This window comes from Corvus moneduloides, chromosome 1 (assembly GCF_009650955.1).
Source record: "Corvus moneduloides isolate bCorMon1 chromosome 1, bCorMon1.pri, whole genome shotgun sequence".
NCBI classification, from domain to species: domain Eukaryota; kingdom Metazoa; phylum Chordata; class Aves; order Passeriformes; family Corvidae; genus Corvus; species Corvus moneduloides.
Window position 1 is genome coordinate 44,513,842 of NC_045476.1, and position 576,716 is coordinate 45,090,557.

The following is a 576,716-nucleotide window of genomic DNA, read 5'->3' on the forward strand; positions in this document are numbered from 1 at the left end:
AGCCAAGTGAACACTTCTGAGTCCAGAATCATGTCAATTAACCCAATTTAATTGCTTTCTTGATCCACCCCCACTTTTTAAACAGTTCCTTTTAGGTTTTTGTACAAGACCAGAGGGACGCTGAGTAATTCTATATGATTGAAGGACTCTATACATCCCATTTTATTAAGAAAAATATAATCTGTGCTCTCAAAATGGCACAGAAGCATGGAACATAAAGAACAACAGAAACACCAAATCCAAAAGCCTAATTAGAATGAGTCACTGAGGCAAAGTTGGCACAAACAGCCTAAGATTCCCAAGCTCAAGTGAGGTGGTGAGGGGAGAAGAATCCTTTCTAAATATGGTAACCATTTTGTTTAAAATAATTTCTAAGATATATTTTTTCCCTACTACGAAACAGCTGCTTTTTCAGTATTGACAGTTTAAAGAAAATTGTCTTTAAGCTGAAATAATGATCCATTATATGTGTGGCTGCAACATATACCCGTAGGTTTGCCACTTAGATGCACAAAAGACATGTTTTGATTGGAGAGCAGTCTGGAGTTATATAATACAAAACGGAGTTTTTTTCCACACCTAGCTGTATAACATAGAAAGAACTACTTAGCAGTTAAATAGAGTATGTGCAGTGCAAATGATCAACTTGATTTTTTGAGGAGAAAACCCAAAATTTTCTTAGATCAGAAGCTAAATCTGAAAACAGACAGCAAGTGAGTCTTTTGCTATTTCTTAATGACTAAGAACAAAAATGTGAATTTTCAATTTGATCTGGTATGGTCTTTTCTATAAGTGAAAAACCAAAGCGTTTAAAAGGATGCATTTAATCTTATAATTTTGAGAGCTGTATTGCTACCATGTGGTCAAATGTTTGACTTCTGAATGAAATTCTGTACAATAATTTCACAAGTTACAAGCCGGTAGTATATTGCCTATCAAAACCTAACAATTTAATGCTTTCTCTTCTATTATATCACTAGTATACATTTCATTAACCTTGGCAGGTATATATGACATTTCTAATTAATTAGATGAAGAGGTTTTGCTATACTTGTGTTTCTGAAATGGTGTAAAGGATTAATCATGTGATACCGTAAGACTGTGCAAATGAATACTGTCTTTTCTTCCCTAGGGTGAAAAAAGAAGCCACACTTTAAATAATATTTACTAGGTATCAGTTATTGAATCTATCAAAATATTAAGGCTACAAGCATTTTTATCCATGTTCTTGCTCTTTCAAATGTTCCCAGATAAGAAAGAGAATTTTTAATAGTAAAAACTTAAATGTGATGTTGTTTATACATCAACACATAAGGATTTTTTTCCTTTCAACTTTCTCAGATCCTCAACAGCTTCCTATAAATTTATGTCATTTCAACAATTCCCATATTTGTGAAAACCCCCAATTTGCCATTAATCTGACAGAATTTGCCTCTGCTGAAAAAAACCATGATTGAGAACAATGCCTTCAATATATCTCTCCAAAGAAACATTTAATAGTTCAGTCCTTCTGAACAATGTTAAAATAATAACTTAAGCCTAAACTCTCATTTGGTTTTCTCATTATGCTCACTGAAGCTAAAGGGACTATATGCACGCTTAAGCATGTACTCCAGGGCTTTCCTTATAGGCTCTAGTTCAGAATAGCAAGGGGATAATACTTAATCAAGGAAGCAAGTTTTAGTTCAAGCTTCCACCACACTGTTATGTCTAATAGTGAAGGAAATTATTTAAAAACTGCTGGCACTCCGCCCTTATTCATAATGATCTCGAAACCACAGAATGGTCTATTACATTTTTCTGTTACTTGAAACTTGGAACATGAAAAGTTACGGGACTGTTCCCACAAATCCCTTGCTTGCAAGAACAAGCGCTTACAGGGTTGACCTGAAAATCCTGAAGTTCTTTCTGAGTTTTCACTGGAAGCCAGGCAAAATGAGGGACTTAGAGTGCAGGCACCCAACTTGGCACCTGGTTTGTATCTAAGCTCATTCAGAATCCAGATGCAGTTAGTATGTATGTTTAAAACCCCCTGTGAAAAACACTCTCTTGGGAGCACGTCTAATGAGTAATAAAGAGGTGGCTGCCTTCGAAATACAGCTTGGACCACTATTTTAAATTTAGTTGCAAATTAAAATAATGCTAAAAAAGGAAATTTCCCTTGTAGTCCATAGCCCTTATAATAGATAAAATACTTACGTAGACAGTGGTGAACTCTGGTTTAAAACCCTTTTCTGCCATTTAAGAATTAAAACCACATCTGTTTTAGGAATGGATATTAGCCATCGACCCTAAAGACCTTTCCGAGGATGGGCCATGTTTTCAGAATTTCAGCTGATTATAGATTACAATTATTACAAGATATATAAATTCTTACATGATAAATAATTGTCATATTCATGTCATCGGAAAAAAAGTCAGCCTCACTTCATTAGGAAGACCTATGGCAATTTTTCCTTCTGCTCCCTGCAGTATTTATCTATTTTGCATTTAAGTGTCTCTAAATAGCTTTGTGAACTGCCAGGTTTCTAATTCTCAGTAGAGTTCACTTTGATCCACCTTGAAGGCAGGTCTGCCCACAGACCCATAGCACGACATAGCTGACTCTTTTGCTAGCAAAATGCTTATAATTTAGACATTGCATTCCCTAATTTTAGGTAATTGTGCTTTGTGTTTCATATGTCCTGTGCATCCTTTGTCTTTACTGAGGCAAGTTTCCTGTTGACAGATTCAGGAATAGAAATTAAATAAGTTAAGTTGAGCTTTGGTCAAAACTGAGTTTCTCTCTGTTTGATATTATGATATAGAAGATATTAGCCCAATCCAGGGGATGGGAACATTAGCTAATATTTCATGTGCCTTGGATTTATCACATTCTTGCTAGGCCCTTTACCATTATTCATCTAATGTTGAGTGTACTTCAGTATTATATTGTTCAAAATATTTTAAAAATATTCCCAAATCTTTGCAGTCATTTGCCTTTATCAGGTGCAGCATTTCGCATATCTTCTTTTTTTTTCCTATTGCAAATTATGTAAATGCAGATCAAAGCATGATATGTTTTAGAAATTGTTTCCTTCTCTGTGAATGAGTACTTAATATTGCTGTTTAAGTAGAAGTGAAAGAAATTATTGTAGTGCAGGATGCACCTAAGTCTAAGAGGATGTTGCATTGTTCTGTTGAACTGCTGCAGCTTTTAATATTCAGACTTTTTGTCTCAGGTCTCTTAGAGCACTGCTGTGCAGAATTATTCAATAAGTGAAGAGGGACTCTAGCTATGTAGACTTGAAATATCAATATTTATTTACTTTTGTGTGTGTGCAGCAGTGCTGAAATGTTTATTGAGTTTGATTTCTGAAAACAAATGCATAGCCTTGTATTCAGAAAAAAAAGCCTGGTTTATATGCTTTATGTATTTGGTTTTGGCAGAGCTAGCTTTTTATTCCTGTATTTTGAGGTCTGGACTGACCTAGAATGTCCTTTTCTGCCATTATACCTAACATATATCACAGGTATCCTATGGGATTAAAAAACTTGTTAAGAACAACTGTCTTAACAAGTTTAAACTCTCTGATTACTTATAGGAATCCTTGTTTGGTTTATTAATGTAAGCAGAAGAGTAACTAAATTGGAGACGAACTACCAGCTATTTAAGAACCAAGTAAGTTACACATGATGAATATAACTCTGTATCTATATAGGGAATGCCTCTGAGAGATATAGGATTATGAAATCCTGAAAGATACAATGTATTCCTGTTGAAAATTATGAGATAAAAATAGGAGAGGCAGATTTGAAACAGTTATGTGCATAGCATTTCTTAGTTTTGCTGTAGTTAAACAGAAATAAATAGGAAGACATCCATCTTAATTGACAACTCTATTTGTGGCTTTTTGGTTTTTAAAAGTCACATAGTTCCATGGTGTGTATCTGACTCGTCATGTATTTCCATACCCCTTAGTCCTGTGGCTATTAAATCTGAATTAGAAAAAAATGGGTTGAGAACTCAAAAGGTGTTAAATATTAAATTATATTTTTATCTCTAGTCTGTAGGAAAGGCAGAGTCTGGTTGTGACAGGCTAAAGCAACCCTGGGGAGGAATGTTGCTTTCCTATGGTCATCAACAGGGCACTGGCTCCTGGGAGCAGTGTCTTACACAGCTCAGCTTTGCACTGAGAAGCTGCTTCTTGTCTCTTGTCCCCATTTCCTACACAGGACATACATGCTGTTTTCCTTTTCTGTATTTGTGCAGTACTGTGGAAATGTTGATTTTGACCAAGACTGAAAGATCAAATAAGTAAGGCCAAAATGTATCCATCAGAACTGTGCCTGGTGGTAAAGCCCCCATTGCTGCAGAGGCAGCAGGGAAGAAGTGCTGGCAACAGCCCTCATCTTGCATTTCACACAGTTCTGGTCTCTGTCAGCCTTGAGATGTGCCAATCAACAAGACAGCACATGACCTGACATGCATCATAATCATGAACATTAGCAGTATCTGCTTCTGACTCCAAGATGAGATTGCTTTTCTGGTATGCGTATGAAGAAAAAAAGCTTTCATAGAGAAAGGGGACGCATTGGTCAGTCTCCTGAGAGGCTGAAGTAATGCTTCCACCTCTGAACCTTTTCTTCTGCAGACCAAAAGAGCAAAGTTGCAAAAATTCTATTATTCAGGGCAAATAGGTTTCAAGGAGGTTAAATATTGTATTGTAGTGTGATAATTCTCTCTATAGCACATCAAAGAAGAAGGAAGCAGTAAGACACGTGTCATGAAGTAATATTGCAATAACCTAGGAATTTGTCAACATGTTCTGTTGGATGGTCAGGCCATCACTGACAATGTCCTGGAATTTTGCTACTGAATGTGACAGAGCTGTGTCCATCCCCTCAGCTCTAAAAGATCCCTGGATACTGTATGAGTCCAAAATTAAAAGGAATAGACAATAGCTTCTGAACAGAAATGGTTCCATTAGGGACTAATGAAAGCACCAAAGAAACTTGAGGAATGATGAAGGCAACTACAAATTTAAAAAATTATATGCTGACAAGCAGGGAGCCAACCAAAGGAAAAAGAACCAGTGCTAATGATCAGGAATCTCCTGTACACCTAATTCCAAAGGAATTTCCTTATTTTCATTCAATATTCTTCTTAGATGTTGCATAGAAGCAGTGCACAGAATGTTTTGTTAAAGCAGTTGTTAGATATCTATTTACACTTTAAGTATTAATGTAGTTGTTCTTTCAAGAATTTGGTGGTTATTGAAGTAGAGAGGGAAATACAGACCGAGTTATATAAATTTGAGACACGTCTTTAAGAGCTGCAGATCTGTCTTAGTCTGTTCTCTTTACCCAAAACAACTCTTTTTGACTAAAAGCCAGGGAAAAGCCATATAATGCAGTTGTGGTGAATTTAATGGGTGATTAGAGCTCCATAACTGTATGAGTTTGGTTACATTAACATGCTACTCAGTGTGTAGTATAGGCTGTGTCTGATGCACTTTCGGCTACTGCAGTTACAGCTCGATCCCAGACATCGTGTTCAAGCATAGCTCCCATGGAATAGAGAATGAAACCCTGAATTATGCTCATAGAAACAAAGAACAAACCAACTATTCACAGCTGCTAGTACTATAAAACCTATATGAGGTTTCCTGCAAGCTCCTGCAGCCTGCCATATGCCGGAGGGACGCTACAGATATTGTGGCTGTTGGCAGGGAGATGCACAGCCAGGAGAGGTAATGCTTCGTTCAGCATGTTCCTCTTGCAGCCCCTGGCATTAGGTTTTCTGCAGTTTCCTACAGAGCTGCAAATAGAAACTAAGGCTGTGTCTGACTCACTGGACTTTTAAGAAGGAGACAGGTGAAAAAGAGCTTGCCTTTTTTTTTTTTTTTTTTTTTTTTTTTTCAGGGCAGGTTCCCACTGCAGGACAAAGGTTTTATTCTAGTTAGGATATGAGATGTATAGTTCTGCTCACAACTGTAAGGACTAAATTCTTAGTTCAGATTCTATTGTGATATTCAGTGATATAAACTGAATTCAGGTTAATTTTGGAAAGAAGTAGAAAAGAAGATCTCTTTACACTTTCTTAGCACAGCTATTTCTTTCTTAAATTCTCTGGTAATTAAAAGCTGAATTTAGCCTTTTATGACTGACCTTCTAATTCTTCTCTCAAAGATCCCTGGGCATAACTTTGCTTTATATTTATTTAAAATCATATTCCTTAGGGTATCCAGAGGAGAAGCACTAGCAAATACCTGAGAGCAGTGTGTCCTCTTGGGATCCTGCCTCTTGCAGATCCTAAATTTTATCTGTCTTTTGCTCCAGCTCTTTAGTAGCATTTCTGTTTCATTAGCTAACGTGAGGGGCCAAGAGGCACCTCTGCAATAATTCCATAGCTTTGATCCTCTTGGGATCCTGCCTCTTGCACATCCTAAATTTTATCTATCTTTTGCTCCATCTCTTTAGTAGCATTTCTAACATGAAATTAGCTAACATGAGGGACCAAGAGGCACCCCTGCAATAATTCCATAACTTTGAAAACAGAAATTTCTTTTACATAAGCTTTATTCTTCAGCCACTGAGACATGGCTGACCTGAAAGAGGGGTAAATATTAAGTTTTTCTTTATACTTTGTATTTTATACTTTATACTTTTACAATTATTATTTCATTCAGAAACCTCCCTGTTTATTTGTGAGCTACTAAGTTGTGGTACTTGGAAATACATACTTTTAGCTCTCTAAATGTTTGCTCATTGTATTAGTGATGTATTTGTATATGCAGTTTCCCCAACCTGCTTTAAGTTACATAGTGAAATATTGAAATATCTTTTGCATTAATACTGGGATAAATGAATTTGAGATACAAACCTTGTAGTTTTTCTGTATATTGGATGAAAAGACAAAAACATGCAGACAAGTCTGTCCCGCAACAACATTTCAGAGACAGGACTGTGATTCAAGTAACTCCCTCTGATCAGATTTGAGTAAAAGTTTGACAAAAACAGACTTTTGGCAGGATGGTCAATATGTAATAGGATCATTTAAAATTTGAGCTTCTAGAATAGTAGCTTAAATGCTCTAAGGTCAAGGCTGTATCCTATGGGCTTTCTGAATTTCCATATTTATCCACCTGGTGCATCTTTCCAACATCCCCAATTCTTTGGGCAGACCCTTGATTGCTTTTTGCGGTCAACTGGATCAAAGTCTATGCAGCATGAAAAGCGTAGGTGCAGTTTATGACTTGTATCTTCTGTACTACCCATTGGAAATGTATCCCTTCATTTCTACTTGCTGGAAAACAACTTTTCTGTGTTACAAGTAATAGCTGAAGGAACAGAGGTGCGCAGAAAGAAGCTCAGGCAAGGGCATAGGGAACAAAAATGTTGCTTTGCAGTGTGACATTGTTTCAGAGTTTTCTATTTTTTCCCCTAGTTTCTAGTAGGAGAAACAATATTAAACTTAAAAGAAAGATTCTGAGACTTCAAGTGTACTTTAATTTTTGCATATGTAACCTAAAAATTAAACTTTGTAGCTATGAGGAAAAGTCACTCTTTCTGCTTCATTCAATGTAAGATTTTAGTGGCTGTCTTTTTTTGTCAGACTTCTGGTACTGAGATCTGTCATCATCGCACATTCTTTTTTATGACTCGATCTAGCCCTTTAAACCTACCCCCAGGTTTGTGAAATAATTATGAGCAGAAGAAGCCAAGAACACAACTTGTTTAAGATTAGCCTTGAAGTCTGCCTCAAACAGCCCTGGCCAGCAGCAGTCTTATGGTTTTGAATCCCTGCTGCCCTCTGTGCAGGCACAGTATCCTTGCTAGACTTGTGTTTGCATAGCTGCCCCTGGCACGTGAAAGAAATAAGACTCAGATAGATTATACAGAAGATTATAAAATTGTGGTAGGTATTATAAAATAACACTGCTATTATCAAGGTGAGAGCCACCACAGCCTAACTCCTGCTCCTTGCCTTGTGTTGTAGGTCCAACCAAAGACACCCTGCTCTTTTTCCAATTCCTCCAGCACCAGGAATCACAAGAGGAACCTACACTGGCTGACCCAAAACAATGCATGAAAACAGCCGAGGTTGCTGTGAAAGAGCAAGCCGGGGGATGAGTGCCAGTTCAGCTGCTTTATTGCAGCTTTGCACCTGCACAGAGCAGAGTAGGGCAGCTGCAGACAGGTAAGTTAGTGCAGTAAAAAAATAAAAAAGAAAAAACAAAAAAAGCAGAGAGGAGCTGCTTGTTATTCAGCTTTTGTGTGTTTGTACAAAATCTCTTGTAATGCTTCATAACCTGGAGGCGTCTTCTGGAAGGGCACAGATTCCCACATGGAATGTGAAGTGGTTGTCTGCAAGGAATCCGTGTAATTTTGTGAACGGCTTTTCTATTCAATTAGCTTTTCTCTATTTGACCACGTTAGGAGAAGTAGATGTCATCAGAACAAAAATAACACTAAGAGAAAATTCATGCCAATGGTAAATTATGAGGATGTTGACACCAAGTATTGGACTGGAAGGTGGGAAGGGACAGAACAATCCAAGGCTTCTGGATTAGAGGTGAATTGGTACCTTGGTCTGAGCTGAAGCCTTCCCAATTTGAGGTCATATCCTCAGAGAGTCTGACAAGGCAGCATGTACTGTGTATTTCCCTTTCCGAAGGAAACAAGTTTAATAATTTCAGCACTGAGAACTGGTACTACTGGAAATGCTTCCATAATGTTCTTAGGTAAAACAACAGATGCCTAAGCAAAAAAGCAAGTATGGCAGTGCTCCTATTTGTGAAGGTCTGAATAAGTCTGTTCAGCAAAAGCAAAATTTAGAACATGTATTCAAACCACCAGTCTGTTTTGTGCTTATGTGCAAAGAACATGCTAAACAGAGCGATATGACACCCAAATACTCATTTACCAGTGGAAAAAACAGCCCTGAGTTAATACATGAAGACAGTTGTACATCTTCAATGCTAAATGAGCAGGAAACATAAACAAGACTAAACAAAAATTAGCTTGAAACCTATGATGCCATGCTAAAGAAATGAAAGTATGAAACACAGAAGTAACTCTTCAGTATTATAATTTTATTATATCTGCACTTTTCAACAGAGGCTTCTCATACTATCAATTCTACCTTTTGTTGGCAAATGATGAAGTGTGATAATCTGTCAAATCACAGGTAGTACACTGAACAATAATATTTAAGAATACTTCTGTCCCTTTACTCTTTAAAAAAAAGAAAAAAATATTTAATGTTGACAATAGAAAAATCAATCTTTCAAGGAGGGGTTGCAAATATGTTTTTTCAGCTGTGGAAGTTTCTGCAGAGTTACCTCTTTTCACAATGACAAATTAAGTATGTAAGATTGGTAAAAGTCTTCTTTTTCTTTTTCTTTTTCCTTCCCCCCCCCCCCATTTATTAAGGCTATTCTGGAATATTAAATCTGCATACAGCTACTGCAGACTTTTCCTCCTCACTAATACTTTGTTTTATACGCAACGTATTTTACATCATTTAAAAATATTGCTCTCTACAAAACACTTTTTTACTCTACTTTTCATTTGCATTCCAAATAATTGCTGTAGGATTTTCTTATTCTTAGCAAAAGGAGATATATCCCCAGATGTATTTTTTGTTTTTCTTTCTTCCTTCTCCCCTGTGTAAATACTCTTACAAAAGTAGATTTAACAAAAGACCATTCACTATAAAAAACTTCCTCAGCAGTGACATGATACACCACACACCCACATGTGTAGTCTTTATCAATAACAACAGAAACAGTGTCAAGTGATAAAAATATACGTGATTTAAATCAGCCATTTTGGGAGTACACTTATTCAAGACCCTTCAAGTGGAGATGAATAGCAGGTTTCTAAATATGATATTATGAGGGTAAGCAAATGAGTCATTATTTGTATTCTAGAGCAATAGAGTTGGGCAAGAACCACACTGCAGAAGGGAATAAGCAGTCGTATCTAACTGTTTATTCTATTCCATTCATCACCACAGGGTGCATCTGTGCATGTGAGGTCAAGGTCAGTGATCCTTGTTCGCATGAATCATTCTCAGTGCTAATGAAAAACACCCCTGATGCAGCGTGTTCGAACACCAACAGCTTCGGCAGACTTCTGGCACTCCTGGCTCACTTCTACGAGCCAGAATTCACAGGTGAGGCAGAACGCCTGGGTTGGGGGGGCATTCAGGGCTCGGGATGGACGAGAGCTTAACAGGGGCTGTTGGTGGAGATTGGCATGGAAAAGAAGGAGGATAATTTTTGACTGGAGGAAAAAACAGTGCTGCCGTGGGCCAGCTATGGTTCCTTTACACCTTGGCTGTTTGAGTTTCAAAGCTGAAGAGTCTTTCAAAATGAAAAATTAATTTAAAAAGCGCAACCTGGTTCTGAGTTAGTTTCCAAATAATTAAGTTTTAAAGTTATGATAACAAATCCTAATTATCTTTCTCCACAAGTTTCTTGAAGTCAAGGAAACAGAGATGGAACATAGTGGCACATGAAGAAGGGTTTATTTTTCTTCCTCCCCCTCCTCCCCTTTCAATCAGTGCAAATTTTGCATACATTTTCTCTGCATTTCACTGTCCAGATAGAAAGAAGGATACATTTTGTGGAAGTGCTGATGACGTATAGATAGATGTGTGCAAAAAATTATAACTCAACCATAGAATAACTTTTCAAGGCTGCTGCAGTGACTACGATAATTTGATATGCAAGTGGATTTATTACTAAGATTACAAACAAAAGTTATGCACGTCATGTTTCTTGCTCTGCAGTAATCCTTCTACAGAAATTTTGGCGGCCCCTCGCCAAAGCCAGAGGAGGAACTCGATGGCCGGACGAGTCCCCGGGACTGTAGAGAGGAAGAAGAGGGTGCTCCGCGGAGGTGAGGGAGAGAGGGAAGGAGGCAGGCTGTTGTCTCACCACACATGGTCTTGTGGGAAGTGGGAATCTCAGGTTGAGTTACTCATCGGTATGGAGTCAGGAGTGTGCACAACCAATGATTTTGATGGCAGGAGGTAACGTACACATGTTTTTCAGGGAAGGTGCTGTAGGAGGACTTGCCGGCGGGCAGAAGGAGGTTTGTGCTGAGGGCTGTCATTTCCCAAGCATGGAATTCTTCTGATCCCAGGAGCCCATCGTCGCCGCCTCCGATGCTCTCCCTCCCTCCGGTACGAGCAGGGGGCTGGCGGCGCAGACCCGGCCGGGCAGGGGGGGCCGGGCGCCGTCCCCAGGGTTGCTCCCGGCGCCCCGGAGAGCGCGGCGGGGGTCGCGGGGCGGCGCTGCCCGGGCTGGGCGCTGCCCGCCCGCGCTGATTGACGCCGGCCCGGGCGGAGGCGGGTCCGCGGGGACCGCGCTGCTCCCGCCCGCCGCCGCCGCCGGGCAGCGGGACCCGCGCTCCGCCGCCGCCCCCGCGCTCTCCCGCTGGGATCGCGGTGCCGCCCGCGGCATGGCCGGCGCGCTGGGCAGGGGGGCGGCGTGCTGGCGGATGCGGAGCGCGGCGGGCGGCAGGAAGGAGAAGCCGCCGGGCGCCAAGCCCCAGCCCCGGCACGGTAAGGGGGCGGCCGCGGCGGGGCTCGGCGGGGCGCCCACCGAGGTGGGACGGGAGCCCCGAGGTCCGCGCGGGGCAGCCTCGAGGCCAACTTGCCTGTGACTTGTTTTACCCGTTCGGCTCCTGTGGGGCAGGGGGATCCTTTTCTCCTTTCCCTTCCAGCGGGTGCGGAGGGAGAGGAGCTCCTTGCTCCCAAATTCCGCCGAGCTGCGCCTTATGTCTTTTATTTGCCGAGGCGAAAGGAGAGGAACAGTGTTCGCGCGCGTTTTGGCATCTTGCTTTGATAACGGCTTGTTTGATTGTTTTTGCAGAAAGCATTTGCAACCTGGCAAACGCCAGTGACCCTGGGAAGAGTCTCTTTTGGCTTTCATGATCTTAATGCCCGGAAAGCACTGTTGAAAATTTTGCCCTGTGTGCTCTTGTCTCCTCCTCCCTTACTTGTTCGGGGAGACATGCTCTCTTCCAAGGCTAAGCAGCACACAGACAGTTCTCCCAAAATCAGATCCTGACTTTGAAAACATAGAAGGGAGTGGTGTTCCACGAACTATTGAAAACAAGTGTTGAGGTTCATGACCTTTGTGTGCTAAACACTGAATGCGGTTTACCCAGAGCCAAATCTGTCATGTACGGTTTCCTTACTGTACCGCTTGGCTGTCACCGTTCTCTGCTTTGAGGAACAAACCTAACTGTTTGTGGATCTGGTTGCAATGTCTGGAAATCTCTCTAGAGTTTGTTCTAGCTGTGTGTTCCCCCTTGAGTTTTAAATCCACTGTTCGGGTAAGTGTGTTTGCAGAAGTCTCTGACCTAATCCTTCAAGGGTAAGGTAGCAGCTTAAGTTGTGCTTGAGTTCTGCGTCAATTTGCGTTTGTTTGTTGTTGTATATGTTCGTCCCCAAAGTAACTTTGTGTCTTTCCCTGAGAAACTAATTTGGCTGAAGGAGTAATTTGTGCTCTTTACAAGTCCACAGATTGCTGTAGCTCATGCAGTACTCTTGATGACAAAGATGTTGGGATGACAGGGAGCCTGGCATCTCAGGTGCTGGCATTTGGAGAAGATGCTTGCTAAGGAAAATAATACACCCAAACGCAGGTCTGAAACGAATAGAAGCTCAGTATTTCTCCCACCGACTGTCACCTGGGTATTTCTGAGATAGAGTGCTTTTGCAGCAACACCTTCTTTTTCATTTTGCTTCTTTGTGCCCCTTTCACAAGCCAAAAGAGGAAGCAGACTAAAAGTCGGAGCAAAGATTTTGTCAGTGGTTGTCAAAAACCCTCTAAAATAAATACTGTGGGGAAAAAAAAGTGTTATCTAGTTAGACAATAAAAGTGATTGTTTAAAAATTATTGTAAATATTTATCCTATTAATGCTAAGTGTAATGCTGGTAATAGGGTAGTATCATTTTATCACATGATAAAAATAGTTGATAGGATTCCTTTAAGCTGTATACCTGCTATGTGTGGATATTATACAGTAGCTAGGCACATAGACCAAAATTCTGGATGCAGTGAATTTGGTGGGAATTTTGCCACTGACCTAAGAAGAGCCAGAATTGAACCAACAGACTGTGTAGTGTGAGGTGTCGGGCCAAACTGAAAACATTTGACTGATTCAGCTGTGCAGTTGTGGCAAAGTTTATAGCCCTGCATATGCTGCTATGGTAAATATATTATCATGATAGCTCTACCATAAAATTAGGGAGTTATAAAATAACTAGGTTCTAATTTACCTTAAGGAAAAAGGTGTAGTATGCTTCAGTCTATCAGGATTGCTTCTTATAACTGTTTTCTAAAGAATCATATGACACTAAATTCACATTTAAGTAATTGCTGCAACAACACAGAACACTGAATTACACTGAAGCCTGTACACTTTGCATCCTGATTAGATTTCAACTGTAATTTAAAAATAAGCACTCCATTATATTGTCCTTGCAAGGTGTACTAGACTTAGTTACCAGATCATTGACTAACAATTAACAGCTCCAAATGTAAGGTGAAAATGAAATTAGAGTAATTTGCATGTCCCTAATACTGATTGTGTGCTATAGGGAAGTATTTGGGGGGAAAACCAAAGAAGTGGTATTACTTTAGTATGCTTGCAAAATTTTCAAAGTTACAGAAACACTGTTTTCAACAATGGACTTTTAAGTTAATTTCAGCTTTTGTAAGCAGTATTGATCAATTCATCATGCAGGAACAGAGAATTTGCTTAAATGTTTCAGCAAAAGCATTAGAGGGGTTACAAGTAAGATATACCTAAAAGTAAAATTGTAGTATGTGAACTGCCAACAGTTTTTAACAAGCAAACAGACTGACAGGTTTGACTCATTCAGACCCTCATGCATTCAGTTATCAAAGTTAGGTGGGAACTGTTCACAAAAGAACTGTATGAAATACTTTCAAATCTCTGTTTTTGCTGCAAAACCACTTCAGTGATCCACGAGCCTGCATTGGTAAAAAGTGTCATAGCTCTATGGATCTCAACAGCACTGTTATGATTGACACCATCTGAAGACCATGCAAAATATTTCTGTGTATGTTAGGATTAAGATATGTTTATTTGGGCATCACTTAAGGGTCTAAATTGGCAGGGTGCATATTGAGTTGCAGCTGAGCAAACCTGCTATTTAACTGAGTCAAGTTACAAATATTTTCCAGCTTTGACATTCTTCTCACCTTTTATATGAGGAATTATGGAGACTTTTTTATACTTTTCTCTTATTTTAAAATACAAATATGAAAATTGCCCTGTGATCTCGTGTGTAATGGTTCTTGTTTTGTAGTTTCATACCATGTAAAGCATCATAAAGCTGAACTAGAATTTCCACCCATTGTGATCTAGACAGTAAATGAAGTCTTGTCAAGATTCCAACAAAAAGTTTGAGATCCTGTTGATATGATGAATACTAACAGTCTTGTAAAAAGTTTATTTTTGAATGATTTAGTGTTGGGTTAACATTGGCACCTTACCTGTAAAATCTCCAAAGAACTTGAAAACTGAGAATGGACAGCAACAGCTGGAATTCTATTACAGATTCTCTTTAGGCAGAAGATGTTATGAAGTAACATAATGAAAAATACGTAAACAAAGTAATATTTTAGTGTGCTGCTTAAGAAAACTTTGAAATACTTGTATGAGAAAACCTGCTCCCTTGAGGAGTAGATGTGGAAAGTTTGTGACTAAAAGCTATGAAACGGAAACAAGTTTTAAATTACTTGGTACCGCCAGAAATACCTTCTGGAGAGAAAGCAGTGTTTTATAACTCTTTTAAAGCTATGGTAAAAACAGTTACCAGGGAAAAACAGCACAAGTAAATAGTGCTGGATGTATGTATAGGAGTGTGTGTATCCACGTAGGTGAAGTTTTAGACAGAAAACAATTACTTTTAATTTATTTGATTTTCTTTTTTTTTAAAAAAGAGCTCACAAAATGTGCCATATTTAGACTGGCAAGTACAAGTCCTCTGTGCTTCAGCCAGCACAGTGAATTCAGTTGGTTTTATGCCAATATGTTGAACTATACCCAGGTAGGCTGGATAAAGGAATATGAGCTCTAACAACACAGACTTTTTTTTACCTGGATCTGCTGACTAATTTTAGTCTTTACCTGTCTAGAATTGTCACAGAATAAGACAAAAGCTGTTGTTGCCATGTTTGCTTGGTGTGATGGAAAGGTTGTAGTATGGGAAGGGTAGAAGTCAACACATTATTGCTGCAGAGATGTGGTCTCTTCTAACTGTGTTGAACTGCTGGGAGAATGGAGAGAGAAGGAAAAAAACCTCCCAAACCTGTTCATTGTTTTCCTCTTGTGTAAGCTTAGTTGCATGCCCATGTGCAAACACCCAGGTTGCTCCTGTAGTGGATTAATTCCACAGTTAACAGTAAGGCAATTAAATTGTGCTTGAGCTTTCCACTTTCAGATATTCTCATCTTTGTACATTTCTTCTTGAAATATTCAAGAATGTGCTTCAGTATTTTCTGTTGGTTTTTCCTTTTCTTCCTTCTCTGTCTCCTGGGAAATAACGTTGTTGGTCGTATTGAGGTAGTCATAACCAAATCTTCTGTTTTGCTCGAGGCATAGTTCTCTCACCTCACTTTTTACGTGTGCCTTATTGTAGTATTTGTGAAAGTAAATGTGTGAAATTAATGTAGGTGTTTTTATATATATGTGTATGTGCTTAATATAAAGTAATAGAAGTTTTCTTCTTGAAGCAAGAAAACGTATTTTCTGTGATCAGCTGGAATAAACTGCAGGTAGACTTTTAATATTGAAATATTTTTGTAGCCTGTATGGAATGTATGAACATTGACATTATTTTTTTTTACATCTACTGACACTTTGATGCTTCAGCCACTTTTGGAGTCTTGTTAGTAAGGGAGTGTACTGTGTAATGCAGACCTTGCTCTGAAGGCATGGCTTTCCAAACAATTGGATGGGTAAGGCTTTTGGCCTGGAGAACAAGAGAGGTTGGTTTGCCAAACATATTTTAACTTGATTAGCCTTTCCCTTTGTCCTTTGATGTAAGTGCTAGCTGTTACCTCTTTCTGTGGTTGTTTCTGTTTGTTTGTTTGTAAAAAAATTGTTTATTTGTTTCTTTTGCTTTGTTTTTCAAATTAATTCATTGTAAAAAAGGTAATACAACTAGTGGATGCCTCATTCATAGATGAGGATATTTATGAAACTGATAAAACCTAGAATTATAACTTCCACAATTAGAGAGAAGTAATCAGAGCTAAAAATCCATGGATTATTCTAAATTTGAATTTATGATATAATGACAAACCCACCCACTAGATCTTAGAAGCACACTCCAAATACAGTTTTATGATATTTATTTAGATCTAATTTTGGCACAGAAATGTAGTTAGGAAACCAAAGACTTCCCTTCCATTTCATACCCAGATATACTTTTCTGACTTCTTTTTTTTCTTTTTACAGAATATGTGGGTAGTTTTAATCAGACAGAGTCATAAGTCACCTTGCTGGGAAGTACAAGGTGTGATCTTAAAGGGAAAAAAAAAGAATGACTTTCCTGATCATTTGGCTTTTGCTGTTGAAAATTCTGAAGCTAGGTGAAATGATTACTCTGACAGAACTATAGAAACTATCTCATTTCAGTACATTCTGAAATATTTTACATTTTGAATAACCCTGGCTCAGGGGCATTTAATACTTGCCTCTGGAAGTTTCCAGTCCTAATATTCAATTTAACATCTCTGCCTTTGTCTTTCCATTTAGCCTTGCCATGTTAAAACAATGAATCATCTTGACCATTAACTACAGTTGGAATGCCTGTTTATGCACTGAATTTGTTTTGTCATGTTGCCTTAATAATTGATTGGAACTGTGGCAACTCCTGACAGCTTTCCCATATGAATTTGGGCTATTCCCAGTGCTGTTCTGAGCAGTAGAAGCATAAGCCATCCCCAGACCTGGAATGTCTTTATCTTCTAAGGGTTCAACTTGTTTTCTCATGAAACTGTAAGGTAGCATTTTCATTTTCTGTCTTCATGCATATGACACTGTGTAGGGGCTGTAATATTTCCTGTAACAGTTGAACAAGGAATATTGTTATTGTACATTCACTTTGACATATTCTGTTTTGTTGATGGATTTTAAATTGGTGCTGATTAAAATATTGAAGCATTAAATAGCAAGTGAATCAAAACTATAATGGCATTCTTTGAATAATTTAGAGAAGTGACATGGTGCAAAGGAAGCACCATGGGCTACAGGGCAGGGAGGCTGTGCCAGCAAACGCAAATTTATACCTCTTGCCTTGTGAGTGGGCTTGGAGATAGCACTCTGGTTGCTATTTAAGCAGCATTTTGAAAATAAATGCCCTTTTATTAAAAAGGGATTAACTGGCAGTTCCTTGACTCATTAAATAGCATTTGCCTTAATTATGTAGTAGTAAGTATCATTGAGAGTATTTTGCTTAATTCCATGAAAAAAACTTTGTTGCATTTGGAAGGCAAATACTGAAGGATCTACTTAATAAATAAGCCCAAAGTACTGTGTAAAATGTGTTCTTTTTAAGATGGCCTTGTGATCTTGTCTTGTGCACTGTAATGTCTAAGAATATTTTTTGTGTGCTCTTTATGACCAATTTTCATTGAGGTGTTGATGCCACATTCCTGTGGAAAGCATCAAAAAGGAGAAACGAGGAGTAGGAATTAGTGGGTAGAACTTTCTCCTGAAGGCAGATTAAAGTAGAATTGGTAGTTTGTGATAATGAACCCAAGAGCCTGTGGAAAAAAAGGAAGAAAAAAGAGTTGTTATAGTCAATGACTGCATTGCGCTTTGCTGTACAAACCATTCCAGTGTTTTGTTCAATGCTTATCACTCTGAAGCTCTGAAACTACAGAGCTGTCTTAACTGCTGGCATTTGTAGTGAGGGGGAGGAATGGGAGGTTGAGAAGAGATACTCCTTCTCCAGAAGTTGGGTTGAGTAAATTTGTGTAGTGTAACCAGATGTCCTCATCAGTTTCATCTCTTCGGCTGATAGGCGCTGTGGTTTCATGTGGGACGTCATGGTTGCTGCTAGACAAGAAGTGGGTGTGAGTAAAATTTTTTAGGAGGTAAGTGAGAGGAGGTTCTGTAAGGAGAAGCTGTACACAGAGAGATCAAGGGACCCCTGCAAAACATTCATATCAGCAGGACTGCAGAACAGATGAGATGCTGTATTCTGGGATGGGCAGAATGTTTCAAGACTTCTGCATCATTTTAAAATATAAGACATCTTCATAATCAAGTCCTGACGTCATTAATGAGTGGCTTGTAATGTTCAAACCCGAATTAGCGGGAACGGGAACACAATATTCAATTTTTAACTTAGAGGTGTGAATTTTTGGCTTTCTAGCTACTTGGAATTCCAAGAGATATTCAAGCATGTAAATCCATTTAAAAACCAAAGGAAAGTGGTTTTCTATAGAACACAATATATGTTTTAGGGAAACACGGTCTTTTCCAGTCCTGATGACGTTGGAATTCTGTAGATTCTCTAGGGCAGGACTGCTCCCAGTCCAGGTATTGATTTCAGTTAACGCTGAAGTAGCCTGAGGGATGGTCAGTTGTTTGTGTTAATGGTACTGCTGGGTGCAGCCTAAATTGCTTTGAGCATGTGGCCTACAAAGGCAAGTTCCAATGAAGCAAGAAAGAATTTACCACTGCTTTTATTCATTGTGCAGTTGTGGAGGATGTCTTGTTATTTTTCACTGAGAAGCGGTAATAATCTGATTAGAACAGCAGCATATATTGTTGGGGTTTTTGTTTGTGGTTGTAGTGTTTGTTTTCTTAATGTCCAGGCTGAAAAGCTAGTCCTAGCTCAATTACTTTAATTTTTGGGAGAGGACTATGTTGCAAATGTAAAGGAGGGAAAAAGATCACCTTACAGAAACGGTAGTGACTGGAGTGAGATTCTGATCTTGGAAGGGTTTGATCTCATGGGCTGTAGCTGCTTGCTATATGCACCAGATCAGTGAGCTGATTTTTCAGGCTTTCTGAATTCTTCTGTTTTGGCACTTGTTCCAGGGAGCGAGCACACAAATGATCTCACAGAAGAGATGATTAAGTAACACCTGAGTTTTTCAGAGTTCTTAGCAGCATTGAGCAGTTGTTTCATTGCAGGGAGGGTTAAGCTGTAGCTACATCCTTGACTAGCTTATTTTCCCACTTATTCCTGCACCAACACAGTGCCAGTTTGATGGCAGATGGACATTTTTAGCCCAAGGCTTTTGTATTCTGCAAACTCAAACTCCATTTTATGATTTTCTCAGCATAAAAGGAAAGTGGCAAAATTATTTATTGATATATTTAGACAATCGTATTATGACTTTGGTGTGGGGGTTTGTTTGTTTTGGGTTTTTTTAAGATCTAGTTAAAATATTTAGATCCATTAAATTCTGATTGTATTCAGCATATCCAGTGGAAACCTGAGGAATATGCAGAATGATTCAGGTTGGAAGGATCCTAAGGAAGATCTCTAGTCCAGTTTCCTGCTCTGTGTCAGCTGTGAGATCAGACCAGGTTGCTCAGGGCTTTCTTCAATCCAGTCTTGAAAACATCCAACGAAGGCATGCACAAAATCTGGCAACTGGTTACTTTTTCACATCAAAATGCCAAAGAGACCCTGATAACTTTAGAAAAGTGTGAGTTCTAGGTAATGGCCATCTTCCTAGAAATAAGCCCAGGTGTAAGAGGTGCTAAATCGATTCCACTGATGATCTGAAGTACCACTTGCAAAACATAATGCAAGCTGCCTTATTTTAGGATGTTCCAGAAAAGATACCATGGAAAGCTAATAATTTGCTAATATCCATAGTGCTTTGAATAAAAAGAATTATAACTATTCCTAGGCTTGCAACCCCCTATCTGAGTTCACCTAGGAACTTAGTTAACTTTTTGAGAAATACAGAAGAGTAGGCCAGCTATCTGGCCATTCAACTATCTGCCTAAATCAGAAGTGCAGGTAAGATTTTGTGACAAGAAGGGTCTTGGCAACCTGAGGAACTGAAATATTCCAGTGCCGTTATAGCACAGAAGTCTCTGGTCATTATGGAAAGAGTCTGAAAGACAATGCTTTACTGTTTTTGGTGATCTGTGGGGGGGGGTGTGTGTGTTTGTTTTGTTCTCTTTGGGTTTGTTTGTTTTGATTTGGGTTTTTTTTTGGCCCCCCACAGGTTCCCAGCTTTGGAGCAGTAGTGTGGCTGCTGGTTCTGATGTTCCGCTTGACACCCTGCCCACAGGGTGGGTGGGTTTCTCTGGGTGTCCCCTGTGTCTGGCTTAAGCAATCTGACAAAGAACCTGCAGCTCCACTGCATCTTTATGTCCTGGTATCTTCTTCTGTACAAGCCTACAAGTGATTTTTACTATTTTCCAACAATATTCCTATGTAAGAAAGTTCCATGCAACATAGCCTGCATGCAGTAGTACAACCTTGCTGGTAATATATTTTCCTGATATAAAAGAGTACTGTTTTTCTTTACAAAGCACATTATAACTTTTGGTATTAACTGCCATTGTCTCACATATCCTAATTAATTCAGCTATTTGGTATAATTAATTTGTTAATGCTTCTGCAGTCATGTAATAGGATACATTGGTCTACCGGCAGTCTCAAGGCACTCATGTTAAAAAATTGTTTAGAGACTCACTTTCTTATTTAATAATATTTTAATAAGACCTTGGGATTTTTTCTCTTCCTTGTCTTGTCCTCAAGTATTTGTTTGTTGTTTTGTTTTCTTTAAATCTGACATCTGATTTTATCTTCGTCCCACTGCTTTTCGCGGGTTTTGTTTTTAACAAGTAGATGGGTAAGCAGATATGATTCAGAAATCTTTGATCAATGGTTTTCCTTGAAGCCTACACTCCTGGTAATGCTTCAGGTGTCAAAGCTAGGGGCAAAAGATGGTTGAGCAACTAGTTCAGTAAATAGAAGTAATTTATGATTTTCCTAATGTAGGGAAAAAATAAGAACTCTATCTGCTATCAAAGTTGTGAAAATTGGGCAGTGGCTGAATTTGTGATGCAAATCCCAAGATGGATTTCTCCCATTTCTAATATTTTACGTGTTTCTTGAGAGTTAGCATTCATACTTCAACAGTTGTTTTTTAAAACGTGTCTGTGTTTGAGAAAGGGTGTGTGAAGCCAATCCATACAGTAGAAGGAATTGCAATGAACTAATAGCTTTTTCAGGAATGTGTGTTCTCTGGTCATAACTTACGGAGACTTGAAGCTGGCACAGAGAAATGTAGGGTATGAAGGGTGCCATGAAGAGCTTTCATTGTCAGAGCAGCGCTGCACAGTGCGTGTCTGTGTTTACCACACTTTGTCGTTTGTATGTTTTTGCTACAGAAGATGACAGCAATCACAGCAGGCACTCCTGAGCAGCGTGGCTGGGAACTCTGCTGCCATCTGTGTTAGCGCTGCCTGTTCCTGTTGTGTGCTTGTTTCCATATGTATAGTTTAGCACTTAGTCTCTATCACTATTGGAGTAGTATATCTGAAAACAGTTGTGATAATTAGAGTTGATGGCAAACAGTCATGTAGGAAGTTAATTAATTTGTTTTCAATGTATGTGCTCTGTTTTTATTTCTTTTTTTTTTCTTTAATATCTCCTACTCCTTTAGAAACATTTCATGAGATACTACTGCTCATTCCAGACTTGAACTCATCATTTTTGGCTTTGAACATCGTAATAACCTCCACAGCAACCACTGTGATGCCATAAACAGAGGGTTTGACTTCAGGTGAAGAATGTAGGCAGTAAAAGCAGAATAACCCATAAAGGAAAATGTGGGAGGATGGGAAGGACAGGGAAAGTGATTATTCTAGCTTTCTGTGTAGTGATACACTACCCATCCCCCCGGAACTTTTATTTTTTTAATCTTTACTGATAGCTGAAAGATAATAAATTCTTTTAAGATGTCAGAGTAGAATTTCCATTTTAGACAGTATAATTGAAAATATATACAAGTAATGGAGTTTTATTCTGCATAAGGTTTCTTTTTCTCTCTTTCCATTCATTTTTAAAAAATCACTTTAGTAAATCCACTGTGGGAGGATAGTTTTGCTGCTGTACTTTTCCCAGGATGCAGCAAAAGAAATTGCATTTGCAGTTCACAGAGAATGAAATTAGACTTGCTCTGTCCTGATGATCCACTACTCCTACACCCAACACATTTCTGGGAGAGACTCTTGCATGCTGTAAGAGACAGTGCCCTGATTGTACTTGCACCTGCTCTTGTGCATGAAGGAACAGGCACGTACTTGGGCCCACGTACCCCCAAATTAGAATTAGGCACTGTATGGAGTACCTCTGTGTGAGTGTCTGCCTTCTCTCTGAGGCGTCATTCTTGGAAGGGGAGACTTCAAATGTATCACTTTGTTTGCTTATAGGGGCTGAGACAACTTTATGTTCTGTAATAGATTTATACCTGCTCAGAAATACCATGGTCTCAGAGAGCATCAGGTAGTTGAAGGATATCCGTTTTTATCTTGCATATTCACAACATAGTTGGGTGCTGACTGTAGTATCAGTAAAAAGTAATTGGGAAATGCAAATCTCATTGTAGCATCCAGAAGAGTGGACTGTCACTTATTTTGTTTTAGTTGGATGGTTGACAGAATGGCACACACTCCTTTTTCTTGTTGAGTAATAAAATCTTTCTCTTTAACCCTTCAGCCATCCATCCAATAGAGATTATATACATAAACTTTTACTTCTAGTCTTTTGTATCTGGCCAGTTCTTTCCTTTGGTCTATGGCTTCTCAAAAGCAGCTTCAGTTAGACAAACACTCAAATGACCTTAGTGCTCATGGAGCAACTTAAGTACCTGTGTGCCAGACCACACAGCAATAAGTATTTCCTTTTCTTGCGGAACAGAAATTGAATGCCTATAATGCCTATAGAGAAAAAATTCTTCAATAAGAGCAGAGAAAGCCCAAGGATCAGCAAGGATCTCCATTTAATATAATGCTGATCCTGTGCTCCACAAAGCTGGTTAATGTGAGGAGACTTACACTAGATATGTATCTTATATATATCTATATCTATGTAGGTATATATATAAAATGAGCACTTTCTATTCAACAATTCTAGCAGTTTTCATTTACATTTCAAAGGCAGAGAGAGAATGAGAGTACTCGTATCTGTAATTTCAATATTCTGATAGTCCCTCCATCTGGATGGTGGTTCCTGTGAAACTGACACAGTCTGGACAGTTTTCATCAATTTAATTTGTTCCATCTTCTCAGATGAGCCTTTAATCTCCTGTTTGCTGATCCTGGGTTTATAATCAGATTTGACAGTGATAGAATGGCAGTAAATATCTTGATATAAAAGTCTATAACATAGTAGAATTTTTGTTTCTCTCCTTACTCCTTGGTGAGGTGAAATTTTATTTGTGAAGTGTGAATAACTTTGAAGCATAAAGCTGCCTAGTTTCAGGCCATTTTCAGGTGCATCTGTTAACAAGTGAGATGTTTATTATTTTTTTCCCTCTCAAAAAAGGCAAGTAAAAGGCTTATTTGTTACCTGCTTCTTAATATTTTAGGAAATGAATTTGATGTCAACTTGACTAGTTATTCTGTTTCCCAAGAGGTTGATAACATACTGTTCCAAATAAGATCTAAATAATAAATATTCGACCTGTGGATATAATTTTCATTCCTAAATAAAGCCATTCCTGAATAATTTTAATGCTGTCGACAAAAACCTTATAGTTAAGTGAATGAAAATATGTTTAACAGCTGCATTTAGCAAAAGCCTGTTCATGATTTGGGGTTTTTTTTCACTGTTTTGTATGCATGTGTTGGCTGCATAATTTCTGTATCTATTTTGCTTCCCATCAAAGTGGAAAAATCCTTTCTCTTTGCTTTTTAAGCCATCCTCTGCATAATCTTACAGGTCAAATTAATGGTAAAAATATTCAAAATAGAAGGTTGGAGATACACACAAAACGACGAGCATACCCAGGTGAAGTGCAACCGGTGCGTGTGGAATAAAGAAATGTTGCCCAAACTATAAGCTGTAATCAGTCGTGTTTCATTTAATAAAGCTTTTTTTTCTTTCCTTGAATAATTTTACCTGGCTGTGTCTCTCCTTTAGTTTTTATATTCTTATTTATAATTTTGGCATTATCCCATTGTAGCCTATCTGCCTGTACTTAATCTTGGGAGGAGAAATACTCTACACTGCCATATTTTCTTTCTTTCTCTCACTCTTCTTTTCATGATACACTAATTTCCATGTTTTTACTGTTCCAAAAATTCTTCCCCTTTATTCAGTTCCCATAACCTCAGTTAAATCTGAGCTTCACTGTCAGAGACAAGAATTTAAATGTGGTTTTTCCCCTGCTGCTTAAGCCTTTGCCTTTCCTTTTCAGGATTTGGTGTTCCTGCCACCTGTGTATTCAAATGTCCATCTGGCATACTACAGAGTTTTCTAATTATTTATATATATATATATATATATATGTGTGTATATATATGGCTGAGATATAAATGTTAATTTTCTTAAAGAAATTTGTGATGGTTTTCATGTGTGTGAAATTATTCCGTTTTTTTCTTCACAATTGTAATGAGAGTCAAAATTGTCAGCCCAATGAGCTCCAAATTCCACACTTGCTTATATAATAGTCCTGTAATTTTCATTTATGCTTTCTCTGCTTTCTCCTGGTTTTATGCCAATAACTCCAGGAAGATCAAACATAGTAAACTTTCTGGGTATAGCTTCAGAGATAGAACAGAAGATTCTGAGGAAACCATGCTCCTAACTATACACTTCAAGCCCAAACTCCAATCATGAGATGTACAGAGAAGTGCTGGTGATGATTGTCCTCTTGGGAAGCTGCTGTTTTCCTTGATGTTGCTGTTGGAAGAGGTCTTTGTTGTTTTGGGTACACATGAGTTAGAGAACTCTGGAAATTGCTGATAGAGAGAATCTGATTTAGGACATTCCCACAGATTTTGCGGGGGTAGGGAAGGACTGCATTAGTGCTCATCACTGACAAATGGTAAGAACCTTTTTTATTGGGTTATTGTTTCTGACAGTTTCATCCAGCTGCCTTTTCGGTTCTCTCTGGACATGCTGTTACAGAACTTTGAGAAGCAAATTGAAAAGTTGCATGCAGTAAATGAGCAGTGCAAGTTCCTTATTAATGCTACTTTTCCCTTTGGCAAGCTTTTCCACTTCAGAGAGTATATTTTTTCCCCTGCACTTAGAATTAATTTTGTATGCCTTGACAGCCAAATTATTTGATGTAGGAGTAAAACATCACATCTGTCCCCCACTGAAGCGGAACACTTGGACTGAGCTGGTCCTACCAGTGCACAATAGCATCAAATGGTCCATGGGCCTGAAGAAAATCTTCTGGTAGGAGGGAATTGCAATGTGTATGGGCAAATACAAAGCTGAGATGGAGTTAACAAATGGGGATGTGTTGCATTTATGTTCAGCATGCAGGCAAAAGTGATAACCATCATTGTTCATGCCAGCATGTAGCTGACTTTTAATTAGCTTGGAATTATGCTTTTGCTGGTTTAGGTGAAGGACGGTAAAGATTTTTTCAGCTGAAAATAAACTGCCTGAGATTTTTGGAGAGATTATTACTGAAACCAACACAATTCCTATAAAAACTTGAATTCTATACAACATATAAATTATTTTTTATATATGTTATATCCATGTATAAATTAAATATTCATGTATAAGAATAGAGTGCCTGTTGTGGAAAAGAATGTGCACAACTCCATATGAGAGGGGATGCAGCAATGCCTGACTCAACCAGTTGTAAGTGGTTTTCTGGCAGTGAGTGAAGTGCTGAATTTAATGATTTAAACATACAGGGACCTATAGGCAGTGTCTGCCCAGTGGTTATTTACATCTGAGAAATGGGAACAGGTATCCAAGGAATTTACTGAGGTAAGGTAATAGGTTTTTGAGTGTGCAGAAAGATATATGTACTCTGGGGAAAAGTAGCATGTGATCAAATCTGAATGCATAGGGCTTGAATGTTGTTGGCACTTTGTAAAATTGCTTATCAATATCTTTTTGAGTAAACAATTTACTTTAGCAAGTGTGCAATATTTTTAAGTGATGAAATAAATATGATAGCAGTGATAAGGAGGGTGATAGCAAAGAGTGTAACAAAACAGTAGAATTAGGACACCAAAGCCTCACACACGAGGTTTTATTTCCAGATACAGAACATTCTGCAACTGAGCCTGCACAATGTGAGTGTAGTATATTTACAAATGAGATGTGGAAAAGAGAAAATATTTAACTGGACCAAAAAAGCAAAAATGCGTATAATATACAGTGGTCAGCAATAATGATCATTCCAGTTCATCAGTTGAAAAATATATTTGACAAATGTCCTAATCACAGAATAAAACAGCAGAGAGAGAGTGTTCTAGTTTTCCTTTAATCAAAGCCAGGAAGCAAATGAGAATCCTGAACTGAAAGTCTTTGGGTATCTCTGCCTATGGAAACTGACAGGTCTCCCAGTAGGAATATGATGGTTTGTGAAAAATGTAATTCATAAAGTGGAACTGTTGCATGTTTGTATATCTGTGGAATTTATCTATTTTTTAAAACATAGAGGAAAACAGTGAGGGCAGCTTTTCCCACATAAAGTTCAAATCATTAGATTAGCTACTAGGATAACTAAATGAGCAACTTGTTTTAGTAGTACCTGTAAGAAAACAGAAAACCATAGAAGACCTGCATCTTTCAATACCCAGTTAACACTGAGCAAGTAGTGAACAAAGAGTGACTGTCAGTACTCATGAAAAATATACCTACTGAGCAGTCCAGGTTGAAAGGGAGATGTGTTGGGGTTTTTTTTGTTTGTTTGTTTCGTTTTGTTTGTTTTTTTCTCTTGTAAGTTCAGAAACACGATTCTCGCACAGAGATAGTTGGGCTGCACCTAGAACTTTTTGTATCTGCCAGAAGATATCACTAAATAAGAATGTCTTTGGAATTAGCCTGGCATTTGGGATGTTTCAGAGGAAATGGAACCAGGCACTAGGGGAACTCTTAGATGTTGATGTTGTCGCTGGTTATGTTCTTGTTGCAAGGAAAGGAGAAGTCAGGGAAGAGGCAGTAGAATACTGTGATGTTGGGTTGTAGCAGCTCTGTGGGGCACACCAGGCAGTGCATGTGTCTAAATGAAAGGATGAAAGGCAAGGGTAGCACTTGTGGGAAACCAAAGGAAGATCAAAGTAAATCCTAAGGGTGTCAGTGGTTCCAAACCTTTGTGGAAACAGCAATGTTAGCTACACTGTGATAGTTCTGGAAATTCCCCAAAACAGGCGCCAGTGTAAAGACTGTACATGGTGGGGTTTGCCAGCAGAGTCTTCAGAGACATAGGAAGCTACAGCAGAGTAAAATTGGTAACAGCTCTACCTAAAAGACCAGTGGTCTGGGTTAAAATGGCAGATCCCTGGCTGAGATGGTGTGACAGCTCACATTACTTGAGAGCCAGATAGAAGCACAAGGACTGGCAGTGGGTTAGATGAACTGGATCCTGTATTGCCTCTTGCAGTCCATGGCACTACCATAAAGCAGGCAACACGTGGAAGTAATTCATTCCAATCTTCCATGTGTATGTCTCAGCCTCTTATTTCTGCTTTTCCTGGTTCCCTGACAAAACTTCCTTCTCCACGTTGTCCTAGGCTTATTAACACTTTCAGTACCACCTATATTTTCTTATTCTACTCTGTCTTCTAAGCCATTCGCATCCAGTAATCTTTTCCAGATTTGTGGGCAAAAAATATGTGTTCCTAGTCTAATTTTCCCAAAAAGTCTTTAGCCATGTCCCCACAAAATTCCACCTGGGACAGACATAGAACAAAAAAAAATGTCCTTGCAATCAAAGTTTGGCGAAGTTCTAAGCTGGTAATGGGGTTTTCCTGATTGGAAATGATGGCAGCATTGATGTGCAGTGCTACCAGGGCTATTACACTGCCTTGTAATGACATCTTTTCATGTGGATTCTGACTAAAGAATTGTCAAAAGTTCGAAGGACCAAATTATGCCTAGCACTCACACCTTGGATTAATAGGAGGCATTTGATAGAAAGGGACTTACTAAGATAGATGGAAAACAAAAATACACTTCTGTCTGACCATTGCCCACACTTAGAGATGGCAGTCAAGGACAATATGTCTAAAGGAACAAATGCATTATTTTTTTTTCTCTTAAATGTATTGTGTGTTTGATAGTGTTTGTAGGTTTTGTGTAGATCTTGTGCAATAATAATTAAAAATTAAATTGAGATATTGTGTGATTTCAAAAAGGATGCAGATACAAGAGATGAACATTCATTGGATTTCCTTTTGGCCCTGTGTATATTTACTTGCAGGGAAATTCAGCATGGACACGAAGATGCCCTATTTATAGTCTATTTTGAGCCTCTGTCTTTAACTGAATGAAATAAATATATGTATTTATTACATTTTCCTTTTTATTTCAAAACAGCCCAGCCAGGGAGTAGAACAACTGTCTTCTAGTAAGTTCCTACTTTGAGTAGAAAGTTTGTATCCAGAGTAACTCTCCCACTTCAGGCAGTTTTGCTCTTAACCCAGATGAGATAACTTTACACCTGAATTAGTTTGTGTGTCATTCACTGTTTCAGTGTGGGTACACAGCCAGTTTTGCTCCCTTGCTGTTGTAATTGTTGTGAAATTAATGCAGCTGAAATAATAAAATTTCAAAATTGCCAAGCTTTTTACTTCTGTGTTCATACCTATAGTAGTCCAGAGGCCCTAGACTCTCTTGAGAGTGACAAGATATGTTCTGGCAATGTTAACACTGAAATGCAAAATTCTTTGCATATCTGGAAGCATGAATGAAGGAATTCACTAAAGGACTAGGGCTACTTCAAAACAAGCAAGCAGGCAAGGGAGCAAGCAAAGACTGTACCACAGGAGGGCTGTCAGAATACAGGCTGCCTTGGTGCCTGGAGTGTTTGATGAAGTTCAAGTATAAAAGCAGGCTCGTATGAGAAAAGCACCACATTGCCTGAAACATGTGTCTTAGATGCAGTAAGTTCATTGTGTCCTGAAGGCAGATTTAGGCCAAATGTCTTCTTTCCCAGTGCTTCGTTCTAGATACGCCACTGGAAGGAGCTTAAACATGCCAGTTGTTCATAATCTCTGGCACTGTTGAGCAGCAATCCTGTTAAGATAGTGGAATGAGTGGACATCCGTAGTCTTCAAACACAGAGGAGAACAAGGAAGAATTTTTTCCTGTTATTTTATTCCCTGCATTAAAAACTGAAATTTTCCAGGGATGACTGAAATAATAGTGAGGGCTGGTATATTTGGTTTGTGTGTCAAGGTCTTGTTAGCAGTGGGGGGGCTACAGGGGCAGCTTCTGTGAGAAGCTGCCACAAGCTTGCCCTGTGTTTGATAGAGCCAATGCCAGCTGGTCCCAAGATGGACCCACAGCTGGCCAAGGCTGAGCCAGTCAGAGATGGTAGTAATGCCTCTGGAGTAACAGATTTATCAAGTGAAAAAACCCCTGCTGCACAATGGCAACAGGAGCCAGAGAGAGAAGTGAGAATATACAAAACAACTCTGCAGACACCAAGGTCAGTGGAGAGGGTGGGGCAGGAGGTGCTCCAGGTGCCAGAGCTGAGATTCCCCTGCAGCCCATGGTGCAGACTGTGGTGAGGCAGCTGTGCACCTGCAGCCCATGGAGGTCCATGGGCGTTCAGAGATCCACCTGCAGCCTGTGGATGAACCCACACAAGAGCAGGTGGATGTGCCTGGAGTGGACTGTGACCTCATGGGAAGCCTGCTCTGGAGCAAGGTCCTGGCAGGACTTGTGGACCTGTGGAGAGAGAAGCCCACACTGGATCAGGTTTGGTGGCAGGATTTGTGACCCTGTGGAAGGGGCCCACACTGAAGCAGTTTGTGAAGAACTGCAGCCCGTGGGAAGGACTCATGTCTCCCATGAGATGGACCCCATGCTGGAGCAGGGGAAGACTGTGAGGAGTCCTCCCCTGTGGAGGAAAGAGTGGCAGAGATGGTGTGTGATGAATTGGCCACAGCTCCCATTCCACATCCTCCTGTGGTAGAGAAAATGTGGAGTGAAATTGAGCCTGGGAAGAAGGCAAGGCTGGGTGGAAGATGTTTTAACATTTGGTTTTATTTCGCATTTTCCTGCTCTGATCTGATTGATAATAAATTAGTTAATTTCCCTGAGCTGAATCTGTTTTGACCATGACAGTAATTGGTGAGTGATCTCTCCCTGTCCTTAGCTCAATCCATGAGCCTTTTGATGTATTTTTTTCTTCCCAGTCCAGCTGAGGAGGGGAGTGATAGAGCAGCTTTGGTGGGGATCTGGCATCAAGTCAGTGTCAGCCCACCACAGCTGGGATAACTTACAAAGTTTGAAGCAGGTGGGAAAAAAGTTGAAAATGGGCATCAGGGTAATCTTGGCCAGCACTGTGACCACCCTGGCATTAGAAATCTCTCACAAAGGCTGATTGGAGAAGAGCTGAAAATGGAGGTGAATAAGCTCCCTTGGAAGTAAGGTTTTCCTGTTTTTCTGCTGGTCTAGCAAGATGAAATGATTCATACCATGGTCACATATGTGACAGAGAGGAATGGGACTGCATGGTTGGGACAAAAATGCAGGTTTGGCAGCCACAGTTAGACTCCCTTGGACTGCTTCAGGCATACCACATTAGGTGACAAGTCACTATCCTGTAGCTGCAAAAAGGGCATGAGCATTAGGCAATGCTTATGCCATATTTTCCTTTTCCCATTGCCATATCATGTTTTTTACTCCTTTGCAATTTAAGCCTTTTGAATGCATGCCTCAGAGCAATGTGGTGATTGTTTGTGGAGTTTCACAATATATTATATACTCTATTACCCACTCTTTCAATCCAGAGCATGCTAGTTATTGCACCAGGACTCTGTATGAAAATGCTTTATGATCACCCAAGTGCTCATAAGATAATGTAGGAAAGTCATCTGATACAAGAGGGAGGAAAATGACATGGACCATTTATTGATGCTGGTATGGAGAATTTAACTGAAAAAAATAGTTTTGTTTAGAGTGTCTTCGAAGAGTTCAGAGTAGCACAGCCATTATGGAGAAAAGTCTTAAATAGCTGCTGAGAATCTGAGACATCTGTAAGGAGTGAAAAAGGGTAAAGAAGATGTGGTTTTGATCCCTAGAATAAATACCAGGAGAAGGTCAAGAGAGTGCATTAGCTGAGGGAAGTACCTTGAAAAAGGCAGGGTCATGCAGGAAGGGCATTTGGGGAAACACTGAAAAAAGTCTTGAGGAGACTGTAATGATGAAAACTAAGCACTGTGGGCTGTGATGAGGACAGGAGGACGATTAGAGATCACGGAACTATCACATTTGTCATGCAGCATTTTACTACCTAGGAGAGACTTGAACTTTGTGATTTATAACCTATTGAACTAATATATATGACCAGTCAGGACTTCAAGCATGTTGTGCTACAGCTCTATTGCAATTTTATGTTTTACTGTTCATATTCAGTTAAGGAACATTTCTATTTTGAAAAACATGCTAAGGCCGTCTCTCTGAAACGCAGCTTCCTCCTAATGACATCAGTTCCTAATAACTTGTTTATGTAAAGGCAGAGCATTAATTTTCTTACACTAAGGAAGACTTTTTCCTGCCTTCTATCCTCTAGATTCCAGCTGGGAGCATATGATGCAGCTCTGACCCAGATTCACGTGCCATCTGGACTACCTTTTAGAAACACCCTTTTTCATTGTCTGTAGCATCAATAAAATCTCTTTAGCTTTGCCTCCCCAGTCTATTAAAGGGGTTCTCAGATATAACTACACAGATTGCAGTAGAATACATCTGACATGTGTGACAGAAACAGCTGTTGCTTACAAGCATCCAGCCTTGTCACCTCCAGTTCTCATTCAGTCTTACTCCTATGAAAGAGAACTAGTTACTTGTAAGTGGAGCTGTGTTTGCAAAGATCCTGGCCTAAGTGAATTCACTGCTCTCATGCTCCATGTTAATACAGGCTATTTAGCCAGGCTGTGGATGCCCCGGGGAAGACCAAGACCTCATTTCTGATTTTGGCCTCAGAAGCCCATGGCGCAGGCTAATGAAAGCTGTCAGTGTTCTAGCAAGTCTGGGAATCTCACGTGATTTGATGTATTGGAGCAAAACTAGTTAGCTGCATGTCAGTATCACAGCAGATGGCAATGACTACGTCAAGCACAAGGTTAGGAAACAGCTCTCATGTTGATGGAATATTTCGATTGAAGGAGTTTCCTACAGGAAGGTTTTTTGGTTTGTTTGTTTTTGTGTTGCCATGGACGATCAAAGATCTGGAATGTTGATTTGGCCAACAGGCCCTTACTAGCTTATCTAGCCTCAAACTGTTGATGACTGCTAAAGTTGGGCTATGAAAATTTGGAAAATACACCTTTTGATTCCTATGTCCCATGGAGTTCCTTGTTCTCATAACCATTTCCTTGCTCATGAAACACAATGCAACTGCATAACAGTGAGGAACGGTAATTAATTGATTAGTTAATGACGTTCAGCAGTGTGATGTACATTGGAAAACTGGTGTGTAGTAGTGTGCTGATTTTTAAGAAATCTGTGTTGTAAGAAAAGGAAAAGCCTTTTACAGATATCTGATCTAGAACCTGTGTTGCTGAATGTCTTAAAACAAATGACTTCTACTAATTTTGTAGGGTTTTTTGCAATGCCTCTCAGATATGTACGCATTTATGTGACTTTTTAAGTAAAATTATCCTTCTAAATTTTAAATGAGCGTGTGGTAACTCTGGTTTTTAGGAAGAAAAAATAGTATGTAGGTTTACTATCCTGAATTGTCAGAAAGCTAACACCTTTGAGTAAAAACAAGGTAAAATTTTGAATTCAGTCAAGTGTTTTCCTTACAGAGTTTGTAATTCAAGAATTGCTTGCTTGTTTTTTTTTTCTTTTTCCCCAATCCTTCAAAATAATAAATTTAAAAACTATAATAATCTCCCTGTGGAAAAACTTGAAAAAATAAAAAGCTAAATGCACTGCAGTATTTTAGATGTTGACCTAATTTAGAGAACTAAGAACTTCAGCCTTTTGGATTAAATTCAGAATTTTACATCTACCAAGCAGTGTGCTGATTGTTACCAGTAAATATGAAACACCTATGAGGTAGAGTGAGGTCACTGAAGAGCAACCAAAGAATTACAGGTCCAGTTCACTGTCAATTAAAACATGATTTGAATTTTAAAGTAAATCTCCTGACATTAGCAATTGCCAGGGCTTTTCAGAGTCATGAGGCAGAAATCTCTATTGTATGCTTTCCTGTTGTAAATTATGAGATTCACACATTTGTGGCACAGTCCAGCTGAGAGAAAAAACAAAGCTGAGACCATCTGAAATGAAATCATGTTGTGATTTGTGCCAGATGGGTGCCTGAAGTAATTACAATGTCAGTACTTCCTAAGTAGGGTAGTGATATGGACCTAATTCTGGTCAGTCTGGAGAAACCTGTTTTGATGAACTTTCAACTCTATTTAGCTCAGACATATGTTGAAAGATAACCTAGTGGGATGTTACTGCAATCTGCTTGTACTTACCCAGGCTTTTGAATACGCTACTGCCATAATTGTACCAGTGATGGTTTGTACAAGTATTGAGGCAAATGGGCTAAGGCCTATTATTTTTATACTTGGTGTGAAATCTAGAGAAATAATCTCTGTCATTTTGGTATTGTGGTTTGTTATGAGCAAAATAGTCTTGGGAACCTTTGTTGAATTTAATTTTTATCAATTTGGAAAAACCTCTGATCATGGATTTGGGTATTGAAGGGGAAGCAAAAACAAAGAATATAAACAGTTAAAAGAGTTAAGTGCTTTCCTTCCCCAGGCTCAGCTTAGCCCAAACACCTATTCTAACCCCTCCCTAGTCTTGGCTTCCCTTATTTTCCCTTCAGATTATGTTCAGTGTTCCCCACTGCCTTTCGGGAGGTGAAGAGAAGTGCAAGAGGTGGGGTCATGTGCCATAAAGGTGTATTTTTGCTCCCCTTCATTTTATTGTTTTTCCCATTGTTCTCTTTCTTCATTTCCTGCTCTAGAGAGGCATCCACAGGCCAAAGTGCAGCTACCCTGGCATGGGTTCCCCACAGCTGCAGTCCCTTGGGGGTGTTGCTGCCTCAGCATGGGTCACCCATGGCTGCAGTCCCTCCTGCCCAGAGTGTGTTCGCAGCCGCATTTCCAGTGCTGCATGTCCTGCCTCTTGTGGCTGGCACAGGCATGCTTAAACGTCTTTTAAGCCTGCCTGAGGTTTTTGGAGGTGATGGGCTGTTTATGCTGGTTTCAGAGGCTTCTGGAACCAGCTGTGGCCGTCTCAGGGCTGCCTGCCACACAGGGCACCTCTGCAACCCTCTGCTACCAAATCCCTGCTGTCGATGCCCAATATGCAGCTGTAGTGCAGGTTTTTCCAATCTTGTTTTAAAGTTTTAATCTGCAAAAGTGCACAGACAGACTTGAACCTGCAGCACTGCATTTTGTAAGGGTTTGGAGGAAATGGTTAACCTCAAGGAAGGGCTATTTGATGAATAGCAGATAAATAAACAGGAGTTTGTAAAGAGTAATTTCTTAAATCCTAGTTGTGCGTCATAGTCCTTGTGTTTCATTGACATCAGTCATCTTTCACCCTTAATAATGAGACAGCTGTATTTCCTCATGGACTCCTTTAAGATGACTTCTGACAGGTAAGCAGCCTGCTCATTTATCTTAAGCCTCAGCATGCTTCATGCCCTTCTTCTTCTTTGTGTGCATTTTAATATATTATTTGCCATTTGCTGAAACAGCCATTTAGTTCACTGGGATGAAATAATTTTTCAGTCAGCTGAGGCAACAGAAACCTTGAGCACCTGGGAGCTGGTGTTCTCTTGCATGTGCTCTCATACCCCTGGCAGCTGATGGTCTCTGTAACCTGGGATTTCAGCAGGGGTATGTGTCCAGTTTGCTGGCTCAGGATACACAGCTCATTCTTTGTTTCCCACCTAAATCTCTGCAGAAGTGTCACAGCCACGTCATCTAAAGAGCTTAAGACTCAATTAGCTGATGCTGGGCTTTTTAATGTCTCTGTGTGACCTCAGTAGTGTTGGTTCTGAAGTTGCTGCCTGAAGGCTCAGAAGTGCAATACCCTCTTGGTTAACACTTCATGCAGGTTTGAAATGCTTTTGGAGTTTGTTTTCTAACTGGTTATCATCTAAATCTTATCTTCACTTTAAAGAGGAAAACTGGGATTTGCTGGGATTGGATCTGACATACGGAGTCGAATGCTTCTAGATGGCAGGTCTTGTGACCGACGTATCCTATTCATTTGAACAGAGCAGTCTATTTTAGAAATTGTCCAAGGCCTATTTTATTCAAAATGATCAATCATGCTGGCTTTACATAAGCTGAAGAAAATATCTTTTGCCAAGCTGACTGAAAGTCAGTAGACCAATTTGTGTAAAAAGAGTTCAGTATTTCAATTTAAAATTATATTAAGGATGGAGAAGAAAAGGAGAGACCTTTTTGTGCTGCAAGTTAAGATGAGGACAAAAATAATTCTAGCATAATGGTCTCACCCTGGAAAATGGGGTTTCATTAAAATCAGCCTTCAGCTGAGTCTATCAGAACTGTCAATCACAAGAAGAGGTTGTTAGGCATGTAATTCTATGGAAAGATTGTAGGTGCACAGCCTGCCTGTTTATATCTTCCATTAAATAAATACGTCCACATTTTTTGATTTGAGAAATATGAGAATAGTTTATTTAGTCAGAAATGCCAAAACACGGAATTTCTGAATTAAGATCATGTGGAGGGGAATGTGCTACCTTACTCTGACTTCTGTGAAGAGTTTAGCTTGTTACCTGTTAGTTAATGTTGTTTTCTGCCTTGCAACTCATCTCTAGTGTTAAGTCTGATTTCAGAGGTGATACATAGGTGTGATGTTGGACACTGCGAAGTATTTAAGTATTTTGGAGAATCTGTGACTTTGGCAAGACATTAGCTTTGATAAAGCTAGGAGGTTAGCTGCACATGTAATCCCAAGAGTTTCTCAGGACTGAAACAGGAGGGTCAAACTTGACATCCAGAAGTCTGTGGGCCCTGATGGGATGCACCCACAAGTGCTGAGGGGAGCTAGATGTCTATAGAGCAGATAAAGCTTTTGGCAGGGCTAGAAGCAGTAACTCATAGCATGTTGGACATCATTGCTAGGCTGCTCTCAATCATCCTTGAAAGGTCTTGGCAGTCAGGAGAGGTACTCTAGGACTGGGAGAAAGCATATGTCACTCCCATCACCAAAAAAGGCAGAAAGGGGAATGCAGGGAACTACAGGCCAGTCAGCCTCACTTCCATCCTTGGAATGGTGATGGAACAGCTTATCCTGGAAGCCACCTCTAAGCACTTGGAAGACAAGAAGGTGATTGTAAGTAGTCAGCACAGATTCACAAGAAGGAAATCATGCCTGAAACAACCTGATTACCTTCTACAATGGGAGAACTGGCTGACTAGATGAGGAGAGCTGTGGGTATTGTCTAACTGGAATTCAGCAAGGCTTTTGGCACTGTCTGTAATGATATCCTTATAGGCACACTCAGGATGTGTGGACTGGATGAGTGGACAGAGGTGGATTGTGAACTGACTGAATGGTAGATCCCAAGATAGAGGCATAGAGTGCCTCCCCAGGCAGCTCACCAATGACACAATGCTGGGAGAAGTGGCCAATACCCCAGAGTGTTGTGTAGCCCTTCAGAAAGACCTTGACAGACTGAAGAGATGGGCAGAGAAAAACCTTTTGAAGTTCAACAAAGGCAAGTGCAGAATTCTGCACCCAGGGAAGAATGACCCCATGCACTTGTAAAAGTTGGGGCCTGACCTGCTGGGAAGCAGCTCTGCAGAGAAGGACCTGGTAGTCCTGGAGGACAACAAGCTGTCCTTGAGCCAGCAATGTGCCCTGGCGGCCAAGAAGGCCAAGGGAATCCTGGGGTGCATAAGGAAGAGCACTGTTAGCAGGTCAAGGGAGGTGATCCTGCCTCTCTACTCACCTGTAAGTGGCCTCCTAGAGAGAGCACATCTGGAGTGCTGTGACCAGTTCTGGGCTACTCAGTACGAGAGAGACATGGAGCTCCTGGTGCAAGGGGCTGTAATGTTTAGGGACTGGAGCATCTCTCTTGGGAAAGACTGAGCTGGGCCTGTTTAGCCTGAAGAAGACTGAGAGGGGCCTCATCAATGTATGTATCTGAAGGGAGAGTGCCAAGAGGATGCAGCCAGGCTCTTCTTGGTGGTGCCAAGCAATAGGAGATGAGGGAACAGGCAGAAACTGAGACACAGAAAGTTCCTGTGAACCTGAACATGAGGAAGAACTTTGTTATAAGAGTGATGGAGCACTGGAACAGATTTTCCAGAGAGTTTTTAGAGTCTCCCTCACTGGAGATATACAGGAACCATCTGGACACATTCCTGTGCAATGTGCTGTAGACTGACCCTGCTTGAGGAGGGAGGTTGGACCAGATGACCCTCTGTGGTCCTTTCCAGCCTTTCCATTCTGTGATTCTGTGATCTTCAGGAGATTAATTACAAATAACTGCCAAAACACTCCTATCTATTATTGAAGCTGTATATATCCTAAGAAGATATTTTAAAAAGATAGGTATCTCTCATAGTAGTGAAATTTTCTACAGTAATTGAATCAAAGGACTTTATGGCACTAATTGAAAATGGGAGAGATCATAATTGTAGTATTAAACTAATGTATAATAATTCTTTTTTCTGTTTTACTACTCTTTCTAAATTGCTGGCTATGGTAATAATATCTTTATGAACGTATTCATGAAGTGTTAATGAAATTATGATTCCTATCTAGAGGGAGATAAATTACAAACTCGGAATGTTTTTGTTGTCTGTGAGGGATACTTGACACCCAACATTCTTGGTATATATGAGTAGATGGAAATTGGCGCTTAGCCACTTGATGTTATGTGACATGCTATCAAACTTGTTCAGGCTGTATGTAGCATAATTTCCACAGAATGTGGTGATACATTTTGGATTTATCTTTAAGGGCTTAGGGGTTGGTTGTATGTCCTGATTTATTTCAGTACACATTTTCAAGCCATTAGAAAGCTAAGTCTCTCAAATTTATCTCTGTGTGATCTGAGACACAACACTTCACCAGTCTAAGGATGGCTCTCAACAAACAAAGGCTCTTTATTTGAAAGAGTAACGTGACCAGTACATGTACTCTGGTTTCAAGAAACAACCCACTATGAGTAGTTGGTTTTGTTTTGCTTTTTTATTTTCTTTCCCAAGGTGTGGGGATCTAGATGATATTTAAGGCCCCTTCCAACCCAAACCTTTTTTCCATTCTATGATACTGCTATATGCTGTTTTGCACACACAATATATCGTAGGCTACTTGGTCTTCAAATAAACCAGATCATTTCTTCAAAGAATTTTCCCAACTCTTCCCTAACATCTGCAAAAGCTGTTAGTTTCCTAACTGTTCCTCCTACTCCCTAATGTCTGCAAACCAATCCTGAGATGAAAACTTTCTTTGGACTAAGAACTGTAGGATGTCTCTCCATTTGCAGTGTCGTATGGACTCATTTGACGATTCTATATGTGAAAATTTCAACATGTAGTATGCTTTATTCAGTGCATTGAGTGCTGTTGGAGTGGGCAAAATCTACATATACACCAGCCTAAACTTACACAGGCAATGAGTAATGGACAAAATAACTCAGAAAAGGAATATTTTCCTTAAGAAAAAAAGCCTCTTATAGTCTTGTCTTTCAAGAGAAAGTGTAAAAAAAACCCTTTAAAAATTAACATCAATGCTAAAAGAGAAATCTCTTTAGATACTAAGTGCAATGGAGACATAGGTGTTATGGCAGAGTATTGTTTTCCCCGAGTATCACCTCCTAACACTCAGCTGTGCTCTAGGTGCAAAGTATTTATTCTTCATGCTTGGGAAATATGTTATGAGTTACTGCTTCTAGCCCTGCCAAAAGGTTTTTCTGCTCTATAGAGGTCTAGCTCCCCTTTTCTAAAATTTGTCTAATTGTTCTGGAACAAAGCCAATTACATAAACCCAGTGTTTTCAATTTGGTACTTAGATTCACATTTTCTGTAGTTTTTTAAGCCTAATAAAGGCTTTGAGTGTCAAAAAGCTTTTATTTCCTCCAGTATCTCCTAATCTGCTGATACAAGGAAAAAAGATACTATCTCTGCAAGTGCTACTTCAGCTGTTCTTAACACACTCTTATTTCTTGTCCTTGTCTCACCTGGTCAGTAGTTGGAGGTTGTAAAGGTTTTTGAAGGTTGTAAAGACAGATGAGTTAGGGAGGGATTAATTTCATCTCCTCTTGATGCAGCCAGAGCTTCAGCATGTAGGTCAAAGTAGCCAGCTAGGCTCCCTCTGTGGAAGAGGGAAACGGGCATGAGCAAAGGAAAATAATGTCCTTTTATTACTTATTCTGTTGTAGGAAAACGTGAACAACATGGGGGAAAACCCCCAAAACTTTAACCCTGTCAGAATCCACCTAGTTTCTGTTCCACATTTTCCCTTCAAAAATGTCTAATTCTGCACCAGGGTTTATGGCCAGATCTCCAGAATACAGTCAGGACGTGATGGTTTTCCAAAACCCAAACAGCGGGGAGGCCCATTCCTTTCTAAGATATAGTTCAGATGAGCAAATTTAAGTATAGGGAAGAGGAGACTAGGAAACTAATTACTCTCAGGGATTTAGGATTAGAGTGCTGGTATTTGGTAATCAGAACAAAATGCCATTAAAATAGCAATTTTACTGTCTGAATTAGTTGCAGTTTTCATCTGACTTTTTAATACTCTGTTGCAGGGGGCTTTACAACCAATATGTTTGCATTATGTGGCTGACATACAATTTTCAATGAAAAATGCTGCACTTAACCCCCCATTATTAATCTTTTGAGACTTTTGTATTCTTTCTAAAAGTAAATTGCATTTGAATTTCTGTACTGGACTGTTTTAATTCATTTCTTCTTGGTCTGACTTCTAGATGTGGTAGTTGTCATTTTTTCTCTCTCTTAAAAAATAAATGAAGATAAATAACAAAAAAAAAAATCTAAACTTTTCATACTAATATTAAAATGAAGTTCAGTGAATTTTTACATGTCTTGTAATATATTATTGTGGTAGACATTTTTACTCCAGGGTATCTCCAGTTTCTAATGTCAAATAAATGAATTAAAGCTCTGTTTTAATAGATTTCAAAGAGAGACTTATTCACTCTTCCCTGCATATGGTGTTTTTACCTGGAGCCTCAAGAAGACATCTGAGGAGATTAAAATTTGGATAAATTAATTTTAAAAAGGAAAGACTATACTAAAATAAATGTGTTTAAGTTTACTAATGGTTGTTGAAATTTCTATACTGTTTATTAACATCTGATTGTGAATGCTGGTCTTTTAAGCTGTAAGTTGTTCTGAAAAAATAATTGCCCTTTCTTCTGGTTATTGTTGGAATGTACTTTCTTGTAATACAAAGCAAAAAGTAAAGATATGGTAGGTAACTACCACCATAAAAGGAGAGAAAGACAGGCAAGCACTTAATCAAACTAAAGTTGATGTACTTTTGGAAATGCTGCAAAGATTTGAGATATTTTAGTTATAAATTTTTCAGTTTCTAGGCTTGCTTTCTTACTAATGCAAGTTGACCCATAGAGTAGTAGTAAGGGGTCAGAGCAATTATAACTATTTTTAACAAGTGTTAGAAGCTTAGTAATAGAATAGATTATTCTATTACTAGTGTTAACATTTAGATTAAATGAACTAGAAAATGATCATGCTAGAAACAATGTCCATAGGCAATATGCCATGCAGCTCTTTAAAATTGTTCATCTTTTTGTGTTTGTTATTTATTCACATCCCTCAGGGAGGTCAGACAAGATGAACTGTCTTTGAGTCAGTGAATGCACTGGAAAGGGCAGTGACAGTTCTTCTCTGTTCAACCAAAGTAGGCTTCAATTTGTTCTAATTTCGCACCCTGCATAAAAGCATTTCAGGGTAACTGGGCAGTTGGCCATGGATTTGTTTGGGAATTGTCGATTCCACACTCAAAGACCTACAGCTAAAATTTTGGATAGGTATTCCTTGGCAGTTTGTCAGCAAAGTGACGATAACATTGTCCATTGAAACAACATCAAGGCCTGTGAAGCTACGGGTTAAAGGCCAAGCATTTTTTGGGCTGCACAACTTGTTGCTTTCATTACCTCTTTGAGAGCACGGGTTTTGTTAATCACATTAGTAAATTAGTATTGTCTCCCTCCCTTATTATTATAAAAATAATAATTGCAAATAGTTGTGTAGTGATAGGACATTAATAAACAATTAGAGAAATTATTTCATGGTGGATTGCAGAAGATGTATTAAAGATGACCTCTTGGCACTCAAGTCAAAAAAGTCAAATGGTCTCTTAAGTCCTTTGACGGAGCAGTGAAAGGTAACCAGACCTAAAGATCACTGAAGTCCAAAGGAAAAATACCTTTGTGTAATGGGCTGTGGATGACTGCTAAAGAGAGAAGCCTGGTAGTAATATGGCACTTGCTTATCTTTCTTGAAATGTTTTCCAAGTCAATTAGCAGAGCAACTTGTGCTGCCTGAGATTCCAGTGTCTTGTGATGTCATTTGTACTTTGTTTTCCTTTTCCATTTTGTTAACATTTGTGTAAAGCACAAAAATGAAAACATTTTACATTTTGGGTAAGCACTCAAATCTATTGTCACAGTTTTGATTAATTCCACTCAGTTATATAATGTGACCTGGAATTAGTAGCCAGGCTTTAGTTGGGCTATTAAATCACAGATTTTCGTATAGAACACTTACAAGTGTTACTTCTTTTCCAAATGATATGCAAGCTGGATGACTAATTAAGCTTGCTGATATTCCTGTGGCAATACTATGGATGAGAGAAAACTGCATATGTGCCAGGTTTCTGGTGTAGGTAATTATGGACCAAATGTTTATGTACACACACACAGTGTTGGCTCTCTGTGGCACGACCCACTGCTAGTGAGCAACATTAACACCTCATGCTGCTTATTTTCTCTTGGCATAGCACTACTCTGGTATCAGCATGTCTCGTGATATTTCAAAGGGAGAAAGGTTTGCCTGGTGTTGTTTCATTTATAACTTACCATTTATTATTATTATTACTACTACTACTACTATTATGATATTTCTTCATTTTCTCTTGGAACAGTGAACATTTTATTTTTATATACATCTAATTTTTATATACAAAGAGTTCAGAATCTGTTCTCCTTTCTCTTCTGAGGTTTATTCTCTTCTGAGGTTTATTCTCATTCTGTCTGTCATCTCAGACTGACTTCACTGTCAGCCTGCTGCAGGATAGTGAGGCTGCACTGTGGGGTTCCAGCAGATGTTAGCTGAAATCTTTGGGAAGTTGCAGCTCACTGAGGCTGCTGCATAGTTAGTCATGCTGCTATGGCCTGTAGGCTTTCTCTTCTGGATGGATGAGAGCCCTATGTGTGTTGCTGCAAGTGGGTACATGGACATCCCCTGCTACTTGGTGTCTGTTAGTGTGTGAGAGCTTACTCCACCAGAAGGTTTTGGTTGTACTGTCACCTGTCAGATTGGATGAATCTGTCAATGCCATTTGGGCATGACAGTTACTGGGGAAAGAAGAAAATAATAATATCTTTCCTTCTTTACTTTTTTAAAATTTATACTATCTTAGTAAACTTTATTTTATTCATTACCTTGAAACCATCTAAGCGAATTTAAGTAACATGTGGTGAAGCAGAAAACAATAAACCCAAACAATTTTCTTGGGTAATACAAGATGAGACCTTCACTCTTCAATTCAAATTTCAATATGTGTGAACAAGTTTGCCCCTGCGATCGTGCCCAGGTGGCCTGGGAATCTTTACCCAAGAGCTGCAGATTTTGGTGATCTTCAGAAAACATGATGAAAAATAGACTTTAAGTAAATATTAAATATTGCAGAACTTGGGTATAATCAGAATTTTTGCATTGCATAGCAATTCCAGGTTCCCTGAATGGACAGACTGATGGCTACTGTAGCTTTATTTTAGCATATGGGGGGTTTTTTTGGCTTTTTTAGGCTTTTTTGGCTTTTTTTAGAGAGGGTTTGCTTGTTTTGGTTTTAGTTTAAATCAATTGACTACAATAGAAAGGACTGCGGGTTCTTCATTATATATTTTTAGGCAGACACAGTTAATTTTGTTTCTTGCCCAATTCGATGTTTTCATTTTCTCTTAGTATCGTTGAAGGTCATTAATAAATGGCCATATTCAAACCTGAAGTAAGTGTAACAAGGGGTAGCTGGTGCCTATTCTCCCACTGAAATCACTTAAGCCTTTCCTCTTTCTTATTTTCTTTTCTCTCAGCCCACTGGGCTTTGGTATTAATTATTACTTGACTGAGTGACAGTAGGAGATAATCACATGAAGAGACTATTTGAGCTTTCTCTGCCATGAACATTGTAGCTTTGAGCTACATAATTTGAAGTTTTTTCAGTGCCAGAAAATAGAAAGTACATATATTTATAATTATGCTGGTAGTAAACAAGGATATGTCGGTATAGAGAAGTACTGCTGTAACTTCTGTTAGGAGGCTTAGCAGATAGAGCCTCGGACAGATTTTGAGAATGCAGAAATACTAATGAAATCTTAATTAGGTGTGGAGTTGGCTGTTACTCCAGTAAACACACAAAGCCATATTTCTATTCTGTGGTGTAGCTCTGAGGATAACATATGGCCTCCGAGCTTTTAAGATTATTTTTTTTCTGGAAACATTTATGCATCATTAATACTTAGCCCTTCTGGTAGGCAATAAAACAGCATTTACAAGCATTCCCTTTTCTTTCTGTCTCAGTACGAAGCATGCTTTTTGTTGAGGTGGGATGAAAATCAAGCTAGAGGTATTTAGAACATCTGTTTCAAATACTGGATATCCAGTCTATTATGCATTTTTCCTGATATAAAGTGTCACTTTCATTTAGGGGTTTTTATGATATTCTGATATGCAGTAAATGTATGAGTTTGCAAATTACCTAGACTTTTTGCAGTGGTCTTGATGTGCAAATATGATTCCTAATATTAAATATAAATTTGCATTTTGAAATTCTGATATGTCTGAACACGTGTGTATCTGTACCTGTAGAAAAAGATACTTTATAGATGTGTGCAAGTAAAGTACTAATATCTGAATGCATGTAATTTTATACCTTGCACTTGCAAGTAGTATGCTTTAGAAGAAGTATTATTCCTTGGAAACCCTTTGCTTCCACAGATAATTAAGGGTGAAAAAGCTGTTTTCTAAATTTTTTTTTTTTTTTTTTTGTCTAAACAAGGCCTTCTTTAATATTTGATTTCATGACTGCAGAAACTGTGGAAGGCCTTGCATTTGTTCTCAGACATTCTCTTGTGTTTGAGAGCCTCATTTGCTAGGCATATCTTCATTCTGGGGACGGAGTGTTTGTGGGGGATAGGTGAGATCCTTGGTGAGGCTCTTCAGGGCAGTTGCTGCCTATGCAGGTGCACTTGGAGCCCTGGCAGTCACACCAGTAAGAGCAGACAGTAGATAACATCAGTCTGCAACCTTTCATTCAGCCAGGAGTTCAGTTAGATCTCTCTCTTCTATCCAGGTATTAATTTCCTTGTTAAACTATATTGAAATAAAGCAAATGTTTGTTTTGATAATTTGATATTTCAGTTCACTTGGTGTAGCTGACATTTGATGAAGGTGAGCAATCTAGATATAAGCTATGTGGCAAAATTTGGTTGTGCAGCATATTGTTCATTCAAACTCTTGTAGCAGCTTACCTTTTTGTATTTTTCTTTTTTTCTAGGCTTTTAATTAAATAGGCAAAATGAGAATAAAGACTGGCATTAATGATGTTCCCCATTTTGATATTGAGTCCTATTTTGTGTTCCCCATTAATTTTCAGTTTTTGAGTTGTTGAAAGTTTTTTTTTTTGACAATACCCGAGTACCTAAATACTAACAGGAGTAAACTCTGAACTTCTGGGAGAAAACAGTAGGGATTTCTGGCATATTTGAAATTCTGGAAACAGTTTGGGAGTGTTAGAATAAGCACTGAGTATTTCTGCAGAAATGATGGACAATTAAAGGTGCTGACATTTACACTGTTATCTTTAGGTACGGGACTTTATAAGATACTGAAACAACTGAAGCAATTCTTTCCATGTTGCAGGTTGTCCCGAGTCTATGTTGCCCTGTGTCTTGCTGGTTTTACTTCCATGCATGGGGGTTAGAAACCGAGCTCTGTCTTTCTTGGAAGTAAATAAATAAACAAAAAGGCAGCAGAGCCTTGAGGACTGGGTAGCCGAGCAAAATACAGGTCTCAAGGAGCGACATGAGAATCGCACACACAGAAGCACACAGAGAATGATTATGGGGATGACACCTGCTTGTGTTTCTCCAAGTGAAGTGAATTTCAGAAGGCAGGTTTTGCAAAGAGTTAATGATGGTTTAATCATGGTTTAAGCAATGGTAATGATGGTTTGGTGTTTTCTTTTTTTTTTTCTTTCTTTTTTTCCCTTTGTGTCACCTGCACCACTCCATTAAATGTTTAGGAAGATGATTTGAGGTTGTGTGGCCCATCAGAAATGTACTCTGGGCCTTGTAGGGATGTAAGTTCCAGCAGGTATCCAGTCTGGCTGTAACTGCTGTAACTTTAACCATTATACTTATTAAACTCTGGAGAAAAATGGGGCAGTAGGAGGATGCATCTTCTCTCCACAGGTGTGTCATCCTAACCATTGGCAAGGAGGCAGTGGGGGTAAAATTGTACCTTATTTAAGAAAGGTACCAGGCAGAAGCTCCACAAAGTTCCAGTTGCTGTCTGGAGGCATGCTGATTGTCTTCTAATCTCCTACTGAAATGTTCCTACAGTAGCTTAAAATAAAATAAACCAAGAAAGACTGAAATGTGTAGTAGTAATTGTTTGGACTCCAAAAAAATGGGAGAGTACAGCAAAAGCCTGCTTTTTATGGCCCAGTTGGATACCAAGGCTTTACTCTTACAAGTCTGTCTGGTCTTTCAGTTTGGTCAGAGAGTTAAGGTACTTGCACAGCTGTGAAATAATTTTGAAGTGTATATATTTAAAGTCTACTCTAAGTAGTAGCCTCCTGAGGTGAGAATTTTATTTTCTTGAGAGACGCAATGGGATGCCAGTCATCCAGTGCTCCTTGAGCATCCTTTATCTCAGCACAGTGGAGGCTGTATAATACACTGAAGTCTGTTCCACAGCAAAAAAGACACAGTTTTGAATGAGAACCACATTTGGGCTACTTTACACAGCAGGGGCAGCTGTTTTAAGGATGCTGAAGTTCACTGTTTTTAACAGAACATTTGAAAGGCACTGCATCAAAGCCAGGCCAGGTACATTAGGTGTTTGGGGAAGTATCAGTAAGTGCCTAACCTGCTGTGGACTCTCTTAGCGAGTGCATCGCATTTTCTGCTCTGCAGCACTAAGTGTGGGTGTGCTTGTGTTTTATGAATGCACATACTGAAATTCTATTTGACTGCTGTGTAACAGCACAAGATAGTAGAGAAATCTTGCATTTGCTGCTTCCTGTGAACTGTTTTAATGTGTTCAGTCAGTTTGAGTTGCAGTTTCTCACCAGCTGTTCCAGTTTGCTTCAGAAATGTTACGTGCAGCACTCCCACAGCCTTTTTCTTTAGGAATGAAACTATTCCAGGCAAATTTCAGAAGGCAAAGATGAAGAAGCTGCTACAGCTTTTTTAAATGCCGTAACAGAGTTTGAAGAATTCTGAAATTGTATCTCTGTGTAACGGTACCTTTTCTATGAAAAATGCATTAATTATATGTCTACATTCTTGTTCTTCACTAGTGGACAGTGAGTCATTTATCCTGTCCTAGTAGTAAAGACTTTTGTATTTTGGTACTCAAAACTGTGATTTATTTTCCTTTAGTCACTGCTCAGGTGGTGTGTAGTTCACAATAGATTTTGGTATCACATATGTGATACAAGTAAATAGACATAATTTGGATGGTACTGCATCCTTTTTTTTTTTTTTTATTCTCTCCTTTTTTTTTTTTTCCCCCTTTGGTTTTCAAAAGCAGAATGTAATAATTTGGTGCCTAGAAAAACACCAAAGGGATATGTGGATGTTTGCGGTTCTGATAATTTAACAGTGATTTGGACTGAAATTGTTCATCTTCTTCATGTATAAAATTGTGCATGAAGCACCATTCCCAACCCTGTATATTATATCACTTGCAAGTCAATATGTTTGTGTTCAATTATTCATGTTATTGTCACAGCTGAATACAAATATGGTGATTTTTGTTATGGTAATAGGTGAACACTTCCTAGTATTCCTTCTTGTTTTTGTTGTTTTTATTCAAGATGGAAAGGATTGTGGCACCCAATTTAATAGAGTCTACTTGAAATATATTTTATGAAGATTCTCGCAGCAATGCTTCGAGCCATTCAGAAACAAATGCACTTCTGACAGCACAGGAAAATTGACGAGTGATCACATTTTAATGGGTGCAGGATTTCCTAGCATAAGGAGAAAAGAAAGAAAAGAGGAAAAAACAGAGAAGAAAATGTTGTAATGGCCCAGATTTTAATACTGATGGTAACTAAAGGCAAATTTGAGGACTAACATTTGTTTTCTTTGGTAATTCAGCTCATTAAGTGGGACTGAAATGGAATCTTTTGGGTCTCTTGGGCAGGCAAGATACAGCAATTGAGCAATGGCTAATGTGTTTTATCCAATAGCTGATGCAGAGGATGATAAAGGTGGTTGAAATATATTTGCTGGCTGTAGGCAGAGAGGAATTAAGATTTTTAATTCTCATCTGAGAAAGAATTTATAACATGGTTAAAATTAACTACAATTTTCTTTGCAAAAACTAATGATAAGCAGGAAAGTAATAAGCATGCTTATTTGGAAACATTTAAGAAATAAAAGCCAAATTCTTTGTTTATAGTTATCATAACATTAATAGAATGAAAATACTGCAGGGATAAAAAGATTTAATGTAGACAGATACTGATTACTCAAGTTTAAATTAAAAAACCCCAACAAAACAAAACTCAGACTCAAAACAATTAAGCATTGCCAACCTAGCCCTGCATTGGGATCAGTCTGGGTAGAATATATTTAAAGTTCGTTATTGATAACTCTAACTTGGAAACTAGCTTGAAGCAAGTCCCAGTGACTATGATGGCTCTCTAATTACTAAGGCACAGCTGATCAGCTGAAAGCTGTCCTCTTGCTGAGTTCTGTCAAAAAATTGTCGTGACACCAACAGATACTTTTTCCCTCTCCTCTTTCCTTTCCTCATATTTTAAGCTACCTTATGAACTGCCTTCCATCATCTGTGGAACAAACTCAGTTTTTGTACAACATCATGAGTTACTTGTTTGTGCCAATATCAGTAAAGCAGTCAGCAGCTGTTGGAATAGATTTTTGTAGTGGTAGGGCATCTTGCAGAAGAGGATATTAGCTAGCTGGAGGATCACTGAGGGAAGAGTCTTTATAGAACACAAATGTATCAGGCCTGCTTTGTTAATACAGCATGTATTTTCAAAGATTTATTGTATAATTACCTTGATTTGATGAGGAAAAACTGTCTCAAACTAATCAAAGAGCCACAGTTCATTGGTTTTAATAATCATTATTTGCCCCCTTCTGAATTGCAGGTGCTTGGTTTGAGTGTAGGGATGGTGGTGCTTATCTTCATGAGCTTTGATTAATATCTAATTCTTTGCATCATGGAAGGAGCTAATCAGATATTCAATTTGCTAATCAGCTTCTCAATTTGATTAGTAATATACTAATCACTTAAGAAAATCAAATGTGACATATGTTTACGGTTTTTGACTTAAGGTTACAACCATCTTTGAGGTGGGGAGGTAGGAGGATCTACTTAATACTACCAGTTTGATGCAGGGTTAAGTATGAGGCAGCTGCATCCTCTCCAGGAGTACCAGGGCGGGAACAAAGCTCAGAAGCAGATGCTGCAGTACTTGCTGTAAGGGGCTGCACTTGAACTGGTGTCCCTGGTGCCTGCTGCTTTACCTAGTCAAGAGTGAAAGTGAGAAAGCAATGTCCTGACTCCTCAGCTGATTAGTTCTGTTTTCAGTCTTGGAATAGCAGTGGGATTTCCCTTTTGTAGGATTTTTTTTTTTTTTTTTTTTTTTTGACATATCCTGACAGTGGAGAAACCCTATTTTTAGTATTTAGTGTTGTTTCAGGATAAGTGTCTCTGAGAGTACGCTGACATGTGCAACATGGTCACCAGTGGTGTGGGGCTTTTTCTTTGCACCGTTGATAGGCACTGCTACTTGGAGCAGTGAAACTGTTTCTCTTGTCTTCACAGGAGAAGCCTTTTTTAGCCATTTTGTGTTTCCTTTTCCTTTTGATTGTAAAATTCTCTCTCCTAATGAAGTAGCAAAAACTTGCTTCCTTTGTTGTAGTTTTATCTTTATGTTTATCTTTTTCCTGGTGAGAAGTGGACAGTGCTTTGCCACTGCTTTTGTTGTACTTACGTTGTTTCATTTATGTTTGCTTATATACTATGTTCAAGCTGCATTGCTGAGCCTGGACTGTATTAAAAAGAGGAAACAGTTCTTTTAGACTTATTAGAACTTATATTTATTTGCTTATCTGAAGGTTTATTAATTAATAATGCTTTCTCTGTGTAACAAACCTGTAGGGGTATCTCTGCTCTGTGATCAAATCCATTTAGGTAAATAAACTAAGGAGTAAGGTATGCTTGCTATGTGCTTCCCATTTACAATGTTGTATGGATTAGTTAATGGAACCAAAGTCAGATGAAGCATCCTCTGAGGACATTAAGAGACCAAACAGTCCTTTTGTCAGGGAACTTGTTAAGATAGAGAATTCAATGGACTTTATTACATTAATTGGTGTTTGGTTCACATTTAAAAGCATAAAGTACCATTTTAATTATTGTTTAACCAATATTTAATTTCCACTTAAAAAATGTTGTGCCTTCAGCTCTTAGATGGCTCCATCTCTTCACTTGTCTGTTGCCTGACAATATTTGAAATGAAATGGTAACTGGCTGAATATTGGTCCAAATAAAAATAAAGTATTTGTAGTTGGAGTCTGAAGGCATATTTGGGATGGTAGTGATATCTAAACGTGAATGTGTTCCCTTTGCTTATCTAATGAGTAGGAAAGTGGATGTCTCCCCATCTGCTTCAAGTAGGTTTAATATCAGTTGTAGCAAAACGTGCTTAGAATCTGTATTTGACTAAAAACCAACACATGCTGACCATGTATTTGTCAAAAGAATAAAAAATCCTGGGAGCTGAATGATAAATACTGTGATTATTGCTTTTTGTGTGTTACCTTCTAAAAGCAAGTATGAGTTTTGGCCTGTGGAAGATGGAAAACCATAATTTTAAAAGGTAGGAACTTCAGTTCTGAAGTAGTGGTAGCCTTCACTTGCCTCTCCCTGAGGTAGTTCAGGTTTAAATATTATACTGCTTGCACGCCTTCTCTAGGGAGTGAACATGCACAATACAAGGACACATTTCAATATTTGATGGTATTGTACAGCCCTAATTTTTTCCCCACTTTTTGGTAGTATGTGTCTAGATAGAAGGGTGAGCATAAGTTTAACCTTGAACTCAGATTCAAAAAGTCTGGGAGTATTTGTACTGTCTTCTTTACTTTAGAGTCAGGTTCCTAAGTTGAATAGGACAGAGACAGAAAGGCATAACAAAGCTATTAATAAAATTTCAGAAGGAAACTGATCTTGTTCTTCTTTCTGACTGAGGAAGCCTTTGCTAAAGATGGTGTTCAAATTTGTGAACTTTGATTACTTTTTGCCTCAGTGTCCATAAAGGATTACATTCTTATGTTAGAGCAAAGTTTGGATGCTTTGGTTTTATGACAGTGTTAGGCCAAAGGGCTTTTGGGTTCAGTCTGTGTCAAGATAAACCTTGGTAACAAGGAGAGAGTGGAGAGAATGAGTGGTGCTAAGCCAAGGCTGAGCTGGGGCAGGCTGAGCACTCTTTTGCTTGCAGAAAAAGTATATTGCCAAGCACTGAAACAAATCCCCCTTTGCTATGAATCCATATGAGGATATTTCTGTAGGAGTATTTGTTTGACTTCATGAATATTTAGTTTGCAATGTGTTTTGAATGCATTGTTGCAATATTTCCATCATAAATACGGCCTTTAAAAAGGACACAAAAAAGAGGATGGCATTGGTTAAGACAGAGGCAGGGGAGTGTGTGTCTTTATATATGCTCAATTAAGCCTTAGAAACTAGTAATTTATGGCCACATTGTGACATTATGCTCACAGATGGAGTAGGATATTGTGGAAAGATTCTGCCCAAACGGCTGAGGCTGCAAGCACTTGTCCCCTGGAAGGAAAGACAGAGAGGATATTCCCAGTGTGATTCAGTAGTGCTGCAAATGTGGCAAGTCCTAGACCTTGTCACTGACCATGAAAAACAATCAGCCCTCCTATTTCTTCAGCCTATTCTGCCTGTCAGTGGGAGTGTACAGTGCTGATGCTTCTGGGATCTTTCCAAAGAGCAGAACAGCTGGGATTCAGACTTGTGCAGTGTCTTGTTACTCTCTTTCATTGGCATTTCTCAGAAAAAAAAAAAAAAAAAGGAATTAAAACCCCCACAACCCCCACAACCCTTAACACCAGATCTGGGCATGTGTCACATGGCTCTTTGGCAAACACTCAAAAGTGTATTCTGCTTTCTGGCATTTCCCTTGCAGTAAGTATGTGCAGTTGCCTACTGGTGCTGAAATGGTATGTGATAATGAATTTTCCCATAGAGATGGGAATGTCATAGCAACCTTCTTAATAAAAGGATAGCTTTTAATAATACTAATATACGCCTGGTAATCTAGACTAGGAAGGATATTTTCTATGGTGTCATGCTCAAAGAAATGTGAGACACTCACTAGGTTGTAAATAAATCTGCCTGCTCCTTCTAAAGAGCCAGAGACTGCGATAATGGCATTCAAAATGATGCTGACATCAGCCCAGTAGTTCTTGCCACGAGTGAAAGAGCAAATAGTTGCCATTTAATTCTAATGCACCGAGATAGCCTGGAGCTAAATAATACATTTTTGTTAGTAATTATTTAGCACAATCCCAAGCTGCAAAATAAATTTGCATACGACTGTCCCTTGAGGATTATCTTGTTTAGAGGGTATATGGGAGCACAGGAAGGCAAATGACTCCAAGTTGATGGTTTGTTTGCATTATTTCAACTGTTAAAATTATCAGAAGCCTTTAAATAAAACTGAAATCTAAATAAGTTACTGTTTTTAAACATTAAGGACTCCTGCATGCAATATTTAACAATATTCCATCAAAGATATTACCTTTTTATGTGAAAAGGAATGTATGAATACAAAAACACTTTCCTGGGTCCTTAGGTATGGAACCCCTGTGGTTGTTTTTATTAATGTTCAAATAATTGAGCACATACAGTAAAGGCCATGTGAAATTCCTCTTCCTCTCATTCAGTAAATGGAAAAAAATCAATTTATTACTTACAAATCTTTGTGGATCAATTTTGACATAGCTTTAGAATGCAGCAATGGTTGTGTTGATTCTGAGATTAGCTCAGTTGGTTAGAGCATAGCACTAATAACAGCAATTTTGTGGGTTTGATCCCTGTCCAGGCCATTTACTTAGCAGTTGGACTCAATGATCCTTGTGATCCCTTCCAACTCAGAATGTTCTGTGATTCTGTTTTGAACTCAGTGTAAAATGCAGCAAAGGTTTGTTCATAGGCAGTGATGTGAGTTTGTCTTTGGGCTTAGCTGTGATCACTGAAACTCTGTGCCTCTGAATGAGCTGGATATGACCAGTGGGGCTCCTAAGGGCTGTGAGAAATCCAACTCTATTGGAATATCCTCCCTCCTCATCTGTCCCTTGCTGGGCTATTGAGAGTGCTCCCCCCACCTTACTGTCCAATGGAAACATGCTGGAGAGCAGTATGCAGTGCGGCTCTGGCTAATCCTGAAAATGACTGTACTTGATGAGTAAAGAATAACATTTATCCTCAACAAACTCCCTCACTGGAAAGTGCTGTTCCAAATTTACACTGTATTGCTCTTTCTTATCTTATTTTTACATCTCTGTGGTTTGATTGCTCCAAGGCAGTGCTGGTTGCACACGAATTGCAGAGCTTCTCCTGTTATCCAGGCATCACAGTCCTGCATTGCCAAACATGGATGCCACAGTATGTATTTAACAGGATAGTAAAAGGTCACATTTTTGGGGCACCCTTCTCAGATGTGGGAAATTCTCCTGGCTAACAAGCGTCTCTCATATGAGGAAAGGCTAGGAGAACTGGGGCCGTTCAGCCTGAAGAAGAGAAAGCTCAGGCATACCTTGCCAATGTGTATAAATACTCAGAGTATGTAAAGGTGAAGCCAGGCTCTTTTCAGATGTGCCCAGTGACAGGGTGAGAGGCAGTGGGCACAAACTGATACACAGAAGGTTCTGTGTCTGGATATCAGGAAACACTTCTTCACTGTGAAGGTGATGGAGCATCAGAAGAGGTTGCCCAGGGAGGTTGTGGATTCTCCACCTTCGGATATATTCAAAAGTCATCTCAACAGGGTCCTGGGCAACTGGCTGTATGTGGCCCTGCTTGAGAGGGAATTTGAGCTAGATGACCTCCAGAGATCCGTTCCAACCTTAGCCCTTCTGAGCTTCTGTAAAATCCTTGATCTGGTGTGTTATGGTTTTTGCTTTATAGTAATTTTCATTTGTATGGGACTTTCAGACAAAAAAGAGAAAGAAGAGGAAAAGAAGCATTAAAACAAACCCAGCAGGCCTTGTTTAAACAGATGGACTGCTAAAGAAGGGAAACACAGTCCTTTGGGTTAGCTGGTGCAGTAGATGTTAGTCCTCTGAGGGTGGTGAAGAAGTTAAATCTGGGGATGCTGAATAAGCTCATGTCCTAGTTTTTTGGATCTAGGAATACCCAATATCTAGGAAGAGTGGTTGCTCGGTGGTATTGGAGAGGCTGTGCAGGGACCTTGTACTGGGAATACCCACGGCCTGATCACAGCTGAGAGCTGCTCCGGTCACTTGCAGCCCTTCCTCAGCACATAGAGCACATGACTCTAGGTAAATGGGGGGACTAATTATGCTTTTAAAAATAAGAAACAGAGTTTAAAAAAAAAAGGCTGAGATGGTTCATTAGTGAAGAAAGATGAATGTGGAAAAATCTGTCTCTCTCCTTCTGATACTTCAGGTTTCTGTGATTGCAGGTTAGGGTAGAAGCAGCAGGATGCTGTGTGCTCAGATAGTCCCTCTCAAACTAATAGGTAGGTAGGTATTATTGGCTATTATTAGGTAATAGGGAGGGTCTATTATTGATTTGTAAAGTGCATCTTGACAGAGCTGCTTGAAAGTCTGGGAGTTTATTACCCACCCCTGTCTAAAGCTGCAGGAGTTTGTGCCTGAAGCTGCTGCCAGTGATAATTTCTCTCCAAATCAAGTGTCTTATATTTAAACTGGAATCAGACTGATAGTGGCTCTTCTGAGATGAATTAACACAACATTTATAGAAGTGTTATGTAGGCTATGCTGTGCCTACTCAGGGTGTAGGTCCCACCATCTCCTTCCTCACCTGCAGCATGACTGCCTGTTGCAGCTCAGTTCTTGAATCTGAAGCAAGGCCTATGTTTTGCAGGCTGCTTAGTTCTAGTGTATATATATAGAACTTCTTTTAAAGACACCTTTTTTGTTCTTGAGTGCCTTAATATGCAACCTTGGTTGCTGCATTTTCCATTGGGAGAGGTGATGAGGATGCTTTTTTCTTGCTGAGGCAATCTAATGTAAAACAGATGAGAAGAATGGTAGCAACTACAAACACTTCCTTTGATAAGCATTATTTTTATTGGTGATAGTTAAAATTTACATGTGGAATAATGTTTCTGTGATTTATGTGTTAAGACTTTTAAAGCTGAGTTTCATTAATAGGAAATTTTATATCTGGGAGAAGAGCTTTTAATATGCATTTGCTAATTTCTAATGAACTTAACTGTGGCATTCAAATATATTTTGTTTACAGTGACAAGTGAGCGCAAATCAGGTTGTAAAGGTTGCCAATCTGAATGTTTTGGTTTTCAGTATTAACTCGGAGTGGCTCATTCTGAGGGAAGGACATGTAAGGGAGATTTTAGAATTTTAATCTAGACCTGAATTGTGATTCACAGTAATTAGATTATTAACCTTTGCTATAAAAATATGTACGATTGCATTCAGCTGTGCTCATTCTGAAGATGGCCCACTAGCAAGCAGACTGACCTCAGAAAACTCCTGGGGGGTTCAGAGAAGAGATGGCATTTTATTGTAGCACAGAGGAAAGTGGAAGCACAGTACAGTTCAGACACCTGTATCATTATGACAATGGAAGGTTTCTTTTAATTGGCTAGCCTGGGATTGAAGTGCTTTTCAAGAGAGTCACATTTGGGAAACAAGGAAGCTAGATTGCCCTCAGATTGTTGCACTCAGATCTTGACCCTCAGCATAGAGTGAAGACTTGAAGTTGTACTCCACTTAATGAGGACAAGGCAGGCACGTGGGAGAACTTGAGGTCTGAAATCCTAGACAACTTAATCTTCCCAAAGAATAAGGACAAGAAAAAATTCACTCAGGTTTGGTCCTCTGTAGTGAGGCTGCATCTTATCACTGACTTGAAAGTGTTGACTTGCAAATGTTGTGCAATCACAGGACTGAAATAATTTGGCCTCATGTTTAGCAAAAGCCAGGAAGATCTGAAAGTGGTTGTTCTTTATGATGGATAAATTATACATTGATAAATATTTTCTTGCACAAAATACTTGGGATTTATTATTTAGATATTTTGTGTTCTTGAGTTGTAACTGTTTAACACCAGTGTTTTTTCTGAGATAAGCTATAATTCATGGACTAATAAACTTTTTTTAAATGGCATGTTACTGGGTTGTCATCTTCTTAAGTACATTATTGAGAAGTATGTTGTTACTAATCAATTACATGCCTTTGTGCATGCTAATAGTGACCTCATAATTAGAGCAAAGTGCATTAAGTTTCAACATGTACTGAATAGTGCTGTAGCATTAATGTTGACTTGCACCAAAGGTGTTAAACCTCTCTAAGAAGTGGGAAAAAAAATTACTGAGATTTTGAGCAACATCCAGTAACCTGAGAAACCAGATTCTGAAAATAGATCTAAGTGACAAATCCAATTATGAATTTTACCCATGATATTCTGTCAAAAGTCAAGGAGCTATCACAAAAAAAAAGACTTTTCTTAGTGGCCTTCTTTCAAACATTTCCTTTCAGCAGCTTTGGTGAGTTCTCTGTGTCTAGGCTGTGGTAGAAACCAACTGTATGGAAGCACTCAGTGGCCAACTCCTTCCTCTAGAGGTACAGAAAGATGGCATCATTTATCACAGGCTGTACCATGGGCCATGGTTATATTGCACAAAGTGGTGATCCGTTGCCTTCTCTGGCTGAAGAGTATAATTTCTCAAGTGCCTCTGCATGGCATACTGCACAGGGCTACAATCATCAAGCTGTATGCAGTTGGATTTATTAAGCTCTGGCTTGACTGCTAGGAAAAAATTGAAGCACTGGAGTTGAGTTAAATGGCAAAAAGGAGATGTTACTGCAAATATTATAAATGACCTTGTTTATCTTATAGATGCTGCCAAATAGTAGAAACATGTGGAAATAGAAATGTGAGTGTTAATGCCTTTTGCATGCTTCTGCTAGTCTGCATTTCTCTGCTGCTGTTACTTGAAGGCTGGTGCTAAAAGATGAGGGGAACAAAATTATTTCTTAGGCTAATTTTCAAAAAAACTGTTTTAGAATAGTGCCACTGGAATCAAACAGCATTCTTAAACTGCATGACAAATCTCTCAACCCACCACATGAAGATGAACTCTTCAAGCTTCGAGTTCCAGAGTTTGGTTTCAGGTGATGTCAGAGTAATTAGGGATATCTATATGAATTTGTATCACTGATAAATTCAGCAGGTAAATTTACAACGTATTTCCAAGTAACTACATTGGAAAATTCTGTTACCTCAGATATTTATCTGCTCTCTTTTCTTGCTGTGCCTATCTGAAAATAAAATCATGGTTGCATGGCAGATTTACTGTTGTTTACTTAGTTCTAAATGGAGAAAAACAGTGCGTAGGCCTGCTACAGTGCTTTCTCCCTGTGGAATGTTGTTTTCTGGCCATGCAGCTTGATCATGCTGAGGGATTCAGAGGTGTCCGGGGCAGCCCAAAAGATGGTCTTGACAATGTGCAAAACTCCTATCTTAGATGGGCTCTTTCAGCCTGTGTCAGATTGGGCTCTTTCAGCCTGTGTCAGACTGGGTGGTTCCCTCTTCCAATTGAGATAAGAACTTGGAAATACAAGAACAGACCTGTTCAGTTATGTCCAAGTGGGGTGACTGAATGGCTCTTCTGTCTTCCTGGGCTGCAGTGTGTCCTCTGGAAAGCCATATCAACCTGTGGAGAGGCTGAGGAAGCTGGGTGCTGTTTGCATTGAACTGCCCCCACTTCCATCCAGCTCCTATGAACCCCCTTGGATCTGCCTGCAGCCTATTGCTGGCTGTGCTCCACTGTGGCAACTTGGTGCAGGAGGATAATTTAAGAAGTCTGACGAAAACTGGAGACTGAAGATGAGAAGTGACAGATGATGCATACCAAAGTACCCTCTCCAGTTGCTTGGGAATGGAAGAGTTTTGACCAAATAATGTGTTAGCTCTTGTCTGTTCAAGGTCACCTTGAAAAACAAAGGCTGGGAGTGTTCTTGAACTATGGTTTGCAGCAGGGTTATTGTGGTAAAGATTTACTCCCTTTCAATATTTCAGCTGTTTCCTACTCCAACACCATCTCTGGGCACCTGAGATTTCAGTTAGTTTTAAATACATTTCATCAAGATGCCTTTGGGATGCTTCCTGAGATTTCTTGGTAATTTCATTGAATAACTGCCTTTAGTTATCCCCAAATTTCATTTTGATTGATGTTATTAAATGGGCTTTGACTTTCCTGATATTTGAGTAGGAAAAGCTTTTCCTGGCATTTGCAAATGTTCAGGGTTTGTTTGGGTTTCTTTTTTTTGTTGTTTGGTTTTTTCCCTTCTGTAATTAAGTTTTATGACAACACTTGCAATTGTTTCTGTGCTATATATGTGTGCCTAGACCTGCTATCACTGTTTCCCTTTTCATCTCCATTATGTTCTTTTCTGTACTTAAAATTCTCAATTTAGCTGTTTTAAGAGACTTTGGCAAAACGGAGTCATTTCTGTAGGTGTATAGATTAACATAATTAGATCTCTGCATCATGGCTAACCTGTAGTGTTGATCACAAACAGCACTTCATAAATTTTGCCTTCCATTCTGATTTTGGGCTTTTAAATGTCAGATTATTAGTTGAAAAAGTTAAAAAAAAAAAGGCAAATTTTATGTGCCTGATGATGAACCTGATGTTTTTGAACTCTGTGTTCTCAGCAAATCCCAAATTTAGTGAGCAGCCATGGTGAAAGTGACAAATCATTGCTAATTAAGTTATCATGCTTTTGGCAAGCTGATTATGTGGGCTGTTTTAATGGCTATTTGAGGGTAGATATGTATTTTATTTCCCTGGCAAAATTTTGCAGGTAATAATAAAGCCTGAAATGCCTTGATTTTTAACCCAGAAAATTAACTTATGTAAAAAAAGATGAAATGAAGGTAAGTAAATACAAGTTAATTTAAAAAAAAAATCTATAAAGAAAAAAAAGAGTGGCAGGGTATAATACAAAAGAAACTGGAGAACAGTAGGTAAGAGTGGTGGAGAAAAACAGTGATTTCTTTTTCCCCTCAGTGCTAGATGGAGTATCCTTATGCATCACAGTAGGAAGGGAAATGCATGTAGGGAAAAAAAGGCATCTGACTACAGTAAGAACTGATTCTGGGAAAATGAAGAGATGCTAAGGACTATGTCATAGCTGCAGTTAGTGTGAAGATAAGAATTGTAGGCTACATCTTTTGTAATAAAATAAGACAAAGCAAAATTTTTTTTTTGGTTTTTTTTTTTGTAATGTGTTTGGGGAAATATCCATTAATTAGTGTTCAATGTTATGGAACAGAATTAAGGGGAAAACAATGGCAAGCTTTCTGAAACTTCAATTTGTAGTTAGAATTTCAGCCAACGGACACTTATTTGAAACAACAGGTATGTCTTTTTTCATTTTAGTAGTTAATCTGTGAAGAAAAATACCCTCACAGTAAAAAGGGATGTATGGGGAGAACTATAATTCTAATTTTTACTACCTTCTGGCTCTTGGCTCATTCTGGAGCGTAAGGAGACTAAGATTCAAGTTTACATCCCAGCAAAATGTGCTTAGCCATATAGATACTCTTGTGGTTGCTTGTCTTGAAAATTATCTGCTCAATTTTTATTATTATTACTATTTTTCCTATCTTATTGTAAAATTCCATACCTGCCTGTGTTTTGTAAACCCAGCCTTGCAAATGTCCGTACAGGACTTTTGAGGTGTCCCAGGTTTTCAGAAGAGAAACAGCTTTTATTTAGTTGTGGCTTTACATTTTGTTTTTTGGCTGTTCCGATTTTATTCTTGTAGAATAGAAGTTCCGAAAGAGAGATCCACTTAAAAGCCTTGGCCAGTGTAAATAAGCAGTGGTAACTTTTGACAGCAATTCCAGAATTTTCTTATCTCTCTCTGTATATGTTGTACCTAAAATATCTTCTGAAATTATTTAAGTACTTCTTAAATTTATAAATATGATAAATGCTTAAGAAGTGTATACCTAAAATTCAAGGTAAACTCTTAATTATTAACATTCTATCAAATAGTAGAGAAATGTTTTTGAAATGAATCAGATGGTTGCTATTTAAGCCTTTTCATCTTGAGACATGCATTTTGTTTGGGCAGCTAACAGAATGATATGTCTTACTTTTTCTCCCTCCTCTCTTAGGTATTACAATACAACCTACTTTCCCTTTTCCCCTATTCAATATATTTTTGTTATCTTTTTCAGTGCTACATTCAGGAAAAATATTAGCTATTAAATCAGATGAAAAGTGAGACAGTATTTTTCTCTTTGTGTTTATTTACAAAGTATAAATATTTTAATTCCATGAATAAAAGCTAGAATTGCAAATGATGCTGGAAATTTGAAGAAGGATAGCAGTGATGAGAACAGCTTGATGAGTCTAGTAATAAAATTTATTTTAAGAAATAGGTTTGACTGTCCATAAAATAGAGCTGAGTCTATATTGATTATAGGAACTTGTCACTTTTGAATTCCTTCGTGGCCTGGTACCATTTTCGAGTTCCTTGGTTGCCTACTCACTGTTTTGAAGTGCTCTTATTCTATTAAAACCTTGCTCTGCTGTCATCCTTACTCCATTTTTCCATTCTTCACCCTTCTCCTGAAAACATCCCACTATATAGTACTAATTTAACTGTTGAGAATACACAGATACAGTAAGCTACAGTGCAATATTTTTAGTATTTTAGTAATATATTATTTATATATCCCTGACACAAGTAGTGCATGGAAATTCTTTACTGACAACTACGCAGCAGCACCTTTTCAGTCTTCTTACATTCATGTTGCCAGGGTATTGCATATTTAGTTAGTATCACTGGGATGTGAGTCAGAAATACTTTATGTTGCAATGCATTGCTCCTGTATATTTTAACTGCATGCATTTTTTGAGTGCCTGTCTGCAAATGCCCCCCACTTCCCTTTAATTTTTGCAGAAAAATGTCTTCATTGTCTCAGAATCATTAACCGTTACACTTTTCAAGAAAATATATTTGGGATATTCTTGTATTATGTTTGTGTCTTTGTACAAAACCTGTTCATTAGGGGTAGTAACTGCATTATTCCATGAAACTCTGCCAATAAAATGAAATAATGTATGTCTTGAATATCATCATAAATTAAATCAAGATTTTTCACATGAATGAGAAAAGGCAGTATTTGACCGGTGCTACTCCAAGGGAAAGTGACAAGCTGTTGAATTTTCCTCCAGAAGGTTCATTCTCTAGAGCTTACAAAGTATCTTGTCATTTAGGAGCTGACTGCCCAGCTCTGTTTTTTAAAAAATCCAATAGAATGTTAAGAATTTTTAGGAAGAAGCAGAAAGCAGAGCATCATGGTGACACTGAATGATTCCATGGTGTGTCTGCATGTTCAGTATTTGATTCTGGTCTCCATCTCTCAAAAAACATGAAGTAGAAATGGAGTGGATTCTATAAAGGGCAGCAAGTGTGATCAAGGGTATGCAGTGACTTCTGTGTAAGGAGGGTCTAAATTGGCTGGGACTCTTTATCCTGAAAAAGGGAGCTTATTTTAGAACTCTATAAAATCATAAGTGGCATGGAGAAAATTAATAGGGAAGAAATGTTCACTGGCTCATCCAAGAAAAGAACAAGAGTTCAGTGTATAAACCAAACTTGCTGCAGGAAGCTCCAAATGAAAGTTGACATGGGTGTAAGTTATGGTTGAAGAATTTCAAAGGAAAGAAGTCTTAGAAGCACTATTTTAAAACAAAAACAAACCCCACACAAAAATCCCCCAAACAATGAACAAACTAAAAAACAGTCTCCAAAGAAAACCTCAGTATTCCAGTCTTGAAAATCCACAAACTGTTGGAGACAGAGGACATTCTAGGCATTTATGCTATATACTTGTTCCATTTTGAAACTCTTCTATCCCTCCATTTGACTTTTGTTCTTGTAGACATCGTAGGTGGACTTGGGCTCTCTCTTAGACTCATGGTCTAGCAGATTAGCAGGTAGAAGAAAGTTATTTTAAAATATATTTTATTTTAAAATAATACTTGGTGAAGTATTCCTGTATATACATATCTAATGATACCTAAAGGTTTTATTCAGTGCAGTTCAGTTTAAAGTAGTATGCTTGGATAGGAAGCTGGTTTGCACTTGTAACACTGATAAAAGTCTTGCTACTCGTATGAAAATCTGGTTTGAACTTTATGGCATTTTTTTACGGCTTTGTGGTTTAATTTTCTGTATATATATTTTGGAGTAAAAACTATCAATTTAATGGTGCAAAGCAAATATGTTTTAAAGAGTATATATATTTTTTAATAATACAAGTGGTTCCATGTATTACATTTGTGTAATCCCTGCTTTTAGGTAACTCTTGGTGAAGGAGTTTAATAGTGCCATTTTTCTTCCCCTTTTTCTGGCATGCTCTGTCACTATATATAAAGAAACCTCTTCAATAGCACTTAAATTGTTACTGGGAAAAAGAAATACTTTCAGTTTCCCCCAGCAAAGTCATAGAGGCATGTAGCAAGGAAACCCTAAGGATCTCAAGGAGGTTTTTTAAGGGAGATGTTCCAAAAATAATTTTGACAATGTTGCTGATGTCCAGGTGTGAGTAACAGAACTCACAGCATTGTTGAAACTGGCCTCTTTGCAAAGCTCTGGTGCAAGGACTATTTGTCAAGAAGGCAACCCAGCCTGGTCACCTTCCAGTGATAATAAAAGGACATGGAGGTATTCTGTACTTTGCCCATGAAAAGAATTAGGATCCTGCATGATTTATTGAAGCAGTTTATCTACAAAAACAGCATTGCAAGTTTTTAAAAAATAAAAGTAGTTAGTTATATTTTAAGATAAAAATTTGACAGTGGATCCTGTTTTGTGTTTTAGTTATTTATAAGTTCCTACTGAGTGCCTTGAGCTATGCATATAGAAATCATCTCTGCTATAAAAAGGACCGACTGGTTCCTTCCCAAGAGGCTTTTTTTATGGTACAAAGCAAAATAAAAAATTGCTTATAGTGCACATCTGTGATATTGTGTAACTTAAATTTCTCCTGCTGCTTGACATTTACTTACCCGGAGTGTAACTCAGAGAATGGTTTGTCATTGTGGTGACTTTTTTTTTCCTTTAATGAACATGAGTGTGTTAAATTTGAATAACTACATTAATGTGACATTATTGCTGAAATTTACACACACAGAGTGAGTAAATTCAGAATAATGATTCCCACAATGCTCATAATGTGTCCCTTTTCTCATGTGAGCTGTACTGCTTTCTGTTACCCTTAGTAAGCTCTTGTGCCTTGTTAAAGACAGAATGTTGCATCTCTGGTTGAATCACTGCCTTTCTTAGATACCACTTTGGATTTTACTAAGTTTGTAATCATGTTATAATTTCTTCAGCAGTAGTCTAATGTCCGTGAAATAAATACGGTGGGAAAATTCAGTCAGAAATATCTCTTTCCTGAAACACGATTTTAGCTCAAATGAGGCAGTACCAGGGACTGAAATTGTGCAGAAGTTCTGGCCAAGGGAAGGCCAGTCATCAGACCTTAGGGCAGGAAAAGCAGAATTCTAGGTTTTTTACTGCCAGGGCATGTTTTGACTTGACATTGTAAAATATCTCTGCTGTAGGTATTTTGCAGCTCCACAGTGTTAGACTGTTGCAACATGTTCCAGTAACGGGATTTCTGCTGGCACAGTGACATTATTTTCTTAGGTGAGATCAATTAACACAACATGCAAATGCTCTAGATTTAATTTAGTTGAATCTAAATGAACAGTTACGCCAGATTATCTGTGTTGGCAGGAGGGTATGAATCTTTTCCTGAGAAAAGCTCTGTTGGAAATCTCTTCAGCCAGAGTCACTGTAAAATTTTTGGAATAAGAGTTTAGGTCTATAGCTTGCTTGAGTGAAAACAACAGATAGGTACTGGCATATCCAAAACTTATCTTCAGAACAATGTGAACTCTTTGGAAATAAGATTTAATCAGAACAAAGCGAGTGACTGCAGGAGCAGCAGCTTCTTTTGTTTATGCGTAACTTACTTGTTATGCTTTAACTTACTTGGGTAAAATAAAGGAAAAAATGCATTAAGTTCAAGAAATGTGGTTTATTATCACTCTTGGAAGCTGCGCTTGCTTTATTTCATAAATAAGCATCCTTCTAATTGGCAAAGGGCAGAGTATGGCTCTGAAATAAGAATGTTATTTTAAGGTCAGGCCCTACAAGACAAAAAATCCTTTAGTGCTATTATTAGCAAGTCTTTTAGCCAGTGGCAGAGGGCAGGATTGTCAGGCAGTCAGCAGACGTCTGCAGGGGAATTGTTACAGTGGATACCTACAAACCTGGCATCAGCTGTGTAGTTTAGCCCTACACCCTGCAGTATTTAGGCTTCTCTTCCCCTTCAAGGTTGCATCTCCACAGGCTTCTTTGAAGATCAGCAAAGTACTATTTTGGTTTCCTGTTTAAACAAGGCATTTTTCATTGTTCTGGTTTTTTTTCCTTTTCTTTTTTAGTATCTACAGATGCTGTAAATTTATATTTATGTACTTGAAGTGAGAGTTTACTAAATTAATCAAATGTTTTGCTGATTGGTCTGGTATTCAGCTGGCTGAGATCTAGCAAAAACTGATATAATGCTTTTTTTTTTTTACAGTGTGTATTTGGAGCTATCTGTGTGCATTAATTAATGAAAAATAATGTAATGCATAGGTGAATAATGTATTTCACATATGTCACAACCAAACGAAAGGTGCTTCATCAAGCATCCTCCAAGTAAATTAATTCTTGAGCTAAGACATTTTATCCAAAGAGTAATTTTCTTTTAATAATTTACAGAAGAGACTAATTTGAAAGTTCTTTCACCTTAATGACTTCTGTTGGTAGCACAAAGCTCCAGTGTCATCAGCATTCTGCACCTAAACCTGCCATCTGCTGAGGAGCTGCCAGGTACATTAACTCTTATCAACTTAACCGAGATTTGTTCTAAGAGAAGCTGCATTCTTCATAAGAAGTTCAGGTTGAGCCTTGACACTTAATCTAAATACTGGAGCTAGAGGGATTTTCCTGGAGGTAATTTTGAGTGATTATTAGTTGATTAAAGTAGTTCTCTGTGTCAGTTTCAATCATGAATTGGCCTTATATGTGGCAGAGACAAGAGTTTATCATGCTGATGGACATCGGTGTGCAACTGAGTGGTTTTCACATAAATTGGAAAGAGCAGTTGGGTAATCCCCTTTTGCAAGCTGTAACAAATCCTGCAGAGTAGTTCTGCAAACACATCCATCTAATGCAGTAGCACAAAGCAGCTAAAAGTTAAATACCCTTTTCACCTCCTGCTTTTATAAGGTAGACTTTCATGTGTGTCAAATTTGCCGTGTGTGATGCAAGCTCATTTAAAAATAAATAGGCATTCTCAGATAATGAAATTTTAAATATGTAAAAAATGTAATATAAACAGAAGAGCTGATTGTAGCAAATAATTATTTTGTTGGGGTTTTTTTTGTACTGAAATCAGAAGTATATATAATTTTTAAGCCTATAATCACAGCAATAATGAGCTCTTATGCCATGTTTCCAAGTACATTATGCTTGAATTTGTAGCAAAAGACAGGTCTGATCACGGCTTTCTGCCAGCTTTGCAAGAGGGTACTCATTTCAGAGGCAAATAAAATTTTTTTGTCCTCATTGTACCTTTGTGAGATTAGTAAGGTCATGATGAAATAACTAATTCAAATAAAAGAAGAATCTCAGTTGCAAATCATGTATGAAAATTGTTTTTGGGCTTCCCATTTAGCATAAAGTAGGAATTCTAATTTCCAGAAGTTTCTCTTAGGGTTTTTTGGTAATCAGTTGCCATTAATTTAGAATACAGAAAAGTGACTGTGTAGTAATCACATTTCACACTCTTACCTGACAGCTCTTGTTTAGTTAGATTTGTTGCGAGTTGCATATAGTTTGGTATGGCTAATTTGGATAATTCATGAGTTTGCCTCCCTTTAATCTTGAGGAGCTGGTATCTGGAAAGGCGCGTCAGAAAAGATTTCTTTAGTATATAATGGCACGGATCTACAACTTGCAAAAACATTAAGTGAGGAGGCTGCTGGGGCTGTCATGTCACTCAAAGGAGATCTGGCATAGGGTTAGGGTCTTATCCATGAATCCCTGCATGAGGAAAGAGGGCCCATAGGGCTTCCTGAGGCCAGCCATCTGGCACACCGACTTGGACTTGAGTGCATAGCCTGTCCCATGGTGTAGAGAAGGAAGTTTCTGGAAAACCAGTGCTGTCTCCTGCCTTCTTCTGGAATTTCCTGTTTTCTGGCTCATTTGGGGTTGCCGTGTATGTTTTTGTTTTCACAGATATACGCAAGTTCTGATGTGCAGTGTATAGAATCAGGAAAGATAGCTACCCATCCTACTCATAACATCTTTCTTCAAGGAAACCTTGACTTTTTATTTTTTTAAGTTATCTTTAAATAGGTCAACATTAATACAGTATTTCTATGCCCATATTTTCCCCACTTTCTTGATTTTAACGTTCTTCAAATTCTTGTTTGGCATTTTTCTCCCAGGTTCTGAGAGAAAATTGAGAACTCTGGAGATAAATGATTAAGATTCTGCTTATCATACAAGGATGGAAAAGAAAATAATTTAGTTTTTCTACTTTTCTTGGTGACTAATGTAAAATTCAGTACTTTTACATAGTATTAAAGGTCACATTAATTTTTTTTCCTATTTCTTGTTTTTGTATATTATGTCATTCTTACTTACTGTGGCTCTGAAGATTTATTTACCCTGAAGTTCCTGTGGAAGTGAATAGCAGGAATATGATTCAGGTTTTTCCATTTGTGTCAGATGAATATTGGATATTCAGTAAATTTTGGTTTTACATTTTCATATTTTCCATTTCATGTATTTATACAAGAATGATCTTGGCCAATTTTGATAGAGGGAGCTGAAATGCCAAAACTCTTCTGCTGAAAGTTTCAGAAGTAACGTTCCTGTTTTTATAATTGAAGATTTTTATGTGTTTCTGAGCTATTACCAAGTAGCAGCTGATAGGGGGAGGGAAAGGCTTAAGTGGGCGTAAGGCCTTTTATCAGGCATTTTTAATTTTTGATATATTTCTGTACATTACTTAGTAAAAATTGACAAACCAGTTTCACGGTGTTTATGAAGGTTCTCCATATTTATGTGCTGAATTTTCCTCCAGCTCGTATTGTAGACCTGAATCTTCTATTGACTAAAAGTTTTAACTCAGCTGAGTATTGGGGAAGTATATATCCATACAGTAAAGTTACAAAGAATAATTTATTTTAAAGAGATTTAAATATCCTATCCTTTCTGAAATGAAGGTATTTTAATACTAGCTACCTTAGAATATTCTTTTGTAGATAATGAGCAATACATGTCTTAGACAACAGGAGGAAATGTGGGGCACAGAAATACTTGCAGGTTAAACCATAAATTTTTATGTATATATATTCTTCTTCACCTCCTATCCTCTGCCTGATCCCCGCACTATGAGTTCAAATGCAGTGCTGTGAAGGAACAGTGTTGTGTGGCTATGGTTTTTTCTTAATTTTTATTGTTTTTGTAGTTAAATAAATGGCGTCTATATATGAAGGAAGTGAGTGTTCTTTCGCAAGAATTGGCCTTCTTTGTTGGCAAATGGTGATGGAGACACAGAGAGACATATTTTAAAGGAGACTGATCCAGGGAGGTGCCTTTGAAGCAGCTGTGCTGGTTCTGCTTCATGCCAGGTTTGTGGTTGCTGACCGCTGAAGGATGCCATAGTCATCCTGAACCTTTGAATTAATGATTATGTGAAATAGGATTAGGAAGAGGAAGGGAAGGGTGGAATTGAAAACTGCATCAATTTATGTAGCTTTGTTCTTAAAATAAGACAAATGAAGCATGAGGTCTTGTTGTGTGTGAGAGTAATATTTATCTGTTCCTGCTCTTCCCTTCTGGTGGTGTTGCTTTTCCCTCAGAATGGTAATTTGTGGCTGTTGCATGACCACACTTGGCAGTGTCATGTGGAGAGGAGGATTGGATGCAGCTTTCTGATCAGGCATGAAGGGGATTTCAAAATTGCCTTGAAAATTTAACCAAATTGAGCAAGTGATTGTGTGGGTTAGACAAATAATAATGAAGCTGCTAAAATAAACCACGTCTTTTTTATCTTGCCCACACTTCTGTGACACCTTTTAGGATAAAGAGAGTAAGTGCCATTCAGTTGGTCTGGAATGATTACTGTCGTGAGATAATACAGTTGGCTCTTCGGTTTGTTCTCTAAGTCAGTATTGTACTTGGAGATCTGCTTGTATCACTTAAGTGGTGTGCGAGTGAAGAGGGATGTAATTGATTTAGCAAGGATGCACTTTCAAATACACCTGTATATTTTTTATTAACAATAAATACGTAAATGGAAAAGGAAATTGCTTTTATTTTGCAATGCGTCATTCTCTTTAACGTTATAAGCTTACTTTCAGGTATTCTTTACTTCTGAGTTTGCAGATTTTTTCAGCAAAACAATCTACTGGGAAGTTACTCAATTCAAATATATCTCTAGGAAGCCAGTTTTTGAGACTTTATTTAAAATAAAACTTCAATGATTTTCCCCCCATGATCTTAAAAGGTTTGATATGATTCGCTTTTATTGACTAGACTTGTATTTAGATGTTCCCATTGATTACATTCTGAAGCTATAGTAGTTTATCACAAAAATCTGTCTTGTTCTCAACACAAGATAATCTTTGAATTGCTCTTCTGACTTGCAACTATGTGTGCATTTTGAAAATGTTTCCATACAGAATATCTCCTGATATTTACATGTTTTAAGATAGAAATCTGAGCTGTTGACCAGAGAAAGAGTAAATGCCTAACATATTCTGTTCTTGCAAGCTGCTGTTGTGATCACCTTGCTGTACTTCTCCCCACACCCACCCTGGCTCTGAATAAATGTGCAGAAATAATTACATAGATTAATCCTTCAAAGACCAAGCCTGGTTCTTGGATATATTAATTGCACCTTGTTAGAATTTAGTTGGTTTATTTTTGCACTAACATAACATTAGAGCAGTGGATCATGGATGTGGTATTGGGCAAATCTCTTGCATATCTTGGGACATTAGTCTACCAAGCTGATGGGATTTGCTTTTTTTCTTTTTTAAATAAAAAAACCCCCATAAACCTCCAACTGATCCAAACTCCAAATACAATGATTTTTCTTGTATCTTTACGTATAATGCTTAGACTTCTAGGCCTCATGGAATTCATAAGTAATTTGTCCTTTTTTTCTTTACTCATTCTTTCAGTTGAAGATACATAAAAGAGGATGATACCATGGATACTAATTTGTTTTTAGGATAAGAGGAAATGGAGAAAAGCAGTGCTAGGACAAGTTCATGCTGCGCATTAGGAAAAAACCCTTCACCCAGAGAGTGACTGATCTCTGGAATAGACTCCCCAAGGAAGTGGTCATGCCATTAAACCTGTCACAGTTCAAGGAGCATCTGGATGATGCAGTTAGTCACATGGTTTAGTTTTAGGTAGTCCTGTGAGGGTCAAGGAGGTAGACTTGATGATTGTTGTGGATCCCTTTCAACTTCAGATATTCTAGGATTTCAGCTTGCAGAGAAAGTGGAGCGTGACAGTGGTCTTTAATATTCTTCTAATGAGAAAATTCAAATACTCAGCATGTTTTAATATAACACTTGCAAACTGAGAACCTAAGTACATGTGAAGCATCATATATTTTTGATAAAAAAGGGACAGATATGTTGAAGGTTTGTAACAAAAAAGAAATTATAATTTTCATGTACTAATTTTATTTAGCTGCAAACCAATGTTTTAGTCAACAAAAACTGTTCAATATTAGCTTTTCTGCAAGAAGACAAGTATAAGGTACAAATGTAAAATAGATGAATGAAATATTTTCAATGAACGTTTCTTTCTTTGTTCATTTAATCTGAACAGAATATTTTAGGCATTTTAATTTAAACTGATCTAGCTGCTCAGAGAAATATTTTGACAGGAATTCTATTCATGGATGTTTATCATTTTAATTTTAGAACATCTGTCTGCCTTAAATCTACTGAATTTGCTGGTGAAAATGTCATTGCAAATGGATTCTTGTAAATGGCTGGGATACCTGTAATTACTGTATCCAGCTTTAATATAAATGCTTTATGTATTCCTTGTGTCTTCTGCAAAGTAATGTGAGTTAGTAGAATGAACCAGCGTCTGAAAACAGGACTCAAAGTACATTTTACTCCATTTCCAAAATATTTTATTTCGTAGTTGTCTTTAATGAGAGTCATTTCACTGTGGTAAGCCCTCCAGCATAGGAGTAGAATAAAAATAATTTTGAAATGCAGTAAGGGTTTCAGTTATATCAATTTTATATTCTGAATATCCAGCATACTGCTATATACACAAAATATGTTCTGCAGCTCACAGAATCCCAGGATACTTGAGGCTGTAAGGCTCCCTCAACCCCACTCCAGACAGGTATTTATACAGATTGATGAGATCTCCCCTAAGCCTTCTCTTCTCAATATCCTGTGTTCATCTGTGGCCAGTTTTCTTACAGTTACATTTTGGTACCTTATAATACCATACCTTTGGTATGTGGAGATTTCATGGGATGGTTTTGGAAACTTTCTTATGGGATATATAATGGAAATTTAAATCCTGAATTGACAGATAACAGCATCTTCAGGTTCCTTTAAACGTAGATCAACGAATAATAACAACATGGGTAAAAATACTGAAATTGTTCTGACTGAAAAAAAAATAAAAATTGAAGGAGGTGGCTAGTTGTCAGAGGTTGAGCTTTAAACCTGTAAGTCACTTCAAGAACACTGTGTTTTTGTTGTATTTATATGAATGATGCCGAATGAACCATATGATGGGCCCCTTTTAAATTACCAGATCAGTGGTAGCCTTGTGCATTTCCCATTGAGGACCATTGGATCACTCTCTGTGTGAGTTAGAAAGAGTTGAAGTGAAAAATTAGGATCAGTACCTAAGAGAAAGATTTCTTAAGAGTTATTTTTGAAATGATCAAATGCAGTTCATATTTGAAATACCTCTTCACCAAAAGCCCCTTTCTCCCAAACTTAAACTCGTCCCTGCAGAAAGCAGAACAATAATAAAATGGGTGTTTATTTCTTGCAGGCAAAACGATGTGTATCTATCTGCCTGCATTGCCAAGAGTACCAGGAATAGTTTCAAGGTTCCATCTTTAAAAATACTGGCAAATGTTGGGGAGTGAAAGGGGAAAAAGAAAGCACATAGTCCATGATGTTTTTAAAAATTCCTTGAAAAAGGAATTGCAAATGCTAAGTAGGAACTCTGTAGTGCCTGAGAGATTTTATACTTGCTTCTCTTTTGGATTCACTGGAGCTTCATTGTAAGTCTTAAACCTTCAGCTAGTGTGCTCAAGCATGATGACTCCTCAGCCTTTTTGTAGGCATTGAAATTAGTCTTGCAGAAATGTGTGAATGTAGTTCTTGTCTTAGAGATTCTGTCAGCAAGCAAAATTGTAATTATAACTGTGTACTGTAGCAAGTATATTATGAATCTCTAGATAAAGCACAATGCACGCTGCCTCGTATTTTAATTTTATGCTTCTTTAGTACTGCTTCCTTGCATAGGTTGATAGGATATGTATACCTGCCAACTCTAACAGTTTTTTCAGTAGTCAGGATTTTGGGGTTTTTGTTTGTTTGTTTCTTTTTTTATTTATTTTTTTTTAATTTTTTGATTGTTTGATTTTGCAAATAAATTTTCACTCAATCATTTGATCATTTTCCCAGAGATATTTGTACATCACACAACTGATTGGAGTTGTTGCTGTCTAGAGAAACTCATGATCAAATATCTCTAAGAGCTGGCTTTACATGACATCTAAGTTGACTCTCAGTTGTATTGGATTCTCCACCTTGATGAGGAGTAGCTGATTTATTCATAGACTGCAGTGGGTTTCTCTGTCAGATTTCCTCTGCACTCATTGCTCTGGTGGAACTTAAGACTAGTGTAGCTTCAGTTCATAGAATTTGGAGCATACCTTCTACATGGCTGAGGTATTAAAGGATCTGAATAATCCAACGTGTATGTGCACTGTACACCAGGCTCTTACTAATTGGTTTCTCTGAAAATGCGTTTTATTTATTTCTTGCATAGCTCTCCTCAGATTCAGAATATGAAGCAATATTTTGGAAATACCACTGAAAGCTTGGTTTTGGGTAACCCAAACCGAACGACTTTCACTTTTCCAAATTTTTTATTTTTGGTGTTAATTATGTTTACAACATTAAAACTTTTGAGTAAGTATGCAGATAGTCGCCAGACAAGGACATGACCCAGAAAATCTACAAGTACCAAAAAAAAAAAAAAAAAAAAAAAATTATAAACCAGTCACTCAGTTGTCAGTTTAAATTGAAACACAATCCCTGGTTCATGCTATCATGTCCTTTTTTATTGCTCAAGCATGGTGCTCCTTGCAGAGAGTACTGTAGCACACACTGGAGAAGTGGGAGGTCTCCAGGCCTGGTGTGCAGTAGCCCACATTACCTGTCACCCTCATGTCTTGAATTTTCTTTTTTCCTTGTTCTTTTCTTCTGTTTTTCATCCCATCCTGGTGCTGGAGCTGTCATGCTGAGTCTCTACGCTTTCCAATACCTGTATCACTGCTGAATGCCTGTGTATGATTTTTGTACCCAGCTGTGGTGAAAGCATGTGCTATTAAGATGCAGAAGAAAGGTGAGACTTCCTTGCTGAGGCAAGCCCTTAAAAAACCAGAAACATTATACAAAAGGAAATACCTTTTTGCAATCATGAAAAATATTTTAGGTGGGTGGAGGGTTTTGGTGTTTTGGTTTTTGTTGTAGTTTTTTTTGTGGTTTTTCTTTTTGATTTTATTTTGTTATTTTATTTGACCTTCTTTGTCAAATTTATCTTGCTTCATGAATCTGTTTCAGTGTAACAGTCCTAAATTAAATATAACTGTTGGGAGAGATTTAAATTCCATACATTCTGTGAATGAGTTCTTGTTTTCCAAATTCTTTGTTTTTGGCGCAAGGCTAAGCTCTTTTATCACAAAACCTTAAGAAGGAAATATGAAGGATTTTTTGATTGATGCTGTATATTTTTTGAGTGACCGCCAAAGAGAAAAGGGAGGTAAGTCAATTTTGGATATCTCGAGAATGAACACATACCCTTAATAGTATGGTAGGAAGCATTTATAAAACGAGATGTATTCAAGATATAGCCCATAATATAGTCCAGTTCTAGTGATCTCTGTCAGAAGCTTTAAGAAAGGAGACTTAAGTGACCCTGAGCTGGAACAGAAATAGAAGAAAAAGTGCTTACACTGTGATGTGAGGAATTCCTACAAATATAGTCTCTGTCCCCAGAGAAGGGCAAAATGGTCTTTGTTAGCAACTAACAACAACAAAAAAGTTTTCTTCTCATATTAGGCACTGTCTGAAATACAATCATTCTTTCATTTAGTGTGCTAATTACATGTTCATCTTGTGACCTATTCCAGCATTTGTAATTTTTGCCCTAAAATGTCAGCCTAACCAGTTTTTTCTCATCCTGTATTTGTATGGGTGATGATTTCTATTCCTGTCTTATGGGATCTTCTCAACAGGACCTTTCTCCACCTTGTCAATTTAATTTTGAATTTAATCTTTTCCTCTGATGTGCTTTCGGTCCCTTCATTCTTGATTAATCTGCCAGTTTATACTGCATTCTATCATCCAATTGTTAATGAAACTAATGAAAAATGTTGGATGGAGAACACACCCCAGTACAGCCTGCTAATACATATTTCTCATTTGGAGAAAGCATTGACAGTTACAGCTTGGTCATTGTTTTCATAACTGAAGAATTATTCTCATAGAAGTTTCACTTAGAGTATTTTTTACAAAATTTGCATAGGAAGAATAATGGAAAATTACATCAAATGGCTTTGAGAGTTAGTGTGTGCTTTTTCTCTCTCCATAAGGCCCTTTACATTGCCAGAAGAGGACTTGAGGTGTTTTTACATGACTGTTTTTGACACTTTCATGTTGGGTCTTATTCAGCTTCTGTATATTTTTTAGGTACAAAGCTTGATTATTTGGTATTTTTCCACAAATTGAAATTAAACTAAATTGCCTATAACTCCATAGTTTCCCATAGTTCCTTCAGTCCTAGCTTTTATAGGCAGACTTTGTATTTGCCCTTTCCTAGTTTTCTTACAATTTATCTGCCCTCTTTGAATTCTCAAAAACTAACAACTCAGACTGCTGGATTGTTTGGGGTTTTTTTGTTCATTGGCTGTTTTTTGTTTGTTTCTGTTGTTGTTGCTGTTTTGTTTGGTTGGGTTTTTTTAACCATTCCAGAGCTTTGTTGTCAGCAGACAATAATCTTGTGGCGTTTGTACCCTAAGAGTGTTGCATATCGGTCAAATTCATCCTGACTCCAATATTTTTTCCCCGCTGTTATTTATGGACATAATGGTGGAGAACTGAAATGAAACTTGCAGTATTTCCTTGTAATATTTAGATAAACAAGTGGTGGTGATAAGGAGAGCTAATGGAATATAAGCAAGTTTCTGTAGTGGAAGAGCTCTGATGCCTTGAGAGGCCACCTAAAAACAGAGACTAGACAAGAATAAGGGAATAAAGGTAGGTATTTATTTGAAAGGCCTTCAAAGGTACATCCTGGGGAGCCAGAGGCTACTGCCAAGATGGACCCCAAGATGAACGACAGGTCACGAGTTATGAACGACAGGTCACGAGTTCTTCACATTTTTATAAGTTTGGTTCATTTGCATACCAGCATAAATTCTCCAAATAAAGCTTCAGTTAATGATGTAGTTTCCCCAAGCTGCCCCCCCTTCAGAAGCTTTTGGTTTACACATTTTGGGCCGAGGACAGTCTGAGTGTCCTTGGAGAGCAGGCCTGGAGATGCTTTGTTATGTCTACCTAGCATGAGAGAGCAGAAGTTAACAGGCTACAAGAAGCTTCAGAGTTACACACTAAGCAGTACAGGATTTGAAAAATATGAAAGTTAAAACCTAAGGCATCAGCTCAGCTCAACTACTTTCATAGTTTTTCAGCAAGTGAAGGAGCATTTTGTTGTGCTCTTGCTAAGAAGGTGTTCTCAGATCAAGTCACAGACATGGGATTGTTGTTATGAATATCACTATGAATATAACTATATGTGTTATGAATATCACTAATTGTATTTTCTCTGTATAAATATTCTCTCCACACAGACTGAGGCTGATTAAAACTTATTTGTGCCTCCTATGTGATGGCAATGCAAATCACTATGGAGAGCTCCCCAGAGGTTTATTTATTTCCTTTCAAGCCTGCTTTTGCTGTCGGTGCAGGGATGTGCTGAAGATCCTCCTGGGCAAAGGGGTGGCTTGGCTCAGATCCACAATCCTTTACAAGCATTGAGGGCTCAGAGAAAGGGATATGAGTGTTATAAAAAGACTAGTACTGACATGTAAACTGCTCTAAAACCCCCTGAAGTGCACACTTGTAAGGTGTTGCTGTGCCTGGACTGTCTGTCTTAGCTGGAGAAGTGTCCTTGCTTCAGACAAGCACCTGTTTCAAAAATGCCTGTCCCATCATAGACTTCAGAGTCTGAACTAAGTGCTTTGGGGACAAATTCTTGTGTTTTCAAAATCCTCATTTGAATGTCCCACTGCAAAAAGGACTCTTGAAATTTGGATTGCAGAGCTCATTAGGTTATTCCTTTCTCTCCAGTTGTTAATTTTTCCCATGTGAATTAGGTCAATTATTGAAGCAAATGAGCATAGTGTTTATTTAACTAGGGAGATTAATTCAGTGTCTGGTTCCCTAATTCTTTGCATTTTTCCTGGCTATTTTTCTTTTTCAAGACTGGTTTTCTTAGTTTTTGTAAAAAAAAGATTATACATTTGTGCTTAGTATTTCAATTTTTCCTTGCTGAGCAAGTTCACAAGAAGCAGTTCAGTTTCTTGTGAGGTAAAGATGAGGTACTAAGGTGAGTCCAGACTCCATGACTGGTGCATGTTGTTATGTAAACTGCACAAATTGCGTGAATACAGGAACATACCATTGGGTAAAGTCATGAAGAATGTGGGCAACTTCAGCTGGCGTCTGAGTATTTTCTACTCCAAATATTAGCTAAATTTATGAATTCTCTGCTGAAACAGATGCAGTACACTGCTCCCTAAACATAGTGACAGGTTGAACCTTGTCCATGTCACTGAAAGTGTCCTTTGAACACCTTGTTTCTGTTCCAGAAAACGTGTGAATGCAGAAGACCTGCAAATTACTAAAAAATCTTTCATTAGGATAAAAAAAAAAAAAAAAAAAGAAGCAATACATTAAAATCTGCCTTGTTAGAAGTTTTGTACAAAATTCTACATTTTTATGTAGTTCCTTCAAATGAAACAACAGACACTGAAACCACCATTATTAATCCTAAATATCCACTTTCTTCCTTTAGATATGGTCTTGGTGATGCATTTCTTAATAGCAGAAAATAGCAAACCTGGGTAATAACAAAACCTTGATTACGGACGTGCCTTTCATTTTTTTGTGACAAGTGGCGCCCATGCGAATGTGTCTGTGAACAAAAATTGTTTTGTGCAAAAATATAGACGTAAGTTTTCTTTCTCTTCATGTCTTAAATTCTGCTAGGGTTGGAAAAAGACAGATTCTGCATGAAATTTGATGAATAATCTGATTTGATTATAATATATTATAAATTCTGAAAGCTTAACGACACCTACCTACCTGTATTTTATTACAGGGAACTTAATTTTGCCCATGCAACTTTTTCTTACAGTGCTGTTTAGAAAATTTCCACTTTCTTATTTGCATGTGTATGTTCTCAGCTTTCCTTTCTACACCTTAATGGGTGTGAACATTTCTCAGTGAGCTGCTCTCCTTAGAGCTATGACAGTACTGCATGGTGCCCATTGAGAAATCCTTCTCAACAAATTGAAATGAAGGAAACTAGGAAATTGTGGTAAATTATAATTACTTTGTACTTAAGAATAGGGCTGAAAAAGAAGATTTTTTTTTTTTTTTTCTGATGGAGGATATTCCTTCGAGGAATATAACTAAATATTCCTTAGAGGCACTAAGTTATTAACATGCTAATGATTTTTTTTTTTTTTCAATTTAAACCAAGTTGTAGCCAGCACGAAAATTGCCAGCATCGACATTCAAAAGAGTTCTTGAATTGCTAAGTGGAAAATTGAAGAGAAATTGATGTTTTACAGTCGAGTGGATCTTTGATTAAATGTTACATGCAATCACCAGTTTTCCCAAAAAGGTGTGGGGTGTAGCACACTTCAGGAAGTATTGTGCTAGTACAAATTTTATACTCCTTATGTGAATGGTTTTATGGGAACATGGCTAGTACTGTACTCTGTGGATCGCTATTCCCACTTTAATATCACTTCATATTCTCTCAAAAAGAAGAACTGTGAATAATTTCTAGAAAGAGGAACAATGCAGCCCAGACCTATGTCTCAAGTAACCATATTATTTGCGGCAAAAATTTGCAGTAGGAAACTTGAATGAAACAACCAAACAAACTCTTAGTTGCAGGAGAGCTCATGTCCCATCTATAGCTGCAGGATTATACTGTGATACACAGTTAAATATTCCCAAAGTTTAGAAATTTTCTCTTTATTTTTATAGTTTACTTTTGTCACAGATTTAATACGATTTCATTTATGATTTGAGAGAAGAACCATTCTTGCTTTTTTGATTGGTTGGTAAATAGTTAGTGGAAACGCCTTCTAAAAGGGCAGAAAAGGGCCCCTTACTTGTTGTGATCCTTAAATCTACAATGCCAAGGCAGAGAATGAAATATCTGTCCTTGAAACTTCCTGCTAGAATACTCTTTGTGATCATGGAGGTGCATAAAATGAATGTTCTGATCGCTGTTGTTGACATAGATGATTTGATGTTTACTAAGGTTATGATGGATGTCCCTAACATCTGAACAACATGCTTTAAAATTCTTTTGTTTCTTTTTGACAGCCAATAGTGTGGATTTAATATGTTTTAAATCAAATTATTGGATTCAGAGGAAGTTTATTAAGGACTTTGATAATAAAATATTAGACCAAGTTAATTTCATTTCAACATGAAACAAGGCAAGCACAAGTTTAACAAGGTTCATGAACTGGACTGAATTTAATAGGCTCTCCTTATCTTCTCTTTTATGTTTTTAATGGAAAAAAAATATGCAAATCAAATAAAATCTCTGAGGATGTGAACCCATGGAAATTAAAGATAAATACATGGTGGACCCTGAAGTCCTGAGTTTCAATTTCTGAAGAGGGTTGATGTTTACTAGTTCTGGGCTTTTCCCCTGTGATCTGATTGTAGATTTTCACATACCCAGTAAAATTTGGTTACTGAATTCTAGGTGAAGAATTACATAAACTTTTGTAGGTGGTGAGCTGTTGAAAAAGTGCCTTTGTTCCTCAGTCCTTGCTTATGAGCTGTATTTCTGTTCTAAAAAATGAAGAGTTAGGAAGCTGGCATGTCAGACTATCCACTTGCTGCTGTAAATCCATGTGCCTCTCTTCTCACCCTCTCCCAGCAGATTTGGGCTTTATGCCTGTGCAAGGAAACCTGCATGTCATCCTCTTCTGTCAAGTAACAGTATTTGAAACAGTTTCTCTAGGAGTGAGCAGAGATGCTATTTTTGTACAAGATCATGCATTCAGTGGCGGTATTGATTTATGCAGAGTTCAGACAACACACACTGGAAATACTGCGTACAAATAAAATCAACGTGAGCCTAATTCAACTTCTTTCTTCAACTTTCTTCAATCTAGAGTACAAACAATAAGCATTCATTTATAAAAGTAACTTTCTTTCTATTGAAGGCCTAAAGTAATTCAGACTGGGGAAGCTCCTGATGGCGTTGTTTTTGCTATCTATGTATGCGTGGGAGCGTGTGTTGGTCTTTGGTAGATGACATTGACAGCATTGTAACTGGAGTTCAGTGCACCATGGAAATGACTGAATGGTCAGGGAATGATTCATCCACTAACCAGTCCTCACTCAGTTCCTGCCCGGGGCAGCAGTGGTGCATGGTGGGGAGGGACTGACACGCATGGGCGCCACAGATCGCGCCAGCCACTGATTTGTTCCAGCAGGAGTTTTGGTTAGTCTCTCTGGGCACTGGTTTTTTTTTTTTTTTAATTCCAGGATTGCCTTTTTCATAGGGCTGCTGGAGCTAACAAAATCCTGATCTTAACTTTGGTCCATGTGCAGACCATTTAGGTTTTCTACATTTTCTATGCTTGCCAGGACAAATACAGTTGTCCCTCAGTAGGTTTAAGAACATTGTAAGAATTCAGAGTCAGTTTCAGTCCATCCTAAACACTATACAATATTTTCCTGAATTTAACCAGTAAAAAAAGAAATCCAGGGAAAGAGTCTAGAAGAAATAAATTAATTAGTTTTTAAATTTTGAACCATAATTCTCATGGAAGACCATTTCCTGCAAAGTACCTGTACTCAATCTATAACTCAAATGCAACCGACTTCTCAGTTGTTGGATAATTCTTAAATGTCTAAAAAGATACATCTACCTGCAGCCTGCCAAAATCTGTCCCGCCTTCTTTTGGTAACAGCACTCAGCTCAAAGCACTAAACAAATATTGGCTAATTAATTGAATAAGTTAAAGAACAAAGTATACTCCCAGCAGTGCAGAGGATTGTGCTTAAGCACACAGTACAGTAGCAATATATGGATTTCAAGTCTCTATCAGATTTAGAAGATGCATTGTATTGTGTGAATACATTTGGATAAATGTCTTAATCTGGTAATTTCACATTTATAATGGCTGGAGTTCATGCCACAAAATGGCCAACAGTGACATGATTTTTTTTGAAAGTCCATGTGACTACTGACAAGTACTTGCATGTTTCCCTTATGTAATGATGTTTTTATGATTGAATAGTACTTTGATTATTATACAGTGATTTTTTTTTTTTTTTTTATTAATTGCAGAGATACCCATATATGTTAGACTAAAACAATCAACAGTGTATGCTAATTGCAGGTCTTTTGTTTTTAGGCACAGTTGGGGCATAATTTTGAAAATCTTATACCTTTAGAGGAGATGGTACAAAAAATACAACCATCTAGTCAAAGCTTTATTAATGACCTAAAAAATTTCTCTTCAGCACATACAGACACTGTACAGAATAATACTAGTCATAGCAATTATTCAGCAGTTTTTTGGGAAAGACCACAGAAACTGACGAGTAAATCACCTTTTCGGAAGAGTTTCCTTCTGTGTCATACTTGCAATTTGTAAAATATTATATCCAAAATTCAAACATTAGCAATTATATAAGCCCTTCCCTTTTGTCTTTGGGGCATTCCTATGATTTTTTTGTTCTTCCTAGATAGAAAGCACTAGATTACAATGATCATGAAATTATCTCTGCCATTTCTCTGGGCTATTTGTGGTATTTTTTCCTACTGAATTCTCAAGTGGCAGGAAATCGAATAGTCTTCTAATGTATTTCCTCTTTAAATAGCAAAAAGAAGGGAACAAGAGGCTATGAAAAATGCTGAATCTCTCTTCACGCTAGACAATATGATGCTACTAAATATCCCTCTGATATTCAAACAACAAAAGTTTTATTTTTCAGTTTTCTTTTAAACTACAATAACCTCTGAAAAAATAAAGTTCTGTAGAAAAGGAAGAGAAGCAGAGCAGAGGAAGGTTGGAAAGAAAGAAGAGGAATTGTCCATTAGTGTTTGAATCTGTGCTAAGTTAGGAGACCTGAAAGCATGAATTCAAGTTTCACTTGGCAACTGCATGACAGAATGAAGTTTTTTTGTCCTGATGCAGACAGGAATTGTAGAAGATTTACAGATACAGTAAAAGGCTTTCAACAAGGTCATGCTGGTAGCACTGAGTATTTTTCTGTAAGATATTTTTTTCAAGGTGTTTTTATTTTTTATTCCTACAGGTAATAAAGAAAATACAATAGTGCATTTATTAATTTTCCCAACTTTACTGCTATTTCCAATGCTAAAATGTAGATGTTATCTACATCTTGGTCTTATAATCTAATATTTAATTTAATTTATTTCCTCAATATTTGTAAATTCAGAAACATTTGGTTCCTCTTGTGTGTGTAGGCAGTCTTTCCAACCCATTTTCTTTTTTTATATGATGCATGTCTCCTTCAGTCTATTTTGAGAAAATAATACCTTTTGCAATAGCAAAGGTCTTTGGGCTTCATAATAATGCAATTTTAGCTGACTATTCTTTTGCTGCTGCTTCTTTTGTGCCTCTGGTGCTGATACAAAATTTAAGGTTATGAATATGTCTTAACAAGACTGTTCGTCTTTAAAGGAGGAACCTTTGTGTGATGAAGAGTTTCTGTGGGGAAAAGTTCTGTGTAGTGAATCTGCTTGGAGGAGGAGGATTGTGTCTCACAGTATGGAAGCAGTTGGAGTTGTTGTTGGAGTAATTGGAAGCATGATGGGACAGGACTGCTCTGCAGCTTAGTGTAAATAGTCAGCTCCAGATGAGGAACTGGGAGTGCACGTGAAATAAGTTCTCCTTACACAGGAGAAAATAGCTGTCTTTGCAGTACTTTCTGGGAAGATTTATGTAAGTGATTAACAACATTAAGTTGGGACAAACAAATCATCCTAGTGCACATGATGTCAAGGTAGAGTGAGGAATAAAGGTGAAAGTGAGTGTGAAAATAAATGTGAGAAACTAATGATGTTTGGTGTGTTGCATAGCTAAGGGCATTACTTTTGTGAAAAATGTGGACTGCATGTTGTGGTCAAGTTTAATGCAGAGCTGCTCAGAGAGAAGAAATCAGAACCAAAATGAGTATCTGCAGGGAAACAAACCACGAGACTCTCAAGAAAATATGAGTTTTGACTTCATGAGTTTCCTGAAGGTCAGTCTTATGATGCTCTCCTTTCTGTTTGTTCCTTGGCATAATCCTGAAATGTGGTTTAAAGTTCTCAATGTCCAACAATTTACGCAGTTACTGTTATTCAAATGGACACCAGAGCCCTTACCAAGATAACATCTACAATATCAAAGTGGATTTCCTTTAGTTTCATTACAAATATATATCTATACTTATCTATCTATATAGCTAGCTATCTCTATTATCTCTATATCTCCCCCCTTTTTTTTTAAATTTTTTTTCTTATTCTTCACTTATGAACTGATAATAGAGTGGGTTCTTGTTCCATATTGTGAAAACAGAAAGCTCTTGGTACATGCTCAGAACTGTGACTGGTTATGGAGGTAGGTAACATGAGCAAGTGGCTTCCTTCAGGTCCTCTGCTTTCTTCCTTATTTCTGCAAATTAGTGGAGCCCAAAAGTTCATATCTGAAGGATGAACTCTGCAAAGTCAGAATGAGAGGAAAGCTCAGGGTTGGAATAGCCTGGTTTTGTTATGTTTTTTTATAACAGAATTTGCCATGTTTGATTGTACGTTTTGTCAAGGTTGCTGGTTTTTATCTCTGTGGTGAGCAGAAGGCTCCTGCAGGCAGGATAAAAGGCTCTTGGGGCATCATTCGTCAGCTAATCCCACTGTTGAAAAAATGCTCTCTTAAGAGAAGAAAATCCTGTACTATGTTCACAGTTGTGAGAAAATATTGTGCCACTGTGAAACTTACTCAAACCTTGGGTATTGGCTACTCTTCCATTTGATAGTTCTCCACAGGGGCACTTGTGCTTCTAGTCAGCTTGCCCCCAGAGGAGACCCATCCACCTTCTTTCTTGATGGTTCAAGTGGTGACAGCAGGGAGAGTGGTAGCTTCTTTGTTTCCCACCATAACTCCTGTTAGTAGGTGATTGTGATACTGGCTGTGATACTTGGCTGTAATCAAGCACACACCAGGTGGCAATCACATGGCATGCAGGTGTCCAGCACGTGGCAAGCACATGGCAAACATGTGTCAGGCACACGCCTGGCATGTGTTATTCACATGCCAATCACATGCCTGGCATGTGACATTCACACGTCCATCATCTGGCAATCACGAGCCCGACACTTTTGCACAAAACAGAATTTGAAATGTAGTGACTTGGTGTTGCTTGGGCTGTAGGGCTCAGAGGCTGTTGCTCATTTTTCTCATTAACGTTTAAGTTTGTGCAAGGAAGTTTGAAAAACCATTATTACTTTGTTCGATTCATTCTTAAATAAATGCAGACCCCTGCAGAAAGGCTTGATATAATAAGTAGTATCCAGTATAAATGATCACTGCTTTGGTTTGTGTATGAATTCTCCTTGCAGTGAAAGTCTCAGAATTTGCTGAAGCAGCAAAAAATCAGTAATGTGGAATGAGGTTCAATGAAGAGTGATAAGTGTAGTGATCAATAACTGAGTGATTTGTGAGAAGCAGTTGGCGACAGTGAGTGCGAGTTGGTTCCAGATGTGTTTGTGCTGTAGGAGCAAGGCATGCTGAAGTGGATAACACTGCTATACTGCAAGGTAAGCCATTCCCATTTTCTTCCTGACAGTTAAAGTTGATTACAAATGGCATTATTTGGCTGGATTTAAATAGTGCTAAGTAAAATAATGATTTTTTTTTTCTAAACTAGGTAAATGAGGGGTAGGATGGAGTAGTCTCTTGTGTGCAGTGGCTTAGGGAAAGGTCACTTGTATAATTGTTTGGTTTTAGGCGGTGGTTTTGATGGCTTTGCTTACATGTAGTGTTCACTCTTCATATGCCTCTGTGACAAACAAAATGAAAATGTGACAGGGATTTCAAATGGCTTGCCATTAAAATGAAGCAAAAGTAAATGAATGCGTACTGAGAGATTAATTTTTTAAATTTGGTTGTTCATAATTCAATAATTTTTCTTCTATCAAAGAAACTTTTCAGGGAAGAAACAATATGTAGGTTTACAATTGAAGTAGTAATTTGATATTGTTTGGATTTTTATTACCTTATAGGACTTCTCGGATTGGTCACATATATGTTGACTATTAATTGAATGAATTGTAGCTTTGTGAGTCATACACTCAACAGTGAAATTTTAACTATTGTAATCTTTGTACTTTTAAATCATTAAAGGTTTCTTTTTTCTGATTTTTGTCATACAAATTCTTACACATGCTAGTAATCCCATTAAAATTCTCCGAGACTGCTAGTGTAAATAGTCTGGTAGTCTGGATCTAAATTAATAAAGGAATCTCATTTCTATTCTTCTAGAGTAGAGGTATATAAAACACTGAAAGTGCTTTAAGTGTTCTTTAACCCAAGCTGTAAAAGATACCATAAATTTAAAAAGTGACAGTTTCTATAGTACATAGCAAGAACAGCACAAATTATGGTGACTGCTGAGATGCTGAAATTACTATGAATTTCCTTTAGTTAAAAGGAAAATAGGGATCTGATTCTGCTTTTCTTGCACTGGTTTTATGCCAATGTAATGCTACAGAGTTCAGTGGCTGTCAACCTGACTTGCATCTCTGTAGGAGTGTGTGTATATATATATATATATATATATATCTTGCAAATTCAGGAAAACTGATCCAGTTAGATGTCTGGGTTTTTAGTGGGAAGAGCACCACATTGTAAAACTGTCAATAGCTAAAGGTCACTACTAGCATTGTATTTAACTTTTCTCTAACTTCTCTGAAAAGTTCATTTAAATCAAAGTTATGTACATGTCCAGCGACCTGCAGTGGTTTAGATTGAGGTGAATTGAAGAAGGTAATTCTGAGAAAAAAACCTTGAAATATTGGACAGTTTAATATTTTGTCAAGTATTCTAACCTTTTGCCATAAAGTTATTTTTCAAAATGAGTTAATCTTGGAAATGTCATAAATATTGTATCAGAAGTCTTAAATGACTGCTGCCAACAAATGTTTTAATGCAAAGTTGAGCCATCATTCTGGAGAAATAAGTAGTTGAGCAAATCCCAGGGATTTTTAAACTTGTTCTATGTATAATAGAGTTTGTAAGCTGCTTCATTGGAATCAGCATGCCTGAAGGAAGAAACTTCATAGGTCTTCCAAAGCTTTGAATTCTACCATGAATGACTTCTCAGAGCTTTTCAGCATTTTCAGCCTACCCAGCAGGTTGAGAGACCTTGAAGATGGCCAGCAGAGCTAGGAGGATTTTACACGCCCAGCAACAGTCATGCTGGAAGGATTTTACACACTCAGCAGCAGTCGTTTTTGCAGATCACAGTGGCTGAGCCAAGTGCTCAGGCTTCCCAAAAGCAACAGCTCAGAGTCTTCACTATGAGCACTTGCTGCAGAGAAGTGCTGCCGTGAAGGTCTCCCACAGAAAGCTGGAATGCATCAGCTACTTTACTTTCTCTGTGTATGTGTGTGGTGGTATTCCCATGCTTTCCATAATTCTTTTTCAGAAATACATCCAATCATCGGAGGATGTTTTAGAAAGAAGCACTGATGCTTTTTAGTTATTAGCAATGCATGCTATATAAAGCCTAAGAAAAAAAATAACATGGTGGTAGAATCCATAAGGTGGAGGTCCAAGATGACTTTTCATGGAAAAGATGTATAAAAATATACAGATTTCTGCAATATTGGATAAATCTTTCCTATTTTAGAAGCCTTTTTTGTATTTTAGCATTCGTAAGGCACCATCACTGATTAAGGTGTTCAGTAAGCTCCTCGGCCTCTCTGGTAGGTTTTAAGTTTTGGAAGATACTTCTGGACTATGCTGGGCAGTCACTAATTTCAAACAGGGGCTGACTTTTAGAAGCAAAGTGAAGCAGCAGTTCCTGCTTTGGAGGGGAGGTATGGGGTTGTGATCTCTAGTTTGTCCATGTTTTCCTGCATTTCCATACTTTTATTGTCAAACTATACATGTCCAAATTCCAAATATATTACATATTTCACAGATCTTGCATCAAGAAACACTTACAGAAAAAATTTCACACCCTCCTCTTGCACTTAGCTTAAAAGTTTTTTTCATATGTGTACCTTATAAAAAATGTGTACCTTATAAGCAAATTCTCCCTAATATGCCCTGCCTTGATTTTCCACACAATTCAACAGAGGAGTGAATTACACTCATGGGAAAGTAATGCAAGGAAAAAGCTAGTGTAATAAATATCTCATTGCCCAGGATGTCCTCTTAGGTCCTGGTATTTTATGATGCATTTTCCTGGATGCACGTTGGCACCCTGTGGGATTATAGCAATCATGCCTTGAAAATATATTTACATTCACTAATAGTGAATCACCTGAATTTATCCCAAATAGAAAATAAATCATCTCACTTTCTGTATTCAGTAATTAGATTCCTTTTGCACATTTTTATTTTTGATGCCTAAGCGTTTCTATAAATGGATTACATCTGGGTACTGTGATGAAAAGGTTATTAGAAATGTGACACAGACAGATAGTCCTTGTGTTAAAATAATTCCCCAGTGGCATAAGCGAAGCTCTATGTTGGCCTTGTGTGACTGTAGCAAAAGATTTTAGCTGCTGCTCTGGGACACTATGTCATCCCGAGGAAACATAAATAGGTCCACGTCCACCAATGCATCTTTCAGACTTTTTTACCGATATATGTCCAGGATGGTCTGATTTGCTAGACATTATTTTTAGATCCCTAGTATTGATGAAGAGAGTCAGATAAATGTATAGTTGACATGGAGAAACATTATATCAGCCTTGGAGACAATAGCAAAGGCATTCATTGTCTGTCAAGCCGTGATAGAAAATATGCTTTTTAAGTTCCACACAATATGTTTGTACTTCTCAACTAAAATTGTAAAAGCTACCCAAAAAAACCCACATGCTGTAAACTAGCAGAAATGACGTTCATATTACCGTGAATGCAGTGCCGAATGCAGTATTTAAAGAAAATACAATCCAAAGGTTCAAGAATAAGATAAACAACAATAACTTTCACAAGCACTTGCAAAAACATCTGCTAACCTTTCCAAACACAACAGACTTTCACCTTGATGTGTTTGCATTGCTTGGAAAATGATCTGCTCTCCATTAAATTCGACACTAAATGGCCCAGTGGGTGTAATGAAGCAATAACATAATAAAAAAAAAAAAAAAAAAAAAAAATCCCTGTACTTGAAAATGCTGCCACAGCTATCTGAATATTTTATAATGAGCAGCTCATCTGAAAAAAATGATTCCTGCTGTGAAAGGATAAATGATAATATTCAAATATAAGATCTAATTCCTCAATTTTTTTTTTTAACAGAGGTGTTTTTAGAAATGCATTTAGAGAAAGGCAAAAGTAGAACTTCCTGTTTGATTTAGAAATACCTTCCAAAGGGTAACTGATTAAAGCACTAAAAGTGCTCTTTTGGTCTTCTATAGCTCCCGTGTTTTCAAGGTCTTTTGTTTAAAAATATCCACACAGCAGTTCCCTAAAACACAAGTATAGCAAAAAGGAGGGGGAGATTGTGTTTTTTATGTTTTTGTATGTGCTAAACATTGCTATTTACTAGGACCTCAGAAGGTTTGAAAATTGAAACCATAAAACTCTGAAAATCTTTGGAAATTATCTTTCAAATAACAAGAAATAATAATTTCTAAAATTACTTAGATTAAAAAAAAAAAAAGGAAAACCTTCACATTTCTGACGTTTCTCCTGAATTGAAAACAAATCTTAATTTTAGTTATCCTTTGCTTGTAGCCTTTAATTTCCTGTTCCCCATTGTTACTACATTTATTGCCTGTTTATTTTATTTCGTGTCTAATGGCTGTATTCTTTTGTGCATAACAAAGATTTCAGGGGTTGAACTGCCTTTCTGAAAATTATTATTCTTTATTCTGCAATATTTGGGGTTTTTTGGGAAGGTGGTTATTGTTTATTTTTTTAAATAGAATTCCCACAGAGCTTATTCATGTGGCTTGCCTTTTTAATTACTTTTCTGTTTCATTTTGTAGATGTAATTTCATCAGCATATTGCCAAAGTATTTATTTATGAAATACTTAATCACAAAAGGGAAAAAAAAAAAGTGACTGTGGATCCAAAGAGATAACCTATCAGCAAACTTGTCACAAACACTAACTGAAACTTAATTTTAAAAATTGCCTACTTGGATACAGTGGTAGTTAGTGATTGTATTGGAGTGTTAAAAATGGAATTTACTTGTCTGCAAAAATGAGTTGCTCGTTATGCCCAAACAGCTGTTCATGCTCTTGCTTTCTGCTGAGATAAAGTTTTGATTGGATATTTAGGTACTGGGAAAACTAAAGATATTTAAGGTGGAAAATGGCACTCATACGATATCTGGATGACAGGTTGTAGGCTGATTTCTCATATGGGAGTTGATCCAGAGAGACTGAAAAGAAGTGATTTTTATCTATAAAATCAAAAATAATATTCTTGTATCAGCAATAGTGTGGCCAGCAGGACCAGGGCAGTGACTGCCCCCCTGTACTGGGCACTGGTGAGGCAACACCTTGAATCCTGTGCTCAGTTTTGGGGCACTCACTACAAGAGGGACATTGAGGTGGTGGAGCAAGTCCGGAAAATGGCAATGAAGCTGGTGAAAGGTCTGGAGCATAAATCTCATGAGGAGCAGCTGAGGGAGCTGGGATTGTTTAGTGTGGAGAAAAGGAGGCTGAAGGGTGATGTTATTGCTCTCTGCAATACCTGGCAGAGGGTGTAGCCAGGTGGGGGTCGGCCTCTTCTCCCCAGTAACAGGTGATAGGAGATATCCTCAAGTTGTGGATAGCAGAGGTTTAGACTGGATATTAGGAAAAATTTTTTCAACAAAAGGGTTATCAAGCACTTGAACAGGCTGCCCAGGAAAGTGATGGAGTTGCCATTCCTGGGGGCATTCAAAAGATGTGTGGATGTGGCCCTTGGGGACATGGTTTAGTGGTGGACTTGGCAGTGCTGGTTTAATGGTTGGACTCAATCATCTTAAAGATCTATATCAACCTAAAAGATTCCATGATTCTAATTCCCTATTTTATTTTTTCCCTTCCCTTTAAAACCTGCACTGACTGCCTACCTTCTCAGAAATATTGCTAAACCCAAGGTTTTGTCTAGCAGAGGCAGCCTGAATTTCAGTCGGATGTTTCTGTCCCTTCTTTTTGAGCTCAGTCAATTCCGACTGCCATTGATGGGAGTTTCGAGGCTGCGAGCACAATTTCCATATGTGGAAATCAAGAATATGGAAAAAATAATGCACTTCAGGTTGCTTGACAACAACAAATTTTCTTGGTAGGCAGAGCTCACATAGCTTTGCTAGCTCTACCATTTGTCATGTTAATTACTGCCTCAGGTACAAGGTCTGTACCACAGTATACTGCTGGTGGAGAGGGAAGTGACAAAACACAAACTGCTCACTTTACCTGCATGGGAAGAGAATCCCTCTGGACCTGGGTACCACACACATAGCTGACCTCGTGCCTTTTTCTGGCCCTATTTTATGCAGAAATCTTTGTTTTCACAAGGACCATTTCTGAAAACAGATTGAATAAAAAGCAAATGAGGGAGTTTTCGTGGCTTGTAAGTCATCACAGTAGTGCTTCTCAGATTTTAGAAGCTGATGTTTGCAAATTAATTACTTGGCCTTTAAATAGTTCCAAACCACCCAAAGTGCTCCATTATGTTAGCACAGGCTTGAGAAATAGATATGTATTACTAGCTAATTGAATAACATATGGTGTTGATTAGTGCTTAGCTCTTTTTATAGAACTCAATTAAAAAACTGACTGCAGTATATTTTGAGACTATGAGATGTCTGTTGGTTGCTTCTGGCACGAGGGAACTGCTGAACCAAGAAATGATGAACTTTTTCTGTTTAGTCCATCTAAAAGTTCCTTTAGAATCTCGTGGTGAATTGGCTGTGATGGGAGATAGGCTGGGGTTTGTTCATTTGCTGCAGTATTGAAATGCAGCCTTTCCTGAAAGATTTAAGTGCTCTCCCGGCAAAGCAAAACAAAAGCCCAGGCTTTTATTTTCTGTGCTATTGCTTAAGGTATACAAATATACAATGAGCCTGTTTCAAATGGATAAGTATCTATTCTTATAGGGCTCAGTCTGCAGAGATGCATTTCTTGGGAGGAGTCCTAGGACAGAGACATGAAATTATAAAGCCCTCCAATCACAAATAATGTCAATCTCATTTTGCCTCATTCCCCCCAAGGAATAAACATGTGAGGAAAACCTGCCTTTATTTCCTTTGCTTGATGCAGGTTTTGCTTAAGAGATTATTTTCCTCTTAGACTTCACAAAAGCACCTGAGATGATGATGATTATGATCTTCTTATTATTCCCATGGATGATTGAAGTGGTGTAGCAGCTAGCAGCAGTGATCAGACTGGGAGGAGCTGGTAAGATACAGAGAAACAATAAACAAGAAAATAAGGTGGTTCTCTCCCTGACTTTTCTTCCCCCCTGCTAAGATGCCTGTTTTACTCTATTTTGTCTGGAATTTTTAAGGAGAAAATTTGGTAAATATTGGCTTCAAATGTGATGTGATCTGAGCTGTATTAGGCAGACAGCAAGAAGAGATACTGAGTTTTATCCACAGTTTTATCTCTGACTAGTAATTTAGCTCTTGGGTGTATGACCTGACAAACTCTTCCTTGATTTTTAGAAGCAAGTGATTATACTTGCTCACTAAAACTCATAGTAGAAAAGCCTTCCTACAGCATAAAATTACTTAGCGCATATATTTTCCAGATTTTCACATCAAATTTTATTGTATTATATGCTATTTTGTATTTAAATTTAATCTGAAAGGCTCAGAACAAAGGAGGTCCTGAAAAATGAATTGGCTTCTAAAATCATTTCAGATCTCAGTAGAGTCCCATTCCACAGTAGCTCTTCCACTGAAATGATGTTCATTCATCCATCCATCCGTCCATCCAGAGAAAGCAGATGAGTCCTGCAGCGTACCGTGTAGGTTACTCAGGTCATTTGGGAGGGAGCTGTGTTTCACAGGTGCAGTGCTTTCACCGTGAGGGACCTGTCACCGCTTTGCTGGTTAGTCCTTTTTGCTGTGTGTTTGTTCTGCCACAGCCACGATGTGCAAAATAGGTCATTCATGACCTAAATTGCTCTGGGCTCTAAACCGGGAGCAGGTGCAACCGTGACCAAAACCGGAAGGCTACAGTCTTGGGATCATCCAGTGATAATGGGGGTTGGAAGAAGCCAAGGGCATTTTATTTTTGTATTCCTGATCCTTCCCCCAGGCTGTTCTGCCCTTGCTATCTATGTTTAAAATAGATGGCAGTATGATCATTTTAGGCTTCTCCCAGGAATAAATTTCTAGAGCTAGCATTTTATTCAGTGAGATCAACTAAAGGTTGCAAAGGCAAGTTAGCACTCACTGGCTTTTTGGTAAAGGTGTCACAAGTACCCAATGCAGCGAGGAGTTTCAGCATAACAGATAAATAAGAGGACTTTAGCACAGAGATACCAGTTTTGGGAATGGTCCTGCCACATAGCTTCACTCACATTGTGAAAAAGATTCTTAAAAGGCTGATGCAAAAGGCACCATGCTACAGTGACTTTCATCAACTGGTGATGTCCAATCACCTGAAAGATATAGCACCAAATTTATGAAGTTTGAAAAGATATGAAGATTTCAGTTATTACCAGAGGTGCTTTTGTGTAGCATGCCAGTAACATCCCCCAAATACACGAAAAATGATGAGGTGATGATTAAGGAGAGGATATTGATAAGTGACCAATCTCTCTCTTTTTTTCTCTTTTTTTCTTTTTCTTTTTTTTTTTTAAACATTGCATTAACAACAGTTTCTTGAAAGAAGCTGATGCTCTCAATATTTGTTGTTATATGTTGATATCTCAAAAACGAGTATTACTATTATTACCTGCAAAAGTTCAGTCCTTTTAATGTTTGGAGAGACATTATCACAGGCAGAGCAAGATTCATCCCATCTAACTTGAGATCTACAGCACAGACATCTGCAAATAAAGAGGAATACTTTTTTCTGAGAACAAAACACCTGAGTTTATGCTTTAGTCTGCTTCATAGTGAGATGACCTTTCATAGGCCTTCTTGGTGAAATTTAAAGTGTCCAGGAATAGAGCAGAATCTGGGAATGAGTAACTGAGATGCAAACATCTGCATCTTTGATGATTGCTACTTAAATGTCTTTCACAGTTTTGAAAAGAAGTATTAGAAATTCCTGAATACTGTAATTAGTGGACTTTTGTCCTTAATTTCCTGTCCATCTTTTCTATCCTTCAGCTATTACAGGAATGTATTTATTGTAGCAACCTGTTGGGAAGTAAACAAAGAGATCTTCTTTAAGATGTATAGAATCATAGAACAATTTAGGTTGGAAGGGACCTTAAAGATCCCCCAGTTCCAACCATCCTGCCATAGGAAGGCAACCATCCACTAGGGCAAGTTATGCAAAGCTCCATCCAGCTGGGCCTTGAACCCCTCAGGGATGGGGAGTGCACTACTTCTCTGGGCAACCTGTTCCAATGCCTCACGACACTTACAACAAGGAATTTTTTTCCTAATACCTAATCTAAACATATCCTCCTTCAGTTTGAGGCCATTCCCCCTTGTTCTATCACTACAGGCCCTTGTGAAAAGTCCTTCTTCAGCCTTGTAAGCTCCTTCAGCTCCTGGAACGTTGCTCTAAGGTTTCCCTGAAACCTTCTCTTCTCCAGGCTGAACTGGTCATTCATCAGTGGCAAGAGGTCTCTATTTAATACAGCTGACTTACGTGCACAGTGGTCTCTGGGATTCATGTACTGTTGGCCTCTTGAATGTACCCAGTGTGTTTGAGAATCATGTGCACAGAGCCAAAGTCACAGTGATTGATACAGTTCTATGCTGATAAGAGGGTCTGGAAATAGAACAATTAATTGTAGTACAAATGAGGAAAATTTCCTTCAAATTTTCTTGAATAGAAGGTATGCCATTGGCTTGCAGTTAAGAAGGTAAGGGTTGTTTCAGGGAAGAATGAGATTTCTAATCCAGTGCCTTCAAGCACATTTAAGAAGAGAAATCCCCAGGAAGTAGCTACATTGTCTAAGCCAGCAAACACCACAAATTGTAGTTGTGCTGGTTTTCCACATGGGACAGTTTTCTACTTCACAAAGCTATAATGTCGTGCAAAGTTCGTTTTACTGGTAAGCATCATTGAGCCAAAATTGAGTTCAGAACCCCAGGGAAAATAAATGTAAGCATTTATCCAGAGTGCTGTTTAAATTGGCATGAAATTTTGGGATCTTGGTTGCCTAGTTCACTCATTTCTAGTGCTCTGCAGGCTTCATTAGGACCCCTAAAATTGAGAAGCTAACTTTCTTTTACAGGGAAAAAATAGGTACCTGCAAAACTGATGACTTTAAAAGATATGTAACCAGTACAGTCAACATGAACTCTGTAATATGATGTCAGGGAAAGAGGGTTTTCATTTAAAGCCTATCCACATATTATCAAACCAATAAGACACTGATAACAATTAAAAATTACTTTCAAAATTAAGATTATAATGTTCTCTTCTTACCATATTCCATGTAATTTTCCAATAGGACCAGCTAAGCATTCTTTTTCTCACCAATCAAAATTGCTGCCTAAACATTTTTACTCCAGAAGATGGAAGTATGCAATGATGCAAGCATGAGCTGAAGTCCTGTTGCTTTCATGAATTAGGCTGCATGTGTGTTGGTTTAAACACTGGTGGGTCTTTATGCGAATTTATGAACTTGATGTATTTTTTTTCCTATTTCTTTAAAAATGCTAGTTGGAGTGGTAAGTTGTATTTTAAAAGTATGCCAGCAAATTATACTCAAATATCTCCCTCTTTTTTATCACTTGCCGTCTTTATTTACTTGTCTATTAAGAAATATTGAGTAAGAATGACTCGGAATGTTTTAATCAGAAACTGCTTCTGTTTTTAAAAAAAATTTCTTGTTTTTGATTTTTTTTTTTTTAATGAATCATTTTGTGCCCAATCAACATACTGAGTACTGCTAAGTAATGCTGGCTTTACAGCAAGTGGTTTGCACAGGTGTTTAATATTTCACTTTAGTCCTCTAGCAGTGCCATTATATATTCATAAATCACTGTGTATCTGTAAAGAAAATGGTGATGGACTGTAGTGTAATATATATTTCTGAAACTTCTGTTTTCCTAGTTGTTACCTAAACTCCAGTTATAAATGATGCCCTTCCTCCAGATTTGAGAGTAACGTGGACATACACAAAAGTATTTTGCAGCTCTAATGACATCACATGCTTTTCTAATGGAAGCACATGGTAGATGCACAAATCACTTATTCCCAAGGCGGAATTTCCCTTATTAGTTTATTGTGCCGTTATTGAGTGTGCATTTCCTAATTTTGTTTTCTGGAATGAGATTAGAATGCAAGACAGATTCTATATGCCAAAAATAAGACTTTCATGGATTAGACTGTTTTGATTGAAATATTAGAAGGATATATTAACATGCTAATACACTTTATTAGGCTGCCAGCTTATGTGTGGAAATATTTCAAAAGGAATGAGATGCGTACACATAGCGTGCAATGTTGAATTTACTAGATTATATCTGCTTACAAAGTTTTATATCTTTGTTGAAAAATCTGTTTTGTTATAGTATTCTTATGCCTGTATGGCTAGCACTATAGGTCTAGGGATATATTGTTCTTGTAATTTTAAATTCATACTGCTCTCTAGTGGGGAATGCCTTCAATGCAATAGATTACGTATATATGTTTATGTACTGCTTTGATTAAAGACTGAATTTACTAATTTAAAATTATTTTAGGCAGATGAATCTTTGAAGCGAACAGTATCTCCAGCAAACTCCAGAAGGGCTGAGAGGTTGATAGGTTTATGCTGCTTCCTCAGAGAAACCTCCTCCTCCCATTAGGAGAAATATGCTATAGGTCTGCTATTGAAAGATTCTACAGTCTCATAATGTCTTTCGGGACATTTGTGATTTGTAGGTAAAAGTTCCTATCATCACTGTTGGTATAATAGCCTTGCTTTAATAAGTAACTACTTTTATGCTGATTGTTTTTTCTCTCTGTAATTTTGCTTTGGAGTGAAATGTTTAGCCTTCTTTCTCATCTCTTGCTTTCAACAGCTACAATCCTAGATAAGAGTTGACTGTACATAGAAGCTGATAAAATAATGACAGAACTAGTTGAGTGAGGTTAAAATCTACAGCAAGTGCGGAGGTGCTCTCAGACCTGGGTCTGTACTTTCTTAAATCAAATGGGGTTTAGTTAGCATAAAAGAACACAATGCTAATTAGATAGCAAGAAAATCTGAAAACTGAGATTGAAACTGATTTGAATATTTGAGATAGATTTTAGATTTTCATCTTTAGATGAATTTGTCTTTGTGATTTGACTGGAAGACAAAAAATGTCTTTAAATCCTTGGGAGGTCTGGCAAAAAATTAAGCTGATGAAATTTAAGACATCTGAAGCTATCTGAAGAACGATTTGCAGTATTATGTTGCAATCAGACCCAAGTCTGGAGGCTTGTTTAGGATTGTTTATTTAGACACTGAAAATTTCTGGATCTGCCATTAAAGACCCATTTTCTTGTGTCACTGTAATAATCTTTTTTTGTCTCTAGGTTGATTGATTTGTCAATTAGAGACCAAATAGTGTCATCGTATTTAAGGCTGCAGTAATTTTGTCACTCAAAGTATAGATTACATTCTTTGTCTAGACCTTCATTTATTCACTAAGTCTGGGGGAACAAGCACTTTAAAGATTTATATGGTATGTAAAGGTCTCATCAAAATGCTAAGTTGGTATAACATTTTGCATTCCTTGAATAGTAAATTAGGTTTGCAGTGCTCAGAGCATTTCTTCACCTGTGCCATTTCTGCTCCCTTTTAAATCGTGGAAGCTCACAGTTACACTGGTTTCACTTGAAGTTCTGCAGATGGGATTATCTTCTCATTTCTGTAGTTGTTGCTGTTTGATATTAGCTGAATCTAAGTTTACTATCCTTCAATTGTAATCCCGTGTGGTTAAGATAAGAAACTAATAACATGTTTATTTGTCTTTGAACTACTCTAAATGAGAAAGTTATGAAGTTATTAGACTTGGGCTTGAAAGCAATCACAGGAAGTGGAGAGAGGATGTCTGGAGTTGCTAAGTGTTTAATAAACTCAAGGGTAAGGTCTGTGCATTTAAGCTTATTGAGCTACTATACAAGACAGGTACTTTTTCTTCTGTTCATTATACCTTCTCCCCCTTTTTTTCCATTGGCTGAAGGGCTGTTTTCTCTCACATTTTTTTCTCAGCTCCTGCAGTGTTTTTACCTTTTCTTTGATAATTTATCACAGAGGTGCTGCATCCACATCTGACAGGCTCAGCTTTGGGCACTTGACTGTGGAGTTAGTCAAGTTACGTAGCAGAACTGAAAATCTTGAACAGAAAGCAAAATATATGAGTGCATATGAAAGCAAAATACAATGTTAAAATATAAAATGCAAAAAATTATTTTCTGCCTTTTACTGGTTTGCAGATGTTGCTGTTTTGTCTGTATTATTTTGTGTTCTCATCAATCTTCTCTCATATGTTTTTTTTCTTCTCAGAAGATATGAAGAAGCCCTGGAGCCCCGATTTACCAGTTGATAGCCAGTCATACAATTCAGATTTCACATCTCTCCCAGACCAGGAAGGTGAGAAAGAATTAGCACCTGATGGCACTGAAGAAAAGAAGGAGAGAGAAAAGAAACACACCAATTTCACTTTGTGTAATGTTTGTAACATTCAGCTAAACTCTGCTGCTCAGGCACAAATCCACTACAATGGCAAATCCCATCAGAAGAGGTTAAAACAGCTCAGCAATGGAAATCTCAAAAGTGATAATGGTAAGCATTATAATATATAAACCTTTGCCATATTTTGATCTGAGAATTGCAGCACTGTGCATTTTGTCGATATATATTAATCTAAACTTTGTTTTATTCAGACAACAAATGCTTTGAAGTTAAAGCAAAGGCTCTTGGTGACTTCAGAGTGCTGGAGGTCATCCCTAGCATGAGCATCTGGCAAATAGCTAAACATATACCATCTGTGTTATTACCAGAGTTTTCATTTTATATTTTGTTTACATAATGATGTTGATTCAGATTCTTTCTCTTTTCATTTGCATTTTGATGATTTTCAGCATAATCAGTGATATTCTGTACTTCACAGTCTACTAGAAAGGTTATCCTTGTTAGGGGCGTGTTTGCTTTTAATGAATGTAAGGTGGTTGTGAAATAAATTGAAACAAGTACATTACACAGAAATACGTTCCCAAACTCATTTCACTTTAGCTTGCTTACTCCAGGTTCAAACCACAGCTAGCATACGTTTGTTTAAAGGTCATGGCTGAAGTCAAACAGAGGTGGAACAAAACTTATTTTGGCTTTAATTGTTTTCATTGACAGTTTTGGGCAGAGCATTTTGTAGTAGGTGACATACTCTTTTATAATCAGAGTGAATTGTGATCCTCAAAGAAAAACACATTTGTGGTTTTTTTTTGTACTAAGGCAGATTAGATAATAGAGGAAAATGATAGCCCCTGACAAGAAAAAGAAAAATTATCATGTTACAATTTTCTCAATTTCATAACAGGTAGTACTCAACTTTGCTGTACCATGTATAGGGTTGTACTGGATTGTTCTATCTGTTTCTGTGCACCATGTCAGAGAAATAATTGTGTTAATATGATGTACTTAGGACTTTCAGATTTTCTTTCTCCAGATCACACATGTTGCTTACTATTTTGTAGCTTGAGTTGCTTCCTGCCCCACCTGCAGAAGGATAGGCAAAACAATAATCCTTAGATAGAACTTCATATTATTATTTTAATAGTCTCTGCATTGTTCCCGCTTTAAGAGTGGGGAATAACATTGATAGGTTTCTGAGGTATGTTGGATGTGAGTGCTTGTCTGTGTATGAGGTGTTGCTCATTTCTGTAAAACACAACAATAAAACAAATAACACCTCCATAAAATTCATCAATACAATTAATTTTTTATTTAAGTGGCAGGCAGGACTGCAGCATTTGGCAATGTTCAGAGTTCAGAAGACTTAGAAAAAAATGCTACTACCATTAGTAGGAGCTGTGGAAATTCATAAAGAAAGATTGATTTCCTAATTGATTAAAGGTGCAATATGGTTATCCACAAATGCATTCTTTATAAAACCAAATAAGCACAGTCTAATTTATTGCTATCTTTGGTTAAGAAGAAATTGTTATTGTTATTATTAGCACAACAATTTTGCTAATGATAGAAAGTTTTTTTCTGCAGTTCATTTTTCCACTTTAATCCATGATAAATAAAGAATTAGTGATTAAGCAATGTTGAAATTAGTATCAAAGAGCTTCAATCATGGTTCAACATTTATATTCTGGAAAGGCTCGAACTAGCAGTATAGCAGTGTATTTCTTATTTCCTCCTTAAAAGTATTCTATGTTGCGTGTAGCTGTGTGTAGTGAGAAAATAGCTGATTGACTATCTAGGTCTTTGTTTCAAAGTGCATTTATTTTGGGGGGTTATGTGAAACTTTAGGATTTTCAAATCTGGCAGATCTCTGAATATCGTCAAAAGTAGCAATCCACTGAGAGAATAATGTAGTGTAAAGTATAAGGAAGGGATTTTTCCTATGTCACCAAGTTCATTTCTCTTCAACTGAATGTTATAAATTAGAGAGACCAGTATTAAATATTTCTTGCTAGAAGTTAGAACTGAATTAGAACTGAATATTTGAGTAACCATCTTCCCTGCATCTTGAACAGAGATGCTGTTTGAGGTGCCTTTTCTAAGTCGAATAAAAATCAGAACAGGAGAGTTCTTTCACAATAATAGGTTTTGTCATAACTTGTATATCTGAAATATGGGCAGCATTTTTTGAGCAAATTATTGTTGTGTTGGTGACACCCCACCAAGCTCAAGTGACATATGACCATGACTAAACATGTTATGACTTGACCATTGCAGTTTATCATGTACATGCAGATGGTGCTTTTTGAAGGTTATTGGTGTGACTGTTAAACATGCACAGCATTGTTTTCTCAATGTATGTCAGAAGGATACTTTAAGAGAATGGTATTTCTTGTGTGGAAGTCTGATTGTCACAGAAGACAGCTGCTATGCTTTATGTCCAGGTTAGTGACACAATAATTCTAGAGACTAAATTCTGCTGTAAATTAAAACTATGTAAATGTTCTGCTTTATGCATTATCTTCTAAGGTTTTGTCATCATAGTTACTTATTATGTCTCATGACATATGAGTGAAGTATCTGTACTATGCACAAGGAAACTTAATTTCTAAATACAGTGTTTCATGAACTGTACTCTCAGTTGTATATGCCTTTGCAATGTTGGGTGCTCACTTGGAACTATCATATCTGGAAAGGTTGGGAAACATATCGGAGTTGTGTTTTCTCATTTTGTTTCATCTCCAAATTATTCCCACACAGCAGGATAGGTTTGTGTGTTCTTTATCACGAGGGGATGTAGAAATGGAAGATTGATTCATACAAAACAAAAGCCCACGTGTTGCTCCAAAATAATTTGCAATGGACTGCTGAACAGAGGTAGGGTTCAGCTGCATTAGCTGTGTAATTAGAGATGTCATGCTACAGTCATCATCTTCCAGCTGTGTGAAGTAGCTTTTGTCTGTTGGATGTGAATATCAGAACATTTACTATGTTTGAAGATCTCTGCCTGATTTCATAAGGTAAGTTGCTTATGCACAAAGCCTGTTAACATCTGCAAGTATATAATCAGTAAATAATGTGCACTGTGGGGTTAAAAGCAGTGTTTCTTTGCTGCTCTGTTGGTATCTGGACTGTATTTGAATAACCAGCTATACTCCGAAAAGTTTTGTTAGTTGCTTTATCTATCTGTCTGCTTGGCAGCTGTACTGTGTGATACCCATGTGGTTCCTTCCTGGGGCAGAACAACCTCAGAACAGCCAACTGTGCAGCCACAAAAGTGATGTGAACCCAATGTTTCTTTTGTCATTACTTGGTACATTGGTTTGTGATGACTTAACAGGACATAGTGAGACATCAGCACTTCTGTTGCTGAACTGTATGTGCTTGGGAGCAACACAATTTTCTGTGTAACTTCCTCCTAATAATTGCCTTTTACGTCTCTTAAAAAGACTTCTCACACTTTCCTCAGTATAGCCTATAAAATATTCTTCTTACTGGTGCTTTTTTTGCCTTTCTGCTCTCATGCTTGCAGTGGAAAGGTGACAAGAAAGTCAGTGGAGATTTTGAGTATGTTTTGGGATTAAAAGAGGGCAAGATGCAGTTCCTATCAGGTCTGCTGACACTCTACCACTTCTCATAAAACCAGCCTGGACACTGTGGGAAGAGGTGACCTCTTGTGGGACGTTGTTTATTCTGTCCAGCAGGAGCAAAACTCACATTCCTACTGACAGACTGGAAAAATAACTGTGGATGCAAATGTATAGCAGCACCAGTGAGAAAGCTGATGTTTCTAAAATTTTATGTAAACCAGAATTTCTTCTGTGCATTCTTTTGTGTAAATTGCTGAATCATCGTGAGTGAATGAGGCATGGTTAGGACAAAACCTAAAACTGTTTTCCTCTGCAATACTTCCTACAATACATTAGAGAACAAGTGGGAAAATAATAAAGGAGGTGAGCAATGTCACAAAATTAATAGAATTCCTTACACTTTAAAAACTGATTTCTGAACCATTATTCTTTTGAAACGTAGGAGGCAGTGAGGCATTTGGTGGTGGTTTATTCATCTAGCTCTCTAAATTCATAACCCAGACCAAAGACTATCCAATTTAGTATGTTTTATGTGCTATCTTTTAAACTAAACCTGAATACAACTACTTTTTTTTCACTGAAGTTTCACTGAAGTAAAATTTTATTGTAGTGTCAACAAGGACATTGAGTACATGGAAAAAAGGAGCAGAAAGTATCAAAATTGAGCACCTTTTTTTTCCCCCCTTGCTAATTCCAAAAAGCAAATCCCTTAATTCAACACTTATTATTACTTTAGATTGAATAACAATTTGATTGTTGAGGTTATGTTACACATATTATGAAATATGCACTAAAAAGGAACATTTATTTCCCACATTTTATTCTTCTTTTTCAACCTCATTCAGTAGTTGAATGTAGTTTCCTACAACAGCTCTTGAGATGGCAATTTCCTTAAATCTATGCAGTAATTTTTTTGCACACTGGTGAGAGAAAATGTTTAATCTTTTACAACTTCTCTTTTACATCTAAATCCTGAATTTTTACTAGTCTGCAGGTAGGAAATCCAGGTGATTTATCCAAACTGCAGAGTTTCCTTCCTTGTGCTTCTGTGTTGCTGTTTATCTTCCGTCTCTGTGCTGCTGTTGCATTTTACACCTCTGCTGTCATGTTTCGTGATCATGAAAACTGATGGGGTAGACACATTCTTGCTTTTACGTGGTCAACCACCAAGTTAGGGGCTTTCAGGGAAGTGGTGTTATCTGCTCTTCTCATTGTGTTAACCCTCCTTTCAGAGGAATAGGATTGGATGGGACATTGGAGAAAAGAGGAAATCTTCAAGTAAAGTATGTTTTCCTTCAGATCAGGTGATTTTCTATTAATTTCCAGACAAGTAAGAATTGTCAGATCAGCTTGAGATGTCCCTGGAAGTCACATTGCTAGCAAACTTTTTTTTTAATGTCATATTCTGATGCAGAGCTTCTTGGCCAGTTAACAGTAAATCCAATATGTATTTTCCTCTGGTTTTAAGCTTCTAGTTTGTCGGTCATAGATGCCAGTATCTTGTAAACCGTCACAGCAGGTTCCTTCTGGGTATTTGTAATACCTTCCAAATGTCAAAGCTGGAGATTTCTGAACAAGTAGGACTGGCTAAGGGCAGTGTGTCACTTCCATTGCTTCCAGATGTAAATCTTCCTCCTTATTTCAAAGTGCTTGTCTGTTTCCATCATGTTCCTATTTCAGTTAGTGAACTATTAGCAGTCTTTGCTTTCAAGAGCACTTTTGCAAGCAAGGTATGCTTTTAAAGCACCACTTGTGTTTGCAGAATCTTTTTTATCTTATTCAGAAAGGTAATATCACCATATAGGACATCCATAGTTCACCACAAAGTTTTATCGCAAGATGAGTGAGAGAACCTTAAGAGCCAGCTCACACTAGCCACATGCACAATGTTGATATTTCCTCTAATAAGCATCATGGGATCTACTTGGCTTTGTGAGTATACAAAAAGGATGAATGGATGGTAAATGTGGACAAACTCTTTACATGTATGCAAATATCCATGTGGACTTGCTGTAGTTAGCTGTCTGCTATTACAAATAAATGCAAATGGACGTTGGTAAATTTTTATACAGATCAGTCACAGGTAAAGCTTGGCATTGCAACAAGTTGTGGGAAGGCTGTGAGGAAAGTTTATGGAGTGCACTTGGAATAATTTCAATAATGGCATGCAGTCACATAGATAAAATATATTTTAGCAATTTCCAAAACATTCTCTTGGATTTGGAGGGGAGAAATCTATAGAAGTTAAACAGTTTTTCATGTGGTATTTCTGGCAATTGGTCCACTGAATAGCATGACAGGATGTTTAAAAAGTATGGGAGCCTATAGAACTGTGCTTTTTAAATATGGATAATTCTTCAGAAGCTGGGGGATAAGTAGAAATTTATGTCTAAATATACTTAAAGTATTTTTGAAGTTCCTTATTATTCATCAAGTGCACTTAAGATGTGCTTATGTCTTCCATTGAAGTATAGCTCTGGTCTCAACTAGCAAATTCCTTTCTTTTCAACCATCTTAAGTGCCAAATGAATAAAACACGCTGTAGCAGCTTATTATGAATCCAGCTGTTTAAGGTGTATGGAGAATCTCCACCATAAAGAACATCTGCCCAGGGTCTAAACAAGCCTCTAACTGCAGAGTCAAAAAGTTACAAAGAATTCAGTTTCCTGCCTGAATATAAGACTGCACAGATTCTCTTTTAATACCCCCAGCTGTATACAGTACCCTCCTTTTGGTACCATCTTGAAGCAAGATGCTTAGTAAATTGCCTTCATCTAAAAGACATGGGTGTTTGTCCAAGAGAAATTCAACAGTGGCAGCTGAAACAAGTTTAGAAGTGGATCCTTCTTTGCTGCCTTTTAACAAACCTGGATAGGGTCTCTGAGAACTATGTGAAGACAGTTGGAGATGGTGTCCTCAACAGCTCACAAAGGCTGATGTTATGTGCAGATTGGAGGGTGAAAATCTTCATCCACCATGTGCCTGCTTGCTACATTTATTCTTCCATACTCACAGATCTTACTCTGCATGTTCCGAATATTGTTCTGTCACAGTTTGCTTGTCCTTTTCAGATATTTACAACCTCCTGTTTTCAGGCCCTTATGTTGCTCCTAGGTGTGCAACTCTTTCTTCCATATTGAAAAATAACTGGCCTTTATGCCCTCAAGTTTGTGTTTAAAATACACTTGAAAAAAATGGGACAGCTGTCATCTTTGTCTTTGAACTTCTACTTAGCATCAACATAGCCTCTTTCTAATCACTTTTTTGTTTTTGTTTTTTTTTTTTTTTTTTTGAGGCTAGGACCTGCCATATAACCTATTTATCTGAACTAGTTTTTCTCTCCACTTAAAAGGTAATACCATTTTAGGCAGGTGATATCTTCATGTTTTTACTGTGGCAGGAATATTGATAAGCAATGCCAAGTTAGCTGGATAAAGTTCAGTTACTCTGAGAACAATGTATGTCCATCTGTGTTGTTTCTGAACGGTATGAGGGGTTGGTCTGCCATTCTTTGCTTCTCCCTGAGTGTGGCACCATTCTCATTTCTGAGAACTCTGGCATTTGATCTCGTATGTACAGATACCAAACTGCTGAAACCTGTTTTGCAGGCTCTCCATTTAGTTCTGCTTATATCACTAGGTCCAATATAGATTATGATGACCATGGCTTCTGTCCAGACCTTCTCAGTAACTTGTCTTCTTTTAATATGATGGGTTTTTTTTTTTTCCCCTGCACTGGCATCTGGTAGGCAACAGATCTTCTATGCGTCATGACAACGCGCTAAGTTTATCAACATTTCCCGGTATTAATTTACTAAGAGATAGTTTTTCCCATATTCAGTCATTTTCTTATTTCAAATGTAAGTCTGTAGTCCTCAATGAAGCTGTAAAATGATAACTTTGTACCTCTCATGTAGCATAAATTTTAAATTTTTAGGATATCACAGAATTAATGCAGAATTTTTGAGCTATATCCGAGTAGAAGAAAAAAGTAGCAAATATAAAATGTAAGACAAATTTCACTACTGCTGACTTTTACTTATTCATACGTTTTTTTTCCTCTGATTCAAAATACACTGTCTTCCTGATAGTCATGTCACTGAAATCTTTAGTTAACTTCTTATGCTCTGACATATTTCTCAGTAGTGGAAATATGTCTCAAGATCGGAGATTTAAGACCCGTGCCAATGAAATTAGTTCCAAAACCTGTTGATTTCAAGAGAAGGAGGCAAAAGTTCCTCGCTCTGTTGAGGAAATTAATGATAGCTATGGTGGCTCAGTACAAATCATCAAAGAAGTACCAGTTCTAATCTACAGTTCTGCTATTGTGGGAGCGAGTTAATCTGTATGATGTCTTTCCTTTGTGTCTCACATTCTTGCTTATAGGTTAGCCTGGCTGGAGTCCCCATGCAGGCAGCATTATAGGTATATAGACGTAATCAAGATTTCCCCCCAGTTTTTCCATAAATATGAAATTAGAGGGCTGGAAAGATACACTGATTGTAAGCAAAGCAGCTCACTTACTCTTTGGTAATACTTTGTTAGCATTACTATTTAGTAAAACTTTGTTCTATAATAAAAATTCAGATTTTTAAAATACTTCTCTAGAATCTTTGTCAGAATAATATATTTTTAAATGCAGGCCCTCCCTGGTGGGGATGGTGTATAATTTATTATACAGAATATAACAGCTTTTTGATTATAAAAGCAATATTGAATGTTTCTTTTTTACGGGCTTTAGCAGCATGATGACTATTAGATTAGAACCAAAACCCGGAGTCTTTCTCTGTGCTGAATTCTAAAATGTTGTAGAAGAAAAAAGAAAGTTAATGAAGAATAATTTTGTGATCATACATTTTGTGATTTTTAAGAAATTTCTTTCATAGTGAAGTACAGTGAAAGGAAAACTGGAAGTGTAAAAATTATTCACTTTGGTATTTTGACTACAAATGGTTAGTAGTTTGGTAAAGATTATTCAGAAATGGAGTTTTCTTCTGTTGAACTTGTCCCATTTGGGAACACTTAACAACTCATCTGTCCCTTTTTGGCCAGGAGAACACCATTCCTGCCTTTGATTAATTCTCATTCCATCCCAAAAGAAGTAACAATATTGTTAAAAAGTGAGTAAAAATTTCCTCCTTCCACTTTCATTCCTGTTTTCAAACTCAATAGACGTTTGAATCTTGACAAGTTGCATTGTGAATGGATGTTTTTTCCACTTGGCAAACACAATAGAATTTTGTTTTTTTTCTTGGTCCACAGTCTTATCTATTCTGATAATGTCCTAGTTTTTTCTAGGGTATTGCTTTGGTTTGCACCTTATTTTTAAATTATTGTTATTGTGTTGGAGTTTTTAAATTTGGTTATCAAACTGAAGAAAACCAGTGATTACATCACCATAGTTCTGACTCTGCTTAGCTCCATTTTCCTCACATTTGATACAGGAGCTTTGCCAAAAACAGACCTAGGTGCCCTTGTGGACAAAAAATTGAATGGGATTCATGAACTACACACTTGGACAGTACTGTGCCCAGTTTTGGGCCCCCAGTACAAGAGAGACATCACTGTAAGGGAGTGAGTGTGGAAGAGCATCACCAGGATGGTCAGGTTACCTGAGCACCAAAGAGAGGTTGACAAGGCTGGTTTTATTTACTGTGAAGAAAAGAAGGGCTCGTGGGGGATCCTTTTGCACTCTTCAACTTCCTCGAGGGGCTTTTAGATAGAAGATTGATGTATATGAAAGGGCAAGAGGGGAGCATCACAAATTGCAGCAAGGAAAGTTCTGGTTAGGTATATAGATAAAAGCATTCAGAACTTCATTGTAAAAGTGGGTAAGCACAGAAATGAGTTGACCAGAGAGGATGTGGAAATTATTCTCTGGGGATTTTAAGAACTCAACTGATCTAAGCTTGAAATTACTTCTGCTTTGGGTAAGAGGTTGTGTAAGTTGCAGAGATACCTTTCCACATGAATTTTTCTAAGGTTCTGTAGCAAATACTGGAAAAACTTCGGTTTTAAAGATTCAGAGGCCTACTTGCTTGATTTACATCAGGCAGGACCAAGATATATATAGCCAAAGGCTCAGAGTTTTCTTCATAGCTGTGTGTTTAAAAAGGAAAAATAACCAAGAAAATTCCACTCTGAATGTCAGGGTGCTGAGGGTATTTGGCAGAAGCAAGGCAAATACAGTAAAATCTGTATTCTTTGAAAGGCTCTGAGATGTAAAATGAGCTGTTGAAGCCTTTTTTCTACCTTTATTTTTTTCATCAAATTGCCTGTAGCATATACTCAGAACTGCTGTTCATCCATGTTACAGTCTGTCTAGTTAAAGATTATAAAAATAAAATTCTTGTCCTCTAAAAGAAGAAATGTAGGAACAAAGCTGTGTGGATCTTGGTTTTAGACCTTTATTTCTGTCATTAGCAGTGACAAAGAGAAGAATAGATGCTGCAGGATGCAGTAAAGAACACCAGATACCATGTTTACAGTTATGTTTTAAGACAGATGGGATCTTCATAGCAGGCTGATATTAATAATCATTCAAAATTTCTTTTTATTTAAGTAAATTGGCTTTTAATCTGAACCATTGAAGATTTCAACAGTAGACTTTGTCATGTAAACATTGGACTGATCAAACAGCTCCTTAAAAAAATTATCCAGTAATTGATATTGAATTTGTTTGTGGGTTTTTTATTTTTGTGTGGTGTTTTATTTTCTGACCAATCATATCCCATCATGAAATTAAATTATTATTAATTGAAAACTAATTTTTGTATGTTTAGGGAAACACAATTTTCTATTTAGAATCATCAGTGTAATACAGTTTCAGAAGTACCACACAGCAGTAAAAGAGTATTCCTCATGTTTTAAAATCTTGAAATATTTAAGAAAAAAGCACAGCAATTCATTGTATTGTATTCGATTCTATCACTGACTCTTTTGATGCCAGTGACCCTTGTCACAAACAGATGAAATATGCTTGAGAAAGTCAAAGAAAAGATCCCAGAACTGTCAAGCTTTAAGAAATATATATTCAGAATTACAGTGTTGGCATTTAAAGACTTTTTGTGAAATAAATTCTTTCAAGAACAGTGGCAAGCTTCTCTGGTCTTAGAAGCACTCCAAATTAAAAGATTGTGGAAATAAATAATGTTGCAGTTAAAGAAAGAACAACTAAATTACCTTATAGCTGTCATAGAAGTTTCAGTACGATTCAAGAAAGAAACATTTTAGTTTTACCAATGCTTTAATTTTTTTGCAAGCCAGAAGAGTTTATTTCAACAGATTGACTCTTAATTTTATCTCTGTAGGGCTGTATGTATGTTATAATTTTAATTTTCTTTTGGTGCAGGCTAAATTTTGTAATGTAGGTTAGTTTAATCTGTTATATGCCTGCAAAATTTTTTGTAAGGGAAATAATCTGCTTTTTTTGTTTTTCCTTTGATATTGCATACAGCCCATCCTACAAAATCCATTGACCACATTAATGAGAGTACTAGAGGGTCAGGCTAATTTTGAATATGTGTGCTTCTGAGAACAGTGATTATATATTCATACACACACATATTTACACAAAGCCCACTTTATTCTTAGTCTGCATAGGAATTTGTTAGTTCTTGGCTAGTATGGCAGAAAATTCCAGTGCTATGCTTTACAGGAAGAGCCTTTGTGCACCATCTGCTGCTTAGCCCAGAGTCCTGTATGGTAGTCAGCAGTTAGTTTTTAGTCTTTGAAAAGTGTAGTCACTGGTGGTTTTTTTGTTTGGTTGTTTTGTGGGGGTTTTTGATTGTTGATTGGTTTTTTTTTTTTTCTGAAGTGTTGAAGTAATTTATTATTTAAAGGAATTTTCCAAATAGTATGTGTTTATTTTGTCAAATCAGAAATCATATTCGTGATGATTTCAAATGAACCTCAGGAGGAATAGAGTTTTTCAAATGGTTCCAGAAAGATGAATTACATTTCTTCTAACTCAGTTTTTATTGATTTTTAGACATATGCAAATTTTATAGTCCAGAAAACCTGCTCTTACACTGTGTGATGTAAGGTTTTTTCCTTTCTTAAATATTTATATTCTTTTATTCAATAAACTCAAGAAAGCTCCTCACATATTAGTACTCATATTATGATACAACTAATATAAATCAACACTTAGCAAGAATAGGCATTATTACTTCTGACAGATCTCTAGACTTATGTTAGTTGTTTATAGGGTTAATGAAACATCATATCTATATGCAAGACTTTTTTTTCCCCTGGGAATACGGAGAGGTATAGTTACTATGCAGTGCTATTAAGATATCCCTGCTGTATTCTAATGAAGACTTGTATTTCTCTCTGTAGCCACTCTTGTTTAATTTATTGGAGAATGATCTTCAGAATATTGCTTTCTTCTTTTGCTAACTAACGGTGGATATTTTATGAAGTGTCATCACGGAAAGCTTGAGTGTTCAACCTTATCTGATCCCCAAAGTTACCAAGAAAGAGACTTGTCACCCTGACTTACTGTTTGTGGATATCCAAAGGATTTTGGTTAATGTGTTCTGACAGAACTCTCCATGCTCCACAGTTCACCTGCTATAGATGTTACGTTCAAATGTGCTGGCTGAAGCAGCTTGTGCAAACACGAAATGGCAGGGCTGGTGAGTTAATACAACAGTTTCTTCAGAAAGACAAGGAGGGGATGAAAATAAATGATATCTGCTTCATCCTTTATATTCCTTTGATAATAAAGCATTTCACAACGTTCTTGAAACCAATGCAGACAGAAGTATATACACAAAGCACAGCAGGATTTTGAAAAGTGCTCAGTTTGTTTATTTTGTGTACAAAACGAGCCTAAGTCTCCTTTTCTCTTGATATTTTGTAAGGCTGAAAAACACCCAAAGAAGCCCTATGGAAAAGACAGCATATTATCCATACCAAGGGCAGTATTCTGGCCAACAGCAGCTTCCTACTAGACCATTTTGCTGTAACAATATGTGAGGTTAGGCTCGTACTGTTTAATCTCATGGAAAACTTTAGAAGGCCTTGGCTCCTGTGGAGAAGTGCTCTCTTTGGTAGTAAAATGCCCTTCACAACACCCTGTGCGCAGTGGCACAAACCCCTTAACAAACACATATTTATGCAGAATGAAAGGGGATCAGTGCTGCAACATGAGGAGACTGGCTAATGAGGGGATAGTCAGATTTGGATGGGGCTTGGTCAGTGCTTTTTTCTGATCTGGTGGGAAAATCAGTCATGAAAATTCATTTTTATAGGATGGGATTAACTTGCAGAGGTAAAAACAAATACAGGAAATTATTGCAATGAGTAAATGAATAACTGTGGGGATGACTGAGGAATAGGGGAGGGAACTGTTTGTCTTGCATATTCAAGTAATTGAAAACCTGACAAAACGTAGAATATATTTTGTTTCCTGACCATCTTGAAACCATTAAGGAAATTAGCATAAATTTCCATAGAATTCATATGTCACATTAATTTGAGTGCCTGGTGCATACATTTCCTACTCAGATGGTGGGCTCCTTCTGCCAGACGCTGGCAGGTTGGTGTAAATTACCCAGCAGAAGTTGGAATGTTCTTTCATTGCAAGCTGACAAAGAGAAAGACGTATGCACAAACCCAATACTCTCCCCAGATCTGCAACTCTCTCATTTCTTCCTCCGTCTTCTTTAAGGAACCCTGGGAAAAGAATTCGTAGTCCTTACCTGAGGAAAGCTTCAGTGAAATGCTTATCTGAGGACTGCTTGATTTTGAGCAGGTTAAAGACTTCAAAGTTCAACTGTGGCATTTCTCAACTTTTTGGATCCAATGATACTTTATTTTTCTGCTTTTGTTTTTAATCCAGACTTTAAAAATAGTGCTTCTATGCTACACAAGTTAAAAAAGAAAAAAAAGTTCTTAATAACTGGAACTATGTTTCAAGAAATGACACTTCTGTGTTGTATTTTCTACCCCATATAAGTACTAGCTAGATGATACAATGCAAAAACCACCTTCCTGCTTGACTCAGCAGAAGGAAGAGTTATCCCAATTTATTTAATGTATTTTTTTAACACTTAAGTAGTGAGCAATGAATCACACATTTGATCTGAGGAATCCAGATCTCCTCGCATAGAAAGCCTTGGGTGAGCCTTGGAATTTTTCTCATAGAAATACAAAACATACCTAACCCTTTGTATACTTTACTAGAAGAAAAAATCTCTTAGAGTTTAAGAAAACCCTTAGCGTATTTGTTCTGTTGCAGTATCATCAGTTGTTCTTCTATTGCTAGTTTAATTAGATCATGATGTGTGTGGAATTTTTTAATACCATATGGTAATATTATATTGCTATGTTGGCAGTCCTCGGGATGGGGATTCTGTTACCCTTATCACTATGTAAGGCAGAAGGAATGTGAAGGCCCCAGAATAATACTATGAGTAGCACAAAATACTGGTAGCATCAAAAATTAAAATTAAGGTTTATTGCTTTGGGTTTTTTTGGTCTAAATTCACCTTGTAATATGCAGCCATTTTTCCTCTTTGCTTGTCTTTGGTGGTGAACCTGGGCATTCAGACATACCTTTCTATCAAATTAAATTGCAAAGAAATAATTCCCTCAGAAGCTCCCTTTCAGCTTCATTACAAACTCCTTGTATGAATACTGCAAGTGTTGGCAGCTATATTTTCATGATGTTTACAGTATTTTTTTTTTACCTTTTCTTCTTTGTGAAGATCAAGGTAACTGGTTTTTATTGTTCAGCAGTTGTTAACATACAAGACCTAATATTCCCACACGTATAGTAAATTTTAACATCCTTGGCTTTTTGCAATTAGTAAAAAAAACCCTGGTGGGTATTTAATTTACCTGGCAGTGCATTGGTGTTTGAATCTGCTGCTGGCAAATTCTGGAAGGGTTTTTTCTGCGTGAATGCTGGGGGGCTTGATCTGTGATTTTTTAAATGCCTTTGGGAGGTGAGATCAGATGCGTAAGAATGTGATTGTGTTTATTTTTTACATGAATCCCACTGCTAGAATCCTTAGGGATTTGCTGTATCAAAGATATTTATGAGAATATTGCCCTTGGCTATGGTTTGAAAGGGAGCAATGTAGGACAGGGACAGATGAAGGGTAGGCAAGCTGGTGACTCTGGTCATAGAGAATGTTGAGAGTCTCCTAGATCTGGATACCCTTTCTGATGCATAGCACTCAAGTAAATAGGAGAGTAAGCAATATTCAGCAGTCACATTTCCACTTGAGAGGTTTTTTTGTTTGTGTATTCGGTTCCTGAATGTTCATAATTTCAGAAACAGCAAAGCATGACCAGGATTAATCACTCAATTTATGGATTCAGTATATGCTGTTGTCCGTGCCTGGCCTCATCTTATTTGGAGAGCAGGATCTTCAGGCATGTGACTATTATATTTAAGCTTTGATGTGAAGCAAATTTTTGTTGTTTGGTCACTTGAACTTCTGTGTTCTTTCAATTTTCCCGCTTTAAAGGGAAGAATAGGGCAAGATAATGGCAATACCATCTGGCAGGTTTGTCACAGCAGTTCCTCAGCATATCTACCTTTAGGTTTTCTATGAGTAATAGGTAGTAAAAATGATGAAGCAAGCATAAAAAGGGGAGAATTGTAAAGCCAAGTTCTATCTGAAGTTTTTTTTTCTGAGGATGTATTGTTCTAGTAATAAGAAGGAATTATATGCCTTCAGTTCAGCCAAAGATCTTGAGCATTACAGAGAATTGTTGGACTCGATGATCTTAAAGGTCTTTACCAAATGAAATGATTTTATGAACTAGCCAAAGGGCCATTTAAACAAATTAAGAATCTAACATTTACATTAATGTTGCTGACCAGAATAGTCCCATAATCTGTTAGTAATATACATCTGCTGATCTATAAAAATATGTATATGCATGCACATGTGCACACACATACAGAACGTTTTAATTAGTTGCTGAGATAATGTATGAATCTCTGCCCCTTTAAATGTGCTGATTGAAAAATGAAGAATTCCTGCCCTTTAAGTGTTCAGCTTTCACAGAGGTTACAGTAAATCTCTTAATCTCCCAAGCACTTATTCTCCTCTGTGTTTTTCGCAGACATTTATCCACAGGACATTCATTTCCAATCTGTATTTAAATCCAGGAATAACTATGTGGGCTTTGAGCTATCTGCTTTCATGCACTGCTAATGGGCTCTATCAAAGGAACTCTGGATGAACTGGTGGGGGGGAAAGAGATTCAAGTCATGTTCAGTTTCTATTTCATCTTAAACTGAGTCTCTATTTATTTTTGGTGAAGAGAGCATTAAAGAAAGCAATTATCTGGGGGCGAAGGAAGGGCAGGAAAGATCCACAATAAAGGATTTATTTATTCTGTCTTTATAGAGAACACCAGTGTATCAGATTTTCAAGCTTATAATGGAGCATAGTTGAATTTATCTGCTGAATGGGGTGTGAGGATTTGAAACATATCCTGGATTTTTGTCAAATACTGTCAGCACTTTTTTTCATATTCCTTACAGAATTTGTAGTCCAGAATCTTGAATGTAAATGGTCATAGCTTCACATTGTTTTGTAAATACACAGTAACTCAGAATAGCATGTTCTCCCATTACTTAGTAGATGCTTTGCAGTCACTGTGCTGAATGGCCCATTTCTGTAAGAGAAATGTAGTATTAAATTAATATTATGTTGTAAAAGAAAACACAGAAACATAATGTCTTTGAAGTAGTTACAATGAGGCTGCCTCTTGACCTTTTGGCATTTTCTCTTCTGCACATCAAAGAATTCGTTTCAGTTTTATTCAGAGCATATTAAGGGAGGCAAAGTGAGGGGGATTGAAAGAAAATGTGCTGAGGAGACCTTTAATTCTGTATTTCCAGCCTATGTAAAATAGCCTCAATTTGGAAACTATACTAAGATATATCCAGAAAAACGTTACCCATGAACATAAATCCTTTAAACAATGTTTTTTTTCTTCACAACAACTTGCTTTTAAACAACAGAAGAACTCTGTTGTTTTCTTCCCATCCTATTTTCTCTTCATTATTTCTCTTCTCTGTCTCCATTCTGTGAGCATTTCTCCAGAGCACAAATCCCGCTTTTTGTGCAGTGTATTTTCTGACCTTCGCTGAACCAGCTTACTCTGGTGTTTTGGTATTATAAACATGCTGTTTTATCAAAAACAACTAAATAGCTTTTGGTCAATAACAACAAAATGCATTTCTTCTTTCCTGCTTATAATATTAGCTATACTTTCAGTACTATTTGTATAAAGATTTGGAGGAGTGGTTATTATTTTCTGGTAAATGTGCTTAACTTTTGAAATGTTACCTTTGAAGATATTCTCATTAGAGAGTGATAATAAATCATTTGATAGAAGATTTTTGTGTACCTTTCTTAATTGCGTGTTCTGGTCTCATGTGGAGCTATCAGTGAAAATAAATAGGCTAATTAAACTGCAATGCTATTAAATTCTTGCCAAATTTGGTTAGACCCTCTTTCCTGGTGCTGGAAAAGTCTAACTCAAATCAACAGTCATAGCATGAGTAAACTTCTGGATAGATGGAGATTAGGAAAACATTTCCGGTCAGATCTTGTGAGATGCTGCTTACCCCTTTCAGATAAAGAGCTCCGACCAAAGACAGATTTGGAGGGAAGCAATAGACTTGCACCAGTATCTTGGCCTCTCACAAGAGTGTGAAAAGGGCATTGGAAAGGACTGCTGTCTTGTACCAGCTTGAGGCTGGACTTCTTAATTCACTGATATGCATAACCTAAAGAACAGATGATAATATGGTCTAATGAAGTGTTATCCAGCTACTCAGTAAATGATTGCCTGAGCAAATTTACTTAAAACACTCTGGTGCCAGGAAGAGGATAGCAATGGGTCTGAAACTTGCTTTTTATTTATGTATTTATTTTCCCTTCTTAAGGGACCAAATCTCTGTCCAACAATTCTAAATATGTATCTGCCTCAGTAAATTTATACATTGTGGGTTCTCTAACTCTGTTTTCTTACCGCGTTGAGAATGAACAGTGTTTTTTGTAACCGGGAAAGTATTGCTTAAGATCACTATGCTTTTTAGGTTATTTAAACATGAAGCTGACATATCGGCCTGTGCAACGACCTGTCCTCACACTGCAGATTCCTAGCTAAAACTGAAAACAAAAGTAAAAAAAAATGTTCAAAGTGGGATAAAGATAAAACCTGAAAAAAGGTGATTTAAAAAATTGGATAACTTTGAAGTGGGAATTTTCTAAATCTGGAAATTTTCTCTTTCATAAAGTGTTCAATGGCTTCTTTTCAAACACAATGAGTTTTCGATCACATCAAGTTCTTGTTTGCTGTAGAATGCTGCATGTTTCTGATAAATGTCTGCTTCTTAGCAATAACATTTCTTCATAGAATTGACCACAGCAGTAAATAGAAATTGTCTGTGAAAGAAACTTGTTTAAACTATCATTTAACTTGCAGTTGTAGAGTTTTACACTGATGAATGGCTCATTTAAAAATCAGGTGGACTAGAGCCCAGATAATTCTTCTTCACAGCTTACTGAATTTAGTCTTAGTATATTAGGACCCTAGATGTTACAGCTATTCCTTTATATTTTATTTTTTCAAAAGTAGATTCAAGGACGTGAGATAGACCCATGCTCTTCAGGAATTGAAACCTTCACAAAACCTGATTTCTGTCTCTCTTGTTGCAAAGCTTGTAGACTGGAACATAAATTTGTTTCTCGTTTAGAGATTTAGGTTTTAATATTTAGCATTTAAGCTTAATTAATTTTCCCAACATTTAATAACTGCATTTAAATTAGGCTGGTTTTGATGGCTAATTATCATGAATTTATGGCTGCCTTGACATTTCTAATACACTAATTATTACAGTGAAATCACTTAAAAACTTTAGTACATTTTAAGTTGTTTACTTATGAACCGTTTATTCATCTGCTTTCATGGGAGAGCACTGTGGCAGTAAGGACTGCAGGTACTCAGTTTGCTGCTGTAAGAAGTAGTTTGTATCAGCCTCTCATCTGGCAAATTATCTGATAGTCCAGCAGGCATTTTCACCTACTTGTAATACCAATGGGGAAATTAGTAATGAAACAAAATTTCTCAGCCAGCCCAAATGCAGGTGTGGAATATAAAACATTCATGTGTCCTGACTAGCTCAAAATCTTGCAATGAGTTTCTGGCAACCAGAACTTGAGTGAAGGATATATGATTCAGGTTTCAGTTGTCACAGCTTGCCTCTCTGACATTTACACTCCAAATCTGACAGGTAATTCACTTTACCAGTCAAGGTATTTTCATCAAAAACTGTGGTACTTCTCTTTCTTTATCCACAGCTCCCTGATGAGAATCCATTATATATTTAATTAAGTCTTTTGAAAAGCAGTAGTGTAAAGCTTGGTTTTGTTCAAGGACTTTTAGTCTTTATTAAGTTTTGTGTGGTAATAATTTCTGACTCTTGGCTTGTAATATATATTAAACTTTGTCTTCTTAGCAGATCTGCTGTCATAAAATTCTGAAGAGAACTGTGGTTATATTATTATGTTTCTACGATTGCAAATGATAGTCAGCTATGTTTCTTTCCCCAAACCTTGACACAGGAATGGTTTGTGAGAATACCTTCATGTCTGCTTAAGCTAATTTTTCTGTGAATTTTAGTTTGAGGATTTTCTTATTCCTAAAACAATGACAACAACAACAACAAAAAACCAAACAAAAAAAACCCCAGACCACAACCCCCCTAGTAAACAACCAACAAAACAAGCACATGTACCTCTTCCAATCCCAAACTGGACAAACCCAAACTATAGTTGACGAATTTTTTTTTATGTGGTAAAAATTAAACATTTTAATCCTCTTAGGACATCAGAACAACTTACAGCATAAATGTTATTTTATGTTATGTACATTGTGATAAGGATAAAATTACAAGTAGTTCCACAGAGAACAGGAATGGAAATTTGTAGCTACATTATTTCTTATAATGCTCAGTTTATGAGATGTAAAGATAGGGTTATGAACTGGAAGCTGCGCAAGTTTTCAATACCAGGCATATTCATAAATCATTTTACTCCTCTGAAACATAGTTGAACTCATGTGAGGCAAATTGTACATGCCAAAAAATCATGGTCAAATACTCAGGCTCAAGCCAGTGAGCCATGGTTCCACTCACTTCCATCAGCCATTCAGAGCTTTGTTCTCTGAGGGTCTGCTGCTGCTGCATGGAGGCTTCTGTCACTGTAGTGACTTTTTCCTCTTTGTTGTTTTTCATAGCCCATTTAGCTGTAATGGATGGATGGATGGATTTTAAAACCATCTGCAGCTGCTATTAATATAACTTTTCAGTGTGTGTATTTCCACAAGCTTTTGGTAACAGCTGTTTGAGCAGAACTCTTTTTTATTTACTTTCTTTCTATCTAATTTTACAGTACCATTTCCTTTTTTGCTTGTTTCAGGTAATATTTGACTATCAGAAAATGTCATAAAATTAAAAGAAAGTCCTTTGCAAATGTCCAGTGAAGTATTTGAATTTTAAAAGAAAGTACTTAGTGTACATTCCATGTTAGGAATTTAAAATCAACACAGTTTATTTTAGTGGTATTTCTGTCAAGAGCTTATCAGAAGTTTGAGTGTTACTATAAAAGCCCTCTATTTTAATTATATGTATGTGTGCTCTTCTGGCAAATAATAGAAATTATTTACTGTAAAAGTTATACTCAGCCTATATTTATTGGGAGATTTAAAAATACTCTCGTGTTTTAACAACTTCCTCAACAAGTCACATAGTGTGCTTTCTCCTTGATTACTGTTTGATGTGTGATGTGTATATCTAGGTAATAGAAATACTTTCTAATTAATTAAAAGCTTATACAAACTTAAGAGGTATATAGGTTTTAATGATTAGAGATTATTGCTGCATTTACACATCCATGGAGAAATATTTTGCCTGATGTGCAAAATACTTCTACTCTGCATGAAATACCTTCAGTTAATGTTGTTAAAAATTGGGGTATGCAGGAAAAACCAGTGACCATTTTAAAAACAGTTGACTGAAAATAATGGTGCTACTTATGTTGGGAACAATAGAATATATTTGCTCCTTTTTGTGTTCTAGAATGACTTTTGATAATTTTCTTTGAAGTGACTGATTTTTTAGACATTTGTGGTACAGTAATGTCAAATTTGCCTCTTTTAACTAGAGGTAGGAGTCCCCAGGAGGAAAAAATAGGTTTTGTTGTAGTCTTCAGAACAACAGTATATAAGAAAAGGAGAAGTCTCTGGAAGTTTAAATCTTTTCAGCAGCAACTTTTCTTCCACAACAGTCATTCCTCTTGTTTGACTGAAACAGGATTCCCATGCTCTAGTAGATGCACAAGTTACCATTTTGAGCAAGTGACAAAGATATTTTTTATTCTTTTTTTTCCTATAATATTTTTAGATAGTTTAATCAATCTATTTCCCATATATATTGTGGTGAGGAATAATAAAAAATTTTCAATTAAAAACCTTCATCATTTAGTGATGATTATGCCAGCTAAATTAGTTCTTGATGTTACAAACTAAATTGATGGCAATTAAAGGACTTAGTATTAGGAAATAAATTGAAATACATTGTTTCTTGTCTCTGTAAGGAGGTTTGGCATTTCTGCCAATAGGGTTATATTGATCCTTCTTCCTTTGTGTCTCACACTTTGTCAAGCTATTGTTTACAGGTTATTTGATGTTATAGTATTTTTCTTTTGGCATTAGGAATTTCTAAATAGTTCACTGCTTTGTAAAGTCTTCTGGAAAGGCAAGAAATGTGGGGAGATCACTTTACAAACAGGCTTTACAGCAGGACTGTTTGTCTTCTAGACTGTAATCTAAGGTAAACATCATATCCTCTCTAAAGAGAGACAAACTCTCTTTGGAGCATATGATGCTTTAAATGGAGATTCTGTTTTGAGACCAGAACATAGATTTTTCTTCTACTACCTTCAGCGTGCTGATTGGGTAAGATTAATTTAAGTCAGTCTTAGGGATGTGGCTTTACAAATGCAAAAACCCAGGACATTTCTGTGGTAGGTCTGTGAGTTCCAAAATTATTCTTCTGGCTGTGCATTCTGGTAAGTAGCAGGTTTAAATGGCAGCACTCCAGGCAGAGTATGGGGAAGAAGAGAATGCTGTTTTACAGCCCAGCTTTGTAGGTTACAGCCATGACTCTGATAGGTATTGTACTGCTTCAGCTGAGGAAACTCCCCTGGTTCCTTTCTCAATACCATTGGTAATAAAGCTTCTGGATTGAGTACTCTTTATTTTATTTTTAATGCTAGTAAAAAGACAAAAGAATGCAAGTTCTTCCTTTCAAGTCATATTGCCTGTTTTCACCACAGGAATTCTTGTATCTCTCTGAAATCCAAACAAGTTTTGTGGCAGGATACCTTGTTGAATATACTATCAGATGTTGCCACTTTTCTTACCACAATATTCCTAGCTACTGCTAGTGAACACCAACACTGAAGCAAGGGTTGATTGTTTTTCTAAATATGACTTAGCAGCACTGCTTGTATTAGATGCTAACTTGTAGTGCTTCTTCTAGCCTGACCTGAATTTCTTGGGGATTTACAGATATATTATATTAATGTACCAGCCAGACTGCATTAAAATGAAATACAAGTCTAGCTTTTTTTGGCAGGTGAAGTGCTTAACAGTTCTACCTTCTAATCCTATCATTTGAAAGGAACAAAAGAAGCTTGATAGTCTAAAACTTAGCACTATGTTGCTTTAAGGAGAAAGCTGTCTGTTTTTACATCATCTAAAGCCAAATGATTCATGACAAAACTGGAGAGAATAAGTCTTTCTTGCTGAAACATTATTTGACGGGCTAATAGTAGAACAGGAGATGCATTTCTGGAGTAAAAGATAACAGCTTGAAAACGCTGCCTTGGCTAGCTTTGGCTTATGTAGCAAAAATGTTAAGCCCCTCCAAAGACAACCTTCGATGACCCATATGCTAATACTTCCTGGCCAGCATTACTCCTGATTACAAAGGAGTCTAATAACCTTCCTTGGCAGAGATTGCCATCTTCGCATGTCACCAGTGATCTCTAACAGCAGTACTGAGTGAGTGGGTTCATGGGAGTCCTGCACATTTTTGCACTGTTCCACAAAGATCTGCCCTGTATGCTTTCATTCAAAGTGTGCTTTTTTGGAATATGATGTTATTATTTGCTTCTCCAAGTTTCAAATATGATGTAAGAATAAATATTGCAGTTTAAGTGTTGTATTTTGCTTACTAACAGAGACTTTTGTGTGACAGCTGCTCTAGGGGTTGTAGAAATGGGTGCATAGATATATAGGAGAATTTCTGTCTTGAATCATACTTTAATCTGTGACAGGATCCATTCACATTTTATAGTTTGTTATTCCTGCTATATTCCTATGATCTCTTCTTAATATTCTTGTATTGTTGCTAAGAAAAGGTTTTTCTGAAATAAAGGCTGTGCTTAAGTTTTTTTTAAGCTGTGGTTTCCCCATTAGAACATTTGGGAACTACCTTCTCAAGAGTATGCATTTAAGAACTACTTTTTTGTGTATAGCTAACAGAATTGTGAATGTCAAAATTCCCAGAGACAGCACTTAGTTTAAAAAACAAAACAAACACCTAAAAAACCCTCCAACCAACCAACCAACCAGCCAAAAAACCCCCCAACACTCAAACTCCCTTATTTGGGGAACTTAAACTAGTTACCTGCAACATTTCCAGAATATTTCTGCATCTACCACAGTGATTCATATAAGATGACACTACAGAAATGGGATTAGGCTAAAGAGCTGACTCTGAGTTGGATTTTTAAAGTTAAGAGGAACTCCCTGCTGAACTGCCTTGCCTGGTTTGTTTTTCAGAACATTCTCAATGTGAGGAGCATGTGAAGGCTAGGTCATGGTTTACGAGAAGTCACTTGATACTGTCTTTCCATGGAATACTTGAAAGGCTTTGCTGGAGTATCACTTGCTCTGTATACTTGAAGGTGTTTTCAAAGTTGTTTTTTATGCCACAGCATAACATTTACCTTGAATGCTTCCAATGGGGGATGAAAATGTTAATCTTGTGAGAATATGTTCTTTTGAGAAATATTTTTAAGTAATATCAAGGGGACATTAGGGGAACCTATTAAATCTGAAGAGTTTTACAAATTGTTTGCAGTCTCCTGATGAGTCTACTGGATATAATTTTTTCATGACCTAAAGTCCAAGTCCATTTCTCTTTCTCAACTAAGTTCCACACTTAGTAAGTCCAAACTGACCAGTATTTGACATAAATGTTGCTGTACTCTTTAACTTCAAATCCAAATTTAATTAGATGCAGATGCTAGACTGAATAATATCTTAAGTGCTCCGTTCCCACACAAAGAACCCCCATGTCACTTACAAGACATTTGATGTCTGCTGTGGTTTCCTGTCTGCTTGTGGGAAATGTTTTCCTTAGGAATCAATGTCTTATGGGGAGCCAGATGAGCTCCTACATCTGCCACAGGTTTCAATCTCTTGTCCAGTGCTAGAAATCTGATCTTTCTGTAAGTGCCACCTCTGAGTAAATGCTGTAAGTGGAAGACACTTAAAAAGCAGAATTCATACCTCCTTGGGATGTAAAACATTCTTTACTGTTTCCATTTGATAATGTTCTAGCTGTTCCCCCATAATCTATAATCTTTCAGATCTAATCAGTTTCCTCTTGCAATTCATTGGGACTTCCTTGAAGTAGTTTTGAAGAACCTCAGATCAAAAGAATGAAAACTCACATAGGTACTACATGTTTAGGTTTTATGCATGTGGAAATTAGTTAAACCCACAGTGCTTTCCATAATTTCATATGAACATTTTATATTTTTGATAAATGAAAAGGAAAGCTGTGTAGTGTTTTGTCTTTCAAGTGTGTATTTTCAAGTATGGCAGAGAATTGTCTTAATATTTTTTCCAGTTAGATATATTTCTACTCAACTTGGCTACACTAAGTGTACTTTTCACTCGACTAAAAAGATTTGCTTGTCTTATCTGAACTCTTGCTCCTTTCCCTGAGTCTGCTTCCAAGAATGGTTCATTTGCATGCAAAGGAGAAAGAGATCTTTTAATTGCAATTAGTGAATCTGATTTTGGCTCCTGACTGTAGAATTAAATGAAAATCTTCATTTTAACTTCTTTACTACATTTTACTTATTTTTATAATTAACACCTGCTGTAGACGTTTTGCATTTTAATGTAGAAAACAGAATCAGTGTGTAAAAAGAAAATAACAATGCCTGAGCATTAGTTGTAATTTCCCCACATTGAGACAGTAAATTCTTTACTAGAATTAAGTCCTTTTCCTTAGAATAGTAGTGCTTAAAATTGTTACACTTTTTAATATGAACTTTTTACTAGAAAATTATAGTTAAGTTTCCCTATGTCTGATTAGTTTGCAAAATACATGTTGAAAGGAAACATAATATCAGTGTCCATAAATAAATAAGTCTAAAGGTGAGATTTACTTGCCCTGTTTTTGATTGAGTCTAGAAGTGAAGACAATTGACTTTCTGATTCAAACTGGGAATATTGTGCTCCTTGTTCTGAAAAAATTTGCTGAATGTTACCATATTTCACACATTGTATGCATGAGTACACACACATGCACACCCATATAGGTAAAAATGGAGTACCTCTGTGTATCTGTGTTGCTCTAACTGTGCTCTATGCCAAAACACAAAATGGAAATGGGTACATTGAATAACTGTACCTGAATTTTCATGTGCAACTCACTGAGAGTAGCCTATGTTGTGATCAAAATATCCTGTACCTTTGCAGCTGTGTGTCCTTTTACTGCCTGCTCGAATGGTTTAAATTTAGTCAGCCAAGTCCCAGATGCTCTCTCTTTAACCAGTAATTAGATCTATTTCTGTTATCATGTCAGAAACTTTCAGTTTCTGTAAAGTCTTAAATTATTTCTAATTCTGAATATGAGATTTACTGCACTGAAAATATGATCCAAATAATTGACTTGCTATCAAGCAGCAGATCACCTTTTTTCTACCTGCAGAGCTGCCCAATTGTTCATGTTTCTATAATAATGCAGATCACAGGAAAAATTATGAATTACAGGAAACTAGTTTATCATTTGTACTTCTTTTGAGGGTTTATTACTTATCTGAAGCTCTGTAATAGTTGGTTCATAAAGCGTTTTGTTTGATTTTCAGTGTACAGTTATGTTAGTGCTCTTCCTTTGTTTTGTTAAATGCTTTGGTACCTTTAAACTTTTTGTAACTAAATTTAGTTTTTGCTGGAAACTGATTACTTTCGAATTCTGAACTCTTAAAGAACTGTTATTGCATTATTGCCAAAACTGGAATGAAACACTTTAATGTTTATAAAAAGTGACCCTGTTCTATTGGTATCCTGGTGGTCTGTGATGGGTACAACATAAGCAGTTTAGGGAAAGGGCCAAACCAGTGTTTGCTACATTAAGTTTGCAAGTTTTATGAAACTATAGCTTTGTTGTGTTCTAGGCTTACTATTAAACTTTAGATTTTCTTTAAAGGCATTAACCCTTTACATGAATGTTTTGTCTGTGTTTGGTTTTAAATTTTTAAATTATTGTTTATTTTTCTTGTATCTAAAAAAATCTACTTAAACGGATTTTCTTCTCTGGATAAAATAGCATTTATGCAACTGGATATGTTTATTGTCCGTCATAAATATTTGCACGGTTTTGGTAATGTTTTCCTATCGGGTTTGTTAGTTCTTTTATTGCTTTGAGAAGATAAATTTTAGAAAGAAAAATTTATTTGTTTTTTCAAAGTGGTAATAGCTATATAAGTTGCTGCAAGAGTTACTGTAGTGTCTTCCAGAAAAGAACACAGCCTGTTTTTTGCCTGTGAGTATGAAATGGTGGAGACTGGAATAGCTGGAACTTGATTTGAAGACACTTCTTGCAGAGGGTAAAATAGCTTAAGAAAGTTGTGGTGATGGTTTTGAAACTGAAATTTCTGAGAGGAAGCTTTGGCCATGAATCAGTTTGGCCCTGGAACAGTTTTGAAACACTGCCTTTATCTAAAATTCTGTGAGTTCAGTAATGACTGTGGACAGGAAGTTGAAAGTTTACACTAATGAGTGATATGGGGTAGCAGTCAGCTGCCTTTATGAGAACTTCCCTTGTCGTGGCTTTCTCTGTGACCTGATGGATCTTGGATGCAATGATGGGCTCTCCCAGGTTTAGGTGGTGTCACTCCTTCCCCTGTTAGGTGTTTCATGTCCAGGCGAGGGCACTGCAGCATGTGGCACAGATGTGGAGAAGAGCTACATGGAGAGGCTGAGAGAAGCAGCATGGCTTTACCGACATAGCTGAAGATAAATCTGCTAAGTACCTTATGTTATTAAATTCCAAAACCAAGGGAAGCTACTTTTATTTCTTGAGAAATATGAACAAGAGAAAGTATGCAGAGACTTCACAGTAATTTTATACTAATACAGACATTGCAAAAATTAATAACAGAAGATTATACAGGTTTATTATTGCCTGTTTTGTATTGCTAGACACTGAAATTATTTAGGCACATATATTTAAATAGTTTATTTTAGCATGTCAAATTGGGAGTGGTGTACATTTATGGGAGTGAAAGTGAAATTAATATATTAAGTGATCCCCATCCACCCCACTTTTTTTTTTCCTTAGCTCGCTGACAGGATAGTGATTTTTACTCTTCCTTATTCTTTCTGAATCAAAGCAAACTGTCTTAAAATCAAAAGCTAAAATTCAGACACTGTAAGTTTAAATTATAGCAGCAGCTGCAGAACTAGTTTTTCTACAAGGGCAAATTAAACTTAATAACATGTTCCCAACCCCCAAGGGGTAGCCAGAGCAGTGCTAGGCACAATCAGTTTCCATACTGTGGGGCTTTAAAAAGTTTTGCTGGGGTGCAATTGAAGCCACTACCCAGAATTTTTCCTGGTGATTTCCTAGATTAGCTCTCTAGAGACTATATTAAAGTGTTGAAGCTTAAAGGGCTTCCATGTTTTCAAGAGCTAGGAGGATATCTAACATCAGAGTGTTTGCACATCAACCCAATGTTACAATAACCAATTTATCACTGGGGAGCAGAAATGGATCTTTAAAATTTTTAGACAGATTGGCGCTCTTACTGTCTGAAAGAAAATCCATTAGGAAAGCGGTGCAGATACTGAATGGTTACAGGATTTAACCCTACTGTTTTGGGTAACATTTGTTAATATGATTTTATGAATCCTATTAGAGATGTAATATTACCTGTTCTGCTTTACTCTGTAGTATGAAACAGATCTGTGTAGAAATACTGGAAATTATGTTATTACTCCTAGTAGCTTTATGTAATAAAATTGTCTGATCCCTATCCTCAGACTCACAGTCCTTTGGCAGACTTAGTAAACTGCCACAAAAGCCCAAAAATCACATTATTGTCTCTCAAGAGGTGAAACAATATCTGTGTTTGTTGTGCATCGTGCCACTCTTGCTCTGTTCCAGCCAGTTAATTTTCTTCATGTGTATATATTAATTTGGGCAGACCAGGAAGTATTTAAGGTAATTGTCTGAAAAATCTGAAATATTATGTTACTGCATATCATTGTAATGAGATATTATTTTGGTATTATTTGGTATTTCTTCTGCTAAAATAGCTAAATTTTATTAGTGAGGGTTGGAGACGTGGGTTTTCTTTTGTTTTGTGGTTTGTTTGGGTTTTTTTTTTTTTTGTTTAGTTCCCTCCAAATAGATTCCCAATGTCCATTTTTCTTTTGATTTCTGTGGGCTGTTGTTACATTGGGAATATGGAGGAACAGCTGACTGTGACTGGCTTACTGTAAGAGCTGGATTTCTGTATAACCTGTCATATAGCTCTATTGAGGAGGGATACCCTAGAGGTGTGTTGTTAGTGCTGCTGTAGGGCTTTTTAAATTATAATACACTGTTCTCTAGAATGCTGATGAGTTTCAGTGACAACTTCAGTAAATCAGACAAGACATTTTCAGCTGTTCTTCTAAATTTGATGCCTTATTCTTTGTGGGATTTGGGCATACAAAGGACTCTTTTAAAAGGAAAGAAGTGGCTGCAGTTCCACAATTCACAACATTAAAAAAAAATAAAATTGAAGGCTTTGTATCACCCCTTAACACATTTTAAGAAAGTAGATTAGAATGGTATAAGAAGCTGTCAGTTACAGCATGTCAATAATTATGGGAAGGGAAGGAAAGTAGGGTGAATTCTTCAACGTGTCTCTAACACTTATCATGGATTGCTTTGTTGAGTGTGCCATCCAGAACATCATCTTCAGAGCAGCCTGTGTACAATGGTTCATGTGTAGAGCCATGTGGCTTAGGAGTAGTTGCCAGAGAGGAAGAAATAAAAGGGGAAGGATATTTTGTGTTTACTTTCGTTTTAAACATGAAAGGATTTAATGTCATAACTGCTTCATTCTGGTTAAAAGAAAACGGAATGAGTGTCCCTAATGGGACATGGAGAATTTATGGTATGGTGTTGAAACCAAGATCGTGACAAGCAGCACTTCACACTATGTCTGTGGAAGCAGTTATGTTTTCAAAAAGGATGTTATGTGGAAGGTCACGTCTTTGCCTCCCATCAAGATCCTTCTACAATCCAGAATGCAATTTGTATTTTTAAAATTAGTATCAAGTGCTGACTGTCCTTAGAGTGGGATAGCTGCTATAAGAAATATTACTTAAGTTCCTATTTTAGAAACAATTTTTTCCATAGTTGCAAAGTCCCTGAATGATACTGCCCAGATATCAAGGAGTTTATGCCTATACTTCCAGCTGTTTAAATTGGAAATATTTCATATTACTATAAAATAGTTTTATCTCTCACAAATTGTCGTGTTTACCCGTCATGGTCTACTTTGTACACCCTCATTGCGACCTACCTACAGTTTTGAGTTACTGGTAAAATAATTTCTGGATTCAGTTATCACATCCAATCAGTTATTCTACATAATGAAATCACTAATTTCCCCCAGCTAAATGGCTGGCATGGTTTAACCCCAGCCAGCAACCAAATACCGTGCAGCAGCTTGCTCTCTCCCCCACCAGTGGGACTGGGGAGAGAACTGGAAAGGTAAAGCTGGGAAACTCGTGAGTTGGGATAAAGATGTTTTAATAGAGAAAACAAAAGCTGTACATGCAAGTAAAGCAAGGAGTTAATTCACTGATTCCCATGGGAAAGCAGCTGTTCAGCCATCTACATCTACATCTACATCATAATGGTGGCTTGGGGAGACAAATGCTTCCACCTTCTTGCCCCCACTTTATAGACTGAGCATGAAGCTCTATGGTCTGAAATACCCCTTTGGTCAGTTGGGATCACCTGCCCCAGGTGTGTCCCCTCATAAGTTCACTCCCAGTCTTGTCCCCAGCGCGGCAATACAAAAAGCAGCAGAAGGCCTTGGCTCTGCGTGAGGCCTGCTCATCAATAACAAAAATATCTCTACATTATCAACCCTGTGTTCAGCACAAATCCAAAACACAGCCACCTACTACCCACCATGAAGAAAATTAACCCTATCCTATTCAAAACCAGCACAATAGATTCATAACAATTTTGATGAAAGCGAAAATAAGAGAAACAACACCCTAGGGATGCAATCGTGTTTCCATTAATGAAAATTTCACTTTAGTTATTCACATTTGAGTTCCTACACTCATGTCTAGACTGGATAAATATGTTATTTTCACAGATTCCAATCCCTGTGTTCTCACTGGGTTTTGGGGTAGATATATAAATTCTTTGCATCTTTGAAAAATAGTGTAGTTTGATTTCTTGACCTCCCAAATCAACACCAGTTTCTGACCTCTTTAGAGTGTCTGACAAGAAGAATTTGATTAAGTGGGTAAGTTTCTTCCTGTCATAAGGCTGTTGAGATCTTTCAGTTCCCAAGTCCAAACTCAGGAGATATTTTCCTAGTGTGATATAATTTTGACTTTATACCACTGATATTGACTGTATAATGGACTGTGTATTTCTGGAAAATTAAATTAGTGTGCGATAATTCTTCAACTTATTAGCTCCTTCCAGTCCTATAGGATGCTCATAATTTCTATTTTAATATACTGAAATATATTTATGTGTAGTAACAATTCCATTTCTGTGTTAAACACGTAGATTCTATATTTAGAGAAGTCTTTCAGGGTGCTTGCTGCACATCTACAGCTTACATATAGTATTGGAGCTTTTCTGAGTTAACCATTTAATTAGGCTTACGGATTTCTTAGTACAACTGACAAATATGTGGAACTTTCCCTTCCTTTGTATTCTAGTAAAATGACTGAGAAAATATTTTCCCACAAAAATGCAACCAGTTTGGTATGGGTTTTTCCATTTTACCCCTGTCAAATGGCTTGATTTCTTAAATTCGAGGAATAATTACATGCTTATGCTAAGTATAAAAGGCCATTTGTATTTAGGTGAAATAAATTGGCCTTTCCCTTCTGCTAGAAAGTGAAAGGAAATCAAGTTGTCAGTGGTCACAAAGCACTCTGAATTTACATGTGGTCCTATATAATGATTTATGTGGTTGCCATCTTGATTCAGCATGGTTATGGAGTGCTGTAGGTCCCTCTTGAATTTGCCTATTCCTATATGTGCCATGGGTTTCATTTCTTGTTTGTTCCAGTTTTAGTCTATTGGATATTGTTAGATTTCTAGTTCAATATCTTGTTAGTTGTATCCAGGGTCTGCTTTTTGCTCTGCCACCTGATTGTATTCTGCACCCATGGCAGTGGTACTGTTGTGCTCCTGCTCCTGTTCTTCTGTGGTGTTTGATGTGCTAGGATGTTTATCTGAGATCACTGTTAGGTATTAGTCTGGGACAACATCATTCTTCTCTCTAAAAAACAAAACAAAACAGGAATGTATCTGGGAGAATTTTTCTTAGGTGTTCCCAAGCTCCTCATTAGTGTAGATGGTCCTACAGAGCCCTGGGATTTTGTGGTAACAGCAAGCTAAAACTGCTCTATAGGCCGGCAGAAATAAAGCCATGAGACTGCCAGTGAAGTGCAATGTGCTGTGAGTTCAGAGGTCCTGCCAGTGGTGAGTCCAAGAGCTGAAGTGATACAGAGGACAAAAGCATTGCATCTTGCTGTGAGAGGATAGTTGAATTTATTTGTGTTCCCAGCAGTTCAGTCTTTCAAGAACACTCCAGAGAGTGACCATCACAACCCCCAAATCTCAAACTAACCTGGATGGATACAGGAGAAGAGCTTGTTGTTTATTGCAATTTTTTTTTCTTTTTTTCTTAGGGGATGAAACCAAAATATTACTTGATTGTTTTTCATGTATATAGTTGCTGGTGCATTTTTTATTATACTTTGTTCTCTCTGATTTATTTGAATCTGTTTCATGGTCTTTGCGTTAACATTTGCCATGTAGAATACATCTAGAAAGAAAAGTTGTAACCAAATATTTGATATATGAAAATCATTTAGAGTGGAACAAATCTCTCTGTTTTAGTCTGTAGACAGAAACTGTTCATCTCCTTTAATCTTGTGATAAGGTAATCTACTCTTAAATGGGAAACTTAATACCCTAAAAGAAGGTGTCTCGGTGTTTGCTTCTCATATTGACGTGAATGAATTATTATGAATTTGTATGGTTTTTTTCTGTTTGACTCTTAGATGTAAGATTTTTAGCTTGAAGCTGCTTTCGTGGCTTTTAATAGCATGTCAGAGTTTAACTGGCTCTCCACTTAACTTTAATACCAGAAATAATGATCAGCTTAAGTCAGACATAAATTCTGCAAAGTCTAATTTTTCATTTGATTCTAGTGTTCCTTTCTAACTCAATTCATGCCTGTCCATAAACACTAATTGCAGTTTACTAATGGTATAAAAACTTTGGAGTGAATCAGCAAGCAAAGAGAGTTAACCAATACAAAACCATGGCAATTGATGTCTTCTAAAAATATCTTCCAAGTCATCACTTGTGTATACCTGAATTTGCATGAGTTTTTTTGCTTTTTAGAATTGGGAGCCACTAGTAACAAGGACTTAGAAGCAGTGCTGCAACAATAGTAAGAGCTCTCTTATATGACAATTTTTGGCATTAAAAAGCACACAGATTTAATAAAAGAAACCAATTGCAAGTGTATGCATGATGTGTAGGAAGCAAGTTAACGCAGCCATTTGATATGCAGTAAAAAATGTAGATTTGTAAATAAGTATGAGCTCCTAGGTCAGCCTTAGAAGTTCATAAAACCCAGCTGCTGACAGCTTGTAACCTGTGCTTGTGCCTTATTGGAATGAATTGTGTGACACTAACTCTTAATTTCATTAGCCTGTGTTTTGTTCTGTTTTTCCACAGGGCCTTTGCCTCCTTCAGAGTAGCAGGATAAGCAGTGCTTATACATAAAAAGGGACTAAAACCTCTTACTATATTTTTCCCATTTGATATGACAGTATTTTACATTAACATATATTTCAGGCATTTTTAAATTCCAAACTTAATGAAAATACCAGGATCAAAACACATCTAGTTCTTATCTTTAACCGATTTAAAAATGTGTCATGGTATATTTTGTTGTATCTGTGAGCTTACAGTAGAAATGAAATTTATTACTTTTGGGCTCAATTCATTGCATTGGCTTCTGAGAGACAAATTACATTTCACTGTGGTCAATTTGTGGTGTAAATATATTAAGTAGGTCATTGATGCCAAGGTTTCCAGCTGTTATGACAACAAAAGAGATTAAAGATGTCATGAGGAGGGCATAATGGGCTTCACTGGGCACCAGATACTCTTCTGTTGACTTCTGTAATTTTTGTTGCAATTTCTGCTTGCAATTGATAAGGCAAGGGGTGATTTACAGTGGATTTTACTTGAGGAGCAAGTGGAAGGTATGAGTAGTAATCAGAACAGGTTGAGCAGAGAACATTTCCATGTTTATAGCACCTTGTGCTGCATTTCTGTGTATATGTAGAGGTGGTCATAAGACCTGGAGGCTTCAATATTCCTTCCTGCATGTTTATGGTGAAGAAACCACAGGAAGCTGCTGAGAACTGTTGCTCTTCCATGGGGAGCTGGGGACAGCTGAGGAGGTTCCAAACACATATGTGTTCATTACTGGTCTCTACTGATCTCCTAGTTTGAGTGCTACTTCCTTAGGTCTCCCTTCCTGCATTGACTAGCTTCTATTACCCGTGCTAATAATAGGATGTCACCCTCTGTTAGTAAACTTCAATAATCTTAAAAAAGAGGGGGCCTCTAGGGGGCATAAAGTACATAAAATTTTTGGAGTTGTTGACTTCTCTTCTGTTTTTGTTTCTCACTGTCCTTCTCTGTCTTAAATCCCTGCATTTTCTTTAAAGCATGACGTTTTTGCTTTTTGATGCAGAAATAAGAGAAACAGGAAGGAAGGGGATAAAAAATGTTAAGATCCAATGCAAAATAGTTGAGGATTTAAAAAAAAAAAAAGAAGAATTTTGAAAGGAAGTTAATGTTTAAGTTATTTCCCATGGGTAACTTTTCCACTTGGCAAGAAACACGAAAAACAAATGTGATTTGTAGAATTAGACTGGCACTATAGGATAAGACACTGTACTTCAGGCCTGATATTCATGTGTCTCTACGGTTGGTCTCATCTGGAGTTTAAGGGTTAAAATTGTAGTTATGTAACCAGCTATCTTATAACAGCTTAGCATGTGAATAACAGGAGCCAAAAATATGGATGATTGATTTAGTACCTTATTACATTACATTTGTTACAACTGTCCTAAAAAATAAACTTCATGCTGGCAAGAGGTGCCAGATTGACAGCTCTGGAATCTTATTTATCTATCAAAAGAGAATGTTTCTGACAGCAGGAGTTTGAAATCTCTCTTACTTCCTCAAGACTCAGCCTGGCAGGACTCAGTGCAGAATATAAGGAAGCAATTTTGTGCTCAAACCATTTAAGTTTTGTTTCTCTACAGAGTTTGGAAAGTATTTGCACTGCATGGGGAAGGCACAGCGGCATGAAAGGTGCTGAAGTTGTGTGATAGAAGAGCAGGGGATTATTACTCTGCATGTGATTGCTGACTGTGGAGTAAAAGAGTGTCCGGAGCTGCACCTGCATCCCAACCCATGGTGCCTTCCACAGTCCAGAGAGTGGATTGTTCACTTGCAAAGGGATTCCCCATGAAATACCATCAGGCTTAGGGGAGGGTGAGGGAGAACAGCTGGGAAACAGAATAAAGGTGAGGGGTCTCCTATTATTTTCCTGTTTATGTTGATTCTCTTGTGCTCGTAGTACTGTAGAGGAGAGGGCAAAATCCTTCTGCATATAGCTCTGTGGCTAAGCTGGACTTACCTTGATTTTAAGAATAAGCATGTGTAAGACAGTGAATGTAAACCCTTTTTTTAAGCTAGTGTATTTCTGACATCACAGTTTCTTTAATGGCAGAAAAATTTTGGCGGTTTTGGCCTAGAATCTTTGGTGTTTTTATGCCTTCTAGCAGTTTACTTCAGGGTTACTTTTTCTGCTCAGACTCTTCTACTTCAGTTTTATGCTCATCTTTTTCACTGTACTTTTATCCTGAACAACACGACAGTGTGGTACACTGTAAATATGATTTGCAACAGTGCAATCTTTGGTATAGGTGCCTCCTGATTGATCAGCACTCTTGTAGAATGAACACTGTTCCCAAAAAGTGCTGAGACATTGTCTTGACTCGATTGGTGCCTGTGGAGCACCCAGGAGCTGTGCTTTGAGTAGTCTGTGTCTCTGCATAGCCTGTACTTTTGGAATTCACTACTGGCTCTGAGTTTTGTATCCCATCCAAGGAGAATAATACAGAAAAGTGAGGGAAGGAAATAACATTTCCATCAATGATTTTTTTCTGAGCAAATGAAGTTTGAAAAAAGTTCAGAAGAGCCTTTAAGATTAAATTTTCAAACATGAATGATTGAGACATGCAGATAACGTGGACTTCAGATAAAGCACAGATGGACTGAAATTTAGTTCTGTGATAGTACAAGAGGAAATTGATGGAAAATATTTAGATTAAATAGGGATTAGATAAAACTGCAAAATACATTAAGACACAAATCTAAAATTGGCAGAATGGAATAGATGACTGCTGCTGATAAGTTATTATTTATTGAATCTACATATCAAAAATGTGTGGAGAGTTTTATAAAATTTATTTTGCATTTTTCTGGCAGGATTTTAAGTGAGTGCTCATTTCTACTGTAATAGAGTCCCATCCAGTACATCTCAGAATCCTTGACATTTCAACCTGAGCCTTACTAGAGCTGCAGTAGTGCCCAAGGTTGTCTGTAATAAAAACTTGGTGTTTGAGGTACTGGAGAATAACCAGCAGATTTAAATCAGGAATTTGTTTTTTAATTTGGCTCCAATTAAGAAAAAATAATCCTTTTTTTTTTTTTGAAATGCTGGCTTTTCCATAAAGACCGTCTGTCTCTCCCAGAGCTATAGTAACTTCAAAGGGTTTGTCATCATTAGCAAAGCTTGGATAGAAACAGCCAACAGAATGTGGAATGTTTGTTCAGCCTCTCTTATTCCACAAGGGACTAAACACATTTGCTGTTTTATTTTGAAATACAAGAGATGATGATAAAGATGAAAAGAAAGGATAACACAAAATATATTCCTCACATGTTTTGCACTGAATATGTCAAAGCATTGCTAGTCATAATTGAATGTAAGTGCAAGACTGAATAGAAGATTATTGGTTAAATTCGAAGTTGAATGGAAGCCAATTAGACTGAGGTTTTTTTCAACTTTTATTTGTAGTTTTTTTAGCTTTTTTTTGCATTAAAATGCAGCATGCTGTATTGTCATAATCCAATACAGAAATTGTTAAAGATGAGTATTGCTTGTAATGTATTAGAATCATATACACATAAATTTCAGGTTTAAATTTCTTTTGTTCACTGTCTTCCTGGGGAAGAATTTTTGAACAATTCTGGGAACAAACAAGTAGAGAAAAATGACTGTTTGCTCAGTGGTAAGAGTGTCTGTGAGGAGAAAAGTAAAATTTTTCAGAGAAAATTCCCTTGCTGAGATGTAGCAATCTGAAGGGGCTCAATGAAGAGTTTTTCCATCATATTCCACTGTTTAACTGGGACGCTTATCCCTCAGAGTGAAAATGGTGCAATTCTCAGTACAGCGCTAGCTTTCGCAGTTTCACTTTGCTATATGTAAGCATAATGGCAATGGAGTGTGCCTTCAACCACCAGTGTAATCTTTAGAGTTATTTTGGAGTGGTGCTTGTTTATCTGCTCACTTTTCTACATTTGTGCCAAGGGCTTATCTTGCTAGTTTGAGTCTATTTGAAGAGGAACTCACTGCTCCAGGTAAAGAGAAATAAAACTGGGGACATCTCGACACTCAGGCTGTTAAGATCTAAGAAGGCTGTTGGACTGCAGAAGTCAGACATTGCTCTTTTGCTTAGAGAATAAAATCTGAGCTCCACATGAATCTGGAATAGTAATAAGCAAAATAGATTGCCGAAAACTAATTTTTCTCTCTCTCAGAAAGAGTGGAAGAAAATTTAGGTTGTATAGCATGGGGTCAAGAGTAAGATTATTCAGTGTGTGGAAAAAAACCCCAGTGTAGCCTTAAAAGTTACTTAAATAGGTTTTTGAAAGGAGGAATACCATAACAAGAGTTTGTATATTGTTTTTACTGTATTCTGCTAAAGCTCATTATATCTTCTTTTTCAAATTTATGAAGAGAGGAAAAAAAAGAATCACTTTTTCAAATCAAAAAATGGAATATTATTGCCTTTTAAAAACACTTTCTTCTAGGCATTTTCAAGGGGATGCTTTGTGCAAAAAATCTGTCCTTTCTACCAACTGAATGTCTGAGTGCTAAGTCATTGTGGACAGCGTTTTAAGATATTGTTCAATTACACTTTAATGTTTTCTTTGTGATTTCTCCCTAAATAATAATTTCTGTATTTGTTGAGTATGTTTTAAGCTTTTGTGCGTGTGAAAGGAGAAATATCTGGTTCAGTACATTAACTGCTTTGTTGGGATATCAGATGTAGTGCATCTGAGCTCTCTGCAGTCCATAAATACTCAAATTGCAACATGTAAGTGAGTTGGGAAAGGGGTATTTCCTCTTTTTTACAGGTAAGGGAATGAGATGCAAAAAAATTGAGAACTCACTGCTAAAGAAACTTCCCAGTCTGCCCATTCTCTTGATTCTCTGCCAGTCACACTCCCAGCTCAGAGACTTTGACTGCTGGGACCGAAGCCCCTTCACTATGGGTGGCTCCAGTGACCTGACAGGTGCCTGCCGGACTCCCTGAACATCCCACACTCACACAGTCAGACCAGGTTTCCCAGAGCAGACCCTCAGGCGACTCTTTACATAAAGCCATTTATTCATGGCACAGCAACACAGAAACAGCCTGAGCTGGTGCCTCCAAGGAGGACCTTCAACAAAGGAAAACCATGGGTTTTATACCTGCACTGTTTCTCCATGCTCCAGTCTTGCTCTTCCTCCAAGTCTTTGGCTTCTGCCCCACTCCATGTCCATCCACCTGGTCTTCATCTACTTCGTTCTCCAAAAGGTTGACAATTTCCAGCTCCTGCCGTATCTCTCAGTGTCCATTCGCCTGGGTGGCATCATGCATCTTCATTCCCCTTCCAAAGGGTTGGCACTTCATGGCCTCCTGTCTCAGGCTCCTATCCAGAGCTCAATCTACAATTCAGTCTGCATCTCAATCTGCAGCTTGCCAGCCCAGATACCTGCACCAGGTGTATCCTCAACGTAGCTCCTCAAAGGGATCCTGCTATCCGAATCCCATTGATTACGCAGGGAGACAGGCACTTAGATATCTTTTTGAAAATGGTCATCTGTCTTACTGTGAGGAACTGGTCCATGGTAGACTACTGAGTTACAAACTTCAGTCTTCTATATCTTGCCCTATTCCCCTGGCTACTGCCTTGCTTTTTTTCTAGGGATGTTTTAATGTTTCTTTCTTTTGTCTCATCTTTCTCAGAGACAAAGACAAAAGAAAGGTTTAGTGTTATCTCTGACAGAAGTAGTTAGGGAGTAGGGAGAGATACGGGGCAAGCAGGGAGAAAGAAATTCTTTCATATTCCCCTTTAAGTTTATTTTAATTCTGACACACTCATCAAACTGGTAGTCTTCTGCAGAAGTGTATGCCTGAATACTTCCGTCTTTGTCAGAGTTCATTTGGCTTAAGTGTCAGGGCAATGCTTACCAGTGGTTAGTATACGTAGTATTTCTGTGACCATGAAGCAACCTTCTATAAATATGTTACAGCAGTTGTACATGGCTGTCTAAAGAAGTCTGTCTATGAAGATTTATTTGCAAATGTCCTTTTACCCTTTTCTTAACAAGCAGCTTTCAAAGGCTGTTTGTATTTTTGGCAGAGCTGTGAGCTTTCTCTTGGGGCTGCTCACATTTCAGAGAACAGGTGACTTGCATACTTTTTCTTTATAAATTATGAGTAAATTACATTGTAAGTCCAATATAGAGCAATCATAGTTGACCATGTTATTAAACATGCTTTGAATTTCTGGTTGTTGTTTATGAGTTTTTTGTTTGGTGTGAGGGTTGGGGTTTTGTGATTTGGGTTTTTTTTTTTTTTATAATTTGTTTTGTTGGTTGGGGTTTTTTTCCACTTAGAGACCTCATGAGTAATTTTGGCATGTTTAAAATGATGTTTTCAAACACAACTTCTCTCTTCATGTCTTTTGTTGTATTTCATATGTATCCTCTGAAGGGGATAATTCTCCTTTTTTTGCTTAAAATAATGTTAAGTAATTATTCCCTGTTACTAAAAGAGAACACACAGTGTTTGCTAACAAATAACACATGCAGGAGCACACAGGAAATCACAAAGCATCTTGTCAGCCCAAGAAAATGAACTGCTCATTTCTCAGCTGATTAATGCTGTAGAACTGATCATTTTAGGATAGTTTTTGGTTTGCATTAAGCCGTGGATTATTTGGATAGAACTTTGGGGAAGCAGTGTTAACAATCTGCACTGTTTTGTGGCTCAGTGATGGAAAGAATTTGCCTTGTGGTGCCCATGGCTTAATTCCCTGTTGGAATCATCTGCTTGAATTTGTTGAAATTATGCCAGTGAATAATTTGGCCCCCTGGTATTCCAGAAAAAAGAAAAATGGCTGCTGAAACCTGCTAATATCACTGAACTTTAACCAAGTATCTCTTAATGTGGGAGTGGGGAATGATAATATTTTTTATAAGAGTTGATGTGTCTAACTCCAAGGTCAAACTTTGTCATTTTACATTTGTGTACCAGTCAAAACTTTTTTCATAAAAGGATTAAGACACTGTGTCATTTCTATAACAGTAAGTATTAGAAATCAGAAGGCTGAACAACACAGATTAAATAAATAAATAGAAATAAAAGAACAGGTGATCACACTGGAGCAAACTTGAAAAATGACACTTGGTCACAGTCACCTGAGAATTCAGATGCTTGCTGCAGGCTCCTCCAGCTCCACAACTTTTGCATTTCCCTTTCACTGTCCAGACATACATATTTTTTCTTCCTTGCTCAGCTTCTGACCTCTCTCAAAAGGTGTTGTCTCCTTTTTATACTGTGATTAACTGCACTGCTTCTGATTGCACACAGATCACATTCTACCCAGGAAATGTGGCAATGTCTGTGGGGAAAATAGCATCTCTGTGCAGGGCATGAGTGTCCAGGAAAAAGCCCTCTACAGTCCCTTCTTTCCAGATTTTGGGATCCTCGGGCCTTGCGTTGGGCCTTGCATCCTCATCTCTCTTACCCTTTATTGTGATAGTAGCAACAGAAGCCAAAATAGGCAGGAGCTAGTCCAGCAGGCCAGGCAATTTCTGCTCTGAATGGCAGTGATCCTTCTCAGCAGAATCCTCTGCCTGAGAGGTTTCAGTCAACTCTCAAGCCTGTTTTATAGCTCTTCTCCCTTTCTACAGTTTCAGAGGATGAGAGGCTGTGGGAACACAAACTGCATCTGAACGTGTCTGAAGGGTATAGGGTGCTCAGGCCATGTAACAGCATTTAAGAATATAAACTTAAAGCAGGAACACACATTGATTGGTTCTGTGTATGCTAATACTGGCTGTGGTACAGTCATGAGGGATCAGTATCACAGAGATCCCCAGACTATCACCTTGCACAGAATTGCTTTTGTCTCCTGTTCAGAGCTAGACTTCCTTATAACATGAAGATAATAGCTGTTATCATGCTATTTGTACCGTAGCTGAGATACGAGTGCCTAATGGAAAACAGTCAGCATGATGACAGCACTTAGATTTTAAGATGACTGTAATGGAAGTTATCAGTGTCTTCAGAAACTTGGAAGGGAAAACGCAGAATTATTTCCATGAAGAAAACTTTTCATTGGTAGACTATCAAAATGATCAAAATAACATCAACATTTTCAGTATTCAAGTTTAGACTATGTATAGCAAAAGTATTGATGAGTCTGTTAGTAATACATAAAAAGTCCCTAAGCAGCCACTGACAGCATACATCAAATAGTTTGGGCACTTAATAATTACATTTCTTGATAGCACACAAACACATATTATAGAAGGGAATGGCTCTCGAGGTCTTCATGCACAGAAGCATAAGTAAGTTGTGTTTTTAAAAGTGTGCAAATAGTGTATGGCCTGGAAAGAAAAAACATGGTGATGGTAAAAGTAATTTTCAAGTATCTCTGGGCACAGTCTGCTCACAATAAATAAATAAATGCATCAAACTGGTTAATAGGAACCAAATCCTGGTGCTGGAAAGCAGATCCAGGTGTCACCAAATTCTGCTTCAGACTTTGTTTTTACATGTGTGTGTTGGAGACTTGTTCATTAATAGCTGCATGAAGAGGTTTAGAGCAAATCAGTAAGGTTAATGTTATGTTCTGTCCCCCCGGGCTCATATGTGCCTGGTTCCTTCTGTGAATTAATCTTGGAATATGCTGTCCAAGACCATGTGCAGATGCTTTGCCTTTGACTCACAGAGATTGAATCCAATACTTGATTGGTGAGCAAGAGCAAAACATCTCTTCCTGACATCATAAGCAAATCTTGTATTTCTTGCATCCATGTACAGTCACATAACTATGGGGCCTCTCATATTATCTTGAACCTGTAACATATCTCAGAATTTTTTTCTGCTGTTTGGCACATGATACGTATCTTTTAAGTCAGTCATTTAGACTGTCAGTTCCTTGAAGTGTGCACCACCATATTTTGTTGTATGTGTATATATTTTTCATTCAAAGGCACCCTGATCCAGCTGGATCTGTAGTTTAAGTAGGTATTATGCAAATTTTAGCCTTTAATGTCCTTGAATAATTGCTTTTTAGTAATATTGATTGGCAGCAGTTATCTGTGGCATAGTAGGTTTGTATCCCATGAAAAGGAGGGAAGGAATATTTGAGACAAATCTTTGACAGCACCCTTTTGATTTCTGGAATACATACAAGCAGCAAATCCAACATATTTTTGCTGAAATGCAGCAAAAACCACATGCAGATTCTTTAAATAATTTGCAGTTCCTGCCCTGCTGTTTGCTTGGCCAGGGCAAGCACTCTGAAGTGCTCCCAAATTTGTGTGATTAATATTGTAGGCCTTATTTATACCTGCAGTGTACTTATAACTTAAATGGAAGTAAATATTTCTTAAAGTTTTGGCAGAGATTTCAAAATCTAGAGGAAAGGATCTGAATTTAACTGGAGTTTAAATATCTCCTGATTTACTCCATGCACACCAAATTCTATAAAAGTATGCTTTCCCCAGGTACCTGCCTCGGTCATCTTGCCCTGGCCTCTGCTGAGCTCTGTTGCACTGCTGCATAGCTGTATGGTTCAATTTTTATTTCAAAGCGTATGTGCTATATGGCTGAGCTGTTGAAAACAACAGAAGTGTTTTGAAACTGTTCAGGAAGTGAGTACAGGCTGTGACACTTTCTGGTGGCTGTTTAATTCAGCACAGTGTTTTTAGCACAGCCTCCAAGGGCTCCCCTGAGCCTCACATCAGCATCAAACCAAAAAGCAGCATAGTCAGGGTAGCATACTATGTTTCCCACAGCTTCTGAACACTTATTTTCTCTTCAACTTGTGCTCCCAGCAATTGAGTCTCTAAATTGGCATCATGCTAGGTGACATGCTTAGGAGGGTACATCACTAATAGCATTAAATTGCTGATTTCTCTTAAAAGATATAAAAAGTAAAAAGCGACTAGACAAAAATTCAAAAGCTGTCTGATGCTAATGGAGCCTACAGATGAGAAATGTGGAAATAACTCCTTGTACAGTTGTCATTAGCTTTGACTCTCTTTCACCTACCACCATTCTCTGGAAGCAGGTAGAGCTTGTGGTTTCTTGAGAAGTTTTTTATATATCATGGAAGCAAAAGGATAGGAATGATCTGGTTGAAAGTCCTTTAATACATTACCCACGAACAGTGTAATGAGATTTAGTTTCAGCCTTTCAGCCCCTCTCATGGTTGTGGTTTATCATAGAAGCCTTAGTCCAGCAGCAGAGGTTGGACACAAGGTCTTCTGTCAGAAACAGAGACTGTCCTAGTCCAGACCCCATGGATCCAACTTGCTTTTCATTGTCCAGTAGTTTAAGATTAGGATGTGATACTTTCTTATTCCCTAACCTGAAACCCTCAAGGTCTCATTTCCCAGTTCTCTTTGCCCTTCCCATAGGAAATAAATAGAGAATTGGTTTCAGCTTCACTTCAGATATAACAAGGATAACCTGGCAATGAAAGCTGAAATGAAGTTTTCTTCTATGAGAATTTTGCAGTTAAAGCATTGGAAGAGGAATTGTATCCCACTGGAGATGGATTAAGCTTTCTTGAGATAGTATTCTTTGAAAAGAAAATTGTCTGAAAGACAATGCAAGAAAATTTTGTTTAAATAACTTCGAAAAAATGGTGACTTAGTAATGATTAAAATTTTTTTTCTGAAACAATTTTTTCTCTATGAGTTTTAGTGGGCGTTGAAAAAAGTACCCATATGAATTAGGACCTCTGAAATTCTGGGTTCTCCTACACATTTGTATCTTGTACATCTGAATCTTAACTCTTGAGAATACTCCTATTAAACAAGATACAAAATATATTTGTACATGGTCATTGTGTACTTCTGTATTATTTTTGTCATTTTGTTCACGCTGAGAATTAGAGAACTAGAGTATTGTTTGGCCTCTCACTGTGTTCCTCTATTATATGTATGTATTTTTCAGTACAGTAAAATCTTTCCCAGTTATATTTTGCTATTTTACCAATGTGACTATCTCCACTGGTCACAACACTCATACAGCAGTTTTGGTTCATGTCCCTTGAGTATAAATATAGAAGTAGCATTCAGGGGGAAGCAGCAAAATACGAGTAGGAGTTTCATGGGGAAGCCCCTCCAAAAGGACTAAAATAATTCTATCTGATGTTTGCAAGCTGAAAATCCATTACTTTTATGCTAATATATGTGTATCTGAATCATTAAATTAAATCTAAAGTTATCAAAATTAATAATCTAAATTATGTTTTAGTATCCTTTCCTTGATTTCATTGGGGTTTTTTTCAGTTTTGACTTTCACAGCTTTGACAAATGGTTGTACAAAGGGTTTTGTAATGATATGGGTAGATATGATTCTGCAGCATTTTCCTAATACTCCTCTTTATTTTCCCCCTAATATTCCTCTTTTTTCCAGTTGCTTTACTTATTTGTGTGCTGCCACTTTATTCCTTGTATTTTGAGACACAACAGAAGATGCTCTGCATGTGGACAGCTGCTTGTACTTTCGTGAACTCAATTGCAAGCATTTCACACTGTTTTTTCCTGCTGTGTCCATTGCTGGCAATGAATTCAGTGCTGAGATAATCCAACTTCAATTGCCGAAGTGCTTAATTTTATCTCGTATTCTAATTTTAGTGTGTTTATTGCAGCCATGCCAAGAAATAGATGTGGCAGCACTTGGGTTTGTCCAAACAATAAAAAGAGTCCATAAATATTTTTATTTGGCACGTTGAAGTGGAACTTTAAAAGGGAAGTTGAATTGGCCCAAGCTGAAAAGATTCTTAATTAATGTTATTTTGTTAATGTTTCTGTGCAGGTATAGAAGTTGCTGCTGTACATGGGACTGAAGTATTGTTTGACTGAATGAAAACAAATGCATAGGAAAACACAGCAAGTGCATATAGCCTTTCATCCTCTGACGCTTACACCTCAGGGACTGTCAGGGCCAGAGTTGTTTTCTGGGTTTGTAGCACCTTTCAGAGGATTTTTTTTCTTCTTCCCTGTTGGCCTTTTCAGTCCCCCTTTGAACCTATGAAATCCTTAAGCATCCACAACATTTCTAGGCCAAGAAATTCAACAGCTTAACTGTATGTTGTATGAGGAACCATTTTCTTTCATTCAATCTTGGTGCTTGCTTCCTTTGAAAGGTCTTAGTATTTGCGTTGGAAGATGTAGTTAAACTTTCAATACAGTTGTGTAGGAAGGACAACCTTTCCTCATAGTGTTTCATAAAGTGTGTTGTACCCTGGATATCTGGGATGGGAAGAGAGATAAGTACTCTAATCCTTTATAAATACAGATGTCCTTGCAACATCTCTATGCATTAGGGTTTTATTAAGTAGATGCAGAGAAAGGCTGTGTCACAGCTTTTAAGATGCCTAGAGACCCAGATAATAATACTAATAATGCAATACTTTCCAAAAGCACACAATTGTCTAATTCTATCATCTTTTATCATCTTCATTTCAGTTTTCTAAATACTGATGTTTTATTTGACCATAAAGTGTCTTGCTGAAAGTTAACCGGTATTCTGTACTGCAGCAGAAGGTTAACACCCAGCTGTAGGATGTCAAAGTAGCATCTTCAACAGTGGATCATCCCATCTTGGTGATAGAGACAGGCTTTTTGACTTCTATAAGTTTCATTTCCATTTGGAAACAGAGTCCTGCATTTGTAGCCCTCCAGCCATAGCTTTCTTAGGGTACCTGCAGCATAACTAAAGCAACATCTGTACCCTGCAATAGATAAGGAGCACTCAAGAGACAATACCCTCTTTTGAAAAGAAAAAAATGCTGATATTCTTTTAATGAGAAACTTGTTATGTATAGCTCATCTCTTCCAATAGTCTTAATTTTTAAAAATACTTTTAAAATGTCCAGGTATCTGACCAGTTTCTGAGGTAATCTGTGCATTGAACATGATGTGCTTGAAGACCTTTTTTCTAAGTTCATAAGCACTTAGATTCCTAAATTACTTATGTGGCAGAGATGATTTAATCCTATATTCAGCTATCGTTATTCAAAATCATGTTTCAGTAGAAGTAACAGTAACTGCTGTAGTTAACATTTTAAGACAGTTTTAGTTGGTTTACAGTTGTAGTTATTTGTTCTCCTTTCAGCATGTATAGCTCTGAGTTTTGTTTCTGAAGAAACATAAATAGGTGGTTTTAAAAAATCCTTGCATGCCTATACAAGTCCTAGAAGAAGCTGTATATTTTTGACATATAAAGTTGTTATGAGATTAAAGTAGAGCTTATTGAGAATATTGTGTTTGAGTGGCCTTGCCTGAATACTGACTGTTGTATAAATGTTTGGAAAATAGTGTTATACTAAAGAAGTAGCACATGTAGGAGTCACAAAAAAAAAGTTGTTTGCAATTATGTAAGTAAATGGCTGCTCACGGCAGAATGAATGCAGGCTTAACTTGCTCATGTATGCAAGGACACTCATGACATAAAAAGGAGGAGGTACGTTAAGTATTCACAAGGAAGGAATAATTAAGAAATTATTAAGTAGGGATAATGGGTCATATAATAGGCCTAAACTTCCTATATTTTTAATTTTGGTACCTTTGTACAGTGCTAAATTATATCTTCTGGTTAGGTGCTAGCTGCAAATGGTTTGATTCAGACTATCCTATCCAATAGAGCAGAAACTTAGAGAGAGACTTCATAGGTTAATATGCAGAGAAGTGCTTACAAGGCACACAATTTTCCTAAGCACTACAGGCCAGAGAAGGACAGTGAAATTGTACCAAATGTTAAGAAAGGAGCTTTCCTATTCTCTTCTAGTCAACATTCTGCAGAAGCTGTCAAATGGCAAAATGAGGGTTATACTGGATTAAAGAGCAGTTCCAAAAGGGAAGGCTGGAAGAAAGTGTAATAAAAGACTTAAAGAAGGAATAGTACTTGAGCCTGTTAAAATTGTTAGCTAGAGTAAGCTCATCTAAAAGTTTCATTAATAAAAATATACAGTTTTCTGTAGATCTACTGTTATTTTATCAGTATGATTTTTAAATGGTATGGAAATAGCAGAAGTTTGTACTATGTTTCTGTGCCACTGCTGGCCATGGCTTTAAGAAAAACTGCAAATAGATTTCCATTTCAGTCTGTCGTGAAAGGACACTGCAGTCTACTGGAAGCCAAGGTCTCAAAGTAAAGAAATTTGATTATTTATCTCCCAAAGGCTGACACTGTAGTTTTGAGGATTGGTGAAAAACAGGAATTTTCTAAGATTATAAAAAACATCTCTCAGAGATTAGAGGAAGAATATAGTAACCAGCCCTGCAGCTACAGACCACAACAATTTAAATTTGTAGAACAAGCACTTCCTCATGCATGCAAGGATACTTTTGACATAGAGTTGAGAAGGTTCATGAAATATTCCAGAGAAGGGAATAATTAGAAAATAGTCTGAGTGAATTCCTAGTACATATTTTTGTGAAGAGAACTGTCACAGTTTCTAATAAATGCTAAAACAATGAGAGAGATACTATTTAACAGGATTTTATTTTTTAAAATTTTCTCTCTGTGTGGTAATAATTAAGTATTTGATCATGTCCTTGATCTTGGGCAGTCTAAAGTTGTAAAAATCAGAAGATCTTGTCCTCTGACAATTATACTATGAGTGCTTTTCTTCTCTCCCTCCAAGGCATTTCAGCCTCAGTGGCTGGTCCTTCAAACTCAGTTTCTGTAATGTTTCAGAGTATGCTGATGAAAGAAAATGTCAGCCACATTCTCTGTTGAGGTTAATGGCTGTCATATAATATTAATTTTTCAACAGTACATAAGGACACTGCAGTTGAATTTAAAGGATAAGCATTTTGATATAACATCCTTCTGTCATAGCCAAGAAACCTTAACATATAGAAGGTCTTTCATCTTTTTATGGGAAAAAGAAAGACTTGAGCTTTCTCTGGTGAACGACCACATTAATGCAGTATTGCCATGGGGCACTATATTGTCTTTTAAAAGCAAGTTTTGCTTTTCATAGAATCATGTAAGTTGAAAAAGATCTTTGAGATAATTGAGTCTGATCAATCATCTAATACCGTGAAGTCCACCACTAAACCATGTTCCTAAGTGCCACATTCTATTAGGTTTGCGTGACAAGGTTTTGGTAGTGGGGGAGCTACGGGGGTGGCTTCTGGGAAGATTTGCTAGAAGTTTCCCCATATCTGACAGAACCATTTGTTATATTTTCTCTCCCCCATCCGGCTCAAGAGGAATGATAGAGCAGCTTTGGTGAGCACCCGGCATCCAGACAAGGTTAACCCACCATGTGCATCTACATTATTTCAAAATTCACATTTACAGGGCATTCCATACTAGCTTTTAGAAAATATTTACAAAGTCAACCTTCAAACTTCACGCAGCTATCTAAAAAGTTTCCCATCAAAAATATTGACCAAGCTATATTGGAATATTTAATTTAATTTCAATTTAGCTGCTTATGTGAAAGATTTTAGAAAACTTTTCTTTGGTTCAAAAGAGAACCTTAAAAATATTTTGAAACTTTGTGGGTTTTTTTAATCTTACTTTAATATTTTCCTTGATCGGAGAACAGTTCTGTAGCCTGGTGGTGAGGTCACTCCTATCTTTCAGCCACTGTATGTTAAAACCACTTTAACAAGTTCATTCTAGTGGTCTGTGCTGAAAGGAGTGCCTGTCTCACAATCAACTGTAGGTAGTTCAGGTAGTGGTTATAGAGCTCCTCTGTCGGTCTTGACAACCCAACATCAGAATTTCTCTGAACTAATGTTTCTGGCATCCCCAAGTACTGCCCTAAGTGTTTTGGAGATATGTCTGAGCACCAGATATCAGGTATGGGCATTATTTCTATTGCCCTACTTTTTTGGTCATTGCCAGCTAAGCCTATGAAACCATTGCCAGAATATGGGATTGACATGTTTCTGATAAAGTGTAAGGAATCTTACGCTTCAGATATTAATTTTTACCTTCATATCCATCTGAATTATTTAGCAAATATTATTTTGATGTGAATTGTTCATTAAAGGAAAATCATGTGGCTGAGAAATTGTGTGCCACAACTTTTCTAAACACCATTTTATTTCTAGCTGACATATGTGCAGTTTCTAGAAACTGAAGTACCCCAAATCACTAATAGGTCTTGAAAGATTTTTTCTTCCATGCCTAGTATATCTTGGAATTCTTCACAGTGTTGGCATGTGTATTAACAGTTCTTTACCTGTGCAGAAATATGTGACACATTACTTTGAGGTTAAATCCTTCAGTTCAACCCTTAGTTCATTCCTTGAACAAATCATGAATGAGAGCTTTCAGAAAATTTGCTGACGTTCTATTCATCTGATTTTTTTTCCTTTTCTAAGATTCAGCAAGTTTCCAGAGAGAACTACAGAATGTGACACAGTGTTGACTCTTCAGGAAAAATATTTCTCGCGTAAAACCTTGTCTCGATTTGAGACAAGTTTAGGAGGAAAACGCTCTGGAATGAACGTCTCCTCTAAAGACAGGTTTCGTCACTCCCTCCTCCACTGATATGAAAGGAATTTCTTGGAGGAAAGTGAGTAAAACTATTTATTTAACAAACAAAGTGCTGGCAGGGCACAGAAAAAAATGAGTAGTGTTAGATAATAAACCTCCTTGCTGTGAAGAAAACTAGTGGATTCAGAGTTCTTTCCTGTAGCTGGCTCAGACTTCTCCCAAGGTCTGGGCCGGGATGCGGCATCCCCGCCCGTCCACAGTGTCTGATGATCTGGTTCTCGGATCATAGCTAAGCCGAACAGTTCCAAAAAGAAGCCACAGGTACCAGAGGATTGCTGTATGAAGTCCTGGGAAAACTTTTTGCCTCAGCTAACAGGCTAGCTAAAAGCAGAGATGAAACTCTCTCCCACTGCAAGCCAAGCAATATGGGGGAGTGTGTGTGGGTGCTTGAACACAAACCGCGCTGAAATATTTGCCCGTCTTCCCCCTGCTTTCCTCAGACCTGGCTTAAAGCTGTGGGACTCATTTCTGGGCATAAAGGACACAATAGGGGAATACAGTATTACCATAAAATCACTCCAAGACATACCTGTAACATACTGCTTCCACTTTCAAATTCCCTAGTAAACATCTGACTGTACCTAAATCATGATTATCCTTTTCTGTGGAAGGCATTATAAAGGCCCAGGCAATTTGTGACATCCACTGAGTAGCTCTTCAGCCTATCAAAATGAGTTTTGAAGGATATGTTCCCTTGCCCCTGTAATACTACCCCCTACTTGCTTGTGTATTCAATCAAATTATCATGAATCTTAGTCATACACAGATGCTTTTGATGGCAAGCATGTTAATTATCTATCATTTCAATGTCTTTGCTAGTAAGTCTTCTGGGTGTGGGATATATGCAATTCAGGCAAAATGAATTGGAGATGCTTAAGTCATGTGCTTTTTCTCATTTTCCTATGCGTAGCACAAGCGTGCAATGTTATAGAATTATAGAATCATTTAGGCTGGAAAGGACCTCTTAGATCCTTGAGTCCAACTGTTAGCCCACCACTGAACCATGTCCCTAAGTACCACATCTACATGTCTTTTAAATGCCTTCTGGGGCGGGTGTTGGAACCCTGGGTTCAGAGAATTTCAGTCTTTCAGTGTTGACAGGCAATGATCTTCAAAAGCACGCTGCATTTGACCTGAGGCCTTGGGAAAGGCTTCCCAGATTATGTAATAGCACTGAGATTGTTGCTGTGTAATTAAAGTTATGTCACTGGGTGGAATATGTAGAGATGTGGAAAAATTAGGTTTATGGGATTTAGTAACAAGATGGAGGATTTTGGGTGTGGGTTTGTTCTTCTCCTTTCCTCCTTCTTCAAAAATCTGGGTGTTCAGGTATTGTTCTGGTATTGGTTCAAAAAACCCGCAGTGCGAATCATAAATGAGTAGTTATTGGATTAAAAGTAAAAATAAATTAGTTGTCATTCCATAATTGGATATATTGGGCTTTAAAAGACCTTGGAAGTTAGAACTCTGGGGCCATTTTCCACCTTGTTGACTTAAGAGGCACATTCCATACAGCTGTGCTATAGATAAGAAATAATAAACATATATTGGAAGAAGAACCCTGGTGTCTCCTGCGTTTTAATCCAAACTCTGAGTAAAAGAACTCGTGAGACAGAGGCAAAATGAAAATTAGAGAAATTAACAGATGGGTACTCTATCACTTCCCTGCGCAGCCTGCTCCAATGCTTGGCAACACCTTCTGTGAAGAAATTTTTCCTAATATGCAAACTAAACCTCTCCTGGTGCAACTTGAAACTGTTTCCTGTTGTTCTATAGCTTATTACTTGGGAGAAGTGACTGACTCCCACCTTGCTCCAGCCTCCTTTCAGTTGTAGAGAGCAGTCAGGTCCTCCTCAGCCTCCTTTTCTCCAGGCTAAACAGTCTCGGCTCCTTCAGCCACTCCTCATATGATTTGTGCTCTAGAGCATTTGCCAGCCTAACTGCCCTTCTTTGGGACATGCTCCAGTACCTCAATGTCTTTCTTGTAGTCAGGGATCCAAAACTGAACACGGGATTTGAGTTCAACAGTGCTGAGTTGAACTCAGGAATGATCACTGCCCTGGTCCTGCTGTCTAGACTATTTCTGATACAAGCCAGGACGCCGCTGGCTTTCTTGGCCACCTGGGCACACCACTGGCTCATGTTCAGCCAACTGTTGACCAACATCTCCAGAGAGAAAGAGTCTATAAGGGCTTTTGAAAAACTGAAATACATATTTATGGTGAAGTCTGATTTTAAATTTAAAACCATTTTCTAAGCCTATGATGTTTGCTTGAGCTTCATATATGCTTATAAGGAAAAAGAAAAGGCAGTTTGCTCTTGTGAAGTCTTAGAAGATACTAAAAGCAATTTTGATAGTGTTATAAATTCTAAAACTATGACTAAGGATGCAGGGAATGGTATTAGCCGTGCCGTGTCATTGGTTAGGTCAGCTAAAATGAACTGTCGTATTATGGGACCTGTAAGTGGTATTACGCATGTTATTATCTCCTTGCTATCCACTTGAGTTCTAGACCTTTATTAAAGATTGTTTACAGATGTTATTGAATGACACTGGGTTTATTTGTAAAGCACTGACAGGATGGCATTAATGTCCCTAAACATAAAAGAAAGGAATGAGATAAATTTTAAAATCGTGATCTAAATGCAAGAGGAAGTAAAATAGATATAAAACATGTACATTCTTCCTTGCCAAGAATCCTTCTATATGCCAACATGTTTGCCATTACTTTAACAGCTTCTATCAGAGTAAATTGGAAAGGAAAAACATAAAAAGAGTAATTCAATGCACAAAATGCTTCTTAAGAGTCACATTTGGCATTGCCTCTGAATATGATCTTTGTTTTCATGATGTATTTAGTGCTTTGATGTTTGTTAAGATTATAAGGATGCCAAATGGCGATGGAACATTTTTGATCATGGGCATCATCTCTCTTGATGAAACACTAGTAGGTATGACTTAGGTTTAGTGGTGCAGCCAATGTTCGTGATTTCTGTGCATTTATAGCTCCTTTGTCTTCCTGGCTTCTTCTTTTCCACCAATCTGCTCTTAATAGGAATGTGGTAACTTCCCATGAGCTCCTTCAGGCCCCTGAAACCTTTTAATTACAGATTTTGAAAAGTATGTGTAAATCAGAAATAGCCTTTGTAAGCAGGAAAGGTCAGAAGCACTGAAATCTGTTTCATATTTTTATTAATCATTGAACATTCATGCACCTTGAAAGAAGTACTTGTATTCATGGCCAGTGTGTAATCTGGGAACAACAATTTCTATTTTGATCAGGTGAATTGAAATTAGGAGTATATCCTGATTATTAGCTGTTTGTGGCCTGAAAGAATTTGACATTACCCATTCGACAATATCTAGCATTAGAATGGTCAATTTGTAACACCATTCCTTGGTCAATATTAGTAAATACTGATTTTGGAACACATTTTTGTTAGGCAAGCTGGGTTTGCAAGTTTTTCTTATCCATTTCAAAAAGATCCAGCTAAAAACTACATGGGATTAACAAATGGTCCATACTCTGTTTCACCTCAGATAAATGACTGACTATAACTAGAGTGATACGATAATATTTTTTCTTAAAAATGAATTCCCTTAAAATTATTTTTAGCAACAAATTTTGGACTGTATCTAAACTGAAAAGTTTGTTGTTTTTTGGAAGTTTTTTTGTCCGTAACAGCTTCCTTGAAATTTAGTTTACTACTCAGTTATTGGCTTCCTCTAAACCACAACAAATTAAGATACCTTTGTGTGACTCGGTGAAGACTTTTTTAGTCTGGCTGCTGCACAGCTGCTATGAAAATACTTGCTTAATCAAAAGCTTTCTGTGCCTTTGGGTACAATATGTCATGAGTTGTGTTTCATTACTAATTCACGCAGTTTCTGGTGCCGGAACATCTGCTCCATGTTTGGAGAGGTGTAGAAAAATTCACTATCCAGTAATTGGATAATAAAGCTTCTGAGCTTGAGATAATTGCTTGCGCTAAACGCTAAATTTCTTTTGCTCCAGGCCAAATCCTCACTCAAATCCTTGACCCATCTTTCTCATGAATTAAATCACTTTGATTTTTACCAGTGCTATATTGCATATTAGTAACTCTTGCTTTTTAAAAATAATTTAATAATAGCTGATGGTTGGTGTTACCCTATTTGTTTCTATTGTTTGCTACTAAAACATAAATCTAACTACACTTAGGTTTTTTACAAATAGCCTGTACTCTTACAGTCTCTCAGTGTGTAGAATAGTTCTGTTCCTTAGCTATTTTTCTCCATGAATTTTAAACAGATAGATGCCAGTTCTCCCAAATTGTATTTATTGTTCATTAAAATTTCAGTAAATTTTCAGGACAAAGAATATAAGATTAGTTTTTTTAGCAAGCTACACGAGTCAAAAATTATTTTATTGGTCTTATAGCAGCTGAAGTGTTTTTGGAATAACAAATTATTTAGAATCACTGATAAAATTAGTGGTAATTAATGGACTTCCTAGGTATTTTCAGAAATACCAAACAGCCTTATTGTAACTGAAGAATATCATAAATCCCTGTAGAGAAAATTCAGTTCAACAGATTGATCTTGGAGGAGAGTTTGTTAATTTTTCACTAAATGGTCTGTGCTAGCAGTGAATATTGCAGTAATACAAAGTTTGCAGTATCAAAGTTTGTTTTAAATAGACTTCAGTGTTGTTTCCTGCAGCGCTTCTGAAAAGACTTCTGAGAAAAGGAGAAAGTGAGAGCAGAGAAATCCTGCGGGGAAGAATAAATGTTCATTAGAAAAAAGTAGACTTGGTTAGAAAAGGACTCCTTGTGGTAGTCCACAGCAATATTACAAAAATTACTTTGTTCACTGGAGTATTGAATTGTTCCAAGCATTTTTGTCTTCATTTCTTCCTTGGGGTGTCTAACTGATGTTTCTGCTTTCATCAAGATTGTCTGTCCTTATATACTGCAAGACTTTCTTTTGCCGATGGTAACTCACTGACCCTCTCACTGATTTCCCTCCTTTATCTGCCAAGGCTGATAATTAATTTGGTAACAGATGCTAGCTCAATAATATTTAGTCACTAAGGTGTCCTTCCTCATTGTTTTTCTTCCCTGGGGGCAGCTGTTCTAAAAACTGTCTCTGTTCTCACCTGGGGTTTAAGAATATGAAAATTCATTCAGATCACAGTTATCTTTCCTATTATCTTCCTTGATTAAAAGTATGATGAGCTGAACTGAAGTTTACAGGAGCAGTTGGCAAAAATGGCTGGTAGTGTACTTTGAAGCCAGCTTGTTATTGCAAGAGGCAAGCAGGAAAATCGAGCGAGAGTTTTAATTACATGTACACTGCAATATCATGATCTAAATATTAGTAAGTTACCTTATTGTAAGGAACACTCTGCCAGAACTATTAACTTCTGTCTTTTTTCGTCTCTCAGTGGGAGGCTTTCAAACCAAGCCCAGGAGCTCTGGCATGTAGAGGATATCCCCAGTGGATGATGATTACTGTCACAACCACCAGGGAACATAGCTATGGACTACGTTAGTTTTTGCCTCAAGAAATTTATGCAGAAGTGATGAAGTTACCTTAGAGAAGCTCACTGATAATTAAAATCTCAAGGATAGGGAAAAGTTTAGGCTTCTCAAGATCTGCAGTGTCACTCCTTGAGTAAGCCAAATGGGGTGTTCTTCAGCCATCATTCAGGGTCACGCATTCTGCTCAACTAAACCTTGCAGAGACCCGTGCTACACAACATAGCTAATTGCAGTGTCTCATGAGGGGGGGACATTGGCTTGTGTAATTTTATTAGTTACTATGTTTATATTTGAATGGAAAAAAATAGTTTGACCATGCAGAACTTCAACCTCCCCATTCTCTGGTGTGCAGCAGATCTGAAGTATAAGTGTCAGTGGCAGCAGTATTGATTCTGGTATTAGATAACCGCTGTAATAAAGTGCAATAGACCCCAAAAATAATACATTGGACAGCAGGGAAGAAATTGTTCTGACACTCTCTGAAATGACAAATTCCCACAGACAGTTTTGGTAGTACCAGATCATTGCACAGGTTGCTTGATTAGAAGATCATTCCAAACCAAACTATTCTAAGAAGAAGGTGTTGGACGATGAATGTGAATATTATCACTGTAAATCTGTGGTCTGCATGCCTGAGACTGCTAATTTTTTCTATAGTAATTTTATTGTTTTGATAGCATTTCCTGGGAGTCCCTTAGGGTGAGAAAAATGGGCACTTGTGAAAAAGTATCTAAAAGTGTACTTCGGGGCAAAACATGAAACCTATGGCTACTAAGAAGGGGCTCACTGCTGGAAACTCTTCTTTTAATAAGCTATGCAATTAGTAATAAGCTGTTGATTAAAAAGCTATGCGGACCATCCTTGGAAATGGAAGGGACCCATGCTAGCAGTTGAGTACATACATTTTAGATGTCTAAAGTTAGTGAAACCTGTGCCAAACTAATAATGAAAGAAAATTATATTGTATATTGCCATTTACTAAGACAACCTTAACTCAAGAGGGAAGTAGGAAGTTAAGTAGGAAACTACAGAGATCCACCTTGCTATTTTGCCATAGATATTTTTTTTTATTTTTATTTTTGTGGTATCAGCATAAACTTTTTTACTTGGCAGCATTTGGAAAAAACCCAAAATTTCTGTTCTCAAAAGTAATGAGTGACAGAAGAGAATTGCATGTCAGACCCCAGCTGGCCATGGCAGTTGAGTCATAGTTGCTTTTAGCTGACCTGGACTTCCTGTAAATAAAGGCATGGAACTTCATCCAGTGGGGTTGAAAGAGCAAAACTGCCTCCTCTGTGCTTGACATGGAGCTTGTGTGAGTGCCTGTTCCATATGTATGAGTTTGGCTCCCTAGGTTTGGATTTGTAAGAGGAGGCAAAATCTTCTCTGGAAACATATATATATATATATTTTTTTTTTTTTTCTTATTGTTGTAGTACTGAGGAGCATGGACTTAAGGTTGCTTGATTAGCTCTTTATAATACTGAAAATCCTTTATTGTGAGCAAAATTAAGCTTGTGTCTGTATGATTTTGCCATTGCAGAAAACCTTCCTATTCCTGATTTTCTTTGACTACAGTTCTTAGTCTCGCTGTAATCTACCTTTACCCTGTTGTTATAATATCTTTCTCAGGTTAAGCTGTCTCACACAAAATTTGCCTTTTTATGCACAGGTTTCTCAGCATCTCTGATTCTTTTTAAAGGTCTCTAGAGGTATGGCTGTGTGTCCTAATATCTTTTCCCAGGCAAAATATCTTTAGATTTTAAATCTCTTTAGGCATTAAACTTGTACGTCCTCAGAAAAGTCCCTTGGGTTTTTTTTTGGCCACAAAGTGACCATGAAAGAAATATTTTTTCCTGTGAAAATGTAATATATAATAGTGCATTATTTATATTTCTAGCAGTGCAAGCCAGAAACAACAAATTGCATTTTTAAAAAAAATATGGTGCATTAGTCTTCTCCCCAGAGGTGTCCCTCCTGATTGGTGGTGAAAAAATGTTTCACTTTTATTATTTGATCTGCCTCTCTACGCCTCTACTTAAGGGCAAGGATCTATGTTGTCCTTCTATCAGTGTACTTCACATCTGTTTTTTTATGAAATCTAGAGAAATTAACATAACTCCCGTAGGACCTTCTTTGCAGGAAGCTATTCTATAGGAATAAAGGGAACAACACTTGAAAGTAATGCTCCTTGTAAGATACATTTAAGGATCAGTTTGTGGCTCAGCAGATGAGTTTATCAAGTAACTTCCTGTTTTAGGTATTAAAGCAGAGTCCAAGTAGTAATTTGAAAGTTGAGCATACTAGGGTGACAAAAGTGCATGTTTCTAGTTTAAAGCAGTGGATGAAGGAAAAAACCATCACCTGACGATGTGAAACAGGTATTTTTCCTTCAGCATTAAATAGGAAATGATAATATATGAAGAGCCATAAATGAAAAAAAAAAAAGAAAAAATAAAAAGTTAGCATTTAATCATTTAATCTGATAGCAGAAAGAGATGAAAAAAAAAGGTAGAAAATGTGTCTCTAATAATCAGAAAGCAGACTTGGATCTGGATTTTATCATTTTAAGAGGTAAAAGCAAGGCTGCTGGAGGAAACATTGATACTCTAATCAAGACTAGGGCTGACTATATATTCCTTAAACAAATGGTTTAGTTGTCCAAAGATATTACTTCAGATTCACTACATATGTTTATGAATTTGTCTAGAATTTAGCAGATACCTCTGTCTGAAAACCAGTGAACTGTTCTTGTGATTTTAAATAGGGCTATCAAAGCCATAAGCGGGGAATACATAATCAGGAAAAGAAAGCTTTCCCCCACCATCTACATTTAGTTACCTGGATTGAAGAGTAAAAAAAAAAAGTTGGAAGGTTTTGATTTTGAATCGGATGAGGTATTTAATATAACCTGAAACCATTTTTTATTAACTCATAATTTCATCCAAAAAATTGCCTACTGTACTCTGACTTAAAGCAAGGTTTTTTCTCCTGATTTTTCAGCTCAGTTAACAGTGATAGGGGACTTTGAAGAGAAGATTTTTGCTATAAGAATGAAAAATATGTCTTACAGAGAAAATACTTAATACAATAATAATATTATTATTATTATTTGATATTCCTTGTTTGGGACAATTGCGAAAAATTGTGACAAATTTGTCCTAAATTAGAAAATCCCAACGTTGTCCAGAAGCTCATGAGAGCAGAAAGATTATTTCCATCTGTCTGAAAGGATATTTATTACCTTCCTGGATCTGGACATTAAATTCTTATTTTTTCCCTGGAGCAATGCTAGAATGCATGGGAGTTTGATGTATTCCATGTCCCAGTGAAGCAATGCTTGTGTTTGGTTTTTGTGTAAATGCATACATATGCTTTTTCTTCTGTCTACCACATAATGAGCGTATTACATTGTAAGTCTTTTATAAGTGTCTTCAAATACTGGTTTTCTTGCTAACAGATTGTTACTAAGTTGAAACAGATCCAGAGTAAATTAAAACAGTAAATTTACCTTCTGTTTGAGATCTCAAGTGTAAATTTCAGATGTGTTATTAAAAATTAAGGTTATTAATAGTGGTTATAAAATAATTAGTTAATATAATTATTAATTAATAATTAATATCATTATTTAAGGCTATTAAAAATTAGGATCCAAGAATAGAAAAATATTTTATTGGATATCAACCAGTGAAACTTCACAAGATCATGAATTGGGTATCTGCACCTTACTCCAGAGCCTGCACAGCTTTTTTCTGCACAGAACTTTGTCTTTCAGTAGTTTTGTGTCATGGAGTACAGAGTTGGGTATAGGCAGACAAGTTAGATTTTGAACGGTCCAAATAGTTTTCACCTGAATTCTAACCAGGAAAACACTTATTTTGCTCAGTCTTTAGGCTGAGTTTGACAGACATTAGAAAGAATAAAAACAAATACTCATAGCTTCTGTATAATGATAGAAGGAGCTTTACGTGTGAAAGTGACTGACCAGGATGTAAGCATTAGAGTATAAACTTAATTGATATCTGCATTATTTTCATATATTGGAAAATGAAGATATGAATTCAATTTCATATATTTGATATCCTAATACATATTCATATAAATAAACATATTAATTCATATTCACATGCACATAGGAATGTATGTATTTCACAGAGTTGAATTCTAGGGCCAATTCTGTTTAATACATTTATCAACAATCTGGATGAAGGAGTTGAAAGCACCATTAGCAATTTGCTGATGACACCAGATTGTGAGGTTCTATTTACTCTCTTGAGGGACAAAATGCCTTGCAGAGGAATATAGTTAGATTAGAGCACTGGACAATGATTAATGGGATGAAATTTATTACGTCCAAATGCTGGATTCCACACCTGGGACAGAGTTATATGGGGCACAAGTAGAAACTGGGAGATGAGTGGCTGGAGAGCAGCCCTGCAGAAAAGGATCTGAGGTTACTGGTTGGCAGTGAACCCTGTCAGGCCACAGGGCAAACCCCATTCTGGGGTGCAACAGACACAGCATCACCAGCCAGTCAGAGGTGATCATCCCACTGTAATCAGCATTGGTGCGGCCTCCCCATGGACACTGTGTGCAACTGGGTCCCACCATTGAAGAAGGATGTAAAGGTCCTTGAATGCATCCAGAGGAGGGCAACAAAGCTGGTGAAAGGCGTGGAAGGAATATCCTAAGAGGAACAGCTGAGGACTTTGGGATTGTCTAGTTTGGAGAGTCAGAGGCTGGCGCACAGCCTCATTGGTCTCTACAGATTCCTGAGGAGGGGGAGGTGCTGATTCCTCCTCCTTGGGATTCAGGAAGAGGACACATGGCAATGGTACAAAGTGGTGCTAGGGGAGGTTCAGAATGGACATGAAGAAGGATTCCTTTACTAGCAGAGTGGTCAAACACCGGAACAGTGTTTCTAGAGAGGCGGTCAATGCCCCAAGCTGGTACTGTCCTGCCTATTATATACATACTGGGTTTTATGCCTTTTTATTTATTTATTTTAAAATGAAATAGTAAGCCCAGAAGCACAGTGTTCCACAGCAGATACCTGTACAAGTTAGACCTTCAGGACTGAAATGAGTGGTTGTCAGGAGTTTAGTTTCTTGGCTGCCTGATGTGTTAGATGTCAAGTTGTAAGTCACTTTATCGAGTTTCCCAGCTGAGAAATAAATCAGCAAGGTTTTTAAAGCATTTGCAATGATTCAACTTGAGTGGCTTTCAGCAGAAGAAAATAGTAAGCAGATTGGTTATTAGGATACTTATTAAGATAACCTGAAATATTTTGATTGGACTGTATGTAATACAGTACCATTGGGATCTCAACAATCCGCAGTGCAGAAAACGTGTTGGATTTACTTTGGATGTAGTTGGATCAACTAAATAAATGTTTTCTCAGTATACAAATTTTAATCATTCTATATATATTGTGAAATTACACAACCCCCCATTTATTTCACCGTGGATTTTGTACAAGACTATATAAAAGATGCATATAATATAACGAGAATATGTTCCTCCAAGTCTAGAGCCCTGAGGAAGATGACTGCTCTGAAGTACTCTGCTTGATGACGGAATTCAAAGCCTTTTGTGATCATGAGAATCCATTGGTTTGTTTTATAAAACACTTGAAGCTTCATATATTTGGAAAGATGAATCATGCCAGCAGTGTGAATAAATAAATTTTCATTTTGTCAGCTCTTTGGAAATACGGTTGGTATAGTGCACTGATTTTATTTCAGTCCTTGAGTATTGAATACAATGTCTTTGGAAGCGTAATCTATGTATTGCTTTTGCACTACAGTTTGTGCCATCTTCATCATGCAGTTTACCAGTAACTTGATTGAAAAACGATTCACAGTTGAGTCACAGAAATGCACATACATAATTACTTGCAATTCTCTTTCTTAACAAGTTTTTGTTAATCATTCTACTTGAAAAGGAATTGGTATAAAAGTTCTTATTGTCCTTCTCTCCCAAGCTAGGAACCAATGAAAAATACTGACAAAACCGTATGCAAGTTAATTTGCAAAGAATCTGACACAAATCCTCTGAGCCACTTAAAAATCAGTATTTTTTTTGTTGCAGCATGAGAAAAAGCTACCTAAAATAACAGTGTGTGATTCTCTCATGGCTCCACATTTAGGAAGGATAAAATGTGATATACAATGATGTTCTGTTTTTCTTCTGTTGTTCCATAAGATCACACTTTCAATCAAGGCAGAACAGCTTTCAGTTAAAGCTGCAAGTTAAGAAATTGAGAGCAACCTGCCTTATATCTTTTGATGAACAGAGAGGAGATGGTCTCTCATTCTTCTAGCACTAATGTGAATTTTTTTCTCTATTTCCTTTGCTCTTAGTACAGACGTCTAGTATGAAATGTTACATTTCAAGTCAAATAAGTAATCTGATCTGAAACACTTTTTTCTCACTGAAATAAAAATTGGAAGGACTTTTGTTTTAGATTGATGTGATCTGAAGCTTTCATATTTTTGTCAGAAAACTTAAGAAGTCCCATGTGTTCAGGTCAAATTTTTATATACCAACAAACACAATTAGGGGTGAGTTTTTTCCTTATTTAGAAAAATTCTTGGACTAAGATAATATTATTATATTGCTGAATAATACATAGTAATCCACTTGATTCTAAATAGCCAATGCTTCCTCTCTTGTTCTGGTGTTCTCTTCTTCCTGGAGCACCATATCCATTTGGAGGGTTATTGAATGAGTCTTCTCCCTCATCCTTCACTTTTTGATTTTCTTTTCTCTTGTTATTAGTGTTGTGATTGACTTCCTCCTTCTGTTATGCCACAGATTTCTGTCATAAGATAGAAAAGAAAACCAAAACAGCTTTGATTGTAGAAATCACTCTAGGCTATCCAGCCATGGTATTTCTTGGTCTGAGTTCAGATGTATTGTTGTAAAATTATGATTGATGTTTCTGAAATGTTTGCTCCAAATAGGTTTTACAAACAAAAGGGATACAATGAATCTTTTTTGTTGTTCCACCCCTCCCCCCCAATCCTGAAACAAATACTGATGTATTCTAGATAACTTTTCTATGTAGGGCCTTTGAAGATACCCTTTGTAAAATTCCTACTAATACATCACTTACTATAACTTCTTGGGTGAGAACAGAAGAAAGTAAACAATGCTGGTAATTGTGAGCTTGCAAGTCCATTTGCCAGAGGTACTCTTTTCTTTTCACTGTAATAAAGTATAGCTGAACAGAGTGATTAAAATTCTAGAAGCAAATTTAAAAAAAAAAATCACCAAGGTGATTATAATAAAAATAATTGCGATAATTTAGATGCAGGTCAATGAACTTGAAAGACACACGTAGGTGTGAGTCTGTGTCTTTCCCTGACAGTACTGTCAGTGATCAATTGATAGATACAGTTTCTACAGAAAATAAATTCTAAGTGCAATGAATCAGATGGAAATACAAAGTTCAACTTGTCATCTAAATGCACTTTTGAAAAATAGTCCTTTAGGTTCTAATGTTTTATTTATAATCAGAATCAGTTTCTTTGTTGACAAGGTACTTTCTAACAATAAAAAAAAAAAAAAAAAAGGAAAAAAAGAAAAAGGCAGCAGTTAAGAATGGTGTTTTCCATGCAGGCTAATAGTGTCTTGCAGCGGGGTCTCTAACACCAGGCTTCATTATCACTACTTGATCATACAGTGCTTGTTGTAGTCTGCCAGGTGTTCTGACAATGTTTGTGTCAGGATGAATGACTGAATATTAAAAACATTTTCCTCTCTTATCTCTTAGACACAAAACGTTTTAAAGTATTATTTCTTTTTTTAGGAAGAGAGATACTCTGTGTATATGTGAAGTCCACATCTATATTTAATGTGTATCTACATACTTATGTACATATATGTACAAATGAGAGCCGTAACTTATTTACAAGAGCTAGGAAAGTCTTACCCAGTTTTTATGTGTTTTTACAAATAGAAACCCATGCAATTCATTTGCTGTTCTCCTAATGTTTGTTTTTATCTTATGGAGATTAAGATAGTTTTTTGTCTCTTTTCTGCAGACTGTCAGAACATCTCATTTTAAAACCCAGCGTTTCATTCCTGAATGTGTTTTTCACACCAATTACTCAAGTGAATGTTGTTGTCAGAAAATATTTTAATTTATTCCAGGGAAATTTAGGGCAGAGGCAAAAAATCTATGATCTCCATATATGAACTGGAACTGGAGCTAAGATTTATACCTGCGTGCTGACTGGAGGTTCTGATCTCATCTTTATCCTGTTGAAAATCAAAGACCATTTATTTGCCTCAAAGTTTAAAAAAAATTGACCTCCTAAGACTGACTGCTTTTCTTGTGGGACTTGATCTGTGGGGCATCACTGATTCACAGGAAAACAATGAAAAAACAGTCTTCAGGCTACTGAAGACAGAGTAGATCTCCCTCTGGCATATTGAAATCTGAATTTTACAAGAGAAATGATGGCAGAAAGGCTAAATCTAGTCCAAAATGTTTCAAGCATTAAATCATGGACTTCTATCCCAGATGATTTCCCTTTTCTGAGTGTCCTTTTTCTTTCTTGTATGTGTTTTGAGATCATCATTTCATAATGATTCAGGACACAAAGAAATGCCAAAGCTTGAGCATAACTCTTCTTGATTTCTTGCTTTCCGGATGGCTGAGAAGGGTAACTGATACTCATGAAAAAAAGTGTGGAAAAATTTCTTTCATCCGTTAGATTTTCTTTCCCTACACTGGGGGAAGGTGTCTGGGTTTTTTTGTGTATGGGACTGCCCCTTCTCTTCCTGCTCCTTTGGAACTGGACAAGTAGCCAGCTGCTTTTAGTTACTTAGTGTTGGACATTGTGCTAACTGCAGTTTTGGGTGGGGAGATTCTTCCTGCACAGACAGATCAACTTGTGCACTTGGATTTGTTCCTCACCTTATCTCTGCAGCCCAGGGACCTGGCGGACATATTATGTTGCTCTGCCAATTTTCTTCCATTTTTGGAGCTCCTTTCAAGGCCTTGTTCAGTTGGCTGTTTAATACCATGGTAAGTCAGAACCAAAAGTGAACTGACAGGTGGCATTTCCTGGAGGGTGTCAGAAAGAATCTTGTATTGTAAGTAGATAACTCTTCTATCCTTTGGCCATTAGCCAGGGAAATGTGCTCACAGGTGTGGAACAGGTATTTGTCTAAACTCTGTGTTAACCCCAGGTTAACCTTGTTGGACTCAAAGATTTAGAGGTCTCTTCCGACATAAGCAATGCTATGGTTCTATGATTATTAGCATTGTGTTAGCACATAGAATAGAGACAGATGTTGATGGCAACCTGTGGTATAATATAGTATGTCAAGTACACTGCCAAGTAGTATGGATTGCAAAAGAAGGGTGAGCTGTATGGGGTGAATTGCTGTCAGACAGCCTCCATTTCAGTCATTGATGGATGTGTGCCTTCCTGTGTGCAAGTCTAACAAATCACATGAAGATCTGACACGTGGTGTTGAGGTAGAGACTTAAGGCACTCATGCATTGGCAGAATCAAGACAATCCATATGGAGCATAATAATGGTTATTCTTTCATCTGAAGCTTTGTCTTACTTTCTGTGTTTCCTATCTCCCTATGCATCTGCCTGATTTAAAGAAAATCCTATACTTCTTGTTTGCTTTTGGTAACTGGTGCATTAAAGACCTCTTGTCCTAGCTCGTGTTGATTGACAAGCTCAGTGTGAATGTACCTTCTGCTGTGAAGGTGTTTTACTGCTGCCTTGTTTGAAGAAAGTTGGGCTTTCAAGTTGAAGAACATTTCCACTACCTGGTGTCACTAGACTGTATTACAATAAGACAAAAATGAGGACTTGAATAGTAACTGCAATACCTGTATTTTTCTTTTTCTTCTTGTCATAATGTTTCATCCTTCACAAAGTTTAACCATTATAAAGTACCTAACTGTCTTTTCCAAATCATTTTCCCACTGCGATGTTCTGTCTTGTTGGATGTTTTTTGCTTACATGAGCTTGTTTTATAAGCATGGATAGACAAAATGGAATCTATCATAAATTATAGCAGTTACCAGTGAGAATAAATCAAAACTTGGAAAATATTCAGTGTGCTCCTGGGAACAATTAGAGTGTGATTCACTGTTGAAACCTGTGGAAAACAAAGTATCATGACTGCACTGGTGACTAAATCTTATTTAGTACAAGTTTGAAATAGAAATATTCTATTTAACAATTCTATCCCCTTTTACCTTTTTTAAAGGGAAAAATACTTTCATCGTAAAAAGAAAGACAAAAAACCAAACTCTGACTCACTGGGAATAGATGTCATATGTTAAAACCCAAATTATTCATCTATTGATGACTGCCTTGTTTGCATTGTGTCCAGGGAACACATTTTTAACTTGCTCTCTTCCCTCCTGTGCTTGGCTCTTTCTCCCATTTGGACTAGAGAGTCTTATAGTCTTAAAAGTCTTAATATATTTTCTAACCCCTAAAATCAAAAAGTCTGATCTGGGCTGGTACTTATCAATCTACCTCTCTTGGAATCAGTGGAATTGAAAGAGTTTGGGATTATGTAGGATTTGGCATAAAGGATATGACACACGCAGTGCTGAGGTTGTAAAATGAAACACTAGGATATGACTATACTAAAAGGCTTTGATGCTACTGGAATCATGTTAGAATTCTTGCTCCAAAAGGGATGTGCTTAAGTATGGTCCAGAATACAAAACCTTTTAGTGAATTGTTGAACTGTGAAGTGTTTTTTGGTGGGTTTTTTTTTGTTGGTTTTGTTGTTTTGAGGGTTTTTTTTTTGTTTGTTTGTTTTTTGGGGTCTTTTTGGGGTTTTTTTTGTGTTTGGTTTGGGTTTATTTTTTTTTTTTTTTTACTTGAGCAGGAGGAAAACATCACTAGCTGCAGTTTAGAATAGTGCATATGCATATTCTTAGTGCTGGAGCAGGCATTCTCATGAAACAAATGGAACAAGCTAGAATATAATGATATGCTGCTGACATATAAAAAATAGGATAAAAAACAGGGTAGGAAAGAGACATCAGATTTTTCCTTCACACTATTAATTAGCATTCATACTGGTACTTTGGGATTCGTATTTTTATCACTGTGTCTACCTCAGCCAGGGCTTGTACTGAATTATCCATAGATATTAATTTATTTCAGCTGTTTTTAGTAAAGTTCCATGATTTTTCTATAAAAGTCTAAAGTAAAACTAAACAAGTATTCCAATCTTAAAATATATTAATACTTTAGAACAATTACTAAATTCTAGAAGTTTACTTTCATATTTTGCTGATACTGCTTTGGAGAAACTTTCATAATTAGGAATGCAGAAATGATTGTAGATGCCCAATTTAAACATAAAATGTCAAAAGAGTGGTTCTTTCTATAGGAGTCCAAGTGTTTTCCTGGCTCATATGGCTAAATTAATTTTAGATGTTGTCATAGTAACTACTGTATGTAAATCTGTATATTTGCTATAATCTGTGATGTACTGGTGGTGTGAATGTACGTGTGGTGTGAATGTCAATACTTTGTTTAAAGGCTACATGGTATGATGTATTTATCATGCCATGTTTGGGGTATATGCATGTGGCCTAACCTTTACACACATGTACATGTCCCATATTTTATGTACATATTTAGTAACGAAAAACGTGAAAGTCTTTTCCTGTAACATGTAATAAGGACTATTGTGATTGTATTTCCAAGTTAAAAAAAACCAAACACCTATGTGCACTGGTTACTGTGACAATCTCTTAAAAATACGTATACAGTTTAAAAGCAATTGCAGGGTATGATTGAAATTTTAACAAAAATGTCATGCTTTAAATAAGGAATTGTTTGCATTGTAATGACATGTCAAAATTATATGTAATTGACATGGAGGAAGCATGAGGGACTGATAAGCATAAGGTGGAGTTTTGCTTGCATGAAGTCAGGCAGGATCACAAGAAAAAGGTCAGCAGATTTTTTAGTGAAGATGAATGGGCACCATAGCAGCCCAATGCTGTGGGGTTTTGTGCAGTTTGTGGGAGAACAGAGACAAAAAATACAGCTGGTCCTGTCCCAAATATCTTCCTGCTCTTCAGCTGAGCTCTGTTTTCTGTCCAGATCTTGGAAAGAATAGACAATGACGGTTTTCACATTTGTTTACTGGCAAAAGAGCCATGAAAGGTATCAAAGTATTTGGTCTGAAAACCATGACTGATCCATGCTTAAGCAAAGGGCAGAGCCTTGCTCTGGAAGTCAGTGTATTTTTGCATTGAGTTGAGAGTGAGACACCTTTGGAAAGCTTTTCAGCCATTAGAAACACCAGAGTAATTTCCAGAAGGTATGGAGCAGTGGGTGGAGTTGAATGAATGACCAAAAAATTCAGGACAGCTCACATTAATCAAACTGATTTCCTGTTTGTCAAAATTGCTGTTGTGTAACAATGTGATCACAGATCTGGGGAAAATAATTTCCTCTGCAGCTGCTGAGGTCACTGTTAGGCTTTCTTATAAGTCCTATCTCACCTGTAAACATACATCAGGTAAAAATACAAAATACATTAGGAAGACTTCCAGGAGAAAACACTGAATATATATTTGAAGGTGCATTCATTGGAGCCCCTTAGGAAGTGACAAAAAATGAGTTCTCACAGAATGTAAAGACTGTCATTTTATCCATAGTGAGAAGAGATCTGAGCAGCCACGTTGGCCTGTTGCAGAAGTCTTGGCTGTAGCTTTAGCTTGGATTTTGAGGTGTTTGCAGTATCATATCTTCTGATAGCAGCTGCACTGAAGGACTGGACTTCTGCTTATGGCTAAAGAATGACATTTAAATCAGGTGGTTTCCTAGAAGAACTGGGTGTTCTGTTTGCCAAAATTATTTTCTAAAGTCACATTACTCTTGATATTCAGGAGTACTGCATTTCCACCATAATTTAATTTCCTTTCTTTTTTTTATGACTGAAAATACTTTCAATGTGATTATTTTCATTATAATATCACACCACATAAATCTTTTCTTATGAAATTGCTGCGCAATTACTGTAACTGTACTGATTGGGAAGTGGAACACGTGCCATTTGCTCCTTAAGGTGTGTAAAAAAACCCCAACACCTCAGCTACCTGGTAGAAGGGGGAAAAGAGTTGAGAGAGTGCATTAGATGCCTTGTTTATTTTTAGAAAGAGTTTGAAATTTCTAATTTCTCATCATGGTGTGCTAAAACACTAATAAATGTTTAATATTTTTTTAAGCTAATGTGCTTTTTGGCTCCTTTATGGGGAATATCACGTGCTTTTTTTTTTTTTTTTTTTCCTTTTCTGTGCTTCTTCATTTAAAAAGTAGTGTTAAAATCTTACTAAAATTTATGGCCCAGGTTTAGTAAATGAGGGGGAAGTGTAGAAGGAAAGTAGAACAAGAAGAAAACTACAGATGAGAAATCCTCGACAATTTCTTGTTCAGAGAAGGCTTTAGACATGACATGATTATCTGGCAAGGTTGAGATAGTTTATTTAGCTTTGAAATCTTCCAGCTACTGATATACAAAACTTAAAGTAAGGCTTTCTTTTAATCATTTCAGCTTTAATATCTCAGACTTGCAAATTATTTTGCATGCAATTCTTTTGAGAGGAAAATTAATAATACAAATGCATTTCTGGTAAACAGGCCAGATCAGGAGTCACAATCAGCATCGTTAGGAGAATATTCCATGAGAAGGAAAAAAGCTCACAGAGATATGGAAAATCTGCAGATTAAATTGTGTCAAAAAAAAAAGGTGCCAAAAAAGGGTGCTTAGAGCCACTTAGTGGCAGGGCCTAATGTTTCACTTGTGAATGCTGACAGCTTCAGAATTTGTGGCAGTATAGTATTACAATGGTCATGTTGACAATTGTATTATAAAGGCACACCTAAGTATTTTCACTGAAATTATTGCAGTCCTTTTTACTGTCATTTTGTGGTGGGTGAAAAATGATATTTATTGTATCTAAAATGACAGGTTTAATCATATACAAAAAATCAATAGTTAATATATGCAGCAGTTTATGTCCTTCAAATGGTGTGAAATAGTTTCCTTCAAAAATAGGGTTGATTTAGAGTCTTCTTTGAAATATTTTTAAAGATTATATTGATGTTGAAGCCTTGCACAACCTCAAATCATATGGTCCATTTGAGTAATGAAAGGCAAAGGAGGTTCCCTTGCGTGATCATAAAAGGAAATGCATGGTGTCATTCCTTGAAAAAAAAAAGTGTACAAAGCTGCTGGTAATTTAAATCCTTAACAAGCCCATACTCAGAAATGAAGTAGATTTGCCACATGGAAAAAAAAGGGAGATTTTTTTTTTTTGTCAGATGAATTGCATCTTATTGCAAAAAGAAAAATCATATGATGTATTTTCTCAGAAAAACTTCACAAATTTTCCTATTTAAACTGCCTGCTTTCTTTAGGGCCCCTGGTGTAATTTACCTGATTTTTCTCTTTATTATACTAGACATATTTCCTTATCTCTTTTATTCTTACACTTTGTGTGGAGTAACAAAAATAATTTTGTACTGTTGAAAGAAGACAATTTGTTTTGCTGTTGTAAAGAATTAATTAGTCTTTTCAAATGAGCCATATATATTTTTTAAATTTTTCTTCCAAAAAAGATATATTATAATTTAAGCGTTAGCTAAACTAAAATATTTCAGCTGCAGAACTAAGTGCTCCATGAACTTCTCTGTTCTGCTGTCCACCACCTTCAATGAATGAGGAAGCAGTGCAAAACAGCCCATTAGGATGATATTATTTATAGCACAGTAATTGTGAATCTATGTATAAATGCTCTTTTGCAAATAATTGAGTCATCCTTACAGCTGCAACTAAGTACAACTGTGCCAATAGCCCACTCAAATTCAAGCAAGTCTTTTTCAAAATTTAGCCTCCTCTTTTAAATAGTTTGTGCAAAGGCTGATGATTCAATCTGTAAAGGCCGCAGCTGATATTTATATACCAATAAATATTTTTAAAATAGTCACAGGTTAGAGACCTAAATATCTTCATGCAACATAAATGACCCTTGAGGATTTAATTGTAACCACAGTGGTAAAAATTAGGGATGTTAAAGTCTGACTTGTGCAACAAACCACATTGGAGCATTTTATAGTTCTAGTTACTGTGGTTTTGATATACTTAGATGTATTTGCCATAGTCCTTGCCTAAACTCAGTGCTGTCACTTACAGAAAGCTGGAATCCTACATTCTAAAATGTTTGATTTTTTACGACTGCATGGACTTTAATAAATGGGCCACTATTCCTTTCTAAACTTTGCTTTGATATTTGTCCATATCCACCCATGACACCTCTACATAAGGCACTAAAGAAAAAGAAGGTGAATCTTCATGAAATAAATTATATTTACATTTTCATAATTATACAAACTTGTTTTGCACTGAATGTTTTACATTTTTAATTGAAAGTTGTAATGATACGACATTATTGGTGTTTTAATAATTTTTATCTGTATCATAATTTGTGATCATCAAGTCCTCCACACTATACCTGCTGACCTAGATAGAGTAGTTAATATACTACTAGATAGAGTAATTAATATACTAAATTCAGTCTACCCAATGAAACTATTTGTTAGTTGGTTTCTTGTTATTTGGCACGACACACTGATTTGGAAAGGAGACTCAGGGCCTTATGTTGTATTTCTTTAAGTAAGTAGGTTATTTTTTCACGGTGGAAGTTGCTAAATCTCAGCTTGCTTTCTACGCTTAAGTCATGAATATTTGTTAAAATGTAAAAATGCACCGCAAACACACAAATTGACATAATTTAATATCAAAACAAAATACAGCTGCAGTGAGATAGAGGTACTAATTGGGCTAAAAGTTACAAAGTCCCTGTTGAAAGAAAAAATCAGAATAATCAGAAAATGCATATTATTGTTTGCAAATGAAAGCATCCACAGTGGTCTAGCATGGCACAGTGTGAAAAAGTATTCAGCTTATTACAAAGACATTGCACATCAAAAAATATGCAGAAGATAAAGACTCTAAATCTTGTGCCCTATAGGTCTTCAGGTTCAGGGCTTTTATTGTCTCCTGAGACATTGCAGTAATGCTTGATCCATCAAGTGGGATCTGGAGGAATGGAGTTCGGAGAGATCTGGGAGACAAACACTTTTGCAATAAGTATCCTGGGACAAATTAAGAGTCCGGCACCAAATACATTGCATCCTAGGGTTGTTTAAGTAAAGAAAACACTGGTGCATTTCAGGCACAAGTTAAATAGGAAATTATGACATACCTTCATTAAATATATATTGAAATTTTGTCCTTTTATACTCCTGTACATTGATTTGAGCCTAAATCATCTCTCCAACAGAGCTGCACAGTGAGAAACTACGTGCTTCTTGAAGACCTCTTTTTTCTCCCTAAACATTTACTGTACTTACTTGCATGTTTACTATGTATACTTTGAGACTATTCTACTATCTGGTTTCGGACTCTAAAGATTCTAAATTCTGACCTTTACTTCTGTCCCTACATGTATTCCTTATTATCTTTTAATTTAATATTGTAACCTTTCACTTCCAGTTACAAATATTAACACCCTTTCCTTCAGCTACTGCACGTCTTCCTCTATTTTAACCAAGAACCTGATTTCCTGGCCTTATTCCTGTTCATGCTCTTCATCTTCATTATGGAGGATTTTTAACAATTAGATATGTTTATTGTGTATCTGTTCTTGGCTGTTATTTGCCTATTCATTTGCATAAGTTCTACTCACCTTGGATGCCTCTATCCATTTTAGACTTACATCTGCATCTAATTGCAGAAAGTGCTTCATCTTGAAGTGTAATCTCAGAGTTACAACATTTATTCTGATCCTCCTCCATCTTTTTCCTTAACACCATCTGGAGTTCTGAAATAAGTTGACTACCAGGGAGATGTCTAAATTTAACAGCCTATTGGAGACAGGCAGGCTTGTTTATAAGAAATTTTTTTCAAAGAATAAGAGTTGAACAGTTGTAAGCCATCAAAATGAACATGTATCTTTGTTACTCAGCTACACAGTCACAGTTAGTTTTATTCTTCCCGCTCCTGTGCTATCATACTTCTCTCCGTCCCTGTCTTGTTGACGCTTTGTTTCAAATTATAGAATATAATTTGTCTCTCTTCATGACAGAGAGTGACTTTATTTAGAGACTCACTCCCAAGAGACCCACAGCCTTGATTAAAGGCACTGGACAGTACAGCAATATAAACAGTAATTGCAGTTAAAGTGAAGGTCCTGAAACAGCTTCTTAGAAGGAAGGATCTAGTCCATAGCCAAGTGTTTTGTACTTTTCCTTTCTGCCATATTACAGATTCAGTCCTGCAAGGGTTTGAGCTTTCTGCAGCCTATTGAACTCCTGACTGCACCTGGCAGAACCCTTCACCACAACAGAGAGGAGAGGAGCCTTGTTTTTATTTTTGTTTTCAGATAAACCTGCAAGGAAATCATATTCTAGTAGACTTGTCATGTTGAAATAGGAGTGATTTTTACATAGGAGGTGCCAGAATATTTGTAGCACTGATGCAGGAGGGAAGGAGAATAATGGTCACATTTAAAAAAAAATAAAAATCCAAAGGAATAATTTTAAGATGGCATATTTGCAGAGAAAATTGCAGCATAGTGCAGTGATAGATTACAGTGCATCCTGTTAATGCTTCAGTACTTAACCTCTATGAATCATTTTGAATTCGAAATGAAAATGAAAAGATAAAAATTTGAAGATAATTTCATCAGATACCTGAAATGTCATTTGTGATGTTCTAACTAAACCAGAAAATGCTTTTTCTGGTATCAGTGGCAGCAAAAACACGTTCTTGTTTGAGGAGTTTGACAGATTTCATCACAAGAAGTGATGAGAGTTGGCCCAGAAAAGGGAGAGACACTCATTGTTATTTAAGCAATAATAGTGAAGGCAATGTAGTGCAGCTAAAAGAAAGAAAGCACTTTAATTTACAATAAATTTGCAATACTGACTTCATGTTTTTGACAACTTTGCAGAGAGTATTAGACTCATATTTGAAGGAAAAAAATCTACATATGGTTGTTTCTTAAATTTTCTTTTGGATAGAGTAGCTTTAAAATTGAATAATGTTGTTTTAACACAGTTGCAGGATTTTCATTTTGTCTAAATAGGATTTGCATAATCATAGCAACATAAAAAGGGAGAAAATATAAAATTGCACCTTTTATAAATTAGCACATCTGGTGGAGGAGATAAAGATACAAGATGGTCTAATGTTTCCATTAGTTTATCCAGTGCTAGAATGCTGCTAGTGTTGCTGGCAAAATTGATAGTTTATGTTTATTGATCAAGTCCTAAGAGTACCTTTTCTCCACAACACACACATTATCCATTTACATTAAAAACATAAAAGTAAAGTTTACATGCTCTGAGCTCAAGTTCAGATTGAATATGGCTGGAGGATGCAATGGGATGAATTAGATGGACTGCCATTAAACTTGTGGACCAGATGAGGTTATGAAACTATACAGATGACCACAGATAATATAATAGAAAAGACCTCTGATGTAATTCTATCTATTGTCATTGCCAGAACACAAGGTCACCTCCTCTACCATATCCCTCTGCCTTAAAATAAAGAAAATTTGTTTCAGCTGTTTACTAGGGGAAAAGAGGAATTTTCCTTGTGCTCTTTGGGGTTTTTTGCATTTGGTCTAAATGTTACTTGTGTTCTTGTATTATGTGCTGTCATATTTTCTGCCTTGTACATTGGGAACTTACCCACCTGCAGTGATTAAAACAAAAATGTCTTTCATGCTCTTAGAGATGTAAATAAAGGTATCCCTGGCGAAGCCTCTGTGTACTGTGTAGTTATGGTATGGATTACAAAGAGCTTTGCTTTGGTTTGTAAACATCACAGAACATAATTTTTCATGAGTATCAAAAAAGCTCACATAAAAGTAACTGACTGACCAGTCTAAATATTTTTTGCTATATGTGCCATATAAGCACTGCTGTGCAATTCATATGCTAGTGCTGCCTTACTTTCATAGAATCAGAATCCTTAAGGTTTGAAAAGACCTCTGAGATCATCAAGTCCAACCATTAACCTAGCACTGCCAAGTCTGCCTAGTGGCGGACTGAACCATGTCCCTAAGTGCCACATGGTGTTTTTTGAAGTTCCAGGGATTGTGACTCAACCGCTTCCCTGGGCAGCCTGTTCCAATGCTTGACAACCTGTTCAGTGAAGAAATTTTTCCTAATATCCCGTCTAAACCTGGCACAACTTGAGAGCATTCCCTCTTGTCCTACCACTTGTTACTTCAGGGAAGGGACTAAGCCCCATCTTGCTCCAGCCTCCTTTCAGGCAGTTGTACAGAGCAATGAGGTCCCCACTGAGCCTCCTTTTCTCCAGGCTAAACCTCCCTCAGCCACTCCTTATAAAACTTGTGCTCCACACCCTTCACCAGCTCCATTGCCCTTCTTCGGACACATTCCAGCACCTCAAAGTCTTTCTCGTACTGAGGGGCCCAAAACTGAACACGAATCTTCTCTCCTTTTGTGTAGTTACCACAGCAAGTAGTTAAGATTTTGCCACAAAAGGTTTCAAGACTCTGAGTTTTTCTCAATTCTCCTTCAAAATGTTAATAAGTATAATCCTGACAAACAGGTTTTATCTTGTCTAAGGGTTTTTGACTGTAGTAGCAGGGGTCTTTAATATCTGAAACTATTTTAACTATGATGGTCAGCCTCTGGCCCTGTATGCCAAGTGGAGTCTAAGCACACATACATATTCTTCTTTTCCTAACTAATAAAGCTCAAAATTATTACTGAGAGTCTATTCCTTATTTAATACGATGTGCAGGATACCTAGCAAAAATTGCTTGAGAGATTTGGAAAAAGTTTCCTTCTATTTCTGTGCAATGTCAGTCTTTACTAAATCAACATTTTCACTAGAAAACTAGATAAAGCTGAAGACATAGACAAAAATGTGTAAAGGCTGTGTTGTATCTTGCAGACACTCTGTAAAAGTGGTGTTTTAAGCATAGATAGCCAGCATGATGAGTAGTTCCTTTTTTGAGAAACTTAAGATACGACAAATTATAACTGCAGCTTGTGCAAGTGAAGCTGTTAAATTGATTTCCTGTAAAAAGATTGTAAAAACAGCTTTTTTTTTCTTTTCATTTTAAATCTCAATAAGTAGTTGACTATTTCAGTGAGTTAAAGATGTAAATATTTAAATGGCATAACTGCCAGTTTAACTTAACTTTCAGATGCTTGACTCTTCTATAATGAACAGCATTATTCTTGACAGTCCCTAAGGCAAGCAGAACCATATGAGACTTGGATGAAAAACACAAATCCTATTTCATAGAAAAAAATCAGAATGTAAATGTTGAACTACAGATTAGAATGAAATTAGAGTCCAAAAATTCATTCCATAGAAAATTAATGAGTATTCCAACTTTGCTTTAGCCATAATGTTTCAGCTGGAGAAGAAATCAACACAACTTCGACATTTTCTAGCATTTGATTCTTCTCTACATGTAGGTCAAAACCTTCTGTCTTCATTTTCAGTGGCTGGTGACATATGGGATGGTTATTAAATATTATCTATGGTTTCCCTTCAGACCTGCTAAAGCTTTCAAATTAAGACATCTGTATCAATCTATCTGTGTACTGATCTGTTACAATAAACTGCTGGGTCCATCTTTCTTTTTTCCTAAGATGACAATGTATTTAGGTTGAGCTGCAGTTTCTAGCTTTGCATTCATAATCAGAAAACTTTGAGTTTAGTCTCAAACCTTTTCTCCTCATCTTATGAGGCTTCTTGTCGGTATCTTATCTGGACTAAGTGCTCACCATGACTGTAAGCAGACATACTTTTTGCTGCTAGGATGAATGTATCTGTGTGTTGTGATATTAAGCTCCGAAGTTCCTGCACATTTGTCAGTGTTTGTGGCTCTGAGGTATAATAGTTTGTGCTTGTTCTTAGTTCTGAAAGGAGAATATCTCATAAAACCAGTAATACGGTTTTCATTATTTTTATCTTGAAAGTAGTATTGTTTATAACACTCTTCCAGTTTGGATGTTCTCCCTGTGAAATGGCATGGTTACCATGCATTTGGAAGCAGTTACTACAGTACTCTAGGTCACCACGGTGTTTCCTGTAAACAGTGCTCAAAATGCTTATGGCTTGATATGAAAATGCTCATGTTCACATATTTCCAGCTGTTACTGTTGTTTGTCACTGTATGTACCAGGAACCATCTGTAAAATCCCCAGGAGATCTGGAGTTGTTAATCCATGTGTTTTATCAGTTTGTTCTCTTGTAGGTGTCAACACCGGCATTAGCATTTAGGATTTCCCATCTATTTCTTCCATCATTTTATCAAACCACCTGTCTAATAGTTTTAATGTAAGTTTAGGATAATGCCAAATTAAACATGCTATATAAATATGTGATGTCATTTATGTTTCAGTAAAATATTTGCACTTGAGAGAGTTTGAGATTTTTGTCAAAATCATATAACTGCCCAACACCAAAATAATATTGCTTTTAAGTTCTGGTCGATATCTATGGTCATGACAAAAACTGCTAACAACTGACAGAATGGCATTATAGATATTCTCTCTCCTACAGAGAAATAACAAGTCAATTGGTACCACACAGTCTTGCATATTCTGCTAAAAATTCTGTTAAGTCGACATAGCTGGACAGTTGCTTTGGGCCAGTTAGGTAGCTGATTTGTAGCATAAAAAAATGAAGGAAAAGATACAACAATCTTTCTGTTTAAAGTCATTTGCAAAGTCTACATACACATTGGACCCAAAAGATACCTCAGGTGTTTTAAAAACATTTCTCTATAGACTGTTTTAATTTTTCTTTTGTTGTTGTTGTTAAGAGAATCAGCATTAGGAGGGGTTGTGTTCCGTTCCCTCATGTGCACTAATGATTATTGTGCAGGCCCCATGGTGGTTATCTGGTGGCTATCCTTTGTGACTGAGAGCCTGAACTTAGAGTTCTTCTAATGGAGTCTTCTAATATTTGAACATGAAAGCCCTAATTTTATGGTTTTTTTTTTTTGTTTTTCCCCTGTTATTTATCCCTTTTTTCATAATCTAAAGCTTTTAGAATTTTAAGGAATAAGAAAGTTTGTATGGAACCATGGATGAGAACTTTAAAATTCTGAACCACAGGTCCAATCAGAGCCTTAGGAATATGTTTGTGAAATTTGCATAGTGGAGGAAAATTACGTATTCACAGAGCAGTTACTGAAAAATATCTCAGAGTGATTGTGCAGATCTCTGCTCTTTGATTGGCTAATGATAGGTTTTAGGCAATCACAGTAAAGGGAATAACACATTATGCAGTTATTTAAAAATTAACTTGTGCAAATCAGACATGTATAGTCAATCAGAATGCAAGGAAGTAGATACAGTTTGAGGAAAGAAATAGTCAAATTATTTCAGTAAACTAACAGCCCTTGTGATTGGGAGTGATTGATGTGTCTTCTGTGAAACTTTAAAAAAAAGAGTCATCTTCCAAGAATGAGATAGCATCAAGAATATCAGTGTAAATGTTAGGCCAAAATACGCATAAGAGTTTTTGGGATTTAGTAAAAGCTATGCCATCTTTACCAGCTCTATCTACATGGCCACTTAAACAGAAGAACAGGTTTTAGTTTTGCTAATTTAGAGTATAAGATGTAAAATGAAAGGCCTGGAAACTATATTTTGTGATGGGATGTTCTCACAGTGAAGAAGCCTTTACCCTTTATCTCTGTATTTCTTTGCCCTTGAATTTATTTTTTCCTGAAATTGTAACTGGGACAAAAAGTCCAAATAGCAACCTGGGCTGGGCAATATACAAATATTTTAAAGATTACTTTGATATTGCCACTTTTGTTCAGTGGTTTGGCTGGGGGGGAGGAGGGGTGGCAGTAAGATCAAAAAAATGTTGTGTCCTAACAGCTGCTCTACAATAGTTTCAAGTTGCTAAAAACTGTGAGAACTTGATTCATTACCTAGTTTATTTCTAGAAAGCAGGCTGGTTTTCTCAAGAGTCTGAAAGATGACAAAACATTGATTAGTAAGTGCATTCCAAGAAATGTATAGCAAAGATATAATCTGATGGTTAATACCTACTCAGTAATTGATTCAAAACTGTTTTTATTCATATTGCGTTTTTCACATGAAAGGTGATTAAAATTGCAAAAGGATTGTTGCGGGTTCTGTTTGTAACCGGGCAGAAACACCAATTTAGTGTAGTGGTTTGGTCCAAAATACTCATTACTGTTTATCTGCTGTGAGATAAGAATTAGGAGAAATGCAAAGCAGGCACCAAACTTGAAAGAATATAAAGAAGTTTATTAACAAACCTAAAAGAGGGAAAAAAAAAATTATACCACCTTCAGAACTCTCCTCCTCCCCCCACCTTCCTCCCTTCTCCCACTGACAATGTGAAAAGACAACCCTTAAGATGTTCAGTCTGTTTACCACTTCCATAATAACCTTGTTCAGTCCATTTAGAAAGAGAAGTCTCTTCTTGCTCATGCTATGAAAACAGTATCACAACGAGACAGCCGCCCACTTCCAAATATTGTTCAGTCCATTTAGGAAGAGGAGTCTCTGCCTGCGAGTCCCTTCCCCCGACTTGCAGCTTTTCCCGCAACTGCTTTCGAGGGTCCACTCTTGAAGTTTTTTGGGGTACAATTTTAAGGTTGAGCCGTTCAGAAACAAAAACAGAGGCCCTTCTCCTTCCCTGGGAGCAAAGGGTCTTCATCATCTTCATCATTAGGACTATCTCTGGGAGCATCTCTAGGAACTGAGGTTTTCTCCTTTCCCATTTGGAGCAAAAGTCCTCATCTGGTTCATCTCTACGGACTGAGGTTTTCTCCTTTCCCGTTTGGAGCAAAAGTCCTCATCTGGTTCATCTCTCCCTGTCCAAACTTCTCATGAAATTACAGCTGCGTCAGCATCTGCCTATCTCAGCGCAGGTGCTTTTGCTGACGAGTTGAACACTCCACCCCCCATATCTTCATGAAATTACAACAGGATACTCTGATATATCATAGCTTCACAACAGAATTTCAGCTTTAAGCATCTCCTCTCTCTCTCTTCCCTCAGGTTTTCAGCTCTTCACAGCACTAAAAGGGTTAATCTCACCTCGGCCTTGCAGCTTTGCAGCTGGAATGTTGAATGTTTCTTATCGCAGTGGAGAGGGGGGAGAGCCGAGCCGCTCCGGCTGCCCACGGCAAGGCAGTGGCGGGGGGTTCCACGGCTGGAACAGGTCCATCGGCTCCAGGATGGCCGTGACCCGGCCCAGCCTGGCCCAAGCAGGGCCTGGCCGGGCCCGCTGGCCCCCACTCGGGGCCTGCAGCCGCCTGTCCCAGCGCCGGAAACGAGAGAGAGCTTGGAGGGGAGTTTGCCTATTCTTAAATGTGGATCACAGAGGTGGTCACAACTTTAAGTGGCTTAGAGAATTGTCCATATTCAAACTGGCCAGCTGATAGGTTCTATCAGTTCCCAGAGGAAACTGTAAGCACTCCTTAGCAAGGACATCCCTTCCGGGACTATGCTTGCTAACCTATGACAAGGATGTAATTTGTTATTTCCTTTAAATCTTTGAGAAAGAATGTTGATTTTTCACCAGACCTTTCTCTTTCATTTTCTTATTAAAACTCTTCCTTAATTTTGATAATTACATATTGAATATAAAATGCTGACCAATGCATATAAAAGTATTTATTTAATTTGTCCCCTGTGAGATTCATCTTGGAAAGACGGTCTTCCAGCTCTGACTGCTGGTAAATTATTTGTATTTTTAAAACAGGAGAGGCCTGCTTTTTAAGTCCCATTAACTTCCTGTTTTTTGATGCTGGCTCTGATGGGATATTTGTGTTACTTTGGATAAATAGTCTCAAAGGGAAGACCACCTTTGCTGATTTAATACTCTCCACCTATTTGAACATCTGGCCCTCCACGGCTTTCCATTTGATGATTGTGTTTAACTTTTTGTTGTTGAGCTATAGCTCTTGCTAGAAAATTCAGCCCATCTCTGAATATCTAAGTGATGGATGAATAATGGAGATCTACTGGTATGTAGACTAGAGACAGTGAATCTCGCCATGTTATTAAATGCATTATTCGAAGCAAGGTTTGCACTTTTTAAAATGTAGCTGCTGGACCTAATATCCTTTCAGAGTTTTGTGTGGGACAAGACTTCTTCAATGGTTAGACTCCTGAAATCTGATTCCAATTTTAGATAGGATGCTGAAGTAAAGTTGTGTTCCTCCTGAGTGATGCAGAGAGTCTACACACTAACTATATAACTGATCTGAAAGTTCAAAGGTCTAAAAAGTAAATCTAAGCATGTGGTATCACCTGCTGACAAGAATAATGAATTTCCCTTATATGGATTTAAGTCAAATGAGTTCTGCATGTCTAGACTAAAATAACATTCACAGATGTACAAACAAAAATTATACACAATGGCAAATTAGCCATAAGCCATTATCTTCACTATACTACAAACATCTTACTAAATATTGTGGTTTAACCCCAGGGGGCAACTACGCAGCTGCTTGCTCCCTCCTCTGCAGTAGGGTGGAGGCAGAATCAGAATGTCAGTGAGAAGACTCGTGGGTTGAGATAAAGACAGTTTTTTAGGTAAGGCAAAAGCTGCACACATAAGCAAAGCAAAACAAGGAATTCCTTCACCACTTCCCATGGGCAGGCTTATGTTTAGCCATCTCCAGGACAGCAGGGCTCTATTACATGTAGTGGCTACTAGAAAGACAAAAGCAATTACTCTGAATGTTCCTCACTTCCTCCTTCTTCCCCACCTTATATACAATGAGCATGATACCATATGGTATGGAATTTCCCTTGGGTCAGTTGAGGGCAGCTGTCCCAGCTGTGTCCCCTCCCAGTTTCTTGTGCACACCCAGCCCACTCTCTGGTAGGGTGGTGTGAGGAGCAGAAAAGGCCTTGATGCCATCCATGCAAGCCCTACTTACAGTAATGAACATAATAATAAAAATGGAAAGCACTTAAGCTATTTTCTACTATTTTCTGTTCTTGTCCTTTCTTTTTTTCTTCCCCCCAGGGTCCTTATGGGTTCTTTCCCAAGCAGCAGAACAGTTGGAGTTTAGCATAATGTTCACAGAAGGATCTAAATCTTCCTACTGCGAAGAGCTGGGGGAAGTAGTTTGGCCACTAAGCACATGGAGCTTTAGGTTTACAAGAATGAGCCCTTCTTGGAGTGTCACTGTGCTACTTTTGGGAAGCTAGCACCCAGAATGAATTAGCTACAGGAAGATTGCACAGAAAAGCCATATGAATTAGTTTATTCTTTCATCAGGCTATCTTCAGGACGGGGTTAAGAGACAAATAATTCATAGCTGGGTTTTTTTACGTCCTAGTAAAAAAAACCCTCTTATTTTTCTTTCAAACCCTGTTCAGTGGAATAGTCTTCGAAGAACTCCCCACTCCTACTTGTATGTCTCATATTTTGTTAGTTACACTAAGGGAGAATAAGATCTAAAACTTCCTTGATTTCCTAACTCAAACTGCATCCAAATTAAGTCCAGTGCAGTGGCATGAATTGATGACAGAATTTATGTTTTTAAATATTCTTTATCTGCATTTTAGGTTGATCTTTTATTCACTTGCAAACATTTGTGGTACAATATATTGTATGTTTAATCATATTTAACATAACAGAATAGCATGATTGATTTATTTTATATATTCCCTTCAATGTTTTTATTATCAGTTGTCACCAGGGAGTATGTGTTCTGTAGGTAGATTGTCCATCACAAGGAGTTATGTGGAAAGTAACAGAAAGGGAATTGTGCTATTCTAGCACCAAGGAGATATGGTCACAAGTGACTTGTTTTGAAGGGCTTAAGTGACTGGTATAGCTTAGAGTAAATTGCTATTTTAACAGTGCAAAGGTGCTGGAATCTGCTCCCTAGCACGTTCGGCTGTAGTGCAGCATAGTTCAACTTCCTTTGCAATAAGCTCTGCCACTCACTCTCTGCTATGAAGACATTAAATAATGACTGAAACATGATTACTATTTGACCGGCACTCAGTTGGCTGTGATTTATGATGGAAGGGTTTCCTATTAGCAGTCCATCAGTTGTCATCATAAAATATTCTTGCACTAATTGGCATTCTGACCAATATTTGGGTTAGTCTTGATTCTGTTTCTTGCCACAGTATGCCTGTGGGCCAGACTGGTAGTCCACTTTTTCATCTTGGCTAGCAACTGTCTAATTCTGTTGCCCCTGTGTACTGGAGAAGCTAATTTCTATTTCTGAGTTTTGTCATGCGTAACATAATTGACTAAAAATGAAGGATTCAGAAATTACATCAAAACTTTGCACAATGACACCTATTCTAAAGAACATTACAGAGAGACCAGTGCTAAATTAGAAAAATATCCGTGCATGACCCAGTTTCTGCTCCTGCTTTTTCTCTAAATATTCCTAAAACCATGGTAGACATGGTTTTGTGGTAAGACAGTGTGGCGGGTAAAGGCACAGGTCTGTTCTATAGACATGTCAAATTTCCAGAAATGGAAATTGTGAATAGTGCCATGCTTATTTGCACAGACAAATACAATTAGTATCAACAGAAAGTATTACATGAATAGCTGAGGGTCAGGCGCAGCAGGAGATAGGCGCAAGAACAGGAAGTGTCTAACCTAACAGAGAGAAACATTTTCAGTGTATTTTATGATAAGTTGGGAGGAAAAAATGGACTACTTTTGTCAATATCATCTTTGGTTCAGATCACATGATACTGGAATACAATCAAAATACATGTACTTTTGAGGAGAAAAAAAATGAAAGTCAGTGATGAGACTAGAACTCATTATTAACAAGTTAAGACTTGTTAATAATACATAGGCTGTATTGCATTCATTTTCATAGTTATTCATACTTTGCTTTTGAGTAAACAAAGCCTTTATTTCAATCGGTAAAGTCCTGTTATAAATGAAGTTCTCAAGCATTGCAGATAAATGTTTTAGCTTTTATTAAAAGTTGTCGTTGCGTAGTTCAAAAGAATGTAAGATAGTCAATATTTCTGTGCAGGAAATTGCCAAAGACAAATGCTTATTCTATATATCAGGGTTTTTCATCAGCTGTCAACAGTGCATACAAGGTTACGGAAAAAAAAAATGAAAGAAGTATGGATTTACCGTCATTATTCTTGCTTATTTCCTAAAGTGGTCATTAAAATCCTATGTTGCCTATTTATTGTCAAGTTCTTCCCCTACTGTTTGTGATGACTTTAGAGGAAAATCCTCCATGTTTGCTCATTTAAAACTCCTTAATATGTAAGTTTAACTACAACAAAGGCAAGGAGAGTAGTTTTATTCAAATGTACCATATTAGATGTCAATTGCAGATCACAATAAAGCTTGAGAAAAAAAAATCCCACCATTTACCACGTGGTTTCTAGATGCTAAATATGCATTTTGATGTAAAAGGGAAGAGAAGAGAGCTCTCCTGTTCTTCAGTGACACCAAAACCAGGGGCTCCAGTCTGCTGCAGCCAAACACCTCAAATGCTACATGAAAAGCTTTGGATTAACTGTATTTAGATGCACTGGTTTGATGGAACAGCAGCTTGCTTGAATTAATGTCCTGTGACAAGCCCTCCTTTGCAAACCTTTAGAAGCAAACTGTTTCTTTGTCTACATTTTAAGCTTGGCTACAGCCTCTGGTAGATTCTGCATTGTTTCTCACATACTGTTTTTTGGACAAAATCGAGTCATCATCTATGAAGGACTAACTACCCGAAGGGTTTAAACCCAATTGCTAGTGGTTTATTCAGGTTTGACACTTCTCAGTGTGATCCTTACTGCCTTTTGTAAAACAAGCAGACAAGGAAAAGGCTCCAGAGACTTTCTTCCGTTCATTCTGTAATAGTTTCCTTGCCACGGGAGGCTTAAGAAGATTTGTATTGCCTGCTTTCTTTTCATTAGCAGTGAGTGCAATGCTGTTGGGTAAGTTAATGTGTGAGACTATAAAAGGAAAAGTGCAGGAATTTGAAAAAAGGTGGTTTTCTTTCATTAGTATATTTTTAATGTAATTTTTCTTGATTTATTCTATATGGGGTACAGAGAAAAATAAAGTAACGTGTGACAGTTGAGATATTTTCAGTTGTTCTCAGCCAGACAGAGAATTAGAATCTAGCTGTTTCTTGAATGCAATACTATGCTTCACTGATTTTTGGCAGCAGCATGTTAAAATTCTCGTTATTAGACTGACAAAGAAACCTGATTGAATTTTCAACACAATCATACTTCCTGTCATGAAATGTAATAATATTTAATGATATCCTTCTATATCTGTATGCAACAAAATGCGTCAATCTGGGAGCCTTACTTTGACCAATATTGCACTAACCTTCTATACTTAAATTGCCATTAACTGATTTACTCAGTATTTCATTCTGAACATTTACTTTAAAGAAAACTGAGCACGTTTGTTGAGAAAACCCCAAGTTTAGCAAGTGGATTTATACTTTCTTTAGTATACACTAGCTATTTGCATCAGATTAAATTTGACTTTCAGCATTTTGATAGTTTTTTGTGTTGTGACAGTTAATGTGTAACTATTGTTGTGGATACCTAGAATAGCATTTTTTTAAAAATAAGACTATACCATCATTACTGTTACAATTTTTCAGAAAACTCTAGGCTCATAATATTTGCAATAAACACTGCAGAATAAATAGTAAATATAAATTAGCCTTAGAGAGAGCCCTTTTGCAGTTTAAATTTGTATCTGGTGGACTGATGGATGGTAACTCATGTAGGACATATATGTTTTCATATATATGAAGAATGAATATCATGATAAATGTTAACAGTCATTAAAGGATTACTGTATGCTAGATCTCTGAACTTTCTAATCATTGCTACTCATCATAAGCAAATGTAATCCACTTTAAATTTTTTGTTGTGTTATCTATAATGCATGTTTCTGGTCTTTCATCTCTAAACATACTTAAGCTTCTCTTCTGGGATATAAGGAATACAATAATGACTTAGGAAAAATACTGGTAACTCAGCTGAAACAGTTCTGTAGGAATTTTTTTTTTTTTTAGAGGGTAGGCACAACAACAGTTTTCTGCTTGGTAGACCAGTGGTTCAAGATTTCTAAAGCAATTCTTAGTGAAATGTACACAGATAGTGTGTAAGTTTTTTAAATTCCAAGGTTTTTTTGCTTTTTTTTTCTCCCGACTGTTACTAGTATACTCTGACATTCTGAAATATTCAAGCAGAGATAACTGTTGATAGATGTAACTCAGCACTATTCCATATTTATAGAATCACATTGACTCCAGCCACACTTGTCAACAACCCTGCTCTTTCGATTCCCAAGAACCGTAGCCTGAAGCATTATCAGTATGTGATATAATTGCTCAAGAAAATATTTATGCTCTTTTATTTTTATTTGCATGCCCATTACTACATATTACCAGAAACAGTTGTTCAGCCCTCAGATAACTACAGTCACTGCTTGATGATTTAATTGTGTTCTATTTCTGTAGTTTTTATAAGACAGAGGAGGCTAGCATAGATCATAACCTAAAAATGGTCCTTACTCAATAGAAGTTGTATAGCTTTGTCCACATAGTATGTCTTTTCCCATAGTTGACTATGCTGGTAATTTGTTTTTGTTGCCTACAATACCTTAGTGATTTCAAAAGGAAAGCTTCTTTCCGTATCTGAAAGTCTGGTTGGTGGTGGTAGAGGAGCGGTCACAGTTGTTCAAACTCTGGCAGATAGCTCCAAGACCTTGTTCCCTGGCATAATAATCAGAACCTCTCTGTACAGCACATGGGAGAAAACATATATACAAGCAACAGATGAACACATTTCAAAAAGTTTAATGTGAGTAATCTGTTGCCCTCCTTATGAAGCAGGCATTGGGGCTCTCACAGCCATTGACTTTCTTATTCCACTCCCTTGCCTTGCATGCATAGATCTACCTTCATTAAAAGTGTTATCCCATGGTAAGCACGAGATAAAATTCTCACATCACTGAAGTCAATATCGACATTTAGCACTTGAATAGAGTCAATTTATCACAGTATTAGCTTTATACAATACACCACCTACAGTGAGGAAATCAGAGGAAGAAGGGAAAAATTTCTACCGTGGTTCAAGCTTGATGTTTTGAAGTCATACCCTGCAGTAGTGGGCAGTGACATAGAGGTGCTTATACTCTAAAGGTATTCAGTGTAATTCTGATTCATTTCACCTTACTCTACATTTCAAATATTTTGCAAAGTATTTATCTTAAAAAATGCAATGAGGTACCTTGAGAATGCCATTCATAAACTAATAAATATGATAGGTGTATTCTGCTGCTGCAAGCAATAATGTGGGCGTTTCTTTCTTCCTTTTAAAGGTCCTTGCTGCATAAATTTTTTTATAAGACATTTTATATTGATAGAAAAACAATCTTTTGCATGGCCTTTCAGCAGAATATAACTTACAATTATTTTTTTGTAGAGACCATTTTAACTGTCTCCAAGGACTCTGATTAGCATTCTTCACTCAAACACCCATTGGGTTCAATAGGCATTTTCATGATTAAAAGAACCAGTAAGGAATGTTGAATAGAGCTAGCTTATTCAAATGCAAGAAAATCTAATATATTTTCATGGGGGAATTAACAACCTAGATATTACACACAGAAGACAACTAAGCTTTTTTGGGGTACCTGGGTGCCAAAAAGATGGCATCTGCAATTTTAGAGCTATTTGTTATTTTGTCAGTGTGGCTCCAGGCTACATTCCACTGGATAAAACCTTTCTTTTACATAACAAATAATGAAATATTGTTGCTTCACTGTCTCTCTTCACATGATTAAAAGAGATTAAATTTATTTAATATCGCTTTACATTAATTTCTGATTCTACACATGCTATTGAATCCTACTCTTGATTTTTGAAATATATGTGTAGGATTTTTCTTCTCCCTGTAACACAGTCCTCAGCTGCACAATGAACTAAGAGCTACTCATCAAATGGTACCACATCTTTTAAGGGAAAGAGTAATCAAGAAATTGACAAGTAGCTTGGGAAAGAGTTCCTAATATTCAACTCTAATTTTCAACTACGACATGAACATGCCAATACTTAGATTTCAAACTTGCTACTATCAAGAACTCTCTACCTGTCTGTTGAATACTCTTGCAAGAGCTGCCTTTCATGACTTGCACAACTCAATTAGGGAACTGTTTTGTAAGGAAGAGAAGATGATAAATTGCTTTGTTAATGAGGAGTCTGTGTGAGTTGCTGGAAGGAAGGTAGGTAGGTAGGTAGGGTGCTGAAGGGGAATGCTACTTAAGGGTACAATATATTTCCATTGTTCAAATACATAAAATTTGCCAGGTTATGAAAATTTGACAACCAGAGTTTTAATGATTGTGATATGATTCACTGCCTTTGGAGGTAATGGAGATACCAAATATATGGAAGGAACTTGCTGTATAAAGAAAAATTTCATCCAGGAATAAATTTTCCAGACTATGTGAGAGAGATTTAGTGGAAACCTCTCTAATTAAAGGCATTACATCTGTGGTGCTTGTTGAGTTGCTCAGTATTGTATTGAAGAGAATAGATCTTTCATATGTATTCATTTACTTTGGGGTATTCTGCCCCTTTGTGATTAGAAGAGAATACTGCAAAAAGTGAAATTACTCCAGCACATTATTGGGATGCTAACTTGACCCATGAAAATTAGAAAGCTCTTTATACAACTTCTTATCATGTAGTTTCAGCTCTCCCCAATAATGGCATCATCAGCTCCTGGTCTGCACTGAGGTTTCTGTTCCAGAGCTCCTCCTGGCCTACTCTTAGCAGTAGTGTAAGATAGAGAATGTTTATTGCTTTTATGAACAGGTCCCTGCTTTCCAGGATTTATTTTTAACTCCACCTGGGGACTACTCTTTCTACATATATTCTGCTTATCTTTTTCTGTTTCTCTATCCTTATTTCTTGATGCTTCCTCAAGCATTTATTCTCTAGCCAGTTGTTCCTGTCTTCTTTTCATTCCTCTGGTGCTGCATATTAGAGCAGTTGCCGTTGCACATTCTCCTCGTGCACTGCCATGGGCTGTGGGTAGCATAAATATCTCACAGAAATAGTTTATAGTCCTAACATTTGCAGTCAGGCTCTTCTCTTATTTACTTTAGCACATGACAGAAGAGTGCAAATACAAATGGGAATGCAAAGGAGTAATATGTGTTTCAAACAAAAGGGAATGCTAATCAGCACCAAAATCAAAGCTGAAATGTATCTCTCATGAACTTGAGTCCTTTACATGAGATGGAAATGAGACAGTTATGTGCGTGTGTATATCTATCTATCTATCTATCTATCTATCTATCTATATCTATATATATCTCATGTAAAAAATATATATGTCTCATAGGTTTTAGATACATACAATTGCTCTTTAAGGGTAACTGTTCTTACATGAACAAAATTCTGTAGAGAACTTCACTCTGTAGAAAACCATTACAGTTAGGTCTGACAGGTCTAGATGGTTTCATGGGACCTGTTGAGAACTTTAATTCAAAGCACTATTATGTTGAGCTGCATTACAGTTCTAGCTGCATTCCCAGATCAACAGACAGCTCTCTCACAGGCTTACTTGAAACATTTTAGCAAGGTGTTCATCTGTGATAAGTCATTAGCTTCTGATACAGGAGGTTCTTGGTGACCAGCCAGAGAATCTTTATCTCAGTCATTTGTCCTATTCAAGCGTCTTTCACAACAGCTCTCTTGAATTCAGCAGATTTATATTGTTCAGGCTGGATAAGTGGTTCATTGATCAGTTTTCTTTCTATGAAGAGAGAATGCAGGAGAAAAATACAATCTGTGCTACTTTTACTTGTGCTGACCGAGAGTAATGCATTATGATACACCCATTTTCTTGTGGGGTTTCCATAGGCTAGACCTGAATGGGTACATTTTATGGTCCATTTGGCTCTATATATCTCTTCATACTAGAACTGATATCCTTTTTATCAAAGTCCATCTTTTATGTCACTATATAGAATTTTATTTTATGGTTTTTCCAAGGCAGAGAGCTGGAATGATATCCATTAACACAAAAGACACTTCAGTGTCCCTGTCATTAGACTGACTTGGTTCAGCACCTCTTGCATGATACAGCTGTATAAATCTTTAACCTCTATAGAAGTACCCTTTAAATCAATAACAATAATCGAAAAAGGGATTAACGTGCTGGAATCACTTGAGAATGCTTCTGTTCATGGGGTTGGCAAGTGTCTATGAACAGTCAAGAAGTTAATAAACATCTGTGTTAATTCATGTCTTTAATAAACATTTACCTGGTTTTAATAGTCTCTCTTCATTGACTTTTCGACACACAAAAAATTAACTTTTTCACCTGCTTCATGAGATAGCACAAATTTGTTGTATTATATTATTGTGGGTTGACCTTTTAAAAGCCAGGTAACTCATCTGAAGAAGTCTATGAGATGTGGGAGGTATAAAATTGCTAGCATTCCTATGGCTCAACTCAGTTACTGCTGGGCTTTAGTAAATGGTGTACTCGAACTGTACACTAAAATTTAGCATCTTAAATAACATTCATAAATTTGGGAAAGGATTTTTTGTATCTGCCTTCTTAAACACCTGTCTTCCTATATAGCGAAACAGGTTTGTAGCAGTTAGTTTTGGAATTCCAGGTCAGTGTCAAGGAACTGAATCCTCTTGCAGTTTACTTCTTGGCTTTAAACATGACCTGTGCTAGTAAAGAATTACTTGGTTTCTATCAATTTCACTGCCCCAGGTCCTTGGGGCTACAGAGGATAAGGCTGATAGATTGAAGGGAAGGCTGTTACCTTCTCACAGTTCTGAGATAGATAAAGTTTAAAAATATCTTGCTGCTGTAACAAAGGAGAAAAATTTCTTTGCATGTTCTGAAATTTCTTCCAAGTATCACTTTGAAGTATAAATGAATCTCCTGAAAACAATTGTATGAGAGCTTCCTTGGCTGGCAGAAGAGAAGGATGACCTTTATATGTACATATATATATGAACAAGTGGTAGGCTTACTGGAGGTGGGAATGAACAGCAGCTAGAGAATCTGCTCTGAAGGAAACTAAGACTGCAGCTAAATCAGGACAAGTTTCTGTCACTGTTACGACTCTTGAACGAATCTAGTTTTATTTGCTGTTGGGTATATTAATTAGCATTCATTTTTAATTTAATCAAGACATTTTCTTCTTGATATATCAGAGATACTTTTACTACATAGACATCTTGTTGTTATAGTCTCCTAGCAACAGAAACTTTTCTTAAGCTGACATTTACAATCTCAAGAGTTCTGTGTCCAAATTACTTTGAATAGCCTTAATTTTCCACAGAGGATCTAAAATTTAATCGATCTCATCTTTTGTTGGTTTTATTTTCTAACAAAGGCATTTGATTAAGTTATTTCCTGAGCCTTGATTAGAGTATAATCCCAAATGTATTTCAGATCATGGCACAAAAAAAATATCTCAACCATTCTGCCTACATCTTGAGTTGGATACATTACTAAGATATATTGTTTCTCAAGCATCCTCAGAATCAGTGATCTTGAAGAGAACTTCAGTTATTCTTTTAACTCACACAGAGCCTCTGCAGTTACTGTTAATCAAAGCCATTGATCATTGTTAACAGAATTTGTACCAGATGGTCTCACTGCCTGACATTTGCAAGTGGCAATGGAAAGAAAGCAGAAATACCTGTTTGCAAACTTCTGAATACTTTCTGTGGTCATAAGGGTGCCTTGTAACACATGTAAATAGAGAAATTAATGGGCAAAATTTGGGACCAGAAAAGAAAAGACACAAAGTATTTGTTTATGCAAACCCAAAGCATATCAGTGGAGAATGGTGACACTAACAGATCCATCACACACAGTGCATCAAGGGGTCCACTGAATGCTCTGCAGATGTTGCCAGGTTTTATGCTCTGAGACTGGCTCCCACAAAACTGCCTGAGATTACAAACAGACCTGAAACTCTTGGCATCATTATTAATGTGTATGCAGCAAGTACACGCACAGTATGTGCAACAGAGTTGTCCTGAGCCATAAGGTTGTGGTTGTGTGTGCTGTGGTCATGTCATGCATGTGCTCCTGTCACGCAGGAGCAAGTTTACAGTATCAGTTTTTCAAGGGTATCTGATTTTTAGATACTCTGAACAAATGTGTATTTTCAAAATATTCCAGGATCAGTGTTTCAGGGAGAGCTTGAGTATAGGAAAATTTAGATGCATCCTAACCCTTGGACCGGGCATCCTCATAGTGATCTCTGAGTTCACCTCAATTCGCTGTGACCAGTAAAGCCATTGAATGGCTGAATGGCTATGTTGGTTTCTCATTTCTGTCTGGCCTCTAATAGTCTTTACGCAGTTAAACCTTCCATTATTTTTACATGATTTCTGTTGTGCTTGTCTCTGGCACTGCACACAAGGAGTATGTACTTAAAACAAAATGTTTTAAAGTAAATTAGGAGCCAGCTACCTGTGAATATGTGAATTTTTGAGGGAGCTGGTTCTAGCTTGTTTTTGTAAGCTTAAAAATCGGGACTCCTCCTCTTCCAGTACTTGAAAATCAAGATTTGAATAGAGCAAGGCATAGGTACTGCACCTTGCCATTTCTCAAGCTTGTCCAAGTCCCTCTGGATGTCATTCCATCCTCAGGTGTCCCAGCCACACCACTCAGCTTGGTGTCATCTGGAAATTTGTTGAGGGTGCACTTGATCCCTTTATCTATGTCATTACTGAAGATACTAAACTGTTCCCAATAAGGACCTGTGAGGGACGCTGCTTGTTGCTGGTGTCCATTGGAACTCTGAGCTGTTGACCACTACCCTAAGGATGTGACTATGCAACCAGCTCCTTATCCATCTAACAGTCTACCCATGGAATCCGTTTTTCTCCAAGTTAAAGAGAAGGGTGTTGTGGGAGACCATGCCAAAGACTTTTACTTAAGCTATTAGAAGACTTTTTACTTGGGCTGAGAGAACAGTTGATGAGTTCAGTAAGGCAGGTTGTGATATTGGCTTACACTCCTCACAGTGTGCTTGAAAGGCATATTTTTATCCCTTAAGAAGTAAATTCCCACCCAAATACCAGAGTGTGACAAGTTTTGATTTATCCAGGCGTGCCGTAGCCAGGCAGGTTGTAAAATATCCTATGAAATATACCTTCTTCATCGTGGAATTGTTGACTGCATTCTGAAAGTGATAAAACTGTGCAAAGCAGTGATGTATTTTATTCATTGAGAACATGACATTAGCAGGTGCTGCTGGTGGAAAATAGCATCCCGGATATTGTCCTTTTCACAATACTATAATTGGTTATCAGTGTGCCAAAATGTCACCTGCAACAGCTGTGATTTTTTTTTTTTTTCTTTTTTTGATATCAGTGACTGATTCTTGTTTCAGTTTTTGACTTGATCTGCTTGTGTGACCTTTTATATTGAGATCAGGCCTTTCAACTTGTTAAGATTATTCTATTGCTCAATTCAAGAAAAAAAAAAAAAGGATAATAAAATATAAAGCTCCAAAAATACCAAGGAATAGTCATAATTAGAGTTATGGAAGTTTAGAAAAATCCTCCCAAGAAACAGTGAGGTTTTTTTTAAAATTCTTTTTCTTTTAAAATATGTAGTTTTGGGTCTTGACTAGAAAAGCACTGCTCAAACTTATTGTAAAGAGAGCCATGTTGTCAAGTCTTCAGTTTCTCTGGAACATGACATGAAGTGTGGACATTTCCCTGTATCTTTTTATAAATGCATGTCAAATCAATAGCTTTGTCACTTCCTCTCCTATAAAAACATCCTTGTAATTCATAATGAAGATCCTATTGGTAGATCTGTGATAGTCCTGTGTTTGTACAATTCTTGTATCTCTGAATTTCCCATATTAAAGGGAATTAATTCACATAAAACTCCCAGTCAAATGTATGAAACTGTGAATATTTGTGGAAGAAGAAGAACCATTTTCATTTAGAGGAGGTTTTGATTGAAAAATATAGATTATCAGAATGAAATTTCTTTATTTTGTTTTGTAAAATAGGATTTTATTGGTGTCTTAGCACTCCCAGTACTTACCTCTGTAGAAACATTCATCATGAGAGTATCAGAGAAAAAGGCCATCTTATGTACTAGAACGTTGTCTGTCTTTGCATAGGAAAAAAATGCCTTGTGATTCCATATTTTTTTTCATATTTAAAATATGTGGTTAATATTTAGGTTGTTATTAATGACAGGTGTACACTTTGCCAATAAAATAAAAGCATTATGTTTACGCCTGTGATAACATCAAAAAGCTAAATAGCATTTCAAATTTGAAGGCATATGATTTGCCCTGAATTTTGTATTCTGCTGATTAAGCAGCAGACCTACAATTATCTGACGGAGGCTGCCTTCTTGACATTTTCCAGCTTATTTTTTATGCTCAAGTAGAGCTGTATATTTTGCATAAGATATAGATAATCACGTAAACTAGTTACATCACTGGAGTATTTTTATTTCAAATTCAAGTACATTGAGGGGTGCATACATGATCTTAAAATAGATTTTGCAAATCTCATCTAATGTCTATCTTCATCTGATTTTAATTGGTTTTGGATCTCTTTCCCACACCTTCCCTATCAAGGCAAAATCTATTTAAATTTAGATATACAAAAATATGTGAGCCACTTAAAATACATCCATAGAAATTTATTCTTTATTATTATAAGTGATAAATAATTTATTATTTATTGTATTGACATAGGGTATGATAGTTAATCCATAATTTCTTTCCTTTCCTTTAATTTAAGTACTGCATCCTCACTCCCGTGTTATGTTCAGCATTAGGCAGAAGTATTTGGAACAGCTCTGTTAGGGCAAAGCAATGGGACTCTTCCAAAGAGTTAATTATTTGTACAAGTGTCAAAAGGTTTGGTGCCCTTGTTGGTTAAGAGTTTCTGGTACAGTTTTTCCTGAAAACACCAAGTATACTCTAAAATTACTTGTAGTCCTTCATAAGGGTTAATGTTAACTGCTACTGAATAAAACTTTTTCCTAAGATTCTGGTGCAGGATCTTAGGAACTGCTCTCAGTTTTCTTACAGGACCAAAATACAGATTTACTGAAGTGTCAGGTACCATAAATGCTAGCTGTGTATCACTTTTAATTCAGCTCAGGCCAAAGCATTTGATGTATAATATAGTGCCATAGGTTGTGCATGCACAGAAATTGCACAGACAAGTATTTGTCTCTCTTCTTCAGCTGTCAGCCCAGATACATCGTCATATACCATTATCACTTCTAGCAATGACATTGAAACCTCTTGAGCAGTAGTGTGCTTACTGTGCACATATAATATATAGTAGCTATAGTAGCTACCCCCCTGTGGAGAGTTTCAAAGGTATAGCCACCTCATTTAAAGATTAAAATAAGTTAATTCTTTCTTACATGAAAAAGCAATGTTTGTGTTGATGCTTAACATGTACTCTTCTTGTTATGAGAATACAAAGGTGTCCTCATGCTGCACTGAGAGGAAAAGGCATCCTTTGTCTGTAATATCCTTTAGAAAAGGTTGTGCTAAATTAGCAACAGAAGAAACATGTACCCGGGGCATTTAAATTCTCAGATTATGGCAATTTCATATCTTGTAACCTGTGAAAAAGAAGAACATTTTCCAAGTTGCACACTTTGTAATTTTCTGAAAGAGCGGCAGACTTTGGTACTTTGCCAGATTTTGAGGGTTATTTGGATGCTCAAAGATCCACCTTTGGGCTACGAAGGACACCCAACTGCTTTGAAAGGTACAGAAGGAGTTGCCTTTCAGTTTATGCCAAACTTATCTCCTTTTGTTAATTACCCAAAGCATTTATCTGTATTTTGGAGCACCTATTAAAATTCATTTTAAAAATTTTTGCTTTGAATCTCCCCATATGAAACCATTGTGTGACCTGCTAATGTGTTTGAAAGTCTGCTGCCTGTTACAGTCATTGGACTGTCAGGAAAATTGTATTCCATTTGGTGGAGACTCTTAAGTGTACTCCAGCACACTCCAGTTTAATGTTCTCTGCACTTGAGCTCTTTGTGCGTATGGAGGTTTAAGTGAATTTCAGGATTTTTGAAATAATCCGGGTTAATTGTTGATACTACAGGAAAGATAATTTTGTACAGCAGGTAAAGCTGTCACTGGAGGTATGAACTATTCAGTGTCCATTGGTTAATTGTTCCCAGTTACTACCAGGTGCAGAGTTGTGGGATTTGGTTTAGAGATAATTTGGTTGCTTGTCCAACGGATACCCAAATTAGAGCATCAAACTGATTTCCTATGAATAACTGAGCAATGGTTAAACAGCAAAGAATTTGCAATGGTAAGAGTTTGTCCAGCAGGCTACTGTAATAGTAATTTTAACAAAATTATATGTAAAAGTTTAATAATAAAAAATGCATGTATGTTAGTTGTAGCTCTTCAAGTATTTATAAATAGCTGTAATCTTAATTTCTATTTTTTTCATATATAAAATAAAAGGGGTTTTAATCTGTAATCATTTTAGACACCAGAAGTTTTATAATTTCTAGTAAAATATGTGCTTATTTTTCCATAAGGCCCTTTTAAATCCATATAAAGGATTCTAATGACTGCAAGAAGAGCTGAAGAAGAGAGAATGAAAAGTGCACCTCATTGGAGTGAAAATGTAGCTCCTTAGGTCTTTTCTTCATCATTGTGTTTGTTCAAAGAATAAAGATTAGTACCAGTAAGATAGGTTTGCAAGTATAGTTGGAAGTAAAAGCATAAAGATGGTAGAGAAGAAATATTTGCTTTTAAGATAGCATAGAAATTACATGTATTTTATATGCCTACATGTAAGTACAGTAACTCTTAGAATATAATTCACTAAAAATCCAGTTTCTTGAGGATTTTTTCAAACTTCTAATTTACCCTCTGAAAACTCAGAAGGAGGAAATCTCTTCCCTTCTATGATGGCAGATTTTCACAGCTGCATTAAATAATAGAAAGTAATTGTGTAAGCTCAGAAAAAAAGTCAATTCTTTCAATTGTTCTTCCTAAAATTATTTTTCTAATGTTCTAATGCTCAGACTGACAGGCTGATACAAAACCTGTTCTTCATCTGTTCATGTTCCTGGGGGACAGTATGCCACATCTTTCCAAACAAAGAGGAAAAAATTTTACAGAATTAAAGGAAGTGAAAAGCATCAGGATATATCTTATGCATAATAAGCTGAAGATTTAGATATTTCATTTGTTTTGACTATTGAAAATTCTTGAAATTGCCTAAGAGACTGAGAAAAGCTTGAAAATTTAAGAGAAAAATGCTTTATTGATGGAAACTTGAAACAGAATCACTGAAAATTAAGAGCAAAGAAATTGCTGAAGCGATTTTAAAAGGTAACATTTATTTGTTAGATTCTCTTCCCATAAATCCATTTCAGATGCAGGGAAGGTGGGAAAGGAAAATTAATATAAGTTTTGGAAAAGGAAGCTGAACAGCTCTGTCTTTTCATTGAAATGATTTGAAATCCAGGCTCTGCAAAGACAAAGATCAGTTAGGATGGTTAATCAGGTGTCAACTCAAGCAGGCATTGGGATCTCACACTTGCAAAATGAAGCTGTTAATCAGCTCCTGTGTGGAGATCTCTGCCATTAGTTGCCTATTGATTTACAAATTTGATTGATTGAAATAATTTTATTAAAATAAATAATTTTAATTATAAATCCAAATTTGAATCAGCTAAGATTTTGTAGAAGACCCTATCCTTGGAAGAAGAATATGTTTTCTGTATTATTTAACAGATAGAAAAGATGTTAAAGCTCAGCTGAAGGACATCCCCATGTCCATTTTTGAAAATAAAATTGAATGTTTTGCTTGGATATCCCTGGCTTTCTCCTAATTAAAGTATTTAGGCAGTATAAAAGAGGAAGTAAAAGTAAGATTAAACGTTTTAGTGGCTGAAATAATAGTTACAGTGGCCTACTTTGAAAATAATTTGGATGGCTTTACTTTTTTTGAGTAAGTGCAGCAGAATAAACTGGTACGTAGCAATCTAGTACAAACAATATCCAGCTGATCTCAGAACGCTGAGAAATGCTACAAAGCAGCTGTAATGCAAGAAAATAAATCAAGAATAGGATGGGAAGATTTTTTTTCTTTTCTGTGAATAATCTTGCTTATGGGGTGTATGCCTCACCTTAATGTTATTTTGCCACAATTACCTTGTATTTCACTGAATCCTAATGCTTAGGGATAAAAAGTGTACTCATTTTAAGCTGTGAGAATTCAGGACAGATGGATGAATAGAGATCATCACTGACATGCATTCTTTGAATACCATCTGGTTAGCAAATACTAGTAGGACAGAAGTAACATATGTTGTTTGTCTGGCCCTGTGTCTTGTCAGGAAACACAGCAGACTGGCATGGTCCAGGGATGCATACATTGAGTTTTCAGAAGCAGGGAAGATCTTCACAGGTGTAAGAAATTCTCACTGAGAGTGGAGGCAGCTGGAGGAATATATCACAGCGCTCTCGAAATCCCAAGCAGATGTTGATCTTTGAAGCCCATATACGTGGGACATGCAGAGTACAACTTTTGAATTCACCTTGCTAACACTGAATGCATCCAGATCATTGTTTAACTAACTGAAGGTTGATTATTTTTCTGGCCTGCCTTTGAAAGTGGGAAGAAGACTTTGTCTGAATTGGTAGAAGAAAAAACATGGGTTAGACTGTGTAAGCAAAACTTTGTTCTAGGTTACTGCTGCTCTCCACATCAGGGAGTCTGCTTCCCTTACAAGCTGGAGCCAAAAATAAAAACAAAGACATGTCCCTGTGGGAAAGAAGCAGATAAAGTTGGTGCTCCTACTGCCTGGTTCATTCCTGCTTTTTCCTCATACTCTTAAACCTTTTTCCAAGGGTCAAATCAACACAGACATGTTGCTGCCCAGCAGCACAGGCATGGCTTGCTGCCCTTGCCCACTGGCACAAAGGGGAGTGAAATCGCCCTCTCTCTAACACTCGCTGCTAGATTCATGCCCAAAGGTGAACAAGTCTGAGCAACGGTGTAGAAAAAGTACACACATTTTAAGAGTGTCACTAACCAGTGAGAGACTGACATCAACCTTTGTTGGGAACATTGGATTACAAAGGAAAATGTGTGAGGTCAGCTCAAGCCAGCTATTTCATAGGAGTGAGATTTGATTAAGGCCAGGCTATGACCCAGCTGGTGGGGCCAGAGATGGTCTGGACAGTTTTGCCATTAATTTAAGTGGGAGCACAGTCTTCTGCCAGCCTATAATCTTTATCATTTAGAATTTGTGATTTCATTATTAAAGCAAGCTGCTTGCTGAAGAACAGAGGCAATTTTTATCGATTATTATAGAGCTAGTACTTTATCTTGGCCTCTTGTATAAATATAAGCTTGTTTATTAGCTGTCAAGCAACCATGCACTCAAGTATATAAATAGCATTAGGAAAAAATGTGTTTAACTTTTAAAAATCTAAATTCACTTCCTATGTAAAAATAAATTTGCTTTGAAAATTGTTAGTATTCAGCAGATTAATCTGTTTCATTTTTGTCAGGCTTTCACTGTACTACTTTTTTAACAAGATAAAATATGCATTGAAAGTACAATCATAATGAAATGGTACAGTATAAATAGATGACTTTCATCATAATGCACTGTTTTTAGAAATGTTCATAATTTAAACAATTATGTTTCTTGACTTCTTGCCAATTAAGTTTAGTCATCTAGGGGCTGTGAATTTTAATGAGAAAGCTGAATGGTCTTTTGCAGATAAAATCTGTTGGCAGGAACACAATCAAACAAGGAAAGGTATAATCTTTTTTTCCCCCCTTATTTCTCTAAGTATCATAAATAAGATAAGAGAAAAAAATTAAGTGGCAGGAGAAACAAAACAACTGTGCAGAAAGTGCTTTATAGCTTTTATGTAGATTGAATATATTTTAAAAATCTTTGCTTACTACCCCTTGAAATCAGTGTGATAGGTTTGAAAGATGCAAGAGATGTTAAACATACCCATGAGAAAATTAAAATGAGAAGCAACCCTTAGCCAATAGCTGTTACACTGTGATTATTAAGACAGTTCTAATGAACCTCTTCAGAAAAATTTTGAATCCAAATTCATAAAGAAAAAAAATAAATAGGAGTGACATTAGATACTTTACATGGTAGACTGTGGTCCATGCATCTAACTTTCAATGGACAAACTGGAATCCCCTGGGGATTAGAATTAGATTAGCTAAATGCCTAACAGCTGTCTCACAGGCATGAGACTAGATAAAGCAACCAAGCTGTAAATCTGTGCAAACTGCATGAAAGGCTACATAATGCAAATTGATTAGTTTAGGACTTGCATTAATGTGGTTGTGAATAAAATAACCCACCAGCAAATCCTCTCCTAATTTTAACAGCTACTGAAGAGAAAAACTTAACAGACAGATCATTATGAGGTATAAGTCTACAATGAATTTACATTGTGATCAAAGAAAAAAGTGGAATTACTAATCCCCATGAAGAAAGAGTTCTAATCTTTGTGCAGAAAGGCAAATATTTGAGGTTTTAACTTGGATTAATAGGTGGCTTTCATGGAATACCAATGGCCTTTGCATTTTTTTAAAAAATTAAAACTATGACCACCTATTGATTTGCATTCAAGGATGAAATATTTGATGTGGTACACTTCTCAGTAGATAGATCATACACTATTGAAATGCAACCTATGGTAACTATTAGTTAGTAACTTATTTGTTTTCTGTAGTTTTATGTAGCTATAGATTATAGCATTTGAAAGTAAGAATGGTAGGAATATTGACTTAATTTCTTAAACCTAAAGAATCTATTTCATAATATTTCTTGTCTACTCAAAATTGTACGTCTTTTATTCAGTTGAATTTTATCACAGAAAAACAAATGCCATTTAACAAGTGCTTTATTTGTAAGACATTTGTGATCTGTAAAATTTTGTCTTAAGTAGTCAAGAGATAATAACCATTAGATTATTAAAATACAATGAGATCAGTGACCTATATTCTCTATTTGAATGCTCTCCCTTCATATCATCTTACTCTTTGTGTATGGACTGCTACATTAATATTAATATAGATTTTTCTGTTTCATATACTGAAAGAGAAGTTTCATCTGATTATCAGGCTCTTGGTTTCAGTGGGACTAAAAGGAGCCTTCTTGTATGAAGCACTGAGGTCTCAAAGGTTTGGGAGCCAAGTAGGATGCCTCTGTGATGTTTTTGAATGCAAATAGATAGAAAGTTGTTCTACTTATTTTTAGAGTCAAACAGAAGTCATAGAGCCGTAGTTCACATAAAAGTAAAGCCCAAGGTAGTAAGTGGGATGTGCTGAATCAGGTGCTAATGGGGCAACATAGCTTCTGGCTAGGTAGATGGAGCACGTGCAGAATAAACTCATGTACAGGGTTTCTCTACACTGTCCTCTAAGTGCCCACAGCCAGAGCATGTAGTTACCTCTCTGTCCCATGTGCACCAAGCATCCACCATCTAAGTGTTTCTCTGCTTCTGTCCCTGAGAGACCTGATAGTATAATATGTTTTATGTTTTTTTAATTCAGGGCACTATTGCAGTAAAGCACCTGTAATTCCAATTCTAAAGCCAATCTGCTATGTATATGATACTTAAATGCTCGTTTGACTCAAATCAGATTTCCCTCAGTGATAACTGTAATCACTGGTCTACAGAGAGTGCTAGTCTCTCTGTTCCAGCAGGCATTATATTAATACAATATTTCAGTTTTTCCCATGTGAAGAAAGAAGTACAAAATTGTATTTTGACTTCCAAAATTTCTTTTAGTGCTTCTGTGATATAGGAAGAAGTTGGTAATTTTGTGTCGGAAAGGAAAAAAAGTCCGACGACTCCGGTGGGGGGAGAAATTGCAGTCCAAAACCAATGTGGTTGATAAGAGCAAGCTCCGTTTATTAGCAATCCAGAGGCACTTATATAGTATACCAGCTTGTTAACTCTTAAGTGGCTTAAAACTTATCAAAGCGTATTTCTGCTTCTACCTAATTGGACTTACATTGGCAAGCTTCTACAGTTATGTAATGATTAAAAGAATTCAGAGTTCACCTCCCCTTCTCCGGGTCTTATCTGCACAGCTGTAAATCTTCAAAACTCCCTTTTTGTTCCCAGCCCTGTTTTTTTCACATAGGGATTTTCTCATGGAGAGTTTTCCTCACACAGGCCTTTTGCTTGCAGGCTCTTGCTACAGTTCTTTTATTGATCCCATGATTCTATCAATGATCCATGCCCCTGATCCTCTAATCAAATCCCAACAATTTTGGATTTTAACTCATGAATGAAGAAAGTTGCATCCTCAGTAATCTTTATTGAGGATGATGGTTAGCATGACTGTACACCAAATCCTCTTCTAATCTGTTGGTTTGGTTATTTGTGTACTGTACTTCTTCTGAGGAAAAAATGTAGTCTTTTGCTTCTTAGAGGAGTGCTTAAGCCATCAGGATGCTAGGTAACAAATGGTTATTTGAGTTTGTTTGCTGTGTTTTGGAGAGTAACTAAAGCAGTTCAAGAATTCAGTAGAAATTACTGAAGATAGTTCATGGTGGTAAAACTGAATTTTGGCACAGAGTTCATACAGTTCTGCATCCATTGCAAAAAAACCCCCCAAAAACAAAAAAACACCCCAAACCCCTAAGAAAACGCTCCTGAAACACAAAACCAAAGAAAGATCCTCAAAGAAGAAAAAACCAAAATCATAGTGAATGTATGAAAAGGAAATAATATGTTTTGTTCTAAACTATAGATTGTGCATTCATTACTTCAGCACGTGCAACAAATAATTTTAAAGGCCATAAAGCGCTGTCGCCTTTTGCAATTTTACATTACTCGACTCACTGATTTCCTGTAGCAGTGAATTACACAGGTAGATATATCTCACAGACTATTCTTTCCCTGTCTTTCCTGTGAGCCAGTGATTTTCTTTTCTGGTCACAGAAGCTCGCTGTATATCATCGCTGCTTTTTTCCTGGTTAAGCCTTGTGATCAAGCCATAGGAAAGTAATAGGAAACTACAGGAAACATAAACCCATTGCAGCTCTCCATGTCCTGAGTCCATAAAGCATGAAGCATTCAGGCCATGTTACAAAGAAATTGGAAGTGGACTTACAGGAAGTTATTTCCTAAATACAAGGCTTCTTTACACCAGTCCTTCTTTCAAGGGCATGTTAATGGAGTCCCAGCATCAGACAGATTTATAAGTGATGGCTGGTATCTCACCGCTGGCAAAGGAAACTAAGGAAAAAAAGGAAAAGTCTGATGCTACCTCCAAGTATTCCACAAGTGAATGAATGCATTTGTGCTCTCGTTAAATCTCTTACTGTGCTGAAGTTTAATGTGATTTGGTATTGGGAAACCAATCAAGGTGGAAAGACAGGAGCAAAATATAGACATGCATATTCACCGCATTTTTAAAGTTCTTACTTGCTTAACTGAATGCTATAGAAAAAAGAATGTTTTAGTGATGAGCATTGTGCTGCAGTGAAAAAATGTGGTAAATGGCAAATGAAAAAGTAGAGTTTGTGTTCTGCTGAAGGTGAGGGAAGACATTCACAAATAAAGAAAGTATGGTGGTTTTATACTGGAGGACATATGTTTGAAGCCATTCCTTCCTTTCTGTTCTTCCCTTCTTTTTATTCATTGTACAGTCTGTGCCTGTCTTATACCTTCTTGTTATTTTCACAGCATGTGGGATATTTTACATACATCATATACGAATTTTTTTGTTCTCTCTGTACTGTCCTAAAATCAGGTGTAGGCATCATTCAAGCTTTCATTCTTTCAGTGATCCATACTCGACCATTTGGGATTTGTGGTCTGAGGGCTTCAATATCATCCTGTGCCTTTATTCTCTAAGTTTCTGCCTTGTACTTGTTGTCTCAAGCAATGTTGCTACATTTTAACCTCCTGTGCCTTATTTGTGATATGCAGGAGGAACACAACTCTGTCTCTCCAGTTAGTTCCTGGAATAATTTTTTTTCTTCCAAGGCTTGCAGAAGCTTCCACATGCTTGTTGTTCTATGGAGAGGTGGAAAGAAACTTATACTCCTCAAAAAGTTTCTGAGGACCTTCCTCTTTCTGCTTGATTGTGCATCACTCAGCTGGTAACTTGGAGCTCTCTGCTAAAAATGTTTTGAAATCTGACTTTGTGTGGGAACTGATAATTCAGCCATTATATTGCTGCTGTTGCCATGTGGCATCGGGTCGGCTGTCGCAGCAAAGTTTGGGAGAATGGTCCAACAAATGCCAGCTCTTATATCTGTCTCCTATCAGTGACATTTGAGCACTGACTTCAAAGGCTGATGAGGTACTTACTGGACATACCCCACTGAGCAGAAGCCAAGAAGGAGTCTTAGGGAAAGAGAGCAACATAAAAGGGTTTCCTGCTGGTTTCTTGATATATTCATTCTATATGTATTGACATTATATTTCTCGTCCCCCTTAGCAAATAGCTTAATTGTTTGAAACAATCCAACAAAACAAGTCACAACTGAGGTGACATTTTTCTGCAAGGAATGCTGGAATGCTTGAGTTTATGGGTTTTGAGTTTTTAGATTAGCTCTACTCGTGTCTTGCATTACTTGCCTTTAGGTTATTCTCTTCTGTAGATATTACATCATGCCAAGATGCCCTTGATTTTTGTTTTCGCCCCAGAATTTTGATTCATAGCCAAAGAACAGACTATAAAATTGAAGTTGTATCCTCAAGCTTCCCATTTCCTTGTGCAAAAAGTACTGCTTCAGCATTGAGGTTCTCTTGCAGGAGAGAACTCTCTGGAGAGCCAACTTGATTGTGATAGGTTAGCATAACTTTTAATGACTTAACACTTATATGGGAGTCTTATATGGGAGTCTTACCGTGAGTTTTAATGATGATGTATTCCAGTCTTTTATATTTACAATCATAGAACATTTTGGGTTAGAAGAGATGGTTGAAATTCATCTAGTCTAGCCCTCAGTAATGAGGATCAAAATTTAGTCATTCAGAGCTGAGTTTATCCTCAAAAAAAAAATAGTTCCATTAAAGCAAACTAAACCAATTGTTTAAAATTGAGGATACATTAAGTGATTTACTTCCTAGTGGCTTAACTCCTCTGTGGTTCCTAGCAGTCAGACATTCACCAAGTTGGCTTATTTCAGTCATTTTCTTTGCTAGGGATGCAACATTGTGTAGTGTAGAGAGGACACTAAACATTACAAAATAAAATGGAAAGCAAAATGTAGCCATGATGCAGTAAAGCTCATAAATAGAAGTATTTCATAGTGGGCAAATCAGGAGGTAAGTGTAGCCAAAGGTAGCAGCTTTATTGTAAGCTGCATTTTCTCTGGAATTAAACAAAGCTAAGAATACTCATGTAAATTAAACACAGTGTCTTCAATTGATACTGCTCTAAGAATAAAAGTTTGTTGTGCCTTCTGGGATAGGCAGGAACAGAGCATAGCTCCGCCAAAAATGGAAGATATGTCTCCCTCTTCACTAAAGAATTAATTTTACGAATTCGTAATGCACCTTTCTGACATGCTAATCATACCCTGTATAATATGACACTATGTAGATTTTTTTTTTGAAACTGCAGATGTTAAAATATAAGGTTCATAAGTTTAACAAATTATGCATTTTTGTCTTACAAAAGTGTAGCTTGACTAAACAACTACTTTTTTTTTGAGGGAATAGTTTCTTTTGAAACTAAAATGTTGAAAAGTTTTGTTTGGAATGTGTAGATTTTGCATGGCATTGAATATGTGATTAAAGCTGCTGTCTATATCTGATACTACTGAAAAGAATAAAAGAGTGTAAATAAACCCCCCATCCTAAAAGGGCTTTGAACTCTCAGCCTGCAATGTATGTGGCTGCTATTTTGTTTATTAGGCTATACAATTAATTAAACACATAAACAAGTGTGAAGATTTTTAAATGTTAATATTGCCACTGGAGGGAGCCCATATTCCATAGATACTACAGAAAAAAAAAAGGATTATACTTTTAAAAGGAAAAACAAAAATGGTGCTTCTACAATATAATACATTTTTCCTGGTTTTAACTTTGCATGTATGCAGAATTTCTGTTATACTTACTATACTGTTCATTTTTATTACTTCCATGTAATATGAAATTTAAAAGTCAGAAGTCAGAAAAGCAGTTGCTTGCTTTGAATATAACTTTTTCCAAAAAAGAGAGAGTTTAGAAGAAAGCTAATTACTGCCTTAGTATTAACACTGGAGTAAGGAAGTGCACAGCTAGACTACAAGATCAATGTAGCTCCAGAGCTCCAGAGCTGGCAGAGCCTTCAATTTGTTTTTGAAGTCTTTGAATATCATCAAGTTTCATTTTTCATAAAAACAATTATCTTCTAATCTAACTGGACTTGCTAGTATGATTTTTATCTTTTGAGACCTCTGACTTTTTAAATATGATCTTGAGTTAATCTGTTCTAAAGCACGGTTCAAATGTCTAGGAAAGTTACCAGTGTAACTGGTGCTGTTTGTTATCATCTTATAATAACCAGTTGACAGGCAAGAAGCTATTAAAGCTTTCCTCTCCCCTGAGAGTTGTTTGATTTGTCATTCTCCATTTTTGCAGGCTGTGTGCTCAAACCAGTTTGTGATAACGCGACCAGAAAGCTAAATTCAGTAAAGAGTTCATGCTGACATTGTTATTCCATACGAGAGGCCCAGCAGAAGGAGATAGTGCTATAAGTCAGATAACAAAATGAAATGGGATCTTGTATCACAAAGAATTTGGTGGATGAAGAATCATAAACATTTTCTCTTTTTATATAAATTAGAAAAAGATGTGGGGTCATACTGAAGTTGCATCTGCTATTTTTGTTTAATTTTTTTAAGAAAATTCGGCTGAACTGAGGCTTAGGGAAATGGTTGAATTACAACTCTCTCAACACATATTTTAAGAATTTAGATTTACTTTGTCAGGTAGTTTTTATTTCAAACAGTTGAAGTAGGTCAAAAGAAAAACATGCAATGAGCTATATTTATCACAGGAGAGACTTTAAAAGTAAATTGCATAAGCCTGAAAGAGTTTTACGTTTCCATAATTAAATTGATATTGATTTGTTGAATATTTTAAAGAATAATTTTTTTGAGAACATGGGACAGGTCAGAATGTCCTTGCTTTTAGCAGTGAGATCATAAACACTAGCAATAGTTTATAGTTGAAAAGTTAATTTCCTACCTATTTTGCAGCATCTTAGTTGACAAATTTTGCATTTTCAATTAATTATGTAGCTTTTCTCATCTTGATATTTGAAATTGAATATTCCTTCTTATTTGTTCTTATTTTTATTTATTACTATTTTTTAGTTTGTTCTTATTTCTATGTAAATGAAATGTGGTCTTGCTAGAATTAGCGTCCATGGCTTTGCACATGTGAATTCCACATTGGTAACTGAATTTAGCTTGAGTATTATACTTTTCTGAATGTGCTTCAAGAAAACCTGTATTTACATGAAAGAAAATGTAGCAAAGCAAATGCAGTAAAATGAAGGCATTGAAGTGTATCAAAGAGATTAAAGAGGAATTGTTATCTTGTCAAACCACATTGAATTGAGGTCATAGATATGTTTTAGATATTATCATTCTGTAGTGTCAAATCTGATACTTTTCTTGAAAGGTTTGTTCTGACAAGCCGTAAGCAAATAATTTAATTCATTCTTGATAGTTTGTTCCAAAAAACGTGCACTGGGATGAATACCTGCAAATTTTAATGAAGAAAATTGGCAAAATAGGAGATAAAGAAAAATAAATTGTATCTTAATTAAAAACAAATTAAGTTAGTATAAGTATTGACATGGAGAGTTTCTGAATGTTTCATTGTTCTCAAGGTAAACAATGGCTTTAGACGGTTCCTTTTCTGTTTGCACAGTTTGAAGTCTTGCTGCTTCGAATGTGCTCTTAAACACAGAGGAATTCCATTTTCAAACAGCATTCCAACCTCTTCTTTCTATCAGGAATATTCATCCTCAGACGAGCTCTTCAATGAAATTTAAAGTGAAGTAAATGGAGTGTTTGGCTTCTGTAGAGTTCTTTTGATGTAGGCATTTCAAGCAGTTCAGCCAAAGAGGTTTTTTTTTCATTAGGACCAGGTAGAGAAACTGAGTTGTGAAGCTGAAGAAAGCCCAAATCAAAAATAGTATTTCCAGAACCCTGATTCAGCTTAATTCGTTAGCCTGCATGTCTTGGTCACTATCTCTGCATCCTAACGTATTGTGGGAAAATCACAAGATAAACTTGCTTAAGGCTTCTAGGTCTTTATATCTCTAAAACCTCATTTCTTTTACTGAAGTAAATTGTGTTACTCCATCTCAGTAGTGCTTTTGGTCTTCTTTCCTTAGTGGATGTATAGAAAATCAGTACTGGCAATGTTTTGTCTATTGTTTATATCCTTGCTTTACAAGTATTTCATCATAACATCAGTTCCAAATTGAAAAAGGGATGAGATCTGAAAAAGCAGACAGTGTACAAGGAATGGTAATTTTTCAGACAGGAGATACAGCAGAGGCCTCTGTGACCTTGACCCCAAACTAGATATTCCAAGAGATTTTCCTGATTGAACTAATGAGCACTTTTTTTCATCCAGAAATTTGATGTGAACATTTTTTCTCTATTTTCTAGGAAAGCTCAGTGTAGAGCAAGGAAATGAATTGCCCATGCCATTTCAAAAGAAAGCTCACATCAAATCACTATTTCTAATGCTTGCAGTGTTTAAAAAGTTAAATCTTTGCTCAGCTCCTTATGTGGTGCCAAATTGAGCTTTCATCTTCTGAGCAGAAAGAGGAGAAAAGCTGAAAGAAAAGAAACAAAACAGATTGAAGAAACTTTTCATTGCAGAACAGGAAAGGGGAGTACTGCAGGGACTATAAATCCCAAATACCATGAAGTCACAGTAAATACATGTTAATTAGTTGAGTCACCTGAACAGAAATAGTCTATCCAAACTTATGTCCTATCCCACAAAAAATTCGCTTTCATATTTTTCTTTACAGTTAATACATCCTTGAGAAATTGTGATCATATTGCAAAAGACCAAGAACTTTTATCAGATTTTTATCTACCAGCTTTAAATGCTTTCTTATAGGCCCAGACATTTTTTGCTAGTCCCAAACATTATTTGAAGATACAGGAAAGATATCCATCCCTTGTGTTCATGATAGTTCTGTGTTACATTTTTGTTTCCGTTGCCTCTAGTTTGCAAGTATAGTTGTAGCATTCGGAAAAACCCACAAATTCCAGACATTTATAACTTGAAATATCAGATTTATAGTTTTTTGTAGTTCCAAATGTTGTTAAATATATTCGTTTTTTAAAAAAATTGCAAAGCCACACAGATTTTCATAATAAAACTAAGAATTTATGCATCTATCATAACAATCCATTCATTTACACTTCAGCACTTCAGATTAAACAAGGTTGAGCTTGGCTGCACAAGAGAAGAGGGAGGAATGCAATTTCAAAATTCCCCCCCTATTTTTGCTGAAGTGAGTTTAAGAACCCTATACATCTGCAAGGTCTAAGTGTCCTCATTGCCAAGGTATGAGATGTTTCCTTTTTGTTTCTCAGAAGATGTTGTGCCTGACACAAGAAAACAAGTGCACATGAAAACTTCTGGTGATTTGTGAATTGCAACACTTTGCATGTGACATAAAATTCAGATTTGAGCCCAGTGTTTTTTGAGACTTTTTTTAAACACTTAGAAGAGCTAGTTACAGAAAAAGTATAAATTAATTATGCTAATTTAAACATAATATGTATTTTTTTTAAAAATTGCTTAGGCCCTGCACTAAGGGATGTGCTGTGGCAAGCAGATCTCAAAGAGAAATTTGAAACAGAGGAGAATGCATTGGATTTTTTGGGATTACATCTAAATGGCCTGAGACTATTTAGTAGACTATGTAAATGGCAGGAAGTTTTCTTGAAATTATGATGAAAAGATTCTTTGGTTTTGTTGCTGGCTGTATCAGTGAATCATAGAAAGGCAGGTCATAACCTCTTTGTATCTGATTTTTGTAAAATTATTATAAATATCTGTCTCATTCAGAGATTAAGCTAAATTAGTATTTGGAAATGTATGGACATGTTTTAACTGTTTCTAAAAGTATAAAGCATTAAAATAAATTATGTGAAAATGTGGTTGCTTAAAACAATGTTGAGAATGTGTTGATATGTTTTTCTAAATTTAAATTTTAAAAAGAGGGGGGAAAAGTAAACAAATTAAAAGTTATGTACCGAAAGAACAAAATGGAAACACAAATTGTGCAGCCATCTGCAGGACATAGTTTAATGACTACCACAGAACTATTTTAATAGATTTTGAGCCCTTTAGAGAAACAACTGTTATTTACAAGCTGGCCCTATTAAGTGATAAGAAATGGCTGAGTGTTGGTATCTAGATGATTAAACAAAACAAAGTCGATGTTGCTTAGAGTTTTGCAAAGCTTTATATAAGCTTTGTGAAGTAAGTATTGCACTAAGGAAATTATTATGGTTTTCTATTTTAAAGAAAGAAAACAAATTAAAGTGTGAGAAGGTGTTAGATATCTAACTTCATGGAAATAAGCCTTCTTCAAAACAGCAGTAAGATAATAGAAACTTTTAAGCACATGGATCTTTAAAGGAGACTGGGGTATAAATGAGCTTGGCTTGCTTGTTAGCAGACTAACACAGCCTTTTCCTTCCTTTACAAATTATCTGCTTATCCATTTATTTGGCACTGCACTGCAGATACTTTTTAATAATAATAGTAACAGCAACAAAAAAAGTCTGTTTCCTCAGGTCTTCACAAAGGCCACTATAGAGACACCAAAGCAGAAAGGGTTTTAGTTGTCACTGAATAGCCCTGCCTCTCGGTGGCTGGGGCCGTCATCTCATCCCTTCTCCCACAGAGGGGAATTTTGCATCCTGCTGTAATCTGTGCTCTTTACAGAAGTGATGCAGAAGGATAGAGGCAGAAGTCAATCTGGGCTTTTGTCCACAGACTCACTCAAAATATAATTTCCCCTCAACAGTACTTAGCTGGGTTTTTTGGAATAATTAATTAGAGAGTAGAAATATGTTTTTGTGGCTAGAAAATGTTGGTATTGCTAATTTAGGGTGCATCATTTAATTATGTGGCTACCCTAAAGCATTTATCCGATTATACCAGGATAATAATAATTTGGTTTAGTGACATTTTTAAGATGTCTACTTAGTTTGGAAACTTCATTTAGATTGCAGCACTTGCTGGTCTGGGTCCCACCAGAACGAGATCATTACACAGAGTGTAGCAAATATTATAAGAACTCTGCTGTGGACAGAAATACTTTGACTTTCCTTATCTACTTCAGCTGCGTATTGTATACTAACATGTGCAGTCCTGTGGTGAACTGGATCAGGAAACAGGTTTGATAGAAAATTAACAGATCTTTTGCAGTTCCAGGGTTTATAAATTTTCCATTCCATCTGGGCAAGAGATGTGATGAATGTGAGCACCAGAGTGAGGCAGTAGGGCTTAGTACTGAGAGAGGACGTTAGGAAATGGGGATGTGAGATTGCCTCATTTTACGGAAGTTCAGTTTGTTGTTGAATTAACATGATTGCTCTGCACAGAACCAGAGCAGAGAGGGTAAGTACAGAAAATTAAAGCACACAGAGTTTCTACATGGAAAAAAACTGTTAGTTTTTGTTTCTTTGATAACCTTTTCCTCCCTAGTGTTTATTTAAAAGAACTGAAGCAGGTAATAGTAAAGTGGGTTTACTTCCACTGTAAAAATGGTCCATTTAGAGCAACATTGAAAAAAAACTTCACCAAAACTGAAACAATATAAAAATAGGCATATCCGAGCTTTTTTCACTGTGAGCAGTTCAAACTGCCTTACTTTAAAGAATCATATGATTTATTCCACGGGAAGCACCAATATGATTTTTCTGTAGTTTCTTTGTGTTTTCAGGATGTCCACAAGATTGGTGGCTTTCCTAATAATGTCCTTTCCACGAAATTCCCCATTGCTCCTTCAACCCTTTGCTATTAAAAGCACAAAGTAGGAAGTTGAAGTGTTTACAGCCAGCAGTATGGTAAGTATGAGGTCCTTTGGCACCCACTGTAGGAAGGAGCTCATAATTCCTGCGCTCCTCTGTGGGGTGGTTTTGGTCCTGGGGTAGTTTAACCAACAATTACAATGATAAGAAATCTTCAAGAAAAGTCCCACTGCGTCATAGCCATGACTCTTGACACGTCAGGAGAATACATTTGCTGATGCATTTGGTCCACCCAAGTAGCAGCGCAATGAAGAAACATTACAAATGTGAGAATTAAGAATGAAACCACAAAATGTCATTTTTTAAAATGAAAAAGAAATGTGTCTGTGTTAAGAAGCATCAGAGGATTTTAAAGTAATTCAGTATCTTTTCCCATAGCCCAGTCTTTTTGTTATGTCATTAAGCAGTAAATAATGGGATTTTTTGCAGGAAAGACATCTTATACTTTCAAATCAGTGACATAAATCTAACCATATGGATTAGCAAGTCATCCTTACCTACTTACAGTCTAATCTGCTGATAATACATAGTGTGTTCTGTTGGCATTTCTTTCATATTGTAGGAGATGAAGAACTCATCAGTCATTTCCAGATTACCTTCAATAAAGTTTTCAGAATGTGCTTTTAATGAGGCTAATTTTTAATATAAAAATTGTGTACAATTTCCTGACATGGGTGATGAAAGTCAAATGAAGAAAAAGCACAAATGCAACTCTTGTAACAAGGATCTACTTGCTATCTATTATTCCTGTCCTATTCCTCATACCTAGCGCTTAGTCTTCACATATCAAAAAAAATCTAGGTCTGGAATTTCTGCAGATCTACCAAAGCATGCACATCTAAATAATGAAGAATTATTGATAATGAATTCAAATAAAAAAATATACACAAATACGTATATTAACGCATTTGAAAAATATGACTTCTTGAATGGCTTGAAAGTATGACTTCTTGGCAATAAATGGTGTTAATATTTTCTTAATTTTTGGTCTTGCACAATTTTTTTTCAATTCTTTTTAAGTGGTTAATACATGACATGTTGTATGATGTCCCTTGATGTTCCTGCTGCAGTTGTTTTTTCACTGACTTGTTCATCTTAAACTTTTGAATTACTGAAATTCGAATACTGTCGAATTTCCCGCGTGTTCACTCTTTGGAGGAAATAACTTTCAGGGATGGGACTATGCAATTACATGAATTTATCATTTAAAATAACAAACGCATCAGTCCAGGCGTGAGATTTTACAACACCTCCGAATAATGGCGAAAGTCACAAGATTTAGAGTTACATCATAATTTATAACTTTCTAATCCAATAGGCACTTAAAATGACACTTTGTGTTAGATTAATGACCTATCACCTGTGGCACTTCTCACTGCAATGCAGCTATGTCTTGACCAATAACTTCTCATGTCACATACACACTGATGTCTCTCTTATACCATCTACATTCTTAACTTAAACTATATAAAATCACACTATTATATTTTAAAACCCTCCACCAAAACACCCAGTGTACAATTTTACTTATAACTATAGGAACATAGGCTTGTAATCCTTTTGCTTAAGATCTATAAATCTCTTTCAATTAAGCCAGACCTAGTCTCTTCCAGGGTTGTAAATCAAAAACCTCCTTTAATTGCAGGAGTTTCTACTCCTCTGTCTCCCACATCATACCATTGCCATAAAGGCTTTTTTTAATAGAATGAATCAATAGCACAGTATATTTGGGGAATTATTCCTTTATTATGGCTCTGAACAGTATGAAAACAGACTAGATAAAGGGCCTGAGGAGGAGGTGATTGTGTTCTTTTCTGTAATTCTTCTCAGTCATCCTCTTTGTGGGTAAAGTAAGCTGAGATTGTCAAATCGTGTTTTACCTGATGATTTCCATGAAGACCAGGATTAAAGACTGAGCATGACAAGGAATGGTTTATTAGGTTTGGTATTTTTTAGCACTTTGTGGGATTGTCACGAAGTTACTTACATAAAATGAAATTTGAAAAAATAGATCAGTTTTTCTTATATATAGGTGGACTTCTAAAAATTAAAACAGTGCTACATTACAGTAATGGCTACTCAAGGATTTTTCAATGTGGAAATTAAAATCTGAGATCTCTATCTATAACCAGTAATTCTTATATAGGGACTGTAGAACATTAACTCATCTCTGTAATGGTGTTGTGACTGACTAATCAAGATTCTTGAGTATTAAATAAGAATAAAAAGCAGGCCCCTTCCCTTTCAACCTTGTACTATGTTAATACTTGCTTTTCATTGTAGAACAGCTATATTAACTGTGAAGGCGGCATCAGCTGCAAAGGTAGCAGAGAGCTAGCAATACAAACACAAAGATAGAAATAAATGGATCCCTTGTGTTTCCTCATGAGAATACATTCTGTCACTTGGATAACTCTACATTCACTCAGTAATAATTTATGAAAATTAACTATTCTGTGTCAAAAGGACTGTATTCATTTAAGTGATAGGTCTTGGCAGGCAGCAAAATGTGGGGTTTTTTTTATTGTATCTGTGATGCATTTTTTTAATCAGCTAAGGAACAAATTATCCCGTCAGATGACTGTCTTGTTAGTGTCACTTTTCATGAGCCAAATGAGAATGTTTTGACATGTTTTAAAACTGATATATTTGTATGTAAAAGGAAAGAAAGTGAAAAAAATTCCCAAAAAGAATGAAAACCTGGCACCCCAATTTTCAGAGTGTATTACTATATTGATGGCATATCTAAATGCAGGTGGGAGTGATAGTATAAATGACTGCACAGGGGCTAATTAGTTTCTTGCTTAGTTTTTACTTAAAGGATGGCAAACAAAAGCTAGAGTTTTTTGACATTGTGAGATTAGTATTTGTCCTGTGTTTTGAAGAGTATGATGGTTACCTTGTTATCTGCAATATAACATTGTTTATTATGTAATTATATTTATTTCCCCCCAGGTAAATAAATAAATAAATCAATGTAGTAGCTGATTGGAAATATCCAATCTACGTATCACTGAGGAGTTGTCTCTTATGTTTCGTTGTGTTGCTTTGGAGAGAAGGAAAGAGGCTCAAACTTACTTATATCAATAAAACCTACATCCTAGCCATATCACTTTAACTTCTCTGATTTGTGCTTTCCACCCCCTGTTTGTTCTCACTCATAAAAATAAATAAGTGTTGGCAGAACATAAAAGTTTGCCAAGAGTTAGATTCATTATTCACAATAAGCACATCTATGCATAGCTGTAATAGCTCTGATAGGCAGATATGGAACCTGTATGGTCTTACTGGAAGCTACTTTCTAGGGTTATGTGCATTTTACTTTCTTGTATATGTGTGTTTGATGCAATGAAAGAACCTCAGGAATTTAGGTAACCTCAGACAGTGTCAGAAGTCTGTTCTCCAGGCTGGCCTGCAGGACTGAGAGTGCAGATTTAGAGTAGACATGGGGATGTTCAGACTGAAGAGGTATAATGAGACCATCTCTTTCAGGAGTTCACTGTGCTGTTATTAAGTGCCTATGGTTGAGTAGATTCCAAACTAGTACTTTGCCATGTTTCAGTCTTTAATTACCGTAAGCATTAGAAAAATATTCCTTGTATTAACCCTGGGTCTTTTTGCCAGACATAAATGATGATTCTTACCCTGCTTCTGTAGACTGATGTGTGGAAATGGCTCTGACATGAAGAAAAACCTGATGACATTTCTCTTGAGATTTTTTTGATGAGGAGATAAGTGGCCATGTCTTCCCAAAACCATTTGAGAGTTTGCAAATTCTAAAAATCTTACTTCCTTGAACTTTCCTCAGGAGATCTATTGTAGATCCCTTTATTAGATAAAGAAGTCCATCAGTAACCGACAAAGTTGACAGATTTCATTCCAGTCATTGTGAATTCCATTCCCATTAATAAATCTAAAAACCAGGTTTGCCTTTTTTGGAACAGTGTTGCATTACTCATTTACATTCATATACTGCTCACTGTGAAACTGCAGTAATTAGTAATTTTTTTGCCATTTGGTGCTTGTGCATTTGTCTTCTCCAGATTAACTGCTAACCTCAGACACCCCTTTGCTGAATGCTTTGTTGATTTCAGGGCATGCCTTCAGCTTGACAAAACCATTTGGAATATTGATCTTACTCTCCCACTACCCATTCTACAGGAGAAGTTGCAGTTTCTCCTGTTTTGGAGCTGCTGACATTTTGAGTATCTTTTTTCTTGTTCCCCTGGTGAGGTTTCTCAATGAGAACTGTTTCAAGACATGTTTTTATAAGACTACTGGACGCTGTAATTAGCCTTTTTTTGTAATTTCATTTTTCAGCTTTTGCCTTTACCTCATGTAAGTGTCCTCTATGCTTAATTTCCTTAGCTTGAAATTGCTTCTGGTGGGGGACACTGAAGCCTTGCTGAAGTTTCAGATCAAATGCCACAGTACTCATTCAACTCTTAGCTCTTAGAGGCAGAGAAGGTTGTTATCCCAATTTAATGCTGATAAAAGTCAGTCAGTACCACTGTCTCTGCCTCCCTTGTACATATCATATGTAATCTTTAGCACATCTTGCTGATGCAGTTGTCAGGCATTCTGCTGTCAGGACAGTGCTAATTCAGTATTTTCACTGAATTAACATCTTGCAGATCAAAGCTTTAATATTAGCAGAAGTTCTTCAAAATGGGCTGCAAACACTTTATACCATTAGTAGGACATCTTGAGCTCCCTCAGGATTCATTTGGGTTATGAATCACATCTCACTTTCAGAGTTTTTTCTTTGGTGATCAGAGCGAGGGCTAACGTGCTCATGTCCTGCAAGTTGCTACTGGTATTATAATTTATTGCAGAAGAACTCTTATGGATTCATTATAAACCCAGAGAACTAACTTTAAGAGCACTCTACATTCAGCTTTTACTATTTTTGTTGTCTGAGGAAGGAGCAATGACACTTAATTAGCACTTTAGGGAAAGTTGTTGCCTTGAAACATTAGAGTAGTTTCATCATATTGGCATCCAAAAAACATTTACTAAATTTTTGAAGTGTAACCAGTGTTCCTATCCATGGCACAATAAAGGGACCAGATTTATGATATATAAAGTTGTGTGTACTGGGGATCAAAAGGCAGAAAAAAATAATGCTGACATATGCCAATTGCATTAATTGGGAGTTTTATTTAATATATTTGTATTTATATTTATATTTATATTTATATTATTTAATTTAAATAAAGTTGTAGAAAGACCAAAAATTTGAACACCATCTTAGAAAACGTGTCAGAAGGTTGTTTGTAATCATAGGGGAATAAGATTAAGATTTACTTACTTTATTGTCTGCAGGTTCCTTTGACCAGGGAAGTGCAATAAAAGTCTGGTCTGTTGCGTAAGAAGTTCTTCAACTTTTACAATATTGAGGTATACACATTACATACAGGGCAAATATTAGAGCTGGATTTTTTTGCTTGTTTTGCTTTTTCTTTGCTTCTCCCTTGGCCTGTAAATATATTTTCCCCAATATTTACTAGTTGAGGGAAAAGCTACACTGCTGTACTTTTTCTTTGAAATTGCATCAAAATGGTTTCAGCAGCTCTCTTGATTCCCTGCCAGCTGGAGGCACACAGCTGCCAGTTCCCCACCCCTCCAGCTGCCTCTAGAGCTGGGCTGGGTTTAGTAGAGGTGTGGTACCATGGTTGAGAGAGATAACTGATGGGGACAGCTTTGCAAATGCCTTCTGTGGTTTTGGAAAGCTGCGCAAGAATATTTCATTCCAAGTCTAGCTTTTACACCTGGAAAAATTCTGACTAAAAGAGCATGTCTGGCCATTTCTTGTTCTATATTATATTTTTTTGTTTGTTATGAATCTCAGGACAAAGCTGGGTGTGGCATTCAGAATGCAGGAGGGAATGTAACATTAATTAACAGCAGAAATGGCTCTTCTGCAGGCTGACTTGGAGCTTTCTAAATGAGCAGTTTCTGTAAACAACCATAAAAGGCAATCGGATCTCCAGTTGGAAGTCTTGTTGGCCTGGTGTGGTTATGTGCTCTTTAGCAGAGAACTCATATTACGTTCTTGAGCATTTTTATTTTCAATGGTAAGTTCTGTTAAAAAGAATTGTATGCTTGTACCTTGATTGTGACTAGAAATGAGGATTCGGAATCAGCAGAAAGGTACTTACGTGACAGTGGTTCACAAAACAGGAATGTGGAAGTTAAGTGTTGTTATTTGGATGTGATTTTGGTGGGGGTGTCTCTCACTTTGAAACTGGGGATCAGCTGATGTTTGCTAAATGAGTCAGAGAAAGTGTTAGGTGAAGAAGACTAAGGAAATCAATGGATTTTGCTGTTTATGTTTGGATAATGCCATTTTGTGTGTGTGTGTGTAAGCTGTTTTTTGTAGTTTTATTATTGTTATAATATCACTGTCCCTCAGATATATGTTTCTTCCTTCCCCTGCTTTCCTGGCTGTGATGCATCAGCTGCATTCTGTTCCTGAGTCGCTATTGAAAGATGTGATTTTTCAAAATCTCCCTTTACTACCAGAAAGCTCATTGTCTGGAAAATTCCATACAGTCTGCTGTAGCTACCTGGGCTTCCCCTGCATGTCTCTTCCTTCGTCCCCATCTTCCATTCACAGTCCCTCATTCTCCTCATCTTTCCAACATTTCCTGATGCAAACATTAAATGTGAAAATAAACATAGTCTGTAAGGAATGGAAAAATTTTAATTAGGAAATAAAAACTGGCAGTGGGACATAAGTGAGTAGAAGGAGTGATTGCAGGGAACCTTCTTGCAGCTATGCTCCTTAGCAGCTTTCGCCCAAGCATCTTTTTAATATTTTGTTGCTGGTTCATTTGGAGAAATACTGCTGAGATCTGGGTAAGCAGAGGATAAAAAACCATCTGAGGTCAAAAATCACTGGCGTAAGAGGTTTGGAGCTAAGAAGGTAGCATCAAATGATGGAAATAATTGGGTAGTTTCTCTTTAGAAAATGAAGCCCTTCTCTGTGTTTAAAATTTGCAAGAGCCCTCTGCCTGAAAATATTTGTCTGGCTGTCTGGAATTTGTAGTCTGTAGTTCATTAGCTATTGAGACTGAGATGAACACTGACATTTTAATGAAATGGCTTTTAAAGATGTATTTTGTTTTAATGCATTTCCTAAGCATGAAAGGAAACACCCTAATAAGCAAATATTATAGAAGATTGATCTGTGTTCTGAATGTATTGTGTTAAATATTAAACCAAAATTCAATCTTCAAAGTTTGAAAAAGAAATATATAAGCCTCAATGTGACCTTAAATACGACACTGCCATCGGTGCCTTTATGATAAATTGCCGAAAGCAATAATCTGTCTCTGTAATCAGATATGGCCGTAGTATCTGTGGAGCTACATTTCTGCTTATGCAGAGGGCTCCATTCAATTCATAAAAAAAGTGGATTTAAAAGCAAAATGTAATCTGTTAAGATGCAAGACCTAGCAAATTTCGTGTTTCTTCAGTAGTATAAAATTGAAACTGCTTTAGTTGTGGATGGAATTAAACTTTTCCCTAGATGTCTGGGATATTACTTTTTCAAGAGGCACCAAAAGCTGGCAAGCAGATGAAAGAGGAATATGTTTTTAAGTATTTTACTTTAAAGTATAAAGGGGGAGTGGGAGGGGGGGGCATGATGTGTGTGTGTGTTGATGTGTTAAATGGATGCCGGCATACTGTTAACTACTGTAATTGGCGAGTACTCATCTCTGTGAGTTTTATGGATGTAGCCAGGTTTTTAAGCTTATGATTTAATTATGAAAGGGAAGGGTGGGCATCTGCAGAGGAAACTTCAGAGCACTCTCTGGCCTCAGTCTGGAGAGAAACCTGGGAGACATGGTTGCACCCAAGAATGTTTTTGTTTGTCTAAGGAAGAAGCCCAGAGGTGAATCCTGCTAAATAAATAAGCACAGTCATTGGGATGGTAAGGACAGCAGATATGCTATAAAAAGGTGGTTCTAAAGGTGAGTCAGCTGGGGCTGGTGAGGTTGGAGGTTATCCTGCCAGATCTGCTGTGTGGGAACAGATGAACTAGAACAAGGGTCAGTTCAAAATCTAAAAATATACATGGTTTTAATCATATGGTTCAATTTCCATTGAAGTTGGTAAAGAGACTAATTTTATCTTGATGTCCTTGACTGAGACAAAACCTTTGGATCAGATTCCTTAAAATGCATGAGGTATCTGCATTTCCAGATCCCTGCTGTGCTTTTTTTTTAATCACTTTTTAAGAAGAAGTAGTAATTTTATTGCTGCTTTGATTTGCTACAGGAACCTAATAACAATTTGGTATTGGAAGCTTTTGAACAAGTTTATCTCAGATCACACAACACTTCAAAATCTAGATTTTTTTTTTTCTTAATTCTATGTTGTACAAAAAAAATAAACTAAAATCTTTTAAAAACAGGAGTGCTCTTTTGTGTTCAGACTAATACTTAATATTATTAATTAATTTATGAAGTACAGACTGGCAGGAATCCTTGTTTTCCTTTGGTTTTAACACTACTTGTGATGGATAATACAATAAGCAAACCTGTAATGCTGTTGAGCGTTTATAATGCTTCATTAAAGAAGTAGTTATCATCCTGTTTTGAAATGGCACCACGTTTATTTCAACAATATTGATTAATTAGGTTTCTGTTCAATGATGCATATGTAAGGTGGAGGACATCTGGTTGTATACAGTACAAAGTACTTACTGAAGTGAGGCTTGTGTTGAGTGCAGCAGGTCCCACCTATACAGCTTGAAAATGTATTTAATTCCCTGTAAGTTCAGAGCCTCATAGGAAAAAAAAGTGCAAACAGGAGAATGTTCATGTTTTGAAAGTGGGGAAAGAGAGAGGCTGGCTTTTTTAGAGACAGACATCATTATTTTAAAAAAACACCCCAACCAAAACCCAAAGCAAGAGAAGTGTGTTAGGGTAGGTGTCTGAGATTGCTTTCAGCTTCCTGTAGCTAATTCTGTCTAATTCAAGGATGAATTACTTTGCAATTTCTAGCCAAATTTAGAAGGCTGTCTGAATTGGCTCTCATGAACTGAAAGGTGTGCCTACCTATTTTGTATATGTTAAAGCAATTTAGGATTTCATGGTGTGTGAAAGCATTTGTAGGACATTGTAATTAAGAAACCACGACATTCAAAAGCTATTTGTGGTTAATATGTTTTAAATTGTCAGAACTTATTTTAGAACAGGGCTGTTGAAGGCTGTCTGAAGCTATGTGTGTGCACTGCTATTTATTGCACTGACCCTAGTCCTTGTAGAAATAGACATACCCACAAACAGTGGTAAGTCTTTATATTAAATGGCCTAGTCTATTTCTGTTGCCTTAATCTTGTCCTTATGAGTTTGTATAAATCTGCTTCTTTCATTGTTACACATCACACAAAAGGTACTAAAAATATCTCTTTAATTTTTTTTTACTGCATACTGAAACAGTGATAAAAAGATGAAGAATATTTTGTTTTATGTAACTCCTGCTAGGCTAATGTTACTCCTTTTTAATGTCATTTTGTGTCAACACACCCAGCTAAAGCTGTAGGACCTTAAATACCACCCACACAAATAGTCTCTGATTCCTGCGAGGAGTCATTTTCCTTAAGTATCTATCCAACAGATGGATCACAATTTCCTTGTATGGCAGAAACAGTTAAAGTAGGATGGAGCCACAGGAACATTATGTTACAATGTAGTTTCAATTCATATTACTTGCTATCTTCTTGTAACTGCATAGCAGCTTGAGACGCTGGTGATCTTCCCTTTTTACTAGCCATAAAAATGTTCATACTGTGTTGTGTTTTCCTTTGTTTTAGACCTCTTGTCTGGCTTGGAATTTTCGTATGAAGGATGTTGATTTGAATAGCCATTCTTAAGTTCAGATAAGAATGAGAAAGGGTCATGTTGCTGGACTGAATCTTTTTTTGGCAGAGAATTTGTGGAAAAACAGACATGCAAGGTTCAAATTTAAATACGCACAAGATGCTATGATAATAGTGCATGGAAAAATGGAGAAGAGAGTTACTGCTCTGGAACTTTGATAAATGCATGCCTGAATAGATATTATACCATTTGTATGGAATTTTTGGAGTAAAATTTTGTTGAATTTTTTTCCCTGTCATGATACCTTATATGCAGGTTGCCTGGACTAGCTGCATTCATTTCTCTTTTTAGCCAGCAAAACTGCAAAGTTCTGATGTTGGTAATGGCTATAAAGGTCTTAAAGACCAGACTGTGAAATAGGTTTTTCATGGGAGATGTGAACAAAACTGATCTGACAAGCATTGCATCATAAACTAAAAGGAAGTCTTGCTTTCTAACCTGTCTCATGGCTCTGTAGTTCTTCTGTTCTCTTGCCAAAAATTGTTTACTGGTCATTTAACTCCAGAGATCTTGGTAAGTGTTTTTTTGTTTTTTCCTTTTGCAAATTCTCAATGTTTTGATCGTGATCACTGCTGTTCATATATTGACAGTGTATATTCCTGCAGCTGCTTTGGGTATTTTAAATAAATTTCAAGTTTAAAAATATGGAGGTAGTGCATTTTAGTTAATAATCCTCCACCGTGTACTAACTCTGTACTGTTAAACAGGTTTTAATTACACATAAATTAGTCTACAGCCTGCCACCGTGGGTCTTGTAAGCTAACATTTAATATACACACTAGTTAAATAGACTAGTTCCAGATCCAGTTAGATACATTATTAGTAATGTCCTCTGATGAAAATGAGATGAGATCTGAACTCTTGATCCTTGATTGTGTAAAGGATGACAGATGAAATACTGGAGCATGCTCACAAAAGAAGGAATGAAATGCTAAGTGCTGAGTTGCATGGGATCAGAGCTGGGACATGGCCAGCTGGAGAAGCAAAAGAAAGAGGAGCAGAGAAGAAAGCAAGAAATCTCTGGAATGCAGCCATGAGACAATAAGGATGTGGGCAGAGATTTCAATGGAGAATGATCAAATGATGGGTTAAATATTGCCCCACGTGACTACATTTTAATGGATATTATGGATTAATGAGCATGGATAACTGGAGCATGCCAGGGCTGTGGAGTCCCTGCATGCTAATTGAGGGATAAAGCATCTCTCTGCTGTCATCTGAGAGAGGGGGAGAACACTGCTGAGAGGTTGTTCTTCCATCATCTTAGTATGGCAAAGAAGACGAGAAGATCTCTTTCTTGGAGTTTGGTTGTGGGGGGTTTTTTGGTGTTCTTTTTTCTGTTTGTTATTTGTTTCCCCCCATTTCTGCAAGCTCTTAAGTCTGTGAAAACACCTGAACTTCAGTGCAATTACTCCCCATATGGCTGAACAATGTCCATTTCTTATAGAAACACAGGAATGACCATGATAACTCTGTTGCCTCACTCTCTTCATTTTCAGTAGTGCTTGGGACAATATTTCCCTCCCCATGAGATTTTTTGGAAATGTCTTTTCAATAAGTTTACCTGGAAATAAGTTTTTTGAAGGAACAAATGTAAAGCAAAACTCCAGGATAAGGCAAATTCTTCTTTGGGAATATAATATCATCAATCAGTATTCCTTGAAGATGGGTTTATAAATATCTTTCTCTTCAGATTATAAATATCTTCATATCATTGGCACTTGGACGCCCTAGAGCTCTGTTCCTAGCAGAAAAACATAATCATCATGGTTTTGCTTTGCTCCTTGAAAAGGTGCTTGGGGTTGAGATCTGCTGTTCTGATGTTGGGTGGCCACCACTGATGTTTATAATGTGCATTTTGCATATTTTTGCCTACCACCATCTCATTTTCTTTCATTATTACTGCCTCAGTTTCCCTTGGGGAAGGCAGAAGAAGATGTGCAGAAATTAAATGACAGTTAATCCAACTGTACCTTCACAAATGTCTTTCTAGGAAAAGTATGTTTACTTTTCTGTTCTGCAGTTTTATATGGACTTACTCTGCCATCTCCATAGCTCATGAAGTGTAACTAACTATGCAGTGTCCCACTGTAGTAGCCGTGCATAATGCATGATTTTTGCCTTAAAAAGTTCCCTTGCATTAGAAACAATACACAATTACACACGGCTTTAAGTGGTGCAACAGGGGAATGAGGGCAAAGAAAAGAATCCATTTGGAACAACTTAGTTTCATAAAATATTTGTTTACGGTACGAATTTTAATAATTAATGTATGGATTAAAATATTTTGCTTATCTTCTTCTTCCAGCAGTAGGGTCAGCACCTATAGCTACACAGAAGGAAGCCAGAAAAGCTTCCAGATGAAAAGCTGACAAACACAGTGCTTCAGCTGCAACCTCAGCATATGCTGCAAAACTCCATACATTACTGCACTAATGGGAACGTGTTCAGGATTTTTTCTGGCCAGATCACTGGTACTGTTTAAGCTATCTTTTTCTTCTGAATGTCATTTTTTCCTTCTAGTATTATAGAATGTGCATGCCAAAACCTTTGTGTACCTTTTAATACAATGGGAATTTTTCCTTCTTCTCCTCCTGTTATAAAGCTTGTTTACCTTCAGGGGTCCGATAAGCTGTTTGTGAACTAAAATCTCCTTCCTCTGTAGTACATCCCTTAGTAGCTCTGTTGTGTATGTTGGTGTTGCAGCATATTCACTCTAAAACTGTGAGCTTTGAAGTGTGGAGGCTTGATAGGGCTGTGGTGATATTTTTATTATTTAAACAAATATAAATAGAACCTGCAGGTGGGCACTGTTTTCTCTTAATGTTTTTTTTTTAAGCTCTAAGGTTTTAAAGCTCTGAAATGCATGACTTTTTTTTTTTTTTTTTTCTTCTTTCAGGACAGTAAAATAGGATAAGACTCCTAGACTAACCTCTTTTATAGGATATTGACAGGAGGAATAAAATCCAATGCCTAATAAAGCATTGGAAAAGCTCTTCTTATGGATGAATCTTCAAAAATTTTAAATACACACAAAGGAGCAAGCAAATGCTTTGAAAGCATTGAATTTTAAAATTTATGTTACCGTTTCCTTCATTATTCGCACTGATTTAAACATAAGATCATGGCATAGTTGCCATAACTAGACTCCATCAATTTTGTTTACATGACTAAAGATTGAAGTGGCATGAAAACTGCTTAGAGAAATGCAGAAGGCAGATAATTAGAATGATCTATGTCGCAGGAGAAGAACCTGAAAAATATTTGTGCTAAAGTAGAAAGGTCTAAAGGTAATTGTGGCAAGGGGGAGGAATATGATTATCTCAAAGCACCTGCTTCTAAGGGAAGATTTGTTGAGAACTGCAAATACATTTAAAATTTATTAGTGCAGAAAAAAAAAAAAGAGTACAAGCCCCCTCTTTCCATAAATGTTTAGGTAAAAGAGAATTAACATGTAATGGATAAATAGTAAAGCAAAGAAATAACCGTTTGACTTGCTCTGCATGTAACTGAACCATGATATTGGATTTATACCTGGAATTCCTCCACTTTGAGCATCCCATACTTCAGTAGTAAAAGGGATTAATAAAGAGGAGAGAAATGAGACATTCAGAAACAGATGAGGAACTCATTGCAATGTATGGTTTACCTAGATAAATATAGATTTGGTGGAAATCTGATAAATTATTAAGGTAAAAATATGATAAATCCAAAGGCATATAAATAATTGAGACACTATTTATTCAGTCTGTGGTGAAAGGAAATTATTTCTCTTTGTGAACAACAAGCATGTTTTTGAAAAACTAAATTTTAAGTCAACAACCTTGTGTCATTGTTTCAGTGGACTACTGATGTGTGTGTAGGCTTGTAAGATCAAGCTATCAGTATTGCTGTGCTGATTAAATAAAGACAACATTGAACATACGTGTAAGCACACCTGTAGCCTAGATAGGGCCTGTGATGTTCTGTATGCCCCAGTCAGTAAAAATATTTCTTAGTAAGATTTTCATTGTTACCCTTGTTTTCTCCCCCAAATCAGAAGCCCCAAAATGGCACAAGGAATGAGAAAACTGTGCTTGTAAGAAGCACCACTTAATGCCTGCCAAATTTCTATTCTGTTCAGTAGGTTTGTGCTAGCTTATATGTCAGTATCTTTTTAGTATGTATGAATGTTTTTATCTATTTTTACGTCTTAAAAGACAGGGAGAAAAAAGATTGTGCAATGCCAACAATAGAGTATCACCTTTACCCAGAGGCATAACAGACTAAAAAATGTGTATTTCTTGCATCTGGGAGACCAGATCTTGCATCCATTTGCATAAAAATATGCCTGTGCATATGTGACCACTAACACAATGTACACATAACACATCTTAACAAAACTTTGATGTGTACAGACAGTATGGATTCTGATAATTTATGCAAAAAATATTCTGGGCAACTGGCTTGCTATGATTCTGTTTAGCGTTTATGAGGGATTATCTTCATTTTGGTAATGTTGTTTTCTCTTGAGGAATGCTTTTATAGCTTTCAAGCAGACAAACTGAAATGGTAATGCTCATGTTTCAGTTGGGAAACTGCTAGCTGTCAGGCTCTGATGTGGCTTTTACTTGTGCCATAATTACATGAATTCATGACAGGATTGTGAAATCAACACAAAAATTTAAGATTTTTAGTGTTTAAGGCAGAGAGATGTTTGGATATACCCTGAATGGGAAATATTCAGCTACTTTTGTATTTAGACTATACTAAACCATATTGAAATGTATCTGGGTGAAAAAACATATATGCATTTTGCACCTCCCAGAAGTCACATATGCTGAATTCTTGGTTTCAATTTTGATCTCAAAAATAAAGCTTGGGTATTTTTTGTTTTCTTTAGTATTTCAGGTTGGTGTGGTTGTTGGTTTTTTTTGAGAGTTTTATCATCATTATGCACACCATTAAATATATCATAAAGATGACAGTGAAATGTATTTACTAGCTATGATGGGCTGTAATGTTAGAGGAGAGCTTTTTTTACCTTATTTCAATACATTATAATACATTAGATTTGAAAGACTTCTATAGATTTATTGGTCTATACTTTCTGGAAAGAAAAAACTGTCAGCCTACTGAAGCTGAGCAATTTTCAGGTAAACAGAGAAATCAGTGCATGTTTGTAAGGATAATTAGTGGTTGCAGTTGCCACTTGCACTCAGCAGAGATTTTAAGCCCTGGAATAATTTTAAACATAGTCTAATTAATCCCTGCCACACTGCTGTGGGGCAGATAAGAAATGCTATATTGTACAATCATGATAGAGACGATAAACTCAGGCACAAGTGTGCTAAGTGTGCAGGTAAACCAGGATTATCACCCAGTATACCTGAATTCCAGTCAGTTGTGTGCTTGAACACTAACATTCTTCTGAATTAGAAGAAGGAGCAAAGAGTTTGCATCGTAGAAAAGAGGAAAAATTCTCCTTATTATTAGAGAATTTCACATTTCTTCCTGTTCAGAATCTTGATATGATCGGGATGTTCTGTGGCTCGGGTCATTCACCTATCTTTTTATGCATTTATATGCATTAAAATACAGTTGGAGATAGACATAAAATTGATGTGGCACATGTAGTTTTGTCCATTTAATTTTATAACAATGTGATCTCAGTACCATACAAATTTACATTTGCTTAATAAGGACTCTATCCATTAGGCAGTGGTGTTTTGAGCTGAAAGAATAATTTTTAAAATGATAATAATAAAAAAAAAGAATAAAATGGTAGTCCTAGTTTTAGATACACTGTATTTGGGGCTTTTATGTCTGAGTTCATGACACATCAGAACAATTATGCTTATTATCCCCCATTACACAAGAAGTACTATCTGTCAGGCACAGCTTAAATCTCCGAACACACTTATTTTTCATCAGACAGCTAAATTCTATTTCATCTAGAGACTTTTCCAGTCAAAAAACCCCAATACTTAAAAATTCCCCTAAGTTAGCCAAAGAAAAAGTGTGTAGCTGTGTTTTATTGTTCAGATCAGCACATAGGTTGCACGAATACCCTTAGTGGATTAAAGAGGATTATATGCTATGGGAAAATATTAGTAAGTATAAAGGAAGAGCAGAAGATATTTGATACCCTCTAAGAAAAATTTTGTTAAAAGATAATCTCTTATTTACCAGGTATTAGTTAAACAGGTGTTTAGTTTAAGCTTTTAACTAAAACTTTGCAGACTTTGAACAGTTTCATGGATATTTCAGGATAATATTGTAATCTTTCAAAACAAAATTACAAAAATAATGCAACTTTTGTTGCAAAAAGTGGATGTCTAAATGGAAGGTTTGGGATTTCTTCTTTAATATCCTCATATAAAATGTATTAAGATAAAGTTATGGAAGCCACCACCAATTTCTGCTATGATTTTGAAAAAAAGAAATCCTCTTTCCACCAGGGAAATTGACATTGGATTAAATAAGCTATTGCAACTTGAAATAGAAGATTTTATGATATTATATTTTCTATATAGTAAATGTACTAGCAATGAATACCCCAAGAAGGTAGTGATCCTTAGTCCTGTTAGGATTTTGATCTTTGTAATTAACAAAAAGGATTTTGCTTTCATAGTTATATACTACTTTATTTTTCTCTGAAATTACCAGCTGGGCTGGCATTTTTCATGAAAAATTTTTCAGCAGTTATGTGGCCACTAGTACAATATTCCTCCAAGGATGAATGGACCTGAGTGTATCACTGGTTTCCCGTGATCTCTCTCTTCATTATGGAAAATTATAAGGAATCCATATCTTGGAATAAACAAAAACATAGTTTTTAACTATAGAACCTCAAATTAATTCATAGTTCATAGCTGCAAAATTTGCCTCAGACTGTGCAACTGACACAGATTTTTTAACTCACTTTTGTGTTCATGGCTCTTGGTATATAGACTAGAGTCAATATTTTAACAAATATGTAGTGTTCCTATCTACAGCACTTTTAGTGTAATAAAAATTGTATCAGTTCCTGACTTTCTTACATATAATTTAATTATTTTGAAGATATTTTACGATTTCTACCACTATACCAATCTATAGTTGTACTGCTTCTCTTCTATCAAATCACCAGCTTGGACTTGTTAAAGTGCAATAATCAGGAATTTTTACTTTTTTTTTTTTTTTTTTTTTTTTTTTTTTTTTTTTTTTTTTTTACAACTTATGAACAAATCTTCACCATTTTGTATGATCATATATTGAAAAAAACTGTGTAAATCTTTGTGACTGACATGAGTGGTTTACAGCTGCTTGGCAGTGTTGTGAGAGTCTTTTGTGAGTGTGCAAGAACACATAAATACACGTCCACAGATACCTATATATATAAATAATCTTGAACAGTGGTCAGGTTTTCACAGGAAGTTGCATTGGTATTTAATAAAGCTTAAAGGTGTTTGACTATTAAAATACTCTAAGACATAAATGACTTAAGCAGTGATTTAGTGTCCACAGCCTTATCAACACTTATTTGCATCCTTCTGTTAAGCTTGCAAGTGATACTTCATTTTAGATAGGGATCATAGCCATGTTAAGGAAAATATGTGACTGATAACCAGCATTGCATCTTGGCTGGAAAAATAACCATATTACTCTCAGATTTACTTTGGAGAAGAAGCCTATTCCCCCTTTACCCAAAGGTGAAGGGAAAAAATTCCTGCTGGGTTTGGAAAGGACTTTGTTTTTTATATAGTACCTACTTAAGGTAGTAATGGTAAAGTCTCTATGGCAAGTACAAGTAACTGGTAAGCTTTGCTCTTAAGCAAGTTCACAGTTCTGTCAAGCCAGCTATTTCCCACTATTGTTAACAAATTTATTCAGTCAGGTTTTGTTTACTCTTTGAATATTAAATTTCAGATAGGGTCTTTTTTCTATTGATTTTATGCATATATACACACATAAAATATCTATATGTTTGTTTAGGGACATATATTTATAAAAAACTATGGGCCACAAGATGTTATATGCTGCAATATGTTAACTAAATGTAGTAATGTTTGCAATTTTCAAAATTGTTTTTAGAAAGAGATATGAAGATGTTGTGCCGGAAAGTGGAAACCTAATTTAATGTTCCTGTTTGCTTGTGTCATTAAACTCATTTTTGCATGCTTGATATTTTAGTTCTTGTTACTCTGAAGTCCTGGCTATGTGACCTGCCTAATGGCAGGAGAGTCCAGCCTCTCCTGGTTGGACTAAGCTGCTCTTCATTTTGAGAGTCGTATATTTTGAAGATCTGTAATTTCCTTAGCAATAAGCTCCATTTCACTGCAGTGGAAAGAGGACTGGGAGCCTTTGCTTTTCAGTCTAGAGAGTGTGGACATGTGGAATAAGAGAAAACAAAATCACAGCACTGGAATAAGACCTCTCCTGCAGCAGTAGCCAGAGCAACACACACCTAGTCCTTCCTAATGGATGTATTTTCCTGGGAAATCTTGATAGCAGCCCAGTGGAAAAAACTTCCCAAAGCTGTCAATAAAATCCTTCCTTACTGTAGTGTGCACAAAAGATTTCCTGATGAGGTTGGAAAGGAACTGGAGAAACTATATCTTGCTAATGTCTAGATTACTGCCCAAATAAGAGACTTCAGTTTAAAATGTTACTCAGCTGTTCAATTTCCTTTACTTTCCTTAAAGGTCCAGTTAGTTTTTTTCCACACACACGGTATTTACTTCATAACGAAGCAAGCAAGCAAACAAACAATAAATAAGGTTCTAGCCTTTTATTTGAACACGGAAAAGGTTATCTTAAAATGTTATTTATTTAAAGAATAGTTCGTTTGAATGAGCATTTATTTTTGGAAAGTGCTTTCTCTGTGATCAGTATTGTATTCAGTATTGCATTCTGCAATTCAGTCAAAATGGAATTGTTTAAAAGATTTTATTTTCTGCACTCTATTTCCTTTTTCTTTTTTTTTTTTTTTCCTCCTGAATATGCTCTTCCAGGAAGACACAGAAGCTTTGCTTTGCATATGCATTAACGTAATAGCTGATCTGGACCTGTTTTCATGCACAGTAACGAAGAAAGAGCCCAAAACTCTGGCATTAATTTCACAAATATTAAATAGTGATATATTAAAGTATTTGTTAATAATGATACTCCTGCTGTTCCTTACTGTATTTTTTAAAACAGTTCTTTAAAAAAACCCCAAACCCCTCCCAATATTTCACGCCCATCTGGCTTATATTTTCTTAGAAATGATACAAACTTGTCTGTGTCATCAGGGTTAATCTAAGGCGACTTAACTTTGCTTGGTAATTATTTCATTTATCTGTGATACTGATCTATAGTTAGTTAAATAAAATTAATCTGTTACTGAGGAGCTTTTATGCTAACGATCTCTTTGGTGCAGATCCTCTAAAAGTAAATGTGGATATTTTTATCACTAGCTTAAAGGGAACAGAGTTTCTTTGAAGCTTGAAAGCAGAAATCCCAGAATGACAGAAATGTCTTTTGAGGAAGGAGGGGAGGAGAGGAAATACCTTCATAAAATCTGAAAAGCACATTCCTGTTCTCTGATAGTAGATGCCATAGCACAATGTTCACCAGATTTTAGCTAAACTGATAAGCACAGTGGAATGGGAAAAGAAAAAAAAAGTTAGCAACTCAAGCAAATACTGACTATCAATGATTTAACCAGCACATTTATAAATAAAATATTTTACATGTGTGAGTGAAATTCAAACAAGAACAAACTGAATATTTTGGCTATGTGATGTAATGGCAGATCAACATAGCTGACCTGAAAGTCATTTTAACATTGAGTAACTAGCACTTTCCACTCAGAAGGGCCAGACATTTAATCTGTGACAAGATTTTTGTGTGAGAAAGTGATGACAGAACTGACTTCCATCACTTTTTCCAAGAAAATGTATTGAAAATAAATTTGACTTTTTTACTTGGTAAATTGCACAGATCAACAGATGAAATCTGTATTATCACAGAGAGGGAAAGAATCCTCTAGAGAGATGTCACAGGATGTAAAACCAAGTAAAAGAAGATATCAATGTATGCTTATGCATATATCTATGTCTATAAAGATAACATCAGTACATATGTACACACTATTAAATGAGATTGTCTGCGCCTGGTGCATAACTAGTAATTGGCTAATCAAAAAGATTCTAAGCTTCTAGTTCAGTAAAGATTACCTGGATGATAATTTACCTTTCATTCTTTTCTTGCTTTGAACAATTTCGTTTTTAAATTAAAAAAAAAAAAAAAAAAAAAAAAAAGGTGGGTTGTTTTTTTTTTTTTTTCCCCCCATGAAATTTCCAGCACTTCTTAATTTAGCTAGTTTATATCTGTAAGTCATTAACAAGTCAGGATATAAGAGAGAGTAATTAGGAAAAAGAATTAGCACTTTTAAAGATAAAGACTAAGTGAACACTTAGGTACTGTGAAGATCATATTCAGTGCAGAATACCTGACAAATTCCTAGTTTTATTTAAACCAGTTTTCTAATCCCCCGCTAGGCCAATTCCTACACATTATGGTAGTAGGAAATGGGTTCTATTTTTGGGTCTGCAGTCATATTTGAAATGAATCATATTATTCTCCTGTCTCATTTTCCATATTTCTAAATAGGGATAGTAAGATTTATCTTTAAAGACAGTATAAAGCTCCTAATTATTAATTATTAATTCTTATTAACACACACACACATGCAGACCTAAACAATGGAGATCACACTCTGCTAGAGAGCTTAAAGTAAGAGTCTGGCCAAGTGTTCCAGAGCTAAGATCTTAGTCTTTGAGGAAAAAAAAAAATTAATAGCATGGATTTGCACATCTTTGTGATATATTTGAGAGAGAGTAAATACTTTATTTTGAGGTAGCATTTTTCTGATACACTGAGGAAACAGAACACAGAAAGGGTAGTAGCACCATAATGAAAACCCTTACTTGGGAAAGCTGACCTTTTAAGCAACTGTGTCACAGGATGAGTCCAATGGGGAAGACCCAGAAGAGTTTCCAACTCTTGGGTCCTGCCGTAGGCAGCAGCAGCTGCCTTCTGACCCCTCATTTACTCTAACATGGACACAGATTAGTGTCCCCTCTACATGTCCTGATCCCATGAGAAGGGATTGTCCTTACCCAAAGAGATACTGCAGGTGTGGTCCCAACCTCAGCAGTCCCTGAGCACAAGAATTTACACCTGCCAGCACTTAACAGACAGCCTAGAAAAGTGGCACATGTGTTACAACAATTTCCCATGTTTATCTTAGTGAGGAGTATAACAACTAACGGGGCAGTGTAATGCTGTAATACGATTATTGATGAAGAAGTATTTGCAATAGTAAGCAGAATAAAGTTTTAGACTTATTTTGGGTTTCTTTAATTGCAAAAGCTTACAGAAATAAGATAGAGGGATTACTTTGAATAGCATGTGTTTCTGTAGTGTTTTGTAACTCAACCATTTCTGTATCATTCAAATACGTGGGAACTGGAAAATGAAAAGGAGGAAAGCCATTAATCAGCTTGCTAATGTGTTTTCCTTATCAGGCTGAAAGAAGTGCTAAGAACAAGCAGGTAGCATACATTATGAAAAACAGATGGAGTGTCAGATATGGCTTTGTGAGCTAAATCTGTGCAGTGGGAGAGATTTAACATTACCCTTAATTTAAAATTCCCAACTCTATAAATAACATGAGACGAAAATACTCTTGTGTGTATAGAGACCTGGTATACACATCTGAATCTAATGCATGTTTCCCAGGTGACATTAGGCAGGTAACTCGAATCTCCTGTATCATCAGTGCATATATAGCTCAGCAGTAACCTATAATCTCACTTCTCAGCCAGTTCATTACCCATACAAGGATGCTGTATTCCATCATCCTTTGATGTGCCATGTCATCTGCCTCCAAACAGTTGCTACAGCTTGCTGTAAGCACCCAGGCAATTTTTAAAGCAGTCCTGAATGTTAGCACTGTGGTGTCTAATATGAGGAACCCATTCTTTCTGTGTTTTAGTCACTACCTAGTCTTGTGTGGTGTCTTTAAAAACTGCTGTAACAGAAATATTAATTATTTTTGTAAACTTATCCTTTTTATTGCAGTTCCTAATGTGACCATTTTTAGGTCAATTTAATGTTAATAGCCACTTAATATTGTTTGATAGTTTTGGGAAATGATTTTGCATTCTAGTTATCTTTAGCCTTAATTTGGAGTGCAGATAAATCTGAAGTGCAAGAAAGGCATTCTGTCTCAATATAATAACATAGCTGAGATTTAACTTTTATCATTGACTTTCCACTTCACGATTTGCACTGATGTTCAGAAAATGCCATTTTTGATAATGAATGGAATGCAATTCAAACAGCACATCCTCAACTAAAATTGCACATTTTTATGCCATGAATCATTAGGTATTGAAATAACTAATGAGTACACAATAGAATGACAAGTTCACTCCAGGTTTGATGTACAGTTCTCTTGAGTCTATTTGCATAAGCTGATTTTCAATAAAAGGAAACAACTGTTTTCCATAGAAGGCTGACAAGTCTGATTACTGTGGCAACTTTAGGCCATGTAATGGGACAACCTGCTTTAGATCATATATAGGTGTTGTTTGCTTCATATGCTTTTGCAACCCACTGTTTGGAAAGAAGCTATCTGTGGATTTGGAACTTTCTGTTGTGATACTGCATGTAGAGTCTTCTGGTTCTCCACTGGAATATTGTTATTGACTGTGCAAACTGATCTCCTTGGGCCAGAAAATTCATCTTTATAAATCAGTGCTAGAGTTGATCTCTAGAGAGCACCGGCTGTAATAGCAAGTGAATTAAAACAAAGTGCGTACTGACAAACTCAACCTGCAAAATGCAGAAATGGAGCCAGAGAATTTATTATCATTTCATAGAGATGCTTCTGCAACAGACATGTGGATGGGCACAGGTCCATGGATTATGAGGCCATCAGAATTGATCATGATGAACCCATTGTGATGGGTCTTCCACAAGACCCATCTAACATGTAGAATAGGTGCACTCTTGTATCTTGTTTATCTGAAAAACATATAAGTTAGAGGGACATTCTATTAAATAATAATAACAAAAAAAAATGTTTAGTAATGACTGCCCAAGTAAGATTCAGTTCTTTCACATGTAATAAATTAAAAGAGAGCTGGCTTGAATAAATTTGATTCAGCACATCTTGAATTCCTAAGAGTTCATTAATTTGTTTCAAAGAAAATGTATACATGAACACACAAAAGGTCTGCACAGAAAACCCAAGTCATTGTCACTTTGCTGGAAACAGTTATTGTGTTAATAATTGCTTTGAACCTGTATAATCACTTTAACTGTAGTGCTGTGGAAAAAAATTTTAGTCACCAATGCTGATGCAAAAAGAGATACTACTTATTTTTTACCAGAGCTACCCTTTGCTGTTTTGTTACAAACACCGAACACAGTGATGATATGAAATTCTTTGCGAGTGTGAGTGTCGTTGAGCCAAATATTTAAACTGCCCAAAGCATTAGACATGCTTATTGAATTATCCAACTATTTCATTAAAACCCTGAAGTGATATTTTCAAATTATTTGCAATCTGCAGCTAATTTCCAGGTGATATCTTGTGAAGAGTTAGTGAAATAGTAGAACTGATTACTGGATAGTATAATGGAAATCAGAATATGTAATGAATCTTATTCTTACCCTTACCTGTGCCCTATATCTAGTAGGAACACTTGACAGGGCTGCAGGGGAGAAAGAGGTTAAAAGTACTTATTTCTTCTACCTTGGCCCCGTGTATAGTTCAGAGTATGATCAGGAGTGCCTTAAACATTACCTGGGTCTGGTTCCTTGCTGCTTGGCCCCTGACATACAGAAGAAATATGTGAGTGAGTCATCATCTGCTGGGTGCCATTGTGGGATGGGGTGGGAGAAAGAGTCTTTCATGCCTGAGGAATTTTCTTTTTGCTGCTGCCAAAGCTATTGATGTTATGGTTTGTGCCTTCAGCTTGAGGAGAGTAACTGCAGGCATGAGGGAGAACTTGGTCCCATGTCCAAGCAAACAATTAGTTATAATCTCCACTCTTGAGTACAAGCCAGGAGAAGATGTGAAGACATGCAGCAAGTGAGTCTCAGAGCTTATCCTGAGAAAGCACATGGCAGTAAGCTTCCAGGTTCCCACTGATATTAGCAGCTGAGCTATAAAAATGGCTTTCAGTTTAAATTCAGGCTCCCCTATTGATTTCCAGCTTGATTTTTGCATGAATGTTCTATCTTTCTCTTATCAGCTTCATGCAGCTCTTGTTGGTTTGGCACTTTGCGATGTTCTTGACATGTTCAGAGAGATGTTAAGTTAAAGCTGAACAGCTTCCTTGACCTGAAGTTTAAACAAGAATTTGACAGTTCTGGAATTTTATTTAAGACCCAGAAACACATCTTTAAAAGTACATAAAAATCATCCTTTATCAAGCACTTCAGAGAACTGAATGCTGGCTGTAACTAGTTATTTGGGAGCAAATATTAACTGGTCAGTAACTGCATAGACACCGTTCAGCTCAAGAACAAAAGTAATTTACAAAGGAGAGTTTTATGCTAATCTGAAACCTGTGGAATGCTTTTCTTCTCCCACCACCCTAGATTTTCTTTTTTTCACAGAAATACATGTGTTGATGTGGGTGCCTTTTACACACAGTGGAATGAATAAATCTGTAGGTTTCACAGTCATTCTGTCTGGATTATCAAAATTCTGACAGGTTATATAGGGACTGGCAATGGTTGGGGATGTTACAGATAGCAGAGAATGATTGATAAACCTATTATTTTTAGTCGTAATTGAAGTGCTTTGCTCCAGGTCACTATAGAAATGTTGCGGTCACTGTTATTAGTTTGTGTCTCCTTTTTGTTAAGGATTATTGCATGTTGTCAAAGTGACAGCTAAACCTGGCCCTGAACTGAAAACTAAAAATAGGAAAATATATTGAGAAAAAGAAGATATAAGCCTTTAATACATTTTAAATAGCAACATAAGGGAATTTTCTGAGCAATGGACTGAGGAAATCACTGCAAATTGGAAAGAACTGGATTGTGCTGTAATGTTTCCTTTCTCTGCAATCACTGTTTTGAGGTGGTGTTTGAATGCTCTATAGGCTCTATGGTAACTTTTTCGGTTAGGAATTTACTGTTAGGAGAATAAGAGCTTTCACTGATCTATTTTCAGGTCTTGTAAATTATTGCCTTGTGATCATATTTCCTACTGAACAGAGCTGGGGACTTCCATATTCATGGTTGCAAGGTGTCAAATCAGAGGAAGATGTGTATTCAGTTTCATGGATTGTAAACAATGCTTTATACATATGCAGAGACAAAAAGCTCTTGGGATCTTAATGGTGATTTTTTTTTTTTTTTTTTTTTAATTTCCCTTGGAATTTAAAAGTAGATTGCCAGGACATTGAAAGAGGAGACAGGAATTACACACCTGAGTAATGTATGGAGAATCCTGCTTTGACGAGCAATTTGCTCTTAATTGGCTTGCAAGGCAGCTTTCTGGGGGAGGGAGTAAGGTGTGGATAAAGGTAATGTCAAGATTTTGCAACTGTTTACAGAACTTTCATACCATGCTGTTATCAGATACTGACTTATACCAAAAAATTTAATGCCCTGTTGCAATATTGCACAATTTAAAAACAAAATTATGAGATAGCTATGTGCAAATGAAGTGAGCTTATCACACTAAGTAAGTGTGAACAACTTGTTGTCTGTGAAAAACAGCATAATCCATCAGGACATACAAAATACAAGTGGTAAGTTTTGGGGTTTTTTATTTTACTTTGATACCACTTTTTTGGTAGTTGATAATATGACTATCACTCTACATAGGTCTGTGTCTGTGCCTCTGTAGCAGCAAATACTTCATAAAAAAATATTGTATTTTCTTTCTATAGTAGCAGAGGTTCACTGTTACATTTTGGAGAATTTTGTTTGTATCTGTTTGCTGATTTATAGATGGGCATCTTAAATTAAGTACATAATTAGGGTTAATTCAAGTAGCACTGGGTATAGGTAGTAGAGAATTCTTAAGCAGCTTGTGTGTCTTGTAAAAAAGAATCACATGGGTCCAGCTCTTGTGGCAGTTACAGTCTCCAGAGTGTCTTTGCACAAATGAGCAGACTGGATTCATAATTGTGTAGAGAGCATGTGCAGAAAGAGTAGCACTCAGATGATCCCGTTCATTGTATCTCTGTTGCTAAGCAGAGAGGCTTTTGTACCAGTTGGAACATTTTCAGGCTCTGTGGCTGCATTCCTAGATGAGTTGCAATAATTAAATGTGAAAGCACTGATTGCCAGCATTGCTTGCCAATTCCAGTTTTATAATAAGGGGCAAAAACATCTGATCAACTCCAGACAGAAACAGAAATTTGTTTGACCTGTAATTATGTGCCAAGCCAATGCTGGTGTGAGTTTAAAGAGACAAAAACATAAACGTTGTCCGAAGGTATGGACTGTCTTACTGTTCTGAGAGCAGATACTCCTTTTTGGTAGGGAGTGCTCTGGAGGAGGAAATTCCCTCTAAGTGGTTCTCTTTCTACTGGTAAGAGGTGGGTTGGGTTATTGTTTTGGGTTTTTTTAAACCTATTTCAATGCTCCTTTAGCTTCTCATATTGCTTGGTACTGGGTAAATTCTTTTTATGTAAAAGATAAGTCTAACCTGTAATCTGCTGGTTTTCTATTTCTGTTGTTTCACCGACTTTTTCAGCCACCTCTTCTGTGGGCTGAGTAACAAGAAAGACAGAACTGAACTTTTTGCTGCTCCTCAGTTGAGAGCTGCAGAGATGGAGAAGTGGCAATAATAAACTTCTAGGATTTATGAGTGAAAAGGGGCCTATACAGTCATCTTCTGTTTTTTTGGATGGACTCTGTGGAAGTAACTTAGGGCTACTGGTGATTCTTGGGTTAAATCCTGCTGAAAGGTCTCGTATGATTGATAACACCCAGAGAATAAAACCAGGTCTGTTAAAAATGTGGAGAGTTGTTTGCTTTTTTCTTTTACAAATTTATTGAAAAAGACAAATATGATTCTCCAACATAAAAAGATTACCAGGAGAAAAAAGAGAATAATTAGGTGGACTTTTTTTTTTTTTGTCTTCCCAGGTCATTACCAGAATTTTTATTTATTGATTTATTTTTAAGTTTTTGATATTTGACATCTTCTAAATAATTTTTCCAACCTTTTGACTTGCTTACAAGCTTTTTTTTCAGAAGTAGATGACCAAAAAAAGAAGTGAGACACCCTTCGTCCTATTAACTCCTAATTCAGAGTAAGAAGTAGTTGTGATTTAAGTTTCTCCCATCATGAAATAAGACTTGTCTTTCTGAAACTAGGGGCTTTGCAGAAAGGACTTTTCTTCCCACTGGAAAATAACTTCACATTAAAACTTCCAGACAGCTTTTGTGAATGTAGATACATTTTCTTCTCCTATGGATAAGACAAAAAAAAAGATCAAACTTCAAGCCATGATTCAGTACTGGCACTGGAGGCTTGTCTTGCTTGCACTGAAATACTAAGAATTCTCAGTGTGAAAACCATGCTTTTTCTCTATGCTTTCACAAGAGCCTATATAAAAGTAATTTGTGAGGTCTCTAATATCCACTTTCCTTTTACACATCTGATATTGTAAGTTGTAGGGCAAATACAGAAAACATGATGTAAGTCTACAGTTGTCCTTTTTGTTCTAATTTTAGCTTTACTATTTGTATAGCTAAAATCATAAGGCTCTGACAGTTAGATTGAGTCAAGTAAAAATTCTTTGGGGACTTGCATTGGGCATGGTAGTCAGGGAGCAGGCATCAAAACAATACATGGTAACTTTGATGAACAGTATAGGAAAAATTCTTATTATTCCTTTGCTTGGTAGTAAAGAAAACTTCTACTCAAACCTTCTATTTTGAATTTAGCAATAGCATTAAGTTATTTCCTCTTAATAGCTAGCTAATTTTTCACCTGATTGATTTTTGCTGAACCATTACCCTTCACTGGTAGCTGTCATTGCCACAAATTCTGCTCATTTTAATTATGGCTTATGTAAAGAATTACTTTTTTCTCTTAGTTCAAGCTGCGAGTCACATTTTATCATGTAAACAAAACAATTAAAAATGCATAGAGAGGAATGGCTGTGAATAATGTGCCTCTATAAATAGCTTACATAAGACAGAATGGTATATAATGCTGTCTTGAAATGTATTGTCTCTCATCTTGCTGCTATTGTATTACCTCACTGTAGAGTAAATGTACAGTGTGACATTAATTATTTAGTCTTCTGTGTTTCTGGGCTAACATTTCACTATGCAATAACTCCCCTTTATGCTTGATTTTTTGCTCCTAAGTGAGCTGATGTGAAATCCCCCAATGTTTCTGCTGCCCTGTAATTATCTAACTACTAAACCAAACTTCTTGAAAAATCAGAATAGTTTACTGAGTGCTGAGGAATTTAAAGTGTTCAGTGCTCCCATCCACAGAAGATGGGAGGGTATTCCTACCAATTCAGAATGCTCTGTGGTTGATGGTTCCTTAAAGGAGGATACTTTTTTACATTGAACCTATCCCAAGACTTTTACTACTCACAGTTTCTATTTTGAGTAAAATATCAGTACTTTTTATGGAAAAAACTTTCAGGTAGTGCACCCCTGTTTGAGAAGGGAGACGATGTTCTCCCTTTGTTGAAATCTCCCTTTGTTGAGCTTCCTGACTTGTTGTTTTGAAAGCTGAATTAGTAAATCAACTGCCTGAGCAGGAAAGAGCTGCATCTCAGCTCTGTTTGATTGCTTAAGCAGGACATCTTTTACCTGCATTTTAGTCCTGGCTGTTTGACTTTCCAGTGCAAACATACGTGCAGGCGAGCATACGCAGGTGTGCTGCGAGGCTCTTCACCTCCGGTTCAGAAGGGCACTGAGCGTCCCTTGGGAAGCTGCATCTCCTGTGGCCATTTGCTCCCAGGGCTCCACTGGACTGAGCTGAAAACTGTGAGAGAAGGAAGTGCTTGGGGAGTGCAGGAGTTGGTGCTGATCCTTAGGTAAGGGCAAGGGCCTTGTCAGGGAGATACTCAGGATGCAAAAGATTAAGCTGAACACATGCATCCTGCATGTGGGTCAGTGTTGGCCCAACAGAGGTACTGTGTGGTGAAAGCAGTAACAGCTATTTTGCAGCAGCTCCTCTATGGAGGCAGGTCCTGCTACTGCCTTAACAAGCACTGTGATACAAGTAAGTCTTGAATCTGAGATATTTCATAACTTTAGTAGGTGGGGGGCTTTTGAAACTCACCTTGGGAAACAAATATTTGTGAAGAGTTCCTTCGTAAATACATTCATGATGAATATTCATCTGCTGTACAGAGGAGTTTCTGACTGGGATTTGACTTGTATGCATGTACTAGGACAAATTTTCTACCACAGGCAATTAAAATAATTTGAAGCAAGACATGATGAGAATAAAGAGTAGAAAGAGCAGTTGTAGTTGCCTTAATGATTCTGTTTCATCTGAAAAAATGGTTCATTTAATTTCCAAGAACATCTGCCATATTCAGTTTTGATCCATTAGGCCTATTCATTTTTAAGGATAATTCAGGTTGGAAAGGATCTCCAGAGGTCTCTAGTCCAACCTCTGTCTGCAAGCAGAGAGACGTTGAAAAGACAGAAAGCTGTGAGATCTGACTGGGTTGCTCAGAGCTTTTAGACCTTGAAAATGTCCAAAGATGAACACAACACATAGTTATTTTGAATATTTGTTTTCCTTAGCTAAGGAGTCTTATGTTGAAACTGAATGAGACATTGAGATTATTGCAGGATGAATCTGAATCAGTTTTCAGGAGCAGAGTAGTAACTCCCAGCATGTGGTTTCATCCTGGTTTAAGTGGGAGGCAGCCTAAGTCCCAGCAGAGAGGGGGATGTTCCCTTGCTGCTATTGCAGGAAAAAGTGTGAATTGTGGGCACAATTGTGGGCACCTGTCATCAAAAAATGACTCTTGTTGACAGTAGTCTATTTTATTATCATTTTGTTGTATTTTTGTATCAGTTCTCACTGGAATCTCTCCCTTTATTGATAGTAGGAGTTAAACAGTGGAAACATGCAGAAAGGGTACATCTCAGTACAAATTTAAGTGAATTTTGATACTTTCAGTACTTCCACAAAGTGAGGTAGTGAAAATAAGGGATTTCTGGGCAAAAAAACTCCAAATTTCTGTTGAGGTTTCCTTTTAGGGCCACATGGCTTTGACCGATCTGTCTCAGCACCGATGAGATAAAAGTTTACTGGGGATAGATAGGTACTTAGGCCAGAATGCTGCCAAAGCTTTGCAGGAAATAGATTTGTTTAGATTAGACTTCAGGTCCTTTTTCCATCCCAGCTGTGCTTTCAGACAAGTAGTTATTCTGTTTAGCTATGACATGAGTCAGCAAAGTGAAAAGGCAGATTTTTCTGCCTTTAGGAAAACTGTGGCATAGAGTTTGTGTTAACTCACAATTTTCTTGCTTCATATTAACAGAACTATAATCACCTTCCTCAAAGTCATGCCCTGTGGAGTGATTCCAGTCCTACAAGTGGCTGTTCTGATCATCTGGTTTTACATGCACACCATAGTCACAGTATGAAAGCCACAGTTGTGGAAATGCACTTATTCTTCCTCTGTTCCCATTCCTACACAGGCATATTTTTCCCTAATTTCATTAAATGTCAGGGGAGGCTCTGATCTATGACATTCAGGGGGAATTTTGAGCCTCACAAGGGTTAGAAATGGAAGAAAAGTTGGCTATAGTAAAATGAATTGTTATTCCATTTCACTTTTGATTTATGGAGCAAGAAATCTAAATTTAAATGCGTTATCCGGAGTGCATAACTTTTGTTGACTCAACCAAATTTATGTATTGTCTAGAGAAAATTGGAACTTATGCCTCCTGGGCAATTAGCAAGATTATGTCACCTTTTACTGCACACACGTTTTTGATCTTGAATAATTCACATGCTACTTAAAATTCCAGTCTCTCACATCATTGTTGCTCACTGGTTACTAGTCAATGCTTACTTCTGGTTTTAGTTTTCATTCCACATTTCAGCCACATATGTTAAAAAAGAGCAGACTTTTATCAGGTCTAGTAGAATACACATGGATGTGACATGAACTTGAATTGACCACATTCGAAAAACCCTTGTGGTTAGATACTAATTTTTTGCTCATCAATTTTAAAGCATTGAAATGTGAGTAATACTAAATAAAATGTAAAAATATTACCTACAATGACATTTATCTCAAGGCTGTGTGATATTACTTGTGTTATCTTGTCCTTGGGTATTTGCAGCTGCACTTAGTGTTAGGAACATGAGCGTATAATATTAAAGGCAGAAGTGACTTTTTTAGAGAGCTTACCTGTTGTATTTTCAGGCAAGAAGCTAAGAGTGTGGGGTTTCCACTCTGATTCAATATACTGCCTCTCTGTCAGGATAGCATGTGAGGTTCTAAGCAAACAAGGTCTGATGTGTTTTCTCCAAAGTGACTAAGCTTCTACTGGTAATCATTGCAATACCTGAAAGTTGCAACAACAGTTTTATTATAAAAGTATTGTTTATACTGTGTTTTAGTTCAATTTAGAGAATCTCAGAATCATGCAATATCCTAAGTTGGAAGGGATCCATAAGGATCATCCGAGCTCAGCTCCTGGCTCTGCACAGGACAGCAACAAGAATCACGCCATGTGCCTGAGAGTATTGTCCAAACACTTCTTGAACTCTGTCAGGCTTGGTGCTGTGACCACTTCCCTGGAGAGCCTGTTCCAGTGCCCAGCCACCCTCTGGTCCAGCCTAAACACATCATGCCTGATACAGCATCATGGCATGCCCTGTCATGGCATGGCCCTGTCATTGGCCCCCACAGAGAAGGGATCTGCCGCTCTGCTTCCACTTGTGAGGATATTGTAGACAGCTACTAGGTCTCCCCTCAGGCTCCTTCAGGCTGAACAAGACAAATGACCTTATCCAATCTCCATATGTCTTCCCCTCCAGACCCTTCACCATCTTTGTAGTCCTCCTTTTGGACACTCTCTAATAGCCTTATATCTTTCTTATATTGTGGCACCCAAAAGTGCACGCAGGACTTGAGGTGAGACCTCACCAGTGCAAAGTAGAATGGGACAGTCACTTCCTTTGATTTGGCTAAGAGAGCAGTCTTGAGAGAGAGTGATACTAGCCTAAGTAATCACCATAAGCTTAACTAATTCAAAGTTAACTTTATTTTGCCTTCATGGTTTAAAGAGATATGGGGTGTAACTACCAAAGCAATAAATACTGACAAATATTATGTGTCTTTCCATAAGAATAGCTTTCCTGAGATATGACTGTAATTTCTTGTGTTCTTCATTTGTCTGTACTACATACAAAGCCTAATATGTCTGCTGAGTCAGGCCAGACAGGATATATAAACAGTACTTCATCTCTGCCACCTACATTGGTAGCTTCGAGTGCTTTGCATTATTTATTTGAAAGTGTCTGTTGCTTAAAGACTGTCTTTGACTGCATGATTTTAAAGTGTCGGGAAGTCTACAAGCTTGGGTCCATTTAGTATAAAGTGAAAGCTCTTTCCCATAAATTTTGAGCTGCAACAATAGGAAACAGTGTCAAAAATGGTACTGAATCAAGTTCTGTATGAAAGTGGTAATTGAATCTTCTAAACAAATGGTTGCATGGCTGTCTGTTCTTCAACTTTCATTTCTCACCACTGTCATTTATATAGTGAGCATCTAACATGTTTATGCCATCCTTGGTTGTTCAGGCAATATAAAGGACTCATAAGAACAGGATTGACATCTAATATTTGTAAATTAAATCACATGATTCTCTATTCTGAATAAAACGGCCTTGAACATGTAATACAGATTATTCCATGTGTTATTTAATGAGAGGCTCCAGAAGACCATTTGAGACCCAGATTTCAAAACCCTTGCAAATTCTGTAAGTTTGGTTTTGTGGGATTTATACTTGTATAGGTTTCTGAAGGAGTCCTGCCAGAATGCCAAGAACTGTAGAAAGACAAAAAGTCTTCAGCTAGTTCCTCTCTGGATCATGCACTGGGTTCTCCTGATAGAAAGGGGAATGTCTGGTGATGGTTCCTGATTCTGCATGTGAATTCTACATTAGTTGGATAATAGTTGACAAAATCACTACACTAGAGAAGGAGATGTGAAATACTTCCATGAAAAGTTCCCTAAAACTCCTGTGGTCTGGAGTTTAGTGAAATTTCATGGCTGTTGATACTTTTTATAAGCATAAACGTAAGCACACTTTTCCTCACAGTAAGTAAAATCTTTTGCCATGCTCTCAGTATTTCACTGAGACCATTTCAGAGGAAAGGTCATGATCCTTAGTTATACAACATATGGACTTCAGAACCTACAAGAAAAGCTCACTGTTTCCTCAGAAGAATTTCCTAGTATTAGGTTTGAATCAGTAAAACAGATAATGAAAGACCTATAAATTTAATCTAAAAGAATTGTGTTTAAAAATGCTTGGAAAGATTTTTTAGTTGTTTCATAATGGAAAAGCTAAATGTTTTGTTTTGAATGTGTCAGAATGTTTTTTAACTCAAATATAGTAATTTATTTTGATGTTTTTAAAGCTATTTTCAGTGTTCATTTTTAAAAAATGGGGTTTTGGGGGGTCTTTTTGGGGTTTTTTTTGACACTTTGAAATGGTTTCAGTCATTTGGAAGTCATACTGTGTGAAAAATAATCTCTAAATCCTAGCAAAACAGGTAGATCAGTGTGCTATAGAAATATGGTGAATACTTCCAAAGCAGAATATAAGAAAGGGACAAGCCTTTCAAATTGTACAAGTCTTTCATTCTGTATTTTTTTTAATGTGAGTTTATAGCATAAGTATAGTTCCTCATAAAATACAGCAGAATACTTCTTTATTGATAATATTTAACAGATATACAAGATAGAGAAATTTTGGAGTACTCCTACATCACTTAATTGAATTTCTCTTTATTAAATAAATATAGTAAAATGAAATTTCTAGCAGTGCCAAGGTGATCACAGATGTGGGGGTAAAGAGGAAAGGTGTCGGAGAAAATAATGGTGTGGTAAATTAGGAGTAAATAAGTTCTGATTGCAATAATGTTGAAATTGTTGGACTAAATACTTTCCAAATAGGACAGTGGGAATAAATAGGAACAGTAAAGCTTGAGAATGGATGAAAGCATGATTAAAATTTTATGTACTCTTTTCTATGTAAAGTTTCCCATTTGTTTTAATTCCTGTTATGTCAGCCAAAGAAATCCTTATTACAGGATTTATACTGGAAAACTTCAGTATTATGAGAGTGCTGACCTTAGATTACTGGCAGGATTTCCTGGAATATCCAATCCAAATAATTATCCAATGATTATACTAGCTGTATTTCAAATATTATTTTATCTGGACCTTGAAAATAGGATAATGAAGTTACTTTGTCCCACATCCTTGATTTAGCATAATTCAAGTCCACTAAGCTTCCATGACTTTTAAAACCAAGTTTTATAGTGCAGCTATAATATGGTTACAAAATGAAGGTGTCATTGGTCTGAGTTCTGTTGGAAGTGGAGATTTTATTCTGGTTACATTTTGAAATATAAGTCTATTCACTTTTGCATTAACGACTTTTTTGTTTGGTTTCTTATCTTCAGTATATGTGCATATGGTATGTAACACTATTTGAAAATATGTATAACTTACTACAGAAATTAAAGACTTCACATTGATTCAATAGGAAAAACACACAGAATTTAGAATCTTCCCTGGAGTCCTGTCCTATTCCCATTTAGATTGACAGATACCTTCCTGTTTCTCTCTGTTAAAATAGGCTCAGGGTAATGATAAAAATTTGAGAGTACTAAGGGTTTTTTTTCCTTCTCTTTAAAATTACTTCCACAGCACCTTAAAATGTCCTTGATGTTCAAGTGATTCTTCTGTGCAGATGAGAATTGCTGCTCCTAATAGCTGATAGTTTGATAAAGAAGAACAAGTTAGCATTCAGTTATAACACATCAAATGCAGGCAGACTTCTGTTTCTCTTTTTGACGTTAAGAAATACTCCACTCCATAGATGTCCAAAGACAGGTGACAAGTTAAGGAATGAGAAGGAATGAAATAGAAAAATATAAACAACCCTTGGAATCTAATATCAGGGTCCCAGATGTCACACACTGATGACTATTTTATGGCTTAAATAATAAAACTATTTTTTCTCCCAGCTGGGTTTTAGGGTGAGTAATATGTGTAAGACGTGTTATTATATCTACTTGTTGAATTTTTTTCTGGTTTTTTCTCTCTTCATTCTACTTTGTGGTAGTTTAAGCCCTAGGGATGCTTTGAACATCCTGTGGAAATACTGTCTCCAGCTACCAGTAGAGAAAAGCAAATTTAAAACTCTGCATTCCTAAGGTTAACCTAAGTGAAGTTCAGAACAGGTGGTTGTCAAGTTAGTTGATTCAGTGCATACCATACAAAAATTTGCTCATATAAACCAAACTATCAGACCTAAAAATAATGAGTGGTAACAAGACTTAAATGTCCTTTGGTCCTTTGTGAAGATGTAGATTTGAAAAAAAAAAAAAAAAAAGAAATTATTTTACCTATTGAAAGTCATCTTCTACCTGGGGTTCTCAGTGCTGCTGTCTGGAAGTAACAATTCTCTGTGAAGTGGCTCACTGTAAACCTGAAAATGAGAGGGTGTATTGGGCTTGCGTGGAGAGGGTGGGGGTTACAGTGGTTGTTTCTGTGAGAAGCTGCTAGAAGCTTGCCCTGTGTTCAGTAGGCCAGATTTCCACCAGCGGGAAAACTGGTCAGGAGCAGCTGTAGCCAGAGAGAGGAGTGAGAATATATGAGAGAAACAACTTTGCAGACATCAAGGTCAGTGAAGAAGAAAGGAAAGGAGATGCTCCCAGGCACAGGAGCAGGAATTCACCTATATCTTGTGGTGAAGAGTGTGAGGAGTCCTGCCACTAAGGAGGAAGGAGTGGCAGAAATGAGGTGTGCTGAACTGACCAGCTCCCATTCCCTCTCCCCCTGAGGGTGGAGGACTTAGAGAAAGCTTGGAGTAAAGTTAAGCCCGAGAAGGCTTAAGTTTGAGAGTACTAAAGGGTTTTACAAAACACACTAGAAGGTGTTTTACAATTTGGTTTTATTTCTCATTATCCTCTTCCAGTTTGATTGGTAAGAAATGAAACTAATTTCCCTGACTCAAGTCTGTTTTGTTCACGAGAGTATCTGGTGAGTGGTCTCTCCCTGTCCTTATCTTGACCCACAAGCCTTTCACTGTATTTTGTCTCCCCATCTAGCTGAGGAGGGGAGTGAGAAAGCAGCTTTGGTGGCATCTGGCATCCTGCCACAGTGGGTAAGTCAAGTCCTTCTCACCATGCCTTGAATCATTGTAGGGTTTTTCTGCACTCATCAAAGTTGGGAGTAAAGTCAAAGCACAGCACATCCAGCATTGTTATCCCTAACATACAGTTTAGGGAAGAGCAACAAGGGACATAGGGAGAGGTTAGCTGGGACAAGAAATAAATTATGTTTATAATTGTGAAGAAACTGTAGAAAATCCTGTATCTCTTCCTTACTGAGCAAAGGAAGTAAAGTAATGGTGCTCCAAGTCCCCTCATTGCAAGTTTTTTTATATGGCATGTCTAGCTCACTTCATTTTAGAGGTATCAAAGGGATGAAGCTAGAACTTCATGGTAGGGAAGACTTTCCTCAGGGTGTGATAAATTCATCCTCAGGCTAATTCTTGCACCTTGGTGGAAAGCATATTGCTTTTCCTGAGACTTTCAGACTCACTTCCAGGCTCTTGTGGTTTGTCAGACAACAGCATTCTGCTTCTTGGGAAACAAGTGGATCCGGTTAATGTAATCTTGTATTTGTCAGATAAGCAGTCTTCATTTTTCACATTAATCAAGGTATCTGGGTTAGAAACCCAGATACTTTGAATTCAAGCAAAGTAGACGTTTAAAGCCTTGATTACCAAGTTTGGAAAAATCTGTAACACGAAGAAGGAAAATAATCAGTGTAGCCTTAACATTTTTCCTTAGGTGAAATAGTTTCCTTTGTGTTGCTTAGGATTGTTGAGGCAAATCTTGGATTTAGACCAAGGGGAGTAATACTGCTGGCAGACATCCCTTCGCGGGATGCTGGACCTCACAGTGGGAAAATGAGGGCACTTGTGTAAGGGAGGTCCCACACTGCTCTGAGCAGCAGGCATAGTAAGCATTTTCTATCAGTTTACAAGGGATGAGAGTTCCCCTGCCTTCACCTTTTGGCACGTGCAACCTCTCTCGTGCCGCTTATCAGAGGATGCGTGACCTTTCTCTTTCACTGACTTCTCTCAGATTATTACTGTGCCTCGTTAGTCCATTTCTCTGGCTTCAGTGGCTTCCCTCTTCTCAGCTTTTCAAGACTGCTATCAGTCTTCTAAAATCAATAAGAAGATCGATTGTACAACTGTTCTCTTAATTTTACAGTCTGTACCACATCCATAGCTTTCCATAGAAATCGTGCAGGGTATGAATAATCCAGGCATCAAACTTGTCATTAATTGTGCATTTAAACTCCATAACATTTTTTAGTTGCATACCTATATACATGTATATGAAACACTGTTCTTTCTAATGTAAGGGGCCTGTTTCTGATGCCATTACTGACCTTGCCTTGTGTCTCTTAGTGGGGAGAGCTAACACAGTAGGTCTGTTCAGAGTTCTGAGTAACATGCCAGAATTTAGTTTAAAAAAAATAGTCTATATAGATATGATAAAAAAATAGATATATAGATATAAATATCTATATATGATAAAACTTTCAGTTTTCATAAGTGATAATATCTATAGAAAACTCCTCATGAATGCCTAGAGTGCAGCAGTTTCAGAGAGTCAGGGCAACAACTCACCTGGTGTCTGAGGATCAAAATACCCAAATTAATATTCTTCTTCAAGCTGACACTTTCACACAGAGACTCCTTTAGCAATTAATTGATGTTACGCTTTTTCTCTCTGTTCATATTTGAAATATGTTCTGTAGTGAAGGATAGATTATGACACATATGTGCTTTAGTTTTCCATTTCCTAGAGGTATATTAAACTATTCCTGATGTTCTTGAAGCATTGAGATATTTTGCTGATTTGGGCCTGTTGCTAAATGCCAGGTAGCTTGAAAAAGCAGAAATTAAGAAAGGAGTTTGTCCAAATGCTGGAGAAAATAATACATGCTAATGCATCTAATGAAATTGTGGGTCATAACCTGTGTGCATTTGAGGATAATCACTCCTTTTTTCTTTAAAAAATGCAAAACTCAGTTAAAAGTTCCGCTTGTTGGAGATTCAAAAGTAATAGTATATGGAGTTTAATTTACGTTTTACAGTTGCTCTTGGAGTTAATTTTTAAAACATAACTGAGTAAACAAAACTTCATTTAAAATAAAAGACAAATTAGGCTGTTTTCTGATAATGAATGTCAGCAAAGCATAGCCTGATTCCTTGTGATAGGGATAAATATATTTGCACTAATGTGCTTAAAGGGCAACTATTAGTTTTTAATGAATGTAAGAGATTTACTTTTTTAGCAGAGCTACTAAAAAAAAATCATACATAAAGGAGTACTTCACACAAGCTCAGGAAATTATATTCAGAGATTTAGCTAGGGAATTTGGTTCTGGTTTGAAAGATAACGTTCATTTCTACATACAAAAAATTGTTTAGTTCATTAGCATACTTTTATTCTGCAGACACTGAAAAGCTTTAATGCCCCCCAAATTACTTTGATGTAACTTAGTTTTATGAGTTATCAAGCACTAAAGATAGAAATGGCCTTATTATTTTCTGGTAGCTGTTGTAGCACTGTTCCAGAACATCAGTATTGCACAATAGGAGGCATTTTAAATGGTGGTTTGTTCCTTACATTAGTGTACCAGATAAGCTTGATTCTGAGATAATATACTGATTGAAAGTGGACCTATGGTTTTAAGGCATCTGTTGGAGTGTGGACTCTCACATTAGAGCACTAAAATGTGTCTAATGGGCAGGCACTATGTTTTTTAAAATGAGACTTTTGTTTCATAATCTAATACAGCACCAGTGGAAGATTAGTGACAGCATTTTATTGACTAAGAAAAGTGGTCAGACCAAACATTCTACCTTCCTGTTGGATACAACTTTCACTTGCTCGCATCTATGAATAGATGAGCATGTGTATGTACATAAAGTATAGTGCCATTGGTGACGGAAAAGAATGGAGTTGAAGTTAATGAAAACTGGTTGAGGAAGCAGACTTTTGGGATGTTTCCTGTAGAAACTCAGCTGGATGTCACCAACAGGTATCAACAGTAGCAGTCATATGGCTACACATGCATTGCACTTTGGGAATTTCACATTATTGAAATCAGTATCTCTCTATTCTCCAAAGAAACTCATGACAAGCTATTACAAAAAAAAATGCCCTAAGGTATATCACCGTGTCCCGCAGCCATAGGGAGGAGGAGAAGATCGAGCAGGCAGGAATTGTGCAGCAAGATTGATTTATTTAATTATTTTACAAACTCTTTTATAGACTTTTTTCTTCATAGTCTAATTGGACAAAGGATTAGCCACCCCTTGGGGGTGATTGGCTAGAATCCTAAAACATCCATTGTCAAAATATTTTTCTACTGTACTATAAACAAGACTTTTCAAGGCTGCAGGTGTTTGGTTGTTTACATAACTCGCTACCTCTTCTGTGAGAGAGAAAAGTCTCTCATGGGCTTAGAAAATAGCAAGAAAAGCCTTGCTAGCAGGGTTTTTGTATCCACAACAAGCTGTATAGGCTACAGCATAATATCAGACAGCAGGGATAAATGTCAGTGCATCACCTTCAGCATAGGTTATTACTGTCACCACAAAGAACTCTTTGTTCTTTGCAGAGCACCAATCTCTCCTCTCTGGTTACCAGTGACAGGACCAGAGGAAATGGCCTGAAGTTGTGACAGTGGAGGTTTAGGCTGGATAGTAGAAAAAGGTTCTTCACCCAGTGGGTGGTTGCACAGTGGAACAGCCTGCCCAGGGAAGTGGTCACAGCACCAAAACTGACAGAGCTCAAGAAGTATTTGGACAAGTCTCTCATGCATGTGGTGCGACTCTTGGTGCTGTCCTGCGCAGGGCCAGGAGATGGACTTTGATGATCCTGTGGGTCCCCTCCAATTCAGAATATTCTGTGAAATTCATAAACTTGGCTGAATCAGGCACTAAGAAATCCACTGTTAACTTCAGTTTAGCTCTGCTTGTCTGTTGCTAGAAACTTTATAATAATCAGGGTGAGTGTATCAGATAAAAAGTAGAAACTAGAGTAACAGTGTTAAAAATAATTACCATGCTCTGAAAGCTGATTTAAGGGAACTCGGTGGCAACTTTATAGTTGGGAAATTTATGCTAAGAGTGATATATTTTGTCTTTACTTAATATGATAGAAAAACCAAAATTGACCTGGTACTAAAAAAAATGCTCTAAAGAGCTGCTAGCTGTTAATACCCAAACTGTACTAAGTGATAATACTCTTATGCCAGACCGATAAGCACCTGTACAAAAGATACATATTGCCAGCTAAATTAGTCTGGTAATCCTGATAAGTCCATAGTGAGGTCTATAACATCTGCTAGGAGCAAAAATGTATTCTGTAAGACTTGCCTACCATCTATATTTTCGGTCTATGCACGTCAATCAAATTATTTCGGGAACGGCTTTAGCTTCTCAGATAGAGAAAATGGCCTTGAAAAATTCCTTCAAATCCATGCGCCTGTATCTAACTTTTGGCAGGGTAAAAAATGATTCTTCCTAGGTTGTGGCTTTGAAGATGACTCGGGGGTTTCACGGTGGCCCCAGACTGGAAGTGAAATTAAAAACGTGTTTCATCTAATCCTTCTCTTTCTTATTTTTATTTTTTACTCTTTCCCTCTAAAGAAAGAGAATGTTTAAAAGTAATGGTAGTTTTATACGAGCAAAAACAGAGAAATTGTCAGAAATGACTGTCTTGTAGTGCAGCAGTCACTTTGGATTATATTCTATAATCATTATCACATGGCTAAAATGCATTCCTATGGCTGCTCTAAAATGGTTTGCACAGTCTGGCTCAGTGACATCATATGGGAATGCAAAGGCGATTTTTAAATTTGAGATGAGTTACAGATAGGTTATACTTACACACAAACTGTACTTGAATTCTTCCATGGCTTTATGAATAGAAAAAAGAGCATTACGTATAAAGCTAATGAACTCTCAGTGTGTGGTCAGGTGGGCAGAATACAAGTGATTATATACTTACATGAGAAATTCCAGCACAGGGAAAAATTATTTCTTTTGGTGGGCACATATTTTATCTTCAGTACCTTTTTCTGTTTGAAGAACATACATTAAATCTTGTTTAACTATGTATGAGGTAGTTGATGTGTATGAGGCATCAAATGAATCTCTGAGACCTGACTGTTGATAAGGTATGGCAACCAAGGGCTTGGCAGCTCTCTACTCACAAACTTCTTTGCAGTCAATACTGCATTAATAATTTAGTTTCTGCCAATTTAAAATAGATATTCTTTCAGGGACTGCATCCAGCACAGTGAAATGTGATGTAGCATCATCATTATTGTTGAAGTGGGAATGGGAAGTAAAACCAGGAGATTTTAATTTGGCCTCCTAGAGCAAGTATGGAGTTTGCCTACCCGAGTATAATTTATGAATGGTAAACTGAACACTTTTTGCGAGACACTTTCCTTGGGAGACACCTTTCCTCAGACAGAAGACTAAAGGCCAGAAAAAAGAGATCATTCCAATAGTAGCACATGACCACCACAGTCCTGACTGAATCCTGCCAAATAGGTTGTCACAGGAAGCAAGCATAATAATGAGAAGCTGTTTCAATTTTTTTGTAAGGGATTTCACTTGCTTGTCCCAGGCATTTGGTTTGTGGGGGCTTGAGGGTTTTGGTTTTTTTTCACATGAGAAAAAGCAAAAATTCACATAAATGAAATGGATGAAGAAACAATGGTGAGCCTGAAAGGGGGGAAAATAAGTAAGAATGCACTTTTCCAGTATGATTCATGTTAACAGAGTATAATTTGGGAACTGAAGTCCATTGCTTTGCAATGTATTGTAAGAGAAATTATTTTATCATAGAAATGGAGGACAGCATCTTAGATGACAAATGTTTTCTTGTGTATGACCTTCTCCCACATCCTTTTCTTCAAAGTTTAAAAGGCAAGAAGCTGTCAGTAGAGGTAGTAATTATTATAAATCTGGTGCCTGGAGGCTCTCTCATCTGTGCTTGTATTTAATAAATCGTCTTTTTTGCCTTTTCCAAAATAATATTTGAAAGTCTTTTGGGCTTGTGCTCTTTTTTTTTTTTTTTCTCTTTCCTTTTTTATTCTCTCTCTGTCTTATCCTATTGCAAGGCATATCCGTGGATTGCTCTGTTGGCTCCCTGTGTTCTGCCCAAGATCAGAAGCCTGTGAGGGATGTTAATCCCTCTCTGTGGTCATGACTAAACAGACTTGCCATGTATTTCACTGTTTGCTTTCAAGTCCTCTATGTTTGGATCCATATATCACAGCTTATAAATTTTTTCTATCTTTTGACCAAGGGACTTGCTGGTACTAACAGCAATTTTTGAAGCTACTAAATGCATGTACTACTTTATCAGTCTTCAGTTAATAAAATTTATCTTTTCAGAGAATGAGGATAAAAGCAATCTATGTGAGCCTTCCTAACTACTTTGAACAATTACTTCTGGGAACTTTTTGATTATAGATTATACTCCATTCTTTGTGTTTTGTTACATACCTTAAATTACTTTTTGTATGCTGTGCTCTTGGAGAGCGCTTGTGAAATAGAGGCAGCAGAGATCATGCAATGGCATGGCTTCAGCCTTGGAGGTTTAAAAGGGCAGCAAGCCTGATGTTTCTCTGCTCACTCTTTGACAACACTCTAAAAATGTGTACCAAATTGATGCTTTTTTACAACTTCTAGATCCAGTCACAGAGAAGGTAAATAATCCCTGTATGAGGTTCACCTCTCGATAGAGGATGGGAAAATGTTTGTCCACAAAGATAATTAGATGGGGTAGACAAAAAAATATCCTCTAGCAGTTGGGTTAATCTGTGCATTCGTGCACGTTGAAATGATGGGCTTGTTTGTGTTAAGTTTGGCCTGAAGGATGGTTTTCATGCATTGGTCCAATATTAACAGGAGAGATGATGATTTGCAAGGAAATTGTATATTTCAGAACAACACCCAACCTGTTTATTCTTTCTCTGACACAGGGGAGGGAGCAAAATCAACATGAATGCTTCAAAGAATGATTCATTGTATGGTCTGCTGTAGGCTGGGTTGAGTTTGAGTGCCTGCTGTCTCTACTGGCAATAAGGGGAAGCCGAGAGGGCTAGCTCAGATGTAGTCCATGTGAACACCTAGGGCTGGCTGTTGGCATCCAAATGTACTCTCTGGAGTTCTTGAACCTCCTGATATAAACTTTCCTGTGTTCCTACATTCACATCAGGTGTATTCCAGGCAAATGAAGTTATTGCATTGCTTTGAAAGAAAGCTACATACACTCTGAACAATTGTGTCTATCCATTTTATGGACTATTGTTTTATAGTTAACATTGTATAAGAAAATAGATATTACTTATGGGGTGTTTGTTCCAAGTCTGCCAATTTTTTCTTTCTGGAGGATTTCCTCTTAATTCAAAAGAGTTTGTCAGAACCTTGTTTTTTATATCTTTTTTGGAGCTGATGTAGTCCCTGTGTCAGCCCATCAGGATTGTGATGGTGAGATGTAGTACCTGACATGAGATGATCCAACAAAGGCAGCAGATGTTCTTCAGGGGGTTTTGTTTCTGATCCAGACTTACAAAGACTATTTTGCTGAAGTTTTTTAAACCACAATCACATACAGAGGGTCTGGTTGTGACTGAGAATCTGTAACTGAGTGCCATGACTAGTTTCCAGACACGTTAGTTATTCACAGAACTGTGTTACTTAGAAGTGACAGGCCATTTTGCGTGTGTCATCAGCTCCCTCTCTGTTCAGGGTACAAGTAAGGACCAAGGTAGACTTTGCCAAGGAATTTTATGGTTATTTCCATGGCAACTATCTAGGTGCAAAGAATGTGGCTCATCTGATGTAAGCCACCTGGGCATTTCTGAGGGCTGTTGACAAAAATTAAGTGGTCTAGTCCTTGGAGAAAGTGGGAGCTGGAGTCCTTCATGTCTTCATATGCACATACACTTAAAATTATATACCCCTGCTTGCTGTTGAAAGAACTTTTAGACAGTTGCCCAAAAGCAAGCTTGTGGTGTATTTCTTTACAGCATATTCTGATAGCAAACTCTGAAATTATTCTTTTGCAAATAATAGCTATTGCGTATCTTCTGTAAGAGAACCTAACTCAAACAGACAAACTAAAAGCATAATCCAGGATTTAATACAAGTACAAAACTTTAAAAAAATTGAAGGGCAAGTTTGTTTTTATTTATTTGAATTTATTTTGCGTGACTTTTGGGTTTTAATGCTGTGGAAACCAAAGACTTTTCCTTTAAATTGTTTGAAACCTGCGGAAGTGGGGATTTTCTTTTAAATTATCAAACACTTCATGAAATAACACAAATCCCCAAAGCATATAGAATACTTGAATGTCAATATTTGCAATGAGATCTGTTTATTAGGCACACTGATATGTTTGCTCATCTGTATGCTCCCCTTCTTAGGAAGCTTCCAAAACTGTCTGGCATATACTTTAACTGTTGGAAACGTAGAATCCAAAATCGTGCAAAATGTGCCCTCTTTGGCCAAACCCATGTCCCTTCTTGGACATGTTTGTGCCAGAGCAGATGTGGCGTGCAGCTGAACACTATTTACTCCATGGGAACATCCAGCTGAAAAAATTATCCCCACTGTGAATGCAGTAAACCTTCATTTCTGTTGCTTAGCTGAGATCCACCCTACCAGTGAATCTGATTGGGGGATTTGCTGGGGTGTTGAGAGGGGAGATTTATTGCCTTTAGAAAAATAGCAAAGTATTAGCAGGATGCTATTACTTGCAACAATACAGTTTTTAAAGCCAGACCTTGATAAAGGGTGGTACTAAAAAGATTTCTCATGGCAGTGTTTCTGTAGGCTCACTGCATACTTGCAGGAGAGTTGGCCACGGATACTGCATGCTGGAAACAGTGCTTTACCCACTGCTAACATCAAGCAAGATTTTTTTTTTTTTTTTTTTTTAACTGATCTGGTTTCCTAAACTTCAGGAATTAGAAAGGATGTGAAAATCTATCTGCCTTTGTTGGATGTATATATTTTTTTATTAGATGATGAAATTCTATGCAATACTTACTTGCAATCCTCCCCTCCTAGTTAGAATTGGACTTTCATGCATTACAAGAGCTTCATTCAAGTGCAGGTGGAAGGGAGTCTTGGCTTGACTGGCTGTAAAATGCTTTCACATCTATAGATGTGTTCTGTGAAGTAAATATGAAAGGGAAAAAATATACTTTTATAGTGTCTGAAAATGCAGTTAACACTGCCATAGGTGGTGAGAAAGAATGGAGAATGATTGGAGGGGGGAAGATTCAGAAGAAGAGATAGAAATCAGGAGATGAGTGACAAAGAGAGCTTCTGGAAATGTTTTCAAATTCCCTACAAAATAAACAAAACAGAAAATCCCACAAGAACAAAACATTTACTGAATTAGTCAAATTGAGAGGTAAATGAGTCATAAATTAGAAAGAAAAAAACTTCCATGTGCAGATAGCAGGCAACATAACCATATTTTTGCTGTGAACATTTTTAGCTAAGGTAGTACTGCTGTGTTCCAGGGTGTGGACTAAAGTGCTGTGTCCAGAGAAAAGAAAAAAATAAGTATAAGGATGCATTTCCCTACCTTTTAATTGCCATAAAACAAGATATTTATGCTGTCAAAAACATATTAATTTATTTTTTCCTTAAAAGCTGTGTAAGAATATGGTCTAATGTAGCCAAGGGTTTATGGGAAATAAATAGAATACATTATATTGAAAATGGATTCCTGAGAAAGATCAATAAATGCTATAAGCAGCAGAATGAAGTTATCAAAATGTAAATATTTTAAACAAAAAAGAATTTAACAATTTCCAAGATAAGCTATTCCCTCAAAGAACACTGAAGACATTTTCTAGTTTACATAATGTAATTAAATTCAAACCTGAAGAATTCAAATTCCTCCCAAAGACATTAATGGCAATGTGATTTAATGTGGTGATAAGGATGAAAATGTAGCATGTCTGAAGGCCACAGGAGTTTTATAAAATTACATTTGAAAGCTGACAACAATTGTTTACAAGGTTTTGTTTTTTTTTTAACTACTCAATAGTGTCATAGTGAACAGACCTTTTCCTTTATTAGCAGCACAACCCTGTTCCTGACACAATTTGGGTCAAGTTCACCCCAATGTAACTTTGATAGTCTTACAAAATCTATACCAGGAGAAAATGACCCATTTTTGTCTTGTGAACGCAGTGTAAGGAAAATGTGAGTCTTATTCTTACAAATAGTAAACCATTTTGCGTATATTCTTTCAGCATTAAGAGAGATTAGGACAGGTTTTATATACATCTTCTCACAGTTGTGTTTTTGTTCATATGATGGGGGATGTTGTGAGCTGAATACTGACTTAGAGCCAAGAACTCCAGGCATTTAGTCTTTTTTCTGTCACTAACTAATCTCTCTTATTATATTTTAAACCCACATTTCATCTGCAAAACAGGGATACACTATTTCCTATCTTATAAAATCATATCATAAATGCTAATTTCCTTTGATCCTTTTATATTATGTGTGCCTCAAGTCTGGTAAATTAGGACTTCAGTCAGGTTAGATCAAGTCTGTGAAGCATGTCTTGGCACTGGTGGGGGGAACATCTCAAAAGGTGACAATGTTTTACTGCTGATGAGCGAGGGTCATTTACCTTGCTGAGTTGAAAGGATTTCTAGCTAGGATTATAAAGGAGAGAGCTATTTGTATAGTGATACTTTCCACTGGAGAAGCTTGACAGTGAAACTGTCCCTCTTTAAAGGATTTATTTGTTCTATAAGAATGTCATGGTGTGACTCCAGAATGACAGTGAAATGCTATTTATAGTATTTAGCCAGTCATCAGAAATAACTAATTATCCCTCTCCTGGAATGTAGAGACTCTGATGACTCATGTAATATGCTCTTATTACCTCATAATTTGGCTTTTCTGATGCATTCAAAAATATGTACATATGTGTAGTAGTAGTACTTAACATCTGCCTATCTGAAAGTTCTGTAAATTACTTACTTTGCAATTTTTAGGTAAAAACTATTGCAACTCTGGTGATGTCCCCTTTCCAAGTAGTAGGTGTTTCTTGTTCAGTCAGTCATTCTTGCATTTATCATTCTAGAAAATCTCCTGGCAGGCTTGTATACACGTTAGTCAAGGAAAGAAGATCATAGACTAATCCATTCGTAGCCTCTCAGATCTGACCTTCCCTTAGAAAATATTCAATGAAAAGTTTAAAATGACTCTTTACCAAAGGGCAAAAGACTGTAGCAGAAAAATTAGGAAATGTGTAGTATGAGCAACAGCAGGACCAAATCACCAGTTCATCTGTTTCTGAACTGAAAAATCAGATTGTCATCACATAACATGTAAAGAAAAATCTGTTTCTTTGAGTTTGCTATTTGACTGTTGCTATGTATCATTTTTTTGCAACTTCCTTCTAAAGAAACCCTGAAAGTAGTCATGATAAAATACCTTGAAGCCTCTAAACTGTGCTCTTCTGTGATTATTGTTACTTCAAACTTATCTGAATCTCTAATTTGATGGATTTTATATTAAAAATTACCTAACTCCAGTGAAAAGTCAATAATTAATAATTTTTTTTAAAGTATCAATATATTGTGATTACCTTTACTGAGGCACCTAAGAATAACTCACACTCCCATTTTATTGCTTATTATTAAAAAAGTCAATTAACAGGAAGCTGTCCATCACTTTTATGATAATTTTTCTCAGTTAAGAATTGTATTTTAATAGTGAGCTTGCATTTTTATCTCTGGGAAGAAAAAAAAAACCCCAACAAAAAAACGGAATAGTAACCTAATAAATAGGTTACATGGATGCTGGGGACAGTTTTAATCATCTTGATACAGACCAAGGCATTTTCCTTTGGTCTTCTCTATCCTTTCTGACACATTGACATAAGAGACCTAACCTGAAGATGGTCTTTTATTGTTTACTCTGGTGGAGTCTTAATTTAAAACATTCATAGCATCAGACAGAAGCTGATAAAATCACAAGCTTATTAAAGTACTCAGCAGGTGTCTAGGAGACAGAAGTCCCAGTTCCTGTAGTGAATGGGTGATGAGAGGTAAAGCACATACTGTAGAACTGTGGATACTAATCCTTGCAGAAAGGGAGCAAGACTTGCATAGCCAGCAGAATTGCTGGCTAGCCTCTATCTGGAACTAATCTTCTTATCTCTCAGGTGGTTCCACTGGATTTTACCCAGGGGAAGAACATCTCAGAGGACCCTGACTAAAAGCATGGTTCACTTTTATTCTTACCCTATTCACTGTTTGGGATATTCGATGAAAATAGGTTCCTAACCTGACCAGAACAGCTGTGAGGCCCAGAAGACAGAGGAATAGCCAGTCATGACACTTTTTATGCCAAGCAGCAATGAGCATGAACCGACTGTGACTTTACTAAGAGCAATCCCTAACACTTACCATGCCATAACGAGCTAAAATGTTCAGCCTTATAATTTAACGTTCTCCTTCTAATCAAATGTCTCTGGCATACTGAATAGGAAGTAAAAAGTAACACAATAGAGTGCAAATTTTATCACTCCTAATTCTACCCTTTGATTGGGTTCGTATCCAATGATGAAAAAAAAATTGCCTTGTTGAGCAGGAATGAGGAAGAAAAAAAGAGGAAGCTGGAATCCTAGTGTGGCTTTTGACCTGTGCAGCAGTTAATTATACACTTGAGAAAGCATCTAGCATTGTCATGTTACACTGCATGCATTTGTGTGTGCATAAGGCTGAATATAAATATGTGTGTATATTAGCATGCATATATGCTTTATGCAACACTGCACTACTCATGCTCAGTATTTCCTGAATTTGCTCTTAAAGTCATTGGTTTTAAAGGATATAAATGAAGATGAAGCATGACCCAGTGTATTTTAATGTATAGACAGTTACTCTTGGTAAAAATAATTTCTTAATTAAATGCTCTGGTGGACAGTGATTAAGGAAGGAAGTAGTAGATAAGTAATGAAAAGTGTATCAGTACAAAAAGTTTGAGCAACTTAGAGAACATGATAAAATATCTTTAGTAGGATAAAATAGGAATTGCAGGCTTCTGCATTACTTGGTTTTACTGAGGCCTTCTATTTCTTACACTGTTTTCCATGCAAGCTTTTCTGTTAGTGATGCAGTTTTCCATTGCACAAAACTAAACTGCCAAATCAATGCAACCTAGAGATAAACTAGAAGTTACTTTTACATTGCAGTCAACTCTGTCTGAGCAGTCAGAACTCAAATGTTCTTGAAATGACAATCACTTTCTTATATACAGAGAAAACAGAGGTTCTGCAGAAGAAGTGATTGTAGAAGTCCAGTACACCATCCCGCATCTTCTGCTCTGCTGTCTGCAGACGCTTCCTCAGGGCTAGGCAGAGATACGGACCCCTACAGCCCTACAGCCAGCTCTTCTTCCATTAGCACTTCCAGGCTATTATGGTATTGGCATAACACAGTCCTCCTGTGCAAGATGGATCCATAGGCAGTCAGTACACTTGGAACAGTGGTCTCCTATCTACAGAGTCTGAAGAGATATGGCTGGGGCCTTCAAAACTAGCTGGAATTATTTCAGTTGCAATGCTCTGTAGGAATATGAAGCTATGAGATACATATTCATCTCTTGTATGCTGTTCATCCATATAGTGCAGAGAAGAAAAAACTCTTAGAGGGCTTAGACCAGTATTTTCTGTCTCTATGTACATATTTAGACACCTAGAGTAAATAGGCTTATTATAAGTATTACTGAGCAGCAAACTAAAAATCAAGTCACTGAATTATCTAAAAGTAGCCATAGCTCTATATTTAGGCTGTTACATTTCAAATTACTAATTTTTTAAGTATATTGGCATAAGTAAATTGAGAAGTATTTGTATTGAGATAGACCCTGAAAAATGCATGTTGAAGAGGGCACGTGGCTTTGGGACACAGTCTTTCTATTCAGCTGTGGGAAACAGAATTACTTTTAGGCTGCTATTATAGCAGGGTGTTTTCAAATGTGATAATTTAATTCAGAGGTATGGCAGATCAAAAGGAATCTGTACAGAAAGGATATGTAACAAGAAAGGAACAGATACAGACAGGAGTTTTTTGCTGTACATGACATTCTAAATTAGAGTGGAAGAAGTCTCTGTCAATAAGATCAAAAGGTGGGAACAGAGATGAAAACACTTTTTTTACTGTTAATTATTATAAACCAGGTAGGATTGTATTTGAGCACTATTGGCAGAATGTTAAGAAGCAGTCACAGCCTCCTGCTCCCCCTGGGAGAAGAGTATTGGAGCATTTGAAATTATAAGAAATAAATAGTTTCTGGATGATTTTAACGTTCTCTTCTGTTCACTGTTAACACTAAATGGCTATAGCACCTAACAGCCATTTTGTGACATGCTCCCATTTTTTTCTTAAAGGTAAGCATGAATAGCTCAAGTTAAAATACAGGGATTTTAGCAAACCATGCTTATTGTAGGAGGACAGCTTGGTCATTCAGGAGTGGTACTTTTTTCTGTGCCTGACATTTTTGAGACAGGCATTTTTGATCTTTGATTGTTTTGCACAGGGTGAAATATTGAGTCACTCTGGGGTCATTTAAGAGCGCAGGAAATTTCCCCATGCACTGAGGAAGCTAATGTATAGTTAATTCCTTAGGAGATAATTCAATTCTTCTTGAATAAATTACATGCTTGTTTCACTTGCAGGTGTTTCTCATGTTCTGTTCTAAAGTGGTGCTTAGTGTTGCTGAGGGCAGTTGGTAGTTGCTGTGATGATCCCAGATGGAGCTGAATTTCAATGGTATGGGTGATCTGCAGGGCTCCCAGATCGTTTAAGGGGTTTGGAAGCCTTGGCTGGGGCTCAGCTGGCAGAGTATGTACATGTGTGTGTGTATAGGTATCTGGGAGTGAGCTGGGTGTTTGAGCTCCCCTTTTGATTGGTGAAACTCCAGTCAGTACAGTTAGTGGAGCTTGGAGAGCTGCTTGGCCACCCAAAGCTGTTGTCTATTTTCAGATGTAATAAGTAACTCTTCTGACTTTGTTGACTACATCAAATTGATCTGCTTTGACTGTGGTGGGAAATTAGACATCCAGATTGCAGGTAGGCACCCAAATAGACACATAAAAACTGAAGTGTCAGTCTCGGAGTCAAATCCCACCTACAGCAAGATATTGCTGATATTTTCACTTCATGACTATTTGTTTCTTGCACTCTGCTGTGGAACTTGCATGTGTGGAATTGCAAGATGCTTACACCTGGGCAGGCCTATCAAATTCAATGCTGGTGTGAATAAATCCAATACAGATTTTTCAAACCAATCTCATAAAAAGTTGAACACTGTGCTGTAACTTGTATCCTTTTATACTCTCAAATTAATGTCTTGTCTGCTGCCATTGTATCTTCTTCCCTTCTTGCATGGCACTTTCTGAGAGACTGCATCTCACCTATGACTTGCATTTCTTTTGATAGTTTTAGGTAAAACAGGTTTTCCTTGAATATGAAAGAGGAATTCAAATACAGCAGTTGTGTTTTCCATGAGATTAGTTTAACTGTTTTTATACCATTGGAGATGAAATTTGTTCCTCTCAGATTACAGTTTATCATGGGATGAGTTGCCTCAGGGGGCATCTGTAGCATTGGCTGCTTTAGTTGAGGTGTCTCTTAAGATAATTACCTTAAGAATGCCTCTTAAGGTAATTAAAGCAGGACGTGCCTTGAGCTCCTGCCTCTTCTTGCAAATGTGGTGCTGGCACCTTGCAATCACTTTGGGTGCTGCTGCAAAATATCTCAGCTCCCCAAAGCAGGAGAGAAGTTGTAATGTAATGCAGCTGGCAGTGTTTGTGTCCCTTCCTGGCTGTAGGTCTGCGCTCCAGCCTTGCTCCCATTGATCAATCCAGTATAAAAAGCAAATGGCTTTGCACCCACTCACATTGGGACTGCATGTGCTGGCATTTTCCTCTTGCAGTTAGGTACTTAAACCACAGATCTGTACCTTCATAATCACTGGGAAACCTAAAATCATACTGCTTTGCTACTTTTATTTTTCCTTTTCTTCTTTGAACAGCTATATACAGTATCAAAAAATGAAGGAATGTTTTCATTCGTGCTTGTATCTTGAGATATTTCCATTTAGGTACTTAAGGGTATGGAAAGGGATTTTTTTTTTTTTTTTAAATATTCTATAGGAGCAAACAGAATACAAATAAAATCGTTTACATATTTTGTGTTTCAAGACATTTTATTTCTTAAAGGAAAATTAGAAGCAGAAATGTTTGGGAAGAAAAGAGCTAGAAAGTTTTGGGAGGAAAATTGATGCTGCCTTAGATAACTAGAGGTCACTAGATGACTAAAAAAGTTATTACATGTTCAGAAAATGGCAAATTTTAGCTAAAAGCCTTTCCTGGTTCAGCCACAAAATTAGGAGAGCAACTAGAAATTAAAACACAAGTTGCAACAGAATTATAAAAGAGGAATCAAATACTAATCAATAGAAATTAGAAGGAAGAAGTATGGAAAATTTATAGGGACAGCCAGAAACAGGAAATGAAGAATCTGTGGTTGGTAAGGCAAAGGACAATAAAAAGGTTTTAATGTATTAATAGCAAAAGTCCTAATCATATAAGCCACTAGATGGAGATAGTAAGATTGTTACAAGTGATTTGAAAGCACCATAAGTGCTAAAAAAAATATTTTTATTCTACATTTTGAAAAATGCTTGATGCAGTCTCCATGTTATGAGTGGGCTAAGGCACTGTCCAAAAGGCCTGGAGGAAAGAAAGCAAGATGTAAAGCAGCAGCTGCTTGGACTAAAGACTATTTAAAATCAATAGTCCTGGACAACTTTCACACAAGAATCCTAAATTATCTCTTGAGGAAATCTCCAGTTCATTGATGCACCTTGATGAAGGAAAAAAAGACACCCAACAACTCAAAACCAAACAAATAACAAAAAGCCACCCAACGACCCATCACCCCCCCCCCCCCAAAAAACCCCCAAACGAAATCCAAACAAACATTCCCACCTTAAAACATAGGCTGATACCTGTGCAATAATTGCTTTGCTATCATTTTAAACAAAATTAAATGGTCTCTAATTAATAATGCAATAAATTGTTAGTTTAATCAAACATAGTTAAAGCAGGGGGTATAAGTAAATGATTTTACCATATACTATCTAGTTTTTTACTTGAAACTTAAAAGTTGATTGATAACAAATTATTATAGAAATAATAGAAGTGCATAGTTTTGGCCAATTGATGGTGTAATCAGAAATGCAAAAGGCATCTATTCATAAATGAGCAGATGAATCCTGTAAATCAGAATGCAAAAATAAAAAAATCCTGAGTGTAAAATCTGTACAAAATTTCTTAGTATGTCATCTGGATTTATAAATTCAAATTTTTAAATTGTGAGAATAAGTGTCTGGATTTGGTGATGAGTCCACAAGGTAGGTTGCAGAATTTTAGAGAGTGTCAGAAAGAGGGACAGAAAAATGTGAAACACTGACTAATTGCTCACCTCACAAGAAGCAGTGATGAATTATCTGCTTGTGATATGCTCAAAACCTACACGTTAGATAAATTGTACTGAAAGCAGCAGAGAAATAAAAGGGAAAGAGGGAGAAATGAAGGATTAGGTATGTTGCACATTTTGTTGTCATCAGTTCCAGTTTTCATTTTTGAGTGAAAAAAAGCTACATTTCGTGTGTGGGTGTGTTTGAAAATATATTTGACATGCATTCAGCTTCTCAGTCTCATTGTTTGCTTTTAAAACCATATTTCTATTTAAAATTGTTATCAATATACATAGTCAAAGAAGCTCTGCACCAATTTTGTATTCATTTGCATTTTATTAACTTAAATCTTGTCCCATGTTTAGGAGCAGAAGATGACAGGAGTGGGCATTTAGTAAAACCATTAGCAGCAATAGTGCCTAAAATGTGGGTTTGATTTTATGTTGGCTACATTCTGTTTGTTTGTTTAATGACTATCCATGTCTATGGGGAGTAAATTCAGAAAAATATGACCTTTCAATTGCCACATGTTGTCTGTGTTCAAACTACAAAACAGCAGAAGTGCTAGCTTTAAGCTTAGAAAAATGTGTATTGTTCTATTTATATTTCTTAAGCTGTGTATGTAGAAAATCCCGGTTGCTTAAAAAGAGCAGTGCTGTAAGTGCTGTTCCTGAACTGATAAAGTCTGCTTGGCAAAGCTTTGTAAAGGCACTCAGAATCAAAAGTGAGTCTGTTTACCTCTTGAAAACGCTTTCATAGGAGGTTCTGGTTAGCCATTTCCAATAGAGAATGGAGCAGTTGATCAGATAGCAGCTAAACTAATGAAAAGCATCATGGAAGTGACAGGAAGATTAATTAAGTTCCTCCAGTTGTATTCACGTGTTGTGGTACAGAGTTCCTTCGGGTACTGCTGCAGTTAAATGGTATTCATGGTGACAAATATTGCACATTTCCAGAAGTGACACTTCTGAGTCAAGGGTAAAAAACACATTTGGTAGTTTTAGCCCGTGAAGAATGTTCAAAACCAAAGATGAGCCTCTGTGGTTGTTTAAAATATACAAATGTAACTTGCTCCTTCTCTTCTTATCCTTTAGTGTAGCCTCAGGAGATTAGTAATGAATCACAAAATCTGCATTATTGTGTAATATGTCTTAAACTACTCCAGATGGCTTCAAAATGAAAACAAACCAAACTTCTAGCTGATGTACTTAGTATATTTGATTTGAGGCACAAAAATATGTGTGCTTGGAAATATTTTCGATTGCTTTTGGAGGCATACAAAACTGTGGCTTTTTTGCTGTTCTTTCTTTCTGCAATGTGGTCACTAATAGGAATGAAATAACTTCAATATATAAATTTCCAAATTATGTGGAAATTCTAATCCCACTTTACTTGCAAGAATCTTTTCATTTTGGGATGCATTTGATGAATTAGTAGGCCAAATGTGATTTGGATTGTTTCTCCCATTTTATTTTCAGAAATGAATGATTCCACAATAAATTTTTGTTCTTAATATCTGTCTCTGTACAGCAGACAAAATTTATTTTAGGAAAATCTGGAAACCTCTGAGATGTGTGAGATCATTTAGCCTACTACACATGATGCATAGACTTAAAATGTTGTATCACTAGTGTATTTGTTGACTATTATTGCACTTCTGCCAGCAAAGAGTTCCTCGATGTGCTTCTGTATTTGCAAGAGATGAGTTGTGGTCAGCCTTACTAACTGATTTTCATCAAAGCCAATTGGTAAGAGTTTGGGTATAAATCTAGTATTAGTTGCCTCCTGGGAGAGTTCAAGACTGGAAGAGGTTTTCCAGGAATCCTAGGGAATTAACTGGGTGCATTAATATTAAATATTAATTAGTCTCTGCAACAGACTTGCCTGTGAGTGGCTTTAATACTTGCTACGAAGGCATTGTGTAAATCAGTGGATAGATAAAAATCAGTAGAAAACACAGAACAGAGGAGCTAGTTCATGAAGTGGTCCTCTGGCTCTAGATGAAGTCAGGTGTGGAGAGTAACCTGTAGCTTTCCCAGGTCTGGAGAAATGTAAGTTGTGTGCTGTACTTCTGGGCCATGTGTGCTATCTGCTTTTTTGTTTATTCCAAGGAGGTGATGTCTTGTGGGTTGTTCTGCGTTTTGAAAATCTGCCCTTTGTGGCAAAGCCTTTACCAAGGTGAGAAAGGGCAGAAAAACTTAAGGTGGACATGCTATTATGAAAAAAAATAACAGGTTGTTGGAAAAGAGGATTTCAGGAAGTAGAAGTTGCTTCTAGTATTAGAAATAAGGATGAGGGGTAGCTGATTTAGGAGAAGGTAATTTTTTTCTTGTTACGTTTATGCTGTTGCTGAATCACAAGAGTCTGGGGGTTTTGTTTTCATAAGTGAACCATGCATGCATGAAAATATGATAATTTTGCAGTTGACCGGCATCTGTAGCAAAGTTAAATGCTGGTTAGCCTGTGCTAGCTTGTTGATGCCTGGGAGTTTGCACCATGGGCTGACATCATGGACTAATTTGCTCATTCATTCTGCATGATCCTGCATGCCCAGGCTGGGTCTACTCAAATCTCCAGGCACACATAAGTGTTTGCTGCTCCTGACTGTGCTTCCCTACAGCTGTTTTCAGCAGAACCCTCAATGCTTGCATTAAAACACCAGGCATTTGGGACTGCAATTACTAAACTAAACCTTGCTTCCACTGACAGTGACAATATCCCACTCAGGGAATAAAATTTATTTTTTGTTCCTTGCTTGAAACCCTACTTCTTTGTGCAGCTTATTAATGTTGTACATGTGTAAATGAAAGCAGGGTTTGTCATGGAGTATGTGAATTTGGGATGTGAAAGCTTTCCAGTGATTTTCCTTCCTACCTTGCATTTTTGTAGATGAAATAAATAGAAATTAAATTTCTTGTTTTAGTGTCTTTGGTTACTTTAGTTGTATACTTACTCCCTGAACACAAATAAGATGCAGTAGGGAAGGGAGGTTGTCCTTCTTGTTTTACATCCTACAGGGCAAAATCAAATTGGAGGTAACATTCAGAACCAAGTTGTGGAGAACATGTCAGTCTCTGTGACACTTCGGTGTTTCCATTTCCTGAGGATCTGACCTGCAATCAGACACCATGGAATTGGTACAGGTTTTTAACACAACAGCCATTTCAAGAAGGGGTGTTTGAAGGCAGCGTGGTCCTTGCCTGAGCACTAATAGCACATCTGCATAGATATCAGCCTTCTGTACCCAGGCTCTCAGATGACCAGCTGATGGCATGAATCAGCAGGCATATTGTCTTGGTGGAACATTGAGACCAGAGTTAGCCTACATCTTGCAGGGTTTGACTCCTGGCAGAATAACCCCAAGCCTTTTTTTCTGTGATAAGGTAAACGCAACTTAGCAGGCAAATGCTGTGCAGACTGGGTGCAGACTGTCTTAAAGGACGTCACGCAGTGCCTCTGCAAAAGCACTTCAGAGCTGGAAAAGGAGCTGAAGGATTTCACAGAGAATTGATTCTCTGAGCTTTTACCCTCAGTGAAGGGAGAGTAGGGAATTCTTGTGCTGCAGAAGGCCCCTGATAGCAGCTTATACCTACTGCTCAGAGAACATTAGAGTGGTTCAGCTGAGGTATTTTAAAGCAGTCTTTGAGGATGGTATTTTCTCCTATAGCGAGGTGTCCTTCACTGTATCGTAGAAGTGAATGAGCATTGTAATGATGAAATAAAGTAAAGGAATGTACCATGAATACCCTCTGGTTTTTGCTGTCCTCACTGTGCAGTTGAAACATAGGCCATGATTTCTAGACAGCTTCTTTTTTCTTTAATCCCTCAGGCGTTTTTAGACAGCATTTCTTCACTGTGATTTAAGATTTGCTCAACTTACATTGTTGGTCAGTTTGACCCACACAAGAAGTCTTGCTCTTCCTCCCTTGTGCACTGTGGCCTAAGTGCACTCCTGCACTGTGAGCTTTTTAGTTGTGAAGCAAAGCTTATTTTGGGGTATATGTGTACCAAGGATGTCTTGTTTCAGGGCTTGCCTCTTCCTAGGGGCAGTTGAAATAAGAAAGGGCACTGAGAAAGGCTAGGTATCAGAAATGAATAGGTGTGGGACCGCCAGTGAGGGACAGGACCGAAATTCGTGGCCCAGTTCCCCGTGAGTGTTCAATCTCAGTAGCATTCATACAGGTATCATGAAACCTCGTGAGGGCAATGCTGCAGAGGATCCTTGCTGAGGGATGCATAGCAGCACTGTACACCAGGGCTCTTGCCTCTGCTGCTGCAACTGGAGTGTTCCTTGGCTGCTGTGCTGCTGCGATAATTTTGCCCGAAGTGATTGGACCTCATGAAATAGTACTTATTGTGTGGTGGTTTTACAAATAAGAAGTGGAGCTTTAAATGAAGTATACCTGTCATCCTCTTTCCTGCAGAATGAAAGCATTCATCCCATTAGATCCTATTATAATGAAATAAACGTTTCAGCATACTGTCCATTATTTTTAGTATAAGTATATTATCACTGATACATGCCAGACTGACGGCAGGAAACCAATGTCCTCTATTGATTCAGAGAAGAGACATATGTGCATAAATACAGACCACATTGTGTTCACCACACTGACGCACTGGTGTGTGTCGGATCCATCCCAAGGCACTACATGTACATGGTGGAGAGTATTTCGGTGTTTCTTTGGTCTTTCTTCTGAAGATGCTACTAGTTCGTATAGCAGCAGGGATTGTGTGTTGACCTATTTACAACAAACTTAGGACCACTCCATTTGACACAGAAATAAAATACCTACCAGCTGCTAATGACTTATCAACCTGGGCCAGAAAGCAACTAGAGACCTGGAGGGTGAAAGGTTGTAAAGTCCGTTACAGATCCTTCTTGTCGTATATCTCCTGTCCTCATGCTTTGTTATTCAGGTGAAGAAACTGTAGTTTAAAAAATCAGTGTGGCTGTATTGAAATTGAACCACCTATTTGTCAGTTGCTTTTTAAAAATAGAAACAGACTTGGCTTTATCCAACATTTGGATTGAAATTGTTTATTGAAGTGGAACTATCGATTAAAAAAAAAAATCTTAGGGGTACATGATCTTGCAAAGTGCCAGGCATCTTTATCTTCTATTGAAGTTGGGGTATTGAGGCACTCAAAGCTTCTCCTGGAGCCTGCCCTTCAAAGAAAAATACACTAACAATATACGCTTTGTCTTTCCCATCTATTATGTAATTGAGCACGTTATGTCACTAAACGCATTTACTGCCAAGAAACAAAAAAAGCCCGTACAATTTTAGAAGAGCTTATTATTTTTTTTTGTCCAAACCGGAGTTAGGTTAACCAGGATATAAGAGCATGTCTTTGCCAGCCCGTTAAAGAAAAGATCTGTTTGTAGTACTCTTAGTCCTGATGTCACAGGCACAGCAAGGACATCAGAAGGAGGAGTCAGATTACAGTAAGAATGGGCAGTGCAGCATGCAGCCGGAGTAAACGCTAAATCAGACAGGGATTGTATCAGGGATAAGACTGCCTGCAAAGTGCTCATCCTGAGGAGGCACACTGCTCTCTCATGCTTCTCGTGCTGGGAAATTTCCACATAATGTAGAATGAAAAAGCTCTGTTTTACATGTCAGCCCTGTGCAGGAGCTAATGCTGAATACACAGCGGTGGGATCCTGACTGCATGATTAATGAGAAACATAATGTATTTTGGTAAGTGTTAACCGTGATGTAATTCTGCTTCTGCTCACATTATCAATAGGAGTGATTATTACAGATTTCGGATTCAAGAACATTTCGTGCTGGCACGCACCTAAAACTGACAACTGGGGAATCCTGCCGGCTGTGCAGTTTGAAAGGATTCCATTGTCTGGGAAATTTTCTGTTTGAGTGGGCTACTGCGTAGTTCTAGCGGTTTGAAAAACAAGCTAGATAAGATGAACTCGTGCTAGGTTTGTTTTAAATGAACTTGTGTTTCATCTGCCGAGAGGGGATGAGAAATGCTTGTGAGGCATGGGAAGTTTTAGACTAACTTAATGTAATGGACGAGCTGCTACTGCACTGTCAGTGCTGGGGAGGCACAGTGAACCTCAGTATTTCATTCAGCTCTTAGTTTGAAGAATTCAAAGGTACAAAGGAGAAACAATGTTTTATTTGCAGTGCTGTGATTGCCGAGTACTCTGCATTGTGCAGATCGCCGGTGTGGGGTTGGCTCCTTTCATGCCACAAAATGCGTATTATTTTAAGCCTTTAGGGGTCTTGGAGCTGTTAAATATTTGTGCAGAGTTTAGTTTTGTTGCTTGATGGAAATCTTCCTTAGGCTTACAGCTGAGCTGGCTGCATACCCTAAAAACATAGTGTAGAGCTATGTCTAAGCAATGTAGCGCTGCAGTACTGGGCTGGGATGTACGATTGCAATATAATGCTGCAAGTTAGTGCTGTTGAAGAGCAAAGAAAAATAAAATAGAGAATTTGGTGTTGTGATGGAAAAATGCTATTCTTGACTGCTTGAAATCTCATCTAGTCTCACTGTTAATTTATAACTACATAATACTTAGAATGAACCCAGAGCAGGGAGTTGAAGGATTTCTGGGACATTCAGCAGCTTTCTCAGTTTCATTAAATGTTGAATCAGGAGTTCACTTCAAGCTTTAAGGGAAGAACTTTTTTAATATTCTCAGCCCTTTCAAAAAAGTACTGTGCCTTATCTAAGCATTATCTTCTTATTTTCATAAAATTAAAGATTGTGTATGTATGTGTGTGTGTCTTTAACAGTAAAACACATCAATTATGAAAGCAGATAGATTTTTGATGCAAACTGTCATAGCAGAAAAAAAATACACAAATTGGTTGAGTTGTCAGAACTGTTCTGCGTCCCTTGCAAAGATAAATTTTCAGTGTTTTAGCTTTATTACATTTTCAAAAGACTGAGGAAGAAGAATAGGCAAGCATTATGGTTTTAAGTTTGATTAATTCAGATTACGTCTCTTCACTATTAAAAAAGTCAGGTTAATTTGCTATTCATTTCTTTCAGGTATTTTTCTACCATTAACAGCATTGCAAGCGCAAGGCGGGTTGGTTGGGTTTTTTTTAACAATCAGTTATTCTTGTGTAGGATTAGAAGTTGCAGTTTCCTGAAATTATAGAGTTAGGGTATTAGGTATATGTTAGCTGCATGGTATTTATTTTATCATTTTTTCCTGTCTATAATTTTCAGAAACATGTAGTGGTGATCAAACTTTTTTTGATGTTACTTTGAAAAAATAAAAATCTCTGATTTGTTTTCTGGTGCAACACAAGTTTTTAAATGGAAAAAACTGCACTGTGCTTTCTCTCTGCTTTGTAGGAATTTCACTTCTGAGAGCAGAGCTGAAAGTTTCTGCTAGGCAGGTTCTCTGTGCTGTGTTGAGTCTGAAGTTTCCTTCAATGTTAAGTTCTAAATGAATGTTCTTGTTCCTGTCTTTTGCATAAGAAAGCATGAGCTGGGGGATAATGTTTAGCTGTGGCTATTCTGGGTATTTTCTTGCTATTCTGGGTATTGCTCTGTCTGTGAGAAGCCAGAACATCTGTAATCTCACCTGTCCCTGTTACTGCACTAAGCAGTATTGCACAGAGCCAGATGAAAGCTTGACTGCGTACATCGTGCGCCTACTTTGATTTCAGATTGCTACAGCTATCCTATAGACAGTATTGGAATTTTATTTTTTCTAAGGAGAAAAAAGATACTTTCCTATAAATATTAGTAAAGAATTCTGTAGTGTTTTTTGGGGCTTTGGGGGTTTTATTTAATCCGTACATGCAAATGTTGGGCCACATAGGTATAGAAAAGGCAGAAAAAGAAAGCATTTCTCTATGTTTGTATGCATCTTGTTTGGCTTTCTGGGCCTTCTTGTCTATTCGCTGCTGATGTAAGGTGGCATAGTGGGAATGCGTGTGTTCAGCACTTAGGCTGAAGTAAATACTGAAAATAATTACCACAGAAAGTAAGACCTAACCCTCTGACAGTATTATTGTTATGGAGCAAGTGTTAATGGGTGAAGTGAGTTTTTTAACTATCAGAGAGAGAAGTTGCTAAATTCAGGAATTTGTCGTCATGTTTCTCTCTCTTTTTAAAGCTGTAGCCTCCAAGAAGATATTCTACCTTTATCTTGCATCCTACTACGTATTTTGTATTGTTTGAGCTGAGCCTTCAAATAATTAAACTCATTGTAACCCTTCTAAATTCATGAGCCTTTATTTCACATTGCAACCGAATACTGACATAGTTGTTTTAAGAACTGCTAATTTTCACTCACCATGCTGTGCTTTTGAGTTTGTTGTTTGGTCACCGTGGATACATTTGTTACTTGTTGTATTGATTTCGCATTCATCATTTCAAGTTGAATAGGAATATGGAGTTGTAATAATAATAGTAATAAAAATCCTACAAAATGATGTGGTATGTTTATAGAGTAAGCCTAAAGCCAATGAAAATAATAAATTTCTGTTAAGTGTTATCATACGGAGACGTTTTGCACTTAAGAACATAACATACGTACCTCAGAGCAACTTTTGCCTGTATTTATCGCCAAGTTAATAATTTAGCATAAGATAAAAGTCAGCTGTGACCATTCTCAGCAGTTCTGAGAGGAGGAATGGTGGCTGACTGTCAGTGCCACAGAGCAGATGTTGCGCACTGATATGGGGGAACCTCCCCTAGTCCTGCTCAATGTGAGGGCTCTGCTGTGGCTAATGGTCAGAGCTGGACGCTGCACCTCTACCTTACAAGGCCCCACCGGCCACTGTTGCCTTGGCTCGGCCACCTCGCCATGACTGCGCCTTGCTGGGCCTGGCAGCGCCGGCGGCCACGGGAGCTGGCTTGTCCTGGAGCACAGTGGCACCGCGGCTGGGGTGGCCACTCTGGTTGGGGCAGGTGCAAAGTGCTCTTGGCCAGGGGAAGGGGCAGAGCTGCTGGTGCGTGTCCTGCACTGCTCCACAGGCCACGGCTGTCGAGCTGGAGGAAACGCCGCAGTGATATTGCAGTTCTGGGACAGTGAGCATGGGTCCTGAGGGCTCAGGGAACCTGGCTGGAACTGAGAGCAAAGCGAATCTGCCACCCCCAGCACCAAAAAAAAATCACTGCCCCCATACTATGCCCTTACAGAAGAAGCACAACTTAAAAAAACTGTAAAATTAAAATTTACAAAGAAAAGGGAGAGGAAAAAAGGAAAACATTGTACCTTTTTTTTTTTTCCCCTTCCCCGCCTTCTCTGAACGTATTACTGTATTAAGTAACTTCTGTTCTCAATGTTTCACATTATACAGGAAATTAATATACTGGGATGGAAGTTAATATGCTATGGGATAAAATATAACATTAAGGGAAACAAACAAATAATTTTTGCCTGAAAATGCCATAACATTGCTGTTTGTGTGGTGGCTGTCTTAATTTTCAGAGGGGTTTTTTCAGTCAATGTTGTAGAATGTAGTAGCTCATCTCCATACATACTACTATTCTGAATATCACTTTTTATTTCTGGAACACTTTCTTGAAGAAATTCATGCTGGATGAGTCATGGAATGAAAAGAATACCCCCCCCCCCCCACCCCAAATCCTATCACCTCTTTAAAGAAAACACGCATTGTACAAGCCAACCGACCAACTGCTGAAACAGGGAATTTTTTTTTTGTTTCAATGAAAATATTAGGTTGTTACTGGTTTGTTTTTAGGAGGTTATATTTCCTTCTAGGTTAGACACTGTGGAGGCCTTTAGTACTATTTCTGTTTTCATTTAAGTCAGGATGACTCTGTGTTGATAAGGCTGTTCTTTTAACATGTTTTGAGAAGCACAGATACTGGATTACTGACTGTGTTTTATCACCAGCCATCTGCAATAAGAAAGTGTAGTTAATATATAATGGATGCTGTGTGTGACAGAAGAATTCAGCTGAGCAAGCCAATGTATAGGATCTTGAAAACTGCAGGAGCCTGATGTTTATATTTGGAACATTACAGCCTCCTGGGCAGTGAAGTTCGTATCTTGAAGCACTGAATAATCATTAATGCATGTATACATAATAACAATAAAAAAAAATCCTGTTTGAACTTACAGAAACTGCTCTGTGCTAGATTTCACCCTTTTAGTTTCTGTTACAGAAACTATTCATTTAAAATGCCACTAAATATATCCAGTATGTTGCCATAACAAAAAGGTCCTTTTGCCATTACACAGACAAAAAAAAAAAGTCATTCCAAGTGTAACTTTTCTGGTGGTTGACAGAATTGCTCCAAACCCAAAACTGGATTCAGTGGTTTCCTGCTTCATTGGAGGAGATTAGATCACAGTTGCTACAGCTGAAGGTCCTTTAACAAAGTGTGTGTGCGCTCATGTGCTCACGTGAATGTGTGTCTGTGCATATTTTAGCTGAAATGTAGAATCTAATCCTGCATGCCTTCCTAACGAATGTCTTCGTTCTGTTAAGAAATGAAATTTAAGAGGAAACCAGATTTTTAAAATTTTCATTGTGATATCATACTTCTGGCTATTTTAATTTTTTTTCCTAAAAAGCAATTTATATAAATTTTTACAAAATATTTAAAAATAATGAGAGCCTTTGACTGAATTATGTCATATGGCTTATACCTCTCTGTGCCTGTGTGCAAGTATCCTTCCATGTTATTTTGATTTTGTTTCATAAGCTAGTAGCAATTCTAGAAATTCTTGCAATTACAAAAATGTTAATCAGGTTACAGGAATCCCTTTAAAGATTTTGCCTCTCATTGATCTAAAGAAGATGGTGGTATTTGAAAAAGGAGAAATATATTTGGACTGGCAAAAGGAAATATTTCAATTTTCTATTAGATCATGAAAAGTTCTTGAAATACTAAAGAGGTCGTAAGGGCTCCAGTTTTTAAAAAGATATTACATGTAATATACTGCAAAGATTAGTTTTGCAGCTGAAATTGCATAGATGATTGGTAACATTCAGAGAAAATGCAGCAAAAGAGAGAAATACCAAAGCTTGAAGTGTCCGAGATTGCACTTGAATTAAATTGCTGGGGATGAAAGTGGGAAGAAGCTTTTCTCTATTGTAGGGCTAAGTCATTATATGGCAAAGCCACTTTCTGTAGGTCAGCCTGTATGCTCAGTTATTTTAGCAACACTTCTTTGAGAAATCTACTTAGGGGTGAAAAATCTAATACACAAAGCTGCATTACTGGCATGCTCATATACTTAGACCTCCTTGTTCATTTTGTTGAGCACTTCCTTCAGCTCATCAGTCTCATGCTCACAAACATGTTCCTTAGACAATTTTTTTTTTTTTCTATGTACATATACCCCATAAAGAGTTACTTCAATCTTAAGTAAGGTGTGACAGTTTAAAGTAGTTGGCAAGGGTCTGGATCAAATGTAAAATATGGAAATGCAACCGTAATTTCAAATTGGAATTGTAAGGGAGGCTCTTATGAAAGTTCAATTACTATACACCCTTGCTTCTTGTTAACATCGATGATAATACAGTTCTGTCTCTTTTGATGCTTAAAATAATATCCATTTAAAATTTCCTTAGGTTTGAAAAAATGGTAAGACATCTTGAGTCCTTATCTGGTGTTTAAACAAAAGTACTTGCTCTCCCTCTTCATTTTTTTTCTCCTTTTTGCCTTATTTTCCTCCCCCCTTCCTCCCCCACCCCACTATTTCTGCTTTAGAAAAGGTTGCATGTATTTTAAAAAGATGGGGTTAGATCAATCTATTTATTTTTTTTATACCTCTTCTAGCTGGCAGTTGTTTGGAAATCTTTCATCACTATGGGATAAGGTCCTGTCTCTTTTACCAAGCCAACTAATTTACTCTGTTTTGTAGTCCCCGCAGGTTTCAGAATTTAAAACCATAATGTACCACTTGCTTTTCAAGTAAAGCTTGAAAAGCTCCTGGGGTTTGGTAGTGTATAGTATCTTCATCTCTGAAGCAGTTAAAGGAGATACAAAAATGAGATTGACTGTGAGTGTCTGCTAACTCTGGGTATGGCTGTTTGAAATTTTAGCATAGGCTTAGGGTCTCAAAGGGCTTTGGCTCATACTGGTAATTTTTATAATGTGTGTTGTTTATGTTTTCTCTTTATTACAATGCAAACCAGTAGTCTCTTCCCCAATTCCCTCCATCAGAAAACAAGATAGAACCTAAAAAGCAGCTTTATGCTAGAAGACCCCCTCTGAATATTGAAACTGCTTTCTTGAGAACAAAGGAAAAAAGCTAGGCTTAATTTTCTCTTTGAGTATTACTTCATAGTGGTTCTCTTATTTATTTACTTTCATGCTGTAATTGAAAAAGCAGATGGACAATTCATTCAAATGAAAGCCATGAAAATTTTCTCAGCTTTTGTTCTTGTTGACCTTGTTTACTCAGCTTGTTTACTATGGAGTGTAGTAAGTTATGAAGATAGAGGGAGATAATAGCTGTGTTTTCCAATATTGTTACCCATCGTTGCGCTAGGGATCAATACTGAATGAAAAAAAAGAAAACCAAAAAAGACCAAACAAGTTAAAAAACACAGAACCTTGACAAGATCTGCTACTGTGAGTGCAAAAGGAAAGAGCAGGTGGAGAGGAAGCCAGTCTGGGCACTGCAAGAAATCTCAGTGCTCTTTTTGCTAAGCCAAGTCATTTTTCAGTAGTGACCTGAGGGTCTACTGTCTCTATAGTGCAATGTTTAGCAAATTAGGTTTTGTTTGCTGATATTTACCTGTGATAGCAAATCCACTCACCTCCTGTCAAAACCAGCAATGTAACAGATGCATTCCGTTTGCCAGATATGTGACTATTATGTAGGAAGCACACTGTTCCTCTATTTTTCTATTATTACTGGTAAGTTGTGCTGCTGTGAGCAGCAAATTTTTCAACAGTGGCTTGTCTGCTTTTAGGTAGCACAGGATAAAGTAATAACTGCGCGGACATACAGAAAACTTTACATAATCTCCTATTTAACTTTGTAATTCCTGTGTTTGTAAATACAGGAATTACAGCCAAACAGGCCATAAAAAGTTGTGTATGCATATGTAAGGTTATATTTAAATCCTTTCACTTTTTGTCACCTTCTGACTGAGGGCATGGCAGCCACATGAACATGGGCACTGTAAAGCCACTGAACTGTATTATTTGTAGTATCCTTACATGATTTTAGCACTCAAGACATGATGTAATCATTTACAAACATTGGTCTCGCCAGTCCTGACCGCAGTCTGTCTGCCGTGTAAAACTAGTTTGTTTTGTCCTCCTTTCCACTCGCAGTGCTAGGGCAGTTGCCACAGCCTCCTAATAACACATTTAGACTCTTAGGCTTAAATCTTAGTAGCCCTGAGTACTTTGAAATTGCTTTGGTCTACATGGTATGATTATTCTCTCCCCATTCTTTCTTTATTAAGGAAGGTTTCAAAATAATAACTTTTTCTTTTCAATTGCGTTGAGGTAAAAGTTTTCACTACATTTATAAATTCCTAATGGTTTCCCTTTTTTCTTTCTTTTTTTTTCTTTTTCTCCCAATCCATTGAAGTATTTTTGTAGAACATAAAAGATATATTCTTACATAGGTACAGCTGACAAACCTACTCAATGCTAATTAGCAGCCCATCCAAATTAGCATTTAGCTCTACACATCTAACAACACATGCAAGAGGTTACCTGCAGGAAGAAATGAAGGTTTTTAGGCTTGAAAGAATCAGTGGCCTTAAAGAGGGACATTACTACACACATGCCCACACAGATATGCTCCTTCACGTGAATGAACTTACCGAATGTAATGAACAAACACGGAAAGGCTGAAAACACATTAAAAAAAAAAAATCAAAGCAACACTGGCAGCCTCGCTAGTAATGTAGATACAATCAAAATGTGATTGTGGAAAGACTCAGAGTGTGTGAAATGTATGTAAACTCTGCTGGGAGAGAAAGGGAGGCAGGCAGCAGGTAAAGTGGGGTGGCCTGCTGGTGCTGCAACAAAAAGGTTCTGGCAGCACCACCCTTCACAAGCATTCCAAGATGACCAAACAAAACTGCTCTGTTTTGCCATAGTGACTAGCTTGAAGCAGAATTGTCATCACATGCTATCATCAACACACCAGGAAGAAAATTTATTTAAATAGTCTGAAATTAACATTGTGAAGGCCATGAATGATAATGCTGTATGTCACTGTGGACACAGAGAAAACTCCAGAGATTTTAGGAAGAAAATGCAGATGTGTAGAACATTAATCTATTTTTACTTGTCATTATCCCCTGCCCTATTTTTTCTTTTTAAAGCTTAATATATCCAAAATATTTAGTGTAGTTAAGAAAAACAGAACAGAACTGTCTCAGGTAGGCAGTCTTTGATGATAGTTAGCATTGAAAAATATTAACAATTAATATTCCTAAAATATCTCTCAGTTTATTCTAGCAATGTTTGTCATTTGTGTAAGTTTTTTGTGCATTTCTAGTAGGAACGTTTCTTCATGAGAACATTCACAAAGATAAAAATTGCATGATACTTTATTGTAATTTATTATAGGAGGGTTTTTTAATGTTAAAAGCTATGCCAGCACATTGTCAGCAATACAAGCTCACTTTAGATTCATCTGAAAACAGAAATATTTCCATCTGACCTCAGTATATAGTCAAATGAATTATGAATATTTTATATTAAATGTCTGTTTGAGAGACTCCAGCTGAGCTAATATCTTCAAAATCAAAAGGTAAGAAGAAATAATGGTAATTATAAATTTTTAGCCCTTTCTAGATGCTCACAGCAATAGATGACTAATGCTTTCAGAGAATGTTTACCATAATAAGTAAGTTAATCTTTTAAGAAATCTTTGTGAGGTGCCTGTGATGGGCAGATTTTCAGTTTTGCAAGTTTTTCTATCTCTGTAGCCAGGTTCTGTTTTAGTACATAGTGTAGGGAGCTGATTTTGGTATTAGTTGAGGTAATATTGATGGTTTGTCTGAAAGAAGTTGGGCAGCTTTTGAAAACTGTTGGTATAATGTAAGTATGGCAAGTGCTAGCAGATATCAAAGAAAGCTCTTGCAAGTTCGAGAATCTTTCAGGAAAAATTGAGCTTTCCTCACTGATACTGTTTTTACTGAGTCAGATCTATTCATAGAGAAGGAGGTTTCAGAAAGTAATTATTGTTTGTAATGAACTGTGGAAAGTGTTGGACTGTGCTAACAGATTTTCTTGAATGCAATTTCATTTACTGGACCTAACATCCTGGGAACCTTCCATGGCCCCCAGAAAAGTCAGAGTTTCAGCTGTGCTGGAAATACTAAACTAGACCTACGCTAGTTAAGGTAACCGCCAGATAATTTGTAGCAGTTGTGTTTAATGTCTCCAATAATTTCAAATATGAATTAAATGCTCTTCAAAATCTTAAAACTGATCATCAGCAGTGTAGTCAAACTTTGGCAGCCAGTTGGGCAACAGGTTTGGGGTGGAGGCAGTATGATCCAGTGATGGCAAAGGATTTAGCTGTTTGGGTTGCAGATCCTCTTGAAATAGTTGTTCTCTGAACCTTTGCCAGAAGAGGCAATGAATGTGATGTAAATATGAGCTCAGGTGGTTGGATAATTTGAATTGCATTGGCCTCGTGTGGGGAGCTCCACTCATGGGAAGATGCATCTGCAGGAGGAAGTGTGGTGCTGCAGGTCTCGCCATGCTAGAGGAGCTCTGCCCACCTGTGGGGCAAGACTCCATCATTCCCTTGTCCTCCTCAGCTTTACTGATTTCCGTAGAAAGGCTCAGGAATCAACAGGCTATGAAAGTTACCCTCATTTTTTTTGTTTCTGGAAATGTTTTAAAATCACCAACATCTTTTCTTATAAACTTGCATGCAGCTTTCTGCTGCAAACAAGTATAGTCATTATTGTTCTTATTAATTTCCGTTTACCAAGTCATCTATGCCAATAAGGATAATATGACATTTTTAAGTCACCTGAGCTATTTGATTCTATACACTCCTAGGCCCACAGCAATTCCCTGTTAGGTTTACATTTGCAAGGAATTCATCTCTGTGTATAGGATGGTGGCTTGCAAGCTTTCCTGGTTATGTGCAAGTTATGTAGAGTATCTCTTAATTCACAGTAGTCCTATTTAAGTTTTATTTAGTTTCCTGGGGGCAACCACTCCAGTGCCTTGATGAACTGGGATGTCTTTTTGGCCTCATTAAGGCACATTATTGGCAATATCATTAAAAAATCAAGACAATTCAATGAATAGTGTAGTAGTTTATGGTGGTTCTCCTTCAGTTAACAGAGTACACTAGCTAAGCAGAAGAGCAGCAGTGAGGAAAATCTGGGATTTCTTCTCTTCCCCACCTCCCTCACCCCCACCCCACACCCTCACTAGCAAAGGAGGCTTAACATTTTTCTTAGAGCATCATCTCATACAGCTCTGTTGAAGTTTATGACCACAAATCATATCAAGCTATCATTTCTGTGGGTTTGTAGCTCAGCCAGAAAAAGCTGCATGTGGGAGAAGTTCCTTTCTAGTGTGCAGGATTTTGACATTTGCAGTTGTGTGTCTGGAGCTACTGAATGGACATGTATTAAAATTGTATGTGGGTAATAGTTTCTAGTGACAAGGAAACTGTAATTTGTAATTAGAATGTTGGTTTGACTTTTGAATGTGTCATTTTGGAAAGGCCAAGTAACATTATACTACTAGAACATGTAGAAAATTTGAAATTTATCGTGAATTTTAGGGGGAAAGAGATAAAATCTTATACTAAATCATGTCCAGTAAGAGGCCATTGCTCATGCTGTTAGAGCAAGAGCATGAACGTAAGCAAATACTCTCAAAAATAAATTTCCATTTAAAAAAATTAAAGGGTTTCTAGTTCCCTTGGGTGTGTATGTGCATTTACTGCTTTCCATGGTTTTTTTCAGTGTGTGATAGCTCTAAGAAACAGCTCAAGCCACCTTTTCCTAGCGTTCAATGAGCAGAAAGAATCCTGAAATCATGTGAGGTGGTAAACCTAATTAATACATGGGACTTTCTAGTTGTATTCTTTAGGGCTTTTTTTTTTAATTTGGACTAAAACAAACTTGCTTATAACTGCAGAGGAAGTTGTAGGGAAACACTGAAGGGTCTTATAAATGCAAGAAATGGGTATTTGGTGGGAATCAAATTCTCAGCAAGTGGCCTATTCACTTCAGTCTATCAGACACTGAATTGCACTGACTTTTTTCAGTCTTTTCTTTGCTGTTCTTGGGTTTCCACCCGTCTTGGTAGTCTAACTTTACCAGTTTAGTAGCATGACCAGGCCTGGTCTTGGAAATACTCTACAAAAATGTGTTGAACAGTGCCCAGTGTAGCAACCTAAAAGTGAACTCTGCATTGCTTTATTTTGTATCCCTGCTGCAATGTTCTTCTATATGCAACTTGAAGAACTTCATAAGAGTTCTGTTAATACAGTTGATGCTTGACCTTGGACACAGAGATTTATTTAACTTTCACTACTTTTGGAACTGTAAATACTCATGTAGCTGAACACCTGGGTCATTTGATGCTTTCTGTGAACTTAAATGGTCAGTTAAGTGAGAAATAAAATGGAAATTTTTTTGCCATGTGGTAGCAACAGAATCTACATAGCAACATGAAACATCTGTCTGTGCTCTAGGTCTTGTCAATGTATTTTAAGTATAATTTAGCTGTCTGAAGAGTTTAATAAAGAAATCCTATCACTCCCCATTTAAATTTTATCTCTATTTAGACAAGATTACCACATATACTGCCCAAGTCCAAGTGAAACGGAATAGCCAGAAATACAGGTTTGGGGAGTCTTTTCTCAGATGATAAATTAGATCTTTCTGTAATGCAGAAACAAAGGCAACAGATTTGTGAAGCTACAGATACCCTGTGTTCAACTTAGAGGAGCAGAAGCTGTAAGGTCCCAGCCGAATGCAGATATGTAAAGAACAGAATTGTGCCAGCATCAGTGGTTTGAGGATGAAAAAGTTTGTGCAGATCTTGAATTTTGTCATGATTTGGCCCACATTGCTGAAATTTTCTCAGCGTTTCAGGTTAACACACCCAAAACATTCTGCTGTGAATGAGGTGATTTATGTTTAGTTGCAGCTCCAGATCTGTAAAATTGGCTTGAGCTTAAGCTCTGGAATGCAACCCTTATACAGGCAAGCTGTGCTTGGTTTCAGGTTTCTTAGAGGCTTGCATGCAAAATTGCCTCATTACTTGAATTGAGACCTCTAATTAAGCAGATTCAGTGTGCTGCAATAATTGTCCTTTAGTATTTCAGCTCACACTAATACCCAGAGTAACTCTTCTTAAGCCACTGGAACCATATAGAGACATAGGGCTCTTCTTCTCAACACACTGTCTTTTTTTAGTAAGATTATGGGTGTTTTTTAATGTCGTTTCTAGATACAGGAAGTGTGTTCTTGTCACTGGAATCATCCTGAATTTTTTTAATGATGTTGGAAAGAAGAGATGGACATCTTCTTGCATCTTTGGTAATAGAGTATCTTCATTTTCATCTGATGTTTATTGTTTCATCACGCATTTCACTTCTGACATGGTGTGTCTTGGTATTTTGGGGGTTTGTTTTGTTTTTAAAGAAAACAGTGCCAAATTCTGGATTATACAAGCAAATTCTCTTGTATATAGTGATGTGGGTTGAGTATTTGGGGTTTTGATTCATCTTTCAAATTCAGCACCCTTGGTAAATTTTAAATTCCTTTTTAGTAGAATAGCAGATCCCTTTGTTTAAAACTCATTGTTATGAAACATTTTGAATGTTTAGTCAGATGGAATCACGCAAATAAGAGATGGAACCCACACCTGCATGCACTTCTGAATTAAAAAATAATTAAATTTTCTGATGTTATTTCACCAGTGTGAGGGACTGGAAGAGTTAAATATGTGCAAAAGTATTTCTAGGGTTGAGGTTTGTCTGTGGCTTAGCAAATCCTTGCATTTCTGTAGCAATCTGACAATTGGTTGGCTCACTTCACTGGTTTAATATAATTTCATTCTTGGTAATGTATTATAAGATTACCTCTTATGGAAAGCAAAGATGATTACAGTATGTGATGCTCCCTCCCTTCACTCCTTAGCGGCAGTATGGGAGGATGGGAGGAGGGATCTAGCTTGTCAACACATGGTTCCATTGAAGGCTCTTGCATTGTCCTCCTGTCTTCTTAGGTTTTGTAAGGTTCTCCTGATCAGATTAATATCCCAAATTCATTAATATTCAAAGGTTTTAGTTTTTGTAGAGGGGGTGACTTGCTCATCTTGAATAATAAAACCATATTGGGAAATTACCTGAAACACTTGACACAAAATTCAATTAGATAAAAGTCTGTTGACTAAACGGAGGCATTACTTTTCTATTTTAATGTGAAAAAGTAATAAAAATATTAGGAATGTGTAAAATGATGTGATGCAAAAAAAAGTTGAATTTGATTAGGTCTTCACTCCAAATAGTTGAAGCAAAGCAATGCAATGACTTAACATGGATCAGAGCAAATATATATATATATATATATATATAGCATACTCAATAACATCTGGAATTATAGTAGATAGACTTACAATTTTGAAGCTGCATGATCCTGATCCTTCTGATCTACATGGATTATCAGAAAAGTGTGCACAAGAATTTTTCTCCTCTTGGTACTGTATTCTATTTTATCATGGTTACAAGGCTTGGTAGGAACGCCTTTCAAAAACTCACATTTCCTCTAGTATCTCTCAAATAACTGTGTAATGCAACAGAATCAAAGTTATTTCTTTCATTTTATTTTGCCTTTTCATCAGAGAAAGACTTAAAAATAAAATAAAACATGTTGACCGAGACCTTTTTCCTGCCGAGTAAATTTTAATGTCTTATGCCCAAGGCTTGATTTTTTCAAACACCTTAGGAAGGAGATAGATGAGAAATAATCTTTGCCTAGAACAAACTGAAATGTTTGAGGTGGATTGCTTTTATACTAGGCCTGTTTCAATACATATTTAGAGTCAGTTCAAGAAATGTTGAATTATAGACCATTAATAACTATGAGGGCAAAATCAGTGAATGTCTTATTTGAGTTTTCGATACACACAAAGTGAAATTTTTATAGTTATATAGGACTAGAAGTACATATTTTGAGTAGTGAGATTGTATGAGCAAGCTTGGCTCTCTCTAAAATGTTATTTAAATATTTTATAACATTTTTCTGTGTTTGGTTCCTGGAACAGGAGCTATAAAATTTTAAGATGGCTTGATAGAGGACCAGAACATAGCCAGGCTGACTGAAGAGCAGTCCAGGAAAGGTACTATTACTTGAGAGTTTATCATATTTCTTTTTCTTTAGAGAGGGTTTCAGGCTGTTCCTGGCCTGTGTAAAAAGTACAGATGAATAGTATTTGTCCCTTCGACCATGCCTTGGTATCCCTAGCCAGCAGTGAGATCTGCACATTGGTATGCAGACCTCTCCTTGCCACCTTTCATACCCCTGCAGGGGGTGGTTTTGCTTTTGGAGTTTTTGTTAGGTTGGTTTGTTGTTTGGGTTTTTTTTTTCTGTTTTAGAATTTTGCCAGTATCAAATGGTAACCAAGATACACAGACTACTGGCCTGAGCCTTCTGTTTACAGCTACTAGCTGTGTGGTCGACTCAGGAAACCTTATAGCAAAGTATGTGTCAGAACCTATAAAAATTTCTTTGCTTTTTGCATGAGGACAGAGGTCTGAATAGAGTGAATAATTACATGGAGATTTTTCATTAAATAATTTTATGTCACATGATAATAAAACACACTTAAGGAACACTGGGATAGGATATGGAAAAAACTGAAAAATCGTAACTTCATACAGCTTAAAGAAATATGAACATATTATTAAGTTTGCATTTTTTGGCCCATAGTTTGTGCTGCTTTACAGAAAATTCTTATGTGTACTTGTGTAAATGTAACTGGATTGTAATCAATAGAATTATCCACCAACAAGAACAGTTTATATTAGCCAGGGGCAGGGATTCCCATTCATTAAATCAGTGAAGGACAAGCCTTTATCTATTTCCGTAGGTGCAGCCTGGAGCATCCAACATGTCATGGATTAGATAAATTTGGCTTGACATGCCTGTGTTTCTGGAAAATAGGACAAAAATTTCTTTTGTCCTTTGTGTCTTGTCTGCAAAAGCAGTAGTGCTTTTCCCCCACCTATAGAAAATGACAGGAGATAATTTTACTTGCTTGAAAAACTTGTTTTAAAATTATAGGCATATTTTACGTAGAGATTTGAAAAACAGACCTGCCAGCATTTTCACAAGTGTCAAGAGACAGTCAACCTAGTAACTGCCACATATTCCAGCTCTCAGAGCATTTGCCTACATCAGCTCCATCAGGTGTAAGCTTGCCAAAATTGAAGTTTTCATAGTCCTTTTTTATAAATAGCCATTTTGTTAGAACTTCTCCTCTGTAAAGGAATGTATTCACTTCCCCAGAAAAACACTAGCCCTGAGGTCAAGGGATTTTTGTGGGTTGCTGGAAACACAAACTAAATTCCTCCGTGAAGTGAATACGCATTTGCACAAATCTAAACTGCTCCAAAATGGTATCATTGTCCAAGTCTCCCCAGTTAGTCAACAGCCCAACCATTGGGACATTCCCCTGAGGCCTTACAGAGCAGGCTTAAATATGGGCCTTTGATTAAAATGCAGACCTTGATTTCTTTCAATTTTTGAAATTTCAAAAGAATTTGTTTCCACATTACGTGTGAAAGCATAGCTTCCATGTAGATCTGAAGAGAAGATAAATTTTGACAGAGCTTTGTAACACAGAAAAAGTTAAATTTTTACAGTTTTCTCTCCCTGTCCGTAAGCAATCTCATCTTGAAGCAAAGAATCAGCCAAATTAGCACATAAGACTAGATTAATTATCTGTAACTTTGTAACTGCAGTGGCATGGTCAAACTTACAGCCTGATTCAAGGGTTATTAAAACATGGTTTCAAATTGGTCCTTTATGACAGAGAACAAAAAGGTTTATAAAAGTGAATTCAATATAGTCTGTTTTGTTATGTTTTCTCTTTTGCAGAAGGGTCATGGCTGGGATCTGTTACTGAGAATGATGGTACCCTCCTCAGGCAGTGGAGTCAGTCCTTTGGAATTTGTACTTTCTTTTATACTTTTTCCTTTTTTTTTTTTTCTTTAAATCCACTTGAAATATTAATCAAATATTATTTTTTATGGAGTCTCACAAAGAACCAGATATTGGGGGGTCTGAGCTCTGACGCTTGAGTCTGCGGAAGGTATCTTTTCAGCTTTATACCGGCTAGCGCTTGTATTTCAATGCCTTAGAAAGCCTCGAGCAGCCTTGAGAGGTAGCACGGGCAATCTAGCACTTCAGTAGCTCTAAAATCGGTACCTGAATCAGCTGCAGAGCAAATACCATCAGCAGAAGCAAAGAGGGAGAAATATAGCTCCCTGCTCGCTCAATTCCCTGCAGTTAGAAGCCTTCAAATGAGACAGACGACCAGAGATGTTTACAGGAAAGTAGCTGAGCTGAGAGAGAGCGTTTGCCTCCCCTCGACCATCTTTTATTAGGAGAAGGGCAAAGCGGAGGACTGGGGGCGGACCCGGGGTGAGCGGCCAATCAGACACTGCTGAAGAGTCTGAGTTACATTTGGCTTTGCCCGCGCTTGGAACAAAGGAGCTATGAGCACATGTCTTTGGGAGGGGGGAGGGGAAGCTCAAAACAGGCAGCAACAATTCCCTATTTTTTTTTCTTTAAAGCTGGGTTGTAACTCTTAGTAACTTAAAAGTGCATAGAACAGTAACAAAACAACAGTGCAAAATATAATTGTAATCTATCGTCCCTACAACTCGACAGTACCTAGATGCCTTTAAACTAGTTCCCCAGTCAAAACTCAGGGGTTTAGTCAGGACATCTATGGTATGGAGTATCAGGACAAAGATTTACAAAATACAGTGCAAAAACCTGAGTGCAAAACAGTGCAACTTAACTTAAGGGATTAACATAAAGATCTGCAGTAGGGGGTTTACATGAAGGTGCAAAATCAGGATTCTTTTTACGGCGTCTCTTCCAGGAGGCAGTTTTAACCTCCTTAACTTTTGAGGAAGTGACATAAGGTTTTACCCACTTGCCTGGGATCCATCTCAGTCCTTGAGGGGTAGATACACTGGCATACCCACGTCCCCAAGTTACAAGTTTGTATGGTCCTTGGATTTTTTGAGTCTCTGGGTCCCGGATCAGGACTTCTGGATTTTCCTGCAGTTTCTGTCTCCTGATGTTCTGGAAATGACGATAGATGGGAGGGTTTGGATCCTCAAAGGTGCCATTCAGGAAGTTTATGGTAAACAGTGCTTTGCTGAGTCTGAGGACAGGTGAGTTGAGTTTGGTGGTCCCTGATTGTTGTAGCAGCATTCGCTTGAGGGTTTGATGGGCACGTTCAACAATGCCTTGTCCAGTTGGGGAGTGAGGAATACCTGTAACATGTCGAAATCCCCACTGCTGACGAAAGTTTTTAAACTCCTGGGAGGTGTAGGCAGGTCCATTATCAGTTTTTATCTCCTCAGGTATACCGAGCACAGCAAAAGCTTGGACAAGATGTTTTTCAACATCCTTAGCCTTTTCACCTGCATGTGCAGAGGCATACATAGCACCAGAGAAGGTATCAATAGAAACATGAACGTATTTTAATCTCCCAAATTCAGGGAAATGTGTGACGTCCATTTGCCACACTTCACCACTATTAATGCCTCTGGGATTGACCCCCATGCCCAGTGATGGAAGCTGTAGCTTCTGGCAGTTGGGACATGTTGCCACTATTGCTTTTGCTTGTGTCCGCGACAGATGGAACATGCGGATAAGAGCAGGAATATTTTGATGGTACATGGCATGGCTCAATTTTGCTTGTTCAAAAACTTGGGGGAGCTTTGGTAAGTCGGCTGATAGAACTATGTCTGCTGGCATAGCCAGAGCATCAGCTCTACGATTACCTTCCGCAATAAATCCTGGCAGGTTTGTATGTGACCTCACATGCATGACAAAACAGGGATGCTCTCTGTGGGAAACCAGATAAATTAATTTTGAGAGTAAATCATAAATTTTCTTGTTTGAGATTTCTTTTAGGAGAGCATGCTCAGCTCTAACAGTTACTCCAGCTACATATGCTGAGTCTGTGACCAAATTAAAGGGTTCTTTGAACCTCTCAAATGCTCTAACGACAGCTGCTAGTTCAGCTACTTGTGGCGATCCCTGGATTACCTCGATGTCAGATTCCCACTTTTGCGTCTTTGGATTTTTCCATGTGACCACGGACTTTTTACTTTTTCCTGAGGCATCAGTAAAAACGGTAATCGCATCGAGGGGTTTTCTACTTTGAATCTCTCGAGGGATGAAAGAAAATGGCAGATTAAACATGTCATGTTTTGGGTAATGATTTGAGATTTGGCCTGAGTAACTATCTAATGCAAATTGTAAATTTATATTATTTTGGAGTAGGTGATCTAACGCGTCAGTTGTTACAGGTAAATAGATGCTTGCAAAGTCACATCCTGCCAGGGTGCGAAGCCTTGCTCTGCCCTTCATGATAATTTTTGCCATTAGTTCTTGTGGCTGTGTGATGGTTTTAGGAGGTTGGAGTGGAAGGAATACCCATTCAATTATGATGAGGGGTTCCTTCTGCTCTTTGTCCCACTGAAATATGAGGCCATGAAAGCGTGGTACCTTCCCTAGAATGACAAGCTTAAAGGGTAGGGAGGGCTGATACCTGTGCGCTTGTCTGGTGGAAATGAGCTCTTGTATCTTTTTGAGAGACTGCCTTGCCTCTTCTGTCAGGGATCTAGGGGATGCTGGACCGCCTTCCCCTTTTAACAGGTTTGCAATAGGAGCTACATCCTCTGTGGTGAGTCCTAACCAGGACCTTAAATACTTCAGTGTCCCACAGATCTGTTGCACTTCCTCTAATGTTTTTGGGTTATTATTAATGGTGACAGGTGTTGGGGTGATAGAGGTTTCTGTGATTTTGAGTCCGAGGTATTTCCAAGGGCTTGTTCTCTGCATCTTTTCAGGTTGTAATTCAAAGCCCTTGGCCTCTAGGGCCTCAACCACCATGTTAAGTGTCTGCTCGAGATACTGATTATTGGGAGCACACACCAGCACATCATCCATGTAATGCAGGATGATGGCTTTCTCTGCCTTGGCACGGATGGGAGATAGAATTTTAGCAATATACTCTTGGCAGAGAGTTGGGGAATTTTTCATACCTTGGGGAAGCACAAGCCAATGATAACGTTCCATGGGAGTTTCACGATTAAGAGATGGTACAGAAAATGCAAATCGGAGGGCATCTGCAGGGTGGAGTGGAATATGAAAGAAGCAATCTTTGATGTCAAGAACAGCTAAATGCCAATGTTGTGGGAGCATTGAAGGTGATGGCATACCTGGTTGAAGGGGTCCCATGTCTTCAATAACCTTATTAACTTCTCTAAGATCTTGGAGTAGCCTATATTTGTTCTTTCCCGGTTTTTGTATTACAAACACGGGTGTGTTCCATGGGCTGTTAGTTGGAACTATATTTCCTTTAGCCAATTGTTCAGCCACTAATGTTTTGAGTGCCTCTAAGTTTTCTTTTTTTAACGACCACTGGTTAACCCACACGGGTTCATCTGTTTTCCAAGTTAATTTTTGTGGGTGGCACTCTGCTTCAGTGGCCTGCAAGGGAAAATTTTGATGTCTAGGCGTGATATCAATTTTTGTTCCCCACTGAGACATGGCATCCCTTCCCCACAGGGTGAATTTGGTGTCTAGGACATACGGACGAAGTGTCGCTATTTGTCCTTCAGGACCTTCAATTTGGATGGTGTGTTTGGACTGCTTTGCAATTTGGGTACCTCCAATCCCTTGTATGATGCCCTGAGATTGCAATTCCCATTGCATAGGCCACTTATCAAATGGAATGACAGACACATCAGCACCTGTGTCTAACATTCCCATTATACTGATTTTATGTGATTTGTAACGGAGCTTACATTCTATTACAGGTTTGTTGTTTCCCAAAACCTCAGTCCAACAGATGGCTGGGATATGACCATCTGTGGGCAGGTATTTGGGCAGTGGAAAGGCCTGTGCAATGACTTGACCTTTAGGCATAAAATACGGCGGATATATACATTGTACCATTAGGTTAGAACACCCGTTCTGATCCACTTTCATCAGTGTGGGTGTAACCTCTATCCCAGCAGGTGTTTCCCGAGTGTCCCCAATAACAAAAAGGTATGTAAATTCTGGCATGTGGTCCACATTCTGGAATGAAATGGGTATTACAGTCTGTTTGTTGTTGTTGAAATGGTGTGCTTTATCACAGGTTACCTTAAACCTGAGTCCAGAAGTCCAAGTTGCTTTGTCTGCAGCCCTATTTATGTCTGAACGCGGAGCTGTTAGGACGCGTTGAGTCGCTAGTTTCCCTGCTGTTGACCTGGGGAAACAGTCTTTGGAGAGTTTTTATCAGCAGTTATAATTGCTCTGCAATTGCGAGCTACATGTCCCTTTTTCTGACAACGATAGCATACAAAGTTACCGCGCGATTGAGTTTCTCCTGTACCTGTAACATTCTCCACAACCTCCCCAACCATCCCCACTTTTTTCAAAAAGGGAGCAGCTGTGTTCAGCTGCACCTTCTTCATACAGACTTCGAGGATGGATTCAACAGTAGGAGGAGGATACAGCGGGAGAGTGAGAATGACTTGTTTGCAAGCATCATTCGTATTAACTTGGAGAAGTTCGAGTAGAAGCGCTTGTTGGAGGTCAGGATTAGGGACCTGGGAAGAGACAGCTTCGTACAAACGGTTATAAAAGTGAATAATATTTTCATTTGGCAATTGCTTGATGGTGGTATAACGAGAATTAGGAGTTTGAGATGGTAATAATGTTAAGGCCTTTTCAGCAGCACGTGTGATTTCAGTAAGAACTGGACGAGGGATAAGCATTGCTTGTTTTTGAGGATTTGCCATATTATTGTCACCAGATAAAAGGTCTAATGTGATATAATTGTTTTCAAAATCCAGGTAATTATCTGGAGTTTGCCACAAAATTTTTAATAAATCAGATAAAATTATTTTCCATTGCTTTTTCCATACCATAAAATCACCAGGTGTGAGAAGAGTTTGCATTAATGTAAGTAAATCATGAGGTACAAGTAAGTGAGTTGCAAAAGTAGCACTTAAAAGGCTCTTAAAATAATTACTATGCATTCCAAACTCCTTAATTGCCTTGCACAAATCCTTAATATCAGAATAAGAAAGGGGTTTCCAGTCGGGGTTCGCTCCATTGCTAGTACAAGAGAGTGTAGTAGAAGCAGTTGGAGTTACTTCCTGGTAGCCATGGGTTCCCGGATTCAGAGGGGCAGTCACAGGACTGTGGGAACCTGGGGCGGGACAATGGGAAGCAGGGGCGGGGAGTGGAGGGGCAGGGGCGGGGTTGTGGGAGGCAGGGGCGGCACTTGAGCCGTGGGCGGGAACAGAGGGAGGGGTGAAACACGACGCTGTGGGGGCGGAGTCGGGGGCGGGGTCAGGTTGTGACGCAGGAGTGGGAGGGGATGGGGACAAGAAGGGATGTGTGGGATGGGGGAGAAAGGGATTGTGGGAGGTGTAGTTTGGAGAGGAAGGACCATTGCGTCCGCCATTACTGGAGACAAACAAACTCGGAGAAAGGCGGTTGGGGGGAGGGGTTTTTTCCCGGGTTGCGAGCACGTGGCAATGGCCGTCCCTGGGAACAAAGAGATCGGGGGAGAAGGGGTTTTTACGTGCGCTTGAAACATGAGGGCTAGAAACTGGGGAAAAGGGAGTGGAGAAAAGGGGTTGGGAAGGTCCTGGGATGGGCTCCGGATTCCCATCCAAGGCAGGGTGCTGAGGAAACACGGGTGAGCCAGGAGGACGATAGCTCTCCTGTGCTGAGAAGCAGTCTGCTCTAGCTGTGTTTTCCAGCGTAGGGGAAGAGGGGTCCGGGACACAGGGGTTGGAAGAGGGTGTAAGGGAATTAACAGGGGGGTTTTGCAGTGGCTTTTCATGTACTGCCTTTTTCTCCGGCAAAGTATAACTTAGTAACAGGAGAGGAAAGAATTTTGAAACTGTTTCATCTCCTGCACGCCTCAGAGAGGAGAGTTTTCTCCCCACCTTATCCCAAAATTCAGCAGATCTTATGTCTTCGGAGGTCAGATTAGGAAAGTACTGAAAAAGCCATTGTACAAAAGATTGAACTAGATTTTTAGGGTATTTATGCCCAGTTAAAGAAAGGTAACTTTGAACTTGGTGGTATATTTCTCTATGGTGTGCAGAAACTTCAGATCCCATTATGAACGCACACCAAACCTCAACCCCTTACTCACGAAAAAGGAGGGAAAAAAAAAAGAGAAAGTTTATACCGGCACCAGCTTAAGACAGGAGCCCCTAAACCAGCAGGGAAATACTCACCAGAATTCTGGATTTATCACAGGAAAGCAGGTCCGGAGAAAAAAAAACGCGAGAAGGGTCTTCTGCTTTCCAGCCGTTCCCTCGCCACGTGGCGTGGGGGAGGGTACAGGCTGAGGCTCTGGGCTCGATGTTACACAAAAAGTAACACCTCGCCACACAGAGCTGGCACAGCAGGACGTGCAGAGCTAACTCCAGCAGACACAGCTGCCGGGACACCCTGAAAATCTCTCAGAACCGGAGTTCAGAGATAGCACGCTGGGCGCCAAATGCGGAAGGTATCTTTTCAGCTTTATACCGGCTAGCGCTTGTATTTCAATGCCTTAGAAAGCCTCGAGCAGCCTTGAGAGGTAGCACGGGCAATCTAGCACTTCAGTAGCTCTGAAATCGGTACCTGAATCAGCTGCAGAGCAAATACCATCAGCAGAAGCAAAGAGGGAGAAATATAGCTCCCTGCTCACTCAATTCCCTGCAGTTAGAAGCCTTCAAATGAGACAGACGACCAGAGATGTTTACAGGAAAGTAGCTGAGCTGAGAGAGAGCGTTTGCCTCCCCTCGACCATCTTTTATTAGGAGAAGGGCAAAGCGGAGGACTGGGGGCGGACCCGGGGTGAGCGGCCAATCAGACACTGCTGAAGAGTCTGAGTTACATTTGGCTTTGCCCGCGCTTGGAACAAAGGAGCTATGAGCACATGTCTTTGGGAGGGGGGAGGGGAAGCTCAAAACAGGCAGCAACATGAGTCTGCTTCCATAGACACCGAGAGGAGCTCATTGTGCCATAGAACATTTGCAGGACCATCTTTCATTGGCATCTGTGACAGTTTTCCCTGCTTTGATTTTTAGCGAGTTCTGTGCAACTCTGCAGCATTAGTGTGTTGGGCAATGCTGTTACAGAACACTGTATACAATACATTCATGTGATCTTTGTTCTAGAGAGAAAAAACAATGTTTACTTCACTAGTACTGATGAAATGTTTTATATACCTTTATCCGTTACATTGCATCACGGTGTGGTTTTATTTTGTTTACATTTCTTGACTATAGAGACTTAGTGGTGAGTGGAATAACTATGTTTCTCATTGTAGCTTTGCATATAGAAGCACAATTCCGCAATTTTTTGATGGAAATAAAAACATTTACTCACCAGGATATACTGTGAATTAACACCTAGAAACAGTGTTCCAGCATATCATATGACGTGTTTATCTCTGTTTAAAAAGGGAAAAGAAAAAAAAAGTAAAATCATTTGAATTGCACAAGAGCAGCATGTGATTGCACTAAATGTTTGGCAAAGATGTAATTTGAATATACAAGAGAGTTATAAAATTATTACTATTTAAGTATGCTATAACATGTCCTATATCAACTTTATTAAAACTAAATCTGTGACTGGATATAGAATTTGCCGAAGACAACAGTTTAATTGATTCTGGACAAGGTTCAGATTTCTCCCATTGATTTCCAACATCCCATTCTTTTATTTCTATTCTTATTTTGCCTGCTGCCTTCTTACTTTCCCTTCTTTCCCCTCCACATTTCCCTCTTCCAAATCTGATGTGAACTCCTTGCCCTTAGCATCATCTTCAGGGTTTTGTGCTCTATTAGCACCAGCTCTCCTTTCATGGTTCCCTTGCTGAACTCAAACTCTGTCCTGCAGTGCAGAATTGCTTATCATTTGCATCCCTAGCTTTTTTCAGATGGGTGAAGAATGGCTGACCAGTTTATCAGGACAGCAGAAAGGTTCCTAGCAGGTCAGGAACGATCTGCAAATTCATGGTGAATTCCTCATCTCTTCGTGCTGGAAGGCTGCTATGTTGTTAGTGGTCACACTTTTGTCTTGTCTGAGTGTTTAACTTGAACCTGAACTTTTTGGCAGTGAGGCAAGAAAGCAACATTTGATGGCACAGCTCCATTAAGATATAAGCCGATCTCTGTTGCTTAATGCTGAAGGGAGTGACTCTAATCTAATCTAATCTTCAAGTACTCAGGTACTTAGAAGACAGGGATATTTTTCTCTCCCTGGTGCAACAATTGACATTCTTTTTTTTTTTTTTTTAATTGCCTGCTGATGAAAATCCAAGTATAGTCATGGCTGACACAGCGCACGTGTGATTTGAGATGGCATAAAATTCTGTTCTAGTAAAGTTCAAACTTAATAGTTAACTAAATATTTTAGCCCTCTCTTCCCCTTGTCTCCGTGGGGACAGCAAACTGCCAAGCACTGTCTATTTTTCCTTTGCTTCTCAATACAAATCATGGGTTGCCTGCTAGGATAACTTCAGTTTTGCATCAACTTCTTTTTTCAGAAACTCTTGTTCATAGAGCCTCAGGCTCTTGCTTTTTGCACAAACAGCTGTATCTCCTGAGGACTGAACTTGTTTTGTTTCATTAAAGTATAGTAGAAGTTTTATGAAAAGTAATGGGTTGGGGTTTAGAGACAGTTAGGCCATGTGATCTATCAGGGTTTTTTCTGGTTTTACAACCTGAGAAAGAAAGATATTTGTGTTTGCTGTTTTGGTTTAATTTCCTGTAAGAACTTCAGATATTTCATTCAGAGTGGGAGTTAAGATATTTCATTGTTGGAAAAAGTTCCTGAGCCAAATAACTTAAAGTGGTTTTAATTTAGGAATACATACATACAGGAAAAATGATGATACGATCTATAATTTATCTTAACAAGTATCTTTCAAGCCACCATAAACTGAAAAGTTCCTTATGTCTAGGAGCCTGTCCTGTAAAACTCACTTCTATCTACTGTGGCAGTGCTCACTATGCATTAGTAAATCCTGTGCTTTTGGTTCCACTCTACTTTTTCTACTTATACTTTTGCTTACCTATTAAAAAACATAAACCTAATAGTTTTAAACATACATGTGTTGGGGGGGGAGGGGGGTTGTGAATCAAAAATTTTGGGACTGTGGTAGTTTCTGATGTATTATGAAAGCATTTATGCCGTTATGCATGGAACAGAAAAATGAAAAATGTGGGTTTATTTCAATAAGTATGCGTTGTTGTCACATACATACACATAGGCAGGCCTATGTATGCAACTCTGCGAGGTTAATTCAGGAGAGAATCATGGTCCAAGCTCTGCAACACTGGCATGGGTTGACAGAGGTATTTTCATGTCCATTGTTGTGTGCTGCCTTTAAGACCAACAGCCAAGTGCAGCTGCAAAACTGTAGATTTTCTGTCACTTTTTTCTCAATGCACCTCTCTCCTTCCTTCCCTTTCACTCTCTCTGTGGAGCTAGCTTTGAGTTTGCTCTTTTGGCTTGGATTTTGCCATCCTTCTCTTAACGTCATCACTCTCTGAAGTCGATCTACCTGTTGTTCAGTAAAGCAACAGAGGTTTGACAGCTAGCAGAAGAGTGAAGTGATATCCTGCAAACATGCAATGACTTGGCATTAAGTTCCACTTACTTTGCACTATGCAGTTACAAATGTGTAAAAACATTTTCCAGTGAATTATTAATGCTAAATGGAATTATTAGTGCTAAATAGAAGATGCATTGCTACACAGAACTATCTTCATATGGTTTACTAGTGGAGCATGTCCATTTCATGATATTAGTTACAAATTTGTCTCAGTCATACGCTTGTTTCCTTTAAAGACATCAGAAGTTAATCGTTATTTCTTCCCCAAGCATGCTTTTGAAAAATGGCTCTTTTAAAGCTGATAATATATTAATCATAAAAATGAAAAATTCTTTGAAAATCTGTTTGCAATACAGTGTTCTTCTGATTAATAACCCTTGGAAATTTGTGCTCATTATACCATAAACATGACCTTTATAAAACCATCAGAAAAAATTCAACTGCAGATTATGCCAGGTCAAAGACTTTTTTAAATGTCAAAAAGTGTAAAGCTTTAAAATTAATGTGATTTTTATAATGCTTGGCTGACGCTTGTATTTTTGCTTAGCTTATTTATGTATGGTGGGGTTTTTTTGAGACTTTGTGTTTAGGATCTACTGGGAGACTATGACCTCAGCGGAGCACACTTTGTGATACACCTTAATGACCTTCAGCAGCTTCTTCCTTGTCTTTCGATGCTTATATCCAGTTAGTTTGTAACTACATTTCTGCTGGACCTGATCTGATAAGATCTGGTATCTCTCCAGTAGAGGCTACAAACCACATACTGACCCACTGGTTAGGTGATATCCATGATATGTCCGTAAATAATGGTGCAGTCAATTTAACACTGTCAGAAAATATGTTTATAGGCTGAAAGGTGTCCAGAAACACTGTACATGCAGTTTTGGGGAAGTGCACATTTGTAACACTGTGCCCTTCCTCTAACTTCATCAGGTTGTAGTGCTCCTCTGAAAACACCCATGCTTCCCACCTTAGCTTGAATCTGAATGTAAACCTTTTTGCTGCAGGCTGGAAATCACGCTGGGGGGCTGCTCTGTGTGGGAATAACTAGCCAAGATGAAGACCTTACCATCATGAAAAGAAAAGGGAAAGCTGTTTTTCATAGAGAGTCATAGAATGGGTCAGGTTGGAAGGGACCACAGTGGGTCATCTGGTCCAACCTCCCTGCTCAAGTGGAGTCATCCTAGAGCACATGGCACAGGATTGTGTCCAGATGGTTCTTGAGTATCTCCAGTGAGGGAGACTCCATGACATCTCCAGAAAATCTGTTCCCGTGCTTGGTCACCCACACAGTAAAGAAGCTCTGCCTCATGTTCTGGTGGAATTTCCTGTGCATCAGTTTCTGCCATTGCCTCTTGTCCTATTGCTTGGCACCGCCAAGTAGAACCCAACTTCGTCCTCTTGACACTCTCCCTTCCAACACTTAGTTATGTTGATGAGATCCCTTCTCAGCCATCTCTTCTTTTCTGGCCTGGCATTACTGCGTGGTGGTAGGAATGTTTCTGTACATTTCTAGCTCACTCTGTGCAAGGCAGGCTTTTCATTTCCTTGGATTCTCTTTCTTACCAGAGAAAGTAGAAAGTAGTATAAAACATGAGCAGTATGGGAAACAACTGTAAGATAGAGCTGGGGATACATAGTTTGCTGAAAGAAAATAGAATCATTAGTGCAGGTGTAGACTCACTGGTGAACTCATCTTCCCTCTAGCATTTATGGCACTGAAGGAAGAACAAGTTTTGACATTTTGTGTGAGATCATTTAAGGCTAAGTGAAAGCATGTTCAGTTTGCTATTAGCTTACAACCAGGAAAGGATATTACTGTGCTCAGAGCACTGAATTTGAGGACCTAGAGCTCAGGTCCTTGGTCTGCCGCAGATTCCTGCGTGAGCTTTGAGAAGAAGACTTTTGCTGTCTGTCCTAGGTTCCTAGCTGAAAAATAGGGATAATTTCCTGCCAGGTAGAAGTGCTCAGAGAATTAATACTGGAATTGCATGGAGAAAAAAGTAAGGCTACTGGGTATTTTATATTTGATTTTTTTTTTAAGGTAAATGGAAATTAAAAGCTCTTTCATTCTCAAGAAGAGGAGAGCTGAGGTTCATGGGCATTCTAGTTTGTCTTCTCCAAAGCCATAACTTCCAGTCTTGGGCTTTCTGATTCTCTGGCATTTGGCATGGTTGGTACTTGGTATGGACAGCTGGTAATAAGCATGCTGACCAAATTGGAGAATTTCTAGTTGTTTCCTTATACTAGAAACAGACAGAACTTTACAGAAAGTGGAGCATACATTTTGGATCATTTAACTTTCAGTGATCCAACAGTTTTCAATAGGGAAAAAAAAAATCCAAATTTGTCTGACCAACTGCAATAAAAGCCCAAAGGATTCTGAAGAGCTCAATTAGGTAGGTCATGTTGCTAAAATAAAAAGCTAAGTCTCTGCCCTTGTGCAATTTAAAATCCATATAGGATGTGGCCCATAGTGAGGCAAATTCCTTGCTTGACAGTGTTAAGTACTGAAGTTCAGATCATGGTTTTTCAGTAGCTGTTATGTAAAAAAACCAAAACAAAACACACCAGTATTTTGTTCAGTAGAGTGTTTCTTGTGGTCCATAGCATATTCTAGATCTGGGGCAGAAGGGGTGGTACTCTGTGGGGTTACTGGGGGCTCTGACATTAATTAGCCTTGTGGCCTGAGGTGGGTAAGATCCGCACAATGCTGAGCACTTCAATCCCATTCAGTCAGACTGGACTTCACTGTCTGTAAGGTGGGCCCACCTGCCTGCAATGCAGATGAATGATGGTAAAGGACCAGGAGGGAAGAAAGTAGCGAAATGGGAGCAGAAAGCTGAGCTTGTTTAGCAAAGTAAAGGAAATAATGACAGGAGTTAATGGATATCAGAGTACTCATGCAAATTTGTCTCTGCATTTTCCCAGTCGAGCATCGTAATAGTAGTTTCACAGGTTTCTACTAATGAAGAAATGTACTTCTCTGTACAGCTAGAGGAGTACATTTTTCAATCAAAATTATTGGGATATACAATCTTATGTTTTTCAAAATGTTAGTAGGTGTGAAAGAAAAGACTTTAAAAGACATTATTTGATGCATAGCTGCAGGCTTCTAAAACCAATAATAGCAATAAAAAGAATTATTTTTCTAAACTAGTTCACTTCGCAGGAACCAGAGAAGAAATATTTTCTCTAGAAAAAATAATGCTTTGAATAGCAGTAAATGACCGGAGTTGATTCAAACTTTCCAGGTGAATAGTGTATGTGCTGAAAAATTCTGTCTATAAATAAACAGTGGGTACTGACTGGTGCCAATCTGGGAAAAAAAAAAAAAAAGGAAGAAAATATTTTTGTAATGAGTCATTTTGAATTGTCATTTTGTCATTTTGGATCTGGATGTTTGAAATTTGCTAATATTTAAATAATAAAAGCAGTTAGGTATCTAAGTAGGAACTATAAGGTATTATTTTGGGTGAAAGAAGAGTTTCAGCTGACATGACGGTGGGGTTTTTCCCCCCTAATTGTTTCTGTGTTTTGGTTTGGCCACTGAACTGAAAAATCAATTACTCACAGATCTCCACAGCTGAGACAGTGTTGCATTCATCCTCTTCAAAGTGACTAGCCACTGCTAGCATTGCTATCAGCAAAACCGGTGAAAGGAAAGCTTGTATGGCCACACAGTGTACTTCATCCTCAGGACAGCCAGCAGGATCGAGGCTGGTGTGGTTGGAGGCCCATTTTGAAGGCTTTTCTTTTTCAGTGGGCTTAAAATATTTAATACAGTTGGGTTTTTTTCTTTCTTTTCTGGATCTAAGAGTGATTAGATGTTAAAGTATTGTGTTTAAATGCAGATATTGTATTTTTTAAAATTTTTTTGAGATTATTAAATAATGAAAGCACTCTCCAAAAAGAGTCTGTGAACAATACAGAAGTCAAAAGCACTTTAAGGTTCTCATTTCTCCTTCCAAAAGAAATAAATTTTAAAAAAGAAATAAACTACTCAAAACAATAAAAAACCCCTTTCAAGAAGCTGAGTTCAAACATTATAAATAGATTTTCTGAGCAATAAATTCTCCGGAGGCATCACTTCATTTATTTACACCTAATCTCCTTTCAGTTCATATGTAATAATATGTAACCTATAAAAATGAAATGTTCAAAATCACAAGTTTGTCTGTTTATGCACCTAAGAGATACAGGTTACATGTTAGCTAATTTTCTTTATGTTGAGTTCATATTTTAGTCACTGTATTACAATAACTACAAATAAATAATTTGGTGATAAGTGGGGCTCAGTTTTCCATGCCAGGTTAGATCACTGAATTATGAATTATCACTTATTATGGAACTGAATTTACCTTTAAAGGGACAATTCAGCAGTTTTTGAGAAAAATATCTGTTGTAAAAATGAAGATTACCATACAGTGATAAAAGGGAGTGCCCTAGTGACTATGAGCCATGAGAAATTACTTAAAACTAATTCCCAAAAGCTACATCTACAATTCATGTCATATTTTCTCTGTTATATCCCAGAGAAGTTTATTCTTTTGGTTTTTGATGTCTTAAAATTTCCTATTTTATCAGATTCCCTGAAAATATAAATGTGATATCTGGTATTTTGTATCATGAAAAAGCATTATTCATCATGGATAGCTTGCTATTCTTAAATGCTTGTGTCTTTATTGTCTTTCTGAAGAAATCCCTCCAAATATACCTTCTCTTTGGCCCACTAGCAAACTTAATTCATAACAATTTTAAAGTTCTAGCTAATATTGAGTTATCCAAATGTAAGCTTTTTAATATTTATAAGCTAGACCAGGAGCTCCCCACATATCCCTTCCCTTTAATACTTCAAAATAGCCTGAGTCAGCATTCTTGAAAATTTTCTAGGAAAATTTGACTTGGGGTCTCTAGGATATGTAACGCTTGTTGCATGTGAACTGTTAGATATTAGGATCCTATATAAAAAAATATTAATGCTATCTTTTGAAGTTATCTTTTAAAGCTACCTAGAAGTCAACTTTTCAGTTGGAAATGTGTGGTACTTTCCCAGCTTCTCCATTGAGTCATACCATCCAAAAGGTTCTCTAAGCTTTTGCCAAGATAGAATGTGTGTATTTTTTTTGACCTCAAATAAGTTATTATGGAAATATTAAGAGATGTGTGAGATGGGGTGTAAAACATGGAAATATCCATATCTTGGAGAAACCACATTATGATCCTGAAAACCAACTCAGACCCCAGGAAGGAAGGGAAATGGTACATTAGTTTAGTGTCTTTGCTGTGTTCAAAATGGCTGTGCACATGGTCAGAAGGAAAAAATTGCAGTGTAATGAAGGAATGAAAATGGAATTCTGCAGAGATTTGCTTTTTCACTCAGTGTTTATGGTGGCAATAGTTAGTGATGGAAGAACTGCAAAAGATTTAGATTAATGGGGTATTAGTTTAGAGTTTCTGCCCAGTTTACATTCTTCCAAATTTCAAATGCATTGCAAAAAATTATCTACATTTTTGTGTCTGCAAAATCTGAGCTAGATTCTTCCTTAGGAGAGACTATTTGATAATGCATCTTGTGATTCTTTTTCTGGAAACTAAATCTGCAGTTAAGTGTAAACTTAAAGGATTGGGAATGAGAGTGTGCATGGGGAAAGACTGTGCAGAGAAAGATGTAACATAAATTCATCTACAGCCAAGTCACAAAATAAAGCAACAGGTGGTTGCCAAATTGTTGAGCTGTTTGCTAGGGAACCTGAAGAATGGGGATCTTGGCCTCCCTGAAAAACATTAAGGAAACTTGCTATTTATTAGCCTGTATGTAAAAATCACCCTGTCCTGTGATGCTTGTTTAGGGCTATTTTCTTTGGTTTCCTTTGTGCATATTCAGTCTTTGCAATTCTCTTAATCCAGATTTTAGGGTCAGTACTTACAGCTGTTTATACTCTTTACCTAACACTGATCCAAGGAAAATTTCAGGTGAACTGAGCACAAAAATTTGCATGGGAAGCCTTCTTTTCAGTAAGTGCTATTTCATTGAAAGCAAAATTTCCTCCAGAAGGTGTTTGCTTTTTGTAAAGAATTGTCACAAAAAAAAAAATTGTTAAGATTAAAACTTTAGCATTTTTATAGACATATGGCTTCTTTTTTTTTTTTTGAATGATTCTCATTTTAAAATGTATTTTCAGTTCCATAGTGAAACATGGTCTCTAAAGTCAAAATGGAGTGGAGGGGAAATGGGGCAAAGGACCAACACCAGTATTTGTTCCCATTCTTACTCAAAACAAATAAAATGTGCCAATTCCATATGAAGTGGACAGTTCGAGGCAGAATGGGCAGGAATCATCTCTTCATCTATTTCTGCCATATTCCCTTAGTTCAGACAAGAAAGGTCTTGTGCTGATGAAGTTCGTATCACCAGTGGTTTCAGAAGGAGACCCCACTTGACTGGGCTGTGTCACCAGGAGCATGAACCTCATGTTGCGCACATGGGTTTGTAGCACGTAGGCTGTCTGTGCCCAGAACATGGTGTTGTATTGCAATGCAGATTACCCAGTGGCAGGGCAAAATGTCAAGTCCCAACTGGAGACACAGAACTGCACCCCTGTGCAAAAATGCACAGTTTGATTGACATTGGGGGAGTTCTCAAAAACAGTCTCAATGTGATATAGGAAGAGGCAAAGGTTTGTGGCAAGCTTTTCTCCAAACTTGTATGCTCACACTTTGGGTGTATAGCCAGTGTCTCTGTCCAAGAGATTATCTTGCCTGTGATTTAAATTGCCTGAAAATTGAAGAAACAAATGTTTTCTTCAGACTTGGTCAAAATGCTGAGCTAATTAAGCTTCTGTGTTGTAATATTCTTCGTCTCCCTCCAAAGAAAATTAAGGTATCGATATCAACATGAATTTCTCAAATGTCTGAACATTCATGTTCTCTTTGTAAAGACAGTAGACACTAATATCATTAACTTGTAAGACTGGAATTAGAAAATACACTAGTATCCTGCCATTTTAAGTAATTGTAGCATGCTCCTCATAAAGACTAGGTTGTCTCTCTGAACTTCAGGTAATAATAATAACAATAACAATAATAATAATAATAATAATAATACAGAGCATCAAGCACAGGCTGTGAACAAAACCTATCAGTGTTGTGGGATTTTATCCTAGTTTTATTGGTCAGTGTTTTCCAACCCTTGCTAGTAGAAAGTTTGTGAAAAGGCTGTCACTGAACTTTCACCCTCATTGTGCATTGATCAGCAGTGCTACACCTGCTCAGGGAGTGCTATGGATGTCTTTGTGGAGAAGCTTATCCTACACAACACCAAAACCATTGTAAGCAAATTTTATGGTTCTTCCCTGTGATCCAACATTCAGTAACACTTGGAATTTATCTGTGTACACTCTTCAAGAACTCTTCCCTGTGGGCTTCTACCCCTCTCCATCCCTCTGCTATTGGATTAGGTGTGAAATAGTTAACACTGGCATTCTCAAAGGTTGTCCAAGCTAAGCTGAGTCACAGAAATGGTTGCCATTGCTTCAGTTTTTCTGCTGCAGATTCTAGACTACAACTCTGTGTCTGTTAAATGGAAAGAGAAGCTAATTTTTGCAGCCATAAATATTAGAGAATTTTTTTTTAAGCAAAGGCTCAAATTTCATGATGCCTCTCACATGCTCCATCATTTAGGAACATGTCTGACACTATTGAAAAAACAGAGAGCAGCTGTGCTCCTGAACATACTAATTTTCTGTGCCACTGTAGCCAGGACTGTGGTAGATTTTAAACTCTGTTCCAGAGGCTCTGAATCCCAGCCAAGGTCCTGCAGAGCTGGCTGGATTTTTCCATTTAAAGCTTGTTCTTGTCCCCAGATGGCTTTGCATTGCACTGGCTGGCAGCAGCAGGTGTGTGAGTGCCGAGTCATGCCATGAAGAAGGATCACAAAATAGAAATATTTCATCCTTCGTGGCATGGTATCTTAGATGAGTTTGGGATACCAATGCTGTTGCTCTAGGTAATCTGAACCTGTGAAGCTCTGCTCCATAGCACTGAGATAATGAGCTGTGTCCCTGAGCACAGGTGACATTTCTCAGTCCAGTTTACATTTGCATTTGTGAGTTACAGAATATTTAATTAGCTTCAAATTCTTTGCTGTTGCCAGGCAAATGCACACCTTGAAATTTCTGTGTGATTCTGTACAATCTCAGGTGCAATCTGTATTTTTTCTTTTAGTGAGAGTGACTTCTTCCTTTAATGATGTGTGAAAGTTTTACATAAGTAAAGTGAAGTATTTCCAGCGTGTAAAAAAGTACCTTTATGAGTCTCCTATTCAGAGGTAGTATGATTGGCATGTTCAACACTACCTTATCATCATTCTGACCTGTAAAATTTATTTTTACAGTGTTTTTGTGATAATGTCATGGGAAGGTAGCAATTGCCAAAGCAATGGCAATCAAATACTTGATAATTCTGTACTGGTGAGCTGTGGAAAGCAGAGCTGCTTGCCCTCTGCTTTTCTCTTGCCTATATCTTCAGCTGCTGCATTCAAAGACTGATTTCTTATACACTTACCTTGAGGTACCATGTAGAAACTATTCCAAAAATGGCAGTTATTCTTTGCAAAAAAACTATCACAAGATTGCAGTGACCCCTAATCCACTACCTTTAATTTACTAGTGATTCTTAGTGAAACTCTTCACAGAGGAGTTGAAAGTTGGCAAAATTACAGTCTTTCAAAATTTGGCTCCAGCTGATCTTATACATAGAAACACAACTTGGATGATCTTCTACAACTGGTTAATTAAGTCCTGTGTGGATAGCCCTCAGTTAGATGTATAATATGACAAACCTTGTTAGTAAATTTGTTGGCCAAATGTGGAGAGATTTCATATATCATTTTGACTATTTTATGTTTGGGCTCTTAAAAGATGTATGCAATTTGTCTAATGAAATATCTGTATGTATGAGACTTAAAAAAGAAACCAATTTTGGATCTCTCCCTCTGTTGATCTGTCTGCCTGTGTCTCTGTTCAGTGAGTAGGGTAAAACTCCCCTTACTTTTTTCAATGTTTCTTGGACTCTTACCAGCAGGTTTTTACAGTCTGTTGCCTGCCTCTCAGATTAGAAGAACACTGGCATATTTTAACAGTTTCCTAGGATCCAAATAGTCTTTAATTAACAGGGAATTGATGTTTTGGAGTGCAACCAAAATATAGGAGACATTGAAAGCAGAGAATGAACTTGGATCCTTCCAGCTTGTAACTGGCTGTGGCCAGGGGCAAACAAATAAGCAAAATAGGGTCCGCTGCAAACAGGTAGTGCCTTATCGGTATGCAAAGGGATTTCTTCATTTGCATTACGTTCCCACAGAGCTGGTGGTTAGCCGGGAGGAGCTTTCTGCTGCACAGAGTCTGAATCAGCTCCACCCCTTGCAAAGAGCAGAAAGTGTTCATTAGTACCTTCCCATAAACAGAATTTCAGTGGCTCCTGAAACTGTTATTTTTAGGTTTGTATTGATCAACTGTTGAGGCAGCAAGGTATGTTGTGTTTCTGAGGTTTAGGTTTAAACTGAAGCGGTTGGCTCCATGAGTGAGCATTTAATTAAAAAATCAGAAGTCTGCAAATAACATGACTCTTGCTGAGCCGAACAGCAAGTTGTTCTTTTTCTTTTTGACTAATCTGCCTTTGTAGGGTTGAGCAACAGGGCAGGATGAAACCCTGAAATTATAAGAGAATGAGACAAGCTGAACCTCTCAGGGGAAGTTAGACATATGCTGAACTATTGTTCCAGGTTATCCATGGAAAGAAATGGTTTATAAGGTAATTCTAATCATGATAGACTGAAACCTGAAGCAATTGCTGGCAAATTAACCAACTCAGTCACTGAGTCAGCTGTGCTTTTTTTCAGTAACGCAGTAATCTTTGGACAAGTCAAAATGTATTTGTTTGATCCACTATTGTCTTTTTGTTATTGCTTTTTGTGTGTGTGTGTGTGTGTGTGCTGGCTTCTTCCCCTCCCGCTAAACACAGCACTTGCTGAATGCCTTCTGTCTCTTTGTACGTGCAGGTGGTACATGCCAGAGCCCTGCTCTTCCAGCCCTCGTGCGTCCTCCTGCACCACCCTTGCAGCCATCGCTGGATATTAAGCCGTTCCTTCCGTTTCCTCTGGACACTGCCACAGCAGTGAATCTCTTCCCCAACTTCAATGCAGTAAGTACACTCCGAACAGTTACGGGCCACCTCACCGAGCCACAGCTTCCACGGAGGACTCAAGAGGGCACAAAGCAGGATTTTATGTACTCCATTAAACCTGGAATATCCTCTCCCTTACTGAGGGCCAAATAGCTCTTTCAGAAATGCTGATAGGCCATGAATTGAAGCCTACCTCAGAGTTAGAAGAAATGTAGAAGGAAAAAAATTATATGATCCCAAGTGACACACAATAAAGTTTCAGGCCATATTCAGTCCCAGGGCTTGTGGATTTCCCACAGTAATTTAGGACGTGCAGAGATTCACTAACTTACAGTTCACTGCAACTTTCAGACAGGGAAAGTGTCAGAGCAATGGGATTCTACATGCCATCTTTAACACACTTCTGGAGAAATACTAAAAATTTACAGAGCCTAAAGAGGAAAACTCTTTTTTTTTTTTAAAGTAAGAATGAGAACTAATGAGTGTTAGCTGCTGTATGAGCTATTCAATGGCAAACAATCCAGGGTATTTTTTACAGGTTAAGATGTGTTATTTCTCATGTCTTAGGTTTAAACTAGGATAGATTTCTCCTTTATTTTACTTAGTCATGCTATGTATGATTCTAGAAATCCCATTCCTTCTTTAGTATTTTATTTACATATGTCATCAGTGTTCCAATTTTCTTGTTTCAGGCTGAGATGATTAATGACTGAAAAGAAAAAAGGGGTCTGGGTTGGCTTTACGTTAATTTTGACTTTATAGAATTATGCCCCTTTTCAATTACTCTCGGATGCTCTTTTCCTTATTTACATATACTAGATATACAAAAACCATCTCTTAATAGCATGTGTGCTTACCTGCTTCGAGAGAGACACAAAGGAGGTGGAATTTTCCATTCCAAACCAATTCTAATTGACATGCAGAAATCTTAATTAAAATAATTAAGAGTAGTAAAAGAACATGTGCATTCTAGAAACAATTTGTAGCAATCAATAGCAAATTTCTGTAATTAAATGTTTATTTTTTACCTTTCGTAGAAGTTCATTTTCCTTTAAAGTAATTAAAATAAGCTAATCATCAAAACTATTTATACAGTCTTAAATTCAAGAAGTTCACAGCATTAATAGACAGAGAAACTACAAGCTTCAAGCCTTAAAATGCACAGAAATAATATGTCAAAGAACTACTGTAACAAATAAATTTTTTAAATTTTAAAATTGTGTTAGTATGCAGCAAGGTTTTAAAAAGTGCTGGGTTTAGCCAAGTTACTGATAACTCATAATGAAATGGATGCAAATTTAGACTTGTTTAGTGTGCTTCAAAGTTGAGGTCTTTCAACAAGCTGTGCCTTGCAATCACTGTTTGTAGTTAATACAATAGGCCAGCTGAATTTTTAAATCTATCTATTAGAATTTATTGTATTTTTTTTCCTCAGGATTTTCTGTAGTTCAGAGTCTTCAGATTGTTTTGCTAATTGTTTAGTTATATAACTGAAATGGAATTTTAATGATGAATGTTAATTGTTAATCCTGTGTTACTCCATAAATTTCCAGTTTCTTTCTACTTAACACAGACTGCTTTGCTACTATAATTATTTTGAGGGAGGGGTGGATAAATCATGCTAGTGTTAATTTGGAAGTAAGAAAGTAAAAATAGACTTGTATCAAAACCATGTTATTCCTGAACATCATCTTAGTAACATATAATTTCGTAAGAGCACTGGTAAAGTAAGCCTAGTTTTCAGGAGTGAGACTTGAAGCCCTTTTTAACAGCACTCTGAAGTCTGTTCCCATGCAAAATACTGCTTCCTGTGATGTGTGGCCATCTGCCAAGTCCACCTTGGCAGATATGTCGGTCCTGAGTGTGAGGATGCTGTCATCAGAGCTGCTGTCACCTACCTTGCTGCTCATAGTTTATGCCTTGCAAAGTGACCTTTGCCTCCTCATCATGTGTGCTGACATGCAGCATCATCCTCTGTGTTCCCATTTTCTTTGTGAACAGAACATTATTGAACGCTGCTATGTTTAGCTCATATGCCAGGGATGGTTAGCAGCAACCTCCAAATGTACAGACTGGCTGAGGAGTTTTGCGTAGTTCCAGAAATTCTTTCCAAGCTGACGAAACTTTTGGGGACACATCAGCTGCTGACCATTATCAGCCCAAGAAGAAGGTAACCCACAAATCACATTAGACCTTAAACAGAAATTCTGACAGGGGCTTCAGTATGTGAATGTGAGAAAACCAGTGTTTAAGCAAAAAATTATCTTTGTAAAAATGCATCTTCATGAACAATTGACGATGTTTTAGCTGTTGATGATGCTTTATCTTCATAGACTTCACTGACAATCCTGCACAGTGTCATTGGAGAATCATTTATGCTCTGTGGCTAAACCCAGGTCAAGCAGGTGGTCCATAAAAGAGCACCTGAACTGGATGTTCTCTCTCATGTTGTCAATAAATTAGCATTTCTCTTGATTGGGACATCAGGGTCATAAATTGTGTCATAGGAAATGGATTTCTAAGGACCTCTTGACCCACATGCAGTTCCACAGGAACAAATGAGTTTGGCAGCATGTCCGGACTACTTCCCAAAAGTCTAGAGGGAAGTCCAGAGTTTCGGCCTTTTACTGGCCACTTTTCAACTGCCTTCCCTTGAGAACAGCATGACCAAGGGGAAACTTGAATAAAAGTTCAGATATGTTTCGGAGAAAATAAATAGTCTCTGGTTATTGCAATCCTAATCAGTGTGAGAGTTTGGTTATGACGGACACAGGCATCTGAGCTAATCAGCCTAAGTTTCTTTACAAAATATAATGGAGAAAAATCAGCAATTTCTCCAATTTTTGCATGGATAAAAGTGCACAAAGGTAGCTTGCAATGCAAGCTATGTGTCTACTTTGGCATGAAGTGAAGTGAACCTAAAAGTTCTCATTCATCTATTCAGACTATAATGAGGGCCTGGCTCAGCTGCATCTACATTTAGATGAATCCCCCATTATGGGACAGGTCATAAGCTATTCACAGCTCATATATTAAATTCCACTTAGAAATCAGATGACAGAAGTGCTGACATTGTATTGTATGTTTACAGAGGAATGCTCCCATTTATTAAGCAGTTATGCTTCTAATTTTATCTAAAGACAATCTTCAGGGAATTTGAGGATTCAGATGAGCTAGATAGAAATATTAGGAGAGGTGAAAGCAAAACTGACTTACCAGTGGAGAATGCCAGACATGTATATAGGAACTAATAAAACCAGATACTAATCTTAAGTATTGCAAATAACCCTAGTAAGGTGTATTTTATAACATTTTTCACTCAATTTCAGTTTATTATGAACATAAGATTACTTTATTTGTTACTGATGATTTTGCTCTAAAACAAACTCAATTTTTGCTGTCTGTCTCTGAAGAAAATATTCAGCACTGATTTCCACAAAGGCAAAAGCTATCATTGCAGCTGAGACTAGAAGAGACAACATGGGGTATGCAAACCTTTATCGGTAATATCCCCAGACACAGAGTAGAGGGAAAAATAAAATCTGAGTAACCTGAGAAAAGTTAGGAAGATAATGTTTGAACCTTTGAACCATTCAGTTTCAGGAGGAACATTTTCTATTTATACAAAAAAGCATAAAGCAAACATAGCAATTAACAATCTGGTTAGCTGAACATTTGTAGGTGCTATGCTCTTAATTGTGAAGCAAATGGGTACCCTCAAGTTACATGTAAAAAGAAATTGTAACAACACAGCTGTTTAAATTGAAAACAGCCCACTGGAACAGACCCTGAGAATCCCAGATTCACTGCAAGTTTATCAGATCTAAAAAGATGAATCAACTGGATGGGATGTAAATGGCTAAGTTTTATTGAATGAGAGAAACTACGACTATAAATAATGTGTATGTACCTTTTAAGATATGATTTGAAAATTTTCAGAGGAATGTAAAAATAATTAAATTGTTCTGAAAAATATTTGAGATCATTTAGCAAAAATTTGTTATGCTTCTGTATTTTCATCTGCAGAGGGAGAAGCTGTAATTCTGTGTACTTCTTAGAATTAGTTCTTGGAGATGCAAAGCTCTAGCAGTTGCATTAAACATGTGCTGGTCTTTGCATGCGAATGTGCATATGTGGTGTTTCTGTTCATGAGCCGATGGTTTGTTCCAAAGAAATTTCACAAAGCATCAAAGTCTCAAAGTTAATTAACTTGTAGGAAAATATTGATATGAGTCCCTGGTTTAAGAGGAAATGCTTAGTTTTGCAAGACATCAGCATCAGCCCTAAGCTGATGGATCTTCCAACAGAAAAAGATCTCGTGTAGACCTTTCTTGTAGTCTCCAAAGCACGGATGCATCAGAAAATAGGTTTTGCTTATTTTTGAAGCTCTCAGAATTATGTACTTCAGCCCTCCTGAGCAGGAGAAAGAATTTAAAGTATAGAAATCCAGGACATTTGCCGTTACAAGGTGGAAAATTGGACAATGCATTGCACTCCTTGTTTGTTTATTCTTTGAAGGATATCCTGACCATTTCCTGAAAAAATTCTAAAAAATATTTTGTCACACTTTGTAGTATGAGCACAATCTGAAATGGAAGAGGTACTCAGTGCGGAAGATCTGAATAAATGGTCGAAAGCAGGAAGAGCGATGTTGCTTGAGAAGCTCCATCCCTAACTCCAAATGAAAGCCATGTTGTTAGTGGAAGGTTTCCTAAATAAGCATCCTTTGGAAAGAAACATCACTACAGTTTTGACTAGAAATGTATGACTTGGAAGAGCAGTGGTAATGTCAGAGTTGTACTAAGCATGGATGGGAAATGAACTGTTACTCTGCAGATACGTTTATCATAATCCGTCTGTAGTAATCCTTGTTCAGTTCCCTGATTTTCCTGTTTGCTTGTTCTATGCCAATAGTCCCAGGTGCATTATTAAGAGCTTCTTACTTCACCTTCCCCTGGTTAAGGTTTGCCATATGGGAAAGGAGGAGGAGGAGTTAACAGTGTCCGTTGTGCTTAGGTTGGGACTCCAGTGGAGGCTTGGGTTAGAGTGCCAATGTGGTGCTCCTTGCTTCCTGAACACTACCCTGTGCAACAACCCAGCAGCTTCCAGGGCAGCACAAAGGCTGCACTCTCTATTTATAGAGGTGAAGCTTGTGTTTGTAGGTACAGTCTTCACCTATTGTGGCCAGACGGCTGATAGAAATGGACAGTGTAGAAAACCTGCTTGCTGAGGAGTATTTCTGGGGAGGGTTATGCCAGGAAATGCAGAGAAAACCTGTCAGAAAACTGTCAGAAGGGATTTTAAAAATCTTTTCCTTAGGCTCTTGTCCTGGATAGTTATTTTATCTAGAAGAGAGATATGTGCTGCAGAAATGATGTGCCAATTTTCTGGATGTTATGAATAAGAAGTAATGTTTTGATAGTGAGGAGTGGAGGAGGACTCTGAAATACACGTTAGTTTTTTTAAACATTATCAGCCTGAAATTTACAAAATAAAGTCAATTTTTTTGTATACCACTCCGTAATGGGGTTTTTTTAATGCTTTCTGGCTTAATTGAGCAGAGTAGCATAACGAGACTATTTTTCCTCATGATATAAAAACCTTTAAATTCAGTAGTGATGATATGCTGTCAGAATGCTTTGTTTCCATAAGAGGATAATCAGGCAACAACACAATGGCCTAAGTCTGATGTGAATCAAAATGGAATACTGCCTATATAGAACAACTTGGCAGTAAAAATATAGTTTGTGCTAATTTTTAATGTTATTTCTGTGAGAAGTTCCTTTATCAGGTGGAGAACTGTAGTGCACCAAATTTTTCATTTGTCAGACAGAGGGGATTATTGCTTCTGGGGCCAATCTCTGAGTAACTGCTCATTTACAGGTATCTAAAAACAGAGGGTTTGACTTGCTCATTTCCTTACGTAGCACTGCAATTGAGCTGTGAGATAGCTATACTCTTCTTTACACTCTATATCTCTATTGCTGTTTAGCTGAATGTTATTGAAAATAGAGAACAATACAAAAATAGTGGCTAGGTTTGGGAATTCATTACTAAAATAACATTTTCATTGCTGCCCACAATGTTTAATTAAATCTGCAGGAGAAGTACAGGAATTAGGCAATGAGCAAACACAAGAAAATCTTGGCAATTCAGATGTTTTTATTTGGTGCTTGCAAAACAGGATGAATCAACAGCAGTATGAAACACTCAGTCATTTGAATTGGCCAGATTTATTTCCCATAAACTTAAATCCTTAATCTATACCCTGGGTTCTGTTTGAAATACCAGTAAAACACTGATTCTCTGATGCAGAGGAAAGATTTACAGCTCAGGAGATATCATGAAATTAAGCTTTTTGTCTTTTTCCAGTTTTGAGTCAGATTAGGCTGGATCCAGATCTCTAGGAATACTTTGCCTATTCTTATGTATGGTGTATGTTCTGTTTCATAAACAGCAAGCAGTATTTGTATTCTGACTTGGTACAAATGAGTGTTACTGAAATGTGGTCACCTGTGACTGCATGGATGTTATTTCTACTTGTGCTACTGCAGAGGGGCTGCGAAGTAGCATCTCAGATCCCTAGGACCTGTCTCCAGAATCATTGCTATTGTATTCTTTGGAATTGATGCATTGTTAAGAAGCATCTAACTTTAGTCCCTTTGCAACCTCCTTTAAAATATTTTTCCTCTCTTTGCAACTTGCAGTTGGGCCTTCTGAAAGCTTAAACCCAGACAACAAAATTTTTCTTATCTTTCTCCTGGCATTATCTTACATTTTAGCAGCACTGCTGGTCTGTATTTGGAATTGCTTTCATTGGGCTCATGTGAACCTCATGAAATCCAAGGCCAAGGGGAAGTTCCTTCACCTGGGTCAGAGCAGTTCCTGGTATCAGTACAGACTGGGGGCTCCAAGGATTGAGAGCAGCCCAGTGGAGAAGGACTTTAGGGTGTTGGTGCACAAAAAATTGTTCATGACCCAGCAATGTGCGCTTGCAGCCCAGAAACACAATTGTAGCTGGGGCTGCATCGAAAGCAGTGTGGCCATTAGGCCAAGGGAGGTAATTCTTCTCCTCTATTCAAATCTCATACAACCCCACCTGGAGTACAGCATCCAGTTCTAAGGTCCACAATGAAAGACAGGGATCTATTAAAGCAGATTATGAGGAGGGTCAGGAAAATTATCAAGGCAGTGGAACACGTCTCCTATGAGGAAAGACTTGAGAGAGTTGGGGTTGCTCAGCCTGGAGAAGAAAAGGCTCTGGGGTGACCTTATTGTGGCTCAGCAGTTCTTAAAGGCACTTATTAGAAAGATGGGGAGAGAGTTTTCACTGGGGTCTGTAGTGATAGGACAAGGAGAAAGGTTTTTAAAAAGAAGGAGGGTAGCTTTACATTGGAAGAAATTGTTTACTGTGGGAGTGGTGACACATTGGAACAAGTTGTCCAGAGAAGTCCATAGAATCATATGATCATAGAATTATTTGTCTTGGGAGGAGACCTTGAAGATCATCTAGTTCTAACCTCCCTGCTGTGGGCAGGGACACCTTCAACTAGACCAGGTTGCTCAGAGCCTCATCCAACCCAGCCTTGAACAATTCCGATGGGCAACATGTTCCAGTGCCTCACCACCCTTACAGTAAACAATTTTTTTCCTAATATCAAATGTAAACCTACTCTCTTTTATTTTGAACCCATTCCTTCTTGTCCTATCACTACATGCTGTTGTAAATAGTCTTGTCTGATCTTTCATGTATGTTCTCTTCAAGTACTGGAAGGCCACAATTAGGTCACCCTGAAGCTGCCTCTTTTCCAGGTTGAATAATCCCGATTCTCTCAGCCTTTCCTCACAGGAGAGATGCTCTGTCCCTCTGATCAACTTGGTGTCCCTCCTCTGGACTCACTCCAAGAGGTCCTTCCTCTGCTGGTACCTCAGAGTTGGATGCAGTGCTCCAGGTGGGGTGTCACCAGAGGGGAGCAGAGGGGCAGAATCCCCTCCCTCACCCTGCTGGCCACACTGCTTTGGATGCAGCCCAGGATAGGATTGGCTTTCTGGGGTTTGCGTGCACACTGCTGGGCCATGTTCAGCTTCTTGTCAGCCATCACCCATGTCCTTGTCAGCACTGCTGCTCTTGATCTGTTCATCCCCAGCCCTGACCCAGCTGCAGCACTTTGTTCTTGGTCTTGTTAAACCTCACGAGATTCCCATAGGCCCACTTCTCCAGCCTGTCTAGGTCCCTCTGGATGGCATCCTGTCCGTCAGGTATGTCAACAGTACCACTCAGCTTGGTGTCATCTGCCAGCTTGGTGAGGGTGCAGTCAATCCCTTTGTCTAAGTCATTAATGAAGATATTAAAGACATTAAGTTGTGTTATATTATATTAAGATATTACTAAAGATATTAAGTTGTGGATGCCCCATTGCTGAAAGTGTTCAAGGTCAGGTTGGGTTGGACTTTTAACAACCTGATCTGGTGGATGTCTTTGCCAAGGGCAGGGGATTGGGCCTGATGATCTTTACATGTTCCTTTCAACACAACCCTTTCTCTGATTTGCCACAACTTATTTTAACAGTTTTAGGATTATGTTCCAATTAGGGAATTAGCAGTCTCCTATGCTTATGATGAGGAGCTGTCACATCCCATCACATAAAATACAGTAGCCTTGAGACCTTCAAGGAGTTTGATGAGTACAAATGGGTAGATACCATAAAAATATCAATTAAAAAGTTTTATTTTATTTAAGTTAAATTTGTATCAAGGGTGCTTTAGCCTTCTATGATTGCTTTCTGAAGAAATTCAGGTTTCTAGGGTGTGTGTTCTCCTGGGAAGCAAATCTTAAGGTTACCTTAAGATAGCCTATGTTTGTGTCATTTCACCTTGCTGAACATTATAATATCTATCCTTGAATTCTTTTCTGTAACTGTAATGTGGATGCAAATAAAGTACCTGTTTCCTGGTTGCTGTCCAGTTTTTGGATTAACCAAGCCTTTGGTTAATCTGCTTTGATTTATCTAGAAGATTTATTTTGCGTAAGTGTGTGTGAAATAGCATCACCTATGTTTGGCCTTCTTCACCTGCATCCCTCTCTGTTCGGTTCCATAGCCCCATTCAAGGTCCTTACAGATACCTCAGTGCTGGTGGTCATTTGGCCACCTACAGATTGTATATACTTTTTGGGTGCAGTTAAATGTTGCTCTTCATGGAAGCTGATCTTATAGTACATGCACTTTCACCATCTGTTTGATAGTTCACCAGTTTTTCAGGATTTTTCAGGCAGTGTATCACTCTCCAGTCACTCAGCACCTTGTCTCTGAGGAAGAGATGTTTGGGCTGTTCCTTCTTGTCATGTGAGAATGGGTGAACTTCTAACTGTTCTCCACCAATTCTCATGTCCATAATTAAACAGGTCTGAGGCACAAACACCCTGTTTGTACAAGCTCATGACTCTGCTGTTATATAAATGGCCACACAGTAGGCCATGGAGTATAAACTTGAAGACATTTTCATAAGCAGTGTTGCAGGCTAGAAGTGATCTCTGGGAAAAGGACTACATATACCTAAAAATGATATACAACAAGCTTTGTTTTCAGAGTATCTTTAAAATTTACTTAAGTGGTTTCTTGTTCCTAAAGCAATCAAAAGGATCTAAATGCCTCATATGCTTGTTTGTTTAACTGGTGATTAGTAATAGTGAAAGAATAGACTTTCAGAGTCATCTTGTTCTGCCTTACATGTTTTCTGGAGGACACTGCACTGTGAGCCAACAGACAGCTTGCTGTTGGGAAGTCATAATACCCAAGGCAAAGGCAATAGCACAACCTTTTATGGGGACTGAGGGTCCCTCAGGCTTTTGCTTTGAATACAAAGTATTCTCATAAAAGAAATTAAATTAAGTACTCTTCAGATTTGTCAAGTCTTGATGAGTGAAATTACTTAGAAATAAATTTTATAAAGCATTTTGTAAAGCATTTTAAATAATGTTTTAATCAGTTGATGTTTACACCCTTTGTCTTAATAGTACTCAGATGAAAAAGATCAATGATTATTTTATTCTGCAAAGACTATAAAAATTTAATGGTTCGCATAATAAGTATAACTCATAAAATCTACCGTTTAAATATGGATTGTTTTTAACCTGTTTTTAAAAAGCTGCAGTTAAAGTGAAAAGGAATTACTTAAAGCAATGATTTTATTCCTGTAGTCTGAGGATGAAAAAAGTGATAAATTCTAAAATCACTGTTATTTCTGTTGATGAGACAGACATTTGGAAGGATTTGAAGTACGGAATGAATTTTTTTTAACCTTAGGTACATTTGTGTTTCTAACATAGATTAATAACTATTCGCAGAATTTTTTTTTTTTTTTTTTTTTTTTACAACCTGCAATTTGTTTTTAGGAATTTCAAAGATATCTTGAGAAAAGCATGAGTTTACATGACAGGTAATTTCACACAGAGTAAATGCATTCCTAAGGACAGTTACTTCATTAATTGTTTATTCATAGCATGCAGTAAGAGTGCTTCTACTATTCAAGAATGTGTCTTAAAACACATGCACGTTTTCATCCTTTATGATAGTGGAAAATCTCTTTTATTCTTTTTACTCGCAATAGTTTGGGCTGGTAAATGGCATGTGCTGAAGATCTCATTTATCTGGAGTCTTTGCATTGCACTCTCTGATGAAATATTTCTCTAATGTCCATGTCCTGTCTAATTTATTTTATTGTCATATTTTTTGATAAGGGAAGAAAATCCCCAAGGGTGATGTGTTGGACTTGTACAGTAAAATTGGATATACAGTTACAGATTCTCATGCAACTACTGTTTTTTCTGGCATCTTTCCTTTTGGCTCTACTGAATTCTTAAAGTAATCCTATGCTAATATTCATATAGATTAAATTAGTAATCAAAATAGTTCATTAAAGAATACTACAAAACCTTTTATCTCTTAGGAAATCAGTGTTTCTCTTTTAAATGCATTGGTTTATATAAAATAGATGAGTATCAGATTCTTGCTATTTCAGAGAATACAAATCAGAGCTTTTCTAGAAAACATTATATTTTGTCCAGAATTCAGTGTTTTGTGATTTCACAAGTAAAAAGTTTTAGATGTCACATTACTTTTACACATTTTTTTATAAGAAAGTATAAAAAAATTAAATCGATTGTGTAGCTTCATTACACAATAAAAGCAATGATGTTTAGAACTAAATGTAAAAGCTGTCTTAATGGCTCACAACAGAAGGCTAAATAGTCTACAAGTGAAGGAAAATGGCAGATAAAAATATAAATTTTTATAGGAAAGTGGCATTCTTAATTACAGTTAGAGATTGTGTAAAGCCTACTGCAAAGCTGTCCAGAAGTTTCTTTCAGTAATTTGCTGTGAAACTGCCAGAGTGTTTGAATATCAGAGAGAGCAATTCTAATGAATGGAGGCCATGGAAAGAATTCTTGAAGTTGAACATAACAGGCCTGGGAAAGGAATACTTAAAGAAAATTTTAGGGGAGTGGTATTTATTCACTTCTGGGACTTTTGTCAAGAAAAAAAAGGTGTAAATCTGCAGCCTTTACTTCTTTTATTCCTATCCAGTTTTCATTAAACTTATCTGTAGTCCACCATGTCCATGCTTTGTTAAAAATTAAAATGCCAGGACCAAGCCAAGTGTTATCTGTGCCTGCTCTGACAAGTTACGGAAGACCAGAAGAGCTGAGAACACAAGTAGCAATGCTTGCCAGACTGTGCCTTCAGTGAGGTATATTTTAGGAAGTTCTTGAGTCAAATGTGTTGTCTTGGCATGTGCTAGCCCCCCATGAGGTAACATACTTAACTGGATGGAATCAGCAGGAGAGTTTGTTTATTTTAACTACTAATGTGGTAATTTGAGTTTTCTCATTCCCTTCCCCAGACACTGCCTAATATATTCAAGCAGAGAGATACATAGGAAAATTTCCTTGGGTAACCTAAGTAGTAGGAAGAGATGAGAACATATGAACTTTGACTTGCTATAAACAGTAGAGTCTAAGTCCTATTTTTAAGGTGCTGTGCTCGTGGGAGCTGGAAGTGGATGAAGTAATGTACCTCACCTTACCCATATTTTGTGTTTGTAATGGACTTATTTGCTAATGGATCCAACTCATTACATTATTGGTGTTGCTAGGACTCAGATGACCAAGATAAATCACAGGGGTGATGCCTGAGTTAATTATAGCAGTGCCCTCCCAAACAGCACTATCAGCTCTGGGAAGCAGCAAAAGCTATTGTTGGCGTTAGGAAGTAACATGAGAGAGGGGTGCCTGGGAGAGGAGAGGCAGTGAGGAGACTGCCATTTCCAAAGGATTGGAAAATACTGGCTCTGTGGTGTTTGGCAAGGAAGAGAGGTACAAAGAAGAGCAGAAGGTTTTCAAGAAAAAAGAAATATCTCAGAACAGGTATTTGAAAGATACATTTGCTTAGCGCTCACACACCCATGAAAGTAATGGTGGAAACATTACAAAGCAAGATAAAATACCCAGTTTCCACTTAAAGAGTCCTTCTGTCCTTGTTCCTGGCAGGAACAGGTCCTTTCCTTTTTACTTGCGAGCTTTTCCCAGGAATTTATTATCTCCTGAAAGTTTTTAAAGCAAGTTTGTTATCTCTAAATCTCTGTTTTTGTTTTTAGGGAAGCTATTTGAAAACTAATTATGTTTTTCTTCTAAACTTGAAAGAAAAGAGAGAAATTACCTTGGTACTTACTGAAAATATGTCTCAAACTGAACTATAAACAAGCACATAATTAAAAAGAGTCTTAGTGTCTGAAATCAGAGAAAATGCTTCTTTAAGAGCAAATCTTTAGATACTATAAAATGTCAGAGCGGCACAGCTGTTCAGTCTCTGTTCTTCAGTAAGGATTCCCTGATAAAGGGGAATTTTTCATAAATTTCTGTGTATAGAGAAGATAACAAATATGTCAGGTCTGAAGTTCCTTCCTTGTCCATTAAGCAAAATAATAAAGGTAAAATCTACTTCAGCAAGTACTGTGTATTCAAGTCTCCTATTTAGAGTGATAAAGACAATATCTACTATTCTCTTCAAACAGGCTGAGTTTCTAGAACCTGAAGAAACGTCTGTTTCAGATTACACTGAATTGCAAAAAAACTATGGATCTGAAGATTTGTTTGTGTTTTCTTTCATTTGGTAGAACCCCAACATTCCCCATTCAGTTGACTGGGAAAAGTTTTACTTAATTTAGAATTACTTCCTTTAGCTGTTTCTTCACAAATCACTGCAACTTTTTAAAACGACCTTCAATTTTATTTTTTTTTAGAAGCTGCACATAAATTGATGCAGACCCTGAGGGTAAAGGGCTCTCTTTGTGAGATGCTAAATTTAGAGTCCCTTGAACAGCTCAGGTGAAAGCACAAAAAACAAAATTCTGTGGTTAATGGTATTTGTATTAAGACAAGCAAATACTTAACTTTGAATATGAGCAACTAAGGAACTGTGAATTTTGGTAAAATTAAAACTTTCTTGTCTTCTAGTTCAGTGAGAAAAATGCAGAACATAACCAACTCAGAATTGAAAAATAATGTGTTTGGATTCTCTTCCTTACTCATTTGGTGATTTGATTAATATCTGCTTAATACTAGTTTTAATCCCCATAAAACACTGTAATATTTTATCTATGTTTCTTAAAACGTCATTTCTGCAGACGAAAACACAGCAGGAGAAAGGTTGTGAAGACCAGCTTCGGTTCAGTAGCTAAACATCTAAAACATTTGTTATGATGTTCAGTAAGACACAAGATTAATCAGTAAAGCAAAAAGCCACTTAATACTGCAATAATGTGTTCTTTAGCCTGTAACTTCTTTTAAAAAACAGAAGGATTAACAATCATCTGCTTTGGTCTTTAGCTGTCATTAACGACATTTAAGTCTTCAACCTACGTAGGGCTTTAAGATGATTATATAATCAGCAGATTTTTTAGACTGCTACAGCTGGTGATAAGCATGCATTATTCCAGCCTTCTGAGCTATGCTAAGGACTTACTGTCTTGCTAGGCTTTTGTCATGCAATAGTATAAAAAAAATCATCAGTTTCTGTTAGTTGTTCCTGGTCATTCAAAGCATAGAATGAGAGAGAAACACCAAGTCTTAGAGAAAGTTTTGTTGAGGAAGAACAATCTGGCTGATAGTGATGATTCTTAAAGGGATTGGCAGTTTTATTGGATAAAAGTTGCCAATATTACAGATAGCACCAGTCAGATGGCTTTTGAACTTAAAGAAGTTCTCCATGGTAACAGGAGCTTGTGGGGAGTCATTGTGAGCTTGGGAATTACTCTGAAAGTTGCTTGTAGCCAGCTCCAACTCTAGATGATAAGATAACCATGCACTGTTTTTCCTTCTTCTCCTCCTGTTTTCTGAGCCTGAAGTAGCCTCTTTGATGTATTTCTTCCTCAACCCAGCAATACTGAAGCACGTGGAACAGAAGAAAATCTGTTCAAGTTAGCCTAATGAGTTTCAACCTAAAGGTTGAAGTCGACACTCTATTCTTTTAAAACACATCCTTAGGCTTTGTTTTATTTCATCTCATTTATCAGTCATTAATTTTGCACAAAAGATGTCAACTCTGAGTAACTTTAATTTGGCTTTATCATACATCCTTTATCTTATAATGTAATTACTACCAGTCCCTCTTTCACAGATTACTGAGAAGGTCTGTGGCTATTGGTCATTTGCTTAATTTTCAGTTGATTCCCTCATCTGGAGCAAGTCCAGCAAGCGTCTGCACTCTTTGAAGAGAACAACCTAAGCAGGCTGGCAGAGATCAGTAACTTCAGCAAAATGCTTCCTGACTAGTTCTGCAGATTCTTCATCCCCATTAGCTAATGACAATTCCTAGAGCCTGGTTAAGCTTTTTCTTACTTCAGCAAAGTAATTTCTCCCTTTTAGTGCTCTGATTTACTTCCCATTTCTCTAACAGGGAGTGTTAGTGCATTCATGCCCTTAAGGCTCTGTTTTCATGCTCTGGTTGTGTTTTGAAAACAAGGCAAATATTCACAGAATGCTTGGAAAACAAAATGTGCCTGAAGAGTCTGAAAAGTGGTAAAGGTTTACAGATATCTGCCATATAAAAGTGTTTATGCTTCTATCCTATGTCAATATGAGTTTCTACTCCCTTACTCTTTCCCCCTAAATGCTACAAAAATTTATCATTATTGGGTAATCAGGGTTTGACAGTGATGACTTCCTGATACCTAATTTTTGTTTTCATGTGAACATCTATCACAGCTATGCTTAAGGCAAAATTAAGCCTTAATTATGCCTTAATGCCTCAAGGCAGTTTTTTCATTGCTCTATCCAGATTAAAGAAAAAAATAAAATTAGAGGTAGATCCTATTTTTGTTGTTTAATCTGTACTCGCACAGCCTCATAGATCCATCTCTAGACAAACACGTGAAAATAAGGCATTAAAGTAAGCATTTTTAGGTTTTCAAGAAGTTTGTGTGGAATTGATTTACTGAAGAAATCTACTGGTCTTTCTAGTGGTATTGAATAGTTCTCCTTCCCTTTAGTTTTTGCCACTGTTACAGTGTTTTCCCTGGAAGTATATGGCTCTAACTATGGAGATTTTCTTAACTTAGTTTTTGTATCTCACTTCTATGGCAATTACTGTCTGCTCACTCCTCCTTAGACAAATGGTTAAATGAACTATTTTGAATATATTCAGATTTGGCCTTCTAATCAGTTTTAAGGAACTGAATTAAACAAAGAAGCAAATTAGTATATTTGATCTGTGAAGACAAATGGCTTAATCCAGTTGTGTGTTAGAACTCAAATGCATATTCATGTAATGATTTAAAATGGAAGTTGGTAGATGTCAGTAAACTTAATGGTAGAGAGAACAAGCAATTAGACTGCCATACGCTTGTCTGGCGTTTACTTGGAAAAAATAGAGATACAGTTTTGGTTCAGAGTGAGAAAATAATGTTGAAATAAATTACCAATATTTTCTTTACTTTCAGCTAGAAATTTACTGTTATTAAATAAAATTATTAGCCAAAATGATAATGCTACTTAAAAGATCAGTGCTGCAAATTAGTCTATTTTTAGTAAGGTTTGAGATATTTAACTTGAGACCATTCCAGTATAAAGACAAAAAAGAAGTCTGGTTTGGTTCTTTTACCTCTACATGCTTGACAGTTCAAGCACATGTCAAAGTATGCTTCTAAACCCCTAGCATAGGAGGATATAAACAAATCATTCTATGACCTTTCAGAAATTTAAGTTAGAGTGAATGAGGCATATCTGACCTAAATTGATGTCTAAAAGCAAAGTGTCCAATCTGAATCAACCATTCAGCTCTTTCCAGAGTAATGCAGAAAGATGGGTAGCTACAGAAACCAGCTTATCCCATCTGAAATGCTTACCTGGGATGACATTAATCATTTACAGGAGGCACTTATCTTCTAGAAATTCTAGAAATTCTATGCCAACTGTGCTGTCTACTTAAACTCGAAGTAGCCACTCGCCATGGGAAATCCTGGTTATAACTTAGGAAAAGTTTTTTTCACATTAAGTGAGGTCAAACACCATACCGATTTTCCTCTGTGGATTCTCCATCCCAGCAGACACTCAAAACTTCACTGGCCAAAACCCTGTGTGAGGACCTGCGCAAGGCTGCTGGCTAGCACTGCTTTCAGAACAAAGGAGGTAGAACAGATGACATCCAGTTTTCTCAAACTAAACCATCTTGTGAATTCTAAAGGCCTTAGAGCAAATCAGAGACCAAGACCATTGTGTTTAAAGGAGATAAGAAATATGAGACAGAGGTGACAAAGAAACAAAGCCAGAAGGATTTTGTCTAGCCTGAAATGCTGCTGAATACTGTGGCTCAAGCAATGCAAGGTTGATAGGGAGAAGTAATATATTGTGTTAGAACAAGTTTCAAGTGTTCCCCTCTCCTTTTCCCCTCCTTCACCTCACTCCTCATCCACTTTCTCCCCCCCACCCCCTTGACCCCCTTCAACCTTCAGATCTTTCTGGAATACAGGAATCAAACAAAAAGAGTAAAGGATGAGATCAGAATTAAGGAAAGTTTGTGAAAAATATATTGTGATGTTCTAAGATAGATCTTTGTTTAAGACATGCTTTTCCTAAGTTTATAATCATTGTATTATTGCCATTCTCCTTCAGAGAGCTAAAATATGATTTCCAGTGCTCATAGTCTTGGTTCATATCTGGTGAAAGTTTTATAAACAAATGTAGGGGGAGGGAGAGTAGGAGTAAAAAAAGATATCAAACATATGGGTTGAACTGTGACAGACTATACTGCCTCCTGTCCAAAGGATGACTCTCAAGTAAAGTTATGAATCTCAGGACTGAGATCCAGAAGCATTGACTAGATTCTGTTCAAACTTGGATATATGAGTGACTTAATTTAGAACCTGTTGGTGTCTCTGTATGGTGATAGAACAGGAGAAGCAATAAAGTAGGGATGAAAATTTGTGGTTTGTATTAAACTGTGACATCATTCCCTGCTGGATATTTACAGACTGTTTTTTCATCAAGAAAAGACTGCTTCTTAGTAATTGAAGTTGCGTTTCAGCATTAAATTAAGGAATAGTTATTTCCAAGGATTTGGTGCCTTGAAAGCAAAAGAAATTAATATTGCCTATGTACGGTATTTCAACCTTCACACAGTTGCTTGAGCAGGATGTATGCTGGTTGAATGCTTCAATTAGACAGTCAATGTTCAGTTTGGAAAACGCACACTGTGAGGGAGAAGCTCACAATTAGAGCTTAGAGTTTGGTCTGCATTCTGTTTGCCGAAACATCTGATGCAAAATGATGTCTTCTTTTGACATTGCATGAAATTGAATTCCTTTGATGAACTTATTTTCCTGCAGTTTAATAACATTACTATTAGAATTCTGGAGGTTTGTCTTTTATGTATCAGTATGGGTGTGTATTCCTACTATTTTCCTTCAGTAGTAAAACTGAGATGTGTTGTCCTAACCACTGATAGAAGTATTCCCTTCTGGCACTGTAACTATCCACTGTAAAGGGCTGCCGTGTTTGTAACGTGCCAACCCTATCAGTCCTCTTAGTACCCAGCACTGGGCTGTTTAAGACTAATGCACAGGGGTAGGGAGCAGAGGCCACTGCAGTGGATGATACACATACCCTCCTCTTTTAGATAGCCATCCATATAGAAAATTTAAATTTATCACAGTGTGAGTTTGGCATGGCCATATAAATTCAAGCAACAAATTGTGTTCTGTCTTTCTGTAGATTTGCAGTCAAGAAATTTACTCATCTTTTTATTCGTAAATACAATGGCAGAAATAGCTAAGGACTCCAGGACAATCCATTCTTTGTCATATAGTGTTCTGCAAAGAGATGGGGATAAACCTCTCCATGTTGGTCTGCGAATCATCAGTTTTCAATGATTGTACACTTCAGCACCCTGTGTACCTCATTTTCTCTTTGATTAATTTTGCTTAATTGAGGTGGAAAGACACTGGCATTTACTTCACATTCTACAGGAGATAAGTGTTTGAGCAAGAGATTGACGTGAATTCCTCTAGGCTGTGTGGTGTCTGCTTACTGCAGGCACTTTTCTGCAGTGGGATGACATAGCTGCCATATCCTTCCAAACACAAGACATGAAGTGGACATCCCAAAATGGGTCATTGTCAGTCCCTCAAACGTAGCACCCATTATTTTAAGCTGATTTAAATCAGTTGCCTCCACTGCTCAGAGATACCAAATATTCTTACATAGTCTGGAAATCTAAAGGTTTAGATACACATCCTGTGTCTTTTCTAGTAATTTTTAAACAATAATGTTGGCTACAACTAATTAGATTCTGTTTCTTGTATTTTTAGTTTTAAAAGATTAGCAGAATCTGTTAACAAATAGTGTATTTTTGAGTATTTGTGGGCAGAGGACAAATGAGGGTAGATATCATATTTAACTGTACGCAGTTTTACTATGTAATGGTTAAAATGTTACAGGTTTGTATGTGTACCATTATAACTTCATAGTATTGCTGCAGCCTCAAATAGAAGTCATACATCTTTTCTGGAACAAGGATTTGTTAAATGCTGTAAATGGTTATGCCATTTGAATGAAAACAGTGAAATAGCTAATCAAACCATTTTTCACTGAATAAATAGTGAGTTGACAGCAAATAAATTCTTTAGGAACTAAATCACATTTCCCAATCCAGAAAATTACTGGAGTTTAAGTTTAGGATGTCATAAGTAAGCCATATTCTAGCTGGGTCCCAAATTAACTTATTTTGGTATAACACATTACAAGAAAATTCTTTCATTGACAAAGAATTAGTATAGAAATTATGACACAGGCATTTTAAGTGTATCAGTCTGAAGTGGGACTTTCAGCAAACTGTATTTTGCATTTGAGTTACCATTATGCATTTGATTTAGCATGCTAGTCCTTGAAGCAAGTATCACATCATCTGCTTTGTTACATGAAATGGCTAAATACATCTACTATTCTTAGACAACATGAGTTGCAACGTAAAGCTATCAGACCAAAAAAGTTTGATGGCATCTTCTTCTTAACTCAAATTTATTGTCAAGGAGCTCATATGGACTGAATTCCCATCTAATATTAGTGTAGATTGATTTATTTTATATCCATTTTATTTTTCTATTAAAAAAAATCCCTTGGTGTGTGTTGAAATAAATGCAGGCATTGCTGGATGACAGAACAGCATGTGAATTATGTAATCACTGAGGTTCCCCCCTGCACACAATCAGGTCACCTAAGTGAGAAAGGATGGAGTAATGCATATCTCTTAAATTTTTCATTAGGAGTAAACTAGACAAGGTGATTGCGATAAAAGCCTGTTTGGAAAAGGACTGCATTGCAAGAAATTGTATAGAGAACAGTAGACAGAAGAATGAAGGAACAGGCAGTTCTGACCCTAGGGCAATTTTTCCTCTTCCTCCAAGAACATTAAAATAAAATCTTAAGTGCCTTCTGTCAACCTGTGCATTTGTTAAATTTGTGCATATGAAGTACTGTACCTCTGAGCTATTGGTTTCCTGTGTTTTTATGGTAGTTAAGAAGCTCTAGTATTGTGCCTTCATGCTTCTGAATCTCACAGCAGAATGCCCATTTTCCTTCCTGCTGACTTCGTTAACATGTCATCATATGGCACCATTCAGTTCCTCATCTTCAAAATGAGTTCCTTGTCTGCAAGATCTTCCTCCAGACTCCACTTCATCAGTGCCAATGATGTTACAGTGCCACTGTCCTACCCTCTATGTAGTTATAACTGTGTCTAGTAAAAACAAGCTCAGAATGTGCAAAGCCCCCTGAATTCTGGCTGATTTTAGTATCATAGTTGACAAAAAGGAGGGAGAGAGATAAACTACATATTCAAATTATTATAGGTGGTGAGTCAGGAGGGATAGGGAGAATTCTACACCCCTCAAAATGGAATTGTATGTTTATACTCACATACCTTGAGATCTCTTCAGTCATATTTTTCCTGTAAATCTATAGGCTAAAGTGCTACCTGCTGCTGAAGAATAGAAAGGCTTACTTCAATTTTTATAGGAGTGAGTTTTCTCCCACAGTAGCAAAACTGGACTTCCGTCATTCAGCAGCGTAAACACTGGATGGCAAAAAAGAGCAACTGTCAGCAGAAAATGTGACTAAAACAGATTTAAACACAGGATGCAGTATGTTCGTGCTGCTTCTTTCCAAGTGACCCTTCAGTAATATAGTAGCATTGGGGAATTGTTTGATCTGTTGTCACTTAAATACGGTTATGAACTCTTCCCAGTTTATGAAAAACGCTTAAGAAAAAAAAGAATAGGAAGACAAAAAGGCACAAACACAAATCAATCACAGATGCTTTGAAACAGGAATTTTTATATAAAGCTGTGGAGAAGCAATGTTATTTTGTATGGATATTATATTTAAGATTACCTGCTTGGTATTATTCTGGCTGCTCAATAATGAAATCAAATGAGGCTTCAAGGGAGGAATAGGTATTGAAGAAAACAATGAAGGATATACACTTTATCTCTAGAAAGTATATTGAGGCCCTTTACAGAAAAAATTATGAGCTTGTCACCAGAAAATATTGATGTTTCTGTTGCCATCTCAGTTAACAAGCTTGTGGTATGGCAGGCCAGAGTCTAAGAGCAAAAAAATATTTAAGACATAAAAAATCCTGCTAAGAGAGAAAAGGTGAGGGAACAGAGAACAAATACTTTGACTCATTGTTGGGGAAAGTTTGGGAGAAAAAGTGTAGGAGGAACACCTTCCTCTCCTGGCTCAGTGACCCAGTTTGAACTGTGATAGAGCTAATTTTCTTCCTAATAGTACAGTGCTGTGTTTTGGATTTAGAATGACAAAAATGTTGATAACACACTGATGTTTTGGTTGTTGCAGAGCAGCACTGACACTCTAAGTCAGAGATTTTTCAGTTTTCACACCTTTGTGTGAACAAGGAGGCTGGGGATGCATGAGAAGTTAGTAAGGAGACACAGCTGGGACAGCTGACCCAGCTGGCCAAAAGGATATTCCATACCATATGGCATCATGCTGAACAACAAAACTGGGAGGAATTGTCTAGGGCATGGCAGCTTGCTGCTTGGGGGCAGGCTGGACGTCAATCAGCCAGTCGTGAGCAGTTGAATTGTGCATCGTTAATTTTGTATATTCTTTTACCTTTAATACTAATTTACCTTCCTTTTCTGTCCTATTAAACTGTATTTATCTCAACCCCTGACTTTTATCCTTTTTTTGATTCTTTCCTCCATAGTGAGCAAACGGCTGTGTGGTATTTAGCTGTCTGCGTAACCACAGAACCTGGGGTTAGATGTTGCTTCTAAACGAGTAACTGAATTCTCTAAGAAGCACCAAGATAAATCTAAAAGTCAAATCTGCAGACCTTGGGTAGGCTGAATCATTCTCTTCACTTGTGTCAAACTTTTTGGCAAACGATGCCCCTTTGCCTGTGAGGAACTGTTTGAGGCCTCTGACCGGATTCTGTAATAGGCACCTGAAAGGACTTTCTCAAGCTGGTCAGCACCCACAGGGGTACTGTAACAGCAGTGTCAGCAGTGAGATTCAGTTTTTTTATTTGAGTCATTGGCATCCACACAGAGAAAAGTGAAAACCAAGGTGCTTGTCACCTCAGAGGTGCATTTGTGAGTAGTAACATATATTGTGGAAATAGTTTTTTTAGACTGCTTTTCAAAGAGGCAAACTTAGATGAGAAGATGCATAGCATGACAGCTTCCCTGGTTCATTAACAAGTGAGGCAGAGCTTAGTACATGAACAGTAGTAGGTGCATAAGCAGTAGGTCTGAGATGAAACCTCTTTTATATCTGGAGGAATTTTATCCTTTACAGGACGCTTTTTGGACTTGTTGACCATAACGAGTTCTTTCACCCATCCATTCCAGTGCTTAGCTTCCACTACCTTGGGCTATCATCCTAACATCATAAAATTGCTTAATTTAGCAGATTAATTACTGAATTATGAAATCAGAATTTTGTCTCTCCTGCAATTGTCTATGTTTTTGTACCACGATACAATGAACTTTTTTCATTTATTTTGACAAATGCAGATTAGCCGTAAAACATCAGTCTACCACCATATGTAATGCAAATTGATAATGCCTTACGTAATTACTTAAGATTATTAAGTTTAAAAATTAGATGTTTATAATAACATTTGTAGGACTGTGAAACCTTCAGATGCGCAATAATCTGTTTCCCATTGGTTGAAACAGTGTGGCAACAATGTGGCAACAAGCACATAAGAACGATGAAGACTCTTTAGCTTATCAACTAGCTAAAAACTTGCTTTTCACACTGAATGTATTGCAGAATGGGCACCACTTTGTCCACCTCTTGGTAGAGTTCTCTCTAAGACAGCACTCAGATAAAGCACCAAACAGTAGGATGTTATATTGCTGGGGATCCAGTATGGACTTTAGACCTTAAGTCTTCAAAGCATTTAAGCATAAATTTGCACATCAAAGGTATGCGCAATGACCTGCTACCTGGCAACTTCTGGTGAATTAGCACATTTCATTATAGATGACTAAAAGACAGAACTCCCCTGTCAGAACAGTCAGTTCAGTTGTCTTGCTAATATAATATTCACTATTAAAAGCAAATAACTAAAGAGATTGAACCATGTTATCATGTAATTGTGTTACTTCTCTTCCTTTTGCATTACAAAAATCTTTGTCTTTTACATGGTGTTTGAAGATACTTTTACATGATGTTTCCATTTGCTTTGATTTTAGGTCAATAAATGCTCCCCTAGAAAAGAGCTTCATTTCCTTTCTATAAAGTTCAGAGCAAAAGCATATCATTCAGTATGTTAATAAATTCCTAAACAAAGAGGTTACAGTGGAGAAGCCTGCCAAAACCTTCAGTATAGAAGCACCACTAGACCCTGTAATAACATGCCTAATGCACTAGCACAGAGAGCACCAGAGAAAAGCTTTAAAATGTGCAGTGGTGTTTTGTGGTTTTGGTTTTCGTAATCTGAATATGCTTTGTAATCAAAAGTATTAAAATAATTTTTTTAAAAGCATTGATTTGAATAGACGTTATATGTCGTATTTTTAGCTTTATTGCAAATGTGCCAGTCTGTATAATGAAAATATTAGACACCTACTTTATCATTTACTGCAATGCAGTCAGATCCATCCTGACAGGATTTATCTATTATCTTGTTCAATTCCTCAGAAAAAATGGAATTACACATTTCTCTTTGTGCTCTTGAAGCAGCAGATTCACTAGGTCTGTTGTGGTTTTCGGTACTGGATTTATAGACTTTTCCTACTTTTCTCTGCAAACTAATGAACATTTGTGAATCAGTATTTTATTCTAACAAACTTCTTTTGCCCTTCTACCTAAAATTCTACAGTCCAGAGAGGCAATTCTGTATTTTGGGGGTTAGTAGTGGAGTGACAAAGGGAGGAGAGGATATACACAAGAGAGAACATGCTAGAATGCTTAGCACTTATTCCTATAGCACTAAAATGGAATCCTTAGCAGTGTACAGCCTATTTTTGATAGCAGTATAGTTATTGTTCTCAAAGATTCAGTTTTTTTCCCCCCATGTGATAAATAACACTAAGTATCTGTGAATTAATTAAATTATTATCTGATAATAATCCAGAGTATGTTCAAAATAGCTGTTCATGTAAGTTCAGAAGTTAGGGTGTTTTTTATCACTAGCATCTTACTGACTAAGTTGGAATAAAATGCAAATATCCTAAATGTTGCTTTACAGCTTCAATTTGAAGGCAGTAAATTGTGTGAATTGTCATGTTTGTATTACAAATTTAAGATTCATCATGATTGACATAGGAAATAAGTATGAAACTGAAGGAATGCCATTATTACATAATTAATCTCACTTATGTAAATACTAGTAATATTATTTTTGCCATTTTTGGTAGTAATATAGCTTGTTGTAGTTATATACCATTTTTGGTCAGGGTCTGGGAAGATTAAAATCAGCCTAATTCAATGATGTTTACTTGGAATAATACTGTTACCAGGGATTTGAAGGATTAACTCTAATCTGGATTTTTGAAAGTATAAATTCAAAATGATTAACATGTTTGCTTTCTTGCTGTAAGCAAACCTAAATATATTGTTATTCCTTTAGAACCACTAACTACTACTGTCTTTAGTGTGGGGAATACTTTTCAAATGCAACAGTCACCACTAGATTTTGATTCCACCACCCACTTCTGTGTCTGCCTGTTTCCAGGGGCACTTTTACAAGCAGGGAGATAAGTGTTGCAAGGGGTTCAGGTGTTTTTCTGTTGGTATGATTTGGGGGCTTTAAAATTTGTTTTGTTTTAAAAAAGGAGGAGGCATATAATAATCTCTGGAGCTCTGGTGTTCACTGTAAGATTTATTCTCTACTATTAGTTCCTGCTATGTGAAATGATGCTGCATAGGTTCATAGGCAAGAAGATAAGGAGGATTTCAAAAAGAATCCTAAAGAATTATGCAGTGCTTTTTGTGTCATAAAGTCAAAAATACAAGGGAGCTACAATAAGACTGTGGTAAAGGTTTTACAGGAATACTTTCAAAACTAATGCAAGTACTGAATGCATAAAATCAGCAATCAAGCTGGGAGCAGCAAATGTGCTATGTTATCTACAAAGATAACACACAGTGTTCATTTTTTCTTAGTAGCTAATTTAACTACCAAGCTTTTATTGCTGCTTCTGCTCAGTCCTTCCATTATTAGCTTAAGTTGAGATTTCTCACAAAAGTTCATCCTCGGCAGTAATAATTTGCTGCAATATAAAATAAATTACTTAACATAAAAGATCTTACTGATTGCAAATGCCAGTTGGCACTTTCTTGTTCTCTGCTGAAATGAGCACAACACATTGTCTATTACAGCTGCACGGCTACCCTGTGACCGCTCTGTGTTGCAAGTTTTAACGTTATTGCTTCTGTATGTATTTTTCCCCCATAAATTATTCTTCGCAGAAAAATGTTAATTAGTAACTGATAGATATAAAAATTGCCAGAGACAGCCCATTAATTCCATTTACCTTAATGGCACTTAGATCATAGCTTGCAGTACAGCTGTATTCAGACTGGATTATAAATGTAATTTTTTGCATCATTAACTACCCTGATTAATCTTAGACAGCAAAAGCATAATTATAGAAACACAGGACTTGCAATGTGCCAGTTTAAAGTTGTAGCTTTGCTCTTTCACATTTACATCATTGTAAACAAATTGGTTTTGAAAATTTAGACTGAAACAGTTTTTCTCCATTTCTTAATAATGAACTTGTGTCTTGTACGAATCATTTCTCATTTCTGGTTTTACTTGGGCGTTCTTAGGTTTTATTTTGTTTGTGGTTTGTTGAGGTTTTTTTAAAGTTCTTTTTGTAACATGTTTTGCTTTTGACTGCTGCAATTACTGGATATTTGCATAGTAATTGACCACCATTAGCGAGGTGTTCATTCTGATCTAAGCATATTAAGGAAAGCACATGTATTTTCTGTCTGATTTCTGTGGATGCCAGAAGATGTCATTGTGATTTTCACATTAAAGTCATCGGGCCAAACAAGAGTACAAATTCAGATACTTGTCTCAGATAGAAGCAGATTTGATGAGTTGCTGGTTTTGCAGACGGGAAATGGCAAGTTCTGCTTGAGTTCAGGTTTAATGTTAACAGTTGGGAAACCTGACCAGCCTGGTATCTAAAAGCTTTTGCCACATGGGGTTTTCAACTTGTTTACCTTTGGATTTGATCAGCAAAAGGTGTGTTGAGTGTGTGCCTTTAGTGTGGTATTATCTTATCTATATAAAACTGATGTGACAAATCCCCACCCTGATAAGTGGATAATGCTACTTAAGTTGTGAAACTTCCAGTTGCAGTTAATAATGAGAAAGGCAAGAAGCAACAGAGAGAGAAAGAATTTGCACTGGTAATGCCATTTAAATAATCATAAATCTGAAAGGAAAACCAAAAGCAGTTCCTTGAATGACGATGGTTCAGAAATGCCATTTGTAAACATGATGATTCTCAAGAACATACTGCATTTTTCAGGATCAGATGACAAATGTGCTGTGTGCCTCCTCATGTGGAGTGTGAACTGAAGATTTTGTAAAGGAGGCAAGATGAAAAAACACCTTTCCAATCATTAAATCAAATGGATGATTGCATTTATGCCTTTTATTATAGCATGGATTTCTTGTGTGTGGAAGGAAAAACAGACACAAGTCCATTTCAATATAACAACCAACACTATTGGTTTTAATTCTGTATTTGAGTCTCCTGCTTTCCTCTTCTTTCAAGCTATAGGCACAGCCATTGCAGAGGCAATCTGCTATGCAAATCACAGGGAAATAAAGAGTAGGGTTTTCTCAGTGCCCAAAAAGGCAGCAGCACTTTTTAAGAAGACACAGGAAAAGAGGCAGCGTTGGAGCACTGTAGTTTGCAGCTGCCCCTGAAGTACTTTTTTAGTTATCCTATCCCATAGCAGAACTGCTTGTGCCTGCAGCTGTTCATGAGAGCTGCTGGGGCAAAAGTCAGATTGTCCTTTGAAACAAGAACCAAAAGACACAGGGTGTGGTGACAGTTGACGAGAAATGCTGCTCTGAGCTAGCAAGAAGGAGTTGGTGGGCGAGGTGGTGGCTTCAACTCTGCATTCAGGCACAGACCTCCAAGGTGACCTTGAACCATTACTTACTCTCAGTTCCTGTGTGTAAGATGAGGATAATATTTCCTGGCCTCTTCAGTGAGTCACAAAGATCCTGATCATTAATGATTAATTCTGGCCCATGAATGTGTGCAGTGTGTATTAAGATCTAATCATAATTGCCAAAGCTGAGACCCAAGGTCAAGCCTTGGTTTAAACTTGTTCCATCAGTGTCAAGATAAGCAGGAATAAGTCATGGGGGACAGGGTTCATCTCTAATATTATATCAGTATAAAGAACTTTACAGGGGCAGGAGGAATGGTGTTTTCATTGGTGATGTTGTTTTTATAATAACAGATAACTAATTGAGTAGAAAATAGAACCAGCCATAGGGCTGAGAGCCCTGAAGACATCTAAGATGACAGGAGCAAACCTTGTGGGGATTTGCACTGCACTTTTTATTTCTTCTTCATTTTTTCAGAGTTCTTTCATTAGTTGCTGCTATCTTATCAGGCCCCTCATACCTATTCTGTGTTTTAGATATCTCCAGGATAGAACTTTTACTATAAAAGAGGAGACAATGCACCCTTATGATATCCACATGCCTTAAATGGTGCATAAAGAGTGAAACCTTCAAAATAAGCAAAGCTGGGCTGCTTGTGCATCATGGAGTTTCTTTTCTGGAAAGATATGCTAGCAGCACAGATTGCAGACAACTACACAATTCACAGACAATACAATTTCGTGTCTTCACATCCACAGGTACTTTTGTGAGGTACTCCAGACATGGATGATCTTGAATCAGTTAGGCCTGTGCTGTCTAGTGCAAAATCAAAAGACTGTGCATAAGAACAAGTGGATTTGTCAAAAGTTCTAGTGCAGCTCAATTTTCATGTTAATTACCTGTCTGTAAATGGTCTTCGTAAAAGGAAATACTCAGATGAGACTTCCTATTGTGTTTAAGTTCATAATATACACAAAATCCTTTTCACCCTCACTAGTTCTAAAGACTCAATGGTACCACAGTTTCACTTAACATGAAGTGATGCCATCCTGCTGGCAGGGGTCAGCTGAGGAGATGGAAAAACTATCAGGGCTTCTTTTCCTGCAGCAGCTCAGTGTCTAGCTGCTTCATCCATTCATGTTTGCCTAAATTCTGGTTCACATCTGCATGTATTACTTCATCTGGAGTTCCAGCCTGGAGGGACACAGAACATCCCTTCTTACTCCCTGGGCTAGAGTCTTCACCTGGTCAATGGGCCTCTGGCTACCTTGTGTGTGTCAGGATCTGTATATCACCAGTGTAGTCAGAGCTGATTTGGGCATCCAGTTAGAGTTTGCTTGACTTAAAATCACATAAAGATCAAAATCAACATGAAGCAACTTTAAACAATCAGAGAATTCAAGAAAATGTGTGAACTAGTCCAGACCAATACACTCTGCCATGACAGTAAAGAAGTGAATGTGTTCCACTGTGTGATATTGTCCTTTCACAAAAGCAAAAGTAACCAAAGTTGTGACAGAAAACAAAGGCTCTTATTAACTCTACATTTTGGTCTTTTTAGACATATTAATATTTATTTATGACAGTAGACACTTGGAAGGAGAGGATTGCCATTTTAAGCCTGTTTTAAGGTATCTTGAACTCATAGACTCATAGATATTTCTGTATGCACTCTGTAAAAACAGGTTTCTTTCATTCCTTTGTTTCATTTAGTTCTGGTTTGATTTACAAAAAGCTCAGAAGTCAGGATCAGACTGGTACTTCCCTGTTAATACCTTTTTTTAAATTTTAATTTTGATATGTCACTCAGATAAGACTTCAAAGATGAAATTGCATGGAAAAGTACACTGTTAATGTTTCATCTTTCTCCAAAAGATATAAAAACATGCTGAGAATTATATAATGCGTCACATTTCAGAGATGGGTAGGAAGGGATTAAAGCACTTCAAGTAGTGAATGAGCCATAACTATATTCTCCACAGCTGTTCAGTGCACTCAGGATTGCACTAATGATTTAGTCACTAAGACTGACAGGAGAGTTGGAATGAATCTCAGTGGTAATCTGTAGAGAATTACTGGAAAAGTGCAGTCACATTGTGGGTACCCAGTGAAGGTATAAGTGTGTTTTTTTCATCAAAATGGAATATAGTCCTGGTTTTTTACCATGAAGAAAATGAGACATTTCAACTGGTAGGCAGTTGGGTTAGAAATGTAATAATCTCCATTTGTTTTGAATTATTTCTTTTCTGTCTTTTCTTGCTTTCTGCTTCATGGAGTCTAAAGAAGAAATCAGGTTGATCTTAATTTTTCGGTAGAAATACCTTATTAAAATGCAAATCACCTTTGACCACCTATTTCCCTCACCTTGGCATCTTGCTCAGCTTAGTACCAAATTCTAATGCTGTTTATGCATACATAGTTACTAAGAAGAACAAGGTTTGTTTACATTATTATGTAAGCTCTTAAACTGTATCGAGAAATTATACCCTTTTTTTCCATTTTCTAATTTCATATTCCTCTCTCTCTCTTATGGAAGTGAGTATCCTGAACACTCAATCTTACCCTGGTTAAAAAAATCAGGGAGGTTTTAGAGCTAATCATGTTAGGGCAGGTTCATGACTTCTCCTGTGGTCCATAATCCGTGATCTGAGCAAAGTTAGTGTTATTTGCATGCAAGGAGATATAATGCTCTTAAGTGATCTGTACGAGGGCCATGAATTTAGACATGCGCTTAATTTACCCTCATACTTAACCATTACCTGTTGTGAGGGTATATTCAGCTGCAAGTGCAAACTACAGCCCTCGAGTTTCCATATGTGAAGAATGTGAGGAGCATTAATTTTCTGTATTGAGTGCTGGTGGTGCAATTAATTTAAATGAAATTGTCTTGAATCTCCAGATATGAGGCACAATGATGATAGTTGGTCACATGGTTTTATATCCTGGAATTTTCATAAAAAGGAGAGTAGAACTCCCTTCCAAGAGAAGGAAGTGAGGGGGAAAAAAAAAGAGCACCCATAGTCAAATAATTACACCAGCAAGTATCTCTGCTTTCACCTGAAGTGAAGTACTTGTACCAGGTTTTGAAGAAAGACAGACATGTATTAAAAGCCAAGAGAAAAATGCAGTAATTTTCTAATTACTCTGTTGTAAGAGGTTGTCAGAATTATAGCGGCTAAACAAGCAGAGCAGCTTTGTCAAATGTTTCAATTGAAATGTTGAAGTGTTTTACACTGAAACAATTATAAAATTAGAATCTGGAAAATATCTTTCTCTCCAGCGTTGAACTTCTATATTTTAGCCTTTGCTTCCTGAAAATATTTGCTCATTCATGTATTACCCACCAGAACCTGGGGTAAAATTATTCTGTCCCCATAACAATTTTTTCCTTTCATGATGAAATGTATGAATTAAATTATGTGTTAGGGTCCCTTTTATTTTGTTATTTCTGATTCGACAAGTATGGCTTAAGAGTTGTAACTTCTCCCGGTGTTAACTCTTAACACACTAATATTTTGAAATGTGTTGAAATGCTATAAAATTATAGATTTGACAGAGTATTTTAATAATGTCTGAAGCATCCTATGATTTTTTTTAAGTTAAGAATAGATATCTTTAAAAATTCCAGTTATACTCTACACCTTAGTTCTTAACGATTTCTTTGGAGTCACCAGAATAAAAATGGTAGATAAGAAGAATTCTTTAAATAGGCTAAAAAAGCATGGCATGAACATTGCAGAATTGTTTTCTCAGTCCTTAAGCAAATACATACACAGTCACTTCTCTGAAAAACATGTAGTAGTTTTCAGAGACCACTTTGCACTCTGGTACTTGTAAGCAATTCACTTGTTAGAGTGAATCAAGTGCCTCTCTGCCAGTTCTCTGTCTGGCACACATCCTGCTGTTGTGATTAGAAAGATTCACTATTATTAAATACCAATTATAACACTTGGTACAGTTTTCTGAGATACATTCACATATGAATGATGCTACTGGCAATTTGTTGTGCAACCCTCATTAGGCCTTGCCAACCTTTTGTTCCAAACCCTCGAGCACAAAACATGAAAATGCCCTTAACTTTTTTAATGTGTTCTTTTTCTCATGAACTCATTTTTGCTTTGTTCTTGGTTGAATCTCAGAAAACAAATGGTGTTTGTGAACCTTAGGTTTTTATCTTTAGTGGTATATTTAGAGATATCTTTAGGGAGGGTATAACATTTATCTCTTTTTGTTTTAAGTAATTGTTTTGGGTTTAATCATAGTTTTACCATCTGCCACTGCTTACTTAAGTGAGTAGATAAAAGAAGCAATCCACCCCTTCTTTCCACACCACTTTCATAATGCCTACTAGAAGTGGAATGAGTAATCTCTCACTTTCAAGGTGATCTGTCATGTTGGTCTGTTTTTGTGCTGCAATTGTTGTATTAAGCATTGTCCGCTAGATAATTGAGCAGTATGATAAACATGCCACATTTGGTTGCCTTTCATCTTCTCTCCTTTGGAAGAATCTTTTAGGTCTGGTAGAATTTTCCTTTGGATAAGCACTGAGCATCAATCATGGTTTTGTAATTGAGAAGATTGTTATCCATAGTATTTTTGCTCTGTTTGATGCATAAACCAGAGAGCATATTTTGAGTTAGATAGGACTAAAGTAAGGGCTATCCCATTTTAGAAAACCAGAGAGTGGTTCTGAGAGATGTTAGGCAAGTCACTTAATTCCAGCATTTCCCAGACAACTTTATGGATTATAAGTCCAACTTGCAATTATAAAGCTGTGTTAAGTCTGTGTACCTCCCTCACAGATGAATCTGAAATCAGAAAATGTGTGGGGAACATAGGAAAGGCAATAGAACAGTAAGAACTATCAGGTATATTAAGTTGAGTAACCGGAACTGGTGTACAATTTTTGTAATTTATTTCTGAGAAAATACCATCTGTTATCTAAAAAAGAGATTTTCAAAATAAGTTAATTGTACTTGTGAACTATTCACATCCTGTGCCAGTGAAGACTGTAGGACAGCCAGTGAATAGGCTGATAATTCCCACTGGGAGTGAGGTTTCAGCTTTATATAGTCAATGAGGTTTAGGGTTATTCATTGAACTTCTTGGACAAAACACAACACTGAGCAGTCACTCATTAGGTGAACATTGTCCATCTTCTGAGCAGAACAAAGCCAAAACCTTCTTGGGAAAATACGTGAACATATTTCAAAAACATAAATTCGTAACTTGTCAAATTAAAGCTTATAGGCATTTCATGTTTTTAAGGGCTGGATCTGCAACCTTAATGTTCTTTTAGCACTTTGTGTTTCTGTATTTAACATATATACACAGATTTGTTCCAGTTTGACAGTCCTTCACATGTTGTTTAGTGTGTTTGATTAGCATAATCACTGTGTGATTATTTCTCACTAGCCTTAGCATATGCAAATTCTTGTCTTTTGACTGACAACCATTATTAGACAATCAGAGTATAAGGATTTGCATAATCTCTCCGTGGTTACAGTATTTGTGTGCAATACCACTGTGAATGCAAATCCTTTTGCTCTGACTGGTTTCTGTATATTCAAGCAGCTTGCCAGAAATACTGCTGCTGCTTCAGCATCTGATTTCTAAGTGGAAAAATCTACAAGAAGAAAAGTAACAAAAAGAAAGGAAGAAATACTAGAGTCACATCAGAAAGGTAAATAGACAACTGCTACAATTAAATAGCTCCATTAGGATAAAAAAAAGGAAAGACAGAAACACTCTTAGAGGATTTCAACAAAAGAATAAAAAGTTTACTTTGATAATCCTTTCTGAAGTAGAATTTGATTTACTGGTTGCATTGCTTGGGAAGTGACAGTAATTTTCTTTCTGATAGATACCACTTTTTTTAAAAAAAATTAATGATTCTGTAAATATTGCACATTGTTGTAGTTGGTGCATATATTTTATATTAATTATGTTATATTTAACAAGGATGAGCAATATTTCTGTTTATGTACATGGAAAGCATCAGGTTAGTTCTGCCCTTTTTCATTGATAAGAGCAGAAATGGTAGACACTGAGAAAAGATGTGCAGTGTGGAGTTCAACTCTCTGCATAATTATTCACCATAATTGTTAGGGCAATACTGAATAAATTAGCTGTAAAAGGATAAACCATGCATGGCAGCACATCTAGAACATGTATTTTAACTGTTTGACATCATATTGTTTTATTTGTATGTGAAACCAAAATATTGTTGAACATCCATTTCTTTGTGTGTGTTTAATTATGCTTACTAAGCTCTTCCCATCATTCCTTTTGAATTGTGTTCTTAGTTAGTTTATAAGATTCTTATTCACAGATTAATGTGATTTTGGAAGAAAACAGCCCTGGAGTGCGAACTTTAACAATGGGACTTGTTTCTTATGGAAATGCAGAATGCCAAATATACTTAGGATCAAATCACTGAGCTGTTGTTGAACTGCTCTGTTGCTGACCTGGTCATCAGGACATTAAGAATGTGTCAGGTAGATTTTAAGTTATAGGTCTGACACTTCTGGAAAGCATTATGTTCTGCACAAATATTTTTTTTTAAACATGCATAGTTAATAAATACTTTTATGAGTGTTGAGATTGCTGTGCACACACAGAAATGAACTGCAGTGTGTGACTCCCAGTAGTTCATGTTTTTGCTGGAAATTTTAGACCATTTTGCACATGTTTTGTACCTCTTGAAAATGCAACTGCAGTAGATGCCAAGTATCTCTTGGAGAGGATGTAGCTCCCACAGTGCTGAACATTGCCCATGACATGGGCAGTCTATACAGCCAATGTAAGTCTGAAAGTCTGGGAGTTCTCCAAAATATCTAAACTTCTACATAAGTAATAATATAACAATGTAGTGTATCTAATATAATATTGCTGCATCTCTACAACTGACCACCATGATTGCAGGGGAAATGTCTGTGAATTCTTGATGCCACTGAGATCACAGAGGAGCTGCTCAGTTTTCAATTCAAAATAGTTATGCTGTGAGAAAATTTCTGGCTCTAAGAGTCCCTTAGCTATAAATAAGAGTGACTTTACACAATTGAGGAGTTTTCCTATAGCTTAACCTTTCTGTGTTTCTATAAGTATGGCACAATAATAATCGAGCAGGCAGCTTTATGTTTGAACTGGTTGGTGTTAAAATTGCATCTATTGTGCAGTTCTAAAAATGGATCAGGTTGACCAATAAGTATAATGTGGAGGACATGATATTTTGTGATTTTTGCTTGGTAATGACAAAGATTGATTAGGATTTAAGCTGTTTCCAATGCTCTTACTACTTTTGCTATTAGCTGGAACATAAGAGAATGAATGAAAGGAGCCTGCACTGAGTTATCTTTATTTCTTATCAATGTTACAACCCTAACATAATGCAATGTTACAATGAAAATAACATTAAAGGAGTTATATTATGAGTAATCATATATCATTATTATAATTATACGTATAATTATATATATATTCTGAGTATGGTTTCTTGCCATTGGTCTGAATTTCTAGAAACATATTTGTTAGTAAGTACAAAATGAGGCCAAATAAACACATTGTAATATTATTATCAAATATGTTAGCATCTGGATTTTAAGAAGTTCTGGGAGGTGGTGATACCTGTGTCTCTAAATTAACTTAGCTGTTCAGGTAATGGAAGTCAGTCTTTTGGTAGGTAATTTTTTTTTTTAATTACTTCTGAAATGGTCTACGGCAATTTTTTTCTGAGAGCTTCCGTGACCTGACATGTTTTCCTGCTCACCTAGTAATAGATCATAATGATCTGAGTCAATCTTTTTCTGGTAATTTCTTTGGTATTGAGATAAAAATACTTTCTTACTTATTTGACTGCTTTAGGCCTACCATATGCTCTGAACAGGCTCTAGGCATCCACATCATCTTCATCCTTCGAACTGGATGCTTTTATCTATAGACATTAGCAGATTTCAATTAATTTACTGCAAACCTTAAGCATGTGAAATGCTCGTATCATGCCTTTTGGTTTTAATACACAATTAAAAAGTAAGTCCCTTTGTTTTATATCCTTTTGTGATTTGACTTTTGTGGGTCAAACTTGCATGCTTTCTTTTCTTCTTGCTTTGTTGTTGTTTTTAACTTAGGCATATTCTTAATCCTCTGGGATAAGAAGTCGCAGAAAAGCAACTGTTAAAAATTCTATATATTAAAAATTTCTTGAAATTCAGGAAGACCTATGTGTTTGAATTTCATCTTCAGCATAAAACAATTCTTCACACACACACACACAGACAAAAGAAAACACTTAGAAAGTATTTGTGGAAAATATGTAAGATTTACCTTTCCAAAGGATCAGATTTCTCTGTATGTAAAATACACCATGCCAGGTTCTGCATTACACAGATATTTAATGAAAATTTAATGAGATGATGACTTGGCTACAGAAAGCCTTCAAGGATAACAGCTTTGGTGATTCTGGAAAAGTGTCCCAGGCAGGTAGGATAGCAAGGGATCTCCTGGGTCAACTTCTTGGTGATTTCGTGGTAACTGTTTCCTCCAGAAAAGTTCATGCAGTAGCCACTCCTTTCATCGGCAGTCCACAAAATAAAGAGCATTTTCATGCTCTATAGTGAGCACAATAACAAGGAATACGTCTAATATCGTAGGTCTGACAAGACTGAATTTAACACAAGCAAAACCAAATTATAGTGAAAGGGTCAAAACTAAGAAAACTGAGTAAGGGGCCAAGTTCTATCATGCCTTTGGTTTAAGCCTGGATTTTCCTGAAGTAAGGTATGCTTCTGAAGATTTTGGGTAGGGAGTACAGTATTTGATCAAAGAACGATCATCTTGCCACAAATTTCAGCTTGAATAATTAAGACACAGATGATGTAATTGGTGTGCACGTATTGAAATAAAAAAATGAATTAACTTTTATATTTTTCTTCATTGCCCAACCTAATAGTCATCTTGTGGTTTGCAGTAAACCTTGAGCACTGCGCTATCCTTAGACTGACCACATGGAGAAGCGTAACATATAGATAATGCCTGGTGCTGGAGAGTAGAGAGGCAAAAGGTGATGGACAAGTGGAACACAGTGCGGCTCTCAGAGCAAACTCTTTGTGCTTTAACTTACAGTGCAAATATATTGTCAAGAGGAAGTAAAGAGACATCTTGCCAGCCTTGGTCTTCTGCACAGCTTTGACAGCTGGATGACAATCTTTCATGTGAATTGCAAACTTCTCTGTCCTTCACTTTAAATGAGAGTAAATTAAATTACTTTCGTCTAATAAATAAAATCCAGAAATTGTAAAATAGCACTAGTAATAAGTACAAAGCAGATTTTATCAAAGTTTATCATGATAACTTTTATTTTGAAGGTGCATACAACTTACATAAGTTGAAATAAAATTTATATGTGTAATTAGTAATGTTCAGTAAGCCTAGATGTGCTTGAAGATGCTTTAAAGTATCTCACCACTTCCTGATTATCTCAGCTATATGATATTATTTCCCTCTTTATACTTCCCTGCAATTCTTGCTCTCTGTTTTCTACAGTCAGCTTGTTCTATTCCTCTGACTCTCAGCAGGCCTCCCCTCTGTCTTCTAGTATCTGTGAGTACTGAGTCCTTACCATGCTGCACCTAAGTATCCTGTTGCCTCTCAGATTTCCTGCATAAAACTTGTGGAGGGTTATCTGGTGCTTTTGGATGTTTATTTGGATTTCATGTATTCGTGATGTTTCCCAAATGAAATCTCCAGGGAAAAATAATAATGTTAAATACCCCTCAAGCATTTTGTCCCAACTTTATTAGAATCTGGTGCTAAATTTTTAAGTTTAGCTGTGCTTTGCAGTATCAAAGAACAATTCTCCCATCCTTGGAAGTGCCCAAGACCAGGCTGGATGAGGCTTTGAGCAACCTGGTCTAGTGGAATGTGTCCCTGCCCATGGCAGGGTGTTGGAAATAAATAAGCTATAAGATCCTTTCCAACCCAAACAATTCTATGATTCTATGATGCTCTGTACTGGCAGAGAAGAAGGGATTATTATTTTGAAGCAACTTTTCTCAATTAATCTGAAAGCCATACAGAACACTTCTTTATTTAGAGCCACAAACACAAGTAATCCTGTTCACAGTCATGCCATATAGCTCTGTATCTAGAAGTTTACATCTTTAAAAACTCAGAGGGAAGTGCAGATGGGTTTCTGCATCAGCACATAAACAAGAGAAAATCTGTGGTCTTATTAGGAAAGAAACCCTACATTTTTCCGTGAGGCCAAAATAAAATTAAATATAACATAGAGTCAACTATTCTACACATTCGTGATCTATTTAATTCTAAAAAATATTCTGTCTCATTCTCGATATGTAAGCATCAGTTGTCTCAGAAATCCAACCTCATTTGGAGCTAGAATACTTATTCTGAAGATGGGTAAATCCAATTTAAAAAAATACTGTCTTTCCATCTTGTGAACCATGGTAGTATCTTTCATTTAACCCTTAGAGCACTTCTTTCAAGTCATTATCTCACAATGACTTGGCTTTCTCAAGTCATTGTGAGATAATGGGCACTTGTGCAATAGTGGGAAAGACTAACATGTTAACACTGAAGGCCATTATCTCACATTATCTGATGAGTGCCATAACTTGAGAAAGTGAACAAAGAAACTCTCTAAAGCATCTCACAGCTGTGATTAATGTGAAGGCAAACAGTTACACTGAATCAAGGAATGCACAATTTCTTGTTACCATGTGCTGAATTATCCATATATCTGAACTTGAGGTTTCCCTAATTACTTTAGATCTGCAGTGGCAAAAGGAACAGAATGTCTCCAAACTTAAACAGCACAGAATTAGCATCAGTTAAGACCAGGTCATACTTTAGTGTTAAAAATAGCAAGATACAGGTCTATTGATTGATTCTTCTGGCATAAGAATTCACCTCTCAGATAGTGGAGCAGTCAAAAAAGAAGGGCTATTACTATTTATTTACTTTACTACGTAGTGGTGTTCTTTCTGGTCTATATAATAGTATTTTTAGGTTTGAGGCTTTTTCAAGATCATGTTACTCAGTAAAATGAGTGCTCCTAGGGCATGGTTTGATCACTGCAGAAAGTCTTACACAGCATGCTGTCGTGTTTCGGAGCTTGATATACTCTGCCCTTAGTCCTTGGTGTTATTTTGGGGTTATGTTACAGTGGCATCTCTAGTTTCTAGGTGGGTTTGGTGTTCTTTTATGCAGATCCTTACAAAAATGTGTGACGTGTTTCACATCAAATTGAAGAAGATGCTCAAACTGGGAATTTTTCCAGTCTGTTCTACCATTCTATAAAGCTCTGCTGTTTTCCTTGGGTTGTTTTTTAGTTGTTTTTTTTTTTTTTTTTTGTGGGGGGGAGGTTGTGTGTGTGTGTGTTTAATTTTTAATTTTTTTTAACACATCTGATCTTCTTTTCAACAGGAATTAATTTAAAGACCTTTTTCATATCTGACACTGAACAGCTGTCAGGTGATACAAAAATTCTGTAGTGATCTATTCTGGATTCACTGCAATAGAGGCCATGACTGTCTACCATTACAGATTTCATGAATAATTGATTACTCTAAGGAAAAGCTCTGATTCTTTATTTATCAAATAACCCTTTGCCAACAGACTAGAAAATAGTGAATCATGGAGACATGGGCATGGAAAGAGATGGGGTTTTTTTCACGACATACACAGATTATGCTCTGTGGATACTGGCTATCAGAATTAGTCAAAATATGTGGTTTTTTACAATTCAAAGATAAAAAATATCAGTGGCTTAACCAAGTGGTTGCAAAGCTATTACCTGATTTTTAAAGTAGCTGTCAAATGTTTTTTGTGAAAAAGAAATAAGAATCATTTTTTCCAATGAATTTTGGGAACATGATTTCAATCCTCCAAGTAAAAAAAACCATTGAGTAGTTTTTCTGAAATTCTCTGCCAAAATGGTAATTTTTTTATAGGGACCCTGACTTACAGGCACTATCAGATCAGTATTCTGGTAGAAGTCAGCTCAGAATAAACCCTTTAATAAAAGTCCAAATTCATCCTTAAAGCAGAGTTTTCTCAAAATAGTTTCCTCCAAATGACTGTGAAAATAATCTCTGGAGGATTTGTATCTTTCATAAGTTGTGTAGTTGTTTCAGGGAAGAGATTCATTTATTGGTTCATGGGATATTATATTATTTTTATAATACCGAGCTATTGTGTGCTATTCTGGAATTATTTGTACATAATATTCTTTCACATTTTCATTAATCCTTTTCTTAGCAATTTTATTTAAAATATTCTTGTTTTATTTATCGAGCTATCTTTTCTCTGATATAAAAATCACAAATTGGTGTTTGCATAGGTAAACTTGTTCAACATTTACAGCTTTTACCTTTCTTCAGTAAAGGGATATTGGTGCATATAAAATTGAACTAAAGATGTATTTCAATAGTATCTAATGACACTTTTCTTTGTTCCTTTCTGCATAAGCTCTTTGTTTAACTGCATGAAAAAGAAATACTCGTTTTCAAAGAAAAATAGTAGTTTTTTGTAGATCATGGTATGGCATGATGCAGAATCTGTTTTGAGATTGTAGATAATATAGCACACAGTGGAACAGCAAAAGCTTTTTATTTTTCTTCTTCTCTCTTCACAGATGGACCCAATTCAAAAAGCTGTAATAAATCATACATTTGGAGTTCCTCTTCCTCATCGAAGAAAGCAAATCATATCATGCAACATTTGCCAGCTGAGATTCAATTCTGATGTAAGTCGATCATTTTGTATCAGATTAGAAATATGTACTTATCTTCTAGGATGTGCCATAATTTTCATAAATTGAACCTAAATGAAACGTTGTGATTTCAGTTTGTCTCTCAGCAGATGAAAAGGCTGTAAGATGTTTCAAATAAACACAATGGTTTGGTAGTGTTTATACACCCAGCCAGATTTTCCCTGCCAATATATCACTGTAAGCTCATCAACTTCAGTTGTGCTGCACTGAGTGTAAATAGGAAAAATTGACAGATCCATTACTGCTAATAAGGCTGGTATATCTGCTGGATCCTAATTTTTCTACCAGTCTTGGATATGTTTACCTTCAGTTGGCTCCTACCTTGCATCCTGTCATTCCTCCAGCAATGAAACAGAGCAAGCTGAACTGGAGATGGTCTCTAATACACCGAGGAAACCTGTCTCCCATAATTACCCAAGGAAGCTGTGCTGTGGTGCTCCTTGCCAAGTAATACCTGTTGTGTCACAGAAAAGCCTCTTAGGTTTTAGCTCTTCTGTTTCCTTCTCAGAATCACTGTGTATGCAGACAAAACCTGAAACACTACAATATATTTTCTTCTGCTATTCTAGTCTCTTCAGGAAGTTTCTTCACATGGGCATTGCTAGTGGAAACTAATCTTCCCCTGTCTTTATTGCACTACTTAATTTAAATATGGAAGTTACTTCTGTCAGAATAAGCCACAAGCTTCCTTCCTAATTTTAGTCATAGGAAGAAGTGAAATAATTCTTGTGTGCTACTGCTTCTTTACAGGCCACTATTTATATACATTTTGTACTATTGTTAATTTATTGATTAGTTATCAAAGCCATGAGTTTGTCAAAAACTTAAATTGAACCTTGATGCCTAGTTTTAGGGATTTCCCACCTGGGAGTGAAAACAATGTAGTTCTTTTCATTCCCCTCAGCTTTTTAGCCCTTGGAAATAATTTTTAAAATATCTCAGTCACAATTTCCGGACCAGTCAGCATCACATAGTTAATTTTACTGATGACTCCAGGTTATTTAGCTCATTTACTGAATGGATGGACACCTTCTCTTCTAACACTGACATAATTCTCAGAGTGGTACAAGGAAGGGTAATACACTCTGGAATTGTCATGTCACTCACAGATAAAAATAGATGAGTCGAATTAGGTTCTTCCATTTAGAAGCCAGATGCCAAAATTAGGACTGTGGATACTGAGTCATTCATGAGGAGAGGATGATGGAGACTTCTGGGCCACAGTGGATCTTACCAACTAAACAGCCCAATTTATCACTCAAAATTTTCAGCTTTTTCAGCTTTGTCTTAGGAAAAAGCATGTCACACTGAACCAGACATAGTGTATAGCTGAAAGAGGTATCAGATACTTCAATGTTACATACTAGAGTGAAACACCCCCTTTCAAAGAGGATACACTGTTTGTTTGTCTGCAAAAAGATCCAGAAAAAGACAAGATGAACACATCAGTAAAGTTACTTAGTCATTAGCAGTTACACAACTTGGATTGACATGTGGAGTGGAAAATTTTCCAGCTGAGAGAATCTAGGCATTTTCCAGAATAAAATGTTTGAAGTAAAAATCCCTCTGCACAGAAACAAACAAGGCATCAATGGACACTGATACTTTTTACGCCGAGGACTACTCTGCTGCCATACAGGTCTTTTTCTGCTGTTCTTAGAAAAGATTCTGAAGAAGAGAGAGGGAAGGAGCAGAGGCCATTTTCAGAGTCACCTACAGTGTCCAAAAAACGGGTTTCAGAAGGAATCTATTAATTTAAGCTGTTCACAGAAAACTCTTGGGAGACTAGCTGATATTTATCACACCTTCAGGTGTTAGAGGCTTGAACTCAAATAGCCAATACTGTTCAGAAGGTTGTTTAATGCTTCCCTCTCTCTAATAGATCAATATTATCTCTATGGAATGGGGAGACCTTCTTGATGAGTATGTTTCACTTTCCATTTTTAATATTCACCTAAGTTTTAAAGCAACCACGGTGTTGATTTATGGAGAGATTACGATCCAAAATCCACCCATTGATTAACCTGGAATGATATCTCTCCCCCTTTTCACTACCACACCGAGGCAATTTGTGGATATCTTTATGATGGTCTCTTCTCATTCCAGTGCTTATAGTTATTACTGCTGGAAATCACAAAGTGCTCTGCTGAGGTTTTCAAGAAATAATTTGTAGTCAGAATTCCACTGCAGTTTAGGAATGTTTTTCTGCAACATGAAGGGAATAGGCAGAGCTATTTCCTCCATTGCTTAGGTAATTTTGAAATGTCCACCCATGTTTGAAGCAAAAATGTGCTAAACTAAAGATTTAATATTGGGATTCAAAGAAAAGACTGCTTCGAAGAAAAAGAGCTGTTAGCTATCATTTTTTGATACCTCTATTACGAATGGCAAGCACACACATTGTAATTCTTTCTCCTATTATCATGAAAAAGTTTTCATTTACTCAATATTCCTACCTTTCATTTTCATCATGTTTTGTTGAACACGATTTAAATCCATAGCAACAATAAATAACTTTTCTGTCTAGGAACCTTGGCTTTGTGTCTATTCTACCAATATGTCTCTAGTTTTAGATGTGGGAGATAGGTTTTATCAGAGAGTAATGAATAGAAATTCCATTTGCCTGCTACACAATATTATGAAAATGTTTACAATAAACCTGGTCTGTGGTATTTTTTTTGCATAGAATACACAATTTTCTCCCTTTCAATACAGATTTCTTTAAGAGCAGCAGGGCTTTTTTTTCTGGTTACATGGTATCAAAATTCCATTTCAAAAAAAACGAGAAAAGGCAGTACAATAGTCTAAAATCATTTAGCTTCTTTGTAAAGGAGTTATCTATACATCTTCATGACAGCTGTGTCTTCAGTATTTCTTTTTAAAATAGCTCTCATACAAGGTAAGGGAGGAATGTGCAAATAACCAAAGCCTTTCCATGCTGAGAAAAAACATTAGAACAGCAGAGGTAGGTTTTGTGGAGCCCATTCCAATAAATTTTTTTTTTTTTAAATTCAGACAAATCTAGATATATCATTTACACTCACATTGTGCATTCAGTCAAATTCAGTGAAAAGTTTAAATATATGCTTAGCTGCAAGTGCTTATGTTGCCACTTAGATGTTTGCAGCTGCTGAGAGCTATTGCAGCAGTAAATGCATGCTTCATAGCAAACATTAAATATCTGCTAAAAGTATCTGTAAAATGAAGTCCAGCTGACCTCAGTAGGACAACTCAGGTGCCTGTAGGTAGCTGTAGGAGTAAATTTTCTGCTTATGGCCTGGAATAAAAGGAAAAAAACACTTACTGAATTTTCCAGCCTTGAGTATTTGATCTTCCTTTGCCCACATTTCTGATTTTATTATTTGATGAAGTTATCTAGTTATCAGTATCTGTCAACAAGGTCAATTTTTGCAAAGGGATTACCTTTTTCTTCCCTTTCATTTAATGAGATGGCTGAGTGATGACCTAGTTTGCCTTTAAAGAAAGGTTGGGCAGCATTCTGATGTGTTCACAGGACTTGAATTCCATTATGACACACTTAAAAAATATTTCCAATTACATGAGCCAGAAATTATTGTTTGATTTAAATAGCAACAGTAGTAATATTTCCCTGCAAATCAGGGGTGCTCATCAGTCCTCATTTGTTGGATTTTTACCTCATTTTTAGCCATCTCTATGAAACAAAGGTATCACTGAATTGATATATTGTTCCACTGTATGAATTTGTCAGGATTCAAAAGGTGCTCTTCCACTAAAACAACAGTGAAGGATTTTTTTGAGGATAAGGATGCAATAAAATTCTGCAGTATTTGCCTGTAGTTCTAATTTCTGTGGGGAAAGAAGCAGGACCAGAGGACTAATATCCTATTTAGTCTATGCTTGATATCTAGAACAAAAGATTAATGTATCAACTTGTAAGAGCCTAGGGTATAATAAGGCGATAATAAACAGTCAACATGAATTTGTCAACAACAAATCACGTCAAATGAATCTAATTTTTTCCTTTGACAGGGTAATTGGCCTAATGGATAATAGAGAATAAATAGATGTGACATATTTTGGCTTTAACAAGGGTTTATACAGTCCTATGTGACAGTCCTGTAAAGTAAGTAGGGGAATATGGTCCAGGTGAAATTACTAAAAGTTGGTTGCAAAACAGAATGAAGAACTGCAGTGAGAGTAGTTGTTGAGGGTTTCCTGTCAAAACAGAAGATCACAAGTCAGGATTTGCAAGAGTCTCTTCCATGCTTGCTGCTACTCTAATTTTTCATTAGCAGTGTGCCTGACAGAATGGAGTGCACATATGCCAATTTTGTGGTTGACATCTAGATGGAGGGTGGCAGCCTCTTGATGGAAGGTGGGAAGTTCCAAATCTCAGTCCAAAATTATCTCCAGTTGGAGAAAACAGTCTGGAATTCTGACAAGTGCAGTAAATAAAAGCATGAACTATTGTGCTTATGCTGGAAAAAGTAAATGCACAAGTACTAAAATGAGTAAATGTCGGGCTTAATGGCAAAAAAGAAATTATAGTGAATCATAATCCAAATATGATGGCTAATGCAGAAAAAAAAAAAGAAAAACTCACCCAACTAATCCTATGATAATTTTTTCCCCCAAATATGACATTTATCAATAAGTATTCCACAGCAAATATTCAAGAGCAGCCCTACAGAGAAGGACTGGTGTGCTTGTGGATAGAGGCTGGACATGACCGGACAATATGCGCTTGCAGCCCAGAAAGCAAAACAAGTCTTGGTCTGCATCCAAAATAGAGTGGGCAGCAGGTCAACTCCAAGAGCTCCACTCTTTTGAGACCCGAGCTCGAGCACTGCATTCAGCACAGGGATCCTCAGCACAGGAAAGACATGGAGCTGTTGGAGCGGGTCCAGAGGGGGGACACCAAGATGATCAGTGGGCTTGAACACCTCTCCTGTGAGGAAAAGCTGAGAGAGTTGGAATTGTTCAGACTGGAGAAGGGAATGCAGTAGGGATCACTGTGGCCTCTCAGGACTTAGAAGAAAGATGGGAACAAACTTTTGGATAAGAGGTAATGGTTTTAAACCTGAAGGTCAATTTAGAGCAGGTATAAGAAATAAGTTTATTAAAATGAGGGTGATAGAACACTGGAATGGGTTTCCCAGAGAGGTAGTGGATGCCCTATCCCTGGAAATATCCAAGGTCAGGTTGGACTGACCTCTGAGCAACCTGATCTAGTTCAAGATGATCCTGCTTCTTGCAAAGGTGCTAAACTAGATGACCTTTAAAAGGTCCCTTCCAACTCAAACTATTCTATGATTCTATGAGTTTAAATTGGCAGTGCCTCGGGTGAAGAATTACTTGTAACAGTGGTCATCACACTCCAACTAAAGCATGATTAGTTGCAGAATTTAGAACACACCCACTAGTATGACAAGACATGAAAAAATTCTCTCAGTTAGGGAAAGCAGAAAGAGCTGGATTGATGTACAGCAAAAAATATACAGGAAAATATAGTAGGTTATCCATATGTGTAAGGGGGTTAGTAAGAGTTCAGTGACCAATTGATCTCTGTGTTCCTTGGTTTTGATAGATAAGTAAATTTGGCTAATTCGTCAGATTAATTTGATTTAAAAGATTTTTTTGTTGGACTGCTTCATGAAACAATTTTAGCTGTAATGGTAGTGAAGTTCTGGAAGGAATCCCATAGGGACAGTTGAGGGGTGCTTGTTGGCAGAGAGTGTTCACAAATTAAGCACCTATGTCTGAGGATGGACAAGAAATGGTGAACATAATCCCACACCTGAGAGAGGCATTATATGACATCTTGCTTGATTAATTTACAAATATCTCTCTGTGGTTTGGAAGGTATAGTAGAGACTTCATTCCTCATCCATGCCCAATGACTGTCATAGCTGGCCTGCGGCCTCTGTCTTGAAAAGAGAGGGGAACTTTGAAATATTGGTCCATTAAGAACCAGGAAAGGCTGGTACAGTCAAATGCTACAAGTTATTTAGCATTTTACCCTTCTGATTTGAAATCTGCTGTTTTTCAATTTCCAAAGATATGCTTAAATGGTATTTGAAGCAATCAGTACTATTTGTCTCATTCACTGTTCTGTTTGTGGCTATAGCCACAGAGTCTTATTCTTTGCATGTCTTGTTGTGCTTCCAATTATGGGTTAGATTCAGATTTACAATTAAGCTAGACATTTAGAATCCTGGTTTGGTATAAACCAAATAATTTCTGCTTGAATTGTAATACTCATCTTTTTTAACCAAAGTCACTTTTGGCAGGTATTATTAGCCACCAAGCACCTTTCTTGATTGATTGATTGATTGATAGATTATCTTTGGGCATTTTATTTTTTGTCTTGCCAAACCAATGTGCCTGTGTTATATGAATTCATCAGCCTTTAAGGAGATGCTTTTATGTAAATGTTTACAGATGCTCAGCATCCCCTTAAAATGAGTATTACTATATGAGGGTATAGTATTGACTGCAGCAGTTGTACCTGAACAAGAATAAAAGTTCATCCAGATTTAACTCATTCATGTATATATGTAGTTTATATATTTCTGTAACTGTCTGTATATATTCTGCTTCTTTCTCATAGTCCACCATATTTCCTGTACTATGGAGTTAAGTGTAAGGAGAAACAAATGCTGATTCCAGTTGCAGAATTGCACATGCTGTTTATTTGAGATCAGAATGTGAGTCAAAATGGAAATACACTCAAAGGGGATATTTTTCTAGAGGTACTGGCCTGTGGTATTCACTGTATAAAGTGCAAGTAATCACAGAAAGTGATTAGTGTGGTGATTTCCATGGGGTACTGGCATTTGCATCAATACAATATAGAAACTGTAAAGAATTGCTAGCAAAATATTTCATTATTTGATTTTTTGGCATTCCAATAGTCTAGTCAAATAGCACTGAATATTTTGCACTTACACTGCATACATGAATAATTTGAAAACAACCTGGTATGTACTCTGCCCAGTATGATGTTCAGTGGAGTCTGGTTTTGTAGGCTTAGCCTGCACATTTTAGAAGCATTACCTCCTCTTTCCTAGAGCATAGTTTTAAAGACTGTAATATGAATTGCAGTCAGATCCTGTGCAGGTCTGGTCTCTCCCATACTAGAGCATTCAAGCTTTTAAAAATTATTTTTATTTTCATTTTTTAAAATATTTATTTTGAAAGAAAATAATCTTAATTTGCTTATATGTAAACTTTTTCATGCAGGAAATAAGTAACTTAATTTATAGATTATGAATTGCAGAATAATCTGGATTTAAGAGTAGTAATAAATTTTCACATAACCTCTAGTTTCTTAAAGCATTTCTAAAATGCTTAAGTAGAAAGTATAATTAATTTCCTTTTGTTGTAGAAAGTACTTTTCCCATAATTTTCACTTTCTATACAGTAGTTCTATGAATCTGTACAACCTAGAAGCAGAAATTATTCATATCTGACACAGTACCTTCTTTAGCTTTGAAGTACTTTTGATGTTTGAACTCCAGAGTACTTTTGGAGCACTTTTGGTGTTGAACTGAGCCCTCTGACTGATATGTTAAGGTTGTGACTATTACTTTGCCTCTTAAGAACTTTCAGCAATCTAAATATTTTGTGTGACCCTCAGTAACTGCTGTGAGTGGTCTCGGTGTGGTGTGCAAGCTGTGGAGTTCTCTAGACAAATTCACTACACAAACTCTTGATAATCCTTGTCCTTATCTCCTGTCTTTTAATGAAAGTAACCTATTCTGTCTAGAAAATCTGTCCTGTTCCAGAACGTGGAGCAGCCTGGGGGTATCAGGCCCACTGGGACATTGCCTGAGGTCAAGAAGACAGTAGGAAAGAAGAAGGTTTTAAGTGACTGAACTTTAAGAAGGCACATTCTTAATATCAGCTGTTTTGTCAGGCTGTTGCTGGTGGGGAGAGACGGAGTGCCTTGGTGTTCCCTATGTTCCTATTACAAGACTTACACTTTCCTCTCAAAATTCACTCTCTAGTCACATTCAGCAGTGGTAGTACAAGAGAGAGTGTCTAAATGAAGCACTGGAACGGGCTCCCAAGGGAAGTAGTTGGCTCACCATCCTTCAAGGTAAAGATGGGTAGATATTGTACCTAGGGACTTGGTAATGCTGGGTTAACAGTTGGACTCGATCTTAAATGTCTTTTCTAATCTAAACTATTCCATATATCCAGGAGAAAAGAAAATCTAATACTTTCAGCTACCTGGTCCCTGAACAAGCAGGGTTGAGGAGAAATGTCTAATGTTTATGTCAAGTGAATATCAGAGTCACTATAGGAACATGATTCTGGAGAGATTAAAACATTCAGCTGATCATCAGGTGTTGCTGTGTAGGACTTGGATTATGTAAAACTTAAACTTTTTCATTTTCATTTGGCAGCTCTTGCTTCCTACCTCTGCTCATCCTATTAGGTTATTTCATTTTCAAAGCTCTCACTTATTTTGATAAAACCAGTCAAGTGTGCAGAAGGTTTGACATCTCTTTTAAATTACTAGATTAGCCAAAAATTATATGTGAATAGGCAATTGCTCTCTCTGATAGTCCTGTTTATAAATAGCAAAAGATTAATGACCAGTATTCTGACATTGAATATGAAGACAAATTAGTTTAAAAGGTTTCTGCTTCTGGCACTGAAGAGAATGGTTGCAGTATTTGCCCTTTTGGGGCCAACTTTTAACTTCACGTGGACATGGATCTCAGAACTGCAAAGAGCTGAAGGAAAGGCAGAGGTGATCACAGTTAATAAGACAGAAAGTTTGAAATAAAAGCAACTTCCCTCCACATCTGTGTGTGTTACTGTCAGAAATTTCCTTTCTCTCAGAAATGATTAAATTAATATATAATAATGTATCAGAAAACATTATACTGGGAGGCAGGATGCAGACCTAAATGGTCTCATAGGTCCTAGATCTTCCAAAATCTGCTTTCAGCTGATTATCTGTTACTCACTGAGATGTCTTCCAGGCAAATTACAAATATGTTTCCAGTTGTTTTAATGGATTTGGTCCTGTAACTACATTCTTTGGGTTACAACAGAGTCAGAAAGATTTTGTGCCTGGAGGAGGATGGAGGAACATGCAAATGAAGTTCAAATGCTAAAGTTGGGCAGGTAGAGGCTAACCAGAGCTTCTTTGAAGTCTTTGGTTGGAATTGTGGGAAAGAAGACAATGCTCAGTATTTTTTAACTGTACATTGAAAAATACAATTTTATACATGAGGGAATTGGTATAGGCAGGGGAAAAGATAGACAGTATAAAAAAGGGGAAAGGAAGACCCTCTTCCAGTTCTCTATTGTGACATTCATGGAAAAGTCTTCCTGTTTAAGGTGCAAGGAGAGAAAACTCTTCACTTCTTGCTCTGCACTTACTTGTACTTGAGGCAGTTTTCTCCTGTGAGCTTCTTCAGTCAACGTGCAAAGTGAGTCAGTCAACTCTAATAAGCAACTGAAATTTAAGAAAAAATGTGCTGAGGACTCTTTACAGAAACCACTTTCCAATTGCAAGTCCTCACTTAAAAGGAAATACTAATTTTAAATTCTTTGTTGTGCAGTCTTCATCTAGCTTTTTTTTTTTTGTCTAAGTTCTTACATGCACATTTATTTAAGAATTCATACAGTAGAGAATCTGAGATTCTAGATTATTAATAGTAGGGGCAGATAACAGATTTCACTGTAAAAATGTCAAAACATTGTCTGCTTCCAGTTACCAATCAGTGACTCCTGGTTCACTCTATTAGGCACTGATAAGGAAATAAAAAAACCCAAAGATGAAAAGACAGGGGTATATGCCAGTTGCCAGTCTGGTTTACAGAAAGAGTTGAGTGAAGAAAATGTGCAGCAAATAGTATTTTTCATCAAGCCTCCTCCCCCCACCCACCCCCCCCAATTCTTCTAAAAATGCATTAAGAGTAAATTTGTGCTTATACTTGGCTTTGGTTGATGATACTCTCTTTCAACACCCATAAAATATTTCCAAATATTGTTACACAGACTGTGGACACCTTTTTTTTTCTCTTTTTGGTCAGTAAATTTGCAATCCCTGATGTACCAGTAATATATTCTTCTCCGTTTTATCTGTGCAGCCTCTTCTTGTAGCATATATAATGTTTCCTTTTGAAAGAATTGCTATTAAACACAACTGCCCCTGATGTAAACAAATTCCACTTCAGAACCTTCAGGCCTGACTTTTTCAGCTCCCAAGTTCTTTTATCCCTCCTCTCATGTCTTTTACAGTCTCTGGAGATAGTGCTATTCTGGGTACTTACTTACACCAGAGCTAACAGCTGTGAGCCTTATCCTCTGAAGGAGTGGAAGTGCAACCTAATATGTCCTTTTAAAAGCCTTATATTGGAAGAAAAAAGCACATATTTGAACTATACTTTTGAGGGTGTATTGCCCACACTTGTGCATTTTTTTTTTTTAAGCTCAATTGAAAATGAAGTCTTTCAAGGTTTTAAATGGCTAAAGGGGACTTCTTTTCAGCAAAGAGTTCAATATGGCAGTTACACCTAACTCCCCCATGACCCTTAAAAGCTGAATTATGAATTCAAAACATGTATTTAAACTGAGGTAATGGTCTACTGGTAGAGCATACAGGTACTTTCATATATATAATTGTTTCATGAGGTGATCTCAAAGTATGATTTTAAAAATACAAGGCTTTATTCTGTTTCGTATTTAGATAGGTCTCATTGTATTGTGGTGGGATAACTTTAGATACAGATGCATAGCAAATGTACTGAATTAATTTATGTTAGCAATTTTTTGATGGGCATAAATGTTTCTTTTTATTCCTTAGGAAGGAGATTTTAGAAGGTAGTCTCTGAACAGGTTTTATCCTTTCCCCAGCATAGCCTATTTTCTCTGCATCAGCGGACTTGTCATGATAATCAACTTTTTTGTCCTAACCATCAATCACTCCTGATTATAGCTGGGGAGAAGTTCTGTTCTGTTGATCAGCCCATCAGCGCACATAATGTTACACCTGGAGACAAGTGAAAATCATCCCTTGGTGGGAGAATCACTTGCCTTCAATCCTTTTGTCTGAAGTATTTTAATTTACATTTAGAGTAATGAAATTGTCAGTGCTTGCTTTGATTTTATTATTTCTTTGACAAAAATAAGAAGTTCAGTTGATCTTTCCCTACATGATAGAAGAATGCTTTTCTATTTCAAATATCTTATGCTCTTTTTCATTATACAAATATTGCAATAATTGTAACTATGTAAATTAAAAATAGAATTGTTATGTGGTACTTCACTAGTACTCCTATATGCTAGTCCAGAATTTTTATAAAAGCTTTTTTGTTGGCTTTTACTCAGATATTTGGTTAAGGTAATATTAATCTTCAGTATTCAATTTATATGAAAGTTTTATAGCAAATTTCATAGCAATTAAATAATTAAAAACTAAAGCATTCTTTAAGGGATTCTTCTTATATTTTGGTCATTACTGTATAACACTTTTCTTTCCTTGTAATACAGGTGATTTTCAGATGTCACAAGAAAGGTGAAATTTCAGCTTGAGGAAACACTTTCTGTTTTTCTAGTAACTTCAATATGACTTTTAATTACTTGTCAGAATGATCATATGTAGTTTAAGTGTACCATTATTTTTTCACCTATGGTCAGTCTTTTATTTTAGGTATCTTTTCTAAATAATCATTGTCACAAGTTTGTCCTTTCACAATGCCAAAAAACCACAACCTATAAGACAAGTATAAATCTGATACTTCAAGGACTACAGGATGAAGTGTAAATGAAGAACAAAGAATGTGACAGTGTGGGGTAATAAAGATTTGATTAGCAATCATGTTTTTACATAAAAGGTTTAATTAGCAATAGCTCATTTTCCTATTCCTGCTGGTCATTTTCAGGACAGTGATATATTGCTTTTTTGCAGTGAGCCACGCCACCCAATAGAAGGTGTTATGTTTTCATTAGCTGCAGACACTGCAACGTTATTATCTCTCACCTTAGTCTACACATCGATACAAAGCCTGTCTAAATGTCATAATCCTATAAGCCAGTTGTATATGCAGTAATTTTAAAACCATAGGATATTTTCTCAGATGTTTTGTTTCTATTTAAATTGACGATAAAAGCAATAAATTGCAAATCAAACAATCACTGAGCCTCATTCCTTATATTCTTTCTGCTTGAGTACGTTTTTTGCCAAATACAGAATTTCATCACGTGCATAGAAGTTGCTCTTCCAAAATGACAATCTGTTTATTTTTACGGTTTAGTAATTAATCTGAGCATATGGCATAATTTTTATTTTACATCGATCTACATTACCTTTTCAAAGATTCTCATCACTTATTATAATGACAGGATAGAAAATTATTTTTTTGTTATTAAATAGAGATTTTTAATGGGTTATCATTAACACAATTCTAACCAAATAGCCCACCACAAGTTACCTGTCATTCTTCATTTTATTCTCTAGCATGTTTTTCACACCAGAGTCATATGTAGTGATAAACAGTTGTAATAAAGTAAATTTCTAATGTAAACACATTCTGGGAAGCAGCAATGAATGAGTAAGAATGTCTGAAGATGTCAGAAAACATGGAGTATATGGAAATAATTAACATTTTGGACGCTGGAGGAATGAAGATTTTTTTATACATTTAACAGTACTTTCTTTTGTGTAATTTCCAGGGGCAAGGATTTTTATTCTAAAATTATTTGACATGCCTAATCTGTATCTCTTCAGTGCTTGAAAAGGCTATAAGAATAAAACTTCCTTCACAGGACAGCTAAGAAAATGAGCACCATGTATAAGTAAAAATGATTATCTGGCTATTCTTCTAGAGTCTGAGCCCCACGACCTGATTGGTGAGACCAGCTTTATTAGCAAGGTAGGCCACCATGGCGTGAGACACAGAGAGAAGCTTCTGATCTTTACAGATTTATTAGCTTCTCCTGTGCTAAATTATTGCTGTTGGAGGTGATGCTGCCACCAAAAGAAAAAAAAATGGCAAGAAATAAGGAGAGGACAGATATTCAGGAGAAGAAAGCAGCAGGATGCAGTGACATTCAGCAGTAGCAGTTATGAGTAGGAGGGACTGCATTGAGAAAACAAAGGTTGTGGTCCAGACACTGAGGTGTGTTGTTCTAAGGTATGCAAGAGGGAGAAGGAGCTATATAAGAGAAGAAATAAAAAACCAGCATTGAGTAACAGGTGTGATGATGCAGAGCAGGTGACCGATACATGGACAAAAAGGAGACTCTGATTCTGTCAGAGTTCATGATTAACATTTGGAATATAGTGATAGAAAGGGGTGATTTGAGAAATGGAAAGTTTCAGGTGGCAGAGTAAAGTGGGAGAATGATTAGAGCCATCCAGGAATTATTAATGCTGAATGATCATAAAGATATTGGTTGAAACCCAAGAAGTCATCCCAAAGAAAGTGTGTCCAAGTCCACAGCATAGAAAGGCTTGAAGACATAATCTTCAAATATTGAAATACATGACCCTGGCCAGTGCAAGTCTTTTTCCCTTTTTTTCAGCTGAGAGGATTTTTGTCATCCAGACATTCTTCAGCTTGGGTTACTTAGGATTCAGATCTTCTCCAAATTCAGCCTTGATTAATAGTTTTTTTCTCACTCACTGCTAAAACCTGTACCAAAATTAAGGTGACTAAAGTCTATCAGGTAGCTTTTTTCTGGTATTTGCCGTAAGGAATAATGAGAGAAGCAGTTCTAAAGTAGTTCAAATGGGTAACTGATTTAAATCTGGATTTTTAAAATTTGCAAGGATTGTATATTATCTTTCTCAGAAATTCTACATGTATCCAAAAGATATTGATTTTGCTGTTCCCTGAACTGGAAAGTGAAGGCCAAAAAATATTTACCTACTTCTCCTACCACCGCCACTGATGTCCTCATGCTGGCGATTTGTTATGGCTGCTCCTGTCATGAATAGTAAGAGATTGCTACACAGTGACAAGGTGTAGCAACTTAGAGTAATTGTACTATGAATTACAATTCAAATATTGAAGCTGATTGTTGCAGTCATAAGAATCTGTATTTAGTGGGTCTGATTCCTTTTTTCTATAAAAAGAGGTCCCACCAATTCTAAATATGCATTTCTAATTGAGTACCTGTATTCACAACAAACTGTGGCTATGAAGCAGGATTTTCCTTGGCTGAGTAACACTGAGGGTAACAGTGGCTCATTTTGTTTCAGTACATTGTTTATAGAACATGTTTTACATTAGGATAAGGCAGGGGCTCCTGGTGTTTCACTGAAAGCTCCTTTTGGTGTGTGCAAACATGCATTTCCAACCTGATAAGGGGTGATAACTGGTAAGTGATGGGTTGGCCCTTGAGGACATTTGGCTGGGGGAGAAGCATAATTTTCTTTTATCAGCACCAAAAGATAAATTCATAGGATGATGATTTTATCATTAACATCAAGTCATTTTCTGAAATTCTTGCATTGTAGATAACCACACATTCAGACATGTTATCACAGAATCCTAGAATCATTAAAAAAAAATCTCTGGAAAAGACCTCAAAGACCATCAAGTCCAACTAAACCATGTCCCCAAGTGCCACATCTGCATGTTTTCTGAAAACATAGAGATTAAATTCTGTTGCTGCCTCCTGGGGTAATACGCAGAGCCAGTGATGTGGTCTGTCTGATCAGATAAAGAAGGTAGAGGGTCTCTCCTATAAAATATCAGGGGATTTTAGACCCATGTTCCTGAACCTGTAGAAGTCATAGACCTGTTTGACTGACTGAAAGATGTTTGCATGTGACTGAATAAACACTTTGTCTATAGATTTAATCCATCATTCGCAAGGAACAGCTTGTCCTCCTACCATATTTGGACTAGTCAATGCTTTGGCGTAGCCTGAAAGCTCCTGATTATATTCCTGGCCAGTTGTCTGCCTAAAGTAACCTGTTAGAATTATCTTCTGTAGGCCTGAAGGTGCTAATGCATCTTAAACCTCTCAGCTGGAGGTAATATACAGTTTTATTGAAATGCAAAACACAGAAAGGAAGCCTACGGAGTAAAAGGAAGGACAGGTAGCCTGGGAAGGATGCAGAAAAATTGGGATACTGGTGGATGAGGAGCTCAGCATGACCTATTAATGTACATTTGTAGCCCAGGCAGACAACTGGTCGAGATTCTGCCCTTCTGTTCACTCTGGTGAGACCCCACCTGGAGTGCTATGTCCAGCTCTGGGACCCCCAACAGGAGAGTGGCATGGACTTGCTGGAGTGAGGGAGTCCAGAGGAGGCCATGAAAGTGACCAGAGGATTGGAGCACCTCTCCAATGAAGACAGGCTGAGAGAGTTGGAGCTGTTCAGTCTGGAGAAGAGAAGGCTCTGCAATGATCTTATTGCAGTCTTCTAGTGCCTAAAGGGGGACTACAAGAGAGCTGGAAAGGGATTATTTACAAGGACAGGACTAGGAAGGATGGCTTTAAACTGAGAGAACTCAAGTTTAGATCAGATACTAGAAAGAAATTCTTTACTGTGAGGGTGGTAAAGCACTTGAACAGAGAAGTTGTGGATGGCCCATCCCTGGAAGTATTCAAGGCCAGGCTGGATGGGACTTTGCATAATCTGGTGTAGTGGAAGTTGTCCCTGGCCATGTCAGGGCTGTTGGAAACAGAAAATCTTTAAGATTCCTTACAACCCAAGCCATTCCAATTCTATGATGTGGTTGGTGAGGGAGATGGCACACAGAGGCACATCATCCAAAGCTGGGAGTGGAGGCCTCACCAGGCTCTGAGGAGAATGACATGCGCAGGCGCATGGTTCCAGCCATTAACTCTGAAAGCCAGGAAGATGCCCTGGGAATGTTGATTTGTCTCAGGCAAGTTAATTTGCCTCAGGCAGATTTACATAACTTACTAGCAATATTTGTCACAATTTGGTAGCTCATAGGAACCTCGCAGTTCCTTGCTTTTACAATAACAACGTTTGCTGTCTGGTATTGCCCTTCCAAATCCATGGTCTGAACTCACACCCTTAAGGTCTTTTCAAGGTAGGGTCCTTATTTTTTTGGTCTATCTAAGATTCATTCATGTCAGAATAACAGTCATTCTTGACATTATTTATACTATAAAGCACATTCTTTGGGAGATAAATTGAGTTATTCCGTTTATTTTTGTTACATTTTGTTTGTATTGTTATTATGAGATGGACTCAGATGTAATCTAGCTCCAGGATCAAAAGTAGGAAATTATCTAAAATGGAAAAATGGTCTCACAAATTCAGTTGAGACTGTCTAATGATTATCTGCTTTCTTCTGATGTTATATTCCCTAGATATCATTACGTGGTGCTTCTGATACGCATTGTATCTTTATATCTGTCTATAAACTTCTGAACAAATTATTTGCAACCCACTAGAAAAAGGACAATGGATTATGTCTCTCTGACAAAACTGTGTGTCTGTTATAGCTGGATGTTTGCTGGAGATATATATATATATCTCAAGTGTACTCCACACTGGAAAGCTTTCCATCTAATATTATACTTCTGGTGAGATGGCAGCTTTCCCATGCTGTGTGTGTAACTATAGATAAATAAATAAATAAATAAATACACATAAATAAATAAATACACATAATCTTCCTCAAACAGGTTTGCTGGAATATAAAAGAAATTGGAAAATATTCCCGTGGTTGTCTCTAGCAGTGTTAAGTAAAACCTAGTGAAAAAGAGCAGAAAAACAAACCAAGTCATTTCCATTTGAGCTAAGTTGTTCTGGTATTCTTAATTTTTATTTTTCACTATTCTTTAGCTTGTATTTATGCTTGAGATACCAGTAGCATCTGAGTATTAGTATAAAGAGCCAACCAATATGATGGAGTTACTCAAAAAAATGCTATAGTGGGGGTAAGTGTTTAGCATATTCCAAGTTGCTTATGACGCAGTTCTGTGGTGAAAACACAACTCTTTTTCTCAGCTGATGTGTTTCTGTGATGTCCATTTGGTTTTGTTGGCTTAGTCAAAGGCTGTCCATCCATTTTTAAATTTCTCACACTGTGTCCAGATGGAGTATTGCACTTGCTTTCAATTGCCAGTCCAGGGTGAAATAAATGTCAGTATTTCTGTTGACTTAAGTGATGCCAGAATTTCACCCACACGATCTAAACTTAACATGTTTGCTTTCTGTTTTGGTTTTATTTTTCTCTCTTTCATAGCAAGGAGGTCCTTGCAATTTCCAAAGGGCAAGGAAAATATCATGGTTCATTGTTTCTAGATTTTGGTGTATAATGATTTCATAAGAATGGATGTTGAAACAGTTGTAAAACTCGTGCCCAAATATTATTTTGTTACAGGAAATGTAATGAAGTATATTAGCTGTGTTCAAAAAATAACTTTTGGATCAATATGATGGAGAACATGCATGTTAGGAAGGTAAACAGAACACAGCTGACATTTGAATAAATGAGCTAAAGTCCTTCTTTTGCAACAGGGTTTCTACAGTAATTTGCTAACTTCCTATCATGGGTGATTTCAACACAGATTTCCAAGGAGGTTGGAATATTGAAGTAAATAGCTCATTCTTGAGGATCTTTTGTTGTTTTTAACACATTGAATTAGATCATTACTGCTGAATATGTCGTGGAAAATAGCATCTGTTTACACTGCAGAATTATAAAAATTACCAGTAACAGAATAAGGAGCAATTTGCAAAAGGTAATCATATTTGTGCACTTATCTGCAAAAAATAACTCATTAATACATACCCAAGGGAAAAAGAACTACTGGTTATGCAATTTAATATTAGTGTTGAGCATAACATGTTAAAGAAAATTTTTAGGCCTCAGTTTTAAAACTTATAAAGCTATGAACATAAAACCATGGCTGTCCCGTATTGCTGCTTCATCTGTACTCAGTGGTGGTTGAACTCCAGAAAGCGTCCTGAAGCTCATTGTGCCCAAATCAGTTCAAACTGTCCATACACTCCAAATGTACACCACCAGCTTAGAAACCGATGAGATTTCCTTATTAAGAGTTCTGTCTTTATTTAGATAGAAGTTTTCTGTATGGTGTTCTACATCATATAAATTTAGGGTGCAGCAAAGCGCATTGAGGCATACTAATTGTCACAGTAGTGACTTGTCACAGACGTAAACTGAGTTTCAGTTCATCATTGGAGATGAAGTTAAAGATTCCTATTTCCATTTTGTTCAAAGAAGATTCAGAAATCTCTACAGCTTTTTACTAAAGAAATCAGTTTTCGAAAAGTAATTTTTTCGGGACTAGGGAAGACATGCTATCTTTTCCTTAGCCCTGTCATAACAAAAGGAAGAACAACATAAAAACAAGAAAGAACAAATTAATAAGTATAAATTTGTTAATTAATTTTGTGAATAGATACGGTGAGATTTGCCTGCTCCAAAAACTTTGGAGTCTCAGCATTAAATTTCAGTACCATTTGGAAATTTCACTCTTTAAGTAATCTCTGCCCAAACAAATGTCTTAGGTTTTAAAATCAGACAGGGCTTTTATATCTGTCCAGTTTAATCTTTTTTTACATTATGCACCTTATGATTTCATATAGCTGTTCCAGTTTTGAACCTGCTAACCTGAGCTTGACTAGAGGAGATGAGAAACATTAAAGCCAGCGTAGAAATATAGAACATTTCTAAGACATTTGTCTTGTAACACTTCAAAATCTAAAATGTCCTGTTGATTTCAGAAGGACTGTTCTTATCCAGTAAAGTTCGTAGGATTGCAGCCAGTTTCTTTTAGCTTCAATAAGTATTTGGTTTTGGTCAATGGGAAAAAAACCAGTTTTTCAGATTTCAGTGTAATATGAGATAAGTAGAAAGGTTTGTAGGAAGGAGACAAAACATAACTGCAGTGTGAACAGTAAGTGGTGTCAGAATACTGCATTAAGTTTTGTGTGTTATTTGGTATCCCTAACCATGGCTTCCTACATAGAACCTAACAGCTAAGGAGTAAAAGATGTTGACTGGTCAGCTTTGGAAGGTATCATTGCCATTTCTGTATTGATGATAGTACAACAACCTACACGTCTCATTAAGTAAACCCCATTTTTCGGCCTTCACTACTTTTGGAGCAACTTGATCTATCCACATATTATGTATTACTTTAAGAACCAACGTATTAATCGATTTAATGACTAACTTGCCTCACAAGCAGGTCTGTATGCTCTAGGTATGTGTTAAGGCAGTGATTCAAAGTACTGAGGCTCTGACCCTGTGATAGTTGGTAGAAGTGTGCTGGTGAACTTGAAGGTATACACAGTATCTTGTGGACTTCACTGGGGCCCTGAATGTGTTCACAGAATCACCCAAGAGGGATTGAAAGCAAGGAAAAGAAACAAAAATATGTAAAGGAATAAATATAACTGTATTGTAGAGTGACCAATCTTCAAGTTCCTAGGCCTTATAAACCTTTGTTCCCTCTGGATATTTGGATTGTTTTTCTCAAAATATTTTCTCCCTGGCTAATTGTTTAGATAAAACTAGTTTTTAATGCAAATTTACTTCCATGGTATGGCACTAGTTTTTATTGCCACTTAGATATTTATGTTGTGTTTATATTGATTCATTACATAAACCAATTTACTTTTGTTCCTAGTAAGTAACAGCATTTATTCATTTTATTTCTTTTACCTCTCTTTCATTTAAGGTGTATTCCTGCCTACAGAGAGAAGTCCTGTGGATACACCTATGTGGGACTTTTTAAGCAAGTTACTGGCATAGGACTCTTTTAGACATACAAAGTATGTCTAAATAAGCGAACAACTAGTGAGCTGAGAGTTCTTTTATTCCAAGGAAACACATAGCCTCTCTTTGGTTGTTTCTGCACATGTAAGGCTTGGGTTGCTTTTGATATATGAAGAGAATGAAAGAATCTATAAATTCTTCCATCCTTAAATTATCAGTCTTTGTGCATCTGTGCAAACTTTTCACAGTGGAAAAGTTCACATAATATTTTACATATATTTACAGCCTTCTATAAGAAGGCTGGAGATTTAAACTGGGAAGCACCTAACTACAGTCAAGCTCACAAAAAATAGAGCTGTAATCAGGAAATTTGAGCATTTATGTTTCTTATTGTGGGTTTTGAATTTCTGCTTATGGGTAGGAGCTGATTTAAAGGACACTGGAAATGTTTACATTAAAATAATTATTGAAATATAATTTGAAAATCCAAAATGAAAAATCTGTGTAACTGTGTATTTGAGTGAAAGAATCAGAAAGTTGAATCAACATTTTTCTGAAGACAAATCTGAAATTTAAAAAGCTTCTAATAATTATAGTATTAAAAACAGTGATTTCAATAAGAGTATTAAGACTGTGTTTGGGAACAGTTGCAGTAACTCTGTGGACTCTCTCTTATGATTTTGTATGTAGAAGTCATATTAACTTGCTTGTAATTTCAAATATAAAGTTCAAATCATACGGAATTAATAATTAAACATGTACTTTTTAAGCTTTTCCTGTTTTCCATTAAATTTCTTGTAGTATCTTTATGTCTCACCACTACTCTTCCATGGTGCTTTGCTTCAGTCAAAAAATATCAGAAATTCAGAATTCAATGAGATTGCTATTGTGAACGTAAACAGACAGAAATAGTTTCCTTGGCAACACAAAACAGGTAAAAACACTCAGACAAGGTACTCTAAACCCACCTACGCAACTTTCTTTAGATACAAGTTCACAAGCTGCATGCAGTGGGAATCAAGTGGGTTTTTCTCAGACAGTGAAAAGTTTCTAAATTAGATGAGTCTCTGGGCAAGTAAGTGTATTTGTAGACCTTTGACTCCAATTAGCTGTTGTGAACCAACTCAGATTCAAACAGCTGCTGGCTCCATATCTACCACTGTCATTCCTTTGATAACACCAGAAAAGACTGAACTTTTCAACACTATGCAGAAAAATGATTTTATTTTAAATTCAACAATATCTGTTGTTTTGAAGTAAACATCATTTGTGTAGAACCTGAATATTGAACTACATTTACAGTATTAACACAATGTATAAAAAATATGTGGGTGTGTCCACTGCTAGTGCAAGGAAGCTGGGGTACATTTCTACAAAATTACAGTATCTTGTATCATTTGTTCAAGTTCTCACTTTGGAATATGTCAATTCCAGATTCAAAACTGGAAACACATATATTATGTTTACTAAGCTGAATTAATGCCTACTTTATTTTATCATATGCATAGCTCATAGCAGTGTGTATCAGTTAGCTTTTTTTGTATTTCATTCTGAGATTAATCTGAGATTAATCACTTGGTTAATCTAAATGAAAAAAAAACCAAATGAGTTTAATACTCTCTTGAAACTCTGACTATAATAAGATTTGCCATGGGGAAAATAAATGATGCTGCCAATTAATACAGTAAAGATGAGATTAAATGTTAATTTTATTGATGATACCAGTTTTCAAAAGACCATGTTTCAATCTCCCTATCAAAAGAGCACCCCTCTAAACAACTATATTGCTTTGGAAGACAGTATATATAAAATTCCAGATTCTAGAACTTGATAACCTTGTCAAAACAAGCTTAAAACTGCTCTGTCTTAACAATAAAAAGGATAAAATAGATGGTAAAGCAAACAGCCTGTTTCTTGAATTTCAACATGTAACAAAATTTTTTTGTGCTGCATGAAGTACTGGTGTCCTTAGAAGAAAAATGCCAGGTATGGGAAGTGATTGATTGCTTGAGTTATCTTCCCTTCACTACATATATTTTGACACAGCATATGTCACCTCAGAATGTAGTGTTACATCTAGGCATTTTTCGTATCTTGCCTAAATCATTTCAGGTAATGTCACACTCAGTGGCAGTTTACAGTACAAGCAGATGCATGGTCATAAAAATACGGTCTTGTGGAACAAGTGATGTTAAGTACAAAATTTTGACCTTCTTCATCTGACCAAGATAAAATGAGTTTTGCTTTCCATAATGAAAATATGGTATTCCTTTCCATAAGGAAAATGAAATTGATTCTACTATACAGTGGATGATTTTACCATAAGAATGGTGTTGATGCCAATCTCTCACAATGTGATGCAGACTCTTGCCAGGTGCAGTCTCTCACCATTATAGCAATGGCTCTGGAAGAAGCCCAAAAACAGGGAGTGGGATAGAGCAGCTTTATTAATGCAAAGGTGCTAGTGAGCTCAGGAAGCACCCATTCCCTCTGATCAGTGAGTCTCAGAGTACATTCATGGGTATATGGAATAGATGCTTTAGGAAGGAGAAGAGGGGGTAGAAAGGTTTTCTTTCCATAGAAAGATAAATACAAGGGAAATAACATATTGGGACATTTCATTCTGCCATAATAAGGGAGAAATATTTTTGGGTTTTTTCTACAGAAAAGACCTTTTTGGTACTTGACCTGTTATTGTATATTTGGTTTTAGGGAAAGGGGCAAATTGATTAATCATAGTTTAAGGGGCAAACCCCTTCTCTCAGAACATAGCTGAAAGAAGTCATATTACGCATATCCTTGGTGTTTAGTACCACAATTACATCTGAGTGCATAAAGTACTTAGATTATAGAGAGGTGTTGTGAAAGACTGCACAAAAAATTTAAGTGACACAACTCAGAAGATAAAGGTAAGCTTAGCAGAAGGTAGAAATAATGATAGGCAATGTTTATCTGCACCATAATTGGCTACAGATTGAATTTGTATATATCAGGCAGAAGCTGGGATACTTGTTCAATATGAGACATGTCATCATGTTGACATCATCTTTAAAAATTACTTTACATGTTTTCAATCAATCTCCTATTCTGCAAAGGCTTGCACAGGTAATTTTTTCTTTCTTGTACAGTGTCTGTGAAACTGCTGAAGTCCGTGGAGATTTTCTGTCTTCTAGAAAGGAAGCACAGGACTTTTGTGTAATCCTGAATTTCCCATGTGCACTCACAGGGAAAACAAAATAGAGGGCCTTGTAAGAAAGTATTTTTTAAAATTTAATATAGCCTCAAGTAAAATCTTACCTACTAAATAGAGTAACAACATCTCCATGAAAAAGACTGCACAATCCTCTACGCAATTTTTTAGCTGTTTCTCACAGTTAGAGCCCTGCTTTAGCCTGAACCAAGTGTTGGGCATCTCAGGGCTGTTAGACTTTCTCGCTGTAAACTTCTCCAGTTTAATTACTGGAAAAGTTCCATAGAGATCAGCTCTGGTTTTGTAAATAGCACATAACTAGTAAAATACAGATGTCTCAGCTGCATACTGCAACCTTCCCTGGGCAGTGCTGTCATCACTGGCTGGCCAGGCTTTGGAGTCATTAGAAAAAAATGACATGCTTGTTCCAACAATAAAAAGGTCATTCGAATTTTATCACTTTCTTGTGTGCTTAGGACATCAGTAAAATTATTTTTCAAATACTTATTGAAGGCCCAACTATAGGAAAACATTTGTACTCAGAGATTATTATAATGTGTAGCATAGCCATCACACAAGCAATTTCCCTGACTTCATCAAGCACAGAAGCCTTCTTGGCTTATGCAGTTAAGTATTATTGTTTTCCATGTGTGCCCAGCTCACTGACAGTATTAGTTCGAACTGGGAATCTAATTTTTTTTGTTGTTTTAGAGCTTTTTGTTCTGGAGAATCCTGACATCAGTTGCAGATGTATTAGCCAAAATTACTAGTATTGTATTGGGAATAATAGCAGAGGTGATGGTAGCATCCAGTAGCTGGTAAAAAAAAAGAGATGGCATGATCTTCTGAAGTCCCAGACAGACAGAAAAGACTTTCCAGCACTCTCAGTCCTTGTTTGGTGCTTTCTTAGGGTGCAGACAAACTGCAACCTTGCTATTAATCGGCCAGATAAAAGCATGGAGGAGAGCACTGTCCACAATGAACATCTTTCAAAATGCATTGTGAAATGAGAAAGACATAATGCAAGATATTTGAATTTAATTTTGTGAGGAAGAATCAGTGGAACATATTCACTACACCTTTTGCAAAAAGTTTCTTTTATTTGAACTGGCTTTCATTATGAAGGCGTTGCCTAGAGGGAATGATTAAGGCAGGAAAACAATCTCTAAGAAGAAGGGTAATATGATGTGGATCAGGAGGGATATGAAAAAGAAGATGCAGTGCTGCAAAGTTAAAAACTCTCTGAGAATAGGACGAGACCTGGTTTTTGTCTCAGTGCAAAAATTAAGTGCAATGTTTTTGTTGGACCAATGCCTAAAGAACGTAAGTGAGAAGGCAAAGAATCCACTGAAGTACATTAGTGAGGCAGACAAACTTATTTTGAAGACTTCCATGTAGATATGTTGGCTGTAATTGTAAGAGAATACTGTCTGGATTGTTTAAAACATTTCATCTCTCTCAGTGTATTTTACACATTTCAATTTGCTTGGTAATATGATGTCCTGATGGTGATTGTGGTACAATACTGCACTTAAGCAAAGAAAATACAGCTGAGTTTTTACACTACAGCTCTATTTTCTGTTTACATCTGCATATAGAATTTTTATTCTTTTATGGTATGTTTGTGTCTCTGTGGTTAAAACATATATTTAAATATCTAGACAGATTTTATAGACAAATCCTTTTTATATTTGAGCAATTTGTCAAGGTTATAAAATGTATGGATTAGAAAGGTCCCTGATTATTCAACACAGATATGTGGAACCAGAAGAAAATATTAGGAGATGCTTAAATTGACTTGTACTGATCAAATAGTCAGGAAGTCGTGACAAATAACACTGAAAAGTGATTTGCTAGTAGACATCTTGACACTTTACTGAAGTAGTTCCCACAGACCAAAGTTTGTCTACGTGTCATTTTCAGAATCAGGGCCCTCAGAATTTCTTTAAGGATCCTTGAGTTTTCAACTTAGATACAAAATAGTAATAAATATTATTATAGTCACATGGTATATTTATATAATTACATTAGCTATATTATTTTATTATTAGATTTCATGTTCTTTATATATGACATAACTATATATTATTATAATAAATAATAATAAAATAATTTTTACTTTTACATTGGACATATTTTTTAAGAATGGATATAGTTTCCTAAAGTTCTCTATAACACTGCACCAGCAATATTTGACATACTTCTGATGCTTCATCACTGACTTGGTTACACATTAGCTGACAGTGACTTGTCTTCACAGTGCTAGGGCTAATTCTGTGCATCAAACATGAAAACTATGATGAAGGAAGAAAGTAAGCTCTTTCCTAAAGTATTCTTCTAAAGTATTCTTTTGTAATCATAATAAGAAACTAAATTTAATATTAAAGAGTTTTTAGGATAACTGATTATGAAGTGTTCTGTAGTAGTGGGGATTTTTTTTTCCAGTGAGAGAACATCTGATTTTAGATCAGTTGTTTCTAAAGGAAACTGGCTTCTACCAAAATGACCAATTTAAAAAGTCAGTATCCCTTTATAAAACACGGAAAGGGAAATTCTCCTTTGATTCCTTTTGGCTTCTGTAGATGTATATAAATATGTAGATATATATAAACTAAATGTGTAGATATATATAAGCTCTGCTCATCTCTTAGCACAGCTTCATAAGGTAATAAAAGCATGTATAAAACATTTATATATTACCTGCTTGGGTTTTGCAACTGTTGAACTATGAGATGTTCCAGAAGGAGACCCTTCTTACCGTTCAGTCTCTTCATTCAGTTAAGCATCATGGTTGGCAGCAAAAACTAGGTCTAACTTGTTTCTCACTCTTCTGCTCTCTCCTATTATTGCTTAATTCAGCATGAAAGTTGGGAATAATTACATTTTATGATCTATCTTGGTTTTGTATTCATTCTACAAGTAAATACTACTTAAGGAACGATTTTTATAGGCTACAAGTAAAAGCCATTTAAGCAGTGAGGATTGTTTTGGTCCTCTTATGGCTGCAAGAAATGATTCAGTGAGGTACCATATTTTATGTTGCTTTGCTGAAAAATATATTTATGGATATTTTTCCATTTCCTACATCTTACCCCTGCAAGAAAAGATAATGACAGACCTCTTTTTTTTTTTTGCTTTTTTTTGTCTTTTTAATTAGGGTTCCAGTTCAGTTGTAAAAGTTCAGCATAATCTAATTTGGAGCTGGTTAAATGCTTAGGAGCAATTTGTTTGCTCTCACATAGAACTCCCATTAACATGCCATCTACAGTTATATTGAAACCAGCTCAGATGGCTTCATGTCCCCACAGAGGAAGGAGATTTAAACTTTGAATAAAAAGACTTGAACGTCTTATTTAAGTAGAGGCTGGGTGAACTGTCAGCACTCTGTGGGAAGTGAGTTATGGACAACTCTGTGTAGCAGCCATCATACCTGTAAATTTGAGCAATGTGTTTCCACTTTAGAGCAATTTCATTCATATATTTCAGAGCAATGAAAAGGTCACCAATTTCTATATAGGCCCTCATTGTATATTCCTTCAGCATCCAACATACAACTTGAGATGAGCTTTGTGGAACTATAACTGTGAGAATTTGGAGAGAACTACGGGTGCAGAAGAATTAAACTTGGGGTTCTCTGCCAACAATTCTGTGAAGAAAGTTGAGATGTCTATCGAACTACTATCAGTATTCATAATTCTGTAGTAAGGACCATGTTATGACTATGTTTCGATGTTTGACTAGTGACACTATTAGTTAGGGAAAACAAGTGCAGTCAGAATCTGAAGCTGACTGATGATTAAATTTGACTAGAAACTCTGAAAATAGCTGACATGATAGCAACATGAGGGTGTACAGTATTTTGTCATTTTTAATGCGTCATTGTAACTTAACACTGGTCTTTTGATTTGATTATAATTAACATCCTCTGACTGTTTGTATTTGGCTTACAGTATGTCTCAATGTTATGTGTTGAGAATTGTAAAAGGTGCATGATTGTGCTGTTTCTGTTCAAGTTGTTTCTAATTAAAAACTTCACTGTCCAGTGTTCTTTCAATAAGGGTACCTAATACAATATTTGCATTATTTTAGGTATAGAGAAACTGGCTTTTCAACCTAACTGAATGATGCATCTCAATATACAAGAGTGTATGTGTGGGTATATATCTATGCATATATACACCTACACATATATTGTTAATTGGTTTTAGACAAGGTCTCTCACTTCTTTCCTACTCACCTTACACTTCTCAAATCTCAGGCATCTGGAAGGAATCAAGACTTTTCATGTAAGCTAAAAGTCATAATTCTCAGAAATAATATGCTTCCTTACAGTGATGGTCACTAGAACTCCTCTCCCCCAAAATTCAGCACATCAAATAGCATTAAATAATGGTCTAATGCCAAAGAAATGCCAGATAATGCAGATTCTTCTACCTGCATGAGCAGCTTAGAGATTGGAATGACTGTGTCTTTTTATCCCTTTTTGATAACTTTAGTTTTGTAGCCACTAAATTCCATATATGTTTTTATTCTTTTGATTTCACAGTAGAAAGCATTTACCTTCCTTTATGTTCTAAGTATTTTCTATTGTTTAATGTTTTCTAAAAAGAAGATATTGACCTTTATGGGTCCTTGAGCTGACCCAGAATTGTTGCTTTTAATTTTTTTCAATTCTCTAGTAGCTAAATTTTGATTACATTTCTAAAGTCTTAACTTCCCTTTCAAGTAATAAAGGAGTTACTTACCATGAAGTTTGAACTTCAAAAGTAAAGATATAAGCAATTTTTCATGTTGTTAACTTATCAACTGAAAGACTATCTTTCTTATAATACTTTAAATAATTAGGGAAGAAATAAACTCTGAATATTCATCCAAATTCTAGTGGTTTTTGTATAAGGTTTAATCTAATAGTTCAAATACTTTTCTTAAAATATACTTGCACATATAGTAAATGAAAAAATTTGATAATAACTCTTGAAATAATAAAGTTATTTTCAGTGTAATGCATGAATTTTAATAGCAGCACATATACAAATCTATTTTAGCTTAAAGATATGAAGTAGCCAAAATATATTTGGGACTGTGACAGGATTTGTGGGAGCTTTCTCCTTTGAAAGGATGCTCCTGGCTTTGAATTTCAAACACTACCTTTTGTAGCAGGTGGACAAAAGTAATCCTCTTTTTTTTTTTTAATTTTTTTTTTTTTTTTTTTTTTTTTAGAAAGCCAGATAATTTCATTTCTGCCTCACATTCAGTTAAGTCTTTAGTGATGGGCTTTGAAGGTGTGTTTTATATTTTGCTTTCTTTTGGTTGGGGTTTAGTTTTGGGCTGGGTATTTTTGATTTGTTTTTTACTTTCAGTCTTTGCTGAGAAGTTGCTGATACCACTATTAGTAGTAAACTGTTCTTTGAAGAAGGCTTTGACAAAAATTCTAGTTTGAAATAGAAACTGGAAAAGTACAAAGCTGCTGGGAGGAGAGTACCATCCTCCCTGTTGCCTGAGAATTATTTTTTTTCATGTGAAAGTAACATAAATCTTAATAGAAAAACTCATGGTAGCAAGGTAGACTAAAACAACCTAATTTTGGTCTGAAAGTAATCTACTGTTATACAGTAATATACTGTATTTATTGAATTGCATTGCTCTAGTATTTTTCCATTGTTTTTCAAGCATCATTCTAATTATAGTTTTCTGTTTGGTCACTACTCGGATAATGTAAGTGGTACCCATTATTGAAAGGTAGTCTGTATTTGTACTAATACAGAGAATGCCAGTTTAGAAATGAGCCTGATTGCATGGTTCATTTTGTTCTCCTTTGTAGAGCCAGGCTGCGGCCCACTACAAAGGCACTAAACATGCCAAGAAGCTCAAAGCACTGGAAGCCATGAAAAATAAGCAGAAATCTGTTACTACCAAGGACAGCGCAAAGACTGCCTTCACTTCCATCACTACCAATACCATCAATACCAGCTCTGACAAAACAGGTTAAGCGACAATCTTTGTTGGTTCCGTTTGGTTTGGTTTTGGTTTGGTTCGTAGTTTTATTTTTCTCGTTTAATTCCATGTCTGTTTGGTTATGTGCTTGCCACATTGATTCATGCTCGATCCATCTTTCTGTGTGATATTGCTTTAAGTCCCTTCAGTAGGCTGGTGAGAGTCTGATAGTCATGTAGCCAATTTCTCCTAGTGAAAAGAGGCTTGACATTCTTTTTGCGATGGAATGCAATACTCATTACTTGATTAACATATCAACTGATCTAACATCCTGGTCTGTATGCACTATCTCTCTATCAACAATTATATATGGCACATTTGTTTTAAGCACAGTGTAACAAATTGCACTATTTGTGTCTAGAAGCCTCTTTAAAAGCATTTTCAGTAAAAACCTAATTTTCATAAATTTCAAACATTGCATTATTTTTTTAAAATGGCTATTGCATGGTTTTGAATTGGAAAAGAGCTGTATAACCTCTCTTCCACAGAATCAGGTAAGTACTATTGATGCCAATTATTCTGCTTAAATGAGTCTTCATACTGAAATAATAGCCCTTAAATTGTTGTATGGGTAAAAGTTACTCCTTTGCAAATAAAATCTATGTATTTGTAAAGTCAACAGGATTTGGTTGAGATTGCATTTTAAATATGCAGCTATTGTTGGAAATTTCAAAGGAAGGTTGTAAGGTACCTGAGAGGTAGTTTGGTGTCTCACAAAGTATGACTGCTCTTGTGCTCAAAGGGATACAATTTCCATATTTAGGCATAACCAGTCCCATTCCCCAAGCAAGGCAAAAATAACCAAAAAAAAAAAAAAAAAAAAAAAAAAGCCAAAGCTCTGAAACATCAGAGACCTACCTACTGATGCTGAAAACTGGTCATTTGGAACCACTTCTGATCCAGTAAGTTTAGCATTGTAAATAGATGTGCACTAACCAACTATAACATAACAGAAAAGTACCTTGCAGGCATGTGTAGTACTTTGTTGAAGATACATCTTCACTATATTTGTTATAGACAGATACCTCTATGTCCATCTCTCTCTATAAATATGTTTATCTTAGTTATAACTCATTATTATTGACAGCATATTTTTTTATGGAGATTTATGACCTAATTATAATGGGATGACTTTAAGGAATATTTGCTACATTTTTTTTGTCTTTTTTACCACAAAAAAGAAAAAGAAAATATTCTGAGGTTTTTGTGTGATGAAAGAAATTAAGTGTGGGAAAATAGGAACAACGTCAAAAGTTATTTGGGAAAATATGTGTTTCTAAATATACAAATAGCTTTAAAAGTTTCTTATGCTATTATCTGTTGAGATATTTAGAACAGGAAGGAGACTGTTGTGTGAAAAGAGTGATTTATTGTTTACCGAATATGATCTAGTGGTTGAAGACAATAACTGAAGAAAAGAAAGATTTTTTTAAAACTTTAAACTGTATTATTCAAAAGCTTTTATCTTATGCTGTGTAAGTTTGAAGGATTTTCCAATGTGCTTTAAAACCAATCTGAGTTTTTCTATCAAGCTTTGAATTAGATCCCTGAGAAGATATATGAACTGTCCTGTATCCAAGGTCAGTAGTCCAAATCTGTTTTTGTATCAGCATAAGTAAGAAAATATCAGAAATCCAGTTGCACACTTAAGCAATGGCCTGTGCAGGAGTTTCTTCTGCTTTACGCAGTGTCTGCGAACTCCTGGATTAATTTCATAGAATGTGTGTAAACATACGTGTATGTGTATGTATACATATATTTATTCTATGTTAGAAATACTGACCTTAATGGGGTTCTAAAAGACACATATTGATGTTAATTGACAAGCAACCAAAAATCTTCCAATTTCCTAAAATATTGAGAGCCACGTTCAACTGCTGCCAAAAGCCCTGTTCAACCAGGGGCATTCAAAGTAAGGCAGGCAGTTCTATCCAGCTGCAGTTATTAGAGGTCAGCATTGATGTGACGGGCAACAGAATAAAATCCTTGGTGTAAATTATCCTTTGTCAAGCATGTATACATGGTGAGGGAAAAAAATTTTGGGTAGCCAAAAGGATGAAATTTTCTGTCTACTGTGACAAGTCAAAAATGTCATAAATTGGATTTTATTTCCCTTCTAGTTGTTCTTATGTCTTATATTTGCTCGATAAAACTTTTATGGGCAAAATGATTCTGAGTGCCAGAATATACTGCACTGTATGAGTTTCTACATTTGGAAACTATCACTGTAAAAGTCAAACATCCTGATAGTAATATACAGTTCTTAGGAAACAGTTGTATTAATGAATATAATTCATAAATTAGTCTTTCATAACTAGAAGAAAGTTACTAAGTCCAGGTACTTGTGATCATTTGGAGCAAAAGATTTTTCTACAGTGTTTTAAAGCTGTCTGCTGAAGATTAATAGTTGATCCCAAATACACTGAGGACAGGGTCATGTACATATCACTTCTTATATATCATCTACAGCAGTGGTTAAATGGTGAATTACACATCAGTCACAGCACATTGGTCAGGACTTCAGATCACAGGTTCTGTGTACCCTTAGCAGCTACAGTAAGCAAAATGTCACAAGGAAATCTGCAGTGCTATGCAATAAGGATTATGAAAAAGATCACATGATATACAAACTGATTCAAGGGCTAAAGCAGCAATTTGTTATGTTGCTTATTCTGGAACTATCTTGTTAGATGTGGTGCCAGCGTGTGTTACTGACACTGTGCAACTCACAATATAAGCTAACTCTTTAAAACCTCTTACACTTGATTTCTGGTGTTTAAATTATGTGTAAAGGAGAAAACAAAAAATATGGGGTTATTTTGCTCGTTCTGTGAAAGTCGTTATTTTTTTTTCCCTTTAAACAAACTTTTAGGATTATTAGAAGGCTTGAAGGTGAAAAATCTTTGGGGCAATAAAACACCATGAAGAGTTATGTTGGCAGTCATGTAATGGCAATGCCATTCTCAAGATATAAGAACTTTGTTATCATTCTAGTATTTAACACACTTCTTTCATCTGTATTTGCCAATTATTGTATTACATGGGTAGTCAGGAAAGAAGAATAGAAAACACGAGCATTACAAGGAGAAGCCTACTTTATGGCATTATACAAACCAGATTTCAATATTTCTTTATTCTCTGATTCAGATGTGACAATAAAAATGCATATTTTTGCTATATATAAACACACATGCATACATATTCCCTGATATTAAATTGTTAAACATCTTTGATAGCTTTGAAAATTGTTCCTACTTTCTGAAAAGGTATATTTTCTTCAAAAAGCTGCTTTGCATCTTCAGCTGTAAGGACTGATACTTCAGAGCACTTGTCAAAATATGTTTAGATAGAGTGTATTCCATCATCCTAGTTAAAATACCTGTCCAGTAAAGTCATTGCCCTACATTAGGATTTTTGGAAAATAGATTGAATCTCCAATATTATATGATGTCCCTCTAGTTGTTGCATATGTGTATATATTAATCTTGTCCAAAGCTATGTGAAGTTAAGCAGGACACTCCATGACCACATTATCACAAATTAAGTCTTGAAGATTTGGGCTGCTTTTATTTATTTATTTATTCATCAGAGAATTCAGAATGAGTTAGATCATTTGGTATCAATGGAAAAGAAGGAACAGACCTTTCAAAGGGGTAAAAACCTGTCATTAGGAGGTGTCACTATGGCAAAGTCTTTAATGTTGCTTTTGACTGTTATACGCTGTGCCTTGAATCCTGTGTACTTAAATGCAGTGAACGGCTCTTAAAAACAGACAAAAATGTGATAAGCAGAAAAAGTGTGGATCTGGACCAAGGCAAAGACAAGATCATCTATCACTAGTACAGTCTTAACAGCTGAGAGACCCCTGTGCTGTCAGGGAACAAAGTACTGGTGCCTGTCCTAAAAAGCTTACAGTTTCACATAAGATGAGAGACAACTTAAGGAATAGACACCATAAATGTAACAGGCAGGTGTTTAAAGGATAAAGGTAGCATAAACGTGTTCAAGTGATAAAGGCATCACAAGAACGGAAAACCCTGAGGGGTGGATTAGAAGGAAAAGGAAGAGGGTTGGGTTTTTTACAGATACTGAACATGTGTGGGTAACAGCATTGGAGAAAGCATAAGTTCTCTTTATTTTTCCTTCACTGATGCATATGAAAATTCTTCTGTGGAAAAAAGATTTTGTTTCATTACCCCTTTACAATTCTTTTTTTTTCTTTTTGTCTAAGAAGTGGTAGGATATTTCTGGTCAGCAGATGAAACTCACTCCTGAAATAGCAATTTCTGTGCAACTGGGATAATTACAAAATTGAGAGCAGTTGGAGTGGGAGAGAACAGTCATTCAGGCAAGGTCTTGGGCATAAAAGTGAAGGCAGGAGAGAGAAAGCAATCAGAAGTAGTGTGGTAAGTCAGGGTAAACTTTGCAGGAGGAAGAAAGGTAGATGGCATGACATGGAAAAGTTTAGAAAGATATTTAGGAGTTTGGCAGCCAAAATACCAGAGGATCACAGAATTTTTGAGGTTCTGAGAAGGGACGTCATTATGGATGTCTGAATATTGACAAGGCCGCCCCTACAGGTCAGAGCAGAGTTAGCCTGAGCAGTTTGCTGAGTATCTTTTTCAGTTGAGTTTTAACTATCTTCACAACCTTTTGCTGGGCAACCCATTCTATGGTTTGACCACCCTTAAAGAAAACAAAGAAGTTTTTCTTGCGTATCAGTGCCCAATGTCCTGTATTTCAGTTTCTGGCTGTTGTGCCTTTTCCTGTCACTGGGCACCAATGAAAAGAGTGTCTGTATTTTCTATTCCCTGACCTCATCAGGTATTTATATACGCTGCTGGCTTATTTTTCAAATGGTGCCCTCTAGGGTCTTAGGTCCGTCTTCACAAAGCTGCTTTCCAGATGCTTAGCCTCCAGCCCAGACTGATGTGTAGGGTTATGGCTTCCCAGTTGTGGGACTTCTGTGCTTTCCTTTGTTGAACTTCAAGGGACTTCTGTTGTGCAATTTCTCCAGGCAGTCCAGGTGCCTTTGAATGGCAACCCATCCATCTGGTGCATCAGGCCCTCCTCTCAGTTCTTAATCATCAGCAAACTTGCTGAAGGTGCACTCTGCCCCATTGTCTGGGTCATTAATAAAGACTTCAAAAAATATTGGGCAATCTGTGTGGTCACCTGCACAGTAAAAAAGTTCTTCCTCACATTCAGATGAAACTTTTTGTGCATCATGCCCATTGCCTCTTTTCCTACTGCTTGGCATCACCAAGAAGAGCCTGGCTTCATCCCCTTGGCACCCTCCCTTCAGATATTTATAGACATTGATGAGGTCCCCTGTCAGTCATCTCTTCTTGAGGCTGAACAGGCCCAACTCCCTCAGCAGCTCCTCATAAGGGAGATGCTTCAGTCCCTTAAATCGTCTTTGCTGCCCTCCTCTGGACCCTGTCCAGGAGCTCCATGTCTATCTTGTACTGAGAAGTCCAGGAGTGAACACATCACTTCAGATGTGGCTTCACCAGGGCTGAGTAGAGGGGCAGGATCACCACCCTTGCTCTGCTGGTAATGCTTTTCCTAATGCGCCCCAGGAGACCATTGGCCTCCTTGGCCCTAGGACACACTTCTGGCTCATGGACAGCTTTTTGTCCCCCAGGACCCCCATCTCCATCTTCTCAGTGCTGCTTTTCAGCCTGTGCTGGTTATTCTTCCCCAGATGCAGGACCCTGCACTTGCCTTTGTTGAATGTTCTTCTCTGTTGAATGTTCTTCTCTCTTCTCTTGCCTGTCTCTCCAACCTGTTGAGGTCCTTCTGAAGGGCTGCACAGCACTCTGGGGTATCGGCCACATCTATCACCTTTGTATCATCAGTGATGTTGCTGGGGAGGCATCTGCCCCTTCATCCAAGTCATTGACGAGCAAGTTAAACAGTACTGGGCCCAGTATTGAACCTTGGGGAATACTAGTAGTGATAGACCTCAAATCAGACCCCATGCCACTGATAATGACCCTCTGGTTTAGCCCGTTCTCAATCCACACCACTGTCCACTCATCCAGTCCACTCTTCGTGAGTTTGTCTTTGAGTATGTTGTAGAGACAAGTGTTGGAAGCCTTGTTAAAGTCAAGGTAGACAGTAACTGCTGCTCTCCCCTCATCCTCCCAGTTAGTTGTTTCACTATAGAAGGCAGTCAGGTTGGTTAAGCATGATTTACCTTCAGTGAATCCATGCTGACTACTCCTGATCAGCTTCTTGTCATCCATGTGGATAGTGATGGCCTCCAGAATGAGGCGCTCCATCACCTTTCCAGGGATCGAGGTGAGGCTGACTAGCTGGTAGTTCCCTGGGTCCTCCTTCTTGCCCTTTTGGAAGACCAGGGTGACATTTGCTTTCTTCCAGCCTTTAGGCACCTCTCCTTTACTCCATGACCTTTCAAAGATTGTGAGCAGCCTAGCTATGGTGTCCACCAGCTCTCTCAGCACTCCTGGATGCATCCTGCCAGGCCCCATGGGCTTGTGGGTATCAAGTTTGTTTGAGCGTTCAAGCCTCCTTGACCAAGGAAAAGTCCTCATTCCAATAGTCCTTTTCCCTGGTCTCCTAGGTCAGAGATTCCTGATTTTGGTTTGTTCATAATGTGAGTGAGCATGTCCTTATTAGACCATTGTGTCTCTTTCAGGTCTCTAGTAAGGAGTCAAGGGACTCTTTGTTATTAATAAGTAGTGCTTTATTTAAGATTCAAAACTTCCGTTCTAAATTGTAGGAAAAAGTTTTCTAACACAGTGCTCAAGTGAAAACTTGGTTGTGTGAATATTTATAGATGGACAACATATAATTGACTAGTACTACTATTCATATTAATATATTTCTGCATGTTTGATTACAATATTGCCCTTCTCTATCCAAGACCAGTACTTGGATGTTGTTTCCTCCAATACCATGCATTAGCACACCTTGCTTGTTTTGTTTTATCTCTTAATGTGTTATTAGTTCTGTACACAGATGCATCTGTGCAGTTCCTGTTTCAGCTCCAGAACTTGTAATAGAAAGGAAATCCCATTTTAAAATGAAAACAATTTTCCTAATATCTCTGCTTTCCTTTTATTTTCAATTTCATTTTATCTCCCTTACATTCAGCTGTTTATAATAAAAATACATTTTGGTAATGTCTAGGGTTTCATGTTTATGAGTTTCCATATATTAAGAATTACTAGATTATTTCTGGTATTGCTTGGTGTAGCTACCCTATTTTACTATTATATTTATTATTTTTGCTCTTCAAGTTACTTCTTTAATCCTTTGTTCTTAATGCCAAACCACCCAAACTTTTCATTTCTTAATGAAATTTTAAGAAGATATACTTCTGTATTTATGATATTAACACTATTTATTAGCATTTTTATAGGCAGCAGATTTGCTTGTAATCTTTTCTAACTAAAATAAATTCTGTTTCTAACAATAATACTTATGTCAACTGTATTTAAAATTCAAAATAGTATTTAATACTATTCAAAATCTGCTGGTGTATGCAGAATCAATTTACTGTATGATCCCAGTGCGCAATTTGCTGGTACAGCTTAGGCTGTGGATACCCTTGTATATGTAATTATTACATTAAGGATGTTTAATCTAGAAGTACAATTCAGTGCAGTGTGTTTGTTTAAGATGTTTTGTTTCCATATGCTTTATTTTATCATAAAGCATGCTTTTGTTTTGGCAAGTGTTTTCTTCAGATCATTTCAGCATTGCTTAGGGCACAACAGAATTACCAGGCTGTCTCTCAGTTCAGGCTTGTGAGATACTGGATGTAAATTGATTTCCTTTGGAAGTCAATGTTTTAGTACACATCAAAATAGAACAATGACCTTGAACTTTGAATTTATAAGGATTTTTATTTCATATTTACTTGTTTAAGATATTCCGCATGGAACATTTGAAAGTTGCAAATGTGAAATGAAAAAAGGAGAAGCAATTGCTTGGTGATTAGCACAACACAGATGAATTTCAAAGCAAGCTATAGGTCTTCATGGATCCCTTCCCAATTACCCAATTCCCAAAGTTAAACTGCTTCTTTTTAAATTTTATTTGAATGAAAAATCTTTAAAAGAAGTTATAGTCTGAAAGAAATGTTCTTATTTTCCAATTCTCTTGTCATTTACTTGGAAATTAGAAATTACTCTTTCACAGCTCTCAGTTCTCTTTATCCCATGCCTGGAAAATTCAGCCCAAACCAGCAAAATTTAACCGTGCAATGCCATCTTTCACTTTAAATCATCTGTGCTTTGACTTTTCTGTACTTCAGACAATCTGTAGCTAACTGCAGCACTAAATGTTATCAGCATTCCACAGACTGTTGTACCAATTTTGTATTAGAGCTTGATGGCAATTTGGAAGACAATAGCTTCTCTTTTGATCTCTGTGTAGAACTAGAGTTTTTTTCTTTCTTTCAGAGTGTAGCTAAATGACGATATAAAAATTACAGTAATTTATGTGTGCCTCAATTGATCATGAATGTGAAATAAAATCCTTCATTGCTTGCATCTACGTATGCTGAGAGCTTCGTCATATGAACACCATGTGTTTTCTGTGGACCCAGCTGCTTTTGATTGTGATTGCCTTGACAGCAATTTTATGCTTGAATAATCCTGCAGTTAGAAACTGCTGTCAGTCACAACATCTGTATCAGCCTATTCAATCCGTATGAAAGTCCGACACTAACAATGGTATTGTTCATAGGTCTGAAAAGCCTTTTCTATTGAAATATTAAATAGAGTCTTTCATTCTGTCTCAGGGAAAAGTCCGCTTGGCTGCCGCATGCCCATCGGAGTAACAACTGGAAATCTTGGGAATAATCTTCTGCTTATTAGGTGTCTGTTTTAAGTTATTCATCAGTACTGCTCTAAATCAAGCGCTGTAGCACATATCTGATGCATGACACGTTCTTCATGGTGTGTTTGTTGTTATGTTGGGAAGGGCATTGACACTATCTAGGAGGATGGGTCTGAAGACTCCTCAGTTGTAGCCATTGGGATTTCAAAAAATCATTGCAGTCCTAGATCTTCTTTCAAGTTTTTACTGAAAAACAACAGTTTCAGAAGCATGTAACTACTGAGTAATTGTTTATGCACTAATCTGGAATGGAGTAGAAACTTCTTGATCCAATGCTCTGAGATAGGTGGTCAGTTTTTGCAAGATGGAATTTTTCAAATGACAGGGGTCTGTTTTGAGGGCAACAAAAGAGTAGGTAGGTCTTCATTCAAGTGATCCATCTTTTTTCAAGGTGACATCATACTGGCTGAGCAAGGCAGAAACTGGAAGTAGTTACCTGTGGGGAACTGGATTTTTCTGGGGGGGGGGGGGGGGGGGGGTGCTTCTAAGGCAAGAACAACCACATCTCCAAAGATGCTTTAGAGCTTGCTTAGATTATTTTCTTTTGTGGTACGTGTCATGTTCTTGCCATGCCTAAATCAAGGAAGCTGGAGAGTGTTTTTGAGAATATGGCTAAACGTACTGTGCTAAATGTTGGAGCCATTGCTGTATCTCATAGCACCATTCAGAGAGATCTAAAGACAGCCATAGCTGCAAGAGTTGTATTAATAAATGTAGGAGATTCTGCTTTGCCCAGTCATTGGCATTTCATTCACTATTCATGTTACGAGAACTCAGTGCAGCAGAAATCATTATTTCTAGAAACAGGTTGTTCTATGTACATATAGTAGGTGTTTTCAGAAAAAGGCCAAACGTGGCTAATATTAAAAACTATTCTAAGAATGGGAAGAACAATTTATTTTGCAACAATTCTATTTATTCTGTCTTCCATTTGGTATTCCACAACTTTCAATAATGTATTTAAAGTCTTTGCAGAGCAGTGATTTCTTTCCTCAGCTAGAGAACTCTTATAGGTGAAATTCCTCCCTCCTGTGTCATTCTTTTGCTAAAATATACCTTCCACTCTGTTGTATTAATGGAGTTAGACGTCACAAATATTCATTTTATATTTGGTACCAGTCAAACAAAGTAAATATCTGACAGGACCAAAGGCTTTCTGTCTTCCTACATTGTCCCCCTTATCACTGAAAAAAAAATTATTATATTTTGAATTAGTGAATATATGGCAAAATACAAAAATCCACCTAACTTCTAGTTGTTCTAAGGTTTGCTACCACTGCATTTGCAACTCATCTAAATAAGCCGAAGCAAAAATTAAGTTAAACTTAAGTTTAGTAAGGTATCTTCAGCACCAGCAAATATCAAGTTATTTTGAGACAAAGCATAGCTGTGACTGTAATACCTGTTTGCGGAGGAAGGTAAACATGCAGTTTATCTTTGCGCACTTTCATGCAGTTCATCTTCATGCTGTGCTTCTTAGACTTATTGTAGTTTTCCATGCACTAAATGGTTTGCTTATAGGTTAAAGTTCAGGCAGGCCACACCTGTAACTTCAGAAGAGGTATGTTCAGAGCCTCTTATTCTCAAGATTTATATAGGGTTTCAAACATTTTGAAGAATTATTCTCTGTTTCTCATTTCATCTTTGTGCATTCTGTACTTCACTGTGCTATATCTAATAACAGTCTCTCAGAATAAAAGCTCTTGTTTTATGGCATGTCCATAATGGAATTAGTATCAAAGGAGCTAGAACAGTTTATGTAAATTGAAATTAAGAACTACAAAATAGTATTATAGGAAACAAATCAATACAAAAATAAATATAGATTCATCAAAGAAAACAAAAAGGCACTTTTAAGAGTAACATGAACCAAGGAACTGTGTCTTAGATTTAATTAGAGGGGGGGCAAAACCAGTTTACTCATGTAATGATAATGTTGATGTTTAAATTCTTTCCATACTAATGGTAAGATTTAGTATATGTAACCAGAAGTACTAAATTAGACAATGGATCAGGAAAACTTGCATATGGTTTTAAAAGAAGCTGATAAAAAGCATTCTGCATAAACTGTTAGGTTTTTCTGTTCATTGTAGACACTGTAGGAAATCCAGAGGACTAGAAGAAAGCTAGTGTTGTGTCAATATTCACAAAAGGGAAACAGGATGAAAAAAGTACTTATAGGTCTATCAGCCTGACACTAATCTCATGAAAAATAAAGCAGCAGCTGGCAGGGAACTAGAGTACTGAAGTAAATGAGATCAATTATATAATGACAATGAATATTAATTGAGAGAAAGTTAGACTTTCCTACCTAAATTTGTTTTTATGAGATTACATATTTGATTGGTAAAAGGTAAGGGGTGTTTTGTGTTTGCATGGCTCTAGAAAGTGCAGAAGTTAAAAATTATCTAAAATACTGGAGTGCTGCAGGATGAATATGGAACATATTAAGTGGATTTGAGCCTGCTAATTATAGGCCTTGGAATGCAATCTTGAGGTACATATTGGTGTAGAAATATTCCAGTGAAGCCCATTTGGAATCAGGTGTTAACTATAATATAATCTTACTTCATCTGTTACCTGCAAGCAATTATAAAGTCTTTACAAATGGCACAAAAACTAGAATTTTTTGGGCAAGTAATAAAGATGAGCTGTAGATTCAGTGCATCAAATGCTTTTAATACAGGAAAGAACCATATGGGATTTATCGAAAAGCTGGGGGGACTTGATGTAAAGATGAAATTGACTTGGGGGTTTGTGGCTAAATATCTGCTACATAGGAACCAGTGGTGTAGTGATTTCCAGAAAGCCTTGTGAAATAAATACTTTTTTTGAGCATGATGGAGGGATGTAAAGATTTTGGTTTATCTTATTACTGTAAATTAAATATTTTATTTAATATTTAATATTTTATTTAATAAGTAATATTTTAATTATTTAAAAAATATTTTTTCCCAAAGAATGGCATCAAATGGAATGGAAATTTAAGGAAGACATAATGCAATTACTTAAGAATGGTTTAATAGTGAAAGGCATAATGAGATAGATGTATTCAACTTCAGTATTTATCAAAGAGAATGTAAGAAATATTTTGATTACAGTCTATAAATACTAGCATGAAAAAATCACTCTTATAGTAAAACAACCCCTATTCCTTGTAAGATGTGACAGTATCCAAAGATGGCAAGTGGGAAATTGTTGCCTTTATTCCACAGTCAAGATAAAAGTTTTCAATGCTCAAAAGGATTATAAGATATACAAAATTTCATGTGGAATTCTGGTATACATTTGACTAAAGCTACTAGGTTTAACTCAGGAATTAATAATGAAAGTCCTCTGGAAAATATTCTGGTTTATGTCATAGTAAACTGTGGACATACATATTTCAGGCTTCAAATGAATGATTTTATTTTCCCTTATTCCTCCCAGAAAAAAAGATTTTGCTGCTTAGAGGCTGCAGATCTTGTGTATTACACATCTGAGACCTTCTGTAATGAAGTCCTCCAAATGGCAAATATTACAGTACTTACATTGAAATATGAGACTAATTTATTTGACTTCAGTCAAACAACGTGCATTTTCAAAGTTCAAGAACCGATTCTTGAAGTAAGTCCTACGTGGATCATACAATTTTATCTTTCTGTGTTTTGCACAGGACTGGACAAATGAATAGTGCTTGATTAAGTAAAACCATAGAAAATCGTAATTGCTGGTGTAGTTTAGTTTGAAGAAACAAAGACTTTATGGAACAAAGCTGACTGTATCCTGTCTCAGTGTCCTTAAGTATGTCACAAAATTGCCTGCAGATAATTGAAGGTGTTTTATTTTTGTGGAAGACTAATTTCTTTCTATCATAACACCTGCTTTAGTATTTTATTTTTCTGCCATTACTAGATTTTTAATTGAGAATGAAAATTCACATTTTAATTCCAAATTGTATACTTTCAGGCATTCTTACTACTTCTTTCAATCATCATTTAGTACTGTTTCCACTTCCTTTTTCCACCTCTGATTAGTTTTAAGACCTCTAATAAGCATTTTAGGAGATTCAGAAGGATTTACTTACTTAATCCAGTAGATCTGCACTGATCAAAGCATAGGCATTTACATTACTTTGAGTAACCCATGTTTCCAGCTAAGTATTAGAGAGAAAGCAAATTTAGAAATCAGACTTTTTTTATCATACTTCTCAAATTATCTCATTTCTGCTTGCAAATATCCATTTTCTTAAATTAGAGTGCTCAAAAGAACTCTTTAGTTCATTCACATTATCAGAGGATTCCTGAGACTGCTGCCATGCAGTTTTAATCCCTTTGTTTGCTACCCTTTACTTTTTACTATTTCTGGTTCATTTTCTGCTCTGCTGATTTAATAGCTGCAAGTTTCTAGCATTGTCTTAGCAGATCCTTCTGAAAGTTGCATCAACAGATTACCCACTACAGCTATCTAGTTGAATTTGCTTGAAGGAGTTGCCTTTAATAAAACCAGTATTTCCCAGCAGGGAAAGATGCCTCACCTTTTTCCTGCTTTCACATATCAGAAAATATCAGCAGCTATTGATGACAATATGTAGGAAGCTTGAAATACGTGACAGATCTTGCCAAACACCCTTGTTGTGCTTTTTCTGCATGTGCTTTGTGGCTGCTAGTTCTTGTTATAACACCAGACACAGGGCAAGGGCAATGGTTTGGAGAAGGCTTAGTGTGTTATCTTCCTCACAGAGTATGGCTGGTGTGAGTGAACTTCAGCAGCACGATTTAACAGATCGGTCATGGTGACAATTCTGGGGTGTGTGTGCATAGGAGTGACAATGCTCACAGCCTTTACAAATCAATAGCATGGCTGGCAGGATCTTATAATGCCAATCACTCTTTCATTTCACACTGTTAAGATTTGGGAACTTTTAACAATAACAATTGGCTTTGTTACTGTAAGCTTACGACTAACACTTCCCTCATGAAAATTCATACACACTAGTCTACAAGATCCATCTACAAGATGGATCCATCACAAGTTCAGGTAGATGTTTTTCTTTAAATGTGGCTAAATTCAGGCATGACACCTGGGTGGTCACATACTTATTTATGAAGAGAGGAAATAAAAGGGCTTTCATTCCTTCTGCTTTTTGCTCACTGCAGTTTGCCAGCCTTAGGTGTGTGTTGTGTCATGGGTCCTGCAGCTCCTGCTGCAAGTATCGCCAGTGAGATTGGTAACCACATTACTGCATGGAGAAGTTGAATTATACCCATGATGAACAGAAGAATAATATGGAAACTAATGAAGTAGATGTGAAGTCCATACTGACAAAAATGCTGCCTTGCTAGGTTTGAGGGGCCATCCTCCACTTGCACAAGGGCTCCATCAATTTTTCAAGTCTTTAGCAGATATCTGAATGCCTTCTTGATTCAAAGTCAGGGGACCCATTTAAGGCTACATGAAGTGTTTAAAAGGCAAACAGCCATCTAGCTGAATGTTCACACTACATAATTAATTATAGGCAGTTACTTAGCTAGTGTGCTCAGGTAAATTTAAAGGAAACTTACCCAGCCTGCTCCTGCAAATTTAAACCTTTAGTCATCATTCTTTTGTTGTTGATAATTTTTCACTTTTAACATTTCTTTCATTGAACAAAAGTTTGAGATTCTCATCCTGTTTTTCCTGTGCCAGGGAAACTGTCCACTGTGATAGCTGTTCACAAATGCCAAGTTGTTACTGGACTGCCTTTTAATTATCCAATTTTTTGTTTAGCTCCAAATCAAGGTCCCTGGTTGTCTTCTATCACAACTGTGAAGCCTGCTTCCTGACTGTCATCTACTGTCATTTTGGTTTAAGCTTTTCACAATTCCTAGCTCACTTTAAACACAGGAAGAAAATTAATGGAATTTTGAATTAGCCCACTCCTACTAATTAGCCCTAATAGTGTGGTTGTCAACTGCTACATTTTTGTCAATCAGTAATAGTCTCGAAGAACCATCTGTAACTGGAAATCTGTCTAATTGTTTCCTTCAGGTAACAGTCTTTCTAGTACTTTAAAGAGATTTTTTAAAAGGCACAACTTCACTTTCCAGGACACTTCAAAGTAAACCTTTGAAATGACAATACTCAGGGGAAAAACAATGATGTAGAGGAAAAGAAAATCCAAGCGTTGTGGATACTAATCTGGTTAAGGCAGAGCAGGTCATTGTATTTTGCATTATCTTCAGCCTCTGCCTGTATTACTTCTATTGAGTTTGTTTCTGACTGCCGTTTATGAGATAAAAAAAAAAAAAGTCAACCAATCAAGCAACTGCCAATCTCAAAAAACAAACTCAAACAAATCCAACAGCCAAACCAGAAAGTTGAAAAGAACAGTTTCTCTCTTTCCTGCACTTAGATGCAGCTGTGCTACTTAAAACTTAGTGCTTTTATATTCCTCATATGCTGTGGACAGGACACTGAGCGAGTCAAGATACCTGTCATTACGGAACTCATGAGATATATTGCTGGCATTTCTAGGCTTACATATCTGGGAGTTCATTTATCTTCCTTTAGCAGTGTGTCACCATACTCTGAGCTGCAGTTATTGTGTGCACACGTGCTTTATGGTTGGCAGGGAGTGCTTTCCACTGCCTGAGCCCACCTTCTGCCTACCCAGTCCTTCAGTACAACTTTCATGAACATGCTTAACTTTCTCAAGGTCATTACTATATACTTAGGCAGCATCTGAATCAAGAGACAAGATTTGATATCTTACCAGAGGGAGGAAGTTTTGTGATACATGTGATGTGGGGTTTTTTTAGTTTGCTTGGGGTTTTTTTAAATTCTTGTTTAGGTTTGGTTTTTTAATATATCTCTGATTATGTGAACTGAGCGAAGACATTTATTTTTAGTATTCATAGTTAACCTAATATATTACTAACTGCTTCATCTCCTTGTCTGAAGAATTCATTATTATTTGTTTTATTTTAATGGATTTTTTGGGGCATCTGATCTGAATAACTGAAGTACTGAAATGTAGTATTTGAAGTATTGGCAATAAAGTTAATAAACTGACCGGAAGACGCCTTGGGAGATTTTCACTTCACAGATAGTTTAAGACATTCCTAAATTTAATTTAACTTCAGCGTGATCATCACCCAAGAGGCTTCCAGAAGCTGAATTTCATTTGAAGTTTTACAGTGTGGATGGGGAAAGAAGATGCATCTCTGTTGCACTGCATGGTTGATTGGTGTCAGAATAATAAAACTGATACCCCAAATTCTTCTTTCAGATATGAGCAATTCTGCTTTTGTAAAAGAGCTGTTCTTTGCCAACCTATTGGGGTTTTTTTTTCACTTAGAAAAATATTTCAGTATGAGAAATAATAACCCAAGGCAGTGGGGTTGGGACTAGAGGATCTTTAACGTTCTTTCCAACCCAAACATTCTATGACTCTGTAAGTCAAATAACATATATTATTTGGAACACACCTTTACCCTATCTTAGCTACAGACTAGTGAAACAACAGTGTGATTTACAGAAGATTCCTCTTTTGGTTTTCTTAGGAAATGAACAATTCTGATAAAATTGCACAGGCCTTTATTAGCAATGCAGTCATATTCAGCTTCTTTTATTGTTTTCCCACTTCAATTATGGCAAAAGCTTTCCTGTCTTCTAGATCAGACATACTTATGATGCCAAACACATAATTTCCAGCTTTAAAAAAAGTGCAGAAACTCATCAGAATAGAATTATTTGTAGACTATTTGTGAAGTTTTGTAAATATAAAGAGCATGTACCCTGAAGAAGAATCCTTAAAGATTTACTACTGAAATTTATTTAATCAAGAGATTCTGAATGGAATGTGTATTTTAAGTGCATCAAAAAGTTTTGATTACTGTTGATAGAATTTTGTAAAAAGCCAGGGAGAGGTTTAAAGAGAATTTCCCCAGTGCCCATTGTATAAAGGTATATTTACCATTCATCGCTGGTTGATATAGTGTTATGAGTTGAATAAATAGAGAATTTCTGGGCTAATAAAATGGGTTATCCAATTTCAATTCAAATGAGTTATGTTACTATCATACCGATTGGCACTAGGATTATCAAAGTGGGAAAAAAACCCAGAAACCTGGGGCACTTTCACATATGGAAAAGTGGGAAGAAAACGCAGTGGCATTGAGGGAGGAATTCCAGAAGTTCCAGTTATGAGTTAGAAGGTCATGTGAGTTGCAACATTACCTCTTTGTAGCCATGTTGTTCAGAGCCCCAGAAACCACCCAACAAAAACTATGAAGAGCTTCAGGATTTATCTACGGTGTGGTAACTGCCTGTCTGGTATTTATATTTCTCTTTTTGGTGTACCCCCAAGAGATTCTAGTCAAACATGGATTTGGGACACTTGTTCTGTGCCATATCTTCTGCCAAATCATGCACATTTCTGTCTCCATAGAGGAAGGGACTGTGGCCTCTCTGAGAAGGACAGCTTACCAGTGCTCGCAGATCCCAACAGTGGCAAATTTTATGCAAAGAAAATAACTAATGTAGCATGGTGTAGCAAAGTGAATTTCCTGCTTTAAAATGGTGCTACAAAACGTTCTTGTTTTTCTCTACTCAGTCTCTATGTGTAAGTTTTCATGAGGCTGTTTACATGCTTTGCTGTGCACCGTGAACATACCAGTTCTACTGTAGGTATACCTTCTGCATTTCAAACATTGGGCTATAAGAAGTTAAGCAGATTTATTGCTTGAATTAATTACCTCTATGATATCAAAAAAAAATGGATATCAGAGTATCAAATATCCATTGATATCAGAAATGAGAAACATTTTCCCTGAATATTTGTTGCAATGATGAGTTGGGGTTTGGTTTTGTAGAAAGTAGAGCCTTGAACTATGCCTCTTTTTATAAATGAACATGACAAATATTTACCTGGACAACACTGGCACCTCACTTAGACTATTAAAATATATTATACTAATATCTTAGAAAACAAGAAATTGAGAGTTGATTTTGGTGATCTTGATATAAATTTTTGGCAATTCTGCCTGATGACAAGGTAGACTCATAGCAATTATAGCAAAAAACAGTGTTAGCACCATTCTGCAGCAACTTAGTGTTTTGTTCTGGGTGAAGTAATGAACATATTTATGAAATTGAGCTATGATTATGATATAAGGTCTTATAAAAGCTGAATTGTGGATTGGACTGTGTTACATTAAGATGCTGTAATTTTTTTTTTTTTTTTGGAATGGGTATCTTTGCAGTCTGACCTTACAGAATAATATGATTATCTATATATGTTGCAATATTTGAATGTAATTTGTGGTAGTACATTACTTATGTAGTTGCTGAAACTTCAGGCCCTATTTCTCCAGGCAAATCTTGTAATAATTGTGTAAATCAGTAGAAAACCTGGCAGTCAGATTCATTCTACTTTATGCTAGTAAACATTCAGACTGTTGTCTTAGATTACATATGGATAAGGAACTTCCATGAACAAGTCATCCCCTAGGAGGAGGAATTTGTTTACTCTAACATAAAATAGAGATTAAGTCCCTCCCCAAACCAAAACATCATAGCAATTTTTGTACTTTAAAATTTCTGAAAGAACTGAATTGGTTCAGTTTTTCATGTGGTCTAGCACTCCAAGTTGAGCTTAGGAATGAGTCTGACTGATGTATAGTTATCAAAACTTACATTAGCAAAAGGTTGGAAGAAGAAAGAAGAAGGTAAATTCAAATAAAAAAGAAAATCTTCGTATTTAAGTAACAGCAATTATCAGAAATTCTGCTTGTATTAATATTGTCTGAGCACATTATAAAGCATTTGTCATAGCTAATGCATTCCTGTCAAATCAAAAAATATCAGAAGAGGACTTTTATAATGAATATTAATATAAGAGACAGCCATAAGTGAAGTAAATTATAGAGGCATACAAATTTAGTATTAACTGCTACAGCAAATAGTCTTCCACTGTAAATCAATTTCTTTTTCTAATGTTAATACAAAATTAGGCCACTTGGTAGTCATCTGAAAGTTGCTGAGCATTGATACGACTTTTCAAGTACTTTGCTCATGCGTCTAACTAAATTAAAAGTCATATTTGACTTTTACAGTCTTTGCACTCATCGACTGTGCTGTTTCTGCACAGTTCTCAAATTCTGTTCACCCATCAGAACACCTCTCTGCTCTTCAGCCATCTATGACAATTCAGGCAAGATAAGGAATAACTACAAGAATTATCTCTCTACATCAGAAATAAGATAAATGAATTTAAATTTTGGCTGTCTATTTTGATACAGGTTTTGAAAATGCCAGGCTTTGTTTGTTGTTTGTTTGCTTTTTTAATTAAAGATTCTTTGCTTTTAACTGTCACTGTAAAAATATGCATCTGGATTTGTGTTAGGATTTTTTCTTTTATCTCAATTTTGATGTGTGCTGTTTTGGATTAGGAAATAAAAGAAAGGCTTTGGCATATTAAGTATTATGAGCATGAAGCTGGACTTCATAATTTTGACAATATTTTGGTTTGGGTTTTTTGGTTGGTTTGGGGGGGGAGGGGAGTGTTCTGGTTAGTATTAATTAGCTACTAACATCCAAACAACACCCTTACAATAAAATTATTTTCCAGGGCAATTGTGACTTTCTATGTAGATATTATTTGGAACTTTTTTCCTTAGTGCCAAAAAGTCATTCAGAATTTTAATAAGTACATAATAACTACAAAGAATCTTTCCAGTAAGGTATAACAAAGCTAAAATCGTATTTTCTAGTAGTTTAAGTTTAAAAACAAATTCGTTTTTTTTATTTGCTTTTGATAGGTGATGACAGTCACTTTTGGAGTTTTGAGAGCAATTACCATATGGCTTTTTTGTTGTTGTTGTCATTGTCATAGTGCTTTGATGGTTAATGATTCGTCTTCTAAAATAAAAACAAAAATTGTCAAATGTCTATTCAGAATAAATGTAATTAATTATCTTTAAACGGGTGTACTGTTTTGATTCTATGTAGGGATATGCCCGAATAGAAAAAAAATCTGTAAACTGTTTTTCAAATGAGCAAGTATGGAGCAAAGGCATCATGGAATTTGATAATGTAATTCTGTCTAGTGAGAGGTCTTAGATTTTTCTGAACTTTTAAGTTCAGACTTAAAAATGGTTGTCTAAACTTAACCATTTTTAAAGCTTTTATTCATCGTTCATCTCTATTTCAGAGACACCTCAGTTTTTAGCATTTAAGTTCTTCACATTGACATGCCAGAGTCACCTTTTCTCTTTTTTGTGTTTCACAGAATGAAACAATTAAGGATTTATCAGACCTTTTGTAATTGATGCTGATAATATGCTGTTATATTGTATCTGATTTTAGCTTATGTAAGGATCCACATGTAACAGTCAAATAGCCTGCTTGGAAGTAAGTTAATTACTGTTTATGACTGTGCAACTGTTTCAATTTATCTACAATTACAATCCTAGTAATGAATTTCAAGTTGCTTACTTTTCAAGATTACTTTGGTCCATATACCGTTACCTTTCAAATATGATATATGTATTTGAAAGCTGAGCAAAGCTTGAAAATATAATGGTTTTACAACAAACTGCCGAATTTTTCAGTTCTTCATCAATAGATAGATCTTCCATATTCAGGGACACAAAAATGTTCTTCATTAAGAAAATATAAGTGAGATGAGGAAGCTATAAACATGGTTTACATTTTTCATGTAGTTATGCTCATTATGGAAATAGCTGTGCCTGAAGAGAATTATTAATAAGAATAATATGTTAATTTCATAATATCTATTTTAAGTAAGCTGAAAACCTTCATTAAAAATGTCCTATTCCTGTAGAAATTCTAACTGATTTCAGTGAAGTCAGGTTTTCATGGTTTTTACTGTGTTTTACTCAGATTTCTAGATTTTTAAATTTTAAAGGGAAGGTAATAGAAGAATGAGAATTCATCCTTCAAGGTATGTAGTTATGGTTGTTGAAAATGTTGCTTTAGAATAGTTTTCAAAGGTTTTTATAGAATAGAATGTAGAAGAAGAAGAAGAGATATGCCAAGATTTTAACAGTGTCGGTGCATGTTTGTTGTTTTTCTTACTGCTCTGAGGAATACTAAGCAAAAAAGTTTTCAAAGTAGTTTGGTATTTTCTAGGTAAGATTCTACTTTTTCCCAACTTTTTATTATCTAACACTATTGAAGAGTAAAACTATTTTTTACAGGAAATTAATGAACTTCACTAGCAATGCAGGAAAGTATCGTCAGATCTTTTGGATGTATTTGAAGTACAGTATATTGCATTTACTGTATGTGTCCTGTGAAGAAAACAATTTCTGTTAAAATGCTCTTTTCCCAGCATGTCATCAAGTACTCAGTGAATTTTCACTGAAAGCGATTTTACTAGTCCTTCAAATCATAAGAGTTGATAATGTTATTTGTGTCCAAATGGAGCTTATAGTTTGAGGAGAGATACACTTGTATTTATAAACTTCCTAAACAGTAACTATATAAATGGGATTTTATGCTTTGAGATGGGAGGAGGAAGGAAGGGCAAACAATGGTCAAATGAAAATGGTTGATGTCTTGGTATCTAAAGTCCATTGCAATTTACATGTTTAATGCTCCATTCAATCCATGTAGTGATTCAATTTCCTGCTTTTCCAAAACAAACAAAGGAGGGGGAAAAAAAATAATAAACACACAAGTCAAGTAAATCTCATACTTGGGTTTGAATTCATCTCACCCAATATGACACTCTGAGTATCCTTTATGGAAACACTTTTAGTAGACAATTGAATAAAATCATCTCTTTTAGAGAGTGTTTGATATCACTGCAATATAATTCCCCAAAAGATGTCACATAAATCTGCTATCTTTTTCCGGATCCTAAGGGAGAATATTCAGGTGGTGATGGATATCCATTTGGTGATGGATTTGGTGATGGACAGCATATCCAGTTGTGGCTTTTGTTGTTGTTTCTTTTTTTGGTCGGTTGGTTGCCTTTGTTTGGTTTTGTTTGTCTTTTATTTTTTAACTTCAGTGAACATTAATGACATTGAAACACTCTTTCATCTGTTAGTTTAAATAAACTCTACACTATTACTGTAGCTTTAATAACCATGTTACTTTAGTCTGAGATATGAATGAGAACCAAATTTGAGCTTCTGTCTTTGTGATTTCTGCCTCTTTCTTGTTCCTGAAATACATAATTCATTTCAGATTTCTACACCCTTTACCTTTCTAGGTTTGGTGGTGAAAGCATGCTGATTTTGGAGTGCCAGCCAAGACACCAAGTTCAGGGTCTGCCATCCCTCTCATACTTCACAGCTGTTACAGGCTATTTTCAGCTTATTATATTAATATACTAGTATATTTTACTGTAAAATGTTTTCTAAGCATGTTTTATTAACACTGGATGGGCTAATGTTTGCCCTAAGTGAATCACCAAACAAGTTAGTCCTTACCTGACCTCTTTTTTTTCAGACTAGAGATAGTAAAAGTAATGTAATGGCCATGTTTTAATAGTGTATTTCCCATCTGCCCTCTCAGTGCTTCTGAGAGACCAATTTAAAGCATCTGTTTCCCTCCCAAGCTCCTCGTATACATATGCAACCTTTTCATCTGTTATCTTTAGCTTGACATAAGAAGTACAGGGAGCTCTCGGCTAAGCCAAGAGCAACAGTTTTTCTTGCAGACTCTGTAGAAGAGTAATCTTTGAATAGCTGCAGGAACTTTCATATTCTTAATCATATTCATAATGTTTCTGTTTACCATTTGGTGGCTTAAAATGTTAAAAGTAGAAAGCTATAATTTAGTATTTGCTAAGAACTTTAACTGCTTAGGGCCAAGAAGCTGCTTATGATTTTTACTATACATCTTTTTATAAGAAAAAAAAATCACAGAAGAATGAGAGAAAAGTAAGTAGGTAAAATGTAAGTTTGGTTTTAAGTCTCTGTATCTAGTTTGTCTCTTTGAGTGTGCACATATAAAAATGAAGGTGGCAATTTCCTGAGAACTCATTTTAACTTAGTTGACTTAATGAAAACTTATTCGTGCATTAGTTAGACTTACTGCCATGTTATGGAAATGTTTATGGATGCTGTCACTCCTCACTGCATTTTTTTTTTGATTACAGGAGAAAAAAAAGAGGCTACTATAACTATTTTTCAACAATAGAAAAGAATTTTTTACAGTGAGAAATATAAACTAGGCCCCCTGGATCCAATCTCCTTTTTTCCCCCCTCTATTTTTTGCTTTTGGAGTGGTTCCATGGGAACTATGATTGTTCTAACACTTCTGTATTAAAGATATTCCCTTCAGTTCTTGGTCATTCTAAGTAATGCTTACTTTCTAGTTATTGTTGATATTGATTTTAATTTTCTTGGTCATTAGTACTTTTAACCTATTTTAACAATGAATTCTATGTTTCTATATTCCTTGACTGCTTTTGATTTCATGTCAAGATAAAAATAACATGAAAACTATCCAGACAAAGGGAGTTTTAGAGTGGGGAATTCTTTTTGTTTGGTTTGGTTTGGTTTTTTTTCATCAGAAGTCATTGATTCACTTCAGTGATAGTGGAATTATTCTGAAAAAAGTGCTCTCAAGGGTATGAAATTAATTTCATTCAGATGAGAGTTGCTTCCTTACAAACAGCAACAAAATGAGAAACCTCTACTGACTTCTGTCTTCCTGTTGTTGTAAAATAGGTTATTTCACTCTGGTCCAAGATCTAGGACTTTTGCTGTTACAAATGTATTCTTCAGTGCTGTCCTAATTGCTGCTTACAGGCTTGATATTAATCAAATCAGTTTACTGGTGTTTCTATTATCAGTGTATTCTTAACAAACATGTTTATTTTTCCCTATATAAGTTTTCAAGACCATAACCCGTTCCATGTTTCACCAAAGTCATTCCAGAAAGAAGGGTGCTCCATTTAAATATTCTTCTGTAATCCAATACAGCAAGCAAAGCTATTTTAGAAAATCTCAAGAGAAATCAAATAATAGATAGAAAATTATGAAAGGTCCTTAAAAAATGAAAATTTTGATGCAGTGCTTAATTTTCATTGTATTGACATAAAAGTGTTTTCCATAGGGTAGTAACTGAGATGTCATATTTATATTTTATCCTAAGAGTAGAGTAAGACTGCAGTATCTCACACAGTCCTGCCTGCCAGCTCCCATCAAATACTAAGTTTTCCATAGGTCATTACTGCAAATTATCAAAGTTTTATCTAAGAGGTTCCACAAGCTTGAGTTGTGTGGGCTAAGAAAAACAACAAACTATTTTTTGTTGACATATGTGTGAAATTAATGCTGAGTTCTGCCCCAGTGCTGTCTCTTTTGTTCCTTTTGCAGAGAAATGTTTTGGCCATGATTTCCTCATCTAAAAAATTTCAACTTCTGAATATCTCCTGACTTAAATTCAGAAATCATCCTGTGTTTGTGTGTTCAGATACAAGAAGGCTGCCATTAATACTATCCAGATATATAATTTATATGCACAGTAAGTGTAAAGGCACAAAGAAAATGAAACAGATATAGAAATAGGAATTTATCAATTTTACTTCTCACCTGTCTGAAGAAATACAGAAGTGGAAATGTTGACATTTTAACAAATATGGTTTTTACTCCAATTTTCTAGTTCTGGAGTCCTCTAGAGGAAAGGAAAGTATCTACCATTGATGTGTAGCTTTTTTCAGTTTGTTTTTCTCCTCAAGATGCATTAACATGGTATCATTTTCATTCAATTTGAAATTTATTTCATCTAACCGTGTATATTGGCTTTAACATTCTAAACTATTAATATTCATTCAAAGAACAGCACAATTTTAAATGTCATCAGTAATGGCTGGTTATGACATTCATAATGATATTTTCCTAAAATGGCCAAAAAAGACTTGACAAATAGAATGCATTCTCTGTGTGCATTTGCATGTGGTAAATATAGCAGTTAGAATATGGTCAAGTGATGATTCAGCTTCAATCTCCTAGACAAAGGAGAAAGAGTTTTCCTAGCAAGTGCTAATTGATTATTCTTCTCTCTCTGTGACTTTCATGCTGAAAGTTTCCTGGCAGACTATGTAAATATTGCTAAGGATAAGATATTTCCAGAACTGTTCTACCAGGACTAAAGAGTCTGAGGGGAAAATTAGCTGTGCAGATTTTAGGCCATGGGAGGAAAATTCTTCTAACATTAATTAAATCTCTTGATGTTTAAACTTCTATGGCAAAAAAAGGCGCAAACAGAACTAACAGCAGTTCTTGGTAGGTCTCTAGTCATTTAGATGATTATGCATTAAAGATCAATAGAGAGAGTTTGGAAATATACATTTTACATAGAGGCTATCCAGGAAAGTTCTAATGACCCACCATCTGGGGAGGAAAAAAACCACAAAACCAGAAACCAAACAACCCCAAAGCAGCTGTACTAGGAGTAAGTTTTTTTGACAAAGGGTTATTATTTGGAGCATGGTGAAAGATATTAAACTTTCAACTGAAATTTGTGGTTTCACATCTCTTAAGCATCGCACTTGACACTCTCTGTCTAAAATGAGATTCCTTAAAAAAAAAGAAAAAGAAAAGAAGTTATTTTTCTCTTTGATTAAATATTCATGTAGAGGACCTAGGACATCTGCTTTTCTCCTAAGATCTACAGACAAATAAATCACTGCATTCTGAATTTAAATCTGCTCCAAAAAATAGAAATTCTTGAACAGAGGTGCACCTAGTGAAATTGAATCCTAGATTTTGCCTCTTTTGTTAATAACTGTTTGTCTCTAGAAGTCAGAATTCTGGACTGTATTTTACACCATATTTGTTGATACTATGGTCACTACTATCTCCTAATGTAGCTTGTTTAAAAGTGAGTATTTATTTCACTGGCACACCAGGGACACCAGTTCTTGCTAGATGCTTTTTAGTGAACACTGCAGATTGAGAAGTTATTGTAAGCATGTCATCTCTTAAACTGACAAGTCACTGGAGAGCAAAGGTCCTAAAAGAGTAAAAATCTGATGTCTTTTTCATACTCCATCGAGTGACTTGAATTGATAGTATTAGTGACTATATACCACACATGGTATAGGGCTCAAAGAGCAAGTCAACAGGTCTTAGTAATTAGTTTTGAAAGAGGCAAATCATGAAAAAGGAGTAGTATGGATTCCTATAATCTATCATATCTAGCAGCTGAAAGAATTGAGCCAGCACAAAAGGAAAACATTCATTCAGGACCATATTTCAGTCCTTTGTCTGAGCAGCAGTAGTTCTGGGATACAGAGAGAACTCAAAGGGTGCTCAGACCTTCCTGCTCTTCCACTTTCTCTTTTCCCTTTTATCCGAACACATGATATTGCTTATGGTTTTATATGCATCATGGTAGCATTATTAGCTATCACTAGAGTATTAAAAATCCTTTTTGGAGAAGGATATTAATGTTGATGGCTAACTGTGGATCCATTTGTCTTAGTTATCACACTTTAAAAAAGGATCTGTGAACACTGCTTCTCTCTCCTACTTTTAAACATGTTTTTGGTCAGAGGTGTTGAAGAAAGGCTACAGGAGACATTTCTATCAGAGATCTTTTTCATTGTGCTCTCATACACCTTTGCTACACCCTATCCCCCTTTTGCTTCTCTGCTACAGCTCTTACTGCTGTCATGCCCTATTCTTGTCTTCAACTTGTCAGTCAAAGACAGATCTCTTCAGACTTCAGCAAATATTAACTCTGTACAGTTGAAAACGAAGTTTTAGACACCTAAGTAGATAAAATATGAAAAGTTATTTATAAGACATAAATTAAAATCCAGTACAATTTTCTATAAGCCTCTAGAAACCTGTATACAAATGGAAAATTAGAGTTATATCTTTTAATTTAATTTTATTCGGTGAATGGTGTGTTACTAGTTTAGACAACTCCTGGTTTCATATTTATGTTTCCAAGAAAATCAAAAGAAGAATGAAATTATCCACATTTATAGTTATGAAAAAGAAAGTAATTGTATCAGTGCAGGAGGAATGGATTTTTTAATATTATATTTCCTTTTTTATAAATAACATCTAGGGTTTTGTGATTTACTCTGTGCTTTCATGAAAAAACAGGTACATCATTCAGCCTAACGTTAGGCAATGTTTGTCATTCATGATTTTTCAACTCTTATGATTAAACTAAACAAATAATTAGAATCAACTTTGTATCATGGAATGCATTTATTCTAATAAGCATTGCCAGTGTCTTGCACAATAGCCTTTTAAAGTACCAGAATTTTCATTCCCCAAACGAAATAGGCTTATTTATGTTTCAAATGTCATTGTCACCAAAATTAAATCCCATATCAGCTTTGAAGACTAATCTTCAGTCATTTCTGTGTTCCTCCTCTGCCTTTGTAAGCGCAAAATTACATAATTGGTTATGCTTTGGAAAAAAAAAAATCAAACAGCAGAAAATCACCAACTTGTTCTCTGAGCCTTCACTGCATTGATTGATTGAGCTCATTGCATCTATGTTTGCCCAAATGTTGGGTCAGTTACAGAGCCTAAGATAATTTTTAGCAGCATGAGGGTACCTGCTCTAAGAAGATGGTTGTTAGCTTAGTTGTACACCAAAATAATAACTTTTTGATTTGCACCATGAAGTAACATGGAAATAAAACAAAACAAGTAGTTATGGACAACCCTATAAAATCAAAAAAATGCTTCCTTTTTTTAAAAAAAATTATGTCAAGTCTTTAATATAGAATAATTAAACTTAATTTTTAAGAATCCTTTGATTATGAAACCTTAGTGCGAAAATTTAATCTGTATCTTCAAGCAGGTCATTGTGAAAGAGTGGAGTGGTAGATTTAGAATAGTGAGGGTATGCACTAACAGGCACATCCTGTCAGACACAGATGAGTAATATCTGCATGTGACAGTAAACAGTCAAGGAATCAAGCTCAGTATTGCACATAAGTGAAGATAAAAAAAGCAAACAGAGCACTGTTAGTGTTAAAGAGGAGGATGGAGTGCAGTGCAGGAAAAATTATTTTAATGCTCCAAGGGGCTTTTAAGATTGTGTTTGGACAGCTGTATGCAATTTTGAGCACATGTATAATCGGAGGCCTTAAAAAGACAGAGAGATTTAAAAGGTTCACAAAAAGCCAAACTAGAATGTTCAGAGGAGTCACATATGCAGAAAGCCTGGTGAAACTAAGACTAAACTAAGAAAGCTGTTTATGCAAAGTTATTTTTCAGGTTTCGAAGGTGCTGTAGGTGGTGAGAATGAATGCACATCAAACCTTGTGAGAGGGTTGTGGTAAAAGGGCTAGATACCAGATGATGAGTGTTAAAATGTAAAGCCTGGTCATCTAGTACCATCAGATTATAAATAGTGGTAAATATGGCTTGATTTGGTTTTTAAGTTACTTCATGCAGAATATTTCAACTATAAGTCTGCATGAATTATTTTCGTTTTTGCTTTAAATGGTCTGAAAAAAAACTGGTTTGTAAAAAACCTCAGAAATTCTGCAACTTTTTATATATGTGTGTATACATATAAATATCTTATTTATGCTTTCCATAAAAAGTTAAAAATTGGTTGAGATGATCATAATTTTTCAGTGGGTTAACCATGGGCTGGTCACACAGTCTGACAGAGCCACCATTGTGAAAAGCTTATAGAAAATACAGTCTGCATTGCTATTTTATGCAGGTACAGCTCTATATTTAACAGATGTGGATGGGAGACGGTGTTGAGTTGATGTAGCTAATTTCCTTCAGGAAACATGGATGGGGTCTAGGGACCCATGCTGCTACCCTCAAAGGGACTGTGAGGTGGAGGCCTCACACTAGCAGGGGAACTGAAGTTACCAGTTTTGGCTGAGCTGTTGGGGTGTGTGTGAGGCTTGCTCTGAGCATGTGCCCTTGAACAGACTCTCAGAATGAGTATTTTGGGATGGAAATGGAGAGTAGGCAACCCCAACTTGGCATGTGCAATACCAGGACTTCCTTTACTTAAATAGTTTTAGCAATCAAATTCAAGTCTTTCAGAATAAGTTACGATTTTTCTCATGTGCTTGCTTTCATGACCAAACTGCAGCCGAATTATTGTTTCAGCAGTCAGACCCCATTGATGTGTCATTTTATACTCCATATTCTCACCATTTCCTCAGGGCCATCCATGGTATGAAGTCAGAAGAGATGGACATCCAGTGACTCCGTTATTGTTCAGTCTTTACAATCCAATAAAATTTTGCTCAGTTGATGGAAAATGCCCTTACATTAGGGTGCAATGGACCATAACAGCCATAGGTGAAATAAGATGTAAGTGAACAAGCAGTGAATGTAGGGAAGACTTCTTTCATTGTTGCTTAGTATTTAGTTAGTATTTTGACATACAAAGAGATTTTCCCATTCCATTCCAGACAATGTCATTCTTGTTTCTGTAGCTGACAATACTCACCTTTCCTTGCTCCTTGCAAGTTCCCTATTGCTCTTATGCATCCCGGCATTATAACATTCTGCCAATGCCTCATTTCTCTTTGGGATTTAAAAACCATGCTGCTTCTGGAGGCTGTCCTGTTTAATAGAATTTTGTTGCCTTGCTGATGGCGTCACATAGGATTACTTGCTCTATTTTCTCTCTGTGATCCTAAATGAAATACTGTGTTAAAGACTAAAACAATTTCTGTCCAGCTCTGACTAGTTTAAAGCTACAGTCTTGAGTTTGGCTTGTTGGAGTTTTTTATTTTATTTGAACAATGTTTGTGAATATTTATGCAGGCAAATATTTTTCTTTATAGAGCTGGCTGTACCTCAGGGGACCAGGGGTAAAAATGGTGGGGCTGGACCTAAGACTTGTTCGAAAGAGGTTTAAAAAGTACATTTGATGTGTTAAAAACTATTATCTAACAATTTAGCTAGCTTTGATGCAAAAGCTGTGTCTCCTTTTGGACAGCTTTGAACATACACCAGCTTCTAGGCACAATATCATGATCTCCATTCAAAATGTTGATGGTAATAGATTTTTTGTTTAGTTTTGATTTGGTCTTATTATTTAGTTTTGCTTTCAAGCTGAAAGTGCCAGCTACTGCTGAAGACACAACATTGACCTTGGTGGACCACTGGTTCCTTTCAAGTGGTATGAAATTCCTGCTTATACCACAGTAGGGATGCAAGGATGTTTTTTTGAGTGCATTATTGCTTGACTTTCCTGCATTTTAGACTGGGCGGGTTTTTGTGGAGAAATTTAATTATTTCACATTTGAAAGGATGGAATTAGATATCTCTGGCTGTGGTTCTTTGGGGATTATTTTGGCAAACCATTGCTCTTTGGAGATCTGAAGAGGTTTGAATGGTGTGCAAAGATCTGGGTGGGAGAGATAAGCAGAGAGAGAAAGGGATAAGATGATCAAAAGTGCAGGGAAAATGTCTGGTTTTGAAATTTATTAGAGGGGCCCTGCTCATGTAATGGTCTTTATCTTGTCTGGAAAACCAGCAAAATGCTTAAATTACAGGACTATCCTTCCTCTGCAAACTTTATTGCAATTAGCTTACAAGTTTTCTCAAAACCCATTTCCTGTTTATTTCAGAGTCAATATATTTATTGCTTAATATGAGGGTCATATGAGCCATGGGATTTTTAATTTCAATATTGATTTAATTTGAATGTGTAGAACAGCCCAGCTCTTAGTTCCTGAATTCCAGGAAAAGTATTTGGAAACTCAGTCATACACTGCAATCAAAGTATTAAAAAGTCTATTTTTATTTCTGGTCTTATTGCATGAATTTTTCATTAACTTTGTACTCTTGCACATTTATATGCTCGAGTCTACATTTTTTAATATCTACTGGGAAAATGTAGTTTACTATTTCCTCTTATTTTATAAATATTTTTTCTGAGTGTTTTCTGTCATTACAAGTAAATGCCTATATTAAAGAGAAGTCATTAGCTATCTGTGATGAAGCTGATGTTGCTCAGTGTAAAGTTTTGCTAAGCACATAATTTTATTCAAGTTTTAATCAGAAACTAAAAAGCTGTGAAATAACCAGACTCAAGGAAGACACAATTATCCATCAGAAAGTGACTTTGCTGTGGTTGTTCAGTGCTTTCAAAACAATCAAATTATACTAAGATTGGGGGGGGGGAATAAGTATGTTTCAGCCATACAGTAATTTTTAACCATAGTGATCTAATAAGCATATCAATAAGAAGTTGCCAGCAGCGAATTGTATAAGTGTCTTCAAAACCCCAGTAATTTAGCAATCAAAAAATGTTTAAAACACTATTTTTATAGGATGATCATGATTAGAAAATAAGGGATGCCTTTGAAGAATTATAAATGTCACGTTGTGAGTATCAAAGACAAAAAGAAAATGGAAATTTAGTGAGTATTTAAGAGATGTTCATTAGGCCTCTCTCCTGTCAAACAGGCTTTGTTGGGGAGTGCTGTTTCTCTCATTTGAAAACGAATGTGATTAAATTCTCACCTATGCCCCTCAGTGAAATGTGACTGCATGAAATCAGCAGAGGGCTGGTGCTGAGCAGCACTGGTGGCTCTGCAGCACTGTGGTTGCCCTGTGCAGGGTCCCTTCCTCCCAGACAGCTCAGCCATCACAATCCTTAATACCTGTAGGGGGGCTCTTCTCCATTTAAAAAAATGCAGTGTGAAATTACTGCTGCATGGCAGACCTGCTACCTGCTGTAAGCATTTGCATGTTTCTTATGGACAGCATGCAAAAAAGGATTCATTTTTACATTAATGGCCAAATTGTTCAGACTGCCAAAGGACTCGTTTGTCATAGCAAGCTAACTCCTAAGTAGTTCAGCCAGACAGTCACCTTCCAGAACGATATTCTGTAGGAATTAGTCAAGAAAAGCTTTATGTGCTGACCACTTTGCTCCCTTCCTCTTTGCACTCCATCAATATTGACATTACCTTTCATTTGCTCAGTTTGGGTAAAGAGCAAATTTCTCATACATAAAGTAAATCTTTAACCATGTGTAAAATGAAGGAGCAGCATATATCTCAGTTGTTTTAATTTTGTAGGCAACAGGGCTGTTTGCCAGCAGAGCTGTGCAGTGTGTGTCCAGCAAATTAGAATGCATAAAAATATGTCTTCCCCAGAGATGTCTGAAGGCTATCTCAACTTAGAGCAGGTTTTTGGTTGTGGGAAAGAAATAATATAATAGATGTGACTTTGACAAAATGATAGGTGACTGCACAGTGAAAAGTTCATGGGAATTAATGCCAAGTCTTCTGTAAAATCATCTAGTAACAGAAATGAGGTAAAACATTCTGCTCAGTGTGCTTCTCCTATTATTTCAGACTCGCAAAAGTGCTGATACAGGATTTAATTATCTATATACGGGTGTACAGAGAATAATTCTTATTTTATTTCAAAATTGCTTTTACTTTAATTTAACTATATACTTGTAATATGCTTGGTGTGATCCTTCCTTGTGGCAAAATAAAACAAATATTTGAATAATATTATTTCCTTTAAAACTTTATACTCTTTAACCTTATTTTTATCTATTTGTATTATTATTTCTCATCTCAGACCCCAAAAATTTAATGATCTCATGAAAAAATGTCATGGAATTTAAATTCCAGACTGATCCTCCTGCTGTGATATACCTCCCACTGGGAATATGAGATAACTAGAATTAGAACCATGTAAATCTTTCAGGCAACACAGGTTACCTCAGAAAGTTTAAAATATAGTTTGGATTTGATATGCTTGTTGAGATAGTCTCATTTTAGTCTAGGAAAGATATTGTAGTCTCTTTACACTGAAGAGATGGTGCTTTGTTTTAAAATGACAAGAACAGTTCTGCAATATTATTTGTATTATAGGAACAGGTATGGTATAGACAGGTAATAAGAACAATTACTCATTCCACAGGCTTCAAGTGAAAACTGTCAGATTTTTCAGAAATGTATTTTTAATAAGAAATTACTTTGATTCATGTAAATCTTTGTTTTTTACATCAGTTTATATTGGTTTATATTTCTATTGCTTGTGTTAGCATGTAAGATATATATATAAACTGTGTTACCTTCTGAGTTTCTGCTTCCTCGGTCACAATTGATTGCTGGAAAGTACAGTGTTCAATCAAACACTTCCAGGCTAAGAATATGGCTACATTATGTAGGCCAGGTTAACATTTTGATTCCTATATCCACCATCAAAAGCCTAGGCCCAGCAAGCCAGATTGTAACACTTATGTAGGAGTTAAATGTATTTTTATTTTAAACTGAGCCAATTTGGTTTTTAGGACCCACCGGCAGTTCTTGCAGTTCAGTGTAATATCTGACCACTCTCTCTGTCAAAAGTTCATGGGCTTAATTAATGTGTTTACATCTCCATGAGTGATTGATATACCCATGTGGGGATATCATGGGCAAAGTAACATCACACACAACGCTGAGTCTATATGAGAGTGGCATTTTAATGTTAGAGTTAGCTTGGTCACTTCACACAAGCAGTAATATAGATAGAAATGAAATGTTGTTAGCTGCTTCTGAAGTTAAAATTGCTTGCCAGGGGATGTAAATAACTGGTAAATACTTCTGGTATAAAGGAAAAGATGCTATCCTCGTCAAACCCCATTGTCTGCAGTAAAAGCATGCACTCCAAGTATATATTTGGCATGTTCTTTATTAATAGTGTGCTCTAAATCTCTTTAATGCTGATTAGTTTATGCTCTCTTGTCCAGATGTTTGTAAGACCATAATGAACCTCGAAGTATGATTTATGTAAATGTATTGGACTGAAAATACTACTCTTCTTAGGACTTTAGAATACATTCAATAAGAAGTGAGTCAACATGTGCAAGTCATTATTTACGGTGTTCTCAAGCGATCCATGAAATCCCTTCACTGGATTTGTAGAAGCATGGTCACTGTCTTAAGACTTGCAGCCTATAGAGAAGAACTTGACATCTGTTATCCATTAAAGTGGAAGTTGAGAAGGCATCTGGAACTCCACGCATGATAAGGGGTAAAGATTTCAGTTGGACAACACTCCTAAAAAGGATATTAGAATATCAACTTCCAAGGGGCGGGAACAAACCCCTAAACCAAACCCAGCTTTACATAAATAGCAGGACTTCTTTGAAAACTTCTTGTGCATTTTTCTTGTTTTCCACTTTCTTTTTTAAAGTTTAGTGACATCTACCCATAAGTGTCACAAAAATCATCCTATGAGACGAGAAAAAATTATGAAAGATCATGCACAATATAAAGTCCTATATTAGTAAATTTTAACTGGAATTTTTGGGGGTATTCTAGTCACATTAGGATAACTTTTAATCCTTCCTTTTGCAAGATAAACATAATTTATTTGCTAAATTAAAAGACCTCCTGAATATCCTTGTCAGAATGATACTATGAGTCTTACTCGAGCAAATGTCCTTTGCATTCACTGAAATACTATTGCAGTATTTTGATAATCCTTGCTTCAGTAAATTCCTTGTACTCCTTGTACTTAAGTAGATTTGATTTTCACCTAATTTCAAAATGGAATAACGTAAATAAAGGAATAGGCATTTCTCTAGCTTGCCAAATTCTATCTGTATGACTAAATCAACAAAATTTGTCAGCAGCTTTCACTTCTTAAAATAACTATGAATTGTAATTATGTGCATAATTTCATCTTTGCAGATTTCTGCAATTAAGATGCTATTTCAATATTTTGGATCCACTCCTAAATGTTTAAAATTTTTTTTTTTACTCATCAGGGAGTAAAATTCTCTATTTTCCTGCATTAAATCTATGTCAGTAAGTCCACTAGGTTGCTTCTTGGGTAACAAAGCACTAAGTTTTTCCCTTTTCTAAACAAAGTAAAATCAATGCCTGAGAGAAGACCTTTGATTAAGCCAAATTTCCTGCCTAGATAGAATAATTGATGTATTCAGTAAGGAAGAAGTACAAACTCAAGGAAAATTTTTTCAGAGGGTTTCTACCATCAAAGAACTTCTTTTTTTTTAAATGATCCATTAATGACTGTTTTTTATTTGAGCTTCAGACACCTGAGAAGTGTATTTATAGACCATTAAACCACTTGTGATTTTTTTTGCTTTTTAGTACTGATGCAGGACAGAAGTCTTTAAAACTGTGAGAGACTAATTTCAAATTCCCCTTACAGCATTTGTTATTTTGCAGAAAATGTTTCGCTCAGTTATTGCTTGAAACACCTGTTATTTTGTTTTTATAAGTCATTTAAATTATCAACTGAGAGCTTAGTTTAAAGAAAAAAAAATAGGTGTTCCAAAATGGAGGCATATTTGTGTGTGAATTTTCAAGGAAACATGTGCCTTATCTTTGTGAAAGCAAATTATTGTGCTCTACCAGATATTCAGTGTCAAATACCTCCAACTTCTTTATATGATAAATGAAAGTTCTTTAAAGAAAAATGTCTTTATATTTAGAGGTGAAGGTTGTTAATGATATTGATATCTTCTTGGTCAGGCAAGTCGTTCTGGCATTACATGAAATACATGTTGATATAGAATCATCCGACAATATAGTCACTACTGTGTCTGAGTAATAATCAAAAAGGAAGTGAAAATGTGATTTAAGATAACTTTTGTGCTTGAAACACACAAAAATACATAAAAGGTTTGGGGGAGAGTTTTTATTTTTTTCTATTAATCGCAATGTTAATGTTTTCTCAAAGTGGAGTTCCTGTATTTTATATTTTTCTGTGGACAAAATAGTTAGCAGCATTTTCGATTCTGCCACTGCGATATTCCTTCCCCGAACAGTGAAGATAAACATGTGATGCAAGTATCTCCTGTTGTACAAATGTATGTATGTATGTTTTAAGTCTATGGTCAAAAGTTTTCCATCGAAAATAGAAAATTGTTCTTTAGTCTTTGTTTTCTTCGCTGTTGAATGCTTACAGCCCTAGGCTTCTGTGAAGATTGCTTTCTAGCAAATTCCTTTGTCTCGTTCCATGCCATTTTGGTGTTGGCTTTTTTACTTCTGTTCCTGAAGCAGCTGTCTCTTCATGCTAGATAACCCTCATATCCTTAGCTTCTTAAAATCTCTCCATAAAGCCTGCTTCTCTTAAATAGCCTTCCAGATTTTTTCCTCTGTACTCCTCACAGCACACCTACTTCCACATTTTCTAAATATTCTCAGATGGCAGCATAAATCCTACAAAAGCTTCTAAACAAGCTTGATAATATAGACTAAGTTGTGTGAATTAAGGTTAAACCTGTTAGAGCAATGGTTTCTTTTTCCATGGTGCTGCAGATGTACATTCATGTGGAGTAGCAGTATTTTGATAATTCCAATTGTATCGTGCATACATGCAGGGAAATTCTTTGAATAAAAAGGCTGTCTTCCCTTAGCTCTAGATGCGTTTATTCAGACGTCATACAATTCGTGTATAGGTACGCAGATTTTGTGCAAAAAAAAGTAGGTTTCGTGCAATTTTGTCCAGAAACTCAAGGTCCACGAAGTCCAGTGAGTATGTCCCTTAAAATGAGCAAGGAGATCCCTCTGTCATCAAGAGGTGAAGTGACTCACTGCTTCTGGAGTACTGGGACGAAAAAAGAAGGAAACCACTTTGTTCAACAGCTGGTACGGAAAGAGGCTGATGTTGCAAACTACACTATTAACCATGTTTTGTTTACAGTTGCAATATCGTAGTCAATACTTCAGTCTAAAAAATCAGGAAATAAATATTATGAGTATTACTACTACTGCTATAATGGCCGTTTGAAAACTTTTCCTAAATGTGGTTAGCAGGTTAGGGGTATTCAAATATAGAAGAGTTAATTCTTGCTGTCATGTATGTGGATAGGAGTGCTCGAAGTAAAACAGCGAGTTAGAGAGGAAACCTGGCAAGTGAATCCATTAATATAAAACCAGACCAAAATATAGTTATTTAAAATAACAACAAATGGTATTTTCTTAATGCAGGTAAACAATTTAATAGTTCACAGAGTAGGCAGTGAGGTGTGACCTTGACAGACAGATTCACAAATGGAGCAGTTGTATAAAATTTGCTATAACTTTTTTTCACAGAGGTTTTAGCATCAACAGAGTACATGTCCAAAATGCTAAAAGTGGAGGTGAAAATCACTGCCAGTTGTTCAAAACTGCCTTCCTTGCACAACAAACTGCATGGAGGAGGCAGTAAAAATTTTTCTGTAATATTAAAGCATTAAGGTGTGTGTGCATGCACATGTCTGTGTTTAACTGCGTATAAAATAATGCAGCATCCTAGATTGTGCAGCTGGAGTTGGCATTCTTAAAACAAATGGCTTGATGCTAAGGACCAATAGAGCTCTTTGTCATAGGCATTTACTAAAGTGAATTTGTAGCTAATCAATTTTTCTGTGAACTTCTCTGAAAGATTTATGTTCAGAACTCATAGTAGTAATTGCAAACCAAACCTGAGGCTTTTCACCTTGAATTTTATAGAATTTATTTCATCTGGCGGATTTGGATTTCAATCCAGTCATGTTTAAAGGGAGAGGGAGAGCAAACTGAGAAAATGATGAAGGACTTTCGGCTTTCAGTCACCTCTTAGAGCAATTGTACCCAAGAAAAACATACTTGGTTAAGCGATTTAAGAGTGATTACCTGATCTTCTTTTCTTATCATGTAGGTGAAAAAATCTCTGACCCCAAGCATCCCTTATATTCCTATAATTCTATTATTGTAGAGGTCTGTTCCAAATTTGTAAGAGACCTCATGTATAGCTGCCATAACTGATGAAAATAGTTTCCAGAATATCTCTTTGACTGTTTAGACATTCTGCTCTGGAGTAGATATTGCATTAAAACCCATCACTTTTGGCTGAAATTCTGTAAATACAATTTGCAAGATTTTATTATCATTATCTGATCTACAGGAATGAAAGATTTTTCATAGAAATTGTCATATTGCTCATGCAAGCCAATTTGTGTTCCACGCATGAAAAGTGATAAAATTATTTCCAAAACAGATAAGTATATTGCACAGGAATCAATGAATTTGTAAGATACCTGCACAGTAAGTTGAACTGCTGGCTTTCCAGTTTGGTACTCCAGATACAAAGTTGTCTACATCATACATGAATCAATGGTTTATGCAACCCAGTACATGAAACATTGACCTAGAATTTTCCTCTGCTCCCTTTTTCCTGGTGAAGAGGCAGTTGGTATGAAAGGATTATCTGTGCATGAAGCTCAAGCTGGTTGGCCATTGGTCCCAACAGAACCCTTGTGTAAACAACATGAACAGACAAGTGGACAAAAAAGTGCAGGTCTGGAATTCAGGGTAAATTGAGTGAGAATTTTGCAAATTTGACAGGTGATTTAACAGCAGCTGCTGATACTGGTGATACAAGCCACTGCAGTGCAAGACGTTGGTCATAAAGCAGCAGCCTGTGAATTACTGTGAGCAGTTAGGCTGGAGAAAGCGAATCTGAAAGGAAAAAGCATTAAAGGCATTAAAGTTCAAAGGGGAAAGAAGCAGTGTATATCTAGAAAAGATTAATGGAATTCTTTTAAAGGCTGGGTAGATAAACTTTTGTGCTAAATATGTTTCCAGTTTATAAGAGCGTTGCTGAGATATTTTTCATAATTTCCAAAACTCATTTGATCTACTGTATCTTTTGCAAATATTACCCCTTCGAAGCTTCAAACAGCAAAAAAATATTTACCATTTTTTCCCCTCCATCATGCATGCAGATTGGTTTTTTATTGTCTGGATGCTGGCATTATTTCTTTTCCTTTTTTAGAAAAAAAATATTGTTGAAGTATTTGTTTTGGAGAAAAACTCCACATATAAAGAACTACATGGACTATGCTAACAGGTATGAGAAAATATATTTCAGAAGAGGCTGGTCACAATTTAGGCCTAAGGGTACTGTCATACTCTCTTAAATTCAACTGGTTAGTTCCAGTAATTAATAATCTGGCATACAAAAATATATGAAAAGATAAAAATACACTATTTCTGTGGAAGGGATCTTTGGCGAAATCCCATTTTTGAGACTTTTTCGTAGATCTGCTGTTACAAGAATGATTTATCTTCTTCGGTTTTTTTTGGAGCTACTTACAGAAAAGTTCTGTAAGTCTTAACCTGCATTTGAACAAACTAGCAGAGTAACCAGAGCTCTATACTGCAAACACAGCCTGTAGTGGTTGGGGAGTGCAAGCACTCCTAGTGGTTGCTTTGGAGAGAACTGGATTATGTCATGTCTTAGACCAGTATTACCAGTTGCAAACTTAATAGAATCACTGCAGTAACCTATCATGCTACATGAGCAAAAGTGAGATAATAAAAAATACTTGTCTAGTTTTAGTGATTACTGCTGATAAGAATTAAGGAATGGCTTAGGTCATGAAACGCATTCAGAGGATAACTTGGCAGCCAGAGATACGGCGTAATCAGCTCATGAAAGACTTTCACTTATGCAATGAAATGGGAAGCCTGGGTCTTTTTTTCTTATAAACTATGTCTTTGAGAGAGATATTCTAGATAGGTGTCCTCTACATAGCCAAGGAAATTAATTGCAAAGATTTTTTTTTAAGACACCAATTACCTGAATATTTTGCTAAAACTTGCTCTTTCTGGGATGTCAATTGTTATGTGACATTTTTTCAGTATCCCTGTAGAGCAAAGAGGCTTGCTTTATCAGACTCATCTTGTCTGCCACTGTGGCAGCTGCATATTTGGCCTGATTAAAAATATTAATAAATTTAGATGAAAGAATTGATAAACAGCTATCCATCTGCAGATTTCTTGGCATTAGGCGCAGATAGGTTAGATCTGCAATTCCCCTGTCCACATTGTCAATCCTTTTTAATTCTGCCCTATCTGCTGACATTTGAAACAGCTGTTACAGCCCGAAGTCACAAAAAGAAAGATGTTACAAAACATGGATTCTTTCCAGTGCAATCATATTTATGTTTGTGGAATTAATGAAAAACTTAAGTCTGCAGAGAGGTCATTGATCAGTTGACTAAGTTGTGATTAACATGTTAGAAAAACCTCCTTGGTAGCTCTCAAGTCTGTGCACTGAATGATTTAAAGCTATGACTGTTTCCTGAGAGGGAAAAGTTCCATTCACAATCTTGTAACAAAGTTAGCAATGTAAACTGTGATGAAAACTATTTAACAGAAGAAGTTGGAAGGCTGAAATCAGTATTCACGATTTTCCCGAGGCTGGGCAAGTTCTCCAAGATCCCATCTAGGAGAGTGTGTTAGAAGAAATTCCACGTGCAGTGACAATCTTACCTAATAGGGGGCTGGACTGTTGGTTACTGTGGGCTGTGTCTTTAGGTCATGAAAGAGCAGAGACTAGAAGGCATTTCAGTCCAGATCATCTTTTCTGGCATCACTAAGTTCTGTTGTCAATGAAGTGTAAGAGGTTACAGCCGAATGAAGACAATGGAGAAGATTACTTATTGAAATGGACAGTAAGTGAACTTTAAGTGGTTGCTTGCTTGCTTATTATATGAGGATTTTTTATTGGGTTTTCCATAAGTAGAAAAGTAGTCAGACAACATAAAAAGGCACACAAAAATATATAAAAAATGTTTGGGGGGAAAAATCCCCCACGCCTAGAATTTATTTCCCTTAAAAAAATAAAAATTAAAATTACAGTTAGAAAGAAAGGTAGCCATGCTGGTTGTTTGCTTTAAGGATTCCACTTTCTACCCTTACCTAATTTCAAGCTGTCTTTGCAAGTGCTATAGATAGTTAGCAACTTCTAACTGCCCCTTAAGCCCTTCACCTTTTAGGGTTATGTTTTTAATATTGTTTTATCTTTTGAGGTCTGCTTGTATTAAAAAGGACTGAATGCTTTGCTCTCATATCTAATGGCAGCTGTACTCTTCCTCAATGACATTTTTGCCTAGCATGTAAAACTGGGAAGTCTATTCTTCTTTGTACTGTATTTCTAGGGATTCTCGTAACATCTCAAAGCTTCATCTTCTACTGCATGCTGTAGCATTTGAAGTGTTGAAATATAATCTCTACCTTACTTTACAAACACGTGTAAACTAAGGATAGAAGGAGTGAAGGGATTTGGGGCTTTTTTTGATGGGAATTGAATTGTGTCTAGGTTGTCACACTGTTTACCTGCTGAAACTTCACCAAAATTTCCTATGAAAAATGTCTGAAAGCAATAAGAACAAGTTTATAAAAACATAATTTTGGAGCACTGTTTGTCCCCTCTGAGTTGTGATGTTTATGACTGACTTATGAACTCTCTATTCCTGCAGAATTTTATTGATGATACAGAACACTCTTTCCACATTGAATGAGTTGTCATGTCTACCCTGATCTTCAGCTGTTTCGTTAGCACAATTCATTTTAGGAATAGTGATTATTCAAGTGTTTATTCAGAATTATTTCCTGCCATGGGAGTGACAGGGGGAAGTGTTTTCTGTTTTATACGTTTGTGAAAAATGCACAATCTTTAAAAATCTTGGTTTCACTATTACCTGGACATGCAAGGTGTCAGATATCTCTGTGCTATACAGTAAATAGACTTGGGAAGCACAGTATAGTATCTTTCCACAAAAACTGATGGAAGGCTTATTTTCAAGCCAAATGCCTCAAAATCTTTCAATTTTCCAAATTACTGGTAAAGGTTTTGTTTTAATGCTATATATTGTAAATACAATATATTTGGGGTTCACTAGTATAATTATACTTTGTGAGGGAGAGGAGAGAATGTGTAGCCTTTCAGAGAAGAGCGAGTCAGTGAGGTTTTTGCTAATGGTTGTATGGTAGTGGAAGCCAGGAGTTGTTGCTTTGAGCATTTTCCCACCTTCTTGTTTTCCATTTCACAAAAATCTTACAGCTGTACAAGCATATGCATTTTTCTCAGGATCATGGATTAAGGGATGTGTTGATCTATAGATTCACTTGGTCTACAGTTCAGAGGCTCTGAGAGGGAGGAACCAGTGTTCTCTTTTCTGATCAACTTACAGTCTTTCCCACTCACCAAAAAAAAAAATTCTAAGTCTGTAAATCTGTATCTTCTGAGGCTGTAGCTGAATTGCCACTGTAAACAATTGGCTTACAAGGTCACAACTGATGCAGGTTTTCTGAGAGTGAGGTAAGTAAGCCCTCTACCTGCCTGCCAAATGACTAATGCACAAGCATTACTTAAGGAAACTTGGTGTGTAAATGTTGGCCAAATTCTTTGCATTCCAAATTAATAATTTCTAGTTTTCATAAATTGAAACACTGGAATTATTCCAAAGGTTGAAACCTCCATTTCATAGTGTGCATTGAAATTTCAGGGACTGGCATATCTGAATTTTTGTTTCAGAAAAGCAGTACTGTTATCTCTCACAACCTCCACTAAGTCTTTAAATATGTTGTGTGATGCAGAGTGATCCTAAGTAAACCTATTTGTGATTTTGTTTGTATGGAATGGTAGCAACCTTAGGAGCTCAGGGACACATCTAATATAGTATATCAGTGCTAAAGCGATGCTTAAATGTCCTTGTACTGGATATTGCAGAAGCTGAAGGGTGTTCAGAAGTTTGTTGCTGCATCTGCTCTTATTCTACTACTGCAGTCATACTACAACTTCTAACCAAGGTTTTTGAAAGCTAATATGAAAAACTAAGGCCTTAATTCCATATTTTTCATCCAAATCACTTTTTTAAGTGCAGCTGGTTTCTTCTGAAAAATTAAAAAAACTTCTTGCATTTTTTTAAATTATTTGCTACATACTAAGTAGGAGTAAGCAAGAGGAGGTAAAATACACTCTACATTATAAAAAAAACCCCCATCCCTCCAGTAATCCCTCAGACCTTACACATATTTATTCTGGGTTATTGTTTTTAATTGTATTATTCAGTTGCTGATATTTTTCCCTGTTCTCTGTGTATTCTGCTCTCCAGTAGGACTTTGAACTGGATTTCTTGACATAAGATCTGATGTCATTGTAGAAATGCTAAAAATGCTACTTTTTATGAAAGAAAAGTGGATTTTAAAGAAAAGTCAATACTAAACTGAGTGAAGGTGTGGCTGTGGAAGGATGATCTGATTGTTGCAGTTGTGTAATCCTTCAAATTTACATGCTCATTAACAATATTTATATGCCTAAAGGCTGTTGAGGCAGGCAGATTGCGCCTATTCACCTAGACACTGTGTAAACATGAATATGAAAAATACAGTTATTCATAAAATAGCTACAAATGAGGGCAATTTTCAAATATCTGGTCTTGTATTGGTGCCTTCATGGACTCTTATTCATACATTTTTCTTTGTTATAGTGTACATGACAGAGAGATATGACAATGGAAAATATTACACTGCTAAAGAAAACTTCTGTTTTCTCTTTTCTGAGAGCTAATGCTGGGTCTGAATGATGTCAGATCTAGTGATGTCTGAATAACGATCATGTACAAGAAAGGAAAAAGTTTTAACAGAGGGAGGTGGGGTATGATCTTGTAAGTTGTGTAGTATTTACAGCCACGTTTAGCAGGGAAGCCGAAACCATTTTTGTTGCTACTGTGTCATGTTGTTAGGGAAAGAACTGCATACAAAGAAAATTGTGGCACGTGAAGAGAATGACAAATTAGGTTTGCCAAAGAAATTAATCAAAAACTGTAATTATGGTTATTAATACCTTTTGCTGCTTGGGAAAAAAAAAAAAGTGAACAGAACTAGCAGAGTTTGCAATTACTATCAGTCCTGCTCCTGTTGCATAAGACTGTTTTCTTCAAATATCCCTCCATGATATTTGTTCTTAAGAGATTGTAGCTCTCACTTTGCCTATGACTGATTTCCCAAGAACCACACTTTTACAACGTAATTACCTTCACTCAACATGACAGAACTTCTGTCTTTGCAAGTATTGGACCAAACCTTCCAACAAATTAGCTATGTCATTATGTGTATTAATATATGTCACTTCTAGTTTTCCAGATAACATAGGCATTTAATATTAGCCTTACAAGAGGATTTATAAGAAAAGGACAAAGCAGAGCAAGAATTAAATACCTCATCTAGAGCCTTCACATGTTTGTTATAGCTAGTCTTGTGCTGCCATTTTGCTACTAATTTCCATTAATATGCAGCTACTCTCTTCTACTGTCACTGCAAACTAAGAGCAGTTATTTCCTTTAAGGTCTATTCTGCTAGCTTTGTATCCTAAAATATAAACCCATCATTGTTTTGTGTGTAATTGGTTAAATCAAATAATATATTTGATTCTGTAAGCTTTGAAAGTAGGAGTGATATCTATGAATGGTGCCACTAGGAAATACTTTTTGATTTTTGCTGTTCTCTTGTGTGCAGAAGACTTTATATAATTCATGAGAACAGCTTTGGGCTAGGAAAACATCACGTCTTGCATTTTGCTTCTGTGGAGAGCTTGCTTGATAAAATTATTGTATTGGCTAGATAAACATCCCAAACTGCAAAGCACTAATAATCTCTCTGCTGGATATGTGTGGATGGTGTCAGGGAGCACTACTGGAAGAGACAAAAAGGGTTGTTTCAGTCCCTTCTGACAAAGACAACATTTGATGAAAGGTAACTCATTAAATTGTCGAAGTAGACAGGTTTGTGTTGGTCTTTGCCTTATCCCAGTACCATTTATCCAGCCTTACTGTGGTTTACTAAACATGTTTCTTCTGCCAGCTAATGTATTTAGACTGATAGTTCAGTTGGTAGCAGTCTGCCTGGAGGCAAAGACTGACACATGATAGCCAACGTAAATGGCTAGTGTTGCACAAAATGATTATTTTATTAAAAAAGTAAGAAAAAGCAACCCAAAACTTGTGAATCATACCAAGAACTGTGACGACAACAAGTTATTTAGAAATTGTAGTCTGTATTGTCTGTGAAAGCCTCTGTAAACATCATTCAATGTTTTTAACTGTAATGATGACACAGGGTGTTTCATAAGCCCTTTGTTTCAGTCCTAGGCCTGAAGCGACCTGTGGTGGGTTGGAGAGGGGAAGGAGCAGAGGGGATGCAGGCAGTAGTAAAATAATTTATTTCAGGTTATGGACCCTGGTGGAGATGTAAGAACAAGTTAAATAGATGGTCATAGTAACTGCAGCTGTGAATAGTAAAAGATCCTTCCAGAGACTCTCTGAAAATTGCAAAAGGTTTTCTTTTCCCAGGCACTCAGCTGGATGCTACTCTTGTAGCAAGAGTACTCTTGTCAATTTACAAAACATATTATCAACAATATGTGATCAGTCAAGGGAAAAATTCCTTGTAAAAACATTGGACTGAAGAAGGCTAATAAAAATCTAAATGGGATACAGAAAAATAAAAACAATTATTTACTCCAAAGATTAAGGAATGGTAGTAATACTACCATCACATGTTCTGTTCTCTCCTCAATTTCTTGTGAAATTTGTTCTTCCAAATGTGGGCATTTGGTATCCCAGCTACTTAAGGAAGAGCAGGTGTTTGTAAGAAAGTCATTGCTGATCAGTCTGTGGAACACATCCCCTACAGGCTCTACTTACAGTGCACTGCAAGACAGACGTCTGAAAGAATGTCTTCTCACTGCTCTCCCTGCCTTGTTTCCACTGAGAAAAGTTATACAGTTGTGATGCTGATAAAGCAAGTGCCAATTCCTGTGGTAGACACAACTTCAGTTATTGCCAAAATCAGATTTACTAGTTCAGTGCTCTCCAGTAAAAGAAGTAAGCTGCTGCAAAGGGAATAACTTTAATTATTCCTGGATTCATGACAGGAGAATGCCATGAGGTATTACACTTACATGAGCAGTCAGAAGTTAGAGTTCTCAGAAATTCTGAGTTATATTCCAGTTATTTTAATTTATTTCTAGGGGTTCTATGACTATAAATCTATTTTGAAACTTGGCATTTAGATGGAGCTTTTAAAGAGGACATTCAACTTGCTTAAAATGCAAAAAAAAATCAACTGCCTGCTTAAAATGGAGAGCAGTCCTATGCAATCTGCAGTGCAGTTCACTCATTCTGTCCTTGTTCCATTTGATTAATGAAAACAATGTATTTTCTCTTCTTCTGCTAGTGATTAATACTTCTCCATTCTTCTTTGTTTTTGGTGGCAGATTGCTGGGGAGAGATTTCACTGTAAATTGTTTTTGATATCAAGTTTTAAATAGGCTTTGCCAACCTGCTTATTTTGTGAAAAATGTTTCTCAGTTTCTAGCAGTGTATAGCCCAGACAGTGCCTACTTTGTGTCTCTGTTAAAGAGAAGGGGAGTTTAGGAGAGGCCTTTCAAAGCTCTACACAAATCACTACAGCTGACAGTGCAAAGTGAAAGAGAACAGCTTGTCTGCTGCTTCCTTCCCCACGTCTACATGGTAGGTGTGTGGGGCAGTATGAGTAGCAGGCAGAAACTAAAACACAGTTACTTACTGGCCTTGGTAAGAACAATTTCTTCTCCTGGGTACATGGTTTGAGTTAAAGCTCTAATGAGTGTTGGGGTGCTAAAGTAATCCTTTGAAGCCACTGCTGTTACTGACACAGACAAAAGTTGCTCCCTGAATTCTCCTTGGGGAAACAGTGTCTCCAGTTCTGACTGGATATAACTCATGCCACCTGGACCTTGGCACTGATGCAGGCCCTATTTTTAAACAGTATGTTGGACTACTGTCTGTGCTGGTGATTCACACTGTGCCAAGGATGTTCCTGGATACAGGAATGCAACCATCCCTTTCCACAGGCATAACTGTCTCTGGATGACTTCTGGACAAAGCTGAATCTCCCAGATATCCCTGGGCAGTCTGGTATTCAATACAAGCCAAGGAGCAACAGGCAGTTCATGTGCAGATGACCTGCTTTGGAGGAACAGAGAGGATGATAATATAGATGGGGACTGCTGTGCACGTGTTGGCCTCCATGTTGCAGAAAGATACATTCAAGTCAAATTCATTTTATTGGAAAATAGCTTACAAAACCTTTTCCTTGTTGGGCTTTTAGCTTTTTCAGTTTTTTCAATTCTTTGGTTTTTACTGGTGATAAACTCAGCTGATGCTCAATTTCTACTCATGCACTAAGATTAGCTATGAGTATGTTTTTTATTATGTTTACATAAAAGTTGGCAAATGCATGCTGAGGCATGCAGATGTAAAACTGGTGGAGGTTTGTCAGCGTAGCCTCAAGCATGAGACACCTGTATATAGGATAATACAGCTGCCTTCTATACATGTGATCCAACCACCATGTACATGCTTTATTCCTTTAAAAGCAACCTCCAAAATAAAAATGTAACTATCAAAATTGTCTAACGCTGTCTTATGTATAACCTCCAAGTCAGAGTCAAAATACAAAGTGTGGTTTTTTTATCAGGAACCTTAATCTGCAAAAATCCTCTTTGCATTTGAGTGTGAACTCCACCCCTTAAGCAAACACTTTGTCCTGGTTTCAAATCAGATTTTCACTATAGAGTTCCCATTAATTAAATTGTGGGAGTAGTTTCAGCCAGCAGCTCCTTGCATGGGTACCCTTTCACTTGTAGCTGGTGAAAGGTGATGTTCTTCTGCCTGGCTGAGGAAAAATCTATACAATCATAAGGACAGCTCAGTGTCCAAACTCAGTCATCACCAAGAGTCCCTTAAATGATTTAAAAAATATATGGTTTCTTCTCATAATTTCCTTACCTTCCAGTCATGTTTTTCTCTGCTACATTTGCCTAAGAAGCCAAAACTCAGACATGGTGTGACATTGCCCTACCTACTTCCTTCTCTTTCCACAGGCCTTTTACCCCCCAGCTGTTGCTGCCAGCTCTGTTCAATTAACCTCAACGGGAATGCAGTTGTCCCTCTGTGGTTCATCCTGTTCAGGATTAATGAACTGTGCTTTAAACCAAGAGAACTGCTGGTAAAAATTAGGTATAATTTCATTAGAAAATTATGTACTCCTAATTAATGAAGGAGGTCATCTGAGGACTTGACAGAATTGAGTTTAACGGGAGGAAAATACTCACAGATCAAATATATGAAGTTTGCTACTTCCTTTTAATCATCTCTCTCTCTGTGGACACCTTTTGTCACCAAATGTCCTGTTTTCTGTCTCCCTGCCATCAGATCACTACCAAGGCATGTTGCTGGGAAGCATGGAGTAGAGGCAGCAGTAAAATTAAGTCAGTTGTTGTGTGGCCAGTTGTTTCTTCATCTTCTGTTTCTGAGTGATGAACACTGTGTATAATATGATTTATTTAAGTGTTACAATGCACAGACTGGTCAAAATACTGAGTTCATTGCTTCTCCGGTTACAATCCAAGAAAATTCCTGGTATTTGCCATTCACGCTGATCCTGGGAAAGTTTGCAGTCCTTCAGCTTCTCAGTAATGCTTGTTTGGTACATTCGAGCAAAAGCTTGGGCAGTAACTTAGACTTGTTCAGCCTCTCACTTTCTGGATATTAAAAGTAATTTTGATAGACACCTAGACAAAGAAAATTAACAAGGAGCTTGACCAAGAAATTACTGACAAGCCAGGGTAGTGACAAGGGGAGACAACACAGGTAAATAACTGTTTAAAAAACAGGCTTAAAAAAACAAGTTCAAAAAAGACAGCTCATCAAGAATTTTCAAATACTGTTTCTGGCTGGTCATACACAGCTTTGTTTATTACTTCAGAGCTCTTGACTCTTCTGTTATGGCACAGTATTTAGTAATCATGCTGTAGGAGATCAGGTGAACAGCACGGTTTCCAATGTTTCATATTGTGTCATTGAAGGAGACCATAAAGTGATGAATTGCACAGTTGTCAATCAGATATTTTGGTCTTTTATGCCAAAAAAACCCTGTGATGTTTGGTACTTATGTCTCTAAATCATGCCGTTGTAATATTTTTTTCTTAGAAAAAATTTATATGGGTCCTTCTAAGTTCTAAAAATATACTTCTATCTCTCCAAGTAAATGTATCCATTATGGGAAGGATATATCTATAAAAAATAGATTGAATCCAGGTCTTGGATGTAAAACTAAGTCTAATGACTGGATTTTTGATGATATGATACCAAAATAATTTTCTGTACAATATATTGTAAAGGGCCAAATATCCACCAATCACAAAACATGCAAGTTTGTATTCTGCACATGTGAAGGATAAGGAGTTGATACGTTTGAGTCAAAGTTCCTCACAGTGTTTTGTTTAAGTGCTGGAGCCAGTCAATGTGCTAGCACACACACTTATGTTTCAGCATATGAGAGCATAAAATTAGCCAAGCACAAAAATATCTGTTAGCCGTCGTTTTATGGGGGATGGTACTTTGGTTCTGGTGTACTCCACTGTTATAGGTTCTAAAGAAATTAAGTGTTATCTTCAAATGTAATTACCACAGAAGTCATGGAAAATAGGATTTTCAAAGCAGTCCAGGGAAACTGAGGACCCAGTTCTTAGTAGTCAGGAACATAATATACCGAGTCCCAGTTCCAGCCTTGAACATGCCAGTATCAAGGGAGCATTCTGTTACTTGTCACAGGTTTGTTGTAAGCTAGCCAGCTGATGAGGTTTCTGCAATACTAAGTGGTCTTATATAGTGAAATGTTTCATATCAAGTTCTGTTTGTCATGAGAAAGAATGTGGTTTTTAGCTTCTGTGGGGGCAAAGTTGTTGGGTTTTGTTTGGTTGTTTGGTTGTTTATTTTTTTCCTGAACAGCATTATGGGCCAAATGCTCGATCCTTTTATGTCAAAGGCGAAGTTTGATTGAAGTGAGACCAGAATGTATGGGTATGTGCTAAATCAGATATTTTTAAACGCATGCCACTTGAGATTGTGGAGGAAAAAACATGCTCATAAATACTTGTGATTTGTTTGAAGTCAGAGTACATTTCTCTCTGTGGGTCTATTTATAGCTTCAGGATAAGAAATTCTTAGGCTTAGTAGCAGGAACTGATGAGTGAGACTTTCACATACTCAGAAGAAAAGCATGAGTTGTAATTTTCTGTTTCTTCAGACTAAAGAAAATTCATGAGTCTTGTAGATGGGACATAAAATTAATCCTGCTTACTCAGGAGAACCTTAATCACAATGCAGTTTTCTACTTGAACCATGGTATCTGTAGTACTCAAAGAAGTCAATTCTCACAGAATATTTTTTCGTCTGTTGTTGTCTCTTGTTAAAATAGACCTTTGATTTTTCCAGTGACCAGGATTAGATTGTAATGTAATATTTTTATATTTTTAGTTTTTATTCTGTTGCTATATTAAGACCAGAAACACAAATGGATTCCTGTGAATCCTGAAGTGTTCCCTTTTTTTTTTTTGCTGCTGGAGTCCAGTTCTATACAATATCAGCAATCAACTTCTATACCAAAGCCAAGCAGTGACAGTTGCAATAATGAATATTTGCTGCAGGCCACTGGTATGAAAATAGCACAGTGCTACAAGCCTGCGTCACCAGAAACAAATCTTCCATTTGTCTGTGGCTGAATTTCCAGCTCAATTTTAGAACATTTATCATTGAAATAGCTCTTATAACACTGTCATAATATAGTGTTAAGGAATGCTGATTCAGTTTACAAGGCGTGAACTCAAATGCCTTCCTACTTCTTTTTGGTGTGTTTTTTCTTAATTTTTTTAAATCCCTTATACCTTTAATGCTGTACCCTGTATTTAGGGCACTGAACTGTGGACAGGCAGCAACATTGTAATATATTCGAAGTGACCCATGCTGGTTAGGTTAGAAGTTCTTGCAAGGAAGGGAATTGGATTGCCTCTTTGTAAACTTACTTGACATCTTTTAGAATGTTTTATCCTTAATCTCTGCTGAAAATTCTCAACTTCATATGAGGACAAGCAGCTTTGCATCTTTGAATGCGTCATGGCTTTTACGTGGTGAACTTCAATGGCTTTCTATGTATGTTTTAATGTTATTAATGTATTTGCATTAGTAGAATATAAAGTGTATTCATATAGGGCACCTTTTAAAAATGCAGAATATATGCACTGAACTTTGATTATTTTTTGAGATGAAGGATATGCTGATGACATTTACAATTTTTAATTTTTATATACTATGCTGCTTTTATTCATGCATCTCAAAATATCCAAAATAGCTATCATAATTGATTGTATTTTCTTTTCACTTTAAAATAATTACATGGTGAAATATTAGATCAGCATAGATACAGAAAGTCAGATACTTGAAAAATAATATAATCTGCTGTTATTTAAGCTTTTTAAGCTTTTTTTTTTTCTTTCATTCATTGCCTCAGGTTTTGCTATGGAAAATAAAGAAATTATGATCTATATTTTGCTTAGGGCTAAATACTGACCATTACACTGCAAAGCTGGCAATGGTGATTGATGTACATATCCAATTTCTTGCAAGATTAGAATGAGCACCAACTTTGCCATCAATCCTGAGAGAACGTTAATGTCCCTTTCCCCTTGCTGGGCCATCTGCCCTTTGCCTTCCATTTCACTGAGAGTGCATTGGCTAAGCCTACTACTGTACAGTAGTACCAGGATGCAGAAACTGATGTTTTAAAAGCAGTGTTAATGCTTTTAAAGTAACGGGGTTTGGGCTGGGATTGGGTTTTGAGGAAAATAATTTCACTGCAGCAATTTTTGACTGACTGACAGCAAACATTTAATGGAATTCTCTGGGATGGGAAAGGAGTGATTAGCTTACTCTTCAGTTTTGTCGACAGATCTTCAAGGGCTTTATTTATTCATCAGTTTCCCAACAAATGGCTTAATATTTCAAAATATATATTTTTTGGAAACATTACTTTTTAAAAAAATCATAAGGAGACACTATTCAGCAAGGTAACACCATTCCTTCTGGACCGATATTTGACATCTCCAGTACCTTCAGGATACAGCCACTTTCAGGCTCACTTGCAGTAAAAAAAAAGCAAACTGTGATTTGACCTTGAGTGGAACTTTATTTTTTGCTACATGCTTTAATGCCTGTCAATACATAGAATATTCACATGAAAAACTCTGCTTTCTTGGGTTTATGAATTATAATTTTTAAAAACCGTCTGGGCGAGTATGTAGAAACATTACAAAATACACAATATATAGAACTTAATAGAGCTTAAAGGGTCGTATTCCCACTGACTGAAAGGGAATCATATTTGTGTAGATATTTGTTCAGCCAGCTTCAAGTCCTCCAGTAGGAAATATTTTTGGATCTGTGTAGGTAGGCTATTTCCAGGCTTCATAAACTTTAATATTAGAAAGAATTTCCTCATATCTAATTTAAATCTCTCTTGATGTAATCCAGTAGTCCTTGTTCTAGTAGGAGGGATCAAGGAGAAGAGTACATTCTCTTATTTTTAGCTACCTTCTACAGATATGACAAACGTTGTCAGTGCTTGCCCTTTTTCTTCCATACTCACAATTCATGTTTACCAAACATCTAATTTATTTTGGCTCCCTCCATCACAAACCCCGTCTTGTTGCTTTGCATTCGTATTGCTTCTGGATTAACAGCAAAGCAAGTAAATTTGGGGGTTTTTTTGACATTGCTGTCTCCAGGATGGACACAGGGCTTCCAGAGCTGATTAGAGGAGGAAGAAATATTTCCTAAATCTTTTGCTTTGCACTTTCAGTGTGGTGGGGACATATTTTATAACACATTGTTAGAAGGGATCTGTGTTCATCTTGTCTGTTACTGAAAGATTTTTCTGAAAACCAAGCAAATAAACAAAGAAAACAATCAAAATGAAATAAACAATAAAAGCTCCCCAAAAGCAGTACTGGGGCTGTTGTTCATAATTCTGTTTTAATAGATCAGATTAAACCTACTGAGTGTGGATTCCTGCAATTGTCTTTACTGAAAAACATCTAATTTTCTAGACTGTTTCTTCAATGCATTAAAATTGTTTTGATTCAGGTCTCTCAGTGTGTTTTCATTGCTTCCAGTTTGATATTGCATGCTAAGCTACTGGGAATGTTCTCCGTTAACAAAGTTTTTTACCAGTACTAGTCTGCACCACACCACTGTGGTGCCAGTTAGTTGTGTCCCTTCTGCATCAGAGCACATACTTAGCTCTCTAAGTTACAGAATTGTTATTTTGTCTATTCTAATAGGCAGCAATTAAATAAAGGACAGTACAGGTAGAACATCACTAACACCAAGGGATGTGTGAAAACAAAATGAGCTATGCTGGAAAGTACCCAAATCCAGGCATATCTCAGCAAAGCAACTAAGATTTCTTTTGGGGAAAGCTACTACTCAGTAGGCTTAATATGATCAAATACTGTGCTGCAAAGGCAGAACAACTTCTGTCCTTTGTCTCCGTCTCATGTCCCCTTCCTGCCATCTTCTTCACTGCCTCAGTGCTGGATCTTGCTGTCCTCCACCCTGCTAAGTACTTAACAACCACATGATACTGCCATATCCAAACATCATGTATAAATTATTCAAACTACAATATCATTGTGTATTTTTTCTCTCTTTGGTTTGGAACTACTGAAAAAGCACAAGTTCTTCGGTGCAAGAACTAGGTTACCAGATTTGGGTATATATCTTGCTTGTAGTCTTTCCAAAAATACTACTGATATGAAGAATGAAAATCTTATTAGTGTTTGTTTAGGTCTCAGATATGGAATGTTGTATATTTAGTTACTGTTATTAGTATGTATCATTATTATGCAATAATGGATAATAATGTGTATGTGTATTAATAATTACCTTCATTTTTTTAGTGTTAGTGTTGGGAAAAATCAAGTGAAGTATCAATTTAATTTTTAATTATTTTTTTTACCAGCTATAAAGGACAGACAATTATTTTCATTTTAGTTTTATTAGTACAAGATGTTAAAACTTTAGCTTGGCTAGCCAATCAGCATAAGTATTGTGTGTTACTATGACTGTTTATTCATCTGAAGTGGTGTGTATAAATTTTAACTGCCAATTGTGCTGGTCATTTACATTACTTCTTTTATTGCACTGTTCTTCTGTTGTACAGTACAGTCTTAATGACATTTCTATTCACTTTATGAGTTCAGTGTTAGCAGACTGCAGGAGACAACACACGGCGTTTCAATACATGGGAGTACTGTATTTTGTAACCACACAAAATACAAAGAATAAGGTCAGGTTTAGTTCATTACCATTAGCCATCACCAGCACAATCTGTCTCTCTGTGTCATCACAGCACTGGGATGTAAACAAGCAAACACAAAAGGTTACACAATTTTTTTTGTTTTCATTTGTTTCCATCTCCTCTCTTTGCCCACAGATGCTAACACAGGGACACCAGCAATATCAACGACGACAACAGTGGAAATCCGGAAGAGCAGTGTTATGACAACTGAGATCACCTCTAAAGTGGAGAAAATCCCCACAACAGCCACTAGCAGCAGCACTTGCCCTTCCGTTGAGACTGAGGAAGAAAAAGCAAAAAGACTGCTGTACTGTTCACTATGCAAAGTCGCTGTCAACTCTGCCTCACAGCTGGAGGCGCACAACAGTGGTGAGATGGAGCAGTGCTTGCTTGCTTCCTTTTTTTTTCTTCTGTCTCAAGAGCGCTGCAATTATCTTCCCCTGAATAGATTAGGTCTCTTACAGCAGGGGACAAAGAGGTGGCAGAAAACTGGCAATTACATGGAATTCATTAACTATTAAAGTATAAAAATGACAGGGAAAGAGGCTTTCAGAAAAGGGAAAGAAGGGAATTTATTGGAGGCAAGTTGCATACTTTCTTACACTTTAGCTTTTGCAGCTTCAAAACCTTATCGAGCTAAATGACAGCTCTGCTTCATTATCTTTGGTGTTCACAGTTTGCATAGTTTTGCTTGTGCCAGCTAGCAAACTGAGTGTGAATGTCATTAGATTTGTTTGAAATCTAACAAATTAAGGCTGAAAGAGGGAGCATCAGTCAGTCAGAGTTCAATGATGGGAGTTAGAGTTCTTAGCTCCATATTGTCTGCTAATAAATAACTTGCTAAAATTATGTCTTTTCTCTTTGTTTTCATCAACTGATAGCAGCTGCTGCATGAGAGTTAAATGATAATTGCCTACCTCCATCTTTCTTAAACTTTTTCTTGTCATTAGAGCTAGTAGCATCAGTAATTTCCAGTAGTAGAGAGCCACTATTCACAGTCACTCATGTTATTGATTGGCTCTGTGGTAGGTGGGGTTAAAAGATCTGGGGATTTGATATGGTGGCAGTAACCTATAGCTATCCTACAGAAAGTTCCTGATTTTGAATGTGAGGGACTACCTGTTACCAAGGGTAAGTAGAGTTAAGAGACAGAAAGAGAACCTTAATTTTGAAATGCAGAGACAGTGATAATATTCCTGGAGCAAAATGATCAACGGCTTTATGATGCAATGAAAAAATAAATAACTTTGTCATATCTATAGACTTCAAATTAGAATGGAAATTATAACTGGTTGGCATTCATGCGAAAAAAAATTCCATCAGTTTTGCATGCTGTTTACTATATGCCAGAGCTTCAACTGGTGAAAGTTCAACTTCATAAAGGTGTGACCTTTTAAACTATTTAACTTCATATGAAGGTTAGACTAAATATTCTGATTGGGCTGAGAGCCAAAACACTATTCTGAATATTTAAACACAACCCCCCAAGTTTTTGCTGCCTGTGCTGATAAACTGTGTGTGTGCTCACACACACATGCATGTTTTTACAAGTCTCTGTGTGGATGCATACAGCAATTAGCAGTGGAATGGTGCTTCTGTACACAGTAGTTAGTCCATTATCATCACAGACTACCTGTGTGGGAGGCAACAGTGTAAGAAATTGCTCAGTCTGAATAAAAATGCAACAACAGAACATCATTGTTCTTTATCCACCCTTTATTAAAAAAAAATAAAGCAAGTGCATTTTTCTCACATCAGTGTTTCTCACATGTTTTGGTTTCCATCCAGGACATTAATGATCCATAGGTTGCTGCCAGGAACCTCTGCCACTTTCTGGTTTGGAGAGTAATTAGTTAATTACAGATTTAATTGTAAGCTACCTAGACATACTGTTTATCAGTCTGTTCAGGAGGACTACAAATCAAAGGCAACTACATCTTTAATAGCTAAATTACTTTTCTTTTGCAACTACAATTCAGGTCTTATTAGCAGCAGGAGTTAATGAGAAAAGTCACACCCATTTAACTTCACATCAGGGTATCTGGTTGTGCCACTACTTTCTGGTGTGGCTGCTTTGTGCATTACCTATAGGTATGTAAGTTAGTAACTAAACATCAGGTGTGAAGTAGTGTTACATTAGTATGGCTCTGATACAGACCAACACAGTCCTATTCCAAAGATAGCACATCACACCAAGCTGAGGCTCACATGATTTTATTTTAAAAAGAAAATAAAACAATGAATGCAACCCAATTGCCAAAGTTGTTTCTGTTTCCCATTTCTATTGTCTCCAGGGACTAAGCACAAAACTATGCTGGAAGCTCGGAATGGAAGTGGAACCATAAAAGCCTTTCCCCGGGCAGGCGTAAAAGGCAAAGGACCTGTGAATAAAGGAAACACAGGCCTTCAGAACAAAACATTTCACTGTGAAATATGTGATGTGCATGTAAACTCCGAGACACAACTGAAACAGGTACTCAGCTGGCTTGCAGAGTGAGAATCCTTGGCTGTTCTTTGTTTGCATGGTGGTGAAGTACCAACACAGCACATGTCAACATAACAGTTTGTGTCCAAATGGAACTTACAGATTTGTCCATTGTACTTGGCTGCCATGCTGTATGTTTTGTTTTGATTAGGATTTTCCCTTGCATGGAATATGCTTTCTCAAAAGCTCTCAGTTGTACATCTTTATTAAAGAGTTAGAGAAGGTGTAAGCTGCAACAGGTTACAACTGTCTTTAGACTGCTAGAATTGTCATGGGCTAATAAATGCTGCCATTTCATGTACTGCATGATATTTGCCTTGACAAAGATGTGAAGGTGGATGCAGCCAGTACTTTTAAAGAACACTAAGTAATGTTCTTAGTTGTTCTTAATGTTCTTAGCAATGGAGAGGATTTCTAATATTTTTTATCAACGTTTCACTCTGAGAAGCATGACCTCCAAATTGCAATTACACTAAGTTATGTTCAGTCATTCTTCAGATGATCATAGCTTTCTGAAAAACACTTAGTTTAATTCCATATGCCTTTTGGAATTAAATACTTGTTAAGGAACTTTACAAGAATGAAGATAAATTCAATAATGGACAATAGCAATACCCATTCTTCTGGTTTCATGAAACAAAAAGTTCTATGTCTTTTTATTGTGATAATTCTCTTGAAAATGAAAATCAAAGTAAAAATAAAGTTCTGAAAAAGATCCCTTACTTCTAATACTACAAGATAATCCGTGTAGAAAGATGCTTATAAAACCTCAAGATCCTATGAAAAAGATAATGGATTTTGTGCATTTTTTTCACTGTTACTTAGTTTTATATGTAACCATCTCACAAGGATCTCCAGGCAGCATAGCAATTTAATCAATTTTGTGACCTTATTTTCTTCCTCAAATAGGGGATACTTTACTATCTAATATTCTTGAAAACTTTCTATCAGAAGTGGATTGAATTTGATGGGTGCTTTATAGAGTTAGGGAGGAGTTTTTCAAAGGCTTCTATCTTTAAACTGACCAAGTCCTGCTGAAGTTAGAAAAGGTGGGAAAATTTTTTTAACCGTAGTGGAAGCAGAGTTGAACTTAGGACTGATGAAAATTACAGTCCCAATATGTGGTGCACAAAGGATTGTTCAAATTGCAAGAGACCCTATTCCCTTTCATTATGGAATTAGTCAAAGTAATGCTGTTGTAGAGCAAAAGCCTTTAGTATTAGAGGAGTGACCTTGTGTAAAACAGAACCTGAAGCGATCTGTTGTGGAACCATCACCCTCTGTTTTCTTCCCCCCCTCCCCCCCCCCCCCCCCCCCCCCCAAATTTTTTTAACAGCACATAAGCAGTAGAAGGCACAAAGACAGAGCTGCTGGGAAGCCACCTAAACCTAAATACAGCCCTTACAACAAACTCCAAAAGGGAACACATCCTCTAGGGGTAAGAAAATCACCTTTTTATTTGACTTTTATTTTAATCCTCATGAAAAGGATTTTTAGAAAATGTAAGTGGAAAAATGTTTAGAAGTAGAGTAATGGTGTAAGCTATTGGAGTATCAAGTATATGAAGGAGCCAGTGGAAGCCCAAAAGGGATTTTTTTATATAATTTAAGGGGTGTTTACTACAACCTGTGGACCCTTGCTTTTGTAGCTACTCTGAATAACCTCAGAAAAGAAGCTTGTTGCAATGGTCATTAGAGAGCAAGAGATGGAAAAAACATCCAGATGTCAAACGGGATTTTTCCAGTTTTCACCAAGGACAATAGTGATGAAATAACAAAATAAAACTCTATAAAATACAAACCATTCATTCTATCCTCATTTAGAGAATTGTGGAGATAACAAGTGAAACAATTAAAAAAATCTGTCTCTTCTTTCATTTGACTGTTTCAGGACGGGTCTGGTCACATTTTTGACTGCCAGGATAAACTATCTGAAAGACAGCTCCTACTAGCTCTGAAAACTGAAAAAAGGTTTACTTTTTAATTAAAAAAAGCCCTCTAGGATGCTGCCATTAGTTAAGAATCAGCTTATATTGTGGATGGGATAGTGAAACATCTGACATTTATCTTCTCCATCAGTTAAACTGCATGAATGTTTTATCTGCTGCTTTGTAAGGGTTTATAGATGGTTCTGGCAGAGGCAGGATGTTGATTCATTGTCCTCATAGAGATTAGCTCCTTATGCCTTGACCATCTTCTTTGATGCGGGCAGAATATGGAGCTGGTTTTTTTTTTCTGCGAAAACCCATTTCTCTTTAAGCTGAGTTAAAGCTCTTTTCTTGGCAACAGAAACTGTGTCCTTATTGGGGCACGAGTGGCATATTCATGCAGGATTCAGTTGTAGAATAAAGCAGTGCAGCAGTCTGGTAGATCTACTAATAGGGAAATAGCCCCATAGGATTTCTCAGTAATCCACTAGAAAGACCAAGGTCTCCGATACAAACTATACTGAAAAGAATAGAAAATATGTATTGGGGTAAGTAGAATACAGAATCAGGAAAGCCTTTCTGATGGGATTATTATTCCTTTAGGAAATTCATTGTTTTCCAGGGAATAAAAACAACTATTACATTGTTGTTGTTGTTGTGTACAGTTCTCTACCAATTTATGTAATGGTGATTTCTGAGAACTCCAACCAAGATTCAAGACAAATAATGGCAGTGTGTCCTTTTTTCAATCCCAATTGCTCACAATATAGAGGTCAGGCTAGAGGGCATCAAAGAGGCAAAAGGGATTTAAGAAGGAGAAAACAAGCTAGCAATAAATGAACAGATATGTGTAATAGAATTGTGGCTTCAATAAGAAAGGAGAGGCCAGTTCTTCATTTAGTCTTTTTGGTTTTGAATATAAAAACTGCCAGAATTGTTGTCACTTGAAGTGCAGAATGGCACAGCAACAAGCCAGAGATATTCTAATTTCATCTTTGATTTAATGCTCTTTCTTTACCTTTTCTTTACTCCCTCTCCCTAGCTGAAACCAGGATGCTCCCCATTAATTTTTCAAGTTATTTGTCCCTTCATTGGAAATGAAACAAATAATGGCTACTTTACTCTTAATGTTGACCTGTGAGTTCATTAGAGGTTTGAAATTAAGGTGCAAGGTACTGTGTATGTTAAATATTACTAGTTTTGTGGCTACCTTGAAATCAGAATCATGTTGATAAATTAACTGAAAAGCTATGTAACTACATTAGAAGTACCAGATTCCTCCAAGAATAGTAAGAAAGCCCTAGCCTTTTAATAGAAACAGAGATCACACATAAGATCTTTGTGCTTCATGACAAAAAATGTATGAGCATCACCAGATTTGTCTACAGAAATTAAAAAAAGAACATGCTACATTTTATAGCTTTTCTAGACCAAAAAAATTCTTTTACCATGTTTTCAATATCATTTGTAGTACTCTGTCTGTTCTAGATTTACATGCTTCAGAGACAGAAGCTTTATAAATTCCCACAGCAATATTTCAGAGTTTAAGAAATCTTGTAATGTTGGGACTTATTTGGTACTTCTTCAGGCCACTGTGCAGCATGTATAAAACACTGCACTGGAGAGGAAAAGGTTATCAAGCATTTGATGGTCCAAACTTTCTGCAATAAAAATAGTTCTTACAAAGAACGTCCTTCACTGGGCACTGTAGACCAAAAAGTACCTTGTACTCAGGGTTATTTTTATTTTCCTCAGGGTTGTTTTGGGTTTGTTTTTTTTTGGTTTTTTGGTGTTTTTTTTTTTTTGTTTGTTTGTTTGTTTGGGTGGGTTTTTTGTTTGTTTTGTTTTGTATTTTTGTTTGTTTGTTTTTGTTTTGTTTGGGGTTTTTTGGGGGGGGGTTTCTGTTCTAAATAAGGCTGTAAAAACTTTTTTGTTAAAAAATGTAAGGAAGGAGGAAAAAGTCATATGTTCAGCAAGGGAAGAAGACAGCTTGGATCAGTGAGTGTAACACTGATCAAGGAAAAGATCAGATCATTTCTTTTCACAGACACCATGAGGAATTTTATATCTAGTATCTAGTATATTCTTTGTTAAGAGGATTACAGAATTTGGTTTGATCTGAGTATTTCTCCCAGAGCTTTAAAGGACCTGGAAGCCAGCAGAGTTGCCAATAGATTTTGGGAAAAGTAAAAATCCTCCAATTGGCTAGTAAAGAACCCACAGACCTTTTGGAATATGGTGATAGTGTAATGATGAAACTCAATGGTGGTTCATGTCAGAGTATTCCTGTCCTTACTTTCTGATTATTCACTCACTAGGGTTCTGTTGAGTTGAAAATGTCAGAGTGATGTTGTGAAAGTTAATTACTTGAAAATCCCTTTCAAGTCAAGGGTGAGAAGTTGTGTTTCCCTGTAAGTAAGAAGTGTCTATACTTGCAATGAGATGAACCACAGCATGGTACATATATTCATATTCTGTATATTCAATACCAGAAGTCCATCAGAGACAATGGGAACTTTTCTTTGTCTGTAAATGAAGTTTCTAATCTTATCTCAGAGTTTTAAGAACAGGACAACAAAGATATTCAGGCTCCTGGCATCTCATTAGAAACTTGAAGTTGCACTGAAAACTTCAGAAATCCGTAGAGACTAATCTGATGTTCATTTGTATGCATGCTAAATGTAAATTCTCTTAAATATTACTGGACCTCTTGTGAGTCAAACATCAGGGTTTGGGTTTTTTCCTTTAGGAAAACTCTAAATGAGGAGTTTTCTTATTTGTATTTGGTAGTCCACAAGTTTTATAATCATGTCATGATTTAAAATGTTTTTTTAAGAAGAAACCTCAGTGAAAGGAACAGAAATATCATCGTTTGGTGGAATACTACTTTAAAATATCTGCCACATTTTCACAATCCTTATAAGAAGGAGCAGTATCTTAGTGGAAAACAGTTGAAGATGTTGAAGACACAGCAAGATTACATAGGGCAGCACCCATTTAAACACATGAAACATGAGAGCTTTTCATAACCCATGAAAGACAAGACTGGTTTATTTGCTTGTTATTAGAAGCAGGAGCTAATGAAGAGGAGCTATATGGAGATCTTAATTTTAAGTAGAACTTGCATTCTAATGATTAAAAGAAAAGTATCTTCTTAGTCAGACCAGAGAATAGGATGTGTTTTCATTCGGCTCTGGTCTCTATCATAAAGCTGTCCAGTTGGAGGTCTATTAATTGATATCTAATTTTTCCTTATTTAATTGTTGCAGGGTACGTGCAGCTTTACTTTGGTGCAGGTTCCCCAGCCCCAGTTTAGATTTGCTTTGATTTCTAATCTCATATTAAATTGCAAGTGTCAGCAATAAGGTGTGAGCATTGAAACTCTTTGTGTCCAACCAAATCTTTGTGCCCTTGTCCAGTGAGCGAGGTTGTATCGCCTGTTACAAGTCTGTAGCTCATAGAGTCAGTAGCCACCACGAGGCCTCTCTTGCTTGATTTTGCACGTATAATTTTAAGTCAGGATCCCTCTCGTGTAGCTAATATGAACAAATGATGTCTCTCTGTTTGTTTGTTTTCTCTTGTTCCCCACAGGTAAAATTAGTATTTTCAAAGGAACCTTCAAAGCCGATGGCCCCACGAATCTTACCAAATCCGCTAGCAGCTGCAGCTGCAGCTGCTGCTGTGGCTGTGAATTCCCCTTTCAGTCTTCGCACAGCCCCAGCAGCCACCCTTTTCCAGACTTCAGCACTTCCTCCAGCACTCCTACGACCAGCTCCTGGGCCTATACGGACCACCCACACTCCTGTGCTGTTTGCTCCTTACTGAATTCCAAACAGGAATTTATTGTACTGCAATAATTTTTCAAATCAAAAAAAACAAAAAAATGAAAATCAAGAACATTGAACTATGCAGTGTTTATTTATAGTTTAAAGTATATATGAAGAGCCAGAACTTTTGATAGAGAACTGAACAAATTCTGAAAGGGGGAATGGGCAGTATTTTCTCCAGATGAGAACATTCCTCTTGAGCATTGATCGTTTTAGAACTGATCTCCAGCATTGACTTGTAGTGATATATAAAACTTATAAAGCCTTTTGACTGTGCATTTTGGCACATATTTCCCTGCAATGTCTTTCCTGCTTTATGAAACAACTTACAAATTTGTCTAAAGGGCATTAACTGGTTCCAATGTATATAAAATACTTTATTCTGTAGATTAAAGAAGAAGGAAAAAAAAAAAGAAACACTGTGAATAGTAGTACCCTTACCAATCCTCCTGCCAAATCAGCAGTTACTGGGTATTTATCTGAACAAAAGTAGATACAATAGATGTCTTGTAAAACAGTAGTATTGTGTCTCTATCTATGCCACTAGGTTTCTAACTGAGTTGCAAAAGATAAAATGAACAAAATTATGTCACTTTGGTAAGTAGTCAAAAATTATTACAATAATGTGGAGCTGTTCCTGGCGGGCAAAGTTTTCCTCACTCAGAGAAGAATGGGCATGAAAATAATCTAGTTTAGGGCAAAGAAAGTGATAAAGAAGATCTAGTGGGGCAAAAATAATTCAGATACTGTACTCAGAATGGGTCAAACATTTATTTAACTGAGAATGTATGTGTACACTGTGTGTTTATTCATAAAGTGTAATACATACAGGATAGATCAATGTTTAAGACATGACAGTGGACAACAAAAAATATGCTCTTGTCATGAACACAGACCTGACACTTCAGTGTTGAGCAGAGGGAAGACACAAATCGGTTACACAGAGTCATAACTGACAAATGAAAAACAGGAGAGAAATCCTGGTCTCATTTAAGTCAGTATAAAGTTCCTCCTGACTGCAGTGTAGCCAGAATTTCATCCCTAGAATGGCACATATTCATTTTCTATCACACCAGTGGGAGTGTCTGTAGATAGAGGTAATATTTTTTGCAATAGGCTTAGTCTTAGAAACAGACTTATTCACTTGTTTTATTTCCTACTGATGTGATACAAAATGTGTTAATATACCTATAAAATGTAAACAGTGACACATGAGATACATATTACGAGATAACTGCACATCATGGGTTTGGAACAAATACAACTTTTAGGATCTGAAGGGACCCTTGAATTCTGTAGCTGACCATTATGTATGGACAGCTTAAAGCCTTATATATTTACTGTGAGGCTTAAAGGGGTTGACTGTGTCCCTTTAAAGTAAGATTTATCAGGGGTATATATAGATATATTGTATATATGCTAGAGTAAGAAAAATAACTTATAAACAGAAAATCTACTATATAAAATAACTATATAACCATTGATTTCACATGTGGGTCATTAAGTGGTAAGTAACAAACAACAGAGAAAAAAATAGACTTCTTGAATCTGATCCTTGCTGCCTGCTTTTTCCCATAGGGAGCTGAAAAGTATCTATTAATATTACGGAGTGTGCTGCTGAGTCACATGCAACCACTCTGATGTGTAGCTAAGTGAAATGCCTACCATGCATTTAGGCAGAATAAAATTTAAAAGCATAATTTAAGTTTAGATGGAGAAATTATTTGAAAGATTTTATTAAAAGGCAGTAATGCAAAATATTGACCATGTGGTTGCTATATAATGCTGCCTGTGGTTAATGCAGACAGGTGGGAGATATAGAGGATGAGAATATACAGCACTTTTGACTTGCAATTCATCAGTGAGCCTTCCATATACATTCGTATTTGCCATTTTTTAAACCTCTCCGCATTTAGATTTTATAAAAAATATATAAAGAGAGAGAAAGAAGAGGTTCCATGGATATCTGTGTCCAAAGAATTCCAAAGAGATGCATTTATTTATCTAGAAGTATTAAAATAAGTTCTATATTATGTATTTGTATTTCATCCAATTTCTTTGCAAACGTTTGTGCCTTGAAATGAAATGAGCTTTTGTTTATATTTAATTCACACCTATGTAGCCATGAAAAAGACATGATGGTGATTTCAGGGCTGATTACCAGCTGGATTGCTTTGGCCTAACTTTCAAAACAACAGTATGAATAAGTTCCTGAAGCCAAGCTTAGACATCTAAATAACTAGGGGCTGACATTTAAAAGGGCTCTCTACTCTACAGCTCCCAGTAAAGAGGCAGTAAATAAGCCAGCCTTCAAAACCTGCTTGTCATACTCAATTTAGAAAATGTTTCATTTTATTTGGGTACATGAGATAGTAAGATTTACTGCACTTGGTCTTTTAAGCCTGCTTTCAAACTTCCATCTGTTTGCAGAAGCTGTAGTGCCATTGCCAGCTGCGTTCAGATTCCTCCTTGAAAAGGGCAGCAGCTTTCAAGCTGTGCTCCGTGAACCACCATTTGTCTGCAGAGCCTTTTGTAAGAGCCTGTGTAAGATCTTGCTAAAGGAGCAGAGGAAGGTAGAAGACCTGTGAAGGCTGTCTTTTCCCCATGAGGAAGCATGCAGATGGGAAAATGGGAGATAGGCAAATATCCTGAAGGTTCTTATGCACAGCCTTCTGGCGCATGGACACCTGTTGTACATCCTGCCATGTTGTTGTGATGCCATCAAAATCAACAGGCTGATCCTTGCCAAAATGTGGCCTGTGGCATGTATGGAGGCACAGTACTAAGGGCAGAGTTCATACAAATTTTGCTAGAAATAAAAGAGTGTCATTCCAACTACTTACATCAGCTAATTTGCAATGACACCTTCAGTTTTCTTGGACCTCTTTTGTCACAGTGCTCTATGGAACAAGTTTTTGTTCACACAAGTCTCTTTTAAAGTTCAGCTGTAAACAACAAACTCAATTCTTTTTATGTCTCTTACTCACTACCTAATAAAGGATAAAGCCTAAATGTTAGAATGTATAGTGGATTTTCTGTGCCTTGCTGCTCCACCCCCCTCTCGGTCAGTAACAAGCCAAGGTACCCAGGACATCAGCACAACAGTTCTATTATCTGTCAAGGAAAATCCTGCCACAGCAATCTGATGGGGCAAAGAGAACTTCTGTTCAAGGGTATGTCCACAGCAGATGACAGAGGAGGTAGCAAACAGAAGACACTTTACACCTACTTGTCAATACATCCAGTGTGGAGAGCACTATAAAAGAAAGAAATGCCATCAATTTCGTATTACAGTAGCACACCAGGGCCAAGAGGAAGCCTAAAGCACAAGGAAGCAGATTATTTCATCGAAGACACAGTCACTCACTGGAATAACAGTGTGAAATCAGCCTGCGGGGAAGTGGCTGAGTAATGAACTCCGAAAAACAATCAGGTTCAGGGATGTTTTCTTAAGTTCTATTTAAAGTGTTAAAGAATGACTATTCTGTTCTCACCCAAAGAGATGGTATTTTTGTGGGAGGGATATATATATATTTATATTTTTACGCTATCTGCATTTTTCCAAATATCTATGGCTTCAAACCTTTGTTCTGAAGGATCATCATTGCTCTGAACCATGAAATTAGTTACCTTCTTGAAAACTGCTGTAAAAGCTGATGTGAGAGGTCAGTAAGCAAATGGTATAAATATGATGATCTAAAATGGAAAAAAAAGTACTGGCCATGTCAAGGAATATTGTATTTGAAATATACATCTTTATTTTAAGATAAATTATATAAAATTAAGAATAGCTAAATAAAGTTAATATAACTAGAAGAATTACATCTGTCATTTCAGTACTGAAATATTACAATTGGCTCTATATTTTGAAAGTTTAAAAGACTTTCTAGATGTCAAATCAATGCAAGGATGCTGTTGGTAAATTTAATGTCTCACTTCGTTATCTTCCATTTACATCATAACTAAATGGACCTGCCTTAAGTCCACTTCTATTTAAATTGCCGAAGATATAGTAGAGTACTGGCCCCATATTCCCTGAAAATGAAATCATGCTGCTTAGGAGCCCCTGTTTCTGTCTTTTACTCCCAGTAAACACTTAGTTTTTAGAGTCTTTTCAAAGCATCCTGGGGAATCTCTAACTCGGTATCTTTTTTTAGCAAAATTAAACGTCATTTTATGAACATTAGACCAACACTGAAGAGCAAGATCTAAAAAGGTTTTCACAATTGTAACATTCTTTTGCGTAAATATGAAGCACAAATTGGTTGCACAAATCTTTTTGAAAGCAGGTAAAGTCAGAACCTAGACCACTTTATTATAAGGGTCCTGGTTTCGGGGTTAACTCACAACAATCAGAAATCTGTTCTTTTTACTACCAGGTGTCTGAATTTTCATTTCTAAAATTAACTTCAGCACAGGTCAAGACTCTAAGCTCCCAAAGCTCCCATGAAAATAAGAGTGGGCTTCCTGTTTATCAAGATGCACGTGAGAATGTGAGCCTATGCTATGTAAAATATTAAGTATTTTTTTGACATCACATCTTCTCCTGTTCTCACTGTTTATCTGTAAGTGCCATTCCTTCAGTGCCAATGAATCATACAGAAGCTTCTGTGCTGGAATTCAGTACGTGACAAAGAGAAACAGTAATACTGATAAATCCTATCTTAAACTAGTTGAAATCTCAAACATACAGTGAAGGGTTTAGCCAAGGCCAAGAGCTTTGTGTCCTCTCACTTCTACAGGTTTATTAAAATTCAGGACCGTTTAGGAGTAAATGTAACTATCTGGAGGATGGTTATTACATAGCCTGACCTGAAATGTCAGCAGCTGAAAGAGTCTGTGCTCCAGACCAAAATTAGGAATACTGTGAAAACCGTAATGTTCTTAACTTTGGGACTTCTGATAGCAGCTGCAAAAATCTTTGATTTCAATAGAAGCAATTTTTTGCTCCTATTGGACGAAGCCTTTTGCAGTCATGCTGTGTACTGCAATTAGGTGTCATTCAACTCTGATTCAGTATTGATACTTTGATAAAGAAACTTGGCCAAGTGTGAAACGTGATTAGTGGCTGCCTGGTTCATGTGGTCAGCTTCATGCTGGGACGATGCTTGGGTGGTGAAATAAAAAGAATTGAAAGAGTCATTGTAAAGAAAGAAATTGGTGGACTAAATTGACCCTTTTTCCTTGTGCAATGTTCTTAAATGAAACTTCTGAAGTATGAACAAGCTGGGACATTGAAGAGTTCCTGGATAAAAAAGTAGGGACCTTGAACATCATGAGATCTTAACTTTAAAATAATTTTGATGAGAAGACATTCTTTGGATTAGATACCACAGTGGCATCGTAGCAGTGGTCTTCACACTTGGCACACGGTCCATACACTGACATTTTTACTGTTCACAGTAGAAATCGAGGATTTGACACCCATGATTTGAAACAAGTATAGTTAATTATACTAATTGCATAGGTACTGGACACTCGATTGAAGGACACAATAATTTTCTTTGGGACTCTGTGTATTCATGTGTCTTCAGACCAGCCAAGATATCACTGCATTTTATCAACATCTGCGTCTTCAGAAAGGATGTCCATACTTTGTTTTTATTGCTGTTCAATTTTTCTTCTGTGTTTCTTTTTCATTGTCTAGTCTCTCATATAAATTAACAGAATCCATAAAATTAAATATACATTTAAGAAGTATGTAATCATCAATGCCCCTGTTGGACCATTTGATCAGAGTCAATAAATTGAATAAAGAATTTAAACCAGCAGAGCCACAGTAATAGTAAAATACTGTGAAGAGAGAATGTGTATACTACAGTGCTTTTTACCTAATCTAGAGTTTTATGACACAGACAGCTTTTTAGCCTTTCATACTTTCCTGAAATATTCATCTTTTGGGATTCTTCAGAGGTTTAATCAAATTTAAATGTTATTTCTTATGTTGAGTAAAAACATCTGTGTATTCTGAGTGCAAAGGCAATATAAAAAGGGATAAAACCCACAAACCATTTTCTCACTACAAATGCCTGCAGCATTTGTTAACAATGTCAGCCCTTTCTCTGCTCGTGGCTCTTTGCTGGCATTTACCATGGGAACTGTTCTCATTGACACATGTGTCAGGGGAAGACTGTCAGTTCAAAACACAATCTGTCAAGTGCAGACATTCGTTTGGGGCACAACAAAGTGGGAGATGAGAGAATATAGGCAAAATTATGCCCGTTAGAAATTCCTCAAAACCACCTTGAGGCTCAATGGGGACAGGCAGAGGTTCTTAACGTGGACATTCTGTTGTATTTATAACACAGAAAACGTAAATTTGGAAAAAGTCTTGATTTGAATATTTTTAACTAGTGCTTCAGTGTGGGGGATGATCCCCCCCTCTACCCACCCAAAAGTATAATCTTTCCTTCAGACGTATTTTCAACGTACGCTTGCCCTGATATTATTGCCAGTCAAACTGCTGCCTGAATCTGATTTGTGCATTGGAATAAAACTATTCATGTCAGTTTTGGTACCCAGAAGGAGAACCCAGGAATTAAAAATGAGAATGTAATGAGCCTCAAGTTGGGTCACTTTTTTTTTTTCTTCTTCCTGCAGTTGCTCAAGTCTTACCAGTTTGCTGAAATCTAGGTGTCAATCAAAGAGAAAATGCCTGTTTCTTTCTTCTTCTACTGCTTTTTGTAGTTTTGGAAAGGAGATGGAAACAGTTGTAGCTCTTTATCCAATGACTCACACACTAAAGCTACCATGTAGTCAATCAAATGCCTGCAAATGTGTTGCCTCTCTGCATACACACAGATTAACTTCCCTCCAATCCTTCTGCTAAATCACATTTTGTGACTCCCTCAGCAGCATGGGACACTGCAAGGAGCATTTAAGAGGAAAAGAAAAACCAAAACACCCACTTATGGTCTGTATAATGTAGGTATATAATACAGTACCCATTTATCCCCTTCAGTGGCATAATCAAACCATGTAGCTGGAGTCCTGCATTATGCCCCTCATTACAGTATTTGATGCTTTAAATGGTGGGCACCAAAGCCAATTTTGTTGGCTGTGCTATAATTAAGCCTTCTCCCTAACTGTGTAATGCTCTCTGTTCTCCACTGGGGAATTTTTCACAGCAAGTGAATACTTGGAATAAAATCTAGATATTTTTTCACCTCCTTATGCAGCTTTGAAAAGCAGTAGGGGAAAAAAAAGTAAATTAGCCTTTTATGTTTTATTGATACCTATGTTCCATCTGACTGTCAGGAACTTCATGGTGGCAGTAAATACTTCAGCAACTCTTCAGTTCTGCTCTTTGAGACAGGATGCAATGGATCACTATCACATGCAATAGATATTTAATCCACAGCAGTATGCAAATCATCTGGTCTATGCACCCAACTCATTAAACTCTTTAAATCTGGAGAAAAAAGCCTCCAAATCCACCATGACCCAGTGAAAGCACTGGAGATAACAAGCACACACCTTACATGATGTGGTGTCAAAGAACTTTCAGGAGAACATCCGGTTAGTCCTACAGCAAGTGCAAGAGAGGGTAATAGTTTTGGAAATTAAATGTAGGGAAGTTCTTTCTGAACCCAAGTGTGAGAATAAGTTTAACTCTGCCAAATACACTGCAGCTATGGAGAACTGGAGAAGTCTTGGTATCCTTGAGCAAAGTTCTTCCAGCTATGGACAATCTCCAACATTGCAATAAAAGATTTCAAACCTGAGACCAAGTAATTTAGCAGGATAATGAAATATTCTTCCTAGTCGTTACAGATAACCAGCATAAGTCCTTCATTTAGTAATTCAAGGCACAGTTAAATTCCTGGGTACTAATTTACTGTCAGTAGTACCATTGAGTACTGACACTTCTACGAAAACTGGCCCTGATCCATTCACACTTCAAAAACACTGTGAATTTAGATGACATTTTTATAAATCCAAGAGTAAAATTTCATGGTCTGGTAGTTTGTAATAGGAGTTTTGACTGATAAATAGTCAATAAGCTATCTCTAATTAAAAAAGGGTGGAGGGACATGTCTGGGGCAATTATACCTTACTATTTAAAACCCCTGATAGCTGCCTGAGGGCTTTTTAAAGGTCAGAGTTATCAACCACATGGAAAAGGCAGTGGGCTGGAAAACAACTGAGTCTTCTCAAAGATAGGTTAGGTGAAACAAAATTATCAAAACTTTAATAATTTCTTCATTAGGTAAGTGTAGATTAATTGCTTCAGATTCACTTAGGTATTTGAGACTGTGGTCCATAAAAATTATTAAATTTGTATTATAACAATTCAAACAATTTTGAAAGAAACTAACTGAAGTCTGCATGGGTTATAGTGTAAGGAGAATTGTTAGGCTGGGGAGAGGAAGTAGAAGGCTTTTCGTCTGGATCAGTTTTAAGTTGCATCTGGCTTCACTGGTGATTTTGCACACAGAAAAAAAGCATGTGCTCTCGAAATTCTTTGATAATGCATGTAGGAGCTATCATCAATAGAGAAAGGAACATGATATTTTCCAGAAAGAATAGAATAATCTTAAGAACAGTTATAATAGAAAGGAGCTGTATTTAGAATCCAATAACTACTAGCTGTAAGAACTCAGTAGCTGTAAACAACTGAAGAGCACAATGCACAGGTATTACCATTTGTGGCAATGAGTTAAAAATTTGATACAGCTGTTAAAATCAAAAATGTTAATTGAGGTATATTCTGCATTATGCCACCACAGAATACAAACTTTGTGTTTTGACAACTTCACTGATTCATAATAAAGAGTAATTTAATCTTTTCAGAAAAGACATGAGGGATGAGAAAATAATACAATAAAATTTATATGGTTAGAATAAGGATGGAAGGCCAAGCAAGAAAGGGATCCAATTGCTCCCTCTCAAATGGGATGGAAATGGTGGTAACCATCAGGAAAAGACAAAAGCTATTCAAGGTAAGAAGATCTTCAAGCATAAATACTTGAATTAATGTCTATAAACTCACCAATGAAAATTGTCTGGAAATTAGAAGGTACTTGTAAGTGTTAAAATACAGAAATGGTGTCAAGCAGGCAAAAATTGAGGTGATCCTCAGCTAGGCTCTGTCTTGGTTATGAATGAGGTTCTGTGCCACATCTGCTGTGGCAGCAGCTCACTGCGCACAGTGGGCTACTCTGAAGGTCTGTTCCCTCTTCTCTCTGAGCATACTTTAGTGTGTTGCTCCAAAATATGTTAGTGACTTTACTCATGACTTGATAAGTCAGAAAGAGAAATATACAAGACATGGGGGTTGACATGTCAGAGGAAAAAGACTTCTGAATCTTGCCCAGGGTCTATTTCATCTATATTCACAAAATAGTAGTAAGAAAATTGTTCCAAATCTGAGCGTAAGTACATATGTTTGGTGGTGGCTTTTTGGACACTGCATGTCAGATGGAAAAGTCTGTCACATTCTTGCTAAAATAGGATTCAATATAGCTTTCCTAGACAATCTCATGTCAAAATACATCTGTCACAATCAGTTGCTAAGCATAGTTCACGCTTTTAAAAAATCAGACAGCTGAGTGAAAATATTTAACAGTGCTGAAAGCAAAAAAATATGTCTCTAGTTCACTGAATTCATGAAAACAGGCAGAGTTTAGCAACTGTTCAAGACTTGTTCATCTTTTATTTTGGGCAGCAACTGACTTGGAGCTTCAGGGAGACAGGTACCTGTGACCAAGTCCCTGCAACAGAATAAGGGGGTGAAGTCAAAACGCAAGGCCTCTTAGCTCTTCCCTCATTTCAGACTGCTGAGGTTGCTGAATCCTGTGAATTGTGTTCCTCAGTGTATGAGTGCCTATATGTTGTATGACTGTACTAGGTGGGTAAGAAGCCATTCAGTTAAGCTGTGAAGTTCCAAAGCTCAACAATAAAATACAGACCTTGTTGAAGTTGCTGCACTAGTCTTTGATGTCTGATTCTTACCACTTAGCATTCAGTTCAGGCTTTACCTAATAATTAGGTAAACAAATTGCCACTTGACACCTGCCTGTCTTTACTTTTTCAAACTTTCCTTATGCTAAGAAGTCAAAGATTTGCATCTTTCCAGGAGGGACTGGATATAAGCTTCATGCTTTGGCACACTGCAGATACATTTTTACTCTCTGCTCAATCCCATATTTTGCTATCAACCTAAAATCCCCAAACAGAACAACAACAACTAAACAAAACCACAACAACCAGACAACTCCTCCCCCCCAGAAAACAAAAACCTATAGTCCAAGCTCAGCCATATGTTCAGTATGTTACTAGTTGATTTAGAATATTCTTCCAAATGAAGCATGTTCAAAATATTTTACAGAACTAAAAACTTTGTGTGACTGCAGCACAAAAACATAATCCAAAATGTTTTGGCTAAAAAAGAGAAGCCTTCTGTTTTCCTTGCAACTGCCAAACCAATTTTAATTTCTGACTTCTTAATTAATGTTAAATACAATTTAGACTGAGTTTCTCATCAAAAAAATATTGCCATGTTTGTAGATCTACTGTTATTTAGTCCATCATTTTATCTTTAATTTGAGCATCTTAAGTATAAGAACAGTTAAATTCAGAGTCTTCATAGATTATGCCATCTGCTAATGAAAATCTATATTTCAGAGCTATGCAGAGCATGGTTAATAATTTGGCCATTTTACAAATTGGCCATTTTACTTCTTGGCCATTTTTTATTTAAATTTGTTGTGTTGGTGTCTAAAGGTTTGCTGTGCTCATAAAATAAGAATTTCATTTATTGGCAAAAGACAAGTCTTGAAAGCTATTTTCATTACATCCCAGCATAGACTGAGAACCTTCTGCAATTTTTCTTGAGAAAGAAAGAAAGAGACTGGCCATCTGAGATACGAGATTCAAGTTCATCTGACCCTGTCCAAAGACCCAAGCTTGTGTTAGGACCTTGGTTAAGATGTTAGGCACTAAGGTAATTCCCCAATCACTGGCTTATTGGTAGGTGAGTTGATTCCTTCATTACTATCCACAGTAGTGTAGATGTGTACACCTCTACCATTACTTTACACTAAATGTAGATTTAGAGCTGTTCTCTATGAAAAATGCACTATAGGATTAGATGACTTGTGAACTGAAAGTGCTTATTTTCTCCACAGACTGCAAAGGAAATATTGGATGATAAATGAGAAGTGTGCTGTGTGAGTCTGAAATTGACCAAAAAAATAGGCAATTATTGTATGTCATAAATTAATCCTGTGTAAGCAGGTTGCTCTTTAGTTCAGGGTGGGTAACAACCAAGGGGAAGTCCAGCATGCGGTAGAGCACACTGATGGAACTGAGTCTTCCATATGCAAGATGAACGTGAAAAAAACCCAAACATCCTTGCTATCAATTTTAGTTTCAGTCTTAAAAGTGAAGAATTTTTTTGCGGTGCAGGTTTTACTACATCGAGCACATTAATGTAAAAGTTTTGAATTAGGGCGGTCTTTTGAGTTTTGGAGGTGTGAGTGTTTTATTTTGGTTTGTTTGTTTTTTTAATTTTCAGCAAAAAATCAACATGTAAAAAAATCTCCTGGGACCCACTCTGTTTTAGCGAGGGCAAGAAGAGCGGGCTGCTCCACAGGGTCAGGGGTGCTGGGAGCCAAAGGTGGCAGCAAGGCAGCCAGGCAAGGGCTCCCCCTACAAGGGGCTGGTCCCGCAGCAAGGTGAGCAGAGGGGTCTGGTAACAGTGACAGAGTGGAGTGAGGGTCTGGGGCTATCCAGGCCAGTCTGTAGTGATGAGGTAGCAGCCAGGATCAGCAGGGCAGGCAGGACAAACAAGGTGCAGTGCCAGACACACCTACAGTGTACCTTGGGCATCCTCCAAGGGACGAATGCAGCTCCCAAGCCAAGGTGCCCCAATAAAGACAAAATGGCTCTCTCAGCTCTTTCTCTCACCTTAGCTGTTCTCAAGCAGTCTGACCCCATGTTACAGGGCCATGCCATGTCAAAGCTGGGCTTCAGCCCAGCCAGCTTATACTTGGGAAGTGAAGGAGATGGATTCACACAGGGCCCTGGCAATGTTACCACATACTTTGTAAAGAGTAGAAGAGATTATTTTGACTCTAGAAATTACAGAGTAAAAGGGAGTTGAGGGACAGGAAAAGAAATGGAGACACTAAACTCTACATATGATCACAAAAGATGATAGAGCAAAGGTGATTGAGTCCTTCGCCCCCTAACCAGCGTTTCAGTGAAACACCAGTATTTGCAGCATGGGATCATCTAAACTAAAGGCTAAATTAAAGAAGCAGAAGCAAATGTAGAAGCTTGTTGAGGACAGTAGGAGTAAATCTTGAGTATAAATTATATTTGGCTTATAAATTTTTCTGATAAGAGTGGTATGCCCTCCTTACTTCCAACACCACTCAATCCCTCCTAGGTAAGAGAGTTTATCCTATCTGTTCGCATCTCAACAACTTCCTGATTTGAGAAACCACAATTGTCTAAAACTTTATCAGAAGTGACGTGTTTCCTTTCACTGCAAAGAGCTGTTGGATAGAAATGCTAAGTTTTCACTTTTTATAGGGGCTTTTGCAGTCTTTTCTAAAGGCTGAGGCTGTTTGATTTGAAAGTTCAGAGCTAGACTCTTAGTTGCTATAAATAAGCATAGCCTCATTATTTTTCTAGGCCTGTAGCAATTTTTGGTGGCTGAGATCTGCCACACAGTTGGGAGCAAAAGTGTTATTTTCAAATCATAATCAGAGAGATGACCCCTGTTAAAAATGGTCATATTCCACTGTAAATATCTCCTGTCTTACCAGAGAGACAGTAATTGTGAAATTTTCTGAGAACTGCTATTTCCACTTTTCTCTGCTTTAACATCAAGCTCCTATAGATTAAATAGTTTGCTCATGCAAAAAACTCTTATTTTCTAAACTATGTAGCTGTTGACAGTTTCGTGTCATTCTGAAAGAAATCATAATAGCTTAATACCACTTTATAGAATCAGGATGTACCAATTGTCTTGAATTTTTGCTTGGGTGAGGTGTGGTGGATGCAATCCTCCTTATCCAGGGCCACCTGGACATTACAGGCCTAAATATCTTCGTGTGATCAAAGCACAAACTTTTGTGTCCCAAGACTGCTTTTGGTGGCATGAACAGCCTCTTGCAGCTATCAAAGAGCTGAATTGCTGTGTCGGTGTGTTCTTACCTTCACCTTGTTCCAGTCTGTTACACTTTGTGACAGGTTATGGTGGAGGAATCCTAGTCTAGCAAAGGCAGCATGCAGATTCAGATTTGTATATTCACTGCTCCTGAGGCTAGAGAATTTCTCAAGGTTGTTCTGCTACTAAAAATGGACTCTAAGTGCTATACGGAATAAGTCTGGTCTAAAGTCCTATTTAGCGATGAAACTGTCATGAAACTGTTGTGAAACTGGTGAGTAACCACCAGTTACTGGGCTTAAGTAATACACTGACTAGCATGTTCAGCCCAATAAAATACTTCCATTTGGTAGTATTACCCAAAGACTATTTCCCATACAAATGGGAAGAAAACGTTTGCTTTCATAATCACATATCTCCCTGTCCAGTGAAGAATTTATCCCTATTTTTCAACTGCCTCTACAACTCCCCACCATCTTCCTAACCCAGATTTTCCTGGCTTGTGTCCTTGTCTTCCTTCATCCTCCCCTAAAATCACAGAGCTAAAGAGTCCATTAAGGTGACGACCCTGCTTAAGATAAATTTCTTTGCTAGTATTGTCCTTGGTCTGGGAAAAGATTCAAGTCAGTAGGAGGAAAAATTTCTTTGTGGGATAGACAGTATTTTATTAAGAGCCTGCCCAAAGAAAAGTGGCTAAAAATACAGTATCTCTGCTCCTAGCAAGATGTCATTTGGGATACAATTACTGATTCCCAAGACAGACATTAGGTAGTAAAATTTAGATGTTAAAACACTTTCACTGTAGATATGTGGCTTGGAATGGAGGTCAATTCTCCATGCAAAACACCCTTCTTGCCCAGTAGACAGAGGGGTGGCCAGGCTGCTGAGCAAGAAGCCCTTAACATGCATGTCAAATGTTAGGAGGTGCTGAGTCACCCAGCATATGGATACGGCTTCTTTCTGCTTTGACTTTGGTTTTTTGTGCCATATTGAACTTATATTTCTTTTAATTAGCATTCTGAAATCTAGAAAAGCATTAGACATAGATTAGCATAAGACTGTGCATCAACAACGTCAATACACCTCTTATGGCCAGGATACCTTGCAGGAGGAAATGCACACACTTGTATCATTCAAGCATTTGCTGAGCTAGAGAGAAGGAATTTTGTGGATCAAAAATGTTTGTTTAAGGGTTGCCAAAATTCTGCTCAAATCTCCTCTTAAATATTAACTCCTTTTTCGGATCCCACTATTACGGCCTAGAGGCTAAAATTTCCAGAGGCTTTGACAGTGTCATATATTCTGCTCTACAAGTACTGTTAGAGAGCAGAGAGGGTGACCAGAGTGTCAGAGATCACAGATCTTCTTCCCAAGGGTGTTCAAAAATGAGCCTAGAGGGACTGGCATGTGTGGATATGTAATTCATCTGTGTCTGTGCACAGGGGCAGCAAAAATACTGGGGAACTCTTGCTTTTATCCCACTTGGCTCACAAATCACTAAACTCTCGGCAACATGGAGATTTAAAACACAGTTAAGCAAGGTGGCAAATGATTTAATAAGGATTAAATAAACTAGTGAAAGTGCATGTAGCGTAGCTGTAGAAAGTTATTCTTGTTTTTTCCCCTTTATATTTAAAAACATATGCTTCTACCTAATATTGACCTATCCTAACCACATCAGACATTGGTGGTGGTCTCCCTGGAATTAATATATTTCCTTAGCTTCCTTTCCTGATTATTCATTTTCCTCTGTTCATTCTATGTTCCCTGGTTTACCTGTGTTGCCAGAAGCTTGCCTAGTTCCACTTGTTTCTGCAAACTACAGTTAGTCCATCACTAAAAACATGCCAGCACTGCCTTACTTGGTGAAATCTTGGGGAAGGGAAAGATAATTGTATATGTAGTCAGGTATTTGGTGTGTAGACCAGTCTTATTTTTATTCTCTCAGATACTGACGTGCACTTTGTAAGGTGTAAGGGTAATTCTGATTTAAACCTGTAGTAGTTAGTCACTTAGAACCTGCTGTTGACCTCATCTTAGTTACAGGTATCTGAGACTACTGCAGTGGTTTTCACAGCAGATGTACAAGGCAGCACACCTGCTGTTATCCCTTAAGATTTTGGAAACCGAAATATGGGTCCTAACAGGCATCACACTTTCCCCCCCATACATACATAACCACTGCAAACTAAAATGCCTCTTCGACTGCCACTTAACTCTAAAGATTGCCAATATTCAACCATGAAATCATCGAATAATTTAGTTTGGATCATTGGAGCTCAACAAGTCCAACTCAAAGCAAGGCTATCTTCCAAGTTAGATTAGGTTGTTCGGGGCTTTGTCCAGCTGAGTTTTAAAAATCTCCAGCATTGGAAAGTCCACAGCATCACTAGGTAACCTGGTTCAGAGCTTAACCATAGTGAGATTTTGGGTTTTTTTCCCTTAAGACTATTTAAAATATCTTACTGTCAGTGTATACTGCCTCTTGACATTTTACTACGCACTTCTGAAATGAGTAACTTTTCTTTAACTAGGCAGTACTCAGTACCCCTCATTAGGCTTTTCTACAGGTCAAGCAAACTTGCTCTCTTTTGTGTCATATTCTCTACACTCTACACCAAAATCCAAAATATGGTATGCCTGTATTTGTCATTAGTGGGGACCCAAACTGGATGAAACATTCCAGGTACGGCCACGCAAGTGACAAGTAAAGGAGGAAAATCCTAGATCTTTTCTCTTGTCAGTGACCAGCCCTGGCTCTTCTAAGGGTAACTGCTAACTTATATTTAATTTGGCGTTCACTGGGACCTCAAATACTTTCACAAAACTATTTCCTAGCCAATTTTCCCCAAACTCATGCTGGTGCAGGAGATATTATATCTTCATATCTGCACGACTTTGTATATGGTTTTATTGAACTTCATGAGGTACCTGACAGCCCATTTCTTCCTTCTCTCGAAGTCTTTTGGTGGGACAGCCTTGTCCCCCAGTTTTAGTCATTGCACCTTTTTCCAGCTTGCAAGGTTCATGAAATTGCTTTAAGTGCAGTTATTCATGTCATTGATGAAGATAATAAATTCTGTTGGTCTCAGTATTGATCCTTAAGAGATGTTATTCCTATTAGGCTGTTGGTTAGGTTTTTGTAATAACAGTCCAGCCAGGTTTTCACCTACCTTGTAATTTGCCTTTAAATTCTATTACTGGGCTAGGAGATCTGCAAGGCATGAAGGCACATAGTAGGGAGCAGCCATAAAGGTCCTCAAAAAATTTGTCACTTTCCTATGTCCCTTGTCTTTTTCAGCAATGGAGCAATATACTCCCTGTCTTGTTTGTTTGTTTGTTTTATTTAGGGGTATTTTGTTTGTTTTGGTTTTGTTTGTTTGGGGATTTTTTTCCTACAGAAATATTTCACCTTGTACTCACATCTCCAGTTTCAGCTCCAACTTTGAGCTTCCTGATTTGCCACCCTCATGCTCAGGCAATGCCTTTGTGATGCAGAGAAATCCAGAATCATGGAATTGTTTGGGTTGCAAGAGACACAAACAATTGATCAACTGATCCAACTCTTAAACCAGCATTGCCAAACCAGTATTAAACCTGTCCCTGTGTGCCACTTCTACACAACTTTCAAACACTTCCAGTAATGGTGACACTACCTCTTCATCGGGCAACCTGCACCAATGCCTGACAACTCATTCAGTGAAGAAATTTTTCCTAATATCCAATTTAAACCTCCACTGGTGCAACTTGAGGTCATTTCCCCTTGTCCTGTCGCTGGTTGCCTGGGAGAAGAGACTGACTCCAATCCTGACTACAACCTTTTTCAGGTAGCTGTAAAGCATAATAAGGTCTCCTCCATGAGCCTCCTTTTCTTCAGGCTAAACAATCCCAGTTTCCTCAGTCACTCCTCATAAGACTTGTGTTCCAGACCCTTCACCAGCTTCATTACACTCCAGCACCTCAGTGTGTGTCTTGTGGTGAGGGCCCCAGAACATAACATGGGGTTGGATATGCAGCCTCACCAGTGCTGAGCACAGGGGGGTGATCACTGCCCTGGTCCTGCTGGCCACGTTATTCCTGATACAGGCCAGGATGCCATTGGCTTTCTTGGCCACCTGGATACACCCTAACTCATGTTCAGATGGCTGTCCACTAGCCCCCTCCAAGTCTTTTTCCTCCAAGCAGCTCTCCACTTGCTCTTTCTCCAGCCTGTAGTGCTGCTGGGGTTGTTGTGACCCAAGTGCAGGACCCAAAACTACACATTACGGAACTTCACGCAGTTGGTCCATGGATGCAGCCTGTCCAGATCCCTCTGCAAAGCCTTCTTACACTCCTGCCCGACTTGGTGTTGTCTGCAAACTGACTGACAGTGTACTAGATCCCCTCATTCAGACATTGCATTGATAAAATAATCAAAATGAGTCCTAGTACTGATCTCTAAGGGACACCACTTATGACCAGATGCCAACTGGATGTAACTCCATTCACAGCCACTCTCTCAGCTCAGCCAAACAGCCAATTTTTTACCCAGTAAAAAGTATTCCTCTCCGAGTAATGAGCAGCGAGTTTCTTCATGAGAATATTGTGTAAATAGTGCCAAAGGCTTTACTAAATTCTAGGTAGACACCTACCTTTGCCTCCATTTCTTCACAGCTCTTTCTTATTCTTATCCTCTTTTGCTTTTATTTTTCCCTCTGCTGAACATCAGTTACTGCACATCATGCAGACAGCGGATGAAACTTTGTTTTCAAATTCTGGAAATCACTTACCATTTTTTCCTCCCAAACTATAAAGGCACTCCCTTCATCATCTCTATTCTTCACTTAGAAACTCTGGTGGTTTTTTTGTTTTTGTTTTTGTTTTGGATTTTTTAAATTTTGCTCCCTTTCAAAGAAACCATGTCAGAAATGTGTAGAGGTATTAAAAACTTGTTGCCAGACTTTGGGAATTCATCTATGTCAGCATATAAAGATTTTTTCTTTGTTGACGTAACATCTACAGCTAAAATGAATCTGAATAAGATTTGTTTGATTAGTAGCATCACCCTGGGAAGAGCTGACATCATTTAGTTGTGGGATTTTACCAGATTTTAAATGTTTAGTCTGGAGCTGATTTTGGAGAATGTACTGGAAGGTGCTTCATGTACTACTACATGTCACAACCATGCTATTAAACAAAAGTATGCAATGGTGAGCAGCATGAACCTGAGACTATGGTTATTATGTCACTAATGTGGCCATTAAGTTTTCATGTTAAGATTTATTATGCTGTCATTACAGCACTTTTGTTTTTGATGTATCAAGCCACTACTAAGTACATATTTGTTGACACCTCATCTGTTTTAGAAAGGCAAATGATTACAAGTTACCAAGGAAACTAATAAGCAGTATGCAAGGAATAGGCTGTACAATTTCTTTTGCTGGATAGCAAGTCACTGCTGTTTTAATGTCAATTAAATTGCTCCTACTTCTCACACTGATAAAATAAAAACAAACCATGTACTATATAAAAACATTATAGCCATATCCATTTAGTAAATGGAAATGTGCACTGTATTGTAGCTTATACAGATGGAAGATAAAGACGGATGTAATTTGTTGAAGGTTTTGTGTACTTTATATACAAAGTGCTTTATTTTATGACTTTACAGAAAATCTTCTGTTCCATTAAGTCCATAAGACTACATGACCACAGACCTCAGCACCTGAAGGAGTTTTTAAGACTGGTAAATACAAACTTGTTTCCTTAGTTTGAATTGCCTGGACAGTTTGATAAAAAAGCTTTCATTCAGATTTGCTGTCAAGCTGTACTGTGAAAAGAGAAGTTTGGAGTAAATCAGATCAGTGGGATTTAAATTGATTTTAGCTGGTGACTCAGATAAAACAGGTCAGCTGCCCCAACTCCTGAGCGGATTACACTGAGAAGCTGTATAATGCCACAAATGAAAATCAAAGAGTTTAATTTTTTTGAAAGCAAGAGGGGATCCTCAGGGGACTGTACATTTTGAAGCCATAATAGCTGTTGTTAGGTATTGTTGTGTCTATTTACTATGGAAGAAACATTAGGGACTCTCTGTAGCCCTAGAGAACATTTGCTCATGATTCTGACCTTTGGGTGAAGGATCATGAATTTTTTAAATAATGTTGGGTATTCTTTGTTATTTTTTTCTGCCCTGTTCTCCTGAGCCTTACGTATTCTGCATGGTTTGGTTTAATGAGTTGTACCACATCCCCTAACCTTTTCCATGTATGTAAGATTTCACTCTCAGTAAGTCCACCATAATATTTGCAAGGCAGATGAAATATGAAGCAAATGCTGCCACCTACTCACTGCTTAAATTGACTGTCAGCGGCCATGGAAGGCCGGGAGGGTGTGTGTAGTTGAGTCCCAGAGGAGACAGGCAGATGAGCAGGACATGCTCACCTACAGTGGAAGGAATGAAAGGTGGAGAAAAGGTCAGACTTTTGAAGAGATAATATTGTGGGGCATTGCTACCACAATGAATTTGTTAGATGGATTTATTTTCTCACTTGTTGGATTTGCCCTCAGTGACAGAAGCACTGCCTTCACTGTAATACTTGCTCATTACAGCTTATGCAGAACAGATCCATGTGTGCTATAACCAAGACTAGACCATCTCATATTATTTACTTTGTGTACACCTTAAAAGGACTTTTCTTTTCTCCTTATATCAGTAATACTGAAATGAAAATAAGCATGAGTACTACTTGATACTGATAACCTTCAAAAACATGATATTAGCTGGGTAATATATCTTAATGTCTGTGATAGCAAGGACAGGCGAGGTGGTGTGCCGGTCCCTTTGACTTTACAATCCCTGAAATCATGGGAGATGTGAGAGCATCAGCTTAAAGCATTTTTAGCTGCTTTGTGTTCAGATCGCATTTCTTCAAGAGTATTTTTGGTGGTAGGGTTGGTGGGTGTTAACCAGTTCTAAAATGAAATACAATAATTGCCTGTGGCAAAATTAGATCAACAAGCTGTCTAAACTGCAGGTTCTGGTATTAGTGAGGCAGTGTGCATGAACAGCAGGGGATAACTGGATAAGGAGTAGAAGAGGTGGATATGAATGAATAGGTGGAAAGAAAAAGATAGGAACGGTATGTAGAAAACTAGAATAATATAATTTTTTCTGGGTTTTCTGAACTTCTAGTTCTTCTTTCCAAATCATATGATGAAAGTAGTGTTTTCACTGATCCTGCCAATAGTCCTTGTTTCCCTCAAGTTTGGCTTGAATATCCAGGGCTGCTTTTGCTAAAGTCCCTGTGGGAAATGATGGGGAGAAAACTTCATGGCTACTTTTTAAACATTCTTCCACAAAAGATGTGAAGTCGCTGAAACTTGGCTGCACAGAAAAGTTAGAAAATCCCTTTGTGAAGTATAAGAGACAACAATATATATTTTACTGGTGTATACAAATATGAAACTTTCATTTTGTTTTGCCATGTTTGCAAAGACTGAAAATTTAAATATATTATGATATTATTTACCAAATATTCCATGAGTTTGGAAGGTAGATTACAAGTATGCAAATGGATTAGTAGGATGCAAGTACATGCTGCAAGATTTACAGAGATGGAATAAGTAGTAAATTCAGGAAAGTATTTCCTGCAGAGGAAAATGTGTCATCGTAAATGAGAAATTGTTGCAACAAATGCAACTGTTGAGTGTTTAAGGAATTCAAGTCGAACTGAATGAGACTGAAAAAAAAATCATTCTGTAGCATGTTGTAAAATGTAACCAGAATTCAAATTAACACACATAGTGTATTCATAAAAAATTATGAAAAGACAAAATAGAAATACATTCTCTAAAAGTATTAATCAAAGACAATAGTTACAGGATGATTTTAAACCTATCAATCAAATTTTAAACAAAGGAAGAAGGTGGCATTAAGTTTATATTCAAATTAAGGTGTTAAATTATATAGTAACTCAGACAATTGTTCCTGGATTTGTATAAGTAGAAGCCAGTCCATAATTTTCCCCTGTGGAATAAAGATGAGAATTTCAAAGGATTACTCCTGGCTAAATGCATTTTACATAAATGCATAATGCAAAAGTATAAGCTGCAGGGAGAATCATTCTGATTATATAAAAAGTTAAATTATGTGACATTTAAAGTATAGCTCAGAAATATGCATATATGGAACACAGAGTGTTTATTTCTTGGGCTCAGATCAACAACAAATTGCTTTCATGGTATCTGCTTTCACAAAAATGTCTTAAGAGTCAAGGGGTTTGGGTTTGGGGTGGGGTCTTCTCTAGTGGAACTGAACTGTTCTTTACCTGTTAAGAGCACAAGCCAGTCAATTAAAGATAGAAGGGGGAAAAAAAAAAGAAAAGCACAAAAACATATTGGGGCAACTAAATGAACTGTTTTTGAAGGCATGAATTTCTTCAGTGTGGTAAGAGAAACGGAATGACAATCATTAAGATGTGGCTGGGTTGGACAGTGCTTGGAGCAGAAATGGTGTGAGCTTTCACATGAGTTTCTAATGTACTTTCAGTAAAGTGAAAAGGGCATTCTGAGGAGAATAGATTAAATATTCATGTTTTCCTAATGAGCATCAAGAGTCCCTCAATTTTCTGTTTGATATTATTCTGTCCAGACAACTTGAAATTAGATCACAGGTGGGAAAGCTTCAGGGAATAGCAGAGGATCACAGAATATTCTGAGTTGGAAGGGACCCACAAGGATCATAAAGTCCAAGTCTTTAAGTAAATGGCCCGAACAGAGATAAAACACACGACCTTGATGTTAATAGCACCATGCTCTGAACAACCAAGATAATGCTTCAACCTAACACAATGATGATAAGGTGATATCAGAGACTGGCAGGAACCTGTGGGAAACATCAATGAAGCTTTGGACTGGCAGACTGACTGCTAGCAGCAGACCATGTTTACTCATCGATGGTTGTTTACTTGTCCCAGACTGTAACACAGGATCAAAAGGGATTTTGAATTTGAAAATTCCAAGTCTAGGGGAAAGCCTGAGGGGATTTTAGAAATTGTTGAAGTTGCGCTGGGAGATGACACAATTAGAGATGCTAAAGCATGGAGAGTAAAAGACAAAAATGAAGTCTGTTTCTTATTCATAAGAAGGTAATTTCCTCCCATAGAAAACAATAACATTCAGGAAAATAAACATTATTTTAGATTCTTAGGGCTAAACCTTTCAAAGGTGCAGCTACACAGAACTGGAAAATTCCCTGGCAATCTTGCAAAGCTGCTTTTGAGTCCACAGAGGCTTGCATGAAATACTCCAGGCTTCTGAAACAAGTTCCTGCATGCTGCTTCACACCTGCTTGAAAGGTAGAAAGGCAGGAGCAAAGACCCTCTAAAGCTAAGGAAGTAAAACTCTAGTCCCTCTGCTCTAGGCTCAGGCTTGCATAAACCTACTATAATTACTCTGAATGTGCAAGAGAAGAGACCTGTGAAAAAGTTTGTTTAACCACAATGGAAGTGCGAGGGCTATTTATTTCGGCAATGGAAGGGAAGATGCTCTGTGATTCTGCATCAGGCAAATGCACAGAGGTAGTTTCTACACTGTTATTTGGTATAAGTGTGGGATATTTGTTAGAAACAGAACTCTCTCCTGTTGTGCTGTTGAGCAGTCACTAACCTGCGTGGACACGTGAACAATCTCTGTGGCTTTAGCCCTTTTTATAATAAGCTGGGCACCTTCTAGTTTTGGAACATGTAACAAGGAAATCCAAAGGAGTCTTCTTCAGCCATTTTGCTTTTTTTTTTTTGAGGGAGGGAGCATACTACCAGCCTTCAAGTCTGCTTAGTGAAAACCCATATGTAAAGTATAACTTTACAGTCTAATATGGTAAGGCAAGATCATTTTGTAGGCAGAGGTCAAGATTTTATGTCCCTCTTCCCCAGCCCCCTGTGAAGGCAAATTTGACAATCTTAGCAGCACAAATACATGTTGCATTGCAAGTGAACTTTATAAGGAGAAGAATTTGTTGGAAGGCCCAGGAAGCAAAGGATAAACCCAAAAGTTACTTTCAAGAAATTTTAGGTATTAGCTATGGTCTGCTACTTGAACTTGGAAGAAAAGAGCAGACCAAAACTTGAAAAGCACTTTGATAGGGTCTATATGGGTAGACACAATCAGATTTTTATCAAACTTTCCTAATAGAATGCTATTTATATCAAACAAAAAACATTTGCACGATTAGAAAACATACTGAAACAAGGGTCCTACACAGAATCAACTGCTGCTCTGCAGTACAAATGACTAGAACAAAATCCTCAAATATTATCCTGTCATAAAGTTGCCCTTTATTTTCTTGAAGCAGTGCTAGCTGTACATGCTGTCTTATAGAGTCAAGTCTTTCACTCAAATTCATTGCCATGCATTTAGGTGGCAAACTATTTTTAAATAATGAAAGACCAGAGATAAATCACTATCATTAGTGCAGAAGGCAAGGTCTAGTGTGGGACCATGCACTTCATCCACTCTCAGTACAAAGTTAATAATCCCTCTTAAAGTTTTCTATATTCAGCTTCATTAATCTAGACAAGGTGGCAGAATGAATAATCTGAATTCAAATTCCTGAAACTGAAGGAAAAGGATCAGTGCACCAGCTGACTCTTGTTCACCTTTGCAGAAATATATTATTTTAGAAACATAGTTTGCTTTGAATTTCAATGCTTGTAAAAAGGTTGAGATATACAGATTGAGACACTGACCTTTCCTTTTCCTCCTTGGATGAAATAAAACACGGCAATGCCCGTGCAATCATCCAGAGACATGAAAAAAGGAGGTGAAGCATAGAAGTGTTTTGGTGCTGTAAAGATAAAAGTCACTCTTGCAATTCTCTGAGAGGAGAAGTCATGTGTGGAACTGTGAAACCACCCTGGGAATTTTCTAAAAGACCCTGAATTACTCTTTTTGACAAAGCAATTAAAATATAAAAAGCAGAGGAAGTCACCCAGTACATACGAAAATTTATAGAAAATGGAAGACACTTTTACCCTGTCAGTATGATTGAGAACTGAGCAAGAGTCTCACAAAAGGACTTGCAGCAGAAAGGATGGCAGAGTTCAGATCAGCGTTTAATGAGGTGCTTCCAACACAGAGCGTTGAACAAGTCCAGTGTTTGGACATCAAGTTGCAATTGCAGTGCTGGTAGCATGAGCACAACCCGGGGTCATCCTTCCAAATCTGCTGCTCTGTCCATGATGCCAGTACTGTCCTTCTCTGTTTCATTTAATCTTGTGCCAAGGGTACAAGGAAGGTCTCTGGACTGTTGACTTCATATTTAAGTGACAACTTTGCACCTCATTAGCCTGGAGGTCTGCCTCCTCTCTTCTGTCTAGTGATGGAAAGGTAAACTGTTACAAATAGTTTAGTGAGAAATTATAAACCCAGGTGTGTTGTGCCAGATTATCGCTATCTCTGTCCATACTGGAGTTAATGTTTGATTATGACAGCTTGCATCAAATGTCACCTGAAAGTGTTTCCTATACCAAGCAGAAGAAGAACACAGGTTCTGGATTCTAATTAAGGTTGTGAGGGATGAGCAACTGCAAACTGCTTGGAGAGAGGTTGCATACAACCTCTATATGTATGTTGTATGTTGTACAACAGAACTCTGTTTCTGGAGAGCCTCTGGAGCAGGTCAAGATGTCCCTGCGGGAAAAGCACCACTGAATGCCAACAGTTTGGGCATCAAACCACACACGTTAGACTGCACACATATGACTTTTGCCCAAGTCCAGTTTCAGAACAGCTGAATGGCTGATGTAGATGAACTAATAGCTTTTTAATAGACCTAGGTTTGTGTGTTGATTTACGACATTCTAGGTCATAATTGGCTATGACCAGCCAAGCCCTTTCCAGTGCTTATTCACATGGTGCCTTTAAGACCTGAGAACATATGGGGTTACAATCATGTTCACAAGAATTATACGTGCATGTTGACTGGTGATTTTATCACCCAAGGGTTATGTGTAAAAATGTGTTCTCTCTGGCCTTGTAAATAACAGTGTGCAGCATTTATTAACAGACTAATAGGGAGAGGTTGTCTCACTCATTTTTGTCCAGCAGCAAAACGTTCAGTGTATCAGATGCTGTTATTTTTTTAAATATATGATAATATATATAAAGCTCCTGCAACTTCCTGTCTCTTCTCCTGCAGTCTTTTGTACCTTTGTGCTGCAGACTGTTGTCTGGGAGCAGCGTGGCAGACTGTCCTGCAAAGGGAGGGGAGTGCAGAGCCAAGCACAATCCTGCAGATCTGGGAATAGCTGCCAGGCTCAGCTGAGAGCAGATTTTGCAAGGCAGGCCTATGGCTAGGCTGGGAGGCCAGTCTGTAGGTCAGGGACTGGGTCTAGATGGCTGCCTTGTGCCCCGCTGAGACGCAGCTGCATCACAGCTCAGGCGGGATCTGAACGTGAGAAAACTTTCATTTACAGCCAGCTCCCAAGAAAGTTGTAGAGGGGCATCCTCTGCTGGGGCTGACTCTTGCTTTCTTCATTACAGCTTCCTTTAAGTCCACCAGCTGTGTGGTTTGGATGCTGGCCCCAAGCCTGCACAGCTGAATGTGGGGGATGGCTGGCATCCTGCTCACCTCCCCGCTGCAGTAAAAGCACATGGGAGGCTCCTGCCCACGCACTCCATTTCTATTCCCATGAGAAAAGCTCTTTACAAACTTGAAAAGTATAATTTGTTGGGGTTTGTTTCCTTTTCCTCTGTTGATCCCACTTTGCTTCATAAGGAAATGCAGTGTTAGCAGGTCTGAGTGCACATGCAGGACAGATGACATGGCAGAAGACTTACAGCCAATAACACCTACGTTCTACCAGGAGGATGACTTCAGAACTCCCAAAGTGCTAAATGGCCAGACCCACACAGTCTGTGGATACAGGCACCTGTTGCTATATGGACACCATCAGCTCTGCCAGACACTGAATCACAGGACGGGCCAGGCTGGAAGGGACTCACAGGGAGGCATCTGCTTCAACCTCCCTGCTCAAATAGGGTCATCCTAGAGCTCATAGAACAGGACATCCAGATGGTTCTTGAATATCTCCAGTTGTCTCAATTGAGACGGACGTGACACTCACGAATCACACACCAATTCTGTTCAGAAGGCAAAAAAGCTTATCTTTAATACCACACAACCTCTTTTATAGTTTCTTAGCTGTTTACACAGTTTTAAAGCACAACAAGCTTAATTCAACCAATCACCACACACCACTGGGTGAACACACGATAATGTTGCAGCATGTTTTTGTACCTCTAATTCAGCTATACCTCTTTCCCATGGTCCTTCTCTTGCAGAAGTAACAGGCCTGAGCCATGATTTTACAAAGGCAACAAGGCCTTCATTTTATAAGGTTTTACCTGTATGCAACATCCAGTGAGGGAGACTCAACAACCTCTCTAGGAAATCTGTTCCAGTGCATGGTCATCTGCACAGTCAAGAAGATACCCCTCTGTGGTGCACAAGGTGGGTGCAAACAGAGAGAGTGGCTCAGTGATGCAGTCCTGCAGGACCACCTTTTGGGTCCTATTGGGCTTTGGGCAATAAGATACAAAGCATTGATGATTCCTATTACATTGATGCACTTCTGTACTGCTTTTTGAACTTCCCATGACAAAATTTTCTATAAATTCAAGTAGTGACCACAACAAAATCCAATACCATTGGATGAAGTCACTCAGTGTCAATAAACTTGATACCATATCTGAAATCAACATTTTTATTCAAGCATTTGGCTAGCTTATAATGGGACAGGCACGGCTGGAATAGATTTACATAAATGTGCTGAGCTTTCCCATAATTACATAACGAAGATCTTGTGATATTCTTTTACCCCATTTGGTTTGTGGCAAATCAGATAAATCCGGAGATGAATGAGTACTGCCCCTGGTCAACAGAACAGGATCTATCTTTGTACCCCTAGAATTTTTAGAATTGTGGAGATTTGTGGTCCTCTTGACAGTCAGTAAGAGAGGGCAGGTTTAGTTGTGAGACCATCCTGACAAGGGTTTTCCTGAACAAATTATTCTCTTGTGAGTGTTTTGGTATGTAATTCAAACCATACTTATGGCATGTATACTGCACCCTGATGTGCTGTATCCTCGTGAGCAGGTTTGGAAAAAGAGACAGCCTCTGGAGGAAGAGCAGGTGGCATTCCCACAGCAGGGATAAAATTGAATAGAGAAGAGAAATCTGTATGAACAATGAGATATAACATCTTACATAGTTTCATTAAAGAGGAAGGACAGGAAAATCCTGCTTAAATCAGTCATATGGAAGTACTCATCTCAAAACGGGGAAAAAAAAAAAAAAAAAGCTCTTTATGGTTCAGGTTGAATGTCTTCAGTATGTGAACAAGAAAATGTGTTTCTATGAGGTTTGAAAAGAACCCTGATTACTGAGACAAGAGCAAGACAATCACTTGTTTCATGGAGGGGCTGTGAGGGTCTCAACGTGATCCTGAGTACTGTTGTTTATCATGTCTGACTGTTGCTGTGCTGGGGGACTGAGTGCCTAACTCTGAGTGTCCCAGAAGTATGTGCTTAGGAGGTTCTGGTCTGCATCAGTCAGGACCAGCCTGCTTTTTATTCAGCATTTTAAAGCAGGCAAAAAAGACCTGAAGGACACGTCTGTCAGATGCTCTGAGTGACTCTGAATACCCCAAGAACTGGCCAAGGAGTATATAAAAGTCTGCCTTTTCTCCCAATTTCTTCCTCAATAGTGAATATATTGCAGTAATCCTTTCCTTGGGATTCACTCCAAAACTAAAAAGCTCGAATAGCTGATATATCCCAGAAAACTGGAGAAATAAAACAAGGAGAGGAGAAAGGGATTTACTTATATATTTCAAGTAGTTTCTAGTGTGTTTATATCATTTTTATATAACAGGAAGGCTTTGCACATCTTGTATGTGCACTAAGATTCCTAGCATGGCTACAATTAAATAGAGACACACATGTTTGTTAATCCAGGGCATATTATGGTGCCTTAATTTGGAAAAAATCTGAGGACTGGGAGTAGTAGCAAGCACACAAACTTCTCCCGTCTCCAGTATTTGCCTTTGTTGTGTTTCTTGATATGCCCCCTGCCTGTAGTCAGTTGTTATGCTGAGTCCAGCCTGAGGACTTTCTTCTGGACTTCACCAAGCTGTTCCTGTATTCATATACTTGACTACAAGCAAATGGCTTCAAGAGTTGTGTGAAAAGTAATGGCAGGGCTGCACATCCCCAGAATGTGCTTTTTGGGTATTCCTTAGCATCTCAGCAGGAGCTTCTGCCATTTCTGGTTTTTTGTCTAAAGTAAGGTTTGTCATCTATTTACCCATTTAGTGGTAAACTTTTGAATATAAAAATCAGGTACCTTTTTGTTCATTAAAAAAAATGAAAATATAAGCTTGGCCCCAAATATAGTACACTTAACCCTATAGATATTATGTTACTGTTTAATTGTTTTTGCATTTCCTGCTGTTTCATAAGTAGAAACTAAGCATAAAAATAATAATAATAATAATAATAATAATAATAATAATAATCCTCCATAGTGGTTCTTTGGGGTTTTTTTAATATACTAGTTATTGGGAGTTTAACTTTTTGAGTAATTTTTTCCTATGAGGACAGTTTTAGAAAAGGTGAGGAGCAGAGCAGTGAGCACAGACAGGAGCCAGATACTGGGGACAACTGAGTGCAGGGACTTGCCAAGTTTCCTGCTTCCCCACTGGGAAGAACTGCACTTTCCAAGTCTCAGGCATCCAAAGGAGAATTTTCTGGCTCTTTGGAGCAAGTATAATGATGATACAGTACCTTTTTCCCCATTTCTCCTTCATTAAAACTGCAAATGATATCAGCCTGTGCCTTTCTCTGAAGCTGTTAAGACCGTGTATAAAAGGCAGACAAGCTCACAAAAATTAGAGGAAACCTATGCAAAAGAAATGCCAATGATGGCAAAGCAGCAACCCAAACAAAAAAACAAAACTAACAAAACTTGTCTAATGACACCCCAAAGCTCTGAACACCTTTTTCCTAAAATGAAAGGTTTTAAGGACCCTAAACCTTCAAACTATACTGTATGATATTGTGTCATACTTTGACTAGTATACTCATATCTCCAGATATGCACCTGAATCATTGTGAACTTCGTTCTTCTCCAAAACCTCACTTTTTTTTGCAGACGTTTAGTATCTCCTGTCAGGTATATGGATTTCTTAAGTTGATAACATGGTGGAAGTTTTCCTGTTCTTTTGCATTTCACTGAATTCTATTAATAACAAATGACAAGAGCTGCTCATATTGGTTCTATTCAAGGGAAAAAAAATAGAGAAAAACTGGTGAAAAATTGTGCATCTTATAAAATGTTTGAGAATCCCTGAAGATTGAATTATGAAGAGCTGTAGTGAAATATGTCAGCTAAGTGATGGATAATGGAAAATGATCCATTCCTTTGAGTGTATTATGGGAAGGACCCTGGGGAGCACTTCAGAGCAAAACATAACCAATAGTCTAATCTATGTATTTTCTCAGTGGAATTTTTTATGGATATTGCTATCAATATCCATTGATATTTGTGTGTTTATTTTATACATGCACTGAGTAATAGGTCACATTTATAACAATGAGTCTGAATTCTATATTTGAACTACTACAGAGTGCTAACTAAAACGCAGAAAAATGATGAGCTTCTGATATTAAGAACTTATTTTCCTGACATGTTGTGACAAGAGTGGGAGGAAAGACTTGGTGAGGCAATGTGGTAAATAAGAAAGGAGTTGAGCCTTTTAGGTCCAATGTGAAAAGGCAGAAAACTGAGATGCTGGAGAGCTTGTGTTGAGGATCAAGGGCAGGAGAAATCATCTCATGTATATAAACAAAAATATGAAAAAAAATTGCATTCTCTGGCACAGTTTAAGGAAGAAACAGAGAAAGTTACAATGCACTCTGCAGCAGATACAGATCATAAGGGACATGTGTCAGCTTGTGCTTTGTGAGCTGTTCTCACACAGGCTTTATTCTCACAGATGCTCACCAGCAGAAGGATGAAAAAGTAGTATCCCGGAAGCAATCTCTGTTATGTCTCATCTCACAAATCATTGCAAAGCAAAGTTGGATGAATGGGAAAAGCCAGTAGATTATTTCAGTACAAACCCATGAAAAGCTTTCTCAAAAAGGAATCATACAGTAAAGCAAACTGTTAGAAGTAACTAGAATTTGGAAACTGGAGGTAAATTAGCAGGGAAGCCCAGATAAGCTCAAAAATATTAAATAACTATTCAGAAAAATTACACGGGCTGTTGACGGGCTTTACTAATTGTATTCAATGAGGATGTTAAAAATAGAAGTGAGAAAAGGACTAAGAGTGATATCAGCAAGTATTTAGACCTAAACATAGAGCACAAAAAAATAAAATCCAAATTAAAAGCAATGTTGGCATAATGGCTGGATAATTAAACAGATGTTCTTGCAAGTAAAAGCAGCAGACGTTTTCAATGTTTGGAAAACTGAAACACAGGGAAAATATCTGCAATGAGTCCTGAGGTTATTAGTAAACAGGCACATTGAAATAACATCTTGAAATTTGCTGATAAGTTGGATAGATCATATTTGAGTTCAACTGCATGATTGACTGGAGGCAAAACTAATAAGTGCTCCTTACTTCTAATTTTTCTCTTTCATGTAGCTTGAAAAATCTTTTAGATAAAAGTTTTCTCAGTTTATGCTGCCTTTTGCAGATCTTTGTTCCTGTCAACATGCGAGGCAAGGAAAGGAATTTGTGGAACCTGAAAATTTAGAAAATGGGAAATATTATTGTTGCTATTGTTGTTCTTTTAAAACGTTAATCTATTTTCAAAATCAACAGTGCTGAAAAGTTATTTAGAGAGGAACCAGCACAGTAAACTGCAAGTGATACAGTGTTCTGCAGAAATCACTGACATTCTTTAGGATTATGTTCTATTCACAGTAGATTTGAGGTACAGGGATTCCATTTAGATATGTGATTGATTCATTCTTTTTTTAACTCAGCTTGTGTACCTTAACCTCTTAGGAGTTAGAATTATAAATAACATAATGACATTTCCAGGATTTTCATGGAAATGTAGTAATAGTGTATGCTGTGAATGGTCAAATTGTTACCAAAAGCAAAGCATGATTACTATAGATATCTAATAAGTCTGAGGAGCAACTACTGAGAAAAAAAAGGTTGCTCTTCAGAAGGGAAAAAAGCCTTGATAACGAAATTAAAAGTAAAACCAAATAAACCCACTGTTTTCCTGCAGAGGTCAGACAGGCAAAATTCCCCTTGAACAGATGAGAAATAGCATAGCCTTGAGTCCAAAATGACCCCCCTCCCATTCATATCTTCAGCCAATTTTAAATATGAAAGAGGCTGTTCACATAATCAGAACTCAGTCTCTGCAAGAACAAAAAACACCTTTGCCACCTCAGATCGAGCAGGTTTGGACCTGGCTTCTGGCTGAATCCTTTCCACAGGCTTTGTGGTGGCCCTCTCTCCCAGACCAGATACTGTAGAACCAGTTTCACACCTTTGAAAGATAGTTTTTACTGTCCTTATTTAGTTCTAACCATTAGCTGTGGTTCAAAAAAATATCTGTCTTTAGGTTATATTCTGTCTCTCAATGTCATCTTTAAAGCTTGGCATAAGTAAACAGGTATTTTTAAAAGTTAAGACTCCAAGTTTAACTCCAAGCTACAGAAACAGAAATCTGTAGTATGCTGATCATAACAAAAAGAAGTCACTGCTTTGTTCATGGTGAATTTAGGGTTGAAAGGTGAGCTAGAGATAGCTCTAGTATATAGATAGTGAAAGGAACAAAATAATCAGTATTTGTTCATTATGGCTTGGGCTATTAATTGCTGGATTTAAAAATAATTGATATTTATATTGATATAAATGTTGGAGGAGGCATAATTAAACAGGGAAAGGAAAGATTTTAAGAAGTACATACATATATACACACATATACTTCCTCCTTAGCTAAGAGGAAACCTGGGAGTAACATGAAGACGTTATGGAAGAAATTGGTGCACAAGTTTTGGTGGAATACAAGAGAAGCATATGGAAAAATACAAAGGGAGAATGATGTAATCACAGTCTGTATAATTCAAAATTACCTCTTGACATTCATTCAAAACTTATGCAAGATATGCATTTAGACTCTGGATCTTCTGGGCCATGCAGAATTGGTATAGCTAGTGAGATTCTTCCAATTACAAATATTCCCTGTGGTAGAGAACTCAACCAGAATGGCAGAGGGTCAGTTTCAAGGCCTATCAGAGCACTGATATTTCGGGCATAATTTTGAACAAGCATGGACAGAGTTGAGGAGAAACAGATGTTTCAGCTATAAGAGCTTAGACATCAAAAGAGAGACAAAAAGACCCATTATCCTGGTGATGTTTGGCAGAAGGATATCCTTCTGGATGTGAGAACCTAAGTGAAAAACCTGACTTGATGGTGATGTTCATGCTACAGAGGTGAAGAAGTGATTAGGAAGGTGAAGCTGCTGACACCAAAATAAAAAAAAAAGGGGAAAAAAAAGGCAGGACAAGAGAAAAATGGAGGGTAGAGTAGGTGAAGAAAAAAAGATGTAAAAAACTCAGGAAAACTTTCAAATTCATTCTTTCACAATAAGATTTCCCTTTTGTAGAACTTGCTCTAGAACACAGCCAGGGCTTCAGTGCTTCTCAGAAAGATCCAGGAAAGAAATCTTTATAATTTATGTCAATTCTCCCTCTTAATTTCAGTGTGATTGACCAGTGAACAAAGTCAGCCTGTGAGGTTGATGCCATTGTGTATAATGGACTATAATTGGGTTTGTAACTATTTTATCTATTTGCTACATTGTATTTCTTTCCCAGATACATTTTAAGTATATTTTGTAAAACAAGAAGAAATGATTTATGAACAAGGACATGTACTATTCCAGCTGTGTTGGAGGAGGTAAGAATAGGGAGGGAATTAGACAAATACAAATGTTTATAAACATTCTTCAGCAATATTAGCTGGCAGGATTTCTTCAAAATCTGTTACAAACCTGGGAATAGAAGAGTGAGACTAAAAATAAAGTTCAGCTTTAAATATTTCTTCTAATACTTTTTCACTCTCTTTTTTTTTTCTTTAATACCTTTTACTGCTTTTAATTGAGGTCTCAAGGGAAGGAAGAATATTATAATTTATGGTAATGAATTTCAGTCCCTGGCCTTGTTTTCCCTCTTCTGGTGTCATAGTACCAAGACTTATTTTGCTGGGTTATGAAGAAGGGGAAAAGATCTACTAAAAGTGCTGTGCCAGGAAGAAACACAAAAAAAAAAAGGAATAAAAAATTTTGCAGGTAGTATACATAATGAGGTAGTCAGTGGTTTCCATATGCCTAAGGCCCTTGCAGTACTTCAGATCCTATTAGAGGAGCCAGGACTCTTTAAAGAATCTGAAAGTGAAGATTATGGGTGAGTCACTAGGTAGGAATTCCCTGCAAGGTGCCCCCTAAATCTGTTCTTCCAAAGATTTGATATAAGGGTATTATGAGACCAGATCCTAATTGAATGCATGTTTAGGACACAGCTTTCACCCACATGTGGAAATTTGTGTCTCATGGGAATACTCTTCAAGCTGGATTACTTTAGGGATTACAGGCCTGGCCTTGAATAGTGGAGGATCAGTTTCAAGGCATCAGGCTTGACCCTTTAACATTAGAGAAGCTAGGGCAGGTCCCATTATCTCTTTGTTTTTGGACCAGAAAAGTAACTGATGAATTAAGAAGTCTTTACTGATGCAGTTATTGCTGAACTGGATTTAGCTCTTGAGGCAAAAGGGCAGCTGGTTTTGATAGATCATTTGCAAGTAGAAATGAACATTTTATTAATTGAAAAGAAGCCTTTATTTCCCCTGATACTTGTGGATTTGAAGGCATATTTATGTAGATTTCTTCCTTTTAATCTGGCCACAATGATGACATTAAATTATTTTAATTCCTACTGCTCTGTATTCAGAAGTGTTTTTCAGTCTGCAGCTCACACAGCCTTGAATATCCACAGGTTATTTTCGAGTGTGCTGTGAAAGGTAAATTAAGAACAACAAAACAACTCTTAGAATTATGGTAATTTTATATTCACTATGTAAATTCTGCCCCCTCCTAAACTCTTTTTAAGTGTCCACTAACAAAAAAAATTGCTTCTCTAGGGAAGAGCAAGAATCTGTTCAGGTTTCTTGACTTTCAATTTTTTTTGCTTTACAATTTTACCATCATACAGGAAGAAAAAAATAACTCATTGCTAAACAGTGATGTATTATAATAATTCAAGCTTAAAACTTTCTGGCATATAAAGCAATAATATACCTGCATTATGGTTTGGTGTTACAGTCTTAGGACAAAAGCTATAACATGAATGAGCAGATCTTTCATTTATTTAAAAAAAGTGTTAATTTCTTTTGGGTGTAGTTTCCATAAAATACTCTTAATTTCCTTTTGTCCATTTATAGAAAATCATTTTGAGCTTTCTACACACCAAACAAATATCAGTAAAAGACTACCATGAATTTCCTGGTTGAATTAAAGATTTTGTTAATGCTCAGTGTCCTAGTTCTGATTCAGTTCTGAAAATATACTTGTGCCACATGCAATCAGTTACAAAGGTAAAGACTTTATCTTCTGCAATATATTTACTGCAGGGACTGACTGGATAGGCATGAGCTCATGGTCAGTGCTACACAAATAAAATTTTTAAACCTTTTATTTGTGATTTTAAATATGCCTATTTCAGTTCTTTAATACAGGCAATTCAGGGCTTTATTGGCTTAGTGAAATGTGTTTCTATGTTTTTCATTTTGATTTTTATTAAATTCGTAACAGTTCCTCTGTCCAGTACCACATAAAAAGATGTGGTCTTGATCTGAATTATATGGTGGTTTTGTTCTCGTATTCCAGAGTTGTAAATCTAATTTTAATATTTAATTAAAACAACCTGCTAAGTCAACTGGTTATTAAGTAGATGTGCTTATACTGGTAACAGTACTGCATATATTATGCCAACTAGCTGCTTTAATTATGGCTTCTGCTTTTATCAGAAGTAGCAAAGTTTAATTATTTACCTTAGATCTGGCTATGGCTGATGAAAATCACATAGCTTCAACAAGATTATTTTTTGTGAAAAAGTACAAATCAGATACCTGGTTTTCTATTTTATGTTTGCTGCTGTTGTCCACAAAGAAGAGATGAATTTGAATCCTTGGTTCATTTTAAATAAATACTCATGAATGCTTATAGTATCACACAAATATATTTGTATAAATATTTAATAGAAATCTCTGCTTATAAATTCCTTTGCTTCCAGCTGTTGGCTCCATGAGTGTTGTGACTTGAGCTTTTGTCAATTTCAAGCAGCGGTATTTAAACTCACTCTAGGCAAGTAAACATCAGAGCCAGGATCTGCAGAGCTGTTTCCTAGTCCCTTGCAGCATGATCCAGCTCTGTTGGGTGCACTGATAGCTGTATTATTCCCTGAGGAAGCCTAAGGTTTGATGTTCTGTGAAGGCATACAGGTCCTTATCTTTTTTTTTTTTTTTTTTTTTTTTTTGGCAGAACTTGTGTCTGGCAGTTTTTGACATCATTTTATTGGTTTACACCATGGTCCATGGGTAACGTAGGTCCCTTAAAATCTGCAAGAATTTTTGGGTGTGGTCTATTTGAAAATGTACTTGAAGCTGTGACAATCCAATTTGTGTAAATATTTTAGGGTATTATAAAAGCTGTAATGGATGAAATAGATTTCATTCCTATAGTTAGTTTAAGATTAGAAGGTAAAATCTTTCTGGATTGGATGCTCAGAAGCAGAGGGGTTTGCTAATTAGATTTAATTTTGTTAGCCTGCAGTGGCTGATAAAATTCAAATCAAACACTTTGTTGACATGACGAGCTATGTAAAGCAGTGCCAAACTGTAAAGAAAATAAAAAAGAAACAGATACTCAGTTTCTGGCTGGAGGTACTGTCTGCCCAGTGTTAACCTACCTCATCACTGGGGATTTTATTCTCTGTCTCCGTTTATCTCCATTGTTACACCGTTATTTGTCTCCAAGTTTCTTCACAGTGGACGGTGTTGCTACTTTGTGTGCCTGTCTCAAAGAGGGTGACAATTCTCCTGGAAACAGTGTCGCTGGCTGTTCGTGGCTGGAATCAGATTAATGAAAGATCCAGGGGATGAAGGGACAGTGTGACAGGAGAAGTGTGCCTGGAGCAGACAGGCACTAGGGAGGAAGAGAGGGCACATACTAAGGACTGTTCGGAACAGAAGTGATTATTTTTTTTTCCCAGTTAAAAAAAAGAGGTTGGTAGTTTGGATGGCCTCAGGCAGAGAAAATAGTTTTGGATAGAGGAGAAGCACAGAGGCTGGTGACAAGATGAAGGCAGTCTGGAGTGATGAAGTGAACTGACGGTGAAACAGAAGGTATTCTGCAAAATCAATGCCTCATACAAATCACCAGTGTTCCAGTGTAACATTGCTGGAGAGCAGCCTGCTGGAGAGAGGTGAGATAATGTGAGGAGTCCAAGGAAAGTCGAATTACTTGTCTGACAAAGTATATGAGCATGGTGTTCATAAATATTCCAGTGCATTACCAAAGCAGGTGCTAAGCTTTGTCTGCTTGAGGAAGAGGATGAATCCTCTCTTTACCTGACAGGATTTCCTACCTAGAAAATTATGCTGACCTTTGTGCTGAGATCAGACCTATTAGTTATCAGTGTCTACTTCACATGAGCTGTCTGTACTGAGTCCTGAGCCAGGATATTGGAGAGCTGAGATGTACCTTTCACTGCCGTGAACATGAAACCTGCCTTGGTGCACTTCAAATATCTGTGCTTCTTTTTCCCTTCCTCAATCTCTTCCAAAAATACCTAAGGGCACAGGTGATCCTCTGTTGTTTCTAGGGACTCTGGCACTTTGTTCATGAACTAGGGCTTTGAAGCTCCACTATGTTTAAAACAGGTTACTTTTTTTTCCAGGCTTTGGTTGAAAAGTTATGGGATTTTGGATTAAGGCACATGTTTGACTTGTGTTTCTCATCCCTCGAAGGATAGAAAGAAGTTGTTGGGCATCCACATAAGAGTATGTACAGGGGATAGGAAAGTTGCAGAGGAGTGCATGGCTCTGACAGTCTGAGTTACTGTGACTTTGCCAGATCTGTTGTGTCACAGGGACTGACTGTGTACATGTCCTTGCCTACCAGGGACAGACAGCAAGACAAAATATTTTAGCTTCAAGCCTCTTCCAGCACAGTAACGCTGTTGTGTGTCTAAGCCACTTGCTGTTTTTCAATTATAGATTTTTTTCTTCCTAATAAAATATTACACAGTGTCCTGATGGACTGAATATTCCATAAATAGGCCACCATTTCCACTGCCCTGTTCATTAATGGAATTACTCTCGGCAAAAATATTTCGTATTTATGCCTTGGCAAGCTGTGTCTCAGGATTGTGGAGAGCACAGTGCAGGTTATTGTCAGAAGAGGGGACCCCCATTCCAAGGTGTGATGCTTGAGGCAGACTGCCTGTAATTTATAGCAGCAGTTAAGGGGCAACCCATGAACTAATAACAATTTAATCACAGCTCAAAACTTTTCTAGGCTTCTTTGCCAAACTGCACTCCATATTGCTGTGGCTAAATTGCTGTTAGTGCTGGAGCTGGCTGATGGAAATCTGCCTCACTATTGTGAAATTTAGACATACTACTGGCTTTCCTGGAACTTTGTATATGCCCACCACTTTTTAAAGAGAACATTAGTAAAATTTTAAGTCATTTAAAAGCTTTGAAAACCATATTCATAATCTCAGTGCTGTGAAACTGTGAGTGAAATTGTGAGTGGAAAGATGCTTATTAGGTTACATTGGGTAAAGCCTTTGGCACTATTCACTGAAGCCATAAAATTCAATGAGGAAATGATGAAATAGTGTCAGAGGAAATTGTTCCAGCAGGGAACTCAAAACTATAAAAATAAATAAATATTTCTGTCTTGTGTAATGTTAATGACAATTTGGAAACAAGATACTTTGGACCTTTTTGTCCAGATGTTGGAAAAAAAAAATATTGCAAAATGCCATTTAAACTATTTTCCTAGTGATAAACTCAAGGGTGAGACAAAAATCTCAGTATCCATTCAGTCTCACTTACTCTAAAGTGACTGGAACAAATCTCTGTGCAGCAGGACAGAGTTTGCTCATGAAGCTCCTTTCTTTGCGTAGTAGATTTATAAAGACAATATACTATAGAAGGGAGATCATGGGAAAGTGATACCCACTCCTGGTGTGATTCAGGAAAGTGGTACTAAAGGGTGCTTGTGTAAATATTCCACATTGCAACTAAAAAGATTTTTTAAAAAGTTATATGTGATAAAGCAGAGAATACTGTAAAGTCCAGTGGCAGGTTTGCTCAAATTAAACCCATTTGCCAGGTCTTGCAAAAATAAGTGTTCTTTACACAGAGAGTTGTTCTAGGAACCAGTTACCAGAGCTTGTCAAGCAGTATCTCCTCATTGTACTGAAAAACAAGAAAAAAGTGAAGAACAGCCTAATAGAAATGTTTACTTTTTATTGACTTACTTGATGTACATTTAATTGCGCAGACCTGTGACTCTCTTTGGATGGAATTTCTCTCTCTGCAGAGCAGAAACACTTTCAGTGCTCAGGAGGGACTTCCATGGTTCATAGACCCTGTGTTGAAGTAATTTTCATGTTATTACTGTTTCACTACTTTGTGCCTGCAGTAGGTTGTACCATGTTCTCAGCAAGTACTTATGTGAGTAAAATGCCTTAAGACAGCAGATAATTTTCCATATAGACAGAGGGTAAAAGGAAGATATATGGATTTTCATGTGGCTATCGTTACTGCTCATCCTTGCTGTCTAGTTCTCTGTGACATGGCAATTATACAAAACATATTCTACTAATGAAAAGCACAGGTTTCAATTTTTTTTTTCTCTCAAGTCTGACCTTCTTCCGAGTCAGATCAAGAGCAGTACAGTGAGCTTCAATGCCCTGGAAGGGTTAATCCAGAGTTGCCTCTTCTGAATAATCTTTTGTGTTTCCTGCTGTTTCTTTAAATACTTCCAGCTGCATAACTACTGTAATAGCTACTTTAATTTCCAACCAATGGCCAAGACAACACGAAACTTCTCTCTGAGGCAGTTTGATTCTTAGTTTTCTATTTGACTTCAATGGAATCTAAACCACGTTTAAGATTCTAGTAGAATATAAAGGTTTCTGATAACCACAGTGGTATTAATTTATAATCCCTACTAAAATTTTCTGCCCTTTCCTGGGAAGTACCACAAATGAACGTAATGTTTCTTACAAACTATTTTGAGTTGTGCATGTATGACGAGAAAGAAGAGAAAAGGCAGCCTTTTGAAAGATAGATAGTGTAATTTGGTGGGCAAGAGCATGTCACAGTGGCTGACAAGCTGAACACCACATACTTGGTTCAGGAAGCGTATACATATTGAAATTAAGTTTATATTCTTAGTCATTAAGAAAATGAAAACAAAACAATCTCACTGTTTTTTAGTGAGGTTGATACAATGGATACATCAGAATCAATAGCACTGAAAGTAATGGTGTGAGGCTGCCCACATCATTACCCTGCAAACATTCCTTTTTCCCATTCCCCCACTGCTCACAGAACCTAATCTTGGTGGTTTATTCCTTGTGTCACATCTTCAGAAAGATAATTTTGCAAAAATAATTTTCCCCATCAGGTATTATGTTATGAGGTTTCTTTTTGTGGAGGTGGGGGTACCAGTGAAAATTAGCAGCTCAGGAAAAAGAAATCTTAAGGACTGTTTAAATTCTTACTACTGAGTTAAAATGAGAATGACAGCTGTTGTTTAATGGCTTAGGAGCTGTACACCCAAACTCTTTTCCTATCTGGGTATAGGCTCTGGTCAGGCTGCTTTTACTTTTCCTACCTTCTGGCCATTGTGTTTACTTGTACTCTAAATCTGCGCAATAAGTGCTTGTGCAGAGCATGGTGTGCACAGTCCAATGGGGTCATCAGCTCTCTTCCTGCTTTGGAGTCCTAAGCTCAGAGGTGTCTGTGTACACCTAGCCTAATAACTATGGATTCTATTAAAAAAAAATAAATCAAAATATATCCAGTATTGCACTGCTCACAGTCTGAGGTATAAGGACTGCAGAGGGTAAAAGGAGAATGAGAATGGAATGAATACCACCAGAGATGACTAAATTATGGGTCTGGGTTCAGCTAAGCCTTACAGACAGCATCCTGACTTTCTTCAGGGCACATCGTCTGCTTTTACACTGGCCTACTTAGATGGCAATGCATTCCCCTGAGATACTCTCTCAGAAGCACTTAGGACTGTGGAAAGGGTCTGTCAGTATTAGCTGCTTTGGCACATGTTGTGAGTTTTATGGTACAGCAAAGGCTTTGTAGCAGAGCTTGCACCCTGATTGTCCACAGTCAGATTTTAGACTGTATTTGTGCTGTTAAATGCCTTGGGAAGTGCAGTCCAATTTTCCATGTCATAAATCAGGAGGGTGAATATGTCTGTTAGAAAACCCCAGAATAGTCACGAGGAAGTATTTGGAACAAATGAATGTCAAAGGACGTCTCTGACTAGTGCAATACAGCCACAGTGAGTATTCCAACGTGCCCAATTCAGCCCAGAATAGCTATCCTGGTTGCGTGGGAGTTATTGAATTCAATTATTTTCAGTGTGTTTCCTGCAACTTTAATATTGATCTTAAACTAATTACCTATTACTAAAGGTGACTGTAAATCCAAAGTTAACGCATTTGGGAAGGGACTTAAACATGGTCAGGGTGTCATGCCTTATAATTGAGGCTTAATTAGAAACAGAATAAGGATCTAAAAATTAGATCTAAAAATTTAAATGCACTGTTACTGTCAGAAGACTTTAATAATGTAAATAAGGAAAATAAAGTTGTTTTAAATTTAAAAAAAAAAGCAAAGACTTTACCAAAAGAAATTAAATTCCAAGGGCGAGCCAGTCAAATGATCTTATTGGGTTTGGTTACTCTCAGTGGCATGTGGGTTCCAGATTATGTGTTTCAAATGGGTAAGTAATATAGATTGAAAGGAAGGGTAATCTCTGCTTGTACATTCTGCTCTTTCATAAGCCCTATGTAGTTTTTGCCTGTGCTTTATTACAAAATGAATATGAAATATATGATGCAGTCCATGATACCAGGAGCAAAATACCCAGGAAAAGCATAGGCGGACATTATGAAAAACCTAAAAATTCTATAGCCACAACTCAATGCAGAACTGTGCCCAGTTCTCCTCACAGAACAAACTAAACTCAACTAAAATAAATAATTAGTTGTACTAGACTTTGTTTTATAGAACTGTGTCTGACTTGTTAGTGGCATTCTAATGAAGTGAGACTGACTAGTTCAGTAGTTCTTCTCTAGGTAGAAGAAGCAGTGAGGGGCAAATTTATTGCATACAGAGAATTAGTAAGTCATGTTGATGGTCTCTCTGTGTATATACTGGCTGCATGTGCAAGGATGAAGTGGGTAAAAGTGCTAGAAATGCTGGTGTGTGATATTGCAGTTTTCTCAGTGCTCAATTAAAGGAGCCTTCCTCTTCTTTTACCTTGGCAAGACACCTCTTACCTACCAGAGCCATACATTTGGGATGTGAGGTATTGAGTTTTTACTGCAATATTATGGTTCACCAGATCTTCTTGTGCAGCAGTGCAGAAGAGATTTTTGGAAGAACTGGACAGATGAGGCCCCTTTAACAGGACCTTGCAGAGGAGTGCTTCTCTCCTGGTGCTCAGGCTGGAGGTGTGCACTGACAGCGGCTGAAAGAGGCACAGTGCACAGTAAGCAGAAATTATCATGAAACAATTGAAGCCACGATATTTGACCCAAAGCTTTTCAGTTAGATTAATATATATAAATTCTCTGCAATAACTGAAAACTAATTTGAAGATGAATAGGTATAATGATTAATGGCACTATTGCAGGCACTTTGAACTCAAAAAAAAATATTAAAAGGTAATGATGATTCATAAAGGGTGTTAGATGCTACACGAAACTCAGAAAAGATGTGGGTAAATTATATGGAAGGTCATTCTGGACAGTTCCAGCTGGGGGAGACCTGAAGTCATGTCACTGCCTGGATCTGGGGCAGAGGATCATTCTTGGAGCAGATGTCTTTAACACCATTGTGGTAACTATAAGATCCATGACGACGTTGGCTGTGTGAGATTTAAATTTACAGTGAGTCACAGTGCTCTGACCTGTGTATGGAAGGAAACAGAGAGTCCCCAGGACTGTTTTTTATCTAACACCCTGCCCTGGGGGGCTGGATTTCTGTTCACAGGCTTTTTGTGGGTTTAAAAAAAAAAAAGGCTAATCTGTATTAATGAAGCCAGTAAAACCTTTCTGTATTTTTGCTAACAGCAAGTTGTTTTGGAGCTTTCTGGCTTCTATGTCATCAATTATCAAAGCAACTCTGTTTAGTCTGCTTCTGGACCTTTTCTTGAACTATCCATCAGGGGGGCCTTGGGAGTAGAAAGGCAGTGATTCTTGACAGAAGAACAGAAAATGGAGCAATAGGAAAAGCTAAGCCAACTTCACTGTTTGATTTCTTTTGTGAAATGAGACAAAAAAAAGAGAGAGAAAGATATTGAGCAATTTAGACTAGGAGAGCAAATAGTCTGACACACTGCATGTTTTCAATACATTTCAGTGGAAAAGAGGCTCTTTGCTGCTACTGTTTCTCACAAAATATGGAATGCTTGTTTTTACCTCTTTTGACCATAATGCACAGTATGAAATCAGCTAAGGAAATATAAGAAACTGCACTCTATGAGTTTCTTCTGCCCTCTCTATTGTTCCTGGCAGGTCTGCTGATTATGTTTCTTGTTTCCCTTCATCTCCAAATTTCCAGAATCTCCTGAGTTTCTTATGTCTGTGCCAGCTCTTAGAGCAGATGGAGAAATATGTAACATAGGATAATATTGCATAGATAAACTTCACAGTTAGGGAAAGGAGAAAAAAAAGAGTCCAGAAAAGAGGTGAATTTATAGAGACTTGTGTTCCAGTCTCTGCTTTGTTGGCCACTTATTGGATAACCCACATTTAGCTTACCTGCATCTGAATTTTATGAAAAGACAGATAAGAGTTGATCTCTACTTTTCAGAGATCTTCTGAGGTTAAAAAAGAAGATGTGGTATTTAGTACTTAGAGAACAGGAGTTATATAAGTATTTTGGATAGGTGTATTAATCAGGTATCTCTGATTGCATCTCCTGAACAATCTATCTCACCAGGACTACACTGATATCAAGCAGCTTTTAGCAACCATCACAATAAATACAAACCCCAAGCACTACATAACGTTTTCTTTGAGATGTTTTTGAGAAACAGACGATATGACCCAGCTTTATGGTCAAATTGAAGTTTTATTATCCCCAAAAATTGTATAGGCCCGACACAAGTCTTGATACTGCAATAATAAATATCAGCATTCTACATCTCACAGATCCAAATGCAAGAAAATGACACCACCTTATGTTTTAATCAGATGGGTGGATAGAAAATGCATTAGTGAGCTCCATTGATTGTATCTATTTACTGTGGTGTGCCATCCATGGCAAAGGGCGTCTACCCATTTAGTTCCAAGCAAAATAGATTGGAGAACAATGCCCTGTTATTAATACAGTAAGGTCAGCAAAATTGCCTTCAAAAAGGACCCTGTCTTACTTTCATCCAGAAGGGTTCCTGTTTAACCCCCATCACCAGGATTTTCCCAGAATTTGCGTTATCAGGTGGGCTTGGTTCTGTATTCAATTTGGTGAGTTCTGCACGACCAGACTGTTTTGTTTACCTTTCAAAAATAGTCTTGTAATTTCTTTTCATTTGCATCCTATTGTACACAAGCACAGATGCAGCATACACAATGCGCTGTAATTAACAGAGAAAGTCTGAGGAAGGCTGAAGACATTTTTATTACCTAAATCCAGCCTGACTGCCTCTGGCGGGAAATGTGGGTAGTGCTGTGCCCTTTGGGAAAAACTTTTCTTTCATTAGCCTGATTGGTCACTGAAGGTCATTTTTTATTCCAATGAAATACAGCTGCAGGTACCTTTTATCTGTATATAAATAAGAAGCTGGTTAATGCTGAAAATTCCTGAGTGACTGCTTTGTGTTTTCGGTGTTTCTCTTTGATACCTAAAGCAATGGTAAATAGTTGTTTATGTCCAATGTGCAGAAACAGGACAGGATGTTTGCTCTCATTGGATATATCCAACATAAATTTCCATGCTGAAAATGTCTCCTTTGCATCTATTTCCTTAATATGAACTAGTCAAATTCATGCCAAACCTTGCCTTTTTAGAAGTCTTGTTATGTAACATAAGTCCCTATCCTATACTTTCCAGATGTTTCTCATGCAAATTGAGGTACTCCATTTTGAACTGCTGGCTAAATATTGTAGTGGGCTTTTGGAGAAATAAACTTAAGTCTTCAGATTCAATTACTGGAAATAGCAATTTCACCTGTAACTACTTTTATGCCCTTTATCTCCAACATTGAAAAAATTTGCAGCACTAAAATTTTCCTAAGAGTTTCAGAAAAAGTGTACAAGATATCCATAGATATAAAGAATTTCACTCCTTTCTCTTTTGAAAGATTTACCTAGTGCTTTTCTGGCTCATAATTCCACAGAGGATTCCTACTTAACAGAATTGTCCATTACTGGTCTTGAGCAGATAGGTAAATGTAATACAACTGTGATTGTTAGCAGCAATACAAGAACACCTGTACTGTATCAAAACATTAAGATCACATAATCTTAAATGCATTCTGCAGTGTATAGACTGGTTAAATATTTTCCAGTCTATCAGATACAGCTAATAACTGGAAATAACTTTGCTACACCCACTATTGTGTAGATAAATCAGTCACACCATGTTCTGAAACTCTCTTTAGGAGATATTTACAAAAATGAAAATGCAGTGAATTCATGTGTCATTTCAAAACTGTAATAACTAGATAACCAGCACTGCTGTGTATGCAGCTTCAGATTATTCAAATAAATAGGAAAATATTATTCTATGTGGGCTAAGACTTATTATTTCTGTGAACAAACATTGTTAATTTTTATTCCCTGCAGTTTATACATTCATAAACTGGGATTATATGCTGTAGTTGGTAAAGACATCACTTCATAAATTTTATTGTAGAAGTTAAGGAAAAAGACGTTAGGAGTATTTGAAGGAAATGTTTCCATAACAAAATTTGCGATTTTCTTTCACTGAAAAACCTTATTATTCAGGTTGTGTAAAAGCCTCAAAACTGTGATTTTTTATAAGAAAGCCTCATTTTCAACAAAAATGAGGAGACATAAAGACCCTTTATTACACAGAGGACATCGACCTGTATGTGGAAGACATTCTTAATGACCCTGAGACTAATCATGAGGGAATTAAACTATATTCTTCAAGACATTCAGTTAAGCACAATGTCTGACAGGCTTTTGCTATTCTGCTCATTCCTCTTTGCAATTTAGTGAATAACTCTGAAAGAGATGGTTTTCTTCATCTTGAAAAGGAATAGACATGTGGCAAATCTGGAAGTGTTACAAAACAAAAATATGAGCAACTACTTTTGCTTCAGTGGCTCAGAGGGAATTGGCAAAATATTTTCAAATCCTGGTTCATTACTCAATGCGACTGATTCTATATCCTTCTTAGGGAAAGGAAAATTCTGGCTGAAAAGATTCTGTATCAGTACATAAAATCAGTTAATAATGAGCTCTTTGATTAAAGACACACTGTAACTTTCCTAACTGTGCATGAATAAATGAGCAAGGGAAGGAGGATGGCGAGCAATGTTTCACAGCCTTTCAAATTAATCTGATCAGATCACATGAACTACTGTACTGTGTACTCCAGCCCTTCTTGCCCACTCCACTGACCCTAGGTGAAGCAGCAGCTCTTATGTGTTCAGTTTTAACTGTGCCTTGAGCTCTGTCTACCTCAGTGGCAATCCAGCATGGTTCTGACACGCCCCTTGTCCACAACTAGTTTCCTGAACTATGGCCTAATGTTATGCCATGAGAAATAGTGTGTGTGGACAAATCAACAAAAAGCAAAATTGTTCTCTCTAACACGTGCTTTCCGGTTTGGTCCCTTTGGTGCTAACTAAAACCAATAAAGGTGTCACTTCAGCACCAGCTACCTCTTTATGCCTAGGAAGGTAATTGAAAATGTCTTGACAAGTTGAACTTCATCAGCTGAAAACACTGCCTCCTTAAATATGGGTCTACTTCAAGAAATGGCTGTTTAAATGTCACTTTCAAATGAAAGACTCTTTTCCTGTGTACTTTCAAGTCATAAGAGACAGCAATAAGTCAACTGTTGTTTATTTCAGTTAGTGTCGCAGAGACAATGCAGCCAAGAAAAGCAAGTGCTGATTCATTTTTCTTCCTGTGCATTGTGAAAAGAGCTTTGTACTTTACTGCAGGTGGATGCAACAGCATGAGCCCTTCCACTTCCAAGTGTCAGACAGTCTATGGGCTTAATTCAGGCTACAGAATATTTCTTAGGTGCGGGGGAAGGAAGAGTAATTACCTTACAGCTTTGAAAGTGTGGGGATAAGCCTCCATGCTGAAAAATGTTGAAAGGCAACTGTATATAGAAATCCAATAGAGGAATGGAACCTTTAAAGTATTAGTTAAAAATTCAGAGTTTTGATAAAATACAGACACATGATATAAAGGAGTCTTGTAACAATAATACAAAAGCATTCTACTAGCACAAATCACAAAAGAGCTTTCTGCAATCAAATGAAGCAGGCTTATTTTCCCATTTACTAGAACTTCATGCACAAATATAAAAAGGATGTAAAAATTTGCAACTCTACCCCATAGTTTTAAAGCAGAACCTAAAACGATTGAATAATCTGTATTTCATGACAATTTGTGTGATGGCCCAGAATATTTTTGATAAGTTTCCATACAATTTGTGAGTGCTCATTTTGGGTTGACAGGCTTAATTCTATTCAAAAGCTAGTTATATACAATTCTGTAATTAAATAAAACTAAGAATGATTTTTAATTAATATTTTCATTACTAAATGCAAAAAGGAAGATATCAGTGGCATTCAGGCTAGAAAGGCTTCAAACTTTGAAATACAAACTCTGCCAAGGAGCAGCCAAAATAGTGGGATTAGCAACAGGGTTAATATTTTAGCTATCTTTTGTTCAGTTGCACTCTGATTATAAGAGATGATGGGAAGTGCTGCTTCTTTTTGTGGAGCTTCCTTTGTAATTTAAAAGGACATAAAGGAATTTTCTTCTATTTTATTGTAAGGATTTCTGGTAATTTCTTCAAGGAGAAATCAAATTAATTCTGAAACATACAAGGAATTTACAAAATTATGATTCCAAAAGTATCAGGAGAGTGGACAGATCACTCCATGCTAGCTATATCTGATGCTCAGCATCAAAATAATCTCAGAGTGTAGAAGACCACACTGTGACTGAAATGGTACCTGGGATAAAAACTCTCTGTGTGCTGACATTTCCAACATGTTCCAGCAGTTACCACCCTTACTAACTAAATCCTTTGTTTTGAGTACCTTTAACCCCACTGAACACAGTTAAGCTACAACAGGGCTGAGGGAAATCTCACATTTATCCTTTTTAGCCAGTCAAAAAATCCTGAAAGGCTCAGGACTGCACAGTGATATACCATGTATTGAGGTTAAGGTATGTGAAGGCTCTAAATTATATTTAGCCTGTAGATACTTCCAGGCAGGGAGGATGTTCCTTTTTAAACTTCATGGCCTGAAATCTGTGGGATCTTGATAATTGTTGCTAATTTTATTTTATGTTATTGAGTTTCTAGCTCTTAACTGAATTAGGATAAAGATTCATCCAGGAGCCATTTTTTTCCCACATTTCTGCCATTTTACAGTACATTACAAGACATTCTTTTTTAATTCAAGTATTTCAATTTTTGTTTAGAAAGCCTTTATGATACTGTATTAAGCAAGGCTGAAATTCTAAAGAATTTTTGTTTGACTTTAAATACATGACTAAATCTTATAGACCTCAAGAGCTGAAATGGAGGTTCCTGATACAAAGGGAACAAAAATAGGAAGACATACTGTGTATATGAAGTCCAAACTTCAGAAGAAAAGAAACCATGGAACTAAATCACAATCATGAAATCATATGTGTGATTTAATCACATTTAATACCAACAGTGCGGCAAAGTGCTTCATAGGAAGCCAAATTTTACTTCTAGAAAGAGCAGAGTGCAACATTGAAATCTCAATATTCAAAACCTTCCACATGTGAAAGGTGATTCTAACATTAATCTAAGAAAAACTTTTTGCGAAATAACCTTTTTTATATAGTTTCTGGATTTTGGTTGGATGTTAAAAATGTCATAGAAGTAAAAATGTCTATTTCATCCTTCTACTCCAAGGCAGCATCAGCTATACTTGCTTTTCTCTTGATGCTTTCTGAGCCCAGTTTTAGTGGCCTACAATGACAAAGTTACCACACTTCCCCCACTCAGTGTTTCAAGGACTCATTTCCTCCTACCATTTAGAAAGTCTTTGATAATGACTAACCTGGACTTTCCTCAGTGCCTTTTAAGTCCACTACCTCTTGTTTATCCATGAAGAATAGATTATTACCAGCTTCTTGTAAGAGCTTTTAAAGCATTTGAAGTCTGCTCATCAAGTCTTCTCTTTTCACAACCAGACACTCTCTATGAAGACCAAAATGGATCAGTACTAAAATCAATCATCAAAATTATTAATCCACTGAAAGCCTAGAAAAATGTTTATAAAGCTAACTCATATCATAAAAAGGACTGATTACAAGCTATTTAAAATAAATTCTTTTGATGTTTTGCCTGGCATGAGAGTCTGTCAAGAATGTTCAGATTAAGTGTCTTTAGTATGGAGATTTTTTATTCTTTAAACTTAAAACTTTTATTCCAAAACATATCTGGTTTGAACAGAAAAGAGAAACCACATGCCATCCATGCCTGAAGAGTGAAAGGTATAACATTATTAGCTCGGGTAGTATCACACTGAGGTCAAGGCCCTTGCTGTGCATGATTTGGGACATGAGGTCTTGCACCTTGTACTGCAGATGAGCATCCTAACCTTTTGCTGATGCTGATGAGGAGGGCCTTAATGCAGGTCCCAAGTGAAGAGGGACCCTGAAAAGATGCAGTCAGACCACCATAGAGACAAATTGCAAAAATCTGAGGTTTTGCTTTTTCACAAGTGTAAGGAGTGGGTAGCTGCACATAACAAGAGTTCCTCACTTTCTTTACCAAAAAAACTTGATTTGTTATGAGAGAGATTTCCCTTGCTGTGAGATTTCAGCATGTATGAGGAAAACATACACCCAAAACGTAAAACCAAGGAAATCACCATAATACTGACTTGTTTGTTCAAAGACTAGACTCACAGCTCCGTTCTCTGACAACAAATATCATTAAATGCTCAGTATTTGCTGGAACACTAAATTAAAGCATCTTGGCCAGATTATGAATCACTCATAGCAATGGAATCAAGAGGCCTTAAAGGAGATGCAGGTGGTGAGCTTTTTGTGCTCCCTAAGTCTCTTCTCCCACTACTGATAATGCTGCCCTAAAGCAATAATCTGTCCTTCTTTTCCATGTTTTCTTTTTAGTTGTCTTTTGCAGTCCCACTCTATTTGCAGACAGATCTTTTTAAGTAACTGCTGTTATAGAATAGGAAGTGTTACGTACACATCCTCCACAAGAGAAACTTGGCAGAGTTTTTTTTGACAGAGGAGCTCAAAAATAAATACTTGTGTGTGAATGACTCATGGATTTACAGTACTCCTAACTTTTGATTTTGTTTTTAGTTTCTGCTGCATTCAGAACAAGGTTCTGGTGCTCCCAGATCTTGTGTACAGCAACCTTGATCCATGTGTAGGCAAAGGAGAACTGATGGCTTTGTGCATCTCCTGGGCAGACACAGGCTTTGCAAGACATTTATTTAGTTGCTGACTGATTCAGCCCATGGAAAACCTCTGAATCCACTGTATCTTTTACTAGTTCTCATTGGATTTTTTGTCAAAACAAGAGGGAAGAAATCTGTAAGACAGAAATAATGACTTCATGTTGAATAAGCTTCCAAACTCAGAGCACAGAGGTGTGAAAGGACAGGCAGTTTCAGTTCTGCTGAAGCTGTGGTGAGATAAGGGTTGCACTATACATCACATAGTATTAAAAAATTACAAAAAATGAGCAGTGGAATATAATATTCTTAGTCACTTAATATCTTAATTTTCATACTGTAGCTAGAAAAAGGACAGCTTTATGTGTTAACTAAAGATATTTCAGACTTTGCTGAGAAGCCCAGGAGTCCATTAGCAGGAGGAAATTTGAAGGTTTGAGTGTTTAGTTAGTTTACCTGAGGATTGAATTAGAGACTATAGCAGGTGTTTGTAACAATTTTTTGTTTTTCAAAAATTAACAGGATTGTGATAAATTTCCTTTGAAAGAAGTAGCTAAAGTGTTTTGTACAACCACAACTTGTTTTCTTCATCATCCTGTGCATTTTTTCTTGCAGAGTGGTAACTTGTGGAAGTATGCTAAGTCTATGGGTAATAGTGCTCTTATTTGCATTTCACTCAAGGACAGCTGAGACATCATAATTCAAGAATTAACTGTATCAAACACACTGTCACTCTTTGGTTAAAAAGTAATGAAGAATTTTGAAAAATAACACAGAGGTTGATTTAAATTTTCTCACTGTCCACATTATGAGAGACTGAGGTGTTTGAGTACAACAATTCCTGCTTCAGTGCTTGAAGGTGAATAGACATTTCACAGCAGCCATATTCACAGGCCTTTTGTAAGAATTAAAATTCTGATTTTTTCCTGAAATCATCCTTCTTCAAAGGACGAGATTTTTGAGTCATCCTTTAGTTGTGATAATTGTTTTGCCATGACTGTTTTCTTTCCTATCTTACATTACATAATGAAGCTCTGTGCAAACAAAGCAGTATTTTCCAAGCTAAACCAAGCCACTACAAGAAGCAGAGTCATTTATTGACACTTTTTTTCACTCCACTCTAGATCTTAATTAGAATTAATCTCTGTATCAGAATGACTATATGATTTAGATTCCCCACTTCAAGGTAGAAAAATCTACTTTGCATTTTGAAAGATATAACATATCCCTCCTTTTTCTAATTCATTTGTGATGTCAATTACAGTGTGTATATAGACATAAATAGAAGTATACATATAAAAAATCTTGGCACTAAATCAATGTGCCATTGCATTGTAAACTGAAGCATAGTTTAAAAAGAGCTCCACAACAAAACAACAGTCTTATATCAAAGTCACAGGGAATATGAGCAAGAGAAAAGACATAAAAGAGAAGATTCACCTGTCATTTGCCATGACAGAAAAGAGGGCCATGATTTTTTATGAGGTGCTTATACTAGGTAGACTGTCTGCTCTAAAATCTGACTCTTCAGCAAGAGCAAAAATTTTGTCATTACAAATCACTACTCTAAAACAGCTGGTCTGGTATTATACCATGCCTCCAGCAATGACCTGTGTTGGACTGGAAAACTAAACAAGCGACCTTGTAGCCTTGTCAATTCTGCAGCATGCTACACATAAGCCCACAAGGACTTATTTTTCCTGCAAGGACCAGCTGATGCACTGCTGCTGGTTGCTGCTGTTACCCTACTGCACGAAGATTGAGCACCAGTTTACCAATTCCTTTGTGTAAATTCTTGTGAGAACCTAACCAACCTATTTTATGGATGGTATTCACATATAGTTTCTTTCTCTTTTTCTGAAGACAGGCTTGTTCACATGTGGAAATACTTGTTTTGGGTGGGGTTTTTGACTAATAAGACATCTGATTTGACACAGGTTCTGGATAATTTTGTCTTCATTTCAATTATAAGAAAGTTAAATATTGAATGGATGGATACTGCACACTTGATACCATCCTTTTAACCTTTGTTGTGTTGTTTCATGTGAATGAGAGACAAAGAGGAAACTGCAGTTCAGAACTGACTGATGATGCAAAAGCAAAGTGAAACAGAACAGTTCACATTTATTGTGATGGAATTTGGCTCTGCAATATTTTAGGCTACTTTCTATGTAGGTTTCCACACATTTTTAAGAGCTGTGTGTTTGTGCCTGAGTGCCTTAGAATGCTGCATGAATTGTACTACTCAAAGTCATTGCAATTTGGTTTGATGAGAAAAACAATACAGCAGCTAAAATTCCATTTAGGAGTCCTTTTTTTTACTGCATGTGCTTTCTGTTAGCCATAAGTAGAAGGCTTCAAAAGTATCATAAAAGAGGGATTTCTATTCTTCCTGAAAGTGCCCTTATTTTCTTGCCTGGTGGGAAAAATAAGTGCTTGTGTACGCCACTGAAAGCGTAGTCTGAGTGAATAAAAAGGAGTCTTGCAACAGCAGAGTGAAGTTTTCTTTCTTCCTTTTTTCCATTGGTTAAAAAAGCTGGTGCAAAGCTCAAGCCTCTGTAGATATCTCTGCATTTGAAGTGAGAGCTGTTGAGTGCAGTTCTGCACTTGACATTGGAACAGTACTAATAACACCCAGTGGAAGAGCGGACTGTAATCATCAGCTGCCATCTTTTCCTTTCTCAAAGATTTTGCCTCAAGTGAAATGATTTGCCCCTAAAGAGTCCTTTTTTTCCAGTGAATTCTCATTTCTCTGAAGTACACAAGACATATTATGTAAGTGCATTAATCAACTTTCCAACTGTACAGCAGATGCATCACTTGTAAATGAAGACCAGAGAGCAAAGGGAATAAAGGCTATGCATTCCTCTTCAGACTCAATTTATAGTAAAGTCTCCACTGAAAATGCTGCACCATGTTATGCTTTCTTTCTCCCAATATACAACGCCAATATAATGAGTGAAGGTTTTGCAAATTTTTTTTTTATTGTACAAGCTCTTTGTCTTATGGAAAATAAGGGGGTTATATCAGACTTACGTGCATTAAGATTAATTATTTTGTTGGGTGTTACCCTCAATATTCTGACTCTTGCTGAATATAAGCAACAAGTAACAGGCCAAGAAAAATAAATGGTTGTATTTAAACAAAATCCTTCAGTGATTTATGGATCTTGGCTCTGACTTGGAGCTGTCATCGCTCCAAGTACTTGTGTTAAAAGGAGGCAATATAAACTGCTGGGTCTGATCAAAGACTTTAAAGGTAATGAACAGGTTTCTGGGTAGGTTGCCAAACCCCCGGAAATGAACTTTGGTTAGATCTTCCAGGGGTGAAAAACCAGAAAAAGACAAAAGATGATAGTGAATGATGTGTTTGCAGAAATACAGTAGAGATGATGCACAAAGAGAAAGGGACTTGCTGTGTTTTCATGGTTTGTTTTCTCTAAAGATCTTTGAGTAAAAACCACAGAGAACACAGCTGTTCTCTACAGTTGTGACTTGAGCCTTCACCCAACAGGACGTGTGTATCATTGTGTTATACAGATCCTCTATTAGAAATAGAACATTTGGTGAGAAAAACTGCAGAGAAACCTGGAATAAGTTCTTGAAGCGGTCATGGCTTATTTTACGTGGGAATTTCACATCATACACTGACAGAAATATAACATTTTTGGGGGACTTCCACATAATTTCTTTTCCCTCTGCACACTTGATGTCACACATACATGTCTTTGAATACTTAGTGAAGACAACAGAATTGCACCCCTCTGCATCTATGATCTTTGTATTTAAGCAACAAATTAAATGGATTAACTGTCCCCTCCCCCGGCCCCCACAAAATAATGAATGTTAGAAAACTTCGAGAAATGAACAGAATATCAAAGCTAGATCTCATAAAATCAGAATTAAGAGCGAAATAGGGTTAGATTGTAATGTTGCTTCTCAGTTGTGCTCTTTTTCCCACCCCTACCCCTGCTACATGATCTCTGTTTACTGCATTGTCCAATGTTCCAGAAAATGATCATGTTTCGAAGTCATAAACAGATATGTCCATTTGCTCTTTCTCAAGCTCGCCTGAACCTTTTTGGCATGCTCTCTTCATTTGCGTTCTGTGGGGAGCATGCATAAAATTTGTTAAAAATTGAATTGCAACACCACTCGATGTTTCATGTAAAATGAGCTGAATAAACAACACTCTTTCACAGCATCTTGTGGAGGATTGGTTCTTACAGACCTTGTTTTCAGAAGTCTTAATTTTAACTTCCGTTTAATGGAAGAAAATGCACTCTTACTAGATGCAAAAATTGTGCAGAAACTTGTCAAAAGTTGCTGAAAACCTCTGGCAGTGTCTGCAGAAAGTTTGAAATGAGAAGTCTGGGTGTGAAGTACTGCAACAATTCCAAGTTACCAGTGCTACCACTTTAAATATTTAAAGTATTGTGACAAATTCAAAGCTGCATGTAAATATTTTATGAATGTTGTGGCTTAACAGGATTGTTGTGGTATTTACTTCATGCATCTACAGAGCAAGTTTGTCAGGAAATTGGCTCTCTAAACATTCCAATCCTGATACTCATTTCTTAGAAACACTTCAGAATATTGCAGCTCCATCAGTCTATACATGAACTTGTAACATTCTTGCAGGCTGACTCACTTGGTTTAGCCAGGATCAGGAAACAGAGCGGAGAAGAGAAAACTCGGAATAAAATAAAAGGAGAAGCCTAGGGAATAAAAGGTTAAAGTGCAAGTTTGTGGATGTAGACTGGAACCCAGACTCACAAATAAGCAAGAACTGAAACTTGGGAATTATTTAATGTAATGTAGATATTTACAGTGTCAGTACCTGTAGGTAAAATAGTTGCCCTGGGCTACATTTCTTTCCACATAATCAATGGAGATTTACAGGCAGTTTTGGATTAAAATAAGTATCACTAATCCTAGATTTCTCCTTTTATTTGAAACTGTGTCCTAATAACAAAAAGTTCCTGGATACATTATCTCAGACATAAAAAATGTGGATGTTCGCATCTCATTAATTGAATCTCATCTATACAAAGTTATAGTTTTATAAAACTATCTTTTGCTCCATCTTCTTCCTACTGTTAAGCTTAAACCATATTTTATTTCAAAGATATTTTTTAGATTGCTGAATCTGCCATTTCTCACAATTCTCAAAGGAAAGACCCTCAGATACTAATTATGGTCAGGCCTGCTGAGTGATTAAGGCTTGTAATCAGGCACTTGGAGTAAGATTAAGCACACTTGGAGTAAGATTAAGCAAATTGCAGATTTCTTGCTGAGAGAGGTGAATACGTCAGAAGCAGCACATCACGATACAGAGTAACAAATAAGAAAGACACCAAAGGAACAACTTGCTCTGCATCTATGACAAGTATTTAACTATTTTGTTTCCCACTGACCCTCTGCATACATCTGCATTAACTCATAAAGTAAAATAATAATTTAGATGGGAAGCTACTGCTGGATATCACGTGGTCCAGCTCCCTCTCGAAGAGATGCCACCTAGGAGGAGGCTGTTAAGGCTTGACCAGTTTAATTCTGAATATTTCCAGGGAAGAAGATGCCACATCCTCTCAGGGAAGCTGTTGTAATATTTTATCACCCTTATGTTGAAAAAAAAAAGTCCTTATGTTTAATCAGTTTTCCTTTCTGCAGCTTTGTTGTTGTCTTTCATCAAGTCACTGTTGTCACCTGTGTTAGTCTGTCCTCTAGTCCTTGCCCATAACCTTGTGTCTTGTGTCTCCTAAGTTCCCAGACGAACCTCCTTGAATTCAACCACCTTCATTGCTTGAAATGCATCTTTTCCTCCTTTCTGAAGAGCTCCTACTTATTCACTGCTGCACTCCTGTAGCACAAGTTACTCCACCACATCTGTGGTGGTGATGTGGTGAAGTGACATGAAAAATGGAATGGGGGGTGGGGAAAGGAAGGACTAGTAATGAGGGCAATTTGAAACACAAACATTTGTTAACACAGGGCTGGATCTCACTTTCCTGAAATGGTTATTTGAGTCATTTTAGGAGATGCTTAGGTAAGAAAAGATCAGGTAGTACAAGGATGTAGTGGTCTCAGACACCTTGATGAGGTGCATTTTTTGTTACTCTGTTTTCCATGTTCTACCACTTTTCATGGTTCAACTTTCTCCATCTTTTCTTCAAACAGATGTAGTAGAAAAACTATATATAAACCTATGAGGTTTGAAAACTCTCAGGTATGTCTTCTGATTCAAAATGAGATTCCTGCAAGAATTTACAGTGTTTCATGACTAAGTGCTATGTGGAAATAGATCAACATACAAGCATCCTCCTTCTTTTATCAAATATCCAACTATCTCATGACAAAGATTACTTCTGTGGAAAGAAGTTGTTTTGTCTTCCATGTCGTCAGTGTGCAGCATAAGTGATCAGAACAACATTTATTTTTCTTTCTGCTTGGTGGTCCTTGTGCATTAACTGAAACTAACAAATGTCATCACCAAAGTAGGCAAAATGGGTAACGCTGTGCCTGCATCTCCTTTCTTCTACATATGGATGCATCTCATTGAATCTGATATGTGTCTGTGACAGGTTTCAGTTTGGGAGAAAACAACCTTCTACTGAAAGTGTGCTCCCCCCTCCTATTAGACAGGGAGGGTAGACATCTAGTCCACAGGAACTGCTGTTTCTCCTCTCTCTGTTAACTTTGGGAATGAATCATCAGCAAACATTTGGACTGGAAATTGGATGGAATGGCTGCAATATTTTATAGAGTCTGACAGATACTTGGCATTACAGAGAGGTAGTATGATTATTACATGACTTCAGGCAAGCAAGGGTTTGTATCTCTATATCTCATGAGACAGTTGTTTTCCTGTTCACTTCTTAAAAGCAGCATGATAAAAGTGCCAGCACAGGAGTGTGAAGACCACTATGTGAACTAGCAGACTAATCCCACTTAGCTTTGCTTTTTACTCCAAAGCAGGGTAATATCTTTCTGGTTTGTTGTCTTTGAGCAGGTGTCAATTCTATTTCACAGCTAGAGGGTACAAATGTGCCCTCTCACTTTACAGACATATATGTCTCTTAATGCTTTCCCCAAAAGTCACAACCCAAAATTATATGTCTTATTATATAGTAAAACATTTTTAACAGGAACATTGTTCCTAGAAATTTGCTTGCAGTCCCATAAAATAGATGAGATGATAGGAAAATGTATATTCATATTTCTCTCTCTCATGGAAAATTAGACCAATTCTTGAGGTTCCAGACTGGTAATACCTGTAGAAAGTGAAAGTGGTTAAGCAGTCCTAACATCTAAAAGTGTTTTGAGAGTTTTTTTTTTTCTGTATTCACCAAGAACTTTTTTCCAACTATTTTTTCTTCTTTCATTTTGTCCCACTATGTTTTTCTCCTGCTTTTTCATTTTGTTCAGAGTAGATAGATCTAGATACACAAAAGCCAGAAGAAATCAATAGGAGTTGAAGAGAGATCTAAATGCTGAGACCAGAGTAAATAAAACTTAAGACTGATATCCAAAAATCTTTCAGAACAGGTTGTCTAATGGAAATACTATCTCATTGTTTCTATCCCTCTTGTCATCTATTATAAATCTGTTGCAGATTGTGAAAAACTTATGGTGGGGATCATGAAACTTCGACTTTCTGTCCAGCATAATAGACCCGGAATTTGACTGCATCCTTTCAATGCTACTAGAGGACAAGAAATTTTGTTACCCACTTCCATTACAGTTTTTTGGGTTTAGAAAATAATGACATGAGAAATTGGGAAAAAAACCAAATTTTCTCCCAAAAAATATGTTTAACTGCAGAGGGAGGTTGATGTATTCTGTTTTCTGATATGACTTATTCTAGGCTTTTACTTGTGTAAATTAAGAACAAAATGGCTAGAAAAAATGCATTGAGTTTTTTGGGTGATTTTTGTTTTTTCCCTGATGTTTTTCAAATGTCTGCCTAATTGAGCACAGCTGTGCAGTGGTGCACAACTAACCAGGAAATGAGCATTTTGATAATTTCACATTTCTAAAGCACCTCTAAAACATCTCATGTGAGAATAGCAGCCTCAGTACCTTTAGAGATCAACAACATTGAACCAGATTTACCATACTGAGCTGTCTCCTGCAGGCACTTACAAAACCATCCACTTTCAAGACAAATTCATAAAGGTTCCCTCAACTGTAACTGTCTTGTAACATAAACAAAATGTGTGCAGAATAAACTTTTCCAGGCTGCTCCAAGAATGAATTATTTTCTTTTCACTAGTCTACTGCCAATGAAGGTTTAATATCCTTTACTTCATCAGAATCATCTCTACATCAGTTTTCCATTTTGGACTGTGGCCAGTGGAAAACTATATAGGTATATGAAATACTCTGAAGTACTTAATTAGGTATTGCTTTTTGTGAACATCCTGTTTGTAACTTCAGGCTTGATCTTTGCATGTTAAAGCGCTGATTTCGCCCTGAGCCATATCCTCAGAGGATACAATACACTCTGACTAAGTGCACTGATACAAATTTATTGAGTCATTCCTTTCTATAATAAAAAAATAATTTAGAAATTGCTTTTCTTTCTGATTCATATTCTAATCCAGAAAGATGGACATCAATTCCTGAATATGAGTTTTTAACAGGGTCAGAAATATCACCCAAAGAACTAGTATAGGCCCAAGCTTTGTTTTCTTGATTCTTGACTGAACCCTAGTCCTGACCTGACCCCTACCTGTTTGGTGAAAAAGATATATTCTTGCCTTTAAATCTGATCTTGATTTGAACAGACTCCTCCAAATGTCTCCATTCACTCTATCCTAAATTTGTAGTTTGGTAGTGGTTCTGTCATGCCACTAATCTTCCAGAGCATTGTCAAAGAATGTAGGCTCTGGAATACAAAGACACCTCTTCATATTTTCATTGGGGGTCAAATGCGTCCTTTGTCGTTCTGGTTTTCCCTCTCCTCGAGCATAGTCAGATATCACTTGTAGCAAATTTTGGATGCATTCAGGCTTCCATACCCTAACTTCTGCAGGGATTTAAATCCCAGTATGCCTTTCCCTAACCTGTTATACTTACATCTATCTTATTTACTTCAATTGAAGATGTACCAATAAAAATTGGCTTTCTGGACTGATTTTGAGAGTTATAGAGATAAATCAGGCCAAGAGTTCCTTTAGTTACCCACTGACACAAGCGTTGCTCTGGGTAGGCCACTAAATGCACTGCTGCCTTATTAGTCTGTGTATTCCAAAACAAATACTGCTCTGAAATTTGAATGTGTTTTTCAGTGCACATCATCTAAGAAACAAGAAAAATGTCACTGGTGTGGAAAACAATGTTCTTTCAGTACGGCATGTTTTAGCTTACATCGCTGTATGCCAAACTACACTTGATTTTTAAATAGTCTTCGTGCTTTATTTGTTTTATTTCTGGTTCAGTGGCCTGAATAGGACATTTTTTCTTTTATTTTGATTAAGAAGAATACATTGCCATTATAGAAAGGCTTGGATTTTGAAGCCTTTTAGTTATTTGAACTTGATTGGCATGACTCAGTCCAAACGCTAATTTAAAGTAGTTTTAAGAGTCTGGAGATGACAATGATTATCACCTTCCTGGGGTGGCTTGGAGACACTCATTTATGTTTTCACTCAAAAGTAGAAAGGCTAGGTTAAAAGGAACCTGTTAATGTAAAGTAAACTCTTACAATAATTTTTCCCATGTAAGACACAAAGTGTTAGGAGTGTTGTGAAAGTGATTTAGAAATGTTTTGGTTTTCTATTATCATCATCCCTCCTTTCTTTGTTTCTTTAATTTTTCCTCAGTCTTATTTCTGAGACCCCAAACAAACAAATTAAGGTTCATAAATAAATAAAGAGAACTATGAGAGAATTTAAAAAATAGAAAAAATTCTTTACTAATGTAGATACTTCTCAAGGAAAACAAGTTTTCTTGTTTCTAATGAGACTTATTTTCCTACGAGAAGATTTAAGTTACATATTGTGTCAGCTAAGAATCAAAATATTATAAATTTTCATTGCTTTTACAACTTCAAAATCAAGATTTTATTTTTCAGTTAATGAAACAGCATAAAATTCTAAATCAATGTGTTTATATTTGACCCCATGGCCCATCCGACTCCCTGAGACTGTTAGGTTTTTCATGATGGCCATCTTTAGACCCACTTTAGATTGAAATGGGCAATAACTTTCCCTGTTGCCTGACCTTGTTAACAGCACTTATTGCCTGAGTAGCAACTCACAGAACCTTTCTCTGGATATTTCAGGGCCCATAAGATGTTTCAACTTTAATTAACAAATTTAATTAATATACAATGATCTAATCGTGTGCATGGGATACCTTAAAAATTGCTTGGACCTGAGAGAAGTCCCCTTCAGAGAGATTATGGACCCAAACAATTGCAACTCTGGAAGGGTCTCAGTACTTCTCAAGGCCAAATCCAAATTAATTATTAACTTTTTAGTACCGTTTTCTTTTCTGCTGTGAACAGTTTATCATGCAGACTGTCAGTCATGTCCCATGAGGCTCATACAGTCTAGGGAATAGAAACATACTTGTTCAAGATTTTGATTTGGATTTTTTGTTCTTTTTTAATGCACATAAAATCTTTTGTCAATTTTAAACAACACTTTCCCCTCAAATATGCCTCTCCTTTATCTACTGCACATTGATCTGAGTGCCACAATAAAGGTTTCTCACACTTTAAACTTCTGAGAGTGTTGTGCACTTTAGTGGCTACCAGACTGAAAAAAAGGAGTGAGATAATAAAATGAAATTTAAAAGAAACACTTTTTTTTTTTTAATTTTGGACAATGAAATAGGAAGTTGTGGGGTTACAAGATATTTCTTAGAGCAGGAAATTCAGATTAAGAAATTATTTTTTAATTACTAGAGGCTTTGTGCTTATGGCTGTGAAATAAGTCAAAGGAGGAGTAGCAGTCGAATTAATACAGCTTAACATTAGTATAACACTTCAAAGCTCTTAGAAAAATAAATTACTTGAGTTCAGTGTGTAACTCTCAAGAAATTATTTCCTCAGCATGTACAGCATTTTCTTTCTGCTCTGACTATTCATAGACAACTTTTGGTTCTCTTAATGCCTTTATTACTCATGTTGTGAAAATTTTTATACTAATAGTATGGAAATATATCTTTATATCAGATACCCTGTAACAGAAATCAGTGATGTTGATTGTGGAGAGGTGCCTCTTCCCTATAACTCATAGTCACAGGTAGACTTTGAAGAAATCATTACAGCTTTGAATCCACATTGAAGAAATACCAAAGAAGCAGGGCTATTTTTTTTTTTAATGATGTTTCATTTCTTGTTTATGTGTTTTCCATCTCATTCTCTTCTTTCCTTTGTTCTGAGTTTTCACAAACAGTAATTTTGATTTGTGTGCTTCTAAGTGACCAGGAAGTATGGGGTTTTTTTGTCAATTCATGCTGAGTTATTTGATGACATTTTGGATAGATGGTGCCAAATTAATGCACAGAGATGTTAATTTGCTCTTTTGGCAGTAGTCATTCTGTCCGGACTCCCGGGCAACAGCATGTCCACCCCCATACTCTTTTCTTTCTGGTTCATTCTGAGATATCATCCATAGGATTTGCAGATATGACTAGAGCACTTCTCTGATTTTCTTTTCTAAAGTCAGCTAGAAAATCAGGTAACAGCCTCATAAAAACTGCAGCTTTGTGTGTCTCCCAGGCCAGCCTGCCATCAGGACTGAAGGAACACCACACAATCACTGTCTCTCCAGAGCAGTTGTGGTGATACAGCAGAATGGATGCCCGAGCAGCCAAACACCTTCATTAGGACTCCTTGAGCTTGGAGGGAATTTGCAGGCTCAGAACAACTCCATAAAATCAGAAATGGCACAGGGAGGAGGTAAGGGAGGCAAAAAAAAAGCTAGCTGCAGAACTTGCAAATCTAAGTGATGAATGAGTCCTTGCAATAATTCTTATAGATCTAAAGTGAAAGGCCTCTCTGGTGTTGCGAATGTGACAGGATCTCTGACAAACAGAGAAATTAATCACAGAGAAGACAATGTTTATGGAGATCTGTTCTAAGAAACAAAGTCAATAATTATTTAGGTGATTCTTTTGGGCTCACCTGCCTTTAACTCATGCTAGTTTCAGTTTGCCTTCCTAATGCAAGAAAGAAGAGAAATGCCAGAATTGGTGTATTTCTGATTAAATGATTGGCCCAAGGCCATACAAAGACTGAAAAGCAAATACATTACTGGAAACATCAGATGTCTTGGTTTTGCCACACAGGTTAAACCATCTAGTTTGTCAGTAAAGGGTAGAGCTGATAAACTAAACCCATCACTGTTCTTTAAATAGTTTTAGTGTTTGAAGGGCATCAGAGTTAACAATTCATGACATAAAAGTCTGACATTTTTATACACTGGCACACTGTGCTCTTCTCTCCATTGGTCCTCAGACAGTGTTACAGACGAATTTACTATCTATGGTGTGAGTTCAACACTTTATTCTCCTTGTTATGCTTAAACCCCATTTAACATTAACAATATTCCAAGGTTTCAATCTTTTGATGATTAATAATTGAGAACTGATTAATTATTTACCATGCCAGGGCCTCTGAATTTGTACTGTTCCCACACTTGCAAAGACTCTGCTCTCATGCTATGTCTGCACTCCTCTACAACAAACCATTATTCTAAGGCCACAGTTCCTTCTTTGTGCACTGAATAACTGCTGCTAGTTACCACTGATTAGTTACAAAAATATATCAGAATAGCTATAGCAGTGGACAGTTATTGCAGCACACAATCATAAAAAGCTAAACTCAAAAAAATAGGTATCTGTTGCCTAGTAGCTAGAAAACTGCTGTTAGCGAAACAAGCTGAAACACAGATCCAGTCAGGCCAAGAAAAATCAAGCCTGGCAAGTCCTGCTTCTGAGGCTTTGCAGCATTAATATAAAGCCTTTGGCCTGTCACAAGCCATGGTAATGCTGTCATTTGGATCATAAGGCTAGACACCTGATCAGGTAGGTAAACACACTGACACAAACATACCCACACACCTTGACTGCATGTATTTCCTGCATTTGCACTTCAAATGCAGGAAATACATGAAGCATTCTCTTATTCCATGTTGCCAGTTGACTGCACTCAGCAAATAAAGTCCTGGAATGTTCATCAACTCAGAATTTTCAGTTGGAGAAAATTATATATATTCGGGCTTATCACACATGTACAGATTGGAACGGGAAAAAAAGAGACAAACCCACATTTGGATTTGTGAGTCTTCTGTGTTGACCTGCAAACCTTAAATCAGCTGCAAATTTTAAATTAACCCATTTGAGATTTTTTACCAAATTATCTTTTTTTTTAATTTTTCCCCTACAAGAATAAGGTGGTTATTTTCTGGTACATCTAAAATAAAACTGTGAGTCTCATAGTAATGAGGTTGAATAGATATGTAATTCTATTTTTTAAGAGGAAGAATTAAACCTCATCTTAAATTTTTAATGTCTATGGATTACATTGTATATAGCAAAAAATGGTCATAATTTGGGCCTATCATAAACCAGTTTTTATGGTATATGAAAAAGGAATATTTCTTTCTGGAAAGGAACACTTCCAATTAGTTAAACCAGACATGCATGGAGCCATTAGATAGAAGAGGATAGAGAGGATTTGTAGTCTTCGATCAACGGCAAGAACAAAAATCATCTGCCAAAACCATCTTCAAAAAACACAAGAGGTAATGTACTTTCCGGCCTGAAAAGACTGTTTATTGTCCATTATTGGGCTTTTTTCCACTCATCTTAATTTTTATCTGAAGAAATACAAATATAAGTCTGATTTTCCTCAGTTTTGCTGGCAAGGTTTAAGGAATGAATGCTAAGTATCTGAGCATCTCAGCTGAAGTTATAAGTTTGTCTGATAAATGTAATATCAATTCTACAATATAGTTGGAGTTTTGCATGGGCATAATAGCAGATAATGTTTTCATTTGAGTAGAAAGGCTTATAATCTGCATATAGATGGATTGAAAGCTTGCTATCAGTTTCCAAAATGTAGTTAGTTTTAGGAGAGGAATCTCAATGAGATGAGTGTGTTTGTTTTAGGGCATCTTAGATTTATATTTAATTTCAAAATCAGCAATCTTGAAGAAGAAGTAGCATAGGTGTAAATGAAGTGTATAAATTACAGAGATATTTATGGACATATTAAATAATGATAAATTATAGTCTATTTGGTTGTCTGAACCCAAGTGTTACATGACAGCAAAATACAAGGTCATGCAGAGAAATGAGAAACATAATCTTTAACTACAGGAAAGAATTATAAACTTCAAAGAAAGAATGATGCAAAATATTTGAAGGGGGGTGGGGGGGTGAGAGTAGTTCACCAGCTAATCAGAAAAGGCTAATGATGAATTGTAGTCAGTGAACTGAATGCACTAAGGAACATCACATAAACAGGAAACTATATCACTGTCCCATGGTGCGTAGTCCCCCAGTCTGACATTTAGAGTGAAAAAAGGGCTGGTAAATTAGAAAAAGATGAAGAAAAAAAGCTGAAGGATTATAGAGGAGGAAACATGTATCTTAGAAACACTCTTCAGGTGTTTCATTGACTTAGCATATCAAAGGAAAGCTGAAGGGGTGACTTCCCCCAAACCTCTTAGTGCCTTGAAGTCTAGGGAGTGGAAATCCGATAACAGAGACGCCTTCCACCTGACTGGCAGAGATGTGGCAAGATTTAATGGCTGGTAGCAGGAACCAGGGAGGTACAGCAAAAATAAAAAGCACATTTCTAACAGTAAATATAATGAATCCTCAAACGTGCACGTTGGGAGTGCATTATCTTTCCCAGGGGCTCAGACTAGCTGATAACCATGCTCCACTTTGACCATTTGTTCTGTAAATCTTCAGAAGTAAGAGAAATATTAATTCACTAAACAAAAGTTTTCCTTCCAAAGTGTTTATAAATCACCAAAGGTAAATTGCTGCAAAGAAAAGATAAAAAAAGCAAATAATTGTTTTGAAACAGTTTTAGGTTTTTCGTTCATAGAAACTCTGTACAAACCTTCGTTCCTGAATTTCTTTTTGACAGAGAACCTTTACGTGTCTGATTGTTATTCCGAAAGTTGGCCATGGACATGAACAAAATATTTTGTTTCCATTACTTTACTTCGATATCTTGTAACAATCTGCCTTGTGGTTAATAGCATCTGCCCTCTATTTTGTGACTGGCAATTAGTCCCACCCAGTGGGACAAATAGATGATGATTTAGCACCATTAAAGGATGCAGTTCCTCCAAGTAACGGCATTTGGTGACAGGAAGAATAAACCAGCTAAAAGCATAATGCTGAGGGGGGTAAATTAATTAAGAACAGATTTCATACATCTGCATTGAGGTCACTGAAATTAGGGGGAAAGTCTCTGTTTTAGAGTGGATGTAGGACTAATCTGGTAAAGGTATTCAAAACTAGACTCTTGCAATGGGAGGTTGAACATTATGAATAAAACAAAGCCCAAACCTGTGCTGAGAAAGACACAAATACCAAACGTACTCTTTGTATAAATATGTAAGCATGAGCTGGGGAAGCATAGGTTTTATCCACACATAACTCTTCAAAATCATATCCAAGGATATTACATTTTTAAATAGGAGTAGATTGGAATAAGTTTTGAACCCATCGTTTCTCCTAAAATAAACAACCCATTTCGCAAGTCTGAAGCATGGTAACAGCTCTGACCCTTGAGTCTTTCCTTGAACAAATGGGAAAATCTAATTTCACGTTACAACCCTGAATTCTTTTTTTTCCAGCTGACCATGATTTCACTTAGAGGAAGTGTATGAACTTCAAAAGCTGGCTTTGGAAAGATAATTTCTTCTCTTAGAATAAATTTGTTTTATTCTTCATCCATTTCCAAATTCCAGTAACAGACACATTTCAGATGTTTCACAGTTTTGGCCAGAATCATGCAAAACCCTTCACAGGGAGGTGACTGGCCTATCCCTCGCATTTGGACACTAACTTTGCCTTCTTTTTTTTTTTTTTTTTATATGCCATCTGACTTTCAAATAAGGACATGGCTTGCCTACCAACATCTCCTACTAGACCTACTGATTCACTGATAGTTTCATGTCTGAAGTATCTTTCCTATTGATTGTATTAAAGAATGAAGAATAGGCTTATGACTAAAAGCTAAAAAGTTTATGAATCCTCTTGCCTGATGGCATCATATTTAGTTAATTTTTTTCTATTTTGGAGAGTGTGTATGCACACACATATGCATAGGTACATATATATATGGTAGTGAAGGTTTCTCTATTTATATCTCTATGTAATATATTAGAATTTATATTTTGCATTGTGTTGTAGGAAGTTTACAGTTTAAGCAATAAGAATTGCTCAGTATCTGGTAGAAACATCCTGTACTTTGTCTTGCCTACAATCTTGTAACAGCATGGTTAGTACATTCCTACACTTTTCAAAGCCCTGGGAAATACCCTTCATATTTAAGAAATAGTAGAACTTTAAAAGATGGAATTGCGAAGCTGACAAAATCTCAAATACTCATGATGAGTTAGAGAACTAGACCTGAAGTCCTATGCCTAGAATAAGGAAGAACAATGTGCCAGAGAAAGAAATCTGGTTACATATGAAACATGAAGGACTGTATTTTAAAAACCAATAAGTAGCTCAGAAAATTGTTTGAAATGGTGAATAATCAATTTAACTTAACTTCATGACACATTGCACGTGCTTAAATTATATGTTTGGACAAGTAAGAAAAGTAACAAAGGACTTTTCCATGATTACACAGAAATTTTGTATCTATGATAATTTAAATATGCTCAAGTAAAGTAGCAATGTTGTTTTTCTTTATTTATATATTGCAGTGACCTTTGCTGAAGTAATATTGATCCAGTGGAAATAAATATAATAAGAAATTGGAGATAATTCGGACAGTAACTAGACAGATATAAGTATTATGAAAACAATTAAATGTAGATTAAGCAATAAAAAGGTTGAACCCAGCTGGTATGATTAAAATAAATTAGCTTTAAATAGATAAGGATATGCGCAAAATTTCTTATTTGCTCCTTTTTCTCAAGGCAGAGAGAATTGAACAACAGTTAAACAGGAGAGGCCCTTGCACTTCTTCCAGTAATGAGCTGTAAAATTTTTCCGGTGTCAGACTCTTTCCTGTTCTTAGTCTGTCTACATCAATTCAAGATGCTTACAAACAAAAGCATGTAATATTGAATATGGTCTAGACTGAACTTCAAAGGCTCCAGATCTTCTGACTTAAATCAACAAAAAATTCTAACTGGAATCAATAGAGTGGATCTTGTAAATGAAGTGGAGAATGGCAGCCCTCTTGGCCACAGCAACCATGGAAGAAATCGAGATTAAAATCTCTGTTGACAAGAGGAAAAGTGCCAATAAAACCTCAACTCTGGACATAAGGAGAGATGACTTCAAGTTGCTCAGGAAATTAGTAAGTAAGGTCCCCTGGGAAAATGTTTTTGCAGGTGGTGGGGTTCATCAGTGCTAGTCACCTTTTAAACACCTCATAAGAGCACAGGAGCAGACAATTCCCAAATGTCAGAAGTCAAGTAGGCGAGACAGGAGGCTGGCTTGGCTGAACAGGGATTTCCTCTTGGAAATAAAGCAAAAAAGGCAGGTGTATGCCCAGTGGAAGCAAGATCAGGTGACATGTGAAGAATCCAGATATGCTGTTTGCATCTCCAGGGAGAAAATTCGTAGGGCCAAAGCTCAGCTGGAGCTAAAGCTGGCCAGAACTGTGGGGTACAATAAAAAGAGTATTTTCAAATATGTTAATGGCAGTAGGCAGTGTAAAAATAACATTGGCCCATTACAGGATGAGGATTGTCAGCTCACACACAAGGACAGAGACAAGACAGAGGAGTCCAATTCATTCTTTGCCTCCATCTTCAACATGGATGATGGATCAAGGGGCTCTCAGTGCCCTGAGCTGTAGGACCATGATTGCAGGAATGATCAACTTCCAGTCAGCTATGAAATTGTGTGGAAACTGCTGCTCCAGTTGTATCCCTACAAATCTATGGGACCTGATGGGATTCATCCAAGAATCCTCAAAGACCTGGCTGATGTCATCACAAAGCCTCTCTCGAAGATTTTTGGGTCATCTTGGGAATCCAGAGAGGTCCCAGCTGACTGGAAGCTGGCAAATATGGTCCTGGTTTTCAAGAAGGGCAAGAAGGAGAAACTACAGGCCTGTCAGTCTCACTTCAGTGCCTGGTAAAATTATGGAGAAGATTATTCTGGGAAGTATTAAAAAACACCTGAAAGACAACACTGTCTTTGATCACAGCCAACATAGCTTAGTGAGAGGCAATTCCTGCTTATCAAACCTGATTTCATTTTATGACAAGTTAACTCACCTAGCTGATCAAGGGAAGCCAGCTGAAGTAGTCATTTTGGATTTAAGTAAAGCTTTTGACACGGTCTCTCACAGAATCCTTCCTAACAAAATGTCCAGCACAGAGATGGATAAACACATCATGGGATGGGTGAGTAACTGGCTCATGGGTCGGGCACAAAGGGCACAAAGGGTTACAGTGAATGGGGTGACATCAGACTGGTGGCCTGCCACTAGTGGGGTCCACAGGGCTCGCTTTGATGCCATGTGTTCTTCAACATCTTCATGAACAACTTGAATGCAGGACTGGAAGGGATACTAAGCAAGTTCACAGATAATTCAAAACTGTTGACTCCCTCAAAGACAGAGAGGCCCTGCAGAGAGACCTTAACAAACCAGAGGGCTGGGCAATCACCATGAGTAAGAAGTTGAACAAGGGAAAGTGCTGAATTCCGCATCTGTGATGGGACAACCCTGGATGCACATACAGACTGGGGAAGGATATGCTGGAAAACAGTGACACAGAAAGGGACCTGGGGGTCCTGGTCAGTGAGTCAGGAGTGCCCTGGCAGCCAGGAGGGTCAGCCGTGTTCTGGGGTGCATCAGGCCCAGCATCACCAGCCAGGCAAGGCGGGGGATTGTCCCACTCTGCTCTGCATTGGGGTGGCCTCACCTTGAATATTGTGTGCAGGTTTGGGCACCACAGTATAGGAAAGATTTTAAACTACTGGAGAGCCTGCAAAGGAGGGCAATGAAGATGGTGAAGCGTCTAGAGAGGAAGCCATATGATGAGGAGTTGAGGTCACTCGGTCTGTTCAGCCAGGAGAAGGGCAAGGGGAGACGTCATAGCTGTCTACAGGTTCCTCGTGAGGGGAAGAGAAGGGGCAGGCACTGATCTCTTTCCTGTGGTGATCAGTGACAGGACCCAAGGGAACGGCCTGAAATTGTTTCAGAGGAGGTTTAGGTTGGATATTAGAAAAAGGTTCTTCACCCAGAGGGTGTTTGGGCACTGGAACGGTTCCCCAGATAAGTGGTCACAGCACTAAGCCTGACAGAGTTCAACAAGCTTTTGGACAATGCACTTAGGTACATGGTGTGACTCTTGGGGTGTCCTGTGCTGGGCCAGGAGTTGGACTATTGATGATCCATGTGGGCTCCTTCCAACCAGCAAATTCTCTGATTCTCTAAAATGCTTGTCCCTACCAGCACATGAACTTAGTGCACTTGTTGTACTCTTCCTGTCACATTTTCCAGCAAAGCAGTATACAACATGTTAAAAAAAAGACTTGGTTCAAACAATAGATGTTTGGACATTTCTGCATGCTTTTAGTATACTGCCCTGACATATTCTTCACTGAGGCATCTTAAAACAAAAAGGGTAGCTTCCTTCAAACACAGATACCTGTATTTATACTCTATTGCTTGGGTTCCACCAGCACTGATGTAATTCCTTAAATGTCTGTAACTTAGCATTAATTTCAGGCTAAATTTCTGGAAGTTTTCAATAGGCATATACCAGTCAAGATAAATTGGGGTGATGGTACTCCCTTAGTGAGCAGCTTTCTGAGTAAATTTATTCATAGTAAGAGATAATGTCTGGACCAAGGTCAGGAAATCTACATCTCCACAGGAAAAGCTGTGTGCAGACACTTGAGGAAATAATTATATCTGAATTTTTTAAAAAACCCAAATGGACTGAGGGCAATAATTATTTCAATTCTTTAACTCTAGAGAATTATTGTAGGCCCAGATAATGCTGGAAACTCATTAAAGGCCTAAAGGATTTCAATCCCATCTGAATTTCTATTGGAAAATAACAACAGTGATGTTTTGGCAAATATGCCCTGGAGTTCACTAGTCTATACATACTAAATCCAAGATTATTATAACTATGTGAGCAGAAAGGTAAAAACTGCCAATAAACCAAACAGAAATGTGGGTTCCAACCAGCAAGGCCTGCCTAAGCAGGCAAAGGAGAGCATGGAGTTGAAACACATGGATTCAGTGAGCATGGATCATATAATGACTTCATTTTACGTATGTGCTCACACAATGCATTTAATACAAAAGGATTTCTGAATGCTTACAAAAGGCAGAGTTTTCCTTGTCAGTTTGCACAGGACCCAGGAGCTATGGTCACCAGGATTCCTAAGGAGAGCAGAAGGGCTTTGCAGGGCTCCCTGCATGTCTGAGGAAGAACATTCTTCTGTTGTATGTTTTCTCTTGCAAGCCAACATACAAAACCTCAAAAGAGAGCCTAGGAGGATTTGGTTTTGAAGCATTTTCAGGGCCATAACTATAAAGAAACTGACATGCAGCCAGTAGAAGTACAGCTCTAATTTGTAAGGGAAGTAATCAGTACAAATTAAGAGCAGATAAAAAGAAATTACCATCATAAGGGAGAAGGCAGAAATGAAGGAATGAAAATTCCTGGAATGTCTCCAACAGAGTTTGGTTCTCATGTTACTTTGCTTATTAGAGACAATTAGGACAGATTTGTCTGTTGCTAAGAGTCCCTTAGATTAGATTAGAAGACTAAAAAGTTTTAATGTGTTGGCCTTTTTCTGCCCTTGGGGAAAAAATCCGAGCCCATAGGAATGCTAATGAGGGGTAGAGTCTCCGAAAGATTTAAAATTAGTTTTTTACTTTCTGTCCACTCCCCTCTACTTTTCCTCTTAATTTCTCCAGTGTTTTTGCATGTCTACCTGTACAATTTCACCTGGGAGACTGGAAGGAAGTCTATGAGAAATCATGAATTCTCATGAGATGCCATTAAGTGCTTGATTTCTGATAATATTTATACCTCTGTTTGCAACAGAAGATGAAAGTAGGTAGTTTGTAAAGGAAGTAGAAATAAGGCCCTTTTAACAACAACTAAATCATGTTGACTGCCCTGTTACACCCACACATCATTAAATGTTCTCAAAAGCTGTAATCTGCAATGACAAAGACGGAAAATGGACCATTCACTTGAAGAATTGAAGCAGACAACTTCTTTTGACAATGTTTTCTTGACAGTCTGTTAAATTAGCAACAGCAGATCAGTATCAAAGATATAGGCAGCTGTCCTGCTTTTGCTTCACATAATAAAATTTCCTGCAAGGACTGAAGAGACCAAGGGTTTGTCAACACCCAGGCATTAGCCATGGCAGAAAACGTTGTCTAAAGGGCAAGTTACAAGCCTTCAGATGTCCTTAGTCTCAAGAGTGGAAGCCAGGAGTCTGCAACTGGGGGAAAGTACAGTTTTATGGAAAAGTGGAGTCCAAGAATTGTCAGAATTAGATGAAGGGTCTTCCTAATGTAGCAAGAACACCTTGAAATGAATATGAGCTCAGATTAACAACCAGCAGTATAGCAGAGCCAGGTCTGAAGTTATGAGCTGTAGCTATTCAATGCCAGCAGAGACCAGGCAAGGGAATTCTTCATCAGCTGTAAATTCCGCATGCAGAGGCATTAGTGAGGAACGAATCTCTGCAGTAGTTTAGCCAGGACAAAAACAAGGGATGGCAAGGACTTCTGCATCAGCAAAATTATGATGTTCTCTTGCAATGTTACTAAATTTAAGCATGATAAAGAAGGAGAGAAAATAGAGCTCCGATGTTGTACTAAGAGCAACAATGAAGTCTTGTCTCGCCCTACTCCAAGGCGTTTTACATTTCTTTGCAATCTCTTAGAGGGTATTTTGATATCGGGCTAATGTGGAAAAGATGTTTATAGTTTAACAATGATATATTATCTTAATATAGTGAAAAACTGACAGTCACCAAGACTCCTGGCCTCACTGCAGTGGCAGCTTCACCAACAGAGTTCAGTGTTCCAGCAGAGAGTTGTCTGTCTGACACCAGCCCATTCCTCAGAGCTGCCCAGCTGTGCTTGTCCTGCCCTGTTTGAGGCTTCCTGTACTCTGCAGGCTCCAGAGTTCAGCGAGGCATCAGGCTTCACTGAATCACACAACATCCAGGGGAAGAGACCTTTCTGTGTTCATCCAGGATATTTTCCTGGGTTATATAGGCAAAACATGACCATTTTGTACTTAGCTACAGATAATCCAGGCTCAGACTTGGCTGTCTTCCTCTGAAAGCATAAATTCCATCCAACTAATTTACTAAAGCTTTGTGAAATAATATGGACTGACATCACCATGTCTGTCCTTAAGGAGTTCTGCAAGATCAGGATTTTACCAGAACAATCAACAAATAGCTTTACATTCTTTCTATCCATCCCACAAGCTACAGGAATTATTTTTGCTCTTTTGAAAGCATGCAGTAGCTTTGTTCAGTTTCTTATAACAAAATGCATTTTTTCCTCTTCTATCTGTTTTTTGTCACTTGGTGGGTTTGGTTTTTTTATAGACACAAGTAAGCATCACTGAAAGGTTTGTATAGAGCACAAACACAAGAGGAAGCTATATATTGTTTGGGATTTTTCATGTCTTCAGGTTTACTCAGTCTGCCTTGGTCTGCTCTTCTAGAGAGCATTTTGAGAGCTGTCTGTGCAACTGATGAGACTCATGCATCTCTTCTGGCTTCCAGTCTGAAGTACCTGTGAAATTCTGATAAAATGACTTTGTTGTCATATGATATCAGCATACTCACAGGAGGGAGAGATAAAGTATGAGGTAGGAAAAATCAAAATTGGTATTTTCAGATGAAGGACTGAGTCCTCGTTCCAATCTTGTCTGTTGCATCCTTGTCAGTTGGCGTGAAGGAACAGAGGAAATATCCTAAAATCTGCTTGCCAGGGCTATCCCAAGTTGCAGTCTCCAGATGCATTGCACAGCGATACGTCATATACATTTTCTGAGCCCTCCTCTAGGCCCAGGTTGGCAGCTGGGGTATAATGCCTTCATTTGTTCTCTCAGGAAAACTTTTACAGCTACTGTCACCTTTACATGTCATTTAAAACTGAACAAGATTTTAGCTATGGGACAATTTACAGCTTAGTCACCAATATGAAAGCAACATTAAAAGATGGTGACAATCTCACAGAATTAGGTCTATGATTACATTTGAAGTTTTTAATCCCTCTGCTGTTACTGAATATTTCTGATCCTTTGTGAAGTTGAAAAAGAGATAATACCAATGCACTTTTATCCCCTCTTTCATGGTTGTTTTTTAGCAACACGAAAACTGTAAAGAAAAAAAACCCACATAGTGAGAAATACTAAATATAACTAAAAATAGATGAAGATACTGTTTTAGCTTCTACAGAGTTGACAGTGCATGTTGGATAGCTGTGCGTATTTCTGTACATAACTGAATCTAATCTAATACAGCAAATACGTCTAGTTGTAGAACAAATCCTGCTGTCCTAATAACATACACAGGTACTAATAGAGTTTCCACTTGTGAAATTACTTTTTCAAAAAGCATATGGTTCAATTTGGCTCAACAGCTTTTATTCCTTGTGTCAGCAATTTGCTGGATACATTATTATTAGATATAATTTATTTATTATCTCCCTCAAAAATTCCCTACAATATTTTTTGAACTCTGCCATTACATCTAGAAACACCACTGAGCCTAGCAATTGACAACACTGTGTCATAATAAGTTGGATGTATGCTGCCTGTGGTTTTTAATATATCAGCAATGTCATTATTTTGTCTTATAACTTAAAGGGAAAATTAGTCTGTTTGCTAAATCACAAAGCACGTATCCTTATGCAGACAATACATTTTATTCAAAAGTACACATAGAAATTATAATAGAAGAGTATTCAAATTGCAATGTCTAATCGGAAAATGTTAGGAGCTGCCAGAATTAAGCTGTCCAAACTGAGAAATGATTTGGCAGGAAAAGGTCCTGTGTCCTGGTCTAATCTGATGCTTACACACCGGAAAGCAAATTATAATTTCTTTTCTTGAAGCTTTCTGCTCTGCTTGTTCTGTACCCTGGACACGTTTCATGATCACATAGTTAAAGACTGAATAATAATTTGAACTTTTTTTATAATGGATGTATTTTGCATTTTGCTTGTGCTACTTGCCAAGACTGATTCCTTTCCTTGGTGGTTTTTTTGGTTGGTTTTTTTTTTGGGGGGGGTGGGGGGAGCCAGTTGTTTTTCTGTTTGGTTTTGTTGGTTTGGGTTTTTTCCGGGGGGGTTAGGAAAAAGCTTCCTACATTAAAATGACCACACCCACAACAGCTGTAATAATTGCTCAAACTAAAGACTAATTAACAGTACTAAGAGCTGACTATTTTCTATGAGTTCTTTTCTATGCCTCTGTGGACAGTGTCCTGAACAATTCTGCAGAACCTGCAGGCTGACTGAAAGCCAGCCTGCTTTCCCTCCAGAAACACAACATCTGTGTGGGAATACTGCTAACCTCTCTTTTGCTCAGCTACCCAGAGTAGTTCAGAAGCTGCCTGCACACAAGGGTGCAATATGTGCCTTGTGGACACCTCCTGACCCCTGAGAACCCGGAAGAGGGAGATGATCTATGTGTCCGGGCAGTGGGATGCACAGCTGCGACAGAGCCAGATGGTAAATCTCGGGAATCAGGAATTTTGTGTTGAACTTTAGGCTTTGAGGGAAGCAGTTTGAGTGTTACAGGCAGCAAATCATGTGCATATACTTGCTGTGGTGTCTAACTGTGGTATAGGGCCATTAATGGAAAATTGGTAGAATCGTTAATAACGAAGCAGAAAAGCCACGAGTCTCCTGTGACTGTGTTTTATATATCATGTACATTTGAAACAGGCAGGTTGTGTTTGAGTTATTGTAAAACTTGGAACTGGGATTCCTGGTCCCTCCCAGCACCCAGATCTCCCTGCACTTTCAGAAGACTGCAGCAAAAGGGGAAGCTAACCTTGTCAGCCAAGGAAAAGATTGAGCAGGTGGAAGGGAGCTGGTTCTCACTGCAACAGCACCAAAACCCCTTCCTCAATGAATCACAACCTTAAAGCTTTTGTTATAAAAAGGTAACATTTTACATATTTTGCAAATCAATCATAACTATAATGTGTGAAGAAAACAGAGCTGCTATGTGCTGAAACTGATCTCAGTGTGACTCTGAGCTGGGAAAGAGCCTGCTGCAGCTGTTCCACTGCATTAGAGCCATCAGCTTCACCTCATTAGGAGAAGCATTCACCTTCCTATGAGATCCCTGCTGCATAACCTCCTGCCCTGCCACCAAGACAGACACGGTATGAGCAGTGGCACTTAACCCCTTGTGTTCCCAGCTGCACTCAAATGCAGGGAAGAGAAAGCTGCAGGAATAGCTAGAACAGCTTCTTGGTAGTACCCGTGTCTGGGGGCAAGAAAACTATACACAAATATTCATGATGCCACTATGTGCCTCACTTTCTGACAAGACCTGCATCCTGTGGAGCACCATGTGGTGCAGCAGCAAGCACTGAGCAGTCACCATGGCAGAGGCAGTGTACTAAGAAAATGACAGTGTAAAAGAAAGAACAAATTTAATTGTTTAGTCACCTCAGAGCAGAATAACATAGCAAAATTTCCTCTTAGACTAAAATGTTTTGTATTTTGTGAGGGAAACAGGAGAGTATGCAATGCCTCCTTATATTTAATTAGATAATTTAATTAGATATAATTTTCATCAGTCTCATTTGATTTTCTTTATTGCAGAGAGGTTTTGATAACAATTTTCCTTTCCAAACGTAAAAACATAGTTTGTGTATAGTATTGTCATAAGGTGTACGAATTGCTCTGAACTTTAAAACATTCTACTTGGAAATCTTCAAGAATTGCACTCAGAAACATGTGTCCCTGACTTTTCATAGAGCTGGGTTCTGATGTAACCCTCAGGACTGTTAAAAACCACAACTTGTGTCCTTAAATTCCTGGAGATTGTATGAAGTAAGGCTGAATTACAGCAAAGGTACAATCCTATTTTATGGAATAGGCGGTGGGTGGTTGGGTGGGAGATTTTGTGGAGTTTTTATTATATTTTTAAAACATTATTTGGTGTCTTTTATAAACTTTATTAGGCTAGAGTTTACAGACTGGTAGAACTGCCTTTACTCTCAATTGCTTTATTATTTTTAGGACTTCTGTGGGAAAAGACTAATATAATCTGGGCCTGGCTCTTCTTTCATGTTATGTAAGCTTCGCTAAGGAGCAATCTCCCAGACTCCAAAGTTGCTCTGTTAAGGAAATGAGAGTCTTCAAAAGACTCTGAGTTCCCTGGTGTTCGGTTCATTCGCTGCTTTTGAACATGAACATGTTTCAACACAAAAAACATATGTTCTTGTGTTCTCTCCTTACAAAACGGCAGAGAAGGAGGGTTGTGGAGGAAATCAGATGATGGATTTCTTCAGGCTCTTTCATCTTTGAGTACGTACCACACACGTGAAGTCTGAGAGCAACAAAGGTAGAGCCATGTCCTCCTTCTCCACAGGGCATTACTGGAGCTTTGATCCCTTGCCCATAACTGTCTGGAACTGGGAACCACACCTCACTACAACTCTTTGCTGCTGTAAACACAGCAGGAAATCTTGTTCCTATTGCCAAGATGTCCCCTTTTAAGGAATGAGAGTGCCATTGGAAAAGGGAGTACTGTAGGCTGCAAGAATACATGGCACTATTACTGGGAGACAATGGGCCCAAATGCAGACAGAACATAAGACTGAGCTTCACCAGGTGCATAATTTCTACAAAGCATTTTTCAAACTATGTAGAAGGGTGAAGTAGTAGTCTGCCTATGTATATCTTGTGGGGTGGTGAAAATAAATGTGTATTTCAATCCATGATTTAGAAGGAAAAGCTAAAGGAAATTCTGACACTGCGAGAAAGAGAAGCAGTTGCAAGGAATCTTATCAGATGCAAAATCTTATTATATAATTTTTTATTTAAGCTCTTTTTATTTTAGGTCTTTTTCTAATGGTCATAAATTGTTTACATCCTCAGGTCTGTGCTATCAGAAAGAAACATGCTTCCTTCTCACTTATGCCATGAGAATGGACAGTGAAGCGGAAATCTGGTGGCTGCTGGCTCTGATTCCAGAGAATAAAATGTTGGATGAATTTGGTACAGACTTCTCTGAGCTCTGAGACTGGTTCTGTTGCCAGTAATCAGTCAGAGAAAATCAGGAGCAAAGCCCAACTCAAACATGGGACTTATTTGTAGGATAACTTGGACTTTCTAATTGCTTTCTGTTCCTCTCATTTAATGATGTTATGAAAATCAGACAATATCCAAAAGCACTTTCCACAGTGAAGCAGTGTCTTGTAAGGTGGAGCAAATCAGAAACCACAAGAGGTAGTCAAGCATGAACTTGGGAATGAAGACTACATCTTCATGCATGTTTTTATCTGGACCAGCAGGATAGAGATGCTCCAGGTTAAATCCATTTGCAAACATTTTGTGGTATGCAATAGATCGAATTCAACCCAAACTGTATATTCACTTCCGTATGTCATGTTTCCCGTGCTTAACAGGTTACTTAATTTACTTCGTATCCAAGCCAGGTCATTAAGACAGCTTTGATAATGCAGGTAGAGGGAATTTTTATTTTTTTTTCTAGACCAATATAAAACTCCAGAACAGCACTGACCAAAAATACTGCAGCCTCAACACCAGATGATTTATTCTTTCAGGGCCAAATTGCACAATAATGTGGATACTGTGACTGAGACACCAGCAGCCTTCTCTCACACAGATCTTAGCAGCAGAATTTGATGCTACTAATGTTTATATCCCCATTCTTACACAATTTTTTCCATCATCGTGGCTAATGAAATAGACCATTCTTGACAGCAAAAATGCATGTGAACATGTTGGAAAAGAGTGTATGCACTTTATACTACATGACAGGATACAGAACAAGGTGACTTTTTTGGAAACTGAATTTCAAAGGATGTGGGAATAACACAGACCATCTGTGTAGTCACTTCATTTTCTGTTGAAAACATGGAACTTACAAACAGGAAAGAATTATCTGGCCCAGCATGTCTGCTTTTTTTGGTGTACCTTAATCCCACTTTCCTGTCTTTTCACTCTATGACTTGACCCCTTTTGTGCTGAAGAAGGAAATATGAGGCTCTCTTGAACTCATTTACACTTCTCAGCCTCAGTCTTCTGATCAATTATTTATGCCATATATTCAGAGCTCTTTCAGTGTAACACCTCCTGAGTTTACTTGGTTTAGTTTATGTTTCCACCAGATTTTGTCTTTTTAATATGAGCAATTTGCAGATTAAAAAGGGTGGAATTTACATATATAAAACTTTCCATAGCAAGCAATGCCATGATGACTTTTTTTTATTAAAGCAGGGAATGTAGTTACAGTGATAATGTGGAATCTTAACAACACTTCAATTATTTTTTTTCAAAGAAGGGAAATTAAGAACTAGAAATAGAAAATGCTGACATTTTTACAAATTCAAAATATTTCCTGAATCACCATGTATCAAAGTCATCTTGAGGAAATTTATATTTCTAAACATCAGGTGTCTAAGTTGGGCTCACCATGATGCCTCCCTTGGCTAATGAACAGAACTGTTTACAGGACCCATTGCAGACTTAGTTTACTAGGAAATGAATTGCCTTGTAGGTGCTTATGTGCCTCCATTGCTTGCTAACGAAACCTGTGGATTCTTATTCAGAGTGAAACACCAAATTCTAGATGATTTAATTAGAGCTAATGAATTCCACACCATGTGTCTACTGCTCCACAAAAACTATAAGGTAATTAGAAATAATAGGATTCAGAGATGTAGGTTTTCATTGTGACTCCCAGTTCATTACCTTATCCACTGGACCACTAAACCAGAAAATGTCACTGCTGTAAAAGCAACCGCAACTGAAGAAGCTTCAGTTTCAGTTTCATTAAATATTGCTGAAGAAATCAGGCGTGTCCCTCCTCCCTCCTGGGTAACATGGGGAATCTAAAGCCAAAGATCTGTAGTCACTGACTGAGAAATGTGGCTGACAAGAAGACCAAACAGCTCTTAGGTCATAAATATTTTGAGGCCACTGCAAAAAGAAGCTATGTCAGAAAATTCTACCACTGCTTGAGGTGCTGAGATGTGGAGCTCTGTGTGGGATGAAGAGAAGAATGTAAAACTCAGGGCAAAGCATGACTTTCAGCAGAGGATGTGGAAGGCAGGAAAAGCAAGACAGACTGTTCTTCTCTATATACTGATGTAGTCTTGGACCCAAAATTACATTGCAAAGTAAGAACTGTTCAAATACCACTCACATAATGAATAGAGTCATTGCCCTTTCTTCCTGGTAGTGAGCCCCTAGATGTAGAAGGGAAGCTGGAGGAAAAGAAGTATTTTTGCAGTCACATAAAGAATTGAGTCTTCTTAGGTTTATATAGAATATTTTATTCAAACATTTCTGCATTTGTAATTTTCTTTCCTTAACATTATTCTGTTAGTCCTACTACTAAGTTTGCTCTTTTATGACTGTATTTTGGGAAACATTTGATAGAGAAAACCCTTCCATGACCATTGGGGAGAGACTTTTTACACGGGAAGCTAGTGAAAAGGTAATGGTATTAAGAAGGAAGTGGGTAGGTTTAGGTTAGACATTAAGAAGAAATTCTTTGCTGTGAGGATGGTGAGGCACCAGGAGAGCTTGCCCAGAAAAGCTGTGGATTCCCCATCCCTGGAAGTGTTCAAGGCCAGGTTAGATGGGACTTTGAGCAACCTGGTCTAATAGAATGTGTCATTGTCCATGGCAGGGCTTGGGACTGGATGATCTTTAAGATCACTTGTGACCCAAACCATTCTATGATTCCATGATTTTATGATTTCCACTGAATCGAGTAACTTTGTTTTTGCAAAGGATTTATAAATGTACTTACTGCAACACCACAGACTTATGGATGCATGGAATATCATGTACCTCCACTCTCCCAGGAGAATGATCGGTTCATTTATAATGAGAGGTTGGGAGGCTGGATGTAATGCAGTTGATGATTGTTGCTGGGCTCCCTCTCAGTCAAAATGGTGAAACACCCCACTAGGTCAGGATGCAGCTTTGTCTCAGTCTAGTTCTGCTTTTTCACTGCATTTTCCAGAGCTGTTTTCTGAGAAGAACTTTGTCCTCTCACCCTGCTTGGCACAGTAGCCTAGAGAGGCACTAGCACACCATATCATTCTCAGGTGTGTGATCCAACTCTGCTCTGCAACATCATTGAGGTCCAGAATAGGCAGAAATTAAACACTGCTGGAGAAATATTTCCAGGACTTGCTCAAAATTTATGCAAGTAATGTACTATAAAATATGTATTTTAATATTTGGTCTATTTACCACTTAGGCCAAGAAACATACAAAAAAAAAAGAGACTCATTTAAACCCCTGTAGTTTGCCAAAATACCAGACTTATTTCATGTCCAAAGGTATAGATACCCTTGGGGAACTAGGTAAATGTACATAAATCAATATGAGAGGCCATTATTGCAGAGAAAACAGTGGTGAGAAACACTGGGCATACAACTGGGACAGTTCTTGGCAGATATTATATTTAATAACAATGCTCTCAGTAGAGAAATGTAAGTTTTAGGCCATTGGCCCTACACACTACATCTCACATAAGTGAAATATTATTAAAGCAGATTTCTGTTTTATCAGACTGTAAAATTCATTCACACTGAGCATGCTTCCTTTCCTTGCTTGTGACTAGCTTTAGGTACATATGCCAGCACAGTCTCAGGGCCAATATTTAATGTGCCATTTTGATACCTTTATAGAGAGGAGAAACTAAATGTAATTTACATGAATTCGTAGTTCTACTGCAAGCTGTAAAAAGAAATAAAATATTCTGGGTTGTGTTTGATTTTTCTTATGGATATGTTTGCCAGATTGTAGCAAAGCATATGTGCTATGGAGGATAAAAAAAATTCACAGCTTGAAAAAAGTCAGCATCTGACTGGGTTTTATTCCTGCCTCAAAAGTAAACAGTTTTCACAATTAACCCCACTGCTCTGTTTATACATCAACTAAAATGTGGAGAGTACACACAGTTGTTCTCACTAATTTGTGATAAGAAATAGTGACTTAAAAAAAATATGTTATGGTTTATGCATTACCAGGTCTTGAATTCAATAGGAAACATATGCAGAAACAGATTTGCAGTCTTTCTCTATGACAAAAGAGGTGGGAAGCCAAGGAATAAACACATTCAGACTTATATTGGAGTTCCCTCCTCTCTTTCTTGGTGTCCCTTGACAATGCAGACCCACAAAAGAAATCACACTTCTAAGTTGCCTCTTCCACTTGATAGTAATCAGCAAATGTGCTGCAGGGTGGAGAAACTCTGCAGAAAAAAATGTACATAAGATTTTTCACTACTACCTCATGGATGTAGAAACAAATGAGCCCTCACAGCATATCTTGACAGTCAATATGTTGTAATAGCCAAGAATTTGCAAACATTAATGACTTTTCTAGGAAATGCCCTGCCTACAACCCTTTGTCAAATATATATGGCTTTAGGTTTAATGTAACTCAAAGAACACAGGCATTTAAGTGATTCTTTAACAGAGCATTCTGTATTTTTTGTTTTCATTTCAGAAGAAGGGAGAAATATATCATTTGTCTACTCTAATTAGGTGATTTCAAAGTATTGAAATTCACAGCTATTGTCTCTTAAAGAAGTGACCCTGATGCCATAAAATATATATATATAAGGCGTATATGTATATATAAGGTAACGTACAGGTAAGTACAGGTAATAATCCAGAATCTGGATATGTATTGTTGTGCATCTAAAGATAGATGCTCTTTAAATTTTTATTTTATTGCTCAATGTGAGATAATTTTCAAAAGTAAGACCCTGATGTACTCAGTGGTCATGAATATCAGACCAATAATTTGTCACTTAGGTGCTCTGAAGCTTAGATCAGGTTACATGTTTCTAAAAATGAGACTAATGGAAAAATTATAAAAGCCACCTGGAAAGTCTAAAGTAGGAAGATAGAGAGTTTTATGTAGACATATGTTGTTACTTCCACAAAACCGAATCTTGTAATCTCTAGAACTTCATCATTTGGTTTTTATTAACCTCACAGAAGTGAGGCTTATTTAGCAGTAAATAATGATTTACTGGCTAATTCCACTGTCCCAGTCTTCAATACATGTACACACAATGTTGTCCTCTGCGAAGCTGTAATTTGCTACATACAGTATCTGAGAAACCATCCAGCTTTTCCTTTCAGATTAGCTGAGTCTGAATAGAAATAATTATGGAGTGACAACTATGGATAAAGCATGCTTTTCCCATGGTTTTTCTCTCACCTCAAGCAATGCAGCCAAAGTTCCGAGCCAGCATGAGGCTCTGGCATGAGCCAGATTGCTCACCTTGCACAGAGCTCATGCCCTGGAAAGCTGGAGTGAAGTAGAAGAAGATAAGTTCAATAATATTTTTAGTTCAACTCTAACAGTTAAGAGATCCACTGTGAATTAAATTCTCCAGAAACACAGAGGAAAAGACAGCATTAATTGTAGTGATGAAGAGAGTGTTCCATCAAAAAGAAAATTAATCTGAAATTTCTCATAATAGCAGTTTCTGAAGTAATAGAAGTTTTTTATTGTTTTCAGTTAAGCTTAGGCAAAAGACACAATGCAGCTATTTCAGTCCCTGGAAAAGTACCAAAGACCACACAAAAGCAAAAAATGAGTGGCATGTTTTTAAACCAGGCTTCAGGAAGATGTAGATGTATAGAAGAGTTATTGGCAAAAGGAAAAAGCATCTAACAGTTTCAGGAACTGTCTCTGACAAGGCGTCTAACCAGGATCTAAACCCAAAACTTGGGTGAAGAATTTTTGAAGAGTAAAAGATAGACTTTGATAAAGAAATTAAAAATTGTTGATATGTGTGTCAGCACAGACTCTCTTTAAAGTAGGTTGATAGTGCTCTGATACACTGCACACAATTTAAAATGCAAGAGGCCTCAACAGGGCAGAGGCAGAAGGATCTGGGAAGTTCAGAGATGGCATCGAGAAAATCCTATCCAAATAGCTTAATGCACAAACCAAACTTTTGAGAAACAACGCAAAATAACATCACTTTGCTGTAACAAGTGAGGGGTCAAGTCAAGACAAAGGCATTGGCTGTGACATTGCTACCTTAGGAATAACCCATAGGAAAAGCAGGCAGTGTTGCAGGGAGTGATAACTGATGTCTCAACCTAAAGCAAATCAAGAGCTCATAACTTTAAGTTGTAGGTCCTACACATGTAGCACAGTTCACAAAACAGGGTCCCAATATTATATTAAAAATAATGGGTAACAAAAAAAGAAACTAATTCACCCTAAGAAAAAAATTTATCAAAAGCACTATGTATTTGATTTTTTTTTTTCTATACCATCTAAAAAATGTAACATTTGAAAAGAGATTTTTGAAAGAGATACCAAGACTTCAGATATGCATTCCAGTGTCTTGGCAGGAAATAAAATTTGAAAGATAGAACATCAATATCAGTACAGTAAGAACCTCGTTTGAGCTCAGATGAAATCTGGACAGTGATTTCTAGATATAAAGTTGAATGGCAGACATGGCAGAAAATGCCTGAAGTGACTAGTCAGAGATGTTAGGGACAGTGCATTCTGAAACCTTAATATCACTGCAAGGGGTCTTTGTAACCCCTTGATCTTTGTGTAGAAAAACAGGTTTTAATGGCAAATAGTGGGAAAGAGCTCATGAAACTTAGGTGGAGGTAAAAGAAATGTAAGAGAAGGTCCAGAGATATTTTAGAGCGTCCTCAGAGGAACATTAGGAAAACTTTTATTTAATATGAAAAACTGTAGGCCAAGTTGAGAGAAAAAGCACATTTAGGGAATGAATTTGGAATAGATTAATTTATTTTGCCTATGACAATTTTTTTCTGCACAATGATTCTAGTTTTTTACATGATGTTACTTAAAAAACCCCAAAAACCTAATGTATGCTTATGTACAGTGTATTAACTTTTCCCAGAGTGACAGTCTTACATAATAGTGAAAATTTTCCAGTGGATTCAAGCAGTTTGCAATGAAGTACAGACTTTTAATATTGCACTTCAGAAAATGGCAACGGATAAAGGTTTTTGAATCAGATTCTAATAAAATATTCAGTTAAAATACATGTCCAGATGGCACATACCCCTGGTACTTAGCTTCAGTCAAAAGAAGTGCAACACTGCTGGACACTGATATCAGAATCATCAGGAGCTCCTGGCAGAAAAATAAAAGCAAAATAAAAAGAAAGTCAATGCAATTTGATGTCTCAAGTGCTTCTCAGCTCCAGAAAAAGATGAATGCCTATCAAGGATAGCAAATACAGCTTACAAACAACAGAGATGTTTCAAGATGTGACTCACATGCATTTGAGGTTGGCTCTTCTGGCAGAAACAGGTTATGGACCCACTTGCAAATCTCAGACAGTAGGAATATAAATGTCATTATGGGTATCATTTGCCCAGGAGTGTCTGAGATGGCAAAAGCTTCAGTGGGCAGAGAGAGATGGTCACCCATCCCAACTAGGATAACACATTCACTGTTTTCTGGTGGCAGAGGTACCTGTATTCCAGGGTAGATGTACCTGACATCACTTTCCTCAGAGTCTAACCAAACATCTTTAGGCAATGTTATCATATTAATCACAAATATTCGCAATGCTGTGTGGGACTAGCAGTATTAATCCTTAAAAGTGGGCCATCTCACAGAATGAGATGCAGTAAAGAAAAAGACTTTCCATAAAAAATTTCTACTAGCAGCTTCTGCTAATAGAGGTACATTGTTGGTCCTTGCTTCAGCCATTTGAATTTCACTCTTTCTGACTTTTAATTTAAATAAACCCAGTCATCTGCTGCCCTTCGTTTACAGCAAGACCTTGTTAAGCATCTAGATAACAGCTCAGTAATAGATCCTTCTGTTAAATGTACTTTATATACACACGGGTAGGTCTCCTTCAAGTTTCCCAATTTAATTTACTCCACACTACAGTGATTCAATCTGATCCCCATTTAGTTACAGTGCTTGTCAGTGTACCATTGACAGTATTTCCATGTTTGTCAGAATTCTTGCTAATCTACTCACATGATGACTCACACATTTACTGAGGCTGCCTTTTCAATATGACTTGGTTGACACTACATTTGGTAATGCTTGAAAAAATTATAAGCTCTGCCCATTTTTCTGTAATTCAGACTGGATTTGTGGAGTGTTGTTCTTCTTTGCTTGTTCATCTTAATTCCTGAGGTATTTGGAAATTTTAGGATCATACATCTTTGTTATGGTGAAGTTGTTATTCTTACTATACAAAAGCTGTGAAGAATCATTTGCACAACAGCTAGAATTGCTCATGTGTTTACCTTGGATCTATTACTTTTTGGTAAAAAATGAGTTGTTTACTAGAACTCATAAGTCATCATTTCTGATAAAAAAAATAGGATGGGTCCTGGTGAAACCATTAATTTAACCTTCACATTTAGTTTTTTCAAAGATTTGATATGTCTCAGCCTGTCACTAAAGCAGCACATGTGGATCTTGGAAGTGGCTTTGCTTCACCTGTCTTGTAATCTTCATTTGTCCTACAGCATATCCAGTCCACAAAAAACTGCTGCAATATTTATACAGCTCTCCAAATTCATGCAATCTATTTTCTGCAACCGTGCATGCAATTATGAAGTTCAAAGAGAGCACTAGTCTCACTAAAGAAATTTATTATTTTAAGAGGTGACAGTGATGTCCTCTTGGTAATTTTTTGCTGTCAGTAGATTACATGTAACACAGGAAATACATGGCTAAACTCTGATTCCTCCTGGGGTGTATGATCACAGAGACAAATCAAAAACCTCACTGTTAAGCAACATGTTTTGTTTGAATCCAGGATATGATGTATTGGTGTGAGTGGGAGGGGAGCAAAATCAAGGTAAAACTCAACAGCTGCGCCTCTGTCAACTCAGAACAACTGAATCAGGAAAAATGGAAATACTATGATCTGGGAAAGATGGCACATATGGTAAACACATGGTTAAAGACCATGAGGTAACGTTTTATCAGAGTTTCCTAAGCAGTTTTCAGAAAAAAATTTTCTCCTTTTGAATACCTTATTGTTCTTTCACCCTCATTGGGGTTGAGAAGGACAATTCAGAGACTGAATGGAGACATTGTGAGTCAAATTAGTAGCTGGCCATTCAGTAAGAATTTCCAAGATCTAAAAATATTTCAGGAAGTCAAAACCTGAAATTTCAAGCTGGGGCAATTTAAATATTTTGTTACGAAGAAGCATTACAAAATGTTGGAGGTTTTTTGTTTTGGTTTGGGGTTTTTTTTTGTATTTTAAAAGAATCTATACTGTGGAACAGCTACCCAAATTACTTATATCAAACTTTAAGACTTTTAAAATCTATAAGTATCAAAACTGGAGTGAATTTAGCAATTTTTGGCTTAATTTTTTTAAACTGTGTTTGGCTTTATGTATCTTCTAAGCACACTCTCAGATGATAAACAGAAAACTATGAATAAATAAATCATAAAGAAATAGGTCATCCAAAGCATTGCAAAATTAACATAACCCCCTACCTTGAACAAATTAGCAAAGCAATTGAAATCCTGAAGAATCCTCAGGCTCCTGGATCCAGTAGACACATTTAATTTTGCATAGATTAATCATATTTAAATATGGAGTTAATTACACAAATTCTTTAGCGACATATGGAAAGCTGAGTGGTAATTATAGTGCATTACTATCTACATCAGTAAAGGCAACCATTCAGATTTGGCAGCTACCTCTCACATCAGCATGCGTGGAGTCTGGCAGCCTGAGCAAACACAAAATCTCACCATTGGCTGCACAACTCCATCAGCTGTAAACTATGTAAGTGTTGTGTGATCTGAGGCACAATTAAAGTACAGCTGATGGCCTATTTGTACTTAGCAGCTGCAGGGCAAACAGCCCTGGATTCCTAATACTGTCCTCAGTACATGGGGGAAACCCTTAAATGATGTCAGAAGAACTGGTGTCTGGCTATTTTCACCTAATCTGTAATTCCAATCCAGTCCCTAATCTAAATCAATCATAAATGACATTCATTCAAGTGACCTAACACAGAACTCTGTGGTGTAGAATCAGTCAACATGGAACTGTTGGAGCAATTCCAGAGGAGGGCCACAAAGTTGATAAGAGTACTGAAGAACCTCCCTTACAAAGACAGGCTGAGAAAGGTGGGGCTGTTTGTCCTGGAGAAGGTTTAGTGGACACCTCACAGCAACTTTCCAGCACCTGCAGGAGGCCTACCAGGAAGCTGGAGAGGGACTCTTCCTCAGAAACTGTAGTGATAGGACAAGGAGTAATGGGTAAAAATTGAAAGAGGACAAATTTAGGCTGGATATTAGGAAAAATTCTTTACTGTAAGGGTGGTGAGGCACTGGGACAGGCTGCCCAGGGAGGCTGTGGATGCCCCAACCCTGGTGGTGTTCAAAGCCAGGTTGGATGGGCCTTTGAGCAACCTGGTCTAGTGGGAGGTGTCCTTGCCCTTGGCTGGAGGCTGTTGGGACTAGATGGTCTTTAAGGTCCCTCCCAACACTTAACATTCTATGATTCTATAAATATAGTTGTTGGGGGATAGAGTGATATCTACCTAACTTGCTCTAGACATCAGTTAACAATATGATGAATAATCTTCCAGCTTCACTGACTATGTTTACTAAGCAAAATGTTACTACTAAAGGGACATAAAATGTGCTTTTACAATGTGTATCTTTGGTCATCGTACACATATTTTTCTGTGCTTTTCCTGTTACCTGTGATATGAAAAAGAGTTGTGTGACAGTTTAACAGCTACTCCCAGTTAATGGGATCCCAACATGAGATCTCAGTTCTGGTACACAGATACACTTGTAGCTATCAGGAAAACTGATGAACTTAGCAGTTGCAACAGAAAACCGTTAGGTATGATCTGCTATGTGCCGAGGAATACTTTTAAAAGATCATACAAGGGGAAACATGCCATTGACTAAGGCAGGGAGTTTGGGGAACAGAGACACAAAACCATGATGACAGAAGAGCAAATCAAAGCTGCATACACTAAACTGCAGGAGGAATCAAGAAGTAAATTTGGCAGCATACTAATGCAAGCTATCAACTCATTTTGTCTACTGACAGTAAACTTTTGAAAGATGCCTATTCATCCAGTAGCTGACAGATGGCATTAACAGAGCTTGCACTTCTTTTGGATTTAGAAGCAAATCAGAATTCAACTTCAGACTGGATTAAACACTTTTAAAACATCTTGCTGTTGAAGCACATACAATACATTTGCTATCAATAATATATATATATATATCCCAGAAAAGTTGCACCTGTAGTTTTTTGTATTTCCTATTGCATACTAGATGATAACATAACTTCGAGATTACAGTTATTCAGGAAAACTCACTGTAGCAACACCATGGTGTCACAGTCATACACCTAGAGCACCAAAATGCCAGTCATTGCTGCATGATCCACTAAGTAACAGAACACAGAATTAAAGGGAACATATGAAGACCTCTGCTTTAGAATATAAGCCTTAAAAAAGGTAATATAAAATGGGAATCAGTACCGGGGAAATGACAGCAGGTAGACCCCACAAGCACAGATAAGACAAACTCGAAGTAGCTGATATTGAAAATCCAAATGAAGGAAGAGTAGTGAAACTTGTTTTTCAGCTGGTAAGGAGCTCAAAGGAAACCAATCCCAGTAGCTTTTTTATGTTTTTGCTGTGTTTGCATGCTAGCTCAACAGAAGGTTAAGGGACTGATACAGTACAAACAGGAGTGAGTACAGATTAATCACTGTTAGGACAACACAAGGTGAAGAGCTTCAGTGATTGTATGTCAGGTTACAGACAAAATGACTATTATCTTGTAAAGGATTTTTTAACTTTTCCCAACTCACCCCTTTAGTGCATAGCCCATGTCACTCTATGCCCTTCTCTGAAAGCTTCGGGATCACCAGTGAAATTCCCACTGCAGGCTGCATAAAGCCATGTGTGTCCTTAACTGCATTTAGGTTGTCAGTCCAAATAAATTACCTAACAAAACATGTTAGATGTTGTAACAAATTCTGACCTGTTTCAATGACCTTATGTAAGATTTTCTGTTGTGTGTGTCATACAACCTTTGATGTCTGCATGTTTTGTCATCAGTACAAAATCACAAAAAAAATATATCAGTAGGTTTACAAAGTTTTTATTGGGATGGACTGCACAAAGCATGAGCAGTCCCTTTCAAGAGAAAATAAGTAGGGAAAATATTACAAATGGGAAAAGTTTTCATCAACTTCAGAGGTCCCAGTGTCCTCTGATTACATATGTAGCTGATGAAGAAGAGACTCTTTTTTATTAATTGGCTATTTTTAGTCATATATTAAAGTCAGAGTTGCCCCACTGCCGCTAATTGCAACACATAACATAAATGGCAAGTTTGGGTTTCAATAAAGCCTATTTTTCCAGGGAGGGGGTACATATTTGAAAAATTTCTGACTTACTCTGTTTTGCTTTTGGATTCACAGCCTATATTGCTTGTTCTATAAGGAATATATTTTTCTATATGTGGACATTCCATGTTACAGATGGTTATTAATAACAAATCACTAATCCCTGGAGTTCAAGAAATATTTCAACCCAGCACATCCACTTTGCCCTTCAAAAACCACATTTTCTCTCAATAATAAACATCAAAATAACAGCATAATTGAATGAAATGCAAAGGAATTATTTATGTAATGGAGACATCTTGTTCTCATAAATTATTGAATAAGAAATAGCTGACAATCTGTTGAATTTTCCTAGGGCTGTGCTGAATTTCTCTTTATCAACTTGATTTATGATTTATGAAAGCAGAAACATCAGGGTAAAAATGATAAAAGAAGGTGGGTTGCATACTAATAAAGTAACTTCAGTGAAACCAATATTTAAAAGTTATAAATTAGGTCAAACTATTCTCAGTTTTGTTGTTGACATTCTTTATTTTCAGTGCTTCAGACATAAAATTGTAGGTATTTTTTTCTCCAAATTGGTACTAAAAAAACCCCAACCTCCCAAAAAGGAGAACTGCTAAAATTAAGCCTTTTTCTTTACTTTTTTGATGGTTCAAGATGCCAAAGGGTTAGGCTTGTCTCCTGCAAAGTTTTCCCTTTCACTTCTATTTCTCCTCAATTCCATCCACAGAAATGCTGTCTGTAAATTATCACAGCAGTACTTTTGAGGCCCAAACAATGACCTGATAAAAAGTTCCAGCCTAAGCAAAACCAAATGCTGCCTTCAGAATACATGAACATTGGGACATCAGCATTTGGAACTGCTCAAAAAAAATGTAAACCACTACAGTATTAGAAGAGTAGTGAGACCTTTATAATATGATATATTTAATACTTGTAAACCCTCTTGGACTTTGTTTTTCAGAACACTGTATTTCACTGCATATTTTACCAATAACCTTCCATGTGCTTGCTTTTCTGGCTTGGGAGGAAGGTCCCTGCACTAATGCACAACATAAAATATTTTTTTTCAAGAATTCATACCAGAGTAATCCACAATCTTCATGATTTAAGAGCAAGTTCCAAAGAAATAAACAAAATCTCTCAGTTTTAGAGGAAACTTCAAATTTTCTGAGTAGAACTTTGTGACCTCAGGCCAGCTAACATCTGCTGGCAAAAGTAAGTTGGAGGTGAGTGATACTGACTGGTCTTTTCAACAGTTATTTGTTATTGCTGGACATCTATCTGCTACTCTGTGTTTCTATATATTACTGTAAGAGGAAATGTATTTTTTTTAAAGAGAAGTAATATACAAGGGTGAATGCCATGTGTGCTTTGAGGGTTGCAGAGGTGAGAAAACAAGCGAATAAGTGGCTCATCCTATTGTTCCCCTTACAGTGGGAGCTGGGTGGCAATATTTTGGCTTAAGCTTTGTTAGAGTGGACACAGCCCCAGCAAAGTGATGGGGGACTGGAGGGAGCAAAGGCTGATGAAAATGATGGATTCCCCAGGATCTTTTATTTGAGAAAATCCCTGTGATTAATAACAAAAGCTCACAGCCTTGCTTCAGCTATGAACAATCACTTGCTATTAGATGATAGTAGAAAAGCAGGATATTTTTCTCCCATCCAGGCATTTTCAAGAGGTAGCATTTGTTTTTTACAGCTCTGAACTTTGCTACTCGCTGTGATACACTCTATCAGCAGATTTCAAAAACCACATGGTGCCCAAAGAAGATGTAGGGGCTCAGGAGGATGCAACTTATTGTCTTGTACCTCTCAAACGGCACCTGGGAGAACAAAAAAGTATTGATGCAGAATGGCACCAGAGAACTCATTTTTGCCTATCAAGAAAGGCAATAATCCCTTGGACATGAACCTGTATAAAAGGGGGCTTTTATTACTGGTACTTTAGCATTTCATAGAGGTGTTTGATCTGGACTCCTGTCACACACAAAACCAAAGTTCTGTGAGCAAGTTACTCTCAGTAGAAGTGTTTTGACTCTTCAGGTTTCTCTCTCTAAAGACCTGATGACCTTTTAATAGCCATAAATGATCTGAGGCGCCTTAAAGGGAAAACCAGAAGATACGTTTCCAGTTGTTGGTAAAATGCCCTCCTTTGAACCTTTTTTTGCTCTATGGAGTATCTTGCTGAGCTTTTAATGCTTCTGGATTGTCTGTTCTGCAAGAAATAAAATGAATGGCCAAGGCATGATTCACTACAATTTTTCTGAACAAACTTTTGTGGTAACATTTTTGTGTAGAGAAATACAAATTAATAAAATAATTGCATGTGCTACTTACAACCTTACATTCCATTTACCACTGAATAATTTTGCAAAGGGGTGACAAACACTGGGGCACTTCGAAATTGCCCATGTTGTACAAGTTTGCCTGTACTGTGTGTAAAAATATATAACTTGGATTAAAGGACTCAAAGACACTCAGGCTTTACTTTATGACTGGATTACTACATTATAACTGTGTTACTTTCTAATCAACAAATGAAAAAAGTAAATATTTAATGCTTTGAATATAGATTCTTTTTTTAGCAAGATAAACAATTAACTGAATGAATCAAAGTCCTGCACGCAATGCAGCAGCAGTGGGGTAAAGAGAAATAAGATTCTTTTGTATCAGCGGAGGGGAACTCTCACTTTCCTGTGCCCGGGGTCTTCCCTGCATTGCTGTCTGCATAACAGCCTGTAATGCTGACAGGTACCTAGAATATCTAATGAACTTTAGAGATGTGTGGAACTTGATACTGACCTCTTTATTGAGTGATAAGGACAACATTGCTGAGGAAATAGCTTCATTTAATGATAACTTTTCATCTGGAGCAAAGAGAACAAAGGGAGGGACTGAAAAGCCTGATAGATAACAAGTACAGAAACCATGAAAAAATTACACGTATGAGAAATTTGTCAAGAAAGGACGATGTCAGTAGCTGCCTTTGGTTCTTAACGAAAACCCCACTGATGTGCAAGCTAAAAGAAAGGAAAAAGAAAACACGAAAACAAAGAAAGGAAGAGAACTTGATGGCTATTGTTGATTTTGATTTAGCAGTCCATTCATCTGGAAGAGTCGGAAGGGGAATGTTTTAAGATTTATAAAGTGCTCTGAGCTCCTCAGCTGTGCTGGGATGGTGAGGTTGGTGTATTTTGGTTTTGTCCTTCTGCCTCTTCGTAGAAACGAAACTAAGGAGAGGCATGAGATAATAGAAACTTCTCCTAGTGCTAAACTGAGCAAAATCTGGGCCGATCTCAAACAAAAAATGAAACAAATTATTTTCTGTGCCTCAGACTGATTGCTGAACAGGTGCAAAATGGGACCCTGAAGGGAAAAATAGAGCAGTTCAATAAGTTACTGTTTCAGTCTGAAGCTTATAGAAGGTGAATAGCATCCTGACATTGAGGTCATAGCAGGGGACAAAAATCCTACAAGGAATCAAGCAAGGCATGCTAAATCAGAGTTCACAATCAGCAAGGAGCTATGTGGACTGGGGTTTGCAAGACAAGTCGAAGCAATGTCAATATTTGAAAAACAGGCTGCACTATCTCACCTTGGAATTTGCAGAAAGTCTTGTCAAGAAGGAAACTCTGTTGTGGAAGACTGAGGTAAAAACAATTGTAAAAGGTTTTGGCACCTTCTAAGGAAGTGGGATGGTCCTGACAGAACCCAGGAGAACAAGAGAAGCACTGGTCTCTTCGATTTACACACCTTGAATGCTGACCTAGAAAATAAATGAGCACCTGTGTAGGCCAGGTTCTTTGGAATTCAGAGTAATAAGCAGAATTACTTGGAGCCTTTGATCATTTTGATAAAGAAGACACTCAGCCCTACACTTTTCTCCAGGTTCATGCTGTTCTCCAGAACGACGATCCTCCTTGACTTAGATCAAAGGATTTTTAGTTTCATGGAGCAAAATGGACATCTTGAAGGATGTAGCTGAGCTACTTTAGTTTTCCTAAAGAAAATTTATGCTCTTTATTTTAGGAATGAATTCCTTACTTTCTTGAATCTTTACCACCTAAGAATGTGATAAAATAATAGTAAGTATAGCATCTAGCTACAAACAAGGCTTTTCTGTGCTACAGTGATGTGATGAATGGAAATACCTGCACAACATTTACTGCTACTGAGCTAAGCCCAGCATCAGAACTGATTTAGTCATTGATTAAAAAGATAGATTAATTGACAGATTAAAAGAATTATTTATTTGGTGTCTTGTGCCATGGACATAATGGAAAAATACCCATCAGTTCATTATTTCATGATTTTCTATAGCTCTTGCCTTTGGTAATTTAATTCTCTCCTGTGAATGAAAAGAGAACAATAAGAGTGCCCTAATATATATATTTGCATTGTCAACCCCATATTTAAGCTTGCATAGAAAATTTGTATGTTACACTGACTCCTAAAGAGAGATCTTCATGAAATGTAGTAAGTATATAAAAGATAAACCATTTGCAGAATAATTTTTACTATATTATTAAGAAACAGTTACTGGCAGTTTTCTGGTCCTTTATAGTTGCTTTGTTTAGTTGTAAGTCAGAGCTGGTATAAAATATGGCAAGATAGTGCAGTGAAGATATAGCATGTTGGTTTTTAATTAATATTCTTATAAAATATGGATTAGCATGGTTAGAAACTTACTTGAAATCTAATTAACTGGCCATAGCTATCTTGTTAGGTGCCTGCAATACTAAAATATGTTTACAAGGTTAACATATTAATAATATTGTGATTATGCATTTTTGCTCATTTAATTATATTGCAAAATTTATTTTGTCCTTAGATGAGCATTAAGCATCAATTCAAAGAGCTGTCCTTTAGCAAATCTTTTGATTGCTGACATACAAACTCTAATTTAATTACAAATTCATTATTAAATACATTTATACTTAATGTTAGTTTCATATTTCACTGTCACGGTACATAGAGACACTTAAATACCTTTTAGATGTTCTTAAAGAAGGAGGCAAATGGTTGGTTGAGGGAGAAAGGCGTTTAGCTAGCTTTCTTGTCTTGAAGGGAAAACTAAGAAGTTTGCTGTTCTAGTTCCACATTTGATGACAATCAGGTCTGCAGCTACAGGTGGGGTGAATCTCTCATTATTAAAGGGAGGCTCATACTCGAATAAAGCACATGCAGTAATAGCATGTCTTGTTCCTGGAAATCTTTTCCCGTAGACTTTGTAGAAATCAATGAGCATAATTGTACTGTACTTGCCAGACAGCTGAAATGGGGTTTTTTTAAGACATGAAACATGTTCTTATGTGAACATCTGGGGCCTTCATATGAGATATGTGACTCTGAAATAGTAGAGTATCGTATGTATGACCTTATCTTAAGGAGTTAAGTCAAATGAGCAAGAGTTGTGTAATAAGGTGATTGTTACTTCCTCCTCCTCCCGCTGTGAGACTGATTACAAAGAGTACTTTGCCGTCTTGCTGAAATTTAACAGGGTTTGTGTGGCTCCAAGTTTAGAAATGGTAGACCTCATAAACCAAAATTTGACCTTTTCTTGGAATTCCAGTGGTAGAACTATTCTTATATTAGAAGAGGTACCTCACAGTAGAGGCGATCCTCTTATTTTTGTGATTAGTTGTTTCAGGGACATCCTGAATGTAACTGCAAATAAAAGTATGGTCTAGAACTCATATTCCATAGTCATTAACTGTATTCAATCTACAAGAAAAAAACTTGAAGAACTTATCTTTGTGTGTTAATGAAGCTGTGCTTGTTTTTCCTCAAGAGAGGATGCTCTATTATTTTGTAATATATGAACCTCTTTCTCTGACTTACATAGCTGCTTGGATTTCAATGCAGCTATCCCAATTTGTATTGTGGATCATTCATTACTAATTTTTCAGATCTCTATTTCCTATGATATTTTTGCCCCCAATCACACCTCCGAAATTTGCATTTCTAAGTGTATTCCCAGCAAGTGTTAGTTTATGACTGTGTATATAAACAAGAAATAAATGAATGAACAGGAATATTGTTCCATAGTTTTTTTTGTTGCATGTGTACTTTTAGGCTTTCAGTAAGAAAACGTGGTGAGATTTTTCTAGTTTAATGAAAGAGATTATTATGTAAATGGTCCCAAAGTAACTGTTAAATAAAAAATAATCATCTAAAGTTGAATGAATTTTCCATTAGAAAAGATATATTTTCTGAAATTCTCATGATGGTTATTTTCTTCTTTCAATAGAAATCTCAAGCATTTCTGTATCTTCCAGGAAAAACTTATAAACACATAAACAATAGCATTATACTCAAATTTTATTTTTAAGGGCCTGCAAAATTAAAGTGCACAGAAAATTGTTGCAGCTATGTGCTTTTATATAAGTAAATGTGAGTTGTGAGAAACAAGATAAAAGTAAGCTCATAAACTATAAATCTTCCGTATTACTGCATAGTAAAATTGCTATACATAATTCTTGTGCAGTTTATCCGGAAAACCTGATTAAGATATACTGCAAAATGAAACGGCTGATGCCTAAAAATTTATGGGGTTATATGAGGACACGTGACCTAAATTCCTCTGTAGCACTGATTTCCACTCAGAAATAAATGCGTGCTGGTAGACTCTGCCATAGTTCTGTGCAGACAAGAGAGAATGTTGCAGTTAATATTTGTGCTCACAGTCATGTGTGACATATGAGTACAGGTGCTAATTTCTCAAGGAGAAAGCCTTGACCTTTTGAAAAGAAGGTTTGGCCCTAAACCAACTAAATTTTAATGCAGGCAATGGATGAAGATCTGTACAACAGTGATGGCTGGATCCTCCCTGTCTTCCAAACACCATGGTTTGGCATTTCAATACAGTACTGACATGCTGATCATATTGATGACTCTGGGGATATTATTTTGGTAGAGACAGATGGATCTTTTCTCCTACACAAAGACTGTCAACTCTAAGGATTTCTCATTCTGCTTTTCAGAATGGGGGAACTGAAAAAAGACATCCCCCAGGAAGTAGAACACACTCATGAGTCATGCATAACCAGCATGAGAGTTCATGCTTTCCTTCCACAGTGGTAAGTGAAAGTCGTAAAGATGACTGAGTAAATGAAAAGGGGAGATAGAAGTAGCCCAAAATATAGAAAATCCTAGTCCAAGACAATCTTAATTCAGTCCCAAAAATGCAGTTTACTTCACATGATCGACTCTTATTTACTGAGATTTCTCTATTTTCACATGTTTTTCACCTGAAAAGGAAAGCACGGAGTGGATGTGGCTCAGAGTATGAGAAAACATATGGAGGCTGCAGTAGGGAATCAAGTCAGGATGTTTAAATTACCCTGTGTACTCAGTGAGCCAAAAGGCGGCTTAGATTTCTGTTCCGATCAGCAAAAGGCAATTTTCTCTGGCTTCATTTAATTTACCAATGTGTTGACAGCTGATCTTTGACTTTTGACCCCAGGTGAGCAGAACTAACTCAACATGTTGCAATCTTAGTGTGTGCTCTGAGCTGGATTTGTGCATTTCATTGCAATTCCTGTAAAATGTTAACAGTTAAATAAATAAGTCTCGTAGATGCACAGATATGTTCCAGGTCCATAAGTGAGTTGGATTCCATTAAGTATAAGCAGTCTGTAAAGATATTTTTCAAATGTGCTCATAACTGTTTCTATTTAGAACTAAACATGCTTCCAACAAAAGAATTTTAAAAATGCATTTAGTTTTTCTTGGGTAGGCCTGAGAAATTTGTCCCTCATTATATGCAAAGAATGAACATGTGTGTCCTAGAGAATAAATGGTGACTATACTCCCTATGAGCATAAATTTTCTAGTGATAATACTAAGGACATTTCATTGTCTCTTCTTTAATTAAGAGGAGCTAACATTCATAAGTGATATGAAATTTACTTTCCCACCTGTCTTTAGTCAGATTTATGTTTGACTCATAGTACATGTCATGTTTCTCATTCTTTCATTTCTTCTTCTTTTTTAAGTCCACAAACTAAAATAAACATCTTTATTCTATTATTTTTCTGGAGACTATCAGGTGATCAGAGAACTTCAGTCTCCAGCAAGTGCTTACATTTACAATAAACAGATTTTCAGCATTTTTTTTTTTTCAAAAGGGAAAGAAAGAAAATAATATGAAGATGTGACATCTTCAACAATCAAATGCCACTGGATTTAAGAAAGGAAAATGCGGTTGCTTTGTGACAAGTCTTCGTATGTTCCCCTTTTGATCCAAACTGGTTTTGTGCTGTTTTTGTAGTATGATCTTAAAATGAAATTTTAAATTTAAAAAAAAAAAAAAATAGAGAAGTTTCCATATCTCTGGTCCACTTAAGTCCAAAAATAAGAGAAGCAAATTATTTATTGTGAGTAAATTGTCCTCCACTTGTTCAAGAAAGTTATTCTTTAAAAGCATCCTAACCTAACAATAGAGGCACACATCCTGCTTGGTTGAAGTGAAAGTGTAAAATCCTCACCTCAAAGATGTTGTGGGCTCACATATATTTTCAGTGTAAGCTAGAATCTGTCCTTCTTCTGCTGATGGGGAAGCATTTGTATAAGAAACACAATTTCATTAAGGCTGAGGCTGAAAGTAACTGGTCACAGGCACATGACAGTGTGTATGATGATTCATAAGACAGCCTGCCTGTCTCTCTGAAACTTGTCTCCTACACTTAATTTTTGCACATTCTCAAAATATCTACCCTTAGTGATTATAACTGTCAAAATTAGTGAGTAAAAAATGCCATGAAAACTATGCCTAGGTATTGGTCCTTTTGGGTAAGCAATAATCTTTGTAATTATTTATTAAGTAATTTCTGTGCAGAGCTGTTGATCTGAAAAGCAATTCTAAAAGGAAAAAATTGTTAAGGAAGGCTGGTACTTAAAAAGGCATGCTAATCACATAAACACAGGTCACAGCATAGGAAGAGACTGAGAAACACAATAGGTGTTCATCTTGTTTCAGCTGCAAATTCTTCAGGGACCTCTGGACGAGGTGGAAGCAAACAGTAGAAATCAGATCACATTGTTGAGAGGATTGTAAAGGAATTGTACGAGCTGGTAGAGACAAAATCAAAAAGGCCAAATTCAGAAATAGAGGCATTTAGCAAGCCACACCAGGAATAACAAGGACTGCTTTAGAAGTGCATTAATAGTTTAAGGTAAGAAGTCTGAAGCAAGAGTTAGCCTACTTCCTCTGTGAAACAAGGAAGCTAATTGCAGGTGATACTGAAAAGAACAAAATGTCAGTCTTTTTTGAGACAATCTTCCCTAAAAAGGTCAGGTTATGACTAGGGAATTAGTGCAGCTGGTAGGAGAGGAAAATGAGCAAGATCTTCAATAAGAACAGGGAAGACGAATTTAGAGATTATTGGGATAGTTAGGGGTTTGTCAAATCTCTGAGTGCAACCCCTCCCCAGTGGGAAAAAGGACTTGGTGCTGCTCCTGGATGCCCTCCAGCCAGCCCTGTTCCCCATTGTAGAATCACTGGAATATGAAAACTGCTGGAGGAAGAATGAACTTCAAACAAAGAAACAAACCTAATCAAACAAACACAAAATCCAAATGCAGTTGCAAACAAAGGAAATATTTTCCTTTAGCATGGCAAGCAGAGTAGCGTGAGAATTTCAGATTAGTCACATTTCAATTCTTTTCCCAGCAAAAACCTGAAGCAGAGAGTGACTACCTGTAAACTTGGAAAATAACAAATAAATAAATAAGAAATAGGATGGATTTTTCATGAATAATTATATCAAATAATAGAATTCTCTTCTTCCTCAGATCTTGCTGATGGGAAACAAGTAGGAGATTTCCTGGGGCTTGTTGCCATCAGTAGAGCTTTGCTACCACCTTGACAAGCCAGGACAACAGCTTTAACAAAGCCTCTGAAATTTGTGCAACACAGGTTAGACAATCATATGCAAGAAGTAAGCCATCAATTCTCTATGAAAATAAAAGTGTTCAGATAGGGCTCTGCAGAATCAAACTGCATCCACTTCTATCCAATACTTTCACTAATGAAGCTCATGGTGTAACAGAAAATGGTCTTGTTAAATTTTTAAATTTCAAAACAACATCAGACCAGGACAACAAGCTTATTGGAGGACAAGATTAAAATGACAAAGTACAATTCTTGATATACTCCAGAAATAGTCTGAAAATCAGTCAGGAAGAGTGACATTAAAATCAGTTGCACAATAAAGGACATGAGAACAACCAGTTAGAGATCATTTCTGAAAATCACCTAGATTTAGAAGAGAGCACAAGCTGAATAAAAAAGGTATTGATCCTATAAAAAAGAAGTTTATCTACAAAAAAACCAGAATCTTAGGTTTTAATTTTGCTTTGGGAAGGCTTCAGTTAGAGGGGCATGCAATTTTGGGGAATTCATTCCCAAACAAGATGTTCACTGGTTAGGACAAGACCCCCAGAGACCAACAAGAATGCTCTGATATAAAAAAGATGATACCTAGAGAAAGTACTCCGTTAATTTTTCTGAAAGATGTCAAGAATGAAGAATGGTGATTTTCTTTTTAAGTGTATAAAGAGCTACTACAAAGGAGAAGGCAACATCTTTTTTCAACAACACTTGTGAACAGAACAAGAAATAATGGATTTAATGGACATAAAGCACAAAACCAGAGAGTAGAAAACATCATTGCAACAATGGTAGTGAGGAACTGGTATGGATCGATGGAGGACTTGAGGAGTTCCATTGCTGAAGTTCTTTTGAGAACTAGTTAGCCAGATACTGGCTGTCCTATCGGCAGATGAACTGGTGATTGCCTTGAGCTTGATTTGTATTTCTCTGTGATTTCACCACAATAACATTCCATATTTCACATTCACCTTTCCTAGTACAAGGTACGAGGAAAACTAAAGCTTCAAAAGCTTTTTGTCTGGACTCAAAGCAGTGCTAGATAGAAATCAAAGACTTATTCCTAGATATTCTCCTAAAAATGTCCCTAATTAAAGTTTGTCTCAGTAAGAACAACGAAATTACCTGGGACTTGCAACATCAGGTGACCAACTTATTTAATCTTCACGCTACATACAGGTAGGAGGTATCCAAGGCCATATGTGTGTATATGCATACATAACATATATATTGATACCTATATACTTATATGTGTGTTTATACACATCCTACATGTACAATAATATATTTTGTGTGTGTATAGTTGTATGATAAATGTATTGTATATATACCAAGGCAGACATTCATAAAAGTACAGTCAGGATTGTCCAAAATACAATTCAGGGCACTTAAATTGTCTTTGTCTCCAGTAACTATAAAGGATACATAAAGAGCATAGTTTTTAACTTAGCCAACTGTATTTTACCTGTAAAAATCCTGCTCTCCCCCCCCATTTAGCATTAAAATTATCTGCAAGCAGGGAAAAGATGAACAGTTTATAACCCAAACTGTCATTTGATCATTTTTTATTAATAGTAGAATAAACCTGTTCAGCATTCATTAATGGTTTTGAGACAGATGTGGTAGGTCCTTCCTTTATGATGAGCAAGTTTGATGGGAAATCACAGGTTCCTGTGCCACATCTGAATTAATCATACAACAATTCAAAGATAAATTCATTCTGATGCCTGCCAAAGTTGCTAATGACAGTAGTTCTGCTTCTTCAAAAGATGAATCCCACTTTCCCATTAAAATTATTTTTTATTACTTAGCACATATTTTAGTATATTCATTATATTCATTATTGTTATAAGAAGTATAAAGCCTCTCTTTTTTCATACTCATATTTAGTAAGACTAGTGCACTTGTCTTTGTAATCAATGTCTACATGTCTGTCAAGCTCAACTTTCCAGTGACAAAATATTCTGAGCTTCCTTTTCTGCTCATACACATTCATGATAGTTGGCTCACTGACCTACTTGTCACTGAAGAATTCAGGCCTAATGTGTACACAGAAAACTTAACTCATTTTTTTTTTGTTATACAACTGCATTGTCCAAAACATCATCACTTCTTGCAGCCAAATGTACTAGACAAGGACACTGATATGTTATTTAAGCATTTTAAACCAACAAGGAAATAATGGTTAGCATGGGAAACAAGGAGGAATGCACATTCCTTTTGTGTAGCTTAGGAGAATTCTCCATTGTTTCTGTGTGGTTTATGCAGAAATGCATCCAAAACCAAACCAAAAGTCTCAATTTATAATTTTTTCCAAAAGAAATAATGAGTGATAAAACATTGATTTTCCACATTATTGAATGTTTTCTCAGACACAAAGATCAGAAAGAGAAGTATTTGGAAAAAATGTTGGAAACTTTCATTTTAAATCAGCTAAAGATCATTCATGTCACTGTGTTTCCTATGTAGTTCAGTGTTACAGATTCAGCCATACCCTCTAACCACCATAAACAAACCCTTAAACCAGAAGCGAAACCACATTTTTGCATGGAAGATATAGTCAGGGAAAAGCTGACTGTAGAAGGGAAAGAGGGCTCAACGGAACACAAAAGGGAATGTTTATGTCTATAAACATTAAAATCAGACTAAATCAAAATTAAATTTAGTTTGTCAAATAAAAATTTAAAGTATTAAAATGTCATTGAAGCCTACATATTTTTAGAATATTTCCATACATAAATTTATTGGCAAGATTCCTGTGGAAAATTTTAATTTCATAGTAATTGAATTATATTTTGGAAAAAAAATATTCCAATCGATCATTCAATAATTTTGAAGGAAAAATAATGACAGCTGAATCTGTCTAAGTTTAACCTAAAATTGTCATAACAACAAAAATAAGATGATGAATGAAGTGAACTCTGAAATCCAAAGTCTGTGGTTAAAGATAATTAAAATTCAACCCTGAGAACTGGTCAAAGTGAAGGCTGCTTAAAATTGTCAGAGAACTGGATCCAAATTGGTCAATTTACCAACAATGGAAAATAGTAACCTGCTGTACTGAGCAGCAGGGTCACTGATTGCAACAGAATCACTCTGCTACAAATGAGAGGGAGAGAAAATGCTTCTTTCCAAACAAACCATGTTGCTGCAGAGGAATTGTGAAGAGAATTACTCCTGTATTTTTGCTAAATACGTCACTGAAGGATCTCCTGAGGTTTATTTGGAAAGAGCCCAGCTGTGCCAGCTACACCATAGTTGTTCATCTTCTTGGCAGTTATCAACATCTACCGGCCCAGATAAATGATCAGCAAAGAAATAAAGCTGACCCAGGAATTTTACAAATAAAAAGACAATCTGAGGTGTGCTGACATTCTTCATTTTCAGTGACTTGTGATGTGGTAAGAAAAGCAGTCACATCCCTCTGTAAACTAGGACACTGTTTTGAGTCAGCATTTTTGGGCAACTTTTATATCTGCTTCTAGATAGAAATCAAGTTTCAAATGACAATTGTACAAGTGAAGTTTTGCAAGTGAAGTGATAAGACCTACAGGTTTCAGTGAAATAATGAGAATAGTTAACATAAAAGTGAGACAGAAAATCTCCTCCTTTGAAGAAAATTGGTTGTGAGAGGAAAATGCATTAAAAATTATTAAATTTTGTTTATTAAAAGTAGAAGAGAACCCTGCTGCCTTCATTTTCATGTTCTGCTTTGAAATATGAGTAGGCTATCTTCACTGAACAAGTCATAAACCTACATCTTGACCATTTCTTAGAAAGTAAATTATTTCCCTCCACAAACTATGAAGGGGAAATAAAAGAGCTCATTTGTGTTTATTTTTCACAGTGAGCCATCAGACAAATTCAATTTTGAAAATATAAACTGTAAAAAAATCAGAAGGGAAAATACAGAGTGAGGTTTCAGTCAGCCTTGAAGGGCGAAACAGCATTTGTGTGTGTGTGTGTGTGTGTGCACTTGTCTGCATGTCTGTTCAAGTAAATGTAAAGGGGGAACTTTTAAAGTTTAAGGATAGACAAACTGTCTGAAAAGGCATGTCTGCCATTTGTGCATGGAGACCTGTGCAACTCCTTGTGGAAAACCAATTGAAACTCACAAGTGTGGAGTATGCTTTGGCCCCAGAGCAATTCTAAGCTGATGTATTTACTGCACAGAATGGCTATTAATTTCCACCCCTGAAGCTGAATCCTCCTGTGTTAAAACCAAACAACTGTGATAAGATTATGTAATAATGTTATTACATCATAATGAAGATTGGAAAGTGGAAAATAAATTTACCACTAGAACTGAGAGTGTTAGAGGAAGAAATTAATTATCTAAGATCGAATTTGACTAGGACACAAGGACCTAAATGGTATTAATTCATTAACTACACTAAACAGTTAAAATGCACTTCTCATTTAAAGGCTTCCCTTTCTAGAAAAGCCAAGGTTTCAAAAGATTAATAGAGAATTTATTTCTTATTTTACAGAGAGACAAGAGCCATATGCTGAATCAGCAAATTAATCTTGAAGGTAAATCCTGAAAGATAGTTGTGTCACCAGGCTGAACCTGCCTCAAAGCAGCTTGCCTTTTGAAACCAAGGGAAAGGTTTAATTCCACAGCAGGACTTATTCCTCTCTCTTATTTTATTTTTGGATCCTTTATTTTGACACTACATATGGGGTCATTCAGTTCCTCATATAAGCAAGGAAGATGTGGGCCAGAAGTTGGCATTCTTAACTTTTATAACAAAGCAAAATAGCTCCAGACTTCTGAAAATGGACCTTTCCAACTTTTGAAAACTTCAGGACAGTGTGGGATAAACAGAGAATATTAAATTGAACCTCTCTACTGCGAAATTCCTTTTTAAACAAGAGTTATGTTGTGCTGACCATATTACTCCCAATTTTTTTTAAGATCTAGTAATGCAAATGTCTTCACGTCTTGTGAGAAGTGTCAGGCAAGCTGAAAGAACTAGGCTTAAATGGTGTGAGACATGGAGAGAATGAGATCTAGCAAAATAAATCAATATATACTGACAAACTTTCAACAATTAGAGATTTTTAAGTTCAGTATTATTTTTATTTCAGCTCTTCTCCAGACATTGGAGACTGAAATTTTCTCACCTTTTACAGAACCACGGAACCACAGTACAGTTGAGGCTGACAGGGAGCGCTGTCTAGTCTAAGACCTCCTCCATGGAGAGGAAGTCTTCCTAGCTCCAGACTTTCCCCTGGTGGCAGGGGCCTGGGATTCCTGGGGGCCAGTCTTCATGGCAAAGTTTCCGGCACAGAAAGTAGTAGAAGCACAGAAGTACCTCAGCCTTTCCCCTGTACTATGTGGCCAGGGCCTCAAACCCATTCAGCAGCAGGCGCACTTTCCCCCTTTTTTTCTGTCTGCTGTTGATGTAAAAGCCCCTCTGGTAGCCCTACATGTTCCTCACCACACTCAGCTGGATTTTGGGTTTGCTGAATCCATCGCTGAGAGCATGAAAGGCAATTTCCTTGTCCAGCTGATTTCAAGAACTGAAACCTTGTGACATCAGCTAAATTGATATCATCTAGCTTTCAGATCCAGCTAGGTACAGACAACCTTGAACTTTGTTATACAAAAACAGAGGCTGTTTAGGAAAAAAAGTGAAAAAAGGACTCATGGAAAATACCAAAACCCCAAAAATATGACTCAGGCTGCTGTTACCAGAGGAACAGGAGGGTTGCATATTAGCTGCTCTTGATGAAGCCTGGCCCTGGCCTCCTATGGTAAGGATGGTCTATTCAGTTCCTCCATCTGTGCTAGGGATGGAGCAGTCGCCACTGAGACTACTCAAGGTTTTGACATAGGCAAGCAAAGTTATTTTGCTGTTTCTGGCAGTCTATTACTATGGGTAACATTTACAGGCAGTCAAAGGTAGCTAAAAACAGGGACAAGCAATGAACTACGGAGATGAAATATGTGTGTGTGGATTTAAATGCTTATAACACAGAAAGTAGAAATTTGGATATCATCAGTGTCTTTTGATATCTACAAACAATCTAAATGTGCTCCTGTTGTCTGCTGCAGTAGGGAATCTCACACTGAAAAAAGAACTGCAAAAGGGAGAAGGCAAAAACTTGGAATTCACTTGGCCTTTCAAGGCAGTGAATCTTTTGCCCACATGGATGGGGAGGGTCTTCTTCCAGCAGAGGGGAACACTGCTGCTCTTGCATATGGCACAAGTTCATTACCCCAGCTTTTCCTGTAAAGGCAAATCAATAAGTATGAATTTAATTGTGTTCCGATCTACATCATGCATGTACTGGCATATGGGTATAATATGTAACACATATATAACCTGTGGAACAAGTTGCCATAAGACTCTGAGCCTGAATTTATTTTGAAGGTTTTCACATTACAAATTAAAACCAAAGTTATTGAGGTTTTTTCATTTATCTGAAACTGTAAAGTGCCTGCTTTCAGGGGAAAAAAGTTCAATCACACCTCAGATGAGCTAATTTAATTTCTGGCTTTATTTCCCAAGCTGGTAGTTTTCTGCAGAAATTCAGTGGTTGATTAATTTGCATCATTAATCATTTAAATAAAAGTGGACCCCATAAATTCAAAGAACAAATAAAGCCACTTGACTGCTAATTCAGCAAGATAATTAGAAGACTTCAGACATGCCAGCTGACAGAATATGATTAATAAAAATGAATAAACTTTGCTTGTAGGGTTATTCAATAATAAATTCTACTACGTTCTTCCTCCTTTAGTCTTCTGTGTGTGTGTATATATATATATATGTACACTTAAATTCAAGGTAATCTTTAGTATAAGAGAAGAAAGGGTCTTACAACTAGGGTTTGAAGAAGGTGAGATTTAAAAACAATAAGACAACATGAGTGCACGTTTGGCTCTTCTACTCATTAGTGAACACTTCTGCACTGGATCTTTCACTCCGAGATACATTATTCAAAACGTGTGCCTATAAGTTCTGTTCAGTCCTATGCAGATATGCTATTGGGCAGTGTCACCAGATCAGCACAATGCAAAATGAAAAGTAGAGAAATATGAAGATTTTGAGACAGTTGAACAGGTTACTGCATGTGGCATGTCCTCATCTGAAGGGACACATTTGCTGTAGGAGCACATTTCTCCGTGTTCAAGTCACTCATATTTAGTTTCATCCTTTGATCATAATTGTCATAGGTATTGTGCACCACAAGCGCTCAGCTATGATGTAAGTTCTAAATTCAGAGATCAATGAATTGATTGTACATCCCTTAGTATGTACAGATTACTCAAAGGTGAATATCAACAGCTGAAAACATTAAGGAAAGTTAGGACAGAACTTCCAGACTTAATGAAGGTTATTACTTTCAGATTGTTTCTTGAATGAGATGTCTTTAAATTAAATGGATTATTCATCAAGCTCAATCCATTGTAATTAGAAAGTACCAAAAGTCCCTGACCTTATACAAAAACAATACATATTGGTGGAACAGCTTTTAATAATGTATTAAGAACTAAAGTTAATATGGAGGTCACTAGTAGCTATGTCTGTACCTTCGTACGCCTTTGTCAATCACTCCCTGAGCGGGACATAAAATGCTTCTGTGTTCCCGTTTTCAGCTCTGGTAGTTGGGACATAAATCTAGAGAGTAGTAAGAGTAGAGTAAAATGTAACAAAATGGTGTATTTGCTTGTTGGACTGCATCTCAGCACTACATTTTCCTGTTGTCTGCTGGCAGATGTGTTGTGTTCTCAGACAAGATCTAAAATAGCTAGCGCAATAAAGTCCAGTTTTTAAAAACTTTTTTGTACTAGATTTGTGATATTCAAGTAATTTTTTTTTTTCTAAAATGTGATTTGAATACAATGATATGTTTCATTAAGATTCTTTTCTTTTTGTCAGTAAGGAAAACTTGCAGTGCCAAAATAGATACTATAAAAGACAACAGAATGAGGTTTTTTATAGATGATGCTTAAACTTAATCTCTTAGTCTCCAATTAGAATTTACCAGAAATGTTACACTGGGGGGAGGGGGAGTGTTCTAACGGAGGATTTCAATAAATTTAGCAGGAGATGTAGAAATGCAGGTGGTTCTTTTCCTGGCCTTGGTTTTTACCCAGTGCATCATGCCTGGCATGGTCATTAACTGTCTTTACCTGTTTCCTTGTGAGGAAGATGGAACTGACAGTATTTTGCCTGGGATCAACAAAACATACTCCCAAGAAAAAAGACGGAGTGCTTTATTCTGTTGCTAATAGATAGTAATATGAAAAGCAGTAGCAAGACCACTGGCCATGAAGATGTGTGAGGTTTCTTTTTGGTAAAAAGCAACTTGCTAGTCCATCCCTTCTGCAGAAGTACTGACCAGTGGTTCTAAACAAGATGGTGAACTTCCAAAACCTTGAAATCCGTTCACTTGCTATGAACCAGGAAACTATGACAAATCTACAATCCAAATTAAGATTCATGTACTCCGAGGCAGGGAGGGAACTTACTCTCAGATTACTCAGTACGACGTAATTACGGCTATTATTGGTCTGTTCACAGGAAGTAAAACTGCTCAAGTTTGGCTCCAGTGCTGTGGAGAGATCTAAGCACAATACTAGCACAGGAAAAAAATAATTGATTTCTTGCAGCTCCAAAGACTGGACTTAAGACAATTGTACACTTTGCCTGTGGGCACAAACTGCTGAAAATTCAACTTCTCTAGTTCTATCAGAAAAAAACACACTTTGTTTTTCTCTCCTGCAAAATGCTATATGCCCCAGGGTATTGAACACTGTAACAATGTTTTCCTTGAACCGTTCTAAAAATGGTATTTTTGGAAGACTGGAACATTAAACTAGTGAGCATTGTAAGTTTGGATTGAAGAGAGATAGGCCAGGAAAATAACAAAAATAATACCCCTAAAACTGAAAAAGTAAGTGAAATGAACGTAGACAATAGTGGCCACTCCTGAAATCCTTACTCTACCTTTATTTCCTTTGAAAATAAAAATTCCTGCCAGGATGAAAATTGAAAAGGATTTCAGGATTGGCTTCTAGATGAGAAAGTGAAGTTACACATGTATGTGACTGAATGCTTTCTTTTAGAAAAAAAGAGGGCAGAAGTGATATCATCATCATTTTGAAAAGGACTAAGCAGCCAAGATTTCCCTTTGAATCTGAAGTGTGTGTTTTCAGGGATGTGCCTGAACAGCTGTTGTGAAACTCATGTTCATGTTGTCTAATAGTTCCATCATCAAAGATGCATGAAACTTGACAAAAATGAAATCAAATACATTCAAACATCTCCATCACTTACCAGAAATTTTTGAAATACAGCAGAGAAAAAACTGAACAAGGTTCCATGTCTTCATCCTGTGAAATTTCATCATAATTTTTCCAAGATCTAATGGGCTGAAGATTGCCATTTCCATCCCTTATTTCTTGCCAGAAACACAAGGAAGTCACTTGTGCACAGCCTTTTATATGGGATTTCTCAAACTTGGAATATGTACCTCGAAATTCCAATAAAGATTTTGTTTGTTAGGTCTTGGTAAGATTCACAGTTTTGATCCAAATAGTGGGTGGAAAAATGAACAGTTATCAATACAATTAATGTGCATTTCACTGAATTTGGCCTCTTGGGGAAAACGAGCATGTGTTTTTGCCCAAAAAGTCCTACTGAAACACAGATGTGCAGATATATCAGGAAAGGCAAACTGTGGGAACACTCTCCGTTTTCTTGGAAAAGGCAGTAAAGAGAGACCATATGCAATGTCTGGTACTTCAGACTCAAAAAAATGCTGGTAAGCCCAAGAATCTGGTTGTGGGATGTTTTTTTCTATTTTTTCCAACAGATCATCTGCTTTTATGCAACTTATTACCTTTCCCTATAAGCTTTGCATTTTTTTTCTTCTTTTTCTACTTTTAAGAGTATATGATTTACACTAACCATCACTAATACTGGGATTTTCCCAGCATGCATCAGTCTTTTGAGTTTTACTTACTTGCTAATCTAGCTAAAACGGACTCAGCTTTACAGTATGTCAGGCCTCAACAACTGGACAACTGTTTACTTAATCAAACTCTGAAAGGATGAAGACCAACTGAAGTTCAAACTTCTTTTCAGGAAGATGCTTGAGGCTAATTCACAGGAAATACTCTCCCAGATTCTCTTTCCTAGATGATCGATGTTTGGGTTTAATCACTTGGTTTTTCAGGTGGGTGTTTTATTTTGTGTAGTCTGTTATTCTGTTTTTTAGTGTTGAATACCATGTTCAGATGTATTTGACCTGAAGTAATAAGTACCTTTCTTTCAGATCTTAATTAAGTTAAATGTTAGTACATGCAGGAGTGGTGTCTAATTGACTGCAACAGATCTTCAGCCAGAATAGTCACATCATCCAGGCTGAGTCACTTCTCCTGGAAAGTCCATGGCTTGTTATTTAGTTATAGATTTTCTTTTCTTATAAGGACATCTCTAGTAGGGAGAAGACAGATTTGATTGCACTCTTAACCAATTCTTCATCACTCTTTCAAAAAAAAAAAAAAAAAAGGAGCTGAATGATTCTTTGCAGCTGTCTACCAAATCAGTCTTTCCCATCAATTTTCTTTTATTTGATCCTTAGGTTTAAAAATCTGATTCAACATATTTCGTAAAAGAAAAAAATTCTTTTTCCTCAGAAAGCATTTTTTTCTCTTGAACTGCTATTCCTCACACCAGCCCTCCCGATGAAGATTTGATCTCTCTTCCCGTCTAGGTCCTTCATCTCTCTGAAGGATGCCTTTTAATTAAAGAGTTACTTTGCTTTGGATCATTTATTGTTATTTGTTTAAATGTTATTGTTTTTGCTTTGAATTGATTGCCCCTGTACAATCTGATCATTTGCTGTGGCACTGAGTGTATTTCTTCTGCTATTGCCTCAGGACATTGCTGCAAACATAGTGTTGCATTTGATAAAGATTCTCATGATAAAAGAATTTACAACAAAGGAAAAATTAATTTTTCCTAAAGCTCAGTGGCATCAAGATCACATAATGCCTCCCTTTTTCCCAGTTCCAATTCCCATTTGCTTAGAAAATAGCTTTCTATTTATTTGGACTAATATGAAAAGCACATTGTCATACAGACAACTGCAACACTCAACAGAACAAATGTGCCTTTGTCACAGGCATTTCTTTGTAGCTACCCTTCTTGCCATTAACAGGCTTAAACCAAGCAGTACTATTTTAGTCCAAGTGCAATTTTCTTGTTCCTGCAAAGAAACACCTTTTACTGTTCAGTTTAAAGTAAATTGACACTTGCAGCCATTCTCTGTTGTAAATTATTTTCCTTTCACGGTTTTTTACGAAGTTTTTTTCATTGAGTTTTCAAAGCAAGAAATTTCTTTGTTTCTTTTGTATCGTATCCAGTTTTGCTGATGCTATTGTTTCAGTTCTATAGAACGGTAAAAGAAGATAGAAATATTCCACTCAGCAGAAAGATGAGCAGTAATGTCCAGGAACAGAAATACTTAGAAATCAGTAGAGAACTTTGCTGTACTCAGAACAAAATAGTCAGTGACAATAACTTCTTATACGTCTAGTGATTGCACATGGCTCTTATTCCTGCTGAGCGTTCTTTTGAACCTTAGTGTGCATTGAAGCCCCCTCCTTGTGGGCTTTTAGCACATCGTGATGGGCAGTGGTTTATTCAGAACTTCCTCAGCTCATGAAATGATTTTGGATGAAAATCTGCTCCCTTCTGCCAAAAGCCTTCCATTCTGATATCAAATAGGACAAAACTTCCCTATCCATTTGCTACATAGCCATTGGTGTTCCATTACCTAATGGATATTATCAAAAGAGCTGTAAAGCTGCTTATTACCACAACAATATCATAGAAATATAGATATTCAGAGAGAAAAGAAAGTGAGTCACCTCTTGGCCAAACTATATTGTGGTCTTGTGCACAACAGTGTATTTCCTGTTGCTTTATCTAGTCTGGTTTTAGACATCAAGCACTGCTATTTCCCTGGGGAGATCATTCCACAGTCTATTACATTTCATTGTTAGCAAGCTTTTGCCTTGTGTGCAGTTCAAATGTCCTTATCTGGGATCATGCCAGATCACTCCCTGCACCGAGTAAGTTTTAAAGTCAATGAATTCCAGGTCTCTTAGGGAATTTTTAATAACTTGTGGGGTTTGGGGGCTGGGACTCTTTTTGTTTGCTTGTTTGGGGAGGGGGGCATGTTTGTTTGTTTCTTTTAAGAAAACGGAAAAAAGCAAAAATGACATTAATTTCTAAACTTACACATGCAAATTATTTTGAATAGTCCTTGAAGTGCTAGGTCAAAATTCAGATATGGAAGAAGTGAATATTACAATCTTTATCAAATTGTTTACTTTTAGTTACCACACTAGTTAGTCAGGTTTTAGTTTTGCTTTCTCAAAAGTTGTTTAAATGTTTTCTGAAACACGGGCCCTGGATTTTGCCTGAAGTTACTTTTGCTTACTTAATGCAAACAGGCAATATGGTTTAGATATCTTCTCGATGTGGAGCACTTAATCACTTGTATATATTCATTAAGTCTGAATCTTCATCACACTGATTGTTTAGGTTGTTCTAAGTATTAATTTTGTGAATTGAAATCAGACAGTTTTGCCACCAGATCTGCCAGAGCAGTACACATGCTCAGCATTTCCCAGAGCTTCCACATAGCACAGTACTTCAGTGGGTCTTCACAGACCTTCTTCAGTTCCTTTGTGCTACTTGAGGCTGCAATTCACATTTCTTTTGCCACCTTGTCTTAAAATTCCTAGCATAGTCCCTCCTAAGTGATTTATATTCCTTCTAAAACTGTACAATTTTCATATCTTGGCTCTGAAGAGACCCTGTTTATTGCTGAAACCTTCACATGACCTTGATGTTTGCTGTCTGACATATCATGGTAAATAACACACCACATGAGACTATGGCATCTACAGACCATATTAAAAGAGAACGTGAAGGTCTGGAAAGGAGTGAGCAAGGCATGATTTCCTCTGACAGTCTATAGATCTCTCTTAACCTGGCTGCTTGGATGAGGGGAGACAAGATTTTAGAACATCTGAATATCCAAAGTTATGTTTGGCTCTTTTTAGCCAAAGCGGTCTCCATAATTGTGAGGAGAGGCAGTAACAGTTGCCTTCAGCTGGAATCTTCCCTTTGGGATTTTCTCTCACATAGAAACTACCCAGATTTTTCCATGTTTGTGTTGCAAACTAGGCATGAGTTTTACAGTATTTTGGTATCCTCTGTGGACACCCTGAGAAAACATTGAATGTAGCTGATGTAACTTTCATCAAAGTATTTCTAAAATTGGATGCAGTAGATGTTTATTTTAAGGCAGGTTTACTAATGCACAGCTCAGACTAAAAGCTATTATCAACAAGAAATGAAATAATCAATATTTGAATCCCACCTGTATTTAACCTTTGTATGTTATATCTATACCTATACATGAGGACAAAGTAGAGTAATTCTCTTTCTCTCTTGCTTATTACAGCACCACCTAGCAGCAAAATGTAATGATGCCTTATTTCCCCAGGGAGTATAAAGATGATTGATGAATGACTCCTTTGGCAGTTCTGCCCATGCTAAAACAAATGCAGAAGAGGCAAGCCCTGATTCCTGCTGCCACCACAGACTCTGGGGACTTGCTGGGACTGGGGAGAAAGTGCTGCTGAGTGGTGGGTCAGGGGCAGCCCTGAGTGGGTGGACTGGACCATCTAGTGCTGTTTCCTCTTGTATCCAGAATATTTCCAGGACTACTGTACTTTTTAGGCACAGATAATTGCCTGAACCTTAGCTAATAGCCAGCAGCAGCTGAAATCATATTGCTATCTGGCAATTACCTCTACATGTGTCAAGTGTGTGAAGTCCAGCAGACTTTTGACCTTTTGTATCATTATGTTCTGCAGTAGTTTCTTTGGGAAGGCTGAAGAATACAAACCACTAAAAGGTAATACCTTTCAGATGCCCTGAAGTTACAATGAAAAGAAAGTGAAACCATTTTAAACGTCATTAATGAAGTGATACAGTAATTAAATTCTAATTAACCAAAGAGACAGTTGTTTCTTACTTTTGTATGCACTTCTGCTGTTGCTCCTAGTTCAGTTACAAATGTTTCAGTAATGCCACTTCCATATCAATCCACATTTTATAAATCTTATTACTGGAAAAAATTTGGGGGGTTCCTGGGGGAAAACAGCAATTAGTGTCTGAGACAGTGACACTAAAACAGGTCAGAAGGAATCTTATAGTACAGAGCTAACTTTAGCATTTAATAATATTCAAAATTTTTGCCCATTAAATCATGTTCATACTTTCCAGCTGTGATACAACTGATTTTCTGGGCGGCAAGAGAGTTAGACAGTCCTGTGTGAGCTCCCGCAGCTGGCATTGGGAGTGAGATCTCCACATTGTAGCCTGGGATTGCAGTAGAGATGCCCCTTTTCTAGACATGATTATTTGCATCACAAGGAAATTCCGGTGAAGTTTACAACAGTCCTTTGAAATGGCAAAACATAGCAGTGAGAGATTGTTTTTAAGCTGGAGTGTCTCACAAGAAACTCCCTAGGACACAACTTCTGAAGAGGAAAACAAGGCAAAGAAGCAAACCAGAAGAATTTAATCTTTTCTTCCTTCCAGAGACTGTCAATTTAATAAGACTTATTCCTTGTGCAGTTATAAAGATAACATGATTAATATGAAGAACTGAAATTCTGACTTCTAAAACTGTGTAACAAATGAGAGATTCTATGTTTTTTAGGAAATCTGCCTAACTCTGCTGAAAACTGGGATTGGCCAGGCTGTGATAAAATATACCACATAAAAATTTGCATCTCCAAAAGGGTTTATTGCAAAAAGAATGAAAAGTAATGATTTAATATTAGTTTATTTTCAAAACCCCTCACATATAACTTCATTCTTAATCTTTTCTTTAATTACACATTACACATTTAAGATTTAGGGCAAGTTATTGAAAATCAATAAGGTTATAAATGTAGAATTGGTAATTACTGCATGACTTGTGCAATATCTTATTTGCATAATTCATTTACTGGCAACTTGCATTTTAATTAACCTAGAATGAGTGCTTCAGTGAAATTGTAATTTACTGTACTAAATTGAAAAAGTTGTCAAATCTTGCACTTAGTCATGCAACTGTGAATTTCATTGTCTATGAAAGATTAAGAATTGTGCAATTAAGATGATGAATTCAATTCGGGATTCCCAATGTATTATATAAAACTTTGTTTTTTCCTGGTGAATTGCATTTAAGACATGGTAATGATCAGAAATACTGACAAATTAATAAGTTTTGCTGACCAGATTTTCCTCTACAGTAGTCTAGATAAAGATGTCATAAAATACAATTACAAGGAAAAAGTTGACAAAGAGGCAGTCGCTTTAACCCCAGATTCTCCAAGCTGACACTGAAAATACGAACAAAGGCAACAGAATCTTGTCATTCTACTGGTTAAACTGTGCATATGAAGTGTTTGCTTCTTTTTATTAGGTAAGCAAAAAGTTTAATGCCATCCTAGGAAGATAGCTCTGGTAAACTCAATATCAAGATTTTCCAAAATTCTGGAATGATTATATGGAGTCATTCAACAAAAGTGCACTTAGTTCTTAAAATAAGAAGAAAATTCAGTTACATTTTTACTGACCTGCTTATGCTGTAGCAGTTTATATGTAAAATCAAATATGCAAAATTCCCTTTCTCATCTGTCTCCTGCTGACAGTCATCCGTATATTACTGAATTTTCCCTAAACTTTGATTTGATACCAATGTCCATATTCTTGGAAAGAAATTCCGTAATGGCTTTTCCCCAAAATTTGCATTATAATATTGTTTCAAATACATTTTTAGTGTTCATCTGGAAAACATCAAAAAGGCTATGTTATTGCATTCTGGTTATCTGTGCTCTGATACAATCTGTTCTTTCTGAAAACCCATAACACCACAGTGGCTTTTAAAAGGGCAATCATGGTGGACGTGTGTCTTCTCTCTTACAGCACTCCAGAGCTTGTGAGTATATTAACATGAATATATAGGTGAAGTTAATTTAAAGAAAGCAGTAGCTTTTTAACCCATAAGATAGGAAGTTTTCGTCACTGGCACAAAAAGAACAGCCAAACACCATCTCATGTCATTGCCATGGGGCAGGGAAATGGATTCTTTTCTCTCCCTTCTAGGAGGAAAGGTGTTTCTTTTTCCAGTCAGCGAAAAGGTGGATGTGGTTGGGTCAGTCAGCCTCTGTAATGAACATTTCTGCATGTGCATAATTCTCTATTTTTGTATACTTCTTTTATCAATATTGTTGTGGTTACTGTTCATTTTCTTATCTCATTGCTGTTTCCAGAAAATTGTTCTCATCTCAAGCTGTAATTTTCACCCTTTTGTGCCTCCAGTAGTCAACTCTGTCCCCAGAAGAGGGAGGGGCAAGTAGGGGGGAACAAGTCAGAAGTATCTGGAATGGGAGAGTCTTGGGGGGGAGGGGAAGGGGACACTACCTTTGGGATTGTCACACTCAAACCATGACACCATCCATTTCATCTTACTTCCAGTGTGGTGGCTGAGATTTAGACAGAAGATATAATTTAGTTTTTTCAGGGCACTTCTATGTTAGTAGATATGCCACAATATGTAATGCAATTTGTCTGCTACACTCATTATGCAGCATGCTGTCTGGCACCACAGCCCCTCTAGACAGAAGGTGCTGACAAATTAAAGAAGAAAGCAGCAAGCATTTGATCTTCTGTTTATATTGCTTTTCTCAGAAAAACAGGAGAGCCAATTCAACAGAGATTTGGTTGCCACTGTTCAAACACAGCTCCTGACCTGAGGGGTAAACTGGAATTTCTTAGCTTTATCATCTTGATAAATTTAAATACAGCACAGTCTTTAAAAAGAAAAAATTTCCAGTACATATCTTCTCACATTTTCTGCTCAGGTACATGTCAATGACATTGTTTTCTAAGCAGACATGGTGCATGTCATTTTAACCTAGCAAATTTGAGGTAGAGCTTTCCAGAAAGAAAAAAAATGTAAGCTTTTCCTTATTGGTTTTCCTTCCTATCATCAAGAAAATGTTGCTTGAAGCATCAGAGCTTAATATCAAGCTGGCTTACTACGGGACTGTATATTTGACCAGCACAGATTGTGCTGAGGGTGAGAGAGAATATTAAGTTTTTATGCAGTAAGCACCATAAAGTTCTATTTCCACCTACCGTACCAGATTTTAACAAAATGCTATAGTGCATGAAAGTGTCATTAACCTCCTGTCTCCAGGCTTAAATCCTTACACTGTGAGCGGAAGTTCTAACTAAATTTATTTTCCCAATGAGATACAGTGACTATAATGCAGTTGATATATTTACTGACTTTAATATTGGCCTTGATTATCTGAGGTGAAAAACAGGAACAAAAAAGAGAAATAAAAATAAAAACATTGTTAGGTGCTATTTTTGCTCTGGAAAAAACCCCTCATTTCTGTTCCAAGATTCAGGCTTCTGCAGTGAAGTGTTCACCAGTACCTGAACAAGTTAATTGAAAACGGCCTTTGATACCTCTGTGATTGCTGCTGTGGGTCAAAGGGTGGCATGCACTTGGAAAATCTACATAACTTGCAAATGAAAAAAGGGGCTAATGTAGATCAAAACCGGGGCTCAGACACATATCCACAATTAGTATCAATCAACAATTTAGACCCTCCATGCTAAGGCACAGTAACAGTGCATGAACTGCTCCCAGATTCCTAAATGTTAAAGACTGTGTGGCATAAATTCCTGCCCAGTGAAAAGGCTAAGCTGTGGCACTACCTATATGTGTGTACAAAGCCCTCTGGATTAATGAACAAAAGACTATAGCTCAAGGTATCATAATGTGACTGCATTGGAGCCTCCCATGTTGCAGACTTTCACTTACTGTTAAAAAGAGCTTAAACATTTAGCCTTTTTTCCCCAGCAATAGCTAAAAAAGAAAACTGTGCTATATAAGCACATGATCTGTTTTCCTAATGTGCCTTGTGACATCTCTTGTAATGGAGATAGTAAATTCTCAGTACCAGTTCAGCCCCTTGCACCTCTGAGAATCATAAAAGAATATATATTCACATGAGAAGGCCATCCATTTCTCTCAGATCTGCAGAAATCCTTCAGATGATAATGTCTTCTGATGATATAGGCTGGATAAGGATCATTGTAGTGAGGAAGGGGGTGTCTACAGTGCATTCTCAATCAACATAGTTTCTCTTAACATATGATTTCATATTTCTATTTTAAGTGAAATTATATTTCTTATTTCTTTTGAAGTTTTCTACAGCAAGAACCACTTCTATTACCTGCGTAACATCTCCCTCTTAACTTCTCCCTACTTATTTTGTAAAGGCTCAATATATTTATTATATTTCTGTTCCTCACTTTCCTGTTACTTTACACTGATCAGTCTGTAAAATGGAATTTCAGAAAAAGATGAACTCATTGTTCTTCTATTTTAACACAGCATTCTGTTTGCAGAATTACTTTAATCTCTATCTCTATATAGCTATTACCTTTTGGCTACACTCAGTGATTATAGTGGAATTGTGCTGTATTGAAGCAATGGAAATTTCTATCTTTACAGACCATGCTTATAGCAAAAGAAACTTAAATATATGAACATAAAGCATTGTACAGCTTTAACAGATATGTATAGGTTTACATAGGAAATATGAAAAATTATTGAGAATAAAAAATATTCACAGTATTCAGATGCCTACTGTATCAGAAGAAAAATGTCCAAATAAACATGAGGGAAACAAACATTGAAAGAAGAATTTTCTCCACTACGTAGTTTGATTGGGACTCCACAGTGTGGACAACTCCTCTAGCAGAACCTTTCCAAATTAGTTGATTTTTTGGCTCAGTAGTGTCACTAACACTGGTTACTACAGCTGTGATAAACAGAAGCATTTGAGCTAATAGGTCAAGAACCATTTTCAGATGGAAAGCTTTTTGCGCCTTTCAGATATATGCCCAAGTGCACACATTGCATAAGCAAAAAGTGAAATCGAAAAGCTACCTCTGCTGAACCAGCACCTTACTTCTGAGAGAAATCTATTTCTCTCACCTGTGAAAGCACAATTAATTACCACATCTAATTAAGCACGTTTGCAAAATATAGCAAAGGGTTCACATAAATAACGCTTCTTTTCTGAGTGACACTCCTTTTTCCCTTGGTATGTGGAATACTAAAGCTAGTGCTCAGGCACAGTTACAAACTTACTGCAGCAATTAAAGCTGAAAAAGGTTCATAGTCAGTAAATTAATCAGTCCTTGTTTGGGGGTAAAACCGCTTGTCAACAGTGGAATAAGATAGACCACACCTGGATTTCAGGGGTTTTTTGTGTTACTACGCCACAGCCCAAAAGCTTCCCATGGGGCTGAGCAAGTCAGAAACTTGTATATGATAATATAAGTTGCTTTGGGGATTGGAGAGGAAATCTGAAAAAAGACCAAAAATGCCTGAAATATAAAGAACTATTGAACTCCATAGTTATCAATGTTTCAAACTTATGTAAAATCTCTTAAAAGTTAAGGAACTGTTCTGTACATTAGAAGTCAAGGCTTTGCTTGGAGCCAAGTCCTGCACATCTGTCAAAAAGTAAAGTCAGTTTGGAACAGCAATATCTGGGATACAGTTTGGCACAAAATTAGCTGACTTATTGGATGAATCATTAATTTTGATTAGAAAGAGATTGCTTGTTTAAACGGTTGCTATCCAGCTTTGATTGCTTCCTAAAATGAGCAGATTAATATCTTCTTGGAAAACGGAAAAGCTTAGTATATTTTGGTTTGCAAGTACAGCATTTAAGAATTTGGATCATTGTCTATGTTTGCTTCTTCTGTGAATTTTTATTTACATGAAGAACAACGAACGACAATGCTCATTGCTATTCAGCTGTCTTTTCTGTTTTCAGGGCTTCAGTTCTTTCAGCAGTGGTAGTGGTAGTACAAAACCTCAAGATCTCAAAATGGGAAGAATCTTGGACACCTTTGATGCTGCACCTGTACAGCTGATCTGTGTGCTCTCTCCTTCCCTCCCTGCCTCATCATGGTCACTGTTAATGTATCCAGCGCATTATTTCCTGTTCCAGAGAGAGGTCAGAAGATGGTTTGGCCTTGAGCATACTTTACAGAAATTTCAGGACTTTGAAAAATTTTTCCACCATTGCTGCAACTCCTTAAAAGTCCACAGTAAAACACAAAAAATATCATTGAATATTCCAGAAACTGATGTCAAAAGAAGGCCCCTGATTTGTACACATGCTGTATTTGATGCTTTTGTTTTAATTATAACAATTTAGGGAAGGTTTAACTTGAATAAGGAAGAATTTATTAAGATTTATTATTTAAAAAATATTGCAAGACTCCAAAGAATAGTATCTTATAGGCAAGACGATATTTTTTTCTTTTAATAAATAACCTTGCAGATACCTTTCATTAACTTCTGTTACTTTGAATCATGCCCAGGATAAACATCAAGAAGTTAAATCAGACTAAACATTATAAGTAGTATATTCTTCAGTTGTAATTACTTATACACAGGAATCCATTGCATTCAGTAATTTTAAAATGCACTATTTTTAGGATATTTTCTTAGGAATAAAAATTTGTGGATTTATAAGCAACCGAATCATCTGAACACCACCAGAGGAATTAACGTAGTTAATCTCTAGCTGCCTCTTTCTAAAACAACTACTGCTGTGAACAAAGAGTAAATAGTAAGGCCTTTCTATTTCAGATATCTATGCAGTGTGTGAAAATGGGATATTTATAGAGTTTTAAAATGGGTTAAATGAAAATTCATTAGGAAGAAATTTGTTTAATTTTGGAGAATATCTTCACCTATGTCCTTTAGCACATAAATTCTGTCACAAGTTGAGCAGCAGTTCCTTACAAATAAGGGAAAAGTTCTTTGCTTTCTAATATTTTTTAAGAACTCACAGCAGTACAACTTTTTCCACAATGTGAAAATCATTATGGTGGGTAGTTTTCATGCACAGTGCATTCTACACAGTTATTTAAAAGGGCACATTCACCAAATTAGGGCCTCCTGTGGATGTTTGGAAGGAAAACATGCAAACAGTCACCACATAATGCAGACCAGGCTATGTATTCTCGTGCTCAAGCTTTCTGAAGAGGTTAGTCAGTGAGTTTCTGGTAGTGAAGGAGCTGGACTTTATAAGGTTGCATGCTCAAGGTGTTAGCCACAACCTTCCTCACCCAGAATAAGGGACTTCTTATCTCTGGTGCTTTTGCAAGAGTAGATGAGGAGAGTAACTGGGAGTCGGAATAAAAAATCTCTTACTTTTGTCCCACAACAATTTTTCAAGAAATTAAATTTTAATGATACCGCATAAATTCCCCTCCTGAATATACGCTCTCTGTCAGCCACTCTATTAAAAAATCTCCCTCTACTCAATTTCCCCCTTGCTACAATTTAGAGAGGTGCTTTACCCACAAAACAGAGCTCTTCTTATACAATAACTTTGTAAAGTATCAGCTGACAAAACTAAAAAATTATGTTGCAAAGTACTTAAGTTTAGGGTTAAAAACATGCTGTAACATACATTAAACACCTCAAAGTACCCTGGCTTGTTGTTTCTTAGCATGATATTAACGGCTTTTGCTGGAGTGTTACCAGGAGAACAGAGAACTAAGTTCTCTCAGCAGCCATTATGAGTAATGCCTCATTTTCTGACCCATCAAAAGGCAAGGAGCAAGGTATAGAACTGAGTTTCTTTGGACAGTTAAAATCCCATTTTAAGGCAGGATATCATTATGTCTGTGAAGAATACACATAATGATAAAGCAACCAAAATCATAATGAGTGGAGTAATCATCTCTCCTTGCCTCAGCTAGAGGAGCACGGACAGAATGTTCAAGACAAGAAAAGTTACATTTTTAATACCCAGAAAATGTTATGTCAGGCAGGTCACAACTCTGCCTTTAATGAAATGAAATGCCTTTAATTGGAAGCCACCTGCAAATAGGTTAGCATATATATACAGCCTGCTCAGTTCCCAGCAGGTAATCTATTCTGTGACAAGTACATTTCAGTTAGAAAGAAAAGTCCCTACAATGCATCTATTGTGAAGTGTAGCTAATGTGCCATTCGTGTACAATCATAAACAGCTTTAAAAGTGCATTGATTCTGTTTATTTTCATTTGAACATACAGTCATTTCTTGAAATAACTGGGAAACAGCAATCAAGAGAAAGCAGTTGATTAGCAATTTAAAGCAAAGCAAAATGGAAACATTTTTCGTACACTGTCAAGATTTATTCTAAGTGCCTCCCGTTAAACAGTATTGCTTACAGTAGCAGGCTGCAGTGATTCACTGCCATATTAATATGCATTGCTGAGTACAAGTAAAATCTATATTCAGTTACATAAGATTTCAGTGTTTTACTGTTGATGGCCTTTTCTTTGAGCATAAGCTTTTTGTTGCACATGACATCATAGTCCATTAAAATATGAAACTTCTTGGACCAATGTCAAAGACACATCCCCAAGGTCAATGGAATTATTCAAACTTGAAGCCAGAAGGAAGGCAGAGGAATAAAGCACTCAAAAGCTTGAGGTATTTTGAGGACTTGGACCATAGCATCTTCTCTGACTGGGTAATTACTTTCTAGATTGCAGCTTCTCATTTGTGACATTAAAAATTTTTATTTTACACAATTCTCATGTGGGGGGGGGGGGTGTGTGTGTGTATTTGCATCCATATGAGAGTGGACTAAAAAGGAAATATATAAAAATGTAGCCATTTACGAGGCTCTGTCATAAGAAATTTCTGGGTGGCCATTGCAGACTTTGATTCTTATTTGTTGAATAAATGGCAATTTTTGAAAGTTACGATTTTTTTAATCTAGGAATTCTATAATATTTATAGAGGCCCTTATAAGTGGGAAGATACTTGAAAATATATTTATTGTGTAAAAAAATTAGTTTTATTTTTGAAATTAATGGTTATTTTTCAGGTGTAACCTTTAGTCAAACTGTCTTCTGATGTGTGCCAATCAGGTCTCCTGAGCTAGTTTAAAATCTGGGCTGTCTTTTCCCAAAATCTGGTGTGTACCGCAAAAAATGACACTGAAGATGATTTAGGAAGCACCATTTTCAAATCATAACAGATAATTGCACTCTGAGGATAGTGTGATATTTTCCATTTCATGAATGATATATGAAACTAAGGCTTTGCTATGTTTCTTGATTAAATAGTTTTCAGAGTAAATTGAAGATGTCTCAGTATATTGTCAGATAAATATCTTTTTACTATCCATATTTTATGTTGATAAATGCGTTTAAAACTATTCCTTGGAAAGCACTTCATTTCTGTACTAATTGTAGCCATCTTTCTTTTTTGGAAAGGTTTACCATAGTTGGTCAAACGATCTTCATGTACAGATGTTATATCAGCTAGAATCTGGATCCTTCTTATGCTCATAAATACGTGTAATTCATAAAACATATAAACAATTCCACTGTGCTTTCATGCTTGGAGCTGGAAGGATAGTTAAAGCTTCGCTGTGTGGGACTGTATGATCCTAATGTGCTTTCTATCATCTGAGATGATAAGGTAGAATTATCTGTCCAGCATCATGGTAGATGATCAAAAAATTAGTGCCAGAAACATTAAGCACCAAAGAGATAAATATTATACTGGTGTATACCACTAGCTGTATCAAAGAAGAAGAAAAAAACTCAAACAACCCAAAACCATACCCCTCAATCAAACAATCCCCTCAAAACCACCAGTGAAATTATGAGTACTTATTCTGTGTATTTATGTAGGAATGATTTACAATATAAGTGAAGGGCACCAAATCAAATTGTGTCAAATATCAAAGCTCACATTCCTCAGGGTTGTTATGAGAGGTTAGAAACACACATCTCCCTTTCTAAAATTAAATAAATGCTGAAACAAACAGTGACAGAATTTACTAGAGCTAATCAACATGTTTAGAGTCCGGCTTGTGACAGATCTTGCTGTCCCCGGTTTTCTGAGAAGGCATATAAATAACTGGTCATATTCTCTCTGATCAAAATGAAGCCATGACAAAGCTGATAGTGTCTGAGACTGGCACTGAGATGTGATCTTGAGTGACCAACTGTAAAACTGTCTGTTTCTCTGTCAGATTTCGTGTATTGTAGACTATGAAGCAACTAGATGAAGGTCATCTTGTCAGATAGGTAACATTAAGGTTTTATGCTACAAAAGTGAATGAGATATTGCACCAGAAATGTTTAAAATAGAAAGTGACAAAAATATGATTCCACTGAAGCTTTTTATGTGCTTATAGCAGCAAAGAGATATCAAAACTTACTCAGCCTTCCTCCATGCTGGAGGAGGGATCGTAATTTTTGCTGGCACATGCTGTTATTGAGATACCTACTTGTATTGATGCAAAGGTCATTTTCTTGAGAAGTTATATTTATGCTCAAGAAAAAGAAGAAACTCTAGCACAGGGTATGCAGATGGTTTCACTCAGTGGAATCTAATGTGGGCTCAAAGCATCTGTTCTGAGAAAACAACTGCTGAAGAGAATGGGATTATATGGGATTTGGCCTGTTGCCATATGTGGCACACTGATTTGGGTTGCTGCAAAACATAAATGTGATATCTTTGGAACACTGAGAATGCCTCTGGAAACTACAGTCAGTGCAATCTTCTGGAGATATTTTGGAAGAAGCTCTTGAAAAATCTGGAATTTAAGGAGCTAAAGTCTCCACCAGTTATAAACAAGTTGATTTATTTTTCAATTTTGTAATTTTGTCTGATGAAGTTTTAAGCCTGGATTTGATCCTTATTTAAAGGCACTGAGTAGTGTGCTTTTAGCTTGTGACTTTTTCTGCCCATAGGGCTGATTACAGGCAGCACTCAGTTCAGTAATTTGGCCTGTCACCATCAGATATATGAGGGCCCAGGACTAGGGAGACAGAGTCCTTTCAAGAAATTGCTCAGCCTAGCTTGAAATGGGGATTTCAGGTCATATCTACATTTATGGGATGAGCAAGAGCAGTAGAAGATTAGAAAGTGAAAAGGATTGGACTGGATGCCTTTGCTTACATAGCAATGGTGTGAGATGAGGTGGAAGGAGGTGTTCCCTCGACCATTTTGGCCATGGATGTTCAGTGCCCACTGGTGACATCAGGTGGGCTCCTGGAGTGCATCTCTGGCTTCCTTCATTCTGAGAATACAATTTGCATGCTCTGCAATATAAACCAAAATGTGGTAAGTGGGGGCACATGGGAGATCTGCTTCAAAAATTAATTCCTAATCTGAGCTAACACTGATGTAGATACATGCTCAGACTTAGAGCACAGAACTGTCGTTCAGTATGGGAGGGGTGGTATATCTTAAAGCAACCAGGACTACTTTCTTCCCACCCCCAAATCTATTGACTTCCCTGTCACAGTGGACAGGGTATCTGGAGCAGAGAAAAAAGAGCTGTGACCTATTTCCCCTACTTCTGTTGATGCCCCATTCATGTACAGTTGATCACAGTTCAACCAGTCTGGTTCAAAATTTTCACATGAAAAGAAATTAAATGCTTTACTTTCTTAGTGTTCCATCAGCAGCAGTTTCAACTACTGTGGGTATTTGATGACTGCAAGTCAAAATATCTAAAATTTAGAACCCTTTTAGTCAATGTAAATATGTAATAGCTTCCAGGGGTAACTCAGGTGTCTTAAATTGAATGCCCAATGACTAATCTTTGTATTGTTTTTAATGAATGTTAGTACGTGAGCCTTAAATTGTAATAATGACATAAATGTAAAGAATGGATTTTTAAACCTCTTTTTCAAACACAGACAAGCTTCTGACTGCTAACATTTCAGCCTGCAGGTCAAAGGACAAACCCCAAAATTCAGAATGAGAAATAATAAATGTTGAAAAAAGTAAGTGGGAACATCAAATTTTAATGGACCTTATGATTTTAAATAGAACAAGAGGTATAAAGCCAAGTTTGGTTCATTGGTTGGTTGGTTGGTTGGTAGGATTTTTCAGTGTACCTGTTCATCCTGTTCCTTCCCTCAGCTGTATGGACACCTTATTATCTTCTTTTACGTCAGTACCAAGTTTATATATGGATCTTCCATTAAATTTTACCGCATCCTCCTTTTTTGGCCCCACCAAATTATTAATTTCTGCATTTTTTCCAGTCCTAAGGGAAACTTACAAAGAGCCTGGAGGACAAATGCTCTACTGGAATGCACCACTTTTAGAAAATGTGGAAATTTATTTCTAAACAATTTGGCAGTGTGCTTATTTTCCACCTCAGTTATCTTCTTTAATCACTTCTCCCATTTGTGTATCTAGTTTTTGTGGGCTTTTTTCTCCTCTCCTTCTCTTTTTCTCCTTCAGCTTGTGGTAATGGTACAGAATGCTGATAAGCAAGACTAGTCTCCAGTCAGATAATCATTTTGGCCACCAAACACTGACTGAGCTTCTAAAGGAAATTTTCAGGCAGAACAAACCTTTAAAGCCCAGTAAAAGCATTTGATATGCAGTCGTTGCAGGTGCATCCACTGAAAACTGTTCAGACAAGGACTTGCTATGACACTGATTGCACCAAAATGATATCATATAAGCTTTCTCTATTTTTGCTAGTACTTTTGCCATATCAGCTGCACATTACAGTAATAAAACTGGCTTTAATGGACATGTGGAATGGTGCATTGGTGATATGCAACGCTGAACAAAGAGTGCTATTATTACCACATAATGTAAATCTTTGCATAACTAGTCAGTGGGCAAAAATTTTCAGCTGGAGTACATGCATATAACTCCTGGGAGATCAAGGGATCTCTTGAGAGTGGGAGTTCAATCTTAGGACTTATGAAGAAGAATGACCCTTAGTTGGCATTTGCTTTTATTAAAAAACACATGCAAGGGTAAACGTTTGAAGAGGGTCTTGTAATCCTTTTTGCATTTGAAGTATGATTTAGGTGAACAGCTGATTATTCAAATCTCTAACTACCAGCTTCTTTCTTGCAATCAAGTGTTAGGATTGTTATCCTAGATTCATATTTTCAGCTCAAGTGTGGGTGTGAACTGAACACACAATGGACAAGCTCCTGTACAGAGACATAACTCCAAGGGTGAGTGTGCCTCTCTTTCTTTAAGGGACAGGGACTCTTATTTTATTCTGATTTGAAATTTTAAATTTACAAGACTCACAGACAAAAATTTGGGTGCCTTGTCAGTCCTAAGGTAGTCTATTTTTCTTATGATAGGAGCATTTGACTAGGTTTGTTGGAAAAAGAAAAGAAGAAGAAACTTATGACTTTGCAGAAGCTCATGAAGTCTTTCATCACTGGTAATTTTCCATTTTCTTAAATACTATTATTTTGTTTTGTTTGTGTTCACTACCACAACATGGGAGTTATTTTATATTAATCATTTGACTTTTTGTTTCATAAGTAAAAACATCATTTTGTTTTAGCAATGTGTTACAATGGAAAGTCAATAGTAAGGAAGAAGATTGCCAATATGATAAAGGGAATGCAGAGGCAAATTTGACAGAAGTGATCTGTATTTTGCTTTCAACCTCCTTGCATTAAGAATGAGGCACACAATGATTTGGAATTGGAATGTGCACCCAACAGAGGCTTCTAGCCTTCAGATCTTGCTGCTTGTTGGTTAGATTATCACTTGCAGCAAATAAATCAATATTATTCTTTCTTCTTCACCATCTTTCTAAATAGTTCAGGAGAATGCATTTCAATTATGGGTCCCTTCTAACCTGAGATAACCTATGATTCCATGAACGGGTAGTCTCCTTCTAAACCTTAATATTTCTCCTGCTGTTTGCAGTTAAGGAAAGACTGATGACAGTCCGATGTATATATATAATGTATATACTCATGCTAATTTTATAGTCACACTCATATAGTGATGGGGACTGTGGAAGTGTATTTCAAGACTTAGAGACGGTGCCAGTTAAGACTATCAGTTTGGACATAAACATGGAATACAGGTATAATATATTTATCACTTTTCATCTGAATGAAATGAAATTACACTTTTGTTTAAGGAGGATCTGAAAGAAAAGAAATACTACTTATTTAATATGTTCAGTGCCATAAATGATTTTCCCAGATTGGTAGCCTGTAGTAGCACTACTCTTGAAAAGGAGGTTCTTATTGGATAATATTAATAGTGGGCATGGGAAAAAATGGCAGCCTTAGAATCAAGGGGAAATGCAGATCCACATATGCTATTTTGTACTCCTCTGAGTTACAGACTACTAACCAGGTAGAGGGGTGAGCTGGGGAGCACAGGATTCTCTGAGTAAGAGGAAAGAAATGTCCAAAGTGTGCTAAAGATACAAACAGGGAAGCTTAGCCTGGAAGTCTGCTGCTGAAGGAATTGTACCTAGTCAAGAGAGATACACAGAAAATTACCTGAATTTAAATTTAGATAAAAATGCTGTGTGGAAGTTTGCTCTATATTTAAGGTTCTGAAATCCAAGAAGTGCTGAAAATAATATCTTGCTGACACAGGAAAAAAACATTCATTAGAGTATCAGACCAAAGAGTGTTCATCATTCATAATTTAATGGTTTTTTTCCTTCCTTCCTTCCTTCCTTCCTTCCTTCCTTCCTTCCTTCCTTCCTTCCTTCCTTCCTTCCTTCCTTCCTTCCTTCCTTCCTTCCTTCCTTCCTTCCTTCCTTCCTTCCTTCCTTCCTTCCTTCCTTCCTTCCTTCCTTCCTTCCTTCCTTCCTTCCTTCCTTCCTTCCTTCCTTCCTTCCTTCCTTCCTTCCTTCCTTCCTTCCTTCCTTCCTTCCTTCCTTCCTTCCTTCCTTCCTTCCCTCCCTCCCTCCCTCCCTCCCATGACTTTATGTTCTAATACTCTCCATCAGTAAATATATCTCAAAACCACACTGACACTCTATCTGAAACTTCCAACAAACTTCAAAAGTATCAGCAAAATGTCTCTTTCAGTCCAGTGATGAGTGTGCAGGGACACTCATACCCAGAAGGTGCAGCAAATGCTCACAAGCAGGTGTGATGTTTCCAGCTCCTGAGGGGAGATGGAATACCTGCCTTGAACTACAGAAATTGCAAGAGCTCCATATAATTGCACAATGGTATCTACTGCAGTTGATTATTACAGAATAAGTCAATCTAGTAGCTGTGCATTTCTAACTTAAGCATCTGATTCTTCCATTTAGTCTCACTTTATGGGTAGAAGCTGTTTTATCTTTTTTCTTTTTCTGCAGCTTCTATATATCAGAAACCTTCAGTGTAACCTGGTAGAGAAAGCTGGAGCAGATCTGTCTCCCAGATGCCATCAGAAGTGTCTCGTATCAGATGAAACCTCACAGAACCTGGCACTGCCGTTGAGAAATGACTGACCTAGGAGCAAGTGGGATCCAAGTGCTGGAGTGTGTTTATTTGTTGCTGTTCTCAGTCAGGCTTGCCCTCTTTCAACTTATATGTTCACATTGCCCCTTGTGTTCTCTCAGGTCACACAGAAAGTTCTTTTTCCTAGGCATAATTCAGTCAAATAAGTCATGTTCCTGCAGAAGCAGACAAAAACACCCTTCTTCTCTCACCCCTTTGCCATAGCATGCATCTCCCAGAGTCATCTTACAGTCCTTTTATGGACAAGTAAGAACCTTTTGGTCTTTTGTTGGCTGTGACTTCAGCTTTTGTCACTAGGCTTCATTTTGTCATTTGCTGGATTCTTCACAGAAATATGGATTCGGTGTTTTTAGTACTTCTAACCACAAATGGAATTTTACTTTGCTTGAACCTGATAGTTTCAGATGAGCTCTTGTTATCAGGCTCCTTTCCAAGATGATGTTGTTTTTATCACATTACAAGCTGCTGTCTTAACAATCTCTCCAAAATTTCTAGTGTTTTTTGTTGAAGCATTTTACTAACGGGAATAATTCCAAAATGGGAAATTTAGGAGTCTTTTTTGCATGGTGAATTGTACACTCTCCCAGTGCTTTCCTTTCCTCTGATTTGCTGAGATTTTCTTCTCTTCTAAACCAGTCAACATATTTTCATCAGCTAGTCACTTTTAAATATTCCTTAGTCATCTAAATATATCCACTAAATATAGATGAGGCTAAGTCTGTCACTTATCTCTTCAGATTTGACCAGAATAGTCACACAAGTAGTAGAAAACCTCAAGCATGTGTAAGCTTAGTTCCAGTTCCGGCAGTTATGTTGTGGTAGCTAAGTGTGACAGATGACTGATGTAGAGTGCTTTATTTGGGAGTTTTTTGTCTCTGGAGGTGCTTGCAAGTGTTGTGCTGTTAGCACTGGTTTGGTACAATGTGCTCTAGCATTTACTGTGCCTTGTTTGCTTTTCTAGTTTCATAATTGATATGATGAAATATTTTCTTTCAGATTGAAGTTTTGATGGAATACAGACTCTGAAGTCTCTGAGGAGTGTGGTAGATAATTTCTGTTATCCTTCACTCCCAAATTCACAGCCCAAATCACTCATGTTAGTTCAACAAGGAATTTGTGACTTTTTATTTTTGTTCTTGAATAGGCTTGGTCGCTGGTGATTTTGTACATAGAATAACAGCGTTTTGTTTCCTGGAACTTCAGCACTACTTTCAAAGCTGACAGGTCCTAGGTGAGGATATACTGTCACAGAACAGGTACAGACAGACTTTCTGGCTAAGCTATTCTCAGACTTCTTTTTCTCAGACCTTCTGAAAACTTTTAGTCTATGGCATGCATGTCATCTCTTCTTGGGGAGGAAATGTGTTTTGCTTTCCTGAAAGCCCAAATTAATATGCCTCACTTAGTTTTATAGCATCAACATTAAACGCCGCTTACCTCCGTATTCCTCAGTATTGCAAGAAATGCTGGATGTAACTTTTTTGCCGCAGATCTGTAATATGCATATTTTCTATCTAGATAAAAATGACAGCAGAATATAGCATTCAAATATAGTGGTTTTTTATAACATTATTTCTTTAACATTGTTAAGACTCAATCCATTTTCAGTTTATTATATTATAAATGTTTCCAGATCTCCTGTTCCACAGTGTGTAAATAGCTGTTTTGGAGCCCTTTCTTTTTTATCCTCTCCTAAGACTCTTGTATAACTGTGAAAGTGTTGCTTCCACTATCAGTTCTCAGCAGCATTGCTAAGATAAAATGGGGTTGGGTTGCAGCCCTTCATGTGTAAGAAAAATTGTTCTCTTGCTTGGTTGCTTTTACATTGGCCTCATTCTCTTGTGCTTCCTGTATTCATATCTCATAAAAAACCCAATCCTTGCTTCACACAGACAGGGGACACAGCCAGCATCATGTTGCGTTTTCTACCTTGTTCTACTTTTGGTTTGTTGGGAAATGAGAACAAGGCCAATCATTAAAGGTTGAAACAGAAGTCAATATCACACACAAGACAACACTGACTTTTATGTAAAGTTTGATGTGCAGGCTTCAAACAAGTATTTCGGCCAAATTGGAGACATCTTCCGAAAAGCATACAATGGATTTGAAGAAAATGACACATTGGACATTTTGCTTTACACACCTTTAGATCAAATGATATCTCAATTACTGTGTAAAGAAGTATGTACCTGCGGACAATAATCCTCTTTTTCTCTACTGTCTTCAGCACACTGCTTGTATTCTACAGACCACAGCTTGATTGCCAAAACAAAAACCTTTTTTTCTCTCATGAGCTGATTTTCCAGACCTTCTGGCCCCATAGGAAGACATCCAAGCCCTAGTGATCTTGTGAAAGTTACTAACATAAAGGGTAAAATACTGTACAGAGAGAGAAGCCTCCCCTCTGCAGTCCAGAAATGTCCACAGTACAAATATCCAAGTACCCAGAGTGATTAATTTAACCTACTAGTGGAGGAAGGCAATCCAGCTGAAGGCACGTCACAATACAGCTGCTGAGAGCAGGGCTGTATGATTACATTTCAACTTGAAGGCAAAGGAGCATTTTCAAAATCCTAGATGCAGGTGCGATTCCTAGGTACCCCTCAACTGTCTTTTGGCATGCACATGTAGGAACCTGCCCCCTGAAGAAAGATATTCTTTGTGCACACTGTGCAGCTTGTGGTGTTCTTTAAGACGTCCTTGGTTTTACGGAGGCATGATCTACCCTATGATCCTCAAGGTATGCCATTGACTGGGCCTCACAGAGCAGCTTAAACACCTTCTTAAGGTTTTGGGATACAATCTGCCCAAAGCATAGGACAAAAAACCCCTGAAACATGGGCTGATTGGGCCAAACCCTGGTATCTAGGAGACTTACAGATGACAGCAAACAAAAAATAATATTTCAAAACTATACTCAGAATTTGTACTCTTCCCTGATGTACTCACAAGGGAATGAAAAATAAGATATCTCACTGAGCCAGACAAAGCAAATATAATCACATGAGTTTCTTTGCCTGAAAAAAATATGCTTTTTCTCTATAGCAATTGGAGTTATTCAATTTTTGTAACAAAGGATTGGCTATAATAGATGACTACAACCCATATTATTGGTTATGAGGGAATATTTCACTGAACATTTTTCAAGGTGAAAGTTCCTATGTAGATTTTTTTCTGAAAAGAAGCAGTGAGAATACCTCCCTTTTGTTATTCTTCTGGGGTTTTTATACTTTGCAATATATTTAACCCATCTTTTACTGCTGAAGAAGAGAAAAAATGCCTTCAGGAGTTTAATATAAATTGCTAGATGAATGCCCAGTTGAGCTACAAACTTTATGAGTCTTTGAAATTTCTAGCTGGTTTTATAATACAGAAATTTCTTTAAGTTTCCCTCATGATTTCTTTCAGATGGTATGATAAACTTTGGTGCGCAATGGTTCTTTCTGTTTTGTGGAGTTTTTCCCTCACTTGAGCAGTCATCCAGAAATAAAAACCTTCTACATAAATAATCAAAATATTCAGTTGATCGTGTTCAGAAAGAGCCTCATTCTTCTATGCAGTTATGCAATTATGGAGCATCTTGAATAATTGTCACTTAAAAGGGTTGTAACTTTTCCTGGTTTATTAGAAACAGCTGGCAGATACATCAGAGGCATCAATGGAATTATTACTCTGAAGCAGATGTTAAACAGAATGGGGCAATAACAGCTGTTGCAATTAGAGGCATTGTGGGCACAATTGTGCACATCTCTGGCTCGACATGACAATGATCCAACCAAAGACCACTTAGTAAAATGATATTTTCTTTTGTATATTCAAAAAGATTAATTTCACATTATCAGTGCAAAAGAACGTGCTTTTTCTTAAAGTTTGTGTCATTTCTGAGGTAATTCAGACAATGGAAAGACTTGAATGAGATATCGAGTGCCAGCTGATTTTTTTTTCATGTTAGTTTCTCATAAAATGTCACCCACAAAATTAGCTCCTAAGTATATATACTACCTATTGTTGAGTGCTTTGGAGTGAGGACAGAAGAGTCTTGCTTAAAGGCTCTCTCAGCTCCTTGGAAGAGGAAGGTTGAGAGGAGGTAGGGTCACACAGCTCCCAGCTGCCTTGGAATTTTTCCTCATACTTTACTATTGCTTCCCGAAGTGAACATGCCATTACTTGACATCTTCCAATAAATTCATACAAATTTATCAATCCATCATGCAGAATCATGGCAAATGTTTTCTCATTATTCAGCAACATTTTGAATTTATGGAGTCTTGTTACTGAGTCATAGTTAGAAAATGAAGGTAGATGACGAGTTTTGTCCCCAAGAAGCTCTGCATTCTCTTGTATAAAGGAGAAGCTGAAAACCAGTTTGACTCAGATTGACCAACACAGGCTCAGAAAATGACAACTTATTTTTAGCCACTGACCAAACGCTTTTTGGAAGTTCCCCAGACTGACAAGAAGACCACAAAGTGGACATCAAAGAGGCAGAAATTAGGAAAAACTGATTCATAATTTCATAGTTGTGTGTCCTTTCCCCTAATGACTTAGAAGTCCTTCACGAGCTGTGACTGAGATTTCAATTCACTTGTGCCCCAAAGCACAAGTGAATTGTAAATATTTCAGAGAGCTGCAGTTTGCAGATATTTCATTTAACCACATCAATGGCTTTGTCAGTCTATATCAGGTGAAAAAAGAGTTTAGATGCTGAGGGAGGGGTTCAGACCACTGACTACAACCAGAGGCATTCTCCTTGAACTGAACACCCTCACAGAGAATGGCTCTATGAAAGAAACAACAGTATGTAAGAGATTGTTGGTTGCCAAGAAAAATTACATGTATCCCTCACTGGGTGTGAATCCCAGTCAAACTTTGAGAGTGGCAGTCTTGCTTCTTTTTTTTTTTTTTTTTTTTTTTTCTTTTTTTTATAATTTTTTTTATAATATTTTTTTGTATCTTTTTGTTTGGCCTCTGAATCAAGTTGCAGGGAGAAAGTGAGAAATGGAACAGAAGGGAAAGAAAGAAGATGGGGGTTAAAATACAAATTACTCTTTTAATTTAATTTTTCTTTTTCATAGACTAAGGTGATAGAGAAATGATTGAAGCATTCAACCTTTCTTGCCTCCATATGTAGAAACAAAGTTTGATCTCAAATCTCTCAGTTACCAACACACTGTGGAAAGAAAGATGTCCAGAAACTGGAAAGAAACAGGTTTGGGAATATTTAGAGAAGCTGGATATAATCTAATTCATAGAGAGAAAAGAAGTCAGCAGAGGTTTCTCTAAGTATTGCAGTGACAGCAACAAGACAACACTTAAAGTGACTGTGGAAAAACCATTGTGACTGGGGGAAGGGCACTGAAAGCCCAGAAACAGGCTAGGTTTTCACCTATCTTTAAGAATGAAAAGAAGGAAGACAAAGGTAACCAAACATGGGTTCGTCAGCATCTTATCAGTCCCTAGAAAGATCATAAAGTCCTTTCTCTGAGAATATATTCACAGGCCCATGAGGAAAAGAAGGTTACTGGGAATGGCTAGTACACCTCTAAGGAGGGCAACTCACGGCTGGCCTAGCTGAGGAGTTCAATGGGGCTTCCTACCTATTTCCTCTGTAACGCACTTAAGAGAGTTGCTGCAAAGTAGGCTTTGGTGAAAAATTGGAAGCCAATGTCACTGTTGTGCAGCTGCATAGCTCTTTGCCCAACTCCCAGAAACCCTCACTGTGTTAACTCTTCGGCAGATGTCTCCATTCAGACCAAGCACTCTCTGCCCTTGTGCCTGAGGGCTGATGTGACTGCTTCAGACAGCTGTTCTTTGGAGATATTAGGTTTAGCCACTTAAATGACTGTATTAGTCTATCCGATGCCAGGCAAGGAGTAAACAGTGAAGGGGGGATTAGTGTGCAACTCTGGTAGCCTGAAGGCATTCTGCCTTTGTTGGACTGGGGCACAGATAATGTCTCTGCGAGAAGAAAAAATGGTATATGCAGAGCATAAGAGATCAGCTGTTGGTTAGAAACTTCCTCTGTCCTTGATCCTGATACTGAATCTCACTGACCCATGATTTTTCAGATGAGTGGTTGGTACCTCAGCCTCATCAGATAATGCAAAAATGCATTCCTTGTTAAAAAGTTAAAACAAATTTAAATATATATATTCTGTGTATCCCTAATCTTCCAGAAGTATTAGAATGAATTTCCACTCTTCAGAGGTCAAAGACACTATGCAGGTTTTGTGGGGATTGTGGAAAAGTTTGTAACAAACCATTTTGACTAGAAAATCATCATTTTCAGTGGTCTATTTATATTGCAAGAAGTGAACTGACTGACATACTGAATAATAAATGGGTTTCTGATCTATTGTGCAGGAATGGCTGTCACTTTATTTATTTATTTATTTATTGTTACTCTTGAAGGAATGGATAATGAGATGATGAGATGAAAAGAGATAAGGGACAAAAAAAAGTAAATTTTCATTTTCTTCTTTTCTTCTTCCTCAGGTAATTTTGTGCTCAGCATTAGTGCATAATATTTACTGAAGATGTGCTATTGTTACTGACATATATTTATTGGTTTTCTTCATTACTTGGACATGAGAAAGGAAAAATTTATCTTATATTTAATCTATAACTCATCCTGTGATCATCCCTGTAAACTTCGAGGAAAAATTAGGGTTTGGCTTTTCTTTGCTTTTTTTTAATGGGAAATGTTCTTACTTTAATCAATTATTTAAACGACACCTTTTACTCTATGAGTAACACTCCTGACTTTGCTGTCACTACATGTACATATTATCCCATGGGCTCTGAATAAAGTTTTGTTTGGGTTTTTTTCTGCCCTGGCTGTTTTTCACCTGCCCTGCACCTCACCAAGTGTCAGCTATCAGGGAGTCACCTTTTTTTACTGGGTGAGGACTGTCACATGCTGGTCCCTGACAGTGCTCTGGGACAAGCAGCCTCAGCCACCAGGCTGCACTGTAAAGGCAACTGGAACATATCTTGTGCCTCCTGCTCCATGGTTGACCTAATGGTGACTGTTTCCATGAAGCATGTAAAAAAACCCCCCAGAGTGTGCAATTTTTAAGACTTTGGCATTACTGCTTTAGGAGCAAAAGAGCTTCTTGTGAGTGAAAGCTGGCAGCCCCGCTTCTTTATGATAACCTTCCAGTGCTACCTGACAGAGTGACAATCCTGTAATACAGTCCTGTATCATCTCCTCAAGCTGGCACATGCTGGACAGCATTACCCAAGGACTGCATCTTCTGCTATCTGCTGGTCAACTCAGCAGTTATTAATTAAGTTAAGCAATCTCCTTAAGTACATATAAATTGCTGCCATTCAACAAAATTTTTACTGTTACTGCCAGCTATAACTTGTTTCCATAGTTCATGTAATTCATTACTTGCAGACCACAACTGACCACTAAAAAGATATATCTGGCTCACGTCTGTCACAGGTCATTATATATTAGAGAATACAGATATTTTTAGGAAAAGGATGCCCAGCTCAACTATCATTTGATTCTGAAACTCAGCTTTTCCATCCATCACTAGTAACATGTGCTCAAGCTTTGCCTTGAAACACTTCTCTGTGGGCAATGAACTGCACAGCAGGATAGATATCATCTAAAGGAAAAATAAGTCTATAAATCCACAATCTCATACACATACCCAGAGCATGAATAAGAAATAGTATTTCCACAAAAGTTTCTTTTTGGTCTTGCTTTTCCATATAAGATACATCTGAAAATGCAGAGTTTCCATCTTCATTTCAAGTGAACTGTATGTTCATGAACTATTTCTAACCTAAGAGGAAGAAGTCCCATCTTTATCACCAGAACAGTCAAATCTAATTCAAGTTTCACGTATTCCACTTTCAGCACCCTGCAGTTCATGGCAAAGCAGCCTTCATATATGAGAAAGTACCTTTTCTTTTATACAGTTTTCTTCCCTCCCGATCGTAGTCGTTTTACCGGGAATACAGGGGAAGGCCAATTACTGACAATTGCAGAACTATCTTTGGCTATGCTAGCAAATCCTCACAGTAGTAAATCTGTCCAGAGAATAGATGCACTTTGGTTTTATACCTACTATCCTCATTGCAAGTCTGTCTTACAAAAGACATTTATTCTTGCAGATGTCTTTTCCTTCATTGCAACCTTTGTTATTGGACGCTGGAAAGGAGATCCTCCTTGTTGTTGCTGTGCCAGCACATTACCTTTTTACTTAGAATGTATCAAATATACAGAAATGTTGGTGGTACCAGAAGAACGTTCTTTAGGACTACAAATTTAAAATAAATTAGAAAATGAGTGAATTGTGTTCCTTGTCAAGATAACATGAATAACAGGGATGGGAAATAATATGCAGCCAGCTTCACTGATGTCACAAGATTTTCTAGGGGTTTTTTATGTTCTTCAAGGTTATTATCAACTGATGTTGTAGTTACAAAAGCAAATTTATCAGCTCAGCTGCAGTTTTATCAGACATCATAGCTATCCATATGTGTTGATCAGTAATTACTCCAGAAATAATTATGTTCCAATGATATATATTCATATATTTAAAAAATAATCTTTCAGAGTTCTGTCTAGAAAAAGAGCTCACTTCCAAATTTATAATTCAAACTCTGACTTAAATATCACCAAAACATAGATTTGTGTGTCTGCTCCAAAGGGCAACCTTATGTTGTCCCTTTTCTTACCTTTATTTCTGAGCCTTATGATGGGCCACAAACCTGCTTCTGCTGCTACTCCCACATAAGGCTGTGGCATCGTGCACAACCCATGACAAATTGCCCTAATGGAGGGAGAAAGAGAGGGTCAGTGTAAAGCTGAGACATTGGAGACACCTCTTTGGCATAAATCCCTGTAGTTATGTAATGAAGAAGATGTATCTAAAAGTAAACTACTTGCTCTCAAGATTCTTCCAAGGATCATGCAGCTGCTTAATTATTAAGCACCATGAGTATTCTCACTGATGTCAGAATGGCTATTTATAATGAAGAAATTCAAGAGGGTTCATAATTCTTCAGGATAAGGGTTATTATGTTAAAATTATCATGGGGAAAGTAATTTTGGGTCCAATTATATTTATTTAGGTGTCCACATTAAAATATTGTTGTGTTTTCACAGGCTAATATATCCTTAAAATGTAATTTTAACTCTGAATTTCCTAATTTATAACATTTGGGTTTGGGGGTTAGAGGCTCCCTGTAATGCATTTTGTTTTAATTATTGATGTACTCTGTCAACCTCAGTTCCATCATCTACTGTGGTATCTCATCTGCATAATTATGTAAGTTAATGAAACTCATGAGAAGGCATTATGAACATTTAAACTAATTTATATATGTTTTATATGAAGAGGAACATATTGTATGGAGAATTGAAAAGTAATAGCAATTCCTATAGGAGTTCAAATATCTTATTTATAAGAAGGATATTAAAGCAGCAGACTCAGATTAATGTAAAATTCAAACCACATTTTTGCAATTTTTAAGATACTGGTTAGAATATTTAAAAAAATGGTATTTTTGTGTTCAATTCTATATATTACATAGATATTTAAGTTTGAAAGATGAGCTCAGTAGCTTATCAGGCTAATTAATTAAAGAGCATTATTAAAAATACATCCATTTCAGTTCCTTTTCTATAAACACATTTTCTTTGTTATGGATGCTCTCTTGAGCAAAGATTCTCCTTGTTTCCTTCCTGTTTTGTTGGGTTTTTTCCCACTTAATAGGAAAAAGAACATTGTCAGCAATTTGAACAATTTCAGCCAGTTCCAAAATGCATACATTTTTTTGAACAAACATCTTTCAACCTGATTTGTACTATAGGAATTATAACTAAAAAATTTCTCCAGAAAGAATTCCTACAGAGTGCCAATTGACTTCCACCTGCTCTGCGGTTTGTTGGTAGATTGGTACAGTCATAGATGGAGCCGAAAGACTTCACGCAGTACCTAAAGGACATTCCCATCGTGAGGATGGAATAGCTCCAACACACAATCCGCTGCAGGGGATGGGGCAGCCAGCACAAACGGATCTATGTGGGACTGGCAAGAGGAGGACTATACCTGTTGCAGACTTTCCCTTGGAAAAATGCCAAACACAAGGCAGAAATACCTAATTGTTGCAGGTTATAAGCCAGAGTCTACAATAGCAGAAAATCCCTATCAGACAGATAGCTATAAACAACTTAGAGCCTTTAAAAAGTTGGCTGCTGGTAGGTGGGTGGCCTTTTTGAAGAACTGAAATTAAAAAGGATTTCTGAACTGAAATTAAAAAGGATTTCTAAGTGCATTCTACAGATTCCTGCTTTCAAGTTAGTAACTCACAGAAACTGAGATTGGTGAAGTCTCCAAACAAGGTGCTGAACTTGAAATTGGCTACCACTTGCACTCTGTAATTCGCATGCTGTTATTTACTATCAAGTATTTCTCTGTAGACATGCTGGTTCAAGGATGATGTTAAACTACTGTACTACTATACAATGTATATTTGGAGCATAGCTTTCTTTTTGTAGTCTGAACTCTGAACAAATAAAGTGTATGACGTCTGGGACACATGAGAATCATGACACTTTTTTTTCCATTAGATGATCGCAGATACTGTAAAAATTTTTTGGGGAGGCAGTTAAACCAACCATTGCAGACTGAATTTCTCAGTAATATTTCCTAGGTTAAAGCCTACAAAGAAGCTCTGCTTAGAGAGTGATCAAATCCAAGCTCTTCAATAAGAACGTCTAATACAGAAACTGAATCTACCCCACCTCCAACTTACATTCGGATAACCAAATCTGGTGGGAAATCCAAAAAGGAAACTTGGGATGTGCTCTACATACATGTCAGATCTGTTCCTCTGCATGTGTACAAGATCACTAACAGAGACAGATCCACCTAATGAGCAAATAATGCTTCACATTCTATTTTAGTTGTAATTTGCAGTTGAAGATTTCACCTTAAATGTGTGACTTTTTTCTTAGGTTTCCCTGAGCCATGAGATCAACTTGAACTATTTTTCAGAGAGCAGAACTATCTGACCAAGCTCATATCATACCAGATAAATTACAGAATCATAAAAGGCATGAAATTTTCCCATCTGCTCTCATAAGGATCTAAATCTAAAAGTCTTCCTGTGACACTTTGAACACTGACATGTCTATGCTTGCCGTCAAAGCAGTAAGTAGAATATATTCCATTAAGATCAATACTGTGATATCCGGCCACGGATGTAAAACCCACCAAACCAAACCAACCAAACCAAACCAAACCAAACCAAAAACCAATCAACTTTGTAAGTTTTAAATTGATTAAACAAGATGAGAATAAGTCCCCAAAGATTTAGATTAAAATCCCAAGTGGTACTTAGGTTTCTCACTTTTACCAAGGTGTCCTTTCCCATGAGAGTTTAAAGTCCAGATGCTTTAGAATTCAGGCCTTGATGTGAGCTAGAGGCTTGCATTTAAAAAGCATGCAAACTTGCAGGGACAACTCTCCATACAATGGGAAAAATCTAGAGAGGAGACTGGACTGAAGGATGCTTGTAGTTGGGTTATTTTTACGTATAAGACTGTCTGCTTCTAAAACTTGCTCTGTTGACATTACAGCAAGGCTGATATAAGCCAGTACTGAAGTGAAAATGGTGCAGTTGCTCCGAGGAGGCCCGGGGCAAAATAACTCAGTTCAGTATCTTATAATTGTGGCTCCACCTTTTCTCTATAGGGTTGAATCACACCTGGAACAAGATCAAGTTTATCTGTAATTCACAACTCACAGTGAGTGCACTGCATCTTCTGCACAAATATGTGTTACAGCAGCTTTGTTAACCACAATGGCATCTTATTCTGCAGACTGTTGTCATAATGAGAGGCTTTTCTGAGAAAGGGCTCATTTGCTTTGTATTTGTACACTGTGCTTCATAATGGCACTCCTGTATTATCTATCTGTAAGACACTACAAAAATAAAAACACAAAAAATCCCCAAAAAACAAGTATTCAACAGAGAGTATCAAACCCTGAGATCTCTATTATATGGTATGAGTGGGATGGTAGCAAAACAGACATTTCTGAGAAGACTGGTGAAATGTTTCTCCAATTCTCTTCATAAATGAGTCATAAGAAGGAGGAGAAATACAATTGAGAAACCAAATCAGTTTGAAAGAAAATATCTCTTTTAGAGTTCTACAGGAAATAATACTGTATAATGTAATCGGCCCAAATGTAGCTTTAATCTAAACACACAATAATTAAATAAGAGATCAAAAGGTCTCATTTTTTGTGAAGAAAGGATACCGCAATTCTAGAGGCAGCAGTAATAATACACAGAAATTATTGGATAAATTTTTGCTTTGAAATACAAACTAAAAATATTTAAGGAGTCACTAGAATGAATGTGAGTCCAGTTGATTTCCATGAGACTGATATTACTGTAAGATACTTGTGTGTGAAATGAAAATTGACATAAAATTACATGACAAGCAAAGAAGGGAATGTGGAAAGAGTTTGTGTACCAAAACATTTTATCCATCAAGATAGATGTTGGAATGATGATCTGGAAGGTAGCAGAACAACCCTGAGAAGAGGTTTTTCTGAATGCCTAAGAGTTGACACTACTAAAGAGAAAAAGAGTAGAAAACCAATAGAGAAATCACAAAGGATGTTAGGAGAAGCCCATCAATAATGGATAGGTCTTTAGAATATACTTTTTTTAACCATAACTCAGAAATAATAGAAGACAATTAATGTGTTACATTTATGAGTATTGCTTTGTAATTCCACTTTTGGGATACCTTTAGTCAGTGCACAGAAGCATGGATTATTCTCAACTGAATAAAGATTTTATACCAATTAATGAAACATTTCTAACGGTATAAAAAAGGAAAAAAAATAGAAACAAATAGAGGAGTCAAAGAGAAAAATACTGAGACAGATTTCTGTTGATTTTACTGTGTTCATCTCAACTGAAGTAAAATTTTCCAAGTGTGCCCGACATGCATAACCTTATTTTTGTTAAATTTTAAAAAACAAGATTCAAGGTTGTGAGACAAATTCTGTTTGATTTAATGTTTTTATTCAAGCA

At 37.1% G+C, this 576,716-nt stretch overlaps 1 protein-coding gene across 3 annotated transcripts; it reads left to right on the forward strand.

The window, feature by feature from the left end:
- Nucleotides 1–11,420: 11,420 nt before the first annotated feature.
- On the forward strand, nt 11,421–440,167 carry ZNF385D (zinc finger protein 385D). Of its 3 annotated transcripts, none has more exons than XM_032108248.1 (9): nt 11,421–11,557; nt 96,498–96,776; nt 303,356–303,498; nt 343,306–343,416; nt 372,143–372,305; nt 426,260–426,493; nt 428,419–428,597; nt 429,946–430,047; nt 434,128–440,167. In XM_032108248.1, exons 1-9 carry the CDS (start codon nt 11,455–11,457, stop codon nt 434,359–434,361), a joined length of 1,548 nt encoding a protein of 515 aa, XP_031964139.1. In that variant the 5' UTR covers nt 11,421–11,454; the 3' UTR covers nt 434,362–440,167. The 3 variants fall into 3 exon arrangements, with proteins under 3 accessions (XP_031964139.1, XP_031964147.1, XP_031964157.1); XM_032108256.1 differs by having other exon boundaries at nt 343,309–343,416; XM_032108266.1 differs by lacking the exons at nt 11,421–11,557; nt 96,498–96,776 and adding an exon at nt 266,867–267,191.
- The last annotated feature ends 136,549 nt before the right edge of the window (nt 440,168–576,716 follow it).

Excerpts from the sequence above, each read along its gene's own strand:
- ZNF385D (XM_032108248.1), top strand. The coding sequence starts at position 11,455 with ATGGCCGGCGCGCTGGGCAGGGGGGCGGCGTGCTGGCGGATGCGGAGC. Across the intron at positions 11,558-96,497 it reads CAAGCCCCAGCCCCGGCACG|AAGATATGAAGAAGCCCTGG; the intron begins GTAAGGGGGCGG and ends TTTTCTTCTCAG. Across the intron at positions 303,499-343,305 it reads TCTTCCCCAACTTCAATGCA|ATGGACCCAATTCAAAAAGC; the intron begins GTAAGTACACTC and ends CTCTCTTCACAG.